At 38.7% G+C, this 564,379-nt stretch overlaps 14 protein-coding genes, 1 long non-coding RNA gene and 9 other non-coding genes across 86 annotated transcripts; 4 read left to right on the top strand and 20 right to left on the bottom strand.

The window, feature by feature from the left end:
• Nucleotides 1–942: 942 nt before the first annotated feature.
• Nucleotides 943–89,016, bottom strand: LOC108708221 (receptor-type tyrosine-protein phosphatase U-like). 7 transcript variants are annotated; one of them, XM_041582130.1, is made up of 32 exons: nt 88,847–89,016; nt 50,521–50,640; nt 50,038–50,309; nt 49,076–49,157; nt 48,883–48,998; nt 48,007–48,181; nt 47,548–47,841; nt 47,123–47,416; nt 46,100–46,209; nt 39,247–39,448; nt 38,415–38,517; nt 38,049–38,322; nt 37,799–37,835; nt 37,532–37,670; nt 37,409–37,438; nt 36,894–37,045; nt 33,483–33,676; nt 32,680–32,770; nt 24,076–24,152; nt 21,194–21,211; nt 15,910–15,946; nt 14,610–14,707; nt 9,603–9,719; nt 7,664–7,818; nt 7,428–7,563; nt 7,191–7,340; nt 6,692–6,868; nt 6,316–6,456; nt 4,373–4,498; nt 3,840–3,991; nt 2,714–2,849; nt 943–2,312 (listed from the first exon to the last, which is right to left on the bottom strand). In XM_041582130.1, the coding sequence occupies exons 1-32, from the start codon at nt 88,917–88,919 to the stop codon at nt 2,250–2,252; spliced, it is 4,341 nt and encodes a 1,446-aa protein (XP_041438064.1). In that variant the 5' UTR covers nt 88,920–89,016; the 3' UTR covers nt 943–2,249. The 7 variants fall into 7 exon arrangements, with proteins under 7 accessions (XP_041438064.1, XP_041438066.1, XP_041438067.1 ...); XM_041582132.1 differs by having other exon boundaries at nt 32,680–32,749; nt 88,847–89,015; XM_041582133.1 differs by lacking the exon at nt 37,409–37,438 and having other exon boundaries at nt 88,847–89,015.
• Nucleotides 89,017–94,625: 5,609 nt separating this feature from the next.
• On the bottom strand, nt 94,626–124,957 carry XB5892359.L (provisional ortholog of acrosin L homeolog). The gene is made up of 5 exons (NM_001096086.1): nt 124,764–124,957; nt 97,626–97,827; nt 97,058–97,326; nt 96,045–96,190; nt 94,626–95,424 (listed from the first exon to the last, which is right to left on the bottom strand). Exons 1-5 carry the CDS (start codon nt 124,894–124,896, stop codon nt 94,789–94,791), a joined length of 1,386 nt encoding a protein of 461 aa, NP_001089555.1. The 5' UTR covers nt 124,897–124,957; the 3' UTR covers nt 94,626–94,788.
• A 13-nt stretch (nt 124,958–124,970) lies between these two features.
• Nucleotides 124,971–143,762, top strand: mecr.L (mitochondrial trans-2-enoyl-CoA reductase L homeolog). 4 transcript variants are annotated; one of them, XM_018246697.2, is made up of 11 exons: nt 124,971–125,112; nt 125,214–125,370; nt 128,265–128,362; nt 128,450–128,581; nt 128,815–128,958; nt 129,119–129,221; nt 130,111–130,213; nt 135,813–135,886; nt 142,310–142,370; nt 143,294–143,366; nt 143,521–143,762. In XM_018246697.2, exons 2-11 carry the CDS (start codon nt 125,273–125,275, stop codon nt 143,685–143,687), a joined length of 1,053 nt encoding a protein of 350 aa, XP_018102186.1. In that variant the 5' UTR covers nt 124,971–125,112; nt 125,214–125,272; the 3' UTR covers nt 143,688–143,762. The 4 variants fall into 4 exon arrangements, with proteins under 4 accessions (XP_018102186.1, XP_018102187.1, XP_018102185.1 ...); XM_018246698.2 differs by having other exon boundaries at nt 124,987–125,128; XM_041582137.1 differs by lacking the exon at nt 124,971–125,112 and adding an exon at nt 127,769–127,790 and having other exon boundaries at nt 125,303–125,370.
• Nucleotides 143,763–145,005: 1,243 nt separating this feature from the next.
• On the bottom strand, nt 145,006–151,502 carry LOC108708223 (transmembrane protein 244). The gene is made up of 6 exons (XM_018246699.2): nt 150,847–151,502; nt 148,473–148,558; nt 147,633–147,706; nt 146,252–146,377; nt 145,541–145,585; nt 145,006–145,319 (listed from the first exon to the last, which is right to left on the bottom strand). Exons 1-6 carry the CDS (start codon nt 150,916–150,918, stop codon nt 145,231–145,233), a joined length of 492 nt encoding a protein of 163 aa, XP_018102188.2. The 5' UTR covers nt 150,919–151,502; the 3' UTR covers nt 145,006–145,230.
• A 2,728-nt stretch (nt 151,503–154,230) lies between these two features.
• Nucleotides 154,231–166,782, top strand: LOC108708224 (serine/arginine-rich splicing factor 4). 2 transcript variants are annotated; one of them, XM_041582138.1, is made up of 6 exons: nt 154,231–154,503; nt 157,403–157,530; nt 159,215–159,327; nt 161,153–161,361; nt 162,921–162,962; nt 164,193–166,782. In XM_041582138.1, the coding sequence occupies exons 1-6, from the start codon at nt 154,382–154,384 to the stop codon at nt 165,829–165,831; spliced, it is 2,253 nt and encodes a 750-aa protein (XP_041438072.1). In that variant the 5' UTR covers nt 154,231–154,381; the 3' UTR covers nt 165,832–166,782. The 2 variants fall into 2 exon arrangements, with proteins under 2 accessions (XP_041438072.1, XP_041438073.1); XM_041582139.1 differs by lacking the exon at nt 154,231–154,503 and adding an exon at nt 158,633–158,848 and having other exon boundaries at nt 157,398–157,530.
• Nucleotides 166,783–171,124: 4,342 nt separating this feature from the next.
• Nucleotides 171,125–176,348, top strand: LOC108708225. Of its 2 annotated transcripts, XM_041582140.1 has the most exons (3): nt 171,125–172,463; nt 173,049–173,233; nt 174,408–176,348. In XM_041582140.1, the coding sequence occupies exon 3, from the start codon at nt 174,422–174,424 to the stop codon at nt 175,247–175,249; it is 828 nt and encodes a 275-aa protein (XP_041438074.1). In that variant the 5' UTR covers nt 171,125–172,463; nt 173,049–173,233; nt 174,408–174,421; the 3' UTR covers nt 175,250–176,348. The 2 variants fall into 2 exon arrangements, with proteins under 2 accessions (XP_041438074.1, XP_018102192.1); XM_018246703.2 differs by lacking the exon at nt 171,125–172,463 and having other exon boundaries at nt 172,510–173,233.
• Nucleotides 176,349–191,749: 15,401 nt separating this feature from the next.
• On the bottom strand, nt 191,750–310,832 carry epb41.L (erythrocyte membrane protein band 4.1 L homeolog). Of its 18 annotated transcripts, none has more exons than XM_041580884.1 (23): nt 310,792–310,832; nt 255,260–255,710; nt 254,706–254,891; nt 252,317–252,421; nt 248,579–248,621; nt 242,404–242,479; nt 240,312–240,530; nt 239,386–239,473; nt 235,998–236,150; nt 235,101–235,198; nt 232,925–233,097; nt 230,724–230,840; nt 226,641–226,748; nt 224,102–224,271; nt 222,707–222,766; nt 221,848–221,928; nt 217,834–217,896; nt 215,997–216,176; nt 199,950–200,078; nt 199,579–199,680; nt 198,853–198,933; nt 197,546–197,650; nt 191,750–192,685 (listed from the first exon to the last, which is right to left on the bottom strand). In XM_041580884.1, exons 1-23 carry the CDS (start codon nt 310,815–310,817, stop codon nt 192,656–192,658), a joined length of 2,844 nt encoding a protein of 947 aa, XP_041436818.1. In that variant the 5' UTR covers nt 310,818–310,832; the 3' UTR covers nt 191,750–192,655.
• Nucleotides 310,833–320,629: 9,797 nt separating this feature from the next.
• LOC108708226 lies at nt 320,630–333,565 on the bottom strand. 32 transcript variants are annotated; one of them, XR_005965414.1, is made up of 12 exons: nt 332,914–333,177; nt 331,580–331,831; nt 330,211–330,267; nt 329,891–329,943; nt 329,579–329,631; nt 328,836–328,891; nt 327,098–327,174; nt 326,821–326,878; nt 324,368–324,423; nt 323,732–323,784; nt 323,430–323,482; nt 320,630–321,344 (listed from the first exon to the last, which is right to left on the bottom strand). XR_005965414.1 is itself a non-coding variant. In XM_041582141.1 (3 exons), the coding sequence occupies exons 1-2, from the start codon at nt 333,243–333,245 to the stop codon at nt 331,685–331,687; spliced, it is 615 nt and encodes a 204-aa protein (XP_041438075.1). In that variant the 5' UTR covers nt 333,246–333,565; the 3' UTR covers nt 331,073–331,132; nt 331,580–331,684. The 32 variants fall into 32 exon arrangements, 1 of the variants encoding a protein (XP_041438075.1); XR_005965415.1 differs by lacking the exon at nt 332,914–333,177 and adding an exon at nt 332,295–332,907; XR_005965411.1 differs by lacking the exon at nt 331,580–331,831 and having other exon boundaries at nt 332,914–333,175.
• LOC121400234 lies at nt 322,509–322,596 on the bottom strand. The gene has a single exon (XR_005965643.1). It is a non-coding gene; the product is annotated as a small nucleolar RNA SNORD103/SNORD85 (small nucleolar RNA).
• Nucleotides 323,283–323,362, bottom strand: LOC121400233. The gene has a single exon (XR_005965642.1). It is a non-coding gene; the product is annotated as a small nucleolar RNA SNORD103/SNORD85 (small nucleolar RNA).
• LOC121400237 lies at nt 323,581–323,661 on the bottom strand. The gene has a single exon (XR_005965645.1). It is a non-coding gene; the product is annotated as a small nucleolar RNA SNORD103/SNORD85 (small nucleolar RNA).
• LOC121400230 lies at nt 323,873–323,956 on the bottom strand. Its single transcript, XR_005965639.1, has one exon. It is a non-coding gene; the product is annotated as a small nucleolar RNA SNORD103/SNORD85 (small nucleolar RNA).
• LOC121400231 lies at nt 326,663–326,746 on the bottom strand. The gene has a single exon (XR_005965640.1). It is a non-coding gene; the product is annotated as a small nucleolar RNA SNORD103/SNORD85 (small nucleolar RNA).
• On the bottom strand, nt 326,968–327,053 carry LOC121400235. Its single transcript, XR_005965644.1, has one exon. It is a non-coding gene; the product is annotated as a small nucleolar RNA SNORD103/SNORD85 (small nucleolar RNA).
• Nucleotides 328,673–328,756, bottom strand: LOC121400232. The gene has a single exon (XR_005965641.1). It is a non-coding gene; the product is annotated as a small nucleolar RNA SNORD103/SNORD85 (small nucleolar RNA).
• Nucleotides 329,737–329,820, bottom strand: LOC121400228. The gene has a single exon (XR_005965637.1). It is a non-coding gene; the product is annotated as a small nucleolar RNA SNORD103/SNORD85 (small nucleolar RNA).
• Nucleotides 330,049–330,132, bottom strand: LOC121400229. Its single transcript, XR_005965638.1, has one exon. It is a non-coding gene; the product is annotated as a small nucleolar RNA SNORD103/SNORD85 (small nucleolar RNA).
• Nucleotides 333,566–339,166: 5,601 nt separating the features above from the next.
• Nucleotides 339,167–347,976, bottom strand: cited4.L (Cbp/p300-interacting transactivator, with Glu/Asp rich carboxy-terminal domain, 4 L homeolog). 2 transcript variants are annotated; one of them, XM_018246704.2, is made up of 3 exons: nt 347,718–347,976; nt 342,906–343,014; nt 339,167–340,949 (listed from the first exon to the last, which is right to left on the bottom strand). In XM_018246704.2, the coding sequence occupies exons 2-3, from the start codon at nt 342,921–342,923 to the stop codon at nt 340,395–340,397; spliced, it is 573 nt and encodes a 190-aa protein (XP_018102193.1). In that variant the 5' UTR covers nt 342,924–343,014; nt 347,718–347,976; the 3' UTR covers nt 339,167–340,394. The 2 variants fall into 2 exon arrangements, with proteins under 2 accessions (XP_018102193.1, XP_018102194.1); XM_018246705.2 differs by lacking the exon at nt 342,906–343,014 and having other exon boundaries at nt 347,718–347,973.
• Nucleotides 347,977–361,810: 13,834 nt separating this feature from the next.
• LOC108708228 lies at nt 361,811–364,035 on the bottom strand. The gene is made up of 2 exons (XR_001934421.2): nt 363,261–364,035; nt 361,811–363,021 (listed from the first exon to the last, which is right to left on the bottom strand). It is a non-coding gene; the product is annotated as an uncharacterized LOC108708228 (long non-coding RNA).
• A 20,545-nt stretch (nt 364,036–384,580) lies between these two features.
• LOC108708229 (syntaxin-12) lies at nt 384,581–400,264 on the bottom strand. The gene is made up of 9 exons (XM_018246706.2): nt 399,656–400,264; nt 394,481–394,550; nt 392,914–393,013; nt 391,780–391,917; nt 391,599–391,642; nt 390,862–390,967; nt 389,732–389,804; nt 387,836–387,918; nt 384,581–385,471 (listed from the first exon to the last, which is right to left on the bottom strand). The coding sequence occupies exons 1-9, from the start codon at nt 399,747–399,749 to the stop codon at nt 385,376–385,378; spliced, it is 804 nt and encodes a 267-aa protein (XP_018102195.1). The 5' UTR covers nt 399,750–400,264; the 3' UTR covers nt 384,581–385,375.
• A 256-nt stretch (nt 400,265–400,520) lies between these two features.
• On the top strand, nt 400,521–410,024 carry yrdc.L (yrdC N6-threonylcarbamoyltransferase domain containing L homeolog). Its single transcript, NM_001089029.1, is given in 6 exon segments — nt 400,521–400,677; nt 402,417–402,612; nt 403,462–403,576; nt 406,648–406,767; nt 408,804–408,946; nt 409,473–410,024. Coding segments are annotated over 6 exon segments (780 nt in total). The 5' UTR covers nt 400,521–400,532; the 3' UTR covers nt 409,534–410,024.
• A 6,818-nt stretch (nt 410,025–416,842) lies between these two features.
• On the bottom strand, nt 416,843–442,489 carry mtf1.L (metal-regulatory transcription factor 1 L homeolog). 2 transcript variants are annotated; one of them, XM_018245365.2, is made up of 11 exons: nt 442,370–442,447; nt 439,020–439,864; nt 435,539–435,777; nt 431,372–431,503; nt 428,794–428,867; nt 426,914–427,047; nt 425,957–426,034; nt 424,030–424,132; nt 420,646–421,199; nt 419,732–419,795; nt 416,843–419,112 (listed from the first exon to the last, which is right to left on the bottom strand). In XM_018245365.2, the coding sequence occupies exons 2-11, from the start codon at nt 439,440–439,442 to the stop codon at nt 418,733–418,735; spliced, it is 2,181 nt and encodes a 726-aa protein (XP_018100854.1). In that variant the 5' UTR covers nt 439,443–439,864; nt 442,370–442,447; the 3' UTR covers nt 416,843–418,732.
• Nucleotides 442,490–449,890: 7,401 nt separating this feature from the next.
• inpp5b.L (inositol polyphosphate-5-phosphatase B L homeolog) lies at nt 449,891–506,353 on the bottom strand. Of its 2 annotated transcripts, XM_041582142.1 has the most exons (24): nt 506,254–506,353; nt 504,656–504,730; nt 503,390–503,470; nt 500,678–500,775; nt 499,197–499,226; nt 495,755–495,865; nt 482,479–482,628; nt 473,881–473,971; nt 473,005–473,172; nt 471,693–471,794; nt 469,401–469,515; nt 468,269–468,385; nt 467,220–467,407; nt 465,806–465,917; nt 463,651–463,760; nt 462,451–462,586; nt 461,361–461,471; nt 459,891–460,056; nt 457,952–458,187; nt 457,131–457,244; nt 456,499–456,583; nt 456,140–456,267; nt 455,803–455,914; nt 449,891–453,489 (listed from the first exon to the last, which is right to left on the bottom strand). In XM_041582142.1, exons 2-24 carry the CDS (start codon nt 504,709–504,711, stop codon nt 453,371–453,373), a joined length of 2,736 nt encoding a protein of 911 aa, XP_041438076.1. In that variant the 5' UTR covers nt 504,712–504,730; nt 506,254–506,353; the 3' UTR covers nt 449,891–453,370. The 2 variants fall into 2 exon arrangements, with proteins under 2 accessions (XP_041438076.1, XP_018102196.1); XM_018246707.2 differs by lacking the exons at nt 495,755–495,865; nt 499,197–499,226; nt 500,678–500,775; ... (1 more) ...; nt 504,656–504,730; nt 506,254–506,353 and adding an exon at nt 489,967–490,125.
• A 7,930-nt stretch (nt 506,354–514,283) lies between these two features.
• On the bottom strand, nt 514,284–558,248 carry LOC108708230 (CUB domain-containing protein). The gene is made up of 9 exons (XM_018246710.2): nt 558,101–558,248; nt 532,798–532,859; nt 531,091–531,285; nt 528,511–528,563; nt 526,658–526,762; nt 525,248–525,401; nt 516,791–517,029; nt 515,625–515,726; nt 514,284–514,589 (listed from the first exon to the last, which is right to left on the bottom strand). The coding sequence occupies exons 2-9, from the start codon at nt 532,832–532,834 to the stop codon at nt 514,320–514,322; spliced, it is 1,155 nt and encodes a 384-aa protein (XP_018102199.1). The 5' UTR covers nt 532,835–532,859; nt 558,101–558,248; the 3' UTR covers nt 514,284–514,319.
• Nucleotides 558,249–564,379: the final 6,131 nt, after the last annotated feature.

Genomic DNA, 564,379 nt, shown 5'->3' on the forward strand with positions numbered 1-564,379 from the left:
ACGAATTATCGGGAAATTTGTCACTCACAATCGTGCATAAATAATCGCAATGACAGATATCCCTGTCGTCCACTGCCCTTAGTCTACTAGAAAATCATCTAAACATTAAGGGGCAGATTCATTAAGGGTCGAATTTCGAAGTTAAAAATACTTCGAAATTCGACCCTCGAATTGAAATCCTTCGACTTCGAATATCGAAGGATTTAGCGCTAATCCTTCGATCGATTAAATCCTTCGAATCGAACGATTCGAAGGATTTTAATCCAACGATCGAAGGAAAATCCTTCGATCAAAAAAAGGTTAGCAAACCTATGGGGACCTTCCCCATAGGCTAACATTGACTTCGGTAGGTTTTACCTGCCGAAGTAGGGGGTCGAAGTTTTTTTTAAAGGGAAAGTACTTCGACTATCGAATGGTCGAATAGTCGAACGATTTTTCGTTCGATTCGTTCGAATTCAAACGAATTTAACCAATTCGATGGTCGAAGTACCAAAAAAATACTTCGAAATTAGAATTTTTTTCATTCGAATCCTTCACTCGAGCTTAGTGAATCGGCCCCTAAATAAATCCAATAAACTGATTTTGCTTCCGATAATGATTAATTAGATCTTAGTACAAGGTACTGTTTTATTATTACAGAGAAAAAGGAAATAGTTTTTAAAAATTCTAATTATTTTTTTTTAAAATGGAGTTTATGGGGGGCAGCCTTTCCATAATTCGGAGCTTACTGGATAACGGGTTTCTGGATAACGGATCCCATACCTGTACTGTTAAAATGTTTCATAGGGATGTGCGCTAGTATTCAAAGTCAGTTAAATTAGTTGCTCTCCAAATAAATGCATGTTCAAATTAGTCGTTTCCTTGGGTGTGTTGGTCACTTATTGAAATAAAATGGGAAGCAAGTCCCTCGTTTTCATAAAGAGATAAGATAAGAAGGAAAACTAAGAAAAACAAGCAGGTTTATTGAATTACAATAAAATCATTAAAAACCCCGCCATCACTTATGGGGTTGAAACATCATTTACTCTATGTACAGACAAAAGAAAAGCAATCTCAATATATACTGGATGTATGGGATTACAGTTAACAGGGGACATCAGTTTAACATACAAGTAGACTATTTCCCTTCTCTACAAAGAGCACTGCATGTTGCACTCTTAGATATAACACATAGTTAGGATAGAAGTTCTATGATGTAAAAGGCCCTGTATATCCCGCTGAACTAAAGCCCCATTAATTTGTGGTGAGCACACTGTTCCATGTATAAAGATAAGTTGACACAAGTGATGCATGCACTGTGTCTAATGGCACTAAAGGTGAACTATCCACCTCTCGGAATATTCACATAACTTGACAAGGAGTGGTGGAACCTTTGGCAACAACCGATTATTCAGCTCACTATCAACAATCACCTGGAATTTCTACCTACCTAGATAACCTTTGGCAAGGAGGCTGTTAGCACCCCCCCCCCAGCTTAATCTATCCAGCCCTAAAAATTTAAATGAATCTACAGCTGTTGGATCTGCAGTTCTGCTTATTTGAATGTGGCTCACCCTTAAGTAATATGATTTGCTTGTTAGGTGTTTCTCATTGATTCTTTTTATTTACAGATATAAATATATACAAATAGATTAGTATGAATTTTAAAGGGAAAGTTCACCTTGTGTAAAGCGAGTTGAAATGAACTGAACTTTCCATTGAAACCATTTTATCAATTTGTCAAGTTAAAAAATTGCTGTTTCAGAGCTCTTCATCTGTCAGATGGGCACACTGGTCTCTATTCATTCTTGCGGCACTGTTTCAACAAGAGGGTCACCAATCCTCACTGTCCTGATGACCATTATATTATATGGTTATATAATATATATATTTATAAATGAGAGAGGCGCAGAGTAGGGACTTGTATCACTTTTGTATAAAGTACATTTACAGTCAAATCTTTTGTTATATTAAAGTCCGCTTGGAAGGCAGCAGCAGCCGGATTTTCTGTTCCCATCCTGACAAAGTGAACATCCCCTTTAACTCTTGGACTGTTTAAACTTCGTTGCATGCCCTTTTTGGTTGGGACCCAAGGGTTCTTCTATAATGGATACTCAAAAAGCCCTTTTTATTTGCATCAAGAAAGGAATCAAGACCTAAGTCCCTTTTGTTTTTGGCATGACAACAAGACGATATCACAATATGGCACATTCCGTTTAGCCATAGAGCAAAATAAAAGGATGATCTCTCTAATGTGTCATTGATTAGTGCTATCTGTTTTCATGGAAATCCTGGTATTCCAGAGCAATTTCATAGCAAAACCGGTATTGGTCCTATAAAGAGATAAATATAGTTAGTAATGTCCTTCCTGTACTGTTGGATTGTATAGATGTATTCTATTTGTCAGTCTTTGTCGCCATACATCATTCACCGAGTTAGTGACAGTATGTGCAGTAAGCAAGTATAGTGTCATTTCCACATGTGTAAACCTAAAGGAGGGACAAGATTCTTTCCCCCTAGATTTATTTGGGTTGGGAGCTCCTTCCTGTTACATCTTTTAAAGTGACAATTTAGCTTAAGCACCTATATATTTATTTATTTTTATTTATTTATTACACTCTTCGTTTCCATTGACTATATTATGAATGTACTGTACATATACTGTACATACACACAAACAATTCCCTACTGTATATGTGAGTGTTGAGAGTGCACAGCCTACAGTTTCTCTCACCAGGGTCTCCACCATATTTGGTTTGATATTTCTCAGAGTTTTCACAGCATAGAACACATCCATGACACTATGACATCGGATCATGTCATGTATCATTGCACAGGCGCAGAAAGTTCCACTCCGTCCACCACCATTCCTATGAAATACAGAGATGATTAAATGCATGCAAACGATTGTGTGCTTGTTTAAATCAATATGATTTCCATTTCATTACAGGTGAATTTTTCTTGTTAAACATGTTTGACAGCAATACAGGTTTGTTTGCTCTTATTATGTTAACCTGTATTATTTTTCACTATATTCTAACTGACCCTTTGCTGGCATTTGAGCACACTAAGCAGTGCTTTAATTCAGTACAATGGAATATTTTTTCCTGCAGTACGCCTCCATGGCAGCATTTACCGCATACTGCTGAAATTCTATAAGCTTGTGACTACTTATATCAGTTTTCCTGTAATTAAAAGTACATTTACAATATGCTATGTAACTTGTCTCTTCTGCATATACCTTATTATGTGCTGTAATTAGCAATCCCTCAATTGATGACTGGGTGTGCATATGGTAATTATAGGCAAACAATCACTTAATGATTTAAAAAGCATTTTACTACTAGTGATGTGAGGCATGTTTTCTTTTAGAGTTATGTTAGTGGCTATAATAGTTATCAACTATTGTCCTATACAGTCTGTAAATGCTATGGGTCTTAATACTATGCGTGTATAAGCTAATTCACTGCAGTCACATAGAACATTTATTTAAGAGTTAAACATAAGGGCACGAGTGCTTACAGTTTCATATATAAAGCTTTTATGTCTGGACCTAGTATATGAAACTGTTAAGGTGCTATAAAGGAAATTTCTACTGCTCACTGCCACATGCTTTAAAATCATATCTGACCCTTGCATTAGAACCATACATCTAATCCAGTATAATAATTTTATCTGCCATATATCAAACATAGTTTCTGCGTTGTAGAAGCAATATGCCATTCCCAATTTATCCATTCTTTAAATATGTATCATAGGGTTTTTTTCTATCATTTCTTCATATCCTTTGATTCCCTTCTGATCTACATGTATACAATTATTTTGATTAAACTATTGATCATATAAATACCAATACTTACAAGCAATGTACTAGTGTCCTGTGCTCTCTATTTTGTTCCTGCCACTGCTCTACTAAAGATAGGAGTTTTAGGAAAGATCTCTTGCTGTCTGGTGTATCTCTGTATGGAGACCAACGAAGGTACTGGAAATGTTTCACCATAAGGTGCTCATCCTGTAGCAATCAGTAGGAAACATCAAAAATGAAAAAAATACAAATTAGGGGTTTTCATTAATCTGGCACTGCCCTCTCTTTCCTCTACGTTCAGCATCAGAGTGCAGGTAAGTTATCCTATGCCACACCTGCAAAAGAGTCTGAATCAATTTCTAACCTCTACTTGTGGTCTATAAATAATCTTTACCCCACCACTGCAAATCTGGGAGCTCAGTCTGAACATAAACTGTACAAACAATACCAACAATCAAAAATGATTTGAAACAGCTGTAGTATCAGTTTAAGGAAATCTAATAAATATTACTAGACAGAAATAATATTTGCCTGCTGGCTGTCATGGACCATGTACATGTAATTTAGGCTACCTGGTCAAGCACTTACCCTTGTGATATTTTGTACACGGAATACACGAGTCACTACATCCTCTTCCACTGACCCTGATACAAACTGCACTTCCATGGGCCCATATCGGGATATCCCACTGTCCGGCCAATATTGAAGACAGGGCTGTGTAATAAAAAGAGGTATTACATACAGCAGGAAGACATTGGCACGGGTTGCCTACAGAAACTGGTATTTAATGAATGTGCAAAGTGCAATGGAGGAGACAATTACAGATTTACAATTTACAGATTTGGTTTGGACTGAGCAGTTCTTAACATGAGTGGAAGGTAGCTGAAAATTCCTACTGGAATCCGATGTAATTACAAAATGCTCAGCCCAAATTGTCTGCCATGGTGACCATGCATACTCAGATGGCCGGGTAGTAATACTTAAATAGACAAAAGGGGTATTTACTAAAACTTGACTTCGACCAAACTCCCAAGCCCAGGGCCGGATTTGCCCTGAGGGCGCCCGGAAGCCGGCGTCCTCCGAAGCCCCCTCCCTCTCGAAAGATAACGCACATTCGCATCCTGTCGGCTTCATGCTGGAGCACTAGCCATTTGGCGCTAGTGCTCTGGCAAGAGAATTGCTTATTTGGCTGGGCGGCATGCTGCCCTGTAATTGACGCTGCCCTAGGCCCGGGCCTATGCGGCCTCACCACGAATCCGGGCCTGCCCAAGCTCGAAACCTCTTAATTAATAAATCTGAACAAAAAAAACACATAGCGGGAAAAAATTGTGACAAAACCAGCAAAACAATACCTTTTCAAATTGATGCCAGAAAAACACAACTTGCAAAATGCTCAGCCCAAACTGTCGGGCAAGGTGACCATATATACTCAGGTGTGTAATAAGACTTAAAAAGACCAAGGGAGTATTCACTAAAACTCGACTTTTTCTCACTGTATTAAAAAAAATGTTTTGACTAAACTCTCCAACCTGAATACCCTTAATTTACCAATAAATATGAATGAAAAAAGCACGTGCGGAGAAAAGTTGCGTCAAAACGTTGCAACTTTTTTAATTTGATGCTTAAAAAATTATATTTTCTCGATTTGATAAACACAACTTTTTTTTTGATTATCGAACGAAAACCAGCCAGAAAATCTAGAAGATCATGAAGGCACGAAACATCTTCAAATTGTAAAAGGGACATCTGCCATTGACATTTACATGATTTCAACAGGTTTTAGTTTAGGAGTATTTTCGGATTCGTCACAGTTTTGACACATAATCCCTAAAAAGTCGGGCTATTTGTTCTTGCAAATTTTGTGTGCTTTAATAAAGTCACAGAGAAAATGTTTGCATCTTTCCTGTTTAGTATTTAATGTGAATACATTTACTTTGTCTAATGTCAGTAATTACATTGTGGCTATTATTCGTTAATTTGGCACAAGAATCAGCACAAGAGAAACTTGGCTTTTCTAGCTGCAATTGATTAGCTGTAAAGTCTCAGACTTGTGTGCTGCATTTTCCCCTGTTTTTTCAACACCTGAATTGCTGCAATCAAATGACACGTAAGTGAATATCAATGTCCAAAATAACATGAATGTGCCATGTTTTACAAACGGGTGCAGTATTTTTTTCCTGCATCATAGCTTTGCTTTATATTTAGAGGTGGGCACATTGAGGCTGCAATGCTAGGAAAATCAATGAATTCGGGGGAAACAAATAGCTATGCCCATTTCTTATACTTGGCTATTTGACCCAATTGTTTATGAGGTTCAGTATCATAGATGGCTGCGTTAAAGAATATATTATTGCCTGAATGCAAATGAGAGTTAGAAACAACAGAATGAATGTTTTGGAGTTGAACACAGCAAAATAACCTTTTTAGCCTCTGTGTTTACTTGATAATATAATAGAGTGACTGTTCTATGTCATGTCTTGAGAAAGGATTGTGTTAACAGCTACACAGAGTGGAACCTGGGAAGCCCTTACCCAAGCAGAATTGGATTGGTTAAGCTGATTTAACATGACAACAGTGCTGCAACCGTAATCATACACCAGTCTCCAGAAGTCGGTGATTGTGTTCTGCAGGGGGTGCACAGTTATGATCACATTTGAACTCCGTGTATAGCTCTGCAGAAACAATTTTCAAACCATATTAGCTGTGGCAGAAAAGGCAAGATACAAGTTAATACACAGAAGTGTGACTATGTAAGCCTGGGAAGCTTGATCAGTAGACTAAAAGTGAAAAAAATCTAAAATCCTAAAATCTGAGATATAATATTAAGACTGAATGGATAAGCAGGGAAAGTATCTGGTCATATCTTCAGTAAATTTAAAGAAAAACTTATTTACAATATTAACATACATCTGTCAGGACGGCATTAATATAATTGCTGGTATCTTCTCCATGAGCAGATAGCAGTAAAGGAAGGGCACGGTCTGGGGGTAGCACATCCATACTGCGGTTCTTGTCTCGATTGTGTGGCAAAAGAGCTATGCTGCACTCTTCTACACCAAGCTGCGCAGTCACTGAGTTAAGGGTCTAGAAAGGATGGAGAAAAAGTGTGTGTCATATAAACATAGCAGAATTGTGTGTCTGTACTTAATGCAGTGAAGGAGCAACAATTCACTAGAAATAGGGAGGCAGTGTATAGAGAAAAGCATGCAATTGTAATGACGAGTGTTGTGTGCTAATCTTCAACAAAAGAACAACAACAAACTAAGCAGAGTTTTATAAGTGAGAAAGAAAGATGGTTTGGGTTGGAAGATGGAAGAGTTATTCCAGAAAAAACAACACAAACTGTTAGGAAAACTGGAATATTTGGTGTCACACCAGTGTGATCAGTCTTAGATTATTGTCATACCTGGAATTCATCCCGTAGATGTGTAGAATTACTTTGCGTGTCTATCTGTAGCATTTCCTTATATGTTTGCATGAAGTCACATGCAAGGATAGCTGTATCTCCACACAAACAGGCCTCTAGGATAGCATCATGAATGAAGACATATTGTTCCTAAAGGGTATTAAAGGTCACATATACATTAGTTATGTTAGAAACTTTTTTCAACTAAACCACAATCCATGCTTTTGCACACCATACCTGTGTCTGCACCATGTTAATTCTCCTGGAGCAAAGAGTTTTTACACAGTTGTAAATATCCACAACCCCTTCACACTCAGCCATGTCCAGCATCACATCTAATACAATGTAACATCCAGTTCTACCAGCGCCAGCACTACAGAAACATGACAAACAAGTCATTATCAAGCAACAGAATGGATAAACATAATAACATTTCTGCTGTGAAGATAACATTGATATACATTATCACTCACCTGCAATGCACCACAACAGGGCCTGCATCAGGAGGAGTAGAGGACTTGACTCTGCGGATAAAGGCAAGAAGCCCAGTAGAATGGTATGGAACTCCATGATCTGGCCATGAAAGGAAGTGGAATTGCTTCACCTCGTGCCTGACTGTGTAACCTCGCTGAAAAATAAGTGCAGGGTTAGTAGATCCCCCTTGCTAAAACTTACTATTTTGTTATGGGAGCACAGAATGCTCTTTAAATGAGTACTAAAGAAAGGCATTTTACTCCAAATAAATGAACCATACAGAGCCATAAATAGAAAGTATCCATAGGAAACAGTGCAAATAAAAAAAAACATACTTACACCTAACCTTAAGTCACATGCATGTGCTAGTATCTATCTTTATTCTCACACCGTACTTGTTGATACAATACCAATAATTCTAATAATAATTCTAATATTATTATTACTCAGCACTAACCCTCAGGCATAAGCTCCAGCTGTCAGTTCATGAAAGTGATGTGGCAGAAATAAGTTTAAATATTTAGGGGGCAGTTGGCTAATTCCTTATTCTGTAATTTTTTCTTCATATTTCTGCCATTTTGCCTCCTTGATGAATGATTCCTAATATTCTTACACTAACAAGCAGATGTTCCATGAATCAGCAATTTGCAATATACTACTGACAAACAGCATGGTTGATTAAAGTAAGATAAAAATGTTAGCCTGAGGAAGCACAATAATAATCCATGTAAATCTAAAAAACACTATAGAAATAAAAATAATAATTAAACCTATTTTTGAAAAATAAATATCAGACATCAACTAAAGTGTCAGTGCATGCTTCTTTCAATAACAGATGCTCTTGAAATACCTTCTGCATTCGGTGGTCTTACTAGTCAGCAGCAACTAGACACACCAACACCAAATGACCCCTTTCCTTGTATCCTAAACTTACATATAATCTACAATAGCAGAAGTGCAACCCATGTTGTAAAGAGAAGTTTGAAATGGAAATAAGGCTTTTTGACACTAGAACACTGCTTTCTAGATGGCTGAAAAACCTCCAGTGAATTCCATAAGTTATGTGTTAAAGGAGAAGGAAAGCTACTGAAACAGTTTATTGCCAATAGATTAGCCACAATAGTGCAATATATGACACTATATTTATTCTGTAGAATGCTTTACCATACCTGAGTAAACAGCTTTAGAAGCTCTCTGTTTGTTTAGGATAGCAGCTGCCACATTATCTTGTTGTGACATCACTTCCTGCCTGAGTCTCTCCCTGCTCACTGACAGCTCTAGGCTCAGATTACAGCAGAGAGGGAGGGGGTAAAAGGGAGAGGAACAAACTGAGCATGCTCAAGCCCTAGCCCTGGAGGTTTATGCTGAAAACAGGAAGACTGATACAGAAGCCCACGTTTACACAATAGAAGGAAAGAAATGCTGTGTTTCTTTTGACAGAGGACTCAGAGCAGCACTACTTTGAGGGTTTACTGGTGTGTTTATATAGATCTGTCTGATAAAGCTTACTTTATTTTAGCCTTTCATTCTCCTTTACGATAAGAGCTCTAATGTGGAATGTCTGCAAAGGCAGTGCACAAAAAAAAAATACAGAACAAATAATTCACTTAATTCAGTAATGTGTACCGGTGACAAATATTGTATAAACAATTTTATATCTATAAATATTTACAACCATCATTATCATCAGCCAATTTGCACAATCACATTTATATTTTATGAAAATCAGCAAGTTAACAGATGGGAGTTGGAGGTGCCAAGTTCCTTACCTTGCCTGATTAAGATCTGAAATAGCACCTAAAGACAGCAACAAGAGCATCTAGCTGGAATTTCACTTTTTTGCCTTTTTCAATCTTCTTTAGTATTTGCTCAGTTTTCCCAAAAAACATTAGAGTCAGCCATATAGTATACAAAACAAACATTTACTCAATGTCTTACCCTTTCTAAGGTTAGTGTCCTCACAGAATACTCCGCTAGTGTCTCAGTGTTCAGCAACGTGACTCGAATGTCTCCATAGGTATCAGAAGTATCTGGCCAATACTTACTACATTTTACCTGTTTAAAGTGACAACAGAGTAAGGGTTGTGTTCATAGGAAATTAGCAAAACTAGAATGAGTGTATAGGTTTGTTCCTTATGACAGGGCTTCAGCCTACTTCATGTAAAATCTCTTGCAAACTAAACAGCTGCATGACCTTATAATTCCAGTTTTTTGTACATTTCTGAATCTTCAATATGTTTTCAAATAACTTTTGTCTGCAAGTCAGTATTTGACAAGCAACATAACAAAATAAAAAAAAATACATGTGATGTCCTTTGGGCCCTGGAACCCTTGCATAGCCCCAGTGCAGGTTCCAATAACAGTGAAAAGTAAAACTGGTCATATAGATTAGGATGTCGCATATACACTCTTCCCTGTTTGATCAATCTTATCTCCATTCAAGCACATTTCCCCCTGTCTGTCACCAGCTTAACCTCTTTTTCCCTCTCGTCTATCTCCTGTCTTTAATTCTCTATATTTCATTCCCTCAGTTAAAATGGTGCTGACACATTGTATTTAAATTACAGATTTAGTTTATGTGGTCCCTACAGTTCCTCTGTTTTTTGCTCCGGCATCTCAGGCTGCCAGAAATTGATTCAAGTCATGGATATCTGAAAATTTAAGGCAAGGAGTGAAAGCAGAGTCTCAGTAGCTCACTTGAACCTTACAGTCTTACTAATTAAGTGTGAACCTCTGTTCTTCAGTATGTGAGAGCAGAACATCTTTTATTTATATCCCCAGCTTCATGTGCACACTTTAATATGCTTACTTACATTCCTACTTTTAACTCTATAGCATAATAGTGCTAACATTTTTTTTTGCTGTATACAATAAATAAATATTCACATTTCAAGTTACTGTAAGTGGGTAAAGCTTCAGCAGCTGGACTGCCCACAGTTTTTTTCTTTCTTGTATTGAAGATACCATATGTTTTTATTTATGTGTTGATGCTCATTAAATCTAGAGGGGATTATCATTGGGAAGGATTTTCCTGTCTATATTTGTTAGGTGAATGCTTGAGTGGGAAAATCCCTTGCATAATGCCCATATCAAAAAGATTATTTCAAAAGATCCACTCCACAAACATATATGGATTTTACAGAAATGCCACATGTTGCAAGGTGGAAACATGACAGCCTTACAATGATAGAGGGGGATCAACAATACAAAATACGAAATGTCATGGTTCAGAAACAGTGGCGTAACTATAGAGAGGGCGATGGAATCTAGTGGAGCAGGGGGCCTACGAGGAAGGGCATGGGTGGCCTGTGATTTTGCATGCTGAGGGGCCCTGGCCCCCAAAAGTTACATCACTATTCTGAAATGGCACTCAGCATGTCTAGTTTAGTAAAACAATCTCCAGAAGTATTTATAAAATTTTATAAAAAGTTATACTTCAAAATGTTCAATATTTTGTGTCAATAGACAGATAAGATTTTTGATGTCAGTAAAATCTGGATTTTTTTTCTCATCTGCCACACTTACTAACCAACACCTAAAAGTATGACATAATGGAATATTACTATTTTTTTGATGATCATTTATGCTCAAAAAGTTAGTCCATACTAGGTCTTCTGGCTTTGACCACCTGCTAGATGATAAAGGGCAACAAGAACACCTGCATTTATAGGGAAGGCATAGTCTGCAATCAGCATTAGAATCACCTCAAAGCTAATATAGACTCTACAATTATTATTTGAATATACATTTTACAGTAGACTGCTATTATTACAGCACCTTTTATATTGGTCAAATCGTTAATCATGGCAGTGAACTGTTTCATGTAGAGGTGTGTTTCCATTGTGGTCATGTGTCCCAGCAACTAAGTCTCTATTGAAAAATATCATTAGACAGACAGGTTTGGTCCATGGCTAAATGTCAGCTAAGACTTGGTAGAAGTGTGCATCTTAATTAAAATACCCATACACAAGGAGAATTTGGGTACCAATTAAATGCAATTCATAGAGGATTATTTCAGTTATGCCACCTCAATTTCCTAACTGATTGGAGTGCATTTAGATATTGTGCTTGCCATAAATGTTTAATCTCATTGGTCTATGAATATGGTCCATGATGGACAGGATTTTAAAGGCCTCCACAGTAATCCAAGCATTTGCCAAAGCATTCAGATAGTCTGCTCTTCAATCTGGCAAAGATACCCCATTTTGGTGACCAAATGAGCACTCCACTGTGTCTGACAAAAGCAGAATTTTTAAAATGAAAAACAATTTATTTCTGGTTCAGCATGTCACTGAGAATTGCAAAGTCTTATTTTCGCACAGTATACAAGGCTATGCCCTAAGGTATTAAAAAGCTTTGTCGTAGAGTTAGGTCGATGAATTTGTGGATGATTTGCCATCTTCTGCACAGATAGAACATTGCCTATTTTCTGTTTGTTTATCGTCTTAATTTTTCCCTTGCAAAAAGCTACTGTAGTACAAAGAAGCCCTTACAGTGAATCAGTGTGAAGCAGTGTAAAAGAGCCAGTCACTGATTCAAATTAATGTATGAGCAAATCCCTAGAAAGTCTTTCATGGTCTATTTGATATTTTTGCTTATTCTGTTTAGTTTTAATGCATGGTATGTTAAGAAATGATTAAAGTCAATTCATTTATTTTATGTAGCCAAGTTTAATATTATTAAGAAGAAGTATTTATGAGTCATGTTCCTTCACAGCCAAAAGGACAGCAAATGCGACCTATAATACAGTAAAACCAATTTGCCCCACATAACTGTAGCTCTTTGTGTGCTGTGAATAAATTAATAATAGGCACGTAATGATAAACAGAGATGAAGCTAATTGTATTGAGTTCACATCAGCAGTTTGGGTGGGTATTTGAAAGAAGACCCTTAATGAGCAGGGAAAATGAGACCAGTTGAGACCAAACAAAATCATTATCGTTAATGGAGATTTACGAGGAAAAACAATTTAAAAAAAAAATGATGCAATGTAAGGCACATTGTTCTTAATTAGGCGTCAGTGCAACAGAGCGACAATACTAATGATACAAACAATGCAGAGAGATTAGATACATCAACCAGTTTAGTAATACAACTCCTACCTCTCTTACAGCTCTTGTACCTGCTCTTAACTCTTTATGCACTTACAGCCAAAAGAGCTCTGTGTTTTGCTGTGTTATAATATTATTTGATAGATTTGAGACTTCAGCCCCAGTGCAGAAGGTGCAAAGCAAAAGAACTTGACACCATTGCTGGTTGGCAGAAAACCAATAGATGGAAAGATTTATTTTCTGTGCTTTAAATGTGAAAATCTAATACCATCGTCATAGGCAATAAGAACAAATGTTGAATCATTTCATGGTAACCAGGGCAAATGTTCTGTTGAAGTTTATAGACCTAATAACCTTGCCAGAGATGACAATTGGTATAAAAAGCCTTCCAACTATGCTCTAAAATGAACTACTTAAAAGGTAAGATATTTAATCTCTGGTAACAGTCACCCTGGAATTAGAGACTTCTTCCCATAAATTCTGCTAACTGGAATTTTCTGGACAGCCTGCATTTGAGGGATACTAGCCTCCCAGCCCTGTGCCAATCCGAATAGTAAGGCCAGTGCCACACTATGCGAATCTTGGCCTGCAGAGAAAGGCAGAATGAGAATCCGCTCATCCACTGCAGTACTGTCTGCACCCAGAAACATTGCCTCTGCTCAGGTGCAGCCAGATGCTGTGGAATTCGTCATGAAAAGCAAAATCTTGCCTTTTAGTGCCCAAATCCACTGTGTCTGTCTGCACCCAAGCAGAGGCAATGTTTCTGGGTGCAGGTACATTGATCAGAACAGGATTAACATTTTTTTATTGGTTTTTATAGGTTAAGAAAGTAGAGAATAGAAAGGAGGGGTGGAGGTGAAGGTGTAGTCCTGTCTGGGGGTTTCTGTGTTAGTTCTGCCAGACAGATCAGATGTCTAACATACAGTATAGTACCCTGTATATTTCAACATTTACATTTAAGTGAGCTTGATCATTGGGAGACTACCATTTATACAATTTTTTGCCACATCTTTTGCATAGGTGTTTTAGGGCCCATCCACCTCAGAACAATACACTTTTTCACACAGTACAAAAGCGCTCTAATATGTAGGCTCTGAAACTTGCCCCATCCAGGGCCCCAAGCAAGCAGCATTGGGGGGTTAGGAGGGGAGGCAGATCCCGGTGTCTGAGAGGTATGATGTGACAGTTTTTCAGAAGTGCTGGATTTGAGGGCAATGCCAGGACATATGTAGAAAGCCCACTGCCTGTCTGGCATCTATGGCACCTGCTGTTATCCCTCCTGCCAAATGCAAGCAATTTCACTAGGGATGCACGGAATCCACTTTTTTGGATTCGGCCAAACCCCCGAATCCTTCGCGAAAGATTCGGCCGAATAATGAAGCGAATCTGAAACCTAATTTGCATATGCAAATTTGGAGTGGGAAGGGGAAAACATTTTTTACTTCCTTGTTTTCTGACAAAAAGTCACGCAATTTCCCTGCCCGTCCCTAATTGGCATATGCAAATTAAGATTCGGTTCGGCTGGGCAGAAGGATTCAGCCGAATCCTGCTGAAAAAGACCGAATCCTGGCCAAATCCCGAACCGAATCCTGGATTCAGTGCATCCCAAAATTTCACAGACGTTAGGTAGACTTGGTGCAGGAATTTGTACTGTATAAATCTGTCTTAGGAGGTCTCTAGGAATATCCTCCTGTGCCCTGTATGGGGCATTCTGCAAGGCTTCAAGTGAGCCTAAAATGAGGCCTGCAGCTGCATATTAGGGTTTTCTGCATTTCGGATAAGCCACCAATGTGCGTACGCTGCCTGTGCTAGGTAGTAGGCCCTCAGGTTGGGCAGTGCTAGACCCCAAGCTTTATACTTTTAGGTGTCTTTATCTGCATTGTGCATTACTTACCCTGCCAACCTCGACCAGCTTGGTGATCATCACTATGCTAGATACATGTTCCTGCCATACCATTCTCCAGAAATCATAAATCATGTCTTGTTTTGGACCTGAAATAAGGGTGCTGTTACTTATTAGGGCAAAAAAAAACATGGACAGGATTTCCTAAACAAAGCTAAAACACACTAAGAGACATACATACAGTTGGTAAGGGTTGTTAAAGAGGTTGTTCACCTTTGAGTTTACTTTTAGTATGATGTGGAGAGTGATATTCTGCAGCTATTTGTAATAGGTTTTCATGTTTTATTATTTGTGGTTTTTGAGTTACTTGGTTTTTAATCAGCATCTCTCTAGTTTGCAATTTCAACAATCTGGTTGCTATTTGTAAATTACCCTAGCAACCATACATTGATTTGAATAAGAGACTGAAATATAATTAGGGGAGGGTCTGAATAGAAATAGAGTAACAATGAATAGCATTAACAATATATTTGTAGCCTTTCAAAGCATTTGTTTTTTTAGATGGGTAAGTGGCCCCCATTTGAAAGCTGGAAAGAGTCAGAAGAAGGCAAATCATTCAAAAACTATAAAAATAAATAATGAAATCCAACTGTAAAGTTGCTTAGAACTGGTTATTCTATGACATATTAAAAGTTTTTTTTAAAGGTAAACCACCCTTTAATATACTTGACAGGTTGTCAATGCCTATTGATATCTGTCACCCTGGATAACAGTATTAAAACATTTTTCAGCTTTTTTTGCAGTTTTGTTTATTTTTTCTTTTTGGAAAGCTACCCACCTTCAGCCCTGTGTTTTATCAATACACATTGATCCACTTTGAATAAAATGATAGTACAGATTAGGCAAGCACCGAATACACTAGTTTAGGATTCGGCTGAATCCCGACTCATATGTGAAAGATTTGTTCCAAATGCCGAACCAAATCCGAACCCTAATTTGCATATGTTAATTAGGGGGGAAATAGGGAAATAGAACCACCTGCAGCGTGCACGGTTAAATATATCCTTATTTCCTTGACGAAAAGTCACATTATTTTTTGGATTCAGATTTGGTTCAGCCAGACACTTGGATTCGGTACGAATCCTGCCGAAAAAGGCTGAATCTTGGTTGAATCCATGATTCGGTGTATACAGATAATCAAATAAATTAGCATAATTATGAGTCAATAAATGCCACTGAATCTGTTAAGCAAGTCTACCCTAAAATCAAAATCTTTATTTTCTCTGCTTATATTTTTTTCACTGCATTGAGTTAACAAAAATGCTTAATAGTAAAAGCAATGTCTGCTTACCTTGTGTAGCAATAAAGTGGTTTGACCTATGGTAACCCTACAAAGGAAAAAAAGTGTATAATTATATGTATGAAAACCCATTTTCTGTTTGTCTGTGTGCTGGAGAGCTTCCAGCATGCTTTGCAGTATGCATGGTAGGAGCCTTGCCAGAAACATAGGAGAAGGGAAGTGAAGGGATAGGAGAACAGTCAGGGAGGAGGGTTAAATGCCTGTTCAACGACTGGCAAATCATTATTAGCTATAAAAACACAGAGGGGAGGGGATGTAAAAAAAGTGATAAGGAGATAATGGAGAAAGCAAGCAAGAAAAAGACTATACAGAGCTACTCTATTTGAACAGAAATATAGAGGTAGCAAAATCCACCTTTTAATATCAATACGGATTTTCACTACAGCAGAACAAATTTGCAGAAGAGACATTAGCTTCTAGCAAAGCAACTAAAATTAAAGTTGTTTTACTCTGTCTCATCCCTCAGGCACTTTAGTTCAGCTTTTTTGAAGGACAGTAATAATATTAAAAAAATGCATGTGGGAATATTTCAGTAAAAGGGGATTGGATTGCACTAATTCCAGTGCTGGGAGGAGAACCAGCCCCAGCTGCAGAGGGAATGAGGTGAAATACATCTATAGTAACTAAGTTTGGAGATCATCAGTTTTTCCCCTTCTACTATGACACTGGGGGCCCTCATTCACTGCCATTTTCCATCTTCATTACATAATATAATCACTTCACTGAAAACTCTTTTAAATCTTACATTTATACACTAATGTGTATATGTACAAAAAGGTAGTGAAAAAAAGGTCAATGAATGGTGCAATTATAAGTAATGCTAATTTAGCTAATTTTAATCTGTCATAAATGAGTTCCTACAAGGCATCTCTGTAGTTTGACACTAAAAAAGTGCCTTCTTTAGAAGTAGCTACTATTTATTTTACAGTAAGCTTTAGATGACTTGCAACACTAAGGAGTCAGAGCCAGGAGGAGAATGTAAACAGCTACGTAGATATAGCATTTAATAGTAATTTCATTTACAAAGTTTAATTACTATAAATTGGGAAGTTGCTTAGAATTGCTTTTCCTTTTACGATCCAAGATCATTTTTTTCATGTGATGAACCCTTTTAAGCCACACACAAGGTGCTTTGGATGTGAACCTAATTTGCACCTTCTGTGTAATATACCTTATTATTACTCACCAAAATTCACCAATATTACTCAGCAATGCTTTTAAAATCAATAAGCTATATTTGTCAATCTAACTGATACAGCCAAAGCTCTCTTCAAAAAAAAATTTGAAATTGCTACCTGTGAAGACTGGAAGAACAATTCTGTGTAGAGAGAAACGGATTGCTATCATGTTTCTATTCACTGATCTGAGAATAGTTTGCACATCAGGGACCTTGCAGAAGATACTGAAAATAATTAACCTTTTTTCCCTTAATTTGATGACAGTATAAAGTTTCAAAGGCTCCAATCAGTTTAATTCAACAAAGGATCTCTATAATAATTGATTAAGTGCAGTAATTTGTCATAACTAGAAGATGTATATTTGAAAATGTGTGTCACTGGTAAGCATCAAGTATAGTTTTACAATATACAGGTAATAGATATAACCAGTTCTGGAAAGATTATATAATCCTGAGACAAAAAACATGTTAACGTCTTGTATTTCATAGCATTCAATAACCAGATAACCAATATTATATATCTAATACTCTGGCAGGACAAGTCTGCATTCACAACTACAATTATTGCCACCTATTATATTACTACTTATAGTAGCATATTTCATATTTGGAGGGGTTGAACTTAATGAATCATATGCTTGGCATTATCCTGATGATGCTACCAAATTATACTGAAAACTAACTAGCTAATGTTTCAGTGATGCCATAACAGTTATTTCAGTCTTGGGGATAATTCTAGATATTTGTATATGTTTATTAACAGCTATACAAGAGGTGCCTTGACCATGTCGTTGTGGGGTCTACTATCAAGATCTACCACTGCAACAGGTTATGAGGGATATGTTACATTGCCATGCAAAATGTATACATGTTGAATATAAATCAGCAAGACCCATTCCTCATGTTCCATAATCACTCAAGCAGGTAATCTAATGAGAAATGAAGAGTGCATTGTGGCTGAGCTAAGACTAACCCTAAAAGTTTTTTAAGTATATTAATAGTAAAAACATGCAGGTTGAGAGTGCTACTCCTTTAAATAATGGTACCAATATGGTTGTAACAGATACATAAAAGCCAAATGTGCTAAATCAGTTCTTTTCTTCAGTGTATACAATAGAGGAGTCAGAGTTCCCAGGCTCACTTAGCTGCATTGATGGCTCAGCTCAATCTATTCAGTGGCTGACTCAGGATATGATTCATAAAGCTTTAATAAAAATTAATGTAAACAAGGCGCCATGGCCAGATGACATACACCCCCAGGTTCTAAGAGAGCTTAGTTCAATTTTAGACCAGCCCCTATTTCTGATTATCTCGAAATAGCTTTCATCTGGTATGGTACCTATGGATTGGAGAAAGCCAATGAAATTTAATATTTAAGAAGGGATTACGATCTCAGCCTTGCAATTCTAGGCCAGTAAGTTTGACATCTATGGTGGGCAAATTATTTGAAGGCTTGTTAAGGGATCACATTCAAAATTTTGTCCTAGTGAATGGCATTATGAACAGCAATCAGCATGGCTTTATGAAGGATAGGTCATGTCAGACAAACTTGATTGCTTTTTATGATGAGGTAAGTAAGATGCTGGACAGTGGGGGGCAATAGATGTGACCTATTTTTTTGATTCTGCCAAAGCGCTTAATACCATGCCCAACAATCGACTGCTTTCTAAACTAAGATCTGTTGGGCTTAACGAAGTAGTTTGCACATGGATAGGAAACTGGCTACAGGATCGGGTACAGAGGGTGGTTGTTAATGGTACATTCTCTACTTGGAGTAAGGTTCTTAGTGGGGTCGCTCAAGGCTCGGTATGGAACACATTTTTCAGTTCAGTTGTTTTCAGATTGTTCCCCAGAAAAAAAAACTTTTTTAAATTACTTTCCATTATTTATGTTTTACTGTTTTTCCAAAATCTAAGTTTGAAGTTGAAGGTTCCTGTCTCATTTCAGTCTGGCAGCTCAGTAATTCAGGAGCAGATTCTGAACTGTTACAATTTTGCAACATTTAGATGATACATTTCTCAGCAGCATCTCTGGAGTATTAGCAACTATTGTATCAATTCTAACAGCTGCCTGTAATGAAACCCAGAGATTCTGCTCAGCAAAAGATAAGAAAAAAAAGCAAAGATAAAAAATGTATCAACTAAATATATCAATTAAGAACAGTTTACAGGGTCAGCGACCCCCCCTCCCAGAGTTGCTTTAGAAGGTGAAAAATGACACTTTACACTTCAATATTAGAAAAACGGTGACACAGAAAATAGAAAGTAATTGGAAAAAGTTATTTCTGGTTATCTAGCTGAAAACAGCTAGTTGTTTGAATGTGCTTTAATGACTTAGGGGAGGGTATTGTAAGTAATGTATCAGTGTTTGCAGATGACACAAAACAGCCCAATTGATTCCATCCTGGATGTGGCATCCATGCAAGAGGATCTTGACAAACTGGCAATCTGGGCAGCCAAGTGGCCAATGAGATCCAATGTTGATAAATGTCATGCACCTGGGATGTAAAAATATCCAATTACCCTTAATGGGACTGCACTAGGCAAATCCATTATAGAAAAGGACCTTGGAGTCCTTGTAGATGATAAACTTGACTGTAACAAGCAATGACAATCTGCAGCATCAAGGGCAAATAAGGTCTTGAGCTGTATTAAAAGGAGCATTGATTCATGGAAGGAAGGGGTCATTTTTCCACTGTATAGAGCACTGGTAAGGTCCCATCTAGAATATGCCATACAATTTTGGTCTCCAGTGCTCAAACAGGACATTATTGTATTCGAGAGGGTACAGAAATGGGTAACTCAGCTAGTAAAGGGTATGGAAAATCTTAGCTATGGCTAAGCCAAATTGGGGTTGTTCATGCTGGAGAAGAGGCACTAAAGGGGTAATTTGATAACTATGTATAAATATATAAGGGAATCATATAATAATCTCTATAATGCTTTATTTACCAGTAGGTCTTTCCAGCTGACGCAAAGTCACCCATTACGATTAGAAGAAAAGAGGTTCCGACCTATTCAGAAGGGTTTTTTTACAGTGAGAGCTGTGAAGATGTGGAATTCTCTCCCTGAATCAGTTGTACTGGCTGATACATTAGATAGCTTTAAGAAGGGGTTGGATGGCTTTTTAGCAAGTGAGGGAATACAGAGTTATGGAAGATAGCTCATAGTACAAGTTGATCCAGGAACTAGTCTGATTGGCATTTTGGAGTCAGGAAGGAATATTTTCCCCCTCTGAGTCAAAATGGAGAGGCTTCATATGGGTTGTTTTGCCTTCCTCTGGATCAACTGGCAGTTAGGCAGATTAAAAAAAAATGGTTGAACTTGATGGACGTGTGATGGACGTGTGTCTTTTTTCAACCTAACTGACTATGTTACTATGGATACAGTATGTGGCTGGAAATTAAATACTTATTTTATAAATACAACCTTCCCTTTGTGTTTTTGAAACAAACTGGGTTATTTGTATACTAAATCTTATTTTGCTTTAAGAAGGATGAAAGAGGTATGGATTAAAGGAACAAGGACTAAGAAAACATCAGAAAAATGAATGAAATCCAACACTAGACAAAAGGGAAAAATAATAGGAATCTGAAAATCAAGCACAGAGGCAAAAAAGGAACAGTAGATTCATAGAGAAAAAAGAAAGGGAAGAGAACTCATAACAAAAAAATGACGATGAAGGACAAGAATGAATGTGACATTGTATCATAGGAGTGACAGAGAGACGAAAATGTGGAAAAGAAGGAAGCATTCTGAACCAATTAAAAAAAGGTTACACATGAATAGAGGACATGTTTATGAGGCATGGACAAGGAAAATGGCTGAGGTACAAGTATACAGAAAAGAGGAAAAAACTATAGGCTGGTAAAGTAAAGCAAAAAGTTAAAAGGAAGATGGAATACAGAGGAAATCAGAGTGAGTATGCATAACCAACACATTCCACTTAGTGGAAAGGCCATCAATAGCTGTAGTGCCTAGGATTAGAGCATACTGACCACTGGATGCCAGATAAATTATTTTATTATTAGTGCCAGGGCAAAAAAAGCACCTGGTTAGGAAGAGGGGTGCAGTAGAGGATCACAAGCTGAATACTCACTTCTCGGTTTATCCGAATCTACAGGTGATTCCACAGACAGAAACACAAAGAAAGAGAGGAGTAGGATAGCAGAGAAGGGAAAGTAAAATAATTCCAAAGAATGAAAAAGGTTAAATGAATGAAAAAAATGACACAAGACAGAAAAGTTGGGAAGAAAAGAAGAAAAAGTGAAAGGTAACAAAAAAAGAAACAAAGGGAAATAATTTAGTGGTATGTGCATAGAGAGATGTGATGAAGGAGAATGGGGGGGGGGGGTTTATAAAATTGAGGTAGAAACCAAAAGGAAATGAAGCAGAAAAAAAGAGAGGACAAAGATGCATTAGCAGAGAAAAGACAGTATAAAGCAAAAGTATTCAGATCTATGAGGCACAAATTTAAGAACATTATAGCTCAGAAAAACTTAGAACGTTTAAAGAGATGTATAAAGACTGCTTTATAATGGTATTCCAGAGACATCAACAGAACATCAGGGGAGTCATTGTTTATTCCTAATGTTTATAATAAAGTACAAGTTATATATTAATAGATACAAATAAAGCTTAGAGTACTACAGCCTATGACAAGCACTGGCAGCACCTCTTAGCCAGTAGCTAATTCATTTTAAAGGAACAGAGATGAGTTTTAAACGAATGACGGTATAATATACTGTTGCCCTGCATTAGTAAAACTGGTGTGTTTTCTTCAGAAACACTGCTAGAGTTTATAAAAACAAGCTGCTGTGGGGCCACGGATGCAGCCATTCAAGGCTGTAAAAGGAGAAAAGGCTCAGGATACACAGCAGATAACAGATAAGCTCTGTAGTATACGATGGAATTCTTCAAAACTTATCTGTAATTTATTAAGTATCCTGGGCTTGAATGGGTGCCCCCATGGCTACACAGCAGCTTGTTCATTTAAACTATAGTAGTGTCAATAGTAAGCAAACCACTTTTACCAGTACATTATATTGTCATTCCTTTAAAACTCTTTGATTTTTTAGTGTTACTGTTCCTTTAAGCGACACTCGCTAACAATATCAAATTCTCTAAAACAACTTTGTGACTAGTCTACTTTTTTGACTCTCTCAACTGCAAAATTTAATCTCTTTGTGGTTGCAAAATGAAGAAGTAAGTATTAAGAGGCTGATTTATTAATGCTTTCAGTTCCTAAAACCACAAAAATCCTAAATTTACACATAGGTTTCTGCATCTGAATGAATACCATGGCTTGCTGCAGATCGGTTTAATTTTTCCCAGGCTGGATTTTCTTAAAAAATAAAAAGCTTGGCACCTAAAACCTGACAACTTTTTTTTTTTTTTTTTTATTTGGATGCATCAACCACGCATGAATTTAGGAATTTGCAATCCCCCTGAGGTGTGCAAAATGCAAAAAAGGACACAACCTACTATTTTTTTGCAATTTGCCCACAGTAAGTTCATAGTGCAAATAGCTGCAGGCCTCTGTGTCCCTTTACAGACTTGTGACTCCCTTAACGTATACAGCACTAACTGCGTTAGTCACACTGTATTAATGAGGGGTGAGTGGGGGGCACATAGGCACCTCATATCCCTACCTTGCAGGATATTCAGAGGTGTAAAGTACAAGTGGCAGGAGGTGCAGCCCACATTGGTGCCCTGCCCGTTAAGGACCCGGGATGATCTACCTCTCTCTGTATCGAGTGCCAGATTATTTTTATCCATCTTTTGGTGCAGATAACAGCAGACCAGTTTAAAGGGCAAGTAAACACCAAAATAAAAAATTGCCTAATAAAAGAAAACTTAATTCTAAGCAAATTTCCAACATACACACATTTTCAGTGCTTTTAAAGTTGTTTGTAAAAACAATTGATATTGAAAGCAGCATTTGCTTAACTCCCAGGTATTACCTTTTAAACAATGTTGCAAAACGCTATGTTCCCCAGCAAAGACAGTTCTGTTAATCACTGGCTTGTCTTACATTGTGTAGAAAGAACCTCACGGCACACAGGTCTGCATGAAGTTTTCAGTGATTTATTGAAGCGGAGTGCACAGCAACGTTTCGGGGTCACCCCCTTTGTCAAGCAAAAGGGGTGTTTTGCTTGACAAAGGGGTGACCCCCGAAACGTTGCTGTGTACTCCGCTTCAATAAATCACTGAAAACTTCATGCAGACCTGTGTGCCGTGAGGTTCTTTCTACACTACTGCTTTGGGGGGTTGCCGAGCCTCCACCCACGTGCACCAGGCATATCTTTGCTGATCTAGAAGGTGGGTGTGCTAATCCACACTACATTGCTTGGAATTGTTGTCTTACATTGTATCAGCATTCATCAGGGCAGAGTATAGAAAGGGACAGAAAAACACTCCTTTCAATAGCAATACATATACAAATAACTTAAAAACCATAGAAAGTTTGTGATGAATGTATATTGCAAAGTTGCTTAGAATAATGTCAAAAATTTAATTTTTTTGCTATTTAAATAATTAGCTGTCTATCTTTGCTGACTTTTGCACTTTGCACACTGCAAAAGGCATTGGAAATGAGGCACGTTATCAAAATGATAAGACTTTATATGAAAGGATCTGTATATATGAGTATTCAGCCTTATTCAGTTGTGCCATGTTAAACATTAAAATGGAATGATGTGTAAATGGATAGAGTCTGTAGAATATGGACATACAGTAACTGTAATACCACAATAATGGTGGTTTGTGACAACATATGACTTAAATATTCTCTACAATACTATAAAAGATGCAATATCTTTCTATATATCTGATACCTAGCTATCCCGATTATTTTGGATACATATGCAAAGCTTTTATTCCCAATAGCATATGTTGTGGATTCAAGGTTGCCTTCACAGTGTTTTATGGGAATAGGCTGACAAGAAAATGTATAGGATATGACCTTTCCCAGATACTCACATCAATATAGTTGGCATTAATCTCTTCTGAGCTGCATTCAGCCTGTAGAGGATGGAGCCGCACCCGGTGTCTCTCATCTGGAGTGAAAGTTAAAGGGTTTGTTCACCTTTGTAACAAATTGACAAATCTAACAGTTCACATGAATAGAACAAACTTTTCCATAGAAATAGTTAACAGAAAAAGTACAGTTCAAGAGATATTCACCTCAGAAGTGTCCCTGTACTAATCCTTCAGTTCCACACAGACCCTGTGCTGGGAGGGGGTCACTGACCCCCAAAAACACTACAGTGTTCACTTCCTCTTCCTTATATGACATCACACATTGTACTGGCAGCTAACTTAACTCCTATTGGCTATGTCTGCTGTCAATCTGCCACTGCTTCCTGTGCTGGCTGTGCTGGGGAATTTGAGCAGCATTCAGGTACTGAAGAGAAACTGTTACAAGTTTGTGAGAGGGAGGGGGAGTGTGGGCTGTGTGCTGCAGAGACTGTGCAGATGGGGGGATCAAGGTGCTTGGGACCAGGAGTTTTCTGGATAATGGATCTTTCCATAATTTGGATCTTCATACCTTAAGTCTACTAGAAAATCATGTAAACATTAAATAAACCCAATAGGCTGGTTTTGCTTCCAATAAGGATTAATTATATCTTAGTTGGGATCAAGTACAAGGTACATGTATGGCATCTGTTATACAGAATGCTTGCGACCTGGGGTCTTCCGGATAGCAGATCTTTCTGTAATTTGGATCTTAGTACTAGAAAATGGTGTAAACACTAAATAAAGCCAATAGGCTGGTTTTGCTTCCAATAAGTATTAATTATATCTTAGTTGGGATCAAGTACAAGCGACTGTTTTATTATTACACAGGAAAAAGAAATCATTTTTAAAAATTTGAATTATTGGATTATAATGGCTACTATGGGAGATGACACTTGTACTTTCCAGAAATATATTTTTTTTTTTTTTTTGGGGGGGGGGCATGTATTATTTTGTGTATTTACCTCATAAAAAAGGTAAAATATTTTTCTGGTATAGATCCCTATATCATGAAAAATATAACTTTTTCATTTTTTGGTATTTAGGGCTCTAAATCTTGTTCCAGAAGTGAAACACTTAAAAAAGGTATCGTTTTCCTAGGTAAATTACCGCCCCCCCGGGAGAGCGCACAAAATGTTCAAAAAACGTACCTGCCCTCATCACTGCTCTGCCTGTCACTTAGGGCTGCCACCTCACCCTTTTAACCCTTTAAGTGCCAGCAGAATTTCACATTTTGGTTACGCGAAATGCCAGCCGTTTTTGAAACATTTTGTGCTCTCTCACTTTAGGGGCATTTTCTGAGGGGAAACCTATAGTTTACCTAGGAAAACTATACATTGTTTTTTTCGGTAGAAACTGAGCTTTCTAAATCTGCCTGAGTTTTCATGTATTTCCACCTGTGCAAAAAAATTTATAGTGCTAAATACCAAAAAAAAAAGAAAAATTACCATTTTTCTTCGTATATCAATTTATACCAGAAAAATATTTCATTTTACGGATGAAAATCCAACTGATTTGGAAAGCCTTATGTCTCTCGAACGTGCCAATACCAGATATGTATAGTTTTAGGGAGATTTAGGACTTCTGTACCTCAAAAACTCCCGGCAGTATATTGCCGAATTTTGAAAGCACTAAGGCAGAAAACGGCATGCTTTAGATTCCAAGGCAAAAACTCCTGAAACCATAGGTTTACCCCAGAAAACCATACATTTTTGAAAAGTACACATTCTGCCGATTACAAAATGGGTAACTATGTCTCTCTACTCCCAACTACCAAACATAAAAGCTTGTCTGAACATAGCGGTTCTTCAAAAAAAAATTCAAAATTCTGAAAAATCATTTCAAAGGTTTTATTTTGCTGCTCCGCATATCCCAAACTATATTAGGTACCAAGAAAAAGCACCTGAAATATGATTGCCAGGGGTCCACTGAACAGTTTGATACCCATTATGCATAGGTTTACCAAAGTATCTGGCATTTAGAGACACCAATATGAAGTTAGCACATCCAAATTGATCAGGACTTTACTTCAGCTACTGAGAAATCAACACATTGACTGCATTTTTTTGGGGTAAAAACACAGAAATATATGTTTACCCCCCAAACCCATATATTTTTGGAAAGTACACATTCTACCGAATCTAAAATGGGTACCCATGCCTTTCTGCTCCAAACTACTGAGTCGCAAGGCTTTCCCAAAATTGTCGGTTTTGGTGAAATATGTGAAAATTGCCTCAAACCTTCAACTTCCCAGCACCATATCACCCATGTATCATTATGCACTAAGAAAAAGCACCCTAAATATGATTGCCATGGTTCCTCTGAACATTTTGGTGGCCATTGTTCATAGGTTTACCAAAGTATCTGGCATTTAGAGGCCCCAAAATGAAGTTAGCGCATACAAACAGTCCCGTGGGTAACTTCAGCTAATGAAAAATCAACACATTGACTGCATTTTTGTGGGGTAAAAACACAGAAATATATGTTTACCCCCCAAACCCATATATTTTTGGAAAGTACACATTCTACCGAATCTAAAATGGGTACCCATGCCTTTCTGCTCCAAACTACTGAGTCGCAAGGCTTTCCCACAATTGTCGGTTTTGGTGAAATATGTGAAAATTGCCTCAAACCTTCAACTTCTCAGCACCATATCACCCATGTATCGTTATGCACCAAGAAAAGCACCCTAAATATGATTGCCAGGGTTCCTCCAAACAGTTTGGTGGCCATTGTTCATAGGTTTACCAAAGTATCTGGCATTTAGAGGCCCCAAAATGAAGTTAGCGCATACAAACAGTCCCGTGGGTAACTTCAGCTAATGAAAAATCAACACATTGACTGCATTTTTGTGGGGTAAAAACACAGAAATATATGTTTACCCCCAAAACCCATATATTTTTGGAAAGTACACATTCTACCGAATCTAAAATGGGTACCCATGCCTTTCTGCTCCAAACTACTGAGTCGCAAGGCTTTCCCACAATTGTCGGTTTTGGTGAAATATCTGAAAATTGCCTCAAAGCTTCAACTTCTCAGCACCATATCGCCCATGTATCGTTACGCACCAAGATAAAGCACCCTAAATATGATTGCCAGGGTTCCTCCAAACAGTTTGGTGGCCATTGTTCCTAGGTTTACCAAAGTATCTGGCATTTAGAGGCCCCAAAATGAAGTTAGCGCATACAAACAGTCCCGTGGGTAACTTCAGCTAATGAAAAATCAACACATTGACTGCATTTTTGTGGGGTAAAAACACAAAAATATATGTTTACCCCCAAAACCCATATATTTTTGGAAAGTACACATTCTACCGAATCTAAAATGGGTACCCATGCCTTTCTGCTCCAAACTACTGAGTCGCAAGGCTTTCCCACAATTGTCGGTTTTTGGTGAAATATCTGAAAATTGCCTCAAAGCTTCAACTTCTCAGTACCATATCACCCATGTATCGTTACGCACCAAGAAAAAGCACCCTAAATATGATTGCCAGGGTTCCTCCAAACAGTTTGGTGGCCATTGTTCATAGGTTTACCAAAGTATCTGGCATTTAGAGGCCCCAAAATGAAGTTAGCGCATACAAACAGTCCCGTGGGTAACTTCAGCTAATGAAAAATCAACACATTGACTGCATTTTTGTGGGGTAAAAACACAGAAATATATGTTTACCCCCCAAACCCATATATTTTTGGAAAGTACACATTCTACCGAATCTAAAATGGGTACCCATGCCTTTCTGCTCCAAACTACTGAGTCGCAAGGCTTTCCCACAATTGTCGGTTTTTGGTGAAATATCTGAAAATTGCCTCAAAGCTTCAACTTCTCAGCACCATATCACCCATGTATCGTTACGCACCAAGAAAAAGCACCCTAAATATGATTGCCAGGGTTCCTCTGAACATTTTGGTGGCCATTGTTCATAGGTTTACCAAAGTATCTGGCATTTAGAGGCCCCAAAATGAAGTTAGCGCATACAAACAGTCCCGTGGGTAACTTCAGCTAATGAAAAATCAACACATTGACTGCATTTTTGTGGGGTAAAAACACAGAAATATATGTTTACCCCCAAACCCATATATTTTTGGAAAGTACACATTCTACCGAATCTAAAATGGGTACCCATGCCTTTCTGCTCCAAACTACTGAGTCGCAAGGCTTTCCCACAATTGTCGGTTTTGGTGAAATATGTGAAAATTGCCTCAAACCTTCAACTTCTCAGCACCATATCACCCATGTATCGTTATGCACCAAGAAAAAGCACCCTAAATATGATTGCCAGGGTTCCTCCAAACAGTTTGGTGGCCATTGTTCATAGGTTTACCAAAGTATCTGGCATTTAGAGGCCCCAAAATGAAGTTAGCGCATACAAACAGTCCCGTGGGTAACTTCAGCTAATGAAAAATCAACACATTGACTGCATTTTTGTGGGGTAAAACACAGAAATATATGTTTACCCCCAAAACCCATATATTTTTGGAAAGTACACATTCTACCGAAATCTAAAATGGGTACCCATGCCTTTCTGCTCCAAACTACTGAGTCGCAAGGCTTTCCCAAAGTTGTCAGTTTTGGTGAAATATCTGAAAATTGCCTCAAAGCTTCAACTTCCCAGCACTATATCACCCATGTATCATTACGTACTAAGAAAAAGCACCCTAAATATGATTGCCAGGGTTCCTCTGAACATTTTGGTGGCCATTGTTCATAAGTTTACCAAAGTATCTGGCATTTAGAGGCCCCAAAATGAAGTTAGCGCATACAAACAGTTCCGTGGGTAACTTCAGCTAATGAAAAATCAACACATTGACTGCATTTTTGTGGGGTAAAAACACAGAAATATATGTTTGCCCCCCAAAACCCATATAGTTTTGGAAAGTACACATTCTACCGAATCTAAAATGGGTACCCATGCCTTTCTGCTCCAAACTACTGAGTCGCAAGCTTTGCCAAATTTGGCGGTTTTGGTGAAATATCTGGAAATTGCCTCAAAGCTTCAACTTTCCAGCATCGTATTGTCCATGTATCATTACCAGCATAAAGCATCCTAAATATAAACATAGGGGTCTACTAAACAGTTTGATGCCCAATGTGCATAGATATACCAAACTTTGTGGCGCACAGAGACCCCCAAATGACAATATGTATAGACATTTTCACGGCTGACGCGCTTGCTGCTTCAATATAACCACCTGGTGTGTGTATTATGCGACATTAGACCACCTAACAGTACAGAGACCTCAGAAAACCATATATTTTCAGAAAGTACACATTCTGACGAATCCAATATGGGTAAATAAGTGTTTCTACTGCAAACTGCCAAACTGCAAAGCAATGCTGAAAATAACAGTTTTTATCAAATTTCAGAAAATCGTCACAAAGCTTGAATTCTACCCCATTATATGCCACACATTTCGTAACTTATCAGCATAAAACATCCTAAATATGAACGCCAGGGGTCTACTGAACACTTTGATGCCCAATATGCATAGATATACCAAACTATGTGGCGCACAGAGACCCCCAAATGACAATAGTGTATATACATTTTCACGGCTGACGCGCTGGCTGCTGCAATATAAGCACCTGGTGTGTGTATTATGCAACATTAGACCCCCCTAACAGTACAGAGACCCCAGAAAACCATATATTTTCAGAAAGTACACATTCTGACGAATCCAATATGGGTAAATAAGTGTTTCTACTGCAAACTGCCAAACTGCAAAGCAATGCTGAACATAACGGTTTTTATCAAATTTCTGAAAATCGTCACAAAGCTTGAATTTTACCCCATTATATGCCACACATTTCGTAACGTATCAGCATAAAACATCCTAAATATGAACGCCAGGGGTCTACTGAACACTTTGATGCCCAATATGCATAGATATACCAAACTATGTGGCGCACAGAGACCCCCAAATGACAATAGTGTATATACATTTTCACGGCTGACGCGCTGGCTGCTGCAATATGAGCACCTGGTGTGTGTATTATGCGACATTAGACCCCCTAACAGTACAGAGACCCCAGAAAACCATATATTTTCAGAAAGTACACATTCTGACGAATCCAATATGGGTAAATAAGTGTTTCTACTGCAAACTGTCAAACTGCAAAGCAATGCTGAACATAACGGTTTTTATCAAATTTCTGAAAATCGTCACAAAGCTTGAATTTTACCCCATTATATGCCACACATTTCGTAACGTATCAGCATAAAACATCCTAAATATGAACGCCAGGGGTCTACTGAACACTTTGATGCCCAATATGCATAGATATACCAAACTATGTGGCGCACAGAGACCCCCAAATGACAATAGTGTATATACATTTTCACGGCTGACGCGCTGGCTGCTGCAATATGAGCACCTGGTGTGTGTATTATGCGACATTAGACCCCCTAACAGTACAGAGACCCCAGAAAACCATATATTTTCAGAAAGTACACATTCTGACGAATCCAATATGGGTAAATAAGTGTTTCTACTGCAAACTGCCAAACTGCAAAGCAATGCTGCACGTAACGGTTTTTATCAAATTTCTGAAAATCGTCACAAAGCTTCAATTCTACCCCATTATATGCCACACATTTCGTAACTTATCAGCATAAAACATCCTAAATATGAACGCCAGGGGTCTACTGAACACTTTGATGCCCAGTATGCATAGATATACCAAACTATGTGGCGCACAGAGACCCCCAAATGGATATATAGTAGAAAAAATTTACAAGGCAAAACAAAATAAGGCAGTAAAGAGTGAAATGCAAAAAAAATCCAATAAAACCACAAAAATCAATGTTTTTTTTTCCAGACTAGTGTTATCGGCCGTCAGAATCACAGTTTGAATATTTTAGCTGGGCCAAACAGGTTATACGGCTAGAAACAAGTGAACACAATATACGCAGAGCTGAAAATGCAATAAAATGGCTAAAAATTCAATAATATGGCTAAAAATGCACCAAAATACCCAAAATTGCAATATAATCACCGAAATAACATACAAAAGGTATTGCACAGTACGGTTAGCGAATACGCTATTCGTAATGGCAATAAAACATTTTTTTCAGCCAAAAAAAGAAACGATGCGATAAGAAAAAAAAAAAAAAAAGCCACAATGCCATGTATGTGCGTGTGCGTGTGTACAAATGGTAAATTACATGTTATGTGCGCGTGTGTGCGTGTGCACGTGTGTGTAAGTGCAGTGAGTGTAAGTGACCCCCCCAATCCCCAAAAATGTATGTGTAAGTGTGTGTAAGTGTGAATCTAAGTGTGTATTACTGTAATAAGTGTGTGTTGGTGTGTTTGTGTGTGTAATTGTTGCACTAACCTGAAAAAGTCGCTGGAGACTGTTGCACACGATCAGGAAGAGCCTCTGGAAGAGATCTGCGACGTCATCTGTGTCCCTGTGCTGTGGGGGCGGAGATCTCCGGCGCGGTGTAGGCTGCAGCAGCAGGACACGTAAGTAACACGTGCCTGCTGCTGTTTTTGGGCCCCTGGGCGATCGCGCCCCAGGGGCCACTCGATCCCCTGCTCTGCTCGTTGCCTAGGGGCAGGGGATCGTGAAGGAGCGGAGCGAGCGGCTCTAACAGCCGCTCCTCCGCTCGCAAACCCGGAAGTGCTGCAGAACGTAGAATCTACGATCTGTGGCACTTTGGTCCTTTGATCCACAGAACGTAGATTCTACGTTCTGTGGCACTTAAAGGGTTAAAACCAAACACATATGAAATCCACGGCCTGCATGGCTAATTAGCAATTCATTTAGATGCATGATACATGGCTGCACAGAAATCAGTTCAGTCTGCAGCATCTAAATGAGTTGATAATTAGCCATGCAGCCTGTGGATTTCATATGTGTTTGGTTTTAAAAGGGTGAGGCGGCAGCCCTACTGTCCCTGCTAGATGTGTAAGTTACATACGTTTCTAAGCAAGTCAGTGCTGGTTTTGTTGCAATTTTGTAAATAACTGACATTATGCTTAATGCCAAAGGTTGCCAAACAATGTTGCTCCTTCCTTTTCTGCAGTATTTGTCTGCATGGCTGTGTGATTGTTTGTTACAAGGCAGGTTTGTTTATATGCTGCGTCTGTTAACCTCTGCCATTACAATTGAGTAATCAACCAATGATTCAAATGATGTGACTGGTTACAGTTCACAAGCACCCAATAAATTACTAGGAGGAGGGCAGTATCAACATCCAATAGGAAACAAGTAAGGGCAAAGCCTGGGCATGATGATGTCATCATATAGGAAGTTCTTGGTGTGTCAGGTTCAAAATAGGCCACTCCCATCACTTCAGAAAACTGGTCAGAGAGACAGGAGAAGGGCTGAGTTAATAGGTATAGAAATTAGCTTTTACAATGGCATTTTTACTTTTTGTTATGGAAAATGGTTTTGCTAACACATTGAGAGCATTGTTATTGGTTTCATAAGATTTGTACATTGAAGGTGAACAACCCCTTTAAAGATTTACTTCTCTGACAACAGCAATGCTTTGACAAATTTCAGTATATGAGGTCACAGGACTTTTATATTCCCCACTGAACAGACTATTCATTGATCACTTACAATTTGGTGGAATATCCTGCCGCCCTTTTCCTTTGTCTTTTTTCTTAGAAGCATCCCAGTCAAAGAAACTCTGAATTGCAGGAAAAGAAATCTTTTTATGGTAAAAGGAAACACAATATCACAGATCCTGTGGATAATAAAGACACCTATTAAAGTATTTATTTACAAAAAAGAGTTGCAATTTGCCATTGGTTACTGTACCTGGGCAGATGTGTGCCGTTACTTACATATTGGGGATAGTAGCAAGGGAAACAGAAGCAATTTTTGATAGCATTCAATATCGTATGGTAGGCTGTATTGCTTGATTAAGGGTAGCAGTTTACAAATCAAATGCATTTTGTTCTGGGTCATTAATTGCGATGTTGGTGGTCAACAAAACCCTAGAATTTCTCCATATTCATTTGAACTGCAATCACCTTACATTCAAGCACCTGGGATTGCTGTTCAAGTAAAGGGGGAGGAATTGCAAGTAATTTATCGACAGCCATAAGCTTAGTCACCTGGGCAACCAAATGCCTGAAATCACAACTTGTGCCATTGTTATATGAAGTTCAAACATAGCTTGCACTTGCAAAAGTAGAAATAAGAGGATGTTAAGAAAGTACCAATAAAAGTTTAGCCTCAGAGCTAAGCTTTTGTATTACTTTGGAAACCAAAAAGCATTTAAGCTTTGAACTGTCCATTAGACAATTGCCTGGACCCAAAAGGAACATTAGCAGGTGATATTATTTGTGGTTTTGTGGTTTTGCTAAAAATAATGAAAATATATTTTCGTCTGAAAATAATAATAAAAAAAGGTTCACCTCATATTCCTGCTTGAATCCATATCCCTCTGCCACCTTCATTTGGTTTATATGCTGGAGCAAGTCAGCCACACGCACTGCTGGGTGCAACTGACCTGTGTGGTAAGGAGAGCCCTTCCTACCTCCACCTCGTCTAGGGGATCCTCCAAGTAGGCTGCTGGATTCTGTTACAGACCCAACTCGGGGTTCTCCCGCTAAGTCAAAGAAAAGGATAGATTTTAGCATTGACAATCATACCATCTTTAAATGTTAACTATGTTATAACATGTCAACCTGAGACCATATCTACAATATCTGTATGGAGCATGGGTTGCAGGTCTCTGGCTATTTTTCTAATAATGTTCAGGTGTGGGTTGTAGGTAACTATAATAGGTACCCTGTTGTTTTCCGTCTTTTCTTTGTAATCCAAGAGTGTGTCTCTGGGTATTTGAGTTGCTCTGTGGATTTGATCATCAATAACCTAACAATCACACTAACAATCACTCTTGGATTACAAAGAAAAGACAGAAAACTCCAGGGTACCTATTATAGTTACCTACAACCCACACCTGAACATTATTAGAAAAATAGCCAGAGACCTGCAACCCATGCTCCATACAGATACCCGACTAAAACAAATATTCCCGGAACTACCTCTCGTCTTATAGACAACCACCTAATCTGAGGAAAATGATTGTCAGAAGTGCTCTTCCTAAAACAACTAAGGCAGGTACATTTCCCTGCAACAGCAACAGATGTGAAACCTGCAAATACATCCTGTGCAAAGATCAAGTTGCTATACCGAATACTAGGGATGCACCGGATCCACTTTTTTGGATTCGGCCGAACCCCCGAATCCTTCGTGAAAGATTCGGCCGAATAACGAACCGAATCCGAACCCTAATTTGCATATGCAAATTAGGGGTGGTAAGGGGAAAACATTTTTTACTTCCTTGTTTTCTGACAAAAAGTCATGCAATTTCCCTCCCGCCCCTAATTTGCATATGCACATTAGGATTCGGATTCGGTTCGGCTGGGCAGAAGGATTCGGCCGAATCCGAATCCTGCTGAAAAAGGCCGAATCCTGGCCGAATCCCGAACCGAATCCTGGATTCGGTGCATCCCTACCGAATACACAAAAAGTCGACACCATTCTGGAACACTATTCGTGTGCTTCATCCAATGTGGTATACATGATTACATGTACTAGGTGCTCTACAGGAGGCATATACATTGGTGAAACAGGACAAAAAGTGTGCACAAGGATGAACCATCACAGACATAAAATCAACACCAAATCATGTGATACACCAGTGGGGCAACACTTCTGCAGTCAAAAACACAGTCTTCAGGACATGCAGGTCTTAATTCTAAAAGGAACTTTAAAACTGAACGGGAAAAGAAGATTTATGAATTCAAATGTATGGAGATATTTAACACATTAAGACAGGGCCTTAATTTAGGGTCAGGTTTCATGTCACACAATGTGACCTGACCGAATCCAGACTCCTGGACTATTTACAACCCACCCTAATTCATTGTATTATCTCTACATTTGATCTCTATCTATCTGTAACTTCCTAATTTATTGCCCATGAATACCTTTCACTGATCTAACAGTATATATCCTGTGCCTTTCTAGCTTTCATTTGTATTTTGCCTGACAAAGGGGCCTTATTTCTCCGAACCAATATAGGTATCACTTCTACAATACTTTTTGTATTTGTTTGTTTTTTTGTTATTTTTGCTACTGGCTAACACGGTACCACAGTTTTTGTTTTGTGCTAAGCACAATTCAAAGAGGCTGAAAAAAGTAAGCCTCTCCCATAGACTCCATTTTAGCAAAACAATGCAAATTTTTAAAATGATTTCCCTTTTCTCTGTAATGATGAACCAGTACCTTGTACTTGATCCCAACTAAGATATAATTAATTATTATTGGAATCAAAACCAGCCTATTGGGTGTAATTAATGTTTACAAGAATTTCTGGTAGACTTAAAAAAGAAGTAAACCCTTAAAATGAATATGGCTTAAAATGTCACATTTTATATACTGCACTTATTTCACCAGCCTAAAGTTTCAGCTTCTCAATGGAAGCATGATCCAGGACTTCAAACGTGTCACATGGGGTCACCATCTTGGAAATTGTCTGTGACAATCCCATGCTCAGTGGGCTCTGAGCAACTGTTGAGAAGCTAAGCTTAGGGGTTGTCAATTATCAAGAAGAAAATGAGGATGCCTGTCATATAAACTGATGATAAAGAGCTGATTATTAGATTATAATGCTAGTTGCACTGGTTTCTGTGCTGCCATTATCTGTATTAATTACTAATCAGCCTTATATTGTGACTTTTATATTCTATGTGTACTGTATATTTATATATTTCTGAGTGGGTCCCTAAGCTCAGTAGTTTAGAGTATGTGCATCAGTAGAAAAGAAGATGGGGAGCTACTTTGGCATCTTTGGGGACACAGATCTTTACTGCTAAAGGGCTGTGGGTTGCCTTGGGCTGGTACAGAAGCCCAAAACATAATGTACAATATTTCTAGCCTACTTCTTTAGTTAGGTTTTAGTTCTCCTTTAAAGGGGATCCGTCACCCAAAAAAATTATTCAAAATCCTATTTTATATTAGTCAAGCAAAATGAACTTTAATTACACTGTATAAATTATTTGAATCTTGTTTCCTTCAGTCTGGGAATTCAAAATGATAGCAAGCAGGCAGCAGCCATTTTGTGGACACTGTTATTAAGACAAGCCTTGCATCATCTCAAAATCTTGTTTGTGCACCAGAATGGGGGATCCAATGTCCATCACCATCCACTGGCTACACAATTCAATGTTAAAGAGAACGGGGGAATGTGGGGAGAGCAGTGACATCTAGGAAGTGCTGAATGGAAAGTGAAAGTAATTGCCTGCCCCGCCTCTATGCCCATGGCATAGAGGAGGGGCAGACAATATTTGATTGACAGCTGAGATTTTTAAATGAGCTTACAACGGCCATGAATGCTTTAATAAAAAATAGAAATTGGATTTCATGTTTAATTTGAAAAGGACTTTTATTATACAGATTTTTGTGTCTGGATGACAGGTCCACTTTAAGGTATGAAGATCCAGATTATCGAAAGATACGTTATCTGGAAAACTCCAGGTCCGAAGCAATCTGGACAAACAGGTCCCATACCTGTATAAACGTTTAGTATGTATTTCAATAGACACACATGTAAACACCCATATGTAAAGTGCTTGAAGACTTGTTTTCTCCTTTTGTCAGCAATGAGCACACCATTGCTTCTCCCAAAATAAATATGGGCTTACACGGATAAGCATAAAAATGAAAGGCTCCAGTGGTTTGTGTTTATGTTACAGGTCGTATGAGGACAACAAGAGTTTTAGTTTGCTGATTAAAGTTTTGGTCACAACAGGACTCACCTCTGGTGTTGTAACTATGCAAGAATGCAAGTGCTGCCTCCTCCTGCAGCAGTGTTGGCTGATCTGTCATCTTAGTATGCTCTCTGGGTGTTGCAGAGTTAGAATTCTCATGCCTTGAGGGCAGTGCAGATTTAGTCAGACCAATTGGTTTCCTGCAATCGATATTACTCAATTATATTATGCTCAAGGCTTATATATGCAGTACCATGGTACCTTCCATGTTCTAAATGCAATGACAACCAAAGGCAAATAAACAAAATTTTGCACATTTGCATTATTTTTTCAACAAATCATACAGTATGGGAGGAATTATATATCTATATATATATATATATATATATATATATATATATATATATATATATATATATATATATATATATATATATATATATATACACACACTATATATATAACTATGTATATATATATTACTGTATATCATTTCTGTATAGGTTACAAATTGCTAGAGAATACATAAACCAATATCTCCCATCTGTCAGTTTCATACTTACGGGTAGTATGCATAAGAGAACTGTGTTCTTCTGACAGCAAAGGAAAAGAAAAGGTACAAAGAATAAGACATTTGCTAGACCCTAACACACTGATACCCCTAAATTTACAGGGTTCCCACCTACCCCTTTCGGACAATCAAGATAACAGCCCCCAAGAGAATGATGAATACAACAAGGCCACCAGCACAAATTCCTAGAACTAATCCCATTTCGTCAGAACGCTGAGGTGCCATGGAAGACCGCTGACTGTCTTTACACGGGGCTAAAAAATACAAGATGCAATGACAACAGAATTATGGTTAAAGTAAAACTCAAAATGAGGGGGGAAGTAAAGTGAGGAAAATGGTTAGGTAATTAAAAAAAGAAAGAGAAATATATTGAAACCTTTACCTTTTCTGGCTATTCTAACACAGTTTAGCCGTGTTTCCTGTAAGGCAGATGAAAAGCAGTGAGAAATTTGAGAAATTGCCTCTCTCTCCATATATATATATATATATATATATATATATATATATATATATATATATATATATATATATATATATATATATATATATATATGAAATACATTTTTGCAATATTTATATAGCTCTTTCAGAAAAAGCTCCCACCCTCTTTTAGTAATGTCATTTTTTCTCACCCCTCGATGGTGACTGGCAGCCTGGAGGTATATGAGGTAGCCTCTTCGAGGATCCAGGGGTGGATTCCAGTAGCCCCCATAGCTACGGTTGTCACCCACAATGAAGGGAGTATCCCGAGGCAAATCACTTGGTGGAATTTCTGCCCCCACATAGCTTGAGGATCCCTCCATCTCTGCCTCTTCGTAGCTTGTTGCACCAGGAAAACAGCCAGGAACACCCAACTCACGGCGAGAACGAGGGGATGTCTCTCCCTCTACAAGCACCTGGTAAAAGCTAGCATAGGATGAACCATAAATATGATAAGTTACGTAGTGAAATAAAAAGTAAAATATGAGAAGTAACAAGAGCTTTCAGTAAGAACTAACCTTACAGGTGATCCTCTTCCTTGTGCTGGCCTCAGCAGCACAGTGATAGTTTTATCCGTCTCATCAAGGGGAGGAGGTAGGTCACTGTAATCAAAAGTTGGAGCTAAAAAAAGAGGGGAATAAAGTGAATACACCAGTTATGGAGGTGGTCGTATTTGCTTCAGCTTATTATTATATAATCAACCAATCATTCAATAAAATTATGAGGCTTCCGGAAGTCACAGTATAAATATACCTTTTTCATAGTTGGGATTAGTCATCCTATATTTATTAACATCTAGTAAATTATAATGACATAATTGATTTTTCACACAGAATAGCCCATATTTAATTGCTGTCGCACATGCACATAAGTGTAAGCTGTCCTGTTGCTTATTCATATCTAGAGCATAAAGATAATGATTTTGAGTTGATATTGGATGCCTTTCTTACTTCTAAAAATGTCAAGTTTGTTTTTTTACTTTTAGACATATTAATAATTATATCTTCGCTTTAAATGTAATGTACATCTTATTGTTTATTTACCATTTTACAAGTTATGATACACATTCAACATACCCTATGCTGCATATCTGCTGTTAGGATGCGTTGCCATATTTCTTTCTACATATCAATCAATGATATTTTGTTCATTTAAAGTTACTTAAGAATATCCCAAGGAAGGCTAGCAAAATGTCAGTTTCAACTTTACTTTTGTGTAAGTGAAGAGAAGGAATGGGCCATACATCCAGTAAGCTCTGCCTAACAACATTTATCTCTATTTGAAAATGATTTATTAATAAATAATACAAAAAATTCTATCAATATGCTATTGACCTATAGGGGTGAATACCTGAGATGTTTGTAGTGAGTTCAGTAAGAACACTTGGTCCATAACCCTTGTTGTTTCGTGCACGCACACTCAGCAAGTAGGTGGATCCAGGAAGGAGATTTGTTAGAAGGTGTGAGGTCTCATTAGGCAGTTTGCAAATTGTACCACGTATTCCTGGCACAATCACACTTGGATCAGATGACTCAATTATCTGATATCCAATCTGAAGAGAAAACGAGGTTTGGGTTGTGTAACATGAAACCATAATGGTAAACATATACTTATCAGTTCTATGTTATTTGCATATTCATAGAAGTAGTTTTAACTGCAATGTTCTGTTCTGGGATATAGCAAAAGTTCAAATTTCTTTCACCCTACTACATCTTACTTTATTCCCTTGGCTTGGGCTTGTACAGTATAATAACATTTTCCAATCTTACTTTTCCTCGCATGAGTGAGTGTAATTCCTCGCTAGGGATGCCTGGGAAAGGTAAATAAAATGATTGTGCAGTTCTGCATTTTTTCCCCTAAAAGTAGCACCAGACTGGGGAAAAACTTAGTGACTGGAATAACTGGGGGATGTCAAAAATCTTGGCACCCCCACCGAATCAATCTTTTAATACAGCTGTTTTAGTATTTTGAGAATTTCTCCACCTGCAGATGAATGACCTTTTGTGACCTTAGCCTTAAAATGATACGGACACTAAAAAATTATCATTCAAAATATTAATGTACATCAAATGTTACCTATAGCTTGTGTTGATATTATTATGATAGATGTAAAAAAGTTTTAATTTCTAGTGCCAGTTTTAATTTCTAGTGCCAGTATCTCTTTAAAGCTCTGCAGTCCTCTTGGGGGAAAACTCAGCCACTTCCCACTTATGTGAATGAGAAATGCTCTAGGACTTTGATGCAAAACTGGGGCAAGGTGCTGAGATTAAAATACATAGTTTTTATGCTGAACATTTGGGTTGAAATAACACAAAAGTTCATCAAGTTCTACAGCTCCAAATTAACCCCAGTGCACATGTATCACATACAAAAGCAGACCTATCTATGCACCTATAAAGTGTATACATTGATACCTTTACTAAAACAACTGTAGATCTGAAGATCACTATAGCGTTTAGATATTTAGCTTGTTCAAAAAATCAACCAATCCACTCTTAAAGACATTAATATAAAACTATCATCACAACAGCACCCATCTGGGCATTCTACAAACTCACTGCCCTCATTGTGAAGAACCCCTTGGCCATAGATGAGATGAGATTTTTCAAAGATCCGATCGTCATCGTGAGACCACGATTATCTCGGAACGAATTGTCCATCAACTAAAAAGACCAATTTGGCAGGAAAGGGTAGCTGCCTGCTTGGCCCTGCAAACATAGATAGATTGCACTGGGACGGATAAAGATTTTTTAACCTGGCCGATCAATTTCCAGACAGATGTTGGTTGAAAATTGTAAGATGTACGATCGTTCGAATCCCACTAACTTCACGATAATTTCATAGGATTGGTCTGACTTTGGTCAAATCGGTCGTTTGGCAAGAAAAATCTTTGCGTCTTGCCGTGTGTCTATAATGTATTTGTAAAGAGTAATCATGTCTAATTTTCAACAGAGAAACAATGCCAACCTTTGACACTCTTTCCTTTGCTGATCATGGCAGGTGTTAAATATTGGGATTTCTTACATACAACAGTGCTGCACTCTGCACCTTGCACTGTACTTTTAATCTGGCATAGAGCACAAAAGTGCTTAAAAAAAGTGGTAGGTGCAACCCTTTAGTACATAGGGTCTCACTCCTACAGTTGTGCATAGGCCCTTGTAAAAGTGCCAGTAGCCTTGGATCAGAAAAGATGACTTGTACTCATTGTAACTTAATGTTGACTGTAAGGGGCATATTTATCAAGAATGTACATCTGTGTAATAAATCACCCCCCAGAAGAATTTTTTTTTTCTGAAATAAAGATTTGAAATCTCTAACTGCCATTTCATATACCCTGCAGAGGCCAAAGGGGACATTGCTTTATAGGTAACAAAACTGTTAACTGTCATAACTCTTGCATTTTCTAATAAATTCTCCCTTTTCAGTTGTAATTTTATAAAGGATTTTATCTTTTTCGACAGATGAACATGATTTCTGTATTTGAAAATATTCCTTCTATTGTCAAATGATTCACTTGTGGATTTTATTATTTTTAAATTCAGTGGTTCTCAGTCTTGTCCACAGTTTTTGACATATCGTGTAACAAAATAAATAAGCATTATTTATATACCTGTGCTACTAATTAACCTGCATGTGCCTCTGTGAAGATGTTAACATATCATGTACTAGTGGGGCAGCCCATTGATATTGGTACCACTCAGAAATCCATTCATATACATTATTATTTTTGTTTTCGCTTTCCACAATGGTATTTTTTAACAGCAACCTAAAATCTGTCCCAGAAGTTAATTATAGTCGATTGCCCCACCTGCCCAATTTTGTCATTCTTGTGTGTGACTATAAATATGACAAGTAGCTAAAGTTCTTGCAGGGGTTTCCTTGGCTAATGCAGTTTTACAAGAAGACTAAAAACAGTTTGATGGTTTGTATTTACTTATAACAGTTTATACCGGTGGCAAAACAACCCTGTTTATTTTACGTTTTAGGGGGTTATTTATCAAAGGTTGGATTTTAGAGCTATGTGAAATGAACTCGAATAGTTTCTAATTTAAGAAAAAACTCGAATGGAAAAATCAGTGTAATTGGGGTGAAAAACTTAAATACTCGAATTAATCGAGTTTTCAGCAAAAGAAGAACTCGAATCGATTGAACTGAACAAGTTGTTGAGTGAAGTCCCCCAAAAGAAAACTCGAACATCATGAAGGCTATTACTGTATATTAACATCTTCAAATGGTTCAAGGGACCTCTGTCATCGACTCCTACATGACTTCAAGATGGTTTAGAGCTATTTTCCAAGTCAAGGTATAATACATCTTGAAAAATGTATCTAAAAAATCGATTTGTGACCAAAAATAACCTTGAAAACTCAATTTTTTGGTGGAAAACATTACTCAATCCTAAATAAATCTGCCCCTAAATGTTTCTAGCAGACTTAAAGGAGAAGGAAAGCTACAAGACAGTTTATTGCCAACAGATTAGCCACAATAGTGCAAGCTAGAACACTATATTTATTCTGCGGAATGCTTTATCATACCTGAGTAAACAGCTCTAGACACTGTCTCTGTTTGTTTAGGATAGAGGCTGCCATATAAGCTTGGTGTGACATCACTTCCTGCCTGAGTCTCTCCCTGCTCACTTACAGCTCTGAGCTCAGATTTCAGCAGAGATGGGAGGAGGGAGGGGGAGAGGAGCAAACTGAGCATGCTCAAGCCCTGCCCTGGAGGTTTATGCTGAAAACAGGAAGTCTGATACAGAAGCCCCATGTGTACACAAAAAAAGGAAAGAAATGCTGTGTTTCTTTTGACAGAGGACTCAGAGCAGCATCACTTTGAGGGTTTACTGGTGTATTTATATAGACCTTTCTGATAAAGCTTACTTAATTTTAGCCTTTCCTTCTCCTTTAAGGTATGGTGATCCAAATTAGGTAAATATCACTTATCCAGAGAATTCTAGGTAGCCAGAATTTCGGTTTAACAGATTCTATACCTATACTACTTTGAAATAATGCAGGCCTTAGGCATGCTCTTTTTCAAATATCTGGCTTATTGTGAAATTATTAGCAAAGGTTATTAGTTAGTTTACCATACAGTTTGTTTTAATCCACACACTTTTTTTATTGAGGTTAATGAGTGATAATCTAGAAATACCAATGTTTAAATTTGATGCTGAATCATTCCATGAGACACAGAAAACCAATGGGTGCAAATTCAGTGCAGGCAAAATGTGAACCCATTGGAACATAATTATATTACAATGCAACTAAGTATTTAAAATCTCAGAAGTACAGGTATAGGATCTGTTATCTAGAATTCTTGGGACCTGTGGTTTTCCATAATTTGATCTTCATACCTTAAGTCTACTAAAAAATAATAAACCCAATAAGCTGGTTTTGCTTCCAGTAAGGATTAATTATATCTTAGTTAGGATCAAGTACAAGGTACTGTTTTATTATTACAGAGAAAAAGGACATTTTAGAAAATTTTTATTATTTGGATAAAATGGAGTCTATGGCAGAAGGCCTTTACATAATTCAGAGCTTTCTGGATAACAGGTTTCCAGATAACGGATCACATACCTGTACAATTACTACAGGAGACCCTACTTGAATAAGCAAAGCATAAACGAGAGACTACTGTCAATTCTCAGTCAGCCAAGACTTTCCACCATCAAGAAGAAATCTGCCATTTGTTTAATGGATGGTTTTTGACTACAGACAACAGAAAACTAAGCAAAGTTATAAAAGTGGAATAGATAAATAGAAGAATGCAAAATAATATGGGAAAGTAGTTTTTAAACAGGTTCAAAGATCACCTGATGTTAGAGGAATTGAAATGATGTGGAGTTTGTGGCACAAAGGGAGACTTTTGAGATTTTTGGGCTGAAAATGGCCATTACTGTTGCTGTCAAGTCAATAGTTGGCAACAGGGGCTGAATTAGCTTTCAGGAATCTACAAAAATATATCCAGAAGAAAAATTTAGTCTTCTGGACAGAAGGGTAGAATCTCTACCCACAAACTATGTTTGCATAGTAAAACAAAATTAGCTGCTTTTGCTCTGATGGGAGTGCAAAGAGTTGCATTTCACTCTGGTGGGTGGCACATATGTCGTTCAGAATTTACAAGCTGAAGAGCACCGGAAGATGCATGGCACTTGGGAGTCCTGCACTTGCATGCTATCTATTCTTAACTGAGCCCAAGGTGCTGAATACAGCTTGCATCTACCAACAACAGACTAAGTGTCCAAAAGTTGCATACCTTCACATTGCACCACTTCCCATATAGCCTTGGTTAATGAGGCCTTATGAGTCTATTGTTAGTCTATTGTTAGCCAGAGCTCTCCTTTTAGCATCTAATTAAATCTGTATAAAAACTACTATTGAAAAAGTGATCAAGATCATACACAGGAAATTATGGACTAGATGACTAAATTCTGAGACTGTATACAGGAATATATCTTAATCAATAAGGCAATATATAAAGATCAATAAAGCAATTACAAATGCTCAGCATGGTTTGATGAGGCACAGAAGAAATAATTTCTGTAAGAGAAACAGGTATGAGTTTCAATAAAAGCAGCGCAATCACCACAAGATGCACTGTCCATGGAAATTAATGCAAAAGAAAGGAAAAATGGTTTAGGAGAACAAACTTTTGTCTGGATAGTGGACAGGCAGAATAGGACTTGTCATTTATTTACACGTTTTAGGTGTAAAATATTTTAAACTACTTATCATTATTATAGATGAACGAAAGGTCATATACATATCTAAGTTCTATATACACAGTGTTTTTACTTGCATAACCTCTGCAGTGGATATGTACATGTTCCCATGTCCCACAATACAAGTGTTATTTGATCTTGGTAAGTTCTGTGCTTCTGTACAACCATGAGTGAACATTAAAGGGATCCTGTCACCGGAAAACATGTTTTTTTTAAAACGCAACAGTTAATAGTGCTACTCCAGCAGAATTCTGCACTGAAATCCATTTCTCAAAAGAGCAAACAGATTTTTGTTATATTAAATTTTGAAATCTGACATGGGGCTAGACATTTTATCAATTTCCCAGCTGCCCCCAGTCATGTGACTTGGGCCTGCACTTTAGGAGAGAAATGCTTTCTGGCAGGCTGCTGTTTTTCCTTCTCAATGTAACTGAATGTGTCTCAGTGGGACATGGGTTTTTACTATTGTGTGCTGTCCTTAGATCTACCAGGCAGCTCTTATCTTGTGTTAGGGAGCTGCTATCTGGTTACCTTCCCATTGTTCTTTTGTTTGGCTGCTGGGGGGAAAAAAGGAGGGGGGGTGATATCACTCTAACTTGCAGTACAGCAGTAAAGAGTGATTGAAGTTTATCAGAGCACAAGTCACATGACTTGGGGCAGCTGGGAAATTGACAATATGTCTAGCCCTATGTCAGATTTCAAAACTGAATATAAAAAAATCTGTTTGCTCTTTTGAGAAATGGATTTCAGTGCAGAATTCTGCTGGAGCAGCACTATTAACTGATTCATTTTGAAGAAAAAATTTTCCCATGACAGTATCCCTTTAAAGGAAAACTTTACCCCCAAAACAATGTAGGTCTCTATAAAAAGATATTGCATAAAACAGCTCATATGTAAAACCCTGCTTCATGTAAATAAACCATTTTAATAATAATATACTTTTCTAGTAGTATGTGCCATTGGGTAATCATAAATAGAAAATTGCCATTTTAAAAAATAAGGGCCGTCCCCTGGGATCGTACGATTCACGGTGCACACAAACATACCAACAAACTATACTTCTTAGGTCACATGAGCCAATTAACAGACAGAGCTCTGTCTTTTGCTTCTACACTTCTTCCTGTTACAGTTAGAGTTGTAGTATTTCTGGTCAGATGATCTCTGAAGCAGCACACAGACCATCGCAAAATGGTGGCTCAAGGCAAGAGATGTAAAAGGGCAAAATTTGCTTAAATATATAGACCAGTTTGGTAAGATTCTTTAATATGCCACTTAATATGATTTAAATTATCTGTTGCTCAAGTGTTCATTTGGGGGTATAGTTTTCCTTAAAGAATTAACATTAAATGAACATTAAACTTTGAAATTATAAAATTACAAGTTTATTGATATTCGAATTAGAAAAAATGTTAAAACCTCACAAATTTACATTTTTTTTCGATCATTCTAGGGATATTAATAAAAAATACAGGAAACACTCACTTCATACTGTGTGAGGACTCCATTAGGTTCTAAAGGTTTATCCCACATCATTAATACTGCTTCTTCTTGTGGAACAAGGATGAGAGATTCTGAGGCAATGCTCCCTGGGACTGAGCAAGAAGGAACAAAAGCAAAGTATTTTTGTTACAAAGCAAGTATTTTTGTTACTTTGACTCTAATACAAAAAAAGGATGTTTTTAATTTCAAAGCTGTTTGAGTTTCATAAAATTTTAATTTGTTTTTTATTAATCAATACGAGCTCTGCCAAGAAACAAAGCCACACATGCCTGGGAGGGGAAAACTTTAGAAATACCATTAGAAGGAACAAATACTTTTGCTCAAAGCCTGTAGTAATGGACCATAAAACCACGCTAACAGATATTCCAATATACTAAGCACAAATCTGCAAAAATATTTTAACAGTAGTAAATCTTTAACAGGGAAATATACCTAAATACACCAGATTAAATTGGACTTCCTGCCAATTTTTTTAATTAAAATAATCATTTTCTTTTTTTTTCCTTTATAGAGCAGCAATATAAAATTGTTTTGTTTTTCCCTGAACACCCCAAGCACATTGACTCAAGTGAACCAGGAATGCAGGAAGTTAGAAATTGAAGTTGCTTTAATAACTTGTCTAATGCAAGAAATAACAAAAACTACACATATTTCTTAATTAATATAGAAGGCAAAAAGTACAAGCCCAACTCATGAAGCCCAAGGCATACTGTTGCTTAATCTATTCCAAATAGCACTGTAAGTAAATTATTAAGCAATAGCAGTGAAATCAAAATAGTAGCAAAACAATTTATTGTTTAAATTAAACCAAAAACAAAATTAAACCAAACCAACTTTTTTCTAGTATTCATTTTAAATGAAGGTCATTCACAGATAACTTTAGTAGATTTAGAAAGCAGTTTATTAGTTCAAGAAAGAAAGTGTCTGCTCTGAAACTACTTTACTAAACTATACTAAACACTATTAAAGCTGTCAACATTTACTGTACTGCATGAGTATACGCACCATCCTCCTGTGTATGGCAGGTCACTTCTTTGCTTTCCTTTTTGCCTTCTGGATTAGTGATGACAAGGTGGCAATTAACTGCACGGTATGGTGGCAGTCCATGCAGGGTGTACTGGCTTGATCCTCCTTCTGCTGTTACACAGTCTTGCATGCTGCTTAATTCTGTGCGGTAACACAGCATCACAGAGAATGTGTGGCAGCGGGTTATGTTAAAGCCAACTGCATCCCATTGCAGGGTTAACTGGCGGGGCTGTTCTGCTGAGCAGGATAGGCCTTTTGGGGCACGCATAGGTTCTGAAAGAGAGTACAAAGGTATCCTTTGGATAAGTCATACAAACTTGAGGTTCATGTATGTTACACAGTCACATTTTTAGCCGATAAAGCTTGTCTCATTTCTTGCCATGTGCACCACTAATTGTAAATACCTGCACATTTAGTTCTGCTGATTAATGCCGGACCAGGCCTTCCAGTGCCACCCTCTCCAGGACGAGTAAGCAACACATATATGTGATATTGTGAATCAGGATCCAGGTGCCACAGTTTATAGGTGTGGGCAGTGACAGCATGCCTTTCCTTCCAAGAACTTCCACTCACACTATATTCAATCTCCCTGCGCACTATGGGTCCATCTCCTATGATGGAACGAGTATTCAACTGAACAATAAGATAGGTGGGACCAGCACGGAGGAGTTGTGGAGGAGCAATAGGGGTTGGGGGTTCTGTGGAAAAGGAATTTTTAAAAAAATATGTTAATCAATAATATATAATAATAATTTTGTGTACTGCATCGTGGTAAAATGAAGATCTGCCAATAGGAAAGCTATGCAGTGCAGAAGTGGGAACTGTGTTGCAAAAAAATTGTGATTGTGCATGCACAACTTTACCTTTCACCACAAGTTCTGCAAAATTAGAAACCCCTGCTCCATGGATGGAGCAGCTCACACAACGGTACAAATCCTGTTCGTTGGGTCCGGCATCCTGAAGTTGGAAGGTTACAAGGAATCTGTGGTGGTTGACATGCTGTATAACCCCAGCTGAAGTAATTCCACCATTCTGCCTCTGTGAAACAAAGGAACAAGTGACACCATCAAAATATAAATCCAAATAGTATACTTAACCACCTCCTGCTACCCTTATAAAAGCAATGTCCTTTAAGTCTGAAAAAAAGATTTTCATCCCACTATTAAGAGCAATACACAATGCTTTAATATTAGTCAGAATATACTCCCTCCTGTGCAAATTGTATTCACCCGTACTGGAACACAGCCCGCAATTCTGGCTCATAATCAAGACACCTAATATATCCAATAATCCCCAGAATGTTCCTTTTATTCATATTTCACAGCTGAGTTCTGCTTCCAAAGGATTACTCAAAATTGAGCAATCTGGCTGAGACTGATGTTACATATAACCTATCCTGTCCTTGCTTTACGAGTTTTCATTTCTATGAAAAAAATACTTTTGATTGGATTTCACTATGTTGGAAATTATAGTCATCCATTAAACAAAAAGCCATTTCATACACTTTTATTTTTTGCATGACCTTAAACATGAACATACAATTTGCTTAATCAGCTTATTCAGTGCATTATTCTAGAACAGGAACATTATAAAATACCTAACCTCTAAGTACTTTAACTATAACCTTCAAATCCTACTCTTTATTGGAGGTTTTTGGAAACTGTAGTTCAGTTGCAGTTTATGTACAACATACATATCCCTTGATTAGATAACCAGCATTTTGGAAAGAAATTTCTTACCTGAAGCAGGAAACTTTCCCCATCATTAGCCCTGCCTGATGCAGGACACTGGAATGTGGCATTCTGTCCAGCGTTAACTTCCGCCTCCCCCAATCGGGAGAAGTGAGGGGCACGAGCTTTAATAAGGAGGAAAAATATGTGAGGGCAGTGCAAACATAGGCCAGTTATAAATTGGATCTACTCTCATACTTACTACAGGGGTAGCTAAATAAGAGAATGTCATCCAATCCAATGTATCCTTGGGGAGTACCAGACACCTCAGCTTCAAACAGAACCTAGAATAGACAAAGCACAGAGTTATAATTTGGTTGCAGTAATTGTCAGTATGCAAGTACCATTGAGAACAGAACTGAGACACCTTAGTGGAATGCAATCTGATTTTACAGCAATATATATATACACACACACACATAGTAATTAATCTAACAATCTGGACTCATAGGTATTTATAGTTATGGAAAAAGTACTTTTTTTGCTTTCTATGAGTGCAGTTTTGGGGTGAATTAACTACTCTTTGAGTCGTTAACCAGCACCCAGGCAAAGTTTTTTTTGTTGTTTTCTGTGTACACCAGGTTGGGCAGTCTTTAAAGGGGTGGATCACCTTCAGGCTATATAATAGCCTATTCTTAGCATTTTTTCATTGATCTTTTTTATATAGTTTTGAATTATTTGCTTTCCTCTTCTGACTCTTTCCAACTTTCAAATGGGGGTCACTGGCCCCAGCAGTCAAATAAATACTGCTCTGTGAGGCTACAATTGTATTCTTTTTATTACTTATCTTTCTATTTAGGCCCTCCTCTATTCAAATTCATCTCTCTTTCAAGCCACTGCCTGGTTGCTAGATTAGATTGAACCCTAGCGACCCTGCTGAAATTCCAAACGGGAGAGCTGCTGTACGAAAAGCTAAGAAACTTCTGAAAATCAAATTCATGCAGATTGTCTCGGAATAGTATTCACTACATCATACTAAACAGTAATTTAAAGGTGAACAACCCATATATTATAATCATCATACTAGCATACACAGTGAAGCTATGAAGAAGAGAATAGCATTATAATAATAATTTGCCCCATATCAGTGAAGTTCAGTTTGTAGGAAAGACATTTTGTGCTGAAAAAGTTGAGCAGGAATATTTAACATCATAGCAATAGTACCTGGTACTCGCTAGGCCAGAAAGTACTGACTGCGAGCTCTGCCTGGTGCCACTGTCTCCCGCGAGGTCCAGACACCTCCCAAACTGCAGTACCCAGGGGTCCCCCATTCACCCGAACATAGGCACGCAAAGTGCCAGGACCACGGGCATCTCTGCTGTGTAGTAAGTAACTGAACTGTAGGCAATGGGTGTCATTCTCACTCAATGGCTGAAAAAGCAGTTGTGCTCGCTTTCCCGGGGGATGTTGGGAAGAGTTCACCATAAGATAAGAACCTGATAGTAAGGAACAGAGATTGTAGTAAGAAAGTGGCAGATGGTCAAACAGCAAAAACATACAAGAAAAGGAAAATGGAAAGTGTGCAAACATTAATGTGAAGAAAAAGAATATAACATTTATGGCAGCATGCTCTCCTTAACCTTTTGTACTTTTGCTCACTTCTGCCATTGGTTTATTAGCAGTGCCTTTTTTTTGTTGGTCACATACCTGGGGCCAAATCATTGTCTCTGTTGGGAAAGTGAACCAGTTCCCAGTCAAAATCATCAAGCGTGCCTTGTGTCACCTCACAGGGACCGATGTCACCATGAGCTTCAAAGGTGCAGCCAGCTGAAAAGGAAAGCCACAAAGGAAGTCAACTATTCAGTACATACAAGGTAACTCTCTCAGTGTTTCAGAATATCAGTCTCATGCTTATAGATGTGCACCAAAGCAGATATTCCTGCACTAAGCAATAGATCAGACATAAGGGCACATTTACTAAATAGTGAATTGTGTGGTTTTTTTTGACGAATTTAGTTAAAAAGACAATTTAAAGTGACATTGCCTATTTACTAAAAGGTGAGCAACACACTTCGCTAGAGAATTACCTTGTCGCTGAATAACTTTTGCTGCATTTTGCTAAGAGAAATTTCGCTCAGATGAACAATCGTAAATAGGCAAATTTCAATTTGTTACACTTTTCATCAAAAAATAATACAATGAAGCTACATCCTCAACATTATTATGTCCTCAACAGTATAATATCATATCCTGTATTCCAAACAAGTCATAAGAAAAAGCATTTTCTCATATTTAAAGTGGGATTATGTTTACAAGTTGTATCTCTTAAACATATCTTATTTACACTTATTTTAACATTTGAAGCTCATGCCACATTTTTTTTTGGGTGGGCTCATGGCATACGATAATAGAAGATCTCTGCCTTCCTTTTGCTACCTTGGACATTTTTAATGATAATTAGCCACTTCCAGCAATTTCACCAACATCACTAATAAATACATACATATGACCTTTATATACCCACTGAATTTAAATTGACAGTGTTAATTTAATAGTGTTATAAGTTATCGAAATTTCGCTAGGAAGTAACGCTAGAGAAAATTCATTATGAAATCTTCTCGCCAATGAATCATTGCTGAAGAAAGTACACCATTGTTCTTTTGCTAAGACGTAATACAGTAACACAGTGCAATACAGAAGGTTACTGTTTGAATTAAGGAATGTTGGCCTGGAACATAGAATTTGTACCTGAATAGAGAATTGGCTAAAAGATAGACTACAAAGAGTGGTGGTAAATGGAATATTTTCTAATTGGACCAGTGTTGTTAGTGGAGTACCGCAGATGCAGGTGTGGGTGAACCCATGGTCCTAGCCCTGTGCTAAAATAGCCCCCCTGCTATATGCCCAGCGAGGCACAAGATTCAATATAGTGCTTTTTGGGAACAGACACAGGTGTGGGCTTCCCACATTGTTAACTGTGAGCTATTTGGGCTCCCCTTTTCTTTTGAGTTACGTGAGGCTTTACAGAACTTCTGCAAAAGGGCCATGAAGCTGGTGAGTATGATTCTTCAGTATCCACTATGTTTTTTTTTTAAAAAAAAATGCTCAGTGCACTGGGAGGTCTGCATGCTAATTAGCTAATTATGTCCCTCAGCTGAGAGATATCAGGGCTTTGGCTGGAGTTTCCATCCAGCTAATTAGTCACTATCTGATAAGGTGCAGGTGTGCCTTTCGGCCACGTTGCTATTGCTGTTTAATATTTTAAGCTTTGTATGGGTGAACCTGCATCTTCTGTGCAGACAGAAGTTATATTGGCTCATGTTACTAAGGCACCTCCAGGAATGGCTAGAGGTTGCACTGCTCAAGCAGTATGGCACCTCCTTCCTTTCTTATGAGTCTGCTCTTAACAAGCAGTGTTTCACCAGATTCCTGCTGACAAGTCTGAGCTATCTGGTAAGCTGCCTGTGTTCCTTTGACTTCTGGTATTATATGAAGTCTTATGTTGTGAGCTGGAGTCCTCTGTGCAAAATACAGTTACACAAGGTACTTTCAGTACTGGCTGGTGAATCTCTCTGCTGAAGCAGTGTGGTACCTGAATCTGGTGAGTATGATCAGTCAGTATCCACGGTGTGTTTGAAACATTCATTACACTGTGAAGTCTGCATGTTAATAAGCTAATTATGTTCCTAAGCTGAAAGCTATCAGGGTTCTAGCTGAAGTTTCCATCCTGCGGACTTGTCATTGCTATCAGGTAAGGGTGCAGATACTCCTCTGGGCCTCTTTGCTACTGTTGTTACTGTTGCTACTGCCGGTCATATGTTGTCGGCTTACAGCTAATCTTTGCTTCTGTCTTACATGCATTGTTTTTGAGCAGTTTAACTTGATGGACTTTGTCTTTTTTCAAATTCGCAGGTAAGTAAATGTGCCCCAAAATGTCTACATGGCAGAGAAGTAATTTGCTTCCAATGCACAATTCATTTTATATTTTGAATTATACAGAAATAAAATATACATGATACTTTCTCTGTCCAAGTCTGTTGCAGGCCAGGAAGGTGAGACAGCATTGCAATAAGTTATGACAGATACAGTATCCAATTTTTTTAGGTCACGGATCATACACATGCATTTCCCAGCAGTCCTGCTATACAGCACCCAGCATCTGTCAGGGCAGGCTTGGAGCTGCTTGTAAAAAGAGCCTGATGCAGGCTGCACACTTTCACCAATAGAAGATCCGCCCTTTAATGTTCAGAATGATTCAAGTGAGCATTAAATTCTCTGATATTTTTTTCCATTGTCAGCCAGAAAGCAATGCAATGAGAATGTTAAAAGTGATTTAAACTCATCTTGTGTAATCACAAGACAGCTTTTTCCTGAAATACAGTGAAGGGTGCCCCTACCTTCAGCTTAAGCTTACCCATAGCAAAACTGACTGAAACAGCGAGAGAGAGAGAGAGAGAGAGAGAGAGAGAGAGAGAGAGAGAGAGAGAGAGAGAGAGGAAAATCTCTCTTTCTCACCCTGAACCCGGGTTCAATCTCTGGCAGTGAGTTCAGTGTCAATTTCCTTGTGGCTTCAGGCAAATCACTTATCTCTGCTCCTCAGGCACAGAACATCCCATGTTATCTCTACAAGGGAGAGACCCATTGTGCTTGAATAACCAACTACAGTGTTGTGTACAATTAGTTGCTCTATAGAAGGCTAAAGATAACACCATATATTGTTATCTATTTTCTGTAAAGTAATGTATAATGGCATGAAATTACCATTTATCCTTCTTCCTTGTCCCCTAGAGCTGCATCATTGTACAACTTGTCTGGTAATCTTGAACAGCAGTCTGTCCTATTTCCTTTTTCAGCATCTGTTGGGTGACCCGTTGATATACTGCTGACAAGGTAATTATATTGGCCCCTGGCCAAAGGCAGGTTTTCTGGGCTCCCAACTTGGATGCAAAAAGATTCTACCATCACATTTTCCTACAGGATTGTGGAAGGCTAGAAGAACCATTTAGTACAAATAACTGTACTCCATATGCATCAGACACAACTTGAATGCTAGAATTCTCATAAAAACTAATTTATGAGGGGAAAAAAACATAGCGACGTGCAGCCAAAAATGGCACTTAGCACCCTGTGCCACAGTGGTTAGAGAGCTCTATTTCAGCAATGCCAAAAAGAGCTCTTATGGCATAAATGCATTATGCAAATTATGGATGCTAATTGCCATTTGTATTACCCATAATGCAGTGTTTTCCCAGAATACCAGCAAAATTAAACCTCAATTTGTGTACACCAAAAAAGGCAAAGGCCACACTTGTCTGATTCTCAGACTGGATAAATGCAAGCTAAGAATCAGCCCCTACACTCAAATCATTTCTCTTTTGAAACCACTGCAGCAACCAGGGTGCAGGCACAAGGAGCAGATTTCAGTGCCGACATGCATATTCACACGCTTTAGCTCTAAAGTCTGCTCTGTCCCCCTCTGACTCAGTGGTTTCTGGTTGTAGGCATAAAACAGAGCCGATTCAAGTGTAGGGTCTGAGAATCAGCCCAGTATGTGTGGCCTTAGCCTAAGAGGATATTTTGGAATCAGGAAATTTAACCTGCAGGACATTGCAGGCTTCAATGAGCTTGGGAAAACTGTTAGTGTTGTCGGTTTATTAAATATCTACCTGATTTGGTTTGTGTGAGAATACAATATACTCTGAATTCCTCCTACAGTCTCTGGGGAACTAACAGAGTTGTGACTTATGTTTTAAAGCCACCTGACAGGAATATACCAGGGATGGGGGCTTGAAGTCAAGAAGGCTGAAATTCACTGATGTATGGCATTTTTCAAGATTCTGCAGTGACTGACTTGGTTGTGCATATGAGAATATAACGCTGTGGTTGTGTTTATTAAAAGCTACTACACGACATGTTTCGGGTTATTATATACCCTTTCTCAAGTGTAACCCGAAACATGTCGTGTAGTAGCTTTTAATAAACACAACCACAGCGTTTTTGCTATTGAACAGTGCTCTCCTCATTCTTTAATTTTTGTCACTTGTTGGGATAGCGGTTTACCCAAGCGAGGATTGATGCATTCCTAAAAAGACTGAAAAGGCAGTGCGGAGGACATCATTTGTATTTTGTGCATATGAGAATATAAATTGCTCAGATCAAGTGCCACCATTTAATTTCTCTCTTCCAACAGAGCCATAGAGAATTTTAATATTCTTTATTAAATTTCTGGGCTTTGACTGGTTTACAATCGAAAGATCAAAAAAGCTTCAATGTTCTCCTTGTATCTTAAAATGAGGAATATTGATGTTTACAGAAATGCATAAAAGGGAGAGCTGCACCCTTAGGAATAAATCCCTGTCTCAAAAGATATTTTTAGACAACGCGTTGGTAATAATAAGCATATATATATATATATAACCTAATATATTAGAGATCCTATTCAGAACCAAACTATAAAACAGGTATAGGATCGCTAGTAGGACCTGGGGCTTTCGATATAAATGATCTTTCTGTAATTTGGAACACCATACTAAATCTGCTAAAAATCATTTTAAGATTAAATAATCCCAATATGATTGTTGTACCTCCAATATGGAATCATATACCTTAATAAGGTTCAAGTACAAGGTAATGTTTCGTTATTACAGAAAAAAACAAATACTTTTTTTTATTTGAAAAATGTACTTAAAGGAACAGTAACACAAAAAAATTAATGCACTGTTGTCCTACACTAGTAAAACTGACTTATTTGCTTCAGAAACACCACTATAATTTATATAAACAAGATGCTGTGTAGCCATGGGGCTGCCATTCAAGCACAGGATACAGAGCAGATAACAGATAAGCTCTGTCGTATACAATTGAATACTTATCTTAGTGGGACTTATGTGTTATCTACTGTGAATCCTGTGCTTGCATGGCCGCCCCATGGCTACACAGCAACTTGTTTATATAAACTATAGTTGTATTCCTGAAGCAAACCACCAGTTTTACCAGTGAAGGGCAACAGTACATTGTATTGTCATTCCTTTCTATTCACTTTCATTTGTTGGTGTTAATGGGCTCTACGGGAGATGGCCTTTCTGTAATTCAGATACAGTAGCACATGTTAATTTGTGTGCTCCCACAATAACAGTGGAATTCTGGGACCTGCATCTGTTTTTTCCCTTTGCACTTGTGTAAATGACCCCTCTCATGTATATTAACCCTTTCCCTGCCAGCCGTTTTGTCCTAGATGCGAACATCTACTGCCAAGCAGTTTTTAGATATTTTGCACTCTTTCACTTTAAGGGCCTTTCCTGGGGTGGTCTTTTAGTTAACCCAGGAAAACAATATATTGTTTTTTTCAGGACAACCTGAACTTTCACAATATGCAAGAATTTTGGTGTAATTCTACTTCTCTAAAAAAATATTGGATTCTAAGTGTCAAAAAAAATGAAAAAAATCATGTTGCACGAAGAACAATCACATATATCAGAAACATCATTCATTTTATGTACGAGAACACAGCCGATTTAGAAAGGTCTATGTCTCCTGAACGCGACAATACCAAATATATATAGTTTTATGGAGATTTCTCACTTGTATAGCTCAAAATCTACAAGCAGTACACAACCAAATTTCCAAAGCAACACTCCCCAAACGGCATACTTTTGATTTCAAGGCCAAACATTCCGCTAACAGTAGGTTTACCCTAGAAAACTACCCATTACTAGAAAGAACAGATTCTGGTGAATCAAAAATGGGTAGAAATATCTTTGTACTCCAAACCACCAAGTTGCAATTGTTTCCTAAAGTTATAATGTTTTATAGAAATTGGTGAATTTTTTGAAAAATGACCTCAAAGCTTCCACTCTACAGCAACATATCTCCCACACATCATTAGGTATCAATGTAAAACACCCCAAATATAAAATTCTGGGTCCACTGAACAGTTTGATGCCCAATATGAATAGATGTACCCAAGCACGTGGCATAGGAGGCCCCAAAAGGAAGACCACCCGTTTGTTCTGTCATTTCAGATACTGCAAAATCAACACATTTACATCGTTTTGGGGGGCGGCAAAGGTAGAAAAAAGTACGTTCACCCCAGAAAACCATATATTTTCGGAAAGTACACATTCCCCTGAATCCAAATTGGGTATGCATGTCTTTCTACACCAAAGTACCAAGCGGCAAACCATTCCTAAATTTGGTGATTTTGGCGACATTTCCAAAAATCACCTAAAAATTTCTACCCTGCAGCATCGTATTACCCACATACTTTTAGGTATCAAGAGAAATCACCCCAAATATGAAAGCCTAGGGTCCTCTGAACAGTTTGATGCCCAATATGTATAGGTGTACCCAAGCAAGTGGCATATAGGGGCCTGAAAAGGAAGACCCCCATATGGTCTGTCATTTCAGATACTTCAAAATCAACACATTTACATCGTTTTGAGGGGGCAAATGTAGAAAAAAGTAAGTTCACCCCAGAAAACCATATATTTTCGGAAAGTACACATTGCCACGAATCTAAATTGGGTATGCATGTCTTTGTACTCCAAAGTACCAAGCCGCAAATAATTCCTAAATTTGGTGATTTTGGTGACATTTCCAAAAATCACTTAAAAATGTCTACCCTGCAGCATCGTATTTCCCACATACTTTTAGGTATCAAGAGAAATCACCCCAAATATGAAAGCCTAGGGTCCTCTGAACAGTTTGATGCCCAATATATATAGGTGTACCCAAGCACGTGGCATATAGGGGCCCCAAAAGGAAGACTCCCATATGGTCTGTCATTTGAGGTACTGCAAAATCAACACATTTACATCGTTTTGGGGGGGGGGGCAAAAGTAGAAAACAGTAAGTTTACCCCAGAAAACCATATATTTTCGGAAAGTACACATTCCCACGAATCCAAATTGGGTATGCATGTCTTTCTACGCCAAAGTACCAAGCCGCAAATCATTCCTAAATTTGGTGATTTTGGTGACATTTCCAAAAATCACCTCAAAATATCTACCCTGCAGCATCGTATTACCCACATACTTTTAGGTATCAAGAGAAATCACCCCAAATATGAAAGCCTAGGGTCCTCTGAACAGTTTGATGCCCAATATGTATAGGTGTACCCAAGCACGTGGCATATAGGGGCCCTAAAAAGAAGACCCCCATATAGTCTTGACATTTCAGGTACTGCAAAATCAACACATTTACATTGTTTTGGGGGGGGCAAAAGTAGAAAACAGTAAGTTCACCCCAGAAAACCATATATTTTCGGAAAGTACACATTTCCACGAATCCAAATTGGGTATGCATGTCTTTCTACGCCAAAGTACCAAGCCGCAAATCATTCCTAAATTTGGTGATTTTGGTGACATTTCCAAAAATCACCTCAAAATATCTACCCTGCAGCATCGTATTACCCACATACTTTTAGGTATCAAGAGAAATCACCCCAAATATGAAAGCCTAGGGTCCTCTGAACAGTTTGATGCCCGATATGTATAGGTGTACCCAAGCACGTGGCATACAGGGGCCCCAAAAGGAAGACCCCCATATAGTCTGTCATTTCAGGTACTGCAAAATCAACACATTTACATCGTTTTGGGGGGGGGGGCAAAAGTAGAAAACAGTAAGTTCACCCCAGAAAACCATATATTTTCGGAAAGTACACATTCCCACGAATCCAAATTGGGTATGCATGTCTTTCTACGCCAAAGTACCAAGCCGCAAATCATTCCTAAATTTGGTGATTTAGGTGACATTTCCAAAAATCACCTCAAAATATCTAACCTGCAGCATCGTATTACCCACATACTTTTAGGTATCAAGACAAATCACCCCAAATATGAAAGCCTAGGGTCCTCTGAACAGTTTGATGCCCGATATGTATAGGTGTACCCAAGCATGTGGCATATAGGGGCCCTAAAAGGAAGACCCCCATATAGTCTGACATTTCAGGTACTGCAAAATCAACACATTTACATTGTTTTGGGGGGGCAAAAGTAGAAAACAGTAAGTTCACCCCAGAAAACCATATATTTTCGGAAAGTACACATTCCCACGAATTCAAATTGGGTATGCATGTCTTTCTACGCCAAAGTACCAAGCCGCAAATCATTCCTAAATTTGGTGATTTTGGTGACATTTCCAAAAATCACCTCAAATATCTACCCTGCAGCATCGTATTACCCACATACTTTTAGGTATCAAGAGAAATCACCCCAAATATGAAAGCCTAGGGTCCTCTGAACAGTTTGATGCCCGATATGTATAGGTGTACCCAAGCACGTGGCATACAGGGGCCCCAAAAGGAAGACCCCCATATAGTCTGTCATTTCAGGTACTGCAAAATCAACACATTTACATCGTTTTGGGGGGGCAAAAGTAGAAAACAGTAAGTTCACCCCAGAAAACCATATATTTTCGGAAAGTACACATTCCAACGAATCCAAATTGGTTATGGATGTCTTTCTACGCCAAAGTACCAAGCCGCAAATCATTCCTAAATTTGGTGATTTAGGTGACATTTCCAAAAATCACCTCAAAATATCTACCCTGCAGCATCGTATTACCCACATACTTTTAGGTATCAAGACAAATCACCCCAAATATGAAAGCCTAGGGTCCTCTGAACAGTTTGATGCCCGATATGTATAGGTGTACCCAAGCACGTGGCATACAGGGGCCCCAAAAGGAAGACCCCCATATAGTCTGTCATTTCAGGTACTGCAAAATCAACACATTTACATCGTTTTGGGGGGGGGGCAAAAGTAGAAAACAGTAAGTTCACCCCAGAAAACCATATATTTTCGGAAAGTACACATTCCAACGAATCCAAATTGGGTATGCATGTCTTTCTACGCCAAAGTACCAAGCCGCAAATCATTCCTAAATTTGGTGATTTAGGTGACATTTCCAAAAATCACCTCAAAATATCTACCCTGCAGCATCGTATTACCCACATACTTTTAGGTATCAAGACAAATCACCCCAAATATGAAAGCCTAGGGTCCTCTGAACAGTTTGATGCCCGATATGTATAGGTGTACCCAAGCATGTGCATATAGGGGCCCTAAAAGGAAGACCCCCATATTGTCTGACATTTCAGGTACTGCAAAATCAACACATTTACATTGTTTTTGGGGGGCAAAAGTAGAAAACAGTAAGTTCACCCCAGAAAACCACATATTTTCGGAAAGTACACATTCCAACGAATCCAAATTGGGTATGCATGTCTTTCTACGCCAAAGTACCCAGCTGCAAATCATTCCTAAATTTGGTGATTTTGGTGACATTTCCAAAAATCACCTCAAAATATCTACTCTGCAGCATCGTATTACCCACATACTTTTAGGTATCAAGAGAAATCACCCCAAATATGAAAGCCTAGGATCCTCTGAACAGTTTGATGCCCAATATGTATAGGTGTACCCAAGCACGTGGCATATAGGGGCCCTAAAATGAAGACCCCCCCTTGTATGTTCTGTCATTTCAGGTACTGCAAAATCAACACATTTACATCGTTTTGGGGGGGGCAAAGGTAGAAAAAAGTAAGTTCACCCCAGAAAACCATATATTTTCGGAAAGTACACATTCCCACGAATCCAAATTGGGTATGCATGTCTTTCTACTACAAAGTACCAAGCCGCAAACCATTCCTAAATTTGGTGATTTTGGCGACATTTCCAAAAATCACTTCAAAATTTCGACCCTGCAGCATCGTATTACCCACATACTTTTAGGTATCAAGACAAATCACCCCAAATATGAAAGCCTGGGGTCCTCTGAACAGTTTGATGCCCAATATGTATAGGTGTACCCAAGCACGTGGCGTATAGGGGCTCCAAAACGAAGACCCCCATATGGTCTGTCATTTCAGGTACTGCAAAATCAACACATTTACATTGTTTTGAGGGGGGCAAATGTAGAAAAAAGTAAGTTCACCCCAGAAAACCATATATTTTCAGAAAGTACACATTCCCACGAATCCAAATTGGGTATGCATGTCTTTCTACGCCAAAGTACCAAGCCGCAAACCATTCCTAAATTTGGTGATTTTGGGGACATTTCCAAAAATGACTTCAAAATTTCGACCCTGCAGCATTGTATTACCCACATACTTTTAGGTATCAAGACAAATCACCCCAAATATGAAAGCCTGGGGTCCTCTGAACAGTTTGATGCCCAATATGTATAGGTGTACCCAAGCACGTGGCGTATAGGGGCCCCAAAACGAAGACCCCCATATGGTCTGTCATTTCAGGTACTGCAAAATCAACACATTTACATTGTTTTGAGGGGGGCAAATGTAGAAAAAAGTAAGTTCACCCCAGAAAACCATATATTTTCGGAAAGTACACATTCCAACAAATCCAAATTGGGTATGCATGTCTTTCTACGCCAAAGTACCAAGCCGCAAATCATTCCTAAATTTGGTGATTTAGGTGACATTTACAAAAATGACTTCAAAATTTCGACCCTGCAGCATTGTATTACCCACATACTTTTAGGTATCAAGACAAATCACCCCAAATATGAAAGCCTGGGGTCCTCTGAACAGTTTGATGCCCAATATGTATAGGTGTACCCAAGCACGTGGCGTATAGGGGCCCCAAAACGAAGACCCCCATATGGTCTGTCATTTCAGGTACTGCAAAATCAACACATTTACATTGTTTTGAGGGGGGCAAATGTAGAAAAAAAGTAAGTTCACCCCAGAAAACCATATATTTTCGGAAAGTACACATTCCCACGGATCTAAATTGGGTATGCATGTCTTTGTACTCCAAAGTACCAAGCCGCAAACCATTCCTAAATTTGGTGATTTTGGGGACATTTCCAAAAATGACTTCAAAATTTCGACCCTGCAGCATTGTATTACCCACATACTTTTAGGTATCAAGACAAATCACCCCAAATATGAAAGCCTGGGGTCCTCTGAACAGTTTGATGCCCAATATGTATAGGTGTACCCAAGCACGTGGCGTATAGGGGCCCCAAAACGAAGACCCCCATATGGTCTGTCATTTCAGGTACTGCAAAATCAACACATTTACATTGTTTTGAGGGGGGCAAATGTAGAAAAAAGTAAGTTCACCCCAGAAAACCATATATTTTCGGAAAGTACACATTCCCACGGATCTAAATTGGGTATGCATGTCTTTGTACTCCAAAGTACCAAGCCGCAAACCATTCCTAAATTTGGTGATTTTGGGGACATTTCCAAAAATGACTTCAAAATTTCGACCCTGCAGCATTGTATTACCCACATACTTTTAGGTATCAAGACAAATCACCCCAAATATGAAAGCTTAGGGTCCTCTGAACAGTTTGATACCCAATATGTATAGGTGTACCCAAGCACGTGGCATACAGGGGCCCCAAAACGAAGAACCCCATATGGTCTGTCATTTCAGATACTGCAAAATCAACACATTTACATTGTTTTGAGGGGGGCAAATGTAGAAAAAAGTAAGTTCACCCAAGAAAACCATATATTTTCGGAAAGTACACATTCCCACGAATCTAAATTGAGTATGCATGTCTTTGTATTCCAAAGTACCAAGCCGCAAACCATTCCCAAATTTGGTGATTTTGGTGACATTTCCAAAAGTCACCTCAAAATTTCTAACCTGCAGCATCGTATTACCCACATACTATTAGGTATCAAGAGAAATCACCCCAAATATGAAAGCCTAGGGTCCTCTGAACAGTTTGATGCCCAATATGTATAGGTGTACCCAAGCACGTGGCATATAGGGGCCCTAAAAGGAAGACCCCCATATGGTCTGTCATTTTAGGTACTGCAAAATCAACACATAAACATAGTTTTGGGGGGGAGCAAAGGTAGAAAATGCACATTCACCCCAGAAAACCATATATTTTCGGAAAGTACACATTCCCGCGAATCCAAATTGGGTATGCATGTCTTTGTACTCCAAAGTACCAAGTCGCAAGCCTTTCCTAAATTTGGCGATAAAAGCAACAGTTTTTACATTTTTGAAATTGCCTAAAAATATTGCAATTGGCCGCATTTATTTCACCCAATTTTTTTCATACAATTGTAAAACACCATAAATATTGATGCCAAGGGTCTACTGAACAGTTTGATGCCCAATATGCATTGATATACCAAGGCAGCTGGCATATGCGGACCCCAAATGAAAATAGTGCATATGATTTACTCCGCTGCCGATTCGCCTTCTGTGAACATAGACCATTGACTTCATATTATGTGCCTCAAGACCCTCCTAACAGCAAAAACCCCCGAAAACCATATGTTTTTGGAAAGTACACATTCTGACGAATCCACCTAAGATAAAGACGTCTTTCTACACCAAACTACCAAACTGCAAAGCTTTTCTAAACGTAGAGGTTTTTACAACATTTCTGAAAATCGCCTAAAATTGTTGCAGTTTGCCGCATTTATCACACACAATGTTTTACGTATAAAGAGAAATCACCCTAAATATGGACGTCAGAGGTCTACTGAATAGTTTGATGCCCAATATGCAAAGATTTACCAAAGTATGTGGCGTGTACGGACCCCAAATGAAAAACATGCATATGAATTTTCACGCTGGCCAACTAAGCTGCAGAAAAGAGAGCCCCAACTGTGCGTTATGTGCCGTATGACCCACAAAATGTAAAAAGACCCCTAGAAAACTATATATTTTTGGAAAGCATATATTCTGGCGAATCAAACTAAGTAAAATAAATCTTTCTATACCAAAGCACCAAACAGCAAAACAATACTAAAGATTCAAAAGGAACAATAATGCAGGGATAAAATTGCAATAAAACCACAAAAATAGCGTACATCAATGAAATAACAAAATAATTGATCCGACAACGTAATTAGTGGCCGAAATCGATTATCCAATAGTCACGCTGTCAAAATAACATGTTTTTAGGCAAAACAAACAGTACAATGAATAAGTAAAAAAAAAAAAAAAAAAACCTGTTTGTGAGTTTTTGTGTATACATATTTGTGCACTAATAAAAGTTGTCTAAGTGTGCAAATACATGTAATTAAGTGTAAATAAGTGTACAAAATTGACCAAGTGTGCTAAAATAAAAAAATAAAAAATACAAATTTTTATTAAAATGTTTGTGTAAGTGTATAAATGTACTGTAGGTATGTGTAAATGCAGGTAAGTGGGTAAAAAAACGTGCACTTACCGTTTTTGTAGCAGGAGGATCGCTGGAACAGATAGAGGCAGCCAGAACAGCGTGTCTGCAGAGTTACTGCGCAGCAGGAAGCGTGTGGGCGGCTGTTCAGGAAGGAAGAGGTGAGTATGACGCAGCAGCGCTTTTTCCAGCGCATTTGCGTCTTTGAAGTCGGATCTGCGACAATCGTGTCGCAGATCCGACTCGACAGCCCCCCAGCCTTGTTGCCCAGGGGGCTGTCAACCCTTCTGACACTCTGCGGAGGCGGCAAAAGCCGCCGATGCAGAGTGTAGGGCTCAGCTGCAGGAGAACGTACATGGTACGTTCTTGGCAGCCTGAGCCCTGAACCGCCAGCACGTACGCCGTACGTGCTTGGCGGTTAAAGGGTTAAGAGATCAAATGGCTTATGTCAACAGGTGTGGTAGCTCCACTATTGTGAAGAATAGTGCACAAGCACACGTACTAACGATAGGAATCCAGTGCTCCACCAGTAGAGCCAATTGCCGCTGCTGACTTGCATCTATGAACTCCAGATCCAAATGCATTGTATGCAACTTGAAATGCTGAAATTCTGCTGAAAAGCACTTTATTTAGGGGGGAAAAAACATTGTGACTAGTGTCCAAATAGTGCAAAGTACTTTGTGCTGTTGTGGTAAAATACCTTTAAAATCCACTATTTCCCAGATGATTGGAAAGAAATCATAGACAACTTATATATTCCGTTGGTGAGTGTGAGAGACAGGCTTATATAGTTTAGGATTATACATCAAACATACCTCACCCCTCAGAAACTATTTACAATGGGAAGAGTAGCCTCGCCCAGCTGCCCAAGATGTGGTGCTCCTGTTGCTACTTTTATACATCTAATGTGGGATTGCCCGGTGATACTTAGATATTGGAAGGCAACTGCGAACTTCATGGCCACCGAACTGGAACTTCCCCAGATACTTAACCCGGGTACCTGTCTTCTGGGTCTCCTTGACTCTGTGGTTCCTAGAGTAAACACTAGATGTCTGATGCGGTTGCTTTTCTTTTACGCAAAAAAAGTCGTTGCCCTTCACTGGATGGGCCCATCACCACCGACTCTGAATAGATGGATTGGACTGATTAATTCACAATTGGAACTGTACAAGCTCACATACTTAGCACGAGGATGTCCTAAGAAATTCGAGAATATTTGGAACCCTTGGCTTGAATCGCCAGCCACCTCGACCGACCACTGATTTCAGCCATACCTCTTCTCCCCTCTTTTTTCTTCTTTCTTTCTTTTCTACCTAGCTTTCCTTCCTTCTATTTTTTTTTTTGTTCTGTTGTAAAATTCAATAAAAATTAACCTTTAAAAAAAAAATCCACTATTCCACAGATGCCAGAAGGAGCTTTTATGGGCATAAATGCATCAGCAACATCACTTGCAACATGCTGAAGACAGATGTTATGTAGGCCTACCTTGCTCTCCCTACTTCTCCCTACTCCATACCTCCCAACTGTCCCTTTTTCGGAGGGACAGTACCTCTTTTGACAGCTCAACCTGCACTCCCTCATTTGTACTGGAAAGTCCCTTTTCTCTGCACTGAACAGCCAGAAAAAGAAACAGTTTCTAAATTAATTGGCTTTTAGCAGAGAGCACAGAACACCTAACAGGTGCAAATAAGATACTTTGTAACAATTTTGAGACACAAAAAAACAGTTTAGATAAGGAGAATTATTTTCAAACTTTCATAACCTGCCAAATTTTGTAAAATGAACATGGTAATAATGGGGTGTGGCCACAAAGGGCGTGGTCAAATAAATTTGCTGCGCTACGTGCAGAAAAAAATTTTGGCCCTCTTTTTACTTCCAAAATGTTGGGAGGTATGCTACTCCCTGCTACTTGCTATTCTTATCACCCAAAATCCAGCCAGTTTCCAGAATTTCATCATAATTGTACCTCAACTTGTGCACTCTGCACAAATGTTTGGCACAAAGCTTTAATAAGGAGATTAGTTTACAATCTATAAATCACAACTTGGTAGCTAAGGCTAAGAAAACCCTGGAAATACTGGCAGGTCCACACAATTAATAAATAGCAGGACTTCCGAAAACATATTAGGGGTCATTTAATATTGGATGGAAATGGTGCAAAGTGTGAACAGGTGTAATTCCAGGGTTCCCTTACATCAATGTCCACACTTGCGAGTAATACATCAGAGCAGGCAGGAGCACAACGATGCTTGCCACAAGTAATATGAATGGGCACAATTACTTTTATGAAGAATATCAATGAATGTTTAATTTTAATTAAATGTGTGCACTTGCAAATTCAACTTGCAATCATAAATAAGGCTTTGAATAAGCTTAAAAAGCCACAACCACCATAAGGGCAAAAGTGCAAAGTGTCAGTGCCAGGACTTGCATCAACCTCTACATAAATGAGCACATATGAGAGTTATTGTTTTATATCAACTTTTTTTCAAGATCTTTGCTAGTCAGGGGAAAATATCTAAACATATGAATATAAATTGAACAGACTCTGAATTGGGTGCTTGGAGATTCCATCTTTAATTCCTTAACTCATAAAATTATGTATTATTTTCATTTTGGAACAAAACTGTAAGTGAAAAATATGATCAGGCTTCGCATTAGCATTTAGCAAGGTTATGAATTGCAGCAGTATTTAGCAAAACATCCGAGAGCAATCATATAAAAATTTCCTTATTGCTTTAGTCTTCCCGAAAGAACTTTTATTTAACTAATCAAATCTTGCAAATACATGTAGTTAGAACATTAACAATTTAGGATCTGAAATCCATACACTAAGAATGAAATCTTACAGGATAAGTAAACATTAAAAATAAGTAAATGTTAAATTGACGAGGGTGCTATTTTAAGCAGGAGAAAGAAATAGGGCTGGTGTGATGTTTTTCTGGTTATGAAAGATTTGAGAAAGGTTTCTAATTTTTTTCCTAACAGAAGAACATCAGAGCAGCCTCTTTCATTCTCCTGACAACTTCCTTGACTACTTGGTGGTAAGACTGGTCAGAAAATGACCACCAGGTTGCACTGTTGTAACAACATTCGTTCATGTTAACAGTATATGTATCCTTTAATATCTTGGAATTAAAAAAATATGAATGTACATTGCAAACGTTCTTAGAATAGCACTCTCATCAATTTTACATGCACTTATTTTTAAGGTTTACTTATCCTATGAGCACAATCTGCTGCTGTTGTGGAGAAAACTAAAACAAACCCTAATTTTACATGAAACAAATTAGAATTTAAGAAACTCTATGCCCAGCAGAGCAAAATGTTCTCAATATATTAAGATAATGTGGGCATTTGGCTTATGGGTAAACTGAGATAAATCTAGTTTGTTCCCATCTGACCTTCCCCCAAGAATTCCTCAATAGCACACAACTGCAGAAATCACAGAGATGCCAACCCAGATCGTGCTAGACCCTCATCTGCCCAACCGCACCCCCACTCCACCCATTCAACACCCTGCCTCCATTGTGATCACTGCTAAGCTACTATAAAGAACTTTGGTGACCTATCTTGTTAATAAAATGGAGTGGGTAGGGAAATATAAATCATATTTTTTAGATATTATTTATGTACCTTAGGACTGGATAAAACCCTCACGAGAAGTGAGTGGCCCATCTCATTGCTTTATACAGTAAGTATGGAAAGACTACAGAAAGCATGGGTATAACAGCTTCAATCTACCTGGTATTTTCCCCTTCTTCCCTCTGTCAACAGAAACAAAAACCTCAAAAGTACACTGATAATTTATTTCCTTCTATTTAATGTAAGCAATTGCATGATTTTTGTACAATTATTACATAGATTGTTTGATGTATGCATTAAGAGTAGGAATGCACCGAATCCACTATTTGGTATTCGGCCGAATCCCCGAATCCTTGGAGACAGATTAGGCCGAATACCAACCAAATCCGAATCTGCATATGCAAATTAGGGGCAGGAAAGGAAAAAGTGGAAAAAATTCTTCTTTTGTGACGAAAAGTCATGTGATTTCCCTACCCGCCCCTAATTTACATATGCAAATTCAGATTCGCCAGGCACAAGGATTTGGCCGAATCCGAATCCTGCTGAAAAAGGCCGAATCCGGAACCGAATCCTGGATTCAGTGCATCCCTAATTAAGCGTGCATTTAATCACCTTAAACATTAATTTTATGAGTTTTACTACATTTGATAAAGGAATTGTGCGACTGATCTGAAAAAATTACTGGCGATATGATTTTAATTAAAGAATTTTGTTTGCATTTAACAAATAATAAAATATTTTCATTCAATTAGAATTGGACTTTATTCACTAATGAAGGGTGTATGTACCTGCCTTGCCTGGAGTTGCCACCTTGCCAGTTAAAATAATTTGTGGTTTCAATGTTATAAATAGGAAAGACAAATAAAAATATAGGAAGACCAGTAATTTTTTTACAGAATGAACCCTTGCCTAACATGTAGTCCGCTTTGGTCAGGGCTTCTTGCTAAACGGATACCACTAGTTAGTTGCTGGCTAAGGCCCCGGCTTCTTGGGTGTAATTTTTACCTTCTCTGTTTGAACGCTGTAAAAATGAATACTGGAATCTGAGATAAAGGGATGAGCTGAAGCTGTTGCATGAGCAAAGCAAGGAGTCAGTTCAAGAAATGTATTTTAGCTCTCAGTGGATGCCAAGTCAGAAGGTACAGGGTGCACACAGAATGTGCATACCTGTTCTATTTTCAAAGAAAAGGAGAGTCACATAAACTCTCTGCTTTGGTTCTGGATTATTTAGCGTCAACACAAAGCTGAGCGATAAAACTCTCCAAAATAATTGCCCCTCCGCAGTCATGTGAAACACAATAAATGCGGCTATTCCCGGTAATCTAGAAGAAAATTCCTCCTTCTGCATTTTTGGGGGATTACCAGCCCTTCCACATTGAGCCATGTCTGCCAATGCCCTAAGTAGGTAACAGATTGCTGAAACAGTACAACTGCCATGCTAATGTAGATGACAACATAGAAAAGGGTCTATGAATAAAAATAGATAGCATGTGTGGTAGCAGCACTATATCAAATTAGTGCCTCAAATAAATACATTGCATTCATGTAGAACGGAACATATTCAAGGACATAGTACAGGTATGGGACCTGTTATCCAGAATGCTGAGGACCTGGGGTTGTCCAAATAATTGATCTTTCTGTAATTTGGATCTTCATTCCTTCATACCTACTAGAAAATCATATAAGCATTAAATAAACCAAAAAGGATTAATTATATCTTAGTTTGGATCAAATACAAGGTACTGTTTAATTATTACAGAAAAAAAGGTAATCGTTTGGAATTATTTGGATGGAATGAAGTCTATAGGAGACGGCTTTTCCGTAATTTGGAGTTATCTGGAAAATGGGTATCCGGATAACGGATCCCATACCGTACTTAGATAAAGATACAGAAATTCAATAGAGTGTTAGAAGGTAATTGCCGTTTTTGTTAATGAGATTTTGCTAAACATGTTTCATATCAAAGATTTTCCTCAGATACAGGTTACTTTGATGAAAACCATGGTATCACCAGAACAACAATACAACCTAACGGGCCCTCAGTATTTAAGCACCAACATTAGCAAACATTTTTGTTTAGTATTATTATTTATTTTTTAATTTATATAGCATTCTGCAGAGTTTGACAAAGGTTATACATAATTCACATCAGTCCCTGCCCCCAGGGTGCTTACAATCTAAGATCCCTATCACACAGAGACAGACTATGGTCAATTTTATCATTAGCCTGTATGTTTTTGGAGTGTGAAAAAATCAGACACGGGGAAAACAACCTCCTTTCATATAGTGCCATGACTAGAAACAAACCCAAGATCTTCCTATTGTTCTAACTTTTAACTAGATTACTGGAATTATTTTTAAAATCAGGTTTTTCAGATTTTTTTAAGTAAAAAAAGTCAGACCAAACTAGAATCCATGATTTATCATTGAAAAAACCAATTCAGAAAAAAACTTGAAAAATGTGGGTTCTTGCTAAACACCCTGAATTTTTCGGGTTTTATGCCCGAAATGCTCAGATTTTTTGTGAAATCGCTCGAACCCTCTGATTTTTGTGGATTTTTGGTCTAAACTCAGAGCAGACCAGGATATCTTCAAATTTGAAATGCTAAAAAAAAACCACCCTGAATTTTTCGGGTTTTATGCCTGAAATGCTCAGATTTTTTGTGAAATCGCTCGAACCCTCCAATTTTTGTGGATTTTTGGCCTAAACTCAGAGCAGACCATGATATCTTCAAATTTGAAAAGGGACCTTTGCCATTGACTTCTACAGAGCCCCAATAGCTTGGAGGTAGAGTATTTTCGGATTCAGACTTTTAGCAGCCTTAGGGTATAATAAATCACGAAAAATTCAAGGTTTTTTTTTCACTAAAAATTCGGATTTTATAGTAAAAAAAAACTCCCCTACAAGATATATTAGTAAAGCAAATGAAAAGAAGGGTGCTATATGTAACTCAAACATACCATGTTAATGCAATCCCCAGGCTAAATCAACATCTCCATCCCCACTTTCCCAGGGCCACAGCACCAAGAAACATGGACCCCCTAAACACAGTCACAGTTAAGAGCTTTTTGACAATCGCATCACAGGAACTATGTAGCTACCCAACCTTGTAGTTAAAATAAGCCCCTAAGTCTGTGTCCATCTGGACTGTCATAACTAAGTAAGCATATAAAGTTCCCTAAGTCACTTTGCTATTAAGGTATCAAATAGTTAGGAGTGCTTTACCCTCTTGTATTTACCTGTGCAGGTCCAGGTGCTAAACCGGAAGACCCTTGCCTGCAAGCTGGGTCAACTTTTACATCCAATGAAAAAATCCAGTAGCACACTGGTAATGTTGCAAAAATCTTCAGTGATTTATTAGCCCATATACAAACACACAAAAGGGTCAGCTTTGGTGCCCCTCTTGACTGACTTTCCTTTTTTTCAGAAATCACAAGTGCTTGCAACAAAAGCTACTATTTGAGATCCTGCAGTGATTGTTTCCACCATTGTTTGCTAAAATTTTTTCAGTGCATATTACACTCTTGATATTGGAATTGCCTACTCTGGTGCCCATTCAACATGCAAGGTCCACATTTGAACTACACTCACTGGATTTAAAAATATGGCAACATATCCTACAATCAATACTGAAATATTTTACAAACCTCCAGTGCCTGTTAATTGTTACAATTCTTTCCTGCTGTAAAAAACATGTAATGAATAAACAATCTTTCCTATACTCATTATGAGCAGATTAAACCTCTAGCAGCTTTTTAATAGCATTTAGTAATATCTAGATTTAATATATTTATTAAAGATTTGGCAAAATTCCAGTTGCCGCAGTTCTGAGTAATATTAAATTAGAGCTTGACTAACATATGTTTAAGTAGTGGGGGCTGGTGGTAATTATATTACAGGGAAGAGCGGTACTGTTATGGGTGACCAATTGGTTGCATCGCAATGCAGCATGAAAGGTCATGCATTGGCTTGTTTATTCACAATCTTACTAAACCACATCTTATAAAGAATGACTGCTTCTTATTCCCTGGAACATAAATACCATCACTCAGCCTGGCATTGCAAAATTCTATGACAAGTATTTTAACGGGCAAAATATATATTTTTCATTCCCCCATATGTAATACAAGGCACTAATTTTGTGCAGGAGCAGTAACCCACAATAAACAAATATGAAGCCGTTGGTAAAGTATGGGACCTGTTATCCAGAATACTCGGGACCTTGAGCTTTCCAGATAACAGATCTTTCCATTATTTGGATTGTCATACCTTTCTAGAAAATCATATAAACATTAAATAATCCTGGTAAGGATTAGTTATATCTTAGTTTGGATCAAGTACAAGGAAATATTTTATTATTACAGAGAAAAGGGAAATAATTTTTAACAATTTGGATTATTCTGATAAAATGGAGTCTATGGGAGACAGCCTTTGCATAATTCTGAGCTTACTGGATAACGGGTTTCCGTATAATGGATCCCATATCTGTACTTATTCTATCTTTGGAGAAACAATGCTATTTGACAATCCATATGCAGGGCCGCCATCGGGAGGACACAGGGGGAACTGTTGTCCCTGGCCTGGTCATATATAGATACAAAAAGGGTAGAGAAAAGTTGTGCAAACTGTGTAATTTAAAGGAGAACTAAAGCCTTACTAAAGAAGTAGGTAGAAATGTTGTACATGATGTTTTGGGCTTCTGTACCAGCCCAAGGCAACCACAGCCCTTTAGCAGTAAAAATCTGTGTCTCCAAAGATGCCCCAGTAGCTCCCTATCTTCTTTTCTGTAAATGCAATGCACATGCTCTGTGCTGCTGTCACTTACTGAGCTTAGGGACCCACTTACAATATACAGTACACATACAACAGAAATGTCACAATATAAGGCTGATTAGTAATTAAAACAGATAATTACTACATCAGCACAGAAACCAGTGCAATTAGCATCTGAATTTAAAGGGGCTGTTCACCTTTAAGATAACTTTTAGTATGATGTAGAGAGTGATATTCCGAGACAATAAGCAATATGTTTCATTTTTTATTATTGAAGGTTTTTGAGTTATTAAACTTTTTATTCAGCAGATCATCAATTTGCATCTTAAGCAATCTGGTAGCTAGGGTCCAAATTACCCTAGCAACCATGCATTGATTTGAATAAGAGACTGGAATATGAATAGGAGAGGGCCTGAATAGAAAGATCAGTAATAAAAAGTAACAATAACAATACATGCGTTGCGTTTTAAAAAAGAACAGCCAGGCGTGAATACACATAAACTGCACTACCACTGAAACTAATGGAAAACGCACTATGGCAATTCACACAGGGCGCTTGCAAGCTGAAATCCGCCACAGGACGCCAGTATTGGCGTTTTTTAGCAGAAACGCCAATACGTCAAGAAACTACCAAATCAATAGACTCTATAGGATCTGCGCGTTTGAAACCACACTGTACGTAAATACGCAGCGTATTTTAAATATGGCGTCCAAATTCAATATGAACAATGAGAAGTGCATGTTGGGAAAAGAATCCTATGTGCTGAAAAACGCATGAAAAACGCATGTTGACAGTCGCATGTGGGTTCAGTAGAGTATTTACTCCTGGCTGCTCTTTTTTAAAAACCCAACGTAAATACGCCACAAAAACGCCACGTCTGGCCTTGTCCTTACAGAGCAGAGCTATTTGTTTTTTAGAAGGGAGTCAGTGACGCCCATTTGAAAGCTGCAAAGTGTCAGAAGATAAAGGCAAATCACTATAAAAAATAAATAATGAAAACCAAGTGAAAACTTGCTTAGAATTGGCCGTTTTATAACATAATAAAAGTTACCTTAAAGGTGAACCACCCCTTTAATAACCAGCCTTGTAGCATTAGCTTATATTAAATGCCAACCTCATTTTCTTCTTGATAATTTGCGATGATCCCTAAGCTTAGCTTCTCAACAGCTGCTCAGAGCCCACTGAGCATGTGAGTGTTGCAGACACTTTCCAAGATGGTGACCCCCTGTGACAAGTTTGAAGTCCTGAATCATTGCTGCTGAAACTTTAGGCTGGTGCAATAATAAGTTCAGTATATAAAATATAGCATTTTTAGCCAAATTCATTTTTAGGGTTTACTTTTCCTTTAAGTTAAAACTTATGTTACTTTGTCGATGTAACTTACATAGAAACATACGTAATTTATGTATCAAGCAATGACAATGCAGGGCAGCATGACAGGGACAGGCCGATGTTTAGGGATTTAAGTTAGGTCAAGCTACACTGACCACCAATGAATTGACTTGATTTTTAATGACTTATTTAAACTATTTATGTCAACTACTTTTACAAATTAACATCAACTGTTCATATTGTGATGTGTTTACTTCATTACATTAGCTGTCAACTATATGAACTTTTCAGCAGTAGAATGTCTAGTTATTAGGCCCGACAGCACAAAGCCCAACAACTTTGGGAATAGGACATTTCCATGAATATATATTGCAGCTGCTTATCAGTCCCACTGGGCCCCCAAGGTTCCTGCCCCCCACCCCAGCAGTTGGAGGGTCTGTTTCCTCTACTTTGCTGTAACATCATTTGTGATTTAATATCATAATAGCTGTTGAAAAAATAAACACATCCATCAAGTTCAACCTTTTGTCCTAGCAAAACCTATTTAACGGCTAGTTGATCTATTTTATAAGGCATGCAAGATACATAACCGAAAATATTATTACTATGTGCTTGTATTCATGGGGGGCCCTGTCCATATGGGTGAAGTAATAATTTATTTTCTGACTACTTAACCTTTAGATAAGTGCCACTTTATTCTGTGTATAGTAACATTTAAACCTCGGGTTTGACAGAGTCCAGGACTAGCATATAAACCAGATCTTACTAAACTAAACAGTTTTATCTTGTAATGTGTATGCCATTCGGCAAACATAAAATCAAATAAGTGAATTTGAGATTTACAAACATCTCCATAAAAACAAAAGTGGATGTGGCAGTTGATCAGAATGGTCATACATGACTATATTTGAAGCATGCTTAAAGATTTGGATAAAGAAACATTCATGCAGCTACTCTAGTAAATTTACTGATTTTATTTGTCTGTCATTCATATCATGGTGTACCTCCCAGTCTTAAATTAATGTATGTCTTTGAGCTAACTAATTCATTTTAGATTGAAGAGCATGTTCTCACCTCCCACTGGTAAGCAGCACATCACACTCTTTGAAGTGGTGGTCAGGGTTATTTTAGCATCTTTCCATATGTGATGAAATGACGTTCACTAACCATATGTTTAATGGCACAGAATATACAGTTACTACACCACCCTCACTTTTACAATTTGAGACACCACAAGACTAAATCTATATCAGGGATGAGCAACATATGAGCAACATATTTCCCTTGAAGTTGGAAAGGTCCACAAAATATAGTGTATGTTGGTAATATGACTAGAGATAGACAGGTCAACAAAAAGCCAACCCTCATCCAACCCTATCCTGCCCTCTTCCAACCCAAAACAGACCCAGCATGCCATTGACATCTATATACGCAATGCCCAGCTCTCTGATGTCACTGGAAGGGAAGGGTCAGGAGAAAGTATATAATATAAAGATGCCTGCCAGAAAGAGGGCCAGCAAGTTTCTGGCTGGCCCACATAACACTACCTATGACTCAATTTCCATTCCATTATCTGTTTAATCTTTCCGAGAGCTGATGGAAAAAGGTGTTTAGCTGCCTGTCAGTCTTTTCTATGTTATGTGCATGGAGAACAACAGCAGCATTCTATTCATTTAGCAATTAGCATTAACTTAGCAGGTCTCAAAACTGTAGCTGCATTAAACCTTTTGTAATGGAAAACTGCATATTTTAATGAGTATAGATTCATATTGTTTCAGAAACTTATGGAACATCAATTTCCTTATAATGGAATACTATTTATCTATTACCTGTGTCCCTGGTCAAAATGTGTGTATATTTAAGGGACAGCGCCCAGTGTATTAAAAATAATTTTCCTGGAACTAAATCATAAACCCAAAAAAATCTTTATACAATTGTGTGTGAAGTTCAATAACAGGGTGGACAGAAGGTATGAATGATGACGGAAACACGGAATCCGCCTGCTTCCTGCACAACTAATCTCTTCCATTGTCTTAATAAAAATCACTAAAATCCATAAGCAAGTCTAATACTAACATCACATATGGCAGTGAAAAGGAAGATGTGCTCGCCATTGGTCCAAATCAATGTTTTTCTTACACGAATTGTATCAGCATTTAAATGTTCTACCCTCAGAATACACCTTTAGCAGAGTATGCCTTCTATTTAAACATTTATTATTTGCAACCTATTGAGTTAATGCTAGTGCCTGTACATGACAGGAATGGGTTAACCCACAGAATAAACATAATCACTACAGAAACAACTATCACTAGGTTCAACAGCCAGAGCAAGGATCGTGATTAGGGGCATCTGTGTAGACTGGGGGTGTGAATGGGGTGGATGGGGAGTCTAGTTTTAGTTCTTAAAGGAAAACTATACCCCCCAAACAATGTAGGTCTCTATAAAAAAATATTGCATAAAACAGCTCATATGTAAAACCCTGCTTCATGTAAACAAACCATTTTCATAATGATATACTTTTCTAGTATTATTTGCCATTGGGTAATCATAAATAGAAAATTGCCATTTTAAAAAATAAGGGCCGCCCCGGGGATTGTACGATTCACTGTGCACACAAACAAACCAAACAAACTATACTTCTTAGGTCACATGAGCCAATTAACAGACAGAGTTGTGTCTTTTGCTTCAACACTTCTTCCTGTTACAGTTAGAGTTGTAGTATCTCTGGTCAGGTGATCTCTGAAGCAGCACACAGATCATCACAAAATGGTGGTTCAAGGCAAGAGATGTAAAAGTGCAATATTTACTTAAATATATATTCCAGTTTGGTAAGATTCTTTAATATGCCACTTAATATGATATAAACTATCTGTTGCTTAAGTTTTCATTTTGGGGGTATAGTTTTCCTTTTAAGGAGAAGGAAACCCCCTGGGCGCAAAACCCCTCTCCCCCTCCCCTGTGTTGCCCACCCTCCCTCCTCCCCCCTGTCCTACCTGTCCCCCTGGGCAAATGCCCCTAACCTGTTACTCACCCCTCTGCGCAGGTCCTGTCCATGGAGTTCACAGTCGCCATCTTCTCCCACGCGCGTCTTCTTCCTGCTTAGACCGGCGTCTTCTGGCGCATGTGCAGTAGGAACAGTTACCGGTAGGATCTACTGCGCATGCGCCGAATGTCACGAAGTTTTCCGATTTCAGACATTCGGCGCATGCGCAGTAGATCCGTACCGGTAACTGTTCCTACTGTGCGAATGCGCCAGAAGACGCCGGTCAAAGCAAGAAGAAGACACGCGTGGGAGAAGATGGCGACTGTGAACTCCGTGGACAGGACCTGCGCAGAGGGTTGAGTAACAAGTTAGGGGCATTTGCCCAGGGGGACAGGTAGGCCAGAGGCGAGGAGGGAGGGGGGGCAACACAGGGGAGGGGTTTTGCGCCCAGGGGGTTTCCTTCTCCTTTAAGCAACAGTAGTTCTTTGGGAAACTCATTGCTTTTGTAACCACCATTACCTAAGCAAAATGAATAAGCAAATATAAGATACTGCTCTGAAATTATATTGACTGATAATGACAGATAGGGAACCTTAATTTACATAAACAACCATCTTTTCTGGTTGCAGCTAATCTAAAACCATCAGGGCCCCATTGATTTGGAATATTGCAACATAATCCAGTGTACTTTAGAAGGAAAATATATGTATACACTCGTCTTTTTGACAAATGCTCATTTAGTTAGGCTTAAATACATAAATTGTAAAAACACTACCTCAACTGCAAAAAATATATTCACATATTTGTTTTTACACAGACATATGTGATTTGTCAGATTGAGAGGAGACCATGATTGTTTGCATCTAATTCATATGGCCTTTTTCCTCTCCATTAGGCAGGTGGAGTCCTTCCACACCCTCCCTCGCCTTGTTCGAGTAAAAAAATGTAAGTGTTTTAAAGTAATTAAAATATAATGCACTGTTGCCCTGCACTGATAAAGCTGGTAAGAAAAATAGTATAGTTTATATAAATAAACTGCTGTATTGCTATAAGATCAACCATTCAAGTCCAAATAGGTCTAAAAATGGCACATAGCAGGTAATAATTAAGTTCTGTAGAATACAATGGGTTTAGTCCATTGTATTCTACAGAGATTATTTGCTATATAACCTGTGCATTTTAGTCCTATTTAACTTGAATGGCTGCCCCCACAGCAGCTTATTGATATAAACTATAACAGTGTTTTTCTCACCAGTTTTACCAGTGAAGGGCAACAGTACATTAATATTTAAATTATTTAAAAACTTTTAAAGCAGCATATTTGTATAGACTATAGTAGCACTGCTGTAGCACTGCTGCGACTATAGAGAAAACAGACCCCACAGGGGGCCTGGGGAAAAGGGGGGCCAGTCTGCAGGGTCTGTTTCCTCCATAGCATTCAAATCGCTGGTAGGCATGAACAGGAGTACCCAGTGTCGGACTGACCCACCGGGATACCAGGAAAAGTCCCGGTGGGCCCTGGTGTCAGTGGTCCCCATGTTGCTAAACATTTTCCCTATTTTTATGAGAACAAAGAGGCTAAATAGTTGAAAAAAAAGAATATTGTATGTATAGAATAGTGACTAGGAGAATAGAGGTTGAGTGAGGAGAGGAAGATAAATAGTACTAAGAGTGGGCCCCTGGTCTAAGATTAATTGGTGGGCCCCTGGTCAAAGGTTTTTGGGTGGGCCCCTGGTGTCCCAGTCAGACACTGGGAGCGCCTAGGCGCGCCAGCCCCTCTGAAAAATTTTTGGCGGTGGACCCAGCACACTCTTTTTACACCCCTGTATAGTAGTGTTTCTGAAGCAAATACGCCAATTTTTGTTTTGTGTGGAGGACCTATCTGTACTCTAAACTGTCAAATTCTCTCATTGTATATAAGTCAGCTCTGAACCCACCACCATGTTTGGTTTTACATAGAGGAGTAGCAGGAATAGGGTTGCCACGTAGGGTAGCCAGGTTTTTGCACAGGCTATCCAGTTCAAAAATTCGAGGGAAATTCGGACAGGACTCTGCACTGAATGACAAGGCAGTTATTCAATCACTGCTCGCCATCTCATAGCAACGCCTCCTGATCTCACCTGCCCCCACCTTCTACTCAGATTTTCAGAAAGGTGGCAACCCTAGGCAGGAAACACACTTCATGCTTATAAAAACACGGAGTCAGCCCCACTTATTATCCATGTGCAATGTAAAAAGTACACTACTCCTACTTTATGTACACTTGTCAAATTTGCATCTGCACAGCAACCCATAGCATCCAGTAAGCGATTAGTATTTTTTCAGCCAGCTACAGGTAGAAGAATGCAAGAAAATATTTAATAGGTTGCCATTGTTTACTGCCCAAGTGCAAATAGTCCCAGTATGCCATAGGCCAAAAAAAAAGAAAAAGACAAGGCAGAGAAAAAGACAAAAATGGGCAATAGAGTAGAAAGTAAAACATAAAATAAAGCAGTACTAGAAAAAGAAGTGAGTATAGAAGCAAGGTTAACAAGACATTAGATGGCGAGGGGCTAAAAAAAAGTTCAATATAACGATAATGGGATCCTGTGTCAAACACTGTCTGGCTGTTTCCAATTACAAAAGCAGACTTTTTCCCAGAAACAATAGATTATTCCTTAACTTGATAGAAATAATCCAGGTGAAAGGAAAAACAATTTGTTCAAAATGTCTTCATGGTATAGAGAGCGACGGCACTATCAAGAGCATAAAGCACCATGCCATTGAAATTTTTTCTCTATACGTATGAAAGAGTAAGATAAAACGTAAGTGTACAGAAATTGAAACAACCTGACTGAGAAGATTTGAAAGTATGGAGAAATTGTTACACACTCAAGAATTTTCCCAGTTGCCTTGAGAAATTTTACCGTTTTTTCATAAGAATGACTGTCCTTTAAAGCTGCTGACCTTGATAGAAAATACAAGGTTGTATTGTACAGTGAATTATACTTCATATTTGCCTTTATCTTACAAGAATCCTTTAGGCTCTTTCAAAAGTACTGTTGCTTAGCAAACGGTACGGTCAGTTCCTTAAAGGGGAACTAAAGGTTGAAATAAAGGAAGAGAAATGTTGTAAATTATTGATTTTTTTCCTGAATGAGACACTTCAAAGAAAAAATAAGAAAATAAGGGGGTAATCACCCCCTGCCCCACCCAGTGTCCATGTCAATGATCTGACATGGTTATGGCATCGACTTTTAGTATGTTATAGAAAGTCATATTCTGAGCAACTTTGTAATGAGTCTTTATTATTTATTTTTTTATAGTTTTTGAATTATTTGCCTTCTTCTTTTACATCTTTCCTTCAAATGGGGGTCACTGATCCCAGCAGCCAAAAAACAAATGCTATATGCAGGGCTGTGGAGTCAATTTATGGTACCTCCGACTCCAGGTACCCCAAATTGCCTCCACCTCCAGGATTCTGCTCTGGGCTGTGGAATTGGTATATAAATCCGACTCCACAGCTCTGGCTATTATTGTTGTTACTCTTTATTGCTTATCTTTCTGTTCTGTCCTCTTCTATTAATCTTCCAGTCTCTCATTCAAACCACTGTGTGTTGCTAAGGTAAACAAGATAGCTGCTAAAATTACAAACTGAAGAAGTGCAGAACAAAAAATCTAAATACGGTAACTGAAAAACTTCAGAGCTGCTATACAAAAAAGCTAAATAACTGAAAAACCATAACGAACTGCCCCAGAATGTCAATGTCTGTCATATTAAAAGTGAATTTAAAAGTGAACCACCGCTTTAGCTATACAAATCTATCCTCAAAATTAAATCATAGTCACTAAGCATGCATCTAAATAAACCTGTTTGGATAAAGGCAACAGCAATAACCAGATACTTTAGAAAACACAAAATAAAAAGACCAATCACTATGTTGCCTAAATTATTTGAATCTAAAAGATAGTTAATTTTATTATAAAGTTCTCTTTAATTGACAGACGCTTAAACATGATACCTAACACAGTACGTGCTTGCTAATTTGCCTACAGCCTGCTCACTGTTTTGTCTTGTGTGGCCTGTGTATTCAGAGCGACAGGATGTTTCTTAGCCTCACTGCTGACTGTTCATCCCTGGCAAAAAATGAATGAAATTATGAATACAGTTTGTGAAAGTAAAAGAAGCAATGGGGTTCTTTCCTCCCCCTACATCTACTGCACAGACATTGCCCCAGTTCTCACAATAGTGGGGATTTAAAAGAGCCAGTGCCTGAGAGATTACCAGATTCTCTATTGTTTTCCAAAGCGTCTGGTCTATCCAGCTGAATAGTCAGCAGGATCATTGATACCAAGCTATATTAACCTTTTCACCTCTGCCACCCTTCAGCAAGAGTGTGTGTTATATTGAATGCTACAACAAAGAACACTATTTCGGAGGGCGAGTAGCTGGAAAGGCAATGTGTGGGTGAATGTTTGGTTCCATCCTACTAACAAGAGCACCTAACAAGATAGCATTCCCCTTCGGATTAAAGGATGAGACTTGATAATTAGGTAGAAGTGAAAAACGCAGATTTGCAGAACACTATGTTTGTAATGTAGGTGCACAAATGCTTGATTTGTTGACTGGGCGACAAACTTTATTACAGACCTGTCCCTTTCAGTGAAAATTGTCCAAAATTAGCTACAGAAATAAAATCAGGTTAGAGGTGAGGTGAAATGGTCAAACGTTGCTAAATATATGACTTACTGAATTAGCTTTATATACAGTGCTCACTATTTATTACAGGAAAATTAAAGCCTAAAAGTGATTATGGCTAGAATTGCTATATGTTATATACTAGCAAAAAGGTTCATCATCTGAAAAGTAGTATTGATCCAGTCTTTAAAACTTGTCACACGCACATGCTCAGTGTGCTCTAAGCAGCTGATGAGAAGCTAAGTTGAGGGGTCGTCGCAAAATTAAACATACCTGTCATATAAGCAGATGCTACAGAGCTAATTATTAAATTCTGATGCAATTGTGCTGGTTTCTGAGCTGCCATGTACCAATAATCTGAATTATTCACTATTCACTATCAGCCTTATATTGTGACATTTATATTACATATATATATATTCAATATATTGTGTGTGGGTCCTTAAGTTTAGTAACTGACAGCTACACAGAGCATGCAGCAGAATAGAAGATAGAAAACTACTAAGGCATCTTTGGAGGTACAAATCTTTACTGCTAAAGGGCTGTGGTTGCCTTGGGCTGGTACAGAAACCCAAAACGTAATGTACAATATTTCCTCTCTACTATAAGCTTTAGTTCTCCTTTAAACCATCCTTAATGTTATGATATATAAGACTGTGTAGCATAGATGCCCAATTATAAAAACAAGCATGGGTGACAGCTGTGACATGGATCTGGAAGCTATTTTTTGCCAACTAAAACAACACACAATGTCGAGCCTTAGTGATATGAATGCTCCATGTCAATTATGGCACTTTCCAGATGCACTGGGTGATGGTGTCAAGGGCCGCTATTTGCCAGCATAACTTGCAAGAAACCAGAAAGGTATATAGAAAAGGATTACTGAGAGAAAACTGACCACTTTTAATGAACTGAAGCGATAAGTAGATAACAGCAAAATACAGTGTAATTACTGGAAAATAACATTGGCTTAATTGTACTTTGAATTCCTATAAAGCAGATGTTATTCTATAGAAAGAGCTTTATTTGAGTAAATTTCTGTTTACAACTTAGAGAAGGTGCTGCCATGCTGTTTACTGGAGAATATAAAATATAATGCATAGGCTACAAAATAATAAAGAAAGTGTGCCCCCCAGTTTCAAATTATCATGAAAAATTACAGAATACCTCTGTGGAACTACCAGGCAATAACCTCAAAGTCATGGAAAATAGATTAACTTCAAGAAAATATAAACATAATATTTATTCTTTACTAAACCCATATCTAGTCTGAATGATATGCCTCTACAGTTCATTCATATACTGTATGCACTTCAGCAGTACTCTCACTAATGTGGTGCCAGGACAATTGAGAAAACAGTACATGCATGTGTGGAGACGTCAAGGGGAGGGAGCACGGGGTGCCAAGTGGAGGCAGAGGGAAGAGAGTCTGGACTATGGGTAGGCAAAAAAGGTACCTACCCTGCTCCCACCCATACTTGCACCCTAGGCAGGTGTCTTTCTGTCATCCCATAGTTCCAGCCCTGTGCCTCCCTTCACATTCCAATTTGTCTTAACATGTGTCATCACCCTAACACATTAAGTCAACATTTAAATTGGATACAATCCAATATATGCAAATGTAAAAAAAATAGACTATAAAGAAGCATTGACATGTTTTGAGTCACACTGGTTATAAGACAGTATACTTCAGATTTCTGTTTTTCCATTTTTGTTTCTTAATACTAAATTAATAATAAATTATTAACAAGCACTGAAGAATGCAAATATAAGAAAATCGGAGTAAGCTGGTTTTTGCATTTTTTTAAGATCTTATTAACCTTTTTTCCTGCAAAGGGAGGAAAACTGAGGGGAAGGGAAAAAAAAGAATAGAAAGAAAACAACCGTATTCAAAATAAACAACCAACACTGTGCTGTCCGCAGTCCCTAGATTACAATGACATTGAAGTTATGTTATATGAATCACCCTGTTGAATATAGAATATTTTTTTCATTTTATCAAACTACAGTATATGAAATAGTTATCTGCCTTATCTTCCAACAAGGCACACAAAAACTTCCTTTTGAATATAAAATTCTGTTATAATTGCAATAACCCATAAATCAGCTACTAGTGTGAGGAAAACTTTTTGGGTCTGATTGGTGAGCACAGCAGTGTTAAATTAAGGCCTAGGTTCATTCTAGTCCCTTATACCCTTATATTGTGGTTTAAAGCTGCAAGTATAAGGATCAAAGTAGGTTACTATAGGGACTCAACCCTGAAAACAGAAGCAGAATAATATTTTTTTGGCATTATGTACTACATGAACAATATTTCCTCAAATATACAAAAGCTTTCCTGGTCAAGAAGATGGATCCATTATCTGGAAACCTATTATCCAGAAAGCTCTGAATTACGGAATGGCCATCTCCCATAAACTCCATTTTATCCAAATAATACAATTTTTTTTAAAAATATTCCTTTTTTCTCTGTAATAATAAAACAGTACCTTGTACTTGATAGAAACTAAGATATAATTAATCGTTACTGGAAGCAAATCCAGCCTATTGGGTTTATTTAAAGTTTACATGATTTTCCAAATTATGGAAAGATCCGTTATCCAGAAGACCTCAGGTCCTGAGTGTTCTGGATAACAGGTCCCATACCTGTCAAGAAATAGCTAATAAGAAGCTGAAGATTTGTGAGTTTCTTTCAGCAACACTTGTCCCAGCAGAAAAGGCTGCATATGTAACTACAAGGGACTATACCAAGAAACAAGGACTAGTGTATCTAGTGGCCTCTTACTTTGGTTTTTTCACTAGCAACACAGGTTTCTAAAACAATGTGTCATGTTTATATGTTTGATTTATGTACTCCTTGTGCAAAATTGTGAACAGCGAGGTGCACAACACAATACAGGTGAAGGGGAACTACATTGAAAATATTCTTAGCTTGACCTCAAGGAAATGAGAAACTTTCTAAATATAATCAATAATCTCCCCAAAAAGCCTTGGAGTGCTTTGTTTTCAAAAGTCGCCTCGAAGTTTCCTCGTGAGGCAACTTCAGGTGACTTTGGAAAACTAAATGCTCCGAGTGTCATCACACCAGTGATTCTAGCCAGCGGGGAGGCAGTTCGGGGAGATTAGTCGCCCGAAGAAGAGACGATTTGTTCCGGGCAACTAAATCTCCCCGAATATTAGCGTGTCCCCTTACCCTAAATCATATTTAGAAATGTGGTCCTGCTAAAGGAGGAACGTTGATACGGGAGAATTTTATGGGGTTGTCAATAAAGTCAAGGAGAAACTTCCTCTGTAATCCTGAGCACGTTTGAATAATAACACACAGCAGCAGGGGAGTCTTCGCTAGAACAATGAAGGCAAATCTGCTGCTGGAGGTTTATTTATGAATGGAAGTGGAACCAAAAACAGACTTAATCCACAAAGCAATTTTCATAGCCCCAGGGAAAATGGAATCACTGGCGTGCAGTGATTGACGGCTTACTCCACAATTATCACATCTTAAGGCACCAAAAGAAGGATAGCCAGCAGCAACCTGTGCCTTCCTCATGCTTTTACTGTGCTGTACCTCCCAGAATCCAAAGCCTGGCTGCACACAGACTTCTATCTGAATTCTATATTATTATTCTTCATTTGCATCAGGGGCTTTATCAACCCTTCACTAACAATTCCACTTTCTCTCCACCTTCTAATTCTGTATAATGTGCTCTACTCCTGCACAATGAGAGTCCCTCAGATATCTGCCTGAAAAGTGTGATTGTGGGTGCGACAATCATGTGACTATCACCATTATTTCCATTTTTCACTAGATCAACATAGAAAGCAACAGGAGATGATGGACAATGTGATGCCTAAGTTTAAGCATATCAAAATACACAATTGACAAAACCCGTAAAATCACTTGGGTCGCTTCGGCTTTCGCCCAAAGTTTCCTCTTGAGGTAACTTTAAAGCGTTCCGAGTTCCATCCCGTCGGTGATTTACATTCTAGCTGACGGGAAGGTATTTCGGGGAGATTACTCGCCCCCAAAGAAGAGGCTATTTGTCGCTGGGTGAATAATCTCCCCAAGTGGCAGCGTGTGCCACCACCCTTAGAAGCTTCATGGATCCCTATTCAAGGGAGATTATTTTTTGTAAGCATAATGCAATATGGAACAATTTCAAGGTTTTTGTAGATCCATTGATGGGAAGACAAAATACTCAAAAACCAATGCCATTATCAACTGGAATCTCTTACAAGCTCTGGGGGAAAAGCTGACAAGTGCTTATGACCTGGGAATGCTTAGTGGTAAATTTTCAAGCATGATACTTGACTCTCTGTGCACTCACAAGTGATTCCCAGTCAAAGTGAATGTGCAGGCCCTGTGTGCTATTTAACTAAATGAGCACCACCATGTTTTCAGACAATTATCGCCCTTGCACGGCGACCAGGGAAGCTTTGTATCCAAATCAATGGGAAGCAATGTGTGGGTGTTTTCTGTAGCAGCTAAATGCTAAAATGAAATCTAAACCACTAGTAGAATATCACACAACCTAATGAGTATAAAAATGAAACAGAACAATAAAAGATAATTATTTGATGACAGTATCCATTTAATGTCTGGCTCTAGAGTACTATTTCCCTATTACACTACCAGGAAAGCCCCACGCACTTTGCTCCTCCTGGTCTTACAGTGTATCCTCTCTGCATGTAGAAGCAAGTTGCTGAATGTAAAGTCTTGTTCTCTAATAGGGATCTTAACACTCAAGTGTAGGAAGAAAGGAATTCCTTGCAATCTCCCACACGTATCCTGTGACAATGAGAGAATCTGAAGCCTCGTCAACACAGTTGGTTCTGAGACATTTTTCCAGTATGCAGTTATTCAGCAGGCATACTGCAGGAACCTTCATCCAATAAATGACACTAATATCGGCAAAAAATTAGAGCTAATTGGCATTACGGCAGAACTCCCGGGGGAAACAAATCTATTAAAAAGTATTAGGAATCTTAGTTCCTTAGTAACCTAGCTGCCCCCTCCCAAACAGTAGTTCAGAAGGCTCAAAGATCTCATTAGGTCAGTACACTGACTACAAAGTAGGAACAACCTTTTAACCCATTTCACATGTCACTGTCATTAGGTCGCTCATCTTCCTGCCCAAGAATAATGAGCAAACTCATCAGAGCCATAAAGAACTTCCAAGTGAGGAGGTGATGGACTTTGATGTCTTTAAAGAGAAGAAAAGGAGGCTGGTCAACAGAAATAATGTCTGTGTTTTTTTTGGACTGGCATCAATAAATCCTTTAACACTCAAAAGGGATAATGTATGCCCCAATACTGTATATACTTAAGTATGTGACTTATGCGAAGTTGTGCATAATTAATGATATATATATATATATATATATATATATATATATATATATATATATATATATATATATATATATATATATATATATATACACACACACACACACACACAGGTATGGGACCCGTTATCCAGAATGCTGGCTAACCTGGGGTTTTCCGGAAAAGGGAATTTGGATCTTCATAAGTAGACCTTAAGTCTACTAGAAAATCATGTAAACATTAAATAAGTCCAATAGGCTGGTTTTGCATCCAATAAGGATTAATTATATTTTAGTTTGGGTCAAGTACAAGTACTGTTTTATTGTTACGGGGAAAAAGGAAATCAGTTTTAAAAATTTGTATTATTTGGATAAAATGGAATCTGTGGGAATCTATGTATTTATATAGATATATTCATATACATTGTATGCCACAACATATGTTGACATGTTAAACTTGAACATGAAAATTGCAATAGATATTGGTAAACCCAGTCAGTTCATCTTATCTGTGCTTCTGTGTTATCCTGAGTTAGACAAAAACATATTGATCTGTGCAATAATAAATGGCTGATCTGAAAATTCCCCAATGAGTACTTTGACTTCCACTGTCTATTATATTTAGTAGAGGCACCTGGTGCAAAGATACGTGGATATAAACAAAAACAGAAGAATAAAAACATAGATTGAAATTGGATTACACTGTAACCTAATAGAAAAAATATTACAGCAGAACAGAAGGCAACAGCCGATTATTTTGCCAAATTAAATATAGCTGAAGGTACACACCCTGGCCAACATATAACTCATTTTACTCCATATAAAATGAGTCTTGTTCACCATAAAACAGTTCCCTTTAGGTCATTATGCCTTAATAAATATATCACTATGTCAGCAAAAAAAGTGTTTTTGAAACGAGCCTTGTAAATAATTAAGCGAGCTGCAGCTAATAAATGAATGTTTGTTAATTGCTAATGCCATATTTACAGCTATTCACACATACAGCTGCAAATGCGGCAGAAATGGAAGTTTATGGGTCCTCTGTAAATGGTTACTAATATACAATGAGTGGTAACCCTCCTCCTGTGTAAGGATCAAAGTGGGGACTGTTAATGTGTAAATAACAAGGAAGGAAGGGCTTAGGGAACTAAAGGTGCAGATGAGCAGAAAAGGCTACCCTGGTGTTAGGGGGGGAAGAAGGAAGGGGCAGAAGAAACAGTGGGCAAATAGACAGTGGGCACAGTGGGGGTTATGAACAGAGATGAAATCCTTACATAGATCAATCCAAATGGGGAGCCAGGGGTTAGAGCATAACTCACCCCCCCCCCCCCAAACTGAATTCAGTGTGGATATGCCGAGAAACAGGGAACAGGCACATACAGTGCTATCTTGCCTACGGCTTCTGATTGAATAACTCAATACAAAACAGTTTAACAAAAATAAAAGAAATATGGAGATGATGAAAACCAATGAAACACAGTGGGCATTGAACTGTAATGCACAGAGTGCAAATGATGAAAAGAGGGGGGTACAGTATTTTCCTATATTCAAACGGACAGGGGGGAATAGATAAAAACATACATCTGGGTGGGCACAGGTCAGTTTATACAAAGGAAGACTAATAATGACAATACTAATAATGATCATAACATAGATATAGGGACATGTAACTGGTATGGGGGTGAATAATTATCAGTGGAAGACATGCAAGAAGTAGGAAGGGGTTAAGAGGTAACATGTACAGACTGGGGCAAAAAAGCAAAATGATCTTTTACAGAACAGACACAAAAAACAATCTGGAATGGCAACTGCATCTTGGCTGGGCTCGATTCGCTACCTGCAACTCATTTTTGCTACTAGTGAACTACACGAGCCGGAGTCCTTTATTAGGCAAAGGATGATGGGAGATGTAGTTCTCGCATAAGTGCGGGCGGCCCTACAGCACAACAGGACAAAGTAGCAAGAATGGGAGAATGAGTGAGCGGAGAAATCATCCAGAAGCAGGGAAGGTAGAGAAGGGTGCTAAGAGGGGAGACTGGGTGCCAGGCTGGCTATTAGGGCACATACAAAGTGAAAGCAGGGAGTGGGAAAGAGGAGGGCACAGCCGGGGGTGCCAGGGCAGGGAAGTGCAAAACAAGTGCTAAAGGCAGAAAAAAGAAGGGCAGTAAGTGACAGGGGAAGGAGGGAAGTTATGGGAGGGAGTGCTTGGAACAATAACAAACTGTTACTGACCTGTGGGAGTCTCAGTCTCCAGGGGGAAACACAGGGGGGCAGCCAGGAGCAACAGCGCCAGCTGGGGGTGCATCCTGCCCCTTTCCCCCAAAACTGTCTCAGCTCTCCCCCCTCGGCTTCTACCTGTTCGTCACCCCCTAACTATTCCAGCCTGCTACTGTCCCCCCGCCCCCTCCCTCCTTATTCCAGCCTGCTTCAGCACGGGAAAGTTGCAGAGTGGAGCGGAGTATCAGGCTGGCTCACTGTATCAGGACTGACGTCATATGGTACATAGAGACCGCGCAACGCAGCGCCCCCTGCCAGTCATGCAGGGAAGCCGGCACAATAGTGACGCCTACTGGAAATAATGGGGACATGGAGCAACAATGACATCTGCTGGGAATTACAAGCTTCACAGCGTTTTTGTTTTTCCTTCTTTTGTTTCTCGCTGGTTTACCCTCGCCACGCGCACTGGAGATTGTGCCCTCCCCGCACCTCCTTTCTCTGCCTTCTCTTTGTACAACTGTGCTGTGTTAGCTACACGTTCTCTCCTCACTGTATCAAAAGCACGAGGAAATAACATATACACAAGGAACATTTATAAAATGTCATTAGAGCTGAGATTTAAATACAACAATAGGGTGTTCTGTATTTTTTTTGTGTTGCGATGGGATCAAATTTACTCAATAAGATACATTCGATATGATTATCAACAAGTAGATTTTGTTTTTCTTTCCATTCTTTATGGTTGTGCAGATCAGTGTATTTACCCTTCATTTTTTACATCCTACAAATAAATATATACAGGTATGGAAGAATCCATTATCTGCAAACCCATTATCCAGAAAGATCCGAATTACAGGAAGGCCATCTTCCTAAACTCTATTTTTAATCAAATAACTCAAACTGTTAAAAGTTATTCCCATTTACTCTGTAATAATAAAACAGTACCGTATACTTGATCCTAACTAAAATATAATTGATTCTTATTGGAATTAAAACAATCCTGTTTGGGGTTTAGTAGACAAATTATGGAGATCCAAATTATGAAAAGACAATATCCGATATATGCCAAGTCCTGAGCATTTTATTTAATAGATCCCATACCTCTACTATCATTTAACAGCTACCTGGGACCCAGTAGCATCGCTAGAGGGGGGCGGGCCCTGGTGCGTGACGCGCAGCTGGGCCCCGCCCCCTCCGTACGGCCGCATTTGGCCGCATTTGTCAGTGGCGCGTGAGCTGCCGGGGGGCCCTGAGGGGGTGCGTGCCCTGGCCTGCTCGCACCCCCTGCTCCCCCGGTAGTTCCGCCACTGCTGGGACCTGAGTTATGCTGAGGGTTTGATTTTACTAATAAAAATATCTCATGTTAATATCTAGCTCAGAAAGGTAGAATTCAGCAGCTATTCCCAATATAGATACCTCTGTGCCACTATAATGCCTTTGTGAGAGACAGAACTATATTCCACTGACCCATTAGCAGTGTTATTTTTCAGGCCCCCAAAATGTTTAGAGGTTGACTTGTTTTACCAATATTTATTGAAACTGTATATAAATGTGGGTTCATGGGGCCCCTATACCTCCTGAGCCCCCGGCAGCTGCAGGGTCTGCTTCCTCTATAGTTACACCCCTGCCCATTAGCATTGATTACACTCAACATAGGACACATGTACACTCAACACCTCTTATATGTCCAGGTACATTTTTTCCACTTAGATTGTGTTCCCTTAATTTTAATCAGTTAGACAATCCACGAGGATGGATTCATTTTAATGGATTCATTTTCTGACCCTAATAGAAACACTTTGAGACTTGTCGTAGACCTGTTTTCCAATACATCATATATTTGTGGAACACATAATACAAAATTGGTAATCTCATCATTAATGTTGATGGAGCATTTGGTTGGCTAAGGGAGATGATAATCACTTGAAGCACTGCATATGGCCTGCATCTCCCTTTATACAGTTCTGTTGTAGAGGATGATGTATGTTACCCAAACTGCCCTGTTTAAATTAAAAAAAAAAAAAAGAGAACAGCTGGTCGCTGAAAGGGTTGCAGCTTTACTTTTATCTGTACATGTTTTCATGACAGTTCATTCATTACAAAATGAAAGAGGAGGTATTTACATATTGACTTAGCTCCTGTAGAAAGCAAATGATGGAGCAAAGGCTGCTGAGCACCACTGTTTTCTGCTGGTTACAGACACGAGTTTAATTGCCCCATTTCGCTTTTCTGATAAATTTGCAAAACTGTGGGAAATTTAGCAAAATGGCATTTAAGTCAATTTTTATTTCTTGTGCCAAATGCATTGGTGTCAATGCTCACTCAATACATTTTCTCTGTTTTTTTTCTCCTGCCAAGGAAGAGAGCTTTCTAATTATATTATAATTTTAACAGTGTCACAGACACAATACATATTATATGCATAGGCGAGAAGTAGTTCAGTATTATCTGTAGAGGCAAAAGACAGGGGATGCTGGGAGTTGTAGATTAGGAACAGTTTGAAGGCTTGTTTTTAGATCAGCCATCAGGACGGAACAGGGGGGACAGTTCTTCCAGACCAGGTGGGTTATGGTTCCTTAAAGGGGGGGCTAGGTGTTCTCATTTATCCTGGGTCTGGGTCTGCCCCCCCCCCACACACACACACCTGTCATGAGCTACAGACTCGGGATGGGACACCCTCCCATCCCATCTGTAGTCCCTGCATCTTTGTTTCTCTGCACAGATCTCTATATTGTTCATTTTTTCAGAAGTAGTTAAGTCCTGGTGGAGCTGCATTGGGATTGGCTAGGCTGGGGAGGAAGTTCAAACTTCAGCTTTGAGTGTGTCCAATCCCCATGCGGCTCAACCGGGACTTATGAAGAAAACAAGCAGAATGGAAAGCTTTGTAGAGTAAAGAATTTGCAGGGTTGTCAGTGTAAAAAATCCAAATAAGGAGTGGAGACTGGGGAAGAGAATGGCATGGGGGGGTGGAGGTGACTGGGGAACACTGGAGATAATGACATGTGAGGAGAAGAAAGTTGCAGTGGAGCATGTGTGGGTAGGGTAAAAATGACATCTGTATTAGCAGAGAGATAACTAGTTTTCTTTGCTGGATGGTTAGATAGTAATTATGGCTCATCATCTTATGAAAAGATATACCTAATTTATTTTTTATCAGTTGAAAAAATTCACAATTTGGCTAATTTTAATGTAGCGGCCGCAATTTCAGAACTCTCCCTGGCGAGTGCTGGAATTCAATGAAGAATCGCTGCAGTATGGAAAATAACATGGTAATTGTGCTTGTAATTAAACCCTGATAAGATTGGCATTGACAGCATGAGCGACGCATAGCAATATCAAAAATGTCACTGATTTGGCCCTGTTCTGCATCTTTTACAGCCTTATGTGAATATAATTTTTCAATATATATATATATATATATATATATATATATATATATATATATATATATATATATATAGTTTTCAAACAAATAGAGGCCCTGGCCACCACTGTGTGTTTGTTTATTAACCATTAGGACCCCTAGGGAGCCCAGATGATTTTGTTTTACTGGGCCCCATGATTTGTGATGGCGGCGCTGCTTATTTAATCAATGTTTCAGAGGCTGTATTGGCAGAATTTAATTTCCACAGATTATGGGGTTTATTAATCAATAGACTGCAAAATTGTCATACTCCAGCATTCAAACCATACGCTGTAGATTCTGTCACCTGTCAGAACTCCCTAACTTAAGCTGGCCATAGACGCAGTGTACAATTTTTGGACCTTCTGTGGGCTCATCTTTTAGTCGATCGGACAGGTTAGAAAATTTCTGTCAGGCAACGATAATATCTTTGCTTGTATTGCCTCTCTGCCAATAGCCATGTGACTGTCACTACTATTTCTGGGACATAAGTTTCGTAAGATTGCTGTCTGTCATTTAATGGGCAGATTTAAGCAAGAACATCTTTTTCTTGCTTAAATCTGAATTGTGGCATTGAAGCAATCTATCAATATCCAAAAATTTGTCGTATAAGAAAAAACCTGAATATCTATGGCCAGCTTTACACCATAAGGGAGGTTAGATGGGGGGGCAATATGTGCCTCCCCTAGCTCATCCCTTATGAATACAGCAATGCTGAAAACAGGCAGCTCTCTATTAATTTAGTGCAGGTCCTTAAGTTCCTTTATATATAGAAAGAGAGACAGACAGATAGACAGAAATAATATAAAAGACAGTGAAGAACATGCCTATACAGATAAATTGTCTGGGTGCTGGTTAGAAATTGAGGAAGGTCACTTTATGTGAACCAAACATTGCATTGTGTAAGCGCAAGTGTAGCGCTATAGTAAACTGACTTTACTCTGGTCAGTGTTAGCTACTTTCAGTGTGGGGTAATACCACAAATGAGGCCCTCTCTCTCAGGGGTAAGCCCTCACAGCAGGGTGGAGGCAGGGTGTAGTGCAACTGTAACCAGGTGAATCACACAATAAATGGGTGCCAGTAGTTCTTTAATGCTTAACCAGTATATTTATTAACAATATAGCACAGATCCACAAAGGAGTATTCAGAGCACAGAACAAGTAGTATAAAGGAAGCAAATACTCACAGCACCATGCATTGGGCTGGATCCCTACAGGCAAGGGTTCATGTCAGCAGAGGTAGCAGTAATGTGAAAGGTACAGCCAGCTTTCAGGATCTCTTTAGTTGGCATCTAGGGCAATTCCTATCATCCCAAGTCTCAACACTTTGTCCCTACTTCTGGGCTATTAGTACCAGGGATCTTAATCCCTCTAATTTCTCCTTGTCGGAGCTTTGAGCTGCTCAACTACCTAAGCTATCACTCCTTGAGTGATCTATGACAGAGTATGCTAATCTATTTACTAGGGCCAATGCTCCTAGGATCACAATACCCATTCCCTTCCAGCCTGCTTGGTTGGGCTATTTTATACTATACTTTATACTACTGCACAGTGCCATCTGGTGTACACTGTGAGAACTAAGCACAAGGTCCCCCCATAAGGACCCACTTAGTCGTCCATATTACTAGGGATGTGCTTGTCAATAATGTGTAAGGGTGTCTAAATTTTCACATCCCTACACAAGTATAGGATCTATTATCCAGAATGCTCGAGTCCTGTGATTTTCTGGATTATGGATCATTATTTGTATCACCAGACCTAAGGTGTGCTAAAACCATTTAAATATTAAATTAATCCAAAAGGATTGCTTTGCTACCAATATGGATTCATGCAGCATAGTTACCCTTAAGTACTAGGTGCTGTTTTACTATTACAGGTATGGGACCTATTATCCAGAATGCCTGGGACCTGGGGTTTTCTGGATAATGGATCTTTCCTTAATTTGTATCTTCACACCTTATGTCTACTAGGAAATCATGTATACATTTAATAAACCCAATAAGCTGGAGTTTGCTTCCAATAAGGATTAATTATATCTTAGTTTGGATCAAATACAAGGTATCGTTTTATTATAAAGGAAATCATTTTTAAAAATTTGGATTATTTCATTATAATGGAGTCTATGGGAGTGGGCCTTTCCGTAATTCGGAACTTTCTGGAACGGGTTTCCAAATAACGGATCCCAGACCTGTACAGAGAAAATATCAATCTTCTTTTAAAATTAGATACATACTATAGTAGTAGTTGACAAAAACTGTATAAATTGAAACTGTTATGGTCTGCCTGGAAGTAGTGATTTTCTGAGAACCTACTGGAAGCTTTGGAGATTTGTAAAATACCTTTATATGGAATAGGTTTAAAAACAAACTGAAACGCAGAAATACATTTAATGTTTAAGATTTTATTTTTATTATAAAAATAACTTGTATAGTATTTTATGTTTCATATAAAAATATATATATATATATTGGTTTGTTTTGCTATAAAAATAATTTCTTATAACATAAAATGAATACGTCAATAAAACAATTTTTTTAAAAAATATATAAAGAATTCTAAAACAGTAAGCATAATAGTAGTAGAGGCAAGTATTTGTAAATTATATGCCGAAAGTAAGCATGGAGTTGTCCAGTTGTCATAAATGCATGAATAGAGCTGGTGCCTGCAACAACTGCGCCCATTTCTTCAAATTCTAATGAGATCATTTCTTCAGGGGAGGATTCCATGCTCTTAGTATCTATCATTATAGAAGAGTTAATTTCTCTAAATTTTGATCTTCTGTCCTCTTGATCTAGCACAGGGGAGGTCATTTTCATTGATGGATTGCCATAGTTTGAAAACTTTTCGACAGCAGAAGCCATTCCCAATGGTGGGAATTGTGTACTATCCTCAATATTCATCCCAGATGTAATTTCCATAGATGTAAGTTTAGCTGACTTCTCTCTGTTGAAGGCTATGGATTTGGCACTCCTCTCATGGATCATCATTGAGGTCCTTTTCATATATGTGGGGGATCTCTCACTTTTTCTGTTTTTGATCTTGTCAAGGATCCACTCTTTGAAATACTGAGTAGAGGTAAATACTCCATTCCTGTGCCAGTGACCACATAATCCACCCCAGCTTGCTATTCCAACTACAAAATAGGTTTTAGCTTGCTTCCTTTTACACATTAATGGTCCACCACTGTCTCCCTGAAAGCAAAAATAAAATATTAGATCTTAAAAGTGTCAGTGATATTTTTTATCATTTTATTGTTTCCTATAAAATTTTACAATCTCTAAAATGCATAATGTCGTCCCACAATCTAACCTTTTTTTATCATGTTTAAATTTTGGTTTATTTTTTTTTTAACCAATATTGTAGTTATTTCAAGAACAAACAATAGCATAATTTAATACGTACTAAACCTGGTTGGAAGACCCCATAAAACATTATTTATGGGGCTTTTGTATAGGGACTGTAATTTATTGGGGTCACTTTCTTTGTAGGAAACGGGGATTAAGCTGATTGAAGATACTAAACAAAAGCCCAACTGAGAAAGCTGATATTTAAACTTAAATGGCTTCCTGAATCATAAAATAATAATTTGTAGCAATTTAATGTTCCTTTTAAAGGAACCTGACTTATATTAGTTATTATATTAACAGGTTTCTTTACTTTTAATTGAGCCCTAAAGGGTGTTATGTGTAGTGCTGTTGAAATTAGTAGTGCTGTTTTAAAAAGATACAGAAAATCTATGGGACAACCAAAAACAGTTATTAAAAGGGGCCAACTGGGAGAACCTCCCTCACATTAAAAGTCTAACACTTACCTCACAGGTATCAGGACCACCTTGTTCGTAGCCTGCACACAGGTTGTATTCTTTTATCAGGCCTTCGTACCAGTTTCTTTGATTGCAACGGCTGTTAGGAATCAATTCCGTGCTGGCCTCCTGCAGGGCATCTGTTCGTATTCTAACTAAAAAATTTGAAACAAGGTCACATAATCAATATCTGACACTGTTGGTCAGCTATTTTCCTAGTATTTTCTTGTTCAACTATAAAATGATATTATAAAATCATAAGAAGTAAGAAATTAAGCATAGTGGCTGTAATTAGTAAAGCAAAGCCAATAGAAAAGTTATTAGAAATTAGGAATGCACCGAATCCAGGATTCGGCCAGGATTCTAACTAAAAATTTAGAAACAAGGTCACATAATCAATATCTGACACTGTTGGTCAGCTATTTTCCTAGTATTTTCTTGTTCAACTATAAAATTGTATTATAGAATTATATAATTATTAATATTATTATTATTAATATAATTATATTATTATTGCTGTATTATAAAATTGTGTAAACAGCTAAGACATGAATCTGAGTAAGAAATTAAGCATAGTGGCTGTAATTAGTAAAGCAAAGCCAATAGAAAAGTTATTAGAAATTAGGGATGCACCGAATCCAGGATTCGGTTCGGGATTCGACAAGGATTCGGCCTTTTCCAGCAGGATTCGGATTTGGCCGAATCCTTCTGCCTGGCCGAACCGAAACCGAATTTGTATATGCAGATTAGGGGCGGGAGGGAAATCGTGTGACTTTTTGTCACAAAACAAGGAAGTAAAAATGTTTTCCCCTTCCCACCCCTAATTTGCATATGCTCGGTTCGGTATTCGGCCGAATCTTTCGCAAAGGATTCGGGGGTTCGGGCCGAATCCAAAATAAAGGATTTGGTACATCCCTATTAGAAATAAAAATTTTATTTTACCTTTAAAAACAATTCTATTGATAAATGTGTCATTTGAAGTAGGAAACTATGTATTATGAAGAAAAATAGTAAAAACTTACAGAAGCCATTTACCATGCCCCAACCAGCAATGTAGCAGTCATTCATCCTTGTAATATCAGAGGCTTCCTGAGGTAAACAGGCTGGCTGTATGTAGTCACTGTATGCTACAGGTTTATCTAAACTGATCAGCGCTATATCATATTTTTTTTCCTCTTTGTTGAACTGCTCATGTCGTATCATTTCTTTTATCTTTCGAATTTGGGTCTCTGGCCCCAGCTCTGATATGTTGAATGACCCAAATACAATTCTGGCCAATGACTGCGGACTGCTAAAACAAGAGAAAAGTATATCATATAAATTTCACAGCCCAACGTGGCTTATGTCTCCATTACAGAATTGTATAGATGTTTTATCATAAAAGGTTAAAAAAAGTTGTCAAAGTGTATATTTTAGCAAATGCTCACCTGCTTAATGGTTGCCTCTTACAACTATCTATATTGTATATATTTGTAAATATATAAAAATTAAATATTATAATCCCTGCTTACATGGCCATTATGAGTCTATTCCCAGAAGGTCGGCTGCACTACTTGCTCAAATTTTACTGATACTATAAAATGATCTTACCTCTGATATTTGTAAAGGCAGTGAGCTGCAGTCATAACCCAATGATGATTCAGGATAGTCCCTCCACAGACATGCATATAAGTTGAATCTATTGGCATCTGGATGCTCACTATCCATGGCCAATTCCCTGGTAGTGCATTAGCTCCTTTGGTCACACGTCGGACACGATGATGACTTCTAGCCAGTGGTCGGATTCCACAATCTGTTGAACACAAAGAAATGCTAAAATTACAAACCATGTATTGCTTATATAATATATATTGTGTAATCTGCTTTTCATTTACAGATTCATACAAGACAGGTTCATCTAAATTACCTCTATCAATATAAGATTATCAAGCAGCTACAATATTTACAGCTTTCTTTTCTAAATCAATGACTAATCTATCATCGAATAATTATTACTAACAAATTTAGTTTAATTCTCACGCTCGCTGTGAAATGTATCCCCAGAGTGGCACATTTCCTAGTGTACACCCATAGTTTTGTACATTTCTGGTGCACATTACCCACTGCACCTCCATTATATGTCATAAAATGGCACATGGAAAGTTGTGTAGCACAAATTTCCCCTATTTAAAATGAATGGGAATCACCCCTCTCTCAGAATTTAATTATTACTGTTAATATTAAAAATGCACCCTGTTAAAACGTAAACACTATATATCACAGTACTTAGACTCTGTATTATCTACTGTTACCACAGATACCCACTTTCAAGTATTGAGTTCTCAGACAAAGAAATAAAAAAAACAAAGATGAAAGAAAGAACAAGTAGCTTCATTCTCGCTCTTGCACCTTTCTACTGATGGTTTATCAGTAGAATGTGGATAAGATACCACATAAAAGATAATGTCAGGATGACATCACAATAGAAGCTCAGCCCAGGTGCTCGGTGATAGAGGAATTGGCAGCCTCAAATACAACGTAGGAAAAGAACACACCGGCGCATCATGGGTAATGCTAGCAGGAAAAGCCTTGCTCGTTTATTGCGGATGCATCCGCAATAAACAAGCAAGGCTTTTCCTACTAGCATTACCCATGATGTGCCGGGGTGTTCTTTTCCTGAGCTCTAATTTTACTCTTTTATAAACCTGCCCCTAAGACTATAAATTATCTACCTTGCATTGTCTATATTTACCAAAGATACTCACTTTCAAGTATTGAGTTCTCAGACAAAGAAATATAAAAAATGATGATGAGAGAAAGAACAAGTAGCTTCATTCTCGCTCTTGCACCTTCCAACTGATGGTTTACCAGTTGTGTGTGTATGAAAGATCACACAGAATATAATATCAAGGTGACATCACAATAGAAGCTCAGCTCAGCTTGCAAAAGCATAATGCATGATGACATCATAATGGAAGCAGTTAACTCCCAAGGCAGGTTAAAAAGTAAGCTTGGTTTAAAGGAAAACTATACCCCCCAAACAATGTAGGTCTCTATAAAAAGATATTGCATAAAACAGCTCATATGTAAAATCCTGCTTCGTGTATATAAACCATTTTCATAATAATATACTTTTCTAGTAGTATGTGCCATTGGGTAATCATAAATAGAAAATTGCCATTTAAAAAAAATAAGGGCCGCCCCCTGGGATCGTAGGATTCACTGTACTCACAAACATACCAACAAACCATACATGTTAGGTCACATGAGCCAATTAACAGACAGAGTTGTGTCTTTTGCTTCCACCCTTCTTCCTGTTACAGTTAGAGTTGAAGTATTTCTGGTAAGGTGATCTCTGAAACAGCACAGAGACCATCACGAAATGGTGGCTCAAGGCAAGAGATGTAAAAGGGCAAGATTTACTTAAATATATATTCCAGTTTGGTAAGATTCTTTAATATGCCACTTAATATGATATGAACTGTTGCTTAAGTGTTCATTTTGGGGGTATAGTTTTCCTTTAAAAGCAAAGCTGTAAAACTGGCAAATAAACCAACACACACACACACACACACACACACACACACACACACACACACACACACACACACACACACACACACACACACACACACACACACACACACACACACACACACACACACACACACACACACACACACACACACACACACACACACACACACATATATATTCCATCCCAAAGCCGGCACTCTCGACAGCAGGTTACAGTTGCCTGGGTGCAGTATCAAAAAACGAAATTTCCAACATACAAGCAAGATCCGCACTCACAGGTCTTAAAAATGAATAAAAGTTTTTATTGTAAAGGGCTAACGTTTCGGCCTCCTCCGAGGCCTTTTTCAAAGTACACAATACATAATACACACGCATTAAATACCCAGGTTGGCGGGAAACAATCCAACTTGAAAATGACGTATACACCTCATCATCAGAAATCGACTACTGCTAAGTTGTCAAATGTTATACAATTTTCACATACTAATCTGCCACATGCAACAAATAACATAAATAACACAAACTAATTGATACTAGTTAAAATCAAGATACTGTGCAACAAAGTTCTTAACTTCCTTTTTCAATTGCTATGACATTCATGTTGCTATCTAAGTTACACAATGTATCGTCCTATTGAAAAGAGGTGGAAGGTCTGCGCTGGGGCTCTCTCAGTCTTAAACATACACGTATCATTACATAGTATAACATCCCAATAAACTAGAATTAAAAAAATGTAAAAAAATTTTTTTAGTTAAAAATCTTACAGTTGTTACCCGCCTGCTACGGCTATGTAATTAACCCACTGAATGAAACTATCAACCTTTAAATATTGTTAAATCCCTCCTGTATTGCGTGACATCCCCCGGCCATTAATGAAGGAAAAAATACACTAACCATCCCCTAAGCACATTATGGTGGCTATGTTGAATATTTACCCGATCAATAAATTAACCCTTTCAGTGCCACTAGCTAACAACCCAAACCCCAACCCTTAAAAGATCCTCAAAAATTAACATCCAAAATAAAAAGTGCTATAGAAAAAATACAAAATATACAATAAATTACTATTAGGCTATGAAGAACATGTGCATAAAAATAAAAAAACCAGAGAGTAAATATTATATTTTAAATCACCGTGTCACTAAACAAAATATGTATAAATCCCAATAAAAGCCCTACAAAAGTCACTATAGAATCGTCCATAGAGTGACAAGTGTGAGAATCCTGGGGGTATCTGGTTGATAGTCACTTCAGTGTAGTGTTAAAGATCACATCCATCAATCACCAGCGAGGTGAGGTTGAAGTTCACATACGGCTCATACTGAAACCGGGGAGTATCGCTCTCAGGTGCCATTATCATAGGCGTTAACCGACTCCACTTCACATAAGGCTCACCTCACCGTATCCATAAGGACCCGATCACTCAGCGTCACGCGCTTCCGCGGCTCGAAAATACAAAGCGCCGCACACCCTCAGGTGCGGGTCCCCGCAGTATGAGCCGTATGTGGACTATTATTCAACCTCACCTCGCTGGTGATTGATGGATGTGATCTTTAACACTACACTGAAGTGACTATCAACCAGATACCCCCAGGATTCTCACACTTGTCACTCTATGGACGATTCTATAGTGACTTTTGTTGGGCTTTTATTGGGATTTATACATATTTTGTTTAGTGACACGGTGATTTAAAATATAATATTTACTCTCTGGTTTTTTTATTTTTATGCACATGTTCTTCATAGCCTAATAGTAATTTATTGTATATTTTGTATTTTTTCTATAGCACTTTTTATTTTGGATGTTAATTTTTGAGGATCTTTTAAGGGTTGGGGTGTGGGTTGTTAGCTAGTGGCACTGAAAGGGTTAATTTATTGATCGGGTAAATATTCAACATAGCCACCATAATGTGCTTAGGGGATGGTTAGTGTATTTTTTCCTTCATTAATGGCCGGGGGATGTCACGCAATACAGGAGGGATTTGACAATATTTAAAGGTTGATAGTTTCATTCAGTGGGTTAATTACATAGCCGTAGCAGGCGGGTAACAACTGTAAGATTTTTATTTTTTAAAAAATTTTTTAATTCTAGTTTATTGGGATGTTATACTATGTAATGATACGTGTATGTTTAAGACTGAGAGAGCCCCAGCGCAGACCTTCCACCTCTTTTCAATAGGACGATACATTGTGTAACTTAGATAGCAACATGAATGTCATAGCAATTGAAAAAGGAAGTTAAGAACTTTGTTGCACAGTATCTTGATTTTAACTAGTATCAATTAGTTTGTGTTATTTATGTTATTTGTTGCATGTGGCAGATTAGTATGTGAAAATTGTATCAAATCATGAGCTCTAACTTCCACCCATTGATAAATATACCTCTAAAAATCCCATAGAAATTAATAGAGTGTGGGGAGTTTTCCTGTGATGAGCTCTAATTTCACTCTTTTATACATCTAAGACTATTCATTATCTATGTTGCATTATCTACATTTACTCACTTTCAAGTATTGAGTTCTCAGACAAATAAATATGAAAAATGAAGATGAGTGAAAGAACAAGTAGCTTCATTCTCGCTCTTGCACTTTCCTACTGATGGTTTACCAGTAGTGTGTGTGTATGTGAGACCACACAGAATATAAAAGCAAGGTGTCATCACAATAGAAGCTCAGCTCAGCTTGCAAAAGCATAATGCATGATGACATCACAATGAAAGCGGTTAACTCCTAAAGGCAGGTTATAGTAGCTTGGTTTAAAAGTAAAGCTGTAAAGTAAAGCATGTTTATTCATATAAAGTTACATAAATATATTTTACATTTTCAGTATTATCCGTTATCCATAATTTTTTTCACAATTAGCCTGCCCCTTATTAGGGGTAAACCAGCACATTTAGTGAGAACCATACTTCATGCATAATAACCACAAACATTTGACAAAAAATATATCTGAAAATGTGCGTTAGCTCTGTGTGTGTGTGTGTGTGTGTATTTATATATATGTGTATACTTGTATATACTATATATATGTGTTTTTAGTATATATTCCAGTACATTGCTATAATCTCTGTTTTTAATTAAAATTTTTAGAAAATGGCACATAAGGTGATTTCTGTTACTTTGACACCTGTGATTTGGAAAGCAAATTCTCTATCAATTAAAGAAAAGCCTTTTGTAGTGTCAATATTTCATAAACAGGGAACACATGGTTACTGGCAAAGGCTTTAAGGGGTCCAGCCACATACAAGGCCTAAGACCCAAGAGGACCAGAGGGTACAAAGAATTAGAGCTTTTACCAATACAGCAAGTAAAGGGCAGATTTAATTAAAAAATTAAATGATTATATGTCTGTTTTTTTCACATTAATGCGTTATCGAATGTGTGCCAATGTTAAATTTCTTTTTGGGTGTGCATGAAAAATCATCTTTTGTAAAACGTTTTAAAAACTGTCTGTGCAGAATAAGCACACAATTATAATTCTTTTATTAACGGACAATAAAGTGCTGTAAAATAAATGCAACTCAGAGAATATTGTGACACAATTAATTAAAGGGGATCTAAACCCAAAAAATTATTCAGTGTAAACCTACTCAGAGTGGTACTTTTCCAGTTAACATTCAATGTCTTCTTTAATTGGTTACTGAAATAGTAATAGTTTTGGCCGCTAATAGCAGGTTTGGCTCAAAAGCTCTCTTTAAACGCCTAGAGTATCAGCAATCCTAAATAGCTATACACTTTTTATGCACTTTTATGCATAAAATAGAGTTGTTATTTTGCCCTATACATGTGCCTACTGTATAGTTTAGGTGCCATATGTTAGGAAATGTAGGGGGGGAGGAGGATACCCCCAAAAAAATTTACAATCTTTTTCAGCCTATCACCCTGAAAAAAAGTAAAAGACGCCAGCGTTTTTTGGAAAAAATTTCTACTTTTTTTGAAGCAAGCCCTATCTACTCTATTGCACTTCGCCTGGTCTGAGGTGGTGAAGGTAAGTCTGGCGCAAGAGGTAACGTTCTGTAAAATGCGTATATTAGTGAATTATCGTAGTTACGTTCCTTCGCCATAGCGCAACTTCGCCTGGCTTAAGGGTGCGAAGTAGCGCTTGAGTAGGTTCACTTCGCTAGCGAATTTACGCCAGCACCCGTTAGTAAATCGGCAAAGTAACGAAATTATGTCACGCTGGCGAATTTGCACTAGCATTCCGCTTCGCACTTTAGTGAATTTGCCCCGAAGGGTGAGCATCTGTGCTGGGGAACTCTGGTGCTACAACCACCCTGGACCTGAAAGTAGCTCCAGGGTGGCACACCAGACTTGCACCCAGTGAATCAGATGGAAACAGCATTTTGAACACTTTAGAAGTGAAGCAACCCTCACTAGATGCAGGTCAAAGCTTGCATCTGATTTAGGTCAAAACACAAGGGCAACATATTCATCCCAAATCTTACCATAGCTGATCTTTAAATATAGCCAGCCGTTCTCCCTAGTTCTTACCCTAACTGTCCTTCAGGCTGAGCCCCTACTGTGGAAAACACTGTTTTACAGAAAATCGTTTTCAATCACTTTAGGAACCTCAAGTATGTACCGTGGTCATCTTTTATGTGTGCATGTTACTATATTTCACCACATTACTGGACTGTTTCCATACAAGCATTGTACATACAAATGCATAAAAAAAGGTGTGTTACAACATCATGCAGACATTCTGCTATTAATGTGCTCACAATAAGCAAATCAAAGGGGCACAAAGTTAGACCACTTAAGAGTTCATACAATTACCATTTGCTACCCTTGTGTGTTCCCTAATGCCTAGTGTCCTCCTGTGCTCCTGCCTTGCATGTACTGGATAAAGTCAGGGGGATATTCATGTGCTCCCCACTGTGCATGCACATGTGCGGAATACAGGCATTGCCACAACACTTTATGCTCCATTCTTGGAGCACAGCGTGTTGTACCTTGCCTGTCTCTTGCAGTTTGCAACTTGTCACTTCTTAATAAAAAATCTCCTAAATGTTTTGCTTTTATCTCATTACAGTTATAATCCTCTAGGCCACAATGGCTGACCCATACTGCCAACATTTATTTTGGATGGGGGGTACTGAAATAATAAAAATACACTAACAGCAACTACAAATCAAGAAGACAAGTGGAAGCAAAATCTAAATTATGAAGTTACTGTTGCTAAGGCTTTGTATAAACAGACTTCCCACAACTGAAAAGCATTGTTTAGAAAACTCTTTTGTAAGAGCTGCTTTGTGCTCTTGAAGAGAGTGAAAGAAAACTGCTGTTTTAAGTTACAAGACAAGAAAAACTTTTCCTGGAAACCTGTTCAACAACTAGAAGAAAAAAATATGTACAAAACACACAAGTTGTATGCCACCAGTTCCAGTTCAATAAAACAACTGGAAGGAACAGAATGTCATTACAAGGCAATAAACAACAGTTTACACAAGATTTCTGAAAAAAGAACAGTGTATATGTTAGCTTAACTGAAAATGTTAACATTATAATACATACCTAAAGCACTGCCAATATTGACAGCACTATATAAATAAATGATGATGATACCTACATACTGTAGTTAGTGTACTGTATATGAAGAATGGTTTCGTTTTACAATTCATACTGCATCCTGGACTATTCAAAATACTATTCTAAAGCATTTGCAAGAAGGAGCAGTTTTCTCCCTCAAATTAAGGGGAATAGTGAGGCCTTGTGCTTATGGATTAATTTATATTTAGGGCACCCCCTAGACAAAAGTGATGTGCTATTGCTCTCAAAACTCCCCAGCCTTCAGTGACACCACATATTATCACAGCACCTTCCATTGCATCTCCCCTGTCAATATATCCACCCTTTGCATACTGCTTGGACAGAAGAAGACTAACACCACCACAAATAATTTACTGCCTTAGGTATGAGCCTTTGTGGCATGCTCACGAATCTGGGCCTTTTTTGCCCATGTTGCACTTCAACCCCCTACATTTATAGCAATGTTTTCCAACTGCAAACATACTGTACTGCTCCATATGTATGTTTTATATTTATGTTCTCAGCAAACTTATGACTACTGGTAAAAATAGTGTAGTATACTAGCTTTTCCAAGCTCTAGACAAGATGCAGGATTTTATACACAATTTGAGTGTGTGAAGTTATTAATATAAATAATTAATGAATGTTATAGAATAAAAATGGTTTACTTTTGCACTCATATCTCTAAGGATAGCCAGTGTGGGAGAAAAAACGGGCAATGCGAAAGTGCGAAATAATTTGCGAAACGGCTAAAAATTTGCAAAATGCATTTAAGTCAATGAGCGTAAATATTTTTCCAAATGCATTAAAGTCAATGGGCGTTTTTTTATGGTGACTTTTTGGTCCAAATGCATTAAAGTCAATTAGCGTTTTTCTTATGGCGACTTTTTGGTCCAAATGCATTAAAGTCAATGGGCGTTTTTTCTTATGGTGATTTTTTTTGTCTCTGCAACTTTATTGTCCAAATGCATTAAAGTGAATGGGTGTTTTTTATGGCAATTTTTTGGTCCAAATGCATTAAAGTCAATGGGCATTTTTTCTTATGTGATTTTTTGTCTCTGCAACATTTTAGTCTTGGGATTTATTTTTTTTGGGTCAATTCATGCCTGTCAAAAAAATTCGCTCATCACTATATGTAATCTATGTAAACTGCATGGATTGCATGAAAACAAAGCAACTGGGTCAGAGATTTTTCTAAAATTTGCACTTTAGACCCTGGTAGACTCATGGCTCCTTAGCTTGATGATCCAGGTCTGTGCATGATAGATCTCCATTAAATGGTTCCTAATATAATTCCTTGAATGAAAAAAAATCCCAAAAATTTAAGGTAAGAGAATTTGAAGATTTTGAAGATATTTTACAATTTGGTCAAATGCCTACTTAATTCAGCGAGACTAACAAGGGATAAAATGTAAGGTCATTTTTAGTTCAGTCACCCGGGTTAAAAGATTTTGTAATCCATGACACAGCGCTAAATGGGAATACTTATAAACCCAGTGACTGCTTTTCTTCTTAGATGGATAATTATCTTTGAAGTGTTATTAAAATCGTTCCTGTGTTGTTCACAGGGGTCCCAACGAATATAAATCCTCTTTGGTCTATTACAATTAAATTAGGGTGAATAATATTAAGTCTCTCAGGCAGCAATTTAATAACATCTCATAATCCTGCTTTCACAATGCAGTAACAAACTACATCTTCAAAATCTTTGCCCTTAGGATGCACATCAATAATGCAATGACAAAACGATAGATGCTTTTTTTCTTTAAACATACATTGTTTAAGGGGATTGGGGTTTCTAAGATTTGGGGAGGATTAGTGCATTTTTCCCTTCCATGGAGGTACAAAAAAATGTAACTTGAAAACGAGTCAATTCGAAGCAAGTAAGAATCAATACCATATGTGAAATGTATTGAGTAGAATGGTCCTTCACTCAGATTAAAGAATATCCAGTGAATGAAGCAATACACCCTTGAGCAGCCGTTAATACCCTACTACATCTATAGAACTATTACCAACCTACAAAAGGATCAGCAATGAAATGGATTCCAGCCGTGCTAAGTGCTTTGAGGGTATTGTTTACAAAAATTCTGCACATGAATGTCTTAGCAGAACAAAATCATTCAGATTACAGCATTCTTGAAGCTTCACAAAAAACAACATGACATTTATTTTGCTTGTCAATTTTTTACATGATAAATGAATCCTTGATATGGAGAAACAATAAATGCTTCTGTGTATAATGAAAGTAATAATGCAGTTTTAAGAAACTTTCCAATATACATTCATTAAACATTACCAATGGCTCTAAAGTTATTTGTAAATACTAATTACAATGGAAAGCAGTATTTGTTTATTGCATTCTGTTTTCTGGGTCTCTTGAAACACATTATTTTAATTTGCTCCTTATTTGGCAGGACATGTTTTTGTAAGAGGTATTACAGATACAGATATTATTAAAATGGCTATTGAAATATTTTTTTCAGACCAAGTAAATACAGGCATATTTTCTGAACATTAATTAACTAACTCCTTTAGCTGAACAATCCTTTGCAATTCCTGGGATACAATCACAATTGAATAGGCTACAATAATAACCACATAATGACCAGAATTAACAAAACCAGATATAAACTAGATACACCTCCCCTTTTTGTTTTGTGCATTTCCGACCCTCTTAAAGAAGGGGTTTTTGAAGACTGTGGACATGAATTTTTCTGCAGGGTATTAAATCTAAATGTCTTTTAATATGGCTCTCTATTTCCTTTCCAAAACAGTCACTTAGAAGTTTAAAGCTCTAGGGCAGGGGTCCCCAACCTTTTTTTACTCGTGAGCCACATTTGAATGTAAAAAAGAGTTGGAGAGCAACACAAGCATGAAAAATTCCATGGGGATGTCAATTAAGGGTTGTTGTTGGCTGTTTGGTAGTCCCTTCATGGACTGGTAGCCTACAGGAGGCTCTATTTGGCAGAACACCTGGTTTCTATGCAACCAAAACTTGCCTTGAAGCTGGGAATTCAAAAATAAGCACCTGCTTTGAGGCCACTGGGAGCAACATCCAAGGGGTCGGTGAGCAACATGTTGCTCGCGAGCTACTGGTTGGGGACCACTGCTCTAGGGCTAGAGCTCAGGGCATTGACATTTCACATGAAAGAATCACTGCCATGTCTGTTCACTGCCAGAATCATCAAGTGGGAGGACTCATCTGGAGGGAAGCAGCTCCTTTCCTCCAGCTGTCATTATACCCAACAAGGGAAGGATGAAGTGATATGCAGTGCAACATTTCATTGGATAAGCTGTCTGCATATTCAATTAAGCTGCTGGCACAGTAGCCCTAAGATGCTGAGTATTAAGCCCCATTTATCTGTGAAAAACTCCTAACACATCCTAAATCCTTAAAGATAGAAATTAAATTGCAAAAATCATCAGAAGAGAAATATGAGCAAGTTTACCCAAATAAGGCAACATCTTACTTGGTTTGAATCCATGCTGTCAAAGTCAACCATAGTCATCTCAACAACCAAAAAGTCATGTGCCTCCTAAGTGATTACCATGACTGTCTGTAGATAAATGGAACACAATACAAATAATAACAAGATATTCTTTCTATTAAAAAATCCTCTACCAATAAATATATATAGATATAAGCATATATTAAAAAATATAAGCCTATTCATCTGCCAGAATTATTTTCTAACAATGGATAATACAAGATAAGACACCAGGGTTATTAGCCACAATAGTAGGCACCACTGACACAATTTAGAATAAGGTCATTGCAAATTCAGCACCAGGAACTAGCAACTCAGCATATGACTCAGTCTTTAGCAAGCCATTCTTTTTTCTCATTTCAGTTTATTTGTGTTAAAAAACAGTTGTAAAGCTAGTCTTACAACTCATCTACAAGTTAGAAAACAAAAGCAAAAATTTAATTGGTTATGGACGTCACCAGTGATGTTCTTTCACCAGTGTTAATAAATACACGTGTATGTGTAAATTCTGTATGTGTGTGACAGCTCAGGACACTAAGGGGCCTATTTATCACAGTGTGTAAAACCAATGCAACCAATCAGATCTTTGCTTTTGTTTTGTAATGTGTAGATGACTGTTGATGTCTAATTGCTGATTAGATGCTATTGGCAACATCAACGGTGATGTTTTTCTCAAGTGTTTTACACAGCATGATAATTAAACCCCTTACTGTTTCCTGTGCAGAAATAAAACAGTAGCACTAAAAACTACTGAATAAACCTGAATAGTCCCTGCAGGACTATCTACTGACCAGACAACAGTATGGAACAAAATGTGCCCTGGCTAAAACAGTATGTTTGGCTGCATTTATAGATATATGGAAAAGTTTGGGAACCCCTCTTAATTCTTTGGAGTTATGTTTGGACATGGACAGCCTTCTTCAAATCATCCCATAGATTTGCGATGATATTCAAGTCGGGGGAATGTGACGGCCATTACAGAATATTTTACTTCTGCATAAATGCCTTTGTAGATATTGAAGTGTTTAGGGTCATTGTCTTGTTGAAATATCCAACCCCTGCGTAACTTCAACTTTGTGACTGATGCTTGAAAATTGTCCTGAAGAATTTTTTCATATTGGGTTGAATTCATCCGACCCTTGATTTTAACAAGGGCCCCAGTCCCTGAACTACCACACAGCCCCACAGCATGATGGAACTTCCACCAAATTTGACAGTAGGTAGCAGGTGTTCTTCCGCCATGCAAAGTACTTCTTGTTATGACCAAATAACACATTTTTTGTCTCATCATTCCAAAGCACTTTGTTCCAAAATAAGGGAAAGTTGTGCTCACCACTAATTTTTAAAACCATTAGGCAGGGTTGCAATGAGGCTGTGACCACAAAATACATATAGACAAATACAAGAGTCCTCTGTGACATTCCTGTGGCGATAGCTAGATGCACCCTCAGGATCTCTGTACCTGGATCCCCACACATTGGATCAAGGAAATCACATAACCTAAATCCCTATTAGTCAGTGATCCCTACACTATAGATCAGTCTTGCCTGAGGGGAAAGCTACCCTCATGCTCTCCCTCCTAGTTGGAGTAGAGGCTACTCTTGCTATATAATTATATCTGTCTCACTTTCCTCGTAAGTGCTCTTACAGAATCTACCCTATCCTGACTACACTTCCTCATTCAGTGGGTCCCTTTATTCCTGACCTCACCAAGGGCTTCACCACCCTTGGGGCTTTTCCTTAACTGTGGCCTTTCCTTTACTGGAGCCTAAGTACCATACTCCCAGCAACATCCATTCCCTCCTGAAGTGGAAGGCAAAAGAGGAAGATCCACCCTCTGGCCAACATTATACTAAGTATGGCACGAAGGGTCATCAGCCTCTAAGCTAATGATAAAAACCCAAACTGGATACATTCCCTTCTGCCCAGCAACTAGGGGATAAAGAAGTGTAGGGATTTAAAGCCATAGGGGAGCATGAATCCTATGGGTCCCTACAGTAACTTATTTGGTGATTCTGAAGCATAATTTGGGGTTGGTACCAGAGACTGCCCAAGACTGAGGTGCCAATATTCTGTTCACACAAGTCACCAATGGATAATTAAAAATTAAAAAATTAGGATACAGACAGAAAAAAAACAATAGGGAAGTTTCACAAGTTACAGGTGACCTCAGTCTAACAGGACACAAACTGGGATTTTTATGTTTGATTAGTTTTGAAAAATATATCATCATATAGCCAATACATTCACTTTCACGCTTCACTAAATATGTCCCTAAAATTGTATACAAGTGAATAAAGAGTGGTGGAATTTTCCTCTGGCGGAATGTGATGAGCTCTGTCTTCACACCTGTTAATGATGCTCTATTGTCCTGGCAAAATATCAAGAAAATAATATGAAAGGAAATAAAGGCTGAATAGACTTCAGATGAATGACATAAAAAATAACGATAAGGTAACAGAAACTGGTAAGAATTTTCATTCCAGTCTTTAGGCAACAATATATCAAAACCTGTTACCAAGACAATGAGACTGTGGCAGTCACCACCAAAAATATTTCAGCAATATTACATAGAAAATAAATAGGATTTATTTTACAAAATGAACATTCAAGGAATGTTGTTAAACAACAGGTTTGTGAATTTAACAAAATCACACATGCCAGGTGTCCCTGATGAGACAAATCATGCTAAAATAATTTTCTGCTACAAATAGACAGGTTTTAACGGGAAAACACATTTATAATGTATTGGAAATAATGTTTGAGAAGAAAAATCAAGATAAAACAGGCAAACCTCTCTCAGTATTAAGTTGCCTTAACAAGAAAAATGCTCCAAAGATCTATTGATTTGAAGGCAAGAACAGCACTTCCTATGGGATATTACTTTATAATCAGATCAAGCTTTATAAAATATTGTAGATTTTGGAACATCAAGCATTTCTCCAAACTAAGCCTGGGGTATTTAGGCACCCAAGCTGCAGTAAGTGGGATCTGCTTATGCTACAAGGTTAATCTTGACACTCACATATGGTTCATTGCTGGAGGATTAAGTAAACGCTGATATGCATTTCTGTGTAGGTTGTTTATCTCAATAACAGCAAGATCTCTGTGGGTTGTTTATCTCAATAACAATTCCAGCAAGTACAGCTATAGTGTACATGCAAGACCAGCACAATGTTAAGCAAGATTAACTCTACACTATTCTTAAAAACAAAGGGGGGCTAGAATTTATAAGAGAGGTGATACAGCAAAGGTCCTACTGGCCCTTTAATGTAGAGATACAGGTTTAGGATCCGTATTCCGGATACCCGTTATCCAGAAAGTTCCGAATTACAGAAAGGCTGGCTCCCATAGACTCCATTATAATAAAATAATCCAAATTTTTAAAAATGATTTCCTTTTTCTCTGTAATAATAAAAAAAGTACATTTTACTTGATCCAAACTAAAATATAATTAATACTTATTGGAAGCAAAAATTAGCCTATTGGGTTTATTTAACGTTTACGTAATTTACATGTTGCTTATCCCATTTCAGTGAAGGCCATCAGGTCTCCAAAGTCAAAGAGTCCTTAAAGGGGTTATTCACCTTTAAAATAACTTTTATTATGATGTAGAGAGTGATATTCTGAGACAATTTGCAATTGGTTTTCATATTGTATTATTTGTGTTTTTTAGTTATTTAGCATTTTATTCAGTAGTTCTCCAGATTGTAACTTCAGCAATCTGATTGCTGGGGTCCAAATTCCCCTAGCAACCATACATTGATTTGAATAAGAGACTGAATAGAAATTTAAGTATTGAAATAAGTAGCTTTACAGAGCATTTGTTTTTAGATGGGGCCAGTGACTCCCATTTAAAAGCTGGAAAGTGTCAGAAATTATTTAAAAACTATAGAAAATAAATAATGAAGACTTGAAAAGTTGCTTAGAACTGGTAGTTCTATAACATCCTAAAATTTAACTTAAATGTGAACCATCCCTTTAATTAGAATCCTTGTTATCAGGTTTATAAATGCTACATATGTTTCTACCAATCAGGAAGCATGAGAATAACATACATTTAGACATGTATCATTTATGACCTGTCTTAAAACATGGTCACAATATGGCATTCATAATTTAATTTAAAACATGGTCACAATATGGCTTTCATAAATTGATGGTCAGATTCATATGAAACACGAGGACTATCAGATAATCCAGTGCCTCAGAAACCATTTCTCCTTACTGGTGGATAAAGAAAAGCCTTATCTGTTATCACTTTATTATTTATTAGTATTTGATCCTCTCATAACATATAATATCTTTTTTAGTTTATGAGAAAAATAGGTTATATTGATTTCTGTTTCTGGATTGTTACAGGGTTACCCTTAAACAATCAACTTTTTCAATTTCCTTTGAGCATTATTTCAAAGGATAATAAACTTGCAGTCTTTCGAAGGGACCAATGTACCATTTATTTATAGAGCCCTCCTGCTAGGCTAAAGCAAGTATGATATTAGCCAGCAGTATGTTTTTTGAAACATGGTTTTCAATTGGTTATCATTTCCACCATGCCCTGGTATAGTGATACAAGAAATGGGGCAGATTTATCAAAATCCAGAAAGCCAGTCGGATGACTAGCGAATGATCTTCAAGAAGAAAAAAAAATACAGCAAATCCAGTTGATTTGACTTATTACTAAAGAGTTTGGAGTATTGTTAATAATGAAGGGTAGTTAATGGTGACATCATATCAAAAACAAGTATATGCCATTGCACTTTTAAAAACAGAAGGAATGCAATTTACTGAAAGTTTCCTCCAAAACCCTATTAGCACATCAATCTGTTCTACTTTCTCGTCGCTATTTTCCCAGTTTTAGGAGAAGAACCATTGTTTCTCAATAATTTGTGTAAGATGCCAGCAGATAAAAGGGCCAGACAGAGAACTTCAGCCTAACAAAGTTGTGATTGGCTACCTACCTCCTAATGTGCTACTGGCAGGGTTGACACCTGTCCAGTTTTGAACCTGACAGCCTGGTTTTTGGAAGGGCTGTTTGGGTCAAAACTTCTTGCCCAGCTTTCCAAATAAGGAAATCCAGATAGGACTCTCTCTCAGTGATTGGCCGATCGCCATGTCACAACCCCATTCCTGATGGCATGGCCTTCCTCTCCACATTACCCATTCTGCCCATGACATCCCTGCCCACCCTTTGACATCACTGCCGGCCCTGCCTGAACATCATCTGATGAAAAGATGGCAACCCTAGCTACTGGGCAAGAACCGGGGCCTCTCCTGCTATTAGGCAAAATGTAAACCTTTTTTTAAAGTTAAAAGTCCATTTTAGTCCAGATTAAAATAAGGAGTCATTTATTAGTCCACACTGTATACACGATGACGGTAATTTTAAAATATATTATTTGTTTCCTTCAAATCACTTCCCATCTACATGAAAGAGATGCAGCTAATTTACATGAAGAACTAAACCGCACCAGTGCAGCAACACATAACCAATACAGTGGAAGCTCCATTTTATGTTTTTCAGGAACCAGGAAAAAATGGTGTAAAATCCAGGAAAAAGTTTTATGCATAATATATAGATGGGACCAGAAAATAACAATGTAAAAGGAGGAAAAACTTTATCAAAATCAGGGGATTTCACTGTATTTGTTTTATTTCTAACTTGTAGTAAACAAATCAAAACTTAATTCTGTTTGGGTGGTATTAGGTAATGTTACAGTTCAAAATACTTGTAATTTTGTTTTTACACTTCATAATATATTATTTTTTTGCTCTTTTGGCTATATTAGTTTTGTTTTGATTTGGTATTACGTTGATGAAGGGTGACATCTAGAGCTCTTTCTTTATTACTGCAGTTAAAGTTGTGTGGAAGATCTTGTGGAAAAACCAATTGCTATAGCCTTTATTTTTTAAACCATTCAGAGATTTGCTTTCATTATTCTATGTGCAGTAGATTTTTAAAAGCTAATTTGAATATTGGTTGCATTGGGAACCAATTACTAAATGAACAAGCCATTGCAGCCTTGTTAGGATTGTAGATGACCACGGCATAAATTACTGCAGCAAAACCAACATGGTATAAATGATCAGTAAAAATATAAACATTTTTCATATGGCCAAAACTGTCAGTGCAGGACAACTGGGGATATACCAGTACTACAGTAGTGGCAGGGAATCTAGATAGCTTGAATAGTAGAACAGGCTTCCTGCAAAACTGAAGAAGCTTAAACATCTAGTTTGTAAAACTTGTGTTTCTAATTTCAGTTACAGGTATGGCAGCTATTATCTGGAATGACTGGGACCCGAGGATTTTTCACTAATTTGGATCACCATACCTTGAATCTGCTAAAAAAAAATGTAACATTACATTGGCCTGGCTTTATGCAGCTTAGTCACCATCAAATACAAGGTACTGATATGTTATTCCAGAAAAAGGAAATTGCTTAAAATGGACTCTATGGTAGATGACCTTCCCATTATTCAAATCTTTCTGGATATCGGGTTTCTGGATAAGAGATCATATACCTTCCTTAACAAATATACCTTCCATGGCAAAAACATGCCTAATAAGTACTTACTTTCTTTGTAAAATAGAACTTCCTTCCTGGGTCTCTTGTACATCTCTGTGCAATCAATCAGTTTCTCTATGGTGTTGTCATGCAGATTCGGTTACCAGAGACTACTTGAGTTAAAGCTTATTTGACACAAGCTGCATGGATTTCAAACTCACCAAGAGTCAGAATATTAAAACAAAGGGTGTTTATAGACACAGCACACAAATACAAGCTTGTAAGAAACTGCTCCCATAAACTTACAGTCTTGAGACAGCACTAACAACTTAAGGTAACACAATGCTACGGGTGAAATCTGTGTGTTTAAAAACATCCAGGCTTGTCCTATTGGACAAGCAGTTAGTTATCCTACTAACTGCTAACCAGGGCCTGGCCAAGCAGACCGGGCCAACAAGCCCGCTACCCACTGTACATGTGCCCGAACATGTGTGCACTCAACCAAGACTGCGGTCATGCACAGTAACAAAGCGGCAGTGAGGGAGGGCAAGGAGGGGGAGGAGAGATGGGAAGGAGGGGGAGAAGGGAGAGGAAGGTAGGGAGGGCAGTGAACATGGATTAAGGGTAGGCAGAAGGCGTTTAATAAGTACCTGCCAAGCCCCCCTTATTGTTGTGCCCTAGACAGGTGCCTCTTCTGCCTACCCTATTTAGATGAATTATGAGATATTCCAATTTTTGGAGCTCCGTCTCCTTAAAAATAGATGGTTTCAGAAACAGAAGTGGAATCATTATATCTTGCTTGATGTGCAAAACTGAGGCTACGTAGATGAGATAGATCTGTTCCATGGAGTGCCTTCATAAGCCAAGATTCCTAGAAAGTAAGAGCAACCATATCTGATGCCCTCTTGGCTGAGCTCACTACAAATAAGTAAATTACTTTCTGAGCCTTGAATTTATGTCGACCAACTGAATCAGTGTGCTGTTCCAAAAGCCTTTAATACAACATTAATATCCCAAAGATCAAGGGTGGATTTATCAAAGAGTGAAGTTAGAGATCTCCACAGTTTGCAGAGTGAAATACCGCCTATCTCCATTTATTTCTATTGGGCTTTTAAAGGCATATTTATCAAATGGTGAATTTACAGTATCACCCTTTGATAAATACGCTTTTAAAAATCCCATAGAAATGAATGTAGAGAGGCGGTATTTCACTCTGCGGACTGTGGAGATCTCAAACTTCACTCTTTGATAAATCTACCCAATGGTCTTAAAAATGACCTGTCACCCCAAAAAAAATTCAAAATCTTATTTTATCACATTAGTCAGGTAAAATGAACTTCACAATATAAATTATTTCAATCTTGTTTCCTTCAGTCTGGGAATTCATAATTACAGCAAGCAGGCAGGAGCCATTTTGTGGACACTGTTATTAAGGCAAGTCTTGCATCATCTCAGAATCTTGTTTGTGCACCAGAATGGGGGACCTGATGTCCATCCCCATGCACTGGCTACACAATTAAATGGGGAAGAGAACGGGGGAATGTGTGGAGAGCAGTGGTATCTAGGAAGTGCTGAATGGAAAGTGAAAGTAATTGTTTGCCCTGCCTCTATGCCTAAGGCATAGAGGAGGGGCAGACAATATTTGATTGACAGCTGAGATTTTTAAGTGAGCTTACAACAGCTGTGAATGCTTTAATAAAAAATAGAAATTGGATTTCATGTTTAATTTGAAAATAACTTTTATTACACAGATTTTTGTCTGGGTGACAGGTCTGCTTTAACAAAGCCTGGAAATATTGCTTGACCTCTGATAGGGTAGCCCGTTGTATTTGGAAGGCCCGGACTGGCAACTGTGGATTCTGGCAAATACCAGAGGGGCTGCTGTAAGATGCCATGGTCAGCTAATATGAGTCTATGATCCCCTGAGGACAGTGTGACTTTAGTTCCCCATGGGACACCCTCCAGGGAAGTGTCTAGAGCCGGGCCAACCAGGTGCTTTAGGCAACCCAGCTGGCCCCCTCACCACACTCTCCTGTTTGCATGTAGTGATGAGGTAATGACGAGTGGGGGCCTAAGGGCCTGGACTAGTTGTTGTAGGCCAAGAGAAGATGTATGTGCTTAGCGCTTCCATACCCCTAGGTATATGCCTCTTCTGCCTGCCCCTTGTTCCGGCCCTGCAAATGACTTCAGTTTGTATGGGCTCAAGGAGGTGTGTATTCCTTTTAAAGGGGTGGTTCATCTTTGAGGTAACTTTTAGTATGTTATAGAATATTGAATCCTTCTTCTGACTCTTTCCAGCTTTCAAATGGGGGTCACTGACCCCGTCAAAAAAATAAATGCTCTGTAAGCCTACAATGTATTGTTATTGCTACTTTTTCTTACTCATCTTTTTGTTCCGGCCTCTCCTATTCATATTCCAGTCTCTTATTCAAATCAATGCATGGTTGCTAGGGTAATTTGGACCCTAGTAATTCAGCTTTATTTGAGGGTTTTCTAGCATGAACCGCTTTTTTAAGGTCATGCCACAACATCTCAATAGGATTCAGGTCAGGACTTTGACTAGGCCACTCCAAAGTCTTCATTTTGTTTTTCTTCAGCCATTCAGAGGTGGATTTGCTGGTGTGTTTTGGATCATTGTCCTGCTGCAGCACCCAAGATCGCTTCAGCTTGAGTTGACGAACAGATGGCCGGACATTCTCCTTCAGGATTTTTTGGTAGACAGTAGAATTCATGGTTCCATCTATCACAGCAAGTCTTCCAGGTCCTGAAGCAGCAAAACAACCCCAGACCATCACACTACCACCACCATATTTTACTGTTGGTATGATGTTCTTTTTCTGAAATGCTGTGTTACTTTTACGCCAGATGTAACGGGACGCGCACCTTCCAAAAAGTTCAACTTTTGTCTCGTCGGTCCACAAGGTATTTTCCCAAAAGTCTTGGCAATCATTGAGATGATTTTTAGCAAAATTGAGACGAGCCTTAATGTTCTTTTTGCTTAAAAGTGGTTTGCGCCTTGGAAATTTGCCATGCAGGCCGTTTTTGCCCAGTCTCTTTCTTATGGTGGAGTCGTGAACACTGACCTTAATTGAGGCAAGTGAGGCCTGCAGTTCTTTAGATGTTGTCCTGGGGTCTTTTGTGGCCTCTCGGATGAGTTGTCTCTGCGCTCTTGGGGTAATTTTGGTCGGCCGGCCACTCCTGGGAAGGTTCACCACTGTTCCATGTTTTTGCCATTTGTGGATAATGGCTCTCACTGTGGTTCGCTGGAGTCCCAAAGCTTTAGAAATGGCTTTATAACCTTTGAAATTGAACTCAGGTGTGATAAACCACAGTTAAGTTATTTTTTAACAAGGGGGCAATCACTTTTTCACACAGGCCCATGTAGATTTGGAGTTTTTTTCTCCCTTAATAACGTAAACCTTCATTTAAAAACTGCATTTTGTGTTCAATTATGTTATCTTTGACTAATAGTTAACGGTTTTTGATGAGCAGAAAAATTTAAGTGTGACAAACATGCAAAAGAATAAGAAATCAAGAAGGGGGCAAATAGTTTTTCACACCACTGTATTACATTGGCTAACTAATATATATATTAGAAACATTTTTTATTTTGCACAGCCTATCTATTTACCCAGTTTTTAGTTTCACACTGAACTATTCCTTTAAGACACTATTGGATATCTGACACTGGGGCTGACAACTATGGTGAGATTCATCTGAATAAACGGTTACATAATTTCATTGTGCATTGATGAAAGGTAACAAGCTTACGATGTATACAAAAGCTATGGCAATTGTACTAAGTGAAGTACAGGTATGGGACCTGTTATCCAGAATGCTCGGGGTTTTCCGGATAACGGATCTTTCGTAATTTGGGTCTTCATGCCTTGAGATTACTAGGGATTCATTTAAACATTAAATAAACCCAATAGGCTGGTTTTGCTTCCAATAAGGATTAATTATATTTTAGTTGGGATCAAGTACAAGGTACTGTTTTATTATTACAGAGAAAAAGGAAATCATTTTTAAAAATTTGGCTTATTTGGATAAAATGGAGTCATTTCGTAATTCGGTGCTTTCTGGATATCGGGTTTCCGGATAAGGGATCCTATACCTGTACCTTATTTCTTTTGTTTTGTTCTACAATAGAGAGTTGCATGTAGCAGTACTCTATGTTTAAAGTAGCAGGGTTTAATTTGAACCCCTTCCATCGTGCTATGTATGCATTGCCTCTATTGCAGTATCGTTTGCATTATGACTGGAGACTTCATAATATAGATGGAGTCCAACCAATACTTATAGCAAACTTCTCCTATTGGTCAGTACCCTTTTAAATTAAGGACAATATCTTTCTGACCATGGTTTTAACACACTGGCATTGCTTGCTACAACCAAATCCAGGACCGCCATCAGAAATCGCAGGGCCCCATACGACAAAATTTCCTGGGCCCCCTGAGCTGCGCCCACCGCAAGCCCCACCTACAGGTCTGCCCTCCCCAACCCACAGGTTGGTGGCTAGGGTTCCCACATGTTAATAAAAAGATATTGGTGGTCAGTGCCCCCCATAAAAAAAAAATTGTTGCCAGGGCCCCCCATTTAAAAATTTGGGGGGCTAGGACCCCACATGAGAAAAAAAAATTGGTGGCCAAAATTGGTGGCCAGCCCCCCCCACACCCACACACATTATAAGAAAACTTATAACGTCCATGCCTTCCCGAAGTCAGCAGCTTTCACAAAGATGGGGGGGGCCCAGCTAATCAAGTAAGTGTGGCGTGGCCAGCCCCCCTTACCCTCGGGGCCCCCTACAACTCTCCACCCTGTCCCCCCCTGATGGCTGCCCTGACCAAATCACACAGCAACACAGCACTAAACATAACAATGTGTCTCTTCTGTTTCACTCAGACCAGTAGTGATCAGACCTGTGTTTAGCAATGGACTTTGCAGGCTCCCATTATCTATGCAAAATAGTCCCTTGCATTTATATTCTGGTCTGGGGCATAGCTGCTGTGAGACTTGGGCATAAGTGAGGTATTACCGTGGGCAATGTTCCTTCTTATGCATGTACACGCAAATTGCGGTTTACAATTTGCACACAGTTTTAAAAACTGCTTGCAAGATCATTTTTCCAGAGACTGCCAAAAAGAAGCAACATTGGCTGTGAGGTAACAAGGATTCTCTGGGTTCTCTGGGGGCATGGTCAAAACCTTTTAGTCATCTGCAAAATTGAATTAAGGCTCTTACACATGGGCAATTCTGATGCACTTAACACATTTGAGAGGCAGGTTTGAGCACACCCAAGTACAACAGACTGGCAATCTGTGGATTATGGCAAATGCCAGATGGGCTTCTGTAAGATGCCACAGAAAGTTACTATTTATTGGCCTGGTGGGGGCTGTTTGGGCCTATGTGTACTGGAAATGCCAAGGCCTATTTTGAATCCCAGTCCAGGCCTGTACATCAGCTTATTGATCCATGATAGTCTGCCTGGTTTGAACGTTTAGAGATGCATTGTATTGAATTTGCACTTTGAGGCTTCAGTGCCACATGCTGCATTTTCTTGGTGTGCATACAATGGACAATAGACATATTTTATGCACTCAGCATGCGTTTCTAAACACATTAAAAACACCTGTGTGTAAAAGCATTTACTGAGGTTGCCAGCCTTTACAAAACTGGACAGCTACAGGTAACCACTGAAGCCAACAAAGATTTCCGCAGGCACTCACAGATCCGATGAACAGGCATATAAACTTTATTTTAAAGGGGACCCGTCACCCAAAAAAATTATTCATAATCCTATTTTATCACATCAGTCAAGCAAAATTAACTTTAATTACACTATATAAATTATTTGAATCTTGTTTCCTTCAGTCTGGGAATTCATAATTACAGCTTGCAGGCAGGAGCCATTTTGTGGACACTGTTATTAAGACAAGCCTTGCATCATCTCAGAATCTTGTTTGTGCTCCGGAATGAGGGACCTGTTGTCCATCCCCATGCCCTGACTACACAATTAAATGGGAAAGAGAGCGGGGGAATGTGGGGAGAGCAGCGATTTCTAGGAAGTGCTGAATGGAAAGTGAAAGTAATTGTCTGCCCCGCCTCTATGCCCAGGGCATAGAGGAGGGGCAGACAATATTTGATTGACAGCTGAGATGTTAAAATTAGCTTATAACAGCTTTGAACGCTTTAATAAAAAATAGAAATTGGATTTCATGTTTAATTTGAAAAGGACTTTTATTATACAGCTTTTTGTGTATGGATGACAGGTCCACATAATAGCCTAATGCATTTTGTCAAAGGCTGATTAAACAAAACTCAGTACACAGTATGGATGCTCCTGCTCCACTATTTTAGGGCTGAATCCTGAATACTTTGTGAATGATTCGACCGAATACCGAACTGAATCCGAACTCTAATTTACATATGGAAATTAGGGAAACAAGGGGGAAAGACCTACCTGCATGTATATTGCACGGTTTGAACATTTTTGACTTCCTTCTTTGTGTAATAAAAAGTCCTGTGATTTTTTGGATTCGGATCAGCCAGGCAATTTGTCTTTTTTTTTTTAAAAAAAAAAAACTCACATAATTCATATTACTTTACATCATAGTAAACACTTGTTCACAGCCCTCAATCTATTTACCTCTTTTTTTTTAACTTCATGACAAGCTTGATAGCCAATAGGATTTTTAGGGGGTTTTTTTTCAATCAATTACATTTCTTTAGTGTATTCATATATTTGAAAATAATCTCTAATAATAATCTGTAATATACTGGTCTTTCACGGTGCATCAGTTGCATATTAAGTATGGTACTTGTAATTGTTCTATATTTTTATTTTGTCTATTTACCTATATATGCAACAGTCTGATTGTGTCCTATTTATTTTTGAGTGCATGATTTTATTGCCTGCTAGGCAATCACTAGACGCCTTATGGGAAGAAGCAGCTTCATCACATTATAGAGTGCTTTAAAATAAATGAAGACACTACTTAAACTTGATTGGTTGAAAAACTTATTCTTGAAAATCTGTTGGCTGAAATAAATTGGAACTACATACATAATAAGTAAAACAAAAACAAGGGAAGTAGTCGTGTTTGAGTAGCAAAAGGAAACATTTTATTAATAATCTGTACCAAATGAGTTTACAATTAAAGTGACAAGTACAATTGGCATAAATTTATTTTAAATAAATTCCATCCTGTAGTGTCTATTATAAAAAATTATTTCATCAAGTTTGCTCTTGCCTGGATTATAAAGTACAGGTGCTTTCATCCAACCGATTAACTAGACTTCTTAATTTATTAACTAAAGAAACTATTGCACTATAAAATTCGATGATACAAATTGTGAATTCAAATTTAATAGTTAAGTGTTCTTGCACTAGCTCTCTAAACCACTGTATAGAGAATACAAGAGGGTTATCTTTTTTTTTTTAATCTAATTTGAATTTCAGTACACCCTCTGTATTTTCTTTCCAGAAGTTTGTGGGACTGAGCTTTTTCACTAATGCTTGTGCCACACTGAGTCTGCCATGAAATGCAGGCAAGGGATTATGGTTTTTATAAAAGTGTCACAGATTTTTAAATAAATGTATATTAGAATACCATTTCTTTTTTCAATCAGGAACTTGGGACCATTCGAAGCCCTGACCACCAATGTGTTTTTTGTTTTTTAACCACTAGGCTCTTGGGGGTAGGGCTGATCATTTTGTTGTACGGGGCCCTGTGACTTCTGATGGCAGCCCTACATATACCTGACACATGTAACAACATGTTACAAAGCAATGGCAGTGGTTTATTAGTACTTATTAGTTATACAAAAATGTGTTTTATTTAGAAGCCACTAGGCTGCTTGCAGTAAATGGAATGCAGCACTAGATGCCTATATCTCAGATTCACTATATTAAGTAGTTACATTTGAGCAATGAATCTCTCAAACATGGGGATACTAGTGTATTCCTCAGCAGGAAGGAAATGTGCGAGGGCTTCCTTTAGATTGGTCGACCCTTTATATCAATTTCTCAGCTGGGCCCTTGGCATTCCACTCCCACACTGAATATCTTTTACATGTGGGATGTTGATTGATTTTCTCAAATCAACTGCAATCATATTCATGCCACAATTAATAATTTATACTTAAGAGTTGTACAAATGGAATCACTCGTCTCTGCATGTAGCTTAACCCAACTGCTGAGGAAACCAGTACTTACTCACCTTTTTTAATACCACTGCTGTGATCAGGTGCACCCACACAAGTGAAGCCATTTACATAGCTTTGATATGACACAAAATTAATTCAAGCCACTCATTAAGTCATTAATAGAATGTGCCATTGTATCACCTGGCAAGGCATTCCACAAACTCACTGCCCTCAATTGTGAAGAACCACCTTTGCTGATTTCTAGTTTGCACCAGATCAACCAAATATAATTCCTGGTTGGTTACTATTCAATTTAACATATTTTTTAGTAAATGAGTCACATTGCCAGACGTGAGTGAGTGCCTGTAATTAAGAGGCTAAAAAGCCCTGTAAAGTGTGAGGCCTTGATCTTTTTGCCTGTTTTTAAATGGAGCCAATAATGACTCCATTTGACTGTTTTACTTTAATCAGAATATGTGCTGCCGTCCAAATTTTGAGGGGTATATTTGAGGTTTCAGGAATGCCTTGGGTCCGTGTAGCCTCTCAAAACACAGGTAGTGAGCTTGGAGTGACTTATTTTTGCATTGCCTATTGTTTTAACCAATGTGCCACATTCAAATCTGAAATGAGTTGGGGAGCAACACAAGCATGAAAAATGTTCCTTGGTGGTGCAAATTAAGGGATGTGATTGACCATTTGGTAGCCCCTATGTGGACTGGCAGCCTACAGGAGTACACCTGGTTTTTATGCAACCAAAACTTTGCTTCAAGTCACAAATTCAAAAATAAGAACCTGCTTTGAGGCCACTGGGAGCAACATCAAAGGGGTTGGTGAGCAACATGTTGTGCACGAGCCACTGGTTGGGGATCACTTGTCTAAATGAAAAGGTTTATTTTACCTAACATCTGATACCTCTTTTCATGATCCATTCAAGTTCCAGTTCTGAACAAATTTCCATTTTATTGCAAACTTGGTTCGTTATTTTTGCCCTTAAATGCAATTATTCTATTGGCTTTTGACATTTTGATTAGAGATTTCTCCAGTGAGAAGAAAGCTGAAGCTTCATATAGTGACATCAAGGACCTCAATCAGGTCCGGACTGAGAATTAAAATAGGCCCTGGCATTTCAGGTACACAGAGGCCCAAACAGCCCCCATAGAGGCCCAAACAGCCCACTAAATAGTGACTTTTTATGGCACCTTATAGCAGCCCCTCTTGCATTTGCCAGAACCCACAGATTGCCAGTCCGGGCCTGACCTCAATACCAATGTGGACCTAGATGCAAAAAAAATCAACTTACTATCTGGCAGGGTGGGAATGAGGAGTGCTCTTAGCAGCAGTACAGCAAAGCAGTTAAATGGATGTTAGATCCTGCCGGTGGGTAGCACAGTACCCAGTCATAGTGAGAGCAGTATGTGCCAGGAATGAGATGTGTAGTAGGCGCAGAAGGCTGGACAGTATGGAAACCATTTTAGGACATCCTCTGGAGAAATCAATGTCCTGTATGCACTCTCCTAAGGAAGCAGAATGAGGACCCACCTGTTGTTTCACCCACACATCCAAAGAGGCTGCAGTCACAACTCTGTCCTGGCAACATATGTTCCAATCTCCCTCCTCGTGTCTCATTTCTCGGTCCTCCCTCCTCGCTGTGCCTGGTATATTCCTCACCCATCCTATAAGGCTCTACTTACTCCTCCTACTGGCAGCATATCTCCCCCCTCCTGTCACGTTACTCAGCCTTCATGTCTCATCTTCCCTATAGTTCCTATACATGCGCTGTCTGACACAACCGAGGAGCACTAAATTACAAGAGGGAAAGGAGGGAGAGATGTGAAAAGAGCACGGAGGGGGAGCTCAGAGCATGATATATGGCCAGGAGGACAGAGGTGTAAGTCAAATAGCAGGTGCAGCTTCATTCCACTACCTTTGTAGCGCTCATACTGGAGAGTGATGTATCCTGAGGATGTCCTAAAATGCTTTCCGTATTAGGTTAGGGGCGGAGAGTTCTCGTCATTGAGCTGTACATAGAAGAAGCCGATATAGACAAAATGTGGCTTGGCTTGCGGCTATTTCACCGTCCATTCAGCTCCCTGGCAGCCCGTGGATTAGTGTACGAAAGACACGGAGAGCCATTACAAGTGCTACGGTGAGTGGGGGGTTTATTGTTTTTACCGGGCATTATGGGTTAACAATAAAGGGGGCATCCGGAACATGGGAGCATTATGGGAGTAGACCGTAGGTCAGAATAGAAGTAGTGCATCATGGGAAGGATGTCTGTGAACATAATTGTTTAGCATAAACTCAAGTTAAAGCAACGTGAATACAAGTTATCGTGGGGATTTGACAATTATGTAATATGGGATGATCATGAGTATTTGGTGCCGTGTCACCAGGAACATAGTAAGTTAGGTTGAAAAAAGACACACGTCTATCAAGTTCAACCTTTGAACTCTATTTTAACCAGCCTAACTGCTAGTTGATCCAAAGGAAGGCAAAAAACCCCATTTGAAACCTCTCCAAAGGAAAATTCTTTCCTGACTCCAAAATGGCAATCGGACTAGTCCCTGGATCAACTTGTACTATGAGTTATCTTCCATAACCCTGTATTCACTCACTTGCTAAACAGCCAGAATTCAACCCCCCCCCCCCCGGGAGGTCCCCCGCCCCCCGGACAAATGTCCCTAACTTGTTACTTACCCTTCCTTCTAGGTCTTCTCCAGTGGAGTTCACAGCAGCCATCTTCTCCAGAGCACTCTTCATCCTGTAGTCATTGGCATTTGGTGGCGCATGCGCAGTAGGAGGCATTTGCCGGTTCGGATCTACTGTGCATGTGCCGAAAGTCACAAAGTTTCTGAAAAAGTAATCAGAAACTTTGTGACTTTCCGGCAACTGCGCAGTAGATCCGAACCGGCAAATGCCTGCGCCACCAAATGCCAATGACTACAGGATGAAGAGTGCTCTGGAGAAGATGGCTGCCGTGAACTCCGCTGGAGAGGACCTAGAAGGAGGGGTAAGTAACAAGTTAGGGGCATTTTCCCGAGGGGGGCCTAGACAGGGGGGGGTGGGATTTTTGCGCCTAGGGGGTTGAATTCTCCTTTAAAGCTATCTAATGTATCAGCCTGTACGACTGATTCAGGGAGAGAATTTGAAATCTTCACAGCTCTCACTGTAAAACAAAAACCCATCCAAATATTTAGATGGAACCTCCTTTCTTCTAATCGGAATGGGTGACCTCGCGTCAGCTGGTCACCCATTCGACTCTATAGAAATATTTAGCACAACTTCTGTGCACTCCTGCTGTTCTCCCCTCAAGGTGATATTAGCATATCAGTAAGCATCTCTACTAATATCAACAATACCTGATTTAAAGATATTGTTAAGATTAATTGTAATGTGTTAAAGCAATTTTAACAATAACTTGAGACAAATACCCAACTCTGGACTATTCATCTAAACCAGTGGTTTTTAGACTTTTCTGTGTCAAACACCCCTTGAAAGCCTAATCTTTGGTCAGGATGGCCTTTGGTTCATAACACTCTTTCAAGTATATAGGACAAAACAATTAGTGCATCAGCCATAGTTGTCAGAATATTTAGAGTCACAGCAACTATTCTCTCCAGATCTTACAATAAATTACCTTCAAGCTATGGCCCCACCTTGCACTGCCCTCCATCCACCTTACTGCCTGGTGCTGAGCTTCCCAGGGAGGCAAGCCCTGATGTAGTTGCCCCTACAGGCTCCTAGTACTTGTACCACATCAATGGAGGCTTTTAGATGTATCTTAGCAAGCAAATGAGTATACTCCTCATATATCTCTAACAGAAATGCCAACCTAGATCCAAAGAGATCTGGGTGCATCTTGGCTCTACCTGCCATGGGCCTCACCCCACTCCATTGTGCCCCCACCTTGTTCTGTCCAACCCCCTGCCGTTCTCCACTGCTTCAGACAGATGATGATTCTATGTATTTCAACGCAACGGGTATGTTTTCCATTTTATTGACCGCAGGTGAGTTGACATGTCTGCACTAATTCACATTAAGACTAACTCCATGCCACTTCTCCAGGCCTCCCCAAGGGGGCACAGTTTGGAAACCACTGATCTAGGCTTTAGAGTACCATGGGCTGCATACTTTGCCCAGTTTATATTTATTGTCCTAGGTGTGCCAAAGACCTCAGTATATTTGATAGTTATAAGATATTATTATTATTGCAATTTCTCTTGCAAATATGGGTTTATTGGATAGCATAAGTATTGCTATCTGGGTGGAATATGCTGGCCTTGACAATAAATTTACAGATTGAATCCAATTTTATGGAGTAGAAATGGGGTACTCCACTCTTCCATGATTGGTGTATGCATAGGAAAAACTGAGTATGCAACAATGGTACATAACCTGCAGTGAATCTAAAGTTTGATGACCTATGTTAAAATAGTAAGAGGAAGTCAATAGAGCAATTAATGATTAACAGTTGAAGTCTGGAAAAGTTTACACATGCACAAATAACATGCAAGTGTTCATGGCCATTTTATTTATTTTTACAGTGATTAATTTCAATGGTGATATGTAAGTACATTTACACAAAGAGCATGGTCATAATGCATTGGCTTTTCTGAATACAAAGTACATTTTTTTTGTATTTATTCAAGATACATTTTACTAAATACAACTGGGAACTTGTTTTTGTTGCAATTAAAACAAAATCAGCTCATAAACTAAATGTCCATCGATCAGTTGACCCTGTCATGGCACCTGGCACAGACTGGTGTATGTCATCCATACAACATAAAAAAATATATACTGCATGCAGTTTGTTTTAAGGCTCATTTACCAGTATTAGGTAACATTGCACCTGGACAGTAACCATAGAAACAAATCAATGATTGTTCAACAAGCTGCAGATTGAACAATGGAAGCCAATACTTGAATGATTGCCATGGCTTTCTGCACTACGGCAAATTTGCACTGTGTTAGTAAATACACCCCTCTGTGTTATGCTGCATTATGTTTATAATTATTTCTTCTATTTCTAAACTACAGCTTGCAAAAAGTGAATATTTCACACCCTGCAGAGAATGAGGTTAGAGTTAAAATGTTGGCTGCCCCTATTAATCCATCGGATATTAATATGGTCCAAGGTAACAATGTAAATTTACTCCTAAGACATTTTAATGACAACAGCCGTTTTGTTTATCCTCTAACCTAAGTCCTACAACTTTTTGCAGGAACCTACGCTCTTCTACCTCAGCTGCCAGCTGTTGGAGGGAATGAGGGAGTAGGTGTTGTTGTAGAGGTTGGAAGACATGTGACCTCTATGCGGCCTGGTGACTGGGTGGTTCCTGTGGATGCAGGGTTTGGTAAGTAGCAACAGTACACACTGCAAATTAATTGCTTTGCTTTCATTTTAGCATCTCCAACTTTTAGATCTTGTTTCCCTAGTCACACATACATGTACAGTTTTCCATGTAATGATTTTCTCTCATGCCAAATGTTATTGTTGCACAGATGTTCTGTCTTTGTCCGTTACTATCACTACCCCATCTTTTTCTCTGTCCTGCTTCTAACATTAGTTCTAGCTCTTCTATCTCAGGCACGTGGTGTACAGAGGCTGTATTCAGCGAAGCTTCCCTTATGCGCGTTCCCAGTGACATCCCTGTGGTAGGAGCAGCAACAGTAAGCGTCAACCCCTGCACTGCTTACAGACTTCTCTCTGATTTTGAGACTCTTCGGCCAGGTAAGAAGGAGCAAATACAATGTATAAAAGTGAAAAATCCTATGTCTTCAGTTAGGCCATGGGAGAATATATCTTGTTAACATAGCTAAACTGGAGTTTGAAGTGCAAGCTGCTTACAGTTGAATGAGAACCTTTAATTTTATCTCCATTTCTATCACAGGTGACACTGTAATACAAAATGCAAGCAACAGTGGTGTGGGCCAGGCTGTTATACAGATTGCAACATCACTGGGCATCACCACCATTAATGTTGTGCGGGACAGGTATGTGTTGAGTAAATGTAAACGTGCTGAAATAATATTAGTTCTTTCTGTATATGTAGGATCATAAAGGATGTTCAAGATCTCACAGAAAGGATGCTTATGGGTTCCTACTATATGTTTAGGGGTAAAGAGTGCAGTGTTGAAATCCATGAAATATGAGAGAAATATAAGGACAGTAGTCCTATTAGTCTAGAAATTCATAAAGTTATATTTTTGGGAAACCAAGGCCAGAGGTACAGTATGGGATTTCAGTTGTTGTCAGATTAAATTGGAAAAGTAAAGAAAGGGGCAGTTTAAAGGAACAGTTCAGTGTAAAAATAAAAACTGGGTAAATAGATGTAAAATTTTTAAAAAAATTCTGATAGCCAAAAATGTAATGTATAAAGGCAGGAGTGACTAGATGTGTAACATAATAGCCAGAACACTACTTCCTGCTTTGCAGCTCTCTAACTCTAAATTAGTCAGCGACTTGAAGGAGGGCCACATGGGACATAACTGTTCAGTGAGTTTGCAATTGATCCTTAGCATTCAGCTCAGATTAAAAAGAAAACTGTTATGACCCATGTGGCTACTGGTTACTGCCTGGTAACCAATCAGTGGAAAGCAAGAGAGCTGCAAAGCAGGAAGTAGTGTTCTGGCTATTATGTTACACATCCAGTCATTCCAGCCTTTCTGCTTACATTTTTGGATAAGTAACTAAATTGAAAACATTTTTATTTTGCACAGCCTATTAACCCAGTTTTTATTTTTATACTGAACAATTCCTTTAAAATATGTAGATAAAGAAAACGTATTTGACAATAACAAAGCAGAACTCATGTTTATATCTGGAATATATCATTGAAAGATAAAATTGTAGGCACAATAACAAAGAACTGTTTTTGTGCAGAGAAGACCTGCCGAGCTTAATACAAAGACTCCGTGACCTGGGAGCAGATCATGTGATCACAGAAGAACAGCTCCGCAAACCAGAGATGAAGGATTTGTTCAAGGTATTATACTAATGCACACCCATCATTCTTATGTCATTATAGATTTAAAGGAAACTATATACTTTCAGACCGAATACTTAACCAACATATACGGTCATTTCTATCATAGGTCATCTTAACAAACTGCCATATATATATCCGTAAAACTTACCCTTTTACTATTTTGTGATGTTCTGTGTCTTCGTTCACTGATCACGTGACAGGAAACATTGCAGGCTTCAACTTTAGTAGTGTGGGAGAAAAAGATGCAGTTCTACATTCACTGACAGATGTAACCTACCAAGTATGTGTGCCTTTGGTTTATGTGTGTGTGAGTATTGAGCCAGAGGGTGGAATTTTGTACTTTAAAATTACAGTAATCATCATCATCATCATTTATTTATATAGCGCTGTCAAGATACGCAGTGCTTTACTGCAGTTATAGCAAACAGGGAATAAATGGTGGATAACAGACAAGGATTACAGAGTACAATAGGGTTTACAAACTGAAAGGTTAGGGTACAATTGAGACATTAGGATTGTATAAACACTTTGTCATTTTTGATACAGCAATGATTAATTAAGGTACATCGAATAGGCCTCTTTAAACAGATGGGTCTTTAAGGAGCGCTTGAAAGTTTGGAAGGAAGGAGAAAGTCTGACAACTTGTGGCAGAGAGTTCCAGAGAAAAGCAGAAGCCCGAGAGAAGTCTTGTAGACGAGAATGGGCAGAAGTGACCAGAGGAGAAGTGAGGCGAAGATCAGAAGCAGAGCGTAGGTTTCGTGAAGGAGTGTATTTGGAGATTAGAGATGAAATATAGGGAGGGGTTTCATTATTAAGGGCCTTGAATGTGAGTGTAAGTAATTTGAATTTGATTCTAGAAGAGATTGGGAGCCAGTGAAGGGACATACATATGGGAGCAGCTGATGTTGAGCGGCGAGCTAGATGAATGAGTCTAGCGGCCACGTTTAGAATAGATTGGAGTTGTGAAAGGTGACTTGTTGGAATACCTGTGAGGAGTAAGGAAATATAATGAGTTCTGTTTTAGAAAGGTTCAGTTTCAGGTGGCGCTGTGACATCCAGGAGGAGACAGCAGAGAGACAGTCTGTGACTTGGGAAAGGACAGAATTAGAGAGATCAGGAGTAGACAAGTAGAGTTGGGTGTCATCAGCATAAAGGTGATACTGAAGTCCAAATGACTGAGTTTTCCTAGTGAAGTTGTATAGAGCGAGAACAGCAGGGGGCCAAGAACAGAGCCTTGAGGAACTCCGACAAAGAGTGGGAAAGTAGTAGAAGTAGAGTTAGAGAAGGAAACTTTAAAGGAACGGTCAGACAGATAAGATGTAAACCATGAAAGAGCAGTGTCCCGAATGCCAAATGAGTGTAGAATGTCAATAAGGAGTGTGTGGTCAACTGTGTCAAAGGCTGCAGAGAGATCTAGAAGGATTAGAATGGAATAATGACCTTTAGACTTTGCCAATAGAAGATCATTGGTTACTTTGGTGAGTGCAGTTTCAGTCGAGTGTGATGGGCGGAAGCCAGATTGCAAGGGGTCGAGGAGGGAGTTGTGAGTAAGATGCTTTATCAGGCGTTTGTAAACAAGCCTTTCTAGTAATTTGGAGGCGAATGGAAGAAGGGAGACCGGTCGATAGTTAGTGGGAGAGCTGGGATCAAGGGAAGGTTTTTTGAGGATAGGAGTGATTAGTGCTTGTTTGTATAATGATGGAAAGGTACCAGTAGAGAGTGAAAGATTGAATAGGTGGGTAAGTGCAGGAGAGAGTGTATCAGAGATTGGGTGGAGAAGGCGAGAGGGTATGGGGTCAAGGGAGCAGGTGGTGGGTTTTGAGCTGGCTAGAAGTTTGCTAACTTCATCTAGAGTTGTAGGGGTGAAGGAGTGCAAAGTAGATGTGAGTGGACTGCACGTTGGTCTGAGATTGTTGTCGGACTGTATGCTCAGCCTAATGAGATCGATTTTTTCATTAAAGAAATGAGCAAGGTCTTGGGCGGTAACATTAATAGGTGGAGGGGGGCATAGGAGTGAGTTAAATGTTGCACACAGCTGCTGTGGTTTGGAGGACATAGTAGATATTAGATAAGAGAAGTATTGTTCTTTGGCTAATGATAGAGCTCGGTTATAGCAGGAGAGCATGAATTTGAAGTGGATGAAGTCAGGATCAGTTCGTGACTTTCTCCACCGTCGCTCAGCTGATCTACTACATCTACTGATCTACTAGGTGCCGTGTTACACTAGTGTGCCAGGGTTGGGGTTTAGCTGGCCGGCTGTGACGGGTGGTAGAAGGTGCAAGGGAGTCAAGTGCTGTTGAAAGGGCATCGTTGTAAAGAGAAGCTGCCATATTGGGACAGGAGAGAGTATTAATATGAGATATAGATTGTGCTGAAACTGTTGATAATTGTTGTGGTTCAAAGGCATTAAGGTTTCTGTACGTGTGGGTAGAGAGAGATGGTTGTGAAGGTGCAGGTGAAAGCAGTATCTGAAAGGAGAGTAGACGATGGTCAGACAGAGGGTAGGGAGAGTTAATTAAGTTGGATAGGCAGCATGAGTGGCAGAATATAAGGTCAAGAGCATGACCCTCGATGTGGGTAGGTGAGTCGGTCCACTGAGAGAGACCAAAAGAAGCTGTTAGAGAGAGAGAAGTTTAGAGGTGGCAGCAGAAGCAGAGTTGTCAATGGGGATGTTGAAGTCCCCTAAAATGAGAGCAGGTGTCTCACTGGAGAGAAAGTATGGAAGCCAGGCAGCAAAGTGATCCAAGAAGGTGGAGTAGGGACCAGGGGGGCGATATATGACAGCAACACGCAGAGAGATTGGAGAAAACAAACGTATGCTGTGGACTTCAAAAGAAGTGAAGGAGAGAGAAGTCGGTGTAGTTAGATTTTGAAACCTACATTTGGGGGAGAGAAGAAATCCCACCCCACCGCCATGACGGCCATCCGGTCTAGGAGTGTGAGTAAGTGAGAAGCCTCCATAGCAGAGGGCAGCAGGTGAAGCAGTGTCTGAGGGGGAGAGCCATGTTTCAGTGATTGCAAGAAGGTGAAGGGATTTAGCTATAAAGAGGTCATGGACTGCTGTTAGTTTATTGCAGATTGACCGTGCATTCCAGAGGGCACATGAGAAAGGCAGGGAGGGTGCTGGTTTTATGTGAATTAGGTTTGCAATATTAGAAGTACGTAAAGTCTGAGAGACTGGAAAAGACCTTGTTGAATGCCTGAGAGTAGGAATAAGTGAGGGTACAAATGAGTGAGTTGGACCAGGGTTTGGGGAGATGTCCCCAGCTGCAAGTAACAGTAGTAATGAGAGTGAGACAAGGTGTGACCTAGATTTGACAGTGCGAGCAGTGTATTGTTTGATGGGATGAGAGGGGATAATAGATTTAACAATACAAGATAGTGTGCTTAGATTGAGAGAGGGTGATGGGAGCAGTGAAGAGGAGATTTCAATTTCCGGATAGTTTGATGGATGTTGGAGTGCAGAGGATATATGCAGAAGTATAGAGGAGAGAGAGAAAAAGAAGGCAATCAAATTAAACATAGTTAGACAGTATAATCCGTCTTATCTTGTTGATAGAAGAATTGATGAACAGTGATGTCCAATGTTTGCTTGGAGATTCCAATTCAACTCTGATCCAACTGCTGTCCAACTCTGTCTTACTCTATATGTTGTACTTAAACTTTCTGTACTTTAACTTGATGGACTTAAGTTGTTAAATCTGCCATGGCTCTCCTGCCATGCTCACCCCTGCTATGCTTCCCCTAAAATGAATGTCCTGATATACAGCAAGAGGGTCACATGGGTGAGGGACAGCAATTGATTAATTAAGACAAGTTAAAGACAGAAGAATCTCTGAGTCTGGTTATCTAACAGACATCAATAGCAATAAAATGGACATACCAAACTATTCACTAAAGCAAGCAACAAATTGCTAGATAAATGTAAACTGATGCATTTTAACACCTACCCCACAATTGAATGATTGTCAATGGTAATACAAAGATTTGCAGCAGAGTTGGATGGTGAGATGCAGAAAGCTAGGAGCAGTAAGTTCAATTAGCAGGAATTAGACATACCCCACAATTGATATATGGATTATTTATACAAACAGTAATTTGCATTAGGGCTTTTTCTGTAATGCATTTTAAAGAGGGATGCAATGTTTAAGGGTATAGTTTCCCTTGTGGTTTTACATTTCCCCCACCACCGGACCTGCTCATTTTCTCTGCACTGATTGGTTCTTCAGCACGTTCACATAAGCAGGGGTTGTATTTTTCATGGTTGCTGTCAGTAGCAAGTGCTCAGACAAACTGGTGGCATTGCAGTTTTTGGATAACTGTACTTCCTGTCTGTTAAAGCTAACTACTGCCTAGTATTAAATGGAGAGAAGACCACTGTAGTGTCTGTATTTAGATAATTCCAATGTTTGCTCTGTGGCTCTGACAATTTTACATGTTAGATGCCCTTCATATAGTTAGTGGAAGGGTTTCTGTTCATCCTAGGATTATTTTTAAATTAGCAATCCAGTGCTTTGATTATTTTAATCACTTTCAACACAGTATATTATAATGCCAAATGTACAACATAAGTTTAAATTCCATAATACAGTGCTGGCATATTAGGGAAACTTTACCCCCCAAACAATGTATGTCTCTAGAAAAAGATATTGCATAAAACAAATCATGTGTAAAACCCTGCTTCATGTAAATAAACCATTTTCATAATAATATACTTTTCTAATAGTATGTGCCATTGGGTAATCATAAATCGAAAATTGCCATTTTTAAAAAAATAAGGGATTGCCCCTGGGATCGTACGATTCACTGTGCACACAAACATACCAACAAACCATACTTGTTAGGTCACATGAGCCAATTAACAGACAGAGTTCTGTCTTTTGCTTCCACACTTCTTCCTGTTACAGTTAGAGTTGTATCTCTGGTCAGGTGATCTCTGAGGCAGCACACAGACCATGACGAAATGGTGGTTCAAGGCAAGAGATGTAAAGGGGCAACATTTACTTAAATATATTTACCTGTTTGGTAAGATTCTTTAACATGCCACTTAATATGATTTAAACTATCTGTTGCTTAAGTGTTCGTTTTGGGGGTATAGTTTTCCTTTAATCTTTCCAGCAACATCAAAACAGTCACTTGTAATCTCTATCAGTATCTATCTGCACCAATTTAAAAGATGACTTGCTATTAAGTGTTACATGGGGGCAAATAGCACATTTATTGTCCACAATGAGGAGTTTGCCAATAACAGGCATATACAGGAGGGCTTTATTTCTGGTCATGTCTATTAGTACTGTATTGTCTCTAACCATCATTTTAATGGTGACTTAGAGTTTGTGTACAGGCCACATAGCTCAAAAGATTCCATATTCTATAATAACATGGATGTGAGTTTTAATTCTCACCATTTATACCAGGAAAAATGCTGCTGGATTATAGTAAATGAGTTTATCTTGTAGTTTCTTTACTTAGCCACCATTATGGCAATTGCTTCAGATACAAATTTTCTTCTCTACATTTACATCAAATGTTTGTGTATGCACAGAGACTTGACTTGTAATATATGCTTTTTCAGACTCCTTTCTCTGTCTTGCAGAATTGTCCTCGTCCAAGACTGGCTTTAAATTGTGTTGGTGGAAAAAGCACAACAGAAATGTTGCGTCATTTGGAGTAAGTTGCACTGCCACGAGGTGATGGGGTTTTTCTCCTGACTTATAAATGACAGAGCAATAGAATAGGCTGGAATATAGTACATTATGTGCAGTTTAAGTATTGTATAATATTGTTTAATATTGTAATATTTTATTTATTATAAAGCTCTTTTACAGCTTTTCCTGTTGACTAAGGGGGTTATTTATCAAAGGTCGAGTTTGTGAGTTTTCTTCTACTCACAACTGAAATGTTTGCGTATTTATGAAAAAAACCCAAATGCAAAAAACTCAATTGAATGTAATTGGGGGGGAATTTGAATACCTCAAATTTATCTAGTTATAGGCTAAAAAAAAAACCTTGAATAGCTCAAATTGATCTAATTTTTCACCGTAAAAATCCTGAAAAAATAGATTTTTGTACTTACCGTTAAATCCTTTTCTCTTGTCCTACATTGGGGGACACAGGCACCATGGGGATGAAGATCCTGTTGCTTGGAGAAAGGACACTAAAAGGTTAAAGTGGCTCCTCCTCCTCCTGCTCTGGGCTTCATCCCCGCCTACCTCCTCAATCCTCAGTTTTCTGACCGAAGAAGAGATGACGAGCCCTACCAATTGCCCATGTGAAGAGAAGGAGCTCCTCCCCAATGCAAGCTAAGCACGGTATGAACCACCTGCTGTTTGAAATTGTTGCTATTTGAACAACAAAAATTATATAAGATATTACCTGATCAATATTAACATGAACTAATACAGGGAGGGAAGGCCTGTGTCCCCCAATGTAGGACAAGAGAAAAGGATTTAACGGTAAGTACAAAAATCTATTTTTCTCTTGCCTAGATTGGGGGACACAGGCACCATGGGGACGTCCCAAAGCTACCCATGAGGGCGGGACTTTTTACCCCTAGTGTTCAGGGAATAACCACCTGCAACACTTTCCTGCCGAAGCTCGCTTCGGCTGAGGCGATGTATGCACCTTGTAGAATTTGGAAAAGGTGTGTGTGGATGACCACTCTGCAGCCCTACAGACCTGTTCTGCTGAAGCCTGGAGGCGAACCACCCAAGAAGTGCTGAGTGAAGAAGTAGAATGAGCTGAACCTGGAAGGGTGTGGCCTTACCTCGTACCTCACAGGCCTTCAAGATTGTTGACCTAATCCATCTTGCATTGGTGGCCTTAGATACCTTAAGGCTTTTCCGTGGTCCTTCTGGTTAGACAAAGAGGTTGTCTAGCTTCCTTCTACTCTTGGTAGCCCTGGTGTATGTTCTGAGAGAACGAACCACATCTACATATGTAACTGTTCCAAATATGTCTTTTGTTCAGGACAAAATGAAGAAACCACCAGGTCCTGGTTAAGATGGAACTCCTTAGGAAGAATCCTAGGTAGGTCTCAACACCGCCTTGTCCTTGTAAAAAAATCAAAAATGGTGGACGACAAGATAGAGCTGCTAGTTCTGAAACTAGTCTAGCCAAAGTGATGGCTAATAGAAAACTACCTGAAAAGTCAGCAGAGTTAATGGAATTGAGCCAATGGCTCGAACGGTTGCTCCTGCAATACAGAAGGTACCATATTGCGATCCCAGGGAGGGATTGTATGACGGTATGGCGGTATCATCCTCAATGCTCCCTGTAGGAAGGTCTTGATGTTGGGCAGCATTGCAAGCTGCTGCTGCTGAAAAAGGATAGATAAGGCTGATACCTGAACATTCAGTGAGCTGAGTGCCAGCCCTTATTTCTAAACCCTCCTGAAGGAATAACAATAGGCTACTTTCGTCCCAGGACTGTGGGTCTTTGGCTTTAGATTTACACCAGGATATGAATGTCCTCCATACCCTGTGGTAGATGCGTGCGAAGACGGGCTTTCTGGCCCTTAGTAAGGTCGGTATGGCCTTTTTTGGAACTCCTGATCTGGCTAGGATTATGGCTTCAAGTGTCATGCCGTTAAATCCAGCCATGGTGAACTCAGGTGGAGGATCAGTCCCTGAGATAACAGATCCATTCTGTCTGGAAGGTGGAATGGTGCGTCCACTGATGAACTTATGAGCTCTTCGAACCAAGTGTGGTGTGGCCAGTAGGGTGCCACTACAACTGTTTCTACCCTTCTTGATTACACTTGGCAGAAGTGCCAGTGGTGGGAAGACATATGCTAGGTGAAACTGCCACGGAACCACCAGTGTGTCCATGCTAGGGCCAGAGGGTCATTGCTTCTTGTGAAGAACCTCGTAAGCTTGTTGTTGTACCTGGATGCCATTAAGTCTACTTCCGGAGTGCCCCACCTTGCCAGAATCAGTTGAAAAAAACCTCTGGGTGTAGGCTCCACTCTCCCTGATCTAAGGTCTCTCGGCTGAGAAAATCTGCTATCCAGTTGCCCACTCCAGGGATATGAACTGCGGAGATAGCTGGTACCGTGTTTTACACCCACAGAAGAATTTGCTGTGCCTCTGCGAGGGCAGCTTGACTCCTTGTGCCTCCTTGGTGGTTGATGTAAGCCAACGCTGTCACATTTCCTGACTGTATTCTTACAGGTAGATCTTGAAGTCTGCCTGACCATTGGAGCAATGACAGGTAGATTGCTCTTAATTCCAGGATGTTGATGGGGAGTAGTTCTTTCTGTGACCAACGTCCCTGTACGGTTAGGTCTCCCAATACTTCTCCCCAACCTTGTAGACTGGCAACTGTTGTGATGACTGTCCACTGGTGATTGGGGAAGGGTTTTCCTGACGGAAGTGTTGTTGGTCAAAGCCACCAACTGATAGAGGTTCAAACTAGATCTGATAGGGGAATCCTGCAGTTTAGGTTCGCTCAGTTCCTCCTCTGGTGTTGGAGTAAGGCTCTGCATGGCTCTGGTGTGGAGCTGCGCATATGGAATCGCAGGATGACACTATAGTCCCTAGCACTCTCATGGCAACCTTAAAGGTACCTGATCCATTTTTTGCAGAGATGGCAGGAGCCCCTGCATGGAGGTGATCTTGGATTGGGGAAGGAAGGCTCTTCCCAATGAAGAATTTAGATCAAGCCCTAAATATTCAGTACTCTGGGAAGGTATGAATCGAGAATTTTGGAAGTTTATCTGCCAACCTAACAGCATTAGTGTCTGGAGATGAGTTGTGGCCAGTGCCATGGAACGGGCCTTTACCAGTTGGTCGTCCAGGTATGGTACGACACTCACTCCCTGCAGTCGCAGGTCCTCTAGAGCCGCAGCCATGACCTTTGTGAATAGCCTTTGCGCGGAGGATAGTCTGAAGGGGAGTGCCAGGGATTGCCAATGTTCTCCTGCCACTGAAAAGTGAAGGACCCAGTGGTGGTTGGGATGTATGGGGACATGCAGGTATGCCTCTTTGATGTCGATCACCGCCCTGAAATCCTCTGTGTCCAGGGACATTAGGACTGACTGGATGGATTCCATCTTGAAGTGGTGCTTCTTTACATGGTCGTTTAGTGCCTTTAGGTCTAGCACCAGGTGAAAAGATCCATCCTTTTTGGGTACTATAAACAGGTTTAAGTAGAAACCGAAGCCCCTTTTACCTTTGAGGGACCGCCATTACTACCGCGGAGGCAGTCAGGGCGTTTGGAACCCCATGGAAAGCTGAGTGCCTGGGTTCTGTGGTAGGGAGCCTTGAGATGGAAAATCACCTCGGAGGTAGCTGAGCGAATTCTATGAGATAGAAATGATCTGTAGGACCCAGGGTTCCAGTACTCTATGCCGTCACACCTCCCGAAAGTGACTTAAGCGTCCGCCAAAGGGTTTAGCTTTCAGGGGTGGGCACCTCCTCATGCGGAGGCTGTTTTGTCCCGTGCGGGCTTAGGTGCTGCTCTGCTTCCTGACCAAGAAGTGCTCTGCCTTGACTGGAATCTGGGGCGGGTCGGAGCTTGTTGCTTTTCATGTTAGGACCTCTGGCTCTGTAGCTTGAGAATTTTCCTTCTCTGTTCAGCACCAAAAAGTTGTTTTTTTTTTTGTTTTTTTTTTTTTCCACCGAGAATGGGAGACCAAGCAGAGACCACTTCAAGGTAAGATCTGTTGACCAGTTTTTTAGCCAAAGGAAACGTCTGGCTGCAATGGATTATGCCGAAGCCCATGTGACGAGCTTAGCCGCGTCCAGGACTGCTACGCAAATTTATATATTTGTGTCCGCTATCGGAGCTAGAAAGAGGTTGGGCCACCTGTTCCACCCAAACTTCCATTGACCTGGATACCCATGGGGTGGCAATAATAGGTCGGAGAGTTCTGCCTGCTGCTGTAAAAATCGACTTGCAGAAACCCTCAAGACGTTTGTCGATAGGATCGTTAAAGGAAGCCGCATCGACTACTGGAATGGTGGTGGTCTTTGACAATTTAGAGACGGGTGGGTCCACTGCTGGGGGTGAAGACCAAGGTCTGTAAAGTAAAAGGATAAGTTTGAGTAAAGCGATGGAAAATTGGACTCTATGGTCTGGCGTTTTCCATTGTGCTTTAACAATGTCGCCCAGCTGTTCATAGGCTGGAAAGACACAAGAAGACTTCTTTTGCCTCTTGAAAATTTTATTGGTTTGCTAAAGGTGGGGTGTGCCTGAATCAGGCTCTCGACCTCTCATTGTGATCTAGGGGTATCCTGATCCTATTCATCTGCGGATAGGATCTGTCCCTCTTCCCAATGCCTCTTCCTGTTCATCAGGCAAAACAGGTGGGGAAAGGGGAGGTCGCTTTGTGACCGACTGCTGAGTGACCGGTCTGTGAGGCTCTGTAGATAGGTGCTGTAGGACGGTATCTAGAGTCTCTGGAATTCTGGCTAGGTTTTGTAGACCCGCTAGAGATAGAGCGCACACCATTCAGAATCCAAGCTCGTTTGATTAGCCGTAGCTGTCGCAGAGCTGGCTGGTAGGGCTGTGTGGGATTGTAATTGTGCAGTGACTGCTGCAGTCTTACAGGCTTCACATATTGGCTCAGCCAAAACACTAGCAAATTTAGGTCTGCAAGTAGCCCATGCCAAATACTAAATTGCATTGGTGGTACATGCAGTTGCCTGCTTGGGAAGGGACTGGTCATCTGCCCTGCCCGTCATGGCTATACTATGTAGTGCAACCCAGTAAGTAAGATATTGGGGAATATTAGGAGAGTCCAGAGGAGTGAACCACTTCTCCCTTAGAGTGCAATCTGTGGAGACAGAGGGAAGTAGTGAAAAACCCCACAGTAGGTCCCATAGAGAGAGGGAAGTGTTAATCCCCTAGAGAAAGAGTAAGGGAAGTGTAACTACCTATTCACCAAGGTAGGAAGGAATGGTACCTTGTTCTTCTCTGTGAGAGACAGTGAGGCTGGAAACGCTCAGTACTGGAGAGAGAGATGCGGATCCAAAATGGCCGCCAGAGAGGTTTCCCGGGCTTTGGTATGGTACCTTAGTAAGATGGCGCCCGTGAGGCGCGTGTGCAGCGACTCGTGCACAATGAAATAGACGCATCGCCAGATGGTGGCGCGAAAGATCGCTGGGAATGGCACTGAGTTACCAATGCGGGGACTACTTTTAGTGCTGTTGTCCCATTATGATCTACATATATAAAAGCATTGTTAGAATTCTGTTCCATGGAAAATATGACTTAATATTGATTCATGAGAAAATGTATATTGTAACCTTAACATAAATATCAAATAAAAAGCATGAAACAGGAGGGTGATTTAGACAAACTGTGTGTTGACAGTGTCTTTATATCTACTGATGACCAGCTAAAGGTCTACTGGTAGATCCCATCTACCTTTTGGACATCCCTGGCCTAGGGAAATCTTTGTCAGAGAATAGCAGTGAAAGTGAAACTAAATGCCTAGGAAAATCTGTGCGAGAGGATTGAGGAGGTAGGCGGGGATGAAGCCCAGAGCAGGAGGAGGAGGAGCCACTTTAACCTTTTAGTGTCCTTTCTCCAAGCAACAGGATCTTCATCCCCATGGTGCCTGTGTCCCCCAATCTAGGCAAGAGAAATCATGGCGGGGGATCACAGCGGGATATGCACCATAAAAGCAGGCCACTCCATAGTGAAGGTAAACAGTTCCCACATGTAGCTCCTACTCTGTCACAGACCCAAAAACCTGGTCTCAGTTAATTCAGCAGGTGACATGCAAGGCAGCTCCCACATGCAGCTTCGCTTCAGCATTACAGGGTCCCCTCTGCCTGGAGTAAAACAGCCTAACCTTTTATCCAGTCAACAGCAAATCACTATCACGTGAATTCCTTCTCACTCCCCCTTCACCTGCTCCTCCATTAAACACCCCTTGGATGTCCAGCCCACCTCTGGTTGGTTAACCCCATGGTGTCTCTTAAAGGGGTGCCTCTTAAAACTATGATTTTAAAACCTAAAAATGGTAATATATACCTGTCATCCACAATAAACCCCCGCCGGCTTGTACAATATATAAATATATACGAAGACTAATTGCAAATTGTGTCTGAATATCCTTGTCTATAATAATTTTTTTTCTCCTAGTTATGATGGCACCATGGTGACATATGGAGGGATGTCAAAGCAGCCTGTTACTGTCCCTGTTGTGAGTATTGTATACCTGTTATACTTATATTATTTATCATATATATGTATCTATTTTTATGTGGTACTAAATACACACATTTAGTGGTTATAAAAGCCAACAATACAAAAGACCAGTGAATCAATTACTCTTTCATATCTTTTGAGTTTAATGCAGTTGCAATCAGATCAGAATCCTTTTTTCAGTGGAATGTGCATTACTTGATCCAATTGCAATTGTACGATATGCCTTTAAGCATGCAACATCGGACCAACACATGCAGTCGCATGTTCAGTCGTGTCTCCATTCAGATCTGGAGCTGTGACTGAGTTTATTCTTCTTTAGTAGGATGGGTGTGAACTTAACTTAACTGAATGAAGTCCGAAGACTTGCAATCACGTGACTGAGTGTGACAATGAAAATGGACAAATTCAGTGTTGAACATTGCACTAAACTGCTAATTTTATGTCATTGGTTACAGAACTGGAACAAGGTACTTCCAAAGATTTTAGGCAAAGTGTCAGCATAAGAATAAACCCAGACATCTTATTACCCACACATAATAAACCAAATAGGTATTAATAGGTATTTAGGGTTAATAATAAACCAAATGTATTATTTACCTTCTGATATAAGCATAATGATATCAAAATTGCTATAATATATTCTATAGGAAATGCATGAATTTTAAGTACATCCTCTTGGGTGTTAGTTCCCTATTCAAATCACATAGTGGGTCATGGGTATCAATATGTACAAAAAAAAAAAAAGCCTGGCATTCACAGGAGGCAACATGATTTATCATGGCTGTATGTCAGGCTTCTATGAATGGATACATCTCAACATGACACACCCAGCTTTAAATTTGCGTTATGTTACGTTTATAGTATGTGAACAATTGGAATTATTTGGCTTTAAAAAAACTGCATATTTTTCTCTTTCAGAGCGCACTTATATTTAAAAATGTAAAACTGTGTGGTTTCTGGGTAACTCAGTGGAAAAGGGAACGAGCTCAGAGTAAGAACATTCTTGTGACTTTATACATTTTCTTTTCTGTCCACTTTCACCTTGTTTCATATGCATTTATCCTTCTCTATTCCACTATATTATGGTCCGTAGTTGCACTATGCTTAAAGGCATTTTTTGTAATATTTTCTTTGTATTCTAAAAGCTGATCGCGAGGAACTTGTAAAGATGATACGGGACCTTTGTGATATGATCCGCCGTGGAAAGCTTGTTCCTCCTCCATCTACTCAACGGCCTATAGAAGATTTCTCCCGAGCACTTCAAGATGCTCAGACTCCTTTCTTGTCCCGCAAGCAAATATTGATAATGTGACATGGCAATTAATTGTGTAGCTCTGCATATCCATAGAATGTACATTTATTGTCTTAAACACTGCTCTGTACAGTCCCACAATGGGTTTGTGTTTATTAAAGACTGTGTACGAGTGTGTGTGTGTGTGTGTGTGTGTGCGTGCTTGCTTGTGAATGCTGAGGGATGAAAAACGTATTCAAGAAAGAATATTGTATTTATACATACAAAAGTCCAAATAAAGCAAACTGTATCGGAGTACTAATTATTACAGTTTGAGAGATTCTTGGAATACTGTTACTTTGAGAAGGTTTCTAGTGAGATGCCAGTGATTTCTTTGAATAATAGGAATTGTCCCCATATGCTCTTCCCATAATTTTTTTTTTTTATTTCTGTAATTCTGTATATGTCTTGTGAGTAGTGATGCCTTGGAGTATGCCTGGCTTCCTCTTGGTGTTCATGAAATCTTTCTTCAATCAGCTGGTATATACTGTAAGAATTATAAGCACTGAATATACAACAGAATATGTAATTTGCAGGTTTTGTCCTAGTATGATCATATCATTATTCCTGTCCTTGGCTTAAAGGACAGTAGCAGCAGGTCAGTTTAATAGCAGCACATTTCCCAGTTTGATTTACATTGATTGTTAAATTAAGGGGGTTATTTATTAAGGTTTGAGTTGTGTTTTCCAAGAAAAAATCAAGATTTCAAGGGTTTTTTTCCCGATATTTATTATTCCTTGACCCTGGAAATTGCTTGAATCCGGAAATATACCATCTAAAACCTGTTGAGGTCATGTAGAAGTCAATGGCAGAGATCCCTTGAACCATTTGAAGATGTTATTAGCCTTCATGATGTTAAAGTTTTTTCCATGGAAAACTCGATTAAAACCCAAACTCGCTGATTCGAGTTTTTCCCATTCAAGCTTTTTTCTTAAATTAGAAACCATTACAGTAGTGAGTTCATTCAAGGTCTAAAAAAGCTCATATAACGCTAAGGGGGTTATTAATCAAAGTCTGACTTTATCTCAACATTTTCTGCTACAAACTCTGATCAAATCTGCTTGGATTTTTACGCTTATTTATTATTACATTTTCCCGAAGATTTGCTTTGCGCTAAAAAAAAATTCACAATTTTTAAAAAATAAATAAATAAATAAAAATCAAGTTTTTTAGGATTTTTGTATTTGGAATTTAATAAATAACCCTCTACAATTCGGCCTTTGATAAATAAGTGTACCTAGAAGTGATTGCCAACCAAAACCCCAGGCATCCACACTCCTGAATAATTACTCAAAATAAAATGCCCCATGTGCCATTTTTATACATTTTTAGGTTCACTGATGGGGGAAAGCAGTTTGGTTAAACATGAAAAATTTATTGGCATTATATTAACATACAAAAGAAACGTGATTCCCTGAGAATTGTTTTGTTTGTTTTTGTATCGCTGGAGAGACATTTTGACTACTTCTGTTTTAAGAATAAAAAAAAAAAAAAGGCCCTTTCTGGGATTGGCTTTTGAAATCACACTTGTAATGATGGAAGACGAGTATTTTTGGCATCATTTCTAGAAATCAGAATGCTTGTAGGATGTCCCTCTAAAAGTTAAATGTGCAAGAGTCTGTCCACAGACAAGCATCAGAAGCATTCCACAGCCTGTAACAAGGAACAGAATATGTCAGAGCACAGACGAGAATGGTTTATCTGACTTAACATCAAATTGGAACAAGAGATACAATATGGGGTGTCCACGTATGGCCAATTTTTATAAATTGTCATGGCAAAATGTAAGCCTGTATGTAGGAATGTAAGATAAATAGAAAATGTAGGCCAATCTGTTCCTATTCCTTCACATAAAAGAAAACAACTGACCGTACCTATTTCAAGCCACCATTCCCACATCAAAGGGAATTCCATGATCACTGTAAAAAATACAAATACATAATTAAGTAGATTACTTTGTTCATTATGATGCATACAGCTGCTGTTATCCAGTGTCTTATGCATACGGGGCAGATTTCAGCGGGAAAAAAATGCATGTTTTCGCATTTCCAAGCCAAAATCCACTGGGTGCATGCTGACGGTATTTGCAGACATAGAGGGGTATATTTATCAAACAGTGAAGTTAGAGATCACCACAGTCCACTAGAGGGAAATACCACCTCTCTCCATTCATTTCTATGGGATTTTTAAAGGCGTATTTATCAAAGGGTGAACTTTCACCCAATGAATGGAGAGGTGGTATCTCACTCTAGCGGACTGTGGTGATCTCTAACTCTGTAAATCAATATCACTGGCCCTAATATCAGAACTGAATGGGGTTACTGGCAGAAGAATTGAGTCACTTAACATATACAAAAACATCATAAGAAGTAATACATAATATAAAGTTAACTCAAACTTTGGTTACAGGCTCCCTTAGTTTAGATATGGTTATGGTAACACAAAAAACATTGTTTAGTAAAGGCATTCTCAGTTGGTCTGATGTGCGTGCAAGACAGTAAAAAGGATTCAAGGCACATTATTTTTTAATCCCATTCACCAGGTGTGATACTGATGTGTCCTAAATAAAGTGTGGTTTAACTTACCTATGCAACATATGCATACATGGAGAGTGGTGACAGTGATGGCATAGTCCCACACCAACGAGCCCACTAAAGGGACAAACAGGAGACCACTCAGAATAAATGTAATCTCTAGTGACATCACGCTTACTGAGAAAAGATAAAGAAATAATTATATATAAAGTCACAATCCCTTTTTCATCAGCATAATAGTGTGTAGAAAGTATTCATTCTGACCAGTTACAAATAGCTTTGTCAGTTATTCTTAATCCATAAATCCTGGTGCCACAGTGATAACATCAACCATATTGTATGTGTGTGTGTGTGTGTGTGTGCACATGTGATAGTGTGCTAAAAAGAACAGTAATAAAAAGAGACAATGAAAGCAAGTTATCCCAGTAAGAGCATCAGTAATGTAGGTACAGCTCCACTAAAATAGGGGCATATTTATCAAGGTTCGAATTGAAAAAACTTTCGAATTCAAATAGACCAACCGAAATTAAGTCTGTTTTTTTTTTTGGTCGAATAGGTTCGGCTTCGGACGAATTCGAATTGTACGAATCAAAGGAATAGTGCATTCAATTGAATTAGATTCCAATTTTTTCCCAAAAAAACCTTTGATTTTTCAAAGTCCACCAATTGACTCCAAATAGGTTCTAGGAGGCTAAAACAGCAATTCGGCAGGTTTTAGGTTCAAATTTTTTTCATTCAAAAATTCACCTCGACCTTTGATAAATCTGCTCTGCCCCTTAAAGGAAAACTATACCCCCCAAACAATGTAGGTCTCTGTTAAAAGATACTGAGTAAAACAGCTCATATGTAAAATCCTGCTTCATGTAAATGAACCATTATCATAATAATATACTTTTTTAGTAGTATGTGCCATTGGGTAATCATAAATAGAAAATTGCCATTTTAAAAAATAAGGGCCGCCCCCTGAGATCGTAAGATTCACTGTGCACACATACAAACCACATGTAAGGTCACATGAGCCAATTAACAGACAGAGTTCTGCCTTTTGCTTCCTCACTTCTTCCTGTTACAGTTAGTGTTGTAGTATTTCTGGTCAGGTGATCTCTGAGGCAGCACAGATAGAGTCATGAAATGGTGGTTCAAGGCAAGAGATGTAAAAGGGCAATATTTATGTAAATATATATTCCAGTTTGGTAAGATTCTTTAATATGTCATTCAATTTGATATAAACTATCTGTTGCTTAAGTATTCATTTTGGGGGTATAGTTTTCCTTTAATGTCTTATAAGCTGGCCCCAATCTTTGACTTGTTGATACACTACATGATGACCATCCCTGTATAGTGGTGATATGCAACTCTCAACATGTGAGGACTGACATCTATACCTGTTATTTACCACAAACATACATTTTAAAGTTTGATCAGTACTCACCTAGATAATCAACATTGCTGAGTGATGGCTCCTTTTTATGGTCAAAGGGGATTTTCCAGTCAAATGTTTCTATCCTGTTAACAAAGAAAACGTTTGATTAAAAAAATTAAGGGCAACCATGCCTGTGTGATGCCAATGCCTTTTCCACTATAAGAATATCATGCAAGTACAAAGTTAAACGGAATTACCCCCCCCCCCCCTGCTTTTTACATCAACTAATTGAGTAGGGGTTATGTATAAGGGCAGGACAAAAACGCAGGTGTCACATTGGATGCAACGGAAATAAGGTAAGTAATGCTAGTGTCGGATTGTGTCGCATTGTTGATGCAACACGTGATGCATGCGGTTTTGCGCAGCGTGTCGGATCGTGCCGGAATCGTCCGTGGAGTCCTCCCCTAAAAGGTGCATAAACACTATCTAAATTTATCAAAAATAATGGGGGTTTTTTTCACACAGACATAGCTGATTCACAGAGCAAAAATAACCCATGATAGGCTATGGGCTGGGACAAGTTTCCCACACACTTAGAGCTTATAGTGTGTGGGAAACCCCAACTCAAATTGTTCAATTCATTTTTATCTGGATCCACCTCTTTACAATGGTACAAATTGAAAGGGGTTGCATTACACTGTGATCCTAAGGTGGGTGAGGAACTGACCATAACAGTCAGACTATAACAGTTTCCTTTCAATCTGTAGAGCAAGGTGTCTCTTGTGTATTATAATGAATAAAATAATCTTTCCCTGTACTTTCTCCTATCTCAAGATACAAACTGTCTCTCCACAAAAAGCACCACTGAGGGAATCCAAGCTGTTTTGGCAATAAATGTTAATGTCTTACCTCATGGCGCCTGTACATACACTGCAAACCATGTAGAATAGAGCGTAGAAGATGAGAAGGCAGAGGAAAATATGTTCACAGATATACTGCCAAACAAAGGAGACATGGTTGAGAATCAAGTGGTGTCTGCCTTGGTCAAAACCACTTTTTTCAAAAGTGCCCCCCTCCCATCTGCATCATGCATTCTCACATCAGTTGCACCTTGCTCCATGCTTAGACTGAGCAAGGAAAGTAACACAGAAGGGTTAATTGCTGCTATGTGCGCCTACATTGCATTCAGTGTAGGCTCCCTAGTGTTAATCGCTGAGCAGGAGCATACTGGCTGCTCCTCTTTATTTCTTCTCCATATAACCTACTCCATAACTCATTCTTTATCCATATAACCAAGGCAGCCATCAGGGGGGGACTGGGGGGAGAGTTGTAGGGGACCCTGAGGGTAAGGGGGGCCCAGCCACTCCACACTTACTTGATTAGCCGGCCCCCCCATCTTTCTGAGAGCTGCTGATTTCGGTAAGGCATGGACATTTAAGGGGCCCTGGCCACCAATTTTCTTATAATGTGGGCGGGGGGCTGGCCACCAAATTTTTTTTCTCATGTGGAGTCCTAGCCACCAATATTTTTTAATAGGGGGCCCTGGCCACAAATGTTTTTTTATGGGGGGTCCTGACCACCAATATCTTTTTATTTTTTATTAACATGTGGGAACCCTAGCCACCAATATTTTTTTGTTTTTTTACTGTGTGGTGGGGGCGGACCTGTAGGTGGGGCTTGCGGTGGGCGCAGCCCAGGGGGCCCAGGAAATTTTGTTGTATGGGGCCCTGCGATTTCTGATGGCGGTCCTGCATATAACCTCCCCCTGTACTTCCTCCTTTCTCTCCATTTAACCTGTCCATATACCTCACCCCTCTCTAATAAAACTTCTATGTCCATTGTACTTTCTCCTGTCTCTCTATATACCATATTCCTATAACGCATCCTCTCTCCCCATATAGCTCCTCATTATAACCCTTTCTTGAACTCCCATCACCCTATAACACATTCTATCTTTCCATATAACATCTCAGTGGAACTTCTCCTATCTCCATGTTACCTCTTGATATTCTTCCTCTTATTGCTCCACATAACCTCTCCCTATAAGCCCTCATTACTATTCCTATTTCATTTATTGCTACTGCACATATAATTATCACCTACAAGTCCCATATTACCAGGTTGCATTTCTTTGGGTTTAGTTTAGGATTCATCATGTTAACCAAGAGGATTAAAGGATATACTGAAAATCTATTCAGTTAATATCTAACAAGAAGTGACAAGCTACAGGAAGACCAACTGTCAGTTTTTTTGTTCACAACAAACATTTGTAGCCTTGGCATAATGGACATTTGTATCGACAGGGGACATTCAAAGCATATTGTCCCCCCAAATGCAGAATGTAACGTATAGCTTTCATGTGCATAAATATTGTCCTATATAAATATTATCTGGTAAAATATAGTTTTTTATACATTTATTTAAAGCATGTTTATTACACTTCAAGGAGAAGGTAAGGCTTTGTGCACTTGGGGTGCCAAATGTTAGGCACCCCAAGTGATTGTATTGACTTACCTGCAGTTTTCTGCTGATAGGAGTACCGGCCCCGGGTTATACCAGTGAGCACCACAGAGCGATCCTCTTCCGGTTTCTTCTTTCTTCAAATTTCCAATTTCTGCTGATAGGAGCACTGGCCCAGTGTTTCAAGTAAGTCAATACAATCACTTGGGGGTGCCTAACATTTGGCAGCCCCAAGAGCCTTTCCTTCTCGTTTAAGTACCTTAATGAAACCTTGATATCGCCAAACAGGTCCAAAACCTAGCAAGCTGTAGGAGTCAGATCACACTGAAGATAACTAGCAAATGAAACACTTACAGCTTTCTTACAATACATGCAATTAAAGAACCTACAGCCACAACAACAATGCCTTGCATTATTAAAATGAGACCCAGAAGTAATTAATAGGGGGCCCTGAGCAGCACAATATACTTAAGGTACATTTTCAACAAATAAATATCATGGGCTTTTCTGTGGGTGCTGCTGCTTTAGTATACTATCATACAATAGACTTAAATGCACACTGTCATACAGATACAAACACACTGTCATACTGATACACTGTTATTATGCATATGTATTTTATAAAGTTCCACCTTATTCGGTAGCCCTGCACCACAGCAATGTTTAAATACTAATCAATATAGGAGCTTAATAAGGTCCTGCTCATTAGAGTTTACAATAAAAGAATAGATATGCACACTCATAGACACAATTATACAGACACAAACAGTACCTGTAATACAATGATAAACACGCAAACACCATATGCACTGGCAGCCCATACCTTGAAGCCTTCCTTTCTCTCACTCCGGCAGCTCAGTGAAGAGTTCCCAGCATGCTTGGTAAACCTTTGCATTCTGTTGAGCTGTCACAATAGTGCTAGAGTGCCATAAGAAAGCTTGTATAATCCAAAGCCCACTTTAGGAATAGTAACTAAAACTCCCTGGTGTTGTGTGCATAGTAAGTACTTTGCACACACTGCCATAACCCTATCTACTCTTACTGGTTTCAACAGTCACAGAGAGGACACATCATAAACATTCCATCTCCTCGTGTTCAGTAACCAGGAGCACGAATAGAGGCTCCTGTCTGTCAGATGACATGGGGTATCTGAGAGCATAGCTACACTAATCCATCTTATCCAGCTTCCCTGGTGCAGCCAAAGATCTTCCTCCTAAGTAACAGGAAGTGGAGACTGATTTTTTTATTGCCCACGGAAACTTCTTCAGAATAGCTGTGGATAAAATGATTGTTGTACTTCATCTAGTGGCTGGGCTTGGGAATGAAGAATCCTCTGATGTCTACTCAAAACTGTTTTTGGCATAATGAAAAATTCTAAGCAGTTTCCATTATATATTGATTTTCATTGATTTTAGTTATTTGTAAAAGTAATTGCAATTAAAAGCAGTATAAGAAGATGAATGAAAAAAGTACATAAAGGAAAACTATACCCCCAAAATGAATACTTAAGCAACAGATAGTTTGTATCAAATTGAATGACATATTAAAGAATCTTACCAAACTGGAATATATATTTACATAAATATTGCCCTTTTACATCTCTTGCCTTGAACCACCATTTCGTGACTCTATCTGTGCTGCCTCAGAGATCACCTGACCAGAAATACTACAACACTAACTGTAACAGGAAGAAGTGAGGAAGCAAAAGACACAACTCTGTCTGTTAATTGGCTCATGTGACCTTACATGTGGTTTGTATGTGTGCACAGTGAATCTTACGATCCCAGGGGGCAGCCCTTATTTTTTAAAATGGCAATTTTCTATTTATGATTACCCAATGGCACATACTACTAAAAAAATATATTGTTATGATAATGGTTCATTTACATGAAGCAGGGTTTTACACATGAGCTGTTTTACTCAGTATCTTTTAATAGAGACCTACATTGTTTGGGGGGTATAGTTTTCCTATAAGACATTGACGGAACTTGGAAAGGATTTTTTTTATACATTGTTTCTAGCAATGTCTGTAATTAAAAGTCACAAGCATTATTTAAAATGGCACTTTTGCGAATGTTTAGCACTGCTCGCAATGTAAAATCAATCGCTGGTGAATATTATATTTCGTTTGAGTTTTGTTTAGGAATGCTCCAAATCCACTATTTTTGATTCGGCTGAACCCCCGAATCCTTTGCAAAAGATTTGGCCGAATACCGAACCGAATCTGAATTTGCGTATGCTAATTAGGGATGGGAAGGGGAAAACATATTTTTACTTCCTTGTCATGTGACAAAAAGTCACACGATTTCCCTCCCCGTCCCTAATTTGCATATGCAAATTAGGATTTGGTTCAGCCGGGCAGAAGCATTTGGCCGAATCTGAATCCTGCTGAAAAAGGCTGAATTCTGGCCGAGTCCCTGGATTCATGCATGCCTACTTTTGTTAAATATTTGGTATCAAAAAATGTTTTGTAATTTTATTACATCAACGTTCACAAAAACGAATCATTTGCAAACTCTACAATTAAGTTGTTGAGGCCTTTAACCAGTCAAAAAGGACGCAAACATGGTCGCTAACGTTTGCAAGCTTCTTTGCGAAGATTTTTTGCGCTATTAAAACATATTACATCCCCCCCAAGAAAAAAGAAATACTGATGTCAGTAGATGTCATCTCAGGTAGAAGGTTATGAAAAAGGTAAAGTAAACATTACAGAGTATACAAAATATATTGAACCTCTGCTACAAAATAAAAATGTTTCTTTTTATAATTCATAAAATTTTACATTTATTTATAGCAACTCAGCTGGAGGAGGGATGTAGGGCTGGAGGCCTGTTTATGTATATAGCTAGGAATATACAAACTATACCCTATCAAGGATACTTACTACATAGACATAGTTTTTTATCTGTTTAAAGATAAACAGAATGCAGCAGTTTCGGTACATGTCCAGGATAGCCATAAAATAAATACAGGTGGTCAACTGAAACTGAAATCCAATATTTCGAACAGTCATCCAGAAAGCTGCAAATTATGGACTCCATTTTAAGCAAATAATTACAGTTTTAATAAAAAGTTTTCCTTTTTCTCTGTAACAGCACGTGCTACTTATCCTAACTAAGCTGCACTAATCCATATTGGTTGCAAAACTATCCTACTGGATTTAACAAATGTTTTAATGATTTTTAGCAGACTTACAGCATAAAGAGCCCAATTATTAAAAGATCCCTTATCCGGAAACCCGAAGTACCAATTATTCGGTTAATAAGCACCAATTATTCAGATAATACCTGTACTGATTAATATGACAGAGGCCCAAAATGTTACACTTGTGTGCAGCCCCAGTAAAAAAAAATAGTTTGTGAAAGCAGCCTTACCCATACCCTTTACTATAAACTGAAGAACATGACATATTTGCAGACTTTATGCGCACTATTGAGACAATTAGTTGTAAGCATGACACGTCAAGGCCTGCTAAAAAGTGTTTAGTGTACAAGCAAAACTGAACTGTACTATACAATCACAGATGGCATGATTATTGGCTTTAAACTGTATTTAGTCTATGTAGGTTAGGGGTTTTTTTTTATTTAAGGGATACAAGTCACATGACTGGGGCAGCTGGGAAACTGACAATATGTCTAGCCTCAGATTTCAAAACTGAATATAAGAAAATCTGTTTGCTCTTTTGAGAAATGGATTTCAGTGCTATTAACTGATGCATTTTGGGGAAAAAACATATTTTCCCATAACAGCATCCCTTTAAGGGTTTGTTTCTCCTCTAAGTGTCAAATTCAGAAAGATACTTTTAAACTGGTACAATGTTTGGGCAATTTATGGTGGCATAAGCATTTATATTTTCATTTTAGACCAATAAATGACAATGCTCTAGAAACATGGTGTGGAGCTGACCCCTGTGCCGTTGCTGATTTACATTCCCAGCAAATAGGGCGCGCTCCATTTATCTTGCTAGATTGCAGTGTGTGTATAGATTGTGTTATTAACGACAGCAGCGCCATACTGGTTGTAAATAATGACTCCCCGCATGGCTTACACGTGTACAGGCATTGTCGTCTCCTGGACTGATTTTATAACTGCAATTATTGCATTGCCAATCTAACTGTCTCTAGCCTATAACCTACAAGAGGGCGCCATCCAGGAACATTGCTGAGCCAATCACGATTTACGCCCCACGTGGAGGCTTACGCACAGTGAACGTATCATTTTCTTTCCTCTTCCGGTCTGGAGCCTGCGCAGTGGCAGAGTGAGTGCTACCCAGCAGAACCTTCGTGGGACTCACTGTAGAACGGCAGGAGCTCTTAGAAGCGTACGACGTATAAGAGCGCTTCGCCACCACCGTCGCCATGTCGCGATCAACGATGCCCAGGGTTTATATTGGTCGCCTCAGCCACAGAGCCACGGAACGAGACGTGGAGAGGTTCTTTAAAGGCTACGGCAAAATTGTTGAAGTGGATTTAAAAAACGGGTGAGATGCGTGGTGGAACCTTGAACAGCGAGGGACACATTGGCGCTTCTTTACTAACACTGGGCAAATCTGCATCTGGGCAGCCAGTGACCCATGGCGCGACTGGGATATTGTTTTTATACAATTTAAACGATTAAAGGGGAGGTTCACCTTTAAGTTAATCTTAGTACGTTATAGAATGACCGATTCTAAACAACTTTTTAATTGGTCTTCTTTATTTCTTTTATAGTTTTTTTTTTTTTTTTAATTTATTTGCCTTCTTAACCTTCCGAACTTTACAAATGGAGGTTCACAGACCCCATCTTTAGAAATGCTTCGCAAGGCTACAAATTTATTGTTATTGCTACTTTTGAATTCTCGTCTCTTTATTCAGGTTCCATGCTCTGATTCAAGTCATGATTACTAGGGTAATTTGGACCCTAGCAACCAAATTGCTGAAATTGCAAACTGGAGAGCTGCTGAATAAAAAGCTTAATAACTTAAAAAACATAAAAAAATGAAAATCTTTTGCCAGTGGTCTCAAAATGTCACTCGCTACATCCTACTAAGAGTTAACTTTAAGTTTACCATTTAAGCAAAATTATTGTTACCATTAGTTACTGTCCTATGTGCCAATTTGCCCAGTGCTAGTATGTGAATATGTTAGCTATCTGCTGCATGTTTAGTATCCAGAACAACTTTTCAGGCTGCAATAGCAAGTGCAGCATGTATTTATCTGTAACTGAAGTTGTGACCACCTTCTTTAGGCATATCCACATCTGGCCTCCTATTGCTGAACACAGGTTTGAACACAGCTGGCAGTTGGACAATGCACATCACTTGTTTTAGAAAACTTTCTAATGCAATACCAGTTCCAACTAGTGGCAAGTGATCATGTTAAAACATGTGATAGTCACAGTAAGCAACGTCTTCCAGAACACTGAAATCAGTATAACATTACACTTCATGGCAATACATTGATCCCCCCTATTCGTGGTATAACAGAAAACAAAGCAAAAAGCAGACCAGCAACACCGAGATAGTTTGTGAAATGCTCAAACTTGTATTGTGAAATTACATGCAAGCCGACATGACGTTTTGGTCCACAAAGGATATAAGGATATTAGAAATTACCTCGGAGTTCCATGACCTGTATAAAAACACTCGGCCTTCGGCCTCGTATTTTTATATGGTCATGAAACTCCTCGGTAACTTATAATATCCTTATATTTTACAAGAGGGGGTATATATTATATATATATATATATATATATATATATATATATATATATGTATATATATATATATATATGTATAGTATATATAATATATATATATATATATATATATATATATATATATGTATGATTGTTAACTTGACCATCATCATGCAGGGACGTAACACGAAAAAATTACATTTTAATTAAAATATATACTGTTAGCTCGAACTGGTAAAAGCTGTGTGTTTGCTTCAGAAATAATATAATATTATAAGCTGCTATGTAGCCATGGGGGCAGCCATTCAAGCTGGAGAAAAGGCACAGGTTATATATCAGAAAACTTATAAGCCCTGTCCAATACAGTGATGTTTTACCTGTTATATAACCTGTGCCTTTTCTAAGTTTTTCTTCCAGCTTGAATGGCTGCCTTCATTGCTACACAGCAGCTTGTTTGTATAAACTATAGTTGTCTTTCTGAAGCAAACACACCAGTTTTACCAGTGCAGTAGTACATTATATTTTCATTACTTAGATACAATTTCAGTTTTTGGTCTTACTGTTCCTTTAATTAAGAGCTTCCGGGTGCATCCATATCAGCATTTTATATAATTGATTTTGTTTTTATCTGGACTGATGTGGTTTTTGAAGTAAGGCTAGATTAGATGTTACTTGTCAAGCATCAGTTTTGGAAGCTTATATAAAATTAAAGCGATACTGACACCAGCAATTAAACCCTTTTTTCATCTACCATAACATTGTCTTTGCATGTTATTTATAATTTTGCCATAAAGTATTTGCCAAGGCTTTTGCATTACCTCTGTGATCCCCCCCCCATGTTCCGCTTTGAGGGTGCTACCATATTTGTTCTACATTAGTCCTTTAGCGTTACAAATTGTTACAAACTGATTTGTTTGTAAAACAGTCGGGTTTAGGAATTTCAAGTAACAATTACAAAAGCAGACCTCCCTGTGGAAATGATCACCATAACCTTTAGGTAACTCTTAATGTTCAATTCATTTTTTAAAGAGTCGTTTTTTATTTTCCTTATCACGTTAAGATGAGGCTAATGGCTTCAGGACTCTGATTTCTCTAAACAAGCTCAAGCACAGAATAATTGTTAAACCAAATGTCTTGGCTTTTATTAAATTTGTACATTTTAATTAATTGTATATATCTTAACTGCTATCTCCAAATTTTAACTATACTAAAATTATTCTTACTAAACCTTAGGGCTTACACATTCTCTGGAAAAAAAATACCCTCCTTAATATATTTTTAGGTTTTTTTTCTCTCTCAAAAACTGGTATTAAGCATCATTTTAGTACTTTAGTACTCAAACCATTTTAAGCACTGTATATTAAACACAGTTAGAACTGATTTGATTCAGTAGGAATAATGCCTGCTGGCAATTGCATAGTGAGTGTAGATGCTGTATAGCTTCAGTGCTTCTTTCATTTTCTTACTTTTTTCATAAATAGATTTCCCTGCCAAAAAAACTTTTGAATAATGACTTTTGCATGATGAAAGAAAATGCAATTCTAAGCATTTGTGAAATTCATTGAATATTTACAGTGGTTTAAAAGTCTGTAGCAGAACAGATTTGGTACATTGTTTCTGGAGTTAAAGCTCAGAATTGATTAATTTTAAAGGCCCTTCATTTTAGAGTCTAAAGAGATTTGAATTCCTTTTTTCATTAACAGGTATGGTTTTGTAGAGTTTGAAGACAGTCGTGATGCAGAGGACGCAGTCTATGAAATGAGTGGAAGGGAACTATGTGGTGAGAGAGTCATTGTGGAGCACGCACGTGCCCCAAGAAGGGACATCCGAAGTGAGTATATAGTAAACAAATCTACACGTGTATGCGTATATTAGATTTAATCACAATCCATTATTGGCAGATTTAATTGTAGAGGACGTTTTAGCTCATGCCTACAGGTCAGTACCAGAATTGATTAGGACTGATGTGTTTGTTTGTTTTTTTTTATTAGAGTAGGTTTAACCTTGAATATCTAATTAACAATATGAACCAAACAGATTGTTGTCCTGTTGTTGTTTATAAATCCTAGTGTCTAGTCACTTTGAAAGATCAAATATATATATATATATATATATATATATATATATATAATTTTTTATTTTTTTTATTTTATTGTGTATATATGTATAAGTAGCATAGCTTTGTAACTCTTACCTATACACATGCAGCATTTTTTGTTATGGCTGCCCCCATGGCTACACAGCAGCTTGTTTATATAAACTGTAGTAGGGTTTCTGAAGCAAACACACCAGTTTTCCTAGTGCAAGGCAACAGTACATTATACTGTCAGGGTAGGACTACACGTACGTTTTCGTCGCGACAAAACAAATGCAACGGAAATAAGGTACGTGAATGCATTGTTGGATGAAGTCACAGTGTTGATCCGACATGACTTGACTGTCAGATGCAGATGCTGCACACTGCGTCTGCATCCGACAGTCGTGTCATGTCCGATCAACGCTGCAACTTCATCAGACAATGCATTCACTTACCTTATTTCCGTCGCATGCGTTTTGTCACCGAGCGACGGATCGTGCCGAAAACGTCCTTCTAGTCTTACCCTTATTCCTTTAAAACACTTTCATTTTTTGGTGTTACTTTTCCTTTAAGGAAATGCTGCTTGTGTTCTGGTATCGGTATCCCTTTTAAAATAAGTTTAGTTAAGACTCCCCTCTGTTGTGATTTCTCTTAGCATAGCCACAGCTTTTAACATATTTCAGCAGACACACCACAGTTAATGCTAAAGAGCACATAGAGTGCAAAGCTCGTAAAATAGTTCCAATGAAGTTTAGAATAGACTCTTGGCTATTTAAAGTATTTATTGAAGAAGGGGAAGAAGGATAATATGAAAGGAAAATGGTGATCTGAAACTGAACAGCCAATGGTTCCTTAGCCAAAGGCTGACAGGAGACGCAAATTCCACGCAGCCTCTTCCTTCCCCCCCCTCCTCTTTGTTCTTCTCGTGAGATTCGAGGAGGTGCCGCTGGGGGGGCGCGTGCGTGGGGGAGCGCGTTGGGTTTGGCAGTCGCTTGCAGGGGGTCCACGCGGCCGTACGATCTGGGGCATGTGAATGGAGCGCGGGTGGCTGAAGGGAGTCCCCTGCTCCAAGGTAAGTGAATGGGATAAGGGATATGTTGCATGTGGGACACCTGAAGGGTCTTGGTATGGGGGTGGGTGTTAACTGAGGTATCATAAAGTAAGCGAGAAGAGAGGGAACTGGTTGTGATGGGTTGAGTGATAGAGATGCAGTTCATTAGAGGGAATATTTTAGAAAGATTTTGAATAATTTAATGGGTGGGTGAAATAGTGGGTTGCTGTACCAAGATTGCTTGGTATGAGAATTGATCATAGTCTATTAAGAACAGACACTGTATATGTAAAATATACATTTGTAGTATGTGTGGTGTCTCTTTTTTTGCCTACTTGAGAACCTCTTTTCTCTAAAACCTTCCTTTTAATTTTTTCTGTGTCCCAGGCGGGTATGGTTACCGCAAAGGTACCAATGACAAGTATGGCCCTCCGGTCCGTACAATGTACCGACTGAGGGTGGAGAACCTATCATCAAGGTGCAGTTGGCAAGATCTGAAGGTAGGCAGCATAAAAACCTTTTGAGTATATCACTACAGTATAATAGTTTGCTATCTTTGTGGCAGATTTTGCTATGAGCAGCGTTCCATTTGTATAAAGATAATTAGTTGGCGCTAAAAGAATGTAAACTACCATTTGCAGTAGCAAAACACTTTTTGATGATATGAAATACATGAATACTTAGTTTTACAAATCCATGTAAATTACTGACAGCCAAGTTTAAAAGAAAATTTGGTCTTACAATAGTTAAATGGATGTTAAATTTTCAATGTCAGTGTCTTAAGCCAGTAAACCTGCTCCTTGGGGAAATACTTCATACTTAAAAGCCAATGGATTTAATTTTAGTATTTATCGTTCACTTTGGGGCATATTCAAGGTTTTTATATGGCCAAAACTGTTAAATTTGACTAGGGAATTACTAGAATTTGATTTGTTTTTACAAAAATTAGATTTTTGAAATTTATCATACACTGGCCCTTTAAAGGAGAAGGAAAGGCTAAAATTAAGTAAGCTTTATCAGAAAGGTTTATATAAATACACCAGTAAACCCTCAAATTAATGCTGCTCTGAGTGTTTACACATGGGCTTCTGTATCAGACTTCCTGTTTTCAACATAAACCTCCAGGGTTTGGGCTTGAGCATGCTCAGTTTTCACCTCTCCCCCTCCCTCCCTCTCATTCCTGCTGTAATCTGAGCTCAGAGCTGTGTGAGCAGGAAGAGACTCAAGCAGGAAGTGATGTCACACCAAACTTATATGGCAGCTTCTATCCTAAACAAACAGAGACCGTGTCTAGAGCTGTTTATTCAGGTGTGGTAAAGCATTCTGCAGAATAAATATAGCATTCTAGCTTGCACTATTGTTAATCTGTTGGCAATAAACCGTCTTGAAGCTTTCCTTCTCCTTTAAGAACTCAAATTAGACTATTCGCTACCTAAAACCTGAATTGCTGTTTTAGCCCATGGAAGACATCCTAGGATCAATTTGGAGTTGTTTGCAGCCTTCCTGACATTCAAGTTTTTTTCAGAGAAAAAACTCGAATCGAATTCGATTTGAGTTTGCAGGTCGATCCTTTTCACCTGAAAATAAAAAATGTTATGTAATTTTTTAAAAAACATTTTTTTCGATTGGTTGAATTTTGAGTTCATGGGAGTTAAAAAAACAAAAACAAACCTTTATGTTGTAAAAAAATAACACAAGTCATTTATAAACTGAAAACATTTATTCCCATAAGAATTTATTATTTAATTAATCCAAATTTATTAAATCTAATGTGTAACTGTTAACAATATTCTAGTTTTAACAAGGCCATGTGTGTCAAGATTTGTCTACATTACATCATATTTGTATAATTTACACATTGTCCTTATTGGAATGGAAACTTGATGGTTTTTAAATAGGTTGCATATCCTTTTTATGAAGAAAAAAAAAAAGAGCAAGAGCTCTCCTAGAGATAAAATTAGGAGTCTGCTCTTTCGGGGTGAATAGGCATTTAAACATAAAATGATTGAGCAGAGCACAAATCAGAATTACTGAAACTGCTCTTGCTGTTTATTGGGAAATTTAGTCACACAAAATGAGTGAGAATGTACTGGAAAGACATCTAAAAAAAAAAGTGTCTAACCAATTGGTATATTCAAAGTTAATTTTATTCATAGTTTATTTAAACAGACATCCCTAAGTGAAGGTCTGGAAATGCTGAAAGACAACAGTCACAATTTTTTTGGGGCATGTTATCCATGTTAGTTGTCAATTGGCACTGGTTATCAACGTAGTGCTTCACATCCTTTATTGTCCTATTAAATACCTACCATCTGTTTCCCACAGGATTTTATGCGCCAGGCTGGAGAGGTTACCTATGCGGATGCCCACCAGCGTCGACAAAATGAAGGCATTATAGAATTCCGTTCCTACTCTGACTTGAGGCGAGCATTAGAAAAGTTGGATGGGAGTGAAATCAATGGGCGCAAGATACGGCTAGTGGAAGACGGGGCTGGCTCCAGGACCAAAGGCTCTTCATCTCGCAGTCGCTCCAGGTCAGTAAAGTTGAACTTTTTTTTTTTTTAATATAGAATCTTTAAATTTGCAACTTTTACAAAGTAATCTAGTTACAAGTAATGTAACTAGGACAATATTGCAAATGCATACATTAGTGAAAAAAGTCAGATGTTCTTCAACTTCATCTGTTTTTGACTCTCTTTCAATAATCATTTCACTTAAATATTTGTCCCTATGTAATTTTTTGCTGTTAATCCATTCCATAAAACTGTAGGGTAAAGTTGGTCATACACGGGCAGATCCGCTTGCTTGGAGCGGTTGCCAAATGAGCACCGGTATGCCCACTTTGAGTGGGAGATATCGGGCTGATCCAATTGCAGGCCCTAGGGCCCAATGATCAAATCACAAGGCTAGGAATTCAGGCAGTGGGATCCGATGGGAATTTTAAAGGGCTTGTTCACCTTCCAACACTTTGTTTCAGTTCAGTTGGTTTCAGCTAGTTCACCAGAAATAAAGATGTTTTCCAATTACTTTTTTCACCTTTCTAAAGCAGCTCTGTGAGGGGGGTCGCAGACTCGCTAAACTGTTCTAAATTGATACATTTAGTTGATATATTTCTTATCTTTGTCCCTGCTGAGCAGAATACCTGAGTTTCATCAAAGGCAGTTGTTAGAATTGATACAATAGTTGCTAATAGTTCAGAGAAGCTGCTGAGAAATGTATCGACTAAATGTTTCAAAATTGAACAATCGGAAAACTGAACTGAAATAAGTGTTTGAAAATGAGCAACCCCTTTAAGCCTGCCCAATCATCATCTGGCAGATTTTTGGCCAGGTATGAACCACGAAAGCCCCTATTGAGTGGCCCCCTACACTAGTCAATAAGCTGCTGACTTTGTCTGGCAGCTTTTGTTGGCCCATGTATGGTCACCAAGGACTACACTTATAACCTGACACTGTTCCTACTGCTGCATTGACTTGAATAGAAGCCCATGTAAAGCTCCCCATAGACGCGACGATTCTTCTTGCCGAACGACAGGGAAGCCCGACCAATCCTTCGAAATTATCTGACCAATGAAAAGGAGGTTCTGCTGAGACTTCCATAATGTCCATTTCAAACACTTAATGCTCCAAAATTGTAGAGCTAAGGCACACTATATATTAAGCATCTATGTCTTTAGGAGGTGGGCGGCAGGGCTTTTTGGGGTAAAATTATTTCCTTTATTTTCCTTTTTTTAATGAATCAGTCCCTTGTGTATTCAGGCTTCAGTCTCCATCAATTGTTTTAGTTTTAAACAACCTGTTTTTTGTAAGTAGCACTGGTCACTATATGCAAACATGAAAACATGCAAATTCTCTTTAAATACTACACTTTACAATGTGTCAAAGGTTAATGTTCACAGTGAATTTCCTTTTTAACATATTAATTTTAGCGTGCAATTCAGATTTCTTTTACTTTATGGTCCCTAGAGTATGCTTTTAAGTGAATAGAGGCTAAAGGTAATGTACTTGCTAACTACAGTCACTATCCATAAGTATTTGTTTTTCCTTGTAGAAAGCTTTTTTTCAATGGCCTTTTCTTCTTCTTAATCATTTAGATCCCGCTCAAGGAGGAGTAGAAGCAGCCACTCCAGGTCCAGGTCAGAATCATGGCTTTTGAAAATTATGTATAGCCTCTTAAAATATGTAATCTACTAACTATCCTAAAATGATCAGAAAACTAACTAAAGACTAAAGAAGAATGGTTGCAATATGCAATCCATGGGAGAATCCATGCAGTTTAAATGACCTTAGTGCCCAGAGTAATATAAATTCTGCATGTTACCAGTAACGGTCAAAATAAAAGATATTAAGTTTTTCCAAACTAAAATAAATACATTTATTTGGTCAAATAAACCACCACCCTATAAACAAACGCACCATGTATAGACACTCAACGGTGTGGGATAGGGCTACTGAATTTACACTTGTACTATAAAGCTGCAAGACTTTCCCAGACCACGCCACATTTGGAAAACCGCTGGGTACAACTAGTCACTAATGGCACACCCTACTGACCTATCATCCTATCTATGGATGGATAAAAAGCAGATTAAATTCTTCCCGATTTCTGGATCTGTTTTAAAACATACCATTTACACATCTACAATAGCATAAACAAATTCCACTCGGCAGAGATGGAAAGCACTCTTATACATAACAACCCACTTTTTCTCCCCAGTTATGCCACGCCTGCTTTTCAGTGGTGGAAAGACAACAATATCAATAGGATACAAGACCTGCTTCTTTCCACAGAAAGAATCACTGCAGTATATTCAGTTTTCAAATAATTTACCTGAGATAGAAATGTATAGATATTTCCAGCTTAATCATTTTATCAAGTCAATAGATATTCTCTTTAAAAACCGACCACCTACATTTTTAGAAACATTCTTCCAACGAGCAGGAAAATTTAAGGGAACCCTCTCTCTATTATGTAAACAAATGATATTGTTGGGTATGGAACATCCTCTGAAATATATGATTGACTGGGAGGCAGATATAGGACAAACAATTTCTCAACAAGAATGGAACATAATCTGGAAAACTGTATTAAAAATCGATCCAAATACTGCCATATAAGGTCATGATGCGATGGCACATCACCCCAGCAAAGAAAAACAGATATGATCCTTCAGCCCCTAGTTCCTGTTTTCGAGGGTGTACAGAAATCTGACAAACTAAATTAGGTTAATATTGGGTTAAAAATCTCCTGGAAATATCCCCACATATAAACAGTTGATGTTCTTAACATATGTAGAAACCATAGAGCTCTTTTTCCTCTCTTTGTTTTACCTTTTAACATCTTTAAAACATTCTTCAATTGGCAGATCCCACTCTCGGTCCTATAGTAGAAGCCACCAACGGGAAAGGAGCAGAAGTCGCAGCAAACAAAGGAGAAGCAGTAGAAGCCTTAGTAAGGGGAGGAGACACAGTAGGAGCCTCAGTAAAGAGAGGAGACACAGTAGGAGTCTCAGTAAGGAGAGGAGACACAGTAGGAGCCTCAGTAAGGAGAGGAGACACAGTAGAAGCCTCAGTAAGGGGAGGAGACACAGTAGGAGCCTCAGTAAGGAGAGGAGACCCAGTAGGAGCCTCAGTAAGGAGAGGCGACACAGTAGGAGCCTCAGTAAGGAGAGGCAAGACAGTAGGAGCGTTGGCAAAGAGAGGAGGGGTAGCAGAAGCCACAGCAAGGGAAGAGCAAGTAGAAGCATTAGCAAGGGAAGAGCAAGTAGAAGCATTAGCAAGGGAAGAGCAAGTAGAAGCATTAGCAAGGGAAGAGCAAGTAGAAGCATTAGCAAGGGAAGAGCAAGTAGAAGCATTAGCAAGGGAAGAGCAAGTAGAAGCATTAGCAAGGGAAGAGCCAGTAGAAGCCACAGCAAGGGAAGAGCCAGTAGAAGCCACAGCAAGGGAAGAGCCAGTAGAAGCCACAGCAAGGGAAGAGCCAGTAGAAGCCACAGCAAGGGAAGAGCCAGTAGAAGCCACAGCAAGGGAAGAGCCAGTAGAAGCCACAGCAAGGGAAGAGCCAGTAGAAGCCACAGCAAGGGAAGAGCCAGTAGAAGCCACAGCAAGGGAAGAGCCAGTAGAAGCCACAGCAAGGGAAGAGCCAGTAGAAGCCACAGCAAGGGAAGAGCCAGTAGAAGCCACAGCAAGGGAAGAGCCAGTAGAAGCCAGAGTACGGGCAGAGCAAATGGAAGGGATAAGAATCCAGATAGTGGAAGGAGCAAGAGCCGCAGTAGAAGCAGGGGAAGGAGTGAAACATGCAGCCAGAGCAAGGAAAGTAAAGAGAGGGTAAGTAGGAGCATGGAGCGAAGCAGAAGCCATAGCAAAGAGAGGAGGCAAAGCAGAAGTCATAGCAGTGATGCAAATGAAAGAAATGAAAGCACAGAGAGACAAGAGCTGAATAGTAGAAAGTGGGATAGAAGTGAAAATAAAGACAGGAGCCATAGCAGAGAGAGAAGAAACAGTAAGGAAAGAAGCAAGGATAGGGACCGCATAAGAAGCAAAGATAAGCACTCTCGAAATCGCAGCAGGGACCGAAAAAGAAGCCACAGCAGGGATAGATCTAGAGAGAGGCGGTCAAAACGCAGCAGGGAAAGAAGCCGTAGTAAGGAGAGAAGTCGTAGGAGTGAACGAAGTAGACGCTCCAGCCGTAGCAAAGAGAGAACCAGGAAGCGAAGTAGTGAACGGAGTAGCAGTGGTGAGCGCTCAAAAAAAATCAAGCGAGAAGACCCATTGGCTTTCACTACAGAATCTGACCAGGAGGCAGAAAATGAGGAAGGAAGCAAGGCTGAAGTTGTACAACATTCTGACACAATTGGGGAGATTGAGGAGACTCCCAAACCTCTTTCCAGACCACCATCTCCTATGGAGGCTAATGTTGAAGCTGCAGCCAATGCAATCACTGAGGCATGTGATCAAGTTGCAGGTGCAGAGACCTGTGCTGATGATAGCACAGAGGCTGGACTGTGATTAGCATTTCCTGTTTACCAGTAGAGCTACTTTTACCTTTTCCCATGCAAAGTATTTTATAGTTATTTTCACATTTAATTTTTTTTCTAACTTGGTCCGTCTCTCTGGATATTTAGAGCAAAAGAAATCTCATTGCATATTTTCTATGTTTTTTGCATGGGCTTAATTCATGTGATTATATCTAAACCCAAGCGTTTTTTTCCTCTCCAGCCTTTGCAAGTACAATTTGGTGACATACTAGAGTGTGACAATCTTTTTAAAGGAAAACTATACCCCCCGAATAATGTAGGTCTCTAAACATAAATTGCATAAAACATATGTAAAACCCTGCTTCATGTAAATAAACCAATTTCATACTAATATACTTTTTAGTAGTACGTGCCATTGGGTAATCATAAATAGATAATTACCATTTTAAAAAATAAGGGCTGCCCCCTGAGATCGTAGAATTCACGGTGCACACACACAAACAAACCAACAAACCATACTTGTTAGGTCACATGGTCTTTTACAGTTAGAGTTGTATTTCTGGTCAGGTGATCTGAGGCAGCACACAGACCAACATGAAATGGTGGTTTAAGGCAAGAGATGTAAAGGGTAATAATTACTTAAATACGTATATGTAACCGTTTGGTATGAATCTTTAATATGCCTTTCTGTTGCTTAAGTTTTCATTTTGGGGGTATAGTTTTCCTTTAAGTGCACAATATTTAGTAACCCCATATGGCTCCAAGTTTGCACTCTGCTGGGTGGATGTTACCCTCTGCCTGGTCTTTCATTTAGGTGTTTACAAATGCCTGAAGAGAATATCTTGGAAAGAGGGGCTCCTTCCAATTGTATTTCTTTTTTTATTCCTTTTTTAGTTTTTTTCTTTTTAATTTTGGTACTCTAGCAGTTGAAACTTCAGAAAAATGAATCCTATAAATTTGAATAAAGACATTGCTTTGGTAATTCCTATTGCTTTGTTCATTCTTATTTTTTCTGTTTAGAAATCTGTGGAAGAAAGAAATTATATACATTTGTAAGATATGGGACTCTGCTTTTCACTTTTGAAAAAAAAACTATAAATGCTAATTCTGCACACAAAAAAAGGCTGTGTGTGTTTGAGCTCTGCTTGGGCAGGGCCTGATATGAGTGATGTTAAATGGGTTGTTCACCTTTGAGATAACTTTTAGTATGATGTACAGTCTTATTCTGAGACAATTTGCAATTTGTTTTAATTTTTTTATTATTTGTGGTTTTTTAGCTTTTTATTCAACTGCTCTTCAATTTGCATCTTAATCAATCTGGTAACTAGGGTCCAAATTTCCCTAGCAACCATGCATTGATTTGAATAGGAGACTGGAATATGAATAGGAGAGGCCTGAATAGAAGGATCAGTAATAAAAAGTAATAATAGCAATATATTTGTAGCCTTACAGAGCATTTGTTTTGTAGAAGGGAGTCAGCAACACCCATTTGAAAGCTGCAAAGAGTCAGAAGAAAAAGGCAAATAACTATAAAATATAAATAATGAAAACCAATTAAAAAGTTGCTTAGAATTGGTCATTCTGTAACATAATACAAGTTACCTTTAAGGTGAACCACCCCTTTTATGATATGTAAAAGCACTGCAGAATGTGCTGATTTTATTTAAATATAACCGTGTAATGTAATTTAGCATTACTTGCTCATCATAGTTTTAAAACAATGCCCCCTATTACAAGCTCCTACATTTATAAATATTTTATAATATTTATTAGGCAGCTGTACATTTTTTTTCATTAGTAACCAATGTAACCTTCCCCCCCCAAAAAAAAAACCCAAATGCAAACCACAAATCCTATAGGAAATAAGCAGACCGTTGATACAGAACTGTATAAATTGTTGGGACCAAGAAGTGTCACGGGCCCTCAAAATAAGAACAAGAGGGTTGCATGGAGGCTCAGAAAGACCAGTTTGGTATGCCTGCTTTAGAAGAGAATGAATATACCAAATAAGTCCCCTCCCAAAACATGACACCCTTGCACTGCAATATAGGCCACACCCCCATACCATACTTCCATTTGGGCGCATACACAATTAAAAGGTAATCTGGTTCTGGCTTTAACTGTGCATGCTTCTGATCACAAGGAAGAAGCCGCCAAATATGCCTCCTACCAACTCTTCTACTCTACTCTGGTTTTTATCATGAGGTACGGGTTCATAGATCAGTCACGTGATTCAGAAGAGAGCTCTGCAGGTGACTGAAGTGATTTGTAAGCGCTAAGTAACACACAGATATACATTTGTTAAGAAATCCATGCAGCTGCTGGTTGCCGTGTGCATTGCACATTGACCCCTGAAACAGTTTTCACACACTGTCAATGTGTGAATTTAGAACTCGCCACAATAAAACCCACTCACTTTCTATTCTTTCCTATGGGATTTTTTAAGAAGCATATACAGTTAGGTCCATGACTTTTTTTCTAATTTTGGTTCTGTACATTACCACAATGAATTTTAAATGAAACAACTCGGATCAGTGGGTTGAACAAAAAGATTGCATAAAAATGTGAGGAACTAAAGCCTTTTTTAACACAATCACTTCATTTCAGGGGCTCAAAAGTAATTGGACAAATTCGAAAACTGAATATAATACTAATACTTGGTTGAAACCTCTTTGCTGGCAATGACAGCCTGAAGTCTTGAACTCATGGACATCACCAGATTCTGGGTTTCCTCCTTTTTTGCTGTTTGCTTGTGGGCCTTTCTGTCCGAAGTTTAGTCTTCAACAAGTGAAATGAATGCTGAATTGGTGACTGACTTGGCCATTCAAGAATATTCCACTTCTTTGCTTTAAGAAACTCCTGGGTTGCTTTGGCTGTATGTTTTGGGTCATTATGAAACGCCTCCCAATCAGTTTAACTGCATTTAGCTGGATTTGAGCAGACAGTGTCTCTGAACACATCCGAATTCATTCGACTGCTTCTGTCCTGTGTCACATCATGGATAAACACTAGTGTCCCAGTGCCACTGGCAGCCATGCACGCCCAAGCCTTCACACTGCCTCCTCCTTTTTATAGATGATGTGGTATGCTTTGGATCATGAGCTGTTCCACGCCTTCTCCATACTTTTTTCTTGCCATCATTCTGGTAGAGATTAATCTTGGTTTCATCTGTCCAAAAAATGTTTTTCCAGAACTGTGCTGGCTTTTTTAGATGTTTTTTTAGATCTAGCCTTTCTATTCTTGATGCTTATGAGTGGTCTAGCCTTTCTATTCTTGATGCTTATGAGTGGCTTGCACCTTGCAGTGCACCCTCTGTATTTACTTTCATGCAGTCTTCTCTTTATGGTAGACTTGGATATCAATACGCCTACCTCCTGGAGAGTGTTGTTCACTTGTTTGGCTGTTGAGAAGGGGTTTCTCTTCACCATGAAAATGATTCTGCGATCATCCACCAATGTTCCATACTTTGAGTGCATTAACGTGACCCTGATAAGTATAATAAGTTTAATCTTAAAGAACATGTTTTTCCTAACATGTATATAAGTTGGGCACATCTCCCCACTCAAATCACATCATTTGTACTGGATATATCACCTCCATTTGTCTGCACCATCACATTTTCCTAAAACAAATACAGGTATGGGACCTGTTATCCAGAATGCTTGGGACCTGGGGTTTTCCGGATAACTGATCATTTTGTAATTTGGATCTTCATACCTTAAGTCTTCTAGAAAATAATGTAAACATTAAAGGCAAAACAAACCCTTAATAAAAAAAAAAGCCCTACCCTACATAGACCCCTCTCCTCCCCCACGGCCTAGCTGTTACCCCGGACAAATGCACCCCTCCGCGCAGATTCTGTCCAGAGTTCACGGCAGCCATCTTCTTAACTTCGGAATAAGACCGGTGTAGCGGCACATGCAAAGTTGAAGGAACTTTCTGTTTCGCGACAACTGCGCATGTGCCGAAACTCGCGAAAATTGCCAAAGTGCCGGTCTCATTCTGACCATTACTGAAGTGGCTGGGTTTTTTTTTTTATTAAGGGTTTGTTTCTCCTTTAAGTAAACCCAATAGGCTGATTTTGCTTCCAATAAGGATTATTAGTACAATGTATTGTTTTATTGTTACAGAGAAGAAGGAAGTCATTTTAAAAATTCAATACAATGAGGAATGCAGGTTTACACAGGCACAAATTACTTTGATAAAATCTGCTTGGATTGTAATGGTTAGCTGAGTTTAGGAGGGACGTTTAGGGGACATTTCTATGAGAGCTGCAGTGATAGTGGAAGGTGTGTTTATCTGAGTTGAGAAGAACTGAGCATGCTCAGTAGCCAACAACCAAAGTAAATTCAGGGGGGGCAGAGTGGGTTAGAGGAGGAGAAGGAATTCAAAGTGATTATGTGGATGCTGCAGACTAACTGTTAACCTCAGGCCCGGATTTGCATCAAGGCCGCAAAGGCCCGGGCCTAGGGCAGCATAAATTAAGGGGCGGCATGCCGTCCAGCCACACAATTGATTTGTTCAATTCAGGAGCATTAGCCACTAGGCGCTAGTGCTCCGGTTAGAGGAAAGTACGCGCATGTGCTTGATCCTTTGGGCGGGAGGGGTGACAGAGGATGCTGGCCTCTGGACGCCCTCATTTTAAATCCGACCCTGATTAACCTTTTAACAACCACAGTGGCAGGGATTGAAAAATGTCAGAGTTCACTGATTACATTTTTTTGTGGGGGGTTAACGTGTCCTTTAGTTTGTGCATATTATAGTCGTTCTGGAATATATGATCTACATTTGTTTGAAGGCGTGACCCCAGACTTCATTTGCTGCTTGAATCTTTTATAGACTGCCTTCCTGCTATATACTCAAAATGTCTTGGCTATATGCCCCATCTGAGTAGCTTTTCATGTTAAAAACCTTTTTGCTGGCTTTCTTTGCAATGGTTAGATTAAAATACCAAGGTATTTCTCACTATCCCCCATACCCCAAAAGCTCATATACACATTTACCTTATATCCTGCAATATCCATAGTACAGTTTCCTGCAGCAACCCTGAAAATGATTATTATTAACAAGAATTTATAAAGTGCCACATATTCCACAGTGCTTTACAATAAATAGATTTATACACTGAACATACAAAATGACATACAAAGCAACCAGTAACTGATACAAGAGGTGAAGAGGGCCCAGAATGCTTGGTTTTCCACATTAGGGGTCTTTCCGTGATTTGGCTCACCATACTAAAAAAACTACAGGGATCAGGGTCGGACTGGCCCGGCGGGAGACCGGGAAAAAACCCGGTGGGCCCCCATTGGGCCGGACCCCTCTGCCAATCTCCTGGGCCTTCCAGAAAATGCCTGCTGATAGAGTGCGAATGACCGATATCGACGGTCTGTTTCACTAGTGAATTGGCACCTGCGCCTGTTACTAAATTGACGATGTCCCTGCGGGTGCTCACGCTGGCATATTGTCGTTAGTGTTAGACACTTCGCTCCTTAGTAAATCTACACCCAAGTCTGAAGAGAGAAAACTCTCTCTTACACTATTAATGTAAATATGCAAGGAAAGAATGTTCTGTTCCCACAATAAACAATTTTCTAACATTTAACCATTAACAAAGTTAGTTGTTTATACTGTACAATGCTAGCCAAGTCCACAGATGCAGAAATAACTCTTTGGAGATGGAATCTCATGAAAAATTAAGAGGAGACATTTTTGTTCGGCATGAAGCTACATGATATTCTGTAATCCAGACATTTAATTCTGTTTTTCTTGCAATGTAGAATGTAGCAAAGATTTCTGTAGTCTTCATTCTGTGCTTAAATACTTCCCAACAGATTCCACACATGCTCAGGATCACATCAAGCGAAGCTTCTAGCAATCTCCATAGAAAGTCTGGCCAATATTGGCAGCAGAATTCACAATGTTGGGGGTCGGGGCAGTTCCCTATTGCATTAATTAGCCAGTCCGTATGAGTAGAGGAAAATCCACACAGACATAGGGAGAATATACAAACTCCTTATATATAGAGAGTGCCCTGGTCAGAATCATATTCATGCACTGCAAGGCACAGTGTGTTTTCCTCAAGGCCAAGATACAGTTGCAACCCATGTGCCTCCAGCAGTGGTAATTGCACATCATTCATGGCCACGGTTTGCTTCCATTATTGTTCTGTTCCTGCTGGAGATTTGAAATTCTAATCCCAAACTATAAAATAAGCCAATGTCACACCATACTTTAAATATTTGACGTAGTTCAATCAGTGTTTTGCTATTTTTACCAAATCACCCAATTCACACAGTTATTCCAATGGGTATTGTCTAAGGATCATCCAGAAGCTCTGGACAACTGAGCGCGACAATTTTTTGTTCCCAGATGATGCCATTTTTACATTTTTTACATTTTAAAAGTTCATTTATTTGCATGCATTGTCTCTCCCCGCCTTTATTGTGCCGGCTTATTTTTCTGTTGTGTTTTTCCATTAAATATGCTTAGCTTCTTGTTGTGATTCTTCTGGATCTTTTCTAGCCTGAAGGATTCTAGCCTTCTGCATTACCAAGCAGTTCTGCATCTGAACTACTGTGAAATCAGCAAGCACAAAACACTGGAACATACAGAGAGCTGGACTCAGACCACATTGCTGCAGCCACCATAAAGGAGCAAAGGGTTTGTTTTTTTTGCGTTTAAAATATATTTATTTGATTTTACATAAACAAGAAAAATCAATATGACAGCTTATGTCAAGCAGACTTAGAGAATGTGCTGAAATAAATACAATGGCATGACATTTTCAAACATTAATAAAATTAATTGTTAAATACAGAAACATTTAACTAAACCAGTGGATGTGAAGACAAATAAAAAGAAAGAAAAAGAAAAAGCCCATTGTTTCAGGAAAATCAGATTGTACAGTTACCATCCTAATTAGTTTTGAAGAAACCTAGAAACTTGATCTTTAGTATTAGAAACGCCCTTATAATCTCCTTTCTTTAACAAACAATTCCAATATCGAGTTTATGAATCATTCTTAAAACATAAGATGATACAAGCACACGCAAGTTCCTAAAATCTTTTTATTAAAAAACGACATGAATTAACTACAGGAGTGGAACCAATTTGAGCTTTCCCCATCTACTGGTGTCTTGCTTTCTGGATGCATGAAATAGGATAGGGAGTTCTTAGTACCGTGCTGCTGTTTCTTTAATGGTGTCCCCCCACCCCTTATTCCCTCCAACCCATGTCTCCTCCCAGTTTTTAGAAACAAGCCATCTGACCCCAAATCTGTAAGTCCAGGCGCCACAATAGGGAGTGAAAAGAGCAGAGAGGATGATGGGTTAGAAGCTCAATCACAAGGATTCCACAGGCAAGTGACAACATAAAACAAGGAGTAAGAATTCTTCATCCAACAAAGAAGTTTACTGATGTGGAATGTAAAGGTATGTGTGAAGATTTTATTTTTTTATATAACTATTGTAACATCATTGTGTGTGTGTATATATATATATATATATATATATATATATATATATATATATATATATATATATAAAATCAAGCTTAAGTTTCTTTTCCATAGAACCGGCAGTTTATGTTTGCTGCCTAAAGCACAAAGAGAATCGGGGAGCTGGTTGAAAGACTTGAACCCAGATCTCCTAAATCCTGAATTTTAGTGCATATAAACTGTACATATATATGTATGAAACCCGCATGAGTAGACCAATTCGTAGTATAAGGAACACAATGTTGGGGTTTTTTTTATTGGTGCTCAGTAGCCCTTGTAAATAGATCTTTATATCTGCCATAATACATTCTGATCATATTTACAATTATTACAGTACAGATTATGTTTCTAGCTGAGGGTGACGGGAGTTGTGGTTCAGTAATGCTTTGAGGGAAACAGTTTGGGCATGTCTGGAATAGAAGCTGATATTATGATTGCATATTACTGTAACAGGGTCTAAACATCGTGAGAGGTTTTATACACTTTCAAAAGCAGATGGCAGATAATGTCTTATATTTTCATCAGATTCCTCTGTTTCTTTCCTATCCCTCCCTAGATGTTTTTTTAGTACCAAGTTCCAAGGTCCTGCTCTCATGCTGCCCCTGTATTTGTCATCCCTGGTCTCTCTAATGCCAAATAAGGCCCTGTCCTCTCGTGTTCCTGGACACAAATGACCCAGGTCCTGTGAGAACATTATGCCCTCTGATAAATGGGTGGAGCAGAGAAAGTGATCTGGCACACGATTACATTCTTCCACCACAAACTGAGAGAGGAATTGAATAGCTTTTTGGATATTCTTAGCATTACAGTATAATGTGGGATATTCTAGCTGCCCTAGAACATTAATTATAATCTTGCATTCAGATTTGGCCATTATACCATCCTGTATAGTGATGCTATTCTTTTACACATACACATACTAAAATGCAAGAGAAAACCTCCTGCTAGTGTGGCTGCTGAAGCAAGTAATCCTCACCTATTTTTATATGTACATTTGTGAATGTTAAAATATGCAATGATCCACCATGCATTTTATAAGTTTGTAATGAGTATATTTTATTCTGTAATGCTCACAGTGTTAATAAGTAAGAGTGATTTATTTTCCCTAGATCTCTTTTCAACCATGAAACGGTTACCCAGTCACCATCTAGATGTGAGTTTTTTCCCTCGCTTCCTTGGCCTGTGTAGAAAATACCGTTCTCCTTCTCCGCTTCCAGGATCTCCTCCAAAGGGACAGCTACGCCTGCGCTCCCCTCCTGGAGTTTTTGTGTTTATTGGCATCTTCCTTGTATTAACAGGCCTGATAGTGGCTGTTGTTGGCTACTGGCCTCAGAGAACTAGCAGTGCTTCCCCAACAATTATTCCACCACATCCAAGACCACATGCTGAGAGGTTGAAGTTGATAGGTCCAGTCATCATGGGAGTAGGGTTATTTGTGTTTATTTGCGCTAACACACTTCTTTATGAAAACCGAGACACAGAAACAAGGAGGCTTCTTCAAAATAGCATGGTCATGCCAAGACCAACTAATGTGACTTTAACTGCCAATCAAAGGGGGCAAATACCACTGCAGAGGCCATGGGGAGAAAGCTCTGGAGAGATGGACAATAGACGTAATATTTTAATTCGTGCACAGCTTTTGTGTCCCCCCATTAATGACTTATCTGTGTCTCTAGTGAGCATCCACTCTGATCCTTGCATTTCACAACTTGGGAATGGATGGAAACAGAAGAAGGAAGCAGTCACCAGAAGCTATAGCTCTTCAGTGAAGATAGATATGGCAGATGTGGAACAAGTAAAGGGGAGTTTAGAGGTGCCAGACATAGGACGAAAAAGTAAAAGTTGGCCAAGGCTGGAGGAATGTAATACAAAGCCGAAACATTCCAAGGAAAAAAAGCTGGACGTTGGGGAAAGAGAGAGCAGCCAAGAGACTGTGCCAGAAATGGCCTAGATAATTGAAAGGGTTAGGAATGGAATTTAAAAATCACCAGGTGCCCAATCCAGAGGATTAGAGAGGTCATGGTGAGTGAGGACAAGGGGATGTTCCACCATATAGTGGTAAACTATTACTCATGCCCTGAGACTCCCCCATCTAAACACCATTTCACACACATATGCACCTTTTCCCTTAAACATAATGGTGATATATTCAGAGATCGCAGCCTCCTGTAAAGTGACATAACTTTCTTTTATACAATCTTTTCCTGTGACCACAAAGTCACAAAATGGGGAGACGGGACACTGAATGTGAAGGTTTTATGCTTGGATCCTTGTTTGCTTTTTGGTTAAATGTGTTTGGACAATTTATAATAAATTGATCGATAACCTCATTTTTTTTCATTTTCCCCATCGCCGTTTGGTTATATAATGTATATTACCTCCCAGTCAGTGCAGCCACCCCAAAGCCAGTGCTGTAACCAATCAACCGAAATCCTGCTTCCTTATATTTAAACACTTTTCATTCTCAGCCAATGCTCAGTTTACAGACAATTTAAAGTAATAATATTCCTATATCTTGGTCCATAAGACATAGCTCTCCCTCACATTCTGTTTGCTTTGGACAAAAGCAGAAAAAGTATTTTGGCTTTCAGGGAGTTAAATTGTGAGCCCAGGACCCCAGCATCTGGAGGAGGAATTAAGATTAGATCCAGATGTGGAGAACCGCACTGCCCCTCCCTGCACACCCAAGTCCATGGATAATGTGCTTCAAGCTCAGACTGTCTCACAGCTGATTTCTTACCAGAAAATGCCTAGAATCAGGCACGGGCGGCTTCATGAGTTTCACTACAACTCCCAGCATGCAATGACAGCCTCAGGCTATAAGTCATCGTTTAAAGTTTGCTTTTGAATTTACTTTCATTGTGCTCCAGACCTGTTCCACGCACCGTTTCAATTGGTCTTCAGTATTTATTTTGTGTGTGTGTGTGTGTGTGTGGTTTTTTTTTTCATTAACCTACTGATCTACATTTTTCAGACAGCAACTAAAAATGCTATCTGGTTGAAGAGTGCATAGACCCTAGCAACCAAATAATAAATTGACTGTGCAACTTCATTGTTATTCTTATTGCTTACCTTTTTTTCAGATACTCAACCACTCACTTTTTAATTTCAGTTTTGAAATTGCTCCCTGGTTGCTTGGCTAATTAATGCCTAGCAACCAAATACCAGTTTTAACTCCAAGCCTGAGAGCTGCAGGACAGAAATCTGCAAATTGTGTGGTGACCATGAGAGATATCTAGATATTTAGCTGAGCTTGAAAAAGAGCTTTTAAGGAGGTGTAAGGCAAAGACACACGGTCAGATTCGGGGAGATTAGTCGACCGCCGACAAATCTCCTCTTCTTTAGGGCGACTAATCTCCCCGAACTGCCTTCCCGAAGCGCTCCAAGTGCCATCCCGCCTGCGATTTTCGTTCTAGCCTGCGGGAAGGCAGTTTAAGGAGATTAATTGCCCCGCAGAGGAGATTTGTCGCCAATCGACTCATCTCCCCGAATCTCACTGTGTGTCTCTGCACTAATAAGGGGTGGCTTCCCCCAGGCTTGAACAAAATGAGACCCATCAGCACAGCAGCGATAGGTAAGTAGAGACGATTTTGGTGTTTTGGGGCTAATTAAAGACATTTTCTACATAGTATCCTAGTACCAATCCCATGTATAATATACTATACTATAAACATTTCATACTTCACTTATAATATGTCCTTGAATGTATAGCCGCATAAATACAGGACCAACCCCATGTATAATGCCATAGAAAACATGGCAGAATAAATGCGATAATATCATGTTTTCTACCCCAGAACACATGGTAGAATGAAGTACCAATTTTTTTATATACAGTATAATATATCTGACCTGAGTTTGTAGGATATTCATTGGTCTTGGTTTAGCACCCCAATGAGGCCCAAGCTGGGATTTAAAATAAGTCCTGATATTTCAGGTACACAGAGCCCCCCACAGGCCCAATATGTAGTCACTGTCTATGGCATCTTACAGCAGCCCCTCTGGCATTTGCCACAATACAGTAAAGCAAGATAATGCAAGTAGGGAAAGGTGACAATAAAGTGGCAATATTCAGGTATTCAGTAGGTTGTGGTAGGCAAGTCCACCAGGAAATCTTAGGCCTCATGGAGATAACTTACCAAAATACTTTCACCCCTGTATACTCTTTGCTACAGTAACTCGTTACTATGCCTCTTATAGTCCATTTCATATGTATCTGCTTTTGTTCCACTTTATTTGTATAGATCCATTTGGTGCATGTAAACCCTGGATGAGTAGGTTTCTGATCTCCGTACACCAAGGGGAATGGATAGCTGCAGAGTATGAACAGACAGGAAACAAACTGGTTTATGGAACTGAGGGGCCCTGTAGTTTCCTTGTCCTACAGGGAATTTTCTTGGTATTCTGAAAGGTTAGTCCAACCCTTCATCTGAGGCAGCGTGCAAAATAACATTAAGAAAGTAATTTTATGTAAAACACAAAACTTTTGGGAGGACACTTTCTACAGCTGCACTAGTAGAGGTTCCCAAACAATGGGACTGGCCTTCGAGGAGCTAATATCAGTGGATAGGGTTCAGTCTTCTCCATAACGTTAGTTAGTGTGTCTAGTTTTTCTTAATATTTAGTTTTATTTTTAGCTCTCAGCCAATCTGTTATGGCTGTTTAGTCAATATTTAAAAAAAAAAAAAAAAAAAAGGATTTCATTACTTTTTCTTCTAGTTTTTGAGACATAGACCTAGTGAAAGGCTAGGGAACTTGCCATCTGGTTTTGAACTGGACAGCCTAGGTTTTCAAGGGGCTGTGCGTGGTGCTTCAAGACTTTCTGGAGAAATCACCCCAATCAACTGGCAATAACCCCATTGTTATAGCTCTGCCCCCCCAATGCCATCACACCCACCCCCATTTTAGCATACTGCCCCAATGTCTTTGGTCCATCCTCAATCCTATGGAAGGCCCAGCCAAGCCACATTATATCAAAACCCCACCGGAAATCTGGCAAGCTATAAGCCTGCAAGCCCTGCAAGCCCTGCCCCTTCCCGACCTGCTAATCGTACTTTTATACCTCTTGGGGCTACTGACTGCAGCTCTCCCTGTACAGCCCTGGCCATAAAGTATGAGCTTGTCACAGTTTCACACTCAAAGTTAAACCTCAATTTAGTATCTATTTTCTATGTATCCTGTGCCATTTAGTCCTGTTTCATATTGAATGGTGTTATGTTTTGGGTAGCCAAGGATGAGTAGAGTATAACAGTGCTTTATAAGTATGCTCTCATGCAGGCATTACACAACAGTAACTTTCACTTTTAAGCTACCAGTAAGTATGCACAGTATAAGTATGAGCACAGTGACATCTACAGGCCATTTGTATAAACACCACATATTCCCACCTATAGTAGGAAAGCATTTGGGCAAATGTAATAAACAACAACAATGCATCTTAAAGCAATAATATACATTATTCACATCACATAGTCCTTGGTCCATGCAGGTAGTTTTCTGATTCTCTCAGTATGCCTTATAGGTTCACTTTCTTCAGACCTATTGCAGTTGACATCAGGAATAGGAAAATGTCCTTCATCAAATGGAGCTTCTCCAAAGTCATATCTAACAGGAGCAAGACGACTTGCATTCCATATGAGTCCATCAGACAGTTCATATGTGTATGGTCCTCGCTGGCGTCTCACTTCAAGTGGTGTAGAAAATTTAGATTGTCCTTGTTTCAGTATTACTGGTTTCTTAATTCTGACTAAAGATCCGGGCTGAAAGTGCACTTCTCTTGCACCACATTTTCTGTCAGTATAAGCCTTGCATTTGGCTTGTTGGCTTGTTGACGTTGATGTCAGCAGTAGATTATTTGGTTGTTGCATGGCAGGTTGCTCTATAGTTATGTAGGAACTCTGTTGTAAATACTTTCCAAGATTTCCCAGTAAGATTTGCTGTCTGTAGTGCTTCTTTCAGACTTCTGTTGAATTGCTCGATTTCTCCATTTGCTTGTAGGTAACACACTGAAGATTGAAATAGATTAGGAGTTGGGGAGCACCATCCGTCCTAAATAAAGGATGGCGTGCAAGGTCAGATAATAGTTAATAATACAAAGGAAGAAAAAGAAATGACCCTTCACATTGCACCTTCCCATCCATGTGTTGTAACCATACGATTGAAGTGATTATTAAAACTTAACTTTTAATATGACAAGTAAAATTATGTCTAGATAGCAATATTAAAATATTGGTTAGGCAGGAGGCTGATTGACTAATAAGCCAGGGGTAGGAGGGATAAAGTCACCTGAGAGTGACTGTTGGTTTGAGCAAAACAATCAATCTTTTCAATTTCTTGACGATTGTTCATATAACAGAGGTATCAGTTCCCCACAGGCCACCCCTTCTCCCACCTTAGGATCCCTCCCTTCAGGTCTACAATCACCACGCAGGGTGATTGAGGTATCGAGGCCTAAAAAGCAGCCTGAGTGGCAAGCGGTTGTAAATTAACCAAAATTATCAGAATATTGTTAGCACATTCTTTGCCCCACGGATCGTCCATTGACCAACCCCTTCACCCTCAAGAAGTACCCTCCCGATTCGTTCTCCCCAGCTAATTGCGTTGTCCCTATCTGACGCCTGCCTAACCGAAAACTAAAATTGCGCCTGACGCGCGTTTCACCCGTTCAGTCACGGGCTTTGTCAAAGGCAGAAAAAAAAAGGCCTTTGACAAAGCCCGTGACTGAACGGGTGAAATGCGCGTCAGGCGCAATTTTAGTTTTCGGTTAGGCAGGCGTCGGATAGGGACAACGCAATTAGCTGGGGAGAACGAATCGGGAGGGTACTTCTTGAGGGTGAAGGGGTTGGTCAATGGACGATCCGTGGGGCAAAGAACGTGCTAACAATATTCTGATAATTTTGGTTAATTTACAACCGCTTGCCACTCAGGCTGCTTTTTAGGCCTCGATACCTCAATCACCCTGCGTGGTGATTGTAGACCTGAAGGGAGGGATCCTAAGGTGGGAGAAGGGGTGACCTGTGGGGAACTGATACCTCTGTTATATGAACAATCGTCAAGAAATTGAAAAGATTGATTGTTTTGCTCCAACCAACAGTCACTCTCAGGTGACTTTATCCCTCCTACCCCTGGCTTATTAGTCAATCAGCCTCCTGCCTAACCAATATTTTAATATTGCTATCTAGACATAATTTTACTTGTCATATTAAAAGTTAAGTTTTAATAATCACTTCAATCGTATGGTTACAACACATGGATGGGAAGGTGCAATGTGAAGGGTCATTTCTTTTTCTTCCTTTGTATTAATAACACACTGAAGATTTCCTATGCACAATATTCCTCTCTCTCAGAAAGGATTCAAACTCATATGAGACAAACTGTGGTCAGTTGTCTGATATTAACTCCTTTGGATTACCTTCTCTGCTGAAGACTGTAGACAGAAATGTTATTAGTGTAGCTGATGTTATATGAGAAACAAATGCAATTTCAGGCCATTTTCTGTAATAGTCTATCAAGGTTATAGCAAATCTACAGTCTATAGGAGCATCTGTAAAATGACCGCCAATATCAATAGCAAGTTTTTCCTATGCTGAATCCGGAAATGGCAGGGTCGGACTGGCCTGCCGGGGTTCCGAGGAAAAACCCGGTGGGCCCCTAGGATCACGCTATTATTTATTTGCAGTCATCTCTTGATAATAAAAAGTTTTGTACCAGCCAGTCTGTCAGGGCGGTGGGCCCCAGCCAACTAAAATCAGAAGAGCACCGGACCATAGTGATCGGGAAGGGGCCCCGTCCTCACCACTGACCGGTGCCCGCTTCACTAACTTGCAGCAATTCTAGGTAATAGCAGGTTGGTCGCGTCTGCCCATATCTGTGTTCCGACTTCACATGATGTCACAAGCATTGTAACATGGTCAGAGCATAGGACCCTGTGATGCTAGTGGCTGGCCTACACTGTGTCTGGATGGCTGCACGTAGATTCTACGTTTCGGGCAAGAGGCAGTAGGCTTTACCCATCACCAAGCATGCGCACTTCTATAGGTGTGGGTGCGGAACTACCAGGAGTGCAGCTGCACCGTGCCCTCTGATGTCCCGGGAGAGAAAAGAAAATACTTGCCTCTGTGTATTTTTTGCCTGAGTCTCTGCGTGCCTCAGTGTCTGTGTGTGCCTGAATCTCTACGTGCCTGTGTGTATGTGTGCCTGAGTCTGTGTGTGTCTAAAAGTGTTGTTGCCAGTATTGCAGATTGGGAATGCATAAAGAGAACATGATCAAACATTTCATGTGGGAAAGTTACTACTGGGGAAGAAATGGAGAGAAAATTAAAACAGCAGCAAATGAATGGCAAAGGAGGTATATTAAAAAGGTACAGAAGAGGTAGATAAATTGTTGCATACAAGAAAGAAAATGGAATAGTTGTGGAAAGCAGAAGAGAAAAAGTTTACAGGAGGGGGACAGAGAAGATTGGAACAAGAACAAAATATGAAGAAAAAATGTTAAATTGCTAAAGGTGGCTAGGTGGAAAACTTGCAAAAAGGAGAAGTAGTCCTTTAAATGAAGTGAACAAGTAATGAGGAAAAGTGGAAGATCAAACAAGGACAGAATAGAATGGAGAAGAGGCCATTGGATAACAAGGTATGCCATGCATACTACAAGCTTCAAAAAGGGGGTTGGATGGTGTTTAGCAAGTGAGGGAATACAGGGATATGGAAGATAGCTCATAGTACAAGTTGATTCAGCAGGGACTGGTCCCATTGCATCTTGGAGTCAGGAAGGAATTTTTCCTTCTCTAGTGCTTGACCAGGCCTGAATAGTATATTTTATAATACATGAGTGGTACACAGCCTGCAGCCTTGTGTCTTTAATTATTTATATATATATATATATCCTTATAATTGATATTATAATACATACTAAGAGTTCCCTGTATAACAGCCTGCAACCTTGTGCCTTTATATGGCTCCCAGTGACTTGTAATATCCTTATCATTTACAGTAGGGGGTACATTATCCCTTATATCATTATAATACAGTGAAACCTCAATTTTACATGTCCTTTTTACATGTAACTTTTAAGTTAACTTTTAGTATGTTATATAATGGCCGATTCTAAGCAACTTTTAAATTGGTTTTCATTTTCAAATGGGGGTCACTGGTCCCATCTAAAAAACAAATGCTCTGTAAGGCTACAAATTTACTGTTATTGCTACTTTTTAATGACTCGTTTATCTATTCAGGCCTCTCCTATTCATATTCCAGTCTCTTATTTAAATCAATCCATGGTTGTTAGGGTAATTTGGACCCTAGCAACCAGATGTCTGAAATTGCAAACTGGAGAGCTGCTGAATAAAAAGTTAAATAACTCAAAAACAACAAAGAATATAAAATGAAAACCAATTGCAAATTGTCTCAGAATATCACTCTCTACATCATACTAAGAGTTAACCCAAAGGTGAACAAGCTTTTTAGGGGGGCCCAATTGTAAATTTCTGTACCGGGGCCCATAGGGGTCTAGTTACGCCACTGGGTATGGCTGGCTCTTGTGGGCGTTATTTTTTAATTCTTAATTTTTCTTGATATTCTAATAAGGCTTTAAACAATACAACACAAGTAAAAGTTGGCAACAAGGTTATCTATGTAGCAAATTGAGTTTGTGGGCGATATTATGTACCATTGGGGAGGGGATGGGGGCCCTTGAGATGAGGTTTCCTGGTGGGCCCCAGGCACCTCAGTCCAACACTGGGAAATGGTACTGGTTTTACACCTGGTCTCAACTTAACTTTGTGTACAAAGTTCATTGCACAGCCCAGTGAAGTGTTGCATTGTGTAGAAATTTTAGACACTGGCTGTGTGGCAGGCACTAGTGCTGTAGTAATGAGACCATCAACTAATTGTAGGTTTAATGCAGCAAAGAGATCCCTTCCAAGTATAGCAGTACCCTTATTCACAATGTAAAAGTCACATTTTGCAGTATTTGATTCAAATTGTTCAGTCACTGGCAAGCAACCAAGCACAGGGATTGGATCCTTTAAGTAACTGACCAGTTTCAGGGCAGGTGCAACAAGCGGATCTTTTGCAAAGTATTTCACGAAAATATCCTTTGGTAATATAGAAACAGCTGAACCTGTATCAAGCATCAGGTCCCTTGTCAGCAGAAGCAGTACCGACACTGACAGTGCATATAAACTTGTCAGGAATAAATGTATCAGCTTTATCCACACTTAATACTGTAACATTTGTAGTAATGACTTCATGAACATCTTTAGCAGAACTACGGCAGATCTTAGCAAAATGTCCTACTTTTGTGCATTTGTGGCTCCGTAAATCTTTTGCAGGACATGTAACATGATTTGCAGTGTGTTGTGTTGAACCACAGCGAAAGCAGTATTTTCTATTTGTATTTGCTGTATGGATTTGCAGTGAAGGTGAATCCCTTTCCTTTGCACTGTATTTTGCCTGTGTCTGTGCATTATTAGGTCACAGTGCTGAATTCACAATCTGTACATTCCCAGAAGTTCCCTGACTGACAGTTTTAGCCTCTGACACTGCTGTTTCGATTTGGCTAGCAACTGTAATAGCCTTTGCAAGGGTTAAATCCTGCTCTAGGAGCAGTCTCTCTCCAATGCGAGGTGAGTTTGTTTTTTCCACTATTTGGTCTCTTAGCATTTCATCTGTTAGATTATACGCTGTCCCTCTGCTCCCAGGCAGTGAATAAGTAAAGCACGTTTTCTAGCAGCAGAAATCTCCCCTTGGTCAGCAGCAATAATGTAATTTCCAAACATACAAATCCAAGCAGTAAAAGGTATAGTAGGCTCACCAGGGTTTGAATGAAAAGGTGCAGGCTGCTGCAGCGGTAGACGAGCCATCCTTGTCGCCATTTGTTATGTTTTGGGTAGCCGAGGATTTGTTGAGTATAACAGTGCTTTATTAGCAGGCTCATACAGGCATTACATAACAGTAACTGTACACTTTCATTTTTAAGCTACCAGGAAGTAAGCACAGTATAAGTATGAGCACAGTGACATCTACAGGCCATTTGTATAAACAACACAAATGGCTAACAAGGGAAATTTGTGCTCACCACTAATTTTTAAAATCATAAGGCGGGGTGCAATGAGGCTGTGACCACAAAATACATATAGACAAATACAAGAGTCCTCTGCACTCAACCCATTATCAATATATTTAAGACAGAGACATTTTGTGCATACTGCTACTGAAAAATGCCTTACTCTTTAAACAAAACAGGGGTTGTTTGTCCAATATATTTAAGCTGGCCAACTAAATCAAAGTCATCCCATATCTGGCCAGTTCCAACAATCAAATTGCATTTGATTCATTAAGAATTCTATTGCTTCATTATACATTTTAAACATGGACTAAGTTTTACCTGCAACTTACTTGCTGCTTTCAAGGAACTCCCAAACTTGGCTGCCCTTTTATTGGGACCAATTACATCAATTATCCAGCACACTTGGTACATTCAAAGTCTTTTTCTCATAGGGTGCCCTCAATGAAATGTGTTCACCTCCACATACCTCCAATTGCGAATGTATAAGAATTGCAGTACTCCAATTATGCATTAAAACCGCCTTTATTCCAAATGTAGCATAGCGAAGTTTCGGACATTCAGTACTGAAATCACAATTCTCCAGAGTAAGGAGGATAGTGTCAGAGAAGGAAAACTTGACTTAAAGGTTGGATAAGATGGAAAATAAATTTCTAACTTGGGGTTACCCCAAGAAAACCCTAGAAAAGTGTAAAAGGGAAGTGACATCGGGATATGGGGTAAAAAAGAAGAGGAAGACATATGAATGCAGGGTACTGCGTGTGGCCTTTATGTTGATATCCTCTACCAGTAGAACGTTAACTATGAGTTTCATGCCCCTAAGGGGAGTTAATCATACCCCATGATTAAGTGCCCTGGGGGGCACGAAACGCGTAGGGCCAATGGAGAAATTGTTCCTTTTTTAATGAATCTACAAAAAATATTTTATTTTTAAGTCTAATTTTGGCTGCCCTAGAGAAAAAAACCAGCAGCACACTGAAATACTTTGTAATAGTATTAGAAATAAGCCCACATACAAAAAGGCCTTTTTGTATGTGGGCTTAATTCTTTTTGTACACTATTACAAAGAATGTCAGTGTGCTGCTGGTTTTTTTTCTTTAGATATTGCTGTGACCCGGTGGCAGGAGAGGGTCCTCCAGTACAGCATCTGGCACAACAAAAGTGTTCTTGCGGGAAGGTGAGCACTCCACAAAAGTGAATTATCTAATTTTGGCTGCCCTTGTGGAATTTTTCTGAGTGCCCGAAACCCCCTTTTTTGTATGCTGAAGAAAATGCTAACCCAGTGTCGGACTGGCCCACCAGGAAAACTACCGGTGGACCCAGGTGTCAGTGGGCCCTCATGCTGCTAAACTTTTGGCCTATTTCATGGCTATTCAATATTTCTATGAGAACAGAGAGGCTAAATAGATGGAATAATTGATTATAGTATAAAGAGAGCAGACTAGGAGAATAGAGGTTGATTGAGGAGAGGAAGAATAATAGTACTGAGAGTGGGCCCCTGGTCTAAGGTTTTTGGGTGGGCCCCTGGTGTCCCAGTCCGACACTGTGCTAACCTGCCGAGTAGTGTCCCAGCTTTATTTTGTGCTAGTAAGCATGACATCCACCTGACAGTGCACACAAAGGGCAGATTTTGGTGCAAAAATGTGAAAAGTACTGGCTGTTTGTGGCCCTTTTTGCACTTTGCACACTGAGTGGTCCATTTTAAATGAGCCCTCACGTTGACACTTGCCTGACACTCATATCTAAATTGCAGTTATCAATGCAGTCTGTAGCTAGCTTCATAGTATGTGTATTACTACTAATACTTTTCATAAATATACAACTGCGCCATTGGTATTTCAGTCATTTCTGAGCTTCACTGTAATTGTCCATTGCATTGTAGTTTTATTTAAAATTCTACCTTTATAAAATAAGTTCAGGATTTTGCTATTTGTAACAGTGACCAACACTTAAAGGGTATTTACTAAAACTCGCAAATCTGAATCCCCTCAATTTACCAAAAATTCTTCTTCAAAAAGTTGGTGCGGAAAAAATGTAGCGTCAAAATTGCCAATTCGAATTCAATTCCAAAAATGTGACTTTATCGAATTGTCAATGTGACAACTCATATGTATTGGCTTCTCAGACAAAAACCAGTCGGCGGCCCCTATTTGACAGCTGGAAAAAAGTCAGATGAAGAATAAGGCAAATAATTCATAAACTACAAAAAAGAAAAATTGAAGGCCAATTGAAATGTTGCTTAGGGCTCTTACACATGAGCATTTTTACCTGCGCTCCCCTGCGTTCCGTTTTTCGGCGTTCAGCCGCAGGGGAGCGCAGGAATAGACGCATTTAATTATTTCAAATGGGGCTGTACTCACACAGGCGCATGTAGGCGCCGAACGCAGGTTGAGACGCAACATGCTGCATTTTTCCTGCGTTCGGCGCCTACATGCGCCTGTGTGAGTACAGCCCCATTTGAAATAATTAAATGCGTCTATTCCTGCGCTCCCCTGCGGCTGAACGCCGAAAAAACGGAACGCAGGGGAGCGCAGGTAAAAACGCTCATGTGTAAGAGCCCTTAGAATTAGTCATTCTGTAACCTGTAACATGCTAATAGTTAATTTAAAGGTCAACCACCCCTTTAATGCATTCTGTTATAAATGCTTTTTGCGCTATAACATGTACCTTTACATTTCAGCATTTTCCTAATGTGTTACTTATTTTCAGCACCGATGCTTTATACAGATATGAGCAATAGGGTTCCTTATGCTGTTATAAATGGAGGCTTTAGCTAGATATCCTGCTCATTTTCCTTGTGTGGAATACTATTTTGTGAAGGTGCCCATTTAAGCTGCTACAATTGATAACTTGGTTCCCTAAAAAAGTTATTTAAAGGTAAATTTCCCCTTTAAGGTGTGCAGTTGTAATTCTCTAATAGAGCAGCCGCTGGGGTGGAGGCAGGGTATAGGCAACCTGACAGAGTTGCTGAGTGATAAGCACCACCCCTTCTTCTTGATTGCAGGAATTTGCCATAGGGCAAACACTTCACAGCAATAATTACAAGCAGATGGCAGTGGGGAACCAATTAAAAACCACTTCCTGTAATCTGCATTTTTACTTCACTAGATAGAAAACTGAACATGAAACCGTATATAAATTGCTGATTTCCACTAAAGGCTAAATTATTATGGGTCCCTAGCTAGTGAATTATTAAGGTGGCCAATTGCTATTAGTTGCTTCTTGTCCTCACCAACTAAAAGTCCCATGGAAATCCACGAGTGACCATTATTTCTCTTATGGAAAGTGTGCTGAGGAGGAGTGTCTCCCTCTGCTGATTTGCAGCAAGGCGCCATGTTTGCAGCAGTCAGTGAATGGAGCAATAAACTTGAAGCAGATACTGTATTTGTTATTCAATAACTGGGATTTCTTTTCTCTGGATAGAACCAGTGTGCACAGCATTTCTGGAGGCTGCCATTGGCCAGTCAAAAGACATGTGGATGCTGGTTATATCCTTGTTTTGATTTGCTGTGGAGGTGTGTGCTTTATACTGTAGCTAGATGTGGGACCACAGTCAGAGGCAGTTGCAGAATGTGGACTTCAATCGAGCCCCATGGCTGGGTGGGTTAAGGTAGAGTTCCCAACCTCTTTTGCACCGCGGTCCAGTTTCAAGCAAGACAATTGTTACGAGGACCGGGGGGGGGGGGGATGTAGATGTTTGGGTGCATTTCAGGCTTACCAAGAAAAAAACTGTCCAAACTGTATTTTGGTCCTTATCATGATCAGTAGAAACCTTCCTGGGCGCTGGGATTGCAGGTAATTAGGGCTTTTTCATTGTTTTCTCAGCTATTATAGACTGCAGCTGGGACCAGAGGTGGTCCAGTTCAGCACGGCTCACAGCACGCCACTGGTCTGCAGCTCGGTGGCTTGGGACCTCTGGGGTAAGGAACATGTCCAGGGTAGTATTTAGCTGACATTTTTCTGTATTGGGCCCCATTTTACTAAATTTAGAGTCCCCCCCCCACATGGGATCCAGGTGGGTAGTAGAGAAATAACTTGGACCTACTACAGCAATGCCCTGTGTACCATAACCCTTAAAAACTGTATAACAGTGGGATCATTCCTTAAATGCCTGCACATGCAGTGTTACCTGGCAGTATCTCAGGTTTCCAGGCATGGAGGTGATTAACTTCATAGTATTAAAAGCTTAATGTCTTATGTGTTTATATGCCTACTGATAGGCTACCGTTCCATATTGGGCTGATGGGGGTAGAACTTGCTGCTTTTGCCTCTGGCTGTTACTGCGAATCTACCAGCACCCACTTCATTTATACTCATCAAGCAACAGGTTATGGCAGTGCTGCGCTGGCATGGGCACTGGGTGCTCTTTATGGTTAATATAATGAAGCATCAGGACCAAATGAACCCATGAAGACAGCAGGACAAATAGGGGCCAATAACCTGCTGCGCTGTGTGTATATACATTTCCAAGGAATGCCCCTACATTCTTAAAAGCATACCTCCCAACTGTCCCATTTTTAGAGGGACAGTCCCTTTTTTGACAGCTCAATCTGCAGTCCCTCCTTTGTACTGGATAGTCCAGTTTTTCTCTGCACTGAACAGCCATAAAAAAAAACAAAGTTTCTAACTTAATTGGCTTTTGGCAGAGAGCCTAGAACAGCCACAGCAGCAGATAAGATACTTTTGTAACAATTTCAAGATAAGCAAATAACTAATTGTAACAATATAGTATAACAGGTCCCATGGGAGAAGTTAGACTCACAGCTTAAAGGGCAATTCACCTTCATTAGCAAAACTGTAATAACTGAAAAAAAAAAACCACAGAAATATGTTCAAACTTTCATAACCTGCCAAATTTTGTAAAATGAACATGGTAATTAGGGGGTGTGGCCATAAAAGATTTCACCGTGCTACACGCACCAACTTTTTTTGTCCCTCTTTTTATTTCCAGAATGTTGGGAGGTATGCAAAAGCTTTTTATTAAAAAAAAAAAAAACTATATAAAAATAATTGAAACCAACCGTACAAAACTTGTATTTGCCATGGATAATCAATCTATTAAACAGTCTCAGGGCAACTTGTAATACCCCACTATAGTATATTATATACCACCACAACAGTAAAAATTTTCAATATTTTTCTCCACTAATGACTGAATTACTAAACTTTGACCATTAGGTGTCGCAAGCATCAAATGCAGAAAAAATTTTCTCTTCTCATCAAATGTACAACCAATGGCTCCATATATTCCCCGTTTAACTTTCAATAACAGTTGCTTCTGATATGGGCTTCCTTTCTACATGTTACATATGTAAACAATAATAACTAATATCATATATATATATATATATATATATACATACATACATACATACATACATACACACAAGAACATAGCTGTAGGGGGGAAATGCAGGCCAAGGACAAAAAAAAGAAAAATATAGGGCACACTGCATCATAAAGTAAAGACCACTGTTTGTGATTACATTAAAAAACTATGGTGACTAACTGGAATATATCTGTGTAGGAAACCAGACCAGGCCCTATTGGGGAACAGAATTCCAAACATAAATAAATATGTGAGGACCCTCATTGTTCAAATATTTACAGCAACCAAATTAACTTTCAATAATCATCCCTATTGCCAATGCAGCAACTTAAAAATAAATTAAAGTGGATCTTAGTTAATGAAAAACTAACTAGCATTTTACAATTTCAAATATTTTTTACAATTTCAAATATCACCCCATCTGGTACAAACCGTGCTCTCCTCACCAACTGAACAGCTAGGTAAGGATAGATCCTATCGACAGAAGGGAAGGGGGAAACAAATAAAGAGAACTTTACTCTCAGCCCGTACTTAAAATAAAGGGGGGAAAATTACATGGGGAATAAGATGGAAGCTGTACCTGTATCCTGTAACCCAGAGAGGAATTTGAAGGGGAATCACCTCGATTTACAATGTTGATTGAACAGATCTCATGGTTTGTTAAGTTTTGCTTTGTAAAAAGTTGACTTTTACCTTTACACTTACACTCAAATATATTTGACTCTACTATATTTAATGTACCCCAGCACCATGTTTAAAAGTGAATAATATCATACAATTTGAAGTCAAGTGTCTGTAAAAAACACTCACACCACCCCCTCCCCCTAATGAAATAGGTTTTTTTCTTGATGTTTTCATATTTTGTTTCATGTAAAGCAGCGGCTTTAAAAGCCACTCGCTCATCCACCAGCCCCTAAGCAATGAGCAGAAGTGGAGAACAAGTGACCCCTGGGGTGTGATTGCCCAGGGACCCAAAAGAGCAGCAGACACTTAGAATCTACTGTTTTGCTGGGGCATACACTTCCTACTGCAGTTTGCCGTAGAAACATTTAGTTACCCATTTTGGATTTGTTAGAATGTGTACTTTACCAAAATATATGGATTTCTAGTGTCTCCGTTCTGTTAGGGTGTCTAATGGCACATAATACACACATCGGGTGCTTGTATTGCAGCAGCCAGAGTGTCAGCTGTGAAAATTCATAAGTACTATTTTAATTAGGATGCCTCTGTAAATCACATTTTTCAGTAACTCCAACACCCAAACTGCTCCCATATCAGACCTTATGCAATCATAGGGGTGAATATTCTACCATTGCTTAATGCAACCTGTCAAGTTACTTCAAATTGGATTTCCATTCATTATGTTCCGGTACTTATTTAATGGTAATTCGACGCCACCTTTAATTTTGGCTTTTTACATTAAAAAAAATAAAAACAGAGCATGTTCACATTTGATTCACCAAAATTGTATTGAAAAAGAAAACCACATTTCCAAAGCTACAAATATTCATTTTGAAGTGTAAACTTGCAACAAAACGATGGTTTTTACTTCTTCACATCTTTAAAGCCATTAAAATATGCTAAAATACAACCTATCACAATTCATTTAGATATATAAAAATGGGATTAAAACCACATTTACAAATATCCTTCATTATTTAAAAGTAGAAAATAATACATCATGAGGGTTTTTTTGGGGGGAATTTTTGTGAATTGGTTTCTATTATTGTAAATATATTAAGAAAATGGTTAGAAAAAGCAATTTTCACTCATTTTTTTCAGTTTAAATATAGAAGTCCCCACCCCTGGAACACAAGTAAAAGAAGAATTGTATTAAAGTAGGTGTCCCCCCCCCCCCAGGGAAGAGACACAGGGCAAATGGGAAACACAAAGAGAACAAAGGAAAAAGAAAAGTTGTCTATCTGCACAACTGGGTGCCATTGTTTTATCACTTCATCAACAACATGGGATGGAAGTCCCCCATGGAAGTCCCCACCCCTGGAACACAAGTAAAAGAAGAATTGTATTAAAGTAGGTGTCCCCCCCCCCAGGGAAGAGACACAGGGCAAATGGGAAACACAAAGAGAACAAAGGAAAAAGAAAAGTTGTCTATCTGCACAACTGGGTGCCATTGTTTTATCACTTCATCAACAACATGGGATGGACGATGCTTTTCTAAAGAAAATCTACAGCTACAGAAAATATTTCCCCTCATCTCAATTCACAGATGTATGTGACGTATGTGGGTTGGTGGTAGGGTATAAAGTGTGTGTTTCTCTCCGTGTAATTGACCACAGAAGTGGCAGAGACAACATGGGGCTGCACAGAATTAAAAGCCAGAAAGTACATCCTATAAAAGAAATGGAACCACGTCAGTTCAAACAGAACACAAAGCACACACTTATTAAAACATGAAAAAGTACTTAAATATGTTTTGGCTCAGTCAGTGCTTGAGAAAATATGTAAATATTCCAAACTGCGCAAACACTCAGGCTCAGCTTGTGTTTCAGTAAATTTTGTTCTAACGCCAGCACGGTCACATCCACTGAAATAGTGACATGGCAATGGTAAATAAACAGAGACTCGCGAGGAACCACAAATGGATTGTGTGCGCTCTCATTGGCTGAACTCATAAAGTGAGCGGAACAGTGATAAACTAGTAAAGCTGCCCTTTATCTTTGTTATTCCCAATCCATACGTGAGGATGAAAAAATACAATCCTTTAGAAGAATTCATTCTGATATGGGAAGCCATTTCATTTCAACATTAGTTTTTGAAGGAGTTTACAGTTGTGGCGTCACATTGTAAATTCCATGTTCGAGGGGGAGACAGTCTTTGATCAAACACAGAAATGTGGATTGTTGTGGTTGAGGTGAAAACAGAGAGAGAAAATTCCAGTGGCTGCTGACAATGTCCCAGGGGTGAGGGAGGATACTTCAGGGAACTGCTGGTTTTCTGGAAAGTCTTTAATGTGTCCTGTTAAAAGTCTGTGCCGCCTGCAAAGAAACAAACATACTGTAAGTGTCCTGTAGCCGGGGGGCAAATGAGATTAGGGCTAAAGGGTAAGTAAAAAGGTCAGCAAAAGCAACATGTTCTTGTTAAAATGTTGTGCAGAAGTGTTACTTCCTGGCAGGGCAAATAAACGTGAGTGACTTTGATGCACTTGATTTTATTTTTTATACTTAGAGTTTTTGCCAATTTAACAAAAAATGTGGAGAGGGTACAAAAGGGGACGACGACAATAAACTCCAGTAGATGCATATATATATATATATATATATATATATATATATATATATATATATATATATATATATATATATATATATATATATATATATATATATACTAACATATTTTTTCATATAAGAGATCAGTAATATAAGAATACATTTATTTGGCATATGATAGTTATTTATGACATCAGACATTCGAATTTGTGTTACCTGCCCAGATTTAACAAAACAAGGACAGTGACAGAAGGATCACATTTCTGGCACTACATAGAAGGGACGGTGCTTTATTTGCTCTGGCATTTTTAGGCTAATGGACAAAAATGCATGTGTGCCACATTGGTGCTCATGTCTTTTTGTAAATATTCTAGTCAGGGAGACCTTTTACCCTGTAGTGGTGGGTATGTGTTCCTTCATTTTCCTGTTTTAATATAATTCATTAGCTCCTGTGCCAATGGGGGAGGGGGAGGCATCAACTAACTTCCATTTTTTGGGAATAAAGGCTTCGGTAGCCTGTAGCTAATGCAGGCCCCCAAGTAAGCGGAAAACAATCGCAATAGCAACCAATCAGTAATTCGATTTCTACAGCCACCTACAAGTTAGAAAACAAAAGTAAACATCTGATTGGTTGTTATGGGCAACGTTAACAGTGATTTTTTTCCACACAATGAAGTATTGCATAGTTATATAGTTAGTTAGTTACATAGTTCGGTTAAAAAAAACAAAGTACGACCCCTCCAAATGAAACCCAGTTCACATACCTACACACACCCACTAAAACTATATATACCAATATCTATATTAATTGTAGATTTTAGTATCACAATAGCCTTTGATATTATGTCTGTCCAAAAAATCATCCAAGCCATTCTTAAAGGCATTAACTGAATCAGCCATCACAACATCACGCGGCAGTGCATTCCACAACCTCACTGTCCTGACTGTGAAGAACCCTCTACGTTGCTTCAAATGAAAGTTCTTTTCTTCTAGTCTAAAGGGGTGGCCTCTGGTACGGTGATCCACTTTATGGGTAAAAAGGTCCCCTGCTATTTGTCTATAATGTCCTCTAATGTACTTGTAAAGTGTAATCATGTCCCCTCGCAAGCGCCTTTTTTCCAGAGAAAACAACCCCAATCTTGACAGTCTACCCTCTTCATTTAAGTCTTCCGTCCCTCTAACCAGTTTAGTTGCACGTCTCTGCACTGCAGCTCAGTTATATTCCTCTTAAGGGGGCAGATTTACTAACCGGCAAAAATTTGACAGCATCCACTTTGGACCCAGCGCAACACTTCGCCAGGCGAAAATTTGCTCAGACAACTGCAATTAGCTAACATGCAGAGTTTCCTACTGAGCGCCAAACGCTGGTGACTTTTTGCTAGCGGTACTTTGTGCATTTCAAAGCGAAGACACACTAGAGTTAATTTCTGCCTAGTGAAAATTCGCTAGAGATCTTGGGCTCAGGTTAATTTGCATATGGTGGGAAATTTAAATTAATGGATGTCTTTATGTTATATGTTGCAGCAAATACATTACAATTCCACTGTTAATTCCACATCTCAAGGAAACCTTAATAAAGACAATAGAGTTGTTATAATGCCCGACACATAAGCCCACTGTATACGGTAATTAATGTTCCATATGTTAGAATTAGTTAAAATTTTTAAGGACTTTTGCAGGCTATCATTCTGAAAAAAGGAAAAGTCACCAGTGTTTTTTGAACTTTGAGGCTTTTTCCACTCACAGAATATGATGTAAGTAACAGAAGATTGAGGAAGATCTATGCACTCCAGTGCACTTCGCCTGGTCTGAGCTGGCGAAAGAGGTAACGTTCAGTAAAATCTGCATTTTAATGCATTTTAATGAATTTGCAAAGCAATGTCCATTCGCCAGAGCAATGTTGTTGTCTCTTTCACTAGGTAAATTGTCCGTGTCCCTGTGGGTTGTAACGCTAGCGAATTGATGCCACTTCACCCTTTAGTAAATTTGCCCCAATGATGGAAGCCCAAAACTGCAGTGCATACTCCAAGTGAGGCCTTGCCAAGGGACCAATAAACAGGCAAAATGATGTTTACATTCCTTGAGTTAATGCCTTTTTTTAGTACATTGCATATGATGTACTGGGTGTTTAAGGATGGGAACAGAAGTGAAGGCATCTATTAGGAATTTAAAGGCTTCCGTGGCCTGTGGAGACAAGGATATGAGTTTCTGTTCTGTGATAGCCGAGTTGGGTGCTAGGTATGAAGAGATTGCATGGATAAAATGTCTCTAATTGTTTTGCAAATCTTTACACAAACAATATTTTGCAAAGAATTATTTTTATATCGATCGGTTAGTCTCTAAAAAAAGCCAACCTCAAAGGGTACTTGTAATCACATACAAAAACGCACATAATGCAAATGTACAATACTCTGTTAATGGAAATAAGATGCTTTTCATTATTAGTCTAAATGTGCAGCTAATGCTACAGAATCTTGCATGTTGCATTTAGAAAAACACAACTAATTAAGAAACCCCTACAAGGTTTTCCATTTTCTTTGTATTGCACATATTTATATGTGTTTAGGGAATTTAAAAACACACCCCAACCCCACAAAACTTGTGTCTGTGTGTATATGCCCTTAGGTCCAGTTTAGTAAAATGGATTATGCTAGGCTGTAAGGCTATTATGTAAGACAACAGAAATTTAAGATAAAATCATGAGTGATACTTTGTGGTTATTGTTTTATTGTGGTCTATGGTTTGTGTTGTTACGGGCACTCCATTTTTCTTTTTTTTACATCTTTTTTACTTTTAGGCAGCTAAATTTACAGTCACAGATAACCCCCTGTGCAAAATACTCCTCTCCTTTCCACAGAGTTCATGATCTTAATTTAAACAAACTATTTTTGGAGAAGAAATAAAGGAAAAGACACAAAGCAACAATCCTATAATGCTTTCTAAGTAAATGTGTGGATTTATTTCATTACAAAAGGTGAAATACATTTTCAAGCCCTGTTTATTTTAGTTATATTAAAGGAGAAGGAAAAGTTAAAACTTAGTAAGCCTTATCAAAAAGGTCCATCTAAATATACCAGTAAACCCCCAAAGTAATGCTGCTCTGAGTCCCCTGTCAAAAGAAACACAGCATTTCTTTCCTTCTATTGTGTACACATGGGCTTCTGTATCAGACTTCCTGCCTTCAACTTAAACCTCATTGCCCTGGGCAAGAGCATGCTCAGTTTGCTCCTCTTCCCCTCCCCCTCCCTTCTCTACTGTAATCTGAGCCCAGAGCAGGGAGAGACTCAGGCAGGAAGTAATGTCACACCACAATAATAATGCAGCTCCTATCCTAAACAAACAGTTTCTAGAGCTTTTTACTCAGGTATAGTAAAACATTCTACAGAATAAATATAGCATTCTAGCTTGCACTATTGCAGCTAATCTATTGGCAATAAAATGCCTCCGTAGCTTTCCTTCTCCTTTAAAGGGGACCCATCACCCAAACAAAATGATCCAAATCCTATTTTATCATGTTAGTCAAGCAAAATGAACTTTAATTACACTGTATAAATTATTTGAATATTGTTTCCTTCAGTCTGGGAATTCATAATTATAGCAACCAGGAAGGAGCCATTTTGTGGACACTGTTATTAAGGCAAGCCTTGTATCATCACAGAATCTTGTTTGTGCACCAGGGGACAGGGACACAAAGTCCATCCCCATGCACTGGTTACACAATTAAATGGTTAAGAGAGCTGGGGGAATGTAGGGAGAGCGGTGACATCTAGGAAGTGCTGAATGGAAAGTGAAAGTAATTGCTTGCCCCGCCTCTATGCCTAGGCATAGAGGTGGGGTAGGCAATATTTGATTGACAGCTGATATTTTTAAATGAGTTTACAACAGCTATGAATGCTTTAATGAAAAAAAGAAATTGGATTTCATATTTAATTTAAGAAGGACTTTTATAATACAGATTTTTATGTCTGGGTGACGGGTCCACTTTAAAGTGTATACGATCCCTTTAAGTACAATTGTAATGCACAATTGTTTGAACTCTTTACACAATAAACACAATGGAGTTGGTCCCCTAGCAACTTTCTTTGTGTACGGATATCTTGCTTGTTTTTGCAATTACAGGTATGGGACTGATTATCCACAATGCTAGGGACCTGGGGCTTTCCAGATAACGGGTCTTTCCGTAATTCGGATCTTCATACCTTAAGTCTACTAGTAAATCATGTAAACATTAAATAAGCCCAATAGGCTGGTTTTGTTTCCAATAAGGATTAATTATATCTTAGTTTGGATCAAGTACGAGGTACTGTTTTATTATTACAGAGAAAAAGGAAATAATTAAAAAAAAATTGGATTATTTGATTATAATGGAGTCTATGAAAGCCTTTCCGTAATTCGGAACTTTCTGGATAACGGGTTTCCAAGTAACAGATCCCATACCTGTACTAATTTTCAATATTATTTTGCAGAGTCAAACTTTCTTCCTTACATTTTTTGTAAGCTTTCTAATGATTACAATTAGCAAAATATTATAGTAATTATGGTAAGTTTCAAGAACTATTCTGTTCTAACCTCTTTGGGTGTCATTTTAAGTAAATAAAGTGAAGGTTAAATTAGAAACTAAAATACCTCCTGGTATTCTTCAGCTATTTCTGTCTCTTGATGAACAACAACCTTGGTAACAGACATGTCTGGGTGCTGCTCCTTTGCTTCTTTAATAGCTTGAACTAAGACCTGAAGAAAAAAGACAAGTAACACCAATGAGAGTTGCCCTGTGAATGAATCAGGGCCAATTTTGCTAAAAATAGGGCATTTCAGTCATTAGATTACAGAAACATGGGGAGGCACATTTATCGAAGGTCGAAATTTCGAATTTGTGTGAACTCGAAATTGAATCAAAATGTATTAATAAAATTTAAGTTTTAAAACTTCGATGAAAAGAATCAACCCGAAAGTGTGAATCAAATTCAAATTAAAAAACTTGATTAGAGTTTTTTTCTCAAATGTCAGGAAGGCTGCAAACAACTCAAAATGGATCCCTGGACCTATTCCATTGACTTAAACATCAATTCAGCAGGTTATAGGTGGCGAATAGTCTAATTCAAGTTCTTAAAGGGCCAGAGTATGATCAATTTCAAAAATTGAATGAGAATTTTTTAAAAGACTCGAATCAACTTTGAATAACTCTCTAGTCGAATTTGACAGTTTTGACCATAAATAAATCGGCCCCATGATGTGCATCTCACACGATGAACAATGACAATTGAGATCATGAACTGAACGTAACTGCTCAGCTGTTGAAATTGGGCGTTAATGCACCCGGTGCAAGTGTCCTAGCAGTGATGCTGCCAATTAAAAAAAAAATAAACCTATTACCCCATTAGCCTCCACCTTTTGTGGGGGAAATTATTAAAGGTGCCCTTTAAGAAAAACTGAGAAAAATGGACTATGTATCAACAAAGCAAAGTATGATACAATCTGGTGAGTCATAGCCATAAAGCAAAACAAACAGTTTCATGATTCTACCTAACTGCCTGCCTGATTTATTTTTAAAAGACACTCATATTTGTACTACATTGCAACCAAAGACAGGGCCAGTTTTGCCCATCACATCAAGGAATCTGAAAACTGCACCGGCCCGGGCTTCTTCCAGTGAGCACCACGGAGCGACCCACGTCCGTCTTCCTCTTTCTTTGCTCGGCTGCCCATGCGCAGTAGAATGAAAAGCTGAACTTTAACTAAAACATTGGCTATTTCGTTCAACTGCGCATGCGTCTGCCCTGGAAAATTTAAAGAAAGAGGACGCTGGAAGAGGATCGCTCCATGGTGCTCTGCTGATAGGAGCACTGGCCCAGGGTTTCAGGTAAACAAATACAATCACTTGGGGGTACCTAACATTTGGCTCCCCAAAGGCAGTTGTTAGGTTGCCTCCCTACCTGGTCATGATCAAGGTCTCCATCTCCTGTGATGACTATCCTTTTCTCTATGCGTGTCTCTGAGATGCCACCTTTTACAGTCTAAAAGGTAAAAACAAACAAATGTATGCATATTATAAAAAGGTTTTTATAACAGGACTACCCATATTTCACAGCAGAAGAGCAAAAAAAATGTAAAATGAGGGAAAACCTGTATATACAAATTTTCCAAAGGGCAATGGCACATTGAGCTGTTTGATGAGCAGCCAGCTTGTGTGTTTTAAAGTAGCCTAAAAATGCTCAGTTAAAGCATGTGAAACAGCCCGGCCCATCGGCACAAGTGCAATACAGATATTTCAGCAACTATGGCCTGACAGGGGCTAAATGAATACTGCATAAGTCTACTGGGGAGTCTTTGCTCCAGCCAAAAGTTTGCTACAGGTTTAGTCACCTATAGCAACGAATCTTATAGTGTGCTCTGGGTTACTGCACCTGGGTAAACTTTCTGCCTATTAATAAATATGGGGGTTAACAGTACTACAGTTGGATATCACTGGCTGATGTATCCTAGAATGTTTGGGTGTAAGTAGAGTGCTTCATGTGAGCCATAGGGATAGACAGGTATAGATCAGGTATACAGGTATAGATCGCTTATCTGGAAACCCAATATCCAGAAATCTCTGAATTATTATCTATTTTTTTTTTCTGGATTTTATGCATCCCCATGTATTTTACAACATCTCTCACCTTTGTGATCTGGGTGGTGGTGGTACTACTTGTGGTCTCAGAAGTGATTGTATGAGCGGTTAGTAGAATGCCAGGTTCCTGGTCAGTGTTAACATCATCAGACTGAAAAGAGATAAAAACATACATATGGGCACTTTGTTTAGAACAACAAATCACATCTAATGTTTACAATGTGATTGTAGTGTAGCTGAATAAAAATATATGCAAGGAATATTCGGATATGTAGTGGGCCTGCAAATCATCAACTTCACTACAGGTTTCTTTTTCCACTAAAACGGATTTTTGAGAAATACGAAGGAAAATATACCATGGCAAAGGTTTTCACTAGGATATACAGCAAATAGTCTAGGATCTGTTCAAGCAGTACTTACTCTGGCTGCTTCGTATGTGATTGTTTTGGTCTCAGTGTGTACCAAGGGAACCTCCTTAGTTGGAATCTCTCCCTTTTCACCGTTTGTTGCATTGGAGATGGTGACGGTCTGTGTTTTCACTAGTGGAGGCTGCAGAGATTTGGAGATGGAAGTTTTTAAATTTAAAAAAAAAAAAAAATTTGCATACTGCATGCACTCGTTACCGTATAGCCAAAGCATACATCTTTGGCTTCTAGGGAAAGCTGTAGACCTAAAAAATGGACTGTTGAATACAGGTGTGGAAGAGTGTGGAAATCTGATTCTCACATCAGCCACCTGAACATGAGACTGACAGAGGGTTGGTAAAGTTTAGTAGCATGATTTACACACACAAAAAGGATACAACTTACATGTGCTTACTGGCGGGTTTGTACAACACAGTCCTCTGGACACACATACATTCTATATGCGAACTGCTTGCATCAAAGTCGACTTTTTAAGAGCGGACATTTTGTGCTGCACACAACAAACAACTGCCTTCTTATTAATGTTGGTTTTTAAAATACCTGCTCATGTTCTGTATAATGGTGAAAGCTTACAGTGTTTCTGGATACTGAAGCATTTCACAGACAGAGCTATTTGATCACCACCACTTACTGGCAAAATTTATAAACTATTACAAAAAAAAAAACTGTAATGGGGTTACCGGTATGTAATAAGAGATACTAACCCCCATATGCACTATGTTTGTCCAGGTGTTTTATTATTAGTTGGAATACTAACAAGGTCAAAGCAAATCATTATTAAAAATTTAGATTATTTGGATACAATGGAGTCTATGGGAGAGAGCCTTCCTGTAATTTAAAATTTTCTGGATAACAGGTTTCCGGATAATGGACCCATACGTGTATTACAAATAATATTGTCACAAAGAAATATGCAAGGCAAATTCACAGTAAAAACGAGAAAACCAATCCACAAGTAATAAAATATTTTCTAGTAATTATACAATGAATCCATAGCTGTGGGGGGGCAGTGCTACATGTAACTGTTTGAAATTTTGTGTCCCTAGAAACTCTATGCTGGGAACTTTTACACATGGTTTACATTTATGCCTCAGTGGTAATTTCCATGTTGTTTGTCTTGGTTGTACATACATCTAAGTCCAAGAACTGTGTCAGCTCTGCTTATACCAGCAAAACATTCATTTTCTTCATATCTGTATTTCAATCAATGGAGACAAATGTTCTCTACATACAGTCAAACCCAAAGGGATAGAGATAATGACCCATGTAGTTGCACCACCCCACAATGTATGGCAGAGGTTCCCACCATATTATCTATTAATTGAATCCTCTTCATTCCGTCCATGAGCTAGTGACCTCAAGTCAATTTAGCTTTCTCTCCTGATATTATTTTATTGTTGCTAATTTCTGTTCACACTTTTAAATTTTAAATTATTAAAAGTTAAGCTTTAACTACGCTGATATGGTAGGAACCTCTGGCATACTTTGTGGGCCACGGTGGTGCAACTACATGGGTCATTCTCTCTCTCCCTTTGGTTCTGACTTACTGTTTCTTGACCCCTGCACACCACTACTTTGTTTTTCTGTATTATATCCAATAGATAGAAGGTGCTACCCTTGCTTGTATAGTATATGCTCTCTACATACGATTGATTGCAAAGGACAAAAAAAACTACTTTAGAGATGCACCAAATGCATATATTCTCTGATTTGGTCTTTACAGTTTCTTTCATGTTTCAGAGCTTTAAAGGGGTTGTTCATCTTTAGATTAACTTTTAGTATGTAGAGAGTTCTGAGACAAGTTGCAATTGGTTTTAATTTGTTTTTTTTGTGGTTTGAGTTATTTGGCTTTTTATTCAGCAGCTCTCCAGTTTGCAATTTCAGCAAATCTGGCTGCTAGGATCCAAATAACACTAGCTGTGCCGCCCATTGGGCTTTTATAGCTCTTTATATATATTTTGATAGCCCAATTATATTACTGTTACTTAGTTACTTCATTCAGAGCCTCTAGCTTTAAATTTGCTAGCCAATACCTCACTACCACTGATTCAAGGGAGTCATGTGATCATAGGGCAGCCGTTATTTCCCTTCACAGTGGCAGCCATTCATACCTGTTCAGCTTAGGGTGAGAAGGTATTCTGTTTTTACCTCGAGGATACAGTTTTCTTTTTGGATTACAATTGCTTGCAACAATTCTACAATTAAAGCCAAGGAATTAAAGCTCATCTGATGCTGTGTTCTTGTGAGTAAGCTACTGTCAAATGTAAGTTCATCCATTCCTACAATTTACTGGAGGCAGAATAGTAAAAACAGAACCTTGCACCCTTTGCTAGTGAAGACAAAGGCTTGCACCCTGTACTAGTAAAGATAGCAAGATTGAGACTTGTTTCTTGTTATACAACAAGCCTGCTCACAGGATTGAATCAAGAATTGCTTAAGTCTGCTTATGCTTTGCTAACGTGGGACTGTTAAAAATCAAATGCCTGTGTCTGTTGTCAGCTGTTGCCAGCCTGCTATTTAATCTTGCTAAACTGAACTGTGGTTAACTGGATCTTTTCATCCCTACAATATCTTCAGAGACAGATATAATTTCTCTACTTGTCATAAATCCGTGGATTTCATTATCTATAGAAGTTTATATTGTTTTGACTTTTCAAAGCTTAAGGATTACAGTTTATTTGCTCTTATTGAGAGGATCAAGTTACAAACTTATACTGGACTCTTTTTGCCTGCAAGGTGGTAATAATTTTCATCACACCCAGCTTTCTGTCAAATATATATAATGTCTTTACAAGGATTTGAATGTTCAAGTAATGCAAATATTCAAGAAATGGCATCTGCAAAAGAATTAAATCAAATGTCTGTTATGCCAAAGCGTGCAACCAAACCTTCCCAAAAGGTGATAGAAAACTATGAGACCGAAAAAGATCTTATTTTAGGGAAGCTGGATGATATTTGGAAGAAGAATGTTCATTGTATGTCACTTTTTAATGCCAATTCTGATAATTCCAGTGAGCTGAATGATGTTCTAAAACGTTTAAGAAATGCCTTTGACTGTTTTCAAACACTGTCTGAGAGATATCTTGCATTTTTAAACAGATCAGGTATTAAAGGTTTATCTGAGGAGAAGAATAGAATTTATCTCATTAAAGAGCAACGGTGTAACACTGTTCTTGAGGTAATAATGAAGATTGAACATAGGATTGCGGATTTACATGAAGTTAGATCACATAGGAGTGTATCTTCAAAACACACATCCAGGTCCTCTAAATCTTCCAGATCCGCCTATTCACACCATTCCACAGTCAGTGACAGGCTTATTAAAGCACGTGCAGATGCGGAAGTAGCAAAATTATTATCAAAGTTCTCTGTAAAAGAGGCTATGCTTAAAGCTTCTCAAACACAAATGCAAGCAGAAAGAGATGAGGCTGCAGCTTTAGCAAGGCTGAGGGTGTATGAGGAGGCTGTAAAAGGACAAAGTGGGGAGGAACCAATAAGTATTGCTGCTTCACTTGCCTCAGAGGACCCACTGAAGCGTACTAGAGACTATCTTGCAAGTCTCAGCAGTAGGCAAGCAGTAGACAATGCCTCAGAGGAGCATGAATTTACACATAAAGTTCAGGAGCAGTCCCAACAAGAAGCATACATTTTGTCCAGTAACAAAGGTCAAATTACTGCGGATACAAATATTAATGCTAGAAGCCTCTACAGTGCTCAATCCATGCAGCTACAGATGGGTGCACTACAACAGGTTGGCATCACAAGTTTGGATACACCGCATGACACAAAGGCCTTTTCCCTGGGACAAACACTTCTAAGTGATATGGCTCCCTCGCAGAGACAAGCGAGAACAACACTCATTGAACCTCCTCCAGGACTGAACACCTTTGCACCTCCATACATTCCTGCAACCTCAAGTGTAACAAATACAGATACCAGGCTAGAACACGCTCCTCAGATCATTAAGACGGAAAGGTCAGAGATGTCTGAATTTGCCAAGTATATGATCCGACGTGAGCTTATAAGCTCTGGTCTTACAAACTTTGATGATTATCCTGAAAACTACAGATCTTGGAAGTCAACTTTCAAAACAACAATAGAGGATTTGGGAATCTCTGCAAAAGAAGAACTTGACCTACTGGTAAAATGGTTAGGCTCAGAGTCTTCTAAACATGTTGTTCAGATCAGAAGAGTGCATGTGCACAATTCTACAGCAGCCCTCAGTGCTGCTTGGGAAATTTTAGAGCAGACATATGGCAGCTCAGAAGTTATAGAAAATGCCCTGTTCAAGAGAATACAGGATTTCCCAAAAATCTCCAACAGGGAAAATCTTAAATTTCAAGAACTGAGTTATCTTCTTCAGGAATTACAACTTGCTAAAGAAGACCCTTGCTTACCAGGCCTCAGTTATCTTGATACTGCACATGGAGTTAATCCAGTGGTTGAGAAACTGCCTTTCAACCTTCAAGATAAGTGGACATTTTTAGGTTCAAAATACAAACAGGAGCACCATGTCTCCTTTCCACCTTTCTCTTACTTCTGTAAGTTCATCAAGGATATAGCCAGAGCCAAGAATGACCCAAGCTTCATATACACTGACTCAAGAGTACCTACGTCTCCTTCTTCTAAGTCACAGAAGCCAGATTCCAGGTACAAAGAGAAAACTGGGCCAGTATTTGTTCAGAAAACAGATGTTATTCAAAGAGAAAAGGTTGAGAATCCAGACAGACAATGTCCTCTTCATAAAAAACCTCATGCTCTTAAGAAGTGTAGAGGATTCAGGGACAAAACCCTCAAGGAACGCAAAGAGCTTCTTCAAAAATATGGCATTTGCTACAGGTGCTGTGCATCAACAGAACACTTTGCTAAAGAGTGTAAGGCTGTCATCAAATGTTCAGAGTGTGAAAGTATTAAGCATGTTTCTGCCCTTCATCCAGAGCCTCTCAGTCCTTCGTCTGGGCAACAGATAACCCCTGCAGCAGAGAATGGCGGGGAGGACGCAGTGTTAACCACTACATCTCCCATGGTTTCTTCTACATGCACACAAGTTTGTGGAGATCGCCTTCATAGCAAGTCATGTGCCAAAATATGTCTTGTTAATGTGCATCCTAAAGGGCATCCTGAGAAAACTGTGAGAATGTACGCTATCTTGGATGATCAAAGCAATCGATCACTAGCTAGATCTGAATTCTTTGAACTGTTCAATATTAATGGGAACACTGAACCCTACACACTTGGAACATGTGCTGGTGTAACAGAATCAATCGGAAGAAGAGCAAATGGCTTCATAATAGCATCACTTTACAACACTTTGAAGTTACCACTGCCAACTTTGATAGAGTGTAATCAATTACCAAACAATAGAGATGAGATTCCAACACGTGAAGCTGCAAGTCTTCATCCCCACCTGATGCACATAGCTGACCAGATACCAGCAGTAGACAAAAATGCAAACATACTACTTCTTCTGGGCAGAGACATCTTGCGGGTCCACAAGGTTCGTCAGTATTGCAATGGTCCTGGAAATGCCCCTTATGCCCAGAGACTCGATCTTGGATGGGTGATAGTTGGAAAAGTGTGCATTAGTAAGGTACACCCACCAGATAGAATCAGTACATGGAAGACTAACGTGCTAGAGAATGGTCGCACTTCTTTTTTCAAGCCATGTAAAGATCATTATTATGTGAAGGAAAAACCTAAAACTGGCTTTGAGTCATCCCTCTTCACTCAGGAACGGTTAATGTCCTCAACGTATTTCGATGACCAGCTTGAAAACACAATATTCCAAGTTACAGTGGATGACAACAAACCAGCTCCATCTATCGAAGATAAAGAGTTTATTAAGATAATGGACAAAGAATTCTTTAGAGATGATTCTAACAGCTGGGTAGCTCCTCTACCATTCCGTGTCCCAAGACAAAGGTTGCCAAACAATCGAGAACAAGCACTCTTGAGATTTGTTTCACTACAACGTTCCCTGAAGAAAAATCCAGAGATGAGAGAACATTTTGTGAATTTTATGAAAAAGATCTTTGACAATCTTTACAGAAAACAATGGAAAAGTGTTCAGCATCTTGCCGATTATTTTTGGAACAGATGGAGGAAGGAATACCTCTCTACTTTACAAGACCGCAGGAAATGGCAGAAAGACCAACCAAATTTAAATATAGGAGATCTAGTTCTTCTAAAAGACGAGCAAAGTCATCGCAATGAATGGCCAATGGGACTAATAAACAATGTATTTCCCAGTGATGATAAAAAGGTACGCAAGGTTGAAGTAAAGACTGTTAAAAACGGAACGGCAAAGACTTTCACCAGACCTATCACAGAAGTAATACTTTTGCTGCCCAATAAGGACAACTCAAGGTCAACTCATGGGAATATCAAAGAAGGCATGAATGACAAGGGATAGTGACTGTTTATCAAGTATTCCCTTTATGGATTGTTGTTGCGTGTTCTCTCTTTTTTTTCTCTTTCAGGCTCCTGTGGAAGATGCAGAATTGAACTATTGTTTGTTTTATTGGTTCTTAGATGTACATACATATTTATGTTGATATATCTAAAAGTTTAATTAGATATATAATTTTTAAATAATAGTGGTATCTACAGATACCAAGCGGGGAGTGTGCCGCCCATTGGGCTTTTATAGCTCTTTATATATATTTTGATAGCCCAATTATATTACTGTTACTTAGTTACTTCATTCAGAGCCTCTAGCTTTAAATTTGCTAGCCAATACCTCACTACCACTGATTCAAGGGAGTCATGTGATCATAGGGCAGCCGTTATTTCCCTTCACAGTGGCAGCCATTCATACCTGTTCAGCTTAGGGTGAGAAGGTATTCTGTTTTTACCTCGAGGATACAGTTTTCTTTTTGGATTACAATTGCTTGCAACAATTCTACAATTAAAGCCAAGGAATTAAAGCTCATCTGATGCTGTGTTCTTGTGAGTAAGCTACTGTCAAATGTAAGTTCATCCATTCCTACAATTTACTGGAGGCAGAATACTAGCAATCATGCACTGATTTGAATAAGAGACTGGAATATGACTAGAAGAGGCCTTTACTGGGAAGAGGTGATTTTGCTAAAAGAGAGAGATACTAGACAGAAAAACAGTGAAAATAATGCAATGAAAATGTTTTACTTTAGGGCAATGACACACAATGCTATTTGTCACTTAGTGTTTTTTCACGACACAAAACGCCAGACATTATCCTGCCATAAACATTACTGAGAATTGTCTCTGTTAAAACACTAAAATTGCATAATTGCTCAAATATGCATGTAAATGCATTTTTGAGTGATTACACTATTTTGAGTGTTTTAACAGAATGTTTTTTTTTTTACATATACCGGATAAAAATGACATGTAGTTTAAAAAAATATTACTGGTTATCTGAGAATTGTTACATTTGAATATAAAAAAAAGATACTGTAACAAGACCAGGTCAATAAATGGCATTTATTGATATTATTTTCCATAAATGAAATAGATTATTTCTTCTATCTTCTGATCTGTTTACACATTAGTGATTTAGTCATTTAGTGAAGTGTATTAAGATATGCAGTTGATAGAGAAAATCTGGAATGGCAAGGTTTACATATGGAATGTCTCACAGTCTTTGCTTTTTTGGAGCCCCAGAGCTGCAATGTCAGGTCAGATTAAAAAAAGTCATGAGAGATTTTTGTAAAGGTACGCATGTAGGTCTAGGAACAGACTCGACAGGCAATCGTATGCTTCCTTTCACTTGTACAGAAAGAAGAAGAAGGATTTGCAGCACTACTTAAAGGTTTGCAGTGAGGTGCATCTTTAGAGCTCAACTTCACAATATGTCGACGTGTTGTGTCTTTAAATAGCTTGTCCTTCTTTATGTTTACAAAGGTAAAGGGCTAAATATAGAGCTGCCCACCATGCTCAGATTAACAAGAAGGATTCTTGGTTCAGTCAAACAGGGTACGGGTATACAGATAAAAAGGCCACTATGGAACAGTTCAGGAACATTTTTACAAATATTCAGAGCAATTATAATATTATTAAGGAACATATTTGTCCCTAAAAGCATAAGGCCACTGAGAGTCTTTGTAACAGTCCATTATTGAAAACCTTTTAAGAAAGGCAGTGTACTGTGGAAGTGACATTCCACTTCTCTGTGATTTCTACACATTTGATGCTGGGGCATAGAACAACAACTTTGCATTCAGTGAACAATAAATTGGCAGCTGCATCCAATAATAATGGATAAAAAAAAAAAAACGACAGAAAGACAAAATATAAAAATAGGAAACTCAGCGCTTGCTTGAGCATTTAAAGGAAAACTATACCACCAAACAATGTAGGTTTCTATAAAAAGATATTGCATAAAACAGCTCATATGTAAAACCTTGCTTCATGTAAATAAACCATTTTCATAACAATATACTTTTCTAGTAGTACGTGTCATTGGGTAATCATAAATAGAAAATTGCCATTTTAAAAATAAGGGCCGTCCCTTGGGATTGTAGGATTCACTGTACTCACAAACATACCAAACAAACTATACATGTTCGGTCACATGAGCCAAATAAAAAGACAGAGTTCTGTCTTATGCTTCCACACTTCTTCCTGTTACAGTTATAGTTGTAGTATTTCTGGTCAGGTGATCTCTGAGGCAGCACACAGATCATCACAAAATGGTGGCTCAAGGCAAAAGATGCAAAAAGGCAAGATTTACTTAAATATATATTCCAGTTTCAAGATTCTTTAATATGCCACTTAATATGATATAAACTGTTTTATAAAGATATAAACAGATTTTATAAAGATATAAATCTGTTGCTTATATATTCATTTTGGGGGTAAAGTTTTCCTTTAAGACAGAGAGACCAATTTCAGTCATGGCGGACAGGCCCGGATTTGTGGAAAGGCCACCAAGGCCCAGGCTTATGGCAGCAGGAATTCATGGGGCGGCATGAAGCCCATCACACCTGGGGCTGATCATGAGATACAATCGTTTTTTAAATTTCCCATGCGCCAATCCGCAGTGCTCCAGACCTGATGAGGAAAATTTGTGCATGTGCACAATTGAAGGGGAGGGGACAGGGGTGACGAAAGGTAGTGGGCCTAAGGGATCCCGCTATGTAAATCCGGTAAATCACTACAGCAGTGCAGTGGTTAAATACTCCAATCCCACAGTGCTTAGGGGAAGGCCCAACGTGTCAGTGGATATGCAATACCAAAAAGAGTATAATGTAAGACTAAGCATTTCCTAACTAAGACCTATGTCATACAGGGTGATCATCAGAACATACAGTACTTGTAGGTGGCTAAAAATAAGATTGTTTTATAGGGGCATAAAAGACCACCTGCCTCAGAGAAAATAATGAAACCTATCTGTAGCCAGCTAGAAGTAAAAGGCCTATATCGTACACTTATGATTAGTGTGGGAAGTGGAAATGCAGTGTTACGCTTGAAAAAGAGAATATTACAGAGGGAAAGGACAAACCAACAGATGAGCGCTCACAAAAACACCAGCCACCAAAGTGTCACCGCTAGGAAGAGGAAAAAGGACATAAGAAATGGAATTTGTGGGTTAGGAAGAAGGAGTGGGTGCAGACGGCACTTCTCTGTGGATTTTTCCTCAGGCATTGGGATGGAGACTTTCGGGAGGAGACCCCGTCGGTCTGTCCCCAGTGGCTTTTCAGAGTCTTCGCCCTGCACTGAAGGCTCCTCCTGAGTCTACCCACAGAGGGGTGGCAGAAGAGAAAGAGACAGGTGAAAAAACAAAACAAAAACACAAGAGAAGAAAAAAAAAAACAAAAAAAACAGATGGAGTAAGGGGAAGAAAGTTAAATGTATTTCTTAGGTATATGCAAAGTATGAAGAAAATCAATCTCAATCAATCTCCTTTAAGACTTCTAAGTAGCTAGGGAATTCCCAGAAACGTAAGAGCTGGAAAATATTTATGACAAATTTTAGCGATCAATCTCTCATTGATATGTTCAACATGTCTAATTTCAATGATAAAAAAAAAGTATTGATGGCAGTTAGTACTTAAGGAGTAAAACCTCAATGTTCTAATGAGATATTTATTTGATGTTTTTGGCAGTGATGCTTAGCATTCATGGCACTGGTGTGTACAAAGTTTTAAAAACTGTTTGTGCAATTGAAACTGAAAAAAATGTTTGTGCACTTCATCACTGTTAACAAGAAAACCAGAATATGGAGTTTGCTCACTAAGGTATTGATAAAAGCATTAAAATAATATGTCATAGCAAAGTGCTTTGGTAGACACAGGAAGCTGGTTCAGGGGAATAAAACTAACGCACATAGAGGCTCAAGCCTAACGTTTTGGCAGCGAGACATATGAGCAGTGCTAGCAGCTTAAAGTTGTTACTGGGCAGGAGTTCACTTGAAATCAATGAATGTGTGCAAATCACATTGCACCATCCTCTACCGAAATGAAGTTATTCTGCTTCAGTTTAAAGCTACAATGGGTCAGATCTGATCTTTCAGTCTGTGGTGCAACCTGTATCCTCCATGGCTCATGAATCGATGGGGCTCCAAATATGAAGACAAACTAGTTACAGCTTCTGCTTCAAAAAGCATTTCATTTGCAGTGGCAAATGTATATCTTTAAATCCACCTATAAGCATAATGATAAAATCTCTGTGTCAAATCTTGCCACACCACAGATGTTTATGCTGGCCGCAAAAGGCATTTTAAGACAAGAAAAATCGAGCCCTCAGCTGTTTTATAGGAACTACTGTATTTTTATAAATTTTGGGGCTTTGAGATGATTCTTTGCACAACCCTAAGTGAACAGGTGAACAGGTGACTGACTGAAAAGCCCCCCAAATAAAGAAAAAAAAATTAAAATACAGGATTGGGGTCAGAATGTAAAAATTAAATGGAGGCAGACATATAAACAGAGTGAAGGAGAAAATGAAGACAGAAAAAAACAAAACAAAAAAAGAGAACAGGGCATAGTTAAATTCAGCATTGCAAGCAGAGAGAACTCAGTTGATCCCCCTAGAGCTGCAGAAGATGTGTTGTCACCGGGCTAAGTTGGAAGTGAAGTCAAGTGGGCTGATAACCCATCTCCTAAAAAGCTCGCCGTTGACAGGGATGTCTGGCAGATGCTACGATCAATCCAGGGTAAGCAATTACGGGTATACCTTTAGATGCTGTACAGGACCACCTGTGTTACAAACTCAAAGGATTCTTATCTAAAGAATGGCTTATTTGCAGTAGTGGTAAATAAAAGATGTGTTACATTGTTTTATGATTTAGAAATCATATGTTTAAAGGGCCAGTAAAACCAAGAAGTTCATATCCCAGATAACTGTAAACGATTTCCTTCAAAAGCAGAAATTCCAGTAAGTGTTTAGCCATCATTTACCTGATGTCTGAGGCTGAAAGCACATGGGACATGTCTCAGATAGTAGAGGAACACCCTTTGTACTTTCAGCCTAAACAAAAGAAAATGAAGACACACCAACATCGTATGTACGTTTTGCTTGGGGTTGTTCACCTTTAAATTAACTTTCGCTAAGTACATAACTCGATATTTAGAGAGTGATATTTTGAGACAATTTGTAATTGGTTTTATTTTTTTGTTATGGTTGATAGGGTCCAAATTACCCTAGCAACCATGCATTGATTTGAATACAAGTCTGAAATATGAACAGGAGAAGGGCTGAATAGAAAGTTAAGAAATGCTCTGTAATGCTACAAATTTACTGAATTACTTTTTATTAACTTTTTAGATGGGGTCAGTGATCTCTATTTGATTTTTATGACAGTTTTTATTTCTAAATTATAATGTTTGCAAATAATTCACTCTACAATATAAAATGTCATTCCTGAACCAACAAAAGCATTTTTAGTAGTAATATTGGTGTGTAGTCATCCATCTCAGGTCTTTTTGCCTAGTCATGTGCTTTCAGAAAGAGCCAGCATTTTAGGATGGAACTGCTTTCTGGCAGGCTGTTGTTTCTCCTACTCAATGTAACTCAATGTGATGCAGTGGGACCTGGATTTTACCAGAAAGTGCCATCAGTGTGAAGCCTCCATTTAGTGAGACTGTTCTACTATGGCTGTTCCCATTATATGATGCTTTTATGATACTGCACATAGTATATTTATTATTGATATTGAAATGCATTGTTATACAAGTTACATATGTGGAGTGCAGATTATTGATGCCCACATCTATATCTCCATATATTCCAAAGGTGGCACAATCCTAAAACGTATTTAAGGCATATCTGCACACAGTAAGCACTAGTCTAAATTACAGTATATTATCTAGCTCTGAGATAGACTATTATTTGCATATCTATCCATGTTTAGGTGATGTTGAATATTTGAGAATTGATAATTGCTTTGAGCATCGATAAGTACTTAAACTGCTCTAAAAAACATACAAACTATGTGTGTTAAAAAAAACTTTTGACTATAGTTTTTAACAGGTGCTTTTATATACAGTGAGTGTAGGCCATTGCTTCAACAGTACTTTAACTATAACTAACACATTTATTTATTTTTAATAAAGTGATTGATCACACTTTTAGATATTTTATGTAAGATCCGGAGGGCAATTGCTGTGTCTCACTGTTATATTTGTTTAATGCAGCCATTCTTCCATCTAGCATTTGATTTTCCTTGAAACCCTAGATAACAAATATTGTAAGTCAGCATAAGAAAACCATAGGGTCTTATTGTTAAATGTTATGATTAATAGACATTTTTTGGAAGGGGTAGACAAAGTAAACATTATTACACCTATCAAAGGGTAAAAAATCAGTTTTCTGTGATGTTGAAATGCTGCTGACTTGCAAATATATTACAATTGGCATTAATGTGTAAGGCTATATTTTAGACGATCTTTAGTAAAATGCATTAAAGGCATTTTTATTTCCTGGTGTTACTGGTCCTTTAAATGATACAGAAACATTCCTACCGACATACTTGCCATAATCTCTGCATGTATCAGTCACAATAGGCTGAAAATGGCACAATTTTCTAGTTGGCTGGAATACAGTTTACATTTGTATTCCAGTCTATTACAGAGCCACCCTGCCCTTTGCCCATGGTGACTGACCTAGGGTGAGATTGGGAGGGTATTTAAAAAAAAAAAACCACATCAGCAGAAGTGATACGAACAGAATTCCTATCATTAAATCGAGTTCATACCAGGGGCAAAACATTTAAACACTGCAACACATCACTGTGCAAATACTGCACAACACAATAGGTGTAAGTCCAACATCTAAAAGGTGTTCAACCCCAGGAGCATGCAACATTTTTTTCAGCGGGTAGATGGGTGCCACAAATAAAAGTCGTAAATAGTTCTTCCGATAAAAAGCTCAGCCCCTACATAAACTGTTGCGCCGCCTTATGCTCCATGCGAGGCTCAGTGCAGTAAACTCCCACGGGTGAAATGAGAGCTTGCGAGCCAAAACAGAAAAGAAACACCAACGTAAGCTTTGGTTTCAGGGTTAGAAAACAGGAATGGCTGGGGTCAAAGTGATTGCGGAGGAAGGGGTAAATGTGCGGCCAGAGCATGATATCAGCTTTACCTCTGAACCGTAAACTTTCCGTTCAGTTGGTAAGACAACAGCTTGTCTTATCTGGGATAGATTAAAACAAACAAAACAATTTAAGTGAACTCCACCATTTTAGAATAACTTTTTCAGATTCTTCATATATTAAACATGATTGCAGTGAGAAAATGTTATGGTTTATAATGCTATAGCACACAGAGGCATACATATAGCTGAAAGCAAAAGAAACTAGAAATAAAGGTAACTACCTCTGCAAAAACAGTAGCTATGGTCCACTTCAGCCAAACCATTAACATGACATATATACATGAATATACTGTTACAAGGGATGTATAGTTAAAAAAAATAAAGGTTTATATAGAAATTCAGTGCCGTTTTTTTTATAAAACAAGCATTCTTCTGCCAGCGTTCATATCCATGCCAGCGTTCATATCCTCTGCCTCTCAAAGTTCACTCCTTTGAAAGCTTTAAGGACTACGGGCTAGTCCACACGAGGAGATTCGGGGAGATTTTGTTGCCTGGCGACTAATCGCCTCGTCTTTTGAGCGACTATCTCCCCATAGTGCTAATGCACACACGGCGATGCGTTTTCAATAGTCGCCCAAAGTTGCCTCAGTGAGATTTGTACTTAGAACAATAGGAAAAAAATATGCTGAGCACAAATGTATTAATTGCACTCATATTGAACAAGATGGCATACTAACCCTTTAAGCACCTTGAACCCAAGGTGGCATCTTAGGTGCCAGGCTTTTCTTGTTCTTGAAAAATGTTTTTGCACAAGCACTGAATTAATCTTATATTTTATTATAAAAAAAACACGACCAAACTCCCACACTCGATTTTAGCTTATTATTACGGAAAAAGTCGAGTGAAACCCCAAATCGCCTAATTTTCGGGCTAAACCCAGCGGAGACCATGAAAACTTCAAAATGAGATAGGTGCCTCTCCCTTTGGCTTATACAGGACCTCAACAGGTCCGAGATGCCGGATTTTCGGATTCGACTTTTTGCCGCACCAGGGTATAATAAATCATAAATCTAGAAAAATGTTAATTACGGAGAGAAAATCTTGCTTATCCTAGCAATTCAATACAATTAGCCAGGGTAACAAACAAAAAAGGACAAAATTAACACAGTCCATTCTCTCCACACAAGCTTAGTATGACAAACTCAGTCACACAAATTCAATATAACAAAACCAAGGGTAGAAACCAAATCAGCACTGTTTCAAAATGTGATATATCAAACAAAATGCAGTACATCAGAATTTCAAACTTACGTAAAGTTACTTGTTACTTGTAAACAGTGCCCTCCAATGCTGTGGGCCAGTTAGCTGACATATCACAAGTACCCAGGCCAAAATGTATTAAAAAACTGATTCAATATTTTGTTGAAGATCAGAGTAAATCAAATGAAAATCACTGTAAGCAGGCCAAATCAATGATAAGGTAACTTAATTAGCCAGTGTAATATGTATTGCAATAAGTGGCCAATTTTTGTTTGTTGGCGAGTCATATTAAAATAGCTAAAACGTAATACCCCTCAATATAGCAGTAATAGCAAGTAGCATCCTCACAACACTTACTGGACAAAGGCTGAAATACATGGCCTCTACCCACAGTGTGCATTACTGATACTCTAAAAGGTAAAGAGAAATGGGCACTTGTAAAAACAATTCTTTCCTAAAGAATCATTCCCTTTAGGACTCTGCAAAAAATCATTTCAAATATTTACACTATAACTTAAACTGACCATAAAAACAATACATTTCCTTCCTAAACAGCTTGAGAAAGAACCACATTAATTATAAAACATTTTACCGTAATGCAGTTTTAATATCCAGAGCATATTGGGCCTGTGCTTTAAAGAACTAAACCCTAAAAACAAATATGGCTAGTTTTATATAAAGTATATGCACCAACCAAAAGGTTCAGCATCTCTATACTGATTATGATCCAGCCCTTCAAATTTGTCACACAAGCTCACAATCTTTTTGTTTGTTAGGAGTGACAAACACATGCTCAGTGGGCTTTGGGCAGCTGTTGAGAAGTTAATTTTAATGGTGGTCGTAAATCAGAAAGCAGAAAATGAGATTTGTCTGTAATAGAAGTTGGTGCTACAGGGCTGATTATTACATTCTGATGCTAACTGTCCTGGTTTCTGAGCTGCCATGTAATGAGAATATGAATTATATATAATGTATATTGTGTGTTGGTCCCTAAGCTCAGGTAACTGACAGCAGCACAGAACATGTGCAGTGAGACAGCAGAAAAACTGGGGCCATTTTTGATTCACTGTAATGGGCTGTGGTTGCCTTGGGCTAGTACAGATCTCCAAAACATAATGTGTAGCATTTCTAGCCTACTTTGTGGTTTTAAATGAAAACTGTTGGGTCATTACCTTCTTGTCTAGGTTTTATATAGGTTAAATATAGCATCTTTTGCAGAACCCAGGTAAATCTATACAAGATGCATCAAATCACATTTTAAGTCTTACCCCATCTGTCCCAGTCTGGACCTGGCCATTAAAGCTGAGAGTACGGAAAGGGGAGTGGGTAGAAAGTCGTTTGTCCCATTCGCTGGGCCGGGGTGCTGGCACAGACTCCATGAAACTCTTCTTCAACTCACGGATGCTAGCATGGTGTCTGATGATCTCGTCCTGTGTCTTTTCCAGGTCCTAAAAAGAAAAGTAGACAGATACCAAAAGTGAAAATTTGGCTGGAAATAAAGATAGAAGTGACAGAAATGTAAACAAGACAGAAAAAGTACAACATACACAATGTGTATAAGGATGACATTATGTTAAGAGCATGAAAACATAAAAAGAGGGGAAAGGAAGATGGGTAAACAATGACTGAAAAAGGTAAACACCAAAAAAAATTGCAAAAAACAATTGACAAAGAAAATGTGTAAGGACAAAGGACTAATAGGATGGTACTGAGATGCAAATGACGGACAACAAATGGAAACATTTCTGACACAATCTATGGTTTTTCTGCATACAATACACATTGCATCTGGGCAGAAACCCATGGCAACCAATCACATTTTTGCTTTCAATGTTCTACCTGCAGCTGGTTGAAAAATGCTAATCGGTAATTGGGTTGCTATGGGTCCCTGCCCAGGTGCACACTTCGCCAACCTTACCATGTGAAAATTAAACCCACAGTACTTTATATTATTTAAGGCTGGCAAATAAGCTTTATATTTTAGGGTGAACTGAGGATGTGCAACACATAGGTTCTTGTGAGGACTTATTGATGCTGTAATTAACCATGCGCACCATGGTTCAGTAGTGTGTTCTTGCATTCAACATATGGATGGTATGTGTGTAATCAGCCATTTTTTTCCCTAAAGTGTGTCCTGTTGCATAATCTTTGATGTTCTAATCACCATTAACACAGCCTTTATCAAAGTTGGTCACTTTGATAAAGGCTAGGTTTTCAGCCGAAATATTAGTCGCGCTTACTGTAGCGCCAATAATAAAATTTCCTTATTTCACCATAAGACCTGTATATATATATATATATATATATATATATATATATATATATATATATATATATATACACACACACACAAACACACACACACACACACACACACTGCTTGTAGAAGGCCACAAAATTATATGAACTATTTCATTTACCTCAAACCATAAGGTAATTATGACAAGACTTACCTGTGACTCAAAGGTAGAGCAGAACACAGGCCTTATTATTAATTAATAACAGTTATTAAAAAAAAAGCTAACCCATTGCTGTGAAGTGGTGGTCTTCCTGCTGCTATATACCTACTAACACCAGTGAAACCCAGGCAGTAGATGACATCAGTTGTATGCCGAGAGCTGCGGCTAGACAATAACTAAATGATGAGAGGTCCTTTTACCTAACCTTACAAATGGCTTTTGCTACATAGCTACTAGTAAAGCCAGTGCCTAGGTTTATAACTACTGACAGAAGAAATAATTCTGTGTAAAAGAAGCATTCCATTATAGATATATGTTTGCTACACTGCACAGTTACCTTCTAAAACTGGATTTTAGTGTTCTAACTTGGGAAGATCCATTAAATTAACCCACTTTGTATGCCAGAAAGCAGCCAATGGATAGTAAATAGAAAGCAAAGGCTACAGTGAGTGCTGTGTGCCAAGTCTGTCCTATGACGTGCTATGAAGAACACAAGATAGAAACATTGCTCATGCAAGCCTAAAACGCAGACAGATATGGCAGGAAACTTTGAAAAGAAACACCAGAGAAAATTACCAAAGTGGAAATAGGCCAAAAAAAGGAAAGAAAAGTAAAAAAACAGGCAATTTCAGTGGTTTATACCAACCTCCAACATTAAATTGCTATGTCTGATATAAATGTTTTCACCCTCTAGTTTCTTTGCTCTTTTCTGTGAAAGTGAACAAAAAAAAAAATAGAAAGGTGGTAAAATTTCAAATTAAAATAAAATTATTGCAGAGCTGCAAATATGAAAAAATGGAACAAACTATTTAATGGTAGAAATATTAGTGCAAGCGCAATGGCTAATTTAGATGTTGCATTGAACAAACAGATGGTGTTTGATTTATGGCTTCACTTAAAAATTGGTTTTCCAACCTCAGTCTTGGGAGAGTTACGGCCTACTGAGGTCTGCAACCTCTTGGTATAGCAAATCTTTTTTGTGTAGCTGCTTAAAGGACCAGTAACGTCAAAAATTTTTATTAAAAAATTCGTTCTAATACAACGAAAAAAAAACACCAACACAAATTAAAATTTAAAATAGCAAAGCCTTTATTAAGAAATAACTTACAGAAACTCCACTTCCTGTCCTCTTCAGAAACGGCGAAAGGGCGACCATCCATCTGCAGCGCTCGATTTCTCCTCCTGGCTATACACTGACAGCGTGTCCTCTGCCCGATCGCCTTCTCCAGCTCTTCTTCATTCAGCAGCAGTAGGAAGGTGATGTCTCCCGCTCCTCCGCTCCAGGAATGCAGCCCTGACTGCCGACCCTGTGCCCACTCCGTCACTGAAAAAGAATGCGTCCAAGAAAGAACGCTTCCAGGCTGCATTCCTCCCCGAGTCTGAGTGCACAATGGATACCGATGCTGTTGCTGGGGAGGTAGGGGTTAGAGGCAGCTGTGGCCATCACTTCCCCCCTGGCTGCACACTGCTATCCACAGGTTTGGGGCTCGTCCTCCCCCGCAACAGCCTTTCAAGGCTCCTGCCCTCCTCCGCGCAGCCAAGCTCAGTCCAGCTATTAGCGGATGCCGACAGTTTGGGACAGGAGAGCGAGCAGAGTTGTAGAAGGAAAGGTGGAAGCAGAACGTCTCCAGCAAATGTCATGTCCCGGCGAGTGACAGGCAGTGGCGCCACGAGAGACTGGGAGCGAGTAGGGATTGTTACTCTTGGAGAAAAGGAATCCTACGGGATTGTTGTTTTACCAGCAGCCTGAAAGCGTTCTTCCTTGGACGCATTCTTTTTCAGTGACGGAGAGGGCACGGGGTCAGCAGTCAGGGCTGCATTCCTGGAGCTGAGGAGCGGGAGACATCACCTTCCTACTGCTGCTGAATGAAGAAGAGCTGGAGAAGGCGATCGGGCAGAGGACACGCTGTCAGTGTATAGCCAGGAGGAGAAATCGAGCGCTGCAGATGGATGGTCGCCCTTTCGCCGTTTCTGAAGAGGACAGGAAGTGGAGTTTCTGTAAGTTATTTCTTAATAAAGGCTTTGCTATTTTAAATTTTAATTTGTGTTGGTGTTTTTTTTTTTCGTTGTATTAGAACGAATTTTTTAATAAAATTGTTTGACGTTACTGGTCCTTTAATTCCATTATACAGAGGAACAAAACTATTTACATGGTCTGCATTTCCTGTGGCCTGTTCGCAGCTTTCTTTTTGCACTAAGTTGCAAGCCCACCACCAGTTCCCAAAGACTGGAAAATGACATTATAAGATCCAGAAAAGCAAAAACAGGCCCAATAGAATTCAAAGTATTGTTCAAAATCACCAAAACAGGGTTACTAGAAGCCTACACCTGGAAGTCTTGTTGCTATGAAATACAGGTATGGGACCTGTTATCCAGAATGCTCGGGACCTGGGGTATTCCAGATAAGGGATCTTTCCATAATTTGGATCTCCATACCTTAAGTCTACTTAACCCAATAGGCTGGTTTTGCATCCAATAAGGATTAATTATATCTTAGTTGGGATCAAGTACAAGCTACTGTTTTATTATTACAGAGAAAAAGGAAATCATTTTTAAAAATTGGATTATTTCATTATAGTGAACACTATGGGAGATGGCCTTTCCGTAATTCGGAGCTTTCTGGATAACGGGTTTCCGGATAAAGGATCCCATACCTGTATCTGTAATATTTAAAGACAGTGGTGTAAAACTCAGTATATTTGCATATTTAATTGCACGTGTTGCACTGCACTAGAAGCAACAAGCTGGTGTTATTAAAATAGGGTGCATATGGAAACTGGGTTTAAAAAGCAAAGATTCACTTGAATCTATGCTACGAGCTGTAAAATCAGATTCATTTCATTAAATATTCACTGGCAGGAGCATGAATACTTGCCAATCACATGTTATTCAACTTATGGGAGGATGACAATGATTTAACTCAGGGAGACAGCATGCATGCATCTTATGAAATGTCTGGATGGATTCATTCTATTGTCATACAGTTTTATAGAACTTTTTATACAGCGCCAAGAGTTTTTAAGAAAAATAATACAGAATTTAGCAGGAAAATATATATATACTTTTATTAAGAATAGCCTGGTTGTTAAGACATGAGATAAGAAATGAAAGTCATTCCTTGGCCATTACCATGCCTCCCCCCATTCGTCCTTGGTGAAATGCAACTTCAAACTTTGACTTCCATCAGTGAGTGCATTTTGAGAACATCTAGAACTACTTTTTCTGGGCACACGCTCATCAACATAAAGTTGTCAGGAAAGAGATTTTCTGGCCTTTTGCCGTATGTTTTCTGTACTAAAATTATTTTTGGTCCTTGGCATATTACTAAAAAACACTGCAACCAAGCTTTGTCTTTTAGGTCTACATTTCACACAACTAAGTTTCACAAACAAGTTTTTGTACATTCACCCCATTTTATGACAAAATATAGATTATGGGGCAGATTAATCAAATTGTGAGTTTGGAACTTAAATAAAAGCTCACAAACATTCTATTCATTAATATGGGATTTTTAGAAGCGTATTTATCAAATGGTGAGTTCTAACTTTCACCCATTTATAATTACAATTCTAAAAATCCCATAGGAATTACTAGAATGTGGGTGAGTTTTTATTTATTAAGTTCTAAACTCACATTTTGATAAATCTGACCGAGTCACCAACTAGTTATAGGACCACTTGGGAGTAAATTTTTCATTCCAACATCTGCTTTCTAATTGCAGGCATCTCCATCTGACAGATGTTAGTTTAATCACATTCATGACTAGGTCCCAAGATCCCAACGATTAATTATAATAAAAATATTAAATAATGACACTCTTATTAAGTATACTAATATGTACATGTGGAGTATGTGTAACATTAAAATGTATGCTATATCCATAAACAAGGTATAACTGCTCTATTTCCAGCATAGTGTAGATTCTGAAATGAGTCAGCACCTACTGACACCTACAGTATTCTCCAGAATAAAAATAAAACAAAACCATAAGAAAAACTTCTTATGTATTAATAAATGTGTGTGCACCACTAAGTTTTGAGTTTTTTCACAGGATTTAAGTTACAAAAAAAAAAAGTTTGATAAGTTGATAAGTAGTAGCTCTAGAGTACCCCTATAGCCTAAATAGGGCTGATCTGATCCTTGGCCTCTGGGCCACTGATTGGATCACAGCAGAGGCCTATGCAGGCTTGTTGGGACAGGACCACATCAATGTACCGATATGGCGCCCAATGGGAATTTCAAACCTGCCTGATATCCAACTGATTTTCGAATGCAAGATCTTTTGGGCATCACCCACTATACCACTTGTATATGTTTTTTTTGTATGTTTAATGTATACACCCATTGATTGTAGTTATTGTACAGCACTCTGAAATATGTTGGCACTTTATAAATATATGTTATTAATAAAATAAATATGATAAATATGCAAAAATATAATAGATATAAACAAGTTCAAAGAGGTGCACTTTCTATATACATTAGCATATGGATATACATAGATTTATATGCAAAATCTGTATGGCATAGAAATGCGTATGGCATAGGTATGAGATGGGTTTTTATGAATAAATGTAATGAAATGAAATGATGTAAATGTGCTGCCTCCCTTATGTGAGAGATGGAGAAACAGACTGATTTCAACAGACACTATGCTGACCTTCCTCATGCGTATTATTTCATCCTCTTTCTCAGCTGGATGCTGCATAATACAGGAGGGAATTACAGGGGAAATGTAAGCCTTAGAAAAAGAACAATATGGAAAAACGCATTCATGTATAGTCAGAGCATTCTGGCATGAAAGACAAAGTTGCCAGGACACATAACCCACACATTCAATGTTCCAAGTAGTAGTATTGATCAATCACTGATAATACATCTCAATACCTGCATATCTTTATTATTCTAAAGACATGCCAGGTTCTTCTGGATATCCTTTTTGAGAGGAAAGAGGGTCTCATGGTAGAAGCTATAGATGCCCTGCAAGCAGTTTTCTCAATGGATATTTTATATTAAGATGCTGGGTACCATAAATATAGTATGATGCTGGGCACCCTAGGCTAAACTGTGGTTTCTTAGTACTTTTTCTTTTGCAATATAAATATGATGTTTGGGCATTTAGTCAAAGGTTGATACTGCACTAAAAACTAGGCATATATATTTATATATATATGTACATTTTATTTTACACAGCTGTTCAACACATTTGGTAGAGAAGATGGAGCCTCATTCATGCAATACTCATCAACTTTAAGAGGGGAAAGGGGCTTTGGCTTCAGATCTCTAGCTTAGGTATAAAACTGTGTCAGTGGTTATGCAAATCATGGGAGAATGTGACTGTGTAACAATATTGTTGAGCTACCCCTCCACATAGCACTTGTGTAACCCTGTTACATATTTAAAACCATTAAAGTGTAATATTGATTATCTTTATTACATAATGGTTGAAAAGGTGTTCCTGAAATCTATTTTTAAAGACATTAATAGGAAAAGTTATACAAGCAATTCAAAGTACTTACCTTAACTTTATCCCCATTGACAGTAGGTGAAGGAGAATCTTGCTGTGTAGCTTTAACATCCTGTATAGGAAAGTAGAAAACGCTTTACATAACATTTGCAAGATGTAAGAATATATGCTAAAGGTATATGAACTTTAAATGTTCATTCAAATTATATATGTGTGTGAGACACTGGACCCTTTATCTCCTTAAAGGGGCTTGTACTGAAAATACTTTTTGCCTATTATTTTAATTTATTTCTTGAGTTTAACAGGAAAACTGATGCTACTCCATGTTTGATACTAAGGTAAATAATTAGATTACCAGTAAACAGTCCCACCCTTTGTTGTGACTGTTTTGTTAGAAGTTGGGGACAATGTGTTAAGAAGTAATTTAATTATGTTCCTTGCAAGGTCTAAACACGATGTAGCTTCAATTTCCCTATTTGCCCTATTTAGCTCAACAACAAAAAACATAAATTTTTTGTGATTAAAACACACTTACTTTTGACACAAGCAGTATTCATTCAACCCATGGTGAATAAAGGTGTATACTGCCTCTTTAAAAATGGTAATTCAATGAAATTAACCTTTAGCATGATGCAGACATTGTCAATTTCTGGAAATTTGCCACTAGTCTTTACTGTTTATTTCATAATTTTTTAAAATTATATCAGCATTTATAAAACGCACACTACGGTTTTTGTAATCTACATAACGTTTCTGCAGGATGTAGAGTGGCTTTTTAGTCTGGATTTTATTAATTACATGTTAAAAGAGACAAATTGTGTGAAAAACAAGAAACTGCCAGTGCATTATACTCTTAACTATAGAAAGAAAGTAGTGTTTTGGGTTGATTTATTGAAAATTTCTGCAAAACCCCTACTAGTCCCAACCATCGTTTCCACTTCCTGCTGCCTCTTTTTCATGGCTGTGCAGAAGATTCATGAAACTAGCAGTGATTAGGAAAAAAAACAATTATGCTAGAAGAGCACATTTTTGAAATTTTTTAAGTTTTGCAAGATGGTAAAGGTCTCCTTTAACCCCACCTTTATTTGCAATGGGCAGTAGAGCTGCCACTGAGCAATAACTCCACACTGAACATAACGGAGTTTGACTTGTCAAAGTAGAGAATCACATTCTGACGAAATTACAGATGCATCTGTTTTACACATCAATTTGTTAAACATTTTATTGGCAGTGAGGAAGGTGATTAGTATATTTAATCCCAATATAATGGGTAACCTTCAGGATTTCAGAGTTCAAATTTTGGCAAATTCTGTCACTATGTGTTGGAAAAAATTCGCAGAGAATATTGTAATATATACTACATGCAGAAATCTTCTGGTGGGCCACACTGTGCAGTAGATATACAATATACAAATACACGTGCTAGAATAAACAATTTTTTAATCACCTTAGGACTTTCCCGCTGATTTGGCATCCCTTCTTTGGGCTTCTCCTCTGTCTTTTTGGGCATTTCCTCTACTCTTGGCCCTGGAGTCTTTCTTTGGACCGCAGGTTGTGGGAAGACCGGGGCTGATACAGGGCGGTGGGTCCTGGAGGCTTCTGGGGTTGCAACTGCAGCTGTAAAGTGACAGTCATAATGTTACAAATATTGTAGATAAGTGTTGTAATATTACTGTTTGGAAAATGGAGCTCATGGGTCCCCAACCGCCGGGCCACGGACATTACCGCACTGGGCGGCCGAGCCCACTGTGCAAAAACGTGGTGCATTTTAGTGCAATAAGCTCAACAACAAAAGTCACCTGCAAAAGAAGTTTATACTGCATCATTTGTGGGATAAAGGTAGTTATTTTTATTAACAGATACAAGAGAGAGGGCAAGTTGTATCAGTCATAACTAAATGTGTGCATAGCAGAGTTAATTTTAATTCTAAAATAGATTATTTACACACAAACATATATATATATTACACACATATATACAGTCATATGAAAAGTCTGGGAACCCCTCTTAATTCTTTGGAGTTTTGTTCATCATTGGCTGAGCTTTTAAAGTAGCAACTTGCATTTAATATATAGCATGCCTTATGGAAACAGTACAGAAATATGCAATATGCATCACAACAAAATTAGACATGTGCGTAAATCTGGGCACCCCAACAGAGATATTACAATACTTAGTTGAGCCTCCTATAGTAAATGTATCAGCCTCTAGACACCTCCTATAGCCTTTGATGAGTGTCTGGATTCTTTTTTATTAATTTAAAAAGAGAAAAGAAAAGTAAAACCCTGTATGTCTTTATATTCTAGAATCATTTAAAAGAGTTTACACTGCTGCCAATAATTAACTAAAAACCTCTAAAGTGCCTGTGCTTATCTATATGAAGATCACCAAAGTGCTATGTGCTAAATTATATTATACGGTCAAATTAATAAAACTGCAATTCATTAAACATTCTAATACATCAATTTTAATTAATAGTGATACTTTATAAAAAACACCAATTGAATTCAATTAATAAGACCAATTTTAAAATTATTACCTATGTGATTAATTCGGTTCTCCTATGGCCTGTTATAATACAAGGTATTAAAGATAAAGAAATATAGAGTGTCTGGATTCTGGATGGCAGTGTTTTTGACCATTCGTCCTTACAAAATCTCTCCGGTTCAGTTAAATTTGATGGCTGCCGAGTATGGACAGCCTGCTTCAAATCATCCCATAGATTTTTGATGATATTCAAGTCGGGGGACTGTGACGGCCATTACAGAATATTGTACTTCTCCCTCTGCATAAATGCCTTTGTAGATTTCAAAGTGTGTTTAGGGTCATTGTCTTGTTGGAATATCCAACCCCTGCGTAACTTCAACTTTGTGACAGATGCCTGAACATTACCCTGAAGAATTTGTTGATATTGGGTTGAATTCATCCCACCGACAACTTTAACAAGGGCCCCAGTCCCCGAACTAGCCACACAGCCCCACAGCATGATGGAACCTCCTGGAACCTCCACCAAATTTGACAGTAGGTAGCTGGTGTTTTTCTTGGAATGTGGTGTTCTTCTGCCATGCAAAGTGCTTTTTGTTATGACCAAATAACAAAATTTTTGTCCAAAGCACTTTGTTCCAAAATGACTGTGTCTTGTCTAAATGAGCTTTTGCATATATCAAGCGACTCTGTTTGTGTTTGCGTGAGTGCAGAAAGGGCTTCTTGCTTGTCACCCTGCCATACAGATGTTCTTTGTGCAAATTGCACTGAATTGCAGAACGATGTACAGACACACCATCTGCAGCAAGATGTTCTTGCAGGTCTTTGGAGGTGATCTTTGGGTTGTCTGTAACTACTCACAGTCCTCCCCGCATATGCTGCTCCTGTATTTTTCTTGGCCTGCCAGACCTGGGGTTTACAGCAACTGTGCCTGTGCCCTTCCATTTCCAGATTCCATACCTTACAGTTGAAACTGACAGTTTAAACCTCTGCGATAGCTTTTTTTGTAGCCTTCCCGGCCTAGACAATGATACTGAACAATCTTAGATTTAAGATCTTTTGAGAGTTGCTTTGAGGATCCCATGCTGTCACTTTTCAGAGGAGAGTAAAATAGAAGCAGCACAACTTGAAATTGGCCACCTTAAATACCATTTCTTGTGACTGGACACACCTGCCCATGAAGTTCAAGGCTTAACGAGCTAATCCAACCAATTTGGTGTTGCCAGTAATCAGTATTGAGCAGTTACGTGCATTCAAATTAGCAAAATTACAAGGGTACACAAATTTGTACAGCCAGTTTTTTACATTTGATTTAATTTCAAACAACCAAATACTGCTTCACTAAAAATCACCCCAGTACTCTGCGTAAATTATTATACAGGCTGAGAGGGGTTCCCAAACTTTTTCATATGACTGTATATATACACAACATAAATATTTCACAATCTGAAACAAAAGTGTTAATAAGTAGCCAAAGCTATCAGCCTCCACACAGGGGGTACCTGGCTGCTCAGTTTCCTTATGCCATAATGGGATATGTTCATCTCCATCTTTTTTGCTCTTTAACATGAGATCACCATCAATATCATTGTTTTCCTTTATCATCTTTTCTGAAAACAAGTTCACGATATTATCAATTTACACTACCAGAAGCCACTTCCAGTGACTGTCCCAGGTTGTATACATTATGTACAAAACAATATATACATTCAATTGCAAGCTTGAAAGCACAGAAAAGAGCACCTTGCTATCCTTCTTTGCTGCTTTTTTTTCTCTTTTAATCTTTTATTTTCATGAAAGAAGGAAAGAAATACACATTTCATCAGCCTTTTACAGGAATAGGCGGAAGCCAGAGATGTCCCAGCCCGCTTGGGCATTATACAATATTCATATTGACCTCTTATCCCTGTGAACCATAATAAAATAAAACTTTAAGCCAAATCCAATGACCTTTCTCAGAATTTTAAAGGAAAAAGAGACAGGAGAGAAGAGCAGATATAAAAAGAGGAAAAAGGGAAGAAAAGGAGAAAGTGAAGACTTGCTTTTAAGGTCCAGCCAGCTCATTGTTTAAAATCTATGAGCTTACATTTCACAATGACACTGCAATAGCACTAGGATGAGAAACATGATACAATTTTCTCTTACAAAAAAGCAAGAACAATGAACGATACTTCCTCATCAAAGAATATTGGTAATGTGTGAATCATAAATTAGCTTCATACACACCTGTAACTAGAGGACTGCATAAGTGTCCCAATTCTGTCCTCACCTGATGGGATTTTACAACCTTCCTGACTAATATCTGACCAAGCTATGATCATATATGCTGTCATTTTGGCCCCATGCACCAATAAGCTACTGGGTCAGCCAGGGGAGGCCCAACCAGTGATGTAGTTAGGTCTAAGGCACTCAACCCTAGGCACCGGACTTTACAGAGTCCCCAAAATACAGCATAACGTCACGAGCATGGTGTACTGGCACTTCCGCAAAAACCGTTTCCCGCCCCCCCCCCAAGTTACTGCCCCTTTTGGCCGTGCTGGCAGCAAATACTGGCCTGTGTATGGCCAAATATTTTCTAATTATATGGACAAAAATGTGCATATAGCACTTGAAAAACAAAATATTTACACCATACACGTTTCTTGGAGGTGTATAAGATGGCAGATCTCGAAACAAGAAATTTCAGAAAGTGATAACAGTATGTTATTGAAAGACAAACAATTTTGGTTACAAAGTCAGGCCACGAGGTAACAAATATTATATTCCCTTGACTGTCTATTTATTTGACTTGTTTATGAAACAGGTTATAATTACAGAATCCCTTGGATATGTGTTTAAATATGGACTTTACCATGGACTTTGTTGAAAAGAACACTAGGGGGCAGTTTTGCCTTTCTTTATATGTATCTGGGGATTTGGTTTGTCATTAAAACTTTAGGAAGGAGTTGGGTTACATGCCTCCCAAAATGTTGTGAACTATGCCAAAATAAACACACTTTTTTTGCAAGCAGATGTATGCATCTTTTTGTCCATTGTATACTGGTTGGAAGATACCAGAATTTTTTCTGCTTGTGTCCCATTCTCTTTATTTGTTATGAAATCTCTAATTATATGCAGACCTTAAAGGAAAACTATACCCCCCAAAAGGAATACTTGAGCACCAGATAGTTTAAATCATATTAAGTGGCATATTAAAGAATCTTATCAAACTGGAATAAATATTTAAGTAAATATTACCCATTTACATCTCTTGCCTTGAACCACCATTTTGTGATGGTCTGTGTGCTGCCTCAGAGATCACCTGACCAGAAATACTGCAGCTCTAACTGTAACAGGAAGAAGTGTGGAAGCAAAAGACAGGACTCTGTTAATTGGCTCATGTGACCTAACATGTATGGTTTGTTTGGTATGTTTGTGTGCACAGTGAATCGTACAATCCCATGGGGCGGATTTTTTTAAAATGGCAATTTTCTATTTATGATTACCCAATGGCACATAATACTAAACAAGTATATTGTTATGAAAATGGTCTATTTACATGAAGCAGTGTTTTACATATGAGCTGTATTATACAATAACTTTTTAGAGACCTACATTGTTTGGGGGGTATGGTTTTCCTTTAAAAGAATTGTTTAATATAAAAATAAAAACTGGGTAAATAGATAGGCTGTGCAAAAAAAAAATGTTTCTAATAGTTAGTTAGCCAAAATGTAATGTATAAAGGCTGGAGTGACTGGATGTCTAACATAATAGCCAGAACACTACTTCCTGTTTTGAAGCTCTCTTGGTTTCCAGTGATTGGTTAACAGGCACTAAACAATCAGAGACTTGTGGGGAGACCACATAGATCATAACTGTTTGCTTTTGAACCTAAGCTGCATGCTAAGGATCAATTGTAAACTCACTGAACAGTTATGTCCCATGCGGCCCCCCTTAGGGCTCTTACTCATGAGCATTTTTACCTGCGCTCCCCTGCGTTCCGTTTTTCGGCGTTCAGCCGAAGGGGAGCGCAGGAATAGACGCATTTCATTTTTTTAAATGGGGCTGTACTCACACAGGCGCATGTAGTCGCTGAACGCAGGAAAAATGCAGCATGTTGCGTCTCAACCTGCGTTCGGCGCCTACATGCGCCTGTGTGAGTACAGCCCCATTTGAAAAAATGAAATGCGTCTATTCCTGCGCTCCCCTGCGGCTGAACGCCGAAAAACGGAACGCAGGGGAGCACAGGTAAAAACGCTCATGAGTAAGAGCCCTTAAAGGGGTCCCATCACCCAAAAAATGTATTCAAAATCCTATTTTATCACATTAGTCCAACAAAATGAACTTTAATTGCACTGTATAAATTATTTGAATTTTGTTTCCTTCAGTCTGAGAATGTTAGACATCCACTCACTCCAAACAACATTACATTGTTGGCTGACTAACTATATTAGAAAATTCTTCTGTACATACTATATTTATCCAGTTTTTATTTTAACACTGAACTGTTCCTTTTAATGCAAACAACACCTCAGAATGTTGCAGGTCTCTATAAATAAAAACACACATAAAACAACCCATATGTAAAACACTGCTTCCTCTAGATAATTTTCATTTAAAAATGCTTTTTAGTAGTATATGCTACTGAATAATGCTAAATAGAAAACCTCCCGTTTTAATAGCCAGCCCCTGTGCTCACACACAAACCCACGGTGCACACACATGCTAGGTTACATCTGCTAATGAATGGAGAGAGCTCTGCCTTTTATTCCCACACTTCTTCCAGATGAAGCTGCATTATTTCCTGTCAGGTGATCAGAGGGAGCACACAGACCATGGTGAAATGGCTGCACAAGATATTCATTGATATATATATGCTTGCTGCTTTTTATTTATTTATGAACATTACAGAGAACATGATTGATGACACAGCAGTTCCCAGGTGCACTGATCTTCTGAATATAAATTTCTGCCTAACTTCCAGTTGATCCAGAGGAAGGCAAAAAACCCATCTGAAGCCTCACCAATTTGCCTCAGAGGGGGAAAAATTCCTTCCTGGCTCCAAAATCGGACTAGTCCCTGGATCAACTTGTACTATGAGCTATATTCCATAACCCTGTATTCCATCCAACCCATTCTTAAAGCTAACTAATGTATCAGCTAGTACAACCGATTCAGGTAGAGAATTCCACATCTTCACAGCTCACACTGTATAAAAACCCCTTCCGAATATTTAGGCGGAACCTCTTTTCTTCTAATCGGAATGGGTGACCTTTTGTCAGCTGGAAAGACCTACTGGTACTTATACTACTCTTTTTAATTTAATTAATGGTCTCGGTAAACAATATCCAAGCATAAGTTCTTCTGGACTATGTTATTTGAAGCTAAATACAAATGTTACAAATTGTTTTTGTATTGCTGAATTTTTGTTTCTAGATTTTTTTTATGACTTTGTTACCCTTGATATTCACCAATGTTGTGTACCAAATGGCCAATTTAGGCCTTATACACATGTAACATTGTAATTAACATTGCTATTAAAAACTATTGTTGAATTTAAAAACAAAAACCTTAACAGAAAGCAGCATCCAGATGGCTTATTATACCTGGACAAATGATGACTGCTGGTATGGACTGCTTTTTGTCCTCTACCTCAAATACCTCCAGATCATTTTCCTTATCTTCCAAGCTATGGAACTGAACTGAGACACTGCCTCGCTTTGCTAAGGAACAGGCAAAGGCGAGGGGGAAAAAAGTTGAGAAAATGGTATACTTTCGCAGCAAGAGGAAGAAGCAACAGATTATAAAATCATTGGGCATTGACTAATGCCACAAGTGCTATTTGTTTTTTTTTGAAAAAGCTGCCAAGACAAATTGCACAGAATTGTCCCAAATAAAGTATAGCACAATAGCTTTGCTGATGGTTCCTGTTCACTGGGCTGTATGTATAAAGGGACATAAAGTCCCACCAGCTGCTTTAAGCTCATATGCCACCCTTCACAGGCAGAGAACTGCACTTGAAGCTGAATGTGCCTTCAGTTCACTTGTATGTGTTACTCCTGACATGCACATGATAATAGTCAAGAGAGAATAGAAAACACCGAAGGCAGCCTGGCAACTGAGTTAGCACATCTGGTGGTAATATCAACTTAATAATAATAATAAGAATACATTAGGACCATAAATACCCTTATAAATGGTGCTTAGTGATGTCATCAGTTATGACCAGTGCTTAGTGATGTCATCTCTGCCAAGACTCACTTAAACTTGTGTATTACAATAAATAATGTAACCTACCCACCTCCACCGCCGTTGTAAAATATGATGATATTAGAATTCACCTTGGAGGTTCAAACAGGTATAAAAGCATCTGGCCTTCTGCCTCATACTTTTATATCGTCATGATGTATGGGAACTTAGAATATCCTTATAGTACATAAGAGCCATGAATATCCTGTAAATTATATCCTTATAAATGGTGCTTAGCGAGGTCATTGGTTATAATCGGAGCTTAGTGATGTCATTTCTGTAACATGACTCACTGAAACATGTGTATTATAATAATTATAGTACCCCCTGTTGCCTTCAGCCTCATGCTATCATATGGTCATGGAACTCCTCAGTAACTAATAATATCCTTATATTTTACAACAAGGGGTACATATACAGATTATATATATATATATATATATATATATATATATATATATATATATATATATATATATATATATATATATATATATATATATATATATATGGAATAATGTGTGTGTGTGTGTGCGCATTGCAGTAACATAGAAAGACATCTTGTTTTTAATATATATGCTAATGTATATCTATTTTATATCGGTGTTTGCATATGAAGTATGTATTAAATTATTTAATTTATACCATGCCTGGTTTCACATAAGAGGGCCCATAATACAGGTTTTGTAATAGCTGCAGTCCTGTAACCCATCTTTGAATTCCTAGCAGAGAAACAAGTTTACTGCTATACAATGATGGTCAACAGAACAAATGTGGCTAAATAGCAGCCAGTAACAGCTGTTATAATAAATTGTGAATTTTTTTACACTTAGTGGCAAATAGGAAGATTTGATCTTTTACGCACGACTGCGAGAGGCAAATCTCCCAAAATGCCTCTCCATTGCCAATAACTGGAATTGCTGGTGGTATGTCGAAATATTGCTAAATCGCCCAAAGTTTCCTCAGGAGGCAACTAAAGCTGGGGAAATTTGTAAAAATTCCAGGGTTCCCTTATGTTGCGTGCAATGTTGATGAATTGATCACAGTGAACTAAAAGGGTGCATTGGTGCTCAAAAGTTTTAAAGAGGCATTTATAGATGAAATTAACTTTGTGAATAGCATCAGTGCATATTCAGTTTTCTGTACATTTTAGCCCTTTACGCTTGCATTCGTCACCATGGCCTAAGGACTATATGTATAAGGATTATAAGCAAATGTTTCCAATCCAACCACTAAGGGGAACACAACAAACTAAGACAATTATACTTTTCCTTTATTTACGGTTAGCACATTATAAAAGCCCAGATGGAGTTAAAGGTACTGTGTGTATGCACCTCTGTTACCAAGTTTAAGGTTCCCCCACACACACTTTTTGCACCTGTAATCTTGTGGTGTTTCCTGCCAATACAAAAGTGTGTTTCAAACCTGTTTGGAATTTATTTGGCTTCAGATGGCCAAAAAGCACAGAAAATTACCTTCAGGGGCATCACACAATTCAGATAAGAAATGCCTTAAAGTCAGAAAGGTATGAAATTAACAGTTTTGAAAAGACACCAACCTCCATCAAGACTGTGAGAGGCCCGTTTGCTGCCAGTGCGTACAAAATGGGGAGCAGGTCGATCAATAAGAGCACTGGCATGTCGAGTCTGTGCCTGTGTGCGCCCACTGTAGCGAAATGTGGATCCTAGAGAAAGAAATCTGTGTTTGGGAATAGACTCTGTGGATGTCAACCTGAAGGGAACAAATAAGGTAGAATAAAAAAATAAGAAAACTTAAACTGCTTAACAAAGCTCAAGATTTACTGCAACAGAAATATACATTACAAAAAGAGAAAAGGCAACTCCAGATGTATTTATACAGACGTTGGGTAGGAATGGCATCCTGTCGTTTCTTGGTTTAGTACCACTACAATGATATATGGGGCCAGTTTATCCCCAGCAAACCATAGTCCAAATGGCAATCACATGAATAGCAATGTGCAGATGTTTTGATGCCTTTTATTCAGATCTCAGCAAATGTTTCATGGGCAACCCCCTTCAAGTGCTCAGATTATCACCAGCAGTATGCCTTTCTAATATGCATGGTTTTTCTCCATACATGCCTTCTACAGTAGGTGTATTCCACAGGCACTGATTGCAGCAGTTTGTGTTTGCCAAGCTGAATGTATTTATCTCCAGTAATATGTCTGTCCCACACGCAGTGTTATTTGCTCTAGTAGTGTTCCCTACTGCATAATGTGTTAACGTTCACAATGGCAACATGCATACTGCCTGCTTGAAAATCATAATGCAGGTGGGGGGGGGGGCATTTGCTGCTTGTGTCACAACATATACTATAGCTGTGTTCATCCAAAATTAAAATACCTTGTCCCATATAAGTGTGTGCAGAAGGGTATACTGTTAAAGGCATACACCACAAACATGGGACATTTTTGTATAGGCAGTTACACACTGATTATGGTATAGACTGTCTGCTATTTGACACAGCCTTTAGAATACAAACTCTGTAGAAAAAGTACAAAAAATTTATATTACTTGAATTGCATACTGTTGGTGGCATTTGATGCTTAATGGACAAATACTCTCCCCTAGGAATATCCTTATCTAGAACCATAAATCCTTATTGTTTGAAAGCTTGGAGGGTTTGGAGAGCAATTTTTGCTTGTCGGACAAAGTAGTTTTCCAACAAACAGCAAGATGCCATCAATATGCGCATCTAGCAAAATGCATTGCCTTTCTACTACATTTGGGAATTCTACAGTGTGTCTATTCCACAAGTAGTGTGTTGTTTTTTTAGTAGTAAGTACTAGGGATGCACCGAATCCAGGATTCGGTTAGGGTATCGGCCTTTTTCAGCAGGATTCCGTCTAATCCTTTTGCAAGGCCGAACTAAATTTTGAATCCTAATTTGCATATGTAAATTAGGGGGGGAGGGAAATCGCGTGACTTTTTGTCACAAAACAAGGAAGTAAAATATCTTTTCCCCTTCCCATCCCTAATTTGCATATGCAAATTAGGGTTCGGATTCGGTTCCGAATCTTTCAAAAAGGATTCGGGGGTTCGGCCGAAAACAAAATAATGGATTCGGTGCATCCCTAGTAAGTACCACAAACAGTGTGCAAATTGCATCAACCAATTTATGCCACACGCACCGCATAATTGCATCTAGAATGACGCATGTCCTGAAAAAATCCTGTCCTTTTTTATATAAAGTATTTAATTACCTGCTGCAGTATATCAGCCAACATATATGTCCTGCTAATCCTAAAATGCACTTTCTGGCTCTAATGAAAAGGGGTCATATAATAAAGGAAAGTATATTTCAAATAATATTTGTTGTCACTTCCCAGTGAAGAGATTCCATGTATTTGTCTGAATATCTCACTGCTTTAAAAATGCGCTCTCTAAGTGAAGTTTATAAAAATAATACAGGCATTGGCAAAAATTGTAATCAGCTTAACTATACCGTCACTTTTTCTGCACTACTTCACCACTATTGCTAAACAAGTATTTATAAGGGGCACAAAGTATGCAATCCACCCTACATGTAAGACAGATTGTTGCGGTGCCAATGCATGTAGAGACATGGGGCTGAAGGCAACGCATTGTATCATGCGCCCCTGATCTATGCAGGGCCCATTATCATATATTCCTCGCAACTGTATCATGACTCACAAATATGGCAATCTGGCATTATCAGCTGGTTAATACTGTGCATCATTAAGCAGAACTTACCTGAAAAATGTATGATGTTCAACACATACTTTCCAAAGTTTCTTTGCTGCTTTGTAACTGGGAAGCTTAAATCCTATTGTACTTTCATATTGCTCCTGCTGGTGAAATAGAAAATCTTTAAAAATGTTGCTAAATATGTGGTCAAAGTATAATAAATACTGGTTGCCATACCCAGTGTATGGAGCAATGCAATAAAATCTGATTTTCAACCCTTTGAGTAAAGAAGTTTACTATATCAAAAATGACTGGATGAAAAACATGTGAAAATGGTTTTCATAAACTGAACCTTATTAGTCCAGACTACAGCAGCCACGACTACCCCTTGTTGCTAGCTCTTTAGTCTTTCACATTATACCATCCAGATATAACAACAAATAGGAGTTGAAGCACAGTGACTTTGTTGGTACTGTTAAGCTAAGTTCAAGTACAGATAGAAGGTACATAAGACATTAAAGACCAGCTTTTGCTGACATGTATCCTCCTTGCCCTGTCCTGCTACTGAGTGACCAGACAAAACTATACTTTGTAGTTTGTATCCTGCCAGTTATTTACACCAAAGGTTAGCTGTTTGCGAGAGGGCTTTTTATTTAGTATGTGTTATCCACTATAACACTACAGTACCTTCTTTTTTATAGAATTAAAATATAGCATTAAATTGCATGTGGAGTGACTGGGGATCAGGGGTGTTTTGTCTAAAAAAAATGCAGTTAATGCAATCTCAAATGGTAAAAACAGAAAATGCAAAAGTTGAACTACCCCTTTAACAGACATAAACTCCATTCGTTTAAATAACTAATCTTTCTTTGAATCAAAGATAGAATACCATCCAAAATAATATTCAAATGATTTTATTCCAGTAGTATAATATATAATTTACTATATCATTTAAAATCCTACCTCTCCAGGGCGGATTTTGATGAAGAAACTACTTCTTTTATAGGAGATTTTCAGTACTTTGGGCCATGGAAAGCGGTTGATCCTCAGATTGTCTTTGAAAACCATAAGACCACCAGAGCAAACCCCAAGTTTGATATCCACTCCCTCCAAGTCCTGAAACACATAATATATAAAATAAATCAGAAACACTAACTTTCAAATAGAAAACGATGACAGCAATTCCACACAAAAATGCAAAAGGTATCTGATTATGGATGTTTTATATTACAAAATCAGACCAGGTCTTTTTTTTTTTATATTTAAAATTTTTATTGGGGTTATATCACTGGCATCAGTAAGGTTTAGACAGCACAACTGATAAATTCTGGTAGAGATGTAGTTGCGTGGCGTTTAGTGTATAGCAAATAACCCAAGCATTTAAGAATTGGTCAGTGCTAAAGTAAAATTATGTAAAGAGATTATGTAAATTGGGAACAGATTTTTATAAGCATTTGCACCCTTTCATTAGATGTAAATGTAAAAAAACAGTTTGTATAGCTAACTGAGTAAAGTTCTTGCTTCTCAGAAATCCTACATTTAAAACATGAAAGGGATACTGTCATGGGAAAAAAAATTTTTTTCAAAATGAATCAGTTAATAGTGCTGTTCCAGCAGAATTCTGCGCTGAAATCCATTTCTCAAAAGAGCAAACAGATTTTTTTATATTCAATTTTAAAATCTGATATGGGGCTAGACATTCTGTCAATTTCCTAGCTGCCCCAAGTCATGTGACTTGTGCCTTCACTTTAGGAGAGAAATGCTTTCTGGCAGGCTGCTGTTTTTCCTTCTCAATGTAACTGAATGTGTCTCAGTGGGACATGGGTTTTTACTATTGAGTGTTGTTCTTAGATCTACCAGGCAGCTGTTATCTTGTGTTAGGGAGCTGTTATCTGGTTACCTTCCCATTGTTCTTTTGTTTGGCTGCTGGGGGGAAAAAGGGAGGGGGGTGATATCACTCTAAAGGTGGCCATACACGGGCCGATAAAAGCTGCCGACAGACCGAGTCGGCAGTTTATTGGCCCGTGTATGGGGGCCCCCGACGGGCTTCCCCGATCGAGATCTGGCCGAAAGTCGGCCAGATCTCGATCGGATGGGATTAAAAATCCCGTCGGATCGCGGCCGCATCTGTTCGTTGATGCGGTCCCGCGATCCGACCGCCCGTTTGGCGAACGCTAGGATCCGATCGTTGGGCCCTAGGGCCCACGGTCGGATCAGCCCGATATTGCCCACCTCAAGGTGGGCATATCGGAGGGAGATCCGCTCATTTGGCGACATCGCCAAACGAGCGGATCTATCCGTGTATGGCCACCTTTACTTGCAGTACAGCAGTAAAGAGTGATTGAAGTTTATCAAAGCACAGGTCACATGACCAGGGGCCGCTGGGAAATTGACAAAATGTCTAACCCCATGTCAGATTTCAAAATTGAATATAAAAAAATCTGTTTGCTCTTTTGAGAAATGGATTTCAGTGCAGAATTCTGCTGGAGCAGCACTATTAACTGATTCATTTTGAAAAAATTTTTTTTCCCATGACAGTATCCCTTTAATTAATAAAGCATTCTGTTGTTTTGTTGGAACTATTGATTACCTTGGTTTAAAAAAAAAAACTAAAAGCAAAGCAGTCACTTGGGGAGGTAGGGACATATTAATTATGCTGTGTAAAATGAAATTCGTTGAAAAAACAGTGTAAAAAGTTGTGTGAATTAAATGGTGAATTTTTCAAGGTGTGTGTAGTTTTTCGCCATTCAAACACCAGATTTGTTGTGGTTTATTTACATTGCTCCCTGTTTTTTTACACAGCAAAGCCTGGCGATGTGTGGTGTATTATCCTACAGTTTTTTTTTTACACAGCATAAATTAACCCCTTAGTGTTTTATGTGTGGAACTTTTACAGTGCTGTCGTTTTCACAATCTGCAACATTTGGGCAAGTATGTGCACCATAAGACAACTAAAATCCAATTTTTATACAGATATGAGATCTGTCATCTGGAAACATGTTATCAAGAAAGTTTCAAATTATGGAAAGGCTGTCTCCCATACAAATAATCCACATTTTTAAAAGTGATTTCCGTTTTCTCTGTAGTAATAAAACAGTACCTTTTACTTGATCCAAACTACCGGTAAGATATAATTAATCCTTATTGGAAGCAAAACCAGACTATTGGGTTTATTTAATGTTTACAAGATTTTCTATTAGACGTAAGGTATAAACCAAATTATGGGAAGATCAGTTATCACCTATTAGTATTAATAAAGAACTTTCTTTTTGTTTATCCGAAATTATTTGGGAACATCTCTTTTTATTATTTTACCTAAACAATTTGCCTCAAATGTATTTGTAAAAAATGAGTATTAGGTTGCTACAATTTATCTTTGCCTGATTTTGATATTTCTTTTTTACAGAAATGACTTGTTACACCACTTATGGAAATAACAGAACGTGTCTGCCATAAAACATGAGCAGACTGTCTGAGATGACAGCATATGGTACAGCACAAGGCAATAAGAATAATGAAACGAAGATTAAGAAAATATAAGAAAAGGAATGCCCAATTGAGTTGTACTCGTTAAATAAAATGAAGCAGTTATACATCTAGAAAAGTAATTATTTTATAAAGCTATCCTTGATGTGAGGGCCTGTAAATATAAATACATGTATAGTATCAGTAATAATGTGGATTGCTTGGGAAGCGAGGATTGCAAGATAAGAGCTCTTTCCATAAACTGGATCACAAAATCTTATGGATCCCAAAACATTTTTTTTTTTTTAATTTGCTATTTTTTTATTGGAAACCCAGCATATATAAACAAGTTATTTCACTCTTGTAAAAATACAGTTTTGTTATTCAATATTGCATATAGACATATGCCCAACAAAGTATTAATTTTTACATTTTCATTTCTTTAAACGTACTTAAAGCATGAATATTTGCAATAAAGAGATACGTTGGGTGAACTGTAAGATCTATTAAGATGGGGTGGTAGTGTTCACATCTCTATAACTACCACCACACCTAAATCAATAAGTGCTGGAGATTCCTTTTCTTTTTAAACCAATAAAAACAAAAAGATTAGTTAGAGTTAAACATGATCCCAAAACATTTTAATGTAAAAAGAAGCAATAGGATTATTGGTTATAACCCAAACATGGATTTATGCTATCTTAGCTATGACCAATTACAAGGTTCTGTTGAAGTAAAACAAAGAAAAAAGGAATCTTTACCAAAACGAAAGAAATGAAAATAATTGTTTAAATATGACTCAATGGGAAATGGATCATGAGAATTCTGGATAATATATGCAATATCTGTAACAATTTAACATGTCAAACAGGTGTAGAAAATGTACCTTGGCTTGGTGAATATCTACACCATACATGGTAAGCTTTTTGGCATTCTCCAGGAATTCCAGGTCAGCCTGAGCAGGAGTCATAGATCTGAAGAAAATATAAACAAATTACGAAACAGCAATAAATGTTACCACATCCTCAAGGTTATAAATTAATGCAGATAGAAGAAAATATATAGTGTGTATCTTTATTAAAACATATTAACACTATTAAACCATAAATACTGGCCTTTTCAGGACAAATACATTACTGAATATTAAGAAAGAAAATCAAAACAATGTAATTCCCATATAGCATGCAGGTATCCCTGAATCTCTATTTTTATAAACATTTAAACATTTAAGTTAATTAATTCCTTACCCATATCCCACGCCTCAAACTGTTTAATATTAAAACGTACTAAATATGAGATGGCCGCAGGAGAATGCGTAGTTGAAGATGGGAAAAGGGCATCAAATGGCCAGACTGTGGCAGAAAACCTTGATGGCCTCTGCAGGGGGCCTTACTAAATTAAATGGATTTGTTTTCCTTCTACTACTTTAATACAGAAGAGTCATGAATAACCTGTAAAATACATCCTTATAAACAAAGCATAATCATGTCACAGAGTTAATAACACAATGAAACTTGCATTATAAATTTTAAAAAAATGTTTGTAAAATATGAGGGTATTGGTAATCTCCTAAATTCACTGGCCTCTATGCAATCACTGTAGCAGTGTGACTAAATAGTCATGGAGCTACTTTGTATCTTCTAACATCCCTCTGTTTAATAATAGATGGGGTATATTATAACTTAAATAAAGCAAAATGCTAAACACACCAAAAATTTAATGATCTAATTTAAAGTTTACGACTTACAATTTATATGCTATTCAGGACACATTTAGAGAAGAATTTGTTTGCGCACCGTTTTCAGACCATACCTATATGACTTATGAAGCTCCCCAACCTTCTCTTCAAGATCTTTTGTTTGATTTGGACTGAGTTTAAATTCACTGACATAGTCTACACCATGGAGATCCTCTTCATAGTCACCCACCTCTGATTGCACAGTATAAGAACCGAGCAGAGCAAGGGTGGCAAATGAGCATGGAAGACGCCCACTGAAAATATCTTTGCGCAGCTGGAGACACAGGTAGTACCTATAAAGAAATGAACACCCAAAAATAAGCGTTGGTTTATTAGACATGAAAAACATTTAACTACAAGTGCAAAAAGAAGCATGTTGACATATATAGATTTAAAATATTTTCCTCTGATAGGTGTGAGTTATGAATGCAATTGACAGCAGTTTTTAAGCAGCTATAGGGATAATGCAGCTTCCAGACACTTTTTTCAGTTCAGTTTTTAGATAGTATACCAGAAATAATAATTTTGTTTTTTTAATATTTACATTTTTCCAAAACTGAAGTTTAAACTTCAGTGTTCCTCTCTCTAGCGTTTCAGTCTAACAGCTCAGTAATACCAAGGAAGTAGCCTCCCTCTTCTGTTCGAATCCGGAACCAGCACGAACACACTGTGGATTTCGGCGAAGAAACACAAGACTACACTTAAATATTGGAGTTAATAATTTCAATATGATAGGTGTTCTTTAATAAAGCTTAGAGATAATGCTCAGTAGGGCAGAAGATGAGAAATGTATCAATTAATGTATTCAATTAGAATAGTTTACAGAGCCTTTTCTCCTGAATGGATGCCCCCATTGCTACACAAAAGCTTATTTTTATAAATAATAGCAGTGTTTCTGAAGCAAACAAAGCAGTTTTACCAGTGCAGGGCAACACTGCCTTATATTTGTATTAATTTAAAACACTTTAATTTTTTGATGTTACTGTTCCTTTGATATTTGCTTTAGTTGAGCTATGCTGCCTAGTTCACAACATGGAAAACAGCCCCAAACCAATTTTCTTCCTGCAACACACCTTTCCATCAGCACTATGCAGTCAGGCAGGTATTCTAGTATCTGCCAAACCCAGACTTTTATTTGGTCAGACTGTCAGATATGAAATGTAATTTATTACTCCAGAGGACAAGTTTTCACTGCTCGGGAGTCCACTAGTGATGACACTACTGTTAGCTTAGCAAACAAAGTTTTGTTTGTAATTTCCTGTAAACCCCATGCTCCCTACAAATAGTTTTTGTCCTGACATTGCTTTGGGAGGCAGTTTGGAACTCAGCAGTGAGGACATATGGTTTAGTATCCAGATATTTTTGGCTAAAATGTGTCTGTAAACTATTGGAAATAAAATGTATTCATGATTTTTATTTTTAGTTCAAAAGGTACTCATGTGGCAGTTTCCTGGTTCTTTAGAGCAATTTTACTAGAAAAAGAGTATAGATGCATATTAGTCCTTGAAGTGAAACTCCATGTTATCTGTAAATCCAGCTGGGGGAAGGGACAGCCTGGTTTATATAGGGATCACTATCTGTATTCATTATTATGTTTATGTGCCCCAAGCCAAAGTTTTACAGTTGCTTTACAGTAAATATTGCACTCTTGAGGCTTTCCCTTCTGTGCTATATGTGGTCCACATTATAAATGAAAAATTTAGAGATGGTACACACGCCCATATTGGATACAATGTGCTGAAAAATGTTAAAAGCAACACCTGAATGCTGAGATCAGAATACGCTCAGGTAGGCACAGTGTTAAATGTATATATGCATATTTTCCTATATGTGTGCAAGCCCCCATGCATAGATGCTGTGGAAAGCAGAACTCGCGTTCTACAATCCATCACTTCACAATGGAACAAGGTGAAAGTGGGGCTGCATGAAACTGTGAGCCAAAGTGGGGTGGGGAAATGGTCCCTGAAGAAAGAAGCAGACTGTTCTGGTTGTCTTTTAATCTGTGAAATCTGAATGGTGGCACACGGGGAGATAGGTGGAACATGGGGAGATTTAGTCACCTGCAATAAATCATCGCTACTGCAGGATAAATAAACAAACTTAATTTGCTCAACTATCCTAGCACAAAAATGCCCAAGCATAAATATTTTATAAAAAGGTATTTACCTGGTTATATCCTCTGACAACTGTGCCGGATCAGGGGGATAAAACTTCACATTGAAAGTGAATTCACATGGACCTCCTATATATATATATATGATTAAATAAAGAAAATATTAATTAATAATTGACAAAGGACTGCAAAATATAACACATATATATATATATATATATATATATATATATATATATATATATATATATATATATATATATATATATATATATATATATATATATATATATATATTAGCCACAAAATTGATACGTAATCACATACCTTGTTTATTTACACAAAGCAGACTGGCTTTTCACATGCATAATATTTTTGATTTCTCTCCAAAACCAAACTATAATATCCCAGCAGCATAAAGAAAAAAAAACAATCTCCAAAAAGCAAACACATAAGCTGGCAAATATATTCCTGATGCAAACTGCATCTGAATTTCTAAAATCATTCCAACATACAATAGTGTTTTATCTGTTATGTGCTGTGTAACCTGTGCCCGTTTTCCAGCTTGAATGGCTGTCCCCATAGCTATTTATATAAAATATATAAGTCTGAAGCAAGCACAAAACATTTACCAGTACATTATATTGTAATTACTTTGATACTCTTTTATTTTTTGGTTTTACTGTTCCTTTAAGGTTAATGGGACAAGAGGCAAATTTTAGCTCTGGGCCAAAGCAGTCCAAAAACCTTGCCACCTCCCCTGAATTATGTGGGACATAAATAAATAAGCAGGAGCTTTTCAGCCTGTAAAAAAAGTGTGCTCGATCAGGCATATGCCATTAAATATATGGGAGATGGCAATTTTGGGTGCTTATGTGCAGACTGAAAACCATTTCATGTGACAAACTGACGGATGTATAAAGTAAAAAACAAATTGGAATGTTGAAAGACTTTTTGCAGCGCTTCTTCTATCCAATACAAGATGCTTATAATATATCTCTTACTTCTCCTAAAAACTTTTCTGCACGTACAAAGGGAGCAGTACGATGGACCCCCTTGGTGAGTGACTCTGTTGACCAAAGCTCCTATAAGGAATCATGTAACCGTATACAGGTATGGGATCCTTTATCCAGAAACCAGTTATCCAGAACGCTCCAAATTATCTCCCATAGACTCCATTTTAATCAAATAATTCTGATTTTCAAAACTGATCTCCTTAAACTCTGTAAGAAAGATTCAGTACCTTGTACTTGATCCAAACTAAGATATAATTAATCTTTATTAGAGGCAAACAAACCTATTGGGTTTATTTAATGTTTAAATTAATTTAAAGTAGACTTACTGTATAAAAAATTAGGGAAAGTCCCATTATCTGGAAAACCCCAGGTCCCAAGCAATCTGGATAATAGGTCCAATACCTTTACTACTAAATTAACAGTACCTCCCCTACAAGGGCCCCAATTACTAACCCATTTGTGACCTTGGCTCCTGGGTGGAGGACGCTAAAGAAACAAAATGGCCCTCAGACACACAACCACACCCCTGACCCTCCCCAGTCACGCCCACATTCACATAATCCCTACCGCACCAGCACCCTACAATTTGCACTTTTAAGCCTCTTTGGGCCCCGACTACAGTAGCCTCTGTTCCTCCCTATAATGGCCCTTGGGAGTCTGGCCAGTTATGTCTTCCTGCTCTTCTGTGTATCATTTTTCTAAAAAGTATACATGACTTAAATTTATTTTTTTGTTGCCTTTTGAATCCTTTGCAACATTTATTGTTTAAAACCAATTCATAATTGTATATTAAGACTAGTACTTTTATTGGTAAGTCAGTTAAAGATTCACTTCACTTTACAATGGCTAAAGCTGCCTAGGCTTTTAAATTATTTTACTTTGTTGTGAATTGTTGTAGCCATATCTGCATTTAATAAATGGACAGATGTGTATATAAAAGTGTGCAACTAAAGTTAAAATGGTGGCAAGGGTGTGGGTTTGGAGTTAAATTGGAGGTTGACATCATTCCCACTTAAAGATAAATATGGTTAAAAGTGCACTTATTGCACCAGCCTAAAGTTTCAACTTCTCAATAACAGAAATGATCCAGGACTTCAAACTTGTCACATGGGGTCACCATCTTGGAAAGTGTCTGCGACACTCACATGCTCAGTGGGCTCTAAGCAGCTGTTGAAAAGCTAAGCTTAGCGGTCATCGCAAATTATCAAGCAGAAAATGAGGTTGGCCTTTAATATAAGATGATGCTACAGGGCTAATTATTAAAATTCTGATGTTCGTTGTACGGTTTTGTGTGCTGCCATGTAGTAATTACCTGTATTAATTACTAATCGGCCTTATACTGTGACATTTAGGGGCCGATTCACTAACTTCGAGTGAAGGATTCGAAGTAAAAAAAACTTCGAATTTCGAAGTGTTTTTTGGGCTACTTCGACCATCAAATGGGCTACTGCGACCTTCGACTACGAATCGAAGGATTCGAATTAAAAATCATTCAACTATTCGACCATTTGATAGTCGAAGTACTGTCTCTTTAAGAAAAAACTTTGACCCCCTAGTTCGCCATCTAAAAGCTACCGAACTCAATGTTAGCCTATGGGGAAGGTCCCCATAGGCTTTCCTAAGTTTTTTTTGATCGAAGGATATTCCTTTGATCGTTGGATTTAAATCCTTCAAATCGTTCGATTCAAAGGATTTTATCGTTCGATCGAAGGAATAATCCTTCGATCGTCCGATCGCACTATTTGCGCTAAAATCCTTCGACTTCGATATTCGAAGTCGAAGGATTTTAAATTCCCAGACGAATATCGAGGGTTAATTAACCCTCGATATTCGACCCTTTGTGAATCGGCCCCTTATATGTGCTCTGTATACTTTGAGTTGATCCCTAAGCTCAGTAAGTGACAGCAGCACAGAGCATGTGCAGTGTAACAGCAGAAAAGAAGATGTGGAGCTACTGGGGCATCTTTGGAGGCACAGTTCTTAACTGCTAAAAGGCTGTGGGTGTCTTGGGTTGGTACAGAAGCCCAAAACATAATGTACAGCATTTCTAACCTACTTTTTAGTTGAGATTAAGTTCTCCTTTAACTCGATCATGATCTAAATGCACCCAATGCTGTAAACATAAGTTATTTATTCCTATTAGTGGTCATTGGTCCTGCAAATACCTAAAATTTTTCACCCTTACCCCTGGTACCATATGGAGAACGCACAAGGATCGATCAGCAATTACATTTTTATATTTGCTACCAAAGCACACACAACATAGGGGAAAGGCAGGCAAAGTCAATACTGTTTGCACAATGTGTTTCCTTTTTAATAGATACAGTATTGATTGTTTGCTCAAACTATTTTTTTTATTTTTTCTTTATTGATAAAATAGATGTCATTGTTATAAAAAAAAAAATAAGTGATCACTACCACTGGAAAGATGCAAATGCCTCATATTGCTCTTTAGTAAACACAGACCCAAGTGCTAATTGTGTTAAAAATAGCACAAGCATCAGCGAATGCCTAAAATATGCATGCTGTCAAAATTTCGGCATCACTGGTTTAACAAGAAAGCCAAAAGATAAATTATTTATGTTTAATTTTTAACAAGAACACTATAAATATAAAACACCAGATGGCACTAAACACTAGCTCAGCAGCCACTAATACCACAGAATATTGGGCAAGAATCTTATTTAGGCTTGTAATAATTAGTAACTGGCTGAGAATATGAAGCAATCATCATTAAAATCCAGTCAGACCTAACTTTTACCCTGAAGAGAAGAATCCATTGGAGTCCTACAGTACATTTTCAATATGTGTACATGCAAATAGATTTATGTTTTCCTTTAAGTTTGAGTAGCTATGATATAATGCTTTCAAGGAAAGGAACTTTCATTATCATGTAGCAGATGCATTCAGAAGGAGTTTTTAAATTGTAAGCTTGCTTGGGCTTTGCCAACTTTACTTGTTGCAGTGGTTATGGGTTGTTTTTGTATTTAAATCTGTTTGTTCCATGTGCAGTAGAATGGCCATTTAACAGTGTTCAGGGGGCCAGAAAATGGTGTCAATTCTGGGTAAATGTAAAATCAGAGCATTTTATATTGGTGGGACCACAAAAAAACTGTAAAATGTGGTTAAACTTAAAATCAGGGTATGAAAAACAGCTTTCTCTGTATACACCCATCTATTGGACAGCGCTGTGGAATAGGTCGGTGCTCTATAAAAACATGCTAAAAATAATAATGAAAGTAATGTTATAAAGACTTAGTGGGCCTTCAGTGATCTTTGCATTCTGTACTGTTTCTGTTTTAGAGGTAAGATACTCCTCTTATTGTCCACAAAGCTGAATTGTTAATTTCAGTACAGGGCGCTCTAAAACTTGATTCCCAAATTGCACTAACATTATCTCCCAAACTCGTGATATCATTTTTGTTAGGGATGGCATTTCCAATTAAGTGTCAAACATAGGATCTTTCTTCACTATGTATATTTTCAAAGCAGGTCAAGGGAGGAAGATGGAAGGAAAGCAGAAGAGCTTACATTGCAGAGACTCTCTCTACAACAAGGCTTGGACAGCTGATCAGCTAAAGAGGCTTACATCATGAGGCAGTTCAGCCATCTGGAAAAGGATCAATGTTGCCTGCTCTCTGCACAAATATGAATGCTACTGAGTGCAGATAAAATATCCTACTATTAAAAAAATAAAGGTTTTCCTACAGTAAATTAAGATTTTCAGTTCAGTTTCAGTTATTTTACAGTCAGTTTGCAAAGCAAGTAGAAACAGAACATATTGTTTCAAGGCAAAGAGCCAGATAGTTCAAGGGCCAGAAAATGTCAGGTCTAAATGATCTGTAGCTTTGTTTTATATGTTATAGTCCCTGGAGCTTACATTGTATTGATATAAGATTTTTAGATCACGTCATATCTAATAGAAAAAGTCAGCCCTGTACACCCACCGCTGTAACCCTCACCTATGTGTGTGTTGAAATAAAGCCAAAAATTCTTCACTAACGCTGTTGCCTTCACATCGTGTCCTGGATTGGCGCCGAGTGTGCAAGAGTACTGATTGTCCTGCACAGAAAACCTGATTCCAAGCCTGGAATTCAAAAATAAGCACCTGCTTTGAGGCCACTTAGCAACATCCGAGGGGTTGGAGAGCAACATGTTGCTCACAAGCTACTGGTTGGGGATCACTGCACTAGAGACTTGGGGCATGGCCACATTGGATGGCATATTAGCAAAGTGAATAAAACTCATTAAGTAATATTTTCCATGGAACAGAATGCAAACAATGCTTTTATGGATGTAGATTATAATAGGACAACATCACTAAAAGTAGACCTCGCATTAGTAAAGTATGGGCACTCCTGGTACAGTAGACAACAAACACAACATTTGTGGCCTTGTACAATATCCAAGAAGTACAATGTTGATAATCATCTAACTAAAAAGAACACTACGTGCTGCACTTTTCAAAACGTCCCACTTTGATCTGGCACAGCTGAAAGGAGAAACTACACATTGTAGTCCAACACTAATAAAATATTACAGGTCGATTTATTAGTCTGCTAAAAATATACATTTTTTTTTCCAGTCACCTTGCCCAGGAAATGGTGATAATGTGGAACAATACTTATTTATTATACTTTGTGGTAAGCTGGTAAAAGTGATACCCCTATGAAAGTTATTTGTCTTTGCGATAAATGAAGGTACAGCTTGTTTACCACTTTTGCATTAAAAATTCTACATGAGATGATAAAGAGATGATAAAGAGATTATAAAGATAGCTAAAGTGCACAGTTAAAGTGTTACAAACACACAGAAAAATGGGAATGATTAACGTACATGACAAAAATGAACAGGCTAACAGATAACCCCAATTTGCATGGTTCGTCAGCTGATCACCAATGAAGGTGTGGATTGTGGCTACTATGTATACATATAACGAAGGACCGGGGAAGTATTCTAAACTAAATAATAGTTACAAACAGGCTAAAAACAGGCAATTGGTTAATACATGTAAAACAAAGTGTTAGGCCAAGGGGCATATTTATTATGTGGTGTAAAAAACGGCAGAATAATTCACATTGCTGTGTTCACCAAGGTATATATTATAACCTTGTTATCAATTGGTTGAAATACTAAAACACAAAGTCTCCTGTAATAACTACAGGGATCAGAAGAATCACAAGGAATAATTAATACAATAATATAAGCTTACCATGAACCTGCTTCCTGATGTCCTTCAAAGGATCAAGCCAGACCTGAGAAAAAGAGAGTAATACATTGGTTTTCATTAAGTACCCCTTATTAGATTTCCATTGCCAAGTGTATTATTTAAACCTAATAAAAAATAAAGGTTATTTTCTGTTTTCCTAGAATAAAACCTAAGATTTGGGGGATATTTTAAAGCAGGGGTCCCCAACCACCGGGCTGCGGACATACTTGAATTGGGCCGCCGAGTCCAAATTTGACACGGGGTGCACATAATTTGATGCTGCGCGCAGTTGCTGATCCCCCCCCCCTTGAAAAAAATTAGGGCTTTACACTGGTCCCTGGGGCAAAAAAGGTTTGGGACGGCTGTTTTAAAGTGTCTGGGTACATATTGCCTGGGTGCTCTAAGATATATGTGGTTAATTAATGGAGAACAAGCAAGGAGCAAGGCTGCTGAATGATCAAAATACCAATGCAGTTTTATGGTCATTTAAAAGTGGTACTGTGTACTGATCCCTATTTGATAAATGGATTTTTCATGACTGCCTCAAAATACAGCAATATCAAGGGAATCTAATCCATAGCTTCGAATAAAGGCTTTATTAAGTTTAAATTTAAGGTTGATTAAGGTTGATTCATTTTCCGAAGTCGCCTGAACTTGCCTCACAAGGAAACGTTGGGCAACTTGGGAAATCCGAAGAGATTTGTATGCCATCCTGCCAGCAATTCATATTCTTGCCAGCGGGAAGGCATTTTGGGGAGATTAGTCACTCAAAGAAGAGAAGATTTGTTTTGGGGGACAAATCTTCCCCCAATCTTCACGTGCCACCAACCTCAGGGAGATTGGGCACGGATAACATAAAACGTATGGCAGAGACAGGCTACTGAAAGGTGGATAGAAGAGATTCATTTGATTATTTCAGAACTGGTACAAAATATTTAAAGGACAAGGAAAGTATAAAATAGAATAAGGCTAGAAATGCTGTATTTTGTATACTAAACATAAACATGAATTTACTGCACCACAAGCCTAATCAAACAAATGATTTATGCTTTCAAAGTTGGTCACAGGGGGCTGTCATCTTGTAACTTTGTTAAACATCTTTGCCTGACCCTGCACATGCTCAGTGTGTTCTGGGCTGCTTAGGGATCGTCATTAAAAGAGCACAAGTCAAATAATATCTGCCAGAAGCCGATACAGCAAGACTGATTAATAATCAGAATAGGCAGATTGCACCTGTGTTGTCATGTAATCTAATGTGGATTTTATAGTTTTTGTATTGTTTAAAGGACATGTAAACCCCCCCCCCCCATAAAAATCAGTGAACGGCCTCTTTGAAATCTTTAGATGACTGCCACTCTGGTTGTTAAAAGGTTAGCAGTAAGGATGTAAAATCCCACTCACTAATGCATAATCCCACTCACTCATGCATAATTTCACTCACTCGTGCATAATCCCGCTCACTCATGCATTATTCGACTCACTCGTGCATAATCCCACTCACTCGTGCATAATCCCACTCACTCGTGCATAATCCCACTCACTCGTGCATAATCCCACTCACTCGTGCATAATCCCGCTCACTCGTGCATAATCCTGCTCACTCATGAATAATACCGCTCACTCATGCATAATACCGCTCACTCATGCCTAATCCCACTCACTCATGCATAATCCCACATAATCCTGCTCACTCATGCTAATACCAATCAATCATGCATAATACCACTCACTCATGCATAATCTGTCATAATCCTGATCACTCATGCATAATCCCACACACTCATATGCATAATCCCACTCCCTCAATTATTTAGAAGTTGTCTTATTTCTATGAAATGAAGCATACGTAATTTTTATTTTTTATTATACTCATTGAATTATTATATCATCATTTGTTCTTCTGCTTTGAACTCCATTTATTCATTTATTTTAAAGGGCACCTATCACCCCAAAAAACAAGTCCAATTTTTTGTTCAACTGTGTTGGTCAAGAGGTAGTAGGTAAGCGCAATTTTGTTGGAAATGCTATTAAAGCAAGCTTTGCATCATCCCAAAATCTTGTTTATACTCCAGAATCTGGCACCTGATGCACCTGCCTAAGCACTGGATTCACAATTAGATGATGAGGAGGGAGGGGGAATGTGAAGAGTGCATTAACATCTACAAAGTCCACAATGGAAAATTTAAATTGCCTGCCCTACTTCTATGCCTAATGCATATGGGCGGGGCAGCCAATATATGATTGACAGCTGAGATTTTTAAATACCTCTATAACAGGGTATGAAAGTTTTAACAAAAAAAGAATACATGTTTCCTGTCTAATCTGAAAAGGACTTTATTTTACATCTTATGTCTGGTTGACAGGTCCCCTTTAAGACAATGCTATGTATGTGCCAACAGAGGGACTTGAGACCATTGCTTCACAATGTAGAAAAAATGAGGGAAGGCTGTAGGACTGTGAGTCAAAGAGTAATGATTGAGTAAAGATTCCTACAAGTCAGAGAAATACTATAATGGTATAATTTCAATATGTAAAGTCATGTACAGTCACATGAAAAAGTACACCTCTTGGCAGTGTTCTACTTTTTCAACAAATAGATATTTGATCTTCATTTCAACAATACGGATAGTTAACATTGAGTCGTTGCAAATGATTAGAACACATTTAGTGAGGATCATGGGAGGAATTGGTTTTATTTAAACCACAGATAATAATTTTGGTTTGCTCTTTGCTGCTGAAGTATGTGTGGTATGACCATGCCTAGATTGACGCCTTTAGAAAGATTGTTATAGATGCCTTTAAGTCTGGGATTGGATAAACTTATTTAATTTATAGGTCAAAGTTTGCCGAAAAGTTATATTGGTGTTGTAAGCATTGCTGCTTTGTTTTTTAAGTGTTTAACCTCTAGTGCTTTGTTTATTGCGATTCAGAATGCTGTATCATCTGCCAGAGCTGTATTTCTAGAGTGGCAAGCTACTGTTCATGCATCATCGGAGATATTGATATTGGTTAGTTGTTTGGGATTCTGATGTACCGTATTCCCCTTTTATGATTCTGTGCAAGTTTTGAGCGTGTGTGCTTACTTAATTTATAACTGCTAAATACTGATGAGCTAAATTTTTCGCCAAGTTTCAACGCGAAAATTATGCCCATAAACTGTAATGGGTGAAAATATTTGGGTTGTTCGAGCCCCATTATTTTGGCAGCAGGTGTTCAGAGCTATAACACACAGATGTTATTTTTTCTTTTATGAATGGTGGCTTGACAGGATGATGGTGCAAGAAGACACTAGTACCTGCAGCAAATTCTAATTAAGTTATTTTCTACAATTTTCAGAACACTGATAAAGTAGCCAGTTTATGATCTTTCTTTGCAGAGCATAATTTAATTATAAGCCTGATGCACTAAGTGGGTGCTGAGCAGAGTCACACAGTGGAAGAGTGACACTACTTGACAAGTGCATTCAACCTTTAGCAAACTCATCCTGTCTGGATTAATATGGTGGACAATACAGTTTGAAAGAGGGGAATTAAGAGAGAGTGGTGTAATTAAGAACCACTGTTTCTTGTATAAAGTATTAACAATGACACTGCTTTTCAGTGCAGAATATTCTGCTGCACCAGCTTGTATAATGCTGAGTAGTCATATTGTGATCCAAAGTAAAAATAAACATAACCCTTTTGCAGTCAGGCCATCATAGTTTTTAGTCATATTATGGGTAGAAGCTTATTTTTCTCTCACCTTGCAAGTTGGAGATTCCCATATTGCCAATCCAAAATAATCTTCCTCCACGATATTAAGGTGGCTGCAGACTTTCTTAAATATGTCCTGTCCCTTTGCATGTTTCTGAGAAGGAAAAAAAAAACATCACAATGCTGTAGTATGCAGACAAGGACATTTACAAGAATGAAGGGGGTGAATTGAGTGGGTTAGATTTAAACAAGTAAGTGGTATAAAGGTCAGCTGGGGTAAAATACATCTTCCAAATATGCAAACAAAACAGAAAAACATAATCAGGATATCAAGTCAGCATTCTGTGTTAGCAGGAATTCCTTTTATTTTTAACTCTCAGCGAGGAATTCCACTTCATCCTTGAACTTTTAACTCAAAAAAGAAAAAAACACTCCATCCTTAAACCAGAGTTTATGTTTGGAAAAACCACAGCATGCTTTCATCCTACATAAATATGTACATGCTGTTAGATAAACAGATAAAAAATGCTTCCTCATCTTGACAGTTAATGTTTCAGATGCTGAGCAAAACAATTACAATTGCCATGATGTTTTAGATTGAATTATGTAACATATAAAAAAAAAAGGAGAGTTAAACTAACCCACCAATTTGGTAGCTCTGTAGAGTAACATTTAAAATTTAAATACGGTATAACAGCCCCATCAGAGGAGATGGGGAAAACAGAAGTATTTGCAAGTTGGAACATACTTTCTGAAAAACCTATTATACTTGTGATTTTAAAGGCAAGTAAGAACACTTTTACATCTTCCTAATGAAAATCCCTTCTTTCTAAGGTCATCAAACGAACTTGGAATTTCCACTTTCAAACTCTACAGCATTTCCATCACAAATTTTCCATCACAAACAAATGCACCTCAAAATCTGCCATAACATATGCTATAATAGAAATCTAGTAGGACTAAGCAACTTCTGCAAACATAGAGACAAGTGGGATTGGCTTGCCTGCAGGTCAAAGTTAAATCTCCTGCAGTCCAAATCCAACAGTTTTGTATTTGTAGAAGTCTGCCGGCTCGTGTGAACGTTTTCTATTACAATGGGCAAGGATGTGCAGGTACTGATGCGCATCAGTAAACACAGTATTAGGGCCAGAGCCCTAAGGAGGACTGAGAGAAGGGTTGTTAGAGGTGGAACACTTGTAGTAAAACAAATTACCAGTCTACAAATAAGCACACTGTATAATAATCTGCTCCTTATCGCAAAGCCCAACAAAGGCTACAGCTTTGGCAAAGTAGGAGTTTGTTTATACAGATCTCATTATCATCAATTAAACAAATAGGCACTTTTACACAGGGGACAGGTAGGGAATTGAGGAAAAAAGATTGTAAAAGCAATGAAATATCAATGCTTTAGCAAAAAATACCAACAAATTAGGAAAATGTGGATTTATTTTTCAATCAAAAAATTTGTTAATTTAAATCGTAAATTAGTTATAGCATACAGCAAGCCATGTCACACACTGTATATGTTTTATAAATTTAGTAATGTGTGGCTTTTAAACGCTGCTACTTGGTGGATAAGCTGCTGCATGAGATGCTTTGCCATTACATTCCCGTTTGTATAAAAAGATACATTTTAAAAATGCAATCCCAATCTTTAAAAATGGCAGTCGTAACCAGCACTTAACGGATTTGAATTTTACTAAATAAACCCAAAAACTAGCCCAGCTGAGATTCCAGAAAATACACTGTGAATCGCTTGCATTCTGAGTTTGCCTTTATTTCCAACCTTTCAAAATTAATAACGGAGGCTGAAAGGCAGCAATACTCGGCTCTTGGGTTCTAATTCACAGTAAATCATCCTCAAATAAATGGTTTCCATTCTGTGTACAGGGGTGGTTGGGTGCATTAGCAAATGATTAGACAGCTGTTCTCAGATTTAAAAGGATTTGCAGCCTCCATGAGCCAGAACAAAGGGATTTAATTTGGACATAAGAAATGTTTTGACATCACATTTATCAAACCAGGATGCTGCACCTCACTAGTGTAGACAGGAAGATAAAATAGTCTGCAGTGACAATGGCAGAATTAAGCCAAGATCAGATACCATCTACTGAAACCCAATTCGGCCTGCAGTGTTTAACACTGAATTTAATTAATTTTTCTCCAGATTTTTTCAATGAGAGAGAGATGATATCCAGCTGGACAAGGACAACATGAAGATGTAGATGAATTACACTCCAAATGTGATTTTATCATTGACACTGGGACTAAAGTGGATTGGTATGTGTCAATTAGTCTAAAAAACAACCTGTAAGGATCAGGAATGAACTTGACTAAATACAATTACAATATTCGTATTACACAGAACCGTGGCAGTGGAAATGCCTCTGTACATCAATTTTGCTCTTTGTATTTGTCCAAGGAAAAAATTGTGTTACCTCCAAGTCACACTCATAAACAGTGTCATCGAGAAGTGTGACTTTGCAGCGCATGTTGGGAGAGCGCCTAACTACTTTATGCGAGGCCTTTGATTCTCCTTCAGGTTTTTTTATTGGTTCCTTGCCTTCCACGTCCTCACAGTCTGCTTCTGGGTCTTGGTCTTCTTTCTGTTCCTCTTGTGCTGGCTACAAATAAATAAATATTTGCAGTCACAATCAAATAAATGCTAAACTAGCATTCCCCTTCATCAAAGACAATGCTGAACGAAAATGTAAGGGTATAGTCTCCTTTTAAAAAGTAAAATATCATCCCTCCCCTCAACCCCCAAAACCTCCCAATTCACATACAACCCTCTTTATCAGCTCTAAATAGGAGCAACTAGAGCAAGGGGATCATAACGGAATGGTATGTGACAGTAGCCTGTACACCTATCATAAATTATGCCCTTGAAATAAATCCAAATTCTGTAGGAAAGTTTTAGGTTATTGCAGTTCATAGAAAAGTTAAATCTAGCCAACATGCTTTATTATCCAGTAAGAGCAGATCTTCTCACCTGGGTTTCTGCACTACTTAAGGAATGAAGGTCTAGTGATGGGTCAGTTCGAAGTTCAGGCTCTGGAGCTGCAATAGGGGCCTTTAGAAAAACATCATCCTCTAGCTGCTCTCCCAAACCCTCATCAACATCCTTTTGGTCTTGTCCCTTTTCCCCCAACAGTTCAACTTCCTTTTCATCAGAAGACACCTGGGACTTGGGTCTCTTCAGGAAAGAGGAAAAGAGGCGAGAGAGGCCCTTTCCCTGTGAATGTCGGTCCTTGCTCTTGCGGGTGCTTGGAGAGGTAGTGGAAGGTGACTCTTGTGACTGTTCAGTCTCTGGATCCTTATCACCACTGCCAACAACTGGTTGAGTTGTACAAGATTCTACTTCCTCCTCTCCTTCTTGCTTTTGGTCCTGAGGAGGGCTTTCTGCTTCAGCTAATAACCCCTTCTCTGTAGTCATTGTTACCCTGTAACAGATAGAAACATGTAATACCTTAAACGTTTAATCAACAGATAACACTGAGTACAATAACTTCACAACTTAACATTTTTTTCTACCCTACCATCTATAATTAAAAACATTATCAAATTATTCTTTTACACTTTCCTGAGAAACAAAAAAATCACACAGCACTTTAGAGAAATTATTCATCATTCAAATTAGTGATGCACTTTTTTCAGATTTGGCTGTAAACTGAACCAGAGCCAACCCCTAATTTGCATACGCATTTGCAAAATCCTTGGGAAAAAAATCACCGCCGTAGTCACATGGACTAAAATCATGTGATTTTAAGGGTTCACATTCGGCCGTATGCTGCCAGGAAAGTTCAATCACAAACCTAATAGGATTCTTTGCATCCCTAATTCCTGTCCCAGAGGACCATGCAAACACATCAATTTATAATTGAAAGGAAAAAGATTTAAGTACCAAGAGGAAACAGGTGCAACAAACCTAATACTCTACCCTACATGAAGGAGGCCAAAACTTAAGGTACTTCTATTACATATAAACAATTCAAGTCACATTTGGGGGCACATTTACTTAGCTCAAGTGAAGTTATAGAATAAAAAATACTTCGAATTTCGAAGTATTTTTTTGGCTACTTCGAATCGAACTAAAAATCGTTCGACTATTCGACCATTCGATAGTCGAAGTACTGTCTCCTTAAAAAAAATTTGACCGCCTACTTTGCCACCTAAAACTTACCGAGGTATAATGTTAGCCTATGGGAAATGTCCCCATAGGCTTTCTAAGTATTTTTTTATCGAAGGAAAATCGCTCGATCGATGAATTAAAATCCTTCGAATCGTTTGATTCAAAGGTTTTAATCGTTCGATCGAACGATTTTTCCTACGATCGTTCGAACTAATGAATTGCGGTAAATCTTTTGACTTCGATGGTTGAATATCGAGGGTTAATTTACCCTCGATATTCGACCAATAGTAAATGTGCCCCTAAGTCTTTCTTTAAGGAGAGCCACTATAGCAAAAAAAATTTTTTACTCCTCATGAATCCTTACAAGGAGTAAAAGCTCCATACAGCTTAAATTTTAATCAATTCATACAGTTATACAGAAAAAGCAGTGAATTTTAGCCATTAAACCCTTTTGTTAACTGGATAACCATGACAACTTCAACAATAACTTCGATCCCAGCACAGTGTGGCTTGTAACCCATGCTTTGTACAACTTTTATATATGAGGTTGTATATGGAGTTGTAGACATCATTACATGCACAAGTTAATCAGCTTACAGGAACATCAGTAGTACAGGTATGGGACCCATTATCCTGAAACTAGTTATCCAGAAAGCTATGAATTACGGAAGGCCGTCTCCCATGGACTCCATTTTATTCAAATTTTTTTTAAAAATAATTTCCTTTTTCTCTGTAATAATAAAACAGTACCTTGTACTTGATCCAAACTAAGATATAATTAAGCCTTATTGGAAGCAAAACCAGCCAATTGGGTTTATCTAATGTTTATATGATTTTCTAGTAGACATAAGGTATGAAGATCCAAATTACAGAAAGATCCGTTATCCAGAAAACCCCAGGTCCCAAACATTCTGGATAACAGGTCGCATACCTGTACCACCAAGTAAATATATCTGCTGCATGCATCCTGCCTTCTTGTAATACTAACATCACAAAACCAACTTTATTGTTGCCACCATTTGACATTATTTTGTGCTCTAATATCCATTAATAAGAAATATTTCCTTGCTTTACTTGATGATCAAATTGTGAGTCTTTTAAAGAAACACTGCAGGTGTGAGGGACCAATCCTGAAATAAAAACACCTGTTTTTGACAGATGGCTACAAATTACAAGACAAGAAAATTAAGTATGCCTTAACTGTTATCCAGAAAAGTGAAACTTTATGAATCCATACCACCCCAACATGATCCCCCATTAAGTGCAAAGGCTGAGCAATATCTGCTTACGGAGACAGAGACAAAGCTAGTTAGGTAATAAACAATAATTACACAATTACATGTCAACTTTTCTGGAATACAAAACAAGTTAGTTAATTTTTACAAAATTTCGTGTGAACAGTAAGGCATTCCTTTTTCCCGTTTTCCCCCACATTAAAACAGTCCATGAAGATGTAAATCAACAGAAGGCATTCCCGTTAAATCAATATAATAGCTTAAAGTCATTCTACCTGCTCACTTCAGTATCTCTTAATCCATTCCCAATTGAAGAATCAGGCTTTTGGTGGACCATCATTTTTATTTGATATAGCAGAAATTAAAGCCCTTCACATTACTACTAAGAACAAAACGGTGCGCTTTTAGTAGATATCTCTTGGCAAAAAAAAAAAAAAAAAAAAAAACCCCAAAAAAATATTACAAAATATAAAACATAAAAAAAGATGTCCCTGTAGAGTTCTTTAATACAACTTAGCAAACAACATAAAAATGCAAACGTGCAAGATAATCTTGCCCTTTTTCTGAAGAAAAGAGCAGAAGGAGGAAATCTCTAACACTTCCTGTCAGAAGACACTTGTTTACTGTAACGGACCATGAAAGAGGAAATATATATAAATATATAACCCCACCCATAAATGCTACAGAGTAATACACGGCTATATATGTATATCAGGACACACCATTGCTTAGATGTTTCTACTGGAATAAAACTATTACTTCTGAAAAAATAGTTTTTAATGGTCTTAAATGTCACTGAAATAATAAGTGCCATTTGCAGAGCTTACTTTTGGCCAGAGCAACGAACCACATCAACAGGTGAATACCTATTGACTATCTCATCTTCAAAATCATCAGGTATTCCAAGTAACCTTAAAGGGGAACTATCGTGAAAATGAAATATACACTTCTTCATACTGAAATAAGAAACTTTCTAAATACAATCAATTAAAAAGTCTGCATAGTTTCTGAAATAATCAAGTTTATATTCACTATTCCTCTCTCAGCATCTGTTTCTCTTCATTCTCTCTTCTTGCAGCAGTTGGGTAGTCAATGAATCTGACACCCAACTGCTGCATGAAGAGAAAATGAAGAGAAACAGGTGCTGAGAGAGGGATAGTGAAGATACACTTGATTATTTCGGAAATGATGCAGAATATTTAATTGATTGTACAGGTATAGGATCCCTTATCCAGAAACACGATATTCAGAAAGCTCCGAATTAGGGACTCCATTTTATCGAAATAATCCAAATTTTTAAAAATGATTTCCTTTTTCTCTGTAATAATAAAACAGTAGCTTGTACTTGATCCCAACTAAGATTAATCCTTATTGGAAGCAAAACCAGTCTATTGGCTTTATTTAATGTTTAAATGAATTTCTAGTAGACTTAAGGCATGAAGACCTAAATTACGGAAAGATCTGTTATCTGGAAACCCCAGGTCGCGAGCATTCTGGATAACAGGCCCCATACTTGTTTTTCGAACGTTTTTTTATTCCAGTATGCTAAAGCTTATTTCATTTTAATTTTTGCGATAGTTCCCCTTTAGGGTAAGTCCACACAGGGCGTGTTGGGAAGATTTGGTCGCCTGGCAACTAATCGCCTCGTTTTTGCGGCGACCAATCTCCCCAAACGCCTTCCCTGACTCTGCGCCGGCTAAAATGAAAAAACGTGTTTCATACCTTCAGGCAAGGGTCATAAAAAAGCAGATAATTAAGAATAGGGGCCCCACAGTCAAGCCAAATGATATTTAAGTACTAAATTACCGTATGTAAAAGCCCCATAGCTTCCTGCCCTTAATACTCCATAGAGCAAATGCTTCTTGCACACTGTCTTTAACTGATCAAACTCTTGCTATTTTGGGCACTTTGAGCCATGTCGCTCAATTACCCAACAAAGCAACTAGATCATCAGGAAACACAATAAAAGACTGTTGCAGGGTATGCAACATTTGCTGAAAAGGAAATATAACCAAAAAGAAAACTGTTAATAGCAGCAACATCTTCACAGATAGATGCTATGCCAGTAGGTATTCTCCTAACAGAATACACTTTAGCTGAAAAAAATGTAGATATAGAGAGTCTTACTATGAGGTTCCTGCAATCTGACTCAGTCTCTTAAGGAATGGAAAAGTTTTGCGAACTGCAAATAAATTATTTGAAACAAACAGGATGAAAATTGAGCCTTCAAGAGAAATCGGAAAGGGTGCAGTGCTGGTTATAAACAAAAACTTCAAACAATTGTCATTGTCTGAGCCACAAAAATAAAACAATGTTTTGGAATTGTTTATATATATATATATATATATATATATATATATATATATATATATATATATATATATATATATATATATATATATATATATATATATCTATATCTATATATATTTATTTACATGAGGTTTGTTTTTCTACATAACTTTACAACACTGGAGTTCAAGGGTCTCACTTGCTTTCCTATAAGAGCAGATAACAAGCATTTATATACATTATATGGGAACATTTGAAATGTGAAAAGGTGAAGTAATAACAGGTGCAGTTTGCTGTAGGGGCCATATTTGTAGTCATGCAAATTGTTTTAAACCAAAAGAAAGACAAAATGTCAAAAGGTGTGTATATTTTTTAAGATGTGTTATTCTCCTTACTCACAATTTAACACAACGCCATAAATTCAGAAATCAGCAGCCAATCCACTGCATTCCACTCCAAGAACGTGTGCACTGACAGGCATGGGGCTCAGTTTGCGTATTTTGTATAGCTGAAATCTGCTGTGTGTGTGCGGACGGGTTGATTGTGTGCTCTTATCAGAACACACACAAACATACAGAGCGGAAGGCAGTGGATTGGTTTTTCTCCAATGACAGAGAAAACGAGTCATGTGCCATTAGCCTTAAGGAGAAACAATTTTAAAAAGAATACTAATAAAGCTACAATATCAGGAATTTACATAAACACAAATGCTTGTGTTTGTTAGCCTGTGCTACATTTTTTAGCTTGAATGTGTACCCAAATACAAATATGTTCTTTAAATGGTAGAGGAATGGGACCACATAATAAACCCCACTCAAAACAACTGTACTTATACCCAAGCAGTTTGATGCATCTTCAAGTTCAAGTATTTTTCGTGCATTTACAATGCATCCACTTCTGTGGACTTTCATACTAGCCCGTTATTGGAAAGACCCAGGAAATTCTGTCTAAAGCTGGCCATAGACGCAAAGATCCGAATTGAGGATTCGTATGATTTTCGGACCGTGTGTGGACAGTCCCGACATTTTTTGTCTAGCGGAGATCGGTCGTTTGGTCAATCGGACAGGTAAGAAAATTTCTGTCGGCTGCCGATAATATCTCTGACCATATTGCCGAGCAACGATTTTCAGTGGGAGACTGTCACCAGCTTTTGTCAGATATAACTTTCGTACGATTACGGTCATGGGCAGAACGTTGGTTGATCTGTTCTTTTACTACTTTAGTTGATCTGAATGGTTAATGGCAGGTCAGGAGATGGGGAAGTCTGATCGTTCGAGGATTCGATAGGATCTTTGCATCTATGGCCATCTTAAATTGCAAGTTCTGAAGTTAAACACTCAGATAAAGGCTTTGCATGATACAGTTGTCAAGGGACCAATGAGATTTAGTTGCAATATCAGTCCCTGGGGAATCTGCCGAACTAAACCTGCCAAAAAAGGTTACCCGTTCCACTGTCAATTTGCCCCTTATCCAGAGACAGAAACTGCCCTTATCTCTGACCAGTTATTAAACTGGACATAGACACAAAGATCCGATCGTACGAATCGAGGAATTGTACGATTTTCGGACCGTGTGCGATTCCCGACACTTTTCATCCGGCGGAGATCGGTCGTTTGGTCGATCGGACAGGTTAGACAGGCTGCCGATAATATCTCTGCATGTATTGCCGGTCGTACGATTTTCAGTGGGAGACTGTCACTAGCTTTGTCGGACATAACTATCGCACGATTACTGTCAGAGGCAGAACAATGGCTGATCTGTTCTTTAACTACTTTATTTGATCTGAATGGTAAGACTGACATGAATGGTTAGTGGCGGGTCGGGAGATGGGAAAGTTCGATCGTACGTTGATTCGTACGATCGGATCTTTGTGTCTGTGACCATGGTCTTCGTGCAGTGTAATACCACCTGAAGATCTAACTCTTCACCCAGCGCCAATCTTTCTGGACATGTACACTGCTGCACAAATTGTGTTTATCAGTGAAGAGATATAGCTTACCCATTAAGGGTAAGGCCACACTGGGCGTTTTGCGGAGATTTGGTCGCTGGCGAGAGTCAGGGAAGGCGACCAAATCTCCCCAAAACGCCCAGTGTTGCCTTACCCTAAGAAAGCCTTTTAGTTAGAGGAAGATTACTTAATGATTAAGTAATCTTCCTCTAACTAAAAGGCTTTTCCTGACTAGATTTACGATCACTCCTCAGGTAGCCTGCTCCCTTCCCACAGCTGTAACCTACCACTCCCGTAATTAAGCCTAGAAATATGGAGTGGGATTCAACCAACCAAATACACCATACACCCACTTAGTACGCTTTAGGTATTTTTTTTGGCAATTTCATTAAAAAAACGTACATCCAATAGTTTAATTGACATTTTATGAAATTAAAAAAAAAAAAAACCTCTAAGCAAAAAAAAAATCCTATAATCCTCCGTTATGTAGTACAGGAATGGGCCCTTTTATCCAGAATGTTCGGGACCTGGGGTTTTCCGGATAATAGACCTTTCCGTAATTTTTCATACTAAAAAATCATGTAAACATTAAATAAACCCATTAGGCTGGTTTTGCTTCAAATAAGGATGAATTATATCTTAGTTTGGATCAAGTACAAGCTACTGTTTTATTATTACATAGAAAAAATAAATAATTTTTAAAAATATGGATTACTTGGATAAAATAGAGTCTATGGGAGAAGGCCTTTCCATAATTCGGAGCTTTCTGGATAATGGATCCCATTTCTGCATTATTATTGTTCCTTTTTTTCTGACAGATGAACGTTAATTGTCAGCAAATACAATAGACGTTGGCAATGTTGATTTGTAGGTGAAGTTTACATTTTGTGGCTGCATCAGTTTAGAATGCCCGAAAACGACACAGCCTTCGGTTGCATTTGATTTCTTCTATATAAAAGAAACAGCAAGAACAAGGGATACAACTAAAATGGAGTGAACATTTTTACTAAATGCGCAATCGCCATACAAAACAAGATAACCAACTCCACAGGTTGAGCTTTAAAGGCCATCAAAGTAATAAGAGTAAAATGTAGACACACACACTGGAACTAAATGTGTGTAGAGCTCAGCAGCTAAAAATAGAAGGAAAAATCTTGCAAGTGTTTGCACATTATGGATGCGCAAAGAAATATTCAAGGCTAGCACCAACATGCTGTAGCAAGAGTAGAAAATATGGGCACACAATATTGTCAACTATAAATCTTTGTATCCTATTAGCTTAGCTATTAGCTCGAGGCAGGGATTTTTATAAAAAAAAAAAATTATTATTTCACCACCGATGATTGGAGCCCTTTAACTTTACAGCTCCAAGTACTGTTGTAGGAGGTCTTACACATCATTGAAGTAACAACTCTCTAAAGTTATACCATAATAATCAGTGTACTTGTTTTATGTACTTCTCTGTAGGTATGCATTTTTCAGTGATTTAACAGAGACAATTCTCAGTATTGAGTATTGTCTATGGCATGGTATTTTCTGTTGTTTCTTAGCTGTGAGAAGCGCTGGCGACAAAGAGCACCATGTATCATTGTCCTTAGAAATAAATACTGTAATCTGCTACAGTCTGATTTGCATCCAATTTTGTTAATGTAAAGCTACTATTGTGAAAATAACCACCCATGCCTCTTAAAGGAGAACTAAAGCCTAAAAATGAATATGGCTAAAAATTCCATATTTTATATACTACACTTACTGAACCAGTATAACTTTCAGCTTGTCAATAGCAGCAATGAGCCAGGACTACAAAATTGTCACAGGGGGTCACCATCTTGGAAACATGCTCAGTGGGCTCTGAGCAGCTGTTAAGAAGCTAAGCTTAGGTGTTTCAAATTATCAAGCAGAAAATGAGGTTGGCCTGTAATATAAGCTGATGCTACATGGTTCATTATTAAATTCTGATGCTAGATGTACTGGTTTCTGTGCTGCCATGTAGTAATTGTCTGTATTAATAACTAATCAGCCTTATATTGTGACATTTATATCTGTACTGTATATTTTGAGTCAAACCCTAAGCTCAGTAACTGACAGCAAGCACAGAACATGTCCAGTGAATTCGTAGGAAAGAAGATGGGGAGCTACTGGGGCATCCTGGATTGCTAAAGTGCCTTGGTTGCCTTGGGCTTGTATAGAAGCCCAAAACTAAGGGGGTTAAGTTGATTTTTACCCGAAAATTTTGCGTTTGAGGGTATTTTTCAGTCAAAATTTTGGGTTAAATTGTATTTTTCAGAAAAACACTTTTCTCCAGCCCCAATTCACTGCTTTATGTTTTCCATTCAAGTTTTTTCTTAATTCAGAAAACATTCGAGTTGTGAGTTAATTCGAGGTATAAAAAAAAACAAAAAAAAAAAAACTCATAAACCTCTAAAACTCGACCTTTGATAAATAACCCCCATAATGTACACCATTTCTAGCCTACTTCTTTAGTTAAGCTTTAGTTCTCCTTTAAGCTATTTTATAAAGAAGTTGTAATTAAAAGAGCAAGTTAAATTTACATGAGGTGTGCTTCAAATCAAACATGCATAAATACGATACTAAAGAATCAGACCAACAAAGTACAACAATCGACAATCTAACACTTTTTTCAAAAAGCTACAAAGTATCAAGATAAATGAGAGATTTTAGAAAATAGCGGGGCAAATTTTGTTGCATTAAATATAATGAAATTATATTAACATATGAATAAAAACATATATATAATATAAAGAATAAATAGAAATGTTATATTTTCACTGTCTGCCTGAAAGAATGGATTTTTTTTCTAGACAGCTAAACCCATCCTATTATCCAACCCCTTGATATAAAGATGATATTTTGTTGGTCAGTGCAACAATCTGTTCAATAAACAGACAGTTTGAAGATCTGGTGTATGTGCCCCAGGTGCAATATCTCCTTAAACATTAAATTATCTCATTATGTTGCATGTGTCCAAGCTGCCAAATATTTAAGGAACACACCTGAAGACAAAATGGGCACAGATAAAATGATGGTAATAAACAATAACTTTCTTCAGCAAGAAAAAGCTGACAAGTAAAATATATATGTATAAACTATACTTACAAATCAGCATTGCCAACAATTATTGTATTTGCTGACAATAAACGTTCATCTGTCAGAAAAAAAGGAACATAATAATAATAATACAGGTATGGGATCAGTTATCCAGAAACCTGTTATCCAGAAAGCTGCGAATTATGGAAATTAGGGAAAGACTGTCTTCCATAGTTTCCATTTTATGTTTCCATTTTATTCAAATATCCCAAATTTGATTTCCTTTTTCTCTATTACAACAAAACAGTAGCTTGTACTTGATCCCAACTAAGATATAATTTATCCTTATTGAAAGCAAAACCAGCCTATTTGGTGTATTTAATGTTTACATGATTTTCTAGTAGACTTAGGGCATGAAGATTCAAATTTTATATATATATATATATATATATATATATATATATATATATATATATATATATATATATATATATATATATATATATTATATATTATATATATATAAAATTGCAGAAAGGACCAGCACTCTAATTTTGACCAAGCACCCGGCAAAACGAGGTGTGAAGGAGTGCGGGTATCATCTGTGATTTCGTTATATATAGGACAATATTGTTACAGGGCATACTACAACACTCATATGTATAGAGTACTTTTCATGTCTCATTTTCAGAAGGCCGAGTAAAACAGTTTTACTTGCATTTACATTATAATTTTTGTTTGTATAAAAAAATTCATCCTGCATAAAAATATCAGTGGAGAAAACTATGATTCCCCCCTACCCATCATGTGTTTGCACTGACAGGACTAGAATTCGCCTGTTATTGAGCACACAGCAGAATTCAGCAGATTTCCAGACAATTCTCAGGTATGCATGTTCAGAGCATCAGTAGCTTAAAACATGGAGCTCATTCATACAAACACTGTTATTTTCATCCTTAAAAAAACATCACAGTCCACACAGTCAAATTTCGAATCGTATTTTTTTTTTCCGAAATAGAACCATACGATACATATAAAAGCATCCAATGAAGAATAATGGAGCAAAACAAATTGAGTATTAATAATCATACATCCATAAATTTGTAGCATAGCAGCTTTGTTTAGGTTTATAAACATGCAAACTAAACTGACTAAATGGTTTCTTTTGTTACAAGGCCTTGCAGTGGACACAGGGTTTGCAGTTCTGCAACAGCCAATGGTTGCCTCCCTGATATAAAATTAAATATATTGATTATTTTTAATTAACCTGTAGAGGCAAGTCAGTAAGAATTAAACTAGACTGTGTAGTTAGCCAATTAAAATAAATATATTCTTACCTCTGTAATAATTGTTACGACACGCAGGCAGGAAAAACTGCAAACCAGACACTTACAATTAACAGCTTTCATCTTTTCAAAAGCCCTACAAAGCAGGGGGGGAAGTCTGACCAATCCCTCCCTGAACATTAGTCCACTCACATAACAAAAATCCTTCTACAGCAAAAATTTCATTTATCCACCTACAGCACACAAATACTTTTTGGAAGAGAGGAGGAGAGAAAAACAGAGAACGTTGCTGTGTGTCTTGCATAATTTTGTATCTGTTAGCTTTTTCACAATAAGAAAAAACAAGAAAAAACAAGTCCTTTGAAAGTAACTTTCAAACAAGTAACAATTAAAATATTATGGCAAACATCCAGTTCATAACCTGGGTACATTCTCCATTGTTCTGAGACCACAAAATTACCTTGGCCAGCACTGCATATCAGAACTTTCCCAAATAAATATCAAGTGTTGCTCACTTAATTCTGTCTGTAGCGGGATCTCTGCTGAAGATTGCCTAAATGCACTGTAAGTCACATCTAGTGATTCAAATTGAAACAAACACCATGTTGAAAAACATTTTTAAAAGTTCCATCCAGACCCATTATATATACACCAACTGAATGAGCTCATGTTGAAAAACATTTTTAAAAATTCCATCCAGACCCATTATATATACACCAACTGAATGAGCTCATGTCAAAAAGGGGGTATATTTTCCCTTTAATCATTTAGCCACCCCCTTTAACTAATAGCCATTCATGTATCTTTAAAAGTCTGATTCTATCTCTACTATCTACACCTGTATGGCTTTATTTACTCTCCTGCTTATGTGTATTTTAAATAACACAATCATCTCCCCAAGGTTCAGGTCATCCAGGTGTAGTTATCATTATTAAAAATGTTTACAATTAAGAAAAGCTACCAAAAAAGCAGAACGTAGATCAGTAGTGTACTTTCTGCTTCGATCAGCAATTAGTAATTTCCCTAAACTCTCATTTCATATAGGATACCTCCATGATATTTGATAAGTCTGTCAGGACAGGTTGGCCCTTCTTATTGAAAGGATTGGGTACTATCCACAGATCCATTGTGTTAATTTAATATCTAAAAACATGTGGATCAATGCTATTTTGTCATCTGCAGGGATGGGCATATAAAATCTACTTTTCACTTGCAGGATGCCTGTTCAGAAAAAAAAAAATCAACCAGTATCAAGATATTTTTTTACAAAAATGCTGAAATATTGCAAGTCAGGATTCCAAAGGACCTAATTGGAAAATGGTCATGTACACAATCCTTGGATCATGGAGGGCATAATCCGAGCACCGGGAGCTAGAGATCCTTCCACAACTTGCCCAGTGGAGGGCATTTTGCCCATATCGGTAGGTCAATAAGTTGATGACTTGGACAGGAGAAGTCAAGAATGCAGGCAAATATGGCCACTGTATGACCAGCTTAAAGGGGAACTATTGTGAAAGTTCAAATTTAATATACGCCTCATACCGAAATAAGAAACTTTCTAAATACAATCAATTAAAAATTCTACATTGTTCTGAAATAATAAATGTTATATTCACTATTGTTATATTCAGTTGTGTGTCAGATGACTGATCCAATATATCTTATAGGGGGGCTCTTTTCCTAGCAGATATATTAGAGCTTACTCAAATAACTGATTCCACTACAAACTATAACTGCCTTTTGCACAAATCCTGCATGTAGAGAGACAGGATATCTGGTGATTTTAATAAAGTGAGCTCTAATACATCTTATAGGCAAAAGGTGCCCCCCTATAAGATATCCTGGATCATTCATCTGACACCCAACTCCTGAATGACGACAGAAAGAAGAGAACAGATACTGAGAGAAGGCTAGTGAAGCTAAATTTGATTATTTCATAAACGGTACAGAATTTTTAATTGATTGTATTTAGAAAGTTTCTTATTACAGTATGCTGAAGCTTATATTAATTTAAATTTTCACCATAGTTCCCCTTTAGAGATGCTTTGCTGAAAACATTCAGTCAAGATGGTCTTTTGGTAAAAAGCACAAATTGATATGATGACAAATACTGCCCATGAAATCTGCACATTTCATTGAACAGTTAGCAAAAATGGCTATTGCAAAGCTCTGCCTATATATATTTTCTGTGTCAAAGTAGGAGGAATGCTAGCACCCTAGTACATATTCTACCCTGACCCATCTTTTCCCATGAACCTCCGATCAGCTGTTAAAAAATTGTTCCCTGGCAATGGAGAAATCTGGTACCCTTCCACGCTGTTACATTGCAGCCACTGGGAAGATGCATGCACACTGCTGGCTCCTGTTCAGGGAAAAACGAATGGGGTGGTAGATTTTTCAAAATTACATATAGGATGGTGCCTTTCATTTTGCTTCATTAGCTAATTGTTTAGCTTTAGTTCTACATTTAGTTTTAAATCTTAACAACTAAACTATATAATTTGTGAACAATAGATAAAAATCACAAGATAACGCATTTGCTATAAAATCACATGATAAAGCAAGTTGCAGAAAATGCAGAACCAAACCAGCCCCATATGTTTAATTTAGTTATCACTGTCTGAAAAAGCATACAGGCACTTTAGTACAAGAATATGGGGAGCAGGGCTTTGGTGTACTTAAAGGGGCTGTACACCTTTAAAGGAACTTTTAGTATGATGTAAAGAGTGATATTCTGATTTGGAATTGGCTTTGATATGTTATTATTTGTGGTTTTGAGTTGTTAACCTTTTTTTCCCGCAGGTCTCCAGTTTACAATTTCAGTAATCTGGTTGCTATACATACATATTAACAATACACATTTCCCTTAATATTTTGAGCCTTGAAAAAAAAACAATGAATGTAAATTCTTAAAATAGCACTCTCATCAATTTTACATTCACTTAAAATTTAATTTCCTGCAGTCCGTACATTGTTTAGGTTGAACAACAGAAAATTGTCCATACACATGTATGCAGCCAACTGGTCAGCTACTTGTCAAAGGATGGCCACCTTAACTCTTTTTGAATGGAGATTTATTGGCTCAGAGCAGGACATCAATGCCATGACCATGTTGGATCAGAGGATGTGCAAAGACACTCCTAATGTAAATTTCACCCTTTCTGCAATAGAAGGATATTGTATCTTAAAGGCTGGAGTAGGTGGATGTCTAACAGAACAGAACAGTACTTCCTGCTTTTCAGCTCTAACTCTGAGTTAGTCAGTGACTTGAAGGGGGGCCACATGGGACATAACTGTTCAGTGAGTTTGCAATTGATCCTTAGCATTCAGCTAAGATTCAAAAGCAACAGTTATGGCCCATGTGGCTCCCCTCTAGTCAGTGATTGGTTACTGCCTGGAAACCAATCAGTGGAAACCAAGAGAGCTGAAAAGCGGGAAGTGGTGTTCTAGCTATTACAGTTAGACTGCTAAATGCAGTCAAATTGATTGAGAGAAGTTTCATAACATACAGCCAAAGCAATCCAGGAGTTTATTAAAGCAATGAAGTGGAATATTCTTGAATGGTCAAGTCAGTTACCTGATCTGAACCCAATTGAGCATGCATTTCACTTGTTGAAGACTAAACTTCGGGCAGAAAGTCCCACAAACAAACAGTAACTGAAAGCCGCTGCAGTAAAGGCCTGGCAGAGCATTAAAATGGAAGGAACCCAGAATCTGGTGATGTCCAAGTTCAAGACTTCAGGCTGTCATTGCCAGCAAAAGGTTTTCAAACAAGTATTAGAAATTAACATTTTATATTCAGTTTTTTACTTTGTCTATTTACTTTTGAGCCCCTGAAATGAAGTGATTGTGTTAAAAAAAAAGGTTTTAGTAGCTCACATTTTTATGCAATCTTTTTGTTCAACCCACTGAATTAAAGCTGAAACTCTGCAGTTCAACTGCATCTAAATTGTTTCATTTAAAATTCATTGTGGTAATGTACAGAACCATGTAATACATTACATTTTTGGCTAACTGTATTAGATTTTTTTTTTTTATTTTGCACAGTCTATTTACCCAGTTTTTATTTTTAGACTGAACAATTCCTTTAAGAGTCTTAACTTAACTGCAAATAGACTAAGATAAACCAGACATGAGCCATGGTATGGCCATGTAAACTGCATGCTTACATAGAATATGTATCTACCCACTCACAAACATACAGATTACAGATTAACATTCAGATGTTCAATGAATGGATCACTTTTACTGTTGTATATGAAAAGCCCAGTGGTGCAACTGACTTAGAGGTCAGTGGGAAATAAGGATACCACCCAGTAGTATTGCATTTTTGTACATTGTTATACCTGTCTGGCCAGTTATGCAGAGATCTTCACAGTTATGTTGTCACCTGTACACACAGTTACACCCATAATCCAACCCAGGTTCTCCACATTTTCCAGCAAAACCACTGGTTGTTGTTAGATTTTCTTTATTTAAATGATGGCAAGACTAGCGGGGGCAGTGACTCATGGCAGGTTCAGGCATTTTGATTTGAAATTTTTTACAGGCATGGGATCAGTTATCCATAAACCCATTAACCAGAAAGCTCAAAGCAAATCCTATTGGTTTAATTGAATAATGATTTTTTTTAGAAGACTTTAGGTCTGGTCATCCAAATTATGGTTGCTTGGCAGCCCCTGTGTGCATTCAATCTTTGCATGGCATCAAGAAATTATAAATATCATAAAATGTCAGAAAACAGGTCCTGCTAATACTAATAATAATAATAATAAATTGAAAGTTTTCTTTCAAAACTATAATGTACAACAATCACACTCTTCCAAAATGATTAGAGAACTTGCTGTTCTTATTATAACCAAACATAGATATATGCTGTTTCAGAGGTCCTTTTCTCTGGGTCTGAGTGACAGGAGCTGCTGAAATTCTTGTAGCTAAATTGTATTATATCTATATTAATAGTTCACTGGTACTTGATTACATTCATAGAAATGTCTTCATATTTGCCCAAATTACAAAAATCAACACTTTTTACAATTGATAGTAGTAAACACAAAAATGCATGCATGCCCTCTTTTCAGTTCTGTTATTGCAAATATTCTGACAAATTCCCTGAACAGCTCTAGGACCATTGGCCCAACAATTCTTAATGTAGGCAACAGAAGGTGCACTATCCCATCTTATAAGGATTAATAAATCACTGGTGGGACACCTTTAAGTATCTACCGTATATACTCGAGTATAAGCAGAGTTTTTCAGCCCCCAAAATATGCTGAAAAACTCTACCTCGGCTTATACTCGGGTCAAGTGCAAAAACGTTCGCCGACGCCTAAGAATATGCGCCTTAGAATAGTAGCCGGCGCCTTAGAATAGTAGCCGGCGCCTAAGAATATTCGCCGGCGCCTAAGAATAGTCATCCAAAAACGAGATTGAAACTTACCAGAAGCTGCTGCATTTCTCACCCTCGGCTTATACTCGAGTCAATAAGCTTTCCCAGTTTTTGGAGGTAAAATTAGGTACCTCGGCTTATACTCGGGACGGCTTAAATTCGAGTATATACGGTAAATATCCTATAAGTAAGCAAATTTACTTTAACATTTGGTCACATTCAACATGATTTGTTACTGTATGAAGAGAATATTCAACCTCTGTATATACATAGTAAAATATGCCATATCCTCAAATTCTGTTGCCGAGAACTTCCCACACCAGTCAGTTGAAATGAAGAAGCTGCTCGGATGAGTAGTGAAACGTCTTCATTGATTACTCAGCAAGTCCAGTTGTTTTCAATTTACCTATACTAGATATACCATGACCTGGGTGAATGAAAATCTTCATAGTCAATGCTACTAATTGTTGGATTACTGGCAAAGTATATGGAAACCTCATGGACATAACAGTTTAAGGGCTAGTCCACACGGGAAGATTTCAGGGAGATTAGTCGCCGTTTGAAAAACGTATTGCCTCGTGTGAATAGGCGCAGGCGACTTTAGCGCTAGCGGGTACGAGATACCAGCAAGCCATTCAGGGAGATAGGTCACCTCAAAGACGCGGCGATTAGTCGCCAGGCGACCAATCTTCCTGAATCTTCCAGTGTGGCCCTAGCCTAAAAGTAACCCAGGACAGCTGGTGTTTTGCCAACAGCTTTGCAAGATGATCAGATTAAAGCATATTGAAGAACAACATGTAAACAAATGGGTAATGGCTGTTTAACCCATGACCAGTGGTAAATGGACAGAGTCGGTTTCATGGACATGGCCACTTTTTGTGCAAATGTCAGATGGGTGGTTCATCTTGAATAGACATACACATGCTAAGATGGAGAAAATATATATTTATATTTGGAATATAGCATATATACCGTAATTAAAAGTATAATAATCTTTATTGTTAACTTCACGGCTCATTTACTCCTGCATTGTCTGTGGGTGCTTAAATGTGCTTTTGATAGTTGTACCTAACCATACAATAAATAATGAAATCAGTTGTGGCATACAAACTACATAAACAATTATGCCAGCTGATCTGATAATGGGGCAAAGACTAGATTGCACAGGGTTTTTGTGCAGACCAGCTGGAAAAAAACTTGCAGCCACAGCACAAAGAGGGGCTTATGAGGATATGAGGATATTCCAACCTTCCTGATTCAAATATTACCAAGCCTCAATCAGATAGGTGGTCAAGTTGTTGCCTCCTATAGGGGTCAATAAACTGCAGAAATGATTGGGCAAGTTGCTAGCCAATATCAGTATGTAAACAGTCAGTTAAGGCATGACTTGTTTAGTCATACTTTTGTTTTTTTCACAGAAAAACACTACATATGAAATAACAACATTACACAATCATCTGCTCAAAATCCACAGGCCTCAATGAGGCCCAACAGCAATACCTCTGAGTATCAGTCACCTGCCTTCTGCTACTCACCTTGAAGTGGCTGCCTAAAAAAACACAAATAACTACATCATTTACAGCTAGGCCATGATTTAACAGTATCTGTTCAGAGGCTACAGCAACAAATATCTGGAATACAGCACTAAAACAAGACAACACAAAACATTCTTGTGTACACCTATCTGTTATCCTACAATCCACACCTGGCAGCCTCGTGCATATTTGTTGCTGACACTGTGGTCTCTCGGTCATAAAAATAACATCTCTAGAAAATGAGCTGCAGGCAATATTTCCCAGGGGATACCCACTTGCCACTCGGGAAATAGTGTACTGTATCTTGTTGTTCAGCCTATTGCCAGAGCTGTACATCAATAATATTATCGCTGAGAGTGATGTCACTGTCAATGACATCTCAGGGCTCAAAGACCTTTCCTGCCCTGAACAGGGGACATCAGGGCTAATGCAGATGGCCACTGTATATTGCCCAAACTTAGTCATTAAGAATAAAAGAACTGAGAGAAAAGAATGCAATTACAATAGAAAAGGGTAACAAAGTGGACATGGTGACAATAGCAAAAGTAAAAGAGGTATAAGATTTGACTTGCTATAACCTTTGGTGTAAGACTAAAGGTGGCCATAGACGTGCAGATTACCTGCAATATAGGACAAAATACCAGTAAAAGACATCCTCATCTCCCGATTTGCCACTAACCTTCAGTTTAAATAAAGTAGTAAAAGAACATCAGACAATGTTTTGCCCTGACAGCAATCGTACGAAAGTTTATGTCCGACAAAAGCTTGTGACAGTCTCCCACTTAAAATCGTTAGATCGGCAATACACGCAGAGCAGCCAACAGAAATTTTCTAACCTGTCTGATTTGACTGAACGACCGATCGCCATGGCAGGAAAAATGTTGGGACACTCCACACACAGTCCGAAAATCGCACGAATCGAGGATTCGTACGAATATATCTGTACGTCTATGGCCAGCTTAAGGCGAATCTCAAAGAGACATTTTCCCCACCGGCAGAAAAACCACCAATCCACTCCTACCACTCTGTCGGTGTCCCCACTGGTGTGATTAGTTTCAGGTACAAGCAGATTGGTGCTGATTTAGCAATCCAAAATTACCTTTACAGAAAGTGTACATTTTCTTGCTAAGATATAAAAAAAAAAAAAAAAAAAAAAATTAGTTTTTCACTTTCTCCCCAAAAACATTGCTATGCATTTCTTTAATAGAACTGAGCCTATTTGTTTGTCCTTTCAGGGGCAACATGATGTCTCCTCCAGGGCCCCAGCCAGACAAATTGGACAGTAGGAATGAACCAAATCCAAGCCTTTTACGTAGGGTTCAGCCGAATCCAAGTTCCTGGCTGAACCATCCTTTCAGATCTGCCCTGCTATCTCCATTTTAGTCTCTCTGCTGCCACTCTGACATTACAATCCAATCCAATCTGTGTAAAGAGACTAATTCTAAGGGTTCAACAATAGTACAGATAAATGTAATTTACACAAATAAGCATTGTTTAGTAATTTTGGAGAAAATGTCTACAATTATTGGTTAATGAATTTGAACAATTCTAAACAGCTGTTTATAGTAAATAAAAAATAAGCTACTAGAAGCTATGTTTGCTGTTAATCAGCTACTGGTTACAAGTGAAAAAAGTAGTCTAAACATTGTTCAGATGCACACGTGTAAGGGTGAACATTACAATGCTTTCCTCAGACTAATAACATCTCACAAGTCAAACATAATCACAAAATGCTTATTACATAGGAAATTTGTCAACTCATAACACAATGATTTGGTATCCCCAAAGCATTTTGATCTAGGCGGACTTTCTCATCCAGATACTGAATGTTGCACATGTACATACACAATAGCAAAAACATCTTGATTTATATTATCAGATGCTACATTACAGATTAGGGTGTTTTGCATCACACAACAAAATCACATACTGTACCAATCAGTCACATGGTAGATTTAGTGGGGATAGACTAATCCATTCAGCAATAAACCATCACAGTTGCAAAATGGAAATAGCAGTTATATTTGAATGCACAGGCTGCATACATGAAGTATAAAGATTAAAGTGTGAATATTGTAAATTCGTCTAAGAAAAGAGCCAACCCCCCCCCCCCAAAAGAAAAAAAAAGCTGTCTTCTACACACACATGCACACCTGCTTTTTGTAAATAAGGTATCATACCTCTACTAATGTCGTCTCTCCACCTATCTGGATTTCTTTATGCCCAAGAAAAACTGTAAAAAAGGCTGAAGGGAATCTTTTTCCTTGTCTGAGATGGAGAAATCAGTAGACAGACCTTTCCATTCCTGATGAGGACTACACACCATTTATTTTCACTCTCAGGTTCCCACACCCATCCATCCTTTTATTTTAATGATGCTTCATGTGCTACTCACTGTGGGTATATTTTACATGAATACAAAAGAAAGGGGATTTGCTGCGAGATAGTGTTATGGAGGAGTAGGGGGCGTATCAAAAGTGGGGGAGGAGACAGGAGAAGCTTTGTTTATTTTGAAAGAGTCCAGGCTCAGCTGTAACCTGCAGTCCCTCGAGAGGTGGCAGATGAGGAGGGAGAAAGCAAGAAAAGCACAGCAGGATAGGACAGATGATGCAAAGCCAAGCGCTGCACGGGCAGATAAAATCATATGAAGTGTTGGATCGAGATACAGACAAGTCTATTAAACAAGGCTAATAGCTGGAACACATAACACTTGATGACTCTGTCCAGAGAATCCCGAAAATGTTAATTTTCTAAAAGTCGAAAAAGGGACAATAAACAATTTATTGGGACGATCAGTATAAAGGAGAGAAGAATACAATAAAAACATATGGCTTTACTCTTGACCTCCATTCAAGTTTAAAGAAGCGTGATCTGCTGTTGGAACAGCAACCTATCCTAGCAGCACCAGGGGGCTGATTTTGTTTTTTAACTTAAATTTAAGGGAAGAAAATCATGACAAAACATGTGCCACCTTTTGAAATGTGGTTTTCAGTGCATCCCTATATAAATGTCATAGTAAAAACAGCAAGGAGGTTATTTAGTAAAGGTCGAGTTTTTCTATGGTTTTTAGGGTTTCACTAAAAACTCAAATTTTTTGGGATACATTTTTTTCAAGATTTTGAAGCTGCTAAAAGTCTGAATCTGAAAATATTAAAACCTGTCTAAGTCACGTAGAAGTCAATGGCAGAGGCCCCTTTAACCATGTGAAGATTTTTTTTTACCTTCGTGATTTTGGGGTTTTTTTACGGTGTGTACGGAGGTATTCGCAGTTTTTTTAGCCTATAGCTCGATAAATTCTAGGTATTCTCAGTTTTTCCCCAATTGCATTCAATCGAGTTTTTTTGCATTCAGGTTTTTTTAAAAATAAGCAAACATTTGAGTTGTGATTTTATTCGAGGTATAAAAAACCTCACAAACTCAACCTTTGATAAATAACCCTCTTAGTGTACATCCAGCGGTATAAAAAAATAAATAAACATCCATAATCATTGGTAGCACCCCACGAGATCACAATTAAATATCATAAAAACTTAGGTTTTTCCAAAACTGAGAAAAGCCCTAATTATTTTTGAGAATAACCCTTTTCCCAAGAGGAGCCTTTTTCAAAAGTACCAGTAACCAGTAAAAGGATCAGTAACATTAAACCAATAAGACAAATTAAACTTTAAAATCACAAAGCCTTTATTAAGAAATAACTTACCGAAACTCCACTTGCGCTCCTCTTCTGAAAGCGATTGGGTGATCCATTGTGCATCGCTCGATTTCTCCTTAAACGAGATAGCCAGGGAGAAGAAATCGAGCGCCGCACGATGGATCGTCGCCTTTTCTGAATAGGTGGAGTTTTGGTAAGTTATTTCTTAATAAAGACTTCGCGATTTTATTTAATTTGTCTTGTTGGTTTTTTTTTCTATGTATACCAACGAAATTTTAAAAATTGTTTTTGATGTTACTGATCCTTTAATGCACAAGTGTTGGAGATTTTTACAGGCAAGAATTGAAAATCAAGAGCTGGCATGAGCGGATTCATTAATGCATGGGCAGTTTGTATTACATATAAAGGTGATTATGTGGTGGTTATATGGTTGTAAATAGTGAAATTATAATCACTTTGGTATTATATATATTAAGATAAGAAAAGTGGGTTTTATATGGAGGCACTAAACAGTTGGCAAGAATATGAAAGATTTAGCACATTTAAATTCACTCATAAAGAACATGATTGGATGGTCACTTAATTGCATATTGATATGGAATGGTAACTTTTCTATTGTCTGCGTTGTTAAGAGTATTTAAAATTTATTAAGATTCTGTTGTACTAACCTTAAGAAAGGTCCTAATAAGGACCGAATCATCAGATTTAAGATTTTTTTTTTTATATATACATAGGTTGTAACTATGCAACCCATGATACATTTGAACTTTTTTGCATTTAAGTGCGGATACTCTATGGATTTATATTATACACACACACACACTTTAAAAATGAGCAAACCCAATGTGAAAAAGACATAGGTGGTGTGCCCATGCAGAAAGTGTATATTAATAATAAAAAAATACACCATATAAAGATTTTTTTTCTCACTGTAGCTCTCCCATTACCACGCGGCTGGTATTTTACCATCCCAGCCAGAAAAATGACACTCAGTGTATGCCATCTATATTCACAGTGCAATGAATAGCATAAACAGGCAATAGCAACCATTCCCGGTCAGACAAAATGAAAAAGGAGGATTAGGGAGGGGACTGTACTGAAACCAAAGAAGCACAACAGTATGTGAAAGCATGAAATAAAAACAAAACCAAAAGTAGGCAAAACTGTGTATATGTGTGTTTAAATACCAGGGAATTACCAAGGCATGCTAACTATTTTTGGTTAAGATGGAAAACATGACTAAAGCTGGCCATAGACGGAAAGATCTGATCGCACGAATCAAGGATTCGTACGATTTTCAGATCGTGTGTGGAGAGTCCCGACATTTTTCGTCTGGTGGAGACAAGTCGTTTGGTCGATCTGACAGGTTAAAAGATTTGTCAGCTGCAGGTAATTTCTCTGCATGTATTGCCGATTGTATGATTTTCAGTGGGAGACTGTCACTAGCTTTTGTCAGACATAACTTTCGTACGATTGCTGTCAGGGGCAGAACATCGGCTGATCTGTTCTTTTACTGCTTTATTTGATCTGAATGGTTAGTGGCAGTCCGATCGTACGTTGATTTGTATGATCGGCTTTAGGAAAGGTGTATAACACTATAGAGAGGTGAAAGGCATAGCCCAACAACTTCACAAAACATATGGCATACAGTAAGTGGGAATTGAGCCAGAGGGCACACAATCACACACCATACAGCTTGCACATTAATTAATCAATGGAATTGCAAGCCAGGTCCAAGTGCCTTCTGTTGCTGCAGAAATCAGATGTGTAAATATAAGTGACAGAACCACAGACTGAGGAAAAGGTGAATAAACAGCATTGAGGGTACAGGGCCCGGCATGCAACGCGGTCACGGCTCACTCTAATAGGTCTTTAATCATAGCCTAATCCCCCCAACACAATCCGTACACTACGAAGAGATCAGCGAGGCTTGTGAATGCTTTGGAATTAGGAACTGTTACATTATCACCATGCCTTTTCCTGAATTACTGGAAGAGGATCGAGTGAATAGGCGCAACAATCCCTAGACATGTACACTGTAATCAGGGAAGGAATTGCACAGCGTTAACAATTACATTGCCCAACAGCGGAAACACCGTGGCTCTACTACAGCTGCTCTGAACTCCAACTCTCAACACGATGTTCCGCCATAGCAAACCTAACAAACATCCAACACTGCTCATTATTTATATACGGCTCCAGCTACTTACGTATTTCGGGTCGGCTACCAGCTTCCCGCGCTTCAACTCCCGTCACGTGACGCGCCCAAATCCTTACTGAGGCTCTAAGAGCAGCCTGTAACTAAGCAACGACCCCCGGCGCCCACTCCAATCCCGTAAATATTAGTGTAAGGGCTCATTGGTCCAGGCAGGATTCTTACGTCGTTATCAAAAGGCGTGTCTCACCTTAGCTATTGTTCTCCTGCACGCCTACAATTTGTCATGCTGAGTGCCTCTTATTTTCGCTCCGCCCGCAGCCATTTTTAATAGTGGCATTTTTTATTACACCAATGATATCACTTCATGTTGGTGTATGTTTTTTCATTTCCATTAAACATGCGCTCAGTAACTGCGCCGTTGATATTATTATGAGATTGTAAACTGAATTGCACAAGCATATCCTTCCTCCTGTGACTCACTTTATTTTTATAAGCACATATATTTACTGGACTATTTCTCTTCCCTGTTGCACGGCGCTGTTACTGTATTGTGCAAATATATGGCGCCGCGTATATACATTTTGTGACACGTTTATAGAAGTCTGCTGTACGGAACCAAAAACCCACCGCTATAAACGCTTCGTGGTCCTGGAGGGAGGGAAAAATGGCATTGGTTGCCAGGGAAACTACGGGGGAATATCCTTTATACCCGTGTATATGTAAGCCCCTCACCACAGATAACTCATCGCACTGACACTAAATTCCTTACATTACCAAAGTGCCAAGTTATATTCCACCAAGAAAAGTCATTACCAATGCAAAAATATAATCAAAAGCAAAGTAGCGAATTGTTTTATTTATTTTTTTATATAGCCATCGTCTGCCACCTGCTGGAACTTGCAAACATCACATTTCAATTGTTAGTGCTAAGGAAGAAAGTATAACCCAATCACTTAAAGGATAAGTAAACCTTTAAAACAAGCAAGTGTAAGATTGACGGGGGGGGCTATTCTAAGCACTTTTGTAATATACATTCATTATTTATTTTCTTTTTATTCAAAGATATTAAAGGATACATGTACCATTAACATGAATGAATTTTGTTACAACAGCGCCACCTGCTGGTCAGGTTCCAACCAGTCTGACCACCAAGTAGTCAAGGAAGGAGAAAGACAGAGAAAGACAGAGGCTGCTTTGATGTTCTTCTGCTTAGGAATACAATTAGAAAGCTTTCTGATGTTTTGCAGGTTAAAGCTCGCCACAGACGCAAAGATCCGAATCAACGTACGATCGGACTTCCCCATCTCCCAACCTGCCACTAACCATTCTGATCAAATAAAGTAGTAAAAGAACAGATCAGCCGATGTTCTGCCCCTGACAGCAATCGTACAAAAGTTATGTCCGACCAAAGCTGGTGACAGTCTCCCTCTGAAAATCGTATGATCGGCAATAGATGCAGAGATATTACCTGCAGCTGACAGAAATCTTTTAACCTGTCCAAACGACCAAACAGCCAATCTCCACCAGATGAAAATTGTCGGGACTCTCCACACACGGTCCAAAAATCGTAAAAATCCTCGATTTGTACAATCAGATCTTTGCATCTATAGCTAGCTTTAGAGTTGAGTTTTTCCTGACCCCACACATCACTATTCCAAGACATTTCTTGGGGGGATATTTGTTTGATAATGGGTTGATAATGGTTTGAGTGCAGAGGACTCTTGTACTTGACTATATACAGCGCCGATTCTTGCATAAGGGCCGCCTGAGGCGGCTCCTGCAATGCCGCCCCCCTCGCCGACTTACCTGTCGGGAGGATAGGCAGGAACACTAATGCGAGACAGCGCAATTGCTCTCTCGCATTAGTAAAGCCAAATTTCCGGTTTAAAAAACGGAAATTCGGCTCTTAAAGGTACCAGGAGAGGCTTTTTGCCGCCCCTGGAAACCTCTCTGGCGTTGCCGCCTGAGGCGAGCGTCTCAGCTCGCCTCATTGGCGGCGCGCCCCTGACTATATATATATATATATATATATATATATATATATATATATATATATATATATATATATATATAGTCAGGGGCGCGCCGCCAATGAGGCGAGCTGAGACGCACAAAAGTGCTTAGAATAGCATATATATATATATTATAGTTTTTATTGTTTTTTGAATAGTTTTATGGCCCAGAAGCAAACAATGTGGCATATAGTGACCCTAAAAAAACATATTTTTGAGGAGTACAAATTCTGATAAATGCTAAATGGTTACCAAATTGGCAATCTTTGCTTAATTTGGAACATTAACTCAAAGCTTGCATTATATTTATAACATAGTAAAAAGCTACACCCTTTAATCCTTTCAGCAGATTCATGCAAATACATTTGCCAACATCTCCAACTGGAATCTGTATGGTGAATTTTAATTAGAATTCGGGTCATTTGGTCCAATGCAATATAAGAAAACTAGCAGTATGTGACCGTTTGTACCCAGTATAAGTGTGCAACTGAATAATGGTGACATTAAACAATAATTTACAATGGTTTAGAAAACAAAGACATTTAGATCAAAAGCAAGTGTAAATATCAGGTGGTTTGTATAAATATCTGTTGGTAAATGTCCAACTTTCTGTACTAATACATGTATGCCATTTCTGACACACATTTAAACATGTACCAGCAGTGGCGTAACTAGATATTACTGGGCCCCACTGCAAATTATTTTTCAGGGCCCCACAGCAAATAATTTTTCAGGCCCCCAAAATGTTTAGAGGTTCAATATTTATTGAAACTGTACATGAATTAGGGCAAGGGTCCCCAAATGTATTTTTTACCTATGAGCCACATTCAAATATAAAAAGAGTTGAGGAGCAACACAAGCATGAGCAGACCCCTTGGGGTGCCAAATAAGGGATGTAATTGGATATTTGGTAGCCCCTATGTGGTCTGGCAGCCTACAGCAGGCTCTACTTGTCACTATACTTAGTTTTTAAGCAATTAAAACTTGCTTCCAAGCCTGGAATTAAAAAATAATCACCTGCTTTGAGGACACTGAGAGCAACATCCAAGGGGTTGGAGAGCAACATGTTGCTCACAAGCTACTGGTTGGGGATCACTGAATTAGGGCCTCATGGGGCCAATGTACCTACTGGGCCCCCACGTAGCTGCAGGGTCTGCTTACTCTATAGTTATGCCCCTATGTTCCAGCCCTTGTGAGCTCTATGCTGTCTGCAATAGATAATCCCAGATGGAAGTAGTATTTCTAATACAGAGCCATTTGAAATTGGAAGTTTTCTATTACCTTAACAGCTGCTTTTTTTTTTTTATATAGCAAAGTTACACTAATTGTGTCCAAATGAAGTTCTAGAGAATCTTCCCTGTCGTGCCTGCATCTCCCCCCACAATGTATATTTATCTCTTCTCTCCACACATTCTGAGGACTGCACATGTTGGTGATAGTGTATGTGCATAAATCCCCTACTTAAGAACACAGTTTATAAACTGAGTTTAGTAATTTTAGTTGCTAAACACAGTTGACCAGCCTTAAGGCATAAGCAAAAATTAGCATTTACTGACTAAAATCTTCCCCATGTGACTTATGGATGACATACTTTTCTGTCTCTTAATATAAGGATGAATGCAGAGTGGATCAACCTTCTGTGCCATAGACCCAAGTTGTATACAAAGTGTCAGAGCAGCAAAGCTCAGAAGCTATTAGTGACAGACCCGGACTGGCAATCTGTGGGTTCTGGCAAATGGAAGAGGGGCAGCTGTAAATTGCCATAAACAGACACTATTTATTTGGCTGGTCCAAACTTGGCTAGAGAACTGCAACCTTTTTCTATAAATGAGCCACAGTCAGTACGAAGAGTCAGTTTTGACCATATTAGCTTCAGTTATGGCATACCTCCCAACTTTTGAAAATAAAAAAGAGGGACAAAATTATCTGCTGTATGAACACTCCCCTAAATACTACACGTATTCTAGGAAATATAACCTTTTCCCCTGGTTAGAATAGCAGCATCAGAGGTGCAAATTGCAATATTGTTTTAAGACAGACTCAGTGGCCCACATTATTTCATAACATATTGAGGCCCTCAGTGCTCCATGATACTTCTAGGCATTACATGACACATTATGATCACAGCACTTCATGACAACCACAGTTACAGTGCACCACACGTTGTGACAGTGCACTCCGGGGTCCCCTTGAGGAATCACACACTTGAGGAATCATACACTTGAGTATTAAAGGTAAAAAGTATCAATCTTTATTTTAACATCCGATTAACAAACAGTAGCGTCTGAGGTCTCATGCTTTTCGTGTCTACGCATTTCCTCAAAGGTCTCTGAGGAAGTGCGTAGACACGAAACCCGTCAGACCTCAGACGCTACTGTTTGTTAATTGGAAAAACTCTAGTATGCATATGATCAATTTAAACATATAGTGCATCATTGTAAGAAGGTAATAAAGTTATATTGTAAAAATTACATTTACAGATCCGCAGTACATAGACTGCAGTTCACCGGTCCAGCAAAGTACACAGCACAGCCATAGGGCACCCAATATAAACACATAAACATAATAGCTCCAAAAGAGACTCTAGTTAAAGGGATACTGTCATGGGAAAACGTGTTTTTTTCAAAACGCATCAGTTAATAGTGCTGCTCCACCAGAATTCTGCACTGAAATCCATTTTTCAAAAGAGCAAACAGATTTTGTTATATTCAATTTTGAAATCTGACATGGGGCTAGACATATTGTCAATTTCCCAGCTGCCTCCAGTCATGTGACTTGTGCTCTGATAAACTTCAATCACTCTTTACTGCTGTATTGCAAGTTGGAGTGATATCACCCAAGTCCCACTGAGACTGATTCAGTTACATTGAGTAGGAGAAATAAAAGCCTGCCAGAAAGTAATTCCATCCTAAAGTGCAGGCACAAGTCTGTCACTATTAACTGATGTGTTTTGGAAATTCCATGACTGGATACCTTTAAGTTATAACTCCCAGCACTCAGCTGTCTATTAATGAGTATTTTCTCATTCAGCTGAAACTCTCAGTTGCACTGCAAGTCTGCAGTGGGCAAAACAGAGGATTACAAACTCTCCTTTGGCTGCAGCAAATGAAACAAGCTGACCAGAAAGAGCAGGAGTCTTAAGCTCTTTCTGGTGCACTCTCTGAAACGAGTTGGCTGAAGAGAGCCAAAGGCTTTGGATTTTTCCCGCATGCAATCCAAAACAAGCCAACTGGAAAGAGCTGAATTCTTTGGCTCTTTCAGGTATGCTCTCTGAAACAAGCTGGCATGTAAAGAACAATGCGAGGAGAAGCAGGACATATAACAAATCATTTGGAACAGTGAGATCTGTCATAAAAATGGGACTGGCCTGTGAAAAGCAGGACAGTTGGGAGATATGTTATGAATAAACTATTATTAGCCATATTGTATCTCCTACCAGGGCTATTCCTGGTATGAACTCTGTAGTGGTGCACAGGTTGTGAATTCCCCAACCTGCCCCTTACCCAGTCCTTCATAACCCCATATTTCTGATTAAAAGATATTACAACCCATGCCCTCCATGAGCCCCTCTATTGGTATCATATGGGTAGTTACGTCACCTCCTGCCTGCCACACACATTCACCAAATAAGAATCAAAGTACAGCCAAAATATCAAACAGAATCAAAATACAGCTTACAGCAGCCTATTTAGCATTTGGCAGAGTATACAAGTTTCCAGTCCAACATAAGTACCATTCATGTACCTTTAAACAAACAGTTCTGTATAAAAACTAAATAAAAAAAATTTCTAATATAGTTAGCCAAAAATGTAATCTATAAATGTTGAAGTGAACGGATGTCTAACATAATAGCAAGTATCTTCATTTCGTGTGATTTTCGGACCGTGTGTGAATCGTCCTGACATTTCCCGTATCATGGCGATCTGTCGATCTGACAGGTTAGAAGATTTCTGTCGGCTAACGTTAATATCTCTGCATGTATTGCTTATCTGACAATATCAATGTCTGTCACTAGTATTTTTCTTTCGTACGATTGCTGTCTTTGAATTAATGGCCAAAACATCAACCAATTTCTTCTTTTTACTACTTTATATAATCTGAATGGTTAGCGTAGGTCAGGAGATTGCAACACACGATCATTCGTCAGACATAAGAATATATCTGCACATTTATGGAAAGCTTTAGTCAGTGACATGAAGGGGGCCACCTGGGACATAACTGTTCATTTAGTTTCCTTCTGATCCTTACCATGCACCTCAGATTCAAAAGCAAATGGCCATATGGTCATATGGCCCTTCCTCGAGTCACTAATAGTTAACAGTCAGAGCTGCAAAGCAGGAAGTAGTGTTCTGGCTATTATGTTAGATGTCCAGTCACACCAGCCTTTATAGATCTTATCTATGTAACCAGTTTTTATTTTTACACAACCATTCCTTTAAATTGATCACAGATATGCAAGGTGACTTGTAATATCCGTTTAACAAACAGAAGGGGATACTGTTAGAATGTCCTATTTTTAGAACATTTTTATTTGTCTTGATTGTTTTTATATTTTCTAAATGATTTGCCTTTTCTCCCTTTTCAATCTCTTTCCAGATTTCAAATGGGAATCACTGACCCTTGTAGACAAAAAATCAACTGCTTATTCTAATCTCTCAGTCAAACCACTTCCTGGCTGCAAGGGTAATTTGGTCTGTTGCAATAAAAATAGCAGTTATATATTGGTGGGTCTCCAGAAAATTATCACGGGTGGCTAATCTTCTCTGCGTTAGGGGACCATACACGCAAGCCTATCTTGTTGAATCACATAGCTTGCCTCCCGATGAGATGTTTAGGGCATCCCAACTACTACACTGGGTTAAGACATGTTGGAATCGAAGGGATCCTGCCACTATTCCCTAGACTTACTTCGAACATTGGTGTTTAAATGAATCCCCTCCCCCTAGAGCAGTCTCTCTCTTGTATAGGAACATGGTGTCCGCAACTGAGCCCACTAACCTCCCATACGTTAAAGCGTGGGAGCAGGAATTGGGGATCACCATCTCCGAGGAGGACTGGTTTCGAGTGTGGGACAACTTAAAGCATAGTTCCAGTAATATTATTCTGTTAGAAGCTGGTTATAAAGTGCTCATGCGCTGGTACTTAACACCCGCGAGACTGGCGAAAATATACCATTTACCCAATGACCACTGCTTTAGGGGTTGCAGTATACCAGGGACAATGGCTCATATATGGTGGTCGTGTCCCAGGGTAGTCAGATTTTGGAGGCGGGTATATCAACTAATTTACTCAGTGCTACAAATTAATCTTCGTATGTATCCACACGAGGCATTGCTGGGAGCTCTCCCGATAGGGGTCCCGAAACTTAAGAGAAAATTGTTGAACCACTTGTTCCTGGCTGCTAGACAAACGATAGCTAAATCTTGGAAATCTTCTACTGTTAACTTTGAAATGTTTAAGAACAAGATAGACTGGATTTTTATAAACGAAAAACTGACGGGAATAGCAGCTGACAAACTCCAGCTGGTTCGCAAAATTTGGAATCCATGGCTATTATATAGATTTGGGGATGGATCCCCCGCCCAACTCCTTGCAATATAACTTCCAAGCTTATAAGCTCTAATTGATAGACGATCATCTAGCTAAACAATTTAGTTACAAGTCTCCACACCCCTGGTGCAGTAACCAGGAGGGTTTTGTTTAAGGTTTAAGTTTCAAATGTTGCTTTCTATATATGCTTTTATAACAGATGTTTGCAATTAACTGAAGGTGAATGTAGGATTGGGTAAGCGATATGGATGTAATGTATTGTGCATGTTATATCTCAATGCCATCACCTGCGAAGGTTATATACTGTACAACTGACACGGTTTCTGACCTCCAGAAGTGCTACCGTGCTATATCTGTAATATATGAATGGGTCAACTATCGTGTACTGTATTTTTGTAGCTAAATGAAAGCATACTATTTTGTACGCAAATGTCTGTATTTTCCAGAAATAAAAATATTTAAAAAATAGCAGTTATATTTCTAAACTGGAAAGATGCAAGATGGTAAATTATTCTAAAAAAGAATCAACTAAAAATGGTCTCAGAATATCACTGTCTACATCATTCTAAAGGTTAATTCATCATACTTTACAAAGAAAAAAACCCAGAGCAAATGTACAATTCAAGCAACATATATTAAAATGAGACAGCTAACGGAGAACATTTGTTCGGTTGAATAATCTGTAAAGATATTGTAATTTTTCTGTCCAAATTTTAACAGGACAATTGTGTGACATGGCTTAACTATAACTTTTGAACCTGGCACCTACACTAAATAAGTGTGGATGTGCCAAGAAATGGAATGTATGTCATGAAATGTAGCAACTGACTGCTTGTGATGTCACAATTAATGAACACAAGATTAATTTGCCGCTGGTGTTTATACAGATATTTATCACATTTGTGTTGTATCGTGAATAAAGTACCCCTTTTTTAAAATATAAGGATATCATAAGTCACCTCTGAGTTCCATTACCATACAGGGGTTACATTATTTATTATAATACACAAATTTCATTGTGTAATGTGACAGAAATCACATCACTAAGAACCATATATAAGGATATAATTTACACGATAGTCATGGCTCATGTATTATAACTTATTTACTAATAACTTAATTATTATGGAATATAAGCAAAAGGGCTTGGTCAACTGCACTGCTTTTGTTGAGCCCTTAACTGTTTCATTGTAAAAAAGTTTTCTTTTTTTATTTCCTTAAATCAAGCTCAGTTTCTCTAATTAGCAAAACAGCTGATTCTTCCACCATACAAAATATAAACCCTCCAGTGGCACGAGTACTTGCATCACATACATAAAAAACCATAAAGGTACTGAACAAATTGTAACATGGCACCCACCTTTTCGTACTTAACAATATTGCATACTAAAATATAACAAAATCCTTGTACGTAATGCAATAACTTTTATGTAGGAGGAAATACAAGGATGGCCTATAGCACACTAGTAGTTGTTGACCTACAATGTCCAGATGAAGTTGGGAGTTGTGGTTGAGGGATTGCAGAGCACTGCAAGATTATGGTAAATCATCCTTGGAAATTGATAATTTCAAAATGCATACCTGGAAATTTTGTAAATGTGATTCATTTTTGTTTCTATAATGTCTTAGCAACATAATATGGACAGCTGTCACAGTTTCCCATTTTATCCAGTGACATGAGGAGGCCTATTTATCAAAGGTCAGATTTTAGTGGTTTTAGAGGTTTTTGAAACTACGACTAAACTCACAAACTCACAAATTTCATGAGCTTTATTAAAAGATCTGTATAAAAAAAGTACAAATGGAAAATAATACGCTAAAAAACAAGAATACTTCGAAAGCCTCTAAAACATTTGCATTTTTGGACAATTCCTAGCAAAAAAAAATATGAAAAACCTCTAAAAGTCGAAATTGATTTAAAACAGTCCAATAGGATAAGAACAGCTCCTATTGACTTCTATAGGGACCTCAACAACTTTTACTTCAAAGTTTTGTATTAGTGGATTTTGTGGTTTTTACACTTAGAGCCACATTTACTAAAGGTTGAATTTTGAATTCATGTGGGTTTTTTAAAACTCTATTATATTTGAATATACTTGAAATTCAACTGAGGGATTTTTTATAAAAAAATTGAATATCTAAAACTTGGCGATTTTTTTTACAGACTAACAAAACTCCAATCAAATTCAAATCAAATTAGACTAAACTCGATTTGAGTCTTTTCTCTGAAAAAAACTTGAATGTCAGGAAGGCAACTAACATGTCCTAATTGATCCCTGGACCTCTCCCATTGACTTATATATGAACTTGGCAGGTTTTAGGTGGCGAATAGTCAAATTTGAGTTCTTAAAGGGATACGGTCATGGGGAAAAAAAAGTTTTTCAAAATATATCAGTTAGTAGTGCTGCTCCAGCAGAATTCTGTACTGAAATCAATTTCTCAAAAGAGCAAACAGATTTTTTTATATTCAATTTTGAAATCTGACATGGGGCTAGACATATTGTCAATTTCCCAGCTGCCCCAAGTCATGTGACTTGTGCTCTGATAAACTTCAATCACTCTTTACTGCTGTACTGCAAGTTAGAGTGATATCACCCCCTCCCTTTTTCCCCCCAGCAGCCAAACAAAAGAACAATGGGAAGGTAACCAGATAGCAGCTCCCTAAAACAAGGTAACAGCTGCCTGGTAGATCTAAGAACAACACTCAATAGTAAAAACCCATGTCCCACTGAGACACATTCAATAACATTGAGAAGGAAAAACAGCAGCCTGCCAGAAAGCATTTCTCTCCTAAAGTGCAGGCACAAGTCACATGACATGGGGCAGCTGGGAAATTGACAAAATGTCTAGCCCCATGTCAGATTTCAAAATTGAATATAAAAAAATCTGTTTGCTCTTTTGAGAAATGGATTTCAGTGCAGAATTCTGCTGGAGTAGCACTATTAACTGATGTGTTTTGAAAAAAAACATGTTTACCGATGACAGGATCCCTTTAAAGGGCCAGAGTGTGCTAAATCTCGAAATTTGAATTCTGATTAAAACTCAAATCGAATTTGGATCATTCACAATTCAAATTTGAGAAATTCTAATTCCAATTTTCAATTCAACCCTTAATAAATCTGCCCCTTAATAAATCTTAAATTTTAAGAGCTTTTTTTAAAAAATAAAATAAAAAATAGGAAAACCACATTTTAGAGATTTGTGGGAAAAACTAAATTTGATTGCTTCTTGTGCCACTTAGACTGTGGCACAAGAAGTGATTGCACACTATTTTCCCACTTTTGATGCTAAGACCCAGGTCATTACTGAGAATCAAAATGGGTCCTGGCATTTTAAGTAAACAGCCCCCCACAGGACCAATAAACAGTGACTGTCTATTCCATCTTACTGCAACCCATTTTTTATGGGTTTTATGAGAAAATAAAGATTGCCAGTCCAGACCAGCTAAGACTTCCAATGAGTCAGGGCAGACAAAAACACAGCCGAATTATCTGGGTGACATATCCTCATAGCAGGTTATATAATAACTAAGATGTGACAATTAAAATACTGGCAATAATGTCTGTTTTTGAGGCTGGGGGTATTACCTGTTGTGGTCACATCTCAATGCAATCAATAAGAAGTAATCAACTGTGAATCCTGCAATGTATTCACTCATACTTGGTCATTTACAAATCATCTGCACCATATTTATATTTTACATCCATATTATAGTGTGAATTTAAGTTACACCTCAAAAGACAGGTATGCATCAAACATGGGAGAGCTATTTCATATGTCTGCCACTCACCAGATTCAGAAGAATGGAGTGTTGGTTTCAGAGATGTGCATGGAAAAAAGACACAAAAAAAGAGAGAGAAGTTATTAGACTGTGATGAAGCCATTTTAATACCTAAACAGTCTGCCTACCGCAATTTCTCAGGGGAAACATTGTGAAGGAAATAGCTGCAGGTTACTTCCCACTGACAATGATTTCTGAGAAGCCACAGCGGCTGTTTTCCAGCAATAATGCCAAGCTACTTGCTGATTTTATCCTTGCAACTTTCTCAGAAAAAGTCATGCATGACAGGCAGAATATTCAAGACAAGAAGTTGTTGCAGAGAAATTATATTTTGTTTTGAACATTTCTCTGCCTCATGATAACATGTACATGATAACTGCCTTCTGCCTCCAGTTTCCTCCACCGCCATCCACTGCCTCTTACCACCCCAGCCACCTATAGTCCTGTGTTTCCTAGTTAGTGTCCTAACCAGATGAGCTCTTATACCCACCTTATACTCACTTTCCACCATTCAGACACTGTGCCTCCACAGGTAGAGTAAACTCAAGGAGGCTCCACACATTGTGCTGGGTAATGTCTATCACAAATATTCACTGGTACCACCGCATAGACCAAAAGTTTTGCACCAAATGCAACACACTTACTACGCTACTGCCATCTTTGTATCTATTGCAGCATTATGCCCCATATATTGTACCAGTGCCTCACCACTGCCTCAACTGGGCTATTTAGGAGACTAAAGCTGGCCATAGACGCACCAATAATATCATAAGAAACAAATTTTCGTACCATATTCGGTGCATGTATGGCGGGAGACGAGCTGACTGATATCGGCAGAAGACTTGGATATCGGTCAGCCCCGTCGATCAGGTTGGCCATAAAATTTTCATAGGGCACCTTTGAAGGCACTCACATCAGCCATTATTAGTGCTGAATCATCAGATACAGGTAGAATTATATTGTTTCTACCTGTATGTGTGACGATTCAGATCTACACTTGTATTGAAAAGAACAATCTTTCCTGGAAAGATCTTTTCCAGGAAAGATTGTAACATCTATGGCCACCTTAAGGCCTACATGTTGTGCCTTGGGTCTATGTCTGCTGTTCTACAAATGTGTGATGGAGGAAAAGCAAAACAAGCAATTCTGAACCGCCTATACTTGTGATCAGCAGGGGTGCATCAGATTTAAATGGGGCAAGACTATTAGTAGCTCGAGGCTGCTACATTGGATACAGAAATTATAACTCCATTTCTAAAGTAATGCATCAGCACAATTTGTGCATAATTCAATATACAAAATATGGTAGGAAAAGGTAGCATCCATGCGAAAGGGTGGGGAGTAAAGTTGTTATAAGCTCCTCTTCATCCAAAAATACACCAGCCCTGGGTCCTTTTCTTCTCAGTTCTGTACGACCATACTCTTCTGGTATTCCAGAGTCCTGTGCTCGCACATATACAGTACAGAAATCAATGAAGACTGTTTGTATCACACACATGCTCACCCATATTGGCACAGAGAATGCTTCCAAGCAGCCACTTATTTCCCACAGTGCCATGAGAATTGGCGTTTCACCTAGGTAACTGCATCAGGTGCAAAGGTGAATTGTAAATCCATTTTGTAACAAATCAGGTAACCAATCACAGGAATGATTGCCTCTCAGACCTAAGGGCTCTTACACATGAGCGTTTTGACCTGCACTCCCCTGCGTTCCGTTTTTTGGCGTTCAGCCGCAGGGGAGCGCAGGAATAGACGCAAGTCATTATTTGAAATGGGGCTGTACTCACTCAGGCGCGTGTAGGCGCCGAACGCAGGTTCAGACACAACATGCTGCATTTTCCGGCGTTCGGCACCTACACGCGCCTGAGTGAGTACAGCCCCATTTCAAATAATGACTTGCGTCTATTCCTGCGCTCCCCTGCGGCTGAACGCCAAAAAACGGAATGCAGGGGAGCGCAGGTCAAAACGCTCATGTGTAAGAGCCCTAAAGCTGGACATGTGCAGACCAGTTCTGTTGTTATTAGGCCATACATAGGCATGGCTATCTAGCAGTGGTGCTAGATAGCCATGCCTATGTAGCCTTTAATTTTCTGTCCCAATCCCATGTAGGATGCTTTTGAACTCCTTTGTAATCCTTTTGCAAATTATGCCTCATTATTTACAACAAAGGTTACAAATTATTCTATGCATATATGTGCAGCAGTCAGCATTTCTGGGACACCTTGATTTACAAAGAAAGCCTCTGCTGCATGCAGAGTTCTCCAACAGGAAAGTGCTGCAAATGTAGAAAGGATTAAACTTCTTTCAGTAACAATAACAGTGCCCAGCTTGTGACTAGAGTCTGGATTGCTATTTAAAGGCCATCCGTCCTTACTGCCCTCTTTGGGGCATATTTATAAATGTGTGTGTGTGTGAAAGACAGTGCTAACATTTCCAAAAAAAACATTTCAATGTTAACATAATGGTAACTCACAAATGTGTAATAATGGATTATTTATATGAATGCAATGCATGGAGAACACCAGCTATGGAGCATTATTACATGGCACTTATTTCACACCAACTTTTGTTTATATAAATATGCTCCATGTTCCTCTTGATCAGTGCTTTTAAATGTTCCAATATAATAGGTTGATCATCCCCTCTACAAATACAAACAGCTTAGACAGAAAAGTGTGGCTTATAGAACAGAGCTCATGGCCTAGTTTGGAGGAGAGCAGAAATAAGAACAAGGGGATGACACAGAGCTCAGATAGCAAGGAAGGAAAGATAACATGGTTAGAGATGCTGAAAGAGTTAATATTTTAAAAAGTGTGGTTTGTTCAGATCCGACGCAATGAGCGGAAGCGGATGCGACGAGAAGGATGCACTGAATATAATGTAAAAAATAGGAATGTTGGACCTACAAGCTACGGCGTAGGTCTTGTCAGATGCACGCAGCTTGTAGGTCAAACATTCCTATTACAAATTGAGTTTCTTGGTTTTTCCGCACCTTCTAACCATCCATCACCACTGTTTAGAAGTCCTTTAATATTAGACATGCAGACAGCTCTTAAAAATGAACATGAATTTGTACTAAAAAGAAAGGAACTGCAAAGAAGAGCTAACGAGGTTGCACAGCCTTATTAATAATATAATTAGATTGTGTGTGTAACTTGGAAACCATGAAAGGAATAATTATTGCCTTAAAGGATGTTTTTGATGAGTGCAAATAAATTCATTCAAAATAATTGCATTGTGTCCACACTTTGATGTGTTGTCATTATTATATCTTGTGATAAACAATAAAGAGTTAATAAAGTGCATTAGTGTAAGGGGTGCTAATTATGTAAGCAACAGGTCGCATTCCACTAGTCTGTAGAAGAAGGAATCACTCAATAAAACATAACATTTAATAGTTCATTTTAAATCAAAAGAGGGATTTAATGAAATATAAAAACACTTAAAAATATGATGTATCCCGATCTGGTTTCAAAGTTATAAGGATTGCAGTATATCTGAGTAATGAAAATACTGGTCCCACTTGGATCATTACATCAGCCTATATGCCCTCTGATAGTAGTATGAGTTGGGGTGGGGAGCAGGTGGGTGTCTATAGTAAAAGAAAAAGGTAGCTCCCATTGTGGGAAAAACAACGGACAAACCAATACCTTGTATGCTGAACTTTGAAGTATCACACAAGTGTTAATTCCAAAATGGTGTGCAAGGAGAGTAAACTGACACTTTGTCCTCTCAGAGGCACCTAAGTAGGTATGGCCTATTCCCTATGTCTTGTATTAAAACAACTTTACTGTACCTTGCAGTATTATACAGACATATATGTTTCCAATACGGTGTGCATAGAGTAACTGGCGCTTTGTCCTCTCAGAGGCACCTAAGTAAGTGTGGCCTATTCCCTGTCGCTAGCGCAAATGCAACACCAAAAATTGGAAACTGGCAAAGCCCTTCTCGTTGCATCCGCTTTCTCTCATTATGTCGGCTCTAAAGAAGGTACACCGTGTGTTTCAGCCCTAAAGTTTCCGTTTTCACCTTCTTAAGCCTTTTTTAAAGGAGAAGGAAAGCTACGGAGGCATTTTATTGCCAATAGATTAGCTGCAATAGTGCAAGCTAGAATGCTATATTTATTCTGTAGAATGTTTTACCATACCTGAGTAAAAAGCTCTAGAAACTCTCTGTTTGTTTAGGATAGCAGCTGCAGTATTAACATGGTGTGACATCACTTCCTGCCTGAGTCTCTCCCTGCTCTGGGCTCAGATTACAGTAGAGAAGGGAGGGGGCGGGGGAGAGGAGCAAACTGAGCATGCTCTTGCCCAGGGCAATGAGGTTTAAGCTGAAAACAGGAAGTCTGATACAGAAGCCCATGAGTACACAATAGAAGGAAAGAAATGTGCTATTTCTATTGACAGGGGACTCAAAGCAGCATTACTTTGGGGGTTTACTGGTATATTTAGATGGAACTTTCTGATAAGGTTTACTTAGTTTTAACCTTTCCTTCTCCTTTAAAGCAGCTCTGGGAGGGAGAGTTTTTGCAGACTCTGTAAACTGTTCTCAATTGATACATTTAGTTGATGCATTTAGTTGATATGCTTTTTAGCTTTGCCCCTGCTAAACTGAATCCCTGAGATTAATTAGAGACAGCGGTAACAATTGATACAATAGTTGCTATTGATCCAAAGCTGCTGCTGAGAAATGTATCAACTAATGTAGTAAATTGTAACAGTTCAGAATCTGCTCCTGAATTACTGAGCTGCCAGACTAAAACAACTGCAGAATTTTTTTAATAATTGATACTTTTTATTCCTTACCTTTCTATTCAGTCCCTCTCCTATTCACATTCCAGTCTCTCATTAAAACATTTTCCTAGTTACTAGGGTAAACAAGACCATAGCAACCAGGTAGCTTAAACACCAAACTGAAGAAAAAGCTAAATAACTGAAAATAACCCCACAAAAATAAAAACCAATTGCAAATTGTCTCAAAATATCAATGTCGGTGTCATACTAAGAGTTAATTTGAAGGTGAAAAACTCTTTTAAGAGAGTATTTCTGTGCAGTGTTCTGTCTGTCACTGGGAATGTGTTCTTTGTTTCCCATAGATTACTCTAAGAAGCAGATAATCATTTTTTGATCTCGGATGTTTTTCACCTGATGGAAACAGCACTAAACCCCCCCCCCAAGTGCTATAGGCCTTATTTTTACAACAATAACCCTTATAATGTCTGTGGCTGATTTAAAAATGACATCAGAGGAGTAAGCTTGTCTGAAAAAAACAAACCGATGCACTGAATTTATAAACTACAACTAAACTAAATGTGAGCCTCCATTTGAGCAAGAAATGATAAATCACTACTAAAGTTTTGTTAAAAATGGTATATTAAAAGGGTTTACTTATGGATCTGTACATATAAATTTATTCACATAGTACTACTGTTATATACTGTTATTTATATAGCTCTGACGCAGCACTTTATAGAGATTATACATCAGCCCTTGCCCTAGTAGAGCTAAAACCATTGTAAGGTCCCTATAACATTCACACTATGGTCAATTTTATCAGGAACCAATTAACCTGCATGCATATTTCTGGATATGTAGCACTGTACAAACTTTTTATAAATAAGTATAAATATACAGAGAATAGGTGCCATGTATTAAGAGACAAACAATGAATCAGGTCCCTGCCCAGTTTTATAATTGTATGTAATCCTAGTATCCCATTAAAGTGATACACTCTAGCCAATCCCCGCCCACCCAGCCCAGTGTTATTTACACGTCCAGACACTCTGACATGGCTTAACTCTCAGCTGGTTCTGTCACTTATGCAGTGCTAGGAGCAGCTGAAATCTCTCAATAAACTGTAGCACAGGTAAGGGATCCATTATGTGGAAACCCGTTATTGGAAGGCCGTCTCCTGCAGACTCCATTCTATCCAAATAATCCAAATTCTTAAAAATGATTTCCTTTTTATCTGTAATAATAAATAGTATCATGTACTTGATCCAAACTAAAATATAATGAATCGTTATTGGAATATTTAATATATACATGATTTTCTAGTCGAGTTAAGGTATAAAGATCCAAATTACAGCATTCTATATATCAGGTCCCATACCTGTACTGTTTTCATTCATACTCTGCCCCCTTGCCCAGTGAGACTGACAGAATAGTTCTCCCTACTCAGCCAGGTCAGAGCTCTAAGTAATGCTGGGTGGTTTAGGCAATTTATTTAACAAAAATACTTTTTTTTTAATCTGTCAGTACTACTTCAATGGCAATAGATTGAGGGAGGCCATCGTTCAATTCCAGTGACATCTTCATGTAACCTTGGGCACATCTCCTTGTGCCTTGGGCATCAGACTTGGATTTTAAGCTATATCAGTTAGGGCTTTGCAGGAACAGGATACTATTTGTGAAGCTCTGTCTAAAGTCTATAATGCCATAACAGGAATACAGCTATAACAAAATAGAATAACTATTTAGGCTTCAGAGAATAGGAAGGTGACAGTGGAAAATGAAATGAGATCAACAAGGGCATTGCTAGGCTTAAAAACCCAAAGTATTTCCCCAGCCCATTTACAGTGTGTCCCAAATCTGCTTGTTGGGCAAGGTCACCAAATAAGTAGATCTGGGCCTGATTTGGCCACCCAAGTGGAGGTCTAAATTAGGCTGATCCAAACACATCATACAAAGGGGCCGTATCAAATCACTAAAATGTTCCTTGCCTAAACCCATCAGAGGGCCTTATACACAGGCCAATAAGCTGTTGACTTAGTTTTAAGGGACCAACCTAAATGAGCAGACACTGGAAGAGAGCACTGTGAAAAGATAACATAGCAGATTAGGATAAAATAACAACAACGCTTGTGCATGAAAAACAGAAAAATTAAAAAAAAAACAGGAATAACAGGGTTTTGCAGAAAAGGGATTGCTGTCACTGAAAGAGTTGTTCTAGGATAAGCCAGAATAAAACCCACACAGAAATGGAGAGGAAACAGAGAAAATGCAAGAACTCCTATCCAGCCAGCTATATAGAGCTGTAGTAACCTGCGTTAGACTGCAAGTCCACTGCAGTGCACGGCAAGATAAATAACAGACCCATTTTCTACTATATAGGTCATCATAGTAAAAGCATATCAAATCCCCAAACCACTTGTTTACCAGACTAATAGGAAAGGAATATTTACCAATGGCATGAGATTCAACTACAGGCTAAGTTGCATTGATTCTCTTTCTGGATATGAAAACATTTATATGCAATTTGGTCTGTGGCAGGATGATGTATCTCTTGTCAGGGAGTAATATCATTATTATTGCTATTATTAGCATGTAGTTATAAAGCACCAACATGTTCTGAAGCTCTGTACCATGTCATGTTTCTGTAATAGAGCACAACCCAGCAGGACAGAGACTTGTTATATTCATCAGTCAGAAGCAAATACTCAGAACCACACAGGGCCAGAGTTACAATGAAATATTAAGGTGAACCCTTTGCTTGTAATACTGTAAGGTCACTCTTTAGCTTGTTCCATCAGTGGCTGTGCTGCTCATTAATCTGCCCAATAAGTAGCTTATAAATAGGAAATGAAAGCCCACTGAATGAGTGAACCTCTCATACACATGCTGGGAAAGAGCTTTGTCACCCTTAGAACCCGTGTCCTGTTTTCTGACAGTAGATATGTATATATACAGAGCCTCAGAGAGAATCCGACACACACAGTACAGGCAGAATCTGCAGGACGGGTTCTCCCCACCTTAAATGACATTTTAGAGACAAGCAACCACGGCTATTATTCTCCTATACGAAACACTATAGACGTATAAATATATCATTTGGACATGTGGCAACTGACATTGCAGAAAGTTCACTTTCCAATATCCCTGAACCCAAAGCATTACCAGGTCACTTCCACAATCTTCTCCCCATTTCCCTCCCTATGATGAAAGACTATACCTTTCTGACGTCATGAAGGTGATCTTGGGGGGGGTTACTCGAGGCATCAGATCTTGCCATCCCGAAGCCCTCCACCTGTTCTGAAACCTTCCTAAAATGACGTCATCAGCCCAAACCCCGCCTCTTCGCTTCAGCCTTTGCCTGTTCTCCGAAATCCTAACCTTTCATTGGTCGATATTACCAAGAGGCTCGGCTGTGTGCAGCCCTGCACTCTCTCACACACACACAGGCTAGTGGGCGGGACGCTATGCAGAGAACTTTGCTGCAGTGAAAGAACCAAAGTCAGGAATGTGCTGCTCTCCTGCTGTTGTTTAACTAAAACTTCCTGGAAGCCATTGTGGAATGATGTAAATAGCAGCTCAGCACAACTAGAGAACTCAATTAACCTTTGCCCAGCCATTGCCGCAAGTGCCACATTTTAAAGGCAAGCAGCGCCTTATCTACAGCGAATGAACTCTTTCAAGCTGCATGTATTCCTTCTTTCAGAACATCCCTGAGGCAACGTCAGTCATTTTATAAATGGAATAAAAGTGGCTGGTATTGTTGTTCATCACTGTGTCAACCCCACACTCACCTATCCCTGGAAATAAAGTCTGAGAGCATTATTTACAAACAAACTTCAATCAGAGCTTACTGGATAAACTAGTTGACTAGAGCCAGCTGTTGGTAGGTGACAGGGGGAGAAGGTCTGGAAGGAAAAGACTGGGGCAGTAGAAGGAAAAATTTTAAGGACAGGATTAAAGTGTAAAAAGGTATTTAACGTAAATCAAAGGATGGCAATTCAAAGCTAACATTGTTTTTCTTCATTGCAGCCAATGGCCAGCAGAAAATGGAGCAGCCGCATGGTATTTTCCCCAAAGGAATCCGCTAGAAAGCATCAGAGGAAGGGCATAGTTTTCTTATACAGCTTTAAAAAGGCTTCATGTGCCCTACCTGCACCTGCAGATTTTGCCTTTTTGCGCCAGAACTTTTCTGTAGCATTTCTAACAGCATGAAGTTCCTTTTGGCCTATCCATCCACTTCCTACTACATTTTGGCTGCCTTCAACACAGCACTATCTCTCAACTTCTTTTGTTGACCCTGTTAGTTTCCAAAAAGCCTTACCACAACCATACGTCCAGGGAGCAGGACCAGGGCCGGGACAGGTTTTTTGGCACCCTAGGCAAGGACTTCAATCAGTGCCCCCCCCACCCGGCCCTACATTATCATTTTCCATCTTGCCATTCATACTGCCCCCTGTACCTGTGCCAGAGCCTATCATATTACCCCTATTTGTACCTGTGCCAACGGCAGTCAATCACTCCCCCAAGCCCCCAATCTGTACCTGTGCCAGCATAAGACAAAACATCCATCATAGTGTTATCCCCAGTCTGTAATTATGCAAGCAGCAACCAAAAAAATCCATCATATTGCCCCTAATTTGTACCTGTGCCAGCAGAAGCCAAAAATCGATCATAATGCCCCAAACATCTGTGTTCCTGTGCCAGTAGCTATCATATTACCCCCATTTGTACATGTGCCATTAGCAGCCAATCCCTCATATTTCCCCCAATCTGTACCTGTGCCAGCAGGAGCCAAAAATCCACCATATTGCCCACAAATATGTAGCTGTGCCAGCAGCAGCCAAGAGGGAAGTGGGGAGTGCCCACAATACAAATCACGGGCAAAAGGGGGTTGAAATAGGCGGGTTATAAAATTAAAAAACTAATAAAGGCCAATCAAATCAGGGTTTAAAAAAAAGAAAACAAAATCACCATAAAAGTGCGCCCCCCATCATGATTGTGCCCTAGGCGGCCGCCTACTCTGCCTACCCCTAGCTCCGGCCCTGAGCAGGACAAATATTATGTGCCCAGTGCTGTACCAGAGGCTGGTTGCACCCAAGGCAGGACCCTCTCTCCCACTTCTACCCCACCATCTGCAAAAAATGTAACTAATTTTCCCCTGCTGCCCTGATTCCGGCCCCCAAATGTTGCATTCTAGGCACATGCCACTTTTGCCTAACTGTAGTTATAGTGAATTTCCAGCATCGAGGAAGCAAACCAATTGGTATTGGTGTGCTTCCTCCCTGCTGTAAATGGAATATGATGACTCGTTTGGAAGTAGCCTGATGAGTTGAATGCACCCAAAAGGAGTATGTGGTGTGCTGAAGAATTGTACATGAAAACTCTAGTTATAGTCCTGTATGTGTCCCTGCGTCTACCTCAACACTTCCCTCTGCCATCACTCTCTCATCAATAACTTTACCAACAAATTGGTTGCCAGAATAAGTAAAACCCCAGTTGCAAAGAGTAAAAATAACTGCACAGTTGAACGCACAGACATGGTTAGTAAAATATACTAAATGACTCTTCCACGCCAAACAAAAGTAATGCACCTTTTGCTGTTTCCACTGCCACCAATGCATTAATCCAAAATGTGCAGGTATGTCTGGTTCAACTAGCACAATGAATTAATGAGCAGTCTGATGTTTAACACAGCGTTAGGGTTAAAGGTTTAGATCTTTGGACTAATATAATAAATAGAAAAATGAATTAAGGCATATTAATTCAGTATTAAGTTGGGGATTTACTAAGTTGAATCCCCAACCTTACAAGGTGCATAAAGAATGCTGGGAATTAAAGAACAGTGGCGCAGAAGGAGCTTTGCTTGTAAGTACAAACATATCTGCACAAAAGCCGCCTTTCACCTATACCATACAAAAGGCCTCAACCAAAATTAAATTATGCACCCTCAGAAACCTACTGCAGTTTTACCCAAGGTTTCTCCATTCCAGGCAGCAGGTCTCCATTTCAGTCACAAAAAAAGTCAGGGGTTCTTCTTGAACTAGAATTCTGAATTCAGCCTCTCAGTTCTCAAAGAACTTAAAAAAAAAAATGTTGGACAAGAAGATAGCTTTAGGAAGACTGGAAGGGCCTTTTGCTGCCCCTTTGGTGGACTGACTGATTGGCAACCTAAAGTGTAGACTTTCCTAGGCCTGCTGAATTGTTCCCATAATGTATACCAATGGGTAGCATCTTTAAATTGCACAGGTTCTTCAGAGCTGTCCTTATGGCCAAGAAACTAGGTCAGCCCTGTTTAACAACCTTTTGGAAGGTTATATTTCCCAGTTAAATTTTCTAATTAATGACTCGCAGTCTGCAAAACAAAATACAACTAAAGCCAATATGCACTGGTATAATTACCCTTGAATGTTTCTTTCGGTCTCTTACACCCTTGCTTCCATCCCAAGCAAAATTCAAACAAAAGTAAAGGTTGGGTGAAGAAAAACCAGATATGCGCAAGTTTTGCTGCAAAGGTGCCTTTAATCACCAACACACAACATGTTTCGAGCACAGTGCTCTTTTTCAAGTGTATACCAAATCACAGTGACACAGTCTATAAATACCCTAGGAGGATAGGAGGAAGCAACGCCAGCAGCGCTACTCACCTCCGCAACAGCACGGGGACCAAAGAGGGCGGCGCTTTACAGACAGAAATTTCAGCGAACAACGGGCAGGACGATTTACCGACAAGAGGAGAGAGCAATCACCGGCGTTTAAGAATTATTCGAGAGAAAACTCACGTAGCAGTGACCTGAGCGCAGCCGGTTTTTTAGAGCAGGAATCCTCCTATTACCAGAAAAAGAAAAAGAATCCTCGCGCTCCAATCCAAAGAGAACAGTACCCCAGCAGACAGAGGAACCCAAGGTAATAGAAAATATTGTTGTAAATATTTCCACGTATGAACTTACTTCTTCTGAACTTAAAGTACTAAACTACGGCCTGGGTTACATTCCCACATACCAAATAGACTTTGTGGAGTGGGAAATTGACTTCCAAAGATTTATTCGTAACCTTAAATTAAAAATGTGTTTTAGAGTCAATACTGGGTTACTCATACAGATCTATGTGGTCACATTGAATCTAGTATTGAAGAATTTTTACGTATAAATGAGAATACAGCTGAATACCCGGTAGTATGGGATGCTCTCAAAGCATTCATAAGGGGGGAATATATTGTGCACATCAAGCGCCTCAATATACAACATAGGTTAGAGTTGACCAATCTCACACAAAAGGTGGTGGATCTGGAGAAGGCCTATATTCAAACTCCCAATGAGAATACCAGAACAGCTTGGCAACTCTCCCAAACTAAGCTGTTAACTGCTCAAACGGAAGGGGTCAAAAAGTCGCATATATACCACAGAGCAAATTTGTTTGAAAATGGGGATAAGTCGGGGAAATTATTAGCCCAAATAGCGAGGGACCCAACTCATACTACCACAATACCGGGCACACGAGATGAGCAGGGGATCGTTCACACACACCCGGGGGAAATAAATGCGGCCTTCTTTAGCTATTACCAATCCTTATACAAGACTAAATTAACTTTACCGGATTCAGTTATCCAAGAGTATATCCATGACATTGCTATGTCTCCCCTGTCACACACCGACGGCAATAATTTGAATACGCCCATAACTGACCAAGAAGTAACCGAGGCCATCAACTCCTTTACATCTGGGAAAACCCCCGGCCTAGATGGCTTACCCATGGAGTGGTATAGAAGGTTCAGTCCGCTTTTAGCGCCATGCCTAGCAAAAATTTTCAATGCCATTTGTGAGAATGGTGCCCTCCCAATTTCTACCAACAGTTCTTTGATTATCCTGATATTAAAACCGGGTAAAGACCCCACGCAATGTGCATCTTATCGGCCTATATCGCTTATAAATAGTGATGCAAAGATATTGGCTAAAGTGCTGGCCCGGAGATTGTCCCCTATCCTTCCTGCCATCATTCACCCAGATCAGTCCGGATTCATCCCGGGTAGATCAGCGGATATCAACCTCAGAAGGCTCTATACTAATCTGGCAATCAAGCACGACAACTCGGGCGAAAGAGTCATTGCCTCATTAGACAATGAGAAAGCTTTCGACTCGGTTGAGTGGGCGTACCTATGGTCTATCATGACATATCTCAGATTCCCTGTTAACTTCCTGAAATGGACAAAAGCCTTATATCATGCCCCTACAGCATGTGTTAAAACTAATCACATTGTCTCCTCCACATTTGCCCTCACTCGGGGCACGAGGCAGGGATGTCCGCTGTCCCCCTTGCTTTTTGCCATTGCAATGGAACCATTGGCCTGCCTAATCAGGGAGTCCCCTGAAATTGTTGGACTTAAATTGGGCCCGCAAACAGAAAAATTGTCCTTGTTTGCGGATGATGCACTTCTATACCTGGCAAATCCTACCTCTGACTTAGAGGCGGCCCTGTCTATTATCAACAAACACACAACTTACTCCGGCTTAAAAATCAATTGGGCAAAATCGAATTTGTTCTTTATCGATACCCCTAACTCTCCCACATCGACTGATCTGAAAGGGCTACAGCTGGCTCCCTCCTTTAAATATCTTGGGATTACTATTCATAAAGATTTTAAACTATTTATGGATCTTAATCTCCAACCTTTGATGCTCACCCTGGAAAATAAAATTAAAGCCTGGGATAAGCTGCCTCTGTCTTTAGTGGGACGCATTAATCTATTTAAAATGGTTATGTTACCAAAATTTTTATATATCTTCCGACAAACCCCTGTCAGTGTTCCCTCAGTCTTCTTCCAGAAACTTAAGTCGCTCCTGACACGTCTATATTGGGGGGCTACCCAACCCAGGGTAAAGGCAACGAAACTGCAGCTCCCCGCAGACAAAGGAGGTCTGGCAGCACCCAACATGTTTTTCTATTATCTAGCAGCTAGGTTAACGACTGCATGGTGGTGGGCCTCTCCGACAAGGGAAAACCCATCTACTACTTTGGAAGCACGGGTGATAGGATCATATGAAGGACTTAAAAACTTGTTATATAGAGGCATTACTCATTCACGCAACATTACAGTACCAATGAAAGCTGTGGTGCAGGCCTGGCGTACAGCTCTTCAGTTATTCCCGAGACCTCCCAACCACATGTCACCTTACGCCCCCCTTTGGTGCAACCCGAATCTATCACAGGTACAAACAGTGCCAGACCCTCAGCTGTGGGCCAGTTTCAATGTTAAGTATGTTAAGGATGTTTGTGTAAATGGTGTTATCTGTGATTTCCAGTATTTGAAAGACAAGTTCCATATTCCGAATTATATGTTATTTCGGTTTTTCCAGTTGAGGCATGCCTTATCCGCCCAAGTCACGGGCCACTCCGTTGACACATCCTCGAGACGCATCGAAGACGGGGTACACAACCCTCAGCTAACTAAACCACTGTCTATGTTTTATGCCCAACTACTTTTGTCTTACCCAATCTCAGACCTTACTCCTCTTCGCCGCTGGTCACAAGACATTCCTTGTATAACTGAGGATATTTGGCTAGATGTTCTAGACTCACACCACGAGTATTTGGTTGCGGCTAGAGACAAATTACTGCAATTTAAGGTTCTGCACAGAACCTATCTCACTCCTTCCAGACTACATAAAATCTCAATGCAATACTCGGAAGAATGCCCCAAATGCCACCAGACCCCAGCAAATTTTATGCACATGTTTTGGTCATGTAGCAGAATACACCAATTCTGGAACTCGGTTACGGATTACACATCCGAGGTTATAAACTTCCCAATTAAACTTGACCCGTTGATTATGTTGCTTAACCAAGTAGAGGATTTGACCCCAACAAGGGCAAGTAGAACTTTTTTAGCAATTTTATTTACTACGGCCAAAAAATGTATAGCTATGAAGTGGAAGGCCCAAGACCCCCCCTCACTTGACATGTGGCAGAAGCAAGTTAACTCAGCAATTCCTCTTTACAAGCTGATATATATTAGAAGAGGATGCCCTGAAAAGTTTACAAAGACATGGGACAAATGGCTAGAGGCTCAACCATCTCCCACAGTATAAGGTAAATTATGAGATTACATGTAGAGTAAACGGGGATATAGCTATTCCTACTCTTGGATAATCCCCCCTGTGATCTACTAAATGGTCGCCTCAGATGGTACAGCGATGCAAGGAACCACACAAAGTGTCACTGATTCCCGCATGTTTTTTAGTCGGATTAAGCAGGTGTCAAAATCCCTCCCTGTTAGTTTAGTTAAGGTATAAGTATGAGTCCTTGAGGCAAATTGGGTGAGCAACTCGATGCTTATACAAACTCCTTATCCATCTTGATACCCACTTGCCTAATACACAGGGTAGACACTGCAAGGTGGTAGAATAGTTGGAACTTACAAATTGTATGTTATGCCTGCTAACACTGTTTATACTGTATTCACTTGTAATGTGACTTTGCATTACCTACCTGTGTTACACTGCTGTTATTCTGATATACTTAATAAACTTGAATTGTTAAAAAAAAAAATGTGTTTTAATGACAAACCCCAACCCCCTACGACCAGTGTTCAGGTACTAAAAAAGAAAAGTACATACATGCCAACAATAGATAATGAAGCATTAATGGCATTTGAACTAGTGGTCACTAATGAAGTTAGAAAACTGTGGGAACACCCAAGGAAAATTCCTCCCAATCTATCGCGTGAGGAGAAATCTGCCTTACAATCTTTAAGAAACAATGATAAAATCATAATTAAGAAGGCGGATAAGGGGGGTGCAATTGTTGTTATGGACAATGATAAATATAAATGTGAGGTGATGAGACAGCTTACTACACCTGGACATTACCAAATAATAGGTAAAGACCCGGTACACGATATAGCCAAAGAAATTTCTAACTTTGTGACTGATGCATGGGAAAATGGCACTATAAATCAAAGTACAAAGGATTATTTAATGAGTGAACATCCGCGTACTCCAGTGCTATATCTGTTACCCAAAATACATAAGTCACTAGAAAATCCGCCAGGGAGACCAATAGTCTCAGGTGTAGGATCTGTCTTAGAACCTCTGTCAAAATTTGTGGATGCTTACCTACAACCATTGGTCCAGGGTATTCCAACATGCCTTAAAGATACCAATGATTTACTACAAAGGTTGAATCTTTTACCACTACTAAACACCGAATGCACATTATGTAGCATTGATATTGTAAGCTTATATACGTCAATACCACAGGATGAGGGGTTGAATTGTATTGAGAATGTTCTGTTAGAAACGACTTTACCCAACAATTTGATTTACTTTTTATTAGATTGTCTAACCATAGTACTAAAACGAAATTACTTCAGGTTTGAAGGAGAGTACTATTGGCAAAACCAGGGTACATCAATGGGGGCGGCGGTCGCACCTTCATTTGCAAATCTATTTGTCCATATGTTGGAAAAAAAGTTTTTTCTGAAACATAAATATAGTGAACATATCCTACTGTATCTACGCTTTGTAGACGATATCCTGGTGATCTGGAATGGGGATGTCGCCTTATTCCATGAAATGGTGCTTGAAGCAAATAGCCAACATTCCACTATCAAATTTACCACAGAAACCTCTAACCGGTCCATCAATTTTCTGGATGTAAAAATTTCAATAGAAAATGGGGCACTGACAACAGATCTGTATAGGAAAGCCACAGATAAAAATAACCTGCTTAAGGTCTCCAGTTTCCACAATCCTAGGTGTATCGAAGGGATACCAAAAGGACAATTCCTGAGAGCCAGGTGGATAGCCTCTAATGATGATAAATACTGGGAGGCAGCGTCCACATTGATTGACAGGTTTAAAGCCAAAGGCTACAACAAAAGGGTACTAAATAACACTGCTATTGAAGTAAGTGAAGTCCCCAGAAATACATTGCTGTCACAAGAAATCACTGATAAAGACAAAGCTAAATCCAAAAGAACACCTTTCGTGAGTAAGTTCTCCCAACAAAGTAAACCTATAGAAAAAATTATAAAAAGATTTTGGCCAATACTCAATGGAGACAAAACCCTGGGTAAATTTTGCACACAAGTCCCTTTGTTTAGTTATAAAAAAGGCAACACTTTAAGAGACATATTATGCCCAGCTGAGCCAGTTGCACCTAAGAGGATGGAACAAATATTTAAAGGCAAACCCAATATCGGAACTTACCCATGCCTTAATTGTGTATGTTGTGCATCAATTATTAAAGGGGCAGTGGTACAGCACCCTACCAAAGGTAACAGTATCCATTTAAAACATTATGCCACTTGTAACACGTTGGGGGTAATTTACATGCTAAAATGCCCATGTGGTAAAGTATATGTCGGACAAACTGGGAGACAAATCAAGACCCGTATAAAAGAACATAGAGGTGATATCAAAAACTTTAAACCAAAAACGTACACAGATACCTCGGTCTCACGCCACTTCCACGAGCTAAGACACAATATGTCACAATTGAAATGGCAAGTATTAGAAGTGGTACAGGAACCGCAAAGAGGAGGTGATAAAAAAAGAATTTTGCTACAAAAAGAAGCCTTATGGATAAAAAAGCTATGTGCAATGGAACCACTAGGTTTAAATGACTACTGGAGTGTGGCTTGTTTTTTGTAATCTGGATATTAATTCTGTTTCCTTTTTTTAACAGATAAAGCTGCCTTGAACTATTTGAATTATTGAAACCAACAGTATGGTAAGATACATGTAGTATAATAATATGTTACACTGTATTGTGGCAGCCTAATAAGTAGCGATAATTCCAATGTTTGCATGGTTGGCAACATTGTTAAATATGATGTAGCCATTTGAGCTAGTTTACAACCTGTACACCACAGGTTTCTGCTAATAGTGTCTCTAGCAGGCCCAATGAAGGGCAGTGCAGGGGTAAAGTGTTTAATTGAACTGATTCATTTTTTAGCACACACCACCTGGGAATTCGTTTGGATTGTTACACATGATGGACTACATCACATTTGGATTGGACTGACCCCTTACAGACTATATGCATGGACTTTCATATTATTGTTAAAGGCTAGGCTGAAAACCCTCCCAGCAATGGCCGATTAACCAATGACTTGCATAAGGGGGTGGGGCTGAGGGTATTTATAGACTGTGACACTGTGATTTGGTATACACTTGAAAAAGAGCACTGTGCTCGAAACATGTTGTGTGTTGGTGATTAAAGGCACCTTTGCAGCAAAACTTGCGCATATCTGGTTTTTCTTCACCCAACCTTTACTTTTGTTGAAAATACAACTAAAAACAGAGCTAAGAAGTTTGCGCTACCTTTTGTGTCTGTAGGGCAAAGTGGGGTACACATTGTGGAGCTAGTAACTACTAGCAAAACAGCAGTATTATCAAGACAACAGCCCTGCTAGAGCTACGCATTTGATCTTTCTATGATATTTAAAGATATCAAAACTGACCAACTAGAAAGAGGCTCCTGGATCAGCTTCATACCTACACTAGACCTAGCATGCCCATTGTATGCAGTTCAATGCTACCAACCTAATTCATTGTCATTCAACTGAGGCCATTATCTGGTTTTAAGTTCAGAGCAATACTGGAGTGCTCAGTTATTTAAACAAGCATAGCCAGCACAAGCAATAGGATTGGTGCAGCCACTCATGAAAAGAGTGAGGTATCTGTGGCAGGATCAAAGCAGGTAAGGAGGTAGCACAAGACAGCATGCTAAAATCTATCCGTTTTCATTCCTTTTTCAGCTAAGCAAAACAGATGCCCTCAACCATGAATAGTGGGACACTTGTATATACACTGGGCAATAATCAGAGCTGCCAGAAATCGGCACAGCTACATTCCCTTGTCAGGGAGGGGAGAACTTGCGCCTCAAGTAATAGCCATCTGTGCAGGAAGCAATTATCTAGTCAAGGTAAAATCCAGTTCAGTTAAGGACAAGGAAAGTGAAAATCACTAGGGAATGCCTATTTGTCCCTGTTCATCATGATCACAAGTGCTACTCTTCTCTGAAAAATACATGTTATATTCCTATCCTATCATTTAGACCAAAGGAATGATAAGGGGGAGGGCAATATAAATTGAAGTGGCCTGAAGTTATGCCGTTATGATCAGAAAGAATTCCATCGATGGCATGGCGAAGGGGCCATAGAAGCTACAAATTAACCGGTCAGTAAGTAGACTCTGCACTAGCAGGGCCTGTAGCAAAAAATTCAGTCCAATAAAACAAATCTGCTTGGTCTTTATAAATCTGATGCATTCTATCAGTCAAGAAAATTATTATTAACTATACATTAATCGGCATAAAGCTGGCCACAGACACAAAGATCCGATCGTAAGAATCATCGAACGATCGGACTTCCCCCATCTCCCGACCTGCCACTAACTAAAAAATCAACTAGGCCATGATTCTTCATTCTGGCCTTTAGAAGCAAAACCCAGAAGCAAAAAAAGTGGTTCATAGTACCCCCCCAGAATGGATGGGGAGGGGGGGCTATGAAACGCTACCTTGATTTTTGTCTTGCTTTCAGGTCACAGAGTTTTCAACAGGAGAAGTCCAAGGGGGAATTGATGATTTTTGGTGGATCTGTCTGAATGCAGTTCGACATGTTTAAAAATTGGTATTTAACCTTTTCCCTGACAGGCTGAGGTGAAATGATGGGGTGGGGGTTCGGGGGAAGGCTCGTATTGTACTTTATTCATTGTTAAGGGCAAGGGAGCAAATTCTGTATGTTCTTGTTTGTTGGGGTGGTCGAAAAAATGTGTGCAGACCACCCCCTACCTTGTTGTCCTGCCCTACTTCAGAGGGCATTGGCATGTTTCATTGTGATATTTTGTAATGTTTGTTTGGTGCAAATAAATACATTTATAAAAAAAAAAATTGGTATTTATTTTATTATGTGAGAATTTTAATAAAACCATAACCTGACATTTTGCCCAAACAATTTGTAGTGACCTAGATCTGAGAAAAGGATAGGGGTCTAGCAATGATGAGTATGCAATACAGTCCTTAAAGGAACAGTAACACCAACATAAATATATAAATAAGAAATGAAAGCCCACATTTTCCCACTGACTAGACTTATTGTTCACTGCCTCTCATACACATTTACAATAGAGAACATTCTGTCATCTTAAAGATATACTGACATCAGAAAATAACCTTTTTTTATTATCTATCATAACATTGTATTTGAACGCTATTTATAATTTTTCCATAAAGTATTTGCCTGATGCATTAACATTACCAATCTGACTCCCGGTGCTCGTCTATGAGGGGGCTGCCATATTTGTGTAGCAGTAGTCCATTAGCATTAGAAATATTAACTGACATGTTGAGAAGGGACAGTCAGTTTGGCAAAACAGTCAGGTTTAGGAATGTCAAATAACAATTACTTACAAAAGCAGAACTATCAGCTAAAAACGATTCACATGACCTATAGGTAACTTTTAAATGTAGATTAATATTTACAAAAGAACATTTTTAGTGTCAGTATCTCTTTAAGGAGCTTGTCACCCCACAAAACCCTGTTCCCTGCCATTCTATACATACAGAGCCTCGGAAAAAGGCTGTTACACAGAAGACAGGCACTGCATAAGGGGTTCCCCCTACCTTTAATCACATATATATATATATATATATATATATACCCATGTGACAATGCATGCACAAAGCTAATTTTTCAATATTCCTGAACCCAAAAAATTAAAAAGGTCACTGCCACATTCCACTTCTCAGTTCCCTCCCTACATTGAATACTATACCTTTCTGACGTCAACAAAATGATCATTGGGGGTGACAAGAGCCGACAGACTTTACACCCGGGGGCCTCCACCTGTTCTGAAACATTTCTATCACCAGCCCAAACCCTGCCTCTTTGCTATAGTCTTTGCATGTTCCAGAAGTCCTAACCCCTCATTGGCTATTACCAGGAGGCTCAGCTCAGTCAGCTGTATGTGGCCCTGCACTTACTAGTGGGTGGGCTGCTATAGAGAGACCTTCACTGCAATGAAGGAACTGAAGTCAGAAATGTTCTGTTTTAATAATACTGTTAAACTACACTTCCCAAAAGCCAAAATGTAATGATGGCAATTGTAGTTCATAACTGGAGACCTCAGTTATCTTTGACACCCTCCCCTTTATTGCCACTGGTGCTATATATTTTGAAAGCAAGTAGCACCTTACCTGCAGTGAATGAACTCTTTCAACTTTTAACATGCATTAAATGATCATATATAAACTGCATGTATTCCTTCCTTCAGATTGCCCCAAGGGAATATCAGACATTATATCCATTAAATACAGTAAGTGCTGGTATTATGCTGTGGTGCTATAGATGACGGAGAAAAGGCGCACTACTCTGTGGCCACTCCACCCTCCAGCTCCTCCTGGAATCCCTGGTTATCGGTGTGAGCAGCTGCTGCTCCACTCTGCTGAGTCACGGGGCTCCCTGCTGAGTAGCCTTTAACACTTTCCTGCCCACCTCCATACCTATGAAATGCCATGCTGAACAGCACAGGGAAATTGTTTGCTTCTACAGCTGGAGAACTAATATATTCAACATGTTATTTATAATATACTCCTTTTCCTGCAATATGAATATATAACTATTGTCCCTTATTTCCAGGTACAGCCGCTAATTTGGACTCTTGGTATTTTTCATATCGATTTGAAACAGCAAAGTCATGAACCAAAACCTGTTTATTTTGTCATCCCACGATTCAGATCTCCCATAATGACTGCAGCAATAATGCATACATTATATATATATATATATGCAGTATATATATATATATATATATATATATATATATATATATATATATATATATATATATATGAATCCCCAATCTGGTGCACTCTCAACCCAATGGCAACAGCCTGGGTGCTGGTCAAAAAACACATGTAATAGATACAAAAAACCTCACTCCTAGGTCTTGTTCAGTGAAAAAAATAGAAAGATTTATTTGAATAAATATATATATATATATATATATGTAACCATGTACCCAAGTGACATCTGGTTTCATGGTTAAACAAAAAGAGATTCTCAGGTGTTGAAACTTCAAGAAAAATGTCACTTCCCTATTACATCTTTTTTTAAAAACTCCTACTCCTGCTAAGAGGAGCTGTAGTTTTTGCAGCATAATGTATTTAGACAGATTTGGGAGCCCTCTAGCTGTGGTAATATGTACTTTATGTGGCTTTCCCAGCTGGAACAGATATAGGGGAAAATTGTTGTTACTTCGCAATTTATTTACGGGTGCTGGCATAGATTCGGGAGTGGACCTACTCTAGCACAACTTTGCACCCTTACGCCAGGCGAAGTTGTGCTATGGCGAAGGGACGTAACTACGATAATCACTAACTTTCGCATTTTACTGAACGTTACCTCTTGCGCCAGACTTTACTTTGCCAGGTCAGACCAGGCGAAGTTCAATATAATAGACGAATATAAACGAAATGCTGGCTTCGTTTTTTAAGGGTGATAGTATGAAAAATAACGTAAATTTTTTTGGGGGTACCCTCCTTCCCCCCTACATTTCCTAACATATGGCAACTCAAAGATACAGTGGGCACATGTGTGGGGCAATAGAACACATTTATTTTATTTTTTAAAGGTTTCCTGGGCTTGTGTAGTGTAATGTAGTTGCTGCAGGATATATGTCCATTATATTTTAACTTCGCGCCGTATGCAAATTAGGCATCGCTAGCGTAACTTCGCTTTGCCTGACGAAGTAACGGTATTGCAACTTCGCTACCGTTGGCCTCCCTGAGCTCAAAAATCGTAAACCAACCTGGCTGTCTATGTACTCTGTATTGTAATTTTGTAATTATAAATTTACAAATTTGGCGTTCTGGAACAGCAATTTAACTCCAAAATGTACAAAACTGTTGCATTTACAAAATGGAATTAACTTTTTTTGTGAATTTGACTTCCATAATTCCAGTAATATTTCTTATTCCCTTTTTATTTTACTCCACTTTTGTGATTCCTCCCTAAGTGGCTCACATACACAATCATTCATAGAAACAAGAATATTTAGCCTCTCTCCCCACACTGAGGCAGATCCATTTTCTATTATCTCTCACACACTCACAAAAAATCTTGTGACCAGGCTGTGGCGCAGTCTATGGATAAAAAAAACAAGTATCTAGCAGCAGCTGCCACAGAGAGGTACATAGAATCAGCAGTTACTGACATCTTAAACACCATTAAGCTCCCCATAGACGCGACGATTCTTCTTGCCGAACGACCGATTTTAGGGAAGCCCCACCAATCCTTCGAAATTATCGTGCGGTTAGTGGGATTCGAACGATCGTACATCTTACGATTTTTCGGCCGACATCTGTCAGGAAATTGATCGGCCAGGTCAAAAAATCGTTGTCGGTCCCCGTGCAATCTATCTATGTTTGCAGGGCTAAGCAGGCAGCTCCCCTTTGTTTTCCTGGCAAATTGGTCTTTTTAGTTGATGGTAAATTCGTACGATTGTTCTGAGAAGATCGAGGTCTCACGATCAGGATCTGATCTTTTAAAAATCTCAACATCTATGGCCAGCTTTAGGGTACAAGTTGCTGTTTTCTCAGGGTTAGAAAATATGGTAGGCAAAAGAGGCACATACGTGCCAGGGATGCAACAGTGGAGGGGGGGGGAATGTACCTCTTCTTTCTGCCTACCCCTAGTCCAGTCAAGTACTACGACCAGGGCTGGATTTACATAGCAGGCACCCCTAGGCCCACTGCTGTTTGCCGCCCTCCCTCCCCTTATTCTGGCAAATTTTTGTCATTGGGACCGGAGCAATGGGTAGTGTCACATGGGAAATTTAAAACACTATCATATCTCCTGTTTATCCCCAGTGTTTCTGAAAAAATGTCGGTGAGGTTGAGCAGCATGCCGCCCCCCTTAAATCATGCCGCCATACATCCGGGCCTGACTACAACTGCCCTCTCATCAATTCCTTCTCCTCCAGTCATCAGTGTGTGTCCGTGCGTGGGTGAGCAGGGGCGATGTAGCCACCTGCCATTGTTTTGTTGACTGTGCAAAATCGCTTCCTGCGCAGGTGACAAAATATCAGAAAAAAACTATTGCAGCCTACAACAACCCTGTCCTGTTGCAATGATGCTGAACCACAAGGAGCATATTGTGGATACAAGCACCTTTAGCCCAATTGCATCCATTGTGCCCTTCAAATATTACTTTAATAGTGCGCCATTTCTAAGTTCAAGCCTCCTTGGAGGTCCAACCAATCACGAGGGACTCTGCCACCACCCCTCCATGACATGCTGAGTCATTCAACCATATCTCCAAGAGAATGGAAATGCAACACTTCTCAAGCACTGGAAAATTCCTAGTGGGTTTCACCGTTAATCCCACCTGCTACCAAGGCCCTTGCCAAAGTGTTCCGTAATGGAGGCTGGTAGTTGTGTGGAGGGTGGCTTGGTGTTGTGTGCATCAAAACAGGTGTATTTGCAGAAGTCTGTGAAGGACTCACTACTTCAGTCTGACAATTTACCTTTCTTTGTAAGTTGACAAAAGGAACTGGTTTCTGCATTCTACCCAAGAGCCCCATTGTGATCAAAGCTCCATGTGTGCCATAGGGCTTACTTGGATACATCAAAAATATTGACTGCACTGTGTGACACCTTTTATATGTTATTTGGGGGGGGGGTGATTCATTAATTCACAGTTCCCACCACTGCACCCTTTAGCCTCTGCCCTCCGATATATTATACAGAGCCAGACTTTTTACCTCCACAAAGTACTGCACCTTCCAGTGTCACCAATCAAGGCTAAAGAGCAGTACAAATATATGTATAACCACGGGATAAACATCCCTGTGCATGCAGTGTTGTAGCTATGAATTAAATGAATGCATTAAAACCAAGACTGCAGACAGACCTTCGATTCGAAGGATTTAATCGTTCGATCGAAGGAATAATCCTTCGAACGTATGATCGCAGAATTTGCGCTAAATCCTTCGACTTCGATATTCGAAGTCGAAGGATTTCAATTCCTAGTCGAATATCGAGGGTTAATTAACCCTCGATATTCGACCCTTGATGAATCGGCCCCTTAATGTAAGCTGTAATATAGGTGATTATAGCCAATACTGCAGATTCTTTGCTACTTTTCATTTGGCCTTCATGTGATAGAGGGATTTACCAGCCCTTTGTTGAGATATTGGAAGTGCATTACAATCTCCAGAATAAGTCCTTTGGCTGTATAAATTGTACATATTTACAGCTAGAACTCGGCCAGTTGGACATCCTTGTAACTGTGGTATAGCACAAAAAAAAAAAAAAAATTATGGTAGGTTTATTTCAACGTTTCGGCTACTGCACTCGAGCCGTCTTCAGGAAGTGAAACCCCTAACCCCAACCACCACCTTTAACCCCAAAATTGGCGCCAAAATGCAGTGTGACATCATCATTACACCTATCAAAGCATTAAAAGACATCTTTGTGAATAATATAATAAAAACGATGCAATATAGATGCTGTAATAGCATGTGTAAACAAAGTGTGTGCGCTAACACGGGGCTCATAAAGAGCCTACGTGTGACTCATCAATGAAGTGACCCGTTATGTGATTAGAAAGGTGAGTGACAGCAACCACCCCCATTGTCGGATACATAGGGGAGTATCGATAGTTCCTTATTCATTACACAGGAGGACGCACAGGCACATACCTTCTTGCATTTTCGCCCCTTAGACAGTGGTCGGACCAACTCACCGTACCCCTACTCCCTTTCATCGATCGCCTAGGTCAGCTGCCCAACGAAAGCCCTTCGAGCACATACTACCTTTCCGTCGGCTCGCTGACAGTATCTAGGACACACCTCCCGATACGTCACCGTGAGAGGGGTTCCCTGCTGTCAGGCCGAGTCCGGACTGTCAGTTTAGGTGCAGCGTCACGCTTAGTCCTTCCCATATTTAGACGTCACTCATCACAGGCAAGCCCTATTGGGAGCGCCGAGCCTGGTATAGTTCCTGGCCTTCGCTCACCAATTTTGCGGGCACCATGGCACTGTGTCTGCGATTTGATCGCTTTTAGAGAGTGTCTGTCATACATGGTAATCCCAAACAGCGTAGTAGTGCTGACCTTCTGGGCCATTTCTCGCAGTTACCTGACCATTTGCCGAAGCCTGCTAGGGATTATAAGGATGGTTGGTCCGTCGCTCTGCCGAGGGCCGACCTACTGGCACTGTGGTCCATCTCTGGTATGGCAGGGGGGGTAGGCATGTCAAATTATATTAGAGAGGTTGGAAATAATCACATTATAATGGCTTAAAGAAACAGAGGCACAAATTCTATCGGAGCTGGTGTTGCTAGGGAAGCACCCCCTAGTTACACAAAAAAATAAGTCAAAAAAACATATTATATATCAAAAATAGCATGCAAAAGAAAGGCAAGCAACATGTTAGCTAACTGTCCATCATCCAAGTCAGTCTATATGGCGGTATTGTATAACAAAAGAAACATGGTTCGTAAGTATAATTCAGGCACACGGAAGTATGTATTATTTCGTCCGTGTATTTTAGAAGGCTAGATCCATGGCTTCCCTAGACAGATACTCATATAGACAGAATGGGTGGAGCATGTTAAGGATTAGTAAAAAGGGGACATTGGTAGGGTCTCATTTAAACCTTTTGGTGTCAAGGTTTCCAACTTGAAGAGGTTACACGGACACAATGTTACAAGCTCAACTAGAGAGAGCGAAATCCCATACTCAGGAGGAACTTCTACAACATAAGAGGTCTACTTCTAAGACCACCCCTGATATAATTTTTTTGACAGAATGGTCAGATGCCAGTCTTCACGTCAAGAAAGCCTTAAAAGAGAGATGGGAGATCATTAATACTGATGCCAACTTACCCTTCCTTGGCAACAGGGACCCCATGGTGGCTTACAAGAGAGGGCGGAACCTTAGCGACATGCTAGTGGTCAAGGATTTATCCAAGAATGCTGCAACAAAGATGACCTGGTTGGAAAGACCTTTGAGAAATGGATGCTATAGATGTGCTAATTGTTGTACCTGCAGTGGAATGCTACAAGGCACTCATTTCACTCACCCACGAACTGGAGCTAAATTTAAAATCAACCACCGGGTTACGTGCACTACGGACCATGTGGTATATATGATCTGGTGTCCGTGTGGTCTGCATTATGTTGGGAAAGCTTCCACAACCTACCGTGAACGGATGAACAATCACCGCTGTGTGATAAGGACTGCATTAACCAATGGCAAAGCGGACCAGCCAGTATCCAAGCATTGGCTGGAGATGAACCACACGCTCCCCCAATTCAGACACATGATTATTGATCATGTCCCTCCACTCAAGAGAGGGGGCAATAGGAACCTTTTACTTCTACAAAAGGAGTCCCTTTGGATCTTCAAGTTGGAAACCTTGACACCAAAAGGTCTAAATGAGACCCTACCAATGTCCCCTTTTTACTAATCCTTAACATGCTCCACCCATTCTGTCTATATGAGTATCTGTCTAGGGAAGCCATGGATCTAGCCTTCTAAAATACACGGGCGAAATAATACATACTTCCGTGTGCCTGAATTATACTTACGAACCATGTTTCTTTTGTTATACAATACCGCCCTATAGACTGACTTGGATGATGGACAGTTAGCTAACATGTTGCTTGCCTTTCTTTTGCATGCTATTTTTGATATATAATATGTTTTTTTGACTTATTTTTTCGTGTAACTAGGGGGTGCTTCCCTAGCAACACCAGCTCCGATAGAATTTGTGCCTCTGTTTCTTTAAGCCATTATAATGTGATTATTTCCAACCTCTCTAATATAATTTGACATGCCTACCCCCCCTGCCATACCAGAGATGGACCACAGTGCCAGTAGGTCGGCCCTTGGCAGAGCGACGGACCAACCATCCTTATAATCCCTAGCAGGCTTCGGCAAATGGTCAGGTAACTGCGAGAAATGGCCCAGAAGGTCAGCACTACTACGCTGTTTGGGATTACCATGTATGACAGACACTCTCTAAAAGCGATCAAATCGCAGACACAGTGCCATGGTGCCCGCAAAATTGGTGAGCGAAGGCCAGGAACTATACCAGGCTCGGCGCTCCCAATAGGGCTTGCCTGTGATGAGTGACGTCTAAATATGGGAAGGACTAAGCGTGACGCTGCACCTAAACTGACAGTCCGGACTCGGCCTGACAGCAGGGAACCCCTCTCACGGTGACGTATCGGGAGGTGTGTCCTAGATACTGTCAGCGAGCCGACGGAAAGGTAGTATGTGCTCGAAGGGCTTTCGTTGGGCAGCTGACCTAGGCGATCGATGAAAGGGAGTAGGGGTACGGTGAGTTGGTCCGACCACTGTCTAAGGGGCGAAAATGCAAGAAGGTATGTGCCTGTGCGTCCTCCTGTGTAATGAATAAGGAACTATCGATACTCCCCAATGTATCCGACAATGGGGGTGGTTGCTGTCACTCACCTTTCTAATCACATAACGGGTCACTTCATTGATGAGTCACACATAGGCTCTTTATGAGCCCCGTGTTAGCGCACACACTTTGTTTACACATGCTATTACAGCATTTATATTGCATCGTTTTTATTATATTATTCACAAAGATGTCTTTTAATGCTTTGATAGGTGTAATGATGATGTCACACTGCATTTTGGCGCCAATTTTGGGGTTAAAGGTGGTGGTTGGGGTTAGGGGTTTCACTTCCTGAAGACGGCTCGAGTGCAGTAGCCGAAACGTTGAAATAAACCTACCATGTGTTTTTCACTAAAGTCCTAGGAGTGCGGTTTCATTTTTCTTTCGTATGCTATCTATAACCAGCACCCAGGCATTTTGTTGGTTGATTGGTGCACCAGCTCTGAACTAACTATATATATATCTCTATATATATATAGTTAGTTCAGAGCTGGTGCACCAATCAACCAACAAAATGCCTGGGTGCTGGTTATAGATAGCATACGAAAGAAAAATGAAACCACACTCCTAGGACTTATGTATGTATGTATGTATGTATGTATGTATGTATGTATATATTTTTTTTTTTTTGCTGTTCCCTTTCTCGGACTACAGTGGAAAAGATGAGAGGCTACAAAGTACAAGCATTATGTGCTGACCCTTTCAAGAGAAACATGGAGCCTTAAGGGTAAAGACACACATAGCTACTAGCAGCAGCTACAAAATAGACAATAGTGATAATTGGCTTTACGAAGACACCACGTGTTTTAGCAGAGGCAATTCTCAGAATTGTCTATGGCAGTAGGGTAGCTACTACTAGTAACTCTGTGTGTCTTCACCCTAAGGGTGCACTTTATTTAGTGGTGGCTTGCTACTATTTAGTGATAGCAAACTGTTTAGTCAACAGCACTTCTCAATACTCCAATAAAAATACCTTTATTAAAGATAATCACAGATAATACAGAATCATTTCATGTCTAAAATGGCCAGATAAGCTATTTTTGCTACTGACTGCATGATACAGTCTGCTACCTATTGCTACCTTGAGGTCAAAAATGTATACCACATAAAACACAAAAGGAATCGTGTATATAACAGAATACAGTGTGCAAAAAAGCCCAACTGGCCATTTGCACACTGTGATCTGAGCATTTAAAAATGCAGCAGTGAATACTGTGCTGCGGAATGAGGGAGCTATATATTCACTGGGGAAAGGACGTCTTAGCACTCCATTGGGGACAGCACTGACTTGCTCCCACGGTGCAAATTGCCAAAATGCTGTGCCATTGTAGTGTCATTGTCCTAAAGCATGGTCCACATTAGAGACCCTGGCATGAGGTATAAAAAAATAAAATCAAAACACTTAACAGCAGGCCAGTTGGCTGGAAGGGCTGAAATTGCATTCACAGCATTTTTTATAATTTTCACTGTGCTAGTAAATGGTCTTGATGTCAACACAGAACAGCCTTTTGTCTGAAATATCTACCAGACTTGCAAAACAAATGGTTGTGTTAGCTCTTTGTAAGTGCACCAATCCTAGAGTTCCAATTTAGCCATATTATAACTTTCTGGTATTTACTATCCAACCTCCTGCAAGACATATACAGAATTTATACGAAGAGCAAAGCATACTTTTGTAGCATTCCTGGCTACCAGAAATAAAATATACAACCCATCTATGCCTAAACTAAAGTCTTCTTAATCTGGATTCCTAATCCAGGTGTAATGTATCTTCATAGTTAATTTGTAATCTGCAATCCATCTGGAGTACTTTGGCACCAAGGTCCACCTGTCACATATTTATGTGCAGTTAATAAATGTATTAGGTTAAAAAAATATTAGAAGCAGGTGCATTTTGACCATCTTCATTTTCTGCCAAAGGACAGCCGCAGCAGTCAAAACACACTGCAAGCAATTATAGATTTTGAGACATAACATGGTTTATTAGTGTACTTCGTAGAAACAACATTTATTTTCTTAATGTATACGTAAATGCCATTTGTCTGTAGATCAGACTCCTGTCTCCTGATGGAATTTGCCTGTTCGAGGTGAAATCTGTGAGTGTGTTTGCAGTTGAAACAGCATCACTCCCAAATAAATCACTCTATATAAACAACAGTGATACAAAAAATAATGAACGCTATTTTTAAAACAAATTTATTTTAATAAAAAAAAGTGCAGGTGCATTACTACAGCAGCAAAATAATCTGACATGATACAAAGGATTTGGGATACTGGTCTTCAAAATCAGTGACACGGGACTAAAAAGTAGCTATTCACAGGTAAATTTAACGTTCTGATTAAGCAACGCTTGTATGGGGCCCATCAAAGGGCCTGTCTTGAAATCTGGCCGAATGCTGGCTGACTGCTATAGAAATACTTCAGGGCCACAAAAGGGTTGATAATCTTTCCCTCAACTAGGGGTCTTGTCTCATTATTTGTAAGAACAGTCCATATCAGATAATCCAGAATAAGGCAAGAAGCAAGGCCAGGGGAAGGCACAAGAGGCACATGTCTAGGGCACGATGGTAAGGGGTGCTAGGAACCTTGACACATACCACTTCTGCCTTTCTACTGGATGAAGGGGCATGTCCCCGAAACGTTTGCTGGGATCTCACAAATAAAAGAAGCTTTTTTCAAAAATTTTTTTGCAGAAGCAGTATGTGGAGTGTGCCTATGTTCTATTTTGTTTCTTTCTACTGGGGAATGCCTGGTGGGGGACACGTGGAGGGTGCAGTGAAACGGGCTGATGACCCCTTGCCGTGGACTTCCTCACCTGTTGGCCCGGCACTGGTGCAAAGAATGGCAAAGTTTTCAAAATCTTTGTAGCAGCTTTTTCCTCTTGCAGGGCATACCTCCTAATATTTGAGAATAAACAATTATAGTGAGCAACAAGAAATAATTTTTTTCAGACACCAAGACATTTCATATTATCCTTAGATCATTTTGGATTGCAAGGGGCTGCATTTTTGCCTAATGTATTTAATGTATTTGGCTTCATCAATCCATAGCAATTTATAGTATTTTGCCAGACTCTAGTTGGTAAACACATTTTGGTGATATTTGACCAGAGGATTTTAAAGCTCTCTATGAATAGGACAAAATATTTCAAAATGAAATACTGCCGAACAACCCCCACGCCGCCCAAATGTCATCTGAAGCTCCAAAATTCTAAAAGTTTCCATGCCTATAACACTTGGCTATGTGTTGGGATTACATTGGGAAAGTGGGTGTACATCTGTAGTTTTTGTTATTTCTTAAACTCAACAGGGCAAAGTGGGAAGTCGAAGCTACCCTATGTCTCGTCCTTGAATTGAGGGAGTATGCAACTCCCTCAATTCACCCTCTGATTGGACGGTTTTGTTAGCAAGAATCCATCCATCCATGGAAGGGGTGTATCTGTGCAGTGGTTATCTAATAGTCTACCTTCCAAGGACTGGACATGGAGTAGCTTCTATTTTATACAGATTCTTCATAATTAAAACAGGCAAAAATAGAATGTTCAGCACAAGCCCTTTTCATTGAATGCATGCTGAAATGTTTACTGACCCTTTAATGCAATCTGTGTAGCCCAGCAACTCACATTTATTAGATGTACCCCTTACACAATCTGATACATTTACAACTACCCACCTGAACTTTAAATGACAATACATTTTTTAATGCCTTAATGCTACCAAGTTTATGCATCAACCCCATTTTCTATAAAGATGAAGAAACACTTGCATTATTTTCTGTCAAGACAAAACATATTAGGAAGCAGAAGCTATGGGAATTTGAAGCCTTGTGACACCTCTGCTGTGTGGTATATGATTCAATGTTTTATTGTCAATTTATATGCACCAAATAAATGTTGACCATGTGGAACAGATATGTGTTTGTAATTATAGGCAAAGTAATTTGCCTGGGACTACAACAATCTGGGAACACCTTCACATGGCTGAAACTACACAGTGGCATTGCCTGCAAATGACTTGGGGCACATAGATATCAATATACAGTAGTTTAGTAAAAGACATGGGCCTGGTTCAGGTTAACATTAGTTGAGTACATTGGTGTTCTCATCACAGAATGGCACTCAGTGAGGGCAAGTTTATCATCATTACCAGAAAAGATCAGATTTAAACATTCATTTTAAAAATGGAACTGGAAAAAAATAGATAAAATACTACACAAGTCAGATCTAATTCAAGTCATACTCCGTTTGATTTGAGTACAATATTGTTTTTATCACAAAACCACGGTGAGGGCAAGTGTGTCATTACAGCAAGTACAAGTCCTCCCACAATATTTTATTTTGTGCCAACCACACACAAATTTACAGATAGCTCCAAAACTCTGCACAAAAAGTTTAATTACCTATGTATCAAAAGCGGGACAACCACCTAGTTTATTCATGCACTACAGCTCAGCAGTAGAATGAATGACCCAATTTAGATGAATAGAAGAACAAAAAAAAGAAACAAGTCAGGACTAATTGTTCTTATAACCTTCAGAATTATCACACTAAAGGTGGCCATATCTACACCGTATCAAATGAAATTCTGCACAATTATCTGCGTGTGTTGGTTTGCCTATCACAACCAATATCCTACTTAAAAAAAGTATAAGAAAAGCGGAAGAAGGCTATTCTATGGAGGAAAACCTCTTCTGTGGTAGTAGTGAAAGCAATAAACTGGGAACTACTATAGGCACCACTATATAGGTTACACATGTAAAATACATTACAGCAATAATCCACAGAAGTCACTGGGAGCACATTCTCATGTATATAGTTTCATTTACATAAATCTAAGTCTGGTTCAGGTTGAGTACTTTGGTGTTCTCATTATAGAATGGCATTCTCAGTGAGGGCAAGTGTGTCATCATTACCAGACCAGGTTTATAGACAGCATAATTAAATACCAAATTACTTACAAACATCTGGAGTGTTAAATACATACCATTTCTGCCCAAGGCAGTTTTGGACATCACTGCCAGAGACAACACTCAGGAACTAGAAATAAAATGTAAAATATAAAAAGGAGTTGAAATAATCCATAGAAGTCTTTGGGAGTGCATTCTTAAATATAATTAAATTGACAGAAATATAGGTCTTGTTCAGGTTAATTGAGTACTTTGGTGTTCTCATTATAGAATGGTATTCTCAGTGAGGGCAAGTGTGTCATTACCAGACCAGGTTTATAGACAGGATAATCAAATACCACATGACTTACAAACATCTGAAGTATAAAGAAATACATACCATTTATGCCCAAGGCAATTTTGGATATCCCTGCCAGAGACAACATTCAGGAACTATAAATAAAATATAAAAAGGAGTTGAGTTGCCATAATCCATAGAAGTCACTGGGAGTACATTCTTACATATATAATTTAATTTAGGTCTGGTTCAGGTTAATTGAGTACTTTGGTGTTCTCATTATAGAATGGTATTCTCAGTGAGGGCAAGTGTGTCATCATTACCAGACCAGGTTTACAAACAGGATAACCAAATTCCTCATGACTAATGGATGAGAAAATATTGATGAGAATAATGAGAAACTATTACATAAAATTATAGACCTAGTACTACTTGGGTTCACTCTGATGCTAGTACAATATTGCTCATCACGGAACCAGAGATTGCAGTGAGGGCAAGTGTCATCAATGCTGAAAATGGGTTCTCCTGCAAACTTGTTTTTAGGCAAAAAACAGATTTATAGACAGTTAGGATAACACTTTTTTTTTTTTTTTAATTCAGGCAAGGTTTATTGACATCAAAGAAAGTCATACATAAGATATTCAAGTAGGCTAACACATTTAAATGTAGACCAAGAATAACAGCCACATCTGGCATTTGTCTTAAAGCTAGAAAAACACTGCTCTGCACTTTAATTACCTTAATAACAATGGTCTCAAAGGAGTTGCCACTAGGTTATCAGTTAAATGAACACCCTGAATAAGAAGAAAAAAAATGATGAAGAGAAAATCATAATAAAGTTAATAGAGAGAATTGTTCTTGTAAGTTTTAAAATAAGATGACTAATTAAACCAAACTAACACCACAAGATTTCTGGCTTGTTCTAGGCGGCAGCGGAAATCAGCAAGTTGAAATAACCAAGGCCGATCTCATTCCCTATACGAGCAGTAGCCTCTTCTTTTCGCATCCAGCACAAACATACTCAGCAGATTTCGGCACGAATTGCAAAGTCTTGCATTTCTTCGCTGAAACTGGCCTAACACTGCGCCAAAGCCAATATAGCAGTTCCGAATGTGAAAAGAAGGAGGCGGCTATGGCCCGAATGGAGGCTGAAATTGGCTTGTGTATTTCAGCAGGCTAATTTTAGCCCCACTAGCCTTTAAAACAAATGCGTATTCACAGTTTGTATGCGGCTTTTGTGTATGCTGTGGTGAGACAAAATGGTGCACTCTTATCAGCTTTGGCCACCAGAAGAGAATTTACCTGCCCCCTCACCTGCGTCAGTCACATGAGCAAGTTAGGGAATGGCAGAGGGGGCAACAGGATTGGTCTGTGCCCCAACTTGTTATTTCCCCAGGCAGAAGAGCTCTGTGGTTGAGCATGAAGAGGGGTGTTCTTGTGCCCCTTAGTGCTCTTGTACTTATGCCTCTGGGAACAGTAAATTACCCCTCTAATCTCACATACGAAACCCTGAAGGATTACTTGATCAGCTGCTGAGCAACAAATAAAAATGTGTGCAATGATAATGATACTTGCAGATTAGATGTATTTTTGAGGTGACACTCTTGCATCTTGGTAGGTGATGCCTGAGCAAGAGCTCCATTATACCGAAGAATAGAAATTGTGTAAGTGTAGGATTCTTTAAAAGGGATGTTTGCATTTCCCTCTAACTTCAAAAGCCTATTAATCTGTAGTTCTCTCCTATGTCCACTAAGAATTGTGTATATTATGGTACAGGTACAGGACCGGTTAGCCAGAATGCTCGGGACCTGGGTTTTTTTCCTGGATAAGGTATGAATAACCAAATTTTTCCATAATTTGGATATTCATACCTTAAGTCTACTAGAAAATCATAAACTTTAAATAAAACGCAATAGGCTGATTTTGCTTTGAAAAAGGATTAATGTATTAGTTTGGAATTCATTTTTAAAAATTTGGATTATATAGATAAAATGGAGTCTATGGGAGGTGGCCTTTCTGTATATTGGAGCTCTCTGGATATCAGGTTTCTGGATAATGGATCCCATACCTGTACATAAAAGTACAATTTACTGATTTAATGCAAGGTGCCAGCTGGTAAAAAATGGCAATTTATAATGCTTCAAGAAGTTTGTAGGAAACTGTAGGATATCAAACTAGATATTTATGTAGTTACAAGAATTTATTCATAGTAAATTATTACTGATAAGCCATTATTTTAGGAAAAACAGCGGAGCACTGTGGAGTCCAGTAAAAGTATTAAAAAATGAAATTTTATTTACTGTACATATAAAAGCAGATTACAGCAGAAGTAATCAGAAGCTTCTGATGAAGTGGCAGGATGCCACGAAACACGTTAAGCGGGCAGCCAGTGTTTACTGCTGCTGTAATCTGCTTTTATATGTACAGTAAATAAAATTTCATTTTTTAATACTTTTACTGGACTCCACTGTGCTCCACTGTTTTTTCTTCTTCTCCTTGGAATTTATTTGCCCACATGGGATGGCGGCTGGGTGTGCAGCACGTTGAGTCCAGCGTCTAGTAAGTGCTCCCACTAAATACATATTTTTCAAGCCATTATTTTAGTTGCATTTCAACAACTCTAACAATTGACAGGTTCCAATATAGTTATGTCTTCTAAATTTGCCCAAAATCTGGAAATAATAGGATTTATCCAGGTCTGATCTGGTAAACAATGTTAGTGTTATTGTGGTCAATTACGAAGCTGGAGTCTTTTATGAATAAGGCAAAGCTGCATAAAGGTTCCATCAGATTGGAAAAATTCTGTTATTTTATGATGCAATTATACACATTCAGATATAACAGTTGACTACAGACAGGACCCATACATCATACACACATATGATAAGATTCTTTATTTGTCCATGCATAGTTAAACAGGTACAACATGCAGTGAAATGCATCCTGTTCCACTTTTCTAGACTGTGCAAAATTAAACATACTAGTTAAATACTACAAGTAAATACAAAAGAATTCCTTTAATACAACCTTAGGTCTGGTTCAGGTTAATTGAGTACTTTGGTGTTCTCATAATAGAATGGTATTCTCAGTGAGGGCAAGTGTGTCATCATTACCAGACCATATTTACAGATTTTATTATAGGATAACCAAATACCTAATGCATTTCAAAAGAGATGTACAGAGATGCTTACCATTTCAAAATATTCAAAGCAAATCTAAATATCGACGCCAAAAGGCTCACTTGGGAACCTAAAATAAATAAGAAAGTTGATAGACAATAAGAATATATACAGTATTTTATTACATAAATAAGTTTAAATATAGATCTAGTTAACTTGTCAGGCTCAGTTTGATTTGAGTACTATATTGTCCTCATCACAGAAACAAAGTTCGCAGTGAGGGCAAGTGTGTCATCACAGCCAGAATTTTCACACATTTAAACACTACTTTGCACAGAACATTTATTACCTCAAAAGCAACATTTTCAAGTGGGTTGCCACAATAAGCTTATCCATGCAGTTCAGCGTTGCAGTAGAATGAATGACCTGATTAAGAGAGTTAAAGAGTTGAAGAAGTCATTAAAAATATGACAGGTTAATGGTTCATTTAACCTTCAGAATAAGAACACTAAGAATAATATCAATATAATGCTGCAAAATCTGATTTGCAATTTGCCTGATGCATCTGTGGTGTTGGGTTAATTACATATTGGGCAAAAGTGGTTTTACAGAGTAAATTCTCAAAATATTTTTGCTGTGTTGAAGCAAAACTAGTGCTTTCCTTTAGTTAGCAGGAGGCTCAGCTTTGGAATTGTTTGGGATGGGCAACAGAAGAGATCTATGTCACATGACATGAGGAAATATAATTTGAGCGCCTTAAACACTACACTTGATTTTTGAAGTAAAACTCGTGTCTAACCATGGCAACATGGTTGTTCTAAAGCTTTTTATATGCTTATTCACTGCATCATAATGTTTAAGTAACTTAAAAGTGATAATGTTTGTTTCAGGGATAAACCACACCCAGGATTAAGTTTGAGTTTCAACCAAAGCTTAACACTTTTTGTATTATTTGGGAAGCGACACACGCTAAGATTCGGGGAGATTAGTCGCCCAGCAACAAATCTCCTCTTCTTCGGGCGACTAATCTCCCCGCCGGCTAGAATGTAAATCTTTGGCGGGATGGCACTCAAGCACATCGTTTTTTGAAGTCGCCTCACAAGGAAAGTTCGGGCGACTTCGGAAAACGAATCGCTCTGAGTGCCATCCCGCCGGTGATTTACATTCTAGTCGACAGGAAGGCAGTTCTCCCTGAATTTTAGCGTGTCACTGCCCTTAAGCTGAACTGAATATGAACTCATGACTAACATTTTTTAGTTTTTCTCAAGTTTTATCTTATAATGCTTCAAACAGTCTACAGAATTCAGAGGGATGTCAAAACAGATTTTGATCCATTCAAAATGTAGTCAAAAAAATTATTATATACTTATATGTTTTCGGATGCATTTCACCAACATTAGGTTTCAGTAGCAAAATATCAGACTCAAAAGTACACCCTCCCATAGAAAATGGATAGGATTTTGAGATGATAAATTTCAGTGATAATTTGATCTAAGAGGATGGTGAAGTTCCTTATTAATAGATCAAAGTCAGAAAATGTGGTTGAAGTGTCATTGAGGTTGTATATCAGAATTTTTACAAGCCAACCAATTTTTTGTTAAGTTTAACACCTTATAAAGGTGTAATCTGAAGACCAACATTTCTGTAAGTACCCATGTCCTAGAGACAATGAGGTATGTGGAGGGGGATACCCTGGAAAACAGTTAAGTGTACTTCATGCTCTTGGTTAAGGTTAGTAGGTCATGTGGAATAAATTGGACACCCTTAGATAATCAAACTAAAAGGCACCATTTATAGTCAACAGAATAATCTGGAACAAACACACAGTTATATTTAACATATGGAATATTACAGGCACTATTTATACATTACATACAAATCACTAGGATACACATGTATATATTTCAATTTGTTTAACTTTAGGTCTGGTTCAGGTTAATTGAGTACTTTGGTGTTCTCATTATAGAATGGAATTCTCAGTGAGGGCAAGTGTGTCATCATTACCAGACCAGCTTTACAGATCAACTTTATGGGATAACCAAACATCTGATCAATTTCAAACACCTTGATTGTACAGAGAAGCTTACCATTTCCGAATACAACAGCAAATCTGGATTTCATTGCCAGATAGGTCACAGAGAAACTGGAATAAAAACTCAAAGATATAAACGAAGAGAACAAAAACAATGTACTGGCAACACTGCTTATCAGACCACTGTAGCATAGAAAAGCATCATTATGAGTTTCATCTTTTACTTATATCGATTACTGTTGCCTACAAAGCACTTACATGGGCGATCTACATTCAAGTCTATTGAGGGACTACTCAGGGCGCTCTTGGCACCACGTTTGGGCACTACTAAAAGACTGACATTTTAGTCTCTGGAAAGTAGTAATATTTTACAGCAGCAATGTTCAGTATGTATTAAAATTATCAAAGACAATGCAGATTAGCCAGGATAAAAAAAATGAGTAATCAGTGTAAGTCCAAGTCCAAAACCCCAATATATATAACTTGCTACTCCAAAGAACAAGCTGCATTGGATGAACACAACAGGAGGGTCAACCTCCTGTCAGTGTGCAACATGGTGAATTGGAGAGTTTTCAGACTGAAAGTCCTAAAGAAAAAAGTAAAGAGACTCTGGGAGCAGGGGGCAACCAGAAAAATAAACTGGGGCTAGCAAGAAACCCCCATTTACCTCTTTTACCTAGGAATGAAACGATATGAGAGCTAGATGGCGTCCATGGACATGACAAACCAAACTTCCAAGTGCCTAAAATTACACAACTAGTCAACTATATACGTACATATGTATGTTGTTTCACATACCATTTCTGCCCAAGGCAATTTTGGATATCGCTGCCAGAGACAACACTCAGGAACTATAAATAAAATGTAAAATATAAAAATTAGTTGAGTTGCCATAATCCATAAAAGTCAATGGGAGCACATTATTACATATATAATTAAATTGACAGAAATATAGGTCTGGTTCAGGTTAATTGAGTACTTTGGTGTTCTCATTATTGAATGGTATTCTCAGTGAGGGCAAGTGTGTCATCATTACCAGACCAGGTTTATACACAGGATAATCAAATACCTCATAATTTACAAACATCCGGATTGTAAAGAAATACATACCATTTCTGCCCAAGGCAATTTTGGATATCACTGCCAGAGACAACACTCAGGAACTAGAAATAAAATGTAAAATATAAAAATTAGTTGAGTTGCCATAATCCATAGAAGTCATTGGGAGCACATTCTTACATATATAATTAAATTGACAGAAATATAGGTCTGGTTCAGGTTAATTGAGTACTTTGGTGTTCTCATTATTGAATGGTATTCTCAGTGAGGGCAAGTGTGTCATCATTACCAGACCAGGTTTATACATCAGATTACAGGATAGCCAAATACATCATCAGTTACAAATACTTGGATTGAACAGAGATGCGTACCATTTCCAAATGTCCCATGTAAATCTGACTATCACCTCTGCGAGATAACACAGTAACCTAAAAAAAAAAATTTAAGACATAAAGAAGTTGAAAAGTTGTTGCTCTGGGTTAAGGTATAATATGGTCATGTATATTCGCCTCCAAAAAGTTTATTATGCCCTTTCATAATCTAATCTAATAATATAATCTAATTGACAGCACATAAAAGTCTATGTGTGCACCTCTGAAATTTATAAAAATATTAAGGAACTTTTTTTTTTTTTACTCAGGGTAAAACTGCTGATCCAACTTATGTTTAAAAAGGCCGTCACTAATAAAATACCTAGATCTATATATCCAGGCACCATTATAATCTAAAAAATTGTATTTCTCATTTAAAACGTCTCTTTAGTTATTGTCAATCCTTTTATAAATACAAGGCAAGTGGGGCATTTTGATCACTGCTGCCATCCAGGGAGTAAGAGTGGGGGTGATTTTGCATGCAAGTCTGTCACCAGTATCCCTATTATAAATACTAAAAATTTACAATACAGTTGGAGCCCCAATTTAACATTTTCAGAAGACCATAAAAAAATGGACGATAAAAAATATGGAAATGATGGAAAACATAAAATCAGGGGATGTAAAATGGGAGGTATCACACACACATTTACCACATGGACTGAACAAATTCCTTTGTAGCCTTGCTATGAGAAACTGCCCTGCTAATTTTAAAGGCATTGCTCACCTATAAATTAACTTTTAGGATGTAGCGAGTGATATATTGAGACAATTTGAAATTGGTTCTCAGGTTTTATTTGTCGTTTTTGAGTTATTTAGCTTTTTATTCAGCATCTCTCCAGTTTGCAATTTCAGCAGTCTTGTCCAAATTACCATAACAACCACTGATTTGAATAAGAGACTGTAGTGAATAGGCGAGGATCTGAATAGAAAGAGGAGTAATAAAAGGTATCAAAAAAATGTGCAACCTTAGAGCATTTGTATTTAGAAGAGGTCAGTGACCCCCATTTCAAAGCTGGAAAGTCTGAAAAGGCAAATAAAAAAAATAAAATATATATATATATATATATATAAATATAAAATATGAATAATTAAGACCATGCTATAACATACTAAAAGTTTTAACTTGAAGGTGATGCACTTCTTTTAAGGCAGACCCCATTAATTTATTATTTAACACATTCAAATGAACACTCTCAATCTTGAGTTGTATTAACATATAATAAAAATTAACTTTAGGCATTCCCTACTAATATAATGGTATATTAGCCTGTTATAGTAAAATAGTTAATTATATCAAATCATTCCAAATAAGAATTAGATTATTCGGCTGACTGTTTAAACCCACTCCCAGTAGCAATTTACTCACTGTGCAGAGGCAAAATCCTGCTTCCTTTTGCAGCCATTGTGTGCCCAGTAGATTGCACTGCAGCTCTGTTGCATGTCAGTCTGTGTCCAGTAATCCGACACTTTGTCACTGCTCTGATAGACTGCTAGGGTAGTACTGGCTCTGTGCAATGTGACATATTTCCTGAACATGAAGCAGAGCAGACAGCACAGGAACTCCACGTGCACTTATCTCTAACATGGCAGACAGACCATGCTGGCACCATGCTTTCAGCTTTCCAGGAACAGGAAATGATGAAGTAGAAAGGAACAGGAAATTACAGCCAGCAAGAGACTGGAAATGCCCATAACCAAAATGTCCGCACAAGGTCTTTACTACTAAAGGTGACGTGAAGCCATCAAATACAGTTCTACTGAGGAAAGGGAGGAGGGTGGGGACAAAACAGGAGAAGAGAGCAGTATGTAGAATGTAAAAGGCACAGTGGTGGTGGAATAAGAAATTTGAAAATGGTGGAGTAATTAGCACAAGAGCTTACTTTGTTACTTACATTTCTGTAAGGGGCCCCTCTAATTTGAATAATACATTTTATTTTGTGTTAGCCATGTATTGATCAGGAGTCACATGTATTTATCCTACGCTCTCATCGCAATAACAGCCAAGTACAAGATCTGAACTAGGGGTAGGCAGAAGATGCACGTGCCTAGGGCACAAAGCTTGGGGGGAGCAAGGCACGTACCTCATAAGCAGACTATCACTTAAAAAGCTTAAGCAGGTGCCTCTCTTTGATGTTAAAGCGTGCTGACACAGTTCTGTCTGCGCTCGTTTGCGCAGTCAGGCCCTCGTTTGCGCACGGTTGCATCTGCGCAGTCCCCGCTTGCGCACACTTCCTAGTTTGTGCACACGGTTAAGCGGGTGCCACATTCTGACATCAAAGCGTGCTGACCCAGTTCTGCCCGAGCTAGTTTGCGCACGCCTGCGCAGTCCCGCTTTGCGCACGCCCGTCACCCTTTGCGCACGCCCGTCACCCTTTGCGCAACGGGGACTTGAATTTAACTTGAAGGTGATGCACCCCTTTAGGGCAGACCCAACACTTTATTATAGAACACATTCAAATGAACACCCTCAGTCTTCAGTCATATTAATATATAATAAAAATGTATTTTAGTCATCCCCTACTAATATAATGGCATATACTAGCCTGTTATAGTAAAATAGTCAATTATATCAAATCATTCCAAATAAGAAACTAGCCTGTTATAGTAAAATAGTCAATTATATCAAATCATTCCAAATAAGAATTAGATTCTTCGCTGACTGTGTAAACACAAGCACATTCCCAGTAGCAATTTACTCACTGTGCAGAGGCAAAATCCTGCTTCCTTTTGCAGCCATTATGTGCCCAGTAGATTGCTCTGCAGCTCTGTTGCGTGTCAGTCTGTGTCCAGTAATCCGACTCTTTGTCACTACTCTGATAGACTGCTAGGGTAGTACTGACTCTGTGCAATGTTTCTAAACGTGAAGCAGAGCAGACAGCACAGGAACTCCACGTGCACTTATCTCTAACATGGCAGACAGACCATGCTTTCAGCTTTCCAGGAACAGGAAATGATGAAGTAGAAAGGAACAGGAAATTACAGAGAGCAAGAGACTGGAAATGCCCATAACCAAAATGTCCGCACAAGGTCATTACTACTACATGTGACGTGACGCCGTCAAAGACAGTTTTACTGAGAAAATGGAGGAGGATGGTGCAAAACAAAACAGGAAGAGAGAGCAGTATGTAGAATGTAAAAGGCACAGGGGTGGTGGAAGAAGAAATTTAAGATAGGTGGAGTGAATAGCATAAGAGCCTACTTTTTACTTACATTTCTGTACGGGGCCCTTCTGATTTGAATAATAAATGTATTTTATTTTGTGTTAGCGATGTATTGATCACACAACTCACCTGGAATTTTCAGGAGTTACATGGATTTATCCTGCTCTCACCTAATAACAGCCAAGAACATGGCCAGAACTATGGGGCAGATTTACAAAGCTCGAGTGAAGGATTCGAATTAAAAAAACTTCGAATTTCGAAGTGTTTTTTGGGCTACTTCGACCATCGAATGGGCTACTTCGACCTTCGACTACTACTTCGACTTCTAATCGAACGATTCGAACTAAAAATCGTTCGACTATTCGACCATTCGATAGTCGAAGTACTGTCTCTTTAAGAAAAACTTCGACCCCCTACTTCGGCAGCTAAAAGCTACCGAAGTCAATGTTAGCCTATGGGGAAGGTCCCCATAGGCTTGCCTGCGTTTTTTTGATCGAAGGATATTCCTTCGATCGTTGTATTAAAATCCTTCGAATCGTTCGATTCGAAGGATTTAATCGTTCGATCGAACGAATAATCCTTCGATCGTTCGATCGTAGGATTAGCGCTAAATCGTTCGACTTCGATATTCGAAGTCGAACGATTTTAGTTCCTAGTTGAATATCGAGGGTTAATTAACCCTCGATATTCGACCCTTAGTAAATCTGCCCCTATGTGTAGGCAGAAGAAGAGGGTGCAAAGCTTGGGGGGCGCCAGGCACGTACCTCATAAGCAGCCACTGAAAGAGGTTAAGTGGGAGCCGCTCTCTGATGTCAAAGAGTGCTCGTTTGCACAGGCGCTAACTCATTTGCGCACGGGCGCGTATGTGCAGTCCTGTTTGCACGGCTGTGAGGGGCAGGGCGCAACATGGACGGCTGGGTTGCCTGGAGCGCCCAGCAGGCATTACATCTGCAAGGCACTTGCCAAGAACCCAATGTAACTCATTTTCAGGAGAGTAAGCAGCCCAGTGGGTATAAAATATGCTATTTTGTTTGTGTTTTGGAAGACATAAAAGTAACCAGCAACTTATAGTTATGCCAATGTGCAATTCTCTTTCTCCGCAACATGAAAAACTGCCTTCCCCAGAACATAGACCCTTTATAAATTTTAAGTGGGTAGGTAAATAGTGGAGTAATGTGAGATGAGATGCCCAGGCTTTGCTTTTTTGTACAGCAAAAGGCCCAAACTGCTTTGTGGTACTGATTACAGTGCCAATTGCCATATTATTATTATTATTATGTCATATGGGATTGCATATTTTGTCCTTGCCTCATACAAATTGTGTTTGTCAGGACACAAAGCAGGTGCAGTTGCACTAAAATTCTGGAGAAGCAAAATGCATTGCAGGGTAAATATGAGACAAACTGCACCTATCTTTCAACACTTTGCCCTGTTAGTAAATGAGCTGCAGTATCTTAATGAGAGGTGGTTGTTGATAATCCTATCACCTAGCTAACACCACTTGTAGAGATTGCAACCCCTATTCTTAAGCTGGCCATAGACGCAAAGATCCGATCGTACGAATCAACGTACGATCGGACTTTCCCATCTCCCGACCCTCCACTAACCATTCAGATCAAAGTCTTTACCATTCCGATCAAATAAGAACAGATCACCCAATGTCCTGCCCCTGACAGCAATCGTACGATACTTATGTCTGACAACACTAGTGACAGTCTCCCTCTGAAAATCGTACGATCGGCAATACATGCAGAGATATTATCGGCAGCCGACAGAAATTTTCTAACCTGTCCCATCGACCAAACGTCCGATCCCCGACGGACGAAAAATGTCGGGACTCTCCACACATGGTCCGAAAATCGTACGAATCCACGATTCGTACGATCGGATCTTTGTGTCTATGGCCAGCTTAACTGAGAATCTTCATAAGCTTTTATGCCTTCAACCAAAAAGTTAGCAAGGTAAAATAAGATTTTACTTAATCCACTGAAAAATATCAGATGTATAATCTTCAGTAGCAATCTGTAATTAGTCCTGAGGCTGTATTGGAGCCTGGTACCTAAACTTATTCTGTAAATAAACTTCTTTCATAATATATGATAATTGTTCTTGAATGAAAGTTCTGTATGCAGGACTTTCTTTCTATGTGCTAGTTCTACAGCATTTATAGAAAGTAACCAGTGGGTGACAGCAGAGAACAATTTAAAATATCTTGATTGTGTCGAAAGAAAATAACATTTTAAATAATACAAAACGTTAAACAAGTCATAAATCTAAATAGTAACAGCACTTAGTGATTAACAATTTACAGGCTACTGCATGAAAACTGAGCCAATGGAACTATTTTGCCAGGGATATATAGCTGTTTTGTGTTGCAATATTGGCTCCTGAAACGTAATGGCATATAGGGAGATTTGTTGAATCTATGCTGTTGCTGGTGACATCTCCCAGAAATGCTTTCTCACAGGAATAATGCAAATTGCAGATGGAAAAATATACACGTTTCTTCTTATTCTGAGGTCACTCAAAGTTTCCTCATGAGGCAAAATTACCAATACCCTGAGGGCTCTTAAATGAAAACTAAAGCCTAACTAAAGAAGTAAGCTATAAATGTTGTACATTGTTTTTTGGGCTTCTGTACCAGCAACCACGGCCCTGTAGTAGTAAAAATCTGTGTCTCCAAAGATGCCCCAGTAGCTCTTTTCTGCTGATTCACTGCACATGCTCTGTGCTGCTGTCTATTACTGAGCTTAGGGACCAACTCACATGCTTTTGTCATGTGTTTGGAATGACAAAAACATGCTTAAAGGAAAACTATTCCCCCAAAATGAATACTTGAGCAACAGATAGTTTATATCAAATTAAGTGGCATATAAAAGAATCTTATCAAACTGGTCTATATTTAAATTTTGCCCTTTTACATCTCTTGCCTTGACCCAGCATTATGTGATGGTCTGTGTGCTGCCTCAGAGATCACCTGACCAGAAATACTACAGCTCTAACTGTAACAGGAAGAAATGTGGAAACAAAAGACAGAACTCTGTCTGTTAATTGCCTCATGTGACCTAACAAGTATAGTTTGTCTGGTATATTTATATGCACTGTGAATCATACAATCTCAGGGGGCAGCCCTTATTTTTTTAAAATGGCAATTTTCTATTTTTGATTACCCAATGGCACAAACTATGAAAAAAGTATATTACATATGAGCGGTTATATGCAATATATTTTTATAGATACCTACATTGTTTGAGGGGTATAGTTTTCCTTTAAAGGAGTTGTTCAACTTTGAGTTAACATTGAGGGGCACATTTACTAAGCTCGAGTGAAGGAAAAACTTCGAATTTCAAAGTATTTTTTTGGGTACTTCGACCATCGAATAGGCTACTACGAACTTCGACTTTGATTCGAACGATTCGAAGTAAAAATCGTTCTACTATTCGATAGTTGAAGTACTGTCTCTTTAAAAAATACTTTGACTACATACTTCGGCAGTTTAAACCTACCAAGGTACAATGTTTTTTTACATCAAAGAAAAATCCTTTGATCAATCGCTTAAAATCGTTCGAATCATTCGATTCAAAGGATTTTATCGTTCGAACGATTTTTACTTCAATCGATCGATTTGCGCTACATCCTTCGAATTCGATATTCAAATTCGAAGGATTTAACCCTCGAAATTCGACCCTTGATAAATGTGCCTCCCCGTATGATGTAGAGAATGGTATTCTAAAACAATTTGCAATTGTTTTTTGTTTATTATTATTTGTGGTACTTGAACATAAAGATAAGTAATAAAAAGTGACAACAAAACAAAAAATTTGTAGCCTAGAGCATTTGTTTTTTAAGTTTGGATCCCCATTTAAAAGCTGGAAAGAATCAGAAGAAAAAGGAAAATAATTCAAAAACTATGAAGATGAAATAATTGAAGACCAAGTTATCTTCCATAACTTCCAAATCATCAAGTAAATCAGATGATACTATCATTTGGGACCTATACAATAGTGATGTGCGGTTGACCCAAAGCCTGCGGGAACCGCGGGTCGGGCAACTTCTGCACAAAATTTGCGGGCCGCGGGCAGACTTTAGCCTGCGTCGACCTCCTAGTGCCTCACTTCAGCCGGGGGGGGGGGGGGGGGGGGGGGGGGTGTGTGTGTGTGTGTGTGTGTGTGTGTGTGTGTGTGTGTGTGTGTGTGTGTGTGTGTGTGTGTGTGTGTGTGTGTGTGTGTGTGTGTGTGTATATACACACACAAATACATATGTATATATGTATTATTAATACTCTAAAAATATGTATTAATACTCTAAGCAGGGACAATTCAGTTGCAGGACTTCGTAGAATTAATCGGGTTTCAGTGGAGAATATCAAGGACATGGCCTTAAATGTCACACTTTTGAAAGGGAAATACCTTCCCTGCTCAACAGAAAGGAGGCAGTGTCCAATATAAAAAAAAATTGCACAACACATACACAATACTAATAAAACAGTCAAAAACTAATATACCAAGGGCTTCTCAGTGGCCTGCTATTTAGTTTTATCAGCTCCTTTGAAGTGGGATCATGAAGTGACAGGAAGAGCTAAAGTTAAACTGGCTTAAAATTCTTGTTTTGTGCCTGAAATAACAGTAACCATAGATATTTATTACATAAAACAAACAAAAAATAGGCAAAACATATGTACAGAATGTGCCCTATTCATTGAGCTCATGTTGAAAATGGGTGTGAACTATCCCTTTGTTTGTAAAACTTGCCTTAAAGTGGACCTGTCACCCAGATATAAAAAAAAAAAAAAGGTATAATAAAAGTCAATTTCAAATTAAACATGAAATGCAAATTCTTTTTTTTTTTTTATTAAAGCATTCATATGCTGTAAACTCTTTTTAAAAAAAAAACTCAGCTGTCAATCAAATATTGTCTGCCCCCTCCTCTATGCCTTAGGCAGGGCAAACAATAGGGCAGACAATTACTTTCATTTTCCATTCAGCACTTCCTAGAGAGCATTGCTCTCCCCACATTACCCACTATTCTCTTAACCATTTAATTGTGTAGCCAGAGCATGGGGGATGGACATCAGGTCCCCCATTCTGGTGCACAAACAAGATTCTGAGATGATGCAAGGCTTGTCTTAATAACAGTGTCCACAAAATGGCTCCTGCCTGCTTGCTATAATTATGTGTTCCCAGACTGAAGGAAACAAAAGTCAAATAATTTATACAGTGTAATTAAAGTTCTTTTTGCTTGACTAAAGTGATTTGGAATATTTTTTTTGGTAAAGGGTTCCCTTTAAATAATCATTGCCTTGTACTTCATAAAGCTAGCATAAATCCTCAGGGACAGCAAACAATCCTATGGGTTTGTTTTACATTTTGCATGTTTTTAAGTAGCCTAAAGTTATGGTGCTCCTCATTACCAAGATCCATTATCAAAAACTCACATGATAATAGATCTCATAGTATACCTTTAATAAGCATGCTTTCATCCCTTCCATGCTGTAGATATTTTTATCTGATTTTATATGGGGGGGGGGTGGATAACCCAGTAATGTAAAATCAATAGCACTGCCACTCTTGAGCGCAAGAGTCAGCACCAGATATGTTAAAATTCCATCCTAACCATGTAGTGGAAATCACTGGTGTAATGTTACCAATTGCACTGGGTTCGATCAATCCAAACTGGACTAGATTAAATCACTTGAACTTAGCTGCTAGTTGGTTGCTTTGACCATGCTACAACATAACTCCAAGATGATGCAAATGTAAAAATAAGGTCTAAAAAAACTGCAGGCAAAAGACTTAAAAATAAAGAAAACTTTTATTGATTTACACTCATGAAATAGCATCATACCTCTCAATGGTCCTAATTTAGGACAGTCCCAAATTGTGGTTCCAAAAAGGGTGGAGTTTCAAGAAAATAAGTAAGGTTTTTGTTTGATTGTCGCACGTCTGATTGCAACTGGGTGTGACCAGGGCAGATTCAGGCCTGAAATAACCGTCCCAATTTTTGTGAGGCACGCAACAATTTCAAATGTGTGCCAGTTTTAATCAGAGTGAGTGAAAACCATATGGTGATTTACTCAACCTCATTTTTAGGGAAGTATTCATTGGTATGACTTGGATACATACAGAACTATATTTTTTACAACTTCAACAAAGTACAGTTTTTTTGCATTTGTCTAATCAAAAGAGAAAAAAAAAAAAGGTTGCTTGCCCTTTAACTAAAAGTATGAGATTTTTAGGATGTGTTTTTTTGCTAATCCTAAGGCCAACTAGATTTATTTTTAAATACAAGCATTACAAATAATTTTACATTGTATACATTAAAGCAACTTTACTTATCCCTTATATACAGCAAAAGGATTAGAAGATATAGTGCAGATTTTAATGTCCCACACACAGGGGAGAACCTGGTAACGTACACTTATCCCCCTATATATTTTATGGGAATCACAGTGAAAGAGCTGCAGTGGTTTCACAGTTTAGATATATTACTGCTTGCTATAACAGCTTCTTTTAAGTTGGCCATATTGCTGTTACAGTGCAGGTAGATACCCAATGAACAATCAACATATTAACAGTGGCATACTAATGCAGCCTGCCAAAACTGTGACAAGGCTGAATTCTAAGAAGGTTTTAATTGCCAACATGATACTTAAGACAGGAATTACTGGTGCATTAACTGGTGCATCAACCAGAACTCTATTATGCAAAGGCAATGTCACAAAATTTCTTCTGAGCCTGTTCCAGGTTGTGAAAGCCCGGTTTCATGAAATCCTTTGTCTTAATTAATATAGCCTTGTGTCTGCCTGAAGCCCATACATTTTGCAACCAAGAACATTTCTGAGTGACCTTAACAGTAACATTCCCATTTACATCATCCTAAATATCTCAAGATCAGTATATAAGAATCATAAACAAGTCAACAATCTGACAGTGGTAGTCAATATGGACTTTATCCAAGGCCTAACACAAGGCACACAGTATGCAGTTTTGTGGTTACGGTTGTCTCCAAGTTACAGAACCTTTAGCAGGTTACTGAGCTGCTTTGTTGTTTGCATACAAAATCTAAGATGAAATCAACTTCATTGTGACCCAGATAGAGTTCAGGGAGTTCTTCAATTCGGTCTAAGCCCAGTTCAAGCGCCAAAGATGTCAAAACGTCTTCATCCACCAGGTCTGTGTCAGTCACGTTCAATGTAGGCATATGTTGGTGTTGGGCAGATGCAGTTCTGTACATTTGGTGGGTCTGTGCCAGTCCAGGATTAGACATTAATGGTTGTCCCTGATATTGTGTGTTGAGTCTCTGAAGGTGCATGGTTGCCATTAGCTGCTGTGTGCTGCCCATATATGACTGAGATTGTGTAGGGTACATCATGTGGGCTGGTACATGCTGCTGCATGCCCATGCGTGCCCTCATGTTTTCATCAGTATTGGAAAATCCATATTGCATCATGTGTCCGGAATGCATAGGCATAGTCCTGGTCTGGTGACAAGGTGGTGCCTGCATGGGATTCATTCCCACTCTATAATTTGGATGTCCACCATGCATCACTGGCATCATCATTGGGTCTGCCATGCTCTAAAAACAGAAGAGGAACAATTGAAATAATTAGTACTGCTAGTATACAGATCATTGTATAGAATTATGACTTTCTTCTCCTTTTAGATACACTGTGCATCAAAGATAACACCCAGAGCACAGTCTAAAACAGCTTCTGGAGAGGTCAGATATGCAACAACCGTTATGGACTTGCATTTACATGAGGCTGATTGTTTTTAAGTAGTTCATTTAGAAATGCACTTGTATATGATAAAATGATAAAAGATAAAATGTAATATACAACAGACACATCAGAGGACTACATATTAAAGGGTTTAACAGAATAAGGGATTAATTAATTAATCTTCACATAATTTCTACTGTATGTTGAAAAACTGCTGTCACCTTGAAATGACACAAATGAATGCCAACGTATTATATCCTCTAATGCTTTGGTTACAAAACTGTAGGGCTCAAAAGCAGAAGATAAGGTAGATGCCCGAGGCCTATTGGGGGCCAACTAGATGTCAAATGAATCTGTACAGGCTTTAATACATTTGATGGTATTGGTGGGTGTTATGGAGAGGATTTCATATATCTGCAGTGAAATACTACAGTAGTTACAAAGATTCTAGATTCAGTCAATTCCTTCCAAGTGGCTTTCTTGTTCAGTGAAAATGCCCTTGACATACTACGCGTAGAGATTTACACGCTGATCAATGTAACAAGGGCCTTCACTTTTACATTTTATGTATACCTACATAAAAGAGGACTGCCCCCCACAACCATTATTAGTGTATCACTTTAAAAAAAATACAACACTGCCGTTTAATCTTAGGAGATTGCTACTGGATTCTGACAGACTGTGCCATATAAAACAGATAATTAATAGTAGGTTTTTGTTGACCTAACCCGATGTTAATTTACTAACAATAACGGAACCTGCAGTTCCAACATATCTGTGCCCTTAGGAGTTTCAGATTGAGATCCTGAGAATTTGAACATATTTGAGTACAGCAATGTATCTGTATTATGCGACAGCTTGGATTTCTGTCTGTAAAGAAAAACTATAACCCCAAAACAATGTAGGTCTCTATAAAAAATATAATGCATAAAACAGCTCATCTGTAAATTAACAATTTTCATAATATACTTTTTTAGTAGTATGTGCCATTGGGTAATCATAAATAGAAAATTGCCATTTAAAAAAAATAAGGGCCACCCACTGGGATCCTATGATTCACAGTGCACACAAACAAAAATGTTAGGTCACACGAGCCAATTAACAGACAGAGTTGTGTCTTTTGCTTCCACACTTCTTCCTGTTACAGTTGTAGTATTTCTGGTCAGGTGATCTCTGAGGCAGCAAACAAAATGGTGGTTCAAGGCAAGATAAAAAAATGGCAAGATTTAATTACCAGTTTGAGAAGATTCTTTAATATGTCATTTAATATTATGTAAACTCTGTTGCTTAAGTATTTATTTCGGGGGTATAGTTTTCCTTTAAGCAATTTATCCAATAATGGACCCAGTTAAGGCTCTGGTGACCCATAAATGTTCTGCTGTAATCCAATTAGCCCAGCACCAGTAGCTTTATGACCTCTGTATCTGGTCATAACAGAACGCAACATTTGATTTTTGTTTAAAAAAGAAGAGATTGTGGCCCAACCCTAAAGCTTTTGTTTTTTTGACCAGAGTATTTCAGCAGGCTGAAAAAGCACCATTACCTGCTTTGGTTAATGTTCACTTGAATAAAAAAAATGCATGAAATCCCCCGTACATTAAGACAGTTGGTGGCGTGTTTCAGCCTGCTGAAGTTCTAGGATAAAAAGTGGCATTTTCATCACACGGACAAATGTGATTACTTCTGCAATCAAAAAGAGGGCACTCCTGGCATAGGAAAATACATGGAAAATGTGCTCTCTGTCTCAGATGCTTCTTTTGGCAGGTTGGTAAAGATTTTGGAACTCTACTTTTATAGCAATGCCTTAATACCATCAGAAGCATCTGCATTTGTTAGAGATGTCCTTGTGGTTGGGGTTTCCTTTCTAGGAATGACAGCCAATCCATGTAAAACAAAGCAGCCACGAAGGGAGATCGCTACCTGAAAGGGGAAGTGGCATAGAAATAGAGGATAAAATATTAAATGCAAGAGGCAATGTGACTGATATAATGTATAAAAAAAGCTACATGGGTAAGATTATTATTCATTCTTTATTATTATTATTTCTTTATTCATTCTTTTTATTCATTGCAATGTGTGTAAACTTTGCACGGTTACTGCACTTACATATATATATATATATATGTTGCGGAGAAAAGCAAATGTCAGCTCTTCCTAACAAGTCCTGCCCTAAGGAAACAAATATCCCATGTAACCGACAACTGAACTCTGCACAATGACATTTGTGTTGTGTGTGATTCATATTTCCAGTGAACTGCGTCTACTTAGTGAATTTGCCAATGTATTTGCTGCGGACGTCAATGCCCTTGTTCATTTAATAAATAAAGATTGTGTAAAAAAATACGGATTTTCTAGTTCTACATACATGTTAGGGGTAAGCCTCATTCGTTCTTTCATAAAAGGCTGGCACTGCAAAAAAGACTTCACAAACAGGCCCAAGCTTATTCCAAAAGCACCCCTAGCTGCAAATTTGGTCTTGACACACAGACCCAACATTTTTAATGGTGAGCATTTCTACACAACACTACTTGGGAATCTGTTTATGTAATGCCTCATTCCGTTCCTTCTTACTCTATATATGCATTTCTCATTCAAGTGAAGCTTGATGCTTCTTTCAGCAGAAAATGCTTGACAGGAAGACCATCCACAATTGCGAAGGCCTAAGGGTGGCAATACAAGGGCAGATCAAAGCTGCAGACATTGGTCCTTTAGACCAATTTACCAGCTTATCTGCCCGTTCAGACAGGCCTCGCCGATAGATATCAGGCCAAGAATTTGCCAGATATCAATTGGACAGGTTTGATTTTTATTTTTTGGAGATTGAGGACCATATCAGCTAGTCCTTGTCCCGTCAGTGCCCATTTTCTTTGTTGTATTCCGATCGTTTGGCTTTAGGGCAATCAGATTAACTAGACATCTCCCTGCCTTTTTTAATATCTATCACATTATCTTTGCATGCAATTTCTAATTTTCCATAAAAGTATCTGCCTGATGCTTTTACATTACCTTTCTTACCCCCTTTTTCGCTATGAGGAGGCTGCCATATTTGTGCAGTAGTAGTCTGTTAGCATTAGAAACTCTGACAAGTTGAGAAGGGACAGTCAGGTTGACAAAACAGTCAGTTTTAGGAACTTCAAGTAACAATTACTTACAAAAGCAGAATTATCAGCGAAAAATGATCAACATGACCTATAGGTAACTTTTCATGTAGATTAATATTTTGAAATGAAATTTTTAGTGTAGCACTTTAAGCATTTACTTACTGGAATCATTCCAAGGGCTGCAATTAAAGGAACAGTAACATATATACAGTATAATTTATGTGAGGGAATGGAGGGTGTGTGTATGGATACTGGGTTTCATTTGGAGGGGTTGAAATTGATGGAATCTATCTTTTTTTCAACCCAATTTAACTATGTAACTATGTACTTTTGCAAAAGATTCACTGGCACTCAAGGCTGGTTCAAGCAGGCACAATCCCCTGCGTATTTATTTGCAGTTGTACAACGATTTTGGGGTTGTACCCCTTTATCAAGTTTGACAAAGGGTACAAGCCTGAAACGTTGCATTACGTTCATTACTTTAAAACACTTTCAGTTTTTGGTGTTACTGTTCCTTTATGCAAATTCCATTTCAAATGTATCACAGATAGTTGGGACCATCCCAACGTTAGCACCCAGCCAGTAAACAATGTTAATCATTATTAGATACTAGTAGTAAAATAATTACAGAAAAGGTGGCAATAATGCAGTATACCAGAAAGGCCAATGAATTATATAAGTAGAATTCGTTTCACGTACCCTATTTCTTCATTGTCACCTTGTGCTGTAATCATCATTGGGTCGCCACAGGTCTTCTTATGATATGGTTTACTGACACAGGACAAACACTCAGCCACTGTTTTAACAGATCACTGAGGCCTGCTCCACATGGGTGGTCTTGTTCTACCTGATGTTGCAGCTATCATGAATCACCTAGTTATTCAATAGAGCTAGGACAAAGGCCAGCTTTTGTGGACAGTCACAGGGATGTAATAATTTACTCAGAAACTATATAGCTTCCCCTGGAAAGCACTACCTTTAACATTTACCTGTCTTAGCAAAAACTTCCTCATAGATCTGTATGCTTGCAACAAGCATAAGGTGACTCTGCTACTACTTTTTGGAGATTTTTTTTGAGTTACAGAATAGGACTAGGATCTGGGAAATCTTTTGGATCATTTCCCATTATAAAGAAGAAATAAAACTTAACAAAGAAGGTTAGAAAAGCTATACAATATAGTTTGGTCTCTGGTACCAGCCAAAGGCAACAACAACCCTGTAGTTAAAAAAAAAAAAAAAAAAAAAAAAAAAAAAAGAGAGGATATGTGCTCCTAAAGATGATGCCCCAGTAGTGCCACATCTTTTTTTTCTGCCTATTCATAGCACATACTTTGTTCTGCTGTCAATTACCTGAGCTTAGGGACAATTTCATAATATACTGTATATACACAATCACAATATAAATGCCCAAATACAAGGCTACTTGTTAATTCAGAGTCTCATTAAATGGTAGCTCTGAAAACAGCACAATTAGCCTTGAAATGTCATAATCAGCCCTGTAGCATCAGCTTTTATAACAGGTTAACCTCATTATCTGATTAATGCTTTGCAACGACCCCTAGTTTCTCAACAGCTGTCCAGTATGTAAGTGTCATTGACACTTTCAACAAATTCAAAGATGAGGAGCTCCTGTGTAAAACTTTGAAAGCCTGAGGCACTATGGTTATAGAGATGATGAACCTTTAGGCTGATGCATTACGCTCTGTATATTAAATATGGCATTTCTAGTCATATTAGTTCACCTTCGAAGACACAAAAGATGCTTAGTAATGTAATCCATTATAATCATAGCTTACTGATGTCTCGTGTCACATAATTCATTAAACAGTATTTCAAAATGTACTGTAAAATATAAGGATATGACAAGTCATCTTTAACTTCTATTACCAGCATAAATGCTCTCTGACTGGAGCCGTGTGATTATTTTATGATCTTGGAACTCCTTGTTGACCTTTAATAATATTATATTTTACAATAGGGCATAGGTTAATCTGCCTATTATGGTAAACAGTCTTGCTGCAACCAAAAACAAATGTAGCAAGAGTCACAAACAATTGTTATCATCATCATCATCATCACCACATGCATTTATAAGGCACCGACATATTCCACATTGCTGTACAATCACGTTGATCTTGTTTCAGACACCAAGTTTATATTTTGACACCCATAAAAAGCACCTCTCCAATTATTTGCCAGTGGGTTAAAGATTGCTGCCAGCAAGTTACGCAAATCCTGTAGTTAATTTATTACAAAACGTCTTACATAGTTGAACAAACAAGTTTTGTTTTTTAATTTGCTGCCACAATAACTATACTGCACTACTATATTAAAAGGCTGTGTATAATAAAAAAATACTTGATGTTAAAAAAATGCAGATTTAGCAAAGGTTTGTAATATGAACAAAATCCTAGCTCTAGTCAAGAACCGGTTAATATTAGCCTTCTGCTAATCCTCTCACAACACATGTCCTACATAATTAAAGGATTTGTAGTGTATGGTTAAACAAAGCTGTGGATATGACATGTTTGTGCTGTGACACATATGCATACATAATGCAGATTATACCTATGGCGTTTTGTCTGCAATTAAAATTGCAGGGGCAGAAAGTTAAAGTATAATCATGTGTAATACAGGTATGATTACTAAATTCCTGATGCCAACATGCACATTGAGCTAATTTGGAAACACTAATGCTCAAAAATTTTATTAAATAAGATACATCACCATAAGTGTGCACATTTGTAGCAGCAACGTTTCGAGCCCACAGAGGCTCGTTCAAGAGATTTTATAAATATATACACACACACATACAGCACTTCACAAAAGATCTTTCTCATAAGTCACTGCCCCAATAGAGCTTGCAATCGAGTTCCCGATCTCTCAAAAACACACAATGATCAATTTTAACAGGAGCCGGTTAACCAGCCAGTATGTTTATGGAGTGTTAGAGGAAATGCACACAGACAATAGAACAGAATACAAGCAGAATTTTACATTTTCCCCTCACCCACCATGGCCTCAACCAAGTTGTTTGGGAATCAACCAAAAAGGCTTGAAACCTATATATTTAACCAAACCATTTGGTAATGGAAAAACAAGGCAAATAAGCCAGTGGTTGTCAGACTTTTCCTTCCTAGGAAATTAAACTTTTGTCAAAAACCAGCTGATACTTGGCGTATAAATATTGGGAAACAACTATCAGCCATACTTCCAGGAATACATACGGCAACAAATCACCTTCATGCTGGGCATCCGTCTGTTTATCTCAGCCCAAATAAGAATTCTGCCCTAAACAGCCCAAAAACTATGCTCCAGCCCCTTCAATGACTCTGATCCTGGACCCCAAAGTGGACTAACAGTCTGAAAGCCACTGCCCTAAGCACAGACCTTGAAAACACTGTATATATTTAAGTAAACATTAGCCCTACTACATAAGATTCACGAATGCACTTGATCACACGTACACAAGAGTCTCTACCCTGAAATAAACAGTATTGTAGCAATTAATTTCATACTCACTCGAGTTAGGCAGGCACAGATATGGCGCTGTGCAACGTGACGGACTTTACGTTCGACTCTATCCCAGGATTTCACTGTGCGAGAGACCACAGAGCCGGAGACAAAAAAAAAAAGCCAACAAATCCTACTTCCTATGACAACAGGCAATTTGCTAATAGGATTTCACAGAAAGAAAGAGCAGTCAAGGTGGTGTGTGTCCTTTAGCCACGCCCATGAACTTTTGATTGGCTGGCTCGGATAAACAGGAAGGAGAGCGGAGGTGTCTCTGCCCATGTGTTGTTTGCTGAGCTTTATTATAGCTTGCGGGGGGAGGGGTGCATCACTGAGCCAGTTTGTAGCAGACTGTTTGTTGTTCTAACAGCCTTGGACTGGTCTTTCCACTGCCTCAATTGCACCACAACATTTTTTTTAAATGTCGTGGTGAGAACAATTATTAATGCCTTGAAGTATGTCACAGAGAAAAGTTTTTCCTTTCTGAATTTTGCAAATACATTTGCCTCTGTAGCTAAATAAAACAGTGTATAAAGAAGCTGTGTTCAAAATGTGTTGCTGCTGGGCCAAGCAGGGCAATTTGGCCAATGCTGATTAGGGTTGACACTTTTTCCAGAAAAAAATACCAGCCTTTCTATATATTTTTCCTATATATTTTTTTCCTAACATTGGGATCAACCATCATTTTTACCGGTCAGGCCAGTAAAATACTGGCCAGGTAGCAACCCTAATGCAAATGCTAAATTTTTATTCTCTTTTTATTGTATTTTACACCGTTGAATTGTTTTGTTCATTATTGTATGAAACAGCCTCTTGTTGATAATAAGGGCATGTATATAGATTCACTAGAGGGTTGATTAAAGACAGAATGTAATTAATGTCGGAGGATGACAGATAACACATAGGGCTTTTATATTTTTATTTATAATCAATGAAGTATGAGGGTTTATATAGGGGTGCACGATGAGTAGTGTCACGTGAGGGGGTGTACATGAGACGAAATAAGCATGATTTATACTAGTAGTGCACCGTAGTGGGCAGCGTTGATAGAGCAGCACCCATGAGGTTATTGATATGCACAACTGGAATGATGGAGTCAATACACATATTAGAGCTAGTGTGAGGACCATTTATTGAGGGTTACGTCCAGTTAGGGATGTAATGTTTGGGGGTAATAAGTGAGGAATCAGGTAGCATTTAAGTCAGGACCTTTAGACATCCTCTAAGAATGTTACATCAGTGACACTGGAAACAAAGTTACAAATTAGAGCATAAGTAGTCATCATATTGTTACAAAATAGTTACAAAGGAACAGTGTCCTGATATATTGGTTTTAAACTAGTTTTAACATTGTTTCTAGTTAAAATATACTGTTAGATTTAATTGTAATGCATACCTTATAATGAAGTGCAATGAATCTGTGGTTTTTCTATCATAAAGGGAGTCGCTCTGTTTCTGACAAACAGCAAACGTCAGAGCTACCATAGTCATTATTGAAGAATGAATACTTTGAGAAAGGCCTCGGAGAGGCTGAAACGTTAGCCATCTGTTCTAATAAATATTTTTAATTTAACTTAAGACCTGTGAGTGCGGATTCGTTTGGGGTATATATATATATATATATATATCCTGAGGACGGCTAGAGTTTGATAGCAGAAACGTTGAGAAATAAAATCACAGCCCTTGTGGCTTTTTTTCATGACAAGCCCTTTGAGTGCGGTCTTTTTTTTACTGAAAGAAAAAAAAAATATATATATATATATATATATATATATATATATATATTACGCAAAAGCCATGAATATCTTGTAAATGATATACTTATAAACGGTGACTAGTGATGTCATCAGTTATAAACAGTGAGTAGTGATGTCATTTTGGTCACATGACTCTCTAAAACTTGTTTATTATAATAAATAAAGTACCCTTTGTTGGAAAATATGAGGATATTAGAAGACACCCAGAGTTCCATGACCTGGATAAAAACACTTGGCATTAGGCCTTGTGTTTATATATGGTCATGAAACTCCATTGCTGAATTGTGCATATTCATCCAAATTGTGTGTGTGCGCTAAATTAGATGTTGTGCAACTGTTGCCATTTCCATAACTAGTATACACAGCCCAGGTATACACCTTTGCTCAGGCATAGGTCCAGACTGAGGATATGGCTACATTGTGCTGATTCTCAGACTGTGGATAAACGCAGGCTGAGAAACGCACACCCATGTAGTTTACCAACAAACCAGCCTATGAATTGTTGCTAAAACACATACTCATGCATTTAGCAACAAAATCCACTCCATGTGCCTGCACTTGAGTGTAGGGGCTGATTCTCAGCCTGTGTTTATCCGCAGGCTGAGAATCAGCCCAGAGTGGCCATAGCCTGAGATTCAAAATAATCCAAGGCATTTCCAATACAAAGAGGCCCAAACAGCCACCCACAGACCCAATAAATAATCACTGTCTATAGCATCTTATCGCAGCCCCACTGTCATTTACCTAAATCCATAGATTGTGCCAAAATATTATGATATGAAGTCCTACAAAGAAACCGAATGTTGGGGACTATAACAAATCTCTTTTCTTTCTTCATTCATTCGGACAGCAAATAAATGCAGTCTTTGCTTATATATTGGAAAATTAAATTTGCAGTTTTTAAACATGTTAAATTACCAGGCATACTGATATTAGATATTGTAAAGTATTACTATTATGCTTTATTCAAAGAGCAACATGATTGTGCATGGTTTTATATAACACAATAGTCAACACATTTACAAACAAGTAATAAGAGATCCTAAACACAAAATCTGTTTATATTATTATTATTATTCATAATAATAATACATTTATTAAATACCAACATATTCCAATATTCCATTGTACAATAAATAGGTGTATAAATTAAACATACAAAAACAAACCAACAAATGCAAATGGTAAAGAGGACCCTGCCGAAAGAGCATACAATCTAAAGGATTATTTTGGTTAAACATAAAATGTGATTCTGGTTAATAAATGAGCAAAATATATATCATACCATTGCGTAAAATGATTCCTTAAATTAACAAAGTTAAACAAAAAACACTAGGATATCTTTACAGGGGAGAGGAGAATAAAAGCACTGCAGGGTGACTTTCACAATGTAATCCTATTTACATTAGTTTCATGCAGTGCCTTAGAAAATTATCCAAAACAAGATAGGTTTTAATTACAGGGTACGTGATTAAAGAGAAGAAGCTAAGGCACGACTTTAATATAAACAGCAATCCAAGCCCCAGTTTTGTACCATCACTTTGAGGTAGACATAGATATTAAACTATACTTATGCAGCATCTGAAATACTTATAAGCAAGGCTTAACATTAGTGTACATATGGACAAGAGAATAACAATGAGACCTTCGGAGTGATTCTACTTTCTGTGGTAGGTGGCAAGGGGCTAATTTCTGCATTAGGCTGCAAAATGCATTGGACTGCTTAGAAGAAAATGCCTGTTTTGAGAACAGATTGCGTGTTGCCTCACAGGATCCACAAATTGAGTTGAAGAACAATTCTGTCCATTGTTTGTTAAACAGCAGATAGTAATTGTAATCCTAATGTACTTTTGGGGGAGGGGCAGTTAGAATGCATTTAGCAGGATGTTTCTTTCTCTATCCCTAGCTGAGGAGCAGCCACCCTTTCTTTCAGGTATTCACATTTTTCTTCTTGCTTCAGGCATATTCACTGTGCCAGATTTTGGTCTAGAACAATTGGCACTTTTATTTATTATTATTTGAAATTTCTAATATACAAAAAGAAGACAATTAATTGTTTTCTGAACAACCACAAGCACAATTGCTTACACCCCAAGGGTGTCCCTTGTGCCTAGCATCAAGTATTATTTGCCTTGCAAGTTGCAAATTTTGTAGTCCTGTGCTGTTTCTTAAAGGGTCTGATTTTGAGCTACAAAGAAAGGCGTGGCATTGCTAGAATAAAGACTTTTCACATTAATTACTACTGCAACTACTAAAGTTCCACTCATCTACACCTAACTTCCAAACCTTTGTTGCCTATTAATGTACCCAGGACATTATGATTCAACCTACAAGGGATTTTTCTGCTCCTCCTTATCTAAAGTTTCTAGAATCTTAGGCTTGGGACAGACATAGCGAATCTCTGCGCCAAAATCTGCCACGTCTGCCTGCACCCGAGCCGGTGCAAGTACATGGAACAGTAGAGGAGAAGCGGATTCTCGGCCTGTATTTCTCTGCAGGCCAAGATCCGCTACATTTGTCCCTATCCTTAGCCTGTGGGCACACGGGCTCCGCTGCTCTCAGCCTCTGTATTTTTGCAGGCTGAGAGAAGCGGATTCACTCCATGTCCCTGCTAATTTAATCTGAATTTGATCTGCCTGTGTGTGCACATGCAACGGAGGTCAGTCCAGAGATGCCTCCTTTCACTCCACTTTGTGTATGTGCATGCAGATAGATCCAATTCAAATCAGTTGAGCAGGGAAACAGAGTGGATCCACTTCAGGGTGGTGGCACACTTAGCGTTTTGGGGAGATTAGTCGGAAAACCGAAGCATTCCAGCCAGCAAGAGGGCATTTCGGGGGGATTAGTTGCCCGAAGAAGAGAATATTTGCTGCTGGGCGACTAATCTCCACAAAATTCTACATGTGCCACCACCCTGAGGCTGAGAGCAGCGGACCTCTTCAGCCTGTGTGCCCACAGGCTTATATAGCACAAAATTATCTTGTTGTAATTGTGACAACATGATACACAATGATAATATAGGGTTATGATCAACCATGGAACGGTATAAGACTCTTTTATGGCATGGCCCTCTTGGGACTTTTTAAGCAGTTGCTCCTTTTGCTTATCCTGTTACACTCTGTGCTTAATAGCAGAGCCATACAGCTAAAAGCAAAATAAACACAATTTACAAGCAGGCATTATCTTTTGTTTGTTTTCTATTTGCAAACAAGAGTACATTGCTGACCAAAACATTCAACCTCTCCGTATTTGCAATTAAGCCAAATGGCTGGGAGCTGTATTGTTGCCTCACTCTAGTACACCAAGAAAACATATTTTCACTATATATGATTCAGTTTTATAAATGTGTAAGGAAAATGCCTTTAGATGGCCATACACAAACATATTTAATTCGATTTGGCCCATTCACAACCTGTCTGTATCAATTGGATTTAATGAGTAGAACTGTTTAGTCAGTTTAAACCTGTCATTAACTTTATATTCTAGGGGCCAAGCCTATCAATTGATTGAGTGAAAAAATAATGGTAAAATGGTCCATGTGATGTGGAACTAAACACAATGGACACTAGTAGAAAGACATGCATAGTTTGCCAACTAAACAACATATTCTGCATATCAAATACAGCAATTCCAAAGGAGAAACAAAATGTAAACAGCTGGAATTTATTTTTTATAGTATAGTATACTTGTCTTTGTATATACATGAAGAGTGCCCATGGGGCTTTCCTGTCATTTGTAAATGAGCTCTGTGGGCTGATATCATGCTTAGCAGGCCTCACTAGAAAGTCAGTCTTTTTCATCTAATACCAAAATTGCAAATTTGGTTAAAAATGGCCAAACTGCCAACCTATATCTGTCTTATATGTTTGCCTATGTTGCTAGTCTTGCTGTGCTTATGTAATTTTTATGCAGACAAAATAACTTGTGCATTATGCAACATGGTACCTTTATGGTGCAATACTCAATATACGGTAGGACAACTGGAGAATCCAAGCAGCATAGTTGGTGCTTGCACTTACATAGTACTGCCACACATCTACACAACAAACTTCAATATAAATATTCCAGATAAGGGACTTCCGAATTGCTACAATCTTACCGTGCAGATGGTTAATTTTAGTGCAGTTTGGGTTTGTTTGCAGTGCTTAGATAATATGTTGAAAAAAAAGTCTAGCTGAAGATTTTTTAAAAGATAAATGAAAACAGTTCATATTCACACTTGCTGATTCAAACAGTACACACACATATATATATATATATATATATATATATATATATATATATATATATATATATATATATATATATATATATACATACATATATATCTACTGTATAACTGTCTATCCAGGTAATGAAAATGTAAATAAAGTTAAGGAAAAGGGCAGATGGAGCTCAGCTGGCTCTCAGCTTGTGTATTTTTTTCAAGCTGAGAAAAGCAGATCCACTCCATTTGAACCGCTTTCTCTTGCATACAGTCACACACAGCAGAGCGGAGGTCGGCCTGAAACAACAATGTATTATTAATGTATTGTTAATAAATGAATTGATAATACATTATATAAAATGAAATTACAGTGTTCTACAGTAGCCTTATTGAATGGTGCTCCAAATTACAGTCCCAAGCATTCTAGCTAATAATATACCTTTAATAGATAAATAATATTAATGGCCCACAATTAAATTTCATAATACATTGATTAATTGCAAATTGTTATTATTTAATTGGAAATTAATGTAAACCATTCATTAATGCTTTTCTTTTGCAATGCTGCCAAAAAAACCCACAAGATTTATAGCACAATATGGCGATGACCTAAATAGGCATATAAAAATGTATTTAAAAATTTTTAACATTTTTATTTAAATCTGAACCTTTAATACATGTAAAAGAACTATTAGGGATTATGCCTTTGGCCTTAATGTTCGTCATACTTATCTGCTTGTGCCATTATTCTGTCCACCTGATGTACCCAACAACGAATGTCTCTAAACATTTAAAAAAAACTGTTGGCGACCGCACAGAAAAAAACACCAAGGTCTTGAAAATAGAAAGACTAGACTAATAGGGCACAATATGCAGATGTGCTTGTGAGGTGTTTGTGAGGTGGCCGATTACTCTTTCATTGTCCATAAGGGATTCGCTTCTTCAGAGTGCCAAGGTGTGGGAGTGTAAATTGCTTACTACTAAGTGTAGCTGCTCACAGGCAGTGGAGCTACATGAAGGAGCAGATGAGAGCAGAATCACTTTTAAGGTCCCTATAGACGCGATGATTCTTCTTTGGTGAACGACCGATTTCAGTGCAGTCCGATTAATCCATCAAATTATCGTGCGATTAGTGGGATTCGAACAATCATACATCTTCCGATTTTTTGGCCAATATCTGTCAGAAAATTGATCGGCCAGGTTTAAAAATATTTATCAGCAGGGGCAATCCTGGCCCCTCCGCCACCAACTGCTGCTGCCCCCCCTCCCCTGGAAATTTGCTCTTATATATATATATATATATATATATATATATATATATATATATATATACTTCTTTGATGAGTATCCGCACTCCAAGGCAATGGATAAATAGGGGTGCACGGTAATATTGACATACAGCAAAATTTTCCAGACCAGCACTCCCTTTTGGTGAAAAATCAACAATCTTTTATTGTGACATGGTATCTTATTCCAACGTTTCGATCCCGATAGGGATCTTTTTCAAGGAAGATCCACAGTGCTAACCGTTAGCACTGTGGATCTTCCTTGAAAAAGATCCCTATCGGGATCGAAACGTTGGAATAAGATACCATGTCACAATAAAAGATTGTTGATTTTTCACCAAAAGGGAGTGCTGGTCTGGAAAATTTTGCTATATATATATATATATATGTATATTTGCTGCCCCTGGTACCTAGTGGGGCGCTGCCGCCTGAGGCGACAGCCTCAACTCGCCTCATTGGCGAAGCACCCCTGTTTATCAGTTCCAGTGCAACCAGTGCAATCTATCTATGTTTGCAGGGCTAGGCAGGCAGCTACTCCTCAGTTTTGCTGGCAATATCGCCTGAATTGGTCTTTTTAGTTGATGGACACATCGTACATTTAAAGATCATTTCGAAATAATCGTGGTCTCACGATAACAATTGGATCTTTTAAAAATCTTTACATCTATGGCTAGCTTTATTCTGAGGCTGTGAACAAAGTGCAAGGGAAGAAAATCAGATCATCCACATGGCGTGCCCTTACTTTTTCTGTTCCTTGAGGCTGAACATTTCTTAGGAATATGGAAATGCAGAACAAAGAGTACGGATTCACATTAGATGAAGGAATGCACTGTATGTGCTGATCTCTAATTAAAACCCTGTTAATGTGTTTAGACAGATTTATTGTTATTGCTGCCGGTGTGTCTGTTACCCAGTTTGAAGACAAAATATTTCTATCTATTATTGTCTTCTTTTATTTTTTCAACATGAATTAAACAAGGAATGCTAAAATACTCAATAAATAATGTAGAATGTAGTCTATGTAGATACTTTATACTATATGCTTGTTTTCTACAAAAAACACTGTGCACCTGGGCAGTAACCCATAGTAACCAGTGGCTGGCTTTTTTTCAGCCACCTGTAGGTTCAACGGTGAAAGCAAACCTTTGATTGGTTGCCATGGGTTACTGTTTATAAATGAGCCCCTCTGGGATGTATTTGTACTAGATTATATCACAATGACTACGGTAATACTAATATTTCTTGGAATATAACATATTAAATATGGTCTTGATCAAATATGTCATACTGTGAGACAAACCCATGAAGCAGGGATTTATGATACTGTTATTTGGGAAGAAACCCCCAAATTATTTATTTGTCTGAATATAATTTCAAGAGCTGAAATGTTGACTGGGTTCCGCATTGGTGACCATTGGCCTCTGCAGACAGCAGCTAAATCTCTAATAGGCACTTGAAGGCAAAAGGGATTGGAAAGTCTAGAATGAGCACTGTTTTTAGTCATTCTACAGTTTACTCAGCAGAGAAGATAGGTATGATTGTTGCTAAGTAGAAACCAGGGTTAGGTCACCTTCCAAACATTTTTTTAGTTCAGGTGTTTGATCTAGTACCTACAAATAAACTATTTCACAGCAACAAATGCCCTGTGTAGTCCAGTAGAGATGTGAATGACATTTGACCACTGTTTTTGCTGTGTTAGAACTAAACCCACTGTGTTTTCTAGAGCTTATCTGTTATTAGCTATGGTAAACTTTTGCCTTTTCTGCTTTTTTGCATGGCTACACAGCAGCTTGTTTATATACAATGTTGACAGTGTCGGACTGGGACACCAGGGGCCCACCCAAAAATCTTAGACCAGGGGCCCACCATAGACCTTAGATCAGGGGCCCACTCTCAGTACTATTATAATTCCTCTCCTCATGTAACCTCTATTCTGCTAGTCTCTTTTCTTTACATAATATAATCTCTTATTCAATCTATTTAGTCTCTTTGTTCTCATAGAAATAGGTAATGGGCATGAAATATGCCAAATGTTTTGAAGCAGGAGGGCCCACTGACACCTGGACCCACCGGGAGTTTTCCTGGTATCCCTGTGGGCCAGTCCAACACTGAATGTTGTAAACTATAGTAGTCTCTCTGAATCAAACTCACAACCAGTCCAGTGTTACCCAAGAGTCTGACACTCAGAGATGGATCTAGACTACAAGAGAATCAGATCAGAAAAATGTTAATAATAAGAGAGAAAAATGAACATATAGGAAGGCTAGTGTGCTTTACTGCTTGTTTTGCTGGTCTTTATTCATGTATCTTTTACATCTAGTACTGATTCTTTATGGGTTTTGTGTTAACACCCACACTACAATTTCTTTTAGTAAGATGTTTCAATACACTATAATAGCAGCCCTGAATATATGTTGTACACTTCATCCTGTTGTGGAATTTTCACATTTGTGTTGATATTTGTTTTAATTTATTTTGAAATTCTTTAAGTGCACTTACTGGTTTACATGCATATTTTCTCTTAACCCTGTCAACAAAAGTAACCAATCAGCAGTTAACTTTCTGGTCTTGTGAGAATAATAAACACAAACGCCTGCTAGTTTCCTATGCTTTACAGGACTAGGGCAAATATTGCCTCTGTCTGTGTCTAGTCTTGAGAGTTTGTTTAGTAAGAAACTGTTTTTGCTGGGGAAATGTGCCTGCGTATATATAAATGACCCTACTATAAATGGGTGAACAAATGCACAGCTACTTTTACTTTGCTACAACTTTTTGAAACTTACACATTTGTTTATAGCCATATATATTATTATCAACTAACAGAACCAAAATATAGCAATGGTGTCCACATTTTTGATTATCTAGATTATCTACTAACTACATTACCAGATCATGTTGTTTATGGTTCACACAAGGTTGGATAAATGGGTAAATTCAGCCTAGGTAATATATAGGGATGGGAGTCATAAAAGCCCAGGAGGGACACATGCATCCCCAAGGCCTCCAGCCAGACAGTCCTACAAATATGTTTGCAAAAGGGAAGATACCGGTATGGGGCCTGATATCTGGAATGCTTGGGACCTGGGATTTTCTGGATAATGGAACTTCCGTAATTTGGATCTTCATACCTTCAATCTACTAGAAAAATAATTAAACATTAAATATTGCTTTATATAAGAATTACTTATATCTAAGTTTGCATCAAGTACAAGGTACTGTTTTATTATTACAGAGAAAAAAGTAAATCATTTTTAAAAATGTAAATTATTTGGATAAAATTCAGAACTTTCTCGATAACGGGTTTCCAAACCCCCCCCCCGCTCCTCCAGTCGTAGTTATGCCACTGCAAAGGTCAGACTTTAGCAAATAAGGTGAACCAGTGAAACTGCATTATCACTGCATCGCATGACAGAGGCCAGAATAAAGCCTTGGTTTACTTATGTGTGGCACATCTGGAACATATTGTACTTGGAACTTTATCTTGACATATCTGGGAGAATGTAAAATGCATTTATCCTGCAACATGTTCTGTGGTTATTATGCATGAAATTGGCACTATTTTATCTGAAAAAATGTTCTGTAGTATTATACATGAAACTGTCACTGGTCTGAGGGCATTATACATGGTAGTGACAATGTATTTATGCTGCTATGTTCAAGGATGTATTAAAAATGAAATATGTACCGTTGTTATGCCATTACATTTATTCTGCTGTGTTCTGGAGTATTCCACATGGAACTGCCCTGGAAAACTGAGGCAGGAATCTGTATAGAAAATCTTATATCTTTAATTAGCCTCCCCAAATATAAAAATAACCATCTGCCTATGGTTCGTTACTATCTTCAATAGCCCACTTATAGCAACGAAGGTAAAGCTATAATAATCGTTAGTTTCCTGTCTTTTAACCCATGACAACCAATTAGATGATTGCTCCAAATTATTGCTAAGTGCTGATTGATTGCTGTGTGCAGGCCTGGAGTGGCAACTTGTGGATTTCTGTAAGATGCCATAGACAGTAGCTATTTATTGGGACTTTGGGGGGAAGTTCGGACCTGGCTTGTATAAAAATGGAGCCTAAGGTTGCACATATTCAAGGTTTGCCCTCAAACAGCCTACAAATGATACAATTTAAAAATGTCATACTTTAAATGTACTTTGGAAAGTGCATATTAAATTATCATTATAGGGCAGATTTATTGAGTTCTTGAAGATCAGTTTTGTGTTTTTTTATTCTTAGGTATTTATTATGGTCACATTGAGCAACTAGAGATTAGCAGGGAAAGAAAGATTTATATTTAAATAAAGCTTTTGAGGAGACATGATAAATATCTGAAAATCTGAAACTGGATCTGAGAAACTGGATTTCTTTCTTGAGATGGAAATTTTTTTTTTTGCCTCAACCTTCCTGGCCTTTATGTGTAAAACAAGCAATTTGCATGTCTCCGCCCATAGTTCCCAGTTTCAATTTTGTCAGCACATCAATGTATTGCTTTTGACCCTTGTTTGTATAAATAAACTCTATCAACTCTGTTTGAGGACAAACAAAATTTAAGTCAATTAGTTTGAGAAGCATATCTCCCATGTCCCAGAAGGGCTGCTTTTCGGTATGCAAGGTGATGGAGAGATAGAATTATGTAGTCAAATATCCCACATTCTGGAGCAGGTAAAGGCTTTATACAAATGCAAATAAGAGTACACAAATCCTTCACTGTCTTTCTTACCAACTGTTTTTTTGGAAGCTGGCAAACCATAGAGTGGATTGAGTCCTATTGATTTACAGACAGAGAAAGAACAAATACACAATACAACAGTTTACATCAGGCACTTGATAAATGAGTTGTGTAAACAAATCCGAACCCTCAGTCCAATACATTGCACATATTAACTGGAAACTTAACACCTCAAAAGTAAAGGGGGAGAATATTTTGATGTCATATGTACTTCCTGACAAACAGACATATACGCAGACTTATCCTAACAGAACACATATAGGAACAAAATAATCTGTACAGTAGTATTGGCTGCACAGTATCCTAAGTAAACCATAATTGCTATTTTTTGTACATAAAACAAAAATAGGACTCACATGCTCAATAGATGCTTATAAAGGGATTCCATTTTGGGCTCTTGATCGCCCACTTTCAGAGTACTCCAATATGTCTGACAGCCGTACTGAACTCTTATTATTACTGTTATTATTAACATGTATTTTAAGAATTCTAACATATTCTGCAGTGCTGTACAATAAATGGTCTTATATAAATAACATACTGAATTACATACATAGAGACCAGTAACTGATACAAAAGATGAAGAGGACCCTGCCCAAAAGAGCTTATACTCTTTTTAACAAGAAAAAAAAAAATAGATGGCAGCACCGTCAAGCAAATACCTGTGACGACAACTATAAACATTATGGCTGAGCAACTTGGGCTTTCATTTGCAATTCTGCTGGCTTACGCCACACCTACATTTGACTGAATTGGAGACCAGTATGTGGAGGTGCCTACTGTAGCGGGAGGTGTGCCCAGTTTGAGGAACGCGGGATATGGACATGTAAGTTTGTTTGCATCTTATGCCACACCTAGCCCAATCTGAAAATGCTCTTCTTACAGTAATTGTGTCCAAAATATTTGGTTAGCTGGGCCCGAGCGACATATTTGTAAATGGACCTAAGGCATGGCCCTAAGAGAAGAATGACAATTTAGTAACTAACATAGGAACTGCACCTTTGTAGCAATGCTTTTTTAATACATGATGTGTCCCAGGTTTCCTGAGTTTGTCAGTAATGGCTAGTATTTTAGTGTTTAGGTAATACAATTAGACTGAAGAGCCATATCTATCAATAGGGGGAGTGTTAATTCAGCACAGTTTAGTTCACTACAGTCTAAAGCAGGGGTGTCCAACCTTTTGGCTTCCCTGGGCCACATTGGAAAAAGAAAAATTGTCTGGGGTCACACATGAAATACACAAACACTTTTGATTTGTAAAGGTAAAGAAAATACACAGAAAAGAACTACAATACCAGTTGGATAACCAGATGGAGCTATACACTGGAATATGGGACACCTGGATATTAAATAGACTTATTGTTATATTATTATGACGTTTCCTCAGGAACTGAGGGTTTAAAGCTGGGCCACATTCATATCCATCCTGGACCGCATGCGGGGGGAGAGGGGATATGGCACCAAAGATTTTTTGCAAACCATGACCAATTTTGGATTAACAAAACAACAAATAAGATATACAGCGCTGCAAAATATGCTGGCGCTATATAAATAAATGTTACAGTTAATAATATTTTCACCCTTTGATAAGATGCAGCATTGAAAAAAAGATAGTCCTCAGAAATCCATGATGTATGGGATCCCTATTTTAAATGTTGCACAGAGCCATTGACAACTTACACATATCCCCCCCCCATAAAAGGCACAACATTTGCCTAGCTATGGCAGCAAATTAGATGCTTGTTTTTAAACAGGTGACCAGTAAATGCTATCTGCTGATTTATATAGGTAATTAGAAATATAGCAAACTTTGGACCTTTAATTACATAACCCCCATTGTCTGGTAAGATAATGGAAAGTGCCTATACTGTTTATGAATTATAGACAAAGTGAAGCTAAAATATAAAAGGAGTTCCAGGAAATTATTCTTCCTAACAAATTTTACATAAGGACATATTTGCCTCCATGTTACAATAGCTAGCACTGGAAAGACTGGTTTAATTCAATCCCTGAGGTGTTTTACTTTGCCAAGAGTAAACCCAGAAAGGAAGAATAATTATGACATTCTCCTATGCAGGTTGTTGCAAAAGCATTTTCAAGAAAAGGCATTTCACACAGGAATTATTTTGACAAATGTTTAATGAAGGAAGAAGTGGAAAACTTTCTACAAAAGCTGTTTTTCTTAAGTCAAAAGCATCAGTCTCTAAGAGTAGAATTCTCCACATAAAATTAAAAAACCAGTTTGGTAGGCATCTAGCCACATCCTAAACTAATATGTATCAAGTCTGAACAATACTTGTGAGTGATGCCAGCATACTAAGCTCCAGATATGTTATGCATGGTAAGCTAAGCTTGAGTAACTTTCCTCTGTATTAAAATACTACTACTATGGTTGCAGTAGGAGCAGGTACACTAGTCTCCAAACACTTTTGGGCATATTTATTAAAGGGTGAACTCTATTTTCACCCTTTAATAAATGTGCAATTCAAAGTCTACCGGTATATAATTAAACAATGAACTGTGAAGTCCCCCTCTGGAGAACTATTTTCACACTATGATAAATATTCCCTTATGTGTTCTAAATATTTAGAGTATTCTAAGTACGTTTTTGTATGACTCCATTGTTCAAACTCCACAATTAATTTTCTCCCCCCAAAAAAATAAGAAACTACCTTTCCACCAGTGGTAAACATTTGTAATTTCATTTTTAATTTACAAACACAGGTGCAATGAGCAAACTCCTTGTTCTACCAACAATGCAGCATTCACCCAGGAGTTCTAGCATCATTGTAGGCACCTACAGGATTAGCGAAATCTAGTGCAGCTAGATCAGTGACAACATTTTAATGTGATTCACCGCACTCAGTGGTGGGGGTAGGTACCATTCTCATGGGAAACCCTAGAAGTAACACCATGTCAAGCTAGGCATTTTGTACATTGCACAATGATAAATGTAGTGCTTCATCATCCATGGGTTTCACATGCTGCAATCCCTATTCTTCTGGATTAAAGGCTATTTTTTGGCGTAGCTTTTGACAATAATCAGGGAGTTCACCTTTAATATAACCTTTAGTACGTTATCAATTTTCCAGTTATTAGCAACTTTTCAATTGGTCTTCTTTTTTACTTTTATAGTTTTTGCGCTCTCTCTCATCTGCCTCTTTCTAGCACCTGGAAACCAACAGAACTGTTGCCTTGACAAGCTGCAGCATATTTGTAATTATTACTTTTTATTTATCTTTCACTTCAGGTTTACTATGCATCTTTTAGTCTGTCATTTGCCTAGTTGATAGGGTAGGTAGGACCACAGCAACAAGAAAGCTTCTGGAATTCTGAAATCAAAAACACAAAAAAAAACCCACATTAGCGTCTGTGAATACTACTTCCTACTAACAGTAATTTTAATGTGTAGTACCCCTTTAAATAATTATTCCTCCCATTCCTCTTTGTTATTCTTCTAATAAGCTCTTCCTGTTGCACCATATAACTGCTCCCTCTAACTTCCCTCCAACCCCTTACCCTCTCTAACTGTAAGATTTAGACTTATGTAATGTTTGATCAGATATAAGACCTGTATTTTCTGTGGTACGATAATGTATCATAACCACTTCCCCTTTCTTCTATTTTGAAACCCCTTTTTCCACTGATCACGTCCTAAAAAGGAAACATCTGTTTTCTGCGTTTTTCTTGTTCATAACTGCCAGAGAAACGAGATAAAGGAAATATTAAAAGAATTTGAAAACATGCACACAAATTTAAAAACATGTTTAAAAATGCAAGTCAATGCATAACATGTCATTTGGTTAAATGTTGAGTAAAAGCCTTGATCTTCATTCTGTCACATAAATATATGCAGTTACACACACACACACACACACAAACACACGTGTGTATATGTTAAGCACTAGAATAATGTGTTCCAGCTCAGAAAAAAATTGTTCACATCCTTAATCCTTGACATACACTGTAAGACTTCAGCAAATGAGTGGATCTTTATCACCAACACTCCAGGCCAAATCAGGACGGTCCAATATTTCAACCCCTTGACCAATGATCAGATAATAATGGAGGCCAAGGGGTTGTAGCCCTAAGGAATTTCCAAACCTGCTTGATTATTGGCCAGGCTGCAGAAAGTGACCCATGTATTGGCAATAAGCTGTCAACCTGTGCTGGAGGGCTGAATCAGCAACTTTTTTATGACCAGCTTAAGGCTATGGGTACATGGAGCTGAAGACTCCTCTGCTCTGAGCCTGCGTATTTTTGCAGGCTGAGAGAAGAGGATCCGCTCCATGCCCCATCAAATTGATCCTCAGTGGAGGTCAGCCCAAATAAGCATCTTCGGGCTCCTCTCCTCTCCTATGAGTACACACAAGGGGGAGTGGCTTGGAGGAATTAAGCAGGGGCACGGATCAGATCCTCTTCTCTCAGCCTGCAAAAATACGCAGACTAAAAGCAGAGGAGTCTTCATCCCGTGTGCCTGCAGCCTAAGCTAATGGGTTGGATTTCAGCCAGAAAATGCACATTTCAGTGTTTCAAAGTCCATGTCTTCAGTGACAGGCATTTCATGTCAGTTACTGCACACATGGGGCTGTTTGGGGCCATATCAGTGGTAAAAATCCATTAGCTAAAATGGCAGTTAGACCAGTTTTTCTGTAAATTATGCATTTTTGGAACATTACATGATTATTTATGTGCTTACCTCCATTTTGCATATGTCATGCATAATTTACATTATGCAAAAACTAAAAACTTGCTACCAGCAAATCAAAGCAAGAAAGAGAAAAAAGAGAAGGAAAGACAAAAAACGACTTTCTCTGTATATGGTAGGAATATTACATGATCATATCGCCACAGCACTGCTCTGTTACTATTGCTAGTAGTTATATGAAGTGACTACCTGTAAGATCTACTTCCTTTGCTTTGGTATAAAGGTGGCCATACACATAACAATTGTGATCTTGCCTGCGACCATTGGTTGTAGGAAAGTTCATTCATTTCATTACAGACATGTGGGGGCCTATCTATCAATACTCTCATTTTCGAAACCACGACTACACTCACAAACTCAAAAACTACGAATGTTGTGAGATTATTACAAAATCCCAAACAAAAAAGTTTGAATGGAACATTAAGCTGAACTGAATTACTCTCAAAATACAAATACTTCGAAAACCTCTAAAAATTTGAGGTTTTTTTCCGATAATACCTAGTGTAAAAAAAGGTGGCAACACACCATATGGCCACTTTAAGGGATTGCCCAAGGCCATTGCATGTGCACAGTCTCAGCAACCTTTTCTTTTGTCTACATTGTTGCACAATTAGGTGTGACATGTTGGTCACGTGACCCTACAAGTAGGCTCAGACTGGTAGTCTGTGGATTCTGGCAAATTCCAGAGGGGCTGCTGTAACATTACATAGTCACTAGTTATTGGGCTGGTGGGGGCTGTTTAGGCCACTATATATTGAAATGGCAGGTCATATTTAAAGGAGAAGGAAAGTTACGGAGGCATTTTATTGCCAATAGATACAATCTAGAATGCTATATTTATTCTGTAGAATGTTTTACCATACCTGAGTAAAAAGCTCTAGAAACTCTCTGTTTGTTTAGGATAGGAGCTGCAGTATTAACATGGTGTGACATCACTTCCTGCCTGAGTCACTCCCTGCTCTGGGCTCAGATTACAGCAGAGAAGGGGGGGGGGTGAGAAAGAGGAGCAAACTGAGCATGCTCTTGCCCAGGGAAATGAGGTTTAAGCTGCAGGCAGGAAGTCTGATACAGAAGCCCATGAGTACACAATAGAAGGAAAGAAATGCTGTGTTTCTTTTGACAGGGGACTCAGAGCAGCATTACTTTGGGGGTTTACTGGTATATTTAGATGGACCTTTCTGATAAGGCTTACTTAGTTTTAACCTTTCCTTCTCCTTTAAAGAGATGCCTTGGGAATTAGTCTGTCCAGTCTGATGCTAAGTAAAGTTGCCAAAGCTACACCTTAGGGTGGTGGCACATGGGGAAGGCATAATCTCCCCGAAATGCCTTCCCACCGGCAAGAATGCAATTCGCCGGTGGGATGGCATACGTAACACTTTTGTTTTCGGAAGTTTCTTCATGATGCAACTTCGGGCAACTTTGTAAAAACAAAGTGATAATAATCTCCCATAAATGCCTTCCTACCGGTAAGAATGCAATAATGGCTAGAATTACACTACTCCACTTGCTATACAGACAGTTCCCATTTTTATCAGCGCACATTAGAGGTGTATGGGGGAAAGTAATGACGATCGGGCAGAAGATGGTGACCACAAGCTACCCAGAAAGACGAGCATTAGGAATCAGCATTGGGAGGTTCAGTTAGGAGCACACACTTATGTCTGATTTTATGTATGACTGCCGTTACTTCTCAGGGACTCAAACCACAGATGGTGAATGCAAGTAAATCTGCCCCTCAATCAAATTTTGAGGCAACACTGCACCTCTGGAAATTAGTGATGAAGTGGAGGGTAAATAGCACCAGGAAAAGAGAATGCCCTAAATGCATTTACATATAAGGGCCCATAATGGGTACATAATTGAGCCTATTAAAACATTATAGGGACCATTTACTACGTGCAGGGTGCAAAGTAGAAATAATTAGTGCAATACCATGTTTTTTGCAGCGCGGAATGCTCTGCATGTAGGAGAATTACTGCAGAGCTCAAATAGAGCTCAGAGATGTGCATTTACCTAATGAATACAGCACTGATCTAGTTTTCCAGAGTCTTTGAGGCCAAATGATGATTATTTATTATCTCAGGCTCTCTTGACACAACTAACTGGGTGGGGCTTTGCTCTGACAAAAGATAAAGATGACTAAACACAACACAAGCTGATAGCAAACAGACTGCAATAAAAACTGGATCTTCTGCCTCAAAGAAATAGTTTCTTTTACATGGATTAAAAGGAAGTAACTAATTTAAATTCAAATGAAAATATTTATTTCCTTGCGCTACATGTTTTTAAAGGAATGGCTCAGCTTTCAGATAGCTATTTGTATGTGATAGAATGGCCTACTCTTATAAACTTTTCAATTGGTCTTCATTTTGTTTAGGGATGCACCGAAACCACTATTTTAGATTCGGCCGAACCCCCGAAACCTTCATGAAAGATTAGGCCGAATACCAAACTGCATATGCAAATTAGGGGTGGGAAGGGGAAAACATTTTTTACTTGTTTTGTGACAAAAATTCAAGCAATTTCCCTCCCTGCCCCTAATTTTCATATGCAAATTAGGATTCAGGTTCAGTTCAGCCTGGCAGAAGGATTTGGCCGAATCCTGCTGAAAAAGGCTGAATCCTGAACCGAATCCTGGATTCGATGCATCCCTAATTCTTTTCAATAGTTTTTAAATTATTTACCTTTATTTCTGACTAAATCGACCCCCGCAGCAAGAAAACTTTTTTATTGTTACATTTTATTAATTATATTTCTTTTAGGCCTCTCCTATTCATATTCAAATCATTCAGTCACACCACTGCTTAGTTGCTAGGGTAATTTGGGCCCTAGCAACCAAACAGCTGCAGAAATTGCAAACTGAAGAGCTGCTGAACAAAAAAGCACACATAATACAAAATGAAGACCAATTGCAAATTGTTTCAGAATATCACTATCTACATCATACTAAAAGTTAATTTAAAGGTAAACAACCCCTTTAATTTAGATGCCACTCATATATTCCTGTCTTTAATATTACATATTATCGGTCTACAGTCAAAGAGTAGACAGAAATTGGTCCAACAATGACACTAGCAGGGCACATTTCCCCTTTAAACCTATTTTTAGAATTATAATTTTTGACAATGATGTTAATATTTCACTTTAATACACATTTATACACTGGAATGTATATCAAGGATTGAGGCCTGTCAACAATCCAGCACAATTCTCAACATTTCTCTATGGTCATCTGAGAAGCAACAACTATTTATACCAGCTGAAGTGTGAAAAGTTGCCTCTGTCTGAAATATATCGCTATATTCCCACGTCAAAAGAAAGATCTGTGCCACGAATGCATTGAGCCATATCTGTGGGAAAATGAATCTATTTTAACTCTCTTATTATCACACCCATCCTCCCTTGTCTTTTTCACACTTGATCACACAGGCATCCTAGATGAGCTCACTAACTCTGTCAGTAATTTCTGATTTTCATGCTCTTGTTAACACTGTCAGTACTGTTCACAGTGACCATGATTAGGCTTTGCTAGGTAATGCCTGGTTTCCATACAATGAACAAAAACCTGAAAACAAAGAATCGACATAGCTGGCATTCTAGTACATGATTGTTAGTGTAGTAAAAGTTAAAGCACACACACTGGCAAATTGTTTGTAGGATCTTAGAACTGGTCACAAATATGGAAGGGTAGCTTGTACCGATTCATTAGGAACACCTGAGAATGGGCATTGCAGCTCCTTGGCTAGTCAGTAAACATAAATCAATATACTAATACCTGGAGATCATTGACCGACCATAAATTCCAATTGTAATCTATGCCACACAGGAATAGATGGGGGGTAATTGGGCTGAAAGTGAATACCCCTTTAAATTCCATATTGGAGAGGGGTAAAATAGAAATACATTAATAGAAAAATTAAAAAGACCAAATACGAATTTCAGGTTGATATGTCAAGGTAGATATTCCTTATCTAGGATCCCTACAGGTTAATTGTATCCAGCAACATAAAAGGTCATTTAGAAAGTACAGGGCAGGGTGCAAAGTGCAGAATGGAGTACAAATACCTGTGTCTATCCAATATGGTGCTGAAGAATGCAGGTAGTGCTTTATTCATTGAGTAGACACAGTGAATAAATACATACAGTACTGCCTGTGTTCAACATTATTCCAGAGGGGCAGATTGTTGAGGAAAGCACAAGGAAACACCTGTGGGCACAGGAGGCAATGACAGGGCTACCTTGTGCTGGTGCTGTACTCTGCATGCATATAGCACTATGAATGAGCACTAAGGAGTGTGATTTGCCAGAACCAGTGCCTCTTATTTGTCCCAAACCAAACCCTCCACACTTTCCAATAAACCCTTTCAGGTTCTACAGTTTAGGACAGTCCTGAGAAAATTGGGATCATTGGGAAGTTTGTCAGAGCATTATAATGTCAACATAGCATGAGTTGCTTTATTGTTCCATATTGGAGTTTAATTTAAGTTTATTTTCATTTGCTCTGCATCAATATAGGTAACATGGCTGAATTGGAATAAAGACAAGGTGAATGCATGGGATAGGTCCTATATGGCGAACGAATGTCTGAACTATGTAAAAATAAAAGGGCTGTGTTGGCACCTGTGTCCTCTATACTAAGTAGCTGCTAGCCATGTGAAACAGCACAGGAACCTCTATTTCTGAAGACCACTGAAAACAACCGGTATTTAATCAGCGGTAAAAAATGCTTAAACTAAAAGCTGAATTACTTTTAAAAAATTATATGCTAACAATGGATTCTGCGAAATCATAATCATGTTTTATTTATAAAGTGCCAAACAAGAACCAAATAACCAAAGTTAATACAATGTTAAAGTTGTAAGACTTCTTGAGAATTCTTGCATTCACTGGAAATTATAATTATTATAGTTAAGCACATATCTCCCACTCAACTTCTTCCTCCTCTTGTGTACAGAATACCTGCCAAGTCAAACACAAGTCTGAAAACATCTCTCAAAACAATACCAGCCTTTAAGCACACTGCTCCATCATTACACATATCCTGTAAAACCAGATAAAAAGGTGGAGATCCACTCTGAGCACAGCTACTGGTATTTAAAATGTTTATTTTACAGCTCACATCCTATCTACATTCAGCTCTGGACTGGCACCACAGCTTTAAAAGCATACCAAAACTATGGGTGTAAGCTTTGATAATAGAATAAAAATAGTGTTTACATAAAATACATCTGCTCAGTGGACAGGGACAGGACATCTTGCACCTCTGACTGCTACAAGGGCAACTGCACAACTACAGGGCCTGAACTAAGGGTAAGCAGGCAAGGCATGTGTCTTTTGCACAGTGAGCAGGGGTCATGAGTGTTAGGAACGATGAGCGAGAGATGGGGGGAGGGGGCATTAACCCTTTATCTACCAACAATATAGGTATTTGGTACTGCAGTAACGTAGTACCTGTGTTTAAAGGTTTGAGGTTATGCTAAGGAATAAATACTTTTCCTAACACAGCAAGATTCCTACAGGGTTGATTCCATCCCCTTGCAATGCTGCCCCTGTTCCCTAGTACTTACCTTTTTTGTCCTGGAACAGGTCCATGGGGGCCACATCGCTAGTACAAAGAGTTTAATTGTATATATATATATATATATATATATACCAGTAGATCAAGGTTACATTTTGACCCTTTCCCTCAAATGGGCCCTTAAAACAGTGTTAAAGGAAGTGATTTTTGAAAAAGGCACAAGGGCTGCCTAACCATGAACAGAATGGTTATTAAAACGAGGTACTCAGTAAATGGATCCATACATGTCTACAATGTCATTTTGTACATGATTACAGGCAGTTAGGCACCAGTACCCACTGAGATGAACTTGCAGAGGTTTAAGATCATCAGTAGAGGTTTAATGTCACCAGTGGTCTGCATACAGTTCAGTGGAAGCCTCTCAGGAACTTTCCTTCACTCTAGGCAAGGTATTGCCAGAGAGAGTTACATACAGTCTATCAATCCTCAGTGGAACCAAGTGCTGCACTTCTAAACTGATCTGACTGCCTAACAACCCTTGGGTGTACTATGCCCACTTTTTTCTTTCCTGACCCTAATTTGCATCTGCAAATTAGGATTTTATTTGGTTCAGTATTTGGCCGAATTTTTCACATTGGATTCAGGGATTCGGCCAAATCCCAAATAGTGGATTCGGTGCATCCCTAATGTTTAGTGTATATCAGTGAGCAATAAACTTCTATTTACTACCATTTTATCACAAATTGACAAATTGTGTGTCCCTCTATTATAATTAGGCAGTGTTGGTGCCTGTCATTTTCATTGTCATCTTATGAGTCAACATTTTTCAACGTGATATTCTTCAACCAGCCAAACTGCAATCTTGTTTATAATTAATGAACAAGATTAGTTTGTGATGTTATGATGTTTACAGTAACTATGCAGTGCAGTTCGTTTCAAATCACCAGTACTCAAAGAAGTCCAAAGCAGAGCTACTAAGCTAATAAAAGGTATGGAAGATGTAAGTCATAAAGAAATTCTGGCCAAGCTGGCATTGTGTACACCGGAGGTAGTTAAGGATAGATATGATAACTATGCATATTGCATAACGCATATTTTTCCAAATTACACAAGTGCATCCATTCAGATTAGAGGAGGTGTAATCTTAAAGAGATACTGACACCAGAAATTAAACTTTTTTTTTTACATCTATCATAATATTGTCTGCGCAATCCGCTCTGAGGGGGCTGCCATATTTGAGCTTCAGTAGTTTGTTAGCATTAGAAACTCTAACTGACATGTTGAGAATGGACAGTCAGGTTGGCAAAACAGTCAGGTTTAAAAACTTCAAGTAACAATTACTTACAAAAGCAGCCCTATGAGTGAGAAACAATCAACATGAGCTATAGGTAACTTTTGATGTTCATTAATATTTTGAATAGTAAATTTCAAGTGTCAATCTCACTTTAAGGCTATGGTTAGACGAGTTGGATCTTGGCCATTGCTGTCCTTCAGCCCACTGTGCCTACATCTGAAAACATTACCTCTGCTTGGGTGCAGGCAGATGCAGAGCAAATACAAAATCTCTTGGTTTTGGCACTGTAATCCACTGCATCTGTCTGCTCCCAAAAACATTACCTTCACTTGGGTGCAGGCAGACCTGGTGGATTTTGGAGCCAAAACGAGAGCTATAGTGGGCAGAAAGGCAGCAGCAGAGGAGCATATTATTTTCTCCCCAGCCGAGATTCCACTTGGCTGGCCCTAGCCTCAGGCTAAGGGCACATACAGGTCTTGATTGGGTTTCAATATAGGCCCTGGCATTTCAAGTACACAGAAGTAGAAACAGCCCCCCACCAGCCCAATAAATAGTGAATATTTATGACATCTGATTGCAGTCTCTCTGGTGTTTGTCAGAATAAAGGAATACGATAGTATCTTTTTTCATTATGTTTAATGATGCTATGACTTTTTTATTGAAGCCCCTTTCAAACACACACACTCTAGATCAGAGGTTTACAATATTTTTCTTCTGTGGTCTGATAGTAGGTCAGAGTTGCAAAATATATAAATCCCACACCTAACAGTCTCCATATTATGTTTCCAACAATATCCAAAAGATTAAATATACATCCAATGCCAAATGCCAACCAAAATTTAGGCTGGTTTATCAACCGCTGATTTGTGCATCCCTAGGTAGAATCCCTCACTATTTTGGGGTCTTCCTTTTTCTAGATCCCTGATACTACTCTTGTTTAGTAACCACATTACAAAGCTATTATCATCAGACTAACATTGCCCTGAAGCTCATTTACATGTGCAGCACCTGCCTTGCATACAACTAAACAGACTGGTTTCTTAATGAATTCAAAGGAAAGGAATTAAAGGCACAATGGCAGAAATAAACCTTTTAGATTGTCTGGGACAATGTCTTTCTTTACGCAAGTGTTCATGAATAGAGATCTATTGTTTATCATGTGTGAATGCCCTAAACCATTGTGCTTTGTGTTAGGAAGAGAAGAGATGTTAGGAATAGTAGAGATGCTGACTGTGATCCAACAGATGGCAACAGATTGTAGATAACAATGTTCTGCATGGCTAAAAGTATTATTATGCTGCCTAGATATGGATCCACTGGAACTGTTTTAATCCCCACTCTAAAACGGTGTGATGCAGCTTGTGCTTGAATAAGTTCTATGAGACAGGGACCTCCTTCAGCTTATCTCATTAACACTTTAACACTATCAATTTATTTTTTTGCTGTACAGCGCTATGTGCATAAGTAGAATTCTATAAATACAACTATACATATATACATTTAAAAATGTGTGCTCATAGGCTAGGGCCACGCTGAACTTTTTCTTGGCCAAACATGCACCAGTTCTGTCCTTGTTCAATTGGCTTTTCAAATCACTGGCCAGATATCGCTTGGCCAGGCATTCCCCAAGACTGCAAGCATTGCCAAATAAGTTGCTAACTTCGTTCTGCAGGCTCCAAGTCAGCCTGTGTATGGGCAGCTTAAGGGTAATGGTACATGTGGTACTTTTCAGACAGCTGTTTTATTATACACTGGACAAATGTGCAACTGGGCAGTAACCCATATTACCCAATTTGCATAACTTAGAGCAAAAATTTGGGCTCCACTTTGCAAAAGAATTTGACTGAGCCTAGGATAACAGTGCTCCTCTTCCCCACAAGGGTGGCCCTAAGGGGGTGCCAGTCTCTGCTATGTAGTACGGCACATGTAGCATGTGCTGATTTCCAAGAGGAAATCGCCGCTGGGGGGCAACTGTGGTTTTGTGGCTAAGGCCCAAATTCAGTCCTGTTTCTGTGTCTGAATGAAGCAAAAGATTTGCAAAATTGGCAAACATACAAGAAAAAAACATGATTTGTTAAGGGCTAAGTAGGGTTTTAACCCTAGTCCAGGAAACAAGTCTCATAAATGATACCTGTAATCTGTTTTTAATGAAAGCTTGAGAATAAAGGTTTTTTGAATTTTTATTTGCTGCTTGAGAGACACTTCTTCGACCTTCTTTTTGGCGACTGGAATACACACACTTATATGCACTTACACAATTTTCTGGCTTTTTTTACTGCATCATGTAGGTTTTTTTTGCCTAAAAAATGTTTTATTGCCATTGAGAACAGTGTATTCTCTAACTGCACCATGCAATACCTTTAGTATGTTATTCCATGGAAAATATTACAGTTTTTGTGATTTTGGTGCTTTTTTAGCCATTTTATTGCATTCTTAGCCATTTTATTGCATTTTCAGCTATGCGTAGGTGTTGTTCACTTTTTCAGTAAGTATATATTATTTGGCCAACTGTGATTTTGACTGCTGATTACAGTAGGTGAGAAAAAAAGCATTGCTTTTATGGTTTTATTGGATTTTAGTGATTTTATTGCATTTGGCCTTCTTCTTTGTTACTTGTTTTTGCCCTGGATATTTTGATATATATCCAGATACTTTGGTAATCCTTTCATCACTGTTCATTGCGACTTAGTAGTTTGAAGTAGAAAGACACGGTTACCCATTTTCCATGATTTTCTAGTAGATTTAAGGATCCGAAAGATCCATTATCTGGAAAACCCCAGGTCCCAAGCATTCTGGATATTACAAACTAGAAGCTTTGAGGTGATTTTCTAGTATTTCAGCAAAACTGCCAAGGAAAACATTGTGACTCAGTAGTTTGGAGTAGAAAGACACAGTTACACATTTTGAATTCGCCCAAATATATGTTTCTGTTTGGGGGTCAATGCATTTTTTTATTTTTTACCCTCCAAAAAAGAGGTAAATGTTGGTTTTTCAGTAGCTGAAGTGATGTCCGGGACAATTTTTATGTGCTAACTTGATTTTGGGGTCTCTAAGCACCAGATACTTTGGTAATCCTATGCATAATAGACATCAAACTGTTCAGTGGACCTCTGCCATTCACAGGGGCGTAACTATAGAGGAAGCAGACCCTGCGGTTGCAGGGGGGCCCAGTAGTGTAGGGGGCCCAGTGAGACCCTTATTAATTAGCAATTTTAATATATCTTGGTAAAATAGGCCAAGTTATAAATATTTTGGGGCCCTAAATTGAATTTGCTATGGGGCCCAGTAACAACTAGTTACGCCACTGGACATTCATATTTGGGGTGTTTTGTCTTGGTACCAATTACATTGTGGAAGATAGTGAAAGTTTTGCGTTGAATTTTTTATAAAAACTCAGAACAGATTTAAAGGATCAGTAACATCAATTCTTTTTTATTAAAAAATTTGTTAGTGTAGAACGAAAAAAAAAGCCACAAAGACATATAAAACTTTTAAGTCTCTTGCGCTCCTCTTCCTAGCTAAACTAAAAATCCCCCCACAGGAAATGCCCCTAAAGCAAGAGCACAAAATGTTCAAAAAACAGCTGGCTCTGATTGCAAATGAAATGGGAAATTCTGCTGGTACGTAAAGGGTTAAATGAAAAAGGAAGGCTACCCTGGAAGCCAAGGTGGCGGTTTGTGCGTCTATATCAACAAACTCTGGTGCACAAACTCTGCTGAAGTGACTCGCCACTGCTCACCACAAGTGGAGTTTTTAATTGTTAAATGTCGGGCTTTCTATATGCCGAGGGAATTTACCACAGTACTAGTGGTAGCTGTGTACTTGCCGCCTATCTCAAATGTTAACCTGGCACTAGGAGAGCTGTACGAGGCTATCAACAATCTTCAAACAACGCACCCGGACAGATTTAGCGTTGTTGCCGGCGATTTCAACCATGCGAACCTGAAGTCAGTGCTTCCCAAATTCTTTCAACATGTGAGCTTTGCTACAAGAACTGTTTGCACAAAGTCTACACGAACGTACGCAGCGCCTACAAAGCTTTCGCGCGCGCTCACATAGGTTCCTCCGACCACCGGACACTGATGTTATCACCCACATACACATCTCTACTCAAACACAAAACCAGCCCGAAAAACGATCACAGTCTGGCCAAGTGGAGCTGTGGAAGCACTTCAGGACTGTTTCGACTGCACAGAGTGGAACATGTTCAGGGAGGCTGCTACCCACAACGGCTCCATCAACTTGGAGGAGTACACAGACTCTGTGACCTGCTACATCAACAAATGCATAGAGGTGTTACCGTCTCCAAAACTGTCACCACGAGAGGCAACGAAAAACCCTGGTTTACAGCAAAGGTTTGTGCACGGCTAAGAGAGAGAGATGCCGCTTTCCGGTCAGGGGACAGAGCTGCTTTTAAAACAGCCAGGGCCAACCTCTCTCAAACCATCCGACAAGCAAAGCAGGAGTACACACTGAAGATTCAAAATCATTTCGACAACGCAAAAGACTCACGCAACTTATGGCAAGGCATTCAGGCTGTCACACAATACAAGCCTGCGTGGAGCAGCAGTGACAAAGACGCCACACTCCCAGAGGAACTGAACAAGTTCTACGCACGGTTCGACGCACTGAACAAAGAGCCTGTGAGGAAAACCACACCTCCTCTCACCGACCAAGTCATCTGTCTACCCACAGCCGACGTGAGGCGAACCTTAACCAAGGTCAATCCACGAAAGGCTGCCGGACCAGACAACATTCCTGGTCATGTGCTCAGAGACTGTGCTGATCAGCTGGCTGATGTCTTCACTGACATTTTCAACACATCGCTAAACCAGATGATCATCCCCACATGCTTCAAGTCCACCACCAGTACCAAAGAAATCTTCAGTAACCTGCCTGAATGACTACCGCCCTGTTGCACTAACCCCGGTCATCATGAAATGCACGAGAGACTTGTGATGGCACACATCAAGAGTACCCTCCCCCGCTCACTGGACCTGGCCAAACAGGTCAACTGAGGATGTCTTCTGCTCTCCACCTCTCACTAACCCATCTGGACAAGAAAGACAGTTATGTGTAAATGCTGTTTATAGACTTTAGCTCAGCATTCAATACCATCAGCCCTCAAAAGTTGAGCAGAAAACGAAGCGAGCTGGGATTGAGCACCTCTTTGTGCATGTCAAGGCTGCCGGGAGCATGGAGAGACGCGTCTGCTCCCGGCGGCGAAGGATCCAAAATGGCAGCGCCCAGTCGGCCCACGTGGACGCTGGGACGACAGCGCCGCAACGCCGACGCATGCGTAAACACGCATGCGCAAACACGCCGGCGCAAGCACGCCAGCGACGTCACTATGGCGCCAAACTCAACTATAAAAGGGCGCCCAGGACGCCAGAAGGGCGCCCAAGAATAGGTTCTGCTACCCTGAACCTGGGTTTCCTGTTATCCTGTTATCCTGATTCCTGCTCCTGCCTTGGTTTTGACCCCTTGCCTGGACTCTTGTTATTTGATCCTGATCTACCTGCCATTGAACTCTTGCCTGGACTTTGACCTTGTATTTTGCTTAACCCTTTGGATACCACGACCTTGCACCCTCAAGAGGGCTTCCTCCTTGATCCTGACTACCTCCCTGGAGGGAGCTCCCGGCTCCCTGACAGTGCAATTGGATCTTGGACTTTCTGTCAGAGAGGCCTCAGTCTGTTCGTATTGGCGTTTCCAGCACCATCAGATTGAGCACAGGAGCTCCTCAAGGATGTGTTCTCAGCCCGTTGTTGTACACATTGCTGACACATGACTGCATAGCTAGACACAGCTCAAACCACATCATCAAGTTCGCCGATGACACGACTGTGGTGGGGCTCATCAGTCACAACGACGAGTCAATGTACAGAGATGAGGTTCAGAAGCTGGTGGTCTGGTGCAGTGAGAACAACCTGTCACTGAATGTGGATAAAACTAGAGATGATAGTCGACTTCAGAACTCGCCCTGCTCAATATCAACGGCTCCATGGTAGAGACAGTAAAGAACACCAAATTCCTGGGAGTCCACATTTCAGGTGACCTCATCTGGACCACCAACACCACCTCCATCACCAAAAAGGCTCAGCAGCGTCTTCACTTCCTAAGACGACTGAAATGGGTCAGCCTTCCGCCTCCCACCCTCACAGTGTTCTACAGGGGCACCATAGAGAGCGTCCTGATGAGCTGCACCTCCTTCTGGTACAGTAGTGCCAGCGCTGCTGACCGGAAAAGTCTATAGCGGACTGTCAGAGCAGCTGGCAACATCATTGGAGTGGCTCTTCCACCACTGCAGGACATCTTCCACAAGTGCTGTGTAAGAAAGGCCTCCTGCATTGCACTGGACTCCACATTGCACTGGACTCCACACACCCCTCACACGGACTGTTCACGCTGCTCCCATCAGGCAGACGCTTTCGCAGTATTTAAAGCCAGAACAACCAGGCTGGGTGAAAGCTTTTTTCCCACAAGCTATCAGACTCCTCAACTCACTGCCTGTCCTCCCACTACATTCCAGACACACCTGAACTGTGAACTGAACTTTATGAACTGTTAATTTATTTGCAAAATTCTAAAGGTTTACACATGTATATATCCAATTTCTGCCAACATATTGCACATTTCAAATGTTTACATATTTATTGTGTATCCTAAGTGCCTTTTTGTACTAGCTGGAGCCACGTCGTCTCGTCTCACTGTGTATTCGTATACTGCTGAGATGACAATAAAGTTAACTTTGACTTTGACTCTGCTATGTGTACATAGCTTTAAGCACAATTTTAACATGTTGCAAAATACAGTATGAATATTATATAAAATACATTCACAGACATTTTCTTGAATTTAACCAAATAGTGTTTCTATATATCATTTTGATCTAAAAATGATTCAGCTGAAGAAGAACACCTTGTTATGAATCTCATTTGTTTGCATACATATATATTTCTTTGGATACAAAACTCGATATCTATATATATCTATATATCTATATTTGTTGTTAGTTGTTAATATTCTCATCAGAAATCATTTGAAATAATTTGGACAAACACATAACACAATGAAAGAGTATTCATTTATTAAAACACATGGTTAGCCAAATGCAGACTGTGTGAGAAAATACATAAATGATAAATAGATTCAGTTTAATTCTGTCTTAGAAACATTCCATAAGCTTCTTATGAAAGAAGATCAAAATAGCTGACAGGAAAACATGCAAACACTAGTATCTGTTATTCTGAAATCAATTCTTCCCTTGTTGTACATCATCATGGGGTAACATTCTCTATGGAATCCAAAGAGTCTATGGAAGCAGGAAACAGGGTGAATGTCACAAGATTAGGCGTATGACTGTAGGGAATGCAGGGTGGTGGTTTCACAATCCTGCAGAAAAGTCATACACAAAAAGGTCCATTAAGGATTACCAGTTTATTGGAAGAGAGGGGAATCTGTGATTCCAGGACCTGTTGCAAAATAAAACCCAAAATGTCAAGCCCTTAAAGGGGTGGTTCGCCTTTAAGTTAACTTTTAGTATGTTATATAATGGCCAGTTCTAAGCAACTTTGCAGTTGGTCTTCATTATTTATTTTGTATAGTTTTTGGTCTAGTTGCCTTCTTGTTCTGACTCTTTCCAGTTTTCAAATGGGGGTCACTGATCCCCATCTACAAAAACAAATGCTTATTGTTATTGCTACATTTTATCACTCCGCTTTCTATTCAGGTCCTCTCCTATTCATATTGCAGTCTCTTATTCAAATCAATGCATTGTTGCTAGGAACATTTTGACCCTAGCAACCAGATTGCTGAAAAAAACACAAACCACAATAATAAAAAATGAAAACCAGTTGCAAATTGTCTCCGAAAATTACTCCCTCCATTGTACTAGAAATGAACTCAAAGGTGAACAACCCCTTTAAAAATCAAGCCTGGGTTTTGCATGAACATATTTGCAATGTGCATGTTTATATTTATAAAGTGGGGCAAGAAATACTTTAAGTATTTAAAGTGTAAACAAAATGGCAAATTTTTTACTTATGCTCCAACAGCCCTGCAATTGTCGTACTAACGATTTAGCCAACCTCCAACCCATCAAGCTTTATTAAGGTTTCAAATACATAAGCAAATTAAAACTCAAAGATGTACTTTGGCTATGAAGCTGCAAACTGTTTTGGATGTGCATTTGCGACCTGAAACTTGAAATCATTATCACAGCTATAGCCAGGCAGTATTTAAAGGGCTCCATTGCTACACACACCCATTGGTGGAAACTAGGGTGCTGTATATCCATGATAAATACAGATTCATTCTTGAGTGTCAACCCATACTGTAAGGTCCAAAGTGTAAAAACCGTGGCACTTTGAACCCTTCTCTGTGCTTTGTGAGGACCTTTGACTCCTTTTATGGCCCCTATGTCCTTTTGTGACACACCTTTAATATAATTACTCAGCAGAGTGGTGAAGAAAAATGATAAAAATTAGCCGACAAGCAAGTGGCAATAAAAACGAGAAGTTAGAACCCACCAAGGTAAATATACAGACGTTGCCAAGATAAATGGGCTTCAATGTCATTGGCACGAAAAAAGATTGTTTAGGATTGAGAACTTGGATCCCTATTAGGGATGGGCGAATTTGACCCGTTTTGTTTTGCCAAAAATTCGCTGCCCTCAAAATGTCGCCAACGCCCATTAAAGTCTATGGGCATCAAAAAAAATTGTTGCGCGGCAAAAAATTTTTGACGCACAATGCCATACAAGTCTATGGCCGTAATTTTTGCTGCGAAACAATGTGAAAAAATTCGCCCATCCCTAATCACCATCATTTGTGTGTGTACGAAGGCGCTTGGTAATATGTGTGTGCCATAAATTCACATAGTACAGTACCAAGCATGACAATCACAGCAATGAATTCTTTTCACCATTATTTCCTAATGGCCCAAACTTCTTTTATCACTGAGAGACCTTACCAGCCTGAAGAAGCTCTTAATGACTCGATGGCATTTACAAATAACATTTCTCATGCTCATCTCTTCCAATGAATTAAAAAAAAGCAAACAACTGTAGAAAACAGGCTTTAAAAAATACATAATATATAGAGTACCTACTATATATAGATAGATATGCGTTTGTCATTATCTATTGTCATATTATATTGTTACCTTCTATTGCCCTCTGCTGGGCACACCACAACAAGACACATTTCTTTATATACAAAAAGCTCACATATTACACAGAAATTTTAAAATTATTCTTAATAGTGTCTGGCCCGGGCAAATATTCAAGAATGAGACTGGCACCTTCTCTTGTTTATCTAAATTTTTCTGTACTCCTCATCAGTGTGTTTTCATATCCAAGTGATGAAAAACTGCTGAAAATATGCAGTTAACCTGCTGAACACCTTTATTGCATGGATTTGGATACCTCCCTTTAGCAAGTGTACAACAAATTATGTAGTGCTTGAACTTAAATATCCTTCAGGCTATGGACACACACGCTGTTTTCAGCAGCTGTTCAGCGGCTGTTTTCAGCCTGAGTAATTTTTCAGATCTGCTCAGTGCTCCTGCTCCATTGATTTGAATCCAGTCAGCCTTTGTGCGGTCACATACAGGCTGAGATAAACACAAATACGCAGGCTGACAACAGCCTATGTATCCATAGCCTTGAGCTATTCCCTTGAAGGCAGGCCTGGACTGGGATCAGGGTCGGACTGGGGTGTCTGTGGCCCACTGGGACTGATGTCCAGGGCCCCCCTCCAGCCCCCCCCCAGCCCCCTACTGTGACACAAGCATGCGATAACTGCGCCAATTTTTTTTGTCGAATCCCAATATCGGGGGAGGAGGTCTGGCCCGGTGGGGGCCCATGAGGGTCGGGGCCCACTTGCTTTTTCCCCGGTGTCCCGCCGGTCTGACCTTGACTGGGTCCCACCGGCCCTGGTGTTTCAAGTACACAGAGGCACAAACAGACTCAATAAATAGCAACTTCAGCAGTCCCTCTGGCATTTGCCAGAATCTACAGATCACAGTCTACAGTCACTCCGGGACTGCATGAAGGTGTGGAAAGCAGACAAAGAACAGCCTTTGCTCATTGCCCTATGGGTCCAACTAAACCAGTTGATTGAAAGTCTTCAAGAAGGCAAAGACAACTACCCCTTCCAGCCAATGCCAAATTATGGCACTACAGATTTTATATCAATCCTATTTAAACCCAATTTAAAATGGGCCAGCAGGACAATCCTGCATGTCTAAGATGTCAAGACAAAGAGGCCACTTTACTACACTGTATCTGGCTGTATCCAGTTATTCAAACCTTATGGTTAAAAATATACAATTACTGGCACCTCTTGACAAACCAAAAATTTAAACCAAACATTGAATGGGTGCTTTTCAGCAAAATTAAAGGGGGATGACAAGTAACCAAAGACAATAAAGCTCTAGCAGAAAGACTGGCCGCAGCGACTAGGAAACCCATACTACAGGAATGGCTCTCCATCACTGTACCATCGATACAACTGGTCAAAAGTAAATTATACTTCCTATTCCATATGGATTGGCTGGAGGAGTCCACCAACAAAACAACCCAAACAAACAAATTCTTCGATATTTGGTCAACCTTTATTCTACATCTTCCCTCAGACATCAGACAAATGATAGTCAACCCATTCCGACACACAACCTGGTATGACCTAGAGTGCCTTTGGGGTACCAATCCCCTTTTACTTGCTACAGCATCCATAGTAACATATGCCTCACAGGACCCACTGTAATATAGTCAACAGGTACCTACTAAGTCAGTTATGTGAGCACGAATGGTCTACACTGATATTAGGTTATGTTAATTATTTTTCTGTGTTTTCACTTTTGTTTGGTTTGTGTTTATGTTCTAATGCAGGATTCCTATTTCCTCTAAACGGTAGCACAGTACACCCCGACAAGCACGTGTACCAGCCTCCCTTTTGCATGCACTCATTGTTCTCCTAATAGCTCTCAGACTACCACCACAGCTATCATCAAAGTTATGGAACCTGAACTGTCCTATATAAATTGGAAAACTTTATTTAGATTATACCGGTTACACTGTTATAAGAAGTATATTTGTTGCAAACTGAACAGGCATTCCAGAGAGCACATAAAAGATGAACTGTTTACGGGAATAGGGATGAGTTCTGTAATGTTGCAATTTACACTGAAGGGAAGGTGAACACAGCCACGATATACTCTTTTACTAAAAAAAATTGCATCCGTCAGCAAACCATCCTAAGGGCACAGATGTTGGAAAAAACAAGGAATCAAACTCAAAACCTTCCCCTTATAAAGCAGCCACTTTTCACCACTATGCCACCTTAGTGGGAAAAAAAAAACAAGGAATCAAACTCAAAACCTTCCCCTTATAAAGCAGCCACTTTCACCACTATGCCACCTTAGTACTAAAAAAAATTGCATCCGTCAGCAAACCATCCTAAGGGCACAGATGTTGGAAAAAACAAGGAATCAAACTCAAAACCTTCCCCTTATAAAGCAGCCACTTTCACCACTATGCCACCTTAGTGGGAATATTTGGTGGTACTAGTTTATAAATAACTAAGACAACTGTCAGCAAACCATTCAAAAGGCACAGATATCAGAAGAAGCAGGAATCAAACTCACAACCTCCAGCTTATAAAGCCACTGCTTTAACCATGCCATGGAAGAGCTCAACCAAGCTTACCTAATTTGGGAATATTTAGTGTCAGGTGCTCCTTCGTAAAGAACCATGAGACCTGTAAGTACACTGCCTTCTTTGCAGAGCATCTTCTGATCGATTCCCCCCTCAGCAGCCAAAGAGGATGAAGCTCCATTTCTGCCTGTCATGAAAGCGGATCTCCGTTGTCAGACTGGAAAGCGATCCCATGTTATGGTAGGTGGTTTTGTCGAAGGGTGGTGTACTGTCAGTATGAGTAAAACCAGCAGTACCCATAAAAGATGCTTGTCAGGAGTGAAAGGTAAGCAACAAAATAGTTTTTTGGAAGAATGAGAAAAAAGGTGTTTATATTTTAGAACATTCAATTTATGCCACCTTATCAAACCATGCTAGTGCTGCCCACTTCTTAACATCTACCTACTGCTTCATTTAACTGCCCCTTCCTAACACTTGTGAAATATTAGCACTAGTGCCATCCCCTATGCTGGTCCTGAATTTATATATAGCAGATTGGGAAAACCAGAACCTGATTGACTAATTAATCTATTTATAAGTGATCAAAGCAAGCAAGCTGTGTATGAAAGGGCAGAGTTTTACAGACACGAGAACTGAGTTTTGGGCAGGGCCGGATTTATATAGCGGGCGCCCCAAGGCCCACTGCCGTTCGTCGCCCATGCCCCCCCTTTCTTCATGCAATTTTTCATAATTGGAACTGGAGCAATGTGGATTGGGCACAGGAAATTTACAAAATTATTGTATCTTCTGCGCATCCCCATTGTTTTTTGAACCAATGTGGGTGTGGTTGGGCAGCATGTCGTCCCCCTAAAATCCTGCCACCCTAGGCCCGGGCCTAGGTGGCCTTTCCACAAATCCAGGCCTGGTTTTGGGGCTTTAAAAAATGAGGAATGATACACAAATGTGAGTGAACTCAAGTATCCATTGTGTTCTATGTACTATTCAATATGGCATTGTTGCTATATGACATTTTTGAACACTAAAATATGGAATCAACTTGGCAAATAATTGCTAATATACCTTCTAATTAACATATAAAATTGGGTTTTTAATTACAGGTGATGTAAAATGTTGGTAATTAGGACAATGGTCTATATGGGTCTCAGTGCTAAAAATTGATGTACTGGCTGTTTTGGGAATGCACATATTTGTCCCACAGCTCTAACGAAAGTCCTTATAATTGCTGGGTACAATACTGCGCAAAGTTTATATGCACCAACAATTCTACAGCTTTCCTGGCACCGAAAATGATCTAGTTTATCTGTTCCTTGTTGTTTCCGTGCTACTTTGGTTGATATGCAGTGACTATAAGAATTTAGAGACCATCAGAAATTCAGGACAACTGGAAGGCAGTGAACAAAGTTCAAAAAGTTTGCCAACGTGTACTTTTCACCTTACCATGGGCAGTCACAGATGCAGGTATTTGTGCTCCAGAATGACCCTTAGCTCTCCAAAATGGCTGTTTAAAAGGTAAATATATAGTATCTATCCCACTGAGGCTGCAGGCTGACACAGACCGCACTTTAGGTCGGGGAACTATTATGGTTGCTAACAATTATGTGCCAACTGTGGTGTGCCACTTTGTGCACCATATCAGGACATGTATATATATTTATATCTCACAAGTATCCTGGCTCTCCTATTGCACAAGCACAAATTGGAGATTCACAAAGGGGTTTAACATTTTTATTATTATTATTTTGCCTCCTATCAACATAATATATTCATTACTACAGTGCTAAAAGGGGAGAGTCGGTAACATTTATCATGAGATGATTATTGGGTTCATAGTTATATACATAAAATTACACATTTATTTATATATGCTTGTGTGCATAGACACACACCACAAAACCAAGAAGGCTTTATATAATGAATCCCCAATGAGAAGACAGTGTTGTTACCAAGACTAACACGTTGAGCAATATTCTCCCTTCTAAACATAAATTAAAGTGAACCATAGTAGCTTTTTATATATAAAGTAGTTTTGTGCAATGACAATGTGAGCAGAATTAATACTCCCACAGTGTCAAGTTGGGGAGAACTGAATGTTAATCGGTGATAAATAAATCCTATTCTAAAATGTTATCTACATGGTGTTCAAGATGTCGCCAGAATATAGCATAAACTATTGTGGGCAAGATTAGTGGTGTGATGTGATCTGATATTTTAATGGAATAAAAAAAGTCCTGGCCATGTGGCACAATAGTAAATATATGACAGCACTAGGATTAAAAAAAAAAAAAAAAAAAAAAAAAAAAAAAAGGTTTGCCGTTCTAAAATGTCATGTTCAGGAGTGTCTCACAGCAGGGTCTTGTGGTATTCCATAGTACTTTTATTCATTTTTTTTTTCTTCAAATCCTGTCTCTGTTATTCACTTATGGTTGGAGGAAAATATATGCACAGCAAATTGCATGAGGAAAATAACCAGAAGATGAAAAGAAGATGAAAGGGTGTTATGAGTGACCTCAGGATCTCACTGATAAATATATGATGAAACCCAGAATCACAGCTGCAATGGCAAGAGCCAGCACTAAAATACAGATCTTCTTCCGGGATTTTTTCTAGAAAGAGATGAGAGAAAGAAGTAGGTTAAATGGATTCTTTCAAGTAAAGCAAACCAAGCTCCTTAAGGCTATGGGCACACAGACTGAGAGAAGCAGATCTGCTCAGTGCCTTAGTGCCCCTGCTCCATTGACTAGAATTTGATCAGCCTGTGGTCACACACACACAGCAGAGCTGAAGCAGAGGTCAGTGTGTCAGGCTGATCTGATTCAAATCAATGGAGCAGGGGCAATGAGCAGATCTGCTTCTCTCAGCCTGTAGAAATACGCAGGCCAACAACAGCCACTGACAACAGCCTGTGTGTCCATTGCCTTAGAGCAGCATTATCTTGATAAGGCCCGGCCGGGCCCCCCTTGAGAGCGCTGCATCCTACGGCCATCCCAAACAGCTGAAACGTGGAAGTGCCGAACAGCTGAAGGACCCTAAGCCACGAAAACAGCCGAAGCCGAACTCCCAAATCGCCGAAAAGACCCGAAGTTGAAGTCCTGAAGCCACAAGTTCAGTTCTACTGAACACCAATGTGGAGGTTTTTTTTTAATCCCGTTGCCACCAATTTTTTTTTTCTTTTTAAAAAAAACAACAACTTTTTGGGGCCCCAATTTTCTTTTTAACTTGTAAGGGACCAATGGCACCAATGTTTTTTTAAAAAAAAAAAATTTGGGGCCCCAATTTTTTTTGACTTGTAAGGGGGGCCTGGCACCAGTGTTTTTTTAAAAAATATTTTTTAGGGCCCCAATTTTTTTTTTAACTTGTAAGGGGGGCCCTGGCCCCAATGTTTTATTTTTTTTTACTTATAAGGGGACCCTGACCATCAATAGCTTTTTATAACTTGTGTATGGGGGTTTTTTAGCGCTGATGTCTGTGTGGTCTTTGGGCGGGATGGAGTGTGGCTTGGGTGGCTTGGGTGGGATCTGTGGTGGGGCTTGGGCGATAGTGTGGGCGGGGCCCAGGTGGCCCCAAAAAATTTTGTTGTACGGGGCCCCGTGATTTCTAATGGCGGCCCTGCACACATACAGTAATGGCGGCCCATACACATACAGTCATATGAAAAAGTTGTGATGAGTATCTGGATTCTGGATGGCGATATTTTTGACCATGCGTCCATACAAAATCTCTCCAGTTTAGTTAAATTTGATGGCTGCTGAGCATGGATAGCCTGCTTCAAATCATCCCATAGATTTCCAAGTGTGTTTAGGGTCATTGTCTTGTTGGAATATCCAGTCTCTGAGTAACTTTAACTTTGTGACTGATGCTTAAAGGAAAACTATACCCCCCAAAAAATGTAGGTCTCTATAAAAAGATATTGTAAAATCCTGCTTCATGTAAATAAACCATTTTCATAATAATAAATCATAAATAGAAAATTGCCATTTTAAAAAATAAGGGCCGCCCCCTGGGATCGTAAGATTCACTGTACTCACAAACAAACCAACAAACCATACATGTTAGGTCACATGAGCCAATTAACAGACAGAGTTGTGTCTTTTGCTTCCACACTTCTTCCTGTTACAGTTAGAGTTGCAGTATCTCTGGTCAGGTGATCACTGAGGCAGCACAGAGACCATCAGGAAATGGTGGCTCAAGGCAAGAGATGTAAAAGGGCAATATTTACTTAAATATATATTCCAGTTTGGCAAGATTCTTTAATATGCCACTTAATATGATATGAACTGTTGCTTAAGTGTTCATTTTGGGAGTATAGTTTTCCTTTAAACATTATCCTGAAGAATTTGTTGTCATCCGACCCTTGACTTTAACAAAGGCCAGTCCCTGAACTAGCCACACAGCCCCACAGCATGATGGAACCTCCACCAAATTTGACAGTAGGTAGTAGGTGTTTTTCTTGGAATGCAGTGTTCTTCTTCCACCATGCAAAGCACTTTTTGTTATGACCAAATAACTTCATTTTTGTCTCATCAGTCCAAACACTTTGTTCCGAAATCTCTGTGGCTTGTCTAAATGGGCTTTTGCATACAACAAGCGACTCTGTTTGTGTTTGCGTGAGTGCAGAAAGGGCTTCTTTCTCATCACCCTGCCATACAGATGTTCTTTGTGCAAATTGTGCTGAATTTCAGAACAATGTACAGACAGACCATCTGCAGCAAGATGTTCTTGCAGGTCTTTGGAGGTGATCTTTGGGTTGTCTGTAACCATTCTCACAATCCTCTGCATATGCCGCTCCTGTATTTTGCTTGGCCTGCCAGACCTGGGTTTTACAGCAACTGTTCCTGTGGCCTTCCAATTCATGATTACATTTGTTACAGTTGAAACTCATAGTTTAAACCTTTGAGATAGCGTTTTGCAGCCTTCCCCCAAACTATGATATAAAACATATATATTAAAAAATAATGAAAACATACTACCTGGTAATATGCTGCCCTTTGTAGTTGCTCTGTTCCTCTCTCTACATGAACCTCTGCACTTTCCACATTGGCTTCTATACTATCTGCAAATGAGAGTTTATGGAACAAATGAATATGAATAATACAAGTCTAATTTCAAAACCAATGTAATTATGTGTATGTATCTGAAAGTAAACAACACAAAACAATCAAGAGTGAAGAGTTTTTAGTATAGTCTGTATGACCATTAGATGATATGAACCAAAAAGAGAAAAGGTGAAACTAAGCTTTGGATAATGAAAATATTAACAAATGGATGCATTTTCTTTTTGCCTATTTTCTACTATGAAGGTTTTACAGTCGTTCCTAAACTGCCATTCTCTCTGTTTTCCTAGCCACAAACTCAACTACCCACAGGCCTCTTTTGAGTTATAATTCCACTACAATAAACCAGATGATTTTTTTTCTTTTTTTAAAATCAATGCCGGATATCATATACAGACATCATTTTTGTAACCAGTCAAATAGGGTTGCAAAAAGACCTCTCCATAATTGGTAGATTTCCTCAATAGTTCCTAAAGAGATAGCATAAAACTCGGCCACCAATGTGGCTCTGAATTATGGAATGGCTCCCATAGACTTATTTTATCCAAATAATCCAAATTTTTTAAAATAAAAATAAAACAGTGCTTTGTACTTGATCCAAAGATCTAATTAATCCGTATTGGAAGCAAAACCAGCCTATTGGGTTTATTAATGTTTACATGATTTTCTCGTAGACATAGCAAGCACAACACTGCTGGATATTTCGGTACACTTTGAGGTGATTCTGTCTCACTAAGCACACACGTCTGTGCATAAATGTTAAGGGTAGGGACACACTGGGCGATTTGGGGAGTTTTAGTCGCCTGGCGACTAATCGCCGCGACTTTTCTCCCCGAATGCCTCCCCTCGCTCTGCGCCTGGCTAAAATGAAAAATCGCCTGCGCTAATCACACGCGGCGATTCGTTTTCCGAAGTCGCCCGAAGTTTCCTCGTGAGGCAACTTCGGGCGATTTCGGAAAACGAATCGCCGCGTGTGATTAGCGCAGGCGATTTTTCATTTTAGCCAGGCGCAGAGCGAAGGGAGGCATTCGGGGAGAAAAGTCGCGGCGATTAGTCGCCAGGCGACTAAAACTCTCCAAATCGCCCAGTGTGTCCCTACCCTAAAGGACTTTGTTGTTGAATAATTAGTCACAATTAATCAGGACTACATATGAGTCATGCCATCAGCATGTGTGGCACTTCTCACCGATCAGTTTACAGAACGCAACTCTTACATGAGTGCATCAACCCCCTGTGGAGTGCCATGGGTAGAAATGAATGTACTTTATTTTTACAATTATTTAAGCAGAAAGATGCATATTCTGCACTTTCTGCATTACTGGTTCTGTCTATTGTTAACACTGTAGCAGAAGTCAATCCTGCATACTTCTTCACTGATCTGTTAATCACAGGACTATGCTACATTGCTTCAAAAGGCAAAACCCCCACACGGTGGTCAGGGAATGGAAAGGTACAGACAGACAGCTACTGCTTTCAGTAGCAGTAACAGTGAAATTTATTAACAAGTATTTCAAAGGTGCTTAGATTGTGACAAAAATTCTTAGTTGATAGAATTTTAGCAATTTTGTGAATACAATTTCTCATTCATGAAAAGGTGCTGTCAGTAAACAGTTCACAATAGCAATATTGTTCAGATAAACATGCACTAATAATTACATACTGGGTCTAAAAAGTGACGTTATTGGTAATTATTTGCACAATAAGTCTAAAAGTGTGTTTTAACATGACTTTCAGCAAAACATGAATAATTGGCACCCATATATAAAAGGTATACAGTTAGAGGACAATATAATGAAAAAAAAAACACTTTACCTATCATTTCTCCTTGATCATGAATCATTACTGCTAAATCTTTAAATATTTGGTTGACATCAAGAATGTCTGCCTGTGTGATAGATGGGAGAAGCAGAAGTGTTAATAGATCCTTTCAGATGTGCCCAGTTAAACATGGATACTAACAGAATAGTTCTCTGTCTCTAATACTAATACCTACCCTTGAAATGTACATTTGCAAACATAAATAGTTTATCAAATAAGGTCAAACTACAGGCTCTGTATAAAGGGTTTAAACTGATACTGGCATGAATCAATAAAGTAGTTTTGATGAAGACCCTGGAGTATGCTTACATCTTTCGTCAAAATACAGGTTCTGTATAAAGGGTCTTTAGACTGCATATCGTCTATCCTACAACACATATGTAAATGTATGTTGCTTATTATGTGCATTAACATATCCACATCAGTGCATATACTGTATACATAGGAACTACTATATTATATTGCTTGTCTTTGTGAAGCTATTATTTATTGTTGCAGGAATCCTAATCCAGCAAATGAGGATATACATTGCTGTTAGAAAATCATTAAAACTTATTTTATTTCCCACAAGCAATAATGTAACTCGAAAGTAGGGAAACCTACGGTGGCTTTCTGATGCTACATAAAAAAGCCAAAGTGACTTGTATGTTTCCCCACCATCAAGTTAAATTATTGCCAGAGGGAAAAACTTTTTAGGAGATTAATGGCCCAAGTAGTGCAGATTTACAGCAGGTGACTAATCTCGCCATCACGCTAAGGAAATACTTCTGCTTACTCTAACAGATGGCCTAATCCATTATCAGATGGCTTCTCCTATAGCAAAGTGTTAATTTACGGTATCTTCTTATTTCAAGAGATATAAGGGCTAATTTACTGATGGCTGGGCAGGTTGCAAAGTCAAAAAAACAAATGCAAGCCACCATGTTTATTACAGTTTGTACCCTGCCCCAGCTTCAGCAGGCGAATGACAGGAATGATTTGCTGGACTCTGGACAAAAGTCGTTATTAAAAGAACAGAAGGCGTAAGATTTTGTGCCTCTTGGTATTCTAGCATTTGCATCAATGGTCATTGTAAATGATTTTTTAAGATATTGGCACAAAGAAATCAAATTCAACTGACCCACCTCTAATTTCTGGATGGCGCTCTCTCTTTCCTTTATAAGCTCTAGATCCTCTTCTGTAACTGCAACTTCTTCATCTTGGCTTTGCAGCTGATTCCAGTCTTCATTGCTAATAAGCAACATAAGAGGATGACCAAGTTACCAACATATTACCGAAGTTTCTTTTTTAGGCAGAAGCATTATGTATTTACACAAAGATACTGTCCAGTCATCTCTTCACCGCTGCACCCCATTTACTCATATACATCTCTTGCAAGGAAAAAGATCATCTATTTTTAGGGATGTCTTTGCCCTTTCATAGTATTTTTTTAAAATAGTGACACTGCACATGCTCAGTGTGCTCTGGGCTGCTGCTCTTAGATTAGGGGTTGTCTGAAGTCATCAAAAAAATAAGAAAGGTTACAGCTGTCAGAAGTTGATGCTACAGGACTGATTATTAATCAGTTCTGATGGAGGATACACTGGTTTCTATGCTTTCGTATGCCCATGCTCACTGCCCTAGGAGTTTTTTAAGGAAAGCTTTGAGGTACAATGTGCCAATATGAGGGAGAAATGTAATAAAAAGGCGAAAGTTTGCAAGAGGTCTAGTCTAAAGCTACTAATCGCCAGGTAGCATTAAAAGCAAATATCTTGGTTGCTATGGGTTAATGTAGCTGCATAAACAGGTTACTTTTTATTTAAACCGATGGGATGAACGGACATTTACAGAGTACATACCTAAAGGGCTGCTCTTAACTTACTTGTCAAAAGACACAAGCTGCTCCTCCTTCTGCCTTTCATCAGCCTAGAAACAAATTCAAAGTGTATTTATTTAAGAAAGAACATTTACCTCAGTTCCTAAGTCTTGAACACATGAATGAATTGGGAAACCAGACAGAAGATCTAACTAATGGCTAAGGGTATTAAGATGTGTGGCCTTACTGAGAGGCGGGAGCCTGCCCTGGCCCGGGCTACAGTTTCCTTTTCCTTCTCAGACACTTGTCTCTGGATAGCTTGGAAATGATTAAGTGCCGCTGAAAAGTCATTCATAAGACGTTCCCTCTGAAGTTTTTGCTGACGCTTAAAGGAAAAAAAAAAAAAAAAGATACTGTAATTTGTGCTGCTTGGAAGGAACAATAGGCAAGAGAAAATGTATTTAGTCTCTCACAAAGGATGCTCTATTAGGTGTAAGTATTTGGCAAGCATGGAGGATAAAAAGTTCAGAAAGTACTCTCAGATTTATATGGAGGACAGGAGTCACAATGTACATCTACATTGGAATGTAAGCCAGAAATGTAATTAACCATGAAAGTGGAAGAGACCAAGAGTTCAAAAGCACTTTGTGACCTTCCACTTAGCCAGCATGTGTATGTAACATATTTATCTCATAATTAACTTATAAACATTAAAAGTAGACATACACTATTTTTTATTTTCAGGCATATTCGTCCAACTGGCCAGCTCACAGATGGGATATTTGTAGAATCAGTCCTTGGTTTTATCACATGATTTTAGAGTGATTTGAGCAATTGAAAATGCCCAAAGTTAAATTACTATGTATATTATAAAATCATGGATATCACCCACCCTGCACATGATCTCTTTACCCACCTGCCATGCGGCAAAAGATACCGAAGCATTCAGGTGCTGACTTCCAGAATGTGCAACAGTTTTTTTCCACAAGCCATCAGGCATCTCAACTCCAAAGGACTGAACTGAATATATTCATAAGGAACTGTATAGACCTCTGAAATACTCTACATAAATGTATGTCTACCTTGCCCAGCTAGACCATGTACCTTCACTTCAAAAACTCTCTATGTGAATGCACACAGTATTGTCTTATGTATAGCACCATGGGTTCTGGAGGAACGTTTTTTTCTGTTTCTACTATGTACTGTATTACTGTATATGGCTGAAATGACAATAAAATCCACTTGACTTGAAATCGAAAAACCTAAATCCGGGCAAATGTTTATTGTTATATATATCTGTGAACTCCTGGGTAAGACATGGGTAAGAGGAACACATTCTATTGTTCTTATCTGACTTTTAGTAGCAATATGTAGTATTTACCTGTTCTGCAGGAGAAAGTGGGGTGGGGACAGATGCAAGGTCTTTCAAATATGTGTTGGTCTCCTTAGCCAAGACATTAGTGGAATGCTGAATCTGCTGCCTAGGGAGGTAACAGAACGAAAAGGTAGACACTGAATTTCAGAACGCAAGTGGAGAAGACTAGAAATTATATGCAAGAGAGGAAGCTGAGTAGACCAACAGTAAAAACAAAGTAAAAAATGGTAGAAAAATAAGAAGTTACCAATATTTGAGCTAGAACACTTTTTAAAGTGTGACTAGGACTTCAATAATTTGGGGTGATTTACTTTTTTAGGTATCAAACCAATGTTCTCCTAAAGTAAATCGACAATCATAAAATCATTCCTTATTCGGAAACTCATTATCCAGAAAGCTCCGGACTATGAAATGGCCATTTTAAGCAAATAATTCTAATGTTGGTGATAGTGATGATAAAAACTAAGCTGCATGAATTCATGTCTGTGGCAGAGCAATCCTATTTGGTTTATTTAATGTTGGAATAATTTTTAGCAGAAAATGTATGGTGATCCAAATTATGATTCCTTATCTGTAAAGACCCAGGTTCCAAGCATTATGTATAATCGATCTTACACCTGTACTTACATGTATTATAAAAAGTATTTAGCTGTTCCTTTTTAAAATTCAATCTGGAATTAGCCACATCTCTCTAAATTGCATATGAACAATGACTTTCAGTGAAATGTACCCTTTATCCCCTTACTGATAACAGCAGATGCTGATCTTATGAAAGCCACATGCTTAACAAGTAAAATGAATAGTAATGTTTGTGTCTGCACTTTGTAACATTTTTTTATTTCCCTGCTTTTTTTTCAGTAATCTAGGGCTAAACATCATAATTAAAAAAGGCAACTACTATTTCAACAAATCTCCCCCCATTTTGGTTAACCGGAACCATGCTGCTGTCTTTGACAGAATAGGCTCCAGATGCTGACACAGTATGATTCTCACTGTTTAAAGAAAGTATATCGCTGAAAATCTTGGACGTCATCGCCTTCTTTGTCTGTCTCCAGGAAATAAGGAAACATAGGTAGATTGAATGTCAAATGTGCCTCCAACTCAGTGGTTACTGAGACACAAGTGACATTCTATCTACCTATCTATGTAAAAAGGCAGAGTAGTGCAGTGGTGTTTGGTGGATACCATCTTTGGCTGCTTGACTTCCTCTACCTGGCTTTCTGGCAGTGATTGCAAACCAGGGGAATCCACAACCAAATTGGCTTCAGCTGCACATGCTCCTGGTGGCCAGGGAGCCAGAAATACTGGCTGCCAAACACAATATACTACTTATTCTGAAGTACAGGACAGCAGGGCACTACGGTTCAGATAGCAGCTCCCTTACACAAGATAACTGCTGCCTGGTACATCTAAGAACAGCACTCAATAGTAAAATCCAGGTCCCACTGCTACATATACAGTTACAGTGAGTAGGAGAAACAACAGCCTGCCAGAAAGCAGTTCCATCCTAAAGTGCTTGCTCTTTCTGAAAGCGCTATTATAACTTCCTGCTAACGATAAGGAAAAAACTTACAGGTTTTGCTGCAGCTTAGTGGAATCCTGGCTTGTCCCCAGCTGATTTAATAGGGTCCGGATCTGGGCAGCTGTGTGTAGAGTAAAACAAAATTTCAGAATATGTAACAAAGATTTTCCATTTGTATTAATTCTAATTTGAGATGATTGTGTTGGGAAACTCAATTTATACAAATAAGTTTTAATTTTTTTTATTCAAATACAAACTAGTTGATGCTGCCATGCACCATGAGAAAACAAATTTTATCATGCTTTGCCCCCCGCGTTTTAAAAAACACACATACAAAATGTGCTGGCCCCAATTGTATTTAGTGGTAATAACTGAAATGTGCAGCACTTGGCACTTTTCATGCAATTCTCCAAAAATGCAAGAAAGCATTTGCAGACAAAAATGAATATGAATAATTTTCACTTTTCGGTGCTACTGAACAAATTGTTACAGTTTCCAAATTAAAGGGGAAGTAAAGTCTAAAAAAGAATAAGGCTAAAAAAGCTGTATTTTGTATACTAAACATAAACATGGACTTACTGCATCACAAGCCTAAGCAAACAAATGATTTATGCTTTCAAAGTTGGTCACAGGGGGTCACCATCTTGTAACTTTGTTAAATATCTTTGCAAGACCAAGACTGTGCACATGCTCAGTGTAGTCTGGGCTGCTTAGGGATCTTCATAAATTATCAAAACAGCAAAAGTCAAATAATATCTGCCAGAAGCTAATACAGGAAGACTGATTAATAATCAGAAAAGGCAGACTGCACTGGGTCCTGTGTTGTCATGTAATCTAATGTGGATTTTATAGTTTTTGTATTGTTTAATACAAGCTTTCTCCAACTCTGCAGACCAGTGGCTGCAGCAAAATAACCCCCCAAATAGAATTACAGTTTATTTGTTTAAATATAGCTACGTGATCTTTGTCCCTGCAGTTGGAGTTGGAAACAGTAATGGGGATGTAAAAATAAAATCCAATACAAATCTCTACACAGTCGCTGTCTGCTCTACAGGGAAACAAACAAAGTTGCTTGAGTTCTGCATGGCTGGGAAGTAAGCTGGGTGCTCCCCCTGTAGTTCATAAGTATGATTTTTTTCCCTACAGAACAGTTAGGAACCATCTGACAATACCTAGTATCAACAGCAGTAAATGAAGGGAGAATTTCACTGCATACCGTCAGGTTTCTTAAAAAACGGTACACATTTTTATTAAAGTATATTGGAGACATAGAGACAGAGGTTTCTTTTTCATTAAAGAAATTAAAAATTGGATTTTATTTTTTTGCCTTTACATGCCTTTAAGAGATTTATGGAGCCAAAATCTTATGAAGGCCACAACCTGTGCACAATTAAACAATCCACAGATTTACTTTTCCCACTTTTCTCTGGAAAGAAATATAGCAGCATATTATATACTTTGTAAACAATTACACTGCTTTATTGTGACTCCATTATCTGATCTGCTAAAATAAGATAAAGCAAGTAAATACGTGAAGTATTCAACTAAAAAGCACCTTGCAAATTTCTTTTACACATTACATAAATCTGCATTAGATGAATGGGCCTCTAAGTAATTTATGTCCACATTTTTCAATTCTAAAAGCAGCCAAAATAGACCAATATAGAAGACCCTGTGATACATATGGAAAATGTATTACTGGAAATGATTATCATGGGGTTCTCATCTGAAAACGTTGTGCATATTTTCAAGGGAGATCTTTGTGAACATTCCCTGCACTTTTTTATTTCCTAGAGTCAAAACTGCCCATACTGCTTGGTGGCAAAATATTCTTAGTAAACTTAAAGGTATAGTTATCAAAATTATGAAAACCCCAGGTCCCAAGCCTTCCAGATAAATCTTGCACCTCCTTCGCTTATCTATGCCAGCCTTTGACTCCTTTTTAAAAATGGCTGCTGTTTTAGTGATGTGGGCTTTGGGTTGGGCTGGGCTAAGACCCAGCAGTATGGAGGCACTTTAACCAGGTTTCAGTGGCATGAAGCTTTGTAACCAACATATTCCAGTGAAAACTTGTAATATTTCCATATCAATTACATTTTCTGAACATGCCCTATAGATCATTACCTATCTGAAAGAGATTATGTACTTTAACCTGTACAGCACTTCATCACAACATTACACCTTGCATCAGCATGACACAGGTGCCTTGACAGCATACCAATAAGCTGAAAACACACTTATCAGATCTCAGCAGTGTGCTATCACTGCAGAATAACAGGCCATTCCAAAACATACAATAACAGTCATTTGTAGGGCAGCAGTAATTTTCCTATAAACACTGCTTTGTGCTAGTCTATAATTATCAAAAGAAAAACAGCAGCATAGTGAACAATTAACGAAACAAAAAAAAAAAAAAACCATTCCTTTACAAGCCAACCATGCTTAATACATACATAACGTCCTGGCTTATAGATTTTTAATTAGAGACTGTCACATGGTGTGCACTGCCCTCACCACAAAGATTGCCTTTAATGAGATACTAGCATCTCAAAAACTCCCTATTTAAAAATACTTTTTCTGTTAAATTCACTTTTAACTAGCACTGAGTAATACATATATAATTGTGTTTATAAAACTGCAATGGGGTTGTTTACGTCTGAACCCCGCTAATCGTTACCTTATTTACTCACTTACTGGTGGATCAATTACTTGAATGAATTTTCTGTTATAGACACAGCTAGATTCTCAGCCACAAAGCAAGACAGGGATGACTGCTACATTGTTTGACTAAGGACAGAGACCTAATCATATGGTTTCACTTCCTAATGCAAGCATAAAAGTAACAGTTTTAAACTGTAAGATTTCATTCCCCCAAAAAATGACTCTACTCCTTAACATGCCACAACAAAATAGGTAAACGCTGACTTTTAGGCTGGGTATGGATTGGATATGTTTGAATGGTAATGTCAAGCTTATGTCTTGTCCAAACAAAGGGAGTTACATGGTGCTTTATTATATTTATCCTATTACTCCTTGGAGTCCTTCAGTCAAACTGGGCTAAGAAATCTTGTTCAAGAATTAAAGAATATACGGACTTGAAGAAAAGTCTAGTAGCTTTGAGTCTAGTAGTACCATGACTACATATTTAGTTATACATAAATCTGGAGCAGGCACTCAAAGGCAATCTTCCATCAGGTTGAAATAAAGTAAAAAGATTTATTGTGTCCTCTGTCTTACACGTTTCCTGTTACAAATTGTTTGTAACACAAAACACGTAAGGCAGAGGACACAATGAATCTTTTTACTCCTTAACTATTTGATGGAAGATTGCCTTTATTTGAGTGCCTGCTCCAGATTTATTTACGGTTATCCGCTCCCTATGCTGAGGGCTCAGGGCGGTGCACCTTGGCCACTTCCCCTATGTGGTGAGTAAACATTCTACCTTATGGAGACTCTCCTTCCAAATCTAATTACATATTTAGTTAACCTCTTCCCCCTATGTGGTGAGTAAACATTCTACCTTATGGAGACCCTCCTTCCAAATCGTATTAAATATTTAGTTAACCTCTGCATGAATGGCAGAGGGCAAAATTGTGAATTGAATACATACTTATACAGAATAGATCAGGGGTGCCCAGGACCGCCATCAGATATCACAGGGCCCCATACGACAAAATTTCCTGGGTCCCCTGGGCTGCGCCCATCGCAAGCCCCACCTACAGGTCCACCCCCCCCCACCACACAGTAAAAAAACAAAAAAAATATTGGTGGCTAGGGTTCCCACATATTAATAAAAAGATATTGGTGGTCAGGGCCCCCCATAAAAAAAACATTTGTGGCCAGGCCCCCCCCATTAAAAAATATTGGTGGCTAGGACCCCACATGAGGAAAAAAATTGGTGGCCAGGGCCCCCCCCCCACGTTATAAGAAAATTGGTGGCCAGGGCCCCTTAAACGTCCATGCCTTCCCGAAGTCAGCAGCTCTCAGAAAGATGGGGGGCCCGGCTAATCAAGTAAGTGTGGCGTTACCCTCGGGGCCCCCTACAACCCTCCCCCCTGTCCCCCCCTGATGGCTGCCCTGGGGGTGCCCAAAAGGTAGATCGGGATCTACCAGTAGACCTTTAGCTGGTGATCAGTAGATCTCAAGACACTGTCAACAAACAGCTTGACTAAATTACCCTCCTAATTATGCTTTGCATTCAAATATTTATTACATTAAGGTTACATAAGAAATAATTGTTAAATATAGCAATATTCATTTTCCCATAAATAAATATTTAAGCAATATTTTCCATGGAACAGAATAATGCTTTAGAAGGTAGATCATAATGGGACAACATTGCTAAAAGTAGTAAAGTATGGGCACTCCTGGAATAGAGTATAATATACTTCCAGCCAAGTGTTATGCATTCGGCTTGATAAATCACACATTATGACCTTCTGTCCTGATGTTACACTGGGGGGGGGGGGAATAACACAATTTCAAGGTCAATCCAGCAATGTGTGTGTGTGTGGAGAGCTATGAGCCCCCATGGGTAAAGCGGAGGTAGGCTCAAGCAAACCTCAATTTTGTAATGGAGGGTGAAGTTATTCAGCCTGATTTCCGTCTGTGGGAGAATGCTGGAATGTGTAGTTTAACCACAGCAGGAGATCATCAGGGTGAGGAGCCCCACAATAGTCAGTTCTTGGTCCCAGTGACCCAGTCATCAGTAGGAAATGAACTCCCATTGCATTTAGTTTCCTTCCTGCCTGTCACCCTGTTCTGTCCCTGAACAAGCCGGCAGATAAGAGCTGTACACACCCACACCAGGAAGCATTAGGCACAGTTTCACAGTCTGTCATTTGGCCACTGCAGAACGTCCATATGTGCAATAATATAGAAAGGATTTCCTCCACATCCAGCCGTGTCACTATAGCCGCCCTTCCTGTACATCAGCCGGTGTGTGGCACATCCGACACTGTGGCAGGGACACAAAAAACAATAGGTTCCTATGTCTGGCTAATCTGAGCTGCCCATTGCCAATGGCTAGCGATTCATGTCAATAATGTCTCCGTCGGCAACTCCCAGCCACCTCTCGGGTTTCCGCTGGCAACTCCCAGTCACCTCTCGGGTAAATGGAGTCTGCAGGTAAGAACAGCGGAGGGACTGAGAGACCATATATATAGTGCTGCGTATGTGTGTATGTACATGAATGGAGTGCTGTGTATTGCAGCTGGGAATACTCACTGTTATTTGTGATCCTCTGCACATTGCCGCTGCAGGTCTGAATAATGCTGCTGAAGTCCCGAACCCGGCTCTGCTGCTTCATATACCCAGACATGTTGCTGCTTTTTTAGGGCCTCGTCCTCCTCTTTCACTACAAGAGATGCTGGGAGATGGGAGCGGAGATAGAGCGGCTCTAAGGAAGTCGTGATGTCATAGACATGTGACCGAGCTGAGGCAGGACAGATCACATGGGCAGTGCCGGGCTCCTATCAGTGATAAGCCCCAACCCATGCCACGATAGCACGTGACAGCTTGGAAATGATGCTGTTATTGCTCATCCTGAAAAGTGGACATGGAATTGGAATGTAGAATTGTGCGGTTTCAGGGTATAAAGCACACAATGGTGCAGCACTATAAGTTACTATGTTACGTGCCAGTTGCTACTCCCAGCTACACTAGTAGTAGTTATGGGTAATGAGGAAGATGAGGGATGTGCTGGGGGTACATGTTGACCAGTATTGTGATCTTTAACAAAATGCTGCCCCAGCCAGTTGGAGGATCAGACTGGTTAAGTCCCATTGCATCCAATAAAGCTCTCGCCTTTGGCAACCCCCTCCCCGTGTGCTGCTGGCCTGGAATATCTGGCCGTTAATAATAAATGACAACAGTTCTGCACGCACATTTGCCCCTCCCTTTTGTGGATGCGCAAACACAACAGCTTCCTTCCACTCTCAGTATGTGGCCAACTCCTTGGCCCGGAAGAAGCCGCTCTCCTCTGTGATATCACACAATCCCGCCCCCATCTCGGTCACGTGCCTGTGACATCACGACTTCCTCAAAGGCGCAATAGTGTAGCTCGCCGGTTCCCACATGGCATGATCGGGAGCGGAGGGCTCAGATGAGGCTGGGTATCCGGCGGTTACGATTAGAGTCCAGCTTAAAGCCGCATCACAGCCTGGCGATGGACATGACGTGCAAAGTGCTCAGCTTGCCAGGTGGGGAAAATGGAAGATGCACAAGCAGACCCACCAGGGATATGAAAGGTGAGCCGAATGAATAGTGCACTGTTAGATGTACACAGAGCTGAACGAATGTTACGTTTGAGGGCATGTAACGTGCAGACGTGAACGTGGCACAGCCAATAGGAACAACTGGTGGAGCAAAATCATTGGGCTAAGTGGAGCTATGAGACAAGGGACTATCTGTACATAGAGCAGGCCTGTCCAACCTTTTGGCTTTCCTGGCCACTTTGGAAAAAGACAAATTGTCTGGGGCCACACATGAAATACACAAACACTTTTGATTTGTAACAGTAAAGAAAATACACAGAGAAGAACTACAATACCAGATGGAGATATACACTGGAATATGGGACACCTGGATATTAAATAGAAGTATTATTATATTATTATTATTACTAACTGGGCAATGGGAAGAGTCCTCCCCCCCCCCCCTCTTCTTATATCCTTTGTGACATGACGTTTCCTTGGGAATCGAGTGTTTCAAGCGGGGCCACCTTCATATCCATCCCGGGCTGCATCAGGCCACAGGTTGGATACCCCTGACATAGAGGATAGTGTCAGTAGGAAGGGATACTTGGTGAAAATAAAGAAATGAAACTCATTTTTAGGCGTCATGGAGACAGTGGCGCAGTGTGTATTTGCTGAAGTAGATCTCTATTCTGTTGGGGCACAAACAACAGATGTAGCAAGGCCTGGACTGGCAATCTGTGGGTTATGGCAAATGTTAGAGGGGCTGCTGCAGTCAGTATATTTAGTGGGCTGGTTGGGGGGCCTGCTTGGGCCTCTGTGTACTTGGAATGCCCTGGCCTATATTGACTCCCAGTCCAGAACTGGATGTAGCTCTCTGATCATAGATGGTGGTTGGTGTAGTTCTAGGACTTTTTTTTTTTTGTAGCCTCCCTGGACATTTGGGTTTATTTGGCTGCACAGCTTGAACCCCTGCAATAGAATTAGCAGGGTGATTGTTTCAGTAGATCCAGTACAATAAATTTCTCTCTGACTGGAGCACCTGCTAGAAGCTCAGTGCTCATATCTCGCTTTCCTTGCCAGCAGCAAATAAGGGATCTATTCCCTGCAGTAGGATCATTAAAAACTAAAATGCAGCTTCCCTGACAATGCCTCTTAGGGTTGGCACATCTATTATTTAATACCAAACACATGCAACATATACATACTGTGTGTCTGATCACTATAAACCTATGCAGCATGTGAATTCCAGGCTCCTGTGACAGACAGACAGTGATTACATTTAATTTGCATAACCCTAACAGTGCCAGAATGGAATTGTGCTGGGAAATTTGCCCATGCCATTCTTAAACATGTAAAACAAAACAGTGCTGGATACTTCAGTTAGTGGGTTTATAGACCTACTACTGCTTATGCATGGCCATGGGGTGAACAATTGGATGACATTAAGTGTGTAGCCCTATGTACTTCTTGATCGGACCATGAACCTCTATACATTTCCTCCTTCCAGTTTGCTACTTATACTGAAAGCAATAGAGCAATAGTTTAATTGACAGAAGAAATGGCAGAGGCCTGAAAAGAACTATAAGTATTCTAAAATAACTAACATGTAGCATCACATTTTGGTCTCTGTGTTTTCTGTCTGAATTATATTTAATGGCAAACGAAACCACATTTAACTAAAAAAAAAAAGGTGCATAATTTACATAAATTTACATATGATGTTGCTTACATTTCTTGTACATTTTAACAGTCTTAATAAAAGTTTAAAGTTCTTTTCATTCACCCATCAGGTTGGAAGGAGATCCTGAACACATCTCTTGGAATCCTGCAGCAGGGCGGAGTGATTGGTGTGCCCACAGATACCATCTATGGAATTGCCTGCCTGGCTCAAAATTCCCAGTCCATAAGCAATATCTATAATGTCAAAGGACGCAATGGGACCAAGCCATTGGCCATCTGTGTTGGGAACGTTGAGGATATTTACAGGTCTGTTTTATTTCCTATGCACATTTCTATGTGGTTATCTAACCTTCCACTATGTCACAAGGGATAGCTAATGTTTATTACATTGATTTTAAAAGTAACACATATCAGTCCTGTTCCAAGTCATTAGTAGGGATTTATGCCCTCCTTAACATATGGGATGATGACCTATCCTACAAACATATAGAAAAATTGCACTTATTTTAGGCCCTTTAATCTCTCCCCTCCCAGCAGCTGCTTGGTCTGCTGCTTCTATATTGATGTAGCTAATGCATGCATTTAATGTATTTGTAACCTTATGTAGACCCACCTTGTATTGGTTACTGTAAAGCTTCTCAATGTATATATATTCCTTCGTGTATTTTGATAATATTGGAGAGCTTCTGATATATTAAAATGCTTAAATGTGCGGTTGTCTGTGTTAAATATAGTTGAAATTACTGTTCAGGCTTAGGATTCACAGTGAAGAAGAACAATGCAGTTGGAAAATACAGGAAAAATACCAAAATTGATATAAGCCTATAGTATTGTCGGGTTACACTGGTCTGCCCGAGCATCAGAGAGATTCCAACAACTATTAATTCTACTATAGACCTATGCAACAACTATGTAATTTAACACTTCCTATGTCTAATATTTATGAGACTGAGCAATTGATTGGGGGATGATGGGTGTAAAGATAAGGGTGAGGAAAAGCCACTCTGGCAATGGACAGAAATCAAGTTCACTATGTTTTCTAGCATTCAGTATATTTCGCTCAGCTAACACTTGTATACAATTGACAATGTTGTATTAATACATGGTGTTCTAAGTAACATCTCTGAGATAATCTTCTGACTGTATGAAATGCAGGTACTGCCGAGTAAATGTCCCAGACCAATTACTTAGGGACCTGTTGCCAGGACCAGTGACTCTGGTGATGGAGAGGTCAGACCGGCTCAACAAGGAACTAAACCCTTTTACATCTGTGAGTAGAAAATATTTTCTTTTAGGTGCTAAGTACAAATCTGCTGTTAAATATAAAATTGTGTACTGAGAAGGAAATACTGTAAATGAAACGGCAAGGCCAGTGAGGTTATAGCTTTCAAAAGTATGGCAGACAGGCTATATTGTTGAGGCTCAGGTCATCCTTGAGAAGTATTTGAAAACTACACAAGATAAACTTTAAGGGAGAACAAACCCCTCCCACCCAGGCTCCCTGCAATGGCTCCTTCTGTGTAGCAGGTAGTCTCAAAAGGTCTTTCCATGTGTTCCTCCTTTAAATATGCAAGGTTGACAGGGTCCATCTTGAACTGTTGCAAATCCTCTTCCATTTGATTGGTGACACTGAGCATGTGCAGTTGAAGCCAGCCAACTGCACACTCTCTTGTGGCAATCTCCAACACAAGGACTCAAATTGGTGCCAACCTCGCTGTGCAACTCTGCATTATTAAATTTTAGGCTAACTGGGGGGGATTGGAATGTCTAAGGGAGGCTGGGGTTGCTACATCGGCTCATTGATGCACTCCAATGGCCTGTATCCCTGTCATAGTGATCCGATCAGATCAACCCTATATTGCCAGCCTCAAGGTAGCCATATCGGGTAAAGCCAGCTATACATGTCTCCTTTCCCTTTAAGACTTTGGTCACACCTTTGTTTGCTGAACAGGCTTTCCCAGAAAATAAAAATAATACCTTAAAGTGGACCTGTCACCCAGACACAAAAATCTGTATAATAAAAGTCCTTTTCAAATTAAACATCAAATCCAATTTCTATTTTTTATTTAAGCATTCATAGCTGTTGTAAGCTCATTTAAAAATCTCAGCTGTCAATCAAATATTGACAGCTGACAACATTCTGGTGCAGACAACATTCTGGTGCAAAAACAAAATTCTGAGATGATGCAATGCTTGTCTTAATAACAGTGTCCACAAAATGGCTGCTGCCTGCTTGCTGTAATTTTGAAATCCCAGACTGAAGGAAACAATATTCAAATAATTTATATAGTGTAATTAAAGTTCATTATCCTTGACTAATCTGATAAAATAGGATTTTGAATAATTTTTTTGGGTGACGGGTCCCCTTTAACTCCTTGTCTCATCTCTCTTTTAATAAGGTTTCCAGCTGCTGATAGCGGTGTCTGTGTATTACAAATGGCCGTATAAATTTAAAAAGAATCATCAGGCAGTTATTTTAACTGCATTGTGGGTTTATTATAGCAATACTACATGTTTCAGGCTGTGCCCTTTATCAAGTCATCAGAACATGTTGGTACAGAAGAAGAATGCGTCCATCTGAACCACTTATAGAAACAGACAAACAATATACCATTTTGCCAATTAAAGGCATTCAGGTGTAATAAACGGATATAAGAACAGTCTTCTCTTATTGCTTTTAGAACCACATTCTTTTAGGGGGGATTTTAGATCCCTTGTTAGTAGGGATGCCCAAAATCCTTTGTGAAAGATTCGACCGAATACCGAACTGAATCGAAGGCAAGGAAGGATGAAAAACAACAATGTGCAGAAATTTTTTTTTTTACTTCCTTGTTTGTGTGACAAAAAAAGTAACGTGATTTTAAGAATTGAGATTCGGTTTGGCCAGGTATGTGGATTTGTCTGGCTAAAAAAAAGGCAGAATATTGAACCAAATCCTGGATCCAGCTAAAGTCATATGTTCAGGAAAAAGCAGAGAAGTGTGCAAATTGTGTGCAAATTGTGTGCCTGTCTAAAAACTTTCTAAGGGTCTCTTTGATCATATGTAAATACACCTTTTTCTGCACTTATATATGTACAATATACAAATGCCAGAGGGGCTGCTATCAGGGGTGATAGAATGTCAGTATTTAGTGGGCTGGTGATATGATGACACTAATGATAAGATTAAATGCATTGGTTTAGGAGATACAAACATGTCTAAGCAAAAATAATACAAATAACTTATGCCCCTAGAGGAAAGCCACATGTAAGATGTTTTTTACTGTCCCAAGGATCAGCAGACAAGCTCAGTCTGAAAATGAGTGTCTACAGACTTTAAAGGTGTTACAAATCTATAATCTATGCAGTTAAAATGAGAGGCTTAGTATAATGCCACACGGGGGCTGAAACTGGCTTGCTGGAATACTGTTGTTTAGGCTCTAGTGCAGACATACACAGCTGATTTTGACAAAGAAATGGGATACTTTGTATTCTCGTGCTAAAATCAGCCTTTTGTGCTTGCATTCACGTTGATACAACGGTGCTGGGTGCAGGCAGGAGAGGAAATTAATGCTGATTTTTGGTTTGGCGGTCTTTGCCTTTTTGCCGAGACAAAACATGTCTTGCGATTGTGGGTGCTGAGAATCGCTACAGGTAAACACTCAAATTATGCAATTGTGCAGAAATACTTGCAAAGGCATTTTCACATGCAATCGTAGTGTTTTACCTGCAGAGATTCTCAGCACTCACAAAGGCATGGAACGTTTTGGCGACAAAACGCTACGTGTGTTATTGCTCAAAGGGTTGTTCACCATAGGGGAGAGAAGACGGCATCAGGGTGATAAACTGGATGTCCCCTGGTTAATTGTTTTTTTGAACTGACACCAATGAGGACAAAACTGTCATATTTGCCCTGCAACTAAACGTGGCCATACACTCGCCAGTACTCTCGGGTATATGACCAGTTGACCTGTGATCTGAACAATACACTAGTCCTGTTTCTAATAATGAAGTGTGTCCACCGAAATTCTCCCAACTGGAGGCCAAACAGTTTCTGGTCCATCTCACGACTTACTGTATTCGAGAATAATCAGCCAAAGTCAACATGAGCTCATATAATAATGCAAGGGAGAAACAGAACACTTTCTAGGCTGGAGGATACTATACTCATACTAATAGCTTTAAAGTTCCTTCCTCATACAGATTGGGGGTACCGTAAATCTAGCTGGACACATAAAAGGAGCTGCTAACGTTTAGTGTAACTGTATAAGGAGAGCAGTGAAGTTACATTGTTTTCTGTAAAGAAGAGGATGTAGTGATCAAGGCACTGATTACTCTAACAGTTAGGTTTTCTTCTTTCAGTTGGTGGGTGTCCGGATTCCTGATCATGCATTCATAAGGCAGCTGGCTGAGGTCTGCTCAGAGCCCTTGGCTTTAACCAGTGCCAATATCAGCTCCCAGGAAAGCACACTCACAGTAGAGGTACAGTACAACCCTCAATGTCTCAGAACATTTGTCAATTTGTACAGGTACTATTATATCATTGTATGCGGCTGTACAGTGCTGCAAAACCTGCCTTGCTTAAAGGGATCCTGTCATTGATTGAAAAACATGTTTTTTTTTTTTTTTCAAAACGCATCAGTTAATAGTGTTACTCCAGCAGAATTCTGCACTGAAATCCATTTCTCAAAAGAGCAAACAGATTTTTTTATATTCTATTTTGAAATCTGACATGGGGCTAGACATATTGTCAATTTCCCAGCTGCCCCAAGTCATGTGACTTGTACCTGCACTTTAGGAGAGAACTGCTTTCTGGCATACTGATATTTTTCCTTCTCAATGTAACTGAATGTGTCTCAGTGAGACATGGGTTTTTACTATTGAGTGTTGTTCTTAGATCTACCAGGCAGCTATTATCTTGTGTTAGGGAGCTGCTATCTGGTTACCTTCCCATTGTTCTTTTGTTTGGCTGCTGGGGGGGGGGGGGGAAGAGAGGGGGGTGATATCACTCCAACTTGCAGTACAGCCAGTATAGCAGTAAAGAGTGATTGAAGTTTATCAGAGCACAAGTCACATGACTTGGGGCAGCTGGGAAATTGACAATATGTCTAGCCCGATGTCAGATTTTAAAATTTAATATAAAAAAATCTGTTTGCTCTGAGATGGATTTCAGTGCAGAATTCTGTAAGAGCAGCACTATTAACTGATTCATTTTGAAAAGAAAATGTTTTCCCATGACAGTATCCCTTTAAGGCTTACAATGTAAATCCTTGTGTACAAGGTAATTGTGTACAAGGTAATTTTCTCTTCTATCCTGTGTGGAACACTTTGTAAATCTTCATAAAAAATGTCTTGATTTTGAATGAATATTAACAAATATTTATAAAGCACCAACGTATTCTGTAGCACTGTACAGTAGAAGGGCATATACATCAAACATACAGATTTCTGGCCAATATAGAAGGTAAAGTGCACTTCGTTCTTGTTACACAATTTTTGGGTTTCATAATTCCAAACTGTGAATGAAGAAAATCTTTATGCAATAGCTATATATTATGGAAAGAGGTTTGTGATCATTTAAGTGCTGAATTTTCAACTTGTCTTGTTCTCATTTGCTTAAACAACTGTTTTTACTGAAGCAAAATTGGTTCATATTTATACAATTTGGTGTTACCACCAATTTGTAGTAATATGGAAAATTTTTCCTTAGTTTTTTTTTTCCCCAGAGAAATTCCAAATTGTTAGAGGCACATTTATCAATGGTTGAATTTCAAATTCCTGTTTTTCAAAACTCCCTTAAATTTAACTAAATTTGGCATTCGACTTAGGGAAATTTGTTCTCATAAACTCGAATTGAATGTCAGGAAGGCTGCAAACATCTCACTTGCTCACTGGACCTCTCTCATTGACTTGTACTGCAATTTGGCAGGTTTTAGGTGGTGAATAGTCCAATTCGAATTCTTAAAGGGCCAGAGTATGATAAATCTTGAAAATCAAATTAGATTTTTTTTTTTTATAAAAAACTTGAATCGAGTTTGGATAATTCCCTAGTCGAATTTGACAGTTTTGACCATAAAAAAAATTAAAATTTTCAATTCGACCCTTTAATAAATCTGCCCCTTAGTTTAGTATTGCTGAGCTCTTCCGCCAATATGATTTTAATGAATTCAACTTGTCAAAGCAATTCAATTCTGACAAATGTGTCCCTTTATTTTTTTATAAATGCAATAAAATTCAAACTGCTGGAAATCCTTCAGGATTCCCCATTTTACATTTTCATAAATGAGCCCTTGTTTTATCTTATGCATTTTTTTAAATTAAAAGCTTATTGACTTTTTACATGCAAACTACAAACACGTGTTTTGTAACTCGGATAACAATTAGGATCTGTATCTGCAAGTCAGGTCTGTATATCCTAAGTCGTCACAGTCATGTCAGGAGAGCTTTCCCTTCCCCTGTAATTTCTTTCTGCTGCTATTATTGTGATTAAAAAATCTTCTCTTCCATTGTATATATAGGAGTTTAGGGATCTATGGCCAAAGCTGTCTCTAGTTGTTGATGGAGGCCCTATTGGAGAACATTCTAGCCCTGAATGCAGACTAGGATCAACTGTAGTTGACCTTTCCGTGCCTGGAAAGTTTACCGTGATCCGAGATGGATGGTGAGTCTAATAGTATTGTTTTCACAGTACCCTGATACAAATAAGGGAGTATTTGCACTTTGCACCTTCTCTTCCGGGATACAGTTGATAAATTATGACAAGTGTCTGCACTTCGTTTTATATCAGAGTCTTGCAGCCACCCCAACAAAATGTAAACGAGTCTTCTCTTTGTGGAGTATTATGTAGAGTTTTGTAAATTGTAGCTGCTGATTTGCAACTGGCATTAGATTTAAGCTACTGTTAAGGTGGCCATACACGGAGAGATCCGCCCGTTTGGCGATCGGATCGTGGGACCGCATCAACGAACAGATGCTGCCGTGATCCGGCGGGATTTTTGTCCCATTGGCCAGATCTCGATCGGGGAAGCCCGTCGGGGGGGGCCCCATACACGGGCCAATAAGCTGCCGACTCGGTCTGTCGGCAGCTTTTGTCGGCCTGTGTATGGCCACCTTTACTTTATGTCAGAATTCATAATAAAGTGTACGGTAAAGATTCTGCATCTATGTGTTTCCCCTTCTCTTTACAGTGCTCTGACTCACACTGTGGATATCCTCTCAAACTCCTATGGCTTGTTACCAAACTCCTGACAGCCCACCCTCAGGGCAATAAGCCTTGGGACCAATCAGCAGGCAGAGCATGAGCATCCCCTTTGCTGATCAGACTGGAAGATTTGCCAGTGGTGTGGTGAGGAAACACTGATGCATGGCTTATGATCTTAAACTAATAGGTCATGTTTGTGTCTCCATCTTGGCATGTGAACTGTCTTGTCACTTGGAACTGCAGATGGGTTATTGAATCTGTCAATTCAAGAAGGTTTTTAATTTTGGATCGGCCTTGTGTTGCTTATTTTTTTTTTTTTAAAAAAAAATGGAGACTGCTTTTTTTGCACTGACTGCAGAATTTTATTTGGGTTACTTCTATTTAAATTATTGACTTATCAATAAATCCTAGCTTGGTCCTGGACTTGCTCTTGCATTTAGTTAAACATAAATAACAACAATTATTCACAAACGTTCACTCATTACATGCTGGACTAGACATTCTGTGATTAGATGGCCATTGATAAAAAAAAAAAAAAGTATTTAAGAAGAACACTAGTGATGTGTGTGTGTGTGTGTGTAGAGAAGAAGCCGACCCACACCCGACCTTAACCCGATGCATGCTCCTATTTATATACCCACGCTGCCCGCCGTGATGTCACAGAAGGGGGAGGGACATGCCGGAGTGAGTATACAAAAAGGAGCTCTTACAGGTGGAAGTTGGGCAGTAGAAGGTTGCAAACGTTGTGAGAAAGTCGGCTCAAACCTGCCAAACCCATAGGCTTCAGGTCGGCCCGCACATCACTAGAACACAGGTAGTCTAAGTCGATTTAAATATTTGTTCTCTTAAGTTTATTTTATGTTTTCGTGTTTATAAATTGGAATTTCCATGACAATGTCCATGCAGCAGTATGGCATACCTCAACATGTGTATGCCAGCTGCTGTTTCTTTCAAATATTCTTTATCTTCTCTATGAACTCTGGAACATGTACCTATACTGTTGACTGTGAAAAGGATTTTGGATTCTAATGGGGTTATTTACTAAAATCCGAATTTCTCATATTAATAATAAAAAAAAAAAAAAGCTCGACCAAACTCCCATGCCCATTTTTAGCTTAATTAATAAAAAAAAACCTCTGTACTATTCGGGTTTTCGCTTAATTTTATAGCGTTTTCCACCATCAGATTAAATACATTCTTCTGACTTTTTTTTCCTTGAATCGTTCGATTTTTATTTTTTTTGCCCAAGAACCCAGAAAAAGTAACATTTTTGGGCTTAACCCAGCACAGACCACAATAGCTTAAAATGAATATTGGTGCCTCTCTCATTCTCTTATACAGGACCTCGACAGGTCTGAGATTTCAGATTGGGGCTCCAGATTGTGGGTTAGACCGAGCACTGGCACAAGGGGGTGTTTCTAGCAGCTGGTCAATGCTACAGCAGGGGTTAGACCGACCACTGGCAATATTTTTTTTCCCCTGTGTTGCGGATTTGGGCTTTTTGCAGCATTGGGTATAATAAATCTTGAAAAAATCTAGCTTTTGAAAAAAAAAAACAAAAAAAACTTGATCAGAAAAATTTGAGGTTTAGTAAATTACCCCCTAAGTCTTCATATGAACAAGATTGAACTCTATTGAAATTCTATTCACAATGTTTAATGTTACAATAAGAATACCTCCTCTGACATCCTGTTGTTACAATAAAAACTTCAATAAAGACATACTTAAAAAAAAGAGAGAGCAAGTCAACTTTGAGATCAGTTTCCGCTGTACAGTGTTTAAAGGTGATAACACATTTAAGGAATTTGTGTCCTTCATTTTACTGTATTGCATACATTATTCCATATTCGGTATATCTTATAGTTATTACGCTGTAGATAAAGGGGTACACTTAGTTCTGGTGAAGAAATACTATATTCTACTATACTATAAAACTATATGCTTTTTTTGTCTTTTGTTGAGGACTGGATTCTTTTTATCTTCATAATCAAAAGGCACAATTTAACAAATAAACCACTCTACATCCAATAAATTGTACTTGGAGTTGTAAAAAAATCTTTTATTTGGAGTCATTCCTTTCTGTTAGAATGTAATAGGAACTAATAAAACAGTGTAAAACATGGGGTAAATGTGCTGGTGCTATATCATATAAACATATATTTTTATTATTCTCTAACCTACATTCAGATTTATAACTGTCACATAATTATTATCCTTTATTTATATAATACTGACATATTCTGCAGCACTTTACAGAGTGTGTATGCACATCATAAACCAGTCCCTGCCCTAGTAGTAGTCTTACAGAGCATTTGTTTTTAGATGGGGTCAGTGACCTCTACTGAAAACTGGAAAGAGTCAGAAGAAGAAGGCAAATAATTCAAAAACTATGAAAAATAAAAAATTGAAGGCCAATTGAAAAGTTGCTTAGCATTGACCATTCTACAACATACTAAAAGTTAACTTAAAGGCAAACCACCCTTTTAAAGTGCTGACGACAAACCATTCAAAATTCCCTGCCATTGCAACCCTTCAAAACAGTCAAAACAAATAATTGAACCAAAGTGCTTGGTGACATTTTTGCAAAATTGAATTGACTTACCTGCAGTGATTTTAAAGGCCAGCTATGGCAGGGTATGTTGGATATTTTGGGGCATGTTTTCTAACATTGGAGATTTTACCCATAGCAATCAGATCTTTGCTTTTGCTTTGTAACTTGTAGGTTTAAATCAAATTTCTGATTGGTTGGCAATTTCAATTAAATGATTTGCGTGCCAAGAATGTTTCAAATCGGTGTCGGACTGGCCCGGCGGGAAACCAGGAAAAAACCCGGTGGGCCCTGACCCGTAATAGGCCCCTCTCCCGACCAGTTTGTTAAAACAAAAAAGATTTCTTTAGGTGCTGCGCAGCGGCATCTGCACATGCACACATTTCCATTCATACAGAGCGCCGAGCAGGTGCATTTCGGAGGGAGCCCTGGACAGCAGTCCCGGTGGGCCCCCCAGTCCGACCCTGTTTCGAATATGTTCTTCGCAGTTAATGCCTTCCCCTTGCCGCTGGTAGAGTGTGTGAGAAGCAGTGGCAGACCCCTGAAAAACTGGGCTGTCACAAGCACACACAAACACACTTTTACTAAAAGATTTGCAGTTTGGTAGAAAGAACAATTTACCCCAATTGTATTTGTCAGAATGTGCTTTCATGGGGTCTTTATACAAATAGGGGGTCTTATGACACATACTATTAAGTCAGGGGCTTTGCAGAAGGAAAGTTGGCAGCTGAAACAATTCATATGCACTATTTTAATTTTAGGGTCCCCATGCCACACATATCGTTGCATATTGGCAGTTCAGTAGATCCCTGGCTTTCATATTTGGGTGTTTTATCACCAGAATTCATGCCACATACATACTACATGCCACATACATAGATACACATATTGGGCATCAAACTGTTCAGCAGAACCCTGGCATAAATATTTAATATATTTTATCTGGGTACTTTATGAGTTGTAGGTAATATTTCAAAAATTGCTGAACTTAAAATAAAAACATTTGAACACGTTAGTTTGGAGTACAAAGACATATTTAACCATTTTTGGATTTATGGAACAAAAATGTATGGTTTGCTAGAGTAAATCTACAGTTGCAGATTTCTGAAGTGATGCTATGGAAATGTAGCCGTATACTGCTAGGAATTTTTGACCTATACCAGTCAGAAGTCTCCATTAATCTATACATATTTGGTATTGTTGCATTCTGGAGACATTGGACATTCCAAATAAGTTGTATTTTTCTGAATAAAATAAGTTATGTTTCTGATATATGCGTGTTTATTTTAATAAAAATATGATAATCTACTTAATTTGTGCTGGTAGCTCTATGGGTGCAGCATATTAGCTCTTTAAAGAAACTACCACTTCCAGTGCTGTTGATGAGTTACCTGTTGAAGAGAGAAGTTAATAACAGTAAAATAAGTCCAGAGAGAAAGAGTGATATACAGTATGTCAAGAAACAAGCAAGTGCCAAGAACTACTGAGCCCTCACACTTCCTTCCATTGTGGGTGATTCAGAGGCTATTTAATAAAGGAGCCAGAGAGGTTTTTTAAGCCAACTAAATTGTACCTAAAAGCTGCTGTCAGCTGGGTACAGTTCAGTAACAAAACCACCTAATGTTTTAGGGGCCCTCTTAGAAATCATATTTTTGCGGAAAAAATTTAACGCATACAGCTAATCAGATGTGGCAATTTATGCTTGACTTTATCCCATAGTCCAAAACTGACATGTAACTTCAATAGAGGTTAGTTGGTGAGAGGTCTAACGGTTGTATAAAAAATTGAATCTGCTCCTAAATAAAATGTACAATTAGTGCTGTGAAGCAAATTGTTGGTATTGCTTATAGTTTAGAAAATTGCAGGTACGGTGATGTGAACCATTACAAACACCCCATGGACATTTTTTTTTTTTTTTACTTTTTCCAACATGTAGATATTTGACCATCTTTTAAAAAATACTGCTGTATGCATGCAAGAAAACTGTTAAAGGGGTGGTTCGCCTTTAAGTTAACTTTCAATACGTTATAGAATGGCTAATTCTAAGCAACTTTTAACCTGGTCTTCATTATTTCTTATAGTTTTGTTTTATTATTTGCCTCCTTCTTCTGACTCTTTCCAGCTTTCAAATGGGGTCACTGACCCATCTAAAAAAACAAATGCTCTGTAAGGCTACACATATATTGTTATTGCTACTTTTTATTACTCATATTTCTATTAGGAATGCACCAAATCCACAATTTCAGGCCAAATCACAAATCCTTTGTGAACCAGATCTGGGAATGTGGACCCTAGCAACCAGATTGCTGAAATTGCAATATGGAGAGCTGCTGAATAAAAGCTAAATAACTGAAAAACTACAAATAATAAAAACCATTTGCAAATTGAGTATCACTTTCTACATCTTACTAAAAGTTTACTCTAAGGTGAACAACGCCTTTCAGCATTTATCAGTTGTAAAATAGGGGAATGAGAAAAAAATTCTGCCAGCTGATATCAGATCAGAACTGCTAGATATAAGAAATGCTTGAGGATGCTTTTGCCAAAGAGTGCAATATCAGCCCAAATTCCCTTGTGGTAAATCCTTTATTCATTCCACTGAAGGAAGAAACACAGACTATTCTTCCAGATCTCTATGTACACACTGAAGTGCTTGCAAGATCCAAACTCAGGTGGAATACAACTTGGCAGGTGAAACACAATATCTACCAAAATGCATACATTTCTGCACTGAAATCAACTCTGTGTATCTGCGCACAGACTGATGCCAGGACCTATCAGTGCAGATGGGCTGTTCCTCTGCCTGCATTTATATATAGGTGGAGAAGTCTTGTGTGTCAGTATGTTCCATTCCAAGGCTAAGCATTGATCAATCCCTCTCTTTTAATGATCCAGGTGTTTGGCAAGACTGTCCCGGAATGTTATCACAGGGCCTACAGGAAGCTCCCACAAAATTGTACTGCTGCAGGTTCCGTAAAGGGCCACCATGTGGGGGGTAAAAAGGCTCAGGAAATACAAACAGCAACCAACACGGTTTCATTGTGCATGCTGCTTTCTGGGGCAATTGAGCCCTGGGCCTGGCCAACTGATACCGGACTGTCTCTCATTGCTGAGGTGCAGGAATACAAATGAATGCATTGAAAAGCCACCCTAACCTGGAAGTGCTGTACAATGTAGACAATCCATTATACTTGGTACTTTTCGCCACATATAAAAAAAATTATAGGGTAAGCAATATTGTTCAACCATACAGTAAAGTAGAGTATGTATTGGGTGTTACATCACTAACACACAGTCCAAACTATAGGCACATTTTATTGGCATTGATGGGTGGAAGGCCGGACGCAGCATGTTGCTTTTTTCCTGCGTTGGATGCTTACATGCATCTGTGTACAGCCACATTCAGTGTGTCTACTCTTGCTCTCCACAGGGGAGCGAAGTTACTCAAGTTAACTCATCTGTAAGAGCCCTTACTTGCACAGAGCTTTGACCTCAACACTTGATGCATGGATGAATTGTAATGCATGCCGAGCCTTATCATCCAACATCAGTGATCAACCTCATTTATGCTTCTTGTGTCTAAATGGAATCAAAGCCCACCACGGTTGTTCCAATACCCTTTCACTTTTTGCTGTTACTGTTCCTTTAAGGCTATTGGCACATAGGTTACATATTTTGGCCAAAGTGTGGTACTAACACCTCATTTTCTGTAATTATTTTCAAAGGCAAACCGTACGCTAGCAATTTTTCTTTATAGATATTTAAAAACCCATGTAAAATAGCATGTCCTCAACTGGAACACCCAGTGCTGAGTTTTGAATTGTTTTGGGAAGCTTATTTGGAAGCACCATTTTTTTTTAACGGACTGGCTAGCAGTCCCACAAAAACCTAACGTCTGTATCGATTCAGAACTTGTTTGGCTTGGGGAAATTACTTGCACAGAGCTATGACTTCAACTGAACTCAACACCTGATGGATGAATTGTAATACATGCCAAGCCTAATCATCCATCAGTGATCAATCCAATTTATGCTTCTTGCGTCTAAATGAAAGCAAATCCCACCACTTTTGTTCCAATACCCTTTCACTTTTTGGTGTTACTGTTCCTTTATACACACACATAGGTCTATTGACTGCAGGTGTAAATATGATCATAGAGAAATCACCATCTGCTGCCTTCTGCCCCTGTATGTGTGGGCACTGAGAGACATGGGTTCAACCTGTCCACAAAAACACAGATCAGACTTTTGAACAAAAACTCTAAAATATGTATTTTCATTCCGAAACCTCCTCTGTTTTACACCAGTGGAGAAAACAATCAGTGTGCCTAACCTAAAAGTTGGCAAATGCTTTAGGCCTGCTGTCCATTTAAACCCTTTTTGTGCCACATACGTAACTTGGAATCCACAGATAAACAGCCAGGCTTCAGCAATTGTACGGCGTAGGGTGATGTCACATGGTGCTACATTGTGTGCAATGGTTTCAGTAGCTCAAAGTTGCCCGCGAACGGTAAAAGCAACAGAAGAGATGGGTTTTTTTTTCAAAACAGACATTTTCAGTGTTTCAAGTAAATTGAACACGTATAGAAACGGATCCGCACACACTCGAATTGATGCAGTCGGGGAGTATCCCCTTTTATTTAGCCACCAAACATTCAACGTTTCAGGGGGGGGGTGGAACACCCTCCGGATCCGTTTCTATACGTGTACGTTGCTAGGGGACCCAGCCGGGTCAACGGAAGAACGCACCACCATTGCAGGACTGGTAAACTATAGGTGTGCGGTAGGAAAAATGACATTGTATTCAAGTAAATTGAAACTGCAGCATATTTAATTCTGAGGGCAATAGGTAAAACAGAAAGACACAGAAATAGGACGCACAAAAACAGATATACATAAACAAGAGATGAAGATGGTTACAGGAAAACACAGTTGCTGATTAAGGATTAAGATGCTTCCGGCCAGTCAGTAACCAAGCGCGTTTACTGGCATCTAACACGGCTTAACCTTTCACAGATTATGTCTGGGGGCAAAAATGGGATGAAATTAGCAATTAAAATGAGGTTCATATTTAAAGTTTAATAATACAAATGTGACTGTATAAAAGGGGATTGTGGTGACCCAAGTTTTTTTTATCAGACCTGCACGGTATGAACTTCTGACTTTATAAAAACCTGCTCGACAGGAGAAAACATTTGTCAGTTCTTCAGTATATGACAAAACACTGCTTATAGCAAACAAAATATCCACTGGTCTGTTCAACTTGCTTCCCTCCAGCTCTCGCTGATCTATAAGCTTAGGAATGTAGGTCAAAAAGTTCTACGGCGACAGGTGATAAAAGGTGGTGATGGCACGTGTTCAGCTACACAAAATAGCAACTGCAGGACACCAATTGGCAAAAATATTAATAAAAACTTATTTTGGTCAATGCTGTGTATTTTGTGTAGATGAACAGTTGATGCCCGGCTAGGTATCCAAAGAATTGTTGAAGCAATACAGAATTATTTGATTATACGCAAAAGCCATTCTTCCATAGCAATAAACAGCTATTAATGATGTTGGGAGATATAACTAAGCAAGTGCCTCAGTGCTACAAATTCACCATTGCTGTGCTTAGTTAATGTACAATTCCCGTTTCCTTGTTTTAGATTTTGTGTTAAGCCAACAACAACAGTTGGGTAGTAGTGCACTTAAAACAGGCCTTACTTCTTCCAGTCTTTGCACCAGGTAAAGGTATAGTTCTAATTGTAAGGAAAGATCAGCAATACTGCAACGTTATTAGCTAACAAAAGCCCTGAGAAGTATTTCTACCCATCCATCCCCTTCCCCGTACTTCTGAATTATGCTATATTCTCATCCCTCCATTAGGCGGTGCATTTAGCAAGTGCAGTCAGAAAAGGAATGAATTCTTAATGCTGCAATTTTCCATAATTGTTGGGAGTATGAAAGAGAGCAATATCATCAACCAATGATAAAGCCTATAGTTAAAAAAAACGGTGTGGTCCTTTACATTCCTGTTTTTTCCAGTATAATCCTATGGGACACAGATTTACACATTGGAACCACAACCCTAATTCTCAACACAGAACATTCATGGCTTAAATTCTGCCCGGATTCAAGGTACCTTATAGTGGGTAACATGATCAGTAATGGGAGCAATGAAAAATCTGAGCTGCATTAAAAAAATAAACTATTGCAGAACGTTCTGGGCGCTAAAATGTTTTGTCAAACACATGAAATCAGTGAAATAGTTACAAGTTTAGAGCTGGAGACTTCACTATCTTCACACTGTGCTGTAACAGGAACTCTACAGAGCAAACAAAAGGAGAGACAGGATATCTAAAGACCCTGTGTCTCTCATGGTATATACATATATATTCAGAGCAGTTAGTTCTCTAGAAATGCAGGTTTGCAAATGACAGGCAAACAAAGTGACTCTTAGTGCAATAAAAACAAAATAGGTTAATCTCTCTTTTTTTTTTTACAAACACCTTATCAGTGCTAAAATGAAAAAAAAATGCTTTCCTTCCACTAGGGTTCTAAATAAAATAAAAATATGTTCTTTTCTTGTGAAAACTAAAACTATATGTATACCGGATGTCAGTTTTGGATATTCTGTCCTTTGCATCTGGTGCACAGTAATCCCCCTTGGAGACAAAGGGGTGAGATTAATTCATGTCAATCCAATGTGAGAGCAACCTAATTAGAAAAACTGCCAAGGCTGATATCGTCCCCTTGCAATAAGGCTTCCATTGGGGCCAGAGAAGAAGGATTCTCTGGACTCTGCATGGAGAGGAAGTCTGAAATATCTAAGGAAGAAGGTGTCCAAGGGTGAGAGCCTGAGGTGTTCAGTAAATGGCCGCTGCTTCCTTCACAGGGAGAGGTAGACAAATGCAGATTTTCTGGAGGAGGGTCTGCTGGTTTGGGATCAGATGCTGGTTCTGGAGCTGGGGAACATCCTTTGCGTTTGTTGGTTGTGTCTTTGGAAGAGTCTCTGCAGGCGCACTGACACTGACAAGATTCCTCTTGCTTTATAATCAGAACAGGAAGGCTCAGACCAATCTGCTGTACGGGATTCCCTGAAACACATGCACATACATGTTACAGATACATACAGAGGCCACAGAAACATACCACCAATCTTATTCACTAAGGGTGGTCATCCAATACTTCTAGTTACTGCTGTAACTTACCTCTGGAATAAAAAGTTCTGCTTTCTTAAATGGATTAGGGAGAACACTATCCCACTAAAAGGATGCACGGAATCCAGGATTCAGTTAAGGATTCGGCATTTTTCAGCAGGATTCGACTGAATCCTTCTGCCTGGCCGAACCGAATCCTAGTTTGCATATGCAAATTAGGGGCGTGGAGGGAAATTGCGTGATTTTTTTGTCACAAAACAAAGAAGTAAAAAATGTTTTCCCCTTCCCATCCCTAATTTGCATATGCAAATTAGGATTCGGATCGAATTCAGCTGAATCTTTTGTGAAGGATTCGAGGATTCGCTGAATCCTAAATAGTGGATTCGGTGCATCCATAGTAAACACGTTTGCAGGCAACTTCAGACAGTGTCAATAAAAATAAGAGTGGGGGGGGGGGAAGAGATAGAAAACAAGGACAGAGAACCATAAAACTATACATTCTGTATAGATTACAACTATAAAGGCCAAGCCATTGTAAAGGTGGCAACTGACATACCTGTGCCTCCAGGCAATGGAACAGTAGTGGTGAAGTAAACCTTTTCCACCTTAGCCGTTTGTTGCTGTCAAAGAGAAATATAAAGCATTTAGGCAAGTTAAGTATTCCAGCAATTGCTTGACTGAAGAACAGCATAAGACTAATGGCACATGTGGCTGCAAATCGGCCGAGAATTAGCTCCTATGTTGGTATTAGGCTCCTGTCCCACCTGCATCCGGAACCGGAGTCGGCTGAGGTGCAGGCACATACAAAGGATTTTGCCACCAAAAAGGAGAGTTTGCATTTGCGCAACTGTACCTGGGCCGACACAATGGTTCCAAAGTGCAGGAAGGACAGGAGGCTAATGCCAGCGTCGAGGCTGCTTCTTTCAGCAGGCTGGTTTTCAGCACTTTGTGGCATTAGCCTTAATTAACCAATTGTTTTATCTAGGCTGACTGCTCAGTGAGGAATTCTTTGAGCATTAATGACAAAATATACATGTGTAGTTTAGGCTTATGGCAAAGATCTGGCCGTGCCTCCTGTCATTGACTATACTGTTTAATCCACTGGACAAAGCTAGTAAAGGCTCATAAGAGCCAAATTTACATTTTTTTTGTGCCAAAATCTCCTTGTACTGGCAGGTTTCCATTTAAGTCAATGAAAGCAGGGAGCAGTTTGTTGAGTTAGATGAAAGACCTTTCCAGACATAAAAGTAAATCTGAATTCTGACAGACATTGAAATGGAAATAGAGGAGATGTGAAGGGAAGCTGGGCAAAGCAACATGGTAAAGCATGAAAGAGAGAAAACATTAAAAAGGCAGTGTAAATGGATGTATGCATAGAAAGGTTAAAAGGGATAGAAGATACAAAGGTCTCTGTGTTGTCTCTGCAGCCCATCATTATATAAATGCACACCACAATGTTCAGATACTCACAGACTGTTCATGGCTTTGAGTAGCTCCATTTAATATCCACTGAAAGTTTTGCTCAGCCATGACTAAGCTTGGTTGCAGGAGTGCAGCATTGGGTGTGGGGGTGATGGTTATAGCAGGGTTAGTGGCAAGCACTGTGTTAGCACTTGGCACTGCAGCTTGCACTAATGTTGGCATGGATGTTTCGGAAGCAGACAAAACAGGAAGAGGATGACCTGCCACCACAGCGAGTCCCTCTACCAATGGCTGGGATGCCTGTGGGGTGAGAAGGCAGTCTTGGCTGGTGGTGTACTGAGTCACTCCATTTGCAGTATGCAATTCCAGTGTTTGCCTTGCCTCCAATGTCACTGGAGGAGTTGGTTTGGTTGCACACTCTGTTATGGTCGATTGTAAGGGTACTGCAGAAGACACAGGACAGCAAGTTTTCTCCATGGGAGGCTCAACATTAGCAGGTGGGTTAACCAGAGGAACAGACAGAGGTGTAGAATCAGTTGAGCTAGTCTCTACCGCAGCTGATATTTCAGAGCTTGCAGCCCATGTTTTCAGCAGTGCATCCACTAAAAAATAAGAGGATCTTATTAAATCAGATTTTACATTTGCAGTATAATATTTTTGCTGACATATTACTATTACACATTTATTTGTTACATTTCAACAATCCCTACCATAACATTCAGTAATACTCAATAATACACAGTCCTTAAAGGGGAACTCCGGCTTCCAAACCATAATTTGACATAACACAGAAACCCCTAATATACCCATCACAGTTACCTGTTTTTTAAGAGTTCTTCCCTTTCTGCATCATTTGAAATCCTGGCTGGGAAGGAGGGACTAAAACACTGAGGTTACACATTGTAACAACTACTCCACAGCTTACAGACAGCATGCAGGAACTACATAACCCACAATGCACTGCACTGTGTTCCTTTCTTTATTGAAATCACATGTGCAGGGAATTGTGTGGTTTGGAGGATGCAGTCTAAAGACAGCTGTTTGTTGATACAAAGTAACAGTAGTCAGTCAGCTCAGCAAAGTAGTCAGATCAGCAGGAGAGCAGGGGGCTAGGCTTAGGGAACTGTTCCAAACCATTAAAAATCATGAAAAGTCTTCATAGTTTTTAATTGATGTATATTGCAAAGTTGCTTGAAATTATGTTTACTTTTCAAATCTTAAGTTATGTTTGTGTGGCATTCCCCTTTAAAGGGGAAGTATGTCTAAACTAGAATAACGCTAGACATGCTGTATTTTGTATACTAAACATGAACTTACTGCACCACAAGCCTAATCAAACAAATGATTTATGCTTTCAAAGTTGGCCACAGGGGGTCACCATCTTGTAACTTTATTAAACACTTTGCAAGACCAAGACTGTGCACATGCTCAGTGTGGTCATGGCTGCTTAGGGATCATCATAAATTATCAAAACAACACAAGTCAAATAATATCTGACAGAAGCCGATTCAGCAAGACAGAATATACAGACTGCACTGGTTCCTGTTTTGTCATATAATCTAATGTTGATTTTATTGTTTTGTACTGTTTAATACAAACGTTCTCCAACTCTGCAGAACCAGTGGCTGCAGCAAAGTAATCATCCAAATAGAATCCCAGTTTATCTGTTTAAATCTGGCTCCATGATATTTGTCCCTGCAGCTGGAGTTGGAAACAGTAAAGGGCATGTAAAGCCAAAAAAAAAAGCCTACAGGCAAAAAAACAAAGATGCTTGGGTTCTGCATGGAGGGGAAGTAAGGCAAGGCCTCCCCCTGCTGTTCATAAGTATGATTGTTTCCCTGCTCAGCAGTTAGGGACCTTCTAACAATTAATATCCACAGCAGTAAATGAAGGGAGAATTACACTGCATACAGTCAGGTTTTTATTTTTTTGCCTTTACAAGAGGGATTTAAATAAGCTAGAGAGAGTGCAGAGACATGAAACCAAACTGGGATGGAAGATTTAAATTAGGATTGTAGATTGTCACGGTTGGGGTTGTTTTTTCTGGAAAAAAAAAAAAAAAAAAGACACTTGCGAGGGGACATGATTACACTTTACAAGTACATTAGAGGACATTATAGACAAATAGCAGGGGACCTTTTTACCCATAAAGAGGATCACCGTACCAGAGGCCACCCCTACAGACTAGAAGAAAAAAAACTTTCATTTGAAGCAACGTAGAGGGTTCTTCACAGTCAGGACAGTGAGGTTGTGGAATGCACTGCCGGGTGATGTTGTGATGGCTGATTCAGTTAATGCCTTTAAGAATGGCTTGGATGATTTTTTTGGACAGACATAATATCAAAGGCTATTGTGATACTAAATTCTATAGTTAGTATAGGTATGGGTATATAGAATTTATGTGAGTATATGGAGTGGTGTGTGTATGGATGCTGGGTTTTTATTTGGAGGGGTTGGACTTGATGGACTTTTTCTTTTTTTCAACCTGATTTAATTATGTAAAAAGAAAAGTCAGCTTTTTTTTACTGGAGGTGGTATAACAAGAAGTACCTACAGTTTCAAAATGTAGCCCTACATGTAGGTACTCATCTCCTAGCACGCTTGGACAGACAAGGGGAGCAGAGTGTAATCTGGACAATCCAGTTCAATCCTTTTTTCTGGAAAAAAATTCTTAAAGGACAAGGAAAGGCAACAAAAATAAAATCCCATTTTTACTTTCTTTAATGAAAAAGAAACCTATCTCCAATATACTTTATTTAAAAAATGTGTACTGTTTTTATAAGAAACCTGACTGTATGCAGTGAAATTCTCCCTTCATTTACTGCTGTGGATAGGAATTGTCAGATGGTCCCTAACTGCTGAGCAGGGAAACAATCATACTTATGAACAGCAGGGGGAGCCCCAGCCTTACTTACCAGCCATGCAGAATTCAAGCAGCTTTGTTTAGGACGATCCCTAAGCAGCCCAGACCACACTGAGCATGTGCAGGGTCAGGCAAAGTTACAAGATGACAGCCCCCTGTGGCCAACTTTGAAAGCATAAATCATTTGTTTGATTAGGCTTTGTGGTGTAGTAAGTTCATGCTTATGTTTAGTATACAGAATACAGCATTTCCAGCCTTATTCTATTTTAGACTTTCCTTGTCCTTTAACTACATAAGTATTAAGGGATGAACTTGCCATATATAAATGGCCAGTGACAGCCAAAAATACTCAATGTGTTTTGCCTTGGAATCAAGTAGATGTGAGTGAGTGCATGAGTTGTATTGTTGCTGGTGGTATATCTGGAGACTTTTCTGAGGTTAGGTAAAGCACAATATAAGAAACCTTATGTGCCGTGTTGGAAGACAATAAACATTTATGGAGAATATTTTGTTTGTTTGTGCGCAGATTTCTAGTGACTACAACATAACGAACATCATTTTTTTCTTACCTTTTAGCTGAGTAGAATCAGGATCTTGTGTATTTTCTGGGCTCTGAAACATTGACTCAAAAAGATTTTGCGGCAACATCTGGCCAAGGGATTGTCCAGGACTCTGAAGAAGCCAAAACCATGCCAAGATCAGTTTAAAGCAAAGAAAAACATCCACATACATACATACATACAGTACATATAGGTATGTAAAATCTGGGTACTACTGTATACAATAAACTATGCAAAAACAATTCAGGGGAATATAAAATCTTACTCTAACAGTTGCCATACACGGAGAGATACGCTCGTTTGGCGATGTCTCTCTCTGATATCTTGAGGTGGGCAATATCGGATCCTAACCAACGGGAACGGGCGGTTGGATCGCGGGACCACATCAACGAACAGATGCGGCCGCGATCCGACGAGATTTTTAGTCCCATCCGATAGAGATCTGGCCGACTTTTGGCCAGATCTCGGTCAGGGAAGCCCGTCAGGGGGCCCCATACACTCCATAGAGGGGGGGCCCCATAGACTCAGTCTGTCGGCAGCTTTTATCGGCCCATGTATGGCCACCTTTAGCCTATGACACACCAGAAAATACAAGTCCTGCCATTTGTATTAGTAGCAATCAAAACATTTGGCACCACTCCTACAAGTAGCCCTGAGCCTGCATATATTGCCCAACAATTGCACTGGTGTACTTTCAGTCCATAAATGTACATCCTGGGCTTTACAATTTCAATTGTAGCCAGAAAGTAAAGAATCATGGCAAGAACTGTCGTATTTGTTGCAGCAAAATTCCCTGCATAATTAAAGGTGTGGTTATTCCTTAGGGCAGGGATCCCCAACCTTTTGAACCCGTGAGCAACATTCAGACATAAAAGGAGTTGGGGAGCAACACTAGAAAGAAAAAAATTCTTGGGGTGCCAAATAAGGGCTGTGATTGGCCATTTGGTAGCCCCTGTGTGGATTGTCAACCTACATTGAGACTCTGTTTGGCAGTGCAGCTGGTTTTTATGAAACAAAAACTTGCCTCCAATCCTGGAATTCAAGAATAAGCACCTGCTTTGAGGCCACTGGGAGCAACATACAAGGGGTTGGAGAGCAACATGTTGCTCGCGAGCTACTGGTTGGGGATCACTGCCTTAGGGTAAGGCCACACGAGGAGATTCGGGGAGATTTTGTCGCCTGGCAACTAATCGCCTCGTCTTCTGATCGACTATCTCCCTGAACTGCCTCAGTGTTTTCCCCCATAGGCTACAAAGAAAAGTCGCCTGCGCTAATGCACAGGCCCGGATTTGTGGCAAGGCCACATAGGCCCGGCCCTAGGGCAGCAAAAAATAGGGGCGGCATGCCGCATTATGGGGACGTGTGCCCCCATTCAATTACACCAGCTGCGCCGGCGTTTTTTAGCCGGCGCGCTGGGAAGGGGAAGTGTAGGCGGGCGCTAGGACCGCACGGCCGCCTGGTCGGACCGCGCGGACGGCAAAGAAATCCGGCGCTGCTAATGCACATGCGGCGATGCGTTTTCTATAGTCGCCCGAAGTTGCCATCGCTGGTCAGGAACTAGCTACATCTGTATCAGTCCTGGGTGCAAGGTCCCCATGTTAGTATTAATGAAATCTCACAGGAATGGGATGTAAGGCCAAGAAGTGTAGTGCAAATCTAGTACTGGTGTGTTTGATGCACAGTTCTGGATATCAGTAAAGGGAAACACTACCCTTAGCCTCTCAAGAGCAGGGGTCCCCTTCGGGGGTCGGCGTCCAATTCTGGCGTGCAGCATTAATACTTCGGTGGCCCAATTCTGGGCTGCGGCCCGGAGGCTGGGGACCCCTGCTCTAGAGAGTATCTGAGCGAAGATCATAAAGTGATTTATGAATGACAAAATACATGAAGTTGAGTGGAGGAAAGTTTATAGAAAGAGGATGGAATGACTGTTACTTACACCAGCTACATTTTCTCGCAATTCAGAATCACTGGATAAAGACCTTATGTCACTGAGGCAGAACCAGTGATTTGCATCCTAAATAAATTAGAACAAAGACAATTGTTGTTCTTCTCGAAGGTGAAAAACAAAATAAAATACAGTTTTTATCTTAATCATTTTCTAATGGGTGAAATACAGTTTTAAAGCAATCTTGTGCTTTGTATTTAATATAAAACAGCGCCCTGGAAGGCTCATTTATGACAGAAATGCAATTTTCATGCACAAGGGTGTATAAACGCCTAAAAAGTGTATATCACGGAAGCACAGATTATCCAGTGGATGAGTGCGCACACACCCAAGAACCCATTAACAGATATATATATATATATATATATATCTATATATATATATATATCTATATATCTATATATATATATATATATATATATATATATATATATGTATATCTATATATATATATATATCTATATATATATATATATATATATATATGTATATGTGTGTGTGTGTATCTGCAAAACCACATCATAACATTGGAGACAAAAGAGGGAGTGATTAGCAGTGCTTTAACATTAGCAGGGTTTCAAAAAGGCAAAGCCTGTACGACTACAGCCCTGAAGGCCAACTGAAAGTAACAGGAATTTAAAAAAACAAAAACGAGAAAATGACCAGTAACCATTGTTACTGCTGGTTAAAAAGTATTGGCACACAACTATGCCTGTGATATTACTCAGCATTAAGTGTGTATAAACATCTGATGGATTACAGAACATTGTGTGCATATATGTGCAGGGTTACTAGAGATTGTGCTCTTTTAGGATTAATGGGGATTATGTGCATTCTAGATAAAGCATGGGCCCCAAGCTGCATAGCTTGTTTTTTTCCCACCTATAAAGGTCTGCTCTGTCCCCCAGCAGGAGCTAAACGAGAAAGGTTTAATGGTGATTGTTATACCTCGCATGATGTGTGGCTTGGTAATGATTCCTCCAGACCAGCAATGTCATGACCTTTCATATGACTCTTTAAGCTATACTGTGTGCTGAATGTCTTCTCACATCCATCGCTGGTGCATAAAAATGTTTTTTCTCCTAGCAGTTGGGCAACAGAAAAAAAGAACATGTTTTTATGAGTGAATTTACCAGTGACCATGCACATTTACTACGGTGCACAAGTGCCTATTATAAAAAGTGATAAAGTCTGCCAATCCCTTATTGTACACATTAAAAGGAATTATTGAACATATCAATGTTTTTCTCAGTAAATATATTTCTAATGGGGCTATTGACATGAAATTTATGCCAGATGTCGGTAAGAACCCAAGTAATCCATACATACAAAGAATTCAGAACAAATAAATCCATGAATTGAGTTTTGTGTAATAAAGTGGGAGGACACAGGGAATAAGTATTGAGCACATGAAGAAAAGGAGGTGCAAAAAAGCATGGAAAGCCAATAAACCTGCTGAAATGTGTCAGTATTTAGAAAGCAATCCTGCTCCCTATCAGTGCAAATTAATATCAGCTGGTGTAGTCCTAATTGATGGCCTATAAAAAAAGTTTCTCGTTGCCAAGATATCACACAAGAAGCACCTCATGATGGGTAAAAGCAAAGAGCTCTTTCAAGACCGTTGCAAAACATACTGATCGCATTGGCTACAGACGTATTTCTAAGCTTCTGAATTTTCCAGTGAGCACTGTTGGGGACATAATCCAAAAGTGGAAAGAACATAATTTCACCCTACATCGGCCATGACCAGGTGCTCCTTGCAAGATTTCTGACAGAGGAGTCAAAAGAATAATCAGAAGAGTTGTCCAAGAGTCAAGGATCACTCGCAGAGAGCTTCAGAAAGACCTTGAATTAGTAGCTTCAGTTGTTGCAAAGAAAACAATAAGTAATGTACTCAACCAACATGGCCTCTATGTACGCTCACCATGGAAGACTCCACTGCTAAAGGAAAAGCATGTTGAAGCTCTTTAAAGTTTGCTGTACAACATTTGGACAAGCTAATGAAATTCTAGGAGAATATAGATGAGACCAAAATGTAACTATTTGGATGTCATTGCACACACCACATTTGGAGGAGAAATGGCACTGCACATCACCTCAAAACACCATACCAACAGTGAAGTTTGGAGGTGGGAACATCATGTTGTGGGGCTGTTTTTCAACATATGGCACTGGCAGACTTCATATAATTGAAGGAAGGATGAATGTAGAAATATATATTCTTGATAAGAATCTACCACAATGCTCAAGATGAAACGAGGGTGGACATTGATTTCAACAAGACAATGATCCCCAACACACAGCCAAGGAAAGTCTCAATTGGTTTCAGAGAAAGCTCCTAGAATGGCCCAGTCAATCACCAGATTTAAATCCAATTGAAAATCTATAGAAATAACTGAATATCAGAGTTCATAGAAGAGGCCTCCAGAACTTTCAACATTTAAGACAGTTTGTGTGGAAAAATGGGCCACAATCACACCTGAATAATGTATGAAACTAGTTTCTCCATACAAGAGGCATTGAATCTGTCATTACCAAACAAAGGCTTTTCTACTAAGTATTAAATAAATACATTTCAGTAAGTGTGTTTAATACTTATTCCCTATGTAATTCTACTTTATTGCACATAAATTAATTTATGGACTTATTTGTTTTGATGTCTTTGTATGTGTGGATTACTTGGATGTTAGAGACATCTGGTGCAAGTTTCATGTCAATAGCTCCATTAGAAATATATTTACCGCCAAAACTGTTGACGTGTTCAATACTTATTTTCCCTGCTGTATAATTCCCCACTGTGCAACACCCACACATGCTTTTTTCTATACCTGTATGCTTCCTGGCATGTGTTTTAAGGTGGTGACTTGCAGCAAATGCCTTTCCACAGCCATCATGATCACACCTGCACAGACAAAAAGAGTAAATGACAACAAGCAAGAGTTAATGTAGAAACAGCATGTTTCCTTGCTGCCACAGTTTGTAAACTATATGTCAGTGCCTGTAAAGGACTCGACTGCTGATGCTATAGAATTTATGCTTCAGTGGATACCCAATTGTCAAGTAATTGCTGAAACACTTACTGCTATGATTGCAAATCAGGAGGGAGGGATTCTAAAGGGATTTTGCAGGAAAAAACGTTTTTTTTTCCCTTCAAAATGCATCAGTTAACAGTGCTGCTCCAGCAGAATTCTGCACCTAAATCAATTTTTTAAAAATACAAACAGATTTTTTTACATTTAATTTTGAAATTTGACATGGGGTTAGACATTTTGTCAGTTTCCCAGGTGCTCTCAGGTCATGTGACTTGTGCTCTGATAAACTTCAGTCACTCTTTACTGCTGTACTGCAAGTTGAAGTGATATTACGCCGCTCCCTTCCCTCCTCAGTAGCCCATCAGCAGCCTATCAAAAGAACAATGAGCAGCTAACCAGACAGCAGCTATTGGACACCTCTGCTGAAGGATCTGTTTGCATTGCTAAAGATGACTCATGAGAATAGCACCATGACCTAGGTTGTGGTTAAATGCAATGGGAAGGGGAGAAACAATAGTTGTCTCAAAACAGTTCCATCCTGAATTGTGGCTGCTTCTCAAAGCTCAGAATCAGGCACAAAGCACTGAGATGGCTGCCTCCACACCAATATAAAAAAATTGTTGGTTCAAGAATAACATTTTAAATGAATTATTTGCAATGTAAACAGTGTAATTTAGAAATAAAAAGGAAACCACAAAAATCATGGCAGAATCCCTGAAAGTCTTAAATCATCTTCTATCAAGCAATCCCTTCATGGCTGAACCCTCAAACTTTTGTGTCTCAGGAAGCCATTGTAAAATGTAAATCAGTTGTACAAGTTAGCCTCATTTGCTAATCGTATTTAAAAATCAGTATACAATATACAACATATTCAAAAAGTTTAAAAGTAATGCAGTGAGTGCCTCTGCGCATGATCAGCAAATAACATTAAAATAATATAACAGTTCAAAACACAACAGCAGCCACTGGAAATGTACTTAAGAGATATAGAGCAGGGGTGTCCAACCTTTTGGCTTCTCTGGGCCACATTGGAAAAAGAAAAATTGTCTGGGGCCACATATGAAACACAAACACTTTTGATTTGTAATATTAAAGAAAATACACAGAAAAGAACTACAATACCAGTTAGATAACCAGATGGAGCTATACATTGGAATATGGGACACCTGGATATTAAACAGACTTATTATATTATTATTACTAACCGGGCAATGGGCGGAGTCCCCCATCCTCCCTACTCCATAGGTGACCACATTGTTACAACCTGGCATAGTAAGCCTGTTCCTAACAAGACGACAGACTGAGGTGGTTAATGAGTCTGGAGCACAAAGTGTTATTTCACTCTCGTTTTCTCTGTATGTCCATACATTTATATAATTTTTTTCTTTTTTTCCCCCTTCTCTTCCTTTTCTCTCTCCTTCAAGCTGGGCCGCATTCATATCTATCCTGGGCCGCAGGTTGGAAACCCCTGATATAGAGCATATAAGAATTGCGTGCCGGTGCTGTGAATCAATGAAGTGCTACTAATAACCTTACAAATAATTATTTACTATACCACAGTTACAGATCAGTATATAATACACAAAAGCCATGAATATCTTGAAAATTATATCCTTATAAACGGTGAGTAGTGATGTCATCAGTTATAAACGGTGAGTAGTGATGTAATTTCTGTCACATGACTCACTAAAATTTGTGTATTATAATAAATAAAGTACCCCCAGTTGTAAAATATGAGGATATTATAAGTTACCTCGGAGTTCCATGACCTGTATAAAAACACTCGGCCTTCGGCCTCGTGTTTTTATATGGTCATGAAACTCCTCGGTAACTTATAATATCCTTATATTTTACAAGAGGGGGTACTTTATTCACTATATATGGTGAAATTATTAAACACTTGCAAAGTGTCATGATTTTACCAACAAGGCAACTATAATTGAACCTACCATGAACAGGCTCAAAATATTAAGGTGTAAAGATCCTAGCCTGTTAGTGGACTGGGTGCACCTTGCTCCTGCGATGTAGATGGTGGCATGTGGCAGGACATAGGCTTGCACTTACATGCTCTACAATTCTATGTGACTCAAATGGTGCAATATTGAGTTACTATAAATGATGCCACACTCATCCTGCACCAAACACCTGGTGCAATCTTCAACTTTATAGTGGGACATAGTATCGGTTCTTCTGTTACTAGCCACTCCCCCTAGTCATATTTAACATTAAAAAATGGCTGTGGACTCCATTTCCAGGCTGTCTTTTTATTGTTACAGGATCGTTTACATACTAATACATTATTAGAACATATTTACAACCCCAAACGAATAATTCTTGCAATATGCAGTCTGTAAGATAAAGAGATGAGACCAACCTAAAAGGTTTCTCCCTGGTGTGGGTGCGAATGTGCTTCCGCAGATCACTATGAGTGGTAAAGAATTTACTGCAGCCTTCTGTTACGCAGTTAAAGGTTTCCCCAGTGTGAAGCCTTTGGTGTGCTCTTAACCTGTAAAATAAATGGAAGTTTAGTGGACCTCTTCAGATTAGAGTTCAGCAAGCAAGAAATCAATAGAAAGCATTGAAGGCAGCATTTTAAATCACTATACCTATCAATGTACTCTATGTTAAGCAAAGAAGCACCAAATTCTAGATTCAATTCAACCAAATCTGAGCTATTTTTATCAGGATGTGGCCAACAGCCTGGCCAAATCAAATCCAAACCCTACATAACTGGAAAAAAATCCCAATTGCTTTTCTGGTGCAGAAGGAGGATGCGGATTTTATTCAGTATTCAAATTTGTACAACTGTATTTGCCAGAACCCTAAAAAGCAGGGTGCATGCCTAATATTGACGTTGTGCACACTACTCAGTGTTATGATATCTGTATTGCCACATGATTAACAAGTCAGTGTGATTGACACAGGAGTATGTGCGTGTGCACATGTACGAGTAATCATTTGGGAACTACGTGACTTCTAATATACAAAGAAATGACACTAGAGGATGCATTATTAATTATAACACATTGATGTACCTGGTACGGGTTGTAATGTTTAATAAAAACGTGTGGTTTCAAGGCATTTCAAACTACAGTTCTCAGATTTCCCCTTTTGTGGGAAGTGGAGTGTACTTTGACTACAGCACTACCAGGAAATTTACTACTACTGTTGTATGTGGGTGCAGCATTTTGTACAAGTAGTATTAGCATGACTGGTATCCCTTCAGATACCACAATGCATTATATTTACTGAAGCACATTAGTTTTCGTGATGGAGACATTTCTGTGCCCTAGTTTTGTTCAACAGCAGTGAGCAAAACACTTACTAGGGCTCATTTATGAATATAAAGCAAATCAGCACCTGGGCGTAACTCATGATGACCAATCAATTTTTTTTTATTCTGCCTGCAACTGGCTGAAAAAAAGCTAATTACTAATTGGTTGCTATGGGTTACTGCCCATTATATGCAATTCATTATAATTCAATGTGTGCCCTGAAGCCCAAGTTAACACAAAACTTTATTTCTCCCTCTGTCTACAACCTATGCTAATCTGGAAGTAAATGTAGTTTGTTTTCTAGTTTTTTAAAAATATTCCTAAAATATTATGACTTTTATACAAACTAATCTCTATACCACAAAATAAAGATCTGCATATTTGTATTATAAACGCATATTAATAAAAGGGATTTATTACTTACCGTTAAATCCTTTTCTCTCTAGTCCTATGGGGGACAAAGGAATCATGAGTTAAATCCCCTCCCATCAGGAGGCAGGACACAGCAGAATTCAAGTCCTTTCCCTCTATATAACTCCCCTCAGTATTCAGTAATAATAACAAAGAACCAAGCAAACAAGAAATAACCCAATATGCCATAACTATAATTATATGGCTGAGGCGAAGGGTCTCCCCAGGGGCGGGAAGTTCTGTGTCCCCCAGTCCTGATGCTAGGGTGTCCTTTATCTTGGCGATGAACCCTGTTTACCTTCCAGTTGTGCCGGGAGGCCATTAGATCGAGATCTGGCTGTCCCCAGCATTCAACAATGATGTTGAAGACCTTGTCGTTCATCTCACACTCTGTTGGGTCCAACTTATGACGGCTCAGATAATCTGCCTCTCCATTGCGCAGACACCTAGAATGTGCACTGCTATTTGCAAAATTCTGTCTTTGTCTATGATGGAAAGCAAGGCCAATCTCTTCTCTGGGAGCCTAAAAATGAAGAATCTTGGGGAGATAGTTGTTGGAACTCAAGACGGTACTCGGTTGTGGTGGATTGAACAACCCATTCATCGTCTACGTCTTGTGCCCATTTTGCTACAAAATGTCTTCATTTTTCCCCCACAGGGGGGTTGCAGCTGTGACTGGGTAGGCCAGTCATACAGAAGACTGTTAGTCATTGCTGGACTGGTGGTTTGCCTTGATGGGTTGCAATGTGGACTTTCCCTTGGAGTAGCACCCCCTAGAGGAAACTGGTCATGGGCAGAGAAAAACCACAGAATGTTCTGAATGTCTTTGAAACAAGCCCCTGGGTTTGAGATGGAGAACCAACCTTAAGTACCTTAACGACCACCATGATAAGATCATCAATCTTTGTGGAATGGTCTGGGGGGGATGGTCGATTCATCACCCTCAGATTCAGGGGACAGTTCCCCTTCTCAAAGTGATTCCTCTGCAAGCACACGGGGAAGGAATGTGCTGTGGGGGAAGAGTGTGCTGCAGGGTCACTAGATCCTGGTTGACTTGCACTTAAGAGGTCTCTTAGAGGAAGCGGGCATAGACAACTTCTCTAAAAAAATTGTGAGGCGGCAAGAAGTGGTATCCCCTGTAGGGAAGAGAGAGACTGAGAAAGGGAGACAGTCCAAGCATTTTGTGCGGGTACTGTAGGCTCTTTCAGAATAGCAGTTGTGCAGGAGGAGCAGACAAAGTCCTTCTGACGACACTTACATTTTGTCTTGCATTGAGCACATACAAAGAAGGTAAGCTTGGCTGCCTCCTTGCCTTCTCTGGTAAATAAGGCATCTCCTATCCCCTCAGCCATGTTTCACTCACTGCTGCCTCTGAGCTGTTTAGAGGGTCTCCATCTGCCCCTAGATTCCCGATACCCAAGTAGAAGGGGAGCTAATAGAGAGTAAGATGCAGAGGATGCTGTGGGCATAGCTCACTGTGTTCCGGTTGGTGGGAGAGAGCAGGGTCCTGCTGTGCATTCTCGGAGGATGTGTTCTGTTTGGCACCAGGAAGGAGCAGAGAGGAAGAGGAATAGTAGTGAGAAGGCGTGAACGTAAGTTGGTCTCGCAGTTCCAGCCTGACAGCCCTGCATAGTGCTGGTAGTGCGGTCTTCAAGAGTGCTGCCAGGACCAGCACTGCCTGCCTCTCTCTCACCCTGCCGATCCCCATGGAGGGGGCCACCATGTGGAGTCTACTCAGTCATCAGACCTGTCTAATATTAGGTAGAGTCTAGAGGAAAACTCTCGTTCACCCTGTGCCCCTGTTCTGCCTAACCGGGTGTGGCTGGATCTGGTGAGGGTCCCACGGCGGGGGATGACACAATGAGCACAGCTGCAGCTGTCTCAGGTACTGCCCCTGGTGCCCAAGCTAATCCAGGGCTGAAGTATCCTTGTGATGGGCCCCCCTGGGGTGCTTGTCCAAACAGCCTGACTTTGCAAGGTCACATTCAAAACTAAATATCTGGTGGCAGGGGGGAGTTATTTATAGGGGAGGACTTGAATTCTGCCGTGTCCTGCCTCCTGATTAGAGGAGATATAAATGAATGAATTCCCCTTGACAAAGGCTTTAGTGCCGAAACATTGGGGTGTTCTCGTTTTTGGCAACTGTATCTGCTCACTGTGGTTTGTCTCTTTTTGCCTTGATCTTGTTACTTGGTGGTATGTATATATGTTTCTGATAATACTGTTGTATTTGATATACCAGCCTGTCTGATGTAAAAAAAATTTTTTTGCCATTTACGGTAAAATAATTTTTTTTTAATACCACTTTTGTCTACTAAGTCTCATTGAGTGTGCAACCCCTCTCCATTTCTATGGAGGAGATATAACCCATGGGTCCTGTGTCCCCCAAGACATATGAGAAATATACGTTCACATTACCTTTTCTAAAAATCTTTTGTATAATATTGTAAAAGCAAATACAATTTCCAAAGGCAGAACTAAAATGTCACTGAAAAACTAGTATTTAAAATCTTCTTCAACTTTACATCAGGATGTTCTTGTCTGACCAGCTGTATTGCTTACTCCCAACAGCTACAAACCCCACCCAAGCCAGCCAGAATACAGAACATGGCCTCGCCTAGCATAATATTTCTGGCACAGAGTTGTCTCAGCAAGATTATCCATGCTCCATGTTTCCTAAGAGGACAAGAGCCAGAAAAAGGCAACCAAGCACCCAGACTGCTTAACTAACTGTTTAAAAAAATACTAGTGATTAAAACATCTTAAAAGTTGGCATATAAGGCTTAGTATAGCTTATTGTTAGACAGTGGACAGAAATTTGGTGTTAGAAGACTGAACAAGCAAAACTTTCTCACCTGTACAGGGTGTTAAAGGCTTTCTCACATCCTTGCACATCACACTCAAATGGCTTTTCTTTAGTGTGAACACGGACATGGATTTTCAGACTGTAGGAAGTAAGAAACGCCTTTCCACAGCCAGACTGGTTGCAGACAAAAGTGTATTCTCCTCGATGGGTCTTTTGGTGAGTCCGCAGGTTTCCAGCTGTGCTATATGTCCGTGGACAACCTTCAAATGTACACTGGTATCTCTTCACCTGTAGCACAAATAGCAAAAGACATTACAGAAAAGTGTCTAAGAAAGGTCCCAAAGATCAGCCTCTGCTCAAATTCAGAGTGTTAGGCCAAGGGCAGAGAGAACGTTGGCTCTGTTGCTCTCAGCCTGTGTATTTTTTTTCAGGCCAAGAAAACCTGATCCGTGCTCCATCCCCATTGATTTGAAAAAGATCTGCTTGCAAGTAGTCAGACGCAGCAGAAGATCGTCCCAAATAAGAGAAATCAGGTGTTTTTGGGCGACCTCCACTCTGCTGCATGTGATTGAATGCAAGTAGAAGCAGTTCAATTGAATGGAGTTGGGGCATGGAGTGGATCTGCTTCTCAGCCTAAAAAGAAATATGAAGGATGAAAGCAGTGGAGTCAACGCTCTGTCTGCTCTTAGCCTTAGGTTATAGTTTTTATATGGCCACATAATACTGAAGGTAAAGGGGCACTATACACCTTCTTCAAATTCAGTTCAAAGAATAGAGCTTGTGCTGAAAATACTTTTTGACTATTGTTTTAATCATTACTTATCTCGTGTTCATTTTATTGTTAACAAGGATTGTTCTGAATACACCTTTAGTCAATGTTCAATACCCTTTAATCAGCCCATACTCTGCTGATGTAAAATTCTGGCTTATCATTAATACATTCTCCTCCAAACACACCCTTTAGCTGTTACTCTTACATAACAGTGAAACAGCACAGTCACTTCACAGTTTTATTTTTTTTTAAACATAATCATATGTTTAATAGTTTTACCAACTTTTTTTAGGCTACTGCAAGCTATTAAAGGTGAGCTTAAGGGTGGATTTAAGGAAAACAAAGGAGCTCTAAAATTTAAGCATTACTTTTAAGGTACAATGTGCACAAACTAGAGTAGAAGTAGTACCAAACAAAATTATGAAAAAAAAAAAACAATCAATCAGAAAATCTGATGTTCTATAATATATTCCAGTCCCCTTATTTATACATACTGAAATACACAACACTAGTGTTTGATGTCCTTTGTACTTTTTTGTTTCTCGGTACTCTTTTTTTTTTTTTTTAAACTGAAATGTTTTATTGATTTTCCAATGAAAAAAAAAATCAACATGTTATTGCATGAGTGCAGTCACTGAAAATCGTAAGATATCATATGTATATTCAATCATGAATAAGAGAGCAATAGGATAACATGGAGTAAGGTGGGGAGTAAAAGAAACAATAGAGAAAAGCAGAGGGAAAAAAAAGGGGGGGTTTAGCAAATAAATACATAAATAAACAGATAAATAAGGTAGTAACGGCGGCTGGGCTAGGTATCAGAGCAAATAAAAACAGTGATCATAGGCATTTTCAAGATTCTCGGTACTCTTTAAAGGAACAGTTCAGTGTAAAAATAGATAATATGTGCAAAATAAAAAACTTTTCTAATATAGGTAGTTAGCCAAAAATGTAATGTATAAAGGCCAGAGTGACTGAATGTCTAACAGAACAGAACACAACTTCCTGCTTTTCAGCTCTCTAACTCTGAGTTAGTCAGCGACTTGAAGGAGGGCCACATGGGACATAACTGTTCAGTCAGTTTACAATTGATCCTCAGCATGCAGCTCAGATTCAAAAGCAAACAGTTATGACCCATGTTTCCCCCCTCAAGGCACTGATTGGTTACTGCCTGGTAACCAATCAGTGGAAACCAAGAGAGCAGAAAAGCAGGAAGTAATGTTCTGGATATTATGTTAGACATCCTATCACCCCAGCCTTTAAAGAATACATTTTTGGCTAACTATATTATAACATTTTTTTATTTTGCACAGTCTATCTATTTGGCCAGTTTTTGTTTTTATACTGAACAATTCCTTTAATGCATCTATGTTTATACTTTGTGCAAGCTGGCAATACTTTTGTACAGATGCGTCTGCAACTGAAGGAGCTGCCTGATGAATATTTATAAGACTAATGCCAACTGAAGGTAGGCTGTGCACAATCATACAGAAAAAGCTTCTGCAAGTTCCTGGCATGATTTCTATAATTTCAAGACTTTCCTCGGAATACACAAGCAAAAGGAAAACGTCCAAATGACAAAAGCAGGGGACAGAGACATGCCTCGGTACAGCCTTTCTGATACATAATACATGGCTACTATAGATAAGTAAATTACACATTCCAATGCAGAGATGCTTAACTTTATTGTCTCTCACCACTTTGGTTTGCTCCCTCCTGCCTCAAATGAACCATAAAATTGAAAAATATCCCTATTATGGAGCTGGACTAAAAACCTACAAGTTGTAGCATTTCTGTACAAAGAAGGCATGTTGGAAAATCTAAATGAGAATATAAATTTATAGGGTGAATTATTTAATAATTTATTAACAAGCACACACTGCATTAAATGAAATAACTGCATACTACTTGAGTAGTGGGGATTGTTCCAACGCTCTGCCTTCAAACCTTTTCGGATGTGACTGCATCAATCCTCTTACGGTTACTGCTTTTCCAGTAGATACTCATCAAATAAAGGATGAGGAGAGCATTCAAGGAGCAGGAACTGCTGTGATCAAGGTTTTTAATGCAGGACATGTGTATTCATGTAGTGCTGCATTAAAAAACCTTGATCACAGCAGTTCCTGCACCTTGAATGCTCTCCTTGTCCTTTATTGAATGAGTAGGCAACATATTAAATTTAAAGGTGAACTACCCCTTTAGGAAATAAAATTCATTCACTGGTTTCATTGAGAATGATTTTCTCATTAATTTTCTGAAAATGTGTTGCTAGAGCTTTCAAGGGGAAATTTGATTCGATTACGGTTAAAATTCAACCAAAAAAAAAATCCTGCTAATGAGAGAAATCAGTGTAGGGTTGATTGGAATAAACCAGGACTATGGTATACAAGGCAATTCAACAGCTGTCAACGTGATTGCTTCTGACCTCTGTATATTCTCTTCTATATCATATTATCTTTATTTCATTCATGACCTGCCTTATATACATGTTGACTTAAGAAATACTCAACAACTCTAGCGATTCATTTAAAATTTGGCCAAACCACAATAGGATTTGCATTTATCAGAATCCTCATTGTCTAGCCAAACCATGGCAAATGAAAAACAATAAAACCCATTACATTTGAATACTAAAAAGATTTAGTTCAGTATTCCAAATTCTTATGGTTATTTACTATATTTGATTCACACATTACTGAGCAATACTGGACACAGTCTGTACAGTATTTATACAAAATACTTGCAGGATATATCCCACCTCTTTCTGCTTGGTCTCTGGACACTCTGACTGAAGAGTAAGTGTTGCCCCTTCTATGTTCCTGGGCATCGGTGTGGAGCCGGGATTAATGGTGAGGTGAATCTGGTCTGGGGAAATGATATGCTGAACATATCCCTGGGACATGGCATCTTGCTCTGGCAAAAGCAGCAGACCTTCCTCGTTGGCAGCATCCAGTGTAGGTAGATTAGTTCCAACATTGCGGTCATGTTCATCATCATCATCATCATCCTCCTCCTCCTCTGACGGCAGCCTGTCCTGTTCTATCAGCACTGTGGTTGTATCGTAAACTGTACCAGGCTCCCGTACACTCTTTTCCACAAACCACTTACACACCTTTTCATCTGGGCACAAAGCATCATCATCCATAGACATGAGGACCAATTCTGGACTTTTTTCTCCCATGACTTTAAATATTCAGATTCTGAGGAAATACTGGATAGTCAACTGTATAAGAAAAATGTCACTGCAAATTATTCCTATGACAATTGCAGTACAGCTTCAAATCCTCCATGATGGAAAGTATTTTTTTCTGCATCAGAGTTTGTCAGCCAGTTTCACATCCTTGTTTTTGCAGTACTACAAATATGTTCTTTAGGAGACCTTTACATCAACTCCAATTGTATCCACAAATGAAATGTACAAGCCTCATTTTAAAAGTACGTTGCAATGATTCTGAACTTTAGGCAAGTGACTGCCACCTTTTGTCTCCAGTGTTAATTCTAGTGGTTGAGCAGGTATTCATTTAGAATTAACAGTAATCTCTCCAATAAAACGTAACAAGGAAATTGCTGCCACAGAAACAATATAAAGTGGAAGTGGAAGTTCTGCAATGAGACAAACCAGATTAGGTTAATATTAAGAAATGGGCGCGATTAAAAAAAATTACACTAAACCTCTTCAGCATAACTTTGCACAAATGTATTATGAATTCTCTGAAAACCCCTTGAAAAACAAACCAAAACAGAAAATCTATAGGTCTTAGCCAAGAACCCTGCAGCAAAACCTTGTGGTTAATAATTTTAAAACATGAAAAATGTTTCTAGTTGCTAAATATACTGTTTGCCAACACTCGGTACAGAAATACAAAACAGCTCAAGACTATACTAAGATGCCAGTGGCATTATAATCATACACTAACACCTTATGGACACCGTACATTCTACTGCATGGACAGCTGTTGACCAGTGTTAAAGGGGTGCTAATTCTAAGCAACTTTTCAATTGGTTTTCATATTTTCTTTTTTATAGTTTTCAATTATTTGGCTTCTTCTACTGACTCTTTCTAGCTATAAAAAATGGTGGTCACTTACCGAATCTAAGAAACAGATGCGTTGTAAGGCATTTTATTAATCATGTTTCTATTCAGGTCTCTCCTATTCATATTTCTGTAACTTATAGAAATTGGTGGATAGTTGCTAGGGTACTTTGGACCCTAGCAACCAAACTGGAGAGCTGCTGAATAAAAAGTTTACATAACTCAAAAACTATCAATAATAAAAAAAGAAACCCAATTGCAAATTGTCTCAGAGTATCACTCTCTACGTCAGATTAAAAATTAATCTAAAGATGAACAATCCCTTTAAAGGAGAAGGAAAGGCTTCATGCACTTGGGGGTGCCAAATGTTAGGCACCAAGTGATTGTATTGACTTACCTGAAACCCCGGATGAAAAACTGTACCGGCCCGGGGTTATACCAGTGAGCACCACAGAGTGATCCTCTTCCAGTTTATTCTTTCCCGTGGCAGACACATGTGCAGTTGAACGAAATAGCCAACGTTTTAGTTAAAGTTCGGCTTTTCGTTCTACATGTGCATGCGAAGAAAGAGGAAGACGGAAGAGGATCGCTCCATGGTGCTCACTGGTATAACCTCGGGCTGGTGCCGTTTTCTGCTAATAGGAGCAATGGACGGGGGTTTCAGGTAAGTCAATACAATCACTTGTGGGTGCCTAACATTTGGCAGCCCCAAGTGCACAAAGCCTTACCTTCTCCTTTAAAGGGGTGGTGGTTCACTTTCAGGTTAACCTTTAGTATGTTATAGAATGGATGATTTAACTTTTCAGATGGTCTTTATATGTTATTCATTATAGTTTTTGAATTATTCGCCTTCTTCTTCTGACTCTTTCAAGCTTTCAAATGGTGCCACTGACCCCATCTAAAAACAAATGCTCTGTAAACGCTACAAATGTATTGTTACTGCCACTTTTTATTACTTATTTATATTCAGGCCTCTCCTATTCATATTCAAAGCAATGCATGGGGGAGCTGCTGAATAAAAAGCAAAGTAATTCAAAAACTACAAATAATAAAACATGAAAACCAATTGCAAATTGTCTCAGTATACCACTCCCTATGTCAGGGAACCCAATCTTTTTATTTTTACCGGTGAGTCACATTGAAATTTAAAGTGTTAGGGAACAACACATGCATAAGAAAGTTCCTAATGACTCCAAATAAGGCAGTAATTGGTAGCTCCGATGTGTACTGTCAGCTTACAGAGGGTACTGTTAGGGAACGCCTGGTTTTTATACAACCAAAACTTGTTGGGGATCACTGCTCCCCATCATAGGTGAACAACCCCTTTGAATAGGTCACAAGTTATATACAATTGTGCCCCACAAACACCAAATAATTTCAGCACATGGAACTGCCACATACAAAAAGACTCCCGAGATTTTATTAATTGTTGACACAAAAGTTAACTAAAGGAGCAGGAAGGGGGAGAGCAATTCTAAAATGAATGTTACAGTTAGTATATTATCAATACACAACAGTTGAGGGTGTTCCCTCTGTACTGACAGCTGCTTTGAATTACATGGGGCAACAGCATGGAGCAGATATAGATGAAACAGGTTATGAAACAGTATCACCAGGGATCTCTAAACTTGGGCTTCTTCTTATTGGGTTTGGCTATGCACAGAAAGGGGCCATCCCCAAACCACTACAATGCCCTATATCCTCTGACAACAAATACATTCAGGTTGGGGAGTTGCAGTGCGACAGCAGACAGATGCAGGTTGATAGTTGCAGTTCCCCAGCAGATACTACATGGCCACATGTTGGGCGTTCTGTGACAGTATTAAGTTATAGGCACTCTCAATCCCTAAAATGAAAGCGCGGATGAGGAGAGTCAGGTCAAAACTGGATGCACAATCAGTCTCCTGTTCTACTCCAGCCTTCAGCGATCTCATGTGAGAAACGCAACACGTCCTGCTCCGCTTCTAAGCGATGCGGCTACTGCTGATATGTGTACATCTGTATGACTATCACTCATCAAACCAGTAGCCCCACTCATGTGCTATTTGATAAGGGGAGCAGGTTGCTTTACTAACCACGTTCCGCTTTTCTAACACACCCGGGTCGCTACTTACGCGTCCTGTAAAGCTATTGATTGCAAGCTCCTTGCCTTCCTGTCTTACAGAAAACCCCGACACCAGAACGCTCATCACGCGAGACTGTAGCGTCACCACCACACGTAACGCGTGACGCGTGACGCGTGACGTAGCCTCCTTGTGGGAGTGGGAGCCAGAGACTGTGTAACTCCGGAAGCTGCCAGCAAGTGGCGGTAGATTGGCTCACAATCTGTTTTAGTCTCTGTTCGCCCTCGTATTTTTTCGTTAGAGAATAATAGAGTTTTCGTGCAAACTAGGGCAAGGTTAAAATGCATAGAAATCTTATTTTGTAATGTGGGGGTTCCAGTATTTGTGTGCAAACAAGGAGCACATTTTTTTATATTTACAGTTCAAGGACAGAACAAGGGCTAATTTAGGAAAAATACAAGTGATTGATCAGAAGTTGGGATGCACCGGGGCGGATTTATCAAGGGTCGAAGTGAATTCAAAGGAATTTTCAAAGTAAAAAAATTAGAAGTAATTTTTTTGGATACTCGGCCATCGAATAGGATACTACGACTTCGAATTTACTTTGAATTCGATCCGAAGTAAAATAGTTTGAATATTCGATACTCGAAGTACTGTCTCTTTAAAAAAACTGCGACTACAATAGTTTGCCAATTTAAACCTGCCGAAGTGCTATGTTAGCCTATGGGGACCTGTCTTTACACATCGAAGTAAAATCGTACGCTAAAATCAAACGATTTTACTTCGATCGTTCGATGGCCAAATTCGGTGAAAAATACTTTGACTTCGATATTCGAATTCAAAGTATTTTAATTCGATGGTTATATTTCTAAGTTTTTTACACTTCGAGATTCGACCCTTGATAAATCTGCTCCACCGAATACGGCTGAACCCACGAATCCTTTGTGAAAGATTCAGCCGAATACCGATCCAAATCCTATTTTGCATATGCAATTTAGGGGTGGGAAGGGGAAAACATTTTTTTGCTTTTTTTTGCTTAGAGGAAGGGGAATCTTCTTTTCCTCTGGTCCTAACTCCAAAGTTTGCTGGCTCTCTGTTAGTTCAGCAGCATAAAGGTCCTGAGTCCCAAAAAGGCATGAAGTATTTTATCTTAAGACTAGGACAACGTTTTCCACAATAGTGACAATATAAGGACTAATTTTGGAGAATCTGATGGGTACCAACATTTTTTTTCAGATGGAAAGTTGGCCCTGGGTTTAGGTGCGAATGGCTGTGTATTAAAGGGCACCTGTTGAGTAGAAATGTTATCCCCAACCAAAGGTGTGGGCTAATAGAGCCTGCATTTCAATGGGGATAACAGTCGTTTTTTTAAAAAAAAAATGCCCCGCCAGTGCTTGGCAACCCGCACCGGGAGGGAGCTCCCGGTGAGCAGCCATGTCCGGTCACTTGTATGCGCATAATGAAAAGCTGCCCCGAATTGCCCATTATGCACATGCGAGTGAAACACAACATGGCTGCTTGCACAGGGAACTCCCTCCCGGGGCGGGTAGCCTAGCGCTGGCAGGGGCATATTTTTTTTTCAAAAAAACTGCTGTTTATATTAGCCCTCACCTTTGGTTGGGGATAACATTTTAACCCAACAGGTGCCCTTTAAATGATACAGATCCTTATACTATGTACTTTAGGGCAATACATCTCATACCTCCCGACGTTTGAAAATTGAAAAGAGGGACAAAAATAGAAGTTTTCTAACCATGCCTGTTTTTGTGTCCATTTTACAAACTTTTAATTGGGTTATGGAAAGGTTGGACATATTTCTGGGGTCATAGGGCCATGATTTAGGTGTTAGTACAGTCTTAAAGGTGAAATTCCCCTTTAAGCTGTAAATCACAGCCAAGAGACTTGCTTATCTTAATTAGTTACAATTGTATCTAAGTGCAGGTGCTACTTTTCTGTAAAGAAAAAGGTATAGTGAAGTTGTTAATCAAGAGTCTAACAGCAAGAAATTTACACGCCCCACACCCCCGAAATGTTAAAATTGCATACCTTCAAAGTGGCCCACTTTTGCCAGGAGAGACCTGATTTTTGGCCCTAAGCCAGTGATCCCAGATAGCACCTTAAATTACCTTTTTTCTTGATGGTCCATCGCAGTTGTATAAGATGAGGCTGCAACAGCAATCCCCAAACTCAGAAATCACGGGTACCCATATGACAACATTTTCTGTGCCCTTTTGGCTGGCCCTGCCCTGCACTTGTCCAGCCACCCCACAGTAAAAAAGTCTACTGGTGGTCGGCGCCCCCCTAAAAGTATTGAAAAGAACGATCGGACTTCCCCATCTCCCGACCTGCCACTAACCATTCAGATCAAATAAAGTAGAAAAAAAACAGATCAGCCGATGTTCTGCCCCTACAGCAATCGTAAGAAAGTTATGTCTGACAAAAGCTGGTGACAGTCTCCCACTGCAAATCGTACGATCAGCAATACATGCAGAGATATCTGCAGCCGACAGAAATTTTCTAACCTGTCCGATCGACTGAACGACCGATCGGCATAACACGACAGATGTCGGGACTCTCCACACACAATCCGAAAATCGTACAAATTGAGAATTCGTATGATCGGACCTTTGCGTATATGGTCAGTTTAATATGCAGCATATGGATGAGGCGCATTGCAGGAAATGCTAAAAAAAAACAAGTCCATAATGTGCAGTCCTCCATTGACATCCAGTTTTCAATTGCACTTCACTGTGCTAACACCACGGACCCCCTCTGGTGCCAAAAAAGGTGAGCGGAGAAATGGCAGTAGTAAGCAAAGGGGCCAGGATCGCCCCTGTTTGGTTCCCCAAGTGTGATGAACAGAGATTGCTGCAGCTGCTTATCCAGTACCAGCATATAGAAATACTCATTCTATTTTATTAAATACTGGCCATACCGGGGATGACTGACGTAGTTGGCCAGCTTAAATATATTGCATTATATCCCTGTTTTGTTTAAAGGGTAAGGCATTTTTGGTAGCTTAAGGCACAAAATGTTTCAATGTCCTTAATATATTGAGAATGGGTTGAGTGCAGAAGACCTCTTGTATTTGTCTACATACTTTGTCAGCTGTTAGATATAAGACAGGCTTGTGTAACTTGAATAACTTTTCATGTTTGATTTGCTCCCTCCTTTTTTTTCGATTTTCTTTTACCTTTTATTTATTTATTTTAAACAGCAAAGCTTCCCTATTACAAAAACATCAAGTAGTAAGAACTTCTGAAACAGACTACCAATGAATTAAAATATTTTATCTAATCTTTCAACACCGTATATTGCCCTGTATCTGTAATGACACTGTTACTCCTTTTATGAGTTTTTAGCAGATTAAGTGGAGCATTTTTTCTTTCAAAATAACCCATCCTAGTCATAAGGCTCATAAAGTCTGGTAACTGGATTTGGCTCTATTCCCTCTCTCACCGTATAGGAGTCATATGCTGAGTTCATTTACAGACAGTGCACTGATAGCTGTAAGAAATTAATGAAGGCTATTGTTACTTGAAGTTATTTCTGGAGTTTTGAGGACTAAAGGGAAACACATGGTTTACATATGGATACATGATATTGACCTTAAAGGGGCATCATTGAATAATTCAATGAATATAGCCTTGCTTAAGTTTTTTAATCAGGATAAAATTATGGATTTTTAGAAGTGTATTTATTAAATGGTGAACTCTAACTTTCACTCATTGATAAATATGCTTCTAAAAATCCCATAGGTATTAATCGAACGTGAATGATTTTTTTTCCGTGATAAACTCTAATTTTGATAAATTTATGCCTGGTTAAAAAAACAGTTACAACAATGGGGGAAGGGAGGGGGCAGTATACGGAAATCAGCATCAGCTACTCCCTATGTACTTCCTAATACACGTTAACACTGAGCTGAGTCTGGTATCGTTGGGCCAAATCCAAGCTATGGAACACCTCCCCCCACAGGTAGTCCCATTCCATATAGCAGTGGTCCCCAACCAGTAGCTCGCGAGCAACATGTTGCTCTCCAACCCCTTGGATGTTGCTCTCAGGGTCCTGAAAGCAGGTGCTTATTTTTGAATTTCAAGCTTGAAAGCAAGTTTTAATTGCATAAAAACTAAGTATAGTGCCAAGTAGAGCCCCTTGTTGGCTGCCTGTCAACATAGGGGCTACCAAATAGCCAATCACAGCCCTTATTTGGCACCCTAAGGGACTTTTTCATGTTTGTGTTGCTCCCCAACTCTTTTTACATTTGAATGTGGCTCGCAGGTAAAAAAGGTTGGGGACCACTGCCATATAGTGTCAAACGCCTTGACAGAATCGAGCGAGGCTACAACTCGGGTATCGTTCTCCAAATGAGATTGATAAATAGCCATCTAAAGTTAATGTCTGTGGATCTGCCAAGTATGAGCCCATATTTATCTAGACAGATGAGGTCTAGGACCACCTGCTGGAGCCTAGCTGCAATGAAGCCAGTATTTTAGCATCTGTGCCCGAGATGGGGAGGTATGATAAGCAATAAGGTGCATCCTTGCCTGGCTTGGGATAAGTACTATTAGAGCTTCTGCAAAGGAGGGAAAAGGGAATTGATTGTTAAAGGTGCATTGAAAAGTGCTAAGGAGTTTAGGGAGGTGCAGATGGTTATAAGTATCTTGTAGGAGGCTTTTTAGGGTTAAGATAGTGTTCACATTTGGCAGTCTGTAAATGACTTTCATACTCCTTTACTTGCTATTTAGCCTCATCTCTGGCTTGGGAGAGGGTCCCTTCAAAACCACTTTAGAGGCATCCCATAATGTGCTAACTGAGGTGGAGCTGGCATTTAGGTCCAAATACTATATGTAGGTGTTAGCGTTTATCCTGCTCTTCTTTCGAATACTCTGGTTTGCCGCTCCCTAAAGCTGGGGGTCTGGGGCTGGTGCACCTGGACCACATCTACTACTTGGTGAGCTATGTACTTTATCTTTTGTTATCTTTATGTTTTGCACTTTATTTTCTGGCTAGACATCAATTTCCCAGCTGCCCCAAGTCATGTGACTTGTGCTTTGATAAACTTCAATCACTCTACTGCTGTACTGCAAGTTGGAGTGATCTCACCCCCTCCCTTCCCCCCCCCCCAGCAGCCAAACAAAAGAACAATGAGAAGGTAACCAGATAACAGCTCCCTAACACAAGATAACAGCTGCCTGGTAAATCTAAGAACAACACTCAATAGTAAAACCCATGTCCCACTGAGACACATTCAGTTACATTGAGAAGGAAAAACAGCAGCCTGCTAGAAAGCATTTATCTCCTAACGTGCAGGCACAAGTCACATGACCAGGGGCAGCTGGGAAATTGACAAAATGTCTAGCCCCATGTCAGATTTCAAAATTGAATATAAAAAAATCTGTTTGCTCTTTTGAGAAATGGATTTCAGTGCAGAATTCTGCTGGAGTAGCACTATTAACTGATGTGTTTTGAAAAAAACATGATTTCTGATGACATGATCCCTTTAAGCGGAGGGAGTTAGGCTCACAGGATCAAAGTGATGGGAAGATAGCCCAACCAAGCCCCATAGATTGCGATAGAGTTGCTACCAAAAAGGAACATATGGTGAGTGCATAGGCAACAAAAATGTGATCAAGGGTGTCTTAAAGGACCACCCTATGACTCCATCCCATGGGTTAGTGTAGCAATGTATTAGAGCAAGTACAGTGGGGTAATGCTCAAGCAGGGAGTGGCCCTGTGAGAGCCGCATTACATGTGTTCACAATAAATAACTGAAGATGGTCAATGGGGGGAGTTGGTGGATTAAAGTACAGTGTGTGCCTAGGGAATATGATGCAATCTACTCACCGCAGTGAAATTCTTCTCAGGTGAAATCAGGCCACTAGGGGAGGAATAAGACAGCCAGGGATTTACAAAGCATCCAGGCTAATCCTGCCATCTTGTTGCGGGGAGGAAATCTCCTTGGGTTTTTCCGGGTCAGCTGGTCATCCACATCTAATTGGGAGCTGAAAATGTGGACTCTGTGTCCATCTTCCTTGCTGTAGATTATATTGTAGGAGGTTTTGAGTTTTTTCTTGACTATAGTAAAAATGGTCCTTTGCGTCTGGATGGCAGGGGAGAAGTATGGATAGAGGGAAACCAAAGCGCCAGTGACAGAGAGGGCCCCTATGTCTGGCCGCTCTGAAAGCCACATTGGGCTCCTAAACTTACACTATTTTCTTAACTTATGCAAAAACTCATGTATCAAGTAATGAGCGCAGAGAGCAGTGGTAGGCAGAAGTGTTGAATTCCACAGAAAACTTATTAGCACATTAATTTGTGTAACATTTATATGAGTTATTTATTATAGAGTAACATCAGCTATTTCTATTAGAATCTACTGAATTACATGAGCATCTCCTACATGAACTTTTCAGTAGGGGAATGATATGATATTGGGATGTTATTGGGTCCCACAGCAACAACATTGGGCCACTAACATATGGGATCATACCATGAACATATATTGCAACACCAGTCCCACAGAGCCCCCTATAGTTCCTGGCGCCCCCAAAAGTTGTAGGGCCCATTTCCTATATAGTTACACCCCTGTTTTTCAGTACAACGATTGGTGAGTTTGTATCATAGTAGCTGTGGTTGTAGTTCAATATCCCAGCAAAACCTACCTAACTGCTAGCTGATAATTAATGCAGCATACACAAGGGCCGTGGCCAAAAATGTTGGTACTGCACGCTTGTGTCCCTGGGGGCCCCCATATAAATAACTTGTGTGGGGCCCCTGTATAAACTACAGTCTGTGACAATTCATACTTTTATCCACAGAATGTAGATTGTTGTAATGAACACTCACTCTGGAGGTCTAGTGAGCCAGCGGGGATGCCAGCCACGCTGCCTCCCATCCTCTTTAATGCTGGTTTCTTAGTGCGTACGCGGCGCGCATCTCCTTTATTTATAGGTGCCAAATTCAAACAGTATTTAAAGGGACTTTTTATATTTCTCAATTGCCCATTGTTAGGTTCATCTTTTGAGAGTTCCTGGGTGCTATTCTGAATAATCCTGTGTTCTGATTCCTGTTTTGACCCTGCCTGCCCAACTATTCTTGACTTCTGTGATCCTGACCCCTGCCTGGTAACTGACTATTTTGACTTCTGTAATCCGACCTGTGCCTTCCTGACTCTTCTGATTGATCTCCTGGTTTTGACTTTTTACCTGCCTGACTCCACTTGAATTCTGCCTGCACCGACCCGGCCTGTTTGACTACGTCTTCGTCCATTCCTTGCATTGTGGCCTTTTGCCCAAAATACTCTGCTAACGATCGTGCCCCTCTGCTTGTCCAGAACCCTCGCTTGGCTCCTCTCTTATTAAGACCTGGCGGCATCCGATTAGCTGAGGGCTCCTCCCGAGGTGAAAGTTGGCTGTTAAAGGCGGAAGCAAGAGCCGAGACCAGGGAGCCTAGCATTGGTTCTGGATTTTGGGTGCCGTTTCGTGACAATTGTAATGTAGATTGGTTGTTCCATAAAACTCACACCTCTAATTGTTTTTAGATTTTATTTATAGACTGCACATTTCTAGAATCCATAAAATTTTTTTTGTATATGACATTAAAATAAATCTGTAGTATAAAACCAATGTTCCTTTTTTCTTTGAAAAGAGCATAGCAGACTCAAAAAAGCTTAAAAATATGTAGCTGGAAAATAAAACAACTTGAATTAAACATATATTTAAAATACTACATATTAAATATCTAAAACTGTACACATTTTTACATTCAATTTTAAAAAAACAAACATATGTATACAAATGTAATAGGCAACATTTTGTTGACAGTTAATAATGATGCAGCATTTACTGAAACCAAATGGAAACCAGGCCTAACAGAGTTTAGTTGTATACAGGTCCTTAATGTATAATGTGATGTAGAGGGAGGAAACTATTACCACTAAAGTTACCTACATCTAATAAAGGGTGCTCAAAATGTTATGTTTTTATACATACATATAGTGCAGACAGCAGTAATTGTATCAAGCAGATGAGGTTAATATTCTTAGGATAATGCATGCCCAAAAGGAGCTGAAACTGGCCTGCTGAAACACGCAGGTTGTATTTCAGCACCTACACAGGCATTAGCCTTCTCTTTTTCCTGCACCCGGAACCATTGTGTCCAGTGTCGGACTGGCCCAATGGGATACCTGGAAAAGTCGTGGTGGGCCCAGTTGTCAATGGGCCCTCATGCTGCTAAACATTTGCCATATTTCCCTATTTGTATGAGAACAAAGAGGCTAAATAGATGGAATACTAGATTATAGTATGTAAAGAAAGAGGGACTAGGAGAACAGAGGATAAGTAAGGAGAAGGAGAGTGGGCCCCTGGTGAAATGTTTTTGGGTGGGCCCCTGCTTTCCCAGTCCAACACTGTTTGTGTCTGCTCGGGTGTAGGCACACTGTACTGATTTCAGTATGAGAATGCAGTCGTGTTTCTTTGCCAAGATCAGTCGAGTGTGCCAGAACGCGAGCCAACACAATGGTTCCGGTTACAGGCACAAGAGGAGGCGAATGTCTGATTTTAGGCCGGTGTACTTAAGCAGGCTGATTTCAGCCCCCATCTGGCATTAGCCTTAAGCATTAGCAGGTCCTGGGATAAAGTTTAGGGCTTAGTCTTGGTAGCAAGGGCATGAATACAAATATACACTCCACAATCAATATGTCTAAAATTGTGGTTAATCAGCCCAACCTTCATATAGCATTTTCAGTTGCAGGCCAGAAAGAGGAAGGCAGTTAGCAAACAATCTTTTGACTGTGGCCTACTCTAAATGCCATAATTGTCTTGAACAGGTGATGTCCCAATGCATGCTTTCAATACAGTACGTTAATAAACGAATTCAAAGTTAGGTTCTGTCTGATGGATTATAGCAGAACTGTAAATCATCTCTACTGAAAAATTAAATAAAAAATATCAGACTTCGTTTACAATTTAAGCTTGGGGGTTTTGCCATTCTGACTATAAAGGGTAGCCGCATATACAGTTTTTTTAAGCTGGCTCATGTTTTTATACTATATATTACTATGGTGACGTTAGATTTACCAGGCAAGAAAATGACAGTACTCAAACGACTAGCATTATTTTCTCTCCTGTTTAGAGTTCTTTGAGCACCAGCACCAAATCTATAAATTTTTGTTTATTTATAGGGAATAATGTACCAAAGAGTTCCATGACCATACAAAGGCATAGAGCTGCAAGTCATGGAATCTCAAGTTGACTTTCTTGTAATACACACGTTTTAGCGGATCCAGTGACATCACTAAGCTTGGCTGATGTAATAAAAAGAAACCATTAATATCTTGTAAAATATACCTTTATAAATGGTGCTAAGGGACGTTATTTTTTATAATCAGTAGCTTGATATAATTTGTGTCACAAGTTACTGAAACTTGTAATATAATACTGTATACCCTGTTGTACCCCTATGCCTCTTGGTGACTTCTAATATTCATATGTTTTAGAATAGGGGACTATATTTTTTTTTATTATACACAAGTTTCAGTGAGTCATATCTTATATTTTAAAATATGGGTACATTATTCCCTATATACAGTCCAGGCCAGTACAGGGAAACTGTAAAATCGCTTCATAATGCAAAAACCAGCATCATTTGCAGAAAACCATAATATCCGAGGAAATAAAATTAAGGTTTAACTGTATTTTACAAAATATTTGTTGCCTATTTTAAATAACCAGTATAATAAATGTACATAATTTTTGGGTTCAGCCATATTCCAAATCCTCCTGAAATACCAAACCTAGTTTGCATATCCAGATTTGAGCAAATGCCACATCCTTTAGATATGGTTCATATGAAAGCTGGATGCTGTTATTCGACCAATGTCTGAACTGAATGCTAAATTTGGTGCATCCCTAATCTGTAAAATCTGCAACATATTCAGAAACTGTGCTTAAACTTGCTATAAAGGCAATTTAGACATAATCACTGGTAAAAGATGTAAGATGGGAGCTACAAAATCAGGGATGCACTTAATCTGCTTCCAAATTGATGAAACATTTCCAACAAATTATTACTTAAGCCATTATGAAATTGAAATAATAAATGGTTGTTTTTCTGAGGACGATACTGGAATAATCAAATGGCTGAACCAAATTTTTAGAAATTGAACATGTTTGGTTTGGAATTACAAGCAATCATAAAAGCATATGGGAAAAGAACCCTTTCTGACAAAAGTGCCTGGGCCTCACCCCACCACCACCCACAGGTCCTACGCCCCTGTCCATGGGCAATTGTGGGAATGGAGCAGGTTCTCAACGTGCACCCTGTCTTCGCAGGTCTGCTACTCCCTTGTTATGTCACTGGTTAAGGCGCATGCATGTGATCCTCTCTCCAAAACACAGATCTCTGCATTTTGAGGCCCATAATCGCTTGCAGTGATGATGATGGAAAAAATGAACAAAACTCCATGAAGCTGAGGAATATAGAAGAGGGTTTGGTAACCCATTGGATTTCTTGGTGCCATTTACTCTGAACAACCTATAAAACTAGGTGTTTTCACAAGCTGTTTCACGAGTTAAACAGCTACGTTCTTGGGACACTTGGTTTACCTCTCTTTTGTGTGGAAATCCAATTTAACAACCAGTTCCATTGTAGAAGAAGCAGGCACAGCAATATATATTTTAGAAAAGCAATGTGCAGTTGGTGTTTCATTTTTGGTTTGCTGAATGAATCAACACAGGTAGATAGGTTTGTTTCCTGGCAGAGAACCATCGTGAAGAATCAGTGCATGTCTCATGCAGTAAGCCTGCCATCATATCAGTTCAGTACACAGAATGCACACACTCTCTGCTAAATGAGCTAATCCAGCAAAATTATGCAGTCTTGAATAAACGACAAATAAAATTTACAATCTTAAGAGGTCAAATGTCCATTCACCAAAGGTGTTGTAGTAACCCTGACTGATGCAGAAAATACTGGAATGGGAGCTGTCAAATACTATACTTTGGGTGATGTTCATGGGTCCCCAAGCTGGAGGAATTGTTGTACAAACTCCTGGCACTTCCACTTGTCCGAGTTGCTGGGTTTTGGCCAGTCAGGTGGGGGTCGGAGCAGCAAGTTTCCAAATATACTGGCTAGAGGTAACACAATTGAAAAGATACAGTGATAAAATTAACATTTCACAAAGCAGTATAATTTAAAGGAACAGTAACACCAAAAAATGAAATTGGTTTAAAGTAATGAAAATATCATGTACTGTTGCCCTGCACTGGTAAAACTGATGTGTTTGCTTCAGAAAACACTACTATAGTTCATATAAACAAGCTGCTGTGGAGCAATGGCGGGAATTGAAAAACGGCTAAATGGCACAGGTTAACTAATGGATAACAGATAACACCATTAGACAGACAGAGCTTGTTTGCTATCTGCTGTGTAACCTAAACCTTTTCTCCTTTGAATGTCTGCCCCCATTGCTACACAGCAGCTTATTTATATAAACAATAGTAGTGTTTCTGAAGCAAACACAGCAGTTTTACCAGTGCAGGGCTACACTGCAATATATTTTCATTACTTTAAAACACTTTTATTTTTTGACGTTACTGTTCCTTTAAAGCTAGGCGGTGGTTTTGATTACCTTGGACTCTCATGGGGAGAGAACAGACATTAAAACAGCCTTCTCTACTGCCAGCCCACTTTCCAATACTTTATATAATCCACCGCAGTCAGAATTCAGCATTCTTAAGTGATACCCACAACAACACAGCATGCTCCAGAACAATGTTATCAGTGACAAGTATGGAAACCAACTGCCAGTGGGGAAGGGAATGTTTATACACATTAGGGCTGTGTGCCATTTTCTTTAAGAAAACATGGGCAAAACTCCAAGGCACACTAAACAATCAGCAACAGATATGAATAATATGGCATGCAAAGACCAAAAGTCCATCAGCTTCATGCTTTGATTAATTAAGTGAACAGGTAAAATGAAATTTGTATGGGACAGAGGACAGGTTTTTCACCAATATGCGCAAATCAAAAGCCGCTGATATACAGTCTGGGACGACCTTATAATTCAGGCATTTACTGCCATATCTCCAGCAGGGGTGATTAAAACCACAAGGGATACAAAACTGATGCTGGTTCTGTAAGAATGGGACATTTGTGTCAGAAAGAGTACAGTTTGAACATCTCTCAGTTTGGCACATGTATCCTGTTTACTGCTGCTCATTTAGTTTTACATCCCTTGTTATTGTAAAAGCCATTTGATTTTTCTAAATGTGTGTATTATATGTAATTAGGGCTTTGATCTGGCTCGTTATCCAGCTAAAACTTAAATGTATATTAAAACAAGTCCTGATTTAGTTTTAGGATAGCCTATAGGGGTTGGATGGATTTATTGTTAGGTATCGGGCATTGCAAGTATGCTGAGATCGAGTGACTATGCCCAGATGATACTGTACAGAGTTGTGCTACTACACATTCACATGGCAGATTAATGATATTTGAAGCCCTAGGCTTCATCCACACAGGTCCCCTTCAAGACTACTGCTGTATCTGGATGCGTGCAGATCCAGACACGTGCACCCGAGTTCTCCAATCATGTTCAGGTACCTGCCTTCTTCTCCCAACAGGTTAATCGGACCAGACCCAGCAACACTCATTTTAAAAGTAAATGGGAAAAAATAATTGAAAAAAGGCGAGATTGCCCCCTGATCACACTGGGTCCCCTAGGCTATAGCCTGTGAATTAATCCGCCCCTGCACATTCCCAACAATGTTTTGTGAGTATATGATAGACATCGTTTACTACAGGGATAATATTACAACTTTAAGGCAGGCACATTTTTGAGACAAATCAAGTCTTATTTGCCAAGTGATTCCTACTATCTTCATATAATATAACCTATTCATAAAATAATGTGTATTTGGCATCTGATATGGAACTGCATTTATGATGGCAGGAAAACTTCAGTTCTTAGAGCAGTGTTTTTCGAGGTCTCCAATATTTGCTTAGGCTGTCCTGTGTTCATAACAAGATATACGTAAAATACTGTAGTTTAATCACAGCCATCTTGTCATAGTGTTCCAAGAATATCCAAAAAAACAAAACAAAACATTAGCATTCTTGGTAAATATTATCATCATGTTGGACTACCCCATCAGCTGTTTAGGCACTGCTGGGCCGACAGTTCCACAGTTTAGAAAGCTTTCCTGTACATCAGAATTGGCATTTTCTGTGGGAAGGTGGCGGTAAGTAAATGGCCCATGTAGTTTTGAAATTCACACATGGACGTGGACTGTAGTGATTATGTCTCTCCATTAGACACTTCTACTGTGCAGTCTTGCAGGTCAATAGTACAGTAAGCCAAAGTTCAACATCTTAAAATACCCATACCCAAAACAAGCCAATTTACCGTTTGTGACTGCTGCAAAAAGTAAAATATATACCTAGAATTTTGATATCCAGATGGTTCTCGTCAGAGTTACTCAGCAGCTCCCGCAGAAAGGAGATCAAATACTTAAAGACATTTTTATGGTACAGCGGTAACATGGACACAACCTTAACAAAACGAAAAAAAAATAATAATCAATGTCACTTGACATAAATGACTGCACAAAGCTAAAACATTATGTGTGCACCTGCTCATGATAAAGAAAAAATAATTTAATAATTTTTAAAAAAAAACAACAACAAAACAATTCTCCTAAACTTAATATCATCATTATGGCCTACTTAAGGAATTGATACCCTGAGTTTACACCAATTTCAACACAGTAAAATTACCTCTTTGCTGTTAGAATAATCTCCAATAGACTCCAGACATTTCTGATAAGACTGGTAACAGATGACGGGCTCAGGAAGGGCCTCCAGGAAGAGTAACAGTGCTTCTACAACAGAATGGTTGCTGCCAGCTTCCAAACCCATTAAGAAATAAAATTAAATTGAAAATGTGTGATCCTTTTCTAATTTTTTTTTTATATATGCAGTTCCAAAACTGATGTTGGAAACTGAGAGACTTGGCTCATTAGGATATTAGAGCATGGGAACAAAACAAGACACATTTTTTGTACTACACAGTTTGAAAATAGACAACCATCCAAGGAGCATATTAGGTAAAACAAATAGACAGTTTTTTAGGATACGTAGGGATTCTGGATATCCAGAGTCCAGGCAGTCTCTGATGGCTTCAAACTCCGACATTAACCCAGGTTGTTGGAACAAATCCTCCTGCACACATACATAAAATATAAATACATTTTAGTTTTAAGGGGTGGGTTAAGCTTCTAAAAATACAGTCCCATGATACTAAGGGCAGTTTCAAAAATGTTGTAGTTCCATGGATGGTGGTGCCACGTTATGAATTGACAGAGTGCTCCAAAATGCAGCACTGCAGCTTTTTAAACAATAAGAATGCCACTCACATTTATGTTGAATGGGTGTAATTTTGAGTTTTTGTCACCTGCCCACAGAGCTATAAAGCAATGCAAATGCTTAAAATTGCCCCTTTCTAAAGTTCCTGTACTTTCTAGGCAACCCCCTCTGTCCATACTCAGAGTGCTCTGACTGGCACTTGAAAGGAGAACAAAGAACCATCACAAGCTCAAGAGGCTTTCATTAGCATTAGAGACTGTTGCCCCTTTGGGTAGAATAGTTAGTCTAAATTTAGGGAGCATCCTATAGACCAGCTATCCGTCTGCAGATTATACCGTGATCTCTTTCTATCATGGTACTGTGTCTCACAGTGAATGGAATGAGAATGGAAGAGGCAGTTTACCTGTTTAGATGCATTACGATACAGATGGTCAACCATCATCCAGAGCTCTTTGGGGATTTTAGAAGGCTCCTCTGCACCAAGGAAAGTTTCCTTCATCTGTAGGGGCATGTGAGCCTGCAAAGAATTGTGGTCACACATTGAGATTCACAGATTATACTTCTCTACATATTTAGCAACAGATGATCGGCTACTGATTTATACAATGGTGGAGCAATCACATGAACCCAAAGTTTTTCTTTGTGTCTAGCTAAGCATGGTCCTAGTGTGGCTTATTTCACAGGCACAGCATTGCAATTATCTTCTCTCTTAACTTGCAGTTTTTGTCAAATACAAACTCTTTAACAAGGGCTATTTACTAGGGATGCAGCAATCCAGGATTCAGTATAGGATTTGGCCAAAATTCTGCCTGGCTGAACCGAATCTAAATCCAAAAAATCATGTCATGTGACTTTTCGTTACACAAACAAGGAAGTCAAAAGTTTTTTAACCACATGCTCAGTGCACGGTTCTCTTTCCCTCTTGTTACCCTAATTTACATATTAGGGTTTGCATTCGGTTCGGTATTCAGCCAAATCTTTCACTCAGGATTCAGCCAAATACTAAAATAGTGGATTTGGTGCATCCCTACTATATACCTTCCACATAGTGTTTATTTTTAGCCGTGTAATGGTACCACAATTCCATTTGCAACGTAGATGCAAACTATTTGCCTCCTTGCTTGTTATAAACCAGTTTTTTGAAAAACGGTCTCTCCAACTGTTGCTGAGAAATACAGCTGTTCAGAAACAGCTGTATTTCTAAGTCTTAGCTTGTGATCCTACCAGTCGCTTGATGGATTCTTCTGACATGTCTCTCATGTAGCCATTCATGTAACACAGCATCTGAATGGATGAGCCAAAGCAACTGTGCAGATAGTTTCCTGTCACCGACAAAAAGAAATCCTTTCCTCTGTCAAGGTGCAGAATAAGAATGTCTTCAATTTTTTCTTCAGCTGCGTTGAGTGTAGCAGCAGTTTGGTTATTGACAAACACTTCTAACTCTATCTGCATATTTGAACCTTAAAAAAAAAAAAGAATGCATTTACACATGGAAGAACTGTACCTGAGTTTAAGACTTTAAGGACAACTAAAACCTCTGTGCCAAAATTGCTTATTCTGTTAGTGTTGGAGGAACTCTGCTTTGCCCAATTTCACCCAAGAAACTACCCTTTAAATTTAGACCATTTTATTCAATTCATTTATACATTTTATGTTTTATTGCTTTAAAATACTGATTATTACTAGTGCATCTTGAATTCAAGTGATCAATTCAAGTGATCAACTAATTCTGGAATGCCCTAGGGCCAACTGAAGGCCTGCAGGCTGGTTGTGGCCGTGAGTCTGCTTAAGGGCTCCATATATTTCATTGTATGACCTCATAATTTTAATTAAATCCAGCCCTCATACATGCTGTATGAGAAATAATCAGCCCACTAAATGTAATAAGTTGGACAGATCTGCACTCGGGCATCTGCCAGGGTTAGTACAAATAAGATGAGGCCCTCAGAACATTTTGCACAGAAGGTTCACTATTTGTCACTATTTAATATATTGTATAGCCCACTGGCTCATAAACACAAACAGAAAAGTTACAAAATAGCAACAAGGAAAAACATGTTCAGTACTCAGAAGACACATATGGTAAGAAGCATTGGGCAAAAAAGGCCTAGGAAGGAGGAATAGCCCAGAAACAACATTTATAAAATAAACGGAGACCGAGCTGTAGACAATCCAAAAATGGGCTCAGCCACTTTCATTCCCCACTCTCCCCTCACCTCCGGAAACCTTTGAACTGTGATTGTGTATCCTCACCCTAATAGGTAGATCTTAATGCTAGGGAATAAATCACATTCATTTTCCCACTAATGATTGTACTACTTGACCAAGCCAGCCAGGCTTCACCTGGCGACACCCACAGGGGCCCATCCCCCCTTCTTTTATCTCTCTCCCGAAGCACCAACTCTATTATCTCGCTTTACTCCTTTCCCTTTTCCCTTGCGTCATAATCGATTGGGAAACACAAAGTAAAAAAAAAAAAGAAACGGGCTCAGCAAACACACTCCGTTCCAAAGGAGAGTTCATAGGCATCTGCCCTTGATAAAGAGTTGAGGATAATTTTTAGACATATATTAAAAGCTTACTTTGTATGTAAGGCCATGGACACACATGCAGATCTTCACCGCGGTTCACGCTGCATTTTTTTTTAAAAAAATCAGACTGATGCGTATCCACGTAAATACTCTAGCTAAGTTGCCTTAGGGCTAGTCCACACGGGGAGATAGCGACGCGTTTGCGGTCGCGGCGACAAAGCGCCGCGACAGTCGCCGCGACCGGCGCAGGCGACAGTTTTGTATGGGCGCCTATGTAAAAACGCCTGTGCTAACCACACGAGGCGATGCGCTTTTCAACAGTCGCCTGAAAAAGCCTGGCGAGGCATTTTCAGGCGACTGTTGTAAAGCGCATCGCCTCGTGTGGTTAGCACAGACGTTTTTACATAGGCGCCCATACAAAACTGTCGCCTGCGCCGGTCGCGGCGACTGTCACGGCGCTTTGTCGCCGCGACCGCAAACGCGTCGCTATCTCCCCGTGTGGAATAGCCCTTAAGCTTGAACCACTAGCGATATCTATGCAGCGGACGGCTTTATATAAAAACCGCGCCGAAAACGTGACAAAGATCCATATGTGTGTCCATGGCTTAAATGTAGAGAAAGCAGAATCCTACCTGGAGTAAGAAATCCTTTACTGGGATTAGCTCTAAGCCAGGGCTTGCTGTAGGATTCCTCATCGAGTTTCCTGATGAATTCAAACTGACAAGCAACTTGTCCATCATTATGAATAGTAAATGTCTGTACTTGAAGTTGCCTGTACTTCACATCTTTGTAGTGAAACTATAAAAAGAATATAAAGAGAAATTATCAGTAGCACACACTTTCCCCCCCCCCACCCAGTTTCATGCATTCCAATGATACATTGAATATTTTGCAAGTAGTCCAAATGTTTATGTTTTGCTGCAAAATGTATAAATGCATAAGCAGAGATGAATCAAAATTATTAAGCATCCACAATCAAACCAAGTATTTGTGACAACGAAGTGCTATCTGACTGTGGTAAACTGAGGCACCCACTTAAGCAGCAGCTAACTTTAGACTTAAATTTTAGTACACTGCAGACAATTTACTTCCTTAAAAAATAAAAAGTTCTGTGATCTCTTTGCTAGGACCCCACTAACCCTAGTAACCAGGCAGACTGTAAAATAAATAGGGGAGGTTTACAATGAATGATAATTTCAATCTAGTTTGATTTTTAATGTGATATTTGGTTCTCAGAATATCAGTAATTCAGACTATTACTTTAGAGAAATATAAAACATTAAATATATTTAATTGTCCTAAATAACAGTGCTGTAACTATTAACAAGGCTAAGGAAATGCTTGCATAAAATGTATTTATCTGTATCCGTCATATTTAATCTGATTAAATCAGATAGACAACTGGATAGGTAACCATATGCTTGAAAATCGTAGAATTGGCACTGTTCTCGATGACAACCGGCCAGTTGGGGGCTGCTTGCTTATAGGGTAAGGCTTTCTGTACCTGCCCATCCACATTTTCACTTGATAAGCAAAACCACAGTTTCCTGCTGCATTGCCATAGCAAACAGATGTATGCAAATAAAATATATGCAAGCAATAAAATAATTGTAACATCACGCCACATTTTTAATACCAGGCAACACGTCCTAAGGAGTGTTCCTGTCATAAAATATGCCGACTACTTTTACTCTGTTCTAATGTTCTCTTTAAAGAATTAAGAGTTTACCTGAAATAACGTCCTCCATGTAAGCAAAAAAAGAGCAGGCATTTACAATCAGGAAGAAATATTTATTGATCAAAAATATAAACATCTTTCCCCTGGTATATGAAGGTTTGCCTTGAAGCAGACTCTCTTATCACTGCTTCCATTTAGAATTCCCACCTAGGTGTTGGGTTTTAAACTTGAGCAGAATGCGAGCACAGAGCATATAACTATTACATACCAAATCTCTCACTGCTTCTCAAGATTAATAATGAAGTTCTGGGTAAGTAAAGAAGAGTACCAGCAGAGGTTAAATTCTTGCTAGTACCCATGGTTAGGAGCAAACATTTCTAAGCCCACAGAAAGACCACTCTGCTGTTATTTAGCAGATCTGTACCTCTCTTTGTGACAAGGCAGCGGAAGGTATGCAATCATTCTCCATCTTATCAAGACACCGCACAATCTCTTCAAATGTTTTCTTGTACAGTTCTTCATTTACTACTTTTATCTGCATGGAAAGTCAGCCAACAGTGAACATGTCTTAAACTGGAAAGTATATAAATGTTAAAATAGCGCTATTGTATATAAAAAAAAATATACATAAATGCATGACAAGGAACTCCCCAATGTAAACTAAAATTGTTTGGATACTGCTTGGAAAACATTTAGTGCATTATTTAATCATTTTTTGGCAGATCTAGCGATTATCCTCAGTAGAGGAAAACAATGCCCAATAGTTTATATTTCCAATCCTGTGCTCTGCTAAGTCATAGCAAAGTGTGTGGTTTCTCTGTTTGTTTTGTGTAACAAAAATTTCAGGAAATTACAAGTGGTGCAGTAAGGAATAACCACAAGCAATTTGGTACACCAAAATAATTATGTTATGCTACAACTGTTTGGAAAATAGAACATATTATTATGCTTTATTTATATAGTGCTAGCATATTATGCAGCGTTTTACAGAGAAATGCATACATGAACAGCAAAAAGCAGTAGCTTAAAACAGCGGTCCTCAACCTTTTTTGGCCCAGGGACTGGAGTAGAACCACATTTTTTGCAAGGACCTGGGGGGGTCGGGAAGTCGGGAGGGATCGGCATCCAATTCGGCGTGTCACGTTAATTGGTCGCTAGGCTCGGTGGCCCAGTTCAAGACTCTCGGTAGGGGACCCATGGCTTAAAAGTATAGAATACGAAGGCAAAGGCAAGAGTAGAGCACTGCCATTTCTAGGAGTTATGCAGTACAAAAAAAAGGTGTTTAATTTGTTGAACATCGCTGTGCCATTATTCTACTGCTTTATGCACCTACCTGTAGTGCAAGTGATAAGTTATCAATATACTTTACCTTTAAAATATTTTGTACAAATACCACAGTGCCTAATACCTATACAGTACAAGACAAGCCAGTAAACCAAAATTTTTGTTGCTACACAATAACACCAACATATTTTGTCCTGTCAGACTGATTAACCCAAAAAAAAAAGTCTTACCCCAATATCAAAAACAGAGCTGACAGGCTTGTGGTCACTGGTTTTCAGATCCATATGACTTCGGTATTCCAGCTGTTTTACATGCTTGCCTTTCCACAATACACGGTCACACCACGCAGGAGTGCGACATTTTTCACTGCATTCAATGAAACAATACAGAGATTCCTGAAATTGGCTTATTTTCCCCTAACTACCAAAAGAGTGAGAACACTACTTATGTTCACGGCATATTGAAAAGAAGCACAGATTAAGCCATCAGCAAATAGTAATATATATAATATAAACAAAGATGAACGGTGAGTTCTGATGTCATCAGTTATAAACGGTGAGTTATAAACACGAGTTATAACGAGTTATAAACACGAGGCCGCGTTTATATGGTCACTATATAATACACAAAAGCCATGAATATATTGCATATTATATCCTTATAAACAGTGAGTTCTGATGTCATCAGTTATAAATGGTGAGTTCTGATGTCATTTCTGTCACATGACTCACTGAAATTTGTGTATTATAATAAATAAAAGTACCCCCAGTTGCAAAATATGAGGATATTAGAAGTTACCTCGGAGTTTCCTGACCTGTATAAAAACCGCTCGATCTTCGGCCTCGTGTTTTTATATGGTCATGAAACTCCTGGGTAACTTATAATATCCTTATAATTTACAAGAGGGGGTACTTTATTCACTATATAATACACACGAGCCATAAATATCCTGTAAATTATATCCATAGAAACGGTGCTTAATGATGTCAATTGTTATAAATCGGAGCTTAATGATGTCATTTCTGTCACATGACTCACTGAAACTTGTGTATTATAATAAATAAAGGACCCCCTTCGGCTTTGTGTTTTTATATGGTCATGGAACTCCTCTGTAACTTATAATATTCTTATATTTTACAAGAGGGGGTGCTTTTTTATCACTATATAAACTGTGCTTAGTGAGGTCATCAGTTAGAATTAGTGCTTAGTGGTGTAATTTCTGTCAATTAATTCACTGAAACTTGTGCATTATAATAAAGTACACTCTGCTAAAAAATATGAGGATATTAGAAGCCACTTTGGAGCTTCATAACCAGTATAAAAGCCTTCAGTCTTGTCCTTTTATATGGTCCTCCTCAGTGAGTTATCCTTATATTTTATTCACTACACACAAACTATATTAATATACTTTAACAAGAGCAAAGTCATACCTTGTATCCCATTCATCAGTGCCAGGATCATATTTGTAGGTGGGCTGAAACGTTATCTGTCCCTCAGTAAATCCCTCAAACACAGCTTTGACATCAATTTGCTGCTTCAACTGCAGGGTTAAACCAACAGCCCATTAATTTGATTACTCCAGTATAAATACTTTGAAAACAGGTTTGAAAACCAAAGGTATTCATCTGCAAAGCTATTTGGTAGGTTTCTCTTGTTGACATGTCTGAAGTGCCAGGAATTTTTGAAATGCCAAAACAGGAGGGAAAACATTCAGCGGTTTAAAATGGAAATCTTGTTTGCCCCAGCAACTAAATATATTCCCATTCAAGAGCTCTGTGGCTCTTACTTAAATTGAACTTGAATTAAACAAGGCTGCAATGCATCAGACAGGAATATACTTTTACGCACAAAATGTGAATATTTTACCCAAATGATTAAATATTGCCTCAAATAAATTAATGTAACCAAACATTGTATTGTATACAGAGAAATGACTGTATTGCTTCCAGCCTTATCCAGAAGCTGTCAAGGCAGTTAAACCGGTTTGTTTTTATCTGTGGGATAATGAAAGGGAACTTAACATTAAATGTAACCAGAGAACTATGTTTAACACAGGAAGATATATGACAGTACCTACATTGGACATCCTGCACTAATAGCTGGCATAAACCGGCAGAGGAAAAAAAAAGGAAATGTCTTGGGCAGGGATTTGCAATACTGTCATAGATTTAAACATGCACCAAACTGTAGAAAATGCATAATAAATAATTATTTTACCAATAAGTTTAATTTGGTGTGCTTTATGAAGTTCACCTTTTCTACTGCAAACTTAGCCATGCTATTTGTCAGTAATGCATAACTTAATGTGGAAGATCTTTATAACAGTGCATTAATTCACACAACAAGAAGCACTGAAAGGGTCTTGATATTGATATCCATGTGTTTTGATGCTCTGTATGAATGCTTGTTGCTAATTTAGACAGATATTTAGCAATGTGTATCAAATCAAAAGCCAGTAACTGAAATGGTTGATAAACTATAGCATAATGACAACAGATTAAAGTTTTTTAAAGTTGTTCTCTCTCATGTCACTCTCTATTGAATCCATGTTTTCTTTTCCCTTATACTGCACATCTGAAGGATACTTCACTTTTAAGTTAACTTGAAGTATGGTATAGAATTTCCTATTCCCACAAGTTTCCAGTTGGAAATTATTTGCCTTCCTCTTCTGCCTCTTTCCAACTTTCAAACGAAGGTCACTGAAGCTGGCAGCCAAAATCTATTGATTTGTGAAGCTAAATTTAAATTTAAATTTTTATTGAGGTCATCGCCTATTCATATTGCAGTCTTTTATTCAAACCACTGAAGATATAGGGGTATCTTTTTCAAAGATTGAAGTTAGTGGTCTCCCCAGTCCTCTATAGTGAAATTCCGCCACTCTTCATTCATTTCTATGGGATTTTTAAGAGTATTTATCAATGGGTGAAAGTGAAAGTTCATACTTCAAAAACCCATAGAAATGAATGGAGAGTTGTGAAATTTCAGTCTAGCGACTGTGGTTATTTCTAACTTCACTCTTTGATAAATATACCCCATAAAGTTAATATAAAGGTGAACCATCCCTTTAAATACCACACTGCTGTTAAAGTATCAATGTCTCTGCTCAAACTGTGCACCTACGGATAGTGCAGATTTTAATGGTGCATTCACCTCAACACGATGTAACATGAAAATGGATGTAGTATTTTTGTTTGCCCTTGTTAAATATATATTTATCTTACTGCAGGGTTGTGGGCATTAAACTACAAATATCAGCCCCAATTTCCACTGGAGTACACCAAGGGACATGCTTGGGCATGAATTGAGTAACACCGTGACAGATGGATAACATTAGTACAGACATGCAGAAATGGGCAGAGAAAACACCTAGTGTGACAATAGCTTTATAGTCTATGCATTAGGTATTTCCTGGCATAATGTTCAAGGCGCCAGTAGCAGCACTCCTCTCACATACTTCTCACTGATAATGCCCCAGTATGTAGGACTTGCCTCTCCAGGGCTCAGGACATATGAAAAGAGTAATCCACTTCCAGCAACCACTATTAGATAAGGTTTCTCCTGTCAAAATACTTATGACATAGTTACCTGATCAAATTTGTGGAGAGTTTTGTAATCCTGGTTATCGATACATTTCTTAACCATCTCCACCTCTATATCCTTCAGTCTGTAGTTCAGGTCTCCAAGCCATAACACCACGCTATAGACATGTAAACACAACTAATGTTAAGAGTTACTGCACAAAAAATGTGTTCAGCCATGAACAATGAGATATGCAATCCATCATTTAAATGGGGCGGAATACCCTTTCTTCAATACAAGGGGGGTTGTGGGTGCACTCCAAGACGAAGTAAAAATTTATTTAAATACAATGGAAGTGCAACTTATTTGATAATTAATCAATGCACATTCCCTGGTCCCCTGTCTTACAAGTAATTCAGTATAAATGCAAGTGCAGGGGTTTTTAGTTACAAAGTTATGATCATAAAGTTGATAAGCCACAATACCATATCAAGGTAAACCCCATACGGTGGTCCCTAACTTGTTTACCTCAGGTCATAGTATAAAAGTGTCTCCTGACCATGGCATTGGTTTCAATCAGAGGGACAGCTCCTACCCCGCCACTGACTTTTGTGGCTTTTTAGAGAGAGATTACCCAAACCAACGCCCATTTTTAAAGGCATGAGACCACCTTTGCTGAAGGGCAGGTGTGGGGGTGCTACAAACCACATGGAAGCATAGCCTGCTTCTGGCTACAAAAAAAAAAAATAGAAGGGGGGGTTGTGGGAGCACTCCAAGGCTAAGTAAAAATGCATTGATTAATTGAACAAATCAGTTGCACTTCCATTGTATTTAAACACCCTTTTACTTAACATTGGAGTGCTCTCACAGCCCCCCTTGTATTTTTTGTTTACCCTTTCTTCAACATGAGATTAGAGAACAATCTATTGGAGTTATTTAATAAACAGTGCAAAGTCTAGTCACCTGTAGAAACCAATCGGCAAGAGACATATACTGGTCACTTTTTTTTGTTTTTTAAAACCATGTTATTGGTTGCTTTAAGTTACTCAACATGGGCAAATTTTGTAACAGTTATTAAATATGAAGTTAGGTTTTTGTTATTTCTTAAGTTAAATAGGAGGATGACATGTGGAGGGAAGTCAGCAGAAAAAGTAGTGGTAAGAAAGGACACAAGATAAACAAAAATATGAAACAATTGTAATATAGAGAATAAATGAGAGCTAATAAATGAAGGTTAAAAAGGTAGGAGAGAAAGTAAGAAGCAGGGCATGACAGCAACCAGTGGAAGAAAGGGGAAGAGAAAGTTGAATGTTAATAGTCAGTTGCGAAGAGCATCTCCTGTTTTCACATTTATTTTCCTGCAGTAAGCAATGCTCCACAAAAAAAGGCATCAAGAAAAAAAAAAAAAAAAACCTTTAATGGACTGTACAAAAAGTGTGAAAATCAAGAGGTTGTGATGTAATGCTATACAGATACTTACTCATGCTTGTGAATGGTCAAAGGCGAAAGTGTAGGATCTGCTTGGGCAAACTGCATTCGAGAACAGATTTCCCGGAAGTCCTGGTTTCTCCTCTCAAACTCTTCAACATGAGCAGCCAGGTGAGAATTTACAATGCACAGACGAGTGTTGTGAAACCGGAAACTGATAGCAACACCTCCCTTATTACCCTGCAAGAATACACATCAGGTTTGTGCCAGCATGGAAATATTATGAAGTAACAGACAGTTTGTTTTTGGCATTTGTTTTTAAGGTACATTTAAAAGGATACTGTCATGGGAATTTTAGTTAATTTTCAGTTAATAGTGCTGCTCCAGCAGAATTCTGCACAGAAATCTGTTTCTCAAAAGAGGAAACATTTTTTTATATTTAGTTTTGAAAGCTGACATGGGGCTAGACATTATTGTCAGTTTTCCAGCTGCCCCCAGTCATGTGACTTGTGCTCTGATAAACTTCACTCTTTACTCCTATATGCAAGTTGGAGTGATATCACCCCCTCCTTTTCCCCCCAGCAGCCTAACAACATAACAATGGGAAGGCAACCAGATAGCAGCTCTCCAACACAAGATAACAGCACTCAATAGTAAAATCCAGGTCCCACTGCATTACATTAAGTTACATTGAGTAGGAGAAACAGCAGCCTGCCAGAAAGCAGTTCCATCTTAAAGTCCTGGCTCTTTCTGAAAGCACATGACCTGGCAAAATGACCTGAGATGGCTTCCTGCACACCAATATTACAACTAAAAAAAAAAATTCACTTGCAGTTTCAGGAATTAAATTTTATATGGTAGAGTGAATTATTTGCAGTGTATACAGTGTCATTTAGATATAAAAACTACACTATAAAAATCATGAAAGAATCCCTTTATGAAAAGTTTGTGTTGGAAAGGAACCATGGACACCATCTCAAAGACAAAATCAAAAGTCAATATCAAAGATTACTGAACAGCATGCAGGTTGTATAAAATGTATTTAATAACATTAACTATTTCAGTGTGTGACTATTTCCCTAACCTATAAACTATACTTACCATCCTTCCCATTATTCCTGTCCCCACTGTCTCTGCTTCCACTTCAGAGACATTAACTGCGAGTTCCTTCTTGATGTAGAGCAGTAGCATGATCCCAACTAGGCGTATCAATTTTATCTATCCAAAAAATAAATAAGATACCTTTGTACATAGCTAAACAGCTGCACTTTTAGACATTAGTGCATTACTAATGTTCTACCAACTTCAACTTAATGTAGAAGTTAAGTAGATGTTAAAAAAAAAAAAAAAAAGACAGGTTTCATTATTATTAACTCACATTAAAGGAATACAACATTATTCCAAACAAAAAGATTATTACAAACACAAATAGAGATTTGCTAAGGTCAGGATATAGAAGCAGTTTAACAACAAAGAGGTGCATTGAATATATTGTCACTATAGGTCAGAGGTGTCAAATATGTGACGTGTGTGATATGGAAAGTCTTGTGATTAGCAATATTAACTGTTAAGCTGTGACTCATTTAACTGAATATACAGACAGCTTTAGAAAAAAAAAATACATGTAGCTATAGTTGTTTTCATAAATTGCAGTGGGAGAAGTATTATCAGTAGAGACTGACAAAACATAAAAGCACCGCCTTCTTTCACATTTTAGACTGCAATTGAATCGGTTTTTATACTTAAAAGAAATAGTATCATTTCTAAAACTGGATTCTACTAGTTATAAGAAAACAGAAGTGCATGTGATTTCCAAGGAACTCCCTAGACATATGTGGTTAGAAGTGGTCTACTTGTTGAGATCAGGTCAACATTACCACACAAAGACCCAATAATGACGATGAGACAGATATCCATGACACTTGGGGCCTAATTAAAACTGGGAAAGCAGTTCTGATTAGGATTTCACTGATGTTGTTATAGAGGGAGGTGTGGTATATACTGTAAGTAGAAATAAAAACCTCATCAAAATAGTAAAACCTAATTAAAATGCTACTGCTTTTCAACAATTTACAGCCAGATTATTAGCAGGTAGCAACATACTGAAGTGTTTCTTTCACTTTCCCTGGATATTAACAGCTCATTTAATTATTTTAGGGTAAAATTTAAGGAAAAAAACTTAAAATAAAACAGAAATAGACCAATTCAAAGAATGAATAATTTTTAACTGTACCTTTGCATATTTAGCCTTAGGGTGCAGACCATCAGATACAGCTTTGAACCACTCTTCTTCCTTGGGTGTGTCATTGAAAAAGAAAGCTTCTTTGCTGAGGTCAAGTTCTTGAAACCTGTGTTAAAGTAGCAGCTCTCTCTGTCACACATATTTCAAACAAGCAGATTAGTAGCCAGGTTATTGTACGGTTCAATTTATTAGCGTTTCCTTACAAGAATTAAGAGGGCCAAACACGGGCCGATTTAAAATGCTAATTCTGCCCATTCATACTGAGTCTGCAGATTACCTACTTACTGTATGTATGGGGCTCTCCAACCGGCCTGCTTACTGCTGTTCTCGGTGGTTGCTGATGAAAAATTTACTGTTGCAACTAAGTTGGAGCTACAAAATGCTATTTACGACAATAAGGAATTATACCAAAGAAGCTTGTTGAATTAAGTGATAGGATGCCATCAATTGTTGTACCTTACACTCCATTTGTATATTACGAGCAAGCCAGCATTCATTATGCAAGCATGTGCGTACCTGCACATAAACTTGCTAAAAGTGCTAAGGAAAGTAGTTATAGTGCCGCACCACCTGAAAACTGAATCAGCACAGTCAGCCTGTGCCTATCTTTGAGGTATTAGGAGATCTCCTCTTCAATAGTGTTTCCACTTGTGTTGGCCAGGGTTAAAAAAGCACAGATAGTAAGATTCAGAAATATTTATACAGTGCTAAGTTGTCCAATTTTATCTATGTTAAATACAACTTTTTTTTAAAGAATCATTTCTACTAAAATACAATGTGGGGCTTAGCTTCACTAACAATCAATTTTAAAAGACATAATAGAAAAAATGCCTTGCCTGGTTTAGTTGCTCAGTACCATTAAAAATAGCCGGGTCCCCACTGCTCTCAGGGAGCTGCAGAATCGGGTAGGGTGGGCGAAGCTGTAGTGCCTGCATGTTCCTCCTCAGCTTCTATACTATTGGTTTTACCAGTAGATCTACACAGGGATTGGATAGGCTGGAGGGTGAAATTTGACTTTTCCTCCCAGTTTATCCAATCACCATGCGGTTCTACCAGGACTTCATGAAACTACCAATAGTTTAGAAACTGGGAAGGGGAAAGATTTGTACAGAAGAAGCTCGGCCCTTCCCACCGGATTCTGCAGCTCCCTGACAGCAGTGGGGGCCCGGCTACAGAGTGAGTACAGCGGCCGGACCCCCTTAAGACCCAAAAAGCACCGGGCCCAATACAACTGACCAACTAGACAACTACTCACAGATATGCACAGGCCCAGGAAATCTGGGCGCCCCAAAATGGGCAACAATCCTCTCACTTGCAAGTGCACCAAACAGTGGATCTATGTATGCCCAGCTTTAGGCTCATACATCGGTCTACAAATGTGTGCTTTAAATCAGTCTTGTTTTATCTCCTGGTCATGGGATGGATTTCAGGGGTTAGGAAAGGATTTTTTAAACTTGCCAAAACATTAACAGCAGTTTTTGTAAGCCTTACTCAAAACATAATATGCCTAAATCTGATTAAAAAGACTGTAATTTGGGAATACTTTGTATGGCAGATTCTTTCTACAAATATAGCCTGGTGTTGCACAAAAATTTCCACAAATAACCTATAACATTACTAGACATACATTAAAGGGGTGGTTTACCTTCAAGCAAACTTTTAGCATGTTATAGAATTGCCAATTCTAAGAAATATTTAAGTTAGTCTTCATTATTTATCGGCTATTGTTTTTGGAACATTTGCCTTCTTCTTCTGACTCTTTCCAGTTTTCAAATGGGGGATCAGTGACCCCATCTAAAAACAAATGCTCTGTAAGGATAAAACGTTATTGTTATTGCTACTTTTTATTTCTCATCGTTCTATTCAGGCCTCTCCTATTTATATTCCAGTCTTTTATACAAAGCAATGCATGGTTGCTAGGGTAATTTGGACCTGAAACTGGAGAGCTGCTTAATAAAAACCTAAATAACTCAAAAGCCACAAATAAAAAAAATGAAAATAAAGGCCCAACTCTTCCTTTATTCCAGCCGTTCTCCTAAGCTCTTGGTTAAGGCTGGATGGGCTACACCACAGTCAAGAAAATGACATATTGTTAAACAGATTTAATTTTTTACATGTTCACACACACAAACAACAGTAAATAACAACTAAGTAGATACTGGAAAACCAAAAATGACAAGGTTCTGATTTCAGTCGTTTAAGAATGTTGTTTTTAAAAAAAAAAAAAAAAAAAAAAAATCAATAAGATACAGAAAGGGCAGGTATATGTTTATGTGTACATACCCAATGCAGTATAGATCTGGAGGTTCCGAGTCTTGGCTAAGCCAGGACTGCAAGCTTTCCCTGGGAGACTGTCCATTTACATTGTATGTTCCAACAAAAAACCTGCATACAGAACGAAGAGTAAGCACTGGCAAAAGAAAAGAAGTATGTGCAAATATCTGAAATATTTCAGGAATGCAGGATTAATATACCTGATGGCTCTAGAACAAAGCTAGGAAACCGTGAATCAGGCCTGCTATTTTGCAGATCCAAAAAAAAAAAAAATACTTCTGTTAACTATGCTGTTTTAGGTGTTGGTTTTCGTTCTGGAGTAGTAACCATTGCTTATGCTTATTCTACAATACAATGGAAAATGTACTTCTAATTGCTGATTTTCTAACCTACTCATCTCCATTCCAAAAGAATAAAAAAAACAAGCACTTTTTTTTTTTTTACATACTGTTTAGCTCAAGTTTTTTTTCCTCTCAGGTTTCCCAGAAACTGAATAGTTATAGTTTGATGCTTTATCTGTTACATCTCTCAGCAGCAGCAAAGAGAAAGAATACACAGAGTGACACCACCCTCAGACACCTTGTGCACATGTGCCACGAACTCCGGGTGTGTCATGGGTCTATTTTTAATACAATTTCATTTCCCATATAAAATTACAACAATACCATCATATTTTAAAGTTATACATTTATAGATAACAAATCACTGTTGTTCATATTCACACTGGCAATTAACTATTTATACAATGTCTATTTCTGTTATGGGACTCTAAATTGAAGTCATTTCCTATTAGAACTTTCAATTGTGTTTCTCATTTCCTTTGTTTTGTTTAAGAAATAGGTCATGAATTTGCTAGCTAAAGGATCACTAGGATACTGCAAAACATAGTAGCTTTGTGCTGACTGAACTATTACAAACACCCTTAGATGCATTGTGGAGCTTAACTTTGATGAAAAAAAAAAGAAAGTCAAAACCAGGTAAATTAATATTTTTTTCAGTTTTCAGAACAACTTTTCTGATAATATTATTAAAGGAAATCATGTGAGACACACAACAATTATTCTGACAGCAAAATACTGCAGGCTACTGCTTATTTTCTATACTGAACATTTTGTTGGCGTAAAAATGTTTTAATTTACAATCTGTTCGGAGTAAGAATCATTAACAGCACGGTAAAGAAAAGTATGGGGTCATAAATTAAACCCACATTTATTGGCACAATTACAAGACATACGCCTACTGTACTGTAGACTACATGTTAAAGAAAAATCAAAATACAGAAATTCAAAATAACATGGACTCGGTTGATCTGTACATTTACCTGTAATTCTCAATGGAAATGTAGGCATCTTCGTTCTTGAGAAGTTCCGACTTAATTAAATTGTCTCGCAGGCCAAATTTAGTGAAAGGCACCATCTCGGATTTGTTTGCGGAGAGTACATCTGCTGATCGCACCATGTCAGTAAAAGTGGCTTTATTTTTATTGTGCCTGCCAATGAAACAGTCGTCATATTTAGTGATGGGCAAATCACTTGAATCGTGAAAATTCACCAAAATGCATTGAAGTCTATGGGTGACAATTTTTTTGATGTGTGACAAATTTTTGACTCATGACAATTTTTTTTCACCTATTAGTCTATGGGCGTCACTTTTGCGGCAAAATTTGGTGAAAAACTTTGCTCATCTCTAGTCATATTGAAATGGTTTTAAAAAAAAATCCCCATGTACTTGAAATCTGGAATTGAAATGTGTATATTTCATTAGCAAACTGATTGGGATAGTAGGTTTCAAAAACATACAGTATAACGACTTTAAGAATAAACATTACTAAGACAAGAACCCGTTAAACTATGAAGCAAAATGAAATTGGCAGTAGGCACCCAACTAATTATTATCTAATCAGATTCTCTAAAATCCCAATGCTACTGCTGGAGGCCACAAGTAGGTATGTTATAAAACCAGAAAACAGCAAAAAAAAGGAGCGCCCCCAAAGTGTGATTTTATAAAAATGTGTATCTACAATGAATTGACATCAAAACGAATATATATATAAAAAAAAAATAATAATATTCCCTTCAGCCTCAACATGTTCCGCGCTCCAATAATGCTTCCTCAGTCAGGACCCATATAAAGTGTTATGTAAAAAACACTGACAGAAAATGCATATGCTGCTGCAGCAGAAAGTAGGTTTACTTACCTAAGGGACATTTGTGGAGACCGGGAGGGGTCAAATCTTTGATTGGCTTTTAGCCACTGCCCATTCATGGTCATTTTCTCAGCTTCAAGATCTTGGAAGAGACAAGGCAAACTGCTATTGAGTTGAAATTAACTAAAATCCCCACAAAAAGAGATATAATGGACGCTTTTTATGCCGTTATCTTTTACCTCAATGTTACTTATATCACATCATATTTTTAATAATGAGCAACTATGCAACTATGCAGCTTTTACTCAATCTGTGCTGTCAGCAGGCTTTATCTGCTACATCTATTGCACATCTCTTTTAGGTGTTATTTTGCTCCTAACATCTCTTCTATACATATTTTTATTTCTTATTAGTTACACTGGCAATCAGGAAATGATTTAAAGAAATAGGAAAGGTTTAATTATTGGGTGACTGGATGTTAGGCACCCCACTATGATTAAAATGCTTACCTGAAATCCCAGCCAGGGGCTACAGTTCACTAAAACCTTGGGCCCTGGGAACTTCTGTATGAGCGCCATAACTCCATTTTCTTCTGAATCTTCCTTCTGAAGTACCCAAGACTGGTGCAGTTTTCAGCATATAGAAGCACCGGCCAAGGGTATCAGGTAAGCAATTATAATCACTGGGGGGTGCCTAGCATTTTTCCTTCTCCTTTAATGAGGTTGTTTACCTTCCAAACACTTTTTTCCAGTTCATTTGTTTTCAGGTTGTTCCCCAGAAATAAAGATTTTTTATTTTTTACAATTTTTTCAAAGTCTAAGTTTAAAATTAAAGTTCCTGTCTCTGGTGTTTTATTCAGGAAGCTCGGTACTGCAGGTGCAGACTCTAAACAGTTACAATTTTGCAACATTTAGTTGATACATTCTACAGCAGCATCCTGGAGCATTAGCGACTATAGTATGAGTCTAAAGGTGGCCATAGACATCGCCAAACGAGCGGATCTCTCCCTGATATGGCCACATTGAGGTGGGCGATATCAGGCTGATCCGATCGTGGACCCTAGGGCCCAACGATCGGATCATAATGCATCGGATGCAGGCGGTTGGAACGCGGGAACACATAAACGCTCCAATCAAACAGGATTTTTTAACCTGCCCAATCGAGATCTGCCCGACTTTCGGCCAGATATCCATCGGGAAGCCCGTCTGATGGTCCCACACACGGGCAAATAAGCTGCTGACTTGGTCTGTCGACAACTTTTAATTGGCCCGTGTATGGGGGGCCTTTTACAGCTACCTGTAATGAAATTCAGGGATTCTGCTCAGCAGGAACAAATGCATCATTCCATTTATCCATTTAGAACAGTTTACAGGTTTGGCGACCCCCCTCACAGAGCTGCTTTAGAAAGTGAAACATAACACTTTACTCTTCAATATTAGAAAAACGGTCACACATAGAAAATAGAAAGTAATTGGAAAAAGTCTTTATTTCTGGTGAACCATCGGAAACCAACTGAACTGAAAAAAGTATTGGAAGGTAATCTAAATCACTTTGAATTTTAAATACAGCTTTGCAATACCTTCCTTTTAACTGAACGCTGAAAATAGCAGTTTCAGGTTCACCCATTTTATAAATGGTATTCAAGCTTCTGAAGTAAACACACAATCTTTGAGCTGTTTATCTTTATACATGTACAGAGTATCAGTATATTATATTAAGTAAATGAAGCCCTTAGAACCCCCCTAGATTCTGACACACTGATTCTGCAAACATCACCAGAGAAAGGAAACAAATCCATAGGAGTTCTTAAACATTTTAATCTTATGAAAACAACTTATTTGGTATTAGAAGGTACATAAAATGGTTAGTTGAAAAGAAAAATCTGTGGAGCATTTAGAATAGTTACAATTTTAAGACTGATTAACACAAAAACATGAAGGGGGGGGGGGAAGACATTGGATGTAGTAGGTTACACATAGGGTTGCCACCTGGCTGGTATTTTACCAGCCTGGTCAGTAAAAATTATGGTAGATCCCAATGTTATTAATAGGGAAAAAAGATAAATATATAGGAAGGCCGGTCATTTTTTCCAGAAAAGGTGGCAACCCTAGTTACACATATACTTTTACTATGGAAATCATATGCAAATCAATTGTTCTGTGCCCAGGCAAATGTGTGTTTGGTTAAGTTTCCTGCACAAGAAGCAAACAAGTGTGACAAATCGGTTTATTTTTAAGTACAAGCTAAATCTCCAATAGATCAAAAGGTATCTTTTGAAATGAGAACCTCTGTAAAAAGAAACAAGACATCCAATTTACTGTTCTAATATGCTGCATCCAGTTATATGGCTGTTTACATCATGTTGCATTCATAAATATCACATTAGCAACATGGGCAGTTTTCTACCAAGGGAAAAATTTAAAGTGAATAAAAAAAAATGTGTGCCTTGTCCACCTCTCATGTCCTAATAGAACAGATTTTAGAGAAGGCAACAGGGTCTGTAATCATCTGGCTTCTACTACACTGTTCCTCCAATAGTCAGAACCATCAGAGCAGCAAATAGCAAGGGACAAACAGACACTGCATTCAGTAGCAATTACATTCACAAATAACTTTAAACCACTGAAACGTTTTAATGAACGCACAGTGAAACGTTACTAAGAACGTTTTATTTCACTAGGCAAAACTACACTTTTGGTTTGCATAACTTTTAATAAAACACTGGGTTGCTTTATGTGTAATAATATTGATCACCAAGGTGTTTGCAAAGTGGGTTCAAAGTCCATATAAAAAAAATCAGATACTACTAATCAGTAAATATTCACTTTGAAAACAGAAAGATAGTAACCAGAAAGGCCTCTCTTGTAACCTTCCAGCATATCATTTGTAATTATAAATTCTAACTCTAAAGCTGTTAAAGGAACATAATCAATATTCCTTGTGTAAACTGTTCACTAAATAATTTTTAGCAATAGAATTAGCTAGCATTTATTAATGTTTGTGGGAAAAGTAAAAAAAAAAGTAAAAACATTATATAAAAAGCTAAAAAACAATAGTCAACAGTCAATTCTCAACAGTTGCAATTGGTCCTCATTATTTATCTTTTATTGTTTTTTTAATTATTTGCTGCCTTCTTCTGACTCTTTCCAGCTTTCAAATGGGGGGGGGGGGGTGACTGACTCCATCTAAAAACAAATGCTCTGTAAGACTACAAATGTATTGTTGCCACTTTTTATTACTCATCTTTCTATGCAGTCCCTCTCCTATTCATATTCCAGTCTCAAATTAGTAAATGGTTGCTAGGGTCATTTTGACCCTAGCAACCAGATTGCTGAAATTGCAAACCAGAGAGGTGCTGGATAAAAAGCTAAATGATTAAAAAAAACACATAATAAAAAATGAAAACCAACTGGATATTGTCTCAAAATATCACAAATATTGAATTTCTATAGAGTGGATAATCACTGGGAGTGCCAAATCTTTGGCCTTGCCCGGTCATTATTATCACTTAGAAGATACCCTAAAACCAGCGCTCCTGTTCACTTAAAACTGCCACAGTATGGGGTATTTCTGTAGGAGCTCATTCACTTCGGACTTCTTCCGTTTCTTTTCTTCACAAGCGCAGTAGAGTAGAAAAGCTGTCTTTTTGCATCTATCTTTCCACTTTACTGCGCATGTGCCTGTCTGGAACTATGAGAAGAAGCAGTGCAGGAACAGCTCCAAGGGCAGATACTGGACAGGGCGAGGCTACCTTCAGAAATCATGGGGGGGGGGCCCTAACCTCTCACTGGCCACACGCTTTACTGCCAAACCCTATGCCCTCTGTGGCAATCTGGAGCCCTGGAGGGCCCCCATGATAGTGACCCAGGGGGACAGAGCTAGAGTATAGGATAGTGGTACAGAGATAAGAGAAAGGGAACCACCCTCTAGTAGGCAGGTGTTCCGATCTTCATTTTTAAGTCAATCACATTCATTTTCTGGTTACAAAATGAATCTATTGAGCTAGCTCATCTTTCACTATCCACAGACACAGGAAAGTCACATTATACTTTTCGTTTCCAAAATCAATCAAACCAAATTACCAGTACCACTAAGAAGCTAGTATATAATGAACTTGTTCCCAGAAGAACAGAAGAATGTGACTACTTTCAGTTTCAGATTTTGTGCAGCTTAGTGCAAAAATAACAGAAAACTGTATTTCTTAAAAAACACAACAGGCAACAACTATGTTCAGACCAAGCAAAATTCACGGAACTAGTTATACTACCCCTTTAAACTAAGAACATGGGTGAAAAAGAAATAAAACAGATACATAGATGCAATGATTAACTGAAATATGCATTTAATAAGAACATTACCACCCATGTTTAAACAAAGGCTCCAATGAAAACGTCCTCCAGTGATTTTAATGGTCATACTACATATGAATGGTTCAGAGCACATTAGTACTGCTCACAACCCACAACTGCTCACAGACACACATAAACTAATCATGCATGCAGCATTGCTCTGCCAGGGTGCCACGAGAATCCTGAGCTCTCTACTTCACCTTGGCTATAGACACAGATAAACTGAAAAAGACTGGAATAACTGAAAACTGGAACAAATAGAGGAGTCCCAATTCTACAAAATAAAAATGTGAGTTATCATAGGGGAAGGGCAATGCTATTCCAAGTAAAGGCAAAGTAGGAACTGCAAGGTTTTTCTCTTACAAACTGTGAAACTAAACTAAAAAGGATGTGAAATAGGGGAGCATCATTAGACAATCACCTGAGCTGGGCAATCCCCAAATTAAGTCAATAGGAAGTGATTCACAACAGGTATTTTCATCTCTGTTGCAAATAATTAGAATGTCCCATGTTCTGTACAACTAAAAGTAACCATTTGTTTATATTCTCTTTGGAAATAAATAAAATTAAACCATTTAACCTAACTGAACAGCAGCTTCCCAGAAGCCATATAAATGCCCAACCTACTCTGAACCCCGTTTGTAACACACACCAGTGAAACCATGTCAATTTAACAAGTTCTTTATAGGTTTAAATAAAAGCCTCACCATGGCAGCAATTCAAGAAAAAACAAAACACCTATCTATTGGAGAGCACACAGACACAAGCTTATAGCTAGATTTGTACACAGTCCTAACAACTATGTGAGTATGAAAATTGACACAGAGAACATTATTGTACTTAGCTAAAGCTGCTTATGTGTGAAAACATGGGAACGAAAATAATTGATTCTAACTGCATGATTCAATCCAACCTTGACTTTCCCTCATATGGATAACTGATCTTGGCTCTCTGTATAAGGAAAATGCACCATCTTTTTTGACATGAGCTCATTCAGTTAGGATTATGTAGAAAAGGTGCATAAACACCAAATTCAAAAATTAATATACCTGATTGTAGATTGAAAAGAAGCCATTATAGTCTGTCGGTGTGAACGCTGGGACCAGTTCCTCACCCCCTTCGGCACGCAGTGTAATGCAACCTCTCTCCAAGTTTGTTCCACTGCAAAGTGATAGATTTGGGACTAAAGGTGGCCATACACGTAGAGATCCACAGATCTCTCCCAGATATGCCCACATTGAGGTGGGTGATATCGGTCTGATCCGATCATGGGCCCTAATGTAGCGGGCGGTTGGATCGCTATATGAATATATGCGATCGGACGGGATTTTTAATCCTGCCCGATCGACATCTGGCCAACTTTTGCCAGATATCAATCGGGCCGATAAGCTGCCGATTCGGTCTAAAGGCAGCTTTTATCGGCCCATATCATGGTATCATCGTTTTTTTTATTATTATTTATTTATCTTTGGAAAGCACTGCGTATCTTGACAGCGCTATATAAATAAATGATGATGATAAAATGATGATGAAGTTCATAGAGTATCTAAGCAACACTTTATGTGACCAAAATGTTTGATTTTCAATAAAAACACTTTTGTTTTGATGCAAAGACCTGTGAGTGTGATATATATAAGAAAAAAAACCATAATGTGAGTAGCAGGTAGGGGCTAAACACAGTAAGTTGATCTTTCTATTGTGCAGATTATTTTATCAAATAGGCCAAACAATCTGAGCAGCTGTTGATGCAGCATGCACAGGCCGACAAAGTACATGGATATCAGTTAAGATCCCCGAGCTGGAATGCACATACAAAATGAAATTTCGTACTATAACTGGTAAAATATTATTGGTTTGGGGAACTACAGTAACATCTAAAATTTAAGTGTTTTAAAGTATTTATGTTTGCTACAGAAACAGTTTATATGAACAAGCTGCTGTGTTGCCATGAGGCAGCCATTCAAGTTAAAATAGTGCTAAATGGCACTGGTTAAATAGTAGACAACACATGAGCTCTGTAGAATACAAAGGGTTTCGTTTTTAAATAGGCTATGTAACCTTTGTCTTTTCTCCTTTTTCAGACTGATTGGCTACCCCCACATTTACACAGCACCTTATTTATAAGACAACTAAAGAAAACACACCAGTTTTACCAGTGCAAGTCAATAGTACATTATATCTTAACTACAGGCAGTCACTGGGTTACGTACTGTAGGTCTGTAGGTTTGTTCTTAAGCTGAATTTGTATGTACGTTGAAACATACAGTATACATTTACTTATTAAATGCAACAATGTTTCTCTTAACATAGTATTTATTTTTACCTTGCTGTGCTCTGCAGTAGACAACACACACCAGAGGGGATTGGGGCGGTGGTTTAACGCTAATAAAAGTCAAGCAAACCACAGTACATTACTGTAATAGCCTCTGTTTATAAGTGTGAGTTGTATGTAAGTCGAGGACTCCCTGTATTTTAAAACACTTCCATTTTTTATTAGTCTGTTTAAGGCTTCATATGGTGATGGAAACTGTGCTTAACACACATGAATTCTAACAATAGAGAGCTGTTGCTAGTGATGTAGCAACTCCAATGTAAGAGGTAAAACAATGACTTTATTCTGCCCTGCTTTGCACTCGTAGTTCAATACCCTCTCAGATAATAGATAACACAAACCTTGCAGATTCACAATAATATTCTAATTACCCTAGCAACCATGTGTTGAGAAGAGACGAGAATATCAATACAAGAGGGACTAAATAGACACATAAGTAATAAATAGTAGCAATAACAATACATTTGCAGCCTTACATATTATTTGTTTTTAGATGGGGTTAGTGACCCCACTTTAAAGTTGAAGTCAGAAAAAGAAGGCAAAAAATTGAAAAAAAATTGAAAAGTTGCTTAGAAGTGGCCATTTTGTAACATACCAAAAGTTAGCTTAACGGAGAACTAACTAAAGAAGTAGGCAAGAAATGATGTACATTGTGTTCTGAACTTCTGTACCAGCCCAAGGCAACCTTTAGCAGTAAAGATCTGTGCCTCTGAAGATGCCCCAGTAGCTCCCCATCTTCTTTTCTGCTGATTCACTGCACATGATCTGTGCTGCTGTCAGTTGCCAAGCTTAGGGACCAACTCACTATGTACAGTACATATAAAATATAAATGTCATAATATAAGGCTGATTAATAATTAATACATGGCAGCACAGAAACCAGTGCAACTAGAACGAGAATTTAATAATCAGCCCTGTAGCATCAGCTTATATTACAGGCCACCCTAATTTTCTGCTTGATATTTTGCAACAACCCCTAAGCTTAGCTTCTCAACAGCTGCTCAGAGCCCACTAAGCATGTGAGTGTCGCAGACACTTTCCATGATGGAGACCCCATGTGACAAGTTTGAAGTCCTGGGTCATTGCTGCTATTGAGGAGCTGGAACTTTAGGCTGATGCACAGGGGTGCTGCTGCCATAAGGCGAGTTGTGAAACTTGCCTCAGACAGCAGCAAGTTCCCAGGCAAAAAGCCACTCCTGGTACTTTTAAGAGCCAAATTTGAGGTTGTTAAACTGGAAATTTGGCTCTACTAGTGCAGAAAGCGCTCCTGCACAAGAACGATAAGCGATAGGGAGAGAGGGGGCGGCAGCCAGCTCAGACGGCAAGGAGCAAAGATTCGACCCTGCTGGTGCAATAAGTTCAATATATAGAATATGGCATTGTTCATATTCATTTTTCGGGTTTAGTTCTCCTTTAAAGGTGAACCACCCCTAAATTAAGGCTCTCTCCCTTGCTACTCCCTCCTCTGCTCCACCTCAATATCTTGCATGTTCTGTGATTAACAAACATGGGAAGGAGAACAATCACAGAAGCATGCAAGGCACTGTCCAAATTGGAGTCTTGGTTAGAGTAATGTTGATTACTTCTACATTGTTTCAATGGTACAATTAGTCAGGACACACAGATGAGCAAAATAGCAAAGGACAGAGAAAAAAAGTGAACTTGTTTAGAATTGCATTTTCTTACACTGAGCAACATTTTAATTTTTATGATTTAGGTGGAGCTCCTCATTAAATATACTGTGATATATAACGTAACAAATGCGACTGGATATAATGTTACATGCTAATTGTCTGAACTGCATTTTCCAGTGTTAATGATCATCAAAAATAAATAGCACACTATGTGAAATCCAGTAAACTGGTGGAGATACAAAATAAACAGTGGTGCTGCAGACCCAAAGGCCAAAAAAAACAAAAAACACAAATAACCCTGAGGGGCATTAAAAAAAAAAAATTGCTTACATACCTGATACAGAATTAATATCCAGCCCAGATACTGGTCTATCTTCCTCATAATTCATGTTGTTCAAAAATAGGCTGTTTAAATTGGGAATGTTTTGTTGGCAGTATTTCCTTAGCCAAGCAAACTGCTGAGATGGGAACCCAGGAAGTGCTTCTTTAAGAAAACAAACACAGTATTCATTAGCTCTCCCCCTTACTAGACAGCTGGACTAGACTTAATATTATTACAATCACAATGATTACTTGTTGCCTTTAAGCACAGCATTTATAATGTAATGGTGGTTCAGTTTTATTCTATTGTTTATTCAATAGCAGTTTTGGTTCCATGAAAAGGTAGGGCTAGGGCAGCGACATGCAACTTTTCTCATGTAATGAGCCAGTTAGCTGGATGTTCATAGACTGAATTACAGCAAAATGATGACGTCATACAACAACCTATGGCATCCATAGACAGGGGTCGTAAAAAAATACCTTGGAAAGACATACCTCCTAGCTGGCTAGTGCTTCTGGCTGCAATGCACCTAGTAAGGCAGTCTCTGTGCAATGATTATTTGCTTTCTTGTTTTTGGAACACTGCCAGAAGCACACTGTATTTGCAGATATAGTGCTATGAGGCTTTCCTTTCTTTCTTTTGAAATTCTTTTTATTGAGATTTTCAATAAAATACAAGTATATGACAATATGATAAACATACAGTGTTTCAATAAGGAGCAAAAGAAGTATTCATGAGCATTACAGTAAACATTTGACATGAAAGACAACAAAATAAATAAACAAACAAAGAAAAAGGGGAAATACAAATAACATAAAATAATGAAATATCAGAATAATAATAATAAAGTAAAATAAAATTAATTTAGATAGTTTAGAAAAATAGACCTGGTATTCTCTCCTACCAATTAAAGTCTGACAATGCCAAAAAATATATGAAGAACCATTTTTGTGAATGAAGGCATTAAATATCTCTTTTAGCATTTTATTAGCATAGATCTTGTCCCATAAGTCCAAGGATAAATGACCTCTTATCAGCCTCTAAAGATGAGATATAAAGAGACCATCTATTCCTTATTCTATTTCTCTGGAGAAGATCATCCATTCTAAATCTAATTACCTCTTGAATACATAAGTTAAATAGATAAGACAGCACGTCCTTCAAAGAAGGGGGGTTCTCTTTTATCCAGTACAAGAATATAGATTTCCGAGTAGCTGCCATAACTAACCAACAAAAAGATAATATTTCATCTGAGACATTAATAGAAGAGCCATTGCAAGATACCTGAAAAAAGTCCTTCACATCTACTAGAGCATATTGAGGATTTAAAGAGACATCTAAATTAGTCAATTTTTTAATAAAACCTTTTATTTTTTCCCATAGGTTTCTAATAATCGGACAATCCCAGATATAATGAAAGAAGTCAACATTCTTCTCTGTACATTTTGGACAAAAAGAAATCTTCTGAGAGCTATCACAGTTTTGGAACAATAAGCCATAACCTAAATGAATGAGCCGGAAATGTTGGTCTCTCCAGGACTCAGAACATATATTCTTTCTAAAATTTTGGAAAGAATGCAGAAGTTCCCTGGAAGAAACATCAGTTCCCAAAAATGAAGACCATTTTTTGCTCGAATTCTCTAGTGGATCTAAATCCTTGGAAACTGACTTTAAAAGATGTAATGAGATCCATGAAATATTATTTAGTTTAATATCATCAACCAACTGTAATAAATCTTTATAAAACTGATGATGACTTAATTGTGTTTTTGTTCTATTATCGATTAATTGAAAGCCTTGTCTAATCTGCAAATAGCTGAGCCTTTCCTTCTCAGAAAGACTATACTTTTCCTTAAACATTTTCCAAGGGAGTGGAGGCTTTCCTACCCATGAACAATAGTTGAGGTGAGCATCTATAACAGATATGCAGGAACTATTTCTTTGCAATTAAACAGACTGAGTGGGATACAGAGCATTTCCACTGGTTATACATGCATAAAACTAGACAAATGATACCATAAAAAGCAACAATAGCCAGACTGTCTGAAGGGAGAGAATAATACCATAAATAACTTTTATGGTACATAACAGTTGTATTTATATTATATATTCAAGCATTCATAAAGGAACAACTTATTCTGCAGCACTGTACAGTTTAAAGGGGTATACATCAAACATACATATTACACAGAAATACAACAGATACAAGAGGTAAAAATGACCATGCCATTTAGAACTTACAACCTAAAAAAACAAACAAAAAACAAATGTATTATTGATGATGACAGAAATTGCTATTGTAGTATACCATATTTAAAGTGATAATGACAGATTCTTATTTTGGGATAGGAACAGAAAAGAGTACAGTGGGGCTCATTTATCAACACTGGGCACATTTGTTCACAGGCAGTTGCCTATAGCAACCAATCAGTGATTAGCATTTTAAAGAATTTAAAGCCAGTTGTAAGTAGGACAATGTATGCAGCGATCTGATTGGTTGCCATGGGTTACTGCCTGTGAGGATATTTGCCCAGAGTTGATAAATGAGCCCCACTGTATATTTAATAAATACATGCATGTTTTTACTATGAGGCAATGTGAGAGGGACACTTAGGGGCCAATTCATTAACTTCGAGTGAAGGATTCGAAGTAAAAAAACGTCGAATTTCGAAGTGTTTTTTGTGCTACTTCGACCTTCGACTACGAATCGAATGATTGTAACTAAAAATCGTTCGCCCATTCTACCATTCAATAGTCGAAGTACTGTCTCTTTAAGAAAAAACTTCGACCCCCTAGTTCGCCACCTAAAAGCTACCGAACCCAATGTTAGCCTATGGGGAAGGTCCCCATAGGCTTGGCTAAGTTTTTTTGGTCGAAGGATATTCCTTCGATCGTTGGATTAAAATCCTTTGAATCGTTCGAGTCGAAGGATTTAATCGTTCGATCAAACGATTATTCCTTCGATCGTTCGGTCGCAGTTTTTGTGCAAAATCCTTCGACTTCGATATTCGAAGTCAAAGGATTTTCATTCCCAGTCGAATAATCGAGGGTTAATTAACCCTCGATATTCGACCCTTGATGAATTTGCCCCTAAATGTGAGAGGGATACTAAAAAAACAGTTTATAGCTTTGCCATCGTGAAACAGAATTTCAGAAATGTAATCAAAACCCAATCTATTTGCCATTTCACTGTCAGTGCCATTTTATGTTGCTACACTGCCGGTTGCCGGTTGTAAACACAGGGTGTGGTGCTGATCAATTGGCAACCCAGAGTAATAGAATCTATTGCAGTATGCCAAGGCCATATATTATATTCTATAGAGGGATGGCAGTTAAAGGGTAAAGAAGAACAGATACCTAAAATAAACATAGTATGTTTACTTTTTTTGTTCGCCTCAGCGGTGGTCAAATTGTCCATGTCACAGAGAGGTGACAGACTGAGCACAATGCAAAGGTAAAACAGCTTTTGTACAGAGGCGTGTGTCACCATTCTATATATTTCAGCCAGAGCAAATAACATTATAAGCAGGCATACTAACAGTTGCCATTTTATGTTGGGCGACAGTTAAGATGCCCAGTAGCCTTACATTTGTATGCCTTTACTCTGTAAATTATGGCAGGAGACAATGGTGCTATATAAATAAAAATATTCTGGAATTTAATTTATAAAAAAAATTTCACAACATAGATTGTCGGTATGTGCATACACATATACATATACACATCTACAGAGCGATTTGCATCAGGGTAAATGTCACTGCTATACAATGAGTCTAAAGTGGAGCGCTATGTAACAAATGTAACTATGTAACACTATGTAACAAATATTTGGCTACAGGTGTCTAGACCTATGCACACTAGTTAGCTTACTGTGCCTGGCTGGGCACATCTAGGTGACAAAGATGGGTATAGAAATCAATGTGATCACCAGAGTTAGCTACATTGGAAAGGGTAATGCTGGGAGACATGATTTGGTCATCTGTGCAGCTCTAGCTGAACAGGAAAAATTAGAAAACAAAAAACAAAAAACAATCAAGAAGCTGTATATGTGCTTCTCTTTCACAGTATTAATGTTATCCTTACATACATTATCATCTAAGCAAAATAGCTCACAGTGGTCTGTTCACCTTTGAAATAACTTTTAGTAGAGTGATATTCTGAGACAATTTGCAACTGTTTTTTTTATTTTCTGCAGTTTTCAAGGTATACTGTTTTTAATTTGGCAGCTTTCCAGCTTGCAATGTCCAAATTACCCTAGCAACCATGCACTGCTTTAAATAAGCAGCTGGACTACGAATAGGAGAAGGCCTGATTGGAAAAATTAATAATAAAAGGTGGCAATAACAATGAATATGTAGCCTTACAGAGCAGTTGTTTTTTTTTTTAGATGGGGTCAGTGACCCCAAAGTGAAAAGAGTCAGAAGAAGGCAGCAAATAATTAAAATACTATAAAAAATAATGAAGTAAATAAATAATGAAGAACAATTGAAAAGTTGCTTAGAATTTTCTATAACATACTAAAAGTTAACTTAACGGTGAACCACCCCTTTAAGTACTTTGCAAGTGAGTAAAGATATTAGATCTAACCACTCACTGGGGGTCATTTATCAACACTGGGCAAATTTGCCCATGGGAAGTTACTTATAGCAACCAATCAGTGATTAGCTTTTTAATGCCAGCTGCAAGTAGAACAATGAATGCAGCAATCTGATTGGTTGCCATGGGTTACTGCCCATGGGCAAATTTGCCCAGTGTTGATAAATGACCCCCACTGTCTCCTTAGTTCCAGCTACCAGCATATCCAGTATAAATGCTGGCTAGGCAGAAAAACTTCCCGATTGAGAGGCTGCAGTGGTGGAACTACCGGGGGAGCAGGGGGTGCGAGCGGGCCAGGGCCCGCACCCCCTCAGGGGCCCCCGGCAGTTTGCGCGCCGCTTATTCACAGCCAGTTCCGGGTGTACGGAGGGGGGCAGGGGCCCGGCTGCGCGCCCTGTGCCAGGGCCCGCCCCCCTCATATTATTGCACCTGGCTCATATTATTCAATGGACTTATATGTATATGTATGAGACCGGTTATCTGGAAACTTGTTATTCGGAAAGCTCCGAATTTCGGAATGACCGTCTTCTATAAACTCCATTTCATCAAAATAACCCAAATTTTTAAAAAATTATATCCTTTTTCTCTGTATAATAAAACAGTACCTTGTACTTGATCCAAACTAAGATATAATGAATCCTTATTGGAAGTAAAACCACTCTATTGTTTTTTTTTAATTTACATGATTTTCTAGTAGACTAAAGCTATATAAAGACCCAAATTACGGAGAAATCAGTTATCTGAAAAACTACAGGTCCCAAGCATTCTGGATAACAGGTCCTACACCTGTATTGCGGGAAATATGGAAATATACACAGAGAGGCAAATTGCTAATCTTCCTGTCTAGGGACCTTTTGTGTAGTTAAAGGTACTATACTGCTCATGCACCCTGAATAAGGGACACATCTTTTATAACAGCAATGGCACACATGGCTACTTTTGTTGCTTCTTTAAAAGGATTTATATAGTTACTTGCTTAGGCTGATGAAGCCATTAGCTTTGCAGCCATGCCATTAGCCTTACAGCATATGCCACAGCGTTCAGGATCTTCAATGTATATCCTTTAGCCAACTTTGATTTCTAGCTGATAGTTTGCCCTTTGAACCTGCTGGGTTCACTATCTGTACATAAGGCAGGTTTACATGCCTTTTATTGCTACTTTTATGCACACAGTCAAGAGTTCTGACAGCCTCTTTTTAAAAGTTATCTTTGGTAAAAAGTTTCTGTTTGCTACAAAATAATAAAGACGGTGTGGTCCACAGATAGGTTTGCCACTTCAGGCTAGTGCCACACAGGGGCTGAGTTGAAGGCCAAGAATGAGCTGGTCTCTGCTCACTGCATACTCTTGCACTAAAATCCGCTCCGTGTGACTGCTCCCACTGACACAGGAACTATTAGTGCAAACAGGAGTGAGCAAAGGCCAAAGGAACCCTTGATTGCATGTGGCCCTAGCCTTAAACATGGCCACATATTGAATCCACATCCTGCACAGCTAATAGCAATTAATGTAGATGCATACGGCATGGCTGTGCAGAAACCACTACTGTCTGCAAACAACTATATCTGCAAAGATGTTGCGAGTTGTGGTGGGCTTGAAGATTGCAGGACTGAAACATATATATGGCTTACACAAGCTGTACCCCATCTCCAGACTGAGTTGTCAACTTGTTGGTCTATTGCTTATGCCCTTCCAACCTCCTACAAATGATATCTATCTGAAAATTATATATATATATATATATATATATATATATATATATATATATATATATATATATATATATATATATATATATATATATATATATTGAATAAAATACCCCCTATTGTAAAATATGAAGATGTTATAAGTCACTGAGGAGTTCTATAATCGTATAAAAGTACGAGGCTGGAGGCCGAAGGCCGGGTGCTTTTATACAGGTCATGGAAGTCCGAGGTTACTTCTAATATACTAATATTTTCCAACAAGGGGTACTTTATTTATTATAATACACCAGATTTAGTGAGTCAGGTGACAAAAATTCCATCACTACTTGCCGTTTATAACTAATGACACACTAGTCACTGTTTATATAGTGAATAAAGTACCACCTATTGTAAAATAAAAGGATATTATACGTTACAGAGGAGTTTCATGAACATATAAAAACATGTGGCTAAAGGCCAAGTGTTTTTATACAGGTCATGGAACTCCAAGGTAACTTCGAATAGCCTCATATTTTGCAACTGGGGGTACTTTATTTATTATAATAAACAAGTTTCAGTGAGTCAAATGACATCAGAACTCACCGTTTATAACTGATGACCTCAGAACCGTTTAAAAGGATATAATTTACAAGATATTCATGGCTTTTGTGTTATTGATATGTATATATATCCTCTCCTTTGGCTGTCATTATGAGACAAGCCGATAATGTAATGTGTGGCATGTGTTAAATAAACATGAAAATGCAACAACGTCAGATCTCATGGAAACATTGAAAAGACCATTTCTGTTCACATAAACTGTCACATTTCAGGTAGATTATTCAAGAAGATTATAGCCTCTGGGAAATAAAAAATAATCTGAACATTATTTTAACAGAAGCATCTTTGTGAAACTTTGTGAAATGTAGCAAGTGCTGACTTGTTTACTTTATTTCTTAGGAAACACGTTTTGTGAGGCAATAAGACCCAGATGGGAGTGAGGATACAGACTGAGGAAAGATAACGTCTGGATACAGGGCTGTGAGCTAACATCAAGGAGTAAATGGTCAGGGACCCTTTAAGAATCGGTGTGGCAGAATGCTTGAGTGTGGTTGCACGCTGCTTGAGTAAAGTACAAGCACTTATCCCACGATACAACTCGCAGGGCTTACTCTATAATTAGCAATACAAAAAATACAACAGCAACCAGCTACTCACATTCCTCCCCAAGGCTCCATATCAGCTGAATCCCAGCTCAGTCCTCCAAAGTGCGCCCTGCCTGTCAGACCTGTCCGCTCACTGCAGCAACAGGCTCTGCCCCTGACAAATAGTTACTAAACAGATCAGGAAGCGGCTCCTCCCTCTGCACAAACCAATTGGTCTGTAGGAAAGGGATTCTGAATGGCTGCATTTGTGAACAGTTCTGTGTGACAGGTGAGTTAGCCAATCAAATCGCTGTTTTAAACGGAAGCCCAATCAGCCCGCGAGAGGACGTTCTGCAGCTAAGAAAAAAAAACTACACACGCTGTGAGTAATGTAAGAGTGGCTGCTTAAAGGGGTTGTTCACCTGCTTTGACTTAACTCTTAGCATGAGGTAGAGAGCGATATTCTGAGATAATTTGCAATTGGTTTTCATTTTTGTATTATTCGTGGTTTTTGAGTTATTTAGCTTTTTATTCGGCAGCTCTCCAGTTTGCAATTTCAGCCATCTGGTTGCTAGGGTCCAAATTCCCCTAGCAACCATACACTGATTTGAATAAGAGACTGCAATATGAATAGGAGAGGCCTGAATAGAAAGAGGAGTAATACAAAGTAGCGATAACAATAAATGTGTAGCCTTACAGAGCATTTGTTTTTTTTTAGATGGGATCAGTGACCCCCATTTGAAAGCTGGAACAAGTCCAAAGGAGACCGCAAATAATTCAAAAACTCTAAAAAAATAAATAAATGAAGACCAAATGAAAAGTTGCTTAGAATGGAAAGTTCTATAACATACTAAAAGTTAACTTAAAAGTGAAGCTCCCCCTTTAAGTCTTCTTGTGTAGAGATTTCTTACAATACATTATAAATTGGTATAAAAAGGAAACTGCAATGGTAAAACGTAAAGAAGTAAAACATAAATAATACAAATATACAGTTACATGAAATCTTTAATACCGTGTGTTAACAGTCATAAGAGAAACAAGGTTGCTGCCCTACAGAGCTCACAATCTAAGATAGATGGTAACTTGCACACACAAAAAGGAGGTTGATAAGTGAAGCCATTTACAATGGTTTGAACACTGGGACAGTAACTGTGTGAAGACTATCATATCCTGTGCTACAGGTTTGGCCTTGGATTCAAACTAGGCCCTGGCATTTCAGATACACAGAGGCCCAAACAGCCCCCCATCAGCACGATTAATAGCGACTGTCTAGCTCTGGCATCTTACAGCAGGCCCTCTGACATTTGTCTAGGGACTTATGATCAGCTGACATCGAGAGGGTTCTGGACCACTAAGATTGGGACAGTTGGAAGATAAGCAGACTAAAAAATGCATTAATACTTTAAACGTTTTTATATTTGATTTCAATGTGATTAACTGATAATCAGGAAAAATTAGCAGACAAGCCAAGCCTATGATTAGAACATTCTACAAATAATGCTACAGACTTCCTTGCCTTATCCCAATGATCACGTCAAATATCTTATTTCTATTTTTTCTTTTTTGAAAATAAAGTAAAACAGATTGATTTAAAAAAAAAATGAAAATATAGGACTACACCCATTTTTGTGGCCATTCCCCCAGATTACTGTGTTGATTAACAAAAATTGGCAAGTTTGAACACATTTCTGTGGTTTTTATGTGTTATTACAGTTTTGCAAATGAAGGTGAATTGCCCTTTAAGCTGTGAGTCCCAAGAGACTTTCTTATCTTAAACTTTTACAAAAGTATCTAAGTATCTAAGGATCTATTAGACACTTTGTATCTTTTTCTGGCTGTTTAGTGCAGGAGATCAAAGAGAAAGTCGGTACATATCAGTAACAAACCTGGGACTGCGGGCTGAGCTCTCAAAATCGGAAATGAAAAATCTAAAAACGGGACAGTTGGGAGGTATTTATCATGGCAATTCAATTCAACAAGTTTATTACTTTAACAAGTTTTTGGACTTGAGCTCTGTAGGGACAACTGCAAAAAACAGGTGCTACCCAGGTGCCAAACGGCTGCCCTGTATCTTTTTCTGGACTACAACTCTCAGCTACAACATAGTTGAGAGCTATGATATTGCATTGCATTTTAGTTCAATAATACCAGGGACATTTGGGATAAAAAAAAAGTACACCCTACAATTAGCCCTGTCTGCTGGATTTCTCAGTATGTGCTAAGGGGGCTTAAAAAATGTGGGTGCATAAATAGAAAATAGGAGTTGAGCAGAAGCTGTGCTGGTGGAGGCTGCTGGGAAACAAGGTGGCGCAACAAAACATGAGATCCAGGTAGATAATAAAAGGCACAGTCACATGCTCCTGCTAAATGTGAAAAGTGATTTTAAACTTATATAGGCAATTCCTTATTTATGCTGGGCCTGATGACTAGAGGCTTTAAAAAGTGCCTATAAGGCAAAGCAGCAGCCAGATTAGCCTGTCTGCTAAGTGGAAAATTATGTAGACACCATTTTCTTAGTGACACTCACCTAGTCCCTTAGGAAATGCCAAAGTGTGATTTTCTCTTTCTATGCCAACTGCCAAGCATGGCACTTCAAACACATTAGCCTGCTAGGATCCTATCTCCTGGGGATGACAAACAAATAATTTTGGTGGCACAGGTATTTGAACTTCCTGGTATGATTCTCTGAAAGATTGGTTGCTTCCAGTGCCCTCTCTCTCTAAATTGTGTACACATGCATGCACACACAACATTTGTATTTAATGCATACAACTAACTGTGACTGTAGATGAATGAAGTCAGCAACCCAGTTTTTCAGTGTCAAGTGTTTCAGGTCAGGTTCTTGGTATAGGATAGGTATGTTTTTGTACAAAGATATAGTATACCTTTAAGGCTTTACTACTAGAGTGAAACACATAATACATGTGACAAATGTAGGACATAATAAGAATTTCTCTTTGCTGCAAAGTACCATGTTATGATGAATACAAAAAAGGAAAGAGAAGAAAGAATTACCAGGGGAATAAATGGTAACACACATTAAAATCATTGCCACAATAATAACATCGTTTTATGGAACTGAGTCTGAATGTTGCTGCACCATCATAAGTGTTTTCTGTCCCTTTTTTAAACCTGTCCCCTTCATTTTTAGTGTGTATTCATAGCAGAACTTTATGGTAGAAAACAGTTAACTGACAGCTTTCCTCTCATAGTTGAGAAAAAAAACCTCTTAAGAGTTGTAAAATATCAGTCTTCCTATGTCCTGGGAAAGCACTCAAGCATTTCTATGTAACTAAAAAGGAATTTTTCATCCCTGCAGCAACATACTCTAAAAATAGATGGGGTGTTTGTGAAATACCAAAGAACATATTAATAGGCTTTACTTTTCATTCACTAGTACTTTACATTCATTAGTAGTTTGGCTGATAGCACACATGGAGTATTTTCCATTGGTGCCCATTTATGCCCTTGCTTTCAATTATTATTTCAAAATGAAACAGATAAATATTTTTTCATGATTTTCTTGAAAACATACATGTAAACTTGATTATATGTGGCCTGTGCTGGTGCTTTGTAGACCAAATACACCAGAATGAAGTGCTTTGAGGCTGAAAAGCTCAAGTACCAATGCTGTCATGTATTTCATAACTGAATGGGATGCACAAGAGGTAGCGTTTTTTATAATATGCACATTTCAGTGAATCATGTGACACAAATTACTTCACTAAACACACAATAAACTGATGTCATTACTAGCCACCATTTATAAAAATATAATATACAAGATATTCATTGCTTATTTAAATAAAATGAGAATCAAAAGTGCAGAACCCATACTGTTGGTTCAGAAAGCTAACTCAAAACAATATCCCCAGAAAGAAAATGTTGATGGACACTATTACAGCACTAAAGCACACTAGTATGATTGACTATACCCTTTTTTCTGTCTGGTATTCAGCCTTTGAAAACCACAATCACAGGACCTGGTAAAACTAGACTGTGCAGTTTAAAACTGTAAAGGTATAGAACATTGCAACTTTGATTTGGTAAACTTATAATTTTAAAAACTATGAACACATATCTGTACAGAAAAGGGATGGAGAATTACTCTGTCATTTTCTGTAATACAAGCCCACTGGTAGCTTCCTGCTCTGCAGAATGGTGATAAGAGGAAGAGAGAAAAGAAAAAAGAAATATTTTGTCAACGAAACAGCATATGCAATGGAAAATATGATCATTGTTGTTGACTGATATAAAGTCCCCTTATTCGTTTGAACACACAGAACAGTAGTTTGGTTGGCAGCTCGAACCTGATCACATCAGGGATCTAGAGCGCCTGTGTTACTGTAAAATGCTGCCAATTTTATTGGATATGCACTATAGTTTTGTATTTATGACCGCATTATAAAACACCCTTCCCTACTTGCAGCTTCTTTCAATCCCTTAATGGTCCGCAATATCTGGGGGGAGTCAGTTACCAAACCAGGTTCTAATGCTTCACAACTAATAAGCTACACATTACCACGTCCCTTACGATCTCTTTTCTCTCTTTATGGCAACATATCTGTCACTAAACTGCAACAAGACACACACAGACTTTTAGTAGGAAGACTGAGAATTTCACAGTTTAACTACATCAGGGTTTGTTAAACTTTTTTCTGAGGCATCATGGAGACTAACCCTTTCCAAACAGCAGGGGACCCATTTTTAGGTCCTGACCTGTATGGAAAAAAAATATCTCTGTGTAAGCTCCAAGGTAAAGGGCTTGAATATAAATGCAAAAGGAAAGAGAATAAGTAAGCAAAAACTCCACAAAACTAGAGAATGTTTGTGGTATTGCTTTTCTGAGTCTTGCTAAGTGACATGCACAGTGTGAATTAGGTCATGGACAAACCTGTGGGGAAGGCATGTGACATTTACAGTTTTTCTGAAACGATGAGACATGCTAGAACAGCAAACCTCAGAGCAACAAGAGAGATGTGTCTTGAAGGTATGATAAAACTGCCCATGGCTACACAGCAGCTTGTTTATATAAACAGTAGTAGAGTTTCTGAAGCAAACACACCAGTTGTACCAGAGCAGGGAAAAAGTACTTTATATTTTCATTACTTCGAGAAAAAAAAAATCAAACCTCAAAACAGATATACATATAAAGTTATACAGAAAAACCACTTTGACTTACATTGAACAAAATTAAAGGTACCCCGACCCAGCTAAATTAACAGTAGTATCAGTGTTGTGACATAAACACAATAAATCAAGCATAGTGATATTTGTACTGTAGTAGACTAATATAAAGACTCCAATAATTTCACTTACTGTAAAGGACTGTTGATACACATTTTTGTTTTTGATATGTGAGCCATGAAAATTCATATTCCTTATCAGTATAAGGGGTGCTAGGACCCTAGGAACATACCTCTGCTGCCTCTAACTCCGACCACATCATGATCTGTAAGTAGGTGAGCTGTGTACATTAGAGGACAGAACTGATAAAGACTGGGGCTAGCCTTGGGCATCCTTCTCTTCTGGACTGGCTCTGTTCCCTAATTTCATTTTGTGTATTCTATGTGCCACATTTGATGTGTAGCTTAGAACATGTGGAAGATAAGATGCTGTAAATGTCAATCATACATTTTATAAAATTGCTAAATTTAGCATAGCTTTGCAGTTTTGTATTTTGGAGTAGAAAGACATATTTACCCATATTGTAATACTCAGAAAGTGTACTTTCCTGGTGTATATTGTTTTCTGTGGTCAACTTACTGTTATGGGCTTTTACCACAGATAAAAGAAGGTAGTGTGTTTTTTACACAAGATTGTGACAGCCATAAAATTTGTACATGGTATTTTGAGGTTACCTTCAAGAGGCTGGTTAACTTTCCGGAGAAACTCTTGAGTGTGGGAGCCAAAAGGAAGATGCATCACAATGTCCATATCCAGGGACCTAATTCTGATGGTTATGTCAGTTCCTAAATGCACATAAATTCAAATGGTGGACATTTAATTACAAATTGCAATTTATAAAACACTGCATACATACAGTAGGTGTGTATCTTATCTATAAGGCATATAGTTTGTCCGTTTCTGTGTTTGGGTTCTTTGTGTTAGAAGAATTCTCAAGAATTCTTGAGACCTGGGGTTTTCTAGATCTTTCTGTAATTTGGATCTATATACATTAAACCTACTAAAAAACATAAAATAAACCAATGGGATTGTTTTGCTGCCAATATGGATTTATACAGCTTAGTCAGAATCAAGAACAAGGAACTGTTTTATATTACAGAGAAAAAGGAAACCTACGATTTAATTGTTTAAAATTGATTTTATGGGAGAAGGTCTTAATTTGGAGTTTTCTGGATAACAGGTTTCAGCATAAGACTTTCCAAACCATAAGTATCCTTCCATCACAAGCACATCAAAAAGTAGTTTGGCTGAAAAAATATAATAGCCTAGCCAGGGGTATATTTAGGTCAATGACTAATTTTTGTTTTCAAAAATTTTAGCTTCTCTCAACAACGATAGCCAACCATTGTATCCAACTAATCAGGTTTCAGCATTCCATAGGGTATGATCGAATGCAACAAAACACATTCCTCCCAACTGACCACAAACTTGTGCCCAGCAAAATTTGCCACTGATGATGCTTTTATCAAAAACACAACAAAGTGGGATTACAACTTTGAAGATGCAAGCAATTTAACTCAGTTTATGGAAAGCATAAACATACACTGTAATTCTTGGGGAAAAATGCTAGATTGTGGGAACAAAATCATGGTGATACACTTTTCACTTTGCATACTGCACTGTGTCATAGTGCATAAAACTCAACACTATAGCGAATTATACAAACAGGAGTCATTACTCATTTTTATGAAAATGAATTATATGTTGTATAAAAAATGTAGGGATGCGCCGAATCCTAGATCCAATAGAATACAAACATGAGACTGGACAACTAATCATGAACATTTTTTGTTTCCTTGTACTGTACCTTGGGTAAGTAAATAATCAACCAGCGTAGAGATCTGATTGCTTAAGCTGGTCATAGATGCACAGATATAATCTTTTCATAAGATTTTCTGAATATGTGGACTCCAAATAATCGTCTCAACAATTTTTGTACCATGTATTACATGTATTACCTGTCTGAAGGTATCTATGGATGACTGTCACTACTATTTATGAGACATAAAGTTTGTACAGTTGCTGTCTGTCAATGAATGGCCTGAACATCATCTGATTTGTTATTTTCCTACTTTAAGCCTACAGTTTAAATCTAAATGGTTTGTTTTAGATTGTGGCATTGAAACAAATGATTCATATCTGAATGTTCGTTGTACAAGGCATAAAATCTGATCATCTATGGCTCGCTTTAGATTTGAGGCAGAGATGTGTCACTCTGCTAAGGACTGCAATCAACCAGTAAATGTCCACATTGCTGCTATTGGAGAATATTGGTGAATATTGAACCTACTGTGCTACCTTTTATCTGTTGGTCCTGATAATTAATCATTTATTAAGTTGGATAAAACCACTGGTGCCCATATGAATAATTTTGCTTCATAAGTATTAACACGGGTAGGCCCATTTATCAAAGTTCAAATTTCAAATTCATGTGAATTTTTTTTTTAATTCGAATATACTCAACTGGGAGGTTATTTAAGAAACAAGTCTAATATTCGATCTAATGGTTCCGCCCCGAAAATTTAAATCATATTTGATTCATATCCGATTCGTATGAATCAAGTTTTTTTCAGGAGAAAAACTCGATTGGAAAAACTCAGTTGGAAGTCAGGAAGGCTATTTACATCTCCAAATGACTCAACAGGCCTCTGCCATTGACTTGTAAATGAACTCGGCGGGTTTTAGGTGGTGAATATTTGAATTATGGTCGAGGTGTGATAAATCTTACATTCAAATTTACATTCGAATAGTGGGATTAAAATTTGAATTGTGAATTTTGACACTCAAAAATTCTAATTCTAATTTACTATTCGACCTTTGATAAATCTGCCTCTAATTGTTCATATTAAAAGGGTGGTTCACCTTTAAATTAAATTGTAGTATTTTATATAAATGCCAATTCTAAGCAACTTTTCAATTGGTCTTCATTATTTTTTATTGTTTTTGAATTATTTGTCTTCTTCTTCTGACTCTTTCCATCTTTCAAATAGGGGTCACTGAATAGAGTCTTGTACGGGTCCATTTTTTGAAAACCGTACCCGCAACCCAAACCCGCAATTTGACTCGCATATTCCCGCTACCCAACCCGCAATAGGCCAACTAACCTTTCAACCCAGGGGGCATGAAACCGGAAGTGACATCACTCCAGTGCCAAAGTTTCCCAAAAAAAAATTAAAAACTGGAAGAACCACAAGGGTGAGAGAGATCAAGCCCACACCTTTGTTGGGTACCCAACCGGGTTACATGCAGACTGCCTGCACAGCCAAGGAATCAAGGACTTTTTGGCTGAAACCCGACCACTTTGCAGGTATTCCACACAGAGCACAGGCGCCCTAGGCAAGTCGGGCAGTCACGGCGCCGGCTTAGCGTGCGCATGCGCTGATTAGAGTTCTTGCGCATGCGCACAAGCGAAAAAATGCTAAAATGCCACAGATAGTTGGACAGAGAAGGGAACCGGACTAGAGGTAGGTGACAGAGGCGGTACGTGCCTGGCGCCCCCCCAGCTTTGCGCCCTAGGCACGTGCCTACTCTGCCTACCCCTAGTTCTGGCCCTGATTCCGCAGGTACGCGCAGGTACCCAACCTATTTTTACTTTTTTTAGTCTTTTCTATTCAGGTCCTCTCCTATTCATATTCTAGTCTCTTAATCAGATCAATGCATGGTTGTTAGGTTAATTTGGACCCTAGCAACCCCATTGCTGAAATTGCAAACTGGAGAGCTGCTGAATAAAAAGTTAAATAACTCAAAAATCACAAAAAATAAAAAATGAAAACCAATTGCAAATTGTCTCAAAATATCACTCTCTATATCATACCAAACATTAACTCATTAACTAACAAAGGTAAATAACCGCCATACCTGATTTAAGGGGTTAGGAGAGTAAACTGTTTTTCACAAGAGAGAACCAAAAAGACTGACACAACAGCGTTACAGTACCCTCTTGTGGGCAAATAGACATTAATTAATGGTAGAATATTTTCTTGGTAACAACTTTTGAACTTTGCATTACTGAAAGTCCGTGCTTGATCAATAAGAAAAAGTATTGAGTTATGACGACATGATATTTCAGTATGAATTTTAATTAAAATTGAAAATCTAAAATTAAACTTCTCTTACCAATAATATGAAAACCTTCTGCCGGCATCACTGCAAAACAAAGGATAAAGTCATATTATAAAATACTGTAGATAAGCAGCTTTCATTTTAATGATATGCTTATAAATTTCTAGGGAGGGTGTAGAGTAGGTCAGAATGGTTGATAAGAAATAGGAGTAACATAGTGAGATTGAGATAGAGGTAAAAGGACAACGTGGAAGGATTTTTTTGCCTGGACCGGCTTCATTTTACCTAGAGAATGTAGGCATATAATATAAAGTCACAAATAAGTTGATGATTTGATTCTGTACATCTGAACATTACTTGAATAAAATCGATAGCCAGAAGAATTATGTAACATAGGTACATGGGAAAAATGCAACAAAAGAATATTCTTCGCATTAAATTTTCTTAATGTTTAAATTATATAGACGAGCCTTGATGTGACTGTTCATTTAAGCTGAATTCCAGTTTTCTGCAGAGTTATTCAAGAATGGCAATTTTTTTCAGTGTGGGGGAGTTCTCTGACATTCTGATTCCATAGGCACAAAATAATTTTAGTTCAGGTGAAAAGTGCTAGTGCAGCCTTGGTCATAACATATACCTTAATACAAATATTAGGTACAGTATGTGATTATGTGAAGCTTCGAACATTATTATTTTCACAGCAGCAGCTGGAGCTTGAGTCTACTGAGCCTTCGTCTCAATGATGACTAGTGTAAATGCTTCTTGTGTGTTATTTTGAAAGATGCCAGCCTTAAAGAGATACTGACACCAGAAATGTAACCATTTTTAACATCTACCATTGCCCAATGCTTTTACATTACCTATTTGACTCCCTGTCATAGCCTATGAGGGGGCTGCCATATTTGTGCAGCAGGAGTCCGTTTAACTGACAGGCTGAGATGGGACAGGTTGGCAAAACTGTCAGGTTTAGAAACTTCAACTAACTATAACTTAGATAAACAAACCTCTCGGCAAAAAACAAACATGATCTGTAGGTAACTATAAGGGGCCCATTTACTTAGTTCGAGTGAAGGAATAGAATAAAAAAAACTTCGAATTTCGAACTTTTTTTTTTGGCTACTTCGACCATCGAATTTGCTACTTCAACCTTCGACTACTACTTCGAATTGAACGATTTGAATTAAAAATCGTTCGACTATTCGACCATTCGATAGTCGTAGTACTGTCTCTTTAAAAAAAAACTTCAACCCCCTGGTTCGCCACCTAGAACCTACCGAAGTCAATGTTAGCCTATGGGGAAGGTCCGATTCGAAGGATTTAATCGTTCAATCGAACTATTTGCGGTAAATCCTTCGACTTCGATAGTCGAAGGATTTCAATTCAGCAGTCGAATATCGAGGGTTAATTAACCCTCGATATTCGACCATAAGTAAATTTGCCCCTTAATGTACATTCATATTTTAAAAAGTAGTTTTATAGTGTCAGTATCACTGCATTGATTAAGGGGACCCACAATTGTTTTAGATATCCTTTACCTTGTTCTATGATAAAACCATCTGCCAATGGAATGATTTCATCCAGTGAAACATCATCAGCACAAATAGCCATTCTCTTGTGCTTGTACAAGAATATTCTGCAAATAACAAAAGTTTAATGGTTTCTTAAAATACAAATAACAAATACAATGAAGTAACCAAATCCTGATCCAACAATGCTAAACAAATTAAGAAAAGTATTTTGTGCCCTTTGGTGATAATTGCACAATGAAAAGTATGGAAATGCTACATAATACTTTCAGAAAAAAATACAAGGGCTTCATAATAATTCTTTCATTTTCTTAACCAGAATCTTACACTTATAACTTCTGCATATTTACAGTGTGATATATTGACTTCTGATGACACATCCTAAAATAAGTGTATAATTTGCAATAAATGCTACTTTATAAAAAGCAGTGATTGGTTTAATGTATATAGTAGCATTACAATGAGAGTCTTCCACAATTTTTCAAGCCCATGCTGCCTGGAACATGTTTGGTAGATACACAATACAAGCAGTTATTCTACATATGTTGATGACCACCTTGTGATGGAGCATTTAGGGATCAGTGAACTATGGTATTGAACTACTTCTGAGTGTGTATAAGATTTGTGCTACAGGAAATGCATTTGAGGCATTCTTACTATGGGTTACTGGGGTTAGATGTTTATTGTTATGAATGTACTTCACTTCATGTTAAAGGAAAACTATTCCCCACAAACAATGTAGGTCTCTATTAAAAGATACTGAGTAAAACAGCTCATGTGTAAAACCTTGCTTCGTGTAAATAAACCATTTTCATAATAATATACTTTTTTAGTAGTATGTGCCATTGGGTAATCATAAATAGAAAATTGCCATTTTAAAAAATAAGGGCCGCCCCCTGAGATCGTAAGATTCACTGTGTACACATACAAACCACATGTAAGGTCACATGAGCCAATTAACAGACAGAGTTCTGCCTTTTGCTTCCTCACCTCTTCCTGTTACAGTTAGGGGCCGATTCATCAATAGTCGAATATCGAGGGTTAATTAACCCTCGATATTCGACTGGGAACTAAAATCGTTCGACTTCGAATATCGAAGTCGAACGATTTTGCGCAAATCCTGTGATCGATCGATCGAAGGATTTTAATCCAACGATCGAAGGAAAATCCTTCGATCAAAAAATCACAGGCAAGCCTATGGGGACCTTCCCCATAGGCTAACATTGACTTCGGTAGGTTTTATCTACCGAAGTAGGTGGTCGAAGTATTTTTTAAAGAGACAGTACTTCGATTATCGAATGGTCGAATAGTCGAACGATTTTTACTTCGAATCGTTCGAATCGTTCGAATTCGAACGAATTTAACCAATTCGATGGTCGAAGTACCCAAAAAATACTTCGAAATTCGAAGTTTTTTACATTCGAATTCTTCACTCGAATTTTGTAAATCTGCCCCATAGAGTCATGAAATGGTGGTTCAAGGCAAGAGATGTAAAAGGGCAATATTTATGTAAATATATATTCCAGTTTGGTAAGATTCTTTAATATGTCATTCAATTTCATATAAACTATCTGTTCCTTAAGTATTCATTTTGGGGGTATAGTTTTCCTTTAAATACAATGCTGCCTGGGTTGGTTCAGAAATGTTGTATTTAAGACGGACGGGTGGGTGAATCCTCCCTCCTATTCCTGCACAATGGCACTTGATGCAATTATATAGAATTATATATCTTTAATGGATAACATTATAAGCGCAACTTTTGTGTTCCTGCAGCTGCATTTGTTAATGATCTCTAAAGTTAACAAGAGACACTACCTTGCCATTCAAACTGCCTGATTGCTAGGGTTAAGAAAAACTCTATGAATAGAATATTTTAAAGGGGATTTCTACCAAAAGTATGACAATCATTTTACGTTAAAAAAAATAATAATTAAAAAAAAAAAAAAAAAAAAAAAAAATATATATATATATATATATATATATATATATATATATATATATATATATGTAATGAAAGAAAATACAATTTTATGCAACTTTGCAGTATATAGTCAATAATTTTCCATGGTTCAATGATCATAATTACTTTGTAATTGCTATTGAAAGAACTTTCTGTCCATCTCTTGCTATTGCCTTATCAGTTTTCTCTGACTTCTCATACAAGTGAAACATTGTATTAATAGTAAGATGTCCTTCAGCAGGATGTTAGTTCCCACAGTGCCTTGCATGTTCTATGATTAATAGACCTGAGAAGGAAAAGAACTGTGGGAACTTGAGTCTTGACTGGGGAAGAGCTGATTTCTTATGCAATGTGGACTTTATATAGATGCACACGCTATCAAGCACTTTATGTAATGTTATGTAATTATGTTATGTAATTATCTTCCATATCCTGGAACTTACTTGAAATGGACACTTCTATTCCATGTCCCATTTCTGTACAGATCCTCCTGTTAGACTGGATACTAAGCTCTGCACCAAATCAAGCAATAGACAGACTAACCTACTGATATACCATGACATTATAGCAATGCCACAGGTCCATAAGAAATACAAAGCTAATTACAAGATTAGATACCTGAGAAAAGCACATTCAGCCACATTCCTTATATAAGTCCATACCACATTAGCTGTAGGGTACAATTTACATATGACTGTTACGTGGGCAATTTACTTTGTATAAAGCAGATACAGAATCTAAAAGTACCTCATTACACTTACGCTAATGTTTCTTTGTTCTCCACGAGCCCCATAAGTCGGCTTTCATTGCTATCCGGTGTGACCAAGATTCCTTGTAACGCATGGAAATTTTGATTAAAGAATGCAATTATTTATGTCATTATTTAAGGGGGTATTTACTAAAACTTGAATTTATCAATTTTTTTTATTAGAACAAAGTCAACCTTACTCTCATCCACAAATGAAACTATCGAAAAAAGAGGTGCAAAAAAATGTAGCTACAAAATCGTGCGTAAATTCAAACCATATGACTTTCAAATTGATGCTCCAAAATTCGACTATCAAATTGTCGCTGCGTCAACTCGAATTTATTTGATTATCGGTCGAAAACCAGTGCAGATCATGATGTCAAGAAGCATTTGCCATTGACTTCTACAGGTTTGAGATGGTGTATTTTCGAATTTGGATTTTTAGCAGCTTTGGGGTATAATAAATCTCGAAATCTTCGAGTTTTTTTTTCCTCTAAAAATTTTAGGTTTAATAAATAGACCTCTTAATTTTTACTTTCATATACATACTATAATATGTATAGTTTTTAGTGGTCTGGAGATAAACATTTGTTTAGCACAGTAAAGGGGAATACTTAAAGGGAATGATAATCGAAATTTTTTTTTTTTGCCAAATAAAAGAAAACATAGTTCTAAGCAACTTTGCAATCATTCATTACATTTTTTAACTCCCTGTCCAGGCCTGATTTCACCATTAATTGCAGATGGTGCCCCTGTTTCACCCCCCATGTACCCTCTAATATGCACTACTACTGTATTAGGCATAAACCACAAAAGTGAATTAAAACAAAGGATATTTTACAGTGCTCATTTCTCCTGTAACCCTCAGCTGTCCTTATTTAGTCTGGATAGTCTTGAATAACAGACCCCAAAAGGGAAAGTGGATTGGGTCTTGGGAGGATCAGGGTTGTCAGTGTATAACCAGGTATAGCTGGCAGATTGATGAGCATGGTCTAATGCAGTGGCATAACTATATGTTACTGGACCCCGCAGCAAATTATTTTTCGGGCCACAAAACGTCTAAAGGTTGATCTGTCTTACCAATATTTATTGAAATTGTATATGAATTAGGGCCTCATGGGGCCCCTATACCTCCTGGACCCCCTGCAGAGACAGGGTCTGCTTCCTCTGTAGTTACACCCCATGTCCATTGTCCCAGTTCTGATTTTCCAAATGTTGCTAAGTATGCTTTTATTTAGAAACTATGGCTAATAAAAAACATACACCATAATAGGATACAATAAGGCATGCATCTCCTTTTTCTAATGTGTCCTCGATTGCAAAAGACTGATCCATCTCTTGACCTCAAAACAATCTAAAAAAGATTAAAAAACATAGCATTTCAGGTTATTAGTATATTAATATTGCATCTTCATTTTATGATATCCTACAAGAACAAAGTTTTTATAACCCCCAAACACATACAAGGCTCAACCACGTTTGTATATGGTTATGATATACACAATAAATTTCTTCACCCGTTATGCTTCACACCAGTAAAAAGAATACCTATCTTGTTTCTTACTGATTTGCTTATTCACTAGGCAAAATTATCTATGTACTACATAGATCTCAAACTCAAGCTAGAAGCAAGAGAGGATATGCACTATTCAAGAGCATTGCCAGTACATCCTGTTTTGAAGGGTTAAAAGACACATCAGCCCTTCAGTCACATGGGAATATAGTTGTTATTGGGGGTATTTAGGGGCACTGGGATTTACAGAGAATGGTACAAACCTGGAGTAGCTGATAGGCGAGAGGCAGTAGGTATGGCGTGTGGCGGGTAAATTCAGTATGTTAAAATTGGGGGGCAAACTGGAGAAGGGAAAGCATTTACCTCAGCGCAATTGCTCTTCTCTGTGCTAGCATTGGGGACCCCCTCTGGTGCCAAAAAGTTGAGTGTGGGGGGCAGCAGTAGCAAGCTGCCTCAGGGTGCAGAGGGCCCAGGATTGCCTCTGCCTCTTGGGTAGTGATCAGAGGTTGACTCTGGGTTATGAATGCACTGATTACATTATGTGATTAAATGTTATTGACTTAAAGAATAAAGCTGCAGCCTGTCTCCAACTTAATTCTGGTATGTTAGATTTTTCAAAAATATATATTGATAATGTTGATTACGATAGTCGTCAGTGGCCCTTTATACCATTAAGGCCCTTCATAAGTAGCAGGATCTGCTGCCTCTGTAGTTTGACCCCTGCATATTTAGATTGTAAGCTACATTTGGCTGGGAACTTTTATCTTCTGTGCTTACCATATGTCATCTTTGTAACGGTGTATATATTTAGTGCAATGTTTTTCTTCCCTGTTTACACAATTACTGCATTGTGAAAATATACAGCACAGCATATAGAATTATTCATAAACATATACATATAGCATGCATCATATATCACATTTCTTAATTTATCCTATTTATTTTCTAGGAGTTCTTCTGTTTCCCTGTTATAATGCCCCCTTTCTTGTATGATTTCATTATAAACAAATTATAGAAATGAGTCTGTGGAGCCAAATATGCAAAGCGGCTTAAAAAAACATTGGATTTTCCTGACCGATGCTGTACACAAGGCTATAAATTGCAAGACAGTTAATGAAAACAGTAAAGGCTTGTAACTATTATATTAAAGATGAACTATTTTATAAATTAGCGCAAACATTTGTTTGTGTTTTTAGCCATAATCCACTGGAGCAGCTGGAATGCAATCTTGGGTGTTCCCATAAAAGAAGGCAAAAATAATAAACATGCACATGGTGTTAGTAACTATTTAACCAAGTTGAAATAGATTTCCTTTACGCTCAGTCATAGCAGCATTCAGTTAAGTAATAGCAGCATTCAGTTACCGATCAGTTCTAGAAGTCTGAGCACCTGGAATCAGGTTCTGATTCTTTGAGCAGTTGTTTATGAAGCAGCAGGGATAGTGGATTTGTATGCAGGCAGCTCAGTTACTCCTTGGCCTAGAATCTGACAGGCTACGTCAGCACTTCCTTTTCCCCCTACTGACAAAAGCTGCCTTTTACAGCAGAGACGTGTCTTGTTATTTTGTCTTTCACAAGCAGAGGGTGCAGTCAACAGAAATTGAATCATTGCAAGTTTTCCTAACTGGTACTGCATTGAGTTACAATGAATAAGACGGAGATGGACGCATACACAGCGTTTAGGAAGTGGAGAAGTGGAGTCTGTTTGGACTTATTCTCTGCACCTCATTTAAACAAGAAACCGCGTAGCCATAGCAGTAATATTTGGGCACGTGATTACTGAAATGATCGTCTATAAGAATTATGCGAGAGCAGTGTGTCACTACGTGCCATTACGTGTCTATTGCTAACACCTTCAGCACACAGGCAGCAGTATAGACCAAGTGGCAGAACATTTCACTAATGTGCCCAAATATTACGGCTAAGCGATTCCTGATTGCACTGTGCTGGGGCACCACATTATTATTATTATTAATTTCATGATGGAGGCTGAGGGCCGGTGTATATTTGAAAATGGGCCGCAATTGGCCCAAAACTGACTTTGACATGCCTGAGCTAAGGTATTAGTAGCAGAACTGGGCCAATGTGCTTTAACACCTACAGCAAATGCTTAATAATCAGTTTTCTTTGGGGCCTAATTATTATTCGGTGTAAAACGAAAATTTGCCTAAAAAAACATGTAAAAAGCTGTGTAAAATAAATGGCAAATTTATGAAGCTGTGTATTATTACTATTACACCATACAACCGCCTCATTTTCCACCGTTATTTTACACTCCTTCAGACCTTTGTAAGTTCCAGTGAAAGTTGCTTAAAGAAAAAGCTTGTAAATAAATCGCGACATTTTTACTCTGTTTTTACACCACATAATAATTATGCCCCTATTTGTTTATAAAGATAATTGGATTCTCAAAATTGGATGGAGTCTCTGAAATGATCTTTCTGTGAGGCTCAGTAGTTTTGGTAATTTTCCCAAAAATTTGCACGAGGCAGGTGCTTCTTCTACTTACCCTATAGTTTTGGCCATAGTTAATAGTCTGAAAACCATAACGGGTTTCCATAGTCATGTTAGACTAAAAACTTTTTAATGTAAAATAATAGAACAAAATATTTGATGAATGTTTGATGAAGTTTAGTATTACAGCAGGATGACGTGCTTTTCCATTAACCCAGACCTAACAAAATTCCGGGTATTTCCAGCTTGTTTAAATTACTTAAGCACAAGTACTACCATATTTATGGAATTGTTACAAAACTGATAATCAAGTGTATGGCCCCAATATTCAGTCTTTCTAGACTTGCTTACCCTTGCAACCAGGTCAGTTTATCTACTCATTCTTTGCAGCAGGATTAACCAAATCTGTCAAGAAGATAATACTGTACTTGCAGCAGGTTTACCCTCTCCCCCAACTATTCCTATATGTGTATTTATGTGTATTTATTGCACAGGCCGTCTCATGCAGGACTGCCCATATTGGCTGCCCTTAGTGCTCACACCTGTGTCTGGAGCTGTGCTGTACTCTACCGTTAATTAAAAATATGATGCATGGTAGCCCTGTCCATACTGCCTGCCAATATAGGTGCAAACTACAGGCATACATTTAAGCTCAGTTTGGCATATTTGTTAAAGGAACAGTTCAGTTTGAAAATAAAAACCATGTAAATAGATAGGCTGTTCAAAATAAAAAATGTTTCTAATATAGTTAGTTAGGCAAAAATGTAAAGGCTGGAGTGACTGGATGTGTAACATAATAGCCAGAACACTAGTTCCTGCTTTTCAGCTCTCTATCTCTGAGCTATTTAGCAACTTAAAGGGGGGCCACATGGGACATATCTGTTTAGGAAGTAGTGTTCTGGCTATTATTATATTACATGTAATATTTTTTTTTTCTCCTGTCTTTGTTTGCCTAAATTGTTATTTTTGTGGAAGAGCTGGTGAAATTCTGTTTTTCATATTTTTATTGATTTATCAGTAAAGTTTACAATGCAGTAGAGTACATCCAGCTTAGTTGTACATAGATAGAGCCATATATTGCACAACAATTGAAATCAAGTACTTAGCTTATTGTTACAGTATATCCGAGGGGTAAGGGGAATGGTATAGTAGGACTAAGAGGAAAAGTTTAGGAAAGGGAATGGGAAAAGGGGGATTTTCAGAGGGGGTTTGAGGATAGACGGAGAGAGGAGAAGAAGAAAAACAAAGAGAAATTTCACAGTATAAGGGATAAATGTGGGCTTCTAGTGATTGTGGGCTGAACTGTTCCCCTTTGAGTAAATGATTAAACACTATTGAGAGGTGAGGCACGAGTAGTAGGAGTTGTAAGATTGAAGAGTCAAATGCGGATAGCTTGGGGAGTCCTGTGGTATTTAAGTATTCCAAGTATTGTGTTGAGCCCATAATAGCCCTTTGAATGAACAGGTTTAGGGAGTGCCATGCGTCTATAACTTGCTGTTGGTGGAGTAGGTTCTTGAAATGTGAGATTTGTTGGTAAAGAACACTGGATATGGCAGTGGAACAGTCCAGAGCAGGATACAAAGGAAAACGTTGCCTTCTACAATAAGGGGCTGATTCACTAAGGGTCGAATATCGAGGGTTAATTAACCCTCGATATTCGACTGGGAATTAAAATCCTTCGACTTCGAATATCGAAGTCGAAGGATTTAGCGCAAATTCTGCGATCGTACGATCGAAGTTAGGAAAACTTGCAATGATTTAAATCCAACGATCGAAGGAATATCCTTCGATCAAAAAAACTTAGGCAAGCCTATGGGGACCTTCCCCATAGGCTAACATTGACTTCGGTAGCTTTTATCTGCCGAACTAGGGGGTCGAAGTTTTTTTTAAAGAGACAGTACTTCGACTATCGAATGGTCGAATAGTCGAACGATTTTTACTTCGAATCCTTCACTCGAATTTAGTGAATCGGCCCCTAAGTGTGCCTTCAGTAAAGTTGTCTGTATGATGAAGTGGTGTGTCTTGAGAGGAGTTAGGTAGATAATTACATGCAAAAGTGTAAAAGCTATTGGCAATCTGGCATTTTACATATATAAATCTTTTTTAAAGAGTGAAGTTAGAGATTACCACAGTCCACTATAGTGAAATTCCACCATTCTCTATTCATTTCTATGGGATTTTTTATGGAAGTGTTTATAATTGGGGGAAAGTGAAAGTTCACCATTTGATAAATATGCCCTCAAAAATTCTATAGAAATTAAGGGAGAGTGTCGGAATTTCACTCAAGTGGACTGTGGTGACCTCTTTCTTCAATCTTGATAAATATGCCCCATATTCTTTTATACAGTCTGTTGACTGAAATTGTGCATTTTGAGAGAAAAGAATTGCAAAAACCCTTACTATAGCAGGTCGAGGGCAGCTTGTAAATGCTTCAGAATAATATCTGTTGTTCTACCTGGGAATTGAGCCTTCTCTGTAGTGTGTTTCTTGTATAAATGCTATGGTGGCTATGGTCTCATGTAATTGGGTAGATAACAATATCCTTTTGGTAGGTGAGTTGAGTCCGTTAACATTTAAATTGACTACTTGAAGTTAGGCAGGTTATATATATATATATTTATATATATGGGTCTAAAGCAGTCGCCGTGGCAGTATGTGTCATCGGGGAGAGGAAGGCCTTTATGAGCGTCCAGGAGCATTGGTTTTATTTTGCTTCTCCATTTCTCCGAAAAGCATTAACAGTTATGTCAACACAGAAAAGCCTCTCATTGAGAACATGAGTATTAAGGACAGTAGTTTTGGGTCCAAGTCCTTAGGTAGGATCTTGTAGTCTGTTCCATGTATGTGTATGTATATTCGCTGTGGATTATATGGAGGGGTTGATGAATTATTGTCTTTTTTCAGACGGGTAGTTCTTAACTTTTATTATTTAAAGGAATAGTTCAGTGTGAAAAGAAAAACTGGATAAATACATAGGCTGTGCAAAATAAAAAATGTTTCTAATATAGTTAGTTAGGCAAAATGTAATACATAAAGGCTGGAGTGAACAGATGTCTAATAAAACAGCCAGAATCCAACTTCCTGCTTTTCAGCTCTATAACTCTGAGTTAGTCAGCGACTTGAAGGGGGGCCACATGGTACATTTCTGTTCAGTGAGTTTGTAATTGATCCTAAGCATTCAGCTCAGATTCAAAAGCAACAGATATGACCCATGTGACCCCCCTCAAGTCTCTGATTGGTCACTGCCTGGTAACCAGGGTAACCAGTCAGTGTAAACCAAGAAAGCTGAAAAGCAGGAAGTAGTGATCTGACTGACATTATATACATCAAATCACAAGAGTCTTTATACATTACATTTTTGGCTAACTATATTAGAAGCATTTATTATTTTGCACAGCCTGTCTATTTACACAGTTTTTATTTTTACACTGAACAATTCCTTTAAGGTATATTTTGAAATCCCAAGGTCATGTTCTCATTAATAATAACTATTTTATGCTATGAATATATTTAAAATTTGTGTAGTTGCACATACAGTACAATTTGATTGAAAGCTATATATTTTAATAGGATAGGATTTAATAGGATATCAAAGAAATAGACAAAGTATTTATCAGTCTTTATTGGAGTTAAAATTCACATATTTCTTTCCACACTTTACAGATTGTTATAAATTTTACTTTTGATTTACACAGTCTCTTAAAGGGTTTGTTCACCTTTAAGATTATTTTAATATGCTATAGAGAGACAATTTGGAATTGGTCTTAGTTTTTATTATGTTTTTTGTTTTTTTTTATAAATGATTTCGCTTTTGGTTCAGCAGTTCTCCAGTTTGGAAATTCAGCAGCTATTTGGTTTCTAGGGTCCTAATTACCTTAGCAAACTTGCGTTGGTTTGAGAGACTGGAATATGAATAGCAGAGGGTCTAAAGAGAAAGATAAGTAATAAAAATGAATAATAACAACTAAGCTGTAGCCTCTAAGAGCTACAGTGTTCAGTTGCTGGGGTCAGTTAGCCCCATTTGAAAACTGGAAAGGCAAATAATTAAAAAACTATAATTAATAAAGACTAATTAAAAATTTGCATAGAACTGGCCATTCTATAGCAAACAATATAAGTTAAAGCACCCCTTTAAACAAGTCATGTATTCTGCAAGTACACAGATAAGAAGATCACAGCTTTTGCACAGGGTGTAATGGGTGCTGATGAAAATGAATTGTAGATCTCTTGTTAAGTTGGGTCAGTTAAAACAAACCTAAGAGGCTGTTCATGTAGTGAATTGTCAAGTGACCTGGCCAGTCCCATCTGCCTTCATCCCTACGGTGCTTTAATGTAGTGACTTTAAAATCATTGTAGTACAGTGGCTTAACTATGGGGACCTGGGTCCCTCTGGAAAATGTTTTCCCTGGGCCTCAAACCCCCCAGCTGAAATTTTTAGTGACCTGCGGCATGCACAGAAATGCAATGCAGAAATCATGACCCATGATTTTTCATGCGCCACATATCACCCATGGGCCCCCTACAGAGGAAGCAGACAGGCCCCCGGTGTAAAATAATTTATGACAGACAATTTGGGTAAAGAGCTTTTTAAAATATGTTCTTTTATGCCACCTGAAATCTATATTTTATGCTATAATTTTACATTTTATTTGAAGGGTGTACCCATTCAAGTCAATGATAAACATTCAAGTGACCAGTAAATTCCAATACAAGTTGCTGTGTGTATAAACCAACACATAAAAATGATGATGGATTTGAATACAGTATTTTCAAGTGTCTGTTGCCTTTTAGGCCAGAATTTTAGACAGAGATACTTACTCAATGCACAGCTTCATAACTTTATTATTTAACTATATTTTATATGGTGATGTGTGTTGTATGTGATGTCTGTTTTTTACACAGCATGATAAATAAGCCTATAAATGATGCACTGTGTAATTTCAGTGTAAAACAAAGCTAAAATTTGTCTACAAGTATACAGTAAATGCATAAACATACAAAATTTTGTAGTAAATAATTAGAGGTAACGTACATTACAGAAGGCAGTACACAAAGTGTAAAAAAAGCTGCAATCTGATATTTTTTTTTCTCTTTGCCAGTGTCTCTGAATTGTAGCAGGTCCCTATGTTCTGTGGGCAACCATTATGTAACCATTAACCAGGCATAAAGAAGGGATCCCTTTTTACATTTCAAAAAAAAAATGTAACCCACAAAACTGCAATCAATTGAGGGGGGCTTAAAAAATACCTGAACGCCTATATACCACCAGCAATATTTGTAAATTGAGATGCACATAATTTACTAAACTGTGCAAACGTAACTGTTTTGCCCAATTACACTGGAATTCTGGGGAAAACTGTACTTTGTAGGAAAAAAATATGCTGTAACTCTTTGCAATTGCTGCCCTTAGTACATTAGGCCAGAAATCTCTATATATAGCAGATTTTTAAAACATAATGAGTTGTGCATACCTTTTTTCCTTTATTACAATAGGTGTAAAGTACACAAGTAAGCTACACAGCCAACCTAACAACAAATTTAGTCTAGTCAGGCAGATAACTGTACTCATAACAAGCATCTATTAGCTAACAGTAAGTCATAGTTTCCATAGCAGGATAAAATAATTTAATATCATCTCCTGTTACATTTCCAACAGTCTGGAGAAAGCAAAAGGTAAATTCAAAGTTAGGTTGCTTTTACCTGTGCGACAACTGTACACAGATGCTTTTTATCTCACAACTGGGAAAGTTTTGATTTAGTTCCATGTAATTGTTGAGTAGAGATTTAGCCATTATAAAATGGGCTTGAGAATACATTGATGGAAGGACCTGGTTATAGATTTATATATATAATGTGAACATGTGTGGGAAAACCAAAGAAAGCTTATGGCACATAGTGTGTTTTAATTGCCACTGCCAGTAGTTGGAAAACAGCAGTGGTCAAATGTACCTCTCTGCTCACTGCTTTCCATAGTGATCTATGGTACACACAGTGCCTGAAGCATAAGTAGTGGTGACGGGAAGACCTTTGTTCAGAATTGCTCATGAGCATTGATAAAAGGTCTGTCTGACACTGTTACATTTGCATTTGCCATAGATTTCTATGGCAGAGGTGACAGGGGGTGAGGTGCATTTCAGCACCACATGATGCCAGTGTGCAATAAACCTAAGACTTTTTCATAACCCTGAGAAAATGCAACAGTGTAAATGAAATTTTTGTCTGTTCTATTTATATTTAAATCTCTTCATGGTTTGATATAATTCATATGAAAAGAAGCACCATATCCTTCTTTCTTTAGTGTAAAGGGAAAAAATACCTCCCTTTTCCATTCAGTTGGCCTTTCTTCCAAAAGCCCAAACGTGTCATGGCTACAGCCGCCTCCCCTGCCTAGAGAGCAGAAACCATGATGGTCTGCCACTGACCATTTACTACCATTGGTGTGTGCTGGGAGTTTTGTCTAGAAATATCTGGGTAAAACAACAGCGTTACTGTAAAGATCAGTAATAACAAAAGAAATATCCTACAAATTATGATCAGATGGAAATTACAGTAGGTCAGTTTTAAAAACAACACAACACTACTGGTTGTATATGATATATACTATTATTATACAAGTATAAAATATTCCTTTTCTTGCAGAGACAGTTTTTTAAAATTAGACCTATTGTTCTGGCTTATATTTAAAATAATCCTGAAGGAAGTTTTGACACTATACAGATGCCTACTTAGATTCCCAGCCTACCAGTGGGATAAGTGCCTATAGTTTAGCAATGCAAAAAGATGTCCATGGAATGATGTTAGGATGATCTCCCAGTCATATGACTTGTTTCCATGCTGTGGCCCCTCACCCCCTCCACCCCTCTTCTGAGAAATCAGTGTATTATAACAAAGAGGATAAAGTTCCACAAGCTCTGTATCTTTATCTTTAGCATCCAAAGACATGAACTTAATCAAGATTTATTAATTCACATTTAAACTTAGATGGAGGAAAAGAAACGGGAAGTAAAAACCACAATTAGAGCTAATGAAAAAAGCTTCCAAATGGATCCCCTGCTAATGTGCATGGCTGTATTAAAATGCATTTGGCCATCCAGAATCATGCAGCATCCCGTCTTAGTGGCATTGCAGCACTCTTGGAAACAATTTCCATTTTGAATGCTGGCACAGGAGCTTTTGCTTGTGGCACAGGTGTCGCTACAGCCACCCTCATAGGAGATTGCATTTCCAGAACCCACAATTTTTTGCAGCTGTAAAGCAAATAATAAGATAAGATGCATTAATTGTTGTATAGCCACTAAACATTAAGCCTAGGAACAGATATGGATATGGACTTAAAATATGCTGGAAAATTGCTCTCAGATTGAGCTATGGAGGTAGCCATGTTTGGAGAGTAAATATTAGAATATTAGCACATTGCTTTTGCCATTCTGAGCCTAAACAAATACCCCCAGTGCAAGGTTTGAAAGCAAATTTCTACCATAAAGCATTTATAGGTACAATGGTCCAGTGGCAGCGTCAGACTGGGGGGAGTCCAGGCCCATGTCTAGGTTGGCAGGGTCCACCAGGTTTTTTTTACGTTGGGCCAGTCCGATCCTGTACAGTGGAGCTGGTTGTACTGGGGAGTGTGGGCAGTGGAGGTGGGACAGGGGGACTCTGCAGGAGCCCTGTGATTTACGGAATGTATCACTTTTCATGGCACTTATAATTATATTATGGCAATAAGCTATCATGGCACTGGCGAAAAAAATGTGTATTTTCATATTCGATTCAAGCAAATGGAAAACACACATTACTAAGTACACAGCACAAGAGAAGAAGAAGAGCTGGTGGTGAAATGGTTAAATTTTACCCTTTAGACTACCAGTATAGGAGAGCTTATTTAAAAGACATATTCATAATTGAATATATATTTAATGTACTGTTGCCCTGCACTGGTAAAAACTTTGTTGAGAAACACTACTTCAGTTTATATACAGTAAATAAGCTACTCTGTCTATTGGAGCATTCATCCAAGTTGAAGTTGTGTTGTATGACGCAGATAACAGATAATCTTTGTAGAATATAATGGTTTGAGTTCTTACACACAACCATAAATTGGATCAAATGGCATTTCATTTTTTTTCAAAACTATGAAATGGATGTGCAGAATGAACAGATACAAACAAAAAGGTAAAATTCCACTGGTCCGAAATACTTTTTCCCCATAATTCAGTCATTTCATATACACCAAATACATCACATGTAAAAATTATCTATTTATAGATAATAATACTTTATTTTACCTCACAGTGGGATATTCCTACCCGACAGAACTTAATTGTTGCATTTACTTCATTTACGAAGCAGTTTGATCCTGTACATTTAAACGAACGGCATTTCAGTCCCTGAAGAGAGATACAGAATCAATGAGCAAATTATCGCCAGCATAATTAGACCTGGAAAAACATATTACTAAGCACTTATTAAAGGGATACTGTCATCGGAAAAAAAATTCTTTTCAAAATGAATCAGTTAATAGTGCTGCTCCAGCAGAATTCTGCACTGAAATCAATTTCTCAAAAGAGCAGATTTTTTTATATTCAATTTTGAAATCTGACTTGGGGCTTGACATTTTGTCAATTTCCCAGCTGCCCCATGTCATGTGACTTGTGCCTGCACTTTAGGAGAGAAATGCTTTCTGGCAGGCTGCTGTTTTTCGTTCTCAATGTAACTGAATGTGTCTCAGTGGGACATGGGTTTTTACTATTGAATGCTGTTCTTAGATCTACCAGGCAGCTGTTATCTTGTGTTAGGGAGCTGGTATCTGGTTACCTTCCCATTGTTCTTTTGTTTGGCTGCTGGGGGGGGGGGAGGGGGGTGATATCACTCCAACTTGCAGTACAGCAGTAAAGAGTGATTGAAGTTTATCAGAGCACAAGTCACATGACTTGGGGCAGATGGGAAATTGACAATATGTCTAGCCCCATGTCAGATTTTTTTCCCATGACAGTATCCCTTTAAGCTTTGGTGATGTTGCTCACCAACCCCTTGGATGTTGCTCCCAGTGGCTTCAAAGCAGGTGCTTATTTTTGAGCCTTCTGGGCTATGAATCAATAGCCAATCATAGCTCTTATTTGACAATGCCAGGAACATTTTTTTATGCTTGTGTTGCTTCCCAACACTTTTTCCATTTGAGTTTGGCTCACACCTATAAAAGGTTGAGGACTCCTACAAGTGTAGACATTTTCTGGATTTTTAGAATAGCAGACACAAACACTAAATACTATAAAAAAATTCAAGAAGTAGTTATTACGTATTCAGGTTTTGGCTGCTATGGGTACCGATCCAGAGGTCAGAATTAAATTAAGTAATCCATGTATTTTGGTGTGATAAAATCAATCTGGAAAGCTGCACAGGACAAATGCACTTACATGATTGTGGGTACAGAGCAATCACATGAAATACTTACACTGTTTGCAATAGTGGTTGCAGTTGTTATTGCGGTTGTTATTGCAGTTGTTCTTGCAGTTGTTGTTGCCGTTGTTGTTGCAGTTGTTGTTGCAGTTGTTCTTGCAGTTGTTGTTGCAGTTGTTATTGGAGTTGCTGTGGTGGACACAGTTGTAGTTGTAGGGGGTATAACTGTAGTTGTTTTTCCCACTGAAGTTGTGCTCGTTGTTCCCACTGATGTTGTGCTCATGCTACCGGAACCTGGAAAATACAAATGCCATCTAATTTGCTGAAGGGACTTTTAGATCAGCAATTACCCGTTCTTATGTTTTCCAATGAGACTGTACTCAAAACAGGAAACAACTTAGTAAATAGAGTCCCCTGAGAGGTGAGGTGTGGCCAAATATCATTATATACTGTACATTGTAAAGGCCTAAGATAAAGGAAAAGTAGTGATAATGCGAAACATACAGAATTACGATCCTTCTAACTATTCCATATCCAGTGACATCAACTGTTTTGTCATGCCTAAATTACACAAGAATATGCAGAGTTCCCATTAGTCCCTGTTTCAAGACCTTGGTCCCAGGGGAAAACTGTCCCCAGAAAACTCCCTCACTGGCTTTGTTATAAAAAGTCCCAATGTAGTGCTTTTTACAGGAAGTTGGAGTGATGTACCATTTTTAAAGTAGATGTCTAAACATTTTCTGCTCAGGTACAATATGGGGGTAATATGATACTATATAAGGACCTGAATACTAATTAAAAGGAATCACCCACAATTTCCGTTACAATAGAAAAAATATAATGGATAATGACAACAGAATATTGCACACTGATGAACAAGGAGCAAGATGGATATCCAAGTGGCTAAGAGGACCTCCATTTAAATTATATATTAGTAACTAGTTAATATAACCAAACTATGGGGCAGATTTAATAAAGAGCGAAGTGGCCATCGCTATTGAAAATTTGCCAGAAATCCCATCTGCAGGCACATTGCCAATTTACTAACAGGCGTAGAGGACAATTCACTAGCGAATTTTTCATTCTGTCCATGATCCACTTTTGTTTGTGCCTGGGCAAAGGCTGCACATAAACTGCCCCATCATCTTTCCCCAAGGGCAAATATTCCAACTGTCCAGTAACCCTCTAAGCTTACACTTCTTTCCCTGCAGATTCAGGCAGCAGCAAATGATGAGATGAAATGTCAGTGCCCACCTGTTGGTTGCTATGGTTACAACTACATCAGCTCATCGTGAGGCTTTGCTTCTGAGGCCCTTGTACTGCCAATGTCCCACTTAATGACCAATTGTCCCACTTAATGACCAATTGAAGATGCATTTCCCTTTAATGTTCCATTTGTCTGCAATTGAGGAATGAGAGATCTCTCCCTGTCCTGAGCTCCTCTTGCTGCACCCTGTCTGCGCTGAGAGTGGAACAGAGAGTTGAACTAAAGCTCGCAGCACTCTCTCTCTCTCTCTCTCTCTCACACACACACAGGCTGCAGCACTCTCCCCCATGGCCCCATCCCATCCTCTGGCAGGAGCGGGGAAGGCAGAACCATGAGGCGACGTGGGGATGAGTATTCGCGCGGCACCGGCTCCCAGATAGCATCCTGCGTTGTCATGGAAACAGGTGCCTGAGGCCCAGGAAGCTGCGAGTTGTGTAAGGTAATTACACGGGCCGGGGAGGAGGGGCCGATCTGGCAATATTACCATTCCCGGCAGCGAGTCAAGTGCTCTCTCTCGGGGGCTGCTAGGAGTTTTGGGGGAGTCACGTCCTGGAACAATCAAAGACCAATCGAGTGGGAGGGGCAGAGCCGGGAGATTGGATCGAGGAGCGGTCCTAGAGCCCTCCAGATTCATTGCAAGGACGTTTCTAATTTGGATTATAGCTCAGGAGCGGCCCACTTATATAAAATGTACAGCGGCCCCTTGGGCAAATGCCAGAACAGGCAGATTGTCAGTCCGGGCCTGGGTTTATGTCTAGGGTATTTAAGGTTGCCACCTTTCAGACAAATTTTTACTGGCCTGGCAGAGACAGGGGTGGATCATGATGTCACAAGGGGTAGATGATGTCAAAAAGGGTGTGGCTATACCACAGCAGGGATCTACAAGATGGAGATTGGGGAAGGGAGAGAGCAAGTTCTAGGCTTAGGTGTTGGCGGGCTAATAGCTACATTAAAAGTAAATTTGTAATACTGGCCCCAGCGGATGTTTTACTGGCCAGGCCGGTAAGATACCGGCCAGATGGCAACCCTAAGGGCATTAGAGGATCTCTTTTGTCTTATTATGCTTCCTTGGATATTTGTAATAATAAGTGGCCACTTCAAGCATTTGCACCAACATCTCTAATAAAGACGTCTATACGACCTATATGTACCCGCCCTATACAAATTCACCTAAGCATAAGAATATTAACGAAATTTCGCTTGGCAGAATTTTGCCGGGCGAAGTGTCGCAGAGCCTTCGCTGTCGAAAATTTGCCCTTTAGTGAATTAGCCCCTATGTATTTTTTTGGGGAAAAAAGTTCCAGAAGTGGAGGTTAGGGAGGGGGTGGGACAATGAAGAGGAATGTGGTGATGTAAAAAGGGAGTGATAGTCACAAAAAATGCTGGATTAGCAGGCATGGGGAGCAAATTTGATGGGGGAAGGGCCAGCTAAAAGGGGGTGGTTGTGGGTAGGCAGGAGGCATCAAAACAGGTGAATTTTGATTTGTGTCTTGACTGGTATTTTACCAGCTAGGGCAGGAGTTGTTGGGAGTCTGGCTGTGCTCTGCACCTCACCCCAGAACTCTGGCACAAGATGCAGAACACAGCATGTATGGGCACAGGCCAGCTTGTCATTACTGCCTGCTTTAGGACAAGTGCTAAGTACAGTGACCTGTTGCACAAGCAGGGTCGGAAAAAAATGGGCGGGCCTTGCTGGCCCAGACCGGTCTCTTCAAAAACAGGTACGTTCCGGGGGTGGTGGGCATGCTGAAGGTGGCTGAGAGCAGGATTTGTGGCAGGATCGGGGCTCAGGGGGGCCCTGAGACAGCAGCCCCAGTGGGCCCTGGGCCCCCCAGTCCAACCCTGTACACAAGTCATAGGGCAGGAGGGGGGAACACAGATGCGCTTTCCCCATCCATCATGAATGCAGCAAAATACAGTTCTGTTTGCGATTCAGGCTAACATTGTTTTAAGGAATTTATATTCAGCCAAATCTCATCGCTGACAACTATTTATGACTATGAAATATAGCTTGAACCTGCACAAACCCAAAATTTAAGAATAGTCGTTTAATTTCCTGGATTTAATGATGTTGTTATGATGTAAAAAAAAAAGTAACTGGGGAGTGTGGCTAGAATTGAGCCATAAATACCCCTTCAGACAGTACATAGAATAGAACCCCTTTTCTCTTTATTAAACAGCTCTGTTATAGGAGAAATGAAGGGCAATTTACTATGACCCCAAACACAAGTGCTGGTGCCATTTGGGGGGGGGAGCTAGACATATGTCTGGTCTGTTCTCTTCACCCAGTGCCTCATTTGAAACTAGGTATAAAGCAAAATTGTTATGCTCTGCACTTTGTCCTGGAAAAAAACATAGGCAATGTGCAGAAAGCAGTGCTGTCGAGCAAGGCAGCCATGTATTTAAAGCTTTTCATAGGACAGGTAGTAACTAACTATGGGCTGCCGTTTGTCCCAAATACATTCTGTATACAAAACTTTTCCTAATACACAGAATGAATGTCTCTCATGGTATATAAGTATTTGTGACCATACACAGATAAAAAAATATACAAAAGACGTATTTCTATTAAAGAATGAGAACAAAATCTGGTTAGTGCACAAAAGGATGTCAATATATCACAAACTCCAATGTCACGGTTGGCACCCAACACCAGAACAAATGCCAAGCACCCTGGTATCGGCTCGTGCTTCACCTGTAGTGTGACCCCTCAGCTGCTTGGATGCCACCAGGACTTAAACGACAGGTGCAAGGCGAGAGGTTCTGGATAAGCAGAGGGGCACGACTGTTAGCAAAGTCTTTGGGCTTAAGGTCGTGGTACAAGGTGTTAGACAGGATCATAGTCAGAACTGGCCGGGTCGAGGCAGGCAGAAAGTGAGCGTAAACAAATCAGGCTGGGTCTGGGCAGGCAGCGTTCAAAGTGAGGTCAGGCAGGCAAGGGTCAAAACCGGGAGATCAATCAGAGGGATACGGCAGAAGAGGTAGTCGAAATTCAGGCAATGTATCAGCATACAGAGGTCAGAATTGTCAGGAACAGGCAGGGGTCACAACAGGTAGTCAGAACAAGTTCAGAATCAGAATAGCAAACAGATAAAGGCACCAGGAACAAACCTATAACGGGCAATGAAAACTAGTAAGATGGCTACTAAAACAGCAGGAGCGCGTCGCGCGCGCCCCTAGTTACCAGCACCTAGGAGAGGAGACGAACGTGGTGGGCGTGCCCGCCGAGGGGGCGGCAGGCGTCCCTGCCGTCCCCCCACTAGACCACCAGGGTAAGTTCTTACGTCCATTCTGTACATTTTAACAAGCAATCTGTCTCACAAATGTATAACCTCGATGTAATGGACGCACTAATGTGCAAAGTTACTTACAGAATGAATTATGTAAAAAAAAACTTGGACATAATATATGATAGTGTAACTAACTAGTGCATGTCAAGCTAGATTTGAATGACAAAATAGATATTTGTGACAAAAAGCAAGATTTTAAAATAACAGATTAATTCTTTCCACAAAATGAAGGCTCAGTTTCACAAAACAGATAAAAAATCGATTCTGTGAAGCAATACGGTCAGTCACATTCCTGAACCAATAAGAACAAAGCTTATTGCCATATAACAAACAAGATGAGAAGTTGCCAGCTCTGCTCCACATGGCTGCATCATCCCTAAGGCATAGTATGTGGCCTGCTATAGAGGGCGCCCTCTAATGTCCCCTCTGCTGCATAGTAATAAACATAATTGTAGTGAAAGAAAAGTATGCAAACCATCAATATAATCATTTTAGGTGATATAGCTATTCTTATTGTAGTAACCTGCTAGTGTGGCCATTAAGGGCATACCTGCTGTTTTGCCATTGTCTTATGATTCACTCCTGTTCCTGTTTCCCTCTTCCTGTCTAAGCTGAGAGCAATAATGGGGCAGGCCACACCTAACTGCCATGTTGTAATTAATGTACCAGAAGCTGGGGGTAACTACAGAGGAAGTAGACCCTGCGGGTCAGGTCTGGACTGAGAATTAAAATAGGCCCTTGAAATTTCAGGTACACAGAGGCCCAATCAGCCCACATAGAGGCCCAAACAGCTCCCACCAGCCCACTAAATACTGACTTTCTATGGGACTTTATAGCAGCCCCTCTGGCATTTGCCAGAACCCACAGATTTTCACCCGGGCAGCCCTTCCAAAAACTGGGATGTCCGGGTGAAATCTGGACAGGTGGCAACCATAGATCAGTCCCACATCTCTGGCTTAACCTATTATGTAGTAGTTGAACTATAGCTAAGCACATTATAAAGAGACTGCTAAAACCTAACAGGTGCAAGCAGGGCCGGACTGGGAGTAAAAAGAAGCCCTGGCAAAAAAATCAAAGCAGCCCACACATAAATGCGTGCTGGTCTTTTACTAACACACACGCATATTTCATATGCATATATATATATATATATATATTTATACATATATATTATATAGTGGATAATGTACCCCCTACTGTAATTTATAAAGATATTATAAGTCACCGAGGAGTTATGTGACCATATAAAAGCACCGCATAACTCCGAGGTGATCACTTATCTTTATAAATTAGGGGGTACATTATGAATTATAATTTACAGTTTGTAGGTGCCTTAAAATGTAAAGAATGGCTTTGCTTACATATTACTAATCGACACTTATTAATATGCTATGCCTTTGCCAAGACCACCCCCCTCCCCTGATTTCAGCTTTCTGCTTATGTTTCCCTCTTTTTTGGGGGGCTGATTACCTTTATTTGAATTTCTTTGCTGTATTCTGCCCTTGCCTTCTTGCTTGCCATGGTTTATGTCATCAGTTGCAGCAGGTAAAGGAGATAGATCGGAGGAGGGGGAGTAGGACAGAGAACAAGACTCGGGATTGAAAGTAGGAGGGGGGAGCGAGAGAATGTGTTACAGGGAGGGGGGCCTTAGAGCAGAGAGGGAGATTGGAGAAGCACCGTGAAGGGAGGAAGCTGGACAGAGCTGACATGAGGAGCTGTGAAACTTGAGACAGTGGGTGACTGTGAGGGGGAGGGGGCAAGACTGGGGAGGGACTGTCCGAAATCAAACAGACAACTGGAGGCAGCTTGTGAGGGAGACTCTAAACGGAGCAGGGAAAGAGATGTGCAACGGAACGCATTTTAGGACATCATGCGCCTAATTACCTTTGCTGCATGCGTTGTCCTATGCCTTCTCCATAGCGCATTGATTGCCTTTGTAATCACGCATGCTCCAAACGCATGATATCCTAAAATGCGTTCCGAAGCAACACTCTTATCAGTAAAGCTAAATAAAGTATTACCTCCTCCTCACTCACTCGCTCTCTCTCCCCCTCCCTCTGGAAATAGCTTCGGCGTGCGCACTTCAACTATGTGAACTGTGCGCTCCTTGCTCGTAAAATATATTTTCCTTCTAATAGCAGATAAGTGCAGCGCCCGGCCCACTTCATCACAGGATAGAGCGGCCGTTCGGGCAAATTCCCGAACGGACAGATTACCAGTCCGGGCCTGGGTGCAAGATTACAGCTAGGAGGAAACATTGTAGTCTAACAATCATATACAAAGCTTATTAGTGACTCTGAGGGGCAGATTTATCAAGGGTCGAGGTGAATTTTCGAATGGAAAAAATTCGAGTTTCGAGCTATTTTTGTGTACTTCGGCTAGGGAATATTCCAAATTCTATTTGAATTTGAAAAAAATTTAGAAAATTAGATTATGGCAATTTGTCATGTACTGTCTCTGTAAAAATTTGACTTCGACCATTCGCCGAATTGCTGTTTTAGCCTATGGGGGACCTCCTAGAACCTATTTGGAGTCATTTGGTGGACTTTGAAAAATCTAAGTTTTTTTTAGGAAAAACTTTGAATCGAATTAGATCGAATGCCTTATTCAAAATTCGACCCTTCATAAATATGCCCCTGAGAGTTTGTCAGATGTTATTGAAGGGATATTAGACCTGTGATGGGTTAGGCTGCAAGATATAATTGTGATAAACTGTCTGGTAGTGGATTAAATGATTCTGCTGTGTTAGTTCAGGCAAAACAGCCAGACAAGCGCAGTAACTTCTGGTACATTTATTACAACATGGCAGGTAGGTGTGGCCTGTCCCATTATTGCTCTCAGCTTAGACAGGAAGAGGGAAACAGGAACAGGAGTGAATCATAAGACAATGGCAAAACAGCAGGAATGCCCTTAACTAAAAATGGCCACACAAATAGCTATATCACCTAAAATGATCATATTTATGTTTTGCATACTTTTCTTTCTCTACAATCATTATAAGTGCAGCATTATATTTCTCATCCATTTGTAAGAACTTCCAATCATGAACCTGTAGTATTTAACAGCAGCACAGGGGACATTGGAGGGCGCCCTCTATAGCAGGCCACATACTATGCCTTAGGGATGATGCAGCCATGTGGAGCAGAGCTGGCAACTACTCATCTTGTTTGTTATATAGCAATAAGCTTTGTTCTTATTGGTTCAGGAATGTGACTGACAGTGTTGCTTCACAGAATGGTTATTTTATCTGTTTTGTGAAACAAAACATTCATTTTGTGGAAAGAATGAATCCTGTACTATAAAATTTAGCTTTCTGTCACAAATACTGTATCTATTTTGTCATTCAAATCTAGCTTGACATGCACTAGTTAGTTACACTATTATATATTATGCCCAAGTTTTTTTTTTTTACATAATTCATTCTGTAAGTAACTTTGCACATTAGTGCGTCCATTACATGGAGATTATACATTTGTGAGACAGATTACTTGTTAAAATGTACAGAATGGAGTTCGTAATATATTGACATCCTTTTGTGCACTAACCAGATTTAGTTTTCATTCTTTAATAGAAATAAGTCTTTTGTATATTTTTTTTATCTGTGTATGGTCACAAATACTTATATACCATGAGAGACATTCATTCTGTGTATTAGGGATAGTTTTGTATACAGAATGTATTTGGGACAAACGGCACCCCATAACTAACTACTGGTAACTAAAGGGCTCCATTGGGTAGAGGGCATGAAGTAGGATGCCTAGGTGCCATCTATTCTGTGCTGTATTCGTGGGGCAAATGCAAGTCTCTACATCTAATTTGCAGTACAGAGACCTGCGACAATTCAGAAAAGTGCAGTGCAGTACACGGTGCAAATGGAGTGTGTATTGCGCCTGTTTTTTGGACTGCCCTGAACTTTGTAAATGACTACTGAGATGTTTTTGATTAGTGTCCTTACCAGCACTTTGAATGTATTGTGAAGTGAGGCACATTGATGTATTGCAGCAAAACATAGTGCAGTTATCCATTTGTGCTCCGTTTTGTAAGCATCCACCTGGTGTGCATTGCTGACTACATTTGGCTTCGTAATGAGTGCTGCTATGACGGTATAGCTGTAATAAAAGAACACAGTATGGCGAGACAGAGCAGTAAATGTTCCTCAGTTAAATGTTGTGATTTAAAAGTATACTAGAGCAATTTAGCCTACAATAATGAAGAAGCCTGGCACAGCGCAATGTCTGCTATAGAGATACTATGATGGAATTAAGAGTACATGCTGTTAAAAGACAGCTAATTGCTTGCACTTACAATCGCTGCATATATATATATATATATATATATATATATATATATATATATATATATATATATATATATATATATATATATACAGTATGTTTGTATAATACACAAAAGGCCATGAATATCTTGTAAATTATATCCTTATAAACGGTGAGTTCTGATGTCATCAGTTATAAACGGTGAGTTCTGATGTCATTTCTGTCACTTGACTCACTGAAACTTGTGTATTATAATAAATAAAGTACCCCCAGTTGCAAAATATGAGCATATTATAAGTTACCTCGGAGTTCCATGACCTGTATAAGTATGTACAAGAGGGGGTACTTTATTCACTATATAATATGTTTTGACCCCCCCACTGGGATCTTTGTCAGGCGCTTGTTTGTACGCTTCTGACAAAGATCGCTGTGGGGGAGAAAAACGTTGAGGTCAATAAATTTTGTTTTTTTTTGATGCTCAAACCCTGTGAGTGCCGCAACCTTCTTACTATTGTGTATACCTTTTGCTGGCACACAGATAGTATCTTTGTTAACGGTGTGCACCATGGTGTTCCGTATATATATATATATATATATATATATATATATATATATATATATATATATATATACACACACAAGCAGGTTACAAGCAGGAATGAGCAATCCCCTATCCCACCCCCTAATGTACTGTACACATTATTCAGGCATGTAAGACAAGGCACATCTATTGCTGCAAGTTACAGCATAGCACTATACTTACTGCCTGCTTTACAATTTGCAGCCAGGCATGTTATCAAATGCAGTACCAGATCACAATCAAGTTTGTAATGTACTAAGAGTTCTGTAGCCAGCTCTGTAATTACTAGCTGTTTTAAACATTCAGGGACTACAGAGTACAAGAGGCCCTTGGCTGTCCTTGCCAGAATTGCAGTGCCACTCTACACTAAGCATTCTGCACTTGTGTGAGTAACACACCTCCCAGGCATGCCAGGAAGCTCCTCAGGCAATATAATGAATGGAACAAATTGCATTTGTTCATACATCATTTAATAAAATGTACGGATCAAAGATTTGAAAGTATTTACCTCGCAGAAAGAAGCATGAGTACACACGTCAGAGGTTCCAGTCCAAACACTTTGATTTTTGTAACAATCATTTTCCATGCAGTGAAATGTCTGACAGGAAAAGTGCTTTGGGAAATTGGACATATGAACAACATTTAGTATGGAAAAAATGTATCAAGAAAGAATTAGAAAGGGGAAAAAGGCAAACATGGGAGGATTTAGTGCTGTGTGCCAGCTGCTCCATTACCTGGTGTTTATATTTCATTTTGAAATTCAACATGGGGCTAGATATGTTGTTAATTTCCCAGGTGCCCCCAGTCATGTGACAAACTTCAGTCACTTTATACTGCTGTGCTGCAAGCTGCAGTGATATCACCCCCTCTACAAAATACATTTATTGGTTCAAGAATAACATTTTAAATTATAGAATGCATTACTTGCAAAGTACACAGTGTAATTTAGTAATAAAAGTAATGACAGAATCCCTTTAAATTTCCTGGCCCCATCTTTTTTTTTTACATGTGCATATATCTTCATAATCATATGTCTCTGTTTACAAGTTAATGATCATACAGTTGTTAAATTGGCAAACCCACATCAAGGTTATACCATATCTACATGTCCAATCTACCAGTCAGCAGGTAGCATTTACTGGTCACCTGTTTAAAAGCAAACATCTTATCGGGTACCATGGGCTACTGCACCTGGGCAAGGTAGTGTCTCACCTATGACTAAGCGCCGGAGGGTGCGAAACGCGTAAGGTGGGATATGGGGGGTAGGATGTACCAGCTTTAATTCTTTTAAAATGTACTTCAATAAATTAATATTTTTTACTTGAAGAAAGCTTTGGGACTTATATCATTTTTTGATATAAATTTTTCTATAGTTGATGGCCCTTTTGAACTGGGGCAAGTCCCGTGGGCTTGGTTTGATAATAATATGGACTCCCGATTTTGTATAGAGTTAAGGTAGTGTCTCTTATTAACTTTAGAGGTCATTAACAAATGCAGCTGCAGGAACACAAAAGTTGCGCTTGTAATGTTATCCATTAAAGATATATAATTCTATATAATTGCATCAAGTGCCATTGTGCAGGAATAGGAGGGAGGATTCACCCACCCGTCCGTCTTAAATACAACATTTCTGAACCAACCCAGGCAGCATTGTATTTAAAGGAAAACTATACCCCCTAAATGAGTACTAAAGCAACAAATAGTTTATATCACATTAAGTGGCTTATTAAATAATCTTACCAAACTGGTATATATATTTAAGTAAATATTGTCCTTTTACATCTCTTGTCTTGAACCACCATTTAGTGATGGTCTGTGTGCTGCTTACGAGATCACCTGACCAGAAATACTACAACTTTAACTGTAACAGGAAGAAGTGTGGAAGCAAAAGACCGAACTCTGTCTGTTAATTGACTCATGTGACCTAACAAGTATGGTTTGTTGGTATGTTTTTGTTCACAGTGAATCATACGATCCCAGGGGGCAGCCCTTATTTTTTAAAATGACAATTTTCTATTTATGATTACTCAATGGCACATACTACTAAAAACGTATATTATTGTGAAAATGAAATGAAAAATTTACATGAAGCAGGGTTTTACATATGAGCTGTTCAAAAAATTTGCCAAAATCTGCCAGATATTTATCCCCATTGAGCAATGTGCTTATGTAGTCCTCTGCTCAGGGGTGTTCACTGTCAGACTGGAGCATTGGGGGCCCACAGGGACTGTGACATGAAGGGCCCTCCAGGCAGTCACCTGGGGCCCCCTATAGCCACTTGAGCCTGTACTCAATCACAGGCCAATCAATATTAAAATGACATAGCAGCGAGCTTCATTTTGTTCATAATAATAGACTTACCTGTCCAGTTATGGGGTCTGAAGTATAATTTTCATTTAGCATTGTGGGTGGAGCTATATAAAAAAAACATCAAAACACAATAGTTAAAACTAAGTTTATTGATCTCTGCATATCTAGCATAATGTAAGACCAGGTTTAACAGGACTGGGACATTGCAGATTACATGGCATTTTATAAAGGTTGCAAATATTTGGGATTCAGTGGTTTCTGAAATGTTATGCATGCAAATCTTTATGGTGAGGGAAATTTGCTGCATATGCCTGGATCACTTTTCCATATCTTCTGGGATTGCTCAATATACAAACCTACCAGACAAGAGTAAGCTCAGAGTCAGCTATGTCATAAGCCCCTTCAGAATTAAGAAGTGGGGGCCTCTTTCTTGACAAAAACGAACTCAGCCTTTCTGCACAAAAAACATCTAGTAGAACAAATGTTAATAGTGACCAGCACTCTAATACCTCACTATTTAAAATCTATAAATATGTAAGTCAACAAAACAACTCTCACAAGGTAAAATAAATAGTATATCAGAGAGATTCTGACACCAGAAATAAAACCTTTTTAATATCTATAATATTATAATATATAATAATGTCTTAGTATGATACTCATAATTTGTTCCATAAAAGTATTTGCCTGAAGCTTCACATTACCTATCCACTACCCATGTTCCTCTATGAGGGGGCTGCCATATTGTGCAGCAGAAGTCCATTAGCTTTAGAAACTCTAACAGTGAGGTTAGCAAAAGGGACAGCCAGGTTGGCAAAACAATCAGGTTTAGGTACTTCAAGTAACAATTACTTACAAAAGCAGAACTGTCAGTGAAAAATGATCAACATGACCTATAGGTAACTTTTAATGTACATTAATATTTTGAAGAGTTGTTTTTTAGTGTCAGTATCACTTTAAGTCTCTGCAAGCACTGCAACACAAATAATTGTAAAGAATGGTTTGGTGCCAATGCACCCCTATTACTTTCTTCTTTTGCTCTCATGGCAGACCAAGGAGGAACAACTGCACTATTTCCAGTTGAACCTAGAAATCCGGCTGTTAAAATGCCCCCAGGTGGGTATTTATTATCCCTGGTAAAGTGCCATCTGAGGCAAGGTTCTTACTTTGCTTATTTCAAAATCACCCCTGAGAATGACAGTGCTGTTTGACTTCAAGGCATAAAATGGCTTTGTATATAGGTATGGGACCTGTAATCCAGAATGCTCAGGACCTGGGGTCTTCTCAATAGGGGATCTTTCCGTAATTTGGATCTTCATAAGTCTACTAGAAAATAATGTAAACGTTAAATAAACCCAATAGGAGGTTTTGCATCAAATAAGAATTATATTATATCTTAGTTAGGATCAAGTACAAGGTACTGTTTTATTATATAGCTACTGAAGGAGTCGCTATTGTGAGGCCTATTTAAGGAAGTATGAAAAGAAAAATTCTTCACTTCTCTATTTAAGGACGTGACATGTTTGAATCTGTTAGTCTATGATTAAGGGAGGTGTCCCCGAAACGCGTCAGGCGATGTTGGTCTGTGACCTATCGCAAAAAAACACCATCTTCTTTTATCTGGATCTCGCTTTTCCTTTGATCTAGTACTGTTTTATTATTACAGAGAAAAAGGAAATCATTTTTAAAAATTTGGATTATTCAAATATGAATACAACCTTTCCCAGGACTTTCTGCATAACGGGTTTCCGGAAAACGGGTCCCATACCTGTACCATGTTCCCCCACTATAATTTTTAGCCCCTGCCTTAACCACCTTCCATTTTATTTTTAGCTCATCAGTAATAAATAATGGAGGTTATTCACAAAATGGCTTCATCATAATGCTGTTTCTTTCACTCCCTGTATAGAACATGAATGCTTTAAATGAAATAAATTATATGTGTATAATGTGTATAATACTACACTACTCAATTGTTATATCCCTGTTAAATATAATTTTAAAAAATATGGAACCCTTCTGGTACCTACTGTGAAGTGTTTTTATTGTTTATCCAGTGAAGGTGTCAGGTATAAAACCATCAATTATAGAAACAGAATAAATGAAAGGAATAAAAACCCATATCTTTCTGGACTATAATTCTTATCATTTTTCATCATATTATTATGACATTCAGCAATCACAGAGATGGATTACATGATACTGTAACTGGCATAATGCTAGAAGGTTTTTTACTAACTCGAGTCTTCTTTAATTTTAAATAGGTTGGTAATCACTCATTTTGTAAATTGGGGGTATAAAAAGAGTAATGCTTAGGGAAGATTTATGTCCCCTCTAAAAATACATTTGCCAGTGTTTCTTTAGGGAAGGCTTTGTTAAACTTTATGTAAACATGAACTAAAGGAAAGTATTTTGTCAGTCTCACTTTCCTAGGTCACAATAAAAGAGCAATCAATGTGAGAACAACGAGGAAAAGCAGGACACAAAATCTAGGGAAAATATCCCTTACAAGAACTATAAAACACTTTGTCAAATGTTAAGCGCTGTTAGAAAAATATTTGAAGCTGTGCCATGACAGCATCCTTTGTAGTGTACAGATCTGCTTACATTAAGGAAATAGGAAAGCAATACCTGTTTCATTGTACGTAGTGCTAGGGTCCTCTGAAGTACCAGTTGGTGTAGGACTAGGATCAGTAGATTTTGGGCTAGGTTCAGTAGATGACATCAGGGCAGAGGATTCTGTCAAATAACTCATATCAGTGCTAGTGTCTATTGATAAAACTTCTGGTACCATTGCAGAATGCAGAATCCATAATAACAGGCCTGCTGCAAAAAACAAAACATCGGGATATTGCTAAATTAGTGTTTGTTAGTTTGACTAATGCATGCTTTTGATGTAGCTGGAGATTGACTATACAGTACATTATAAGAAGCTGAAGCTGGAAAGTCCATCTTTGTACTTTCTAGAAAACTCTTGGATTGGAGCTTGAATGAGATATTATAGCAGTAGGACAGCATGGTGTAGGTTTAACAAAAAGGTGAATTATCCCTCATTTTCTCAGTAGCAGTCCATAGCTTTCTAAACATGTGCAGAATTGGCATCCAAAACATGGCCTAACAAGATTACAAGATGATTAGCTACTATGGACAACTTGGGAGGCATGGATAATTACTGATATAGGGTTGCGGAACCCCTCATTAGGTACAGTATACAAAACACAGCATTTATAGCTGTATTCTTTTTTAGGATTTGGTTTTGTGTCAGAGTGCATTTAGTACAAGAAATTAGTAACCAATCAGCAATTAGATTTGAACAATCACTTGCATATTAGAAAACAAAAGAAAATATCTAATTGGCTGCTATGGGCAACATCAACAGTGATGTTTGTCTCCAATTTTAGGAAATACTTTCTATCACCATCCTCCTATAATTGTTACTAATAATTTACACCTTTGGGAGTCAGCATAGTTACTGCCATCATGTCCCTGTGGGCATCAATTACCAAACCCACAACGTTCATATACAGATAAGACTGCTGGGACTATTATGGAAAACTGCCACAGGTCACCTTTTTGCCACTGAACTTTTTGCAAGCTACAGTTTTTATTTTGGTAAAAATAGTTTTTTTAAACTGGTGCTAAACTATATAGTAGTGGAGAGACACTCTACAGGAAGCATGTTGATATCTATATAGCTATCACACCAGTGACAAACAACTTCTAATTTTGGGAACCAGCACCAGACCAGCGCTTGCAACCCAGATATTTACCATTTAGAAATTGTCATGTGAGGATACTGAAACCTAAAATGACCCAGTTGGCACCGCATTAACCCTAAACATAATGTCAAGGGGCAACTAAGAGAGTACATGCAAGGTCAGCTATGTGTACAGGTCTACTGGGTCATCCAAGGCAAGATTTAATACAGGACATCAAGCCTACAAGATATACACAGACAGAAATGAACAAACAAGAATAAATGTGGATGGGGCCATGGGCATATTTCAGAACAAAACTCCAGGAGAATCTGATCAGGATAAAACGTCACATTGATAAATGGACTCAAAAAGAGACTTAAATGCAGGAGGTTCAGTAAGCTGCATCTTATGTTAAATTCGGTGGAGCTGTAAGTTGACTTTAAACAAACTATTGATTCTAATTTGAATTGTATGAGCTTTATAAAGTGGTTTGGTGAATGTAGATCTCATTTAGCTTCACCTGCTTTTTTTTATTGTGCATTGTTTATGACAATATGCAGCAGATAACATGTTATTCTTTAGACATATGAGGGGGCCCTCCTATTCAACCTGACACTTAGGTGTTTGGACCTACATTTACCTGGAAGCAGATGTACCTTCCAACTTTTATCTTCCATTCTGGGATTCAAATGCCGGATAAACCTAAAAAAGAAAAACAAAACAAATTAAGATGGCAGTGAGATGTCCCAGCCCAGACTTATGGCTAACAACATGTGCTTGTGCCCATAGACAAGTGTAATGAAAAAATGAGAGTGCCCCTGCACCATCTAGTAAGCGAAGGCTGCTGGCTGTTATATCACTTTAGACATAGGAAATTTCATGTCCTGATTTCAGTAGCATGGGGGGGGGGTATTGTATTATTTTATTACACCTACATTTATTTTACCCTGTGACAGACTTTATTCATCTGTCTGCACCTTACAATATTTTTGCTTAATAGAATAAAAGTACCTTACAGCACTAAGGAGATCCCTTAGTTTTACAAATGGATATTGGACTGGCAAAAACCTCATTCAGGTTTAACAATTAGCAAAAGCTACATATTAAATACAGTGTACTGTAAATAATATGCTATAGCATACAGTATGTAACATTATAATCATTAAGTTCATATGCTATAGCATATGTAACATTATAAACATTAAATTCTTAAGATAACAAGATATCCAATTCAGTTGTGTTATCACCGAAATGTTATCAAGTAACGACCATTTTCCTCAAAATGATTCAGACCATCTCAAAACATTTATCAGAAAATATGCCATCTCTGAACACCAATAGACTTATTTACTCAGAGCAAGGCTTTATCCCCATGGACCTGTTCCCTTGTTTTTTCCTGAGGCAGTCTGTGATTCTAGTGACACTGCCATGGTAACTGGAGGTGGATAACGCACACAATAATAATGGCCCCCAAGAGACCTAAGATGCTGCCCTGTTGCAAAGGTAAGATACTGTTACCTTGTTTGTTAATTAAAAACACATATTCATGACACCAGGCAATCTGCCGTATGAATCAAACAAGTACATATCTATCCTCAGGGATCATTGTGTGGAAAAATCCCATTAATCTTTTACGTTCCATCAACCATAGACTGTACTGTGCAGGCATAAAAGGCTGGACTTTCTATTTCACTTTTATCTGTGTTGTACTGTATGTTTACCAGCAAGATGCAACATGGCAAGGTGAAAGGACCCTGACAGCGGAGCAACACAACACTGGAATAATTGGATCCTATTTGAGAACCCAATCCCAATGTTACAAAAAGACTGCAGCTCCCAGTATGCCTTTACCTTTAGTAATATGTTGAAGTGTTCTGGGAGATTTTTGTTTTTTTTAGTTGAGGCAACAATGTACAACACTATTGTGTAAAATGCTTCCTCAGCTCAGCTCTACAATAAAAAAAATATATATATATAAATATATACCATATACTGTATGTATATATATATATATATATATATATATATATATATATATATATATATATATATATAATATATATATATATATATATTAGAGATGCACCAAATGCACTATTTGGGATTCGGCGAATCCCCAAATCCTTCGTGAAAGATTTGGCCAAATACCAAACTAAATCCGAATCCTAATTCCTTAGAGGCAGGAAAGGAATATATATACACAAACAAGGGAAAGTTGTGCTCACAGGACTGGCCAGATATGGGATGACTTTGACGTAGTTGGCCATCTTATATATATTGCAATATATGGACAAACAATCCCTGTTTTGTTTAAAGGGTAAGGCATTTTTCAGTAGCAGTATGCACAAAATGTCTCTATCTTAAATATATTGATAATGGGTTGAGTGCAGAGGACTCTTGTATTTGTCTATATGTATTTTGTGGTCACAGCCTCATTGCACCCCCGCCTAATGGTTTTAAAAATTAGTGGTGAGCACAACATTCCCTTGTTTGTTATAGTTATACAGGAGCAGTGACCAGCTCCATGTTGTAGCTCCCACCCTTCCCAGCTATAGTCAGGTGTTCCCACTGGTGCCTAATAAAAGGGCAGCCAAGTATGGGAGTTTTACTTTGAAAGCAGCTAGTAAGTTGCAGGTAAAACTTAGTCCCATTGTAAAATGTATAATGAAGCAATAGAATTCTTAATGAATCAGATGAAAATTGAGCATAGGACTGGCCAGATATGGGATGACGTAGTTGGCCATCTTAAATATATTGCAATATATGGACAAACAATCCCTGTTTTGTTTAAAGGGTAAGGCATTTTTCAGTAGCACAAAATGTCTCTGTCTTAAATACATTGATAATGGGTTGAGTGCAGAGGACTCTTGTATTTGTCTATATATATATATATATATATATATATATATATATATATATATATATATATATATATATATATATATATATATATATAGCCGAAAAGTTAGTTGTGCCTTTGAGGGCATTGTTAAGAAAATTATTTTGTTTCTGCTAAGACCTGTGAGTGTGACTTCTACTTACAGACATTACTTTGCTATTTTGTGGTCGGCACCCAGGCACAATATACTGAACTATCATGAGTGCCGTGCCGGTAAGCTGTTATATATACTGATATATATACAAAGGTCACCTGCACTATGCACATGTCACTGTATGGATTGGAGAGGGCTGAGTCACATATTCAGAGCATATACCGGTAGTAGATATTTTTTTTTAATTTTTGAAACCCCTTGGATGGATGGAAATAAAATAGGAAATGGAATTATACTGTCCTATTAGGCCATTCTTAAAAATAAAAACGGGGAAAAAAAATGTGGAACTTTTGAAAGTATTATTATTATGTACTGTATTTATTGTAAATGAAAAAAAAATGTATTGAGGAGTCTTGGTGAAACCTAATTTCAAAACACTGTAACAAGTTTATAGTTTGTATTGACAATAGAATTTCCTTGTATATACCATTTATTCTAGCAGGAACAGCTCTATACTAAACCCAATGATGTTTTAGCACAGTCTAATATGAACAAACTAAAATTAACCAGCAATTGTAAAAATAATTCGGACTTTATTATCTTTCCTCTGTAATTACGTTTGGGCCACCTACTCTGGAAATAATGGGACACAGCTAAAGAGTTTTACACAGGGCTTAAATCCATTTTTAAGCAGGAAACAGTAGTCAATTGTTTAATTATCCAAATGCCCTAATTTAATATGTTTGTAAGAAAAGAAATGCATTGAAGGAGGCCCAAGAAAGGTATCTAGAAAAAAAGAATGTCATGTAAAGACATAAATTTGAAATGGATGCTGAAAAGCTGATCCAAGCTTATCTTGTGACATTCCCATGTTTATTTTCATAGGCTGCTGGGTGAAAGGGAGGGGGTGATATCACTCAAACTTACAGTGCAGCAGTAAAAAGTGACTGAAGTTTATCAGAGCACAAGTCACATGACTGAGGAACCTGGTAAACTAACATGTCTTGCTCTATTTCAGACTTCAAAATTAAATATAAGGAAATCTGTTTGCTCTTTTGAAAAACACATTTTTCCATGCAGAATTCTGCTGGAGTGGCAATGATGCCTTTGAAGATCTGGCCCTAGATTCACTGTGGGCCAAACTGGTGGATCATAATAGAGGGCTTAGCAGGCACTTCAGGGAAGGGTAGCATCAATACACCAAACACTCCTGGTCCCCGGGATTTTCAAACTGCCTGATTTGATTTTGATGGCCATATACTTGAATCTTGGAATTATAGCCACATAATGGAAGCGAGTGCCTTTAATGAAAGGTAGTACATGCTGATTTGCATCCAATTGGGCATGCCTGCAGTTGAGCTTGTCAGTGAGGTTTATAGTGAAGGAAATGGGCACTGTTGGGTCGTAGGTTGTAGGGTCATGCCGGTCCTCGATCTCAGGAAATATCAAACCTGCCCGATCGATATCTGGATAATTTTTGGGCTGATATTTATCAGGGAGACCCGTCGGAAACCCCCACAAGCGGGCAAATAAGCTGCCAAATTGGTCTAAAGGACCGATAGTGACTGCTTTTATCTGCCGTGTATGGCCACCTTTAGTTGCCAATGAATTTGTTTAAAAACATTTAAAATATTTTTGTAATTGTAAAGAATAGTGCAGTTTTTTATGTTCTCTGTTTCTAAACTCAAATGATTAAATATTTAAATCAGCTGCAGACTGATACTTGATACTGTTGTATCAGAGAATTCTACTAGCTTATTAAAATCAGTTACCTATTAACCACAGTTGCGGATCATACCCAAGGTCCAACAGGAAAGCTAAAATCACCCTCTCATTTCTCTGTCAATATTATGAGAGTTTTCAGTCTAATTTGGCATACTGGCCATGTGTATTTAAAACTGGTGAAATATGGACAGTGAATTTAGCAGTGGACTTTTATTGGTGTTTGCAATGTTTTATATTGTTGGGTCTCTAAATGCAGTATAGCTGGGGAATTACTTTCATATCTGGTACCAAAGCATTTGTGGTGTTTTGTCTTTGTATCCTAGAACAAGTGGGCAATTAGATGCTGAAAATTGCAACTTTTTAGTCAGAAATCACTAAATTTGGATAGATGAAGACACAAAATGAAAAAGGCATCTATCTGAAATGCAGTATTTGGTGTTACTGTTGCTTTCACTCTGTTCACTTGCTTTATCTTAGTAAGTCAGTTGTTGAATGTTGCATCAGGTGCTTCTCTAAATATTAAAGCTATACTGACACCTACCATTATAAAATCAGACTGATGCATAAATGCCATCCCCATAACCTGATGTCCTTCCTACGTCATCTGATACTGGCCCCTTAAATGCTTAATGTAAATTATAGTAAAGATGCGCAGTATTACTATTGCCTGCACGTGCAAGTATACAAGTCTGAAGAAGCTGCAGGGGAGCCTTAGGAAATACTAGTATGGTGGAGACACAGAATTTAGTTAGAAAGATCCCTGGACTGGTGCAATGAAAAAAAATGAGCATAACAAAATGGTAACGTCCAGTGTATTACCCTTCCTTATCCTTCAAATGTTTCATTTTCAACTATGATTAATGTATCACTTACAAATTCTGTAAGCACATGGGGCTAATGAAAGGGGAGGTTCACCTTTATATGCATTTTTATTATGTGATAGAATGGCAACTTTTTAATTGGCCTTCATTTTGATTATTTGCCTTCTTCTTTCCATCTTTCAAATGGGGGTTACTGACTCTAAACACAGAGGCTCTGTAAGGCTACATACATATGTATTCTTATTGCTACTTTTTTTATCACTCATCTTTTTATTCAGGCCCTCTACTATCCATATTCCAGTCTCTTATTCAGAGCAAAGCATGGGTGCTAGGCAGGTCCGGACTGACAATTAAAATGGGCCTTGGCATTTCAGGAACACAGAGGCCCAATCAGCCCACATAGAGGCCCAAAAAGCCCCACCAGCCCACTAAATACTGATTTCTATGGGACCTTATGGCAGCCCCTCTGGCATTTGCCAGAAACCACAGATTGCCAGTCCGGGCCTGGTGCTAGGGTAATTTGTAGGGATGCACCGAATCCAGGATTTGGTTCGGGATTCTGCCTTTTTCAGTAGGATTCGGCCGAATCCTTGTGGGACATTCACTAAGATTCGTAGTAGCGCCAGGCGTAACTTCGCCGCACTTCGCCAGGCGTAGTTTCGACAGCGGTGCACAAATTCACTAAAATCCGAAGTTGCGCTCAGGGGTAGCGTAAGGTTGCAAAGTTGCTAGCGATGGTTAATTTGCATATGGCGCCAAATTCAAATTTCAATGGAGGAATATGTAGCAGCACTTCAAATGGCTGGGAAACCTTCAAAACATCAAATAAAATTTCTATTTTGCCCTACACATGTGCCCACTGTATAGTTAAGTTACCATGAGTTAGGAAATGTAGGGGGGAAGGAGGGGAGCCCCAAAAAAATTTACGATCTTTTTCAGCCTATCACCTATAATATAGAAAAAACGCCAGAGTTTTTTGGGACTTATGCCTATCTACTCTATTGCGCTTCGCCTGGTCTGAGGTGGCGAAGGAAGTCTAGCGTAAAAGGTAGCGCTCAGAACGATGCGTGCGTAAGTGAATTTGCGTAGTTACGTCCGCAAATTCGCCAGGAGTAAGGGTGCGAAGTTACACTAGCGAAGTTACGCCAGCATCCGTTAGTGAATTTGCGAAGTAACGAAAATGCATAGTGAATTTGCCCCCTTATGTCTGGCTGAACCAAATCCTAATTTGCATATGCAAATTAGGGGCAGAGAGGGAAATCGCATAACTTTTTGTCACAAAACAAGGAAGTAAAAGATGTTTTCCCCTTCCTACCCCTAATTTCCATATGCAAATTAGGATTCGGATTCAGTTCGGTATTCGGCTGAATCTTTCCCGAAGGATTCGGAGGTAAGGCCGAATCTAAAATAGTGGATTCGGTGCATCCCTAGTAATTTGGACTCTAGCAGCCAGATTGCTGAAATTGCAAACGGGAGAGCTGCTAAATAAAAAGCTAAATAACTCAAAAACCACAAATGATGAAAAATTAAAACCAACTGCAAATTGTCTCAGAATATCACTCTCTACATCACACTAAAGTTAAAGTCATTCAGTTGATCGGACAAGTTAGAAGATTTCTGTCGGCTACAGATAATTTCTCTGCATGTGGACTGTCACTAGCTTTTGTTGGACATACATTTCGCACGATTACTGTCAGGGGCAGAACATCGTCTGATCTGTTCTTTTACCACTTATTTGATCTGAATGATTAGTGGCAGGTCGGGACATTGCACTGCACAATCAATCATCCGATATTGAAGGTATATCTGCACGTCTATGGCCAGCTTTAGTTCTTCAATAAATCCACATACCAAAACTCAATTTCCCTCTTTTTCCCTCAACCCAATTCATTAGTTATTACGGATGCAAATTGGCCCAGTATTTGTAATGAGCCTGACCATTTCCACGTCTCTTAGATCTGATGATGTGCCCCAAGCAAGTTCCAACTTCAAAAGAACATCAGTTAACACTTGCTCATAACATGTGTGAAAAAAAACCCTGCAGCACAGCATCTGTGTTTTCACCACCCTCGCTACTTTGTTTACAACTACAAGCTCTAGCTCACATAACTTTATTTCAGGTTGCATAGCGCTGTTAGAAACAAAATAAGAGATTAAATGAGTAATCCCATGGGACAGAATGAGAAAAGTATCTCACCATTTATAATACACATGTTCATAAATGGATCAGGGTTTTTATGATTTTAATATATACAAAGCAACTGTAATTTACTGATAGATAATTAATATATAGAGAATAAAATACAGCATATTATTATTTTCATTATTTTTATTAACAAATATTTATAAAGCACCACCATATTCCATAGCGCTATCCAATGTAGACCATGAACATACAGATTACATAACTGATAAAAACATGAATACAAGAAGGTGAAAAATCAGTTTTCCTTAGATAAAGAAATGGCCAAAGTTAGTGAAGACACCACTGGCAATACAGTAGAATGTGCCCCCCAATTGAAGAAGGGAGTTTGCAAAAATCAGTGATGTCCAACCTCTATGGCTCACGTAGTTGTTCAGCTTTAATTCCCAACATCCCCAGGTAGCTTTTGGGGCTCAACATTTCTAGCACTTGATACACAACACAATATGTATTTTTCCATATACAATGCAAATACATACATCCTTCCTTTGAGCCCTAGCTTGTGTCTCTTGCCGAGCGAGAAGCTAATTTATTTTCATAATAGTTTACTTATATATACTTAGGTCCTTATCTATCACTGCTGTCTTGCTCTGGGGTCTTAGGTTTGATTCCAACTTGGGCACTAGCTGCAAGAGGTTTATTTGTTCTCCCAATGGGGCAGATTCCCTAAAGGGCGAAGTGACTAATGCTAGAGAAAATTCGCCAGCATGACATCATTTTGGAACTTCGCCAGTTCCCTAACAGATGCATGCGTCACTTCGCTAGCGAAGGAGATAGACGTTAGCGTTGCTTAACGCAGACGAATTTTCGCTCTGGCGGACGGACGTAACTCTGCAAATTCAGTAAGATGCAGACAGGCAAAGTGCAATGGAGTGGATAGGACTTCCTCGAGTCCCAAAAAACGCTGGCATAACCGGGTTCCCCCCTACATTTCCTAACATATGGCACATAAACTATACACTGGGCTCATGTGTAGGGCATTATAACAACTTTATTTTATTCTATTAAGGTTCCCTGGGCTTGTGTAGTGTAATGTATTTGCTGCAACATATAAGTCTATTCAACTTTCACTTCCCACCGTATGCAAATTAGCCAACGCTAGCGCAACTTCCCTTTGCTTGACGAAATAACGCTAGCGCAACTTTGCCAGCGTTTGGCGTCCTGGACGCAACTTCGTATTTTAGGGAATTAGTGTTGTCCTAGCGAATTTACGCCTGTCTCTGTGGGTTTCCTCTGGATGCTCTAATTCCTCCCACACACCAAAAACATACAGGCAAGTTAATTGGCTCTTACTGTGTGTGAATGTGATTGGCACCTTAAATTGTAAGCTCCACTGGGACAGGGACAGATGTGAAATCTCTGTAAAGTGTTGTGGAATATGTCCCCACTATATACACAAAGAAATATGATAATATGATAGAGACATTGCTCATTTGTGTGTTGTTTAATCTAAATTTTGCTCTCTTTTTTTAACTACAAATACATTATTTTATTTTAGTTAAGTTTATTCAGTTATGGCACTGTGTTCCCCCTTCCAGCCATATCCTGATATACACTGTACCATATATATTTCTATTGCCAGATGCTTTTCTGAAGCCTGTCCTGAGGGATATCCTTTTCCATGTTTGTTTTGTTTCTGTCAATTACTACCAAACACGCAATGTATTATTGTGTTTAAGCGGATGACCTTTTCTCACTTGTTTTGTTTGCATATTGCCTCATGTCTAAAGTCACTCCCTATTCATCCTGCTGCAGTGTCAGTGTAGTAAGCGAATAGCAGAAGAAGGATAAATCTGTGCCTCTGAAGATGTCCCAGTAGCTCCCCATCTTCTTTTCTGCTGATTCATGGTGCATTCTTTATGCTGCTGTTAGTTACCGAGCTTAGGGGCAGACTCAAAATATACAGTACACATAGAATATAAATGTCACAATATAAGGATGATTAGTTATTAATACATTAATTACTACATGGCAGCACAGAAACCAGTGCAATTAGCATAATAATTTAATAATCAGCCCTGTAGCATCAGCTTCTCTTACAGGCCAACCTCATTTTCTGCTTGATAATTTGCGACAACCCCTAAGTTTAGCTTCTTAACAGCTGCTCAGAGCAACCTAAGCATGTGAGTTTCACACTTTTCAAGATGGCGACCCCCCTGTGACAAATTTGAAATCTTGGATCATTGCTGCTATTGAAAAGCTGAAACTTTAGGCTGGTGCAATAACTTTAGAATATAAAATATGACATTTTTAGCAATATTAATTTTTAGGGTTTAAGTAAAAAAAAGTGGCATAAAACTTCTTATCTAGAGGCATTGCTTTTGTGTAATAAAATCGAGAGGAACTTATTAGTAATTACTGCGACTGGGAATGATGTAGATCAGGAGTGCCCATACTTTACTAATGCGAGGTCTACTTTTAGTGATGTTGTCCCAATATGATCTACATCCATAAAAGCATTGTGAGCATTCTGTTCTATTAAAAAAATATTACTTAAATATTGATGTATGAGAGAATTTATATTGCTATATTTAATGAACAACTATTTCTTATGTAACCTTAACATAATAAATATCTGAATGAAAAGCATGAAATGGGACAGTGATTAAGACAAGCTGTTTGTTGACATTGTCTTGAGATCTACTGCTCACCAGCTAAAGCTCTACTGGTAGATCCCGATCTACCTTTTAAGCACCCCTGATGTAGATGAACACCCTCTGTAAATGCAGATAGTTTCAGGGGTTTTTCAGGGGCAAACTCCACAGTTCCATTAAATGGATAAATTGCTATAATTCATGGTAAAATGATCCATACCAGTTTAGTGGTATTAATTCCCTAGCTAGGAATTTAGCAACTTAAGACCAGTACATCCAAAATGTGGTCTGCTAGCAGCACCAGGGTGCAAAAATTTGGTTGTAAATTGTGGTTGTAAAAATTTTTCACTGATGGTCAAATTACCCTTAGGGGGTTAATTATTAAACTCTGATTTATAAAATCGGACTTTTAAAAAAATCATGAATTTTTCAGAATTTATTAAACCCAGAGGATGGAAAAGTCAGAATCTGAAAATCCGGCATCTCAGACCTGTTGAGGTTGCATACAAGTCAATGGGAGAAGTCTCAATGATTTTTTTGATGCGCACTGGAATTTAGGCAATACCCCGAAGATTTCTGGGCAAAATTCGGAGTTTTCGGGTGAAAAATCTAAAAAAATTGTGAAAACAAAAATTTCAGGAAAGTGTATTAATAAATAAGCCCAAAAAACCTGTGCTGATTTGAAAGGAGTTTTTTTCAGAAAATATTGAGATAAATTCAGACTTTGATAAATAACCCCCTTAGTGTCCCCTTGTCCTTTGAGGGGAATTTTGAGATTGTTCATTATAATGTTTCTACAAGTGTTTGTAACTGTTTTCTCACAGGGGGGGCAAATTCACTTGTTGCCAGTGACCGCTTCACCACACTTTGCGCCACTTCGCCAGGCGCAAGTTAGTTACCACTGCGCTACTTCACTAAAATGCGAAGTTGCGTTTCAGAAGCTGAACGCTGGCAAATTTTAGCTAGTTATTTCGGCAGTGCGAGCATTTCATAGCGAATTTTCGATATCGTTCATTTCTGCCTAGCGAAATTTCGCTAGCACTCTTGCCCTTAGGTTAATTTGAATAGGGCTGGTAACTAAAAGTCGTATGAATGTCTTTAATAGTAATATTGGCGCAAATGTTTCGTAGTGGCCACTTTTTAAAACAAATGTCCGATGAGCCATAATAAAGACAGAAGAGATCCTCTTATGCCCTTCACATGAGCCCACCCTTATATAAATGTGGCATGCCCCTCAAATTATTTTAAAAAAAATGTGTTCACGCATAAGTCTGTAATAATTAGAATTTTTGAAGGCAATCCCGCTTTAAAAAAAGAAAGGTCATCGGCATTTTCGACAACTTTAATGCATTTCCGGCATACAGGATTGATGTCACTGACATACTGCAAGATTGAGGAAGATGTTGCTTTGTTTTATCAATTTGCCTGGTCTGAGGTGGCGAAGTAAACTCTGGCGAAAGAGGTAACGGTCATTAAAATTCGCACTTTACCGAATTCCTAGTAGTAGTGACTGTTCACCAGAGAGAAAAGTTGCCTGGCGATAGGGTCCGAATGAACGCTAGCAACTCTTGTTCACTAGCGTATTGTCCTCTACGCCTGTTAGTGAATTGGCGATGTCCTTGCAGGTGAGATTTCTGGCAAATTGTCACTAGCGACGGCCACTTCGTCCTTTAGTGAATCTTTATCTCTTAGTTCTGCTGGTCAGTTAATTTACAATCAGTCATTTCTGGTGCTGACATTTAGGAAGTGCAGAATGGAAAGTGAAAGTAATTGCCTGTCCAGCCTCTATTTCTAGCCCTGCCTTCATGCCTAAGGTATAAAGGGGCAGGCAATATATGATTGACAGCTGAAAGTTTTAAATACATTTTTAACCTGTATGGATGTTTTAATAAAATAAAAGAATTTTGGTCTGATCTTTATATTGAAAAGGACTTTTGTTATTTTTAGTTTGTCTGGGTGACAGATCCCCTTTAAGGGAGCAAGTAGCTAGTGTCTTGACAGACAGCCACTACTAGATAGAAAATATATGGCCATATATGCAGTATTTGTAAATAGGTCATTTCTATCAATGAGCTTCACCCCTTCTACAGAAGTCTCTGATGTCCCTCCTTTTAGGTATTGAGAACGAGCAATGTAGAGAAAGTTTGCTGCAGCTTCCAAACACGTCCAGACATTCCCAATACCTTCTGCTTTTGTGTCAAGCAGAGGCAGGGGAGATCCTGGCCCCTCCGCCGCCTGAGGCAGCAGCAGTTGCTGCTGCCCCCCCCCCCCGCCCTGGAAATTCGCTCTTAAAGTACCAGGAGTAGCATTTTTGCTGCCCCTGGTATCTAGTGGGGCGCTGCCGCCTGAGACAACAGCCTCAACTCGCCTCATTGATGAAGCACCCCTGAGCAGAGGTTCTTTCACGGCCTCCTTCCCCCAGCAGGGATCTCCAACCCCACGGTCAGTCCTATATCCTCCTGGAGAGCTGGATCTTGGACAGACAAACTGCAAAAACAAGTTCTTTCTAGATGCGGCCTCCTATTAAAAAATTAGAAGTGGATGGTTTCATACTGTTCCAGGTGAAGAACAATTTAGGATTGGTGGTTCTGCCCAAAAACAAGCACAATGCAATATATTCATTTATAATTATATGTTTTCCATGGAAAGTCTTACATTGTCAGCATTCCCTTGCAAAATTTTACATTCCACATCTTCTGCTAGAGCAGGGATCCCCAATCTTTTTTAGCCATGAGCTACATTCAAATGTAAAAATTCAGGAGCAATACAAGCATGAAAAATGTCCCTGGGGGTGCCAAATAAGGGCTGTGATTGACTATTTGATAGCCCCTATATGGACTGGCAGCCTACAGGAGGCTCTATTTGGCAGTACATCTGAATTGTATGTAGACAAAACTTCGCTCCAAGCTTTGAATTCCAATATAAGCTCTTGCTCCAAAGCCTCTGAGAGCAACAACTAAGTGGTTGGTGAACCCCATGTTGCACAGTATCCTAAAAGACCAAAGTACATTGTACATAAGGTAAAATGCTGTGTCTTTACGCTCACAAGAAGAGAAGTGTTTTTGTTTATTACAGTTTGAGGTAAGGAACAACATATTAACCATATGATTACATTGCAACCGATACTTATGTTAAATTATATTAATTGCTAGCAGTTAAATGCAATATATACACCTTCCAGCTATTTTTGCAGAATAACTATGACTGCTTGCTAGATGTGGTGCAACATATTGATAACATTTATGCCAAGGATGTCCTTTGAATTTCGATCGAGCTGTTTCTTTAAGCAGTCTATTTAGAGGCCCAACTAGGAGGGAGCAGACTGCATGGCTGTTCTCATACTGTGCTTCTCTGTCTTGTAACCAACCTGACAACGTGTGACCCTTTGGCACAAATTCGCAGCAGGTGAAAGATTAAGATCAGCCCTGTGTAGCACATGCATGCATATAGCAGATAGGGATTCAGGAAAAATCAGCCATACCAGATTATTATAATTAGTATTGCTTTACACTAAATACATATAACACAGTGCCTCAGAGGTTAGAAAATCCAGAGGGCTGTTTTACTAAAGTGCTGAATTGCACCAGTGCAGTAGCCATAGCAAAATCATTTTGCTTTCAATTTTTTCTGCAGAAGTGCAGTGCATCTTTTAGGAAATGCTGGAAATCAAACTCTTGTCTACTTATTGAAGCATACCTCTCAACTGTCTTGTTTTTAGCGGGACAGTCCTGCTTTTGACAGCTCAACCCGCAGTCCCGCGTTTGTACTGGAATGTCCCTACTTTCTCTGCACCGAACACCAGAAAAGAAAAACAAAGGGGCAAATTCACTAACAGGCAAAAATTCGCCAGCGATGGCTTTGCGCACATCGCAACACTTTGCCAGGCGTAAATTCGACTGGACAACGCTAATTCACGAAGATCCGAAGTTGCACACAGGGTACCGAACGCTGGCGAAATTACACCAGCGAAATTACGCTCAGCAGTCCGAAGTTACGCTAGTGTTGGCTAATTAGCATACGGCGTGCAGTTAAAGTACAATGGCTGTATATGCTGCAGCAAATACATTACATTACTCAAGGCCGGGGAACCTCAGTAAAATTATATAAAAGTTGTTATAATGCCCTACACATGTGCCCACAGTATAGTTTATGTGCCATATGTTAGCAAATGTAGGGGGGAAGGAGGATACCCGAAAAAAAAAATTACAATCTTTTTCATTCTATCACCCTTTAACCCTTTCCCTGCCAGCCGTTTTGTCCTAGATGCGAACATCTACTGCCAAGCAGTTTTTAGATATTTTGCACTCTTTCACTTTAAGGGCCTTTCCTGGGGTGGTCTTTTAGTTAACCCAGGAAAACAATGTATTGTTTTTTTCAGGACAACCTGAACTTTCACAATATGCAAGAATTTTGGTGTAATTCTACTTCTCTAATAAAATATTGGATTCTAAGTGTCAAATAAAATGAAAAAAATCATGTTGCACGAAGAACAATCACATATATCAGAAACATCATTCATTTTATGTACGAGAACACAGCCGATTTAGAAAGGTCTATGTCTCCTGAACGCGACAATACCAAATATATATAGTTTTATGGAGATTTCTCACTTGTATAGCTCAAAATCTACAAGCAGTACACAACCAAATTTCCAAAGCAACACTTCCCAAACGGCATACTTTTGATTTCAAGGCCAAACATTCCGCTAACAGTAGGTTTACCCTAGAAAACTACCCATTACTAGAAAGAACAGATTCTGGTGAATCAAAAATGGGTAGAAATATCTTTGTACTCCAAACCACCAAGTTGCAATTGTTTCCTAAAGTTATAATGTTTTATAGAAATTGGTGAATTTTTTGAAAAATGACCTCAAAGCTTCCACTCTACAGCAACATATCTCCCACACATCATTAGGTATCAATGTAAAACACCCCAAATATAAAATCCTGGGTCCACTGAACAGTTTGATGCCCAATATGAATAGATGTACCCAAGCACGTGGCATAGGAGGCCCCAAAAGGAAGACCCCCCATTTGTTCTGTCATTTCAGATACTGCAAAATCAACACATTTACATCGTTTTGGGGGGCGGCAAAGGTAGAAAAAAGTATGTTCACCCCAGAAAACCATATATTTTCGGAAAGTACACATTCCCCTGAATCCAAATTGGGTATGCATGTCTTTCTACACCAAAGTACCAAGCGGCAAACCATTACTAAAGTTGGTGATTTTGGCGACATTTCCAAAAATCACTTAAAAATTTCTACCCTGCAGCATCGTATTACCCACATACTTTTAGGTATCAAGACAAATCACCCCAAATATGAAAGCCTAGGGTCCTCTGAACAGTTTGATGCCCAATATGTATAGGTGTACCCAAGCAAGTGGCATATAGAGGCCTGAAAAGGAAGACCCCATATGGTCTGTCATTTCAGATACTGCAAAATCAACACATTTACATCGTTTTGGGGGGCGGCAAAGGTAGAAAAAAGTAAGTTCACCCCAGAAAACCATATATTTTCGGAAAGTACACATTGCCACGAATCTAAATTGGGTATGCATGTCTTTGTACTACAAAGTACCAAGCCGCAAATCATTCCTAAATTTGGTGATTTTGGTGACATTTCCAAAAATCACTTAAAAATGTCTACCCTGCAGCATCGTATTTCCCACATACTTTTAGGTATCAAGAGAAATCACCCCAAATATGAAAGCCTAGGGTCCTCTGAACAGTTTGATGCCCAATATATATAGGTGTACCCAAGCACGTGGCATATAGGGGCCCCAAAAGGAAGACTCCCATATGGTCTGTCATTTGAGGTACTGCAAAATCAACACATTTACATCGTTTTGGGGGGGGGGGCAAAAGTAGAAAACAGTAAGTTCACCCCAGAAAACCATATATTTTCGGAAAGTACACATTCCAACGAATCCAAATTGGGTATGCATGTCTTTCTACGCCAAAGTACCAAGCCGCAAATCATTCCTAAATTTGGTGATTTAGGTGACATTTCCAAAAATCACCTCAAAATATCTACCCTGCAGCATCGTATTACCCACATACTTTTAGGTATCAAGACAAATCACCCCAAATATGAAAGCCTAGGGTCCTCTGAACAGTTTGATGCCCAATATGTATAGGTGTACCGAAGCATGTGGCATATAGGGGCCCTAAAAGGAAGACCCCCATATAGTCTGACATTTCAGGTACTGCAAAATCAACACATTTACATCGTTTTGGGGGGGGCAAAAGTAGAAAACAGTAAGTTCACCCCAGAAAACCATATATTTTCGGAAAGTACACATTCCAACGAATCCAAATTGGGTATGCATGTCTTTCTACGCCAAAGTACCAAGCCGCAAATCATTCCTAAATTTGGTGATTTAGGTGACATTTCCAAAAATCACCTCAAAATATCTACCCTGCAGCATCGTACTACCCACATACTTTTAGGTATCAAGACAAATCACCCCAAATATGAAAGCCTAGGGTCCTCTGAACAGTTTGATGCCCGATATGTATAGGTGTACCCAAGCACGTGGCATACAGGGGCCCCAAAAGGAAGACCCCATATAGTCTGTCATTTCAGGTACTGCAAAATCAACACATTTACATCGTTTTGGGGGGGGGCAAAAGTAGAAAACAGTAAGTTCACCCCAGAAAACCATATATTTTCGGAAAGTACACATTCCAACGAATCCAAATTGGGTATGCATGTCTTTCTACGCCAAAGTACCAAGCCGCAAATCATTCCTAAATTTGGTGATTTAGGTGACATTTCCAAAAATCACCTCAAAATATCTACCCTGCAGCATCGTATTACCCACATACTTTTAGGTATCAAGAGAAATCACCCCAAATATGAAAGCCTAGGGTCCTCTGAACAGTTTGATGCCCGATATGTATAGTTGTACCCAAGCACGTGGCATACAGGGGCCCCAAAAGGAAGACCCCATATAGTCTGTCATTTCAGGTACTGCAAAATCAACACATTTACATCGTTTTGGGGGGGGCAAAAGTAGAAAACAGTAAGTTCACCCCAGAAAACCATATATTTTCGGAAAGTACACATTCCAACGAATCCAAATTGGGTATGCATGTCTTTCTACGCCAAAGTACCAAGCCGCAAATCATTCCTAAATTTGGTGATTTAGGTGACATTTCCAAAAATCACCTCAAAATATCTACCCTGCAGCATCGTATTACCCACATACTTTTAGGTATCAAGAGAAATCACCCCAAATATGAAAGCCTAGGGTCCTCTGAACAGTTTGATGCCCGATATGTATAGGTGTACCCCAGCACGTGGCATACAGGGGCCCCAAAAGGAAGACCCCCATATAGTCTGTCATTTCAGGTACTGCAAAATCAACACATTTACATCGTTTTGGGGGGGGGGCAAAAGTAGAAAACAGTAAGTTCACCCCAGAAAACCATATATTTTCGGAAAGTACACATTCCAACGAATCCAAATTGGGTATGCATGTCTTTCTACGCCAAAGTACCAAGCCGCAAATCATTCCTAAATCTGGTGATTTTGGTGACATTTCCAAAAATGACCTCAAAATATCTACTCTGCAGCATCGTATTACCCACATACTTTTAGGTATCAAGACAAATCACCCCAAATATGAAAGCCTAGGGTCCTCTGAACAGTTTGATGCCCGATATGTATAGGTGTACCCAAGCACGTGGCATATAGGGGCCCTAAAATGAAGACCCCTCCTTGTATGTTCTGTCATTTCAGGTACTGCAAAATCAACACATTTACATCGTTTTGGGGGGGGCAAAGGTAGAAAAAAGTAAGTTCACCCCAGAAAACCATATATTTTCGGAAAGTACACATTCCCACGAATCTAAATTGGGTATGCATGTCTTTCTACTACAAAGTACCAAGCCGCAAACCATTCCTAAATTTGGTGATTTTGGGGACATTTCCAAAAATGACTTCAAAATTTCGACCCTGCAGCATCGTATTACCCACATACTTTTAGGTATCAAGACAAATCACCCCAAATATGAAAGCCTGGGGTCCTCTGAACAGTTTGATGCCCAATATGTATAGGTGTACCCAAGCACGTGGCGTATAGGGGCCGCAAAACGAAGACCCCCATATGGTCTGTCATTTCAGGTACTGCAAAATCAACACATTTACATTGTTTTGAGGGGGGCAAATGTAGAAAAAAGTAAGTTCACCCCAGAAAACCATATATTTTTGGAAAGTACACATTCCCACGAATTCAAATTGGGTATGCATGTCTTTCTACACCAAAGTACCAAGCCGCAAATCATTCCTAAATTTGGTGATTTAGGTGACATTTCCAAAAATCACCTCAAAATATCTACCCTGAAGCATCGTATTACCCACATACTTTTAGGTATCAAGAGAAATCACCCCAAATATGAAAGCCTAGGGTGCTCTGAACAGTTTGATGCCCGATATGTATAGGTGTACCCAAGCACGTGGCATACAGGGGCCCCAAAAGGAAGACCCCCATATAGTTGTCATTTCAGGTACTGCAAAATCAACACATTTACATCGTTTTGGGGGGGGCAAAAGTAGAAAACAGTAAGTTCACCCCAGAAAACCATATATTTTCGGAAAGTACACATTCCAACGAATCCAAATTGGGTATGCATGTCTTTCTACGCCAAAGTACCAAGCCACAAATCATTCCTAAATTTGGTGATTTAGGTGACATTTCCAAAAATCACCTCAAAATATCTACCCTGCAGCATCGTATTACCCACATACTTTTAGGTATCAAGACAAATCACCCCAAATATGAAAGCCTAGGGTCCTCTGAACAGTTTGATGCCCAATATGTATAGATGTACCCAAGCACGTGGCATATAGGGGCCCCAAAAGGAAGACCCCCATATGGTCTGTCATTTCAGGTACTGCAAAATCAACACATATACATAGTTTTGGGGGGAGCAAAGGTAAAAAAAAGTGCATTCACCCCAGAAAACCATATATTTTCGGAAAGTACACATTCCCACGAATCCAAATTGGGTATGCATGTCCTTGTACTCCAAAGTACCAAGCCGCAAGCCTTTCCTAAATTTGGCGATAAAAGCAACAGTTTTTACATTTTTGAAAATTGCCTAAAAATATTGCAATTGGCCGCATTTATCTCACCCAATTTCTTACATACAATTCTAAAACACCATAAATACTGATGCCAAGGGTCAATTGAACCGTTTGATGCCCAATATGCATTGATATACCAAGGCAGCTGGCATGTGCGGACCCAAAATGAAAATAGTGCATATGATTTTTCTCTGCTGCCGATTCGCCTTCTGTGAACATAGACCCTTGACTTCATATTATATGCCTCAAGACCCTCCTAACAGCAAAGACCCCCCCAAAACCATATATTTTTGGAAAGTACACATTCTGACGAATCCAAAAAAGATAAAGACGTCTTTCTACACCAAACTGCAAAGCTTTTCTAAACGCAGAGGTTTTTACATTTCTGAAAATCGCCTAAAATTGTTGCAGTTTGCCGCATTTATCACACACACTGTTTTACGTATAAAGAAAAATCACCCTAAATATGGACGTCAGAGGTCTACTAAATAGTTTGATGCCCAATATGCATAGATTTACCAAAGTATGTGGCGTGTACAGACCCCAAATGAAAAACATGCCTATGAATTTTCACGCTAGCCAACTAAGCTGCAGAAAAGAGAGCCCCAACTGTGCGTTATGTGCCATAAGACCCCAAAACTGTAAAAAGACCCCCAGAAACCCATATATTTTTGGAAAGCATATATTCTGGCGAATCAAACTAAGTAAAATAAATCTTTCTATACCAAAGCACCAAACAGCAAAACTATACTAAAGATACATAAGGAACAATAATGCATGGATAAAATTGCAATAAAACCACAAAAATAGCGTAAATCAATGAAATAACAAAATAATTGATCCGGCAGCGTAATTAGTGGCCGAAATCGATTATCCAATAGTCACGCTGTCAAAATAACATGCTTTTAGGCAAAACAAACAGTACAATGAATAAGTAAAAAAAAAAAAAAAAAAACCCTGTTTGTGAGTTTTTGTGTATACATATTTGTGCACTAATAAAAGTTGTCTGAGTGTGCAAATACATGTAATTAAGTGTAAATAAGTGTACAAAATCGACTAAGTGTGCTAAAATAAAAAAATAAAAAATAAAAAAACACAAATTTTTACTAAAATGTTCATGTAAGTGTATAAATGTACTGTAGGTATGTGTAAGTGCAGGTAAGTGTGTAAAAAAAAGTGCACTTACCGTTTTTGTAGCAGGAGGATCGCTGGAACCGAAGGACGACTCCTGGCAGCGTGTCTGCAGAGTTACTGCGCAGCAGGAAGTGACTGGGCGCGTGGTGCGACGAGGAGGAGGTAAGCCAGCAGCAGCAGCGCTTACATTGCGCTTCTGCTACTTTGAAGTCGGATCTGCGACAATCGCGTCGCAGATCCGACTTGACAGCCCCCCAGCCACGTTGCCCAGGGGGCTGTCTACCCTCCTGACTCTCTGCAGAGGCGGCAAAAGCCGCCGATGCAGAGAGAAGGGCTCAGCTGCAAAAGAACGTACGAGGTACGTTCTTGGCAGCCTGAGCCCTGAACCGCCAGCACGTACGCCGTACGTGCTTGGCGGTTAAAGGGTTAAATAGAAAAAAACGCCAGCGTTTTTTAGGACTTGGAAAAATTTTTAACTTTTTTTTGAGGAACTCCTATCTACTCTATTGCACTTCGCCTGGTCTGAGGTGGCGAAGGCAAGTCTGGCGATAGAGGTAATGGTCAGTAAAATCAAAAACCTAGTGAATTTGCATAGTAACACTCTTTCGCCAGACCGTAAATTCGCCTGGCGTTAGAGTGCGAAGTTGCGCCAGAATCTAGCTCCTTGGCAAATTTACGCCAGCTACCGTTAGTAAATTGGCGAAGTGCCAAAATGACGTCACGCTGGTGAATTTTCGCCAGCGATAGTCACTTCGCCCTTTAGTGAATCTGCCCCAAAGTTTCTAACTTAATTGGCTTTTGGCGGAGAGTCCAGAATAGCCTCCAGGTGCAAATAAGATACTTTGTACTTTGTATTTTGAGATAAGCAAATACTAAATAATTTTAACAATTTACATAACATGTCCCTTGGGAAAAGTTAGACTCACAGCTTAAATGACAATTCACCTTCATTAGCAAAACTGTAATAATTTGAAAAAAAACCACAGAAATATGTTCAAGCTTTCATAACCTGCCAAATTTAGTAAAATGAACATGGTAATTAGGGGGTGGGGCCACAAAAATAAGTGTGGCCAAAAATGTTTTGCCGCAAGTAGTATGTTCTTCCCCTGTCTTACACTCCATAAAAACAGACAGGTCCATTGACTCCTGATAGAATTGGCTCTAGTATGTTAGATTGTAAGCTCCACTAGAGCAGGGGCTGCTGTATAATCTATGTAAAGTGCTGTGTAAATGTGTTGGTGCAATATAAATAGCCGATAAACAAGTTCCAATGAGTAAGGTCCTCTTGGATAAGGGCACTGGGCAGGGCTATAGAATATGTAAGTGCTTTATAGCTGCAAGTTGATTATAATAATAAGCTTCTGACTGGGACTTAGAAACCTTTGTTGAAATGGGGGGAAGCAGCTGCTTCCCTCCAGCTGTCTTCGCAGTGCTGAAGTTGGAAAATATGGAGCGCCGTTTGTTCCAAGTATATTGTGTTTACAAAAAAAACCCATTGTTTATGCAAAAATATCCCCAATATATTTTTGGACACAATTTGAATTTCTCAGGGTATATTTGTAATTGTGGCTGTGTACAATATAAATTACTTATGCCAAGTTACACAATTAATAATGAATTCTGTTTTTCTAGATTTAAGTGACAAAATATTACTGGTTACACAAAGAAAGATTACGTCTAATTGATATGTCAACAAAAACAACACTATGCTCCACAAAACAGTTTTTTTCCCTACAAAATCAATAGAAATATCAGCCAAATTACTGAACCAAGAGGAGCAGGTGTCGTCATAACAAGCAACAGTTGGAGTCCATTTACTCGTCTTTTTTTTCACCTTTTTTTTATGGTTCTTAACTGGAAACTGTAGCAAATGGATGACAAATGTAATTCTGTGCTGACATTCTGTGATGTAAAACTAATATAATGATCTTTCTAGGTATTTTGTAGCAGATTATACATTTTAAAAAGCATACAAACCATAAATATAACTTGAACTTATATAGCTATCCCTATTTTATATAACCATAGTCATTGCTATCTGACAGACTCAAGTTAATAAAACACAAGATCTTTATTGCTAGCAAAGATAAACTGTTTAGCCCCAAATATGCAAGAAGGGCACAAAGGTAGGGCGTAGGGCAACATAATTCTAGGGGCAGCATGCCCAACCATCAGTATTGGATGGGGTATTCAAATAACCGTCTCCTGCCAGCCCCATCTCTGAGTGGCAGAGAGTATGTGTGAGACATACATTTACAAGTGGAAAACAGTACATGAGGACCTAACATAAGCTCTATACAAGTATACTGGCTGTATATGAAATTGACCAACTTTATATAGTTTCATCACTGCTGTAGTGACCCTAATAAGCTTTGTAGATGATTGTTAGGCTCCATTAGGGGGAGCTTATGTTATCATTATGTATAGAATTTAAGGGGCCGATTCATGAAGCTCGAGTGAAGGATTCGAATTAAAAAAACTTCGAATTTCGAAGTGTTTTTTGGGCCACTTCGACCATCGAATGGGCTACTTCGACCTTCGACTACTACTTCGACTTCGAATCGAACGATTCGAAGTAAAAATCGTTCGACTATTCGACCATTTGATAGTCGAAGTACTGTCTCTTTAAGAAAAACTTCGACCCCCTACTTCGGCAGCTAAAAGCTACCGAAGTCAATGTTAGCCTATGGGGAAGGTCCCCATAGGCTTGCCTGAGATTTTTTGATCGAAGAATATTCCTTCGATCGTTGGATTAAAATCCTTCGAATCGTTCGATTCGAAGGATTTAATCGTTCGATCGAAGGAATAATCCTTCGATCGTTCGATCGCAGGATTTGCGCTAAATCGTTCGACTTCGATATTCGAAGTCGAACGATTTTAGTTCCTAGTCGAATATCGAGGGTTAATTAACCCTCGATATTCGACCCTTCATACATCTGCCCCCAGGTGTCACACATATAATGAGTTAACATTGGAACTATATTTTACTAGTTTGGAATATTTTACTATACAGAGGGTTCCCTCACCAATGTATAGTTACAGGCCCAGATTTGAAGGCCCCCCTAGCCCTGTGTCTGCTCACATCACCGTTCCCCCAACTTGCTTGCCCCCCACACCTCTCCTTGCTCTCTGGGACCCACTTCCATACACTCCATCTTTCACACTCCCCACACTGCTTTACACCCAACTGATAGAACTGGGAACTGGGGATCTTGTGTTTTATTCAATTAAGCGTTTAGCAGATCTTAATGAGGTGATATTAGCTCTACTCTAATGATGGTAAGGGTTGAAAAATAATGGAAATGGCCCTATTGCCTGAGTTTATCATCTTTATTGCATGCATGCTTTTCTTTAGAAATAAATCTCAGCTACAAAATCCCATGAACATCATTCAGTTTTGCGCCAACAGAATCATTTGATTGATAGAATATTATATATGTCATCCATTTATCTCCAATTATAAAACAATTAAAATAGTGGTAAGAAAGACCAGTAAATTAGTGATGTGCAGGACCCAAAATTTAAAGGACCTGTGGGAATAGCTAGTTTTTGGGGTTTTTTTTCCCCTAGGCTGCTACCTGCAACATGCACTTTCTGGTAACCTGGCATTGCTTGAATATATCTCACCCCCCACCAACTTTAGTGGCAACAAAGAGGAGCAAGTCTGGCAGGGGTATATATAAAGTTAGGGTTGGGCCAGGTGCAGGTTGGAAATGGATGGGTTTGGGTCAGCTGTGGTCAAGTTTGTCACTACAGTAAATGGTTTCCAATTAAAGACTGCTTATTATTGGTTAATAAATACCCTTCTTATTGGTTCAGTAATTTGACTGACAGAGTTTTTTTTCAAAGAATTGATTTTGTGGAATTAAAAATATCCTGTAACAATCATTTATTTACACCTTTAAATCTAGCAAATTTGAGTTAGATACAGTCTTAGTGTCATATATTAGATATCTGTGTAGCTTGGCATACTGCAGTCATTTACAAAATTATCTATTTCGTTTTGTAATATAATTCACTGTGTAAGTAAATGGACACATCTCTGGTTGTGTTACATGGATTTTTATAGATTTTGAGAGACAAAATACAGTTTCAGAAACAGAATACATTTGCATTTACTGACCATAGTTTGTGATATTATAATATACTTTTGTGCACAAACTTGACTTTGTTCTTATTCTTGACTCACAATTACATTAGTACCCTGTGAAAAAAATAATTTTGTGTCCAACAAATACGGGAAATACCTTTGCAAACAGAATATATTTTATTAATATATACTTTGAATAAACAGCATTGGAGAACAGAAACAGAACTGCTAAAAGCTTTAAAATGGCTGAAAATAAAATAAAGTAAATTCAAAAGTGAAAAGATGAACCCTGAGCATTTAGCGAGCTACATTATAATTATATAGTAAGCAGTAAAAGCTCTGTTGCTTTATCACGAAATACCCTACTATAAAAATATTTCTAACCAGAACCAAAAAGAAAGAAAAAAGATTTAAGCATCTCTTCACTGCCTTTTAAAATGTCTTTTGCAAATGCACATTGCAATGAAAATTGAGACAAATGTCTCTCGATACACAGCATCAAAACACAATACAGTTACAGGCATAGGATCCATTATCCAAAATGAGGGTACTTCTGCATAATGCACAGCAACATGCTCTTTAAATATATTTAAACACTGAAGTACTTAGTAATAGATGGATTTGCCACCATACCGGATGCTAGATTAGTTATCATTATGTTAGTATATATATTTGTATATATGTATGTATATACTGTATGTTAGTAATATATCAGCTCACTACACAGCAACTAAATGAGATTAAATTGTACTATATTTAAGTTAATAGGTACAATATGTTATAGAAGCACCTGATGTGAAATCAACGCCCAAGTGTATCACTGTATGGCAGAATACATACTAATCACTAGCATTCTAACCCTGCATTTCTGTAGAAATAATGTGAACTGATGAGCACTATCATTATTTTTTCCATTATTGCCACATTATCCTAGCATAATTGTTATGTACCAAGCAAGACCTGAAAGAGGACTTTGCTTTAATACCCCTAATTCTAGTTTGACGCACACGTAATCATTTCAAGCGGCTGGAATTCAATGGTAGCTGTTTAGCTTTGAATACTGTCATAAATCCATTATATATTCTGGAAAATTCAACCTAATAAATGTAGCTCCACTGCCACACTCTACAGTCATTTTATACACTCTCGGCAGTTAAATCAAGTAATAAGTATCTATGCTGCTTAAGTATCTATGCTGCTCTGTCATGCGAAACATCCTTTCCTGAGTTTGCTGTTGTGCATTGTATTTGAACAAACAAATAGGCAAAGAAATCCATCTTATAACTCACGTGTGGGATCAGTGCTTGCCAAGTAACCAAGCTGCTGCTGATGCTGCTGTTGCTGCTGGAAGATCAGAGGTTGCATGGAGCAAAGTTACTGATCACCTCTAACTTGCTCTGTGTCTCCAGCAGCTCCACCCTTCAGGGATGCTGCCTAATGCTCCTCATGCGAAATTCATGTTCTTCCCACAGCCTGAATTGTGCCCCTGGGGAGAACATTTGCTTCAACAATACACAAAAAAAACAAAAAACTGTGGTTTCTTTGTTATTAGTGTTCCACAGAAAAATAATAGGGAAAACAATCAAGCCTGTTTATATTCACAGAAAATGCAGGTCAATTACATGAAATGGATACATGTATAACTAACAAATGGGACTTTTTTTTTATTTTTAAATCATTACCGCTAGGTCTCATTCTTAGCAGAAAGCATTGTCAAAGTGAAAGAAATACATATATATTTTTTATAATCAAAGGTATCATTTTCCATTTTCTCTTGTGGAGACTACTGGGTAAACACATCCACTTTGTGCCATGGGGAAGCTCTGCTTCTACATAATGTGCTGCTGGGGAAAATGTAGGCTATTACAGAGAATTAGCTACATATATTTTTATTCTTATTAGATACATAAATCAAGAATCTAACTAAACAATTTTCCCCCCACCTTAACATTTATAATCATTGATTATAGGCTAGGACCCTACAGTAGCAGATAACTCCCCCAGGGGCCCAATGCATAAAAGTATAGTTTACTACTATACTATATATATATATATATATATATATATATATATATATATATATATATATATATATATATATATATATATATATATATAAAACTGAAAGGAAATGCCAGGAAGTGGGGCATGAAACGTGTCAGTTATTGATGTACTGTACCAATCTGAATGGCAGAAATTACGATTTTAATGATCCTGGAGATAAGGTGTTTCAACAAAGGTTTCTACATATATGAGTGAAGTAATCGTTGCCTGAAGCTGGGACAAATGAACACGTGACTGCTAGGTCAAATTGGTGAGCTCCACACTGATGCAGTGACGTTTTGCTGCTAGCGTTATATAAAGCGCTATAGTTGTTAGATATCCTGGTGTTCTGAGAGCAGGCCTGGTGAGTCGCTGCAGCTGAAAGTGTAGTGTGCAGGTTGGAGATCCCTATTCAATTAATTTACCCACTCCAATATGCTGTAAGTTGTATTTAATGTAATTTTGTCCCCCCTTTCCAGAATGTTTTTTTTTACAATACAGGTATGGGTTCCGTTATCTGGAAACCCGTTAACCAGAATGCTCCGGATTGCAGAATAGCCATCTCCTATAGACTCCATTTTATCCATATAATCCAACATTTTACAAGTGTACTGTAATAATAAAACAGTAGCGTATACTTGATCAAAACTACGATATAATTCATCCTTATTGGAAGCAAACCCAGCCTATTGGGTTTATTTAATGTTTACATGACTTTCCAATGATCATAAGTACGGAAAGATGCACATGACTATCTGCAACCTGTAATTCATCATGTGTTGGAAAGTTGCAGTCCCTGTTGCACAAAGGTTACGAGGCACATGTGTATATACAGTATGGTTGTGCACTACCCAGGGACATCATCCCTGTAGGAGGTGATGAGAGGTGATGCACCCGTTTAATTGATTGTATGAGATACCATGTTAGGAGTATCATTTTGCAGAACTTTTTATTCTTTCTAAACTATTCATTTTGTTATTTTGGTAGGTGATTAATTTTTTGGTATTGGGAAACAAGGAATTTATGCATGCCACGGTGAGAAAGCAGAAAGGACGTAATGAAAATCCCTTGTGTGCAGTTGTAGGACTACTGGAAAAATCATTATGTGTAATCAAACCTGATACACACGTGTACGCCATAAATAACTATGTGATGCTTATGTGAGAGCCATTTTTTAGAACATTTAAGCACCGTTTTGATTCAGATTTGACATTTTACCATAAAACATTATTTTCTTGGTTTACAAGCAAGCCTTTCTCCTTTCTCGATCAAACAGCATGTATATGGATTGATTTATATACCCACTAGTTGTAACGTGTCCTTAAAGAGACACTGACACCAGAAATGAAATTGATTTTATGAATATCATATCATCAAATTGCATGTGCTGTATAATTTCTCTGCAACAGTATTTAACCAATATTTTTCATATTACCGATCTGATTTGTGCTGCAGTAGTCTTTCCGTGTTAGAAATTCTAACAGGTTGAGAAATGACAATCATTTAAATGTACATAGAATGTTAAAATGAACACAAAATTATGGCTGATTTTTAGAGTGAGAGAACCTGCAACAAACTTAAAATAAAAGCTATTAAAATTGCTTTAGTGACACTGCCATTTATTGTCCTACCAAATAACTAAATCAGCATTATCCTAACATAAGAGTTCCTACCCTAATTCTGTTATTAAAGCTACAACCACAACTCTGCATCTCCATCACCCAACCCAGATCATAGCTCTGCCCATACTTTTGTAACATCTAAATTGTCAAGATTAGGAATCTCTCCACTGGAGAAAGATACACAAGGACATGGTGTTCATCCAGATTTAGCACTATTATCCTACAATATTATGGTGACTAGTTGGAAACCTGGTATGATCTCTAATGTGCTAATGCTAATTCATGTGCAAGTGATCTGTCAACCTTGTTATATTGCATTAAAAAATGATGTTTTAATATCATTAAAGGGGAAGGCCACCTTTAAATTCAAGAGCTGTCTATTATAAGCAACTTTTTAATTGGTCTTATTACTTTTTGTATTTTTCCAGAATTATTCATTATTCCATTCAGCCTATTCTAGCATGCAAATGTAATGGACAAATAAAAAAGTGTTGTTATTTTTATTGCTTATCTTAGTCTTCTTCCATTCGGAATTCCAAACTGCTTCCTGGTTACTACAATGATTAAACCCCAGCAACCAGTTAGCAGTTATTCCAACTCCAAGCCTCATAGCTATAGAACTAAAAGGCAAACCCATTATCCAGGAAGCTCCAAATTACAGGAAGGTAATCTCCATTATATTAAAATAGTTTCTTTTATTTCAGAGAAAAGTTTGCCCTTTTTTCTGAAATAATAAAACCGTTCCTTGTACTTGAATCCAACTTAGATATAATTAATCCTTATTGGAGGCAAAATATCACTGTCTACCTCACATTCATTTTAAGGTAAACTAACCTTTTAGGCAACAAATAGAAGCTTTAGAAATAGAACAGCTATGAAAGGTTCATTGCTAGCATCCCGAGGGGCCGATTTATTAACATTAGTATTTTTCTCACAATTTGAACTTTTTAGCTTTAAAAATCTTGCATGTGAAGAATGGTTTTAAAACATGAATTTTCAATATTAATTAAGGGGCCCACTTTTCAGTACAACAAGCTTTTAGGTGCCGAAGTAATTCTTCTTTTCAAAAGCCTGATCGAAAACTTGCAGGGTTTCATTAAAAGCATGAGCAATCTTTTATCCCCCCCCACATGCAAGGACAAATAAAAAACCTCTAATGTAAAACTCTGCCATCTAAATTGTAGAAGCTTACAAATGTAAAATATTCAAATATTGGCAAATTGTAAAATATTCAGTTATTTGAGTTTTGTTTGTAGTTTTTTTCACATGTAAAGACAGGTTTGCAAATTCTTAATCGGACTCGTTCTATGTTTTTATTCGTTTGTGCTTTTTTTATTCGATCTTTTAATAAATAATAAATTCCTGCTTTTTTTAAAAAAACATTAGCTTAAACTAGGTTGAAAAAAACATTAAAATGACAATGAATTTTAATAAATAGGCCTCCTGGCAGAGAACTTTTGGTGGAAGCCCTGCTTTCTGGTTTATAAAGTTTACTGTCAGTTCAATTACACTATTACTTTACCCTAAGTGCAAGTGCTATCAGCCTAACATATTTTGCAAGCAGACATTCATTGTTGTCCCAGGAACAAAAGCAAATGCTTTTCATGGAGAGAAGTAGAACGGCGCACCCTCTTTTGTTCAAAGGAAAAGGATGTTTCTGTGAGTGCAAAATAACTGGCGACCAGAACAAAAGAGAAAAGCAGCAGAAATTTCCTGCAAGTAGCTTTGATGTGCAGAGAAGAAGCCCAGAATGCTATGAGATTTCAGAAGGAATTTTCAAAGCTACTCACAATTGGTTATTTTTGGCTGTTGCAGAGAAAAGAATAGGGGTTTGTTTGTTTTTTACATCCCATGTGACAAAGAGCTTGAACAATTAGCTCCAAGAAAAGGGTCAGTGAAATGCGCAGTTGTATATGGAGACCCAACGCAGGGAAGGAAATGCAGTGAAGACATAAGGATACAGTGATTATATGTTTAGCGTTACATTCACAGAAAGCATAAGGGGCTGAGTGTCTATGTTCTTAGCAGAACAGATGGCAGTTTAGTAACCCTGCAACAAGTCTATCATAAGCTCGATTGCTGAAACAGGTATATGACACGGATGTGTGCAGCCAATTGATTGTTAGTTGGAGTGACATATTACTTGCTGTGCCAAATTATTTGAAATAGAAATCTTGAGAACAATTGATCAATAGATGATCAGCCAAGGAGAGAATCATGATTTCTCCTATTAGGGGACCTGTCAATTCCAAACCCTATTTGATGATGTTAGTCAAGCAAAATAAATGTCACCGTCACTATTTAAATTATAAAAATTGTTTCTTTCAAGCTTTGGAATGCACAATCACAGCAAGCAGGCAGCTGCCGGGGACACAGTTTTTAAGGCAAACTTTGCATCACGCCAAAATCTTGTTTATGCTTCAGAATGCTGCACCTGATGCCTATGTCCCTGCACTGGCTATACAATTAGATGGTGAGGAGGGATGTGAGGAGGGCACTGACATCTAGAAAGTGCAGAATGGAAAGTGAAAGTAATTAGCTGCCCCGCCCCTACGCCTAAGACTTTTAAATGTGTTTATAACAGGTATGGATGCTTTAACAGAAAAAATAATAATTTAGGTTTCATGTTTAATTTGGAAAGGACTTTTAATATACAGCTTTTTATGTCTGGGTGACAGGTCCCCTTTAATAGGCAGTTCAGAGCACAAGTCACATGACTTGGGGCAGATGGGAAACTGACAATATGTCTATCCCCATGTCAGATTTCAAAATTAAATATAAAAAAAATCTTTTTTTTGCTCTTTTGAGTAACGCATTTCAGTGCAGAATTCTGCTGGAGCAGCACTATTAACTCATGCGTTTTGAAAATTTTTCTTCCCATGACAGTATCCCTTTAATGACCCATGTCTTCTAAAGACAAACAGAAAAACACACTGCAAGACCCAAGTGGAGATTTTGGAACTATATCCAATATATCCATTATGTACTTGTATAGCAGAATAAAGGACAAAGAAAGGCACATTCACTGAGGGCTGCACACCCACCGCTAAGTTTATGGTATAAATAACAGGAAAAAAAAACCATGCCACACTACCATCTAACTTACCTTTCCAAGACTAGATACACATATTCAACTCTTCATTTATCTCCTAAGGTCAGTTTGTAATAAAAAAAAAATAATAAAAAAGAGGATCATTTATAATAAGTAGAAAGCTGTATTTGCCGTAGCATGTGAGAGGAGGCTGCATTTCTTGATTTCCCCTTGATCTACAAATTGATTTCCGCTTGACCTACAAATCATATCCTCAACTACCATAATTAAAGTTGATCACTCACACAGACTTTTCCATATGTTTTGGTCAAACTAAGTCTATGTGATTTTAATCAACACAGAAAGAATCCCAGCTAAGGAAATGTGTAGGATAAGTTAGGTGATCAAATATTGCAGTGACATCATCTAATCTGCTTCTGTCATTGCTATCAACTATGTATGTACCCAAACTGTACATATTTTTCATGCAAGGTCTATGGGATCCCCATTATGTATTTCAAAAAATCCATGTGTGGCAAGCATACGTTTTCCACATTCAGCTCCCACTTCTTGCTCCCTATGTTTTACAGACTCCAGGGCTCATTTACTAATAAGGGGGGCACAATGCAAAGTGCAAGAAAATAAAACCACAGCTTACTTTACATCTCTTTGATGTCTCTATTTGAGAGGTAGTATTTGTTCAGTTTTGATCCTACACAAGTTGTTCAAGAGAAAAGCAGCTCTAATGACTGTTGGTACATAGAAAAATAACAGAAGATGAAGAACAAGCCTGATAATGAGCAAAACCTTTTATTGGACAAAAAACAATTGTCTGTGTATCTTAAAAATTTACTATTTATATCAAATTAAAG

This window comes from Xenopus laevis, chromosome 2L (assembly GCF_017654675.1).
Source record: "Xenopus laevis strain J_2021 chromosome 2L, Xenopus_laevis_v10.1, whole genome shotgun sequence".
NCBI lineage: Eukaryota > Metazoa > Chordata > Amphibia > Anura > Pipidae > Xenopus > Xenopus laevis.

Coding starts and splice junctions, on each gene's coding strand:
- LOC108708221 (XM_041582130.1), bottom strand. CDS start 88,919: ATGCACCCCCAGCTGGCGCTGTTGCTCCTGGCTGCCCCCCTGTGTTTC. Junction 48,182..48,882: donor GGGAAAGTTTCCTGCTTCAG/GTAAGAAATTTC, acceptor TTTGTTTCACAG/AGGCAGAATGGTGGAATTAC. Junction 38,323..38,414: donor GGAAGAGGATCACCTGTAAG/GTTAGTTCTTAC, acceptor ATCCTATGCTAG/CTTTTACCAGGTGCTTGTAG.
- XB5892359.L (NM_001096086.1), bottom strand. CDS start 124,896: ATGGGTGAGGAATATACCAGGCACAGCGAGGAGGGAGGACCGAGAAAT. Junction 97,327..97,625: donor TGCCTTTACAAATATCAGAG/GTAAGATCATTT, acceptor CTCTTGTTTTAG/CAGTCCGCAGTCATTGGCCA. Junction 95,425..96,044: donor GTGGTCCTGATACCTGTGAG/GTAAGTGTTAGA, acceptor TTTTGCTTTCAG/GGAGACAGTGGTGGACCATT.
- mecr.L (XM_018246697.2), top strand. CDS start 125,273: ATGTGGCTTGGCTTGCGGCTATTTCACCGTCCATTCAGCTCCCTGGCA. Junction 128,363..128,449: donor GGATATTAATATGGTCCAAG/GTAACAATGTAA, acceptor AACTTTTTGCAG/GAACCTACGCTCTTCTACCT. Junction 143,367..143,520: donor GAAAAGGGAACGAGCTCAGA/GTAAGAACATTC, acceptor GTATTCTAAAAG/CTGATCGCGAGGAACTTGTA.
- LOC108708223 (XM_018246699.2), bottom strand. CDS start 150,918: ATGCAAAGGTTTACCAAGCATGCTGGGAACTCTTCACTGAGCTGCCGG. Junction 147,707..148,472: donor GTATGTACAGGCGCCATGAG/GTAAGACATTAA, acceptor CTTTGTTAACAG/GATAGAAACATTTGACTGGA. Junction 145,586..146,251: donor TGTATGCATATGTTGCATAG/GTAAGTTAAACC, acceptor TATTTTTTACAG/TGATCATGGAATTCCCTTTG.
- LOC108708224 (XM_041582138.1), top strand. CDS start 154,382: ATGTCGCGATCAACGATGCCCAGGGTTTATATTGGTCGCCTCAGCCAC. Junction 154,504..157,402: donor GAAGTGGATTTAAAAAACGG/GTGAGATGCGTG, acceptor TTTCATTAACAG/GTATGGTTTTGTAGAGTTTG. Junction 157,531..159,214: donor CCCAAGAAGGGACATCCGAA/GTGAGTATATAG, acceptor TCTGTGTCCCAG/GCGGGTATGGTTACCGCAAA.
- LOC108708225 (XM_041582140.1), top strand. CDS start 174,422: ATGAAACGGTTACCCAGTCACCATCTAGATGTGAGTTTTTTCCCTCGC.
- epb41.L (XM_041580882.1), bottom strand. CDS start 257,974: ATGATGGTCCACCAAAAGCCTGATTCTTCAATTGGGAATGGATTAAGA. Junction 233,098..235,100: donor GAACATCATACATTTTTCAG/GTAAGTTCTGCT, acceptor TGTTCCCTTCAG/GTTGACATCCACAGAGTCTA. Junction 221,929..222,706: donor TCAATGGGGATAAAGTTAAG/GTAAGTACTTTG, acceptor TCTTTTTCTAAG/GCTTACATTTCCCCTGTAAT.
- LOC108708226 (XM_041582141.1), bottom strand. CDS start 333,245: ATGACCTTGTGCGGACATTTTGGTTATGGGCATTTCCAGTCTCTTGCT. Junction 331,968..332,913: donor CAGGATTTTGCCTCTGCACA/GTGAGTAAATTG, acceptor TTTCCTCAGTAG/AACTGTATTTGATGGCTTCA.
- LOC108708229 (XM_018246706.2), bottom strand. CDS start 399,749: ATGTCTGGGTATATGAAGCAGCAGAGCCGGGTTCGGGACTTCAGCAGC. Junction 394,551..399,655: donor GCAGAGGATCACAAATAACA/GTGAGTATTCCC, acceptor CTCTACACACAG/CTGCCCAGATCCGGACCCTA. Junction 393,014..394,480: donor ACTAAGCTGCAGCAAAACCT/GTAAGTTTTTTC, acceptor TTACCTCCCTAG/GCAGCAGATTCAGCATTCCA.
- mtf1.L (XM_018245365.2), bottom strand. CDS start 439,442: ATGGGAGAAAAAAGTCCAGAATTGGTCCTCATGTCTATGGATGATGAT. Junction 435,778..439,019: donor CAGAGACCAAGCAGAAAGAG/GTGGGATATATC, acceptor TTTGTGCTACAG/GTGAAGAGATACCAGTGTAC. Junction 419,796..420,645: donor CTCAAAGCCATGAACAGTCT/GTGAGTATCTGA, acceptor TCTCTTTGACAG/CAACAAACGGCTAAGGTGGA.
- inpp5b.L (XM_041582142.1), bottom strand. CDS start 504,711: ATGGATCAGTCTTTTGCAATCGAGGACACATTAGAAAAAGGAGATGCA. Junction 463,761..465,805: donor CTCTCCACAAATTTGATCAG/GTAACTATGTCA, acceptor TTAACCCTGCAG/TTGAAGCAGCAAATTGATGT. Junction 456,584..457,130: donor ATCGTAATGCATCTAAACAG/GTAAACTGCCTC, acceptor GTATGTGTGCAG/GAGGATTTGTTCCAACAACC.
- LOC108708230 (XM_018246710.2), bottom strand. CDS start 532,834: ATGGAAGATAAAAGTTGGAAGGTACATCTGCTTCCAG. Junction 531,286..532,797: donor GAAGGTACATCTGCTTCCAG/GTAAATGTAGGT, acceptor TGTTTTTTGCAG/CAGGCCTGTTATTATGGATT. Junction 514,590..515,624: donor TAGGAATATCCCACTGTGAG/GTAAAATAAAGT, acceptor TTTGCTTTACAG/CTGCAAAAAATTGTGGGTTC.